The 518,996-nt window shown below is 46.1% G+C and overlaps 2 protein-coding genes across 13 annotated transcripts; both read right to left on the reverse strand.

The window, feature by feature from the left end:
• Positions 1-19,037: 19,037 nt before the first annotated feature.
• Positions 19,038-26,737, reverse strand: LOC145360578 (peptidyl-prolyl cis-trans isomerase A-like). The gene is made up of 6 exons (XM_080215906.1): positions 26,575-26,737; positions 24,898-24,928; positions 24,721-24,809; positions 24,534-24,630; positions 19,312-19,387; positions 19,038-19,228 (listed from the first exon to the last, which is right to left on the reverse strand). Exons 1-6 carry the CDS (start codon positions 26,647-26,649, stop codon positions 19,093-19,095), a joined length of 504 nt encoding a protein of 167 aa, XP_080072032.1. The 5' UTR covers positions 26,650-26,737; the 3' UTR covers positions 19,038-19,092.
• Positions 26,738-42,602: 15,865 nt separating this feature from the next.
• On the reverse strand, positions 42,603-449,885 carry zmiz1a (zinc finger, MIZ-type containing 1a). Of its 12 annotated transcripts, none has more exons than XM_080215829.1 (24): positions 449,731-449,885; positions 338,131-338,345; positions 222,426-222,545; positions 209,390-209,503; positions 167,096-167,201; positions 83,348-83,501; positions 79,486-79,600; positions 78,344-78,564; positions 76,998-77,196; positions 75,243-75,521; positions 73,372-73,554; positions 73,160-73,234; positions 70,255-70,305; positions 68,887-69,058; positions 66,322-66,502; positions 65,142-65,352; positions 60,937-61,042; positions 58,594-58,754; positions 58,226-58,293; positions 56,682-56,750; positions 54,817-55,064; positions 52,299-52,462; positions 50,235-50,480; positions 42,603-46,354 (listed from the first exon to the last, which is right to left on the reverse strand). In XM_080215829.1, exons 3-24 carry the CDS (start codon positions 222,492-222,494, stop codon positions 46,247-46,249), a joined length of 3,300 nt encoding a protein of 1,099 aa, XP_080071955.1. In that variant the 5' UTR covers positions 222,495-222,545; positions 338,131-338,345; positions 449,731-449,885; the 3' UTR covers positions 42,603-46,246. The 12 variants fall into 12 exon arrangements, with proteins under 12 accessions (XP_080071955.1, XP_080071956.1, XP_080071953.1 ...); XM_080215830.1 differs by having other exon boundaries at positions 66,322-66,457; positions 78,344-78,567; XM_080215827.1 differs by having other exon boundaries at positions 78,344-78,567.
• Between the last annotated feature and the right edge of the window lie 69,111 nt (positions 449,886-518,996).

Consider the following 518,996-nt stretch of genomic DNA (forward strand, 5'->3'; position numbering starts at 1 on the left):
CATCAATATCCACTGCCAAGTCTTTTTCCTAAGACTGCAGAGTTTATAATATATTCTCACAGGATCTGAAACATGTTACATCGTAAAATTTACTAATTAGTTGCTTATGTTCTGCAGGTATGAGAATTTTTTCTACCGGGGAAAAACTAGCATCAAGAAGCAGAGATGTTTTGTTAATGATAAAGTCACTGAATTGGAGATATCTATAACAAGAGTATCTTGGGATATCAAATTGTTGGCATAGTTGCTCAAAAGATAACAAGGAACCACCACCAAATAAATCACCCAACTAACGATGGTCTCTATCCCTCCAGATATCAAAATCATGGTCCATAAGACCCAGCGGAAAATCCAGATTAGCCTGAATGGGAGAAAGTGCAGAAGTTAAATTGGATATACTTTCCAGTTCATGGCCCATCCTCCATGCTCTCACTGTATTAATAATTATAGGATTTTCACACTTGTTTGACACAGCCTTGGCGTCTTTGAGAAAGAGCAAGACTAGCAAAGAATAGCTGGCTTCAGTATCAAGCCAGATTTTAGAAAGGTCCCCTTTAACTCACTCATGTATAAATCTCTTACTCATGCATAAATATAAGAGGAGAGGCTAAGTGATACAATTTAATATTTGGCATCCCCAGCCCAAGCTTTGAGCTGGGAAGTTGCAGCTTAGCTAATTTTAAGCAAGGTCTTTTTGGTTCCATATGAAAGAACTAAGCACCCCATTATCTCCTTTAGGGCCTTAGCAGAAAGCAAGATAGGCAGCATCTGTAAAGAATATAGCATCCTAGACAACACATTCATTTCAATCAATGCTATCCTATCCTGCCATGATATCAGTAAGAAAGACCAAAGATGCAAAGGTCTACAATTACCTGGGAGAAGGGCTAACAAAGCAACCCACGTAAGTGAACCCTGAGGGGGACCATCTAAAGAGAAAACAAATGAGGGGGAGGAAATGTTTCTTCAGAAGGAACTCTTCAAAATGCAGTTAATGAAAATACAACAGATCTTAGTCCAAGTTATAAATCAAAGAAAGAGTTTAATAAAGAAACATCATTACTCCAAACTTGGGGCCTCACCTTGGGCCATTTCAAGCTCTACACAATTCTACATAATTCCTACATAATTATAGTGAATTAGAAGGCCAGCTGACTATTACAGCACTCTGTAATCGGTTCCATAGTTTACTGGGTCAGTTGTCCCTTACATCTTGTTCCCGTTGGTCACATTACATCCAGTACAAAGTTGTCACTGGTTATATTCTGATAGGAAGAGAGGCATCTCTCTCTGAGTCTTCCCATAGGCATGGCTTCAGATTTCATAAAATTGATTTTATAGCCCGGGAAGAGGCTGAATCTACCCACAATATTAATAATGGTGGGAACAGACACACCTGGCTTAGGTACAAATGGCAACATATCATCCGTGTATAGTGTAATTTTATGTTGCTTCCCTCCACTAAGTACATAAGAACATAAGAACATAAGAAATAGGAGCAGGAGTAGGCCATCTAGCCCTTCGAGCCTGCCCCGCCATTCAATAAGATCATGGCTGATCTGTTGTGGCTCAGTTCCACTTTCCCGCCCTCTCCCCATAACCCTTAATCCCCTCTCTTATCAAGAACCCATCAACCCACGTCTTAAAAATATTTATCGAGGCAGCCTCCACCACTTCAACGGGCAGAGAATTCCAGAGATTCACCACCCTTTGAGTGAAGAAGTTCGTAGTCCAAATACCAAATAGTCATGTCTAATTGCCACCATGAGGGGCTCAATAGCTATAGCAAACAACAACGAGGATAAAGGGCAGCTCTGACATGTCCCTCTCTGAAGACTAAAATGGTCTATTGGATAGTCAGAGGCTTTTTCCCAGGGCTGAAATGGTTGCCACAAGAGGACATAGGTTTAAGCTGCTGGGGAGTAGGTACAGAGGAGATGTCAGGGGTGAGTTTTTCACTCAGAGAGTGGTGGGTTCATGGAATGGGCTACCAGCAATGGTGGTGGAGGCGGATTCGATAGGGTCTTTTAAGAGACTTTTATTTAGGTACATGGAACTTAGTAAGATAGAGGGTTATAGGTAAGCCTAGTAATCTCTAAGGTAGGAACATGTTCGGCACAACTTTGTGGGCTGAAGGGCCTGTATTGTGCTGTAGTTTTTCTATGTTTCTATAGCCATTAGTATGTCAATGGATTCTTGTAGAGTATTTATATCCATGTCACACACTCCCCTCCCAACTCAAAATTCAACAACATATGGAATAAATCATTTCATTCCACCTGATCAAAAACATTCTCTGGGTCTAAAGAGATCACTAATCCACCAATCGGCCACTTTTGAGAAGCCGGAATGATATTCAGCAATGGTATTCAGGGAGGCGATTAGTGGTGTTATCATGAGACTATTAATCTAGGCTAGGTATCTACTTGGTTCATTTCTAAATTCATTTAGCCACGTTTCACCCAAATCAGGAATAAGTGCCCACACCAGTGGGAAAATCAAAGTGTTTAATGCTGCATTAGCACTAGTGGGATTCACCTTTCTGAAAGTTGCAAATCTCAAGAAACCCACCAGCTAGCCCAGCTGTTCAGAGATTGGAAAGAGAACAACAAATGCCCCGACCTCTGCACTCAGAAACAGACTCCCTCTCCCAAAAAAATGAAATGGTGATCTCCCTGCTGAATAGGGGAGCACCACAATCACTCATCAAAGAGGGGCATCCTCCTCCTGCACCCCCATCACCACACAAATAATGGGTTACCACCCCCCCCAACCACGCAAGCATGAGCGTGACTCGACCCAATCCCCCCCTCAGCCTCCCTCCCCCCCAGACCCTCCACTCATCCTCCTTCTGCTTCAGCACCCCACAGTCCCCCTCCAATCCACAATCAGCCCCTGTCCTGCCTGAGACACTCACCCAGACCTTTCCTCTCTCCAGAACTCCACTCAACTGCCCCTTCCCTTTCAGATCCCATTCAGGCCACATGTCTTAGCAGTGCCAACAGTACAGTACTCCCTGGCACTGACACACTGGCCTGGCACATTGGGCCCTGAGTAAACGCGATCACTGCTGGCAGGGCAGGCGGGGTGAATCCTGACAGCTCTCACACCCAGTTTTTGGATGATGCCCCATTCAGTGGGGCATTTGGATTCCCATCGGCTGTCTGAAGAGGGCAGTGAATTCTCCCCACAGTTTCTGTTTGGCAAATTTTTAACTCCTCTCAGCACACAGAGTCAACAAAGAGTCCCACGCCAAACAGATTGTGTTAATTTCTTTCAACACTCAGTTATTAGGATTTTTGCCTTACAGGTTTCCCACAGAATTAAGGGGCGTACTTCAGAGAAGTATTGACTGAGTATACAAGATCAAATTCAGTTTTAAAATACAAGATAAAGTTGTGGTCCTAAGTAGTGACACATCAAATCTCCAAGATCTAGACTGACAGTGGACCCCCTTAAATAAGAACTCCAAGAAGACAGGGCAGGAAGCACTGAATGTTACATTGTTTTTGGCATGAAAAAATAGTCAGTTGTGGTATGACACTGATGAGGGGCAGAGAAGGAAGTGAACTTCTTAGTCCTAGGATGCAGTGCTCTCCACATACCCAAGTACCCTACCTCTTCACAAACCAATGCCAAAATCTTTGCCTGCTGAGTGGGGGATTCCTCGTTATAGTGAGTTTGTCCACCAGAGGATTAACTTAAAATCCTCACCAATAAAGGAATTAATAGAAGGTGATTCAGCAAAGTCCATGAGGATTTTAGTAACAGAAATCAAATACCTTCTCCCTTATCTTTCATTCAGTTCTCCAAATTAAGTGGCACATTGTTATTGACTAACACCACAATCCTTCAACTGCTGGTTGAGAAAGAGCCAAGAAAATCTGCCCCACCCAGTTTCATTTCAATTTGAAATGCTCCTTATCATCTCAATGAAATGCCTGTAATAAAGCTATGTGAACTTTATCCTTTTTAAGGAAGGACAAAGTCTTTCTTCTTTTAATAGGATGATGTAATCCCTGCAAATTCCAGGAGCAAATTTTTAAAGTAACTACTGCCATTGCTTATTCAGAATATAGGATATTGACATAAATAAAAGAAATACCAGCCAACCAGAGATTTTCACGCCCCACTTAAGCATGCGTCAACGCATAACATTCTCCTCTCCAGCTATTCCAGAGGCAATATTAACACAATATAATGCCTTTTCTAGGACACATGACCTATGTATACCTTTGAAGAAGCCAGTAAGTGATTATTTAACCCCAAAATAACAAAAATACAAAAAATACACAAAACCATTCGTTCTAAAGAGTATTGCTCAGCATTGCAGGAGTCGCAGGGCTCTACCTACAAACTTTCCATCTTTACACCAAGCAGTCATTTCCCTCGAAAAAGAGGAGGCAATACATACCACAGTAAGGATGAGTACCAATGCCCCCTCTGCGTTCTACTATCTCCTACTACAATCAGAAATGGGAGAATTCATAACAGGGAACGAAAAAATGGCTGAGGAACTAAATTCGCACTTTGCTTCTGCCTTTACAAAGGAAGATGTGAATAATCTACCAGAAGCTCTGAAAGAAACTAGTTTTAGTGAGGAGTTGAAGGAAATCAATATTAGTAGAAAAATGGTTTTGGGAAATTGATGGGATTGGAGGTGAATAAATCTCCGGTGCCTGATAATCTTCATCCCAGAGTATTTAAGGAATTGGCTCTGGAAATAGTAGATCCATTGGTGGTCATTTTCCAAAATTGTTTGGACTCTGGATTTATTCCTGCAGATTGGAGGATATCTAATTTAAGCCTGCGATTCAAAAAGGGGGGTAGGGAGAAAACAGAACTATAGACCAGTGAGTCTAACATCTGTGCTAGGGAACTTGCTGGAGTCCACTATCAAGGATCTCATAACTCAGCATTTGAAAAGTAGTGGGATAATCAGACAAATCAGTATGGATTTATAACCTACAGTGCACTCATTGAAGAAAAGAAGTACATTGAGGGGTGTTTTCAGTTAAAGACAAATGGAAGTCCCTGGATATCTCAAGGATAACAAAAGACTCAGTGTTGGATTTTCCAACCATGCTCGCCCAAGACTGGAAAATCCTGCCCGAGGTCAATGGACCTTTGCGTGGTCTGTGTCGTGCCCACTACAATTTACATGGTGGGGCAGGATTGGCAAGTTTTACTCTCAGTGTAATGTTCAGATAATAGATCTCCCTAGCCAGCATGATAAAGAACAACACTGAACCAGGAAGGAAATATAAAGACAAGGGCCATTGACCCAAGATTTGCGATGCAGCACGGTTTCGTTAAAGGGAAGTCGTGTCTGACAAATTTACTGGAGTTCTATGAGCATGTGTCTAGGGCAGTGGATAGAGGAGAGCCGGTGGATGTGGTCTTTCTGGATTTTCAGAAGGCGTTTGACAAGGTATCTCACAAGAGGTTATTGCAGAAGGTAAGGGGGCATGGAGTTGGGGGTAGGGTGTTAGCGTGGATAGAGGATTGGTTGTCAAATAGGAGACAGAGAGTGGGGGTTAATGGGTGCTATTCGGATTGGCAGTTGGTGACTAGTGGAGTGCCCCAGGGGTCGGTGCTGGGGCCTCAGCTATTTACCATTTATATAGATGATCTGGAGGAGGGAACCGAGTGTATGGTGTCGAAATTTGCTGATGACACCAAGATTGGTGGAACAGCAAATTGTGTGGAGGGTGTGGAGAGTCTACAGAAGGATCTAGATAGGCTGGGCGAATGGGCCAGGAAATGGCAAATGGAATTTAATGTTGGCAAGTGCGAGGTGGTCCACTTTGGTAGGAATAATGGTAGGAAGGATTATTACTTATGTGGCAAAAAATTGCAGCAGGCAACAGTGCAGAGGGACCTCGGGGTCCTTGTGCATGAGTCGCAAAAACCCAGCTTGCAGGTGCAGCAGGTGGTCAGGAAGGCGAATGGGATGCTGGCCTTCGTAGCGAGGGGGATTGAATATAAAAGTAGGGAGGTCTTGCTGCAGCTGTATAGGGCATTGGTGAGGCCACAGCTGGAGTACTGTGTGCAGTTTTGGGCGCCGTACTTACGCAAGGATATTTTGGCCTTGGAGGGAGCGCAGAGGAGGTTTACTAGGCTGATGCCGGAGTTGAGGGGGCTGAGCTATGAGGAGAGGCTGAATAAACTAGGCTTGTACTCGTTGGAGTTTAGAAGAATGAGGGGAGATCTCATTGAGACGTATAAGATGATGAATGGGATGGATAGGATAGAGGTGGAGAGACTCTTCCCGCTCAGAAAGGATAGTAGAACTAGGGGGCATAGCCTCAAGATAAAGGGGGGGCGGTTTAGAACGGAGTTGAGGAGGAACTTCTTCTCTCAAAGGGTGGTGAATCTCTGGAATTCTCTGCCCGTTGAAGTGGTGGAGGCTACCTCGCTAAATATTTTTAAGAAGCGGGTTGATGGGTTTTTGATAAGAGAGGGGATTAAGGGTTATGGGGAGAGGGCGGGAATGTGGAACTGAGCCACGACAGATCAGCCATGATCTTATTGAATGGCGGGGCAGGCTCGAAGGGCTAGATGGCCTACTCCTGCTCCTATTTCTTATGTTCTTATGTTCTAACTGCAGATTATGATACCAAATTATTGCCTTCCATGATGTTCACAAAGGCCATAGCCTTACCCGGATTTTTAAACATCTTTATGGAGTTGTCGAAAGTCACTCTCAGTGTAGCAGGATACAGCAGGGCACATTGTGCTCCAATAGATTTCAACCATTTTTTAACTGAATCAAAACCCTTGGGCCTCTATTATATATCGCTGAGAAACCCTGGAAGAAAGAGACCTTCACACCCTCGTCAAGCAAAGCCCCATTGTGTCTAATAGGGGCAGCACGGTGATTAGCACTGCCGCCTCACATCACCAGGGACCCAGGTTCACTTCTGGTCTCAGGTGACTGTCTGTGTGGAGATTGCACATTCTCCCTATGTCTATGTGGTTTCTCTCTGGATACTCCAGTTTCCTCACATGTGCCAAAGATGTGCAGGTTAGGTGGATTGGCCATGCTAAATTGGCCCTAAAGAAAGAGGGTGGGACCAACAAATCCAATGAATCCTGGATCTCGAGGCATATACAGCATTAGGTAAAGAAAAAAAGGGAGGCTTATGGCAGACATCAAGGGCTCTAAACAGCAGAAGCCCAAGAGGTGTTTGGATATGCGAGAAGGAACTTAAAAAGGAAATTAGGAGAGCAAAACAGGGTCATGATAGGAAACTGGCAGGTAGAATAAAGGAAAATCCTAAGTTCTTTTAGAAATACTTTAAGGTTAAATTGAAAACTAGGGAAAGAGTAGGGCTCATTAAAGACTACAGGGAGAAGGATGGTGATGCAATTAAATGAATCAAAATAGACAGAGCAGAGGTTCTTAGTGGCCTGGCACGTATACCAGGCTGTTGAGTGAGGCAAGAGTGGAAATAGCTGGGACGCTGACAATCATTTTCAATTCCTCTTGGGCCACAGGAGACCTGCTGGAGGACTGGAGGATAGCCAATGTGTTACCATTCTCCAAGAAGGGAGGAAAGAAGAAAACAGGAAACTACAAGCCAGTTAGTCTAACCTCAGTGATGGGGAGATCATTGGAAGCAATTCTGAGAGACAGAATTAATCTGCATTTGGAGAGGCAGGGATTAATCAAGAACAGTCAGTATGGTTTTGTTAAGAGGTCATGTCTGGCCATTTGATTGAATTTTTCAAAGAGGTGACGAGGTGTGCAGATGAGGGCAATGCATTTGATGTAGTCTTCTTGGACTTCAGCAAGGCTTTTGACAAGGTCGCACATGGGGGACTGGTAGTGAAGTTAAGGGCCCATGGGATCCAAGGAAATCTGGCAAATTGGATCCAGAATTGGGTGAGTGGCGGGAAGCAGTGGATGGTGGTCAAGGGGTGTTTTTCTGACAGGAAGATTTGTCCAGGAGGATCCATCAGAGATCAGTATTGGAGCCCTTGCTGTTCATGATTGATATAAATGAGTTAGACTTGAATGCAGGTGGGTTGATTTGTAAGTTCGTGGATGATCCAAAAATTGATAGAATGCTGAATAGTGAGGAAAGTAGCCTTAGGTCACAGGAGGATAAAGACAGGCTGGTCAGATGCGCTGATCAGTGACAAATAAAATTCATTCTGGATAAGTGTGAGGTGATGCACTTTGGCAGGACAAACAAGGTAAGGGAATACATGATGAATGACAAGACGTTGGAAGCACCAAGGGTTAGAGGGACATTGGTGTGCATGTACACTGGTCCCTTAAGGCAGCAGGACAGATGGATAAAACGGTTAAGATGGCATATGGTATACTTGCCTTTATTAGCTGACGCATAGAGTTTAAAGGCAAGGAAGTTATGCTAGAGTTATTATAAAACATTGGTTAGGGCACAGTTATAGAGTATTGTGCGCAGTTTTGGGATCCACATTATAGGGGAGATTTGATTGCACCGATGGTGCTGAAAGAGGCAAGGGAGGAAATTGCTGGGGCCTTGAAAGGAATCTTTGTATCCTCACTGGCTACAGAGGAAGTCCCAGTGGATTAGAGAATAGCCAATGTTGTTCTTTTGTTTAAGAAGGGTAGCAAGAATAATCCAGGTAATTACAGGCTGGTGAGCCTTACATCAGTGGTAGGGAAATTATTGGAGAGGATTCTTCGAGACAGGATTTAGTCCCACTTGGAAATAAGTGGCTGTATTAGTGAGAGGCAACATGGTTTTGTGAAGAGGAGGTCATGTCTCACAAACTTGATTGAGTTTTTTTGAGGAAGTGACAAAGTTGATTGATGAGGGTAGGGCAGTGGATGTTGTCTACATGGACTTCAGTAAGGCCTTTGACAAAGTCCTTCATGGCAGACTCGTGCAGAAGGTGAAGTTACATGGGATCAGAAGTAGCTGGCAAGGTGCATACAAAACTGGCTCAGTCAAAGAAGACAGAAGGTAGCAGTTGAAGGGTTTATTTCTAAATAGAGCTGTGACAAGTGGTGTTCCTAAGGGATCAGTGCTGGGATCTTTGCTGTTTGTAGTATATATAAATGATTTGGAGGAAAATGTAACTGGTTTGATTAGTAAGTTTGCGGATGACACAAAGGTTGATGGATTTGTGAATAGCGCTAAGGACCATCAGAGGATACAGCAGGATATAGATCAGTTGGAGACTTGGGTAGAGAGATGGCAGATGGAGTTTACTCCGGACCAATGTGAGATAATCATTTTGGAAGGTCTAATACAAATAGGAAATATACAGTAAATGGCAGAACTCTTAAGAGTATTGATAGGCAAAGGGATCTGGGTGTACAGGTACATAGGTCACTGAAAGTGGCAATGTAGGTGCAGAAGGTAGTCAAGAAGGCATACGACATGCTTGCCTTCATCAGCCAGGGCATTGAGGTTAAAAATTGGCAAGTCATGTTGCAGCTTTATAGAACCTTAGTTAAGCTGCACATGGAATGTAGTGTTCAATTCTGGTCGCCATACTACCAGAAGGATGTGGAGGATTTGGAGAGGGTACAGAAGAGATTTACCAGGATGTTGCCTGGTATGGAGGGCATTAGCTATGAGGAGAGGTTGGAGAAACTTGGTTTGTTCTCACTGGAACGACGGAGGTTCAGGGGTGACCTGATAGAAGTCTACAAGGTTATGAAAGGCATGGACAAAGTGGATAGTCAGAAATTTTTCCCAAGGTGGAAGAGTCAATCACTAGGGGGCACAGGTTTAAGGTGCGAGGGGCAAAATTTAAAGGAGATGTACGCAGCAGATTTTTTACACAGAGAGTAGTGGGTGCCTGGAACTCATTGCTAAGGGAGGTAGTGGAAGCAGATACGGTAGTGACTTTTAAGTGGTGTCTTGACAAATACATGAATAGGATGGGAATAGAGGGATATAGTCCCTGGAAGGTTAGGGAGTTTTAGTTCAGTCGGGCAGCATAGTCAGCGCAGGCTTGGAGGGCCAAACAGCTGTTCCTGTGCTGTAATTTGCTTTGTTCTTTGACAAGAGTGTAAAGGAAATTTACCGGGATATTGCCTGGGCTGGAGAGTTTTAGTTATGAAGAGAGAATGGATAGACTGGGAATGTTTTCCTTGGCACAAAGGAGACTGGGGGGACGGGGATGGAGGTGGGGGGGGGGAAGTGGAGAGGTGGGAACGGGCCATGATTTAGATGTATAAAATTATGAGGGACGTAGATGGAGTAAAACAGGAAGAAACTTTTCCCCTTGGTAAAGATTCAATATTTAGAGGAAATAGATTTAAGGTAGGGGCAGGAAGTTTAGAGGGGATGTGAGGAAAACCGTTTTCACCCAAAGGGTGGTGGGAGTCTGGAATTCACTGCCTGAAAGGGTGATGGAGACCCTCATCGCATTTAAGAAGTATTTAGATATGCACTTGCAATGCCACGGCATACAAGACTATGGGCCAAGTGTTGGAAAATGGAATTAGAGTAGTTTGGTGGTTTGTCTTTGATCAGTGCAGACACAAAGGGTCTTTTTCTGTGCTGTATATCCCTATGATTCAATGACTGGAGAATTGAATGTCTCACTGCATACCTGAGGGGAAACCACTGTGGCAGGGCTGCACAATCCTGGCCTGTACGCTGATGGTGGAGAGAGTGAATGTTTAAGATGCCAATCAAATAGGCTGCTTTGTCCTGAATGGTATTAAGCTCTTGAGCGTTGTTGGAGCTATACTTATGCAGGCAAGTGGAGAATATCCCATTCCACTCCTGTGTCTTGTAGATGGTGAACAAGGTTACAGGAGTCAGGAGATGAGTTACTCGCTGCAGGATTCCCACCTCAGACCTGCTCTTGTAGCCGCATTATGACTGACCTAGTTTAGCGTCTGGTCATTGGTAACATCCAGGATACTGATAGCGGGGATTTCAGTGATGGTAAAATCATTGAATGTCAAGGGGCGATGGTTGGATTCTCCCTCTTTGGAGATTGTCATTGCTTAGCTTGTATGTGGTGTGAATGTTATTTGTCACTTTTCAGCCCAAATCTGGATATTGTGCAGATCTTGCTGCATACCAACATGGACTGTTTCAGTATCTGAGGAATCAGAAATTGTAATGAACATTGTGCAATCATCAATGAACATAATTAGTTTTCACCTTATGACAGAGGGAAAATCATGCACTCATTGCTAAGCCAACAATGTCTATGTTAGCTTGGCAATGTTCATTAGCTGGATCACAGCTGCGTATCTAATGGACTAAGGTGAACTGGCCATGGGGTCACTACCTCCTGAACACACATGCATGCACTACAAGGACACCTACAAAGAAGATATGAAGATGGTGGACATTGACACTTGCAACTGGGAGTCGCTGATGGCCATGACCTCTGAAGCCTGACTGCTCAGAGAGGCATTGGAAGAAGTGAACAGAAAAAGAAATCTCAGCCTATTGTCTTCCCCTGAAGCAAATTTGGCAAAGACTGCCATGCCTGAAGCCAGAGTGAGGCTCATGTGCCACTCCAGACAATAGTAAAAACAAAGTTGAACTCCATGGTGCCAGACATCATCTTTTGAGATGGAGCGCTGTCAGTGAATGATGATAAAACACTGCAATGTGTCAATCTCTATTGAGAGGCAAATAAAGAAAATTGTTACAACTGTTGCTGATCAAACTAGCATCTTACCCTACAGCAGAGCTATGAACAGGATATCCGCTTCCTTCTTAGATTTAATAGTATCCTGAGAAGGGAAAAACCTTGAATGACATACAGATACATTGAAATTTTAAAAATACGGCATGCATTTTTCAAAATTGACACATTACCCAAAGCTGACTGAGGATGTAAATTCACTGAATTGTTGCAGTGTGGGTGATATCCACAGTCTTGAGAGACAATGGAATACCCCACCTTTCTTCCAGACATGGACAGATCAAAGGCACAAAGCAGTTGCCTGTGGAGATAATGAAAGTTGATCATCCTCTCAGAATGAATCATATCTTATATGTTATGTCCAAGTCCAGTTTGTGGATTTTTTGCCTTCCAAGAATACACAGAAAACTGGGATAAAAGTTGAACTGCAAACTTGGTCTGTGTGGCTCCATGTGTCAGTATGTGAGACAGAAGCAAGGAAAAACTGCTCTGGGAGACGAAATAAGTTTTGCTCTCTCTGATTACGGAAAGGAAGCCAAGTCAGTAAAACCGCAATCAAAATGGAAGCAGGGCAATTCTTATCAGCTAAACTGTATAACCTTGGAATCTGGGGGCGGTATGGTTTGTCAGTAGAATTGCTCCTGGAATGAAACATCATATCCTTATATTAATGTAAAAATAGCAAATAGTTAGGGTGTAGTCTAACTTAACCTTGGGGTTTCTGATCTCTAACATTATGCTCTCTGGTGCTACATTCTCCCATCCTCCCAACATTTACCCTGTCTAACCACCGAAGAATCTGATGTTCAAATAATATCCCTCTCATTTTTCTGAACTCCACAGAGTACAGGCCAAACCTGTTCCTCACATGTGTTGCCTGTGAAATATTTTATACAGATACTTTGACCAGTTTATTAGTTAAAAATGCATTGGCCAGGCGCTCTTACTTTCTGAGACAAACATAGGACTGTGGTTCAGATTTAGTTTTATTAAAGTGTTTTTAAAACACTTGCAAGTTAAAGACACAACTCTTACACAATAAATTGAATTAACCTTTCCCCAAACTATATATACTGACTGCCTGAAAAACACATATATTTTACCCGTTCTGGTGAAGTTGACTGGGCTATTGGATTCAATTCACTAAGCTCTCACTGACAGATGAACCCAGATTTTCCTTGGTAGCAATGTGGTACATCCCCTTCCACTGTTGTGGACCGGTCAATTCTTCACTGGGGTTTGTCTCAAGATTTTCCATTTTTATCCAACTCTTTGAGACCCTCTGGTATGCTCTCAAGCTTTCAGCCAATGGGGTCTCAGGGCAGAGTCCCAGCACCCAATGAGATTAGGCCTAAGTGCACATATCTCCTTTCGAGGTATGGTCACAAGCAGGCAGTCTGGCTGAAACTGGGGAATTCACCAAGATAGTTTGCAAAATATTTGAAGGGAGTGATCTTACCAAAGTGTTGAACGAATGAGAGAACAGGAGAATTTCAGACTTGCTTTTTCAGCATCTTGAAAAATGCAATCTTACGGCACTGAGTCAAAGAAATGGTGCCAGGATGCGATTCTTGCCAGTGGAGCTCGGGGTGGAGCCACATCTCACCAGTGAAGCTGGCTGCTGAGCTCTAGGGGTGCCATTGCACAGGCAACCCAATGCTCCCCTCTTGCTGATCACCGCCATGGACATAACCCCCTCCTCCAATCACCACCCTGGCCGATTAACACACCCACAGATTGCTGCACTGGCTAATTGCTCACCCACCACCCCCCAATTGCCCCTCCACCCCAGCCATCAATCCCTCTCCCCCTACAGAGCTTCCCCCTAGCTTCCCTGTCATGGCCCTGTCCGCTTTTGGCCCTATCTCCCACAGATTGCATCCTCGTGGCACTGTCTGGTGGGCAGTGTCAGGGTGCCAGGCTGGAACTATCTAAGGGGCACTGCTTGGTGGGGACCATACATGACCCTCACAGGTGAGGACCTTGAATAGTGGGCAAGTAAGCCCGGATGATATCATCCTGGATTCACTAATTACATTTAAATTATGTGATGAATGTTGAAATTGGCTTCACACTCTTTTTGAGCGTGAAGCCGATTTTGATGGCAGAACAGGTCCAATAAGATCGCAAAAGTTTAAAAACCAGGCACAAACCCAATGTTTTGCTTCTCGCCCGATCTTACTGACTTGCCTCACCAATTGACCAGTGGGTTGAGCCGGTAAGATCATCCTCCAAAAGTGTCCTAAAAGTCTGAAAAGGTAGTGTTTGGTGAGTTTGGCACTGCAGTCTTTCCATATTGTTAGTTTTTCTGACTGCTGGGAACTTTGCACCAAGGGGGGGCTGGGGGGTTGGAGCCTAAGTACGCTGAGGAAGCCAGCTGCAAAGCGCTCAGATGTGATTGCGCAGGGCACCCAGATCTCCAGCTGAAACAGGAGACCATCTCCCTCACTCCCCCCATTATTGGTGGCATTGTTACCGCTGTCACGCTGACCACATTGCATGACCCATCCCTTGCATAACTCTTCATGCATATCCTGCTTGAAAAGGTCCCCATTGCATAGCTGCTCCCATGCATAGCACCCCGCATGAAACTCCCAACTTGCATAGCCCACTTTTGCATAGACCCCCCCATGCATAGCCCCATTTTGCATAGCGCCTTCCATGGATAACCTTCCTTTGCATAGCCCCCCTCTGTCAACCACTCCCCTTAGTTTGGGGGAAGATTCTGGGAGGCCAGAAGAAGACTTTCTGGCACAAAGCTGTTCTCGCCAACAAAGAAGGGCTGGGAGGATAGCAAACTGATTTGTGCCCAGCAAGAATAAGATTTTTATCCTTGTCTGCTATCTTCCCGGCTCAGGGCACTAGTCAATCCGCATTGCGAGCCGGGAAAATCACCAGTGAGGGTTAAAATCTGATTCGCACCCTCCTGGTCCTGTTTTGCGGGCAAGATTGGCTTTGTGCCCAGAAAAAGCATTAAGTGAAGTAATGTGAGTTAAAAGCACTTAGCTTCTCCAGCATGGCATCATCCAGCTTCCTGGAATGTTTTCCCTAGTTGGCGTGACAACCTGTTGGCGAGAATCACCGGTGATTTCCACCAGCAGAAATATCATTGTCATGCCAGGGAGAATCAGAAGCCGTTGAATCCCCTGAGTGGCCGGGGGCTGTTCCCACCCAGCACCCAATAGGTTTATTTGGTTGTACAAGTTTTCAGGGTACTGCCCCTTCATCAGGTGATGAAGGAGCAGTGCTCCTAAAGCTCATGCTACCAAATAAACCTGTTGGACTTTAACCCAGTGTTGTGAGACTACATACTATGCCTAACGCTGGCAACTTCATATCATACCTACCACCCTGGCAGTATCTGGTTTGACTATAAGTGTGCTGATGCAATGCCAATGGGGTGAGCCGATGGGGTGGGTCCTGAGTGGGGTGAGTTGGGAGAGGTGGCTTTGCATGATGACAGGGTGGGGCTTATGCAACAGGGAGCTCTGCAAGAGAGGGTGGTTGGCGGGGGTCTATGCAAGGGTGAAGCTATGCATGGGGGAACAATGCAAGGGAGATATTTTGCACAGGAGGGGCTGTGCAAGTGGGGGGTGCTTTGTGAGAATGCTCTATGTAAGGGGGAGTATGCAAAGGGGGACATGTTGGGGGTTCACCAGAAGACTCATTGGGAGGGTCTTGATGCCCTGATGCTGGGGACCTGAGTTGACGTGGGGGGTAGCAATGTTGCCAATAAAAGGGGGTGGGAGGGGCGGTCCAATGTCCTTGGGAGTGATGTGGGAGTAGCACCAGCAGAGTTTGGGTGCCATTGCCATGCTGGGAAGGAGGTCTCCCTGTTCACTGGGAGATTGGGGCACGCTGTGCAATGGCACCAGAGCATTCTGCAGTTGGGTTTCCTGGCATACTTAGGATCTATCCCCTCTCCCGACATCTGGTCTCCCGTCTCTTGCAATCTTACCAGCACTGCTTTGCAAAATGGCTTTCCCCAGTTGACTTAAATGTTAATGGTGTCAATGTCATTAATGAGTCCCAGACACTCTCATCTGGGCTCACTTACCTGCAAAAGCTCCCTAGCCAATATTCTTCTGCAAGAATCATACATGGTCCCCAACAACTAGAACCAGACATGATTCTCCCTCCCAAACATGATGGCCTCACTGGGAATTGGAAGTTATTGAAGCCCCCAAGAGATCAGGGGCAAGGCCAGGCAATGTCCATGGGGCAGTGCCAGCCTGGCAGTGTTTGCTTGGCATGCTGGCACTGCCCACCTGGCACCATCCACCATGCATCACAACTGTGCCCAGGGTAGTATCAAGGGAGCACAGCCAGAATGGGACAGTTGGAGGGAGCTGAGCCAGAGCGGAGAGCTCCGAAGGAGTAGGAGGAAAGGAGGAAACTGCTGGGGTAGAAAGGAAGGGGGGGGGGGGGAGTCTGCCAGGAGGGCAATCCACAGTGGGGGACAAAGGGGAAAACTGATGGGGTGGAATTGTCAGGGGGGGAAGGAGGATGATCTTCAATCAGGGAGGGAGGGAACTCTGCGGGGGGGGTGCTGATTGGCATTTGGAGACAGAGAGGGTACTTGGAAGGGTGACAATTGGTGGGGGTTGGCAATGTCTGTGTGGGAATGGGGGCACCAGGAGAACTCCAAGTACTGGGAGATTGGGGTGCCTACACAATGGCGCCCCTAGAATTCAGCAGCCAGCTTCACTAGTGAGCTGAGTCTCCATCTAGTAAGTGCCATAAAAATGCATTTTTAAACTCACCCAAAAAAACGAGACTGAAACGCTCCCATTTTCTCACTCATTTGACAATTAGTCTTTTTTTGTAAAATTCCACCCTGACAATTCTTTTGGGAAGATTTTGTCCAATGCCTTTTTCAGTTGTTCTGGCTGAGCGCCCCCTGATGGGTTTCAGGTCATAACATCTCTCCCACTGTTTAGGTCAAGCACTTCTGTTCAATATGCAGTAGAGGTCTGGGCTAGTCCTTGTTGGCTTTTGACCTGTGGTAACCTTGTCTGCATTCCATCAGGTCATTTTGCTTGCAGAAGCTGTGGTTTAATTTTAAGTGTCCACTTTTATGTTGGGCTTAGTTCCTTAGGCTGTTGACCACATACCCAGGGATCATTCTACTAAACCTCCTCTGTAATGCCTTCAATGATAATATATCTTTCCTTAACGAAGGGGACAAAAGCAGTACTCAATATTCTAAATGTGGCCTCACTGGAACTTGTTACTTTTATACTCAAGTTCTCGCGAAATAAAAGTCAGCATTCCATTTACCTTCTATCTTAGCTTCTGCATCTGCATGATAGCTTTCTGAGTTTTGTGAACAAAGACTCCTAAGGCCCTTTGCACTACACTTTGACAATCTCTCCATTTAAATAATCCACCTTCTCATTCTTTCTTCCAAAATGAACAATCTCACATTTTCCCATATTGAATTCCATTTGTCATTTTTCTGCCCACTCATTTAACCTGTCAGTATCTCCCTGTAAACCATTTATATCCTCTTTACAACCTGCATTCCTTCCCACCTTTGTATCATCTGCAAATTTGGCCATATTACGCTCTGTTCCTTCCTCAAAATCATTTATATTGTGAACAGCTGTGTTTTTAGCAATGATTCCTGTGGCACTCCACTGGTTACTCCCCTCCAACTAAGAAAAAATCCATTATGGCCTACTATTCACTGTTTCCTGTTAGCTAGCCAATCCTCTCTCTATGCCAAAATAATATCTCCAACATCAGGAGCACCTATCATTAAAGTACCCTTTGTGTGACTCTTTATCAAACTTCTTTTGAAAATCCAATTAAACAACATCAACTGGTTCTTCTCTGGCTGATGCCTCCTCAAAGAACTCTAGTAAATTTCTCAGACATGATTTCCTCTACACAAAAGCATGTGGACTTGGCTTGATCAGATTACAATTTTCCAAATGCTCTGCTATTCTCTTCTTAACAATTGATTCTAAGATTTTTTTCCAATAACTGACTAACTAGCCTGCAGTTTGACATTTTACCTCCTTTCCTTTTTGAGCAAGGATATTACTTTAGCAATTTTCCAATCCTTTGGCACAGTTCCAGATGTAACATTTTTGAATAATGTCTAGAACTGCATTTATCTCTGTAGTTACCTCCTTTAAAATTGTAGTGTGCAAACATCAGGTCCAGGGGTCTTGTCAGCCTTTAGCCCCCATTGGTTTGCCTATAACAAATTCTCTGGCGATGGTGACTACGTGTAACTCCTCTCCATATTCTTTTACTATTTGAGAAGCTTGTAGTATCTGCTAAAGAGATGCAAAGTAGCTATTTAACTCCTCTGACAGTTCCTTGTTCCCCATAATTACTTCTCAGTTTTATTCTCTAAGGGAGCAATACTTTCTTTTATTTCCTTTTGATATAGCTATTTTAAAAAAGTTTACTGTGTTTGTATGTTTGTCCTGTTTATTTTCTCACTCCCAATTATAAATCCAGCTTTGCTGGCATTCCCAATTTATCCTATTCTTCTAGCCCACCATTGACGTTTGTCATCTAAATGTTTTGAGCTCAAATTCATACCCTTGTTAACTTCTTGGGTTATTCATGGTAGGTTTTTCCCCTCTCCTTAGCCATAAGGCTGAGACAAGACTAAAATCAAGTGTTAGATCAAGCCCAATATCAGATGCAAAGCCTTTTCTTCTCAGCTTGGATCTTGTCTTTTTTTGTGAGGACTATGAATTGGATTTAATTTGGACTTGGCTTTGGGAGCAAGCAAAGAACGGATTTAGATTTGTCCAGTCTACTGAGCATTGGCGTTGTAACTTTAGAATAGAGTAAAATATTTTTGTTGTTTCTAAAAACATAACTAGCTTCTGACTTGCCAAGAATCTTTGCAGCGTTCCTTTCAATCAGAAATATTCTTTAATTAGCCATAGATGATTTTGATTTATCACATGTATTAACATAGTGAAAAGTATTGTTTCTTGTGCGCTATACAAAGCATACCATTTATGGAGAAGAAAAAAGAGTGCAGAACGTGGTGTTACAATCATAGCTAGAGTGCAAAGAAAGATCAACTTAATGCAAGGGAAGTCCATTCAAAAGTCTGACAGCAGCCAGGAAGAAGTTGTTCTCAAGTCTGTTGGTACACAACCTCAGGCTTTTGTATCTTTTTCCCAATATCTGAGGTGCATGGGGTCCTTAATTATACTGGCTGCTTTGCTGAGGCAGCAGGAAGTGTAGATAGAGTCATCGGGTGGGAGGCTGGTTGCAATTTTTTCCAAGTGGTGGTCACTGGGATAAATCTATGCTGAGTGCCTATGCTGTAAAATCTGCCACTGCATCTCTACTGTCATATCTTTTAACCTAGTTTCCTAGTTCATTTAAATAGCTCTGCTTTAAAACTCTTAAAACAAGATTTTTTAAATGCCTTAACATAAGTGTAAATGATCACATTTTATTTAAATTGTACAATTCCATTTGCAAATACAATTAGTTCAGCTGCCCACAATCAACGATGGTAACTTTTTTGGAGGTTTTTCCATTTTGGCTGCCCAAGCTTTCCATCTTGCTCACAACATTGAACCCCTCTACCACAGAACCAAACACAACATGTTTTCCATCCAACCTGCAAAATTCAAGCAACAGACATTAGTGACCAATGAAGCCTGCAGCGAAAACGTACAGAGAAAATATTAAGACTGCACTTGCCAATCAGTTTTCACGGTGCAGAGAAAGAACTGGGATCCATTTGTGTTTGGCCCAGCATTAGCCATAGACAGGATACCTGTAACAGCAAGATTACAAAAAAACATAAGCATTCTATAAGTGTTCAGTTTCCTCTCCTGTACAATTTTCTTTAAGAGCTAATGTAATGTTAAAGTGCATTTCTGGGCTTGGAAGTGGCTGGGGAGGGTGGAAGAGTGTAGTAGGTTTATATGAGTATCTGAAAGTGGATAGATTCATAATATGGATGCACTTCAACAGGAAACTGAGTCTTATAGTTTAATGGTTGATCATATTGTCGTCAACAGTGGAGGAGGATAGCAGGATACAATTTGTGTGAAATGGAACAATTCACTAAACATGGAAGATCCCAGGATATGAAAATATTGGTTTGCACTTCAGAATAAAGTTTCCCAATTTGCTACACATTGTACTTTCCCTTCAATTAAGAGCTGCCCCTGGTTTACTGTTACAATTGCTGGCTACACAATTTTCACAGCTGCACTCTGGCTGCTGCTAAGTGGGGCCAAAGTGAGTCCAGGAAAGATTGGTGGGTAGGGCACCCGGTGAACTGTCCATCGAACAGATCAGGAAAAATAGGATTACCTGAGCAAGTCAACTGATTTGTTCATGTGTTTAAAGACATGCAAGAACAATCTCCCTCTAATTGAAATTCTTACTCCTTACATATATTTTAAGTGCAGAGGCTGTATTTTCTGCCCAATCATTGAGGATGGAGGTGGGACACAACATTACAACCATTCACACTATTTTCCTATCCCACTGCAGTGAATGGAGATTTGGCTGGGCACCAAATTCACCACACCTCTGCTGCAGTGTGAATGGCCAGTAAGCTAACATCTTTCCAATATTGCTGTGGTAGATGAGCAGAGGCTTGTGAATAACTCAATTAAATAGAAGATTGTAAACAGCAAGGTTCAGAACATCAAAGGACGGTTGTTATGTGTGAAGGCAAATAGTTTGATGTGGATATGAGCAGAAACAAGATGGTATACCTGTGGGAAACTGAAATGGAAGTTTATATTGAGAAGACTGAATTTCATCCCATAAATATTGGACTTCAACTACGAGTTTTTAAAAGAATGGGCACACAAGCCACTGGCTAAATTGCCTCAGGGCATGCTTGTCTGAAAATGTCCAATTTTGTAAGCTAAGCAGACACAGGCCTGTTTAGTGCTTGGATGGGAGACCACCTGGGAATACAAAGGTGCAGGGCTTTTAGAGTGACACAGTGGCAAACACTGCTGCCTCACAACACCAGAGACCCAGGTTCAATCCCTGCTTGGGTCACTGCTTGTTGTGTGGGTTTCCTGTGGGTGCTCTAGTTTCCTCCCAAAGATGTGAGGGTTAGGTTGATTGGCCACGCTAAATTGCCCATGGGGGGGGGGGGGGTGTGTGTGTGTGTGTGTGTGTGTGTGTGTGTGTGTGTGTGTGTGTGTGTGTGTGTGTGTGTGTGTGTGTGTGTGTGTGTGTGTGTTGGAAAGAGAGAGAGAGAGAGAGAGAGAGATTAGAAGGATAAATACATAGGATTACAGGGATAGGGCCTGAATGGGATTGTTTCAGTGCAGGCTCGATGGGCCAAACAACCTCTTTCTGTACTGGGGATTCTATGATCTGAGGGTGATTCTCCGAGAGACAATGGAACTCAACCCTGTTGCTTGACAAGGTACCTTTAAAAGCATCCAGAAATTAATTACCATCACCACTGGGGACAAAGATATAATGCCATCTCAGAGATTTGTTGCACAATGCACAGTTGGATTAGCTGTACCAGCTAATAAGTTGCCCCAGATTCTCTGCTGTGTGCACATACGTTCAGAGAGAACAATTGCTGGCGTTTGACACAGAAATAAAAACCATCAAGCTCACTCAGTACCACTGCAATTAGCTATTTTTACAGGTATATTGCAACTTTTCTCACTGTGGAAGTCAGCCAAGACCGCAGCTAAAAGAATGGATAAGTTTCTGTACTAAAGTACCGTAGACTGGAATCACAAAACCGAGTAATCACCTGCTGACGTCCACTCTATTGGAACTTCAAATTGCAATGCTGAAATATCTACGCCTCATGAGTCAAGGTTGGTTCCATATGACTTTCTAAAATATTTACTTTGAACACAATTCTTCATTCTAATGTGTTTGAATGTATATGTATGCATTTTACTATCTTCTTGCTTTTAGTGATTAATGAACTCTTTATCTTTAACTCAAGAAAGTCTGACTGCACTGACTTCTTGAAAACATAACTGTTTAGTCTGAAAAAAAAAATTGCAAAAAAATTCCTTTTACATTAAATCTTGTGACCAGAGGTGGTCAAATAAAATCAGCACATGACAAATTCCCCTCCTCTCTACCTTCCTGAACTAATAGTCACATATCCCAAAAAAGCTCACCTCACTGAAACAATCATTGGGATTTCACTAATCTGTGACCCAAATAAAAACAAAAATAAAGACCCAACCTATAAGATAGTAGGATTCAGGAGCAGCAGGCCATTCAGCCCTTCAAGTCTGCTTGGCCATTAAACACCATCATCCTTGTCTATTAAAAATCTGTCCAATTCAATCTTGAATTGAATGGCCCAGATTCCACTGCTTCCTGGGGAAGAGAATTCCACAGACTGATGACCCTCAAAACATTTCTCCTCACTTTTGCTTTGAACGGGAGACCTCTTATTCCTGAATTAGTGTAGCATGGATAAAGGATTGCACAGTCAACAGTAAGCATAGAGATAAATCAGTTTGGAAAGCTGTAACGAGTGGAGTGTCACAGGGATCAGCACTGGGGCCTCCACTATTTACAGTCTATCACTGGACATTGGTAACAGAACTAAATGTTGCTGATGACACCAAGATAAAAACATAGAAACTAGAAGCTGGAGTAGATCACTTGGCCCTTTGAACCCTGCTCTGCTATTCATTTTGATCATGGCTGATCATCAAATTCAATATCCTGACCCTCCCTTCCCCCCATATCACTTTAGTCCCAAGAGCTATATCTAACTTCTTCTGATATCAGACAATGCTTTGGCCTCAACTATATTCTGTGGTAGTGAATTCCAGAGTCACCACCCTCAGTGAAAAAAACTTCTCCTCACCTCAGTTCTAAAAGATTTACCCTTATCCTCAAACTGTGGATAAGGGTAAATCTGTAACCCCTAGTTCTGGACTTGTCCACCATTGGTAACAGTTTTTCTGAATCTATCCTATCAGATTGTTTACACACACAATAATCCTAACTGATTTAGTCTCTCCTCATATGACAGACTTGCCATCCCTGGTAAACCAAGGATATCCCTCCTCAAATAAGGACACAAAAACTGCACGCAATACTACAAGTGTGACTGCATCACCACACTACACCTTTGTGAACACTGAAGCAAAGTACAAATTTAGTTCCTTGGCCATTTCTTTATTCTCTGTTATGAATTCTCCCATTTCTGACTGCAAGGGGCCTATATTCTTTTTCTCTATACATACCTATAGAAACTTTTACAGTTAGTTTTGTTCTCCACAAGCTTGCTTTCTGATCCTCCTTTGCTGAATTTTAAACTGTTCCCAATCCTCAGGCCTATTGCTTTTTCTTGCAAATTTGTATGCTTCTTCCTTGAATCTGATACTATGTCTAATTTCCCTTGTCAGCCATGGTTTCCCTTACCACTCTTGCTCCAGAACATGAATAAACAACTTCTGGAGTTCACTTATTAATTCTTTAAATGCCTGCCATTTCCTGTCCACTGTCTTTTCTTTCAATAATGTTTCCCAGTCCATCATGGCTAATTTCATGCCTCATACCATCATAGTTCCCCTCAGATTCAGGACCCTGGTCTCAGAATCAACTAACTTACTATCCACCTTGATAAAGAATTTTACCATATTATGGTTGCTTGTCCCCAAGGGCTCAATTAGATTTCCAACTAATCCATTCTCATTGCACAACACGCAATCCAAGATGGTCTGCTCTCTTGTTGGTTCCTCAAAGCATTGCTCCAGAAAACCATCATATGTGCACTCCAAGATAGATAGGGAAGCAAGTTGTCAGGGGAAGGTAAAGGGCCTACAAAGAAATATAGATAAGTGACTGGGTAAAAAAACTTGGCAGGTGGAGCATAACATGGGAAACTGTGAACTTGTCCACTTTGTCAAGAATACAAAAGCAGTATACTATATAAATAGAGAGATTGCAGAACTCTACGACACAGAGGGATTTGGGTGTCCTGGTACATGAATCAAGAAGTTAGTATGCAGGTATAGCAAGTGTTAAGAAGACTAATATGTTTCCTGAAGGAGAATCAAAGCGCAGCTGTTCAGGACCTTGGTGAGACCACATCTGAAATAGTGCACCAAGTACAGTTTTGCTTCCTATCTTACATCTACAGGTTCCTCTTTATCCACCTAGCTTGCTACTTCCTCCAAAAGCCATAATAAATTAACCATACTTTCCCTTTAACAAAACCACGTTGACACTGCCTAATAAAATTATTGATTAGTATCCTGCTACAACCACCATAACAATGGATTCTAGCAATTTCCCTATGGCAGGTTGAGGCTAACTGGCCAATTTTGTTAATAAAATGTGTTACATTAGTCAGTTTCCAATCCACTGGGATCCTTGCAGAATCTAATGAATTTATTATAATCAATCTGTAGTCACCTTTAAAAATTCAGGTATGCAGGCCACCAGATTCTGTGTGCCTTTAGGTCTAACTGCTTTTCCAGCATCCTTTTCTTGGAGATTGGTGGGGATTGTATTAAGATCCTCCCTCCTGTTCACCTTTTGACATCAACATTTCTGAAGACCAGGATTTTATGGCCCTGCCACAGCTCGTCTCTCTTTACCCTAGCCCACCCCTCCCCCCAATCTTTGATGCAAACACATTTGATAGTGTCCTACAAAATAATTTAATTCATGATTATAGTACTGCTCCTGTAAGACAAGGACAATCTATACCACATAAGCACATGTGATAGCTACAAACTGCACACTGCCCCCACTCCAAATACTCTTCAACAAGCCAAGCCACACAATCATGCAGAGTGGCTTTCCCACACTGAGCATCACAGCCATTTAAAGCCAATCTTCCTGTCCTTGTATCTTCTGCTTGATCCATCTGACCACCACACTCCCCAACAAACAACACCCTCAAAACACTTTTCCCACTCCAACAATGAGAACACCCGACTTACCAGGTCCTGTGTGCTTCAGCTGGAAATTCTCATCCTTGAACTTTTCACCATAGATGGACTTCCCACCAGTGCCATTATGCCTTGTGAAATCACCACCCTGAACAAGTGAAAGTTGAACAGGTTTTAATTACTTACTCAAATAGAAGAGATATTCCCAACTAGATACAAAATAACATTGCTCTTTTACCTGGCACATGAATTGGGGAATGATTCTATGGAATGAAGAGCCCTTGTAACCAAATCCCTTCTCACCAGTGCATAACGCACGGAAATTTTCTGCAACAGAATCAATCATTCAGAGTAAGAGAACACCTTTAAACAACAGAATTTCCTTAGCTCAGCAAAGTTAGTTTCTGGGACTTACCTGCAGTTTTTGGGACGACATCAGCGTCGAGCTGAAAAGAAAAGCAGTGTACAATTTCAGTAAATCCATCATGGACAATAACAAAAATACCACAGTTTTACAAATGCAATCATTTTTCAAACATTACCTCAATGATAATTACAGAAGAACAAGCTTCGTACAGAGCAATAGTATAAGTAGAAGATAAAAGACTGCTGATTGTGGGATTATTTTACTGGATCACTGATTAATAAACCAAACAGGGATTTTTCAATTTTCCATTGTAGAGAAATCCCAAAACACTCAGGCTTCCATGCAATACCCTCAGTCTGTGGTGTGTGTTACACAGTTTGTTACATATTTAAGTGATTGCATGATCGCTAGTAGCCAGTTACATGATTTAACAGCAATATCATTGGAGTGATTCACAAGCTCCTGCCATGGTTTCATTTTCTATTCTGTTCAGGAACAGCTCCAAAAATACAACTGTTATTTTGAATTGACTTGTGCAAACCACATCTTTTTTCTTTAAAGCCCACGACCCATAGTTAGGACATTACAAAGTTCCTCAGAGTTGCTATAACCACATACACTTTTGTATCTATGTTGTAGGCTAGATCTATAGATATTGATGATAGAGCCTTCAATATTCTCCCTGTCATGTGTCTCACCAGCTCCTCCCACTTGCTACAGACCTGTGCAGGAAGGATTTACAAGATAAGGTCACATTATGAACACACCTTCCTTGGCCATCAAGTCCAGGGGTGGATCAAAATCAATAGCTTCTGACTCAAAAGCAGGGACACTACTCACTGCACCACAAGGCATCAACTGACAGTATAGGAACTCCATATTTCATAAATAGTGCACCACTATCCAATGTAAATCAATAATATCATTAGTTTTCAATTGCCAAGTGATTATTCAGCCAACTGTGCCAGGCACAGCAGCAGACAAGCAGGTTTCGCCACATCCATTCACGTCCCGACTGCATCCCCGCCTCGTCAGTGCGTGTCACCTAGAGCAGGAATGTTCTGAGACAAACACGTATTACAGAGTTTGTAAAGTACGTTAATCTTCCTTTTTTAAGATGGACACTAAGTCATAAAGATGGCCGCTGAAAGCCACCAGTTTTTCTCTGCAATGTGCTTGAGATTCCAGAAAGCTCGAAGCGGATTTCAGGCAGAAAAGACTGTTGGGAATAAAAAAAAAGGCAGCACCAATGCTGTTTGTCCGCTGTCACAGTCTGCATGCCGCCGGTGTTTCAGGCCCACTCCCCCCTCTCCCCCCCCCCCCCCAAAGATAACCTCTGTTGGAGAAATTAAGACATCTGGGAAGGACTTTGCAATGCTTTCCCTAAGGAAATATATATAAACGCTATTTCTTTTCCCACCTCCCTATTTTGAAAAGATTGATTTTATCATCTGGGAATGAAATTTGAAAGACAATGGGCCGCACTGTCCATGGAGCGAACTTCTCTCACTTCACATGTCTGACCTGCTGAGTGTTTCCAGTTTTAATTTTTGAAACATGTTCCCATCGCTGCTAGGATTTCACTAAAGGTTCCCCCATCCACTCGCTACCAACCAGATCAGATCTCTTTTCCTCGCGGGAGAAGGTTTCAGATTAATCGGAACTCTCTTTGGCAGCACGTTTTGTGCGAGACAGGAATGAGCAAGGTCCAGGAACCCGACTCACCTCCATCACGATCCGACCCAGGGACTCACCGTCCGCAGAAATATCCATGAAAACGCGGGGATTGCCAGCAGCCATCCTGATTCCCTTATAACTCAGAGCGACTGTCTGTCTGCTTAGGGCGTGGGTCTCTCTGTAGCAATGCAGAAAGTATCCGCTTCCGCACAGGCAGAAACCAACCAGCTACAAGCTACTCCCCCGCCTTTGCTAATACCATCCTGGATTGGTTCATTTAACTCGTGTTCCTTTTGTTTGCTCGTACTAACGTAATGGCCTACTTCATTTTAGAACTACAATTAAGCGATTTTTTAAAAATGTGCCAAATACGTAAAGGTGACTTCACAAACCAGTGTGTGTAGAGAAAGGAAGTTTGCTTCCCTTGCTATCTAAACAAGGAAATACAGTGGAAGGGAATTTAATTATTAGGACCATTGTCAATCAAAAAGGATCTACTCAGAACTGTAAATCATTGCCTAAGCACTACGAGTAATGGAGCCTTCTAATTACTGTGGCATTTAAAAAGTATTTCATAGAATGTCAGCATCCCTGGCAAGGCCAGGATTTTTATTGTCCATCAGTCATTGCTCTTGCGAAAATGACGGTTAGCCATCTTCTCATACTGCTGCAGTTTCTGCTGTGTAGGTACTGTTGAGAACCATGCTGATATTAACCTGTGAAAGTGTCTCAAAACCCCAAAGGATAACTTGAAACAATGGTTCTTAGTCGTGTATATTTGTTTGGAATGTGAGGAACAAAGTACTACAGAGTGAGGAACCAGTCCAGCCATTGTATAAACAATCAATAAAGAGTATTTATTAAAGTAAAGTAAATGAAAAACAAATAGCAAGAAAGACTAATGTAAACTATGACACTTTGATATATTAGTAATGAAACACACCATTTTATCTGAAATTATCTCTTCCCAAAATATACCCATGTTCATAGAATTATGGAATCACAGAAGAGACCCTTTGGCCCATCACATCTGCACCAACACACATGAAACACCCGATATCCCACCTACTTACGCTTGGCCCATAGCCTTGAATGTTTCGACATGGCAAGTGCTCATCCAAGTTACTTTTTAAAGAACGTTCTCTGAACTCACAGAGACAGCCCTTTTCCTCAAACAGTATCTAATTTAGTAACTCTTAAGAGTCAAATCCAACTAATAGCACACAACACAGCTTAGATGACCATGTCTGGGAAGTGTCTTTTCCTGGTTCAGCGAAGGCATAATACTGCGTCTTTTCGATGAGAACATCTGTAATATGCTGTGAGTCTCAATGTTAGATGGAACAGGCCTCTCTGACAGTCGGATGAAAAAGTAGCCTGCTTCCCCAGTGTGGATGATAGCAGTTATGTTGTTCCACTTCTTTGGCATTCTACCCTAGCCAAAAGATGGCTGAGAATGTAAATTCTGGGAATATAAATTCAGTCACTGAATTGCTCCTGTGTGGTTGGTAACAAATCCTGAGAAACAATGGAATATCCCACCCTTTCTCCTGTTTGTGGATTTTTGCCTTCCAAGAATACATGGGAAACTGGGATAAAACATCAACTGCAAAACTTCGTCAGCATGGACTAATGCTGGGTGTGTTGGAGTGTAACACAGAAGTAAGGAAAGACAGCAGCCATCACTCTTGCTCTGATAGGTGGAATAAAAGTTTTGCTCTCTTTCTGATTCCTGAAAAAGCCAAGTCGTAAAGCAACAATTGAAATAGAAGCAGGGCAATTCTTCTCAGTTGAACTGAGTAACCCTGGAATTTCAAAAGCAGCTATTCAACTGCTGAATTCAGCACTACTGCATTCACCAATCTCAAATGGCTGCAACATTTCATCATCTATTGTTCATGGACAAGTCAAAGACTGATTCATATATTGTTTTAAACTTATTTTTGGAATCAATTCACATTTCTAATCTGTGTGATTGTATTCAAATGGATCACATGTAGTAGATAATAAATATACACTTTAATTCAAGAAAGCCTAGTTAAATTGACTTCTTTTATAATACAAAATTGGAACTGGGAATATATATCTGCAAGGAAAGAGATCCTTTTCAAAGTAATCTTCTTGCGATCAACCCAACAGCATTGAATGAGGAAACAATGACAGTTCAACCCTTCTCATGCAGTGCACAACAATTCGGGGGGGAGGGTGTATTCCATCCAAAATCTAATAAATGGAGAACTCATGGTGAGAGAGTTCCAACAGAGGGGATGAAAATTAACAAATTTGAGGACTTCACCTCGGAAGTGGTCATCACAATAGCTCCCAAGACAGAGTGGAAGTCAACCTGTACCAAGATCTGTGTGGCTCAGTCTTCCCATATTCTGTCATTTCCTCTAGATCTACAAGCCCCTGAAAATTCTTTGAACTGTGAGCCTCTTACACATCACCACTCACTCCATCCTTGGTGGCAGTGCCTTTACTCACTAAGTAAACTAAGTGTGACTAAGCTCTGGAATACTCTGTCTGAACCTCCTCGTTCTGAATCTCAGTTCCTTAATTCTGCTTCTCTACATCCTACTTCTTTGACTTTGCATGTTGTAACCTGTTTTGCTATCTGCCTCATTGGTTTGATATTCAGTGTTGCCTGAACAAATGTTTCTGAAGTGCCTTGGTTTTCCTATGTTTGCCTGGCTGGTTTCCCATATTATACCCTCAGTAAATGTGAACTCACCTCAGACTCTGCTGCTTGTGTCTTAACTCACAGCAATCCCTGTTCATTAATGTGCCCTGTGTTTTCTGACTTACATTGCCTCCCAGTCAAGCAACAATTCGATTAAAAATTCTCATTTTTATTTTCAGATCCCACTGTGGCCTCATGCCAGACTGGAAGGGTTGCTTTCTGCTGTGGATGTGTCCATCCCTTGTTAAGCTGTTGCATTTTAATTAATGTCCCAACCTGAAATGTTGTATTCTTAGGTGGAACTCTTCACCCTGAATTAAAGAATGAAAACAAAAGATTCCAAAGCAGTAACTAATTAACTTCTGCTATGTATCAAAGTGGTTGCATCTCTGCTGTGCATAATATCTTGTGATAGTGACACAAGCAGAGATATATGTTAGCTTTTGGGGAGAGGGGTTCTTCTGTCTTGGACAGTGAACAAGCAACATCTCTGTTATGGTGGCAAAGGGGATCATCAATAGATTTCCTCATGGGCTTCATTGAATATGAGATTCACCCATTAGGGAAGGAGCAGTTGGCGGGGTGGGGGGGGGGGGGGGGGGGAGGAGGTGTGGGAGGGGAGGGGAGTGGTTTAAAACAAGCTTGCTATATTCAGGCCAACAGTTGATAGACTCGGGACTGATCTGGACCCTGTAGCTTTCGAAAGACATTCAGGTATCTCTGCAAATAAAAGGGTGATCGATGGTGGAAGATTGGCCTCGCTAATTTTTTACATTTGGCTCCCTGCCCCCACACCATCTTAACTGTCGAGACGAATAATCCTTTGGTAAGAAATATGCCTTTTGTTTGGAAACTTGAAGCCGATGATGCAAATGTAGAAGACTGGACCCAGTACACATAGTGCATATGTTACTTTTCTCGTGTCAACTGTATCAAGGGGGCTGAGAAGCAAAATGTGATCCCGTTGATGGCATGCAATATCCTGACCTTCAGTCAAAATAAAAGCCTGGCCTACCCAGATACTCCTGACTCCAAAACCTTTAATGAATTAAAAATTATTATGACCCAAAATCTTCTGTAGTGCTTGAACGATACTGCTTTAACATGGCAGGGTGAATCCCTGAGGATTTTGTCACTGAATTTCTGATCAGGCCTCGAAAATTAGCAGAACATTGTGAATTCAGGCCATCCCTGAATGACATGTGAGATAGGCTGGTCTGCAGATTTAACAAGGTGTCAGTCCAAAAGAAAATTATAGGCAGAACCAAATTTAAACCTAAAGAAGGCCATTGAGATAACTCTTTCATTAGAGAATGCAGAGAAAGGAGCATAGGAATTGCAGGGGATGTCAGATAGCAGCGTCCTCCAATTGGGGGAAGGGGCCTCATGAAACATCCATCCCTCAACTGAAAACAACGGTATAAATAAAATATCCCAGCATCCCTGGCAGTGATGGAGCCCTAGTTGTATTTCCAAGCAGTCAAGGGCCATCAGGGACAGCCTTCAGATTCCTAGAAAGCATATTCCAGAAGGTTATCAATGCCAGATGGCAGACTACTGCAAGTACTGCAGAAGACCACTACTAAGGCTAAGATAGAAAAACAGTCAAAATGCATTTTATTTTGAGAAAAGGCCAAAGCCAGTACTGGCAGAGAGGCCCATAACAAGGGGCAGAGCAATTAAAATGCATCTCCAAAACAAAGGTTGACACGATTGTGAGGGAGTTTTTGGTAAATATCCATCTACTAAAAACGGAAATAGATACAGGGAGCTGCATTTCCATTACCGGGAAGAAGACTTATAATCACCTCTGGGCTGGTATTCAGCTCCTGAACTTGGAAAACACAAAGGCGAGGCTGGCCACCTACACAGGACAGTCACTGAAGATAAATTCACTGAAGTTTAATCTCTGGTGAAGAGGAAGAAGGAGGCTTATGTAAAGATGAGATGCAAAGGCTCAGTTAGGGCACTGGAGAGTTATAAATTAGCCAGGAAGGAACTAAACAGAGAGTTAAGAAGAGCTAGAAGAGGACACGAGAAGGCTTTGGCGGATAGGATCAAGGAAAATCCTAAAGCTTTCTACAGGTATGTCAAGAATAAAAGATTGGTTAGGGCAAGATTAGGGCCAGTCAGAGACAGCAGTGGGAAGTTGTGCGTGGAGCATGAAGAGATGGAAGAGGCACTGAATGAGTATTTTTCGTCAGTATTCACGCAGGAAAAAGTTAGTGTAGTTGAGGAGAATACTGCGATACCAGGTAGTAGACTCGGCGGGATAGAGATACATAAGGAGGAGGTGTTGGCAATTCTTAAGAGTGTGAAAATAGATAAGTCCCCTGGGCCAGATTCTCTGGGAGGCTAGGGGGGAGATTGCAGAGCCTTTGGCTTTGATCTTCATGTCGTCATTGGCTTCACGTATAGTGCTGGAAGGCTGGAGGATAGCAAATGTTGTCCCCTTGTTCAAGAAGGGGAGTAGAGACCATCCTGGGAATTATAGACCAGTGAGCCTTACTTCTGTTGTGGGCAAACTTTTGGAAAGAATTATAAGGGATAGGATTTATAATCATCTAGAGGGAAATAAATTGATTAGGGATAGTCAACACGATTTTGTGAAGGGTAAGCCGTGCCTCACAAACCTTATCGAGTTTTTTGAAAAGGTGACCAAAGAAGTGGATAAGGGTAAGGCGGTTGACGTGGTGTATATGGATTTTAGCAAAGCATTTGATAAGGCTCCCCATGGTAGGCTATTGCAGAAAATGCAGATGCATGGGATTGAGGGTGATTTAGCAGTTTGGATCAGGAATTGGCTAGCTGATAGAAGACAGAGGGTGGTGGTTGATGGGAAATATTCAACCTGGAGTTCAGTTACAAGTGGTGTACCTCAAGGATCTGTTTTGGGACCACTGCTGTTTGTCATTTTTATAAATGACCTAGATGAGGGTGTAGAAGAATGGGTTAGTAAATTTGCTGATGACACCAAAGCTGGAGGAGTTGTAGACAGTGAGGATGGATGTTACAGTTTGCAGAGGGACATAAATAAGCTGCAGAGCTGGGCCGAGAGGTGGCAGATGGAGTTTAATATGGAAAAGTGTGAGGTGATTCACTTTGGTAAGAATAACGGGAGTACAGAATATAGGGCTAATGGAAGGACTCTCAGTAGCGTTGACAAGCGGGGAGATCTCAGGGTACATGTGCATAGCTCCCTGAAAATTGGCACCCAGGTTGATAAGGTTGTTAAGCAGGCGTGCGGTGTGTTAGCTTTTATTGGTAGAGGGATTGAATTTTGGAGCCGTGAGGTCATGTTACAACTGTACAAAACTCTGGTGCGGCCGCACTTGGAGTATTGCGTACAGTTCTGGTCGCCGCATTATAAGAAAGATGTGGACGCATTGGAAAGGGTGCAGAGGAGGTTTACCAGGATGTTGCCTGGTATGGTGGGAAGGTCTTATGAGGAAAGGCTGAGGGACTTGAGGTTATTTTCATTGGAGAGAAGAAGGTTACGAGGTGACCTGATTGAGGCATACAAGATGACCAAAGGATTGGATAGGGTGGACAGTGAGAGCCTTTTCCTTGGATGGTGATGGCTAACACAGGGGGACATAGCTTTAAGTTAAGGGGTGGTAATTATAGGATGGATGTCAGAGGTAGGTTTTTCACTCAGAGGGTAGTAAGGTCGTGGAATGCCCTGCCTGCAGCAGTTGTGGACTCATCAACTTTAAGGGTGTTCAAATGGTCAGTGGATAGGCATATGGATAACATTGGAATAGTTTAGGTTAGAGGGTCATTAGATTGGTTCCACTGGTCGGCGCAACATCGAGGGCCGAAGGGCCTGTACTGCACTGTAATGTTCTATGTTCTGTAAAAGGTACCTCAGTGATCCTAGTGATTTACAGACAGCAGTTGGCATGACTTCTATTCATCACTGTATGAGGCAAGGACATAAGCATTACAGAGAGAGATTTGTTTCAACGCATCAGACTGAACTAGCTAGAGATCTTTAGGCTAGGCATGGGGGGAACTGTATGAAGACATCAATAAGGCAGGGCATGGAGAGATTGTATGAGGACATCAATATGTACCCTGAAGTCTTCAAAGAAGGACTTGGAAAAATAAAAGGAGCCAATGTTAAGATTTACGACGACCCTGATGCTACACCTAAGCATTTTAAAATGAGACCAGTTCCATACTCCCATTGGAAAAGGTAGAATCAGAACTAGAATGCCTGGAAAAGGTGGGCATCATAAGACCCATATCGTTCACAGAGTGGGTTGCACCTATTGTTCCTGCCCTTAAGCTGGATAATTGGTCTGACTTTGTGGAGACTCTATGCTTACAGTCAATAGGGTTTCTAAGCTTGACAGATACTCCCTACCCTGGATCAAAGACTTGTGCACCAGGTTAACTGGGGACCGAACATTTTCAAAGTTGGACATGAGCCATGTGCATCTCCAATTTGAAGTGGATGAGCCTTCCTGAAAGTACGTAACAATTAATATGCAGAAAAACCTATATGAACATTCGCCTGCCCTTTGGCTTTCATTTGCATGTGTCATTTTTCCACAGGTCAGGGAGAACAAACTCCAGTGGTTACCTCAATGTCTTGGTCACAGGAACTTGGGAATGTGAACACCGAGTGAACCTGGAAGAGGTTTTATGGCGATTTGCATTTGTACACCTGAAAAGGGAAATGTGTGTCTTCCAAGAAAGTGTTGTGATGTATCTGGATTATTGGGCAGGTGGCAAGGACCTTCATCCGGTGGAAGACAAGGTGAGGACATTAAGGAGGCACCAATTCCAAAGAACCCAAAGGAATTGAAATCCTTCCTGGGATTACTGAATTATTACGGGAAGTTCATCACTAATTTAGCTTCTTTGCTGGTCCACTTGTATCAAATGTGATCTTGGGAGGTGCTGCAGCTAGAGGCTTTCAACAGAGATAAACAGCAATTTTTGTCCTCTAATTTATTGACATATTTTGACTCCAAAAATGACCTTAGCTTGACATGTAATGCCACCACTTACAGGTTCGGTTAGTAATGGCACATTGCTGAGATGAGACAGAGAAACTTATTGCATACACCTTGAGGGCCCTCTTGGATACTGAGTGGAAGTATTCCCAGATTTAGAAATGCCTTTGGCGATAAAAAGTTCCATCAATATTTCTATGGTAGAGGCTTTTTCATAGTAACTGATCATAAACCACAGCTGAGACTTTTTAAAGAAGAGAAGGCAATACCCCTCATTTCCTCTGCCCAGATACAATGCTGGGCCTTGTTATGGGTACCTCCTAGAGAACTGCTGCGGGACCTGGATAGCTAATGATAATGCACTCAATCATCTGCTGTTACCCAGAGGTTCAGCTTCACCACCAGCAGTGGAAGAGGTCATGATGACCCACAATCTTTTGGACACCTCACTTGTATCTGCAAGGCAAATCAAGGACTGGATACAAAAAGAAGCAGCCCTGTCAATATTAAGAAACATAATATCGTTTGGGGAATTCAGAGGACTCAGATGAAATGAAAAACTGCTAGATGAAGAAAGGCAAGCTGAGTGTTGAGGATGGCATCATCCTCTGGGTTTCCTGCATAGTGGACACCCACCCAGGGCAATGTTTGATACTTATGGAATTACACCAGAGCCACCTTGGGATTTCAAAGATTAAAATGCTAGCCAGGAGCTACATATGGTGGCCTGGCCTTGATGCAGACATTACTGACTTGGTTAGGCAGTGTGAGCCATGCCAAGAGAATCAAAAACTCCCCTGCTTCAGCCTCCCTATATCGATGGGAGTGGCCTGGTATGCCCTGGGTGCGAGTGCACGTAGACATTGCCAGGCCTTGTTTGGGATCCATGTTCCTGATTATGGTTGACATGCATTCCAAATGGTTGGAGATGTATCACGAGTTCCACCCCCTTCCCATGCTACCATTGAGAAACAAAGTTGCTGCATGCATGGGAATAGCTTAAGTCCTGCTCTCTGGCAGTGGCACTGCCTTTGCTAGCACCACATTTCAGATCTTCATGCTTTCCAATGGACTAAACACATTAGGACAACATATTGTCATCAAATGGATTGGATGACCGAGAGGATTCAGACTTTTAAGCTCCATAGCGACCAAACTGGTATGATTTTCATTTGACTACAGGAATATCCCTCACACAATGACAGGAATTGCCCCAGCAGAATTATTAATTGGGTGGAGGCTTCAAACAAGATTAAGCTTACTTTTCCCAAACCTGGTGGGGAGAGTGGAATCCCAACAAAAACACCAGAAGCAGAACCATGCTTCTGTAAGGACAGACAGAACATTCAAAACTGGTAACCCAGTTCATGTGACTGGGTCCAAATAACTTTGGGGATGGCCTCAGCTGGGTCCCCAGAATCATAAAGGAGAAAACAGGACCTGTGTCTTCTAGGGTCCAAATGCAGGAAAACCTTGTCATCTGAACCATCTCAAAAATAGGGAGTCCATGTCAGTGCAAGCCTCATTGCCAGGCATGTGGATGGTAACAGCTAATGTCGAGTCTTGTATGTAAGTCAACCCCATGCCTGCCCCTCTGGGTGATGAGGGCATGGATTTCAAAATGGAAGCAGAAGAGACTGGCATCCCTACCAAAGTAAGAAGTCTCACAACACCAGGTTAAAGTCCAACAAGTTTATTTGACAGTAAAGCCACAAGCTTTCGGGGTTTGCCCCTTCGTCAATCTGAGCAACATACGAATGCTGATACTTTGATTAGTAATGGCAAGCTTGGCAAACAAAAACCTAAAGAAAATTTTATTAACATCATATATTTCTCACAGGTGAATAGTGTAACTGTGACTTCATCTAAAGTTCAGAGACACCCAAGAACCAATCCAGAGTTGGGGAAGGTTATGAATCTGGTTCTATAAGGAACAATGACAGAGGTACATTATAAAAATCTAGACTTAAAGCTCTACATCACAAGAAAACTTGAGTTAACAGTGCAGAGTTTTATTGTAAGGAATTTGAGTGCCTATTCCTCCATTGTTGCATGGAAGAATCCTTGAATATCTACATGAGAGACATCCAGGTATGGTGAGAATGAAGGAATTAGCACATCATTACTGTTGGTAGCCAGGATTAGATGCACAAATCATGGAGAAAGTGGGGTAATGTCAAACCTGTGCAAAACTAAGCAACACCTCAACGCTACAAACATTACATCCATGGGAATGGTCAAAACAAGCATGAAGGAGAGTACACATAGACTAGTCCAATTGAGGGACACATGTTCCCAGTAATTGTAGATGAACAATCTGAATGCCTGGAAGTATGATCATGAAATCAACAACAGCAGAATGGAATATTGAGAAGCTGGACAAAATATTTGCAAGACCTGTTAGACCAGAGCAGGTCGTAAGTGACAATGGAATACAGTTCATTTTCAATAAGTTCAAACACTACTTGAAAGGGATTGGTATACAGCATATCAAGTCAGCTCTATACAATCCATTGACAAATGGATTAGCATCGTAGCATTATAGGACCAAGGTACTTCATCAAGATGAGTTTTTCAAAAGAAAGTTAAGGCCATTTGCTGATCTTTTACTGATACTTAAGAGATTGTTGAATGATAACAAAAGCACAGATTGTTAGGAAGAAACAAACTCTAATAGAACATTCATGAGGGAGCATGAGTACTAGCAAGAAGCTACAATACCAAGAAAAAATGGGTACCTGTCATTATTGTAGTAAAAACAGATCCAATATCTTACATTATACAGATGGATGATGAGAGTTTTGTGACGTCATACTGACCAGATCCAAGCCTCATGAAGTGAAATCACTGAAACTTCACCAAAACTACTTACTTCAGAAATGTTGGATAACGATACCTCTGAACAGAGACTAACTACAGAAACAAATTCTGATTCTGAAGAACTTTCAACACCAATGGAAACTGACACAGAAATAGTTTCATAAGTTAATCCCAGTTGCCTGTGTTTGGCCCATATCTCTCTATACCAAATATGTAAGAAGATTACAGATAGCTCCAAGAAAAATAGGGTGGTAATAGTGGGAGACTTTAACTTTCCCAACGTTGACTGGGACAGTCATAGTATTAGGGGCTTGGATGGAGAGAGATTTGTTGCGTGTGTAGAGAAGATTTATCACATGTTACTGGGACTTGATGGTTTGAGTTACAAGGAGATACTGGATACTGGGACTTTTTTCCCTGGAGTGTAGAAGGCGTAGGAGTGATCTTATAGAGGTCTATAAAATAATGAGGGGATAGATAGGGATGATAGTCAACATCTCTTCCCAAAGATAGGTTTAAGGTGAGAGGGGAGAAAGATACAAAAGGGTCCAGAGTGGCAATTTTTTCACACAAAGGGTGGAGATTCTCTTGAACGAAAAGGCAGAGGTAGTAGAGACGGGTACAATGTTGTCTTTAAAAAGCTTTCAGATAGTTACATTGGTATAGAGGGATATGGGCCAAACACAGGCAATTGGGATTAACTTAATGGTAAAAACTGGGTGGCATGGACAAGTTGGGCTGGAGGGTCTGTTTCCATGTGGTAAACCTTTATGACTCTATCAACAGAAGAAAAAGATCAAAGGTCTTGAGTAGCCAAATTCCAGAATGTTGAATGCAACCCACATGAAATGAACATTCACCTGAGAGACTGTCTTATGAAAAGTATCAATGGGAAATGATGCAAAATAACATATCTACTGTTTAATTGTGTCTGCTGTTTAACCATTAAGAAGGATTGTCATTTGGGGACTAATGAAGTAAAGGGGGAGGGATGTTATGTGTTAAAAGTGATTGCATCTCTGTTGTGCATAACATCATTGACCTGTAGTATTGCAAGCAGAAATACCTGAGGGGTTTTTGGGGCTCTTCCATCTTGGACATTGAACAAGCCGCATCTCCTAATAAACTTACATTGTGTTTAACTTAAACCCATAAGTGTGGCACCTCTTTAATTTTCTCTTTCCGGTCATTACGCAACTACAGAAAGTGTTGAAAGTACTCAGCAGATTATCAGTATCTGTTGAGAGAGAAATGGAGTTAATGGGTTGAATTGTCCTTTTTTTGGCAAAATGTTGTTCTGAATGGAAAAAGCGGTGATTAGTCCATCAGTGGTGTTGATAGGTTTACACGCCTTTTTCTCATCACTTTACAAAATAAATGTTAACAGAAATCATGCTGCCTCTGTGGCGGGTGGCCTCTGATTCTTCCACCCTGTCATCAGCTGAGCTCTTCAATCAACTCCATTTAAAGGCTTTTCCAGCACTCCACAGCCACTAAGGTCCAATGAAAAGAATGACCACAAAGGAGTCTACACCTCAAATTTCAGAGGGCTCCCTCACCAGGCTAATGGATGCTATGGAGCAACACTGAAACATCCTCTACCTGCACACAGGGAGGAAACCCTCAAGTAAGTTCACCAACCCTGCATGGTTCAGTATCAGTGATGACAAGATGGGTCATCCACTTATGCCTGAAGTTGCAATCACCTCAATTTTATCCTCATCACTTGTGTCTCAGGCACCACTTTACAAATCATGTATTATATACACAGCTTACATGTGATATCTTTACATTATGAACAACAATGTTGATTAAATTGCACCTTTAAACAGTAAAATGTCTCCAGGCACTACACAGGAGAGTTACTGGATAACTGATACTGAGCCATTTAGGATCAAAATCTTGATCAAAGAATTAGGGTTGAAGGAGCATTTTAAAAGAGGTGGGATACAGGTAGATATGGGAAAATTTATAGAGAGAATTTCAAAATGTGGGACTTAAGCAGTTGATAGGTGGAGTGCAGAGCTATCAGTTTTCTCACGTACGCTGACAACAAAGTTTAATGCCTCCACCAATCCTCTGAACCCCTCAACATTCTAGAAACTGCTTTCCTGTCATGCAGTGGTGGATGAGCAGAAATATCCTCTCACAAAAATTTGGGAACAAAGAAACCAGCGTCTCCAGCAAAAAAAAATCCCTAGCCCCCAATTCCATATCTCTCCCTGGCAACTGTCCGAGCTGAACTAGATAGTTTACAATCTTGGTGTCACATTTGGCACCAAGGTGAGCTTTCAACAACATATCTATGCTGAGACCTTCTATGTCAGCTCTGTAATGTTGCACAACCTAACTCCTGTCTCAGTCCATCTGCTGCCTCTATCCTTATTCATGTCTTTACTGTCTCTAGATTTGACAATTTCAATGCTGTCTTGGCCGACTGCCCACATTCTACACTACCCGCCTCCCCCAAAACCTGTGTTTATTCAAAAGTCAACAGCCCATATCTTAGTCCTGTTTACCCATTACCCTGTTCTCAATGATTAACATTGGCTTCAGTTAAGCAATGGTCCACTTTTAAATTCTCATCCTTACTTTTAAACTTTTCCAAGGATCCCTGTAATCTCCATCAGTCTTCTCAATTGTCAATTTCTGATCCCTTCAGCATTGCTAATTTTCAATCACTACCATTGGTGGCAGTGCCTTCAGCTGCCAAAGCTCTGGAATTCCCTCCCTAAATCTTGCTGCCTCTCTTCCTTTCTTTTCACCACCAATACACTCCTTAAAACATGTTCTTTTACCCAGCTTTTGGTCACCTGCCCTAATATCCCCTTATGTGCCCTTTTTTAACTTCTGTGAAGTCTATTTTAGTAGGGTGAAGGAATACTACCAATGCAAGTTGTTGTTATATGGTGGGAGGTAGTTACAAAGATATGATAAGGGTCAGAGCGTGGAGGGCCTTGAAAACAAGAATGAGAATTGTAAATACTAGTTTACACAACATACATATTTCTACCCATATGTTACATCACTTCACATGTTATATGTTCTTATATAGTAAACTTAAGACTAAACTAAAAAATTCAGCAAACTAAAAAACATCCTACCAGAAATGTTCTTCATTGTCCTGCACTCCATTCTCCTCAGGAGAAAGCAACCACAAAGGGAGAATTTTCATTCCGAGGGAGTGGGAGCGATGCTGAATGGAATGTGGAAAGTGTTTGGAGGCATCCACAAGGGCTGCCAGGTGTGAAGGTGGGCTGTTTATAAGGCCTGTCTCCTTTGCTTTGGGACTTTGTCCTGGTTACAGTAGAACAGAAAAATGCTCTTTAGCACTCATCTCCTACACGTTCCCTATAATGTCCCCATACCAACTTATGCCCCTCCGCCCACTCCCTTGGCTCCTCATGCTTTTCATGCCAAGCTATGCCACTCCACCTTTGCCAATGGCCCCACATACACTCCATGTCAATCTATGCTCTGTACAGAACCAATGAACCCTATAGCAAGTGAGAAAAAACTTTGAAAAATCACTCACTCATTCAAAACTTCCTTACAAAAAAAATTCCCACAGACCGATAAAAGTGTCAATCAGTTATTTACAGTATCAATAACAGAAAAACAAGCGCTTGACCCCTCTTTACCTTCTCTAAATAAACATGAGTAATTGAGAAATATATCTAAGAGAAAAAGCTGTCAATCAAGCAATGTTTTCCCATGGGCACAACTTGTTGCAACAGACTAATGGATGTTTGGGCTTTCAGCCAAGAACACACAACAAAATTGTAAAATCATTTGGAAGAATCATGTATCTCAAAAGAGAAAAGGGCTACAATGAGTATTTTTTAATTCGTTTTTCTGATGTGGGTGTCACAGGCAAGGCAAGCATTCATTGCTCTTCCATAATTGCTCTTGAAGAAGATGGTGGTGAGGCCCAAGTTCATGAGCCTGTGTAATACGTGTGGTATAGATACATTCGCAGTGCTGGTAGGGAAGCAGTTCTAGATTCTCAATCCAGTAAGAGTGAAGGAATAGCAATATAGTCTGAAGTCAGGATGGAGTGTGACTTGAGATTCTACAACTGATAATTCCAACTTAAAGCCACTAATCCCAATTCTTTTTTCTTACTATATTCTGATAACTAGATGAAAAATAAATTAACATCTTTTCAGCTTCAAATCAGCATCATCAATGCTTGTCAGATTAATATCTTTACTGCGTTAAGTCTAAAAGCAACAAATTAATCATAAGAAAGTGTTGAGAAGATGGCAGTCCAGGAGCAAATGTTGACACACATCAAGTAACCTACAATCAAGAAGCTGGAGTAAATATACCAGCAACACCTAGTTGTAACACCAACATTTATTGGGTTTTACAATTTGGACATTTTTGAACCAACCTGATTGAAGATGAAGAATTCTTTGATCTGTAGCTATAATCGAGCCTGGAGTCATTGAATAATTGATCTAATTCTAAAAATGGAGAGAACTGGAGACTTTGTGGACAGCTCAAATTGTAATTTACTGAATGATCTTCCCATCCAGAACTATTTTATGATAATTGCCTGATGACAATCTTTGCACAGAACTTGAGTGGTTGACAATATGGAAAATAAATGGTTAATATGATCATTGAATTGTACTGAAAGATATTGCCTCTTACTGTAAGTTCCTGCTGTATCCTTGGTTTACATGTCTGGCCCATTTTTCTAAATTTTTTTTGCCATTTGTGCTGAAACTAAGGGTTATGATATTGTGAAGAACAAAGATGATATTGGTGACAAGGCATGAGGTCTAAACAATTGTGTTTGTTCTTTCTGAAACAATTCTATAAATACCAGATTCTTTGAGAGATATTGGTATGCTGAGACTCTTCCCTGCATGCTTGTAATAAAAATTCCCTTCTTTCAGCTCAGTCCAAACTCAGTGCTTTTTATCCAAAAGTTGATAAGTAGAAGCAGCAAGAGTTCTTTGAACACCGTACCAATGTGGAATGAGGGGTCTGAATGAGCACTTTTTAAGATGGATTCACACTACAAGTTTAGTGTCTGAATATTGTCCACTGTTTGTCTTTTCCTTTCTTCCGCCATCATCATTAGAGTCCTCAAACATTACAACCCTACAATCTTAATTTCTCTTTTTAGTGCTTATCTTTTTATTGGATGTCCTCTTCTTGTTTTGCCTAAGGAAACTGAGGGGTTACCTTGATGGCAAATTGAACATTCCTTTACCCTTTGCACCCAACAGCAGTCTCAATCTCACTTGATTCAACACTTCCAACTGGTCCACTGTGACATTCCATTAACTGCTCCAGCTTTCCCAATTTCTGTTTTCTTCTTTGACCAGCATTAACAGTTTGGTGCCAGTTTATAAGACACTACTTCCTGCTGGAGACAGGAGGCCTTCATTCTATTAAACCCAATATGGATCCAAGCACAGGGTCCAGGAGTGAGAGGACCTTACTTAAAATCACAGAGTGTAACTTTTCACCAGCTTGTTTTCTCCTAGAAGAGTATATGTGTGTTTGTCAGGACTTCAATTTTGTCAACTGAAGGGCTCACTTCAAAAGTTCCATACCTACTCGACAGTCAGTTAACATTAAAAAGCTGCACACAGTTTCATCTGAATACATATTTATTAGATAAATATTAGGTTGTCACATCATCTAACTACATACAGTTTGCAAGACTAAAAATCACAATTAGTTTTCTGACCAGTTTAAAGTATGAAATGATTGCATTGTACATACAATGTACAAACGGAAAAAAAAACAATGGTCATATCTGCATGTGACAGAGACTGTACCCTTTTTGAATTCTTGAATGATCATGATATCAAAAATTGTACAAACTATGAATTTGGTTACAATCTTTTTTTAACCCCTCATTTTCTTCATTAATTTTGTAGCACCTTAAAAATATGCAGGTGATCTACTAGATAATACACTGAAGCTAAATATTACACATAAGTAAAACAAAGGTTTCTTCTGAAGGATCAGAATATATTACAGAGGTGAATGAATGCTGAAACTTCACGAAAGATAACAAACAGTATTCATTTTCCACACAGTCACTTCTGATGGATTGCAAGCTTGTTGAGACAATGCACATTTCAGGAAAATGAACGCACTTCTCTTTACATTGAACATGTCTCCCTTTGTCATTTACATATGTACACATGTCCCTTAGTCCCTGCCATAGACGATGGTATCTGCTTTGTCCTTACAGAGTCTGAGCAGGGATTCAAAGATCACCGACGTTCCTTCCCAATCAGGGTTTCACAGTGGCTACTATAAAACCATGGGAACTGGACGTATGAAACAGCTCTAAAAAAAGAATCAACACCAAACATGCCAGTGCTCACTCACTAGCAGATTTTTTTTGTTTTAAAATAACATTATAACATGTTAGAACATTTTTTTTTCCGGAAAAATACATTGGCAGTGCATTGTTTGTCATTGGATACTCTTCACTTATCCTATGTGTTTTGTCGAAGCTGTTTCAAACAAACAAGTTCCCAGTTATGAACCAGTAGCTTGCCAGACCAAGGGACTAGCTGCTCTTAAAATGGGAAGAAACTAAAACGGGTCACAGAAAATAGCCTCATTATATCCACACAAGTAGAAGCCAGGACTGGAGCACTGGAGCAGAGAATTACCACTTGCCCCCAGGTCAACTCAACCCTCAAATGTGGGGATCCTCGCAGTGTCAATTCACAATTACAGCCAATTGATTTGGTGATGTATATCACCCTCTTAAGCTCATGTTCCTTAAATATAGGTGCATATCACATTGATGTCCCAAATCAAAAAAAATGTGACACAGGTCAACATCTTGTATTTGAACCTTCCAGGAATTATCCAACATCCCTCTCCAGAGATAAAGTATACTCAAATCCACTTACGTTTATGCCCATATTTCTGTTAAGTGAAAATCCTAAAAGAACATCCCCCTTCCTTCTCTGTATTCTTTGCCCATTAACAAACTTTACAGTTATGAAGCCCTGCCCAAATGTGTACCTTTTAATTATACATATTAAACAATGTTTACAGCCCACTTCCTGTCAAACTTGCTCGATATCTAAAAGCAGTAACAGAGGAAGCGATGGCATTTGGAAACTTACTTTGCAACAAAAAGAATTCTAAAAACTGAGTGCCAAAACTGGCAATTAAATGGCTAATATCCCCAGCAGTGAAACATGTTATTCACTTAACAGAAATGAAGTGTCCTGCGCTAGTGACTTGTGTTCTCTCTTCCACTTAATAGAGCACAGTTGAGAGCTTAGAGGCTTGGAAAAGGAGGGGAATGCTTTCACTTGTAATTTCTACAACTTTAAGTTTTGGGTCAGGATGGAGAATGCTCCTCTACTCTGCAGAGGAATCCTCTTTGAAAGCGGGACCACATTTTAAAAACCACAGAAAAAGACAACCAATCTGATCATGGAAAAAGTTGAATATTACCAAAGACGTTACTAAAATATTCACAAAGGTATTTACAATAGCATTTTAAAATAATCAATTTGCATACTGAACATCGCCTTTAACATGAGACAGGGTAAAAGAACCTCAAATGTATTCAATTACTTGGCAACTTTCTACATGACGATTACAGATCAATACTGCTACTAGCAAAGGCAAATAGCCATTCATTTTAATATCTACAGCTGAGTACTGGTAACTAGCATACATAACTATGCACATACAGCAGTGATGGATCAGATTTTGTCTTCTAGGCAGAGCAAAATGTAGGGAAAATAAACAAGTGACTTTGGTGATTAAAGCATCCTCCAAGCTCCCAGTGGCAAGCTTGGTTCAAATCATTTTATCGTACGTTGAAAAGAAAAAAGATCAGCTTAATAATAATATTTTTTTAAAAAAACAAGGTAATAAAAATTAACTGGAAACACAACAAATCCCTCTGGCACTTGCAATTGTGTAGCACAGGTAGCATCGCAGATTACAAATGTACAGGTTTTTGGGAGGGGCAGGGTACTTAGTACAATGGTGGAGGTATTAACTGGTACACGGTCAATCTGCGTTTGGACTGCACAGATGCAGGGTAGTTGTTGTGCACACATGCAGGTATTTTTCTCCCCCAACCACTGAACAACACAGCTTGAATAAGATATAATCAGCACAAAATGAGGACTGAAGAGGTATGGTGCCCATGCAGGTTAAAGAGGTGTCAGTTGGTGAAAGGAAAAAGCATCACTGGTGCATGACAGTGGTTGTGGCTCCCAGGCAGAGGAAAACACAAACCAGGAAAACGTTGCAGATGTCTTCAGCCACTGACCATGAGGGTTCCCAACTTTTTCGGCAGTGGACCATACCCAGCTCACCAACCTTTGTGCTGCAACAACTTGTCTGACATTTGCTGCTTCCGCTGGACACAGTCATGACACTGATACTTTACTTTTGAGACTGAGCAGCAAACATTGGGATCTTCTAATGATTCGCCCAGTATGGATAGAATGCGAGTTTGGCACAACAGTGCCAATGAGACACCTGTGCTTTGCAATAAAACACTGCAAGGAATGAATACATTTGCATTTGACTTGCAGTTAGCCAATAGTCCCTTACGTTGCAAAATAAAGATAAAAGAACAAACAGGAAAAAAATCTCTGTACATGTACCGAAATAGACAGCAACAGAAGACATTTCTTCCAGGTACGGAGGCCACAACTTCCCTTCCACTGTTTTTGTACATATGTTCTCAATTTGACATTCATGTCAGCATTGTTGTGCTTTCTAGTTGCATTCTGACCTAAATATTTTCTTACGTCCATCCCTCCTCTTAGTCCATCTTCTGCTATTGTCACTGGAGCTGCTGAATGAAGCAACTGCGTCTAGTATAATGAATTAGAGATGGGGTGGGTGGGTGGGAAGGTAGAGGAGGGCACGTTGGGGACTGGCCTACAAAAACAATCCTTCCCGCCTTTCATTGTCATTTTTGTCAAATTTAGCGCCTGGACACTTTACACAATGGAATTTGTCCTATTTATTCACAAAAATCAATTGGATAAAGCTACAAGGTTTTTCTTTTTTCAAAAAAAAGATCATAAATGATGTTTCCAGTGAAGCCGCAAGCTTCCTCCCCCACCGCCCACACTGCGTTCAGTCAATGCAAGCGTGCAAGACAACCAACTTGGAAGGAAGAGGAGCCTGGAGTGCATCATTTCATCTAGTGTAGGAGCTCTTGCAGAATAGGGTGTTTTGACTTCTTGTGCGGCTACATGGTGAGGATGTGTGAAGGGACTTGCTTTCAGTTGGTCTCAAAGAGAGAGAGAAGGTCATCATTGCTATTGCTGGGCAGGTCAGGAGGGCCAAGGTAGGACAGGAGCTCATCTGGATTTGTGAATTCTGGAATAAGCTGTAAGGAACCAAAGACAAACATTCAATGTTATCAAGTCCACCCCCAAGTAGAATACTTTCTCATCAACAACAAAATACCTAGTCATAACTCGACAATAAGTTATTAGCCAAGTAAACTTATTTTTGGAATAGCAAGGCTGCTGCACATTGTACATATTTATATTTCTAATGTAATTTTTACTGAAGTTATTGAAATGGTACAGTTTATTAGGTTTTGCAAAGACATAAACAATTTGCTCCCATCATACTGCAGCCACAGTCAGGCAAATCTAGTATTCTTGCTGGATTGTCTACAAGACAGGAGCTCATTGGGCAGGATTTTCCAGCCTCTCCCGGCAGTATCTTCCGGTTGCGCCGAGGTTGACCCCTCATGGCGGATTCACTGGTGTCAGGGCAGGCGAGCCATGCAAATGCCGAAAGACTTCAATGGAAATGGAAGATTCCCACCATGGCCAATAGCATTCTGCATCTGCTATGAAGTATTAAAATCTGCCGTGTGTATGTGTATGTGTGTGTGTGTATGTGCATGTGCGCGTGTGGTGGGGGTGGGGGTGGGGTAAATAGTGAGGAAATCATGGCCTTTTGGTGCATTATATGACATTGTCTCACATCTGAAGTATGGCTTGTGTCGTATGCCGGACAGGAGGCCAACTTAGGCCGATAAATCAGCTGCAATAATGTGATGAATCCAGGAGGTTAGCAAGCATTTGTTGCATTATTAAATAACTCTAAGTTGTCATGTAATACTCCCCTTGCCATTTCAACTTAAAAGTAGTGATTAAATCTTTGGGCTGAAGTGTATTTTATTTTGATCACGGAATCATACTTAGCAGCAGCTGGAGGGCAAAGGTGGGGAACAACCTACAAAATTCATGAACTATTTGAGATGGCTGGATGTCCCAAGCAGTGGTCTATTTGATGCAAATTAAGAGTCCCATTAGTTCAAACCGCTTTCCAAAGTTGATTTCTTTCGCTGGCTATCCTTTCTCTATTTACAGTCTTGCTATTAGATGGAGCCATTGTTCACAGCAAAGCACGTATCTCCTGCTATACAGTTGTAAAATAGGCAAGAGAAAGCTATGAAGAAACAGGTATATTGGAGCTGTAAGTGGTGAGGTGAATGGCAACAATAAGGCCCTGGTTTTGCATTCATTTTTACTCTGTGATTTATAATACAACATTATTTCTCTTGCGTGTGTGTGTGTGTGTGTGTGTGTGTCCTTGTGTGGGGAGGGGACTGCATGTCACTTACAATTCCAAACCTCACAAGTATTGGGCATATGTTAGCAAATTAACTTTTGAATGTTCACTAAAGTTCCAAACGATGCTCCTTTCTGTGCAGCACTCGCTCACAAAAATCAAAGGCATTTTCTGTTTTGTTTTAATTTCAAGGTCTTCACAGAACTATGGTGCAAAACATTTATTACAAACCTTGCAAGTGTTCAGCTTTGTGTGGATGTTTTCTGCTTCTACCATTAGATTCTTAAAAACTTTATCAAAGTGAGGGTGCTGATTTTAAGTTTGAAGTGAATTCAGTTATTTTGCAGGAGGCTTCAAGAAATTTAGTGTTCAAGAGTACGCTATCAATGGATGTCAGCCACTTACACTGGGCTAACTCAGTAACATTGGCCAATACATTCACATCTTAGCCATACAAATGGGATACTTCAATCACATTCTGTTGTTAATAGTTACTTGAAGTTAGAACATAACTTAACAAATCCTTTTAAGTGCATAAATTTAAAGCTGCAAATTTTTCCAAATGAAACATGCTGTTTGTGATTATTCAAAAGAGTCTGCTCATTCATAATATATATGCTTCATTACAAATTTTTTAAAGGAATTCAAGATCTTTGGGCACGGTTTGCTGAAGATACTGGATCTCTATGTTGCCAGTCCTTGGCTTGATACGAGCAGGAGCAAAAACTTGCATTTGTGCAGCACCTTCGAAGTCAGTACCACATCCCAAGGTGAAAGTACACACAAGTAGTCACAAATTAATGTAGACGAGGAAAGACTTTGGGAATGGATTGTAGAGCAAACACTAATTCTAGTGGTCAGATTCAAATGGACACATTTGGCTTTGATTTAGTTAATGACTGCATCATTAACTAAACTACTTTATAAGTATATCACTGCAGACTTGTTGGGTTGGATCTTCAATTTGCCTCCCATGTGAAAAACCGGCTCATCATCCACCTGTTACAGGAAGTGCACTATTTTCATTTCTAACGTGGAAGTCAAAATTGGCAATTTCTACAGTGGGATGGTCAATTCTTAAAGCTAGTCTTAAACCCAGGTATCAAGTTGAAGATTTACCTCATCATCCTCAGGAAGTTCAGCAGCAATTAAGCTCATCCAATTTACTTACAAATTGGTAATGATTAAAACTGAAAGACTTGTACTATCCACAAAATGGTTTGTTTCTGTAACATGATCAGTTTTAAACCATTCAAACTTATTTTTGCAATATTACAACATGATTTTAAATCTGTGGCGATATAAGAGGGAGAATTTTTTTGTACTCATTAACATGAAGGATGTCTGTGGTGAGGAATGGAATACTTGTTGACTCTGTGTCTCCATCAATTTTCAGGTACAGCCTGGATTGTGTCGCCAAATTGCGGAGAGCAACCTCAGAAGGTTAATCTCCAGATCCAGAACGTGGCACTGAGAGTGATATCTTCAATTATTCACATTTTGGCCAGCAGAGAAGGCAGCCGTGGAAACCATAGCAGAGAAATGTTCTGAAGATGACAAGGTCTGTCTAGGTCAGCTGAAAAGAGGACAGCAGATGGACAAAATAAGGGAGAAAGAGGGTAAGTGAGGCAGCCAGCCATATTTTGAAAGGGGGATTTTGCATTAGAAGCTTGGTAGGGAAAGTCTCAATAATATGCAGAGTGGCTCAATATTATTGTGCAGAAGTAAGCATCTTTCTGTATAAGGGTGGGGATTGTAGCAATTTCTGTTGCCAGAAAGAGGACTGGGGGGTTGCGAGGTTGGAATTCTTTTTAAGCACAAGTATAGTTCGTGCTACACTGCCCAAATCCCTCCCTCCCGTCCACATACAACCCCCACAAAGAAAGCTCTGCCCTATTACAGAGTGAAGTTTCCATTTCCCACAGCAGACATCCTTACTGGCCTTGTTGACAATAAAACTGTGCTGAATTGCGGGGCACTCTGACACCGTGACTCTGTGTTGAGCAGGAAAGCTTAACCCACCTCAAGTAGAACCTTCATAACAGTGAGAGGAGATTTTCATCCCTCAGACCAAGCACAATGCAGGCTAAGGTTCAGTAGATGAAAGAGGCCAGTCTATCTCACTTCAGCACCCAGAGCCTCAAGACGTATCATGTTATAAAAACTTGCCCCACTGATTCCATGACATTAGTTTGTGACAATCACAGCACCAGGAACCAGCTTTTGACAGCTGACACCTCCATAAATTTATAAACACCTTTTCACCATGGTTATTTAAATAAAAAAAGGTTCAAAAACAGGTCATGTTAAGAACACATTTGCGGTACAGCTAACCTTTCAATTTTATACTTCACAAATATGCATTTTTGGGCTACTGTTGTTCTTAATAAAAATCCGATGGACAGTATTCATAATCAAGTGAACCCAATTGCTGTATTCCTGACCGCTTTTTTCTTTTGTTGTCTAGTCATTTAGCCATATTTTATACAATAAAGTCATTTCTTCAAAACAGACGGGTGAATGAGGCAGCCAAGCAAACTGCTCTCGTCCTAGGCTGCTGCAGTACAAAGTAACACGTGAAAATGTATAAAACAATGATGTGACATGAGGTGTTTTGCTGTGCCCAGAATTTGCTAGCAGTGGATGGGCAGGCAAATGAGAGCATGACGCACACTTACATCCAGTGAGGGTTCCGGCATGTCGGACGTTCCCTGACCACCAGCCTGACCTTCCAAGGTGGAGGAAGGGCGAAAGGTCAGATCACTGTGTGGATGGTTGCTAGAACCAGCCTGCTGGGGTTGCCGGGGCTGCTGGCTAGGACCACTGTGATGTAATGGCTGCCCTGACTGGCTGCTGGGGTGAAGTGCGTGCAAACCTTGCTGCATGGAACTATGGGACTGATCAGTACTGCCAGGATGAGGCATCTGCGAAGGAGGAAGCAGGAGAGAGTGAGGCCACAAGGTACAGTGCTCAAGATGTCTGAAGAATGTTAATACCAAACCCAGCCATTAGACAGGAGAGAAAGTCAATCCCCACTTCAAGAAATTTCAAATCTCACTGGAGACTTAGAAGGAAGTCAACTCTGCAGCATTAACTTGCAGCACCTAGTCACTGTCAAACCTAACTAAGAAAATCTACCCACAATTAGAGACCATCTAATGACCCACTCATTGTGAACACTTCAAATGCTGGCATTAAAGCTCTAGAAACTCATCACTTTTAACAATGTCACTCACAATAGTTCATATTCGGTTTAAAATTTTCCAAGAGAAAGTATCCTTTTTGTTGGCCTACTGAGGCTGAAATGCACTAACAAATAAAACTACTGCCTCTGAATCAAAAAAAATCCCTTCCTAAACCATGTTTAGAGGAAACATGCTAGAAATATTGATGGTGATCTATCTTTGAAGACAAAATTTAGGAAATACCATTGCAAAAATGGCATGTTAATTAACCTTCTCTGTGCAGGTTCTGGTATTCAGTCACTGGGTAGGCTTACAGAAAGAGATACTGTCTCTAACACAGATTAACTCTGTGCACTAATACACGTACATATTACAGAGAGAGTCCTTTGTTAGCAGCTTCTCGTGTTTAATGGAAAAAAACTTCCTAACCCCTCCTTATCCTGACTGCAATAATAAATTTCCTGTTGGCTCAATACTGCAGAGTTGAAAACATTCTGCCCATCCCCCCAACTCCCAAAAGACACACCCTTTATTATGTGTATGCGTGGAGGCAGAAGCAGGTTAGTTCTTGAAGGGAAGCCCAATAATGAGGGCTGTAGCTTTCCAACATCAGAGGACGAACAAGCAAATACATATCCACCTTTGATGTGGTGAAGTGGAATGAAAGTTTGCAGCAAAACCCCTCCTTTACTTCGACTCAGTACCATCAGAAAAAATTCTAGCAATTGATTGCTGCTCAGTAGAATCACTTAGTTAAACAGGATACATAGGATCCAAACCATTCTTGTTGTAGTGTGGGGTAGGGTTAGAACAAGCCCATTCAACAAAAGTAATATTCAACTGGAAAAGGTTGGGCTCCACCATATGTAAAACCAGGATTGGGGGGGGGTCCAGGTGGGCTGGAGGTGGTCGGGGCGGGAGGAAGGGGGGCATTTGTGAACCACCTTGTTTTACTTTTACATGTTCAGTGTAAAAGACCGCGGAAAGAGCTTGGCAAGGTGACCCTTTGCAACCATCTGGCGCCCCTGTCTACCAGTGAGTGACAAAACAATGGGATGCTTGTGGCAACTTTAACAACATCAAATGCTAGTTAGTAGTTGCCCTTGTATTTCATTTGTGTGAAATAACAGTGAAATAAGCACAGACAAAAGCAGACCAGATTTGTATGGAGAGAGAAAAAAAACAAGGCAGATGAAAAATGTCAGTGCCATAGAGAAACATTCCAAGCCACATTACACACTCAGAAGCACAATCAGACAGGAATATTTGCAGAGAGTTAGTTAAAAGGAGTCTGGATGGCAAATTCACTAAGTTAATCTCTATTGTTTCCCTTGGGATCATCACCAGTGATTTGATCTTTGCTGCATCTCACCTTGTCCCGTTAATAGAATTCCTATCTGTGCTCCCTAACTCTGTCACAAGTTAGCACGCTGGAACACTGTCGCAAACACAGGATCCTGACACTCGACATCTCTTAGGCTGAATGTATCCCGAGTGCAAATGCAAAGGTCATTGTTTGACACAAAGGGAGAGACGCACACAAATGGCATCACTTACCTGATCAGGCATGGAGTGGCTGAGAGGCTTGTCAGGAGTCATAAGGCTGTTGGGCATGTCTGGAGGGTGCGACAACTGGGGCCCATGCATGAAGTCGTTCACTGAAGTACCGGCAGGGTTGCCATGTGGGAAATCGAAGTTCCCATGGCTGGGGTAAGTGTTACCTTTTGGGAGGATTATGACAGTGTTATTAAACAAGTCTGCCTTCTCAAAACAATCTGCATCCTGCTCAGGACTGAAGCTGGTTCAGAGAAATTGCTGCATCCTAAACAACAAGTCAGCTCCCACAAAATGGAGTATTAACTTGCCCTGTGCTCTCGGGTAGTTATTGTGTTAATAACTGCAAAATTGAACACTTCAGGAGGGCATTGAAATTCATGGGATAAATGTTGCATATTTCAATTCACAATCGTCAACTCAGGGCAAATTTTAAGAAAAAAATCACCATACTCATTCTTTGATATCTCCCAATAATATATTCACAGTAAGACATGCCAGAACCTATTCTCACTTCCTTGCAATTCATAACTCTGATCAGTGAATGACTGCTGAACATTTTGCAATAAGGATGTTATCTCTGTTAATATTTCACTTTCTGGATGTTCTATAGTTCTTGACACCACAACGTAATGTAGCTACCTCATATTTGGCAGCAGAATGCTCTGGTTTCAGCTCTGCAGCTTGGTGTTTCTTTTCTCATGTACAGATACTATTTGTTAGGCAATAAGAATTAGTCTAGTGACTAAATGCAATATCTTGCAGTGCATCCACGACAGACCAGTATGACTTGGGTTCAATCTCCAGCTTTCATTCAGTTAAGTGCAACTTAATTTTTAAATTCTTTTCATGGGACGTGGTCATCAGTGGCTAGGTCAGCACTTGTTGCCTAGCTCTTAATTGCCCTGGAGAAAGTGAGATGTTTTCTTGAACCACTACAGTCCATATGTTGTAGGTGCACCCACTGTAAGGAAGGGAGTGTTAGGTCTTTGCCCCAGTAACAATGAAGGAATAGCAATATGTTTCCAAGTCAGGATGGAGAGTAACTTGAGAGGGGAACTTGTGAGTGACAGTCTTCCCATGCATCTGCTGACCATGTCCTTCCAGGGGTTGGAAGGTACTGTTGAAGGAGCCTTGGTGAGTTGCTCCAGTGCATCTTGCATATGCTACACACACTGTTGCCACTGTGTATTGGTGGAGGAGGGACTGGATGTTGAAGGTGGTGAATGGGGCACCAATCAAGTTTGTCCTGAATGGGTCAATCTTCTTCAGTAATGTTGGAACTTCACTCTCCAGGCAAGTGGAGAGTATTCCATCACACTCCTGAATTAAGGCAGGAGTAGGGGTTCTACACGTGGTCTTGATGTCCTTAAACCAGTGAATTAAAGTTCATTTATTAGTGTCATGAGTAGGCTCACATTAACAATGCAATGAAGTTGCTGTGAAAATCCCCTAGTTGCCACACTCCGGCACCTGGTTGGGTACACTGCAAGTCAGGTAGTATTGGCAGGGATGAGTTCCCTGTTGACTTTTCGGATGGCAGGAAGGGAGAGAGCCCACTATCTTAAAAATCCTGGCTGTAGAAAAGCAAGAGGTGGGTAAGGGCCACACGAACCATCAAGTCTTCTCAATTCACAAGTCATGTGCAACAAGTCCCACTGGGGCACTCCTACCCATCCACCTACCCATTTAAGTGTCTAATGCACAGCTTTGCATTAAACTTACCAATCCCCATCCTCACTCCCTCACCTCCCAAATCAAGCAAAATTGCAAAGTATTCAGCCATTCTCGCAGTACTATTTGATTCTTGCTTGTTACTCTCCAGATGGAACTCCCGCCCACAGCAGAGTAATCCTATTCTAACGAACACTTCTGATCCTTTCAATCTATAACCATCGCTGTAACCCAATCCCATTTGCAAACAGATATCTATTTCTCCAGTTCTGTTTTAGAGGGAGTCTCAGTTTCAACTATTTTTACCTCGGAGTTTTAAATATGAGTAGGTCACCACCTACTTACAAAGTCGGGCGCTACAAACGTGGGCGAGATTCCTCCTCACTTGACACTGCACCTTTACATGACTTTTTTTTATGGTCACTTGAAACCTAGCTAAAGGAATATCTACAGGAACTAGTGAATCTGTACATTTGGGATCTATTTCTGAATTGAGGTCCATGCCCTTTGCACTGCCTATAACTATCTCGAACTCAGCTAGAAAATTACTGCTGCTCTTCAATGGGCCAGGTTACAAGATCGATCTCTGCATCTGGTACAGTGGGACTTGGAATGCAAGATTCCAACAAGCAAAATACACTCACACTAATGTTTTTGACACATACAAAAAACACATATTAACCTGCAGAATGAAAAATAATAATTCCGTACAAATACCACAGTTGAGAAACTTAAATAAATATCTTGACAACAGCTTTGTTTCAGTACCCCAGCAAGCTGGATAAATGCAATGTTAATGATATGTATGGATGGAGAAGGAGAATTTTAAATTCATGGTGAAACTTACCTGGGTTGCCATATTCATTGCCATTGCTGCCTCCTGGTGGAGGAGGTAGGGAAGGGTACGGTGACGGACCTGGTCCCAGAGCTGCAATCATCTCCATGACATTTGGCATAATCATCTGGCTGGGGCTCATGGTTTTAAACCTCTTGGACAGAGGCCCATCGGGGTCATCTTTGATGTGGATGTCAGACTTCAGTGGAACTGGTCTCCAACTGCAGGTCGGGTCAATGGTGACCTCTTCAAACTCAGAGCTGGAGCGATACCGAGAAGATTTAATAAATAAAAAAGCTGCCCCAAAACCTTACTATTAAAAGTCATTTCTTATTTCCTGCAGGTAGCTACTAATTACAAAAAAAAGTCTTGTGTCATGTACCAGCTTAACTTCATACTTTTGATCGCAAATTGATCTTCTGAAAGGATAGCCAGTTTGTGCAGGATTTTTCTGACCTGGAACCAGGAAACTTCTGATACTACTGGCTTCTAATTGGCCTTTGGAGAGTACACTATTTTAGATTACATTGTCATTGGGTGCAGGATAACCCAGGTTACAAAAAGCTCCAATTCTGAATTTCAATATTCCAAATGTAGTCTAGACTGCCCACGACCCATGGTAGCTTCTCACGCAAACATAATTTAAATAGATGGGAAGATTGTCTATGGGAACTGGCATAGGAAAAATGCGATTTGTATTTGAGAGGAAAGGCATTTAAATAGCACCTTTCACAATCTCAGGACACTGCACAGTCAGTGAAGTAATGCAAGCTGCCACTTTGTGCAACAGCAAGATTCCATAAACAACAACAAGATAAGCTGCCTGTTAATCATCTTTTTAGACATGTTGTTTGAGAGATAATTGTTGGCCAACAACCGGGAAAAGACCCTTTGAACTCTTTAGGCCATGGGACTTCTGTGGCCTCCTGAAGAGGGTATGTGGGGCCTTGGTTAAATATCTCATCCAAAACTATGGCACCTCTGACAGTGCAACCGACGTTTCCTCAGTACTGCGGTGAAGTGTCAGCTGGATTATGTACTGAGGTCTCCAGAGCGGGCCTTGAACTCGTTGCCCTCTAACTCAAAGGCCAAAGTGTTACCACTGAGCATGGATGGATAATGAATTTCCAATAAGTTAACAATTAATAGTCTGAATACTGCTCAAATAATGCTCTTGAAAATGGTCGATGTCTAGGCAGCAGAGGAATATTTCATCAATATAACCCTGGTTATGAGGCAGAATATTCTAGGACCATCAGCTTAGTGTCTCTTTAATTGACTGCCTTATTTAAAGAAAGGACCGTTCCATACCAAATGGTGAAGGCCTGGCTAGACAGTGTAGACTTCAGTTAAGTAGATGAATACCAGTGCTATTTGATATCAGACATTGGATTTGCATCAAACAGTATTCACTTTTATTTCGCTGTGCTAGTCTAATTATTCATATCTAAACAAACATAGCTCCCACCAAACTCAGCACACGCAATAGGTCAATCTCGATTAGTAAGTAATAATCGATTAATCAGTGATTGCCCCATAACCTTGATGGTGTGCAATGCTTGAAAGAACTGTGACATACCAAGTGCGTTTCTTACGGAGGACCTCACAGTCCAACCTGTAGGTTCAAACCTTCTTTGCAAACAGTGGTCAACTAACCATCTGAGAACTCATCATGGTAGATGCTATTGCCATTTCTGAAGATGGAAGATAAAAAGAACTCCCATCATATGAGTGTAGACTGCCTAAGCAGACCAGGCAGCCTTCCCGAAATCCAACTTGCACCAGAAACTTTGGCCTGGATATCTGTTTAAGCATTCATACTTGATTTGTATTTTACTACTAACATACAAAAGGAAAAAAGCCTTCAGGAAACCTACTTTTGAATATTGGATAGGATGCTCCACATGTACTGGTCAACTTCAAGGCCTTCCAGGAGTGCCGTTTTACTGCCATTGAATAAAAAGAATATTATCAAGAACATTTTTTTAAAACAAAAATAGAAGCAAATATAATTTCAGAAAAAAGTGCAACAATCACTAAATTTCTTTGGAAATAGTACTTGGAGGGGCTTTGATGGGGGTAAACAGGAAGAAACTGTTTCTGTTCACAGATGGGTTGGTAACCAAAACACACAGGGCTCTAGGTCTGGATGTAGAAGACACTGGATGAAATTTGTAGTTCACCAAAGACCCAACAACATCTGGAGAAGTAAACATGAAGAATACTTTCAAAATCCACACAGGTTTGGCCCCAATTGCAGAACCAAGGAGATAGAACAAGGGAAAGGATAAGGCTCCCCTGCAATATGGAGCTTCCATTTTTCTTCAATTAGCTAAGATATTAGTATTTATGTGGCATTTTATTTTGCCCCTCAGCAACTTACTTGACTGTTACATAGAAAAACAGATCAAGCTATGGCAAGATAAATAACTACTTCATCTGCTCTTAGTAGTGTTGATGGGAAAATGGATATTTGGGCAAATTCATTGTTTTATTTTGGAACTGCAGACACATGACTGAGTCAATACGCCATCCCATCTCATAAACAAATGCAGCTTCCTAGGGGAGTATTGAAAATCGGGAATTGAAAAGCAAACACAGTAATAATAACCATGGAGCTACCATCAATTGTTATTAAAAACCCATCTGGTTGACGAATGCCCTTTAGGAAAAGAAATCTGTCACCCTTACCTGGTCTGGCCTACATTTGACTCCACACCCACAGCGGTGTGGTTGACTCTTAACTGCCCTCTGAAATGGCTAAGCAAGCCACTCAGTTCAAGGGCAATCAGGGATGGGCAACAAATGTATGTTTTGGCCCAGGTCTGTCATATGAAGAGAGACTAAGTCAGTTAGGATTATATTCACTAGAGTCTAGAAGAGTGAGAGGGGATCTCATAGAAACTTATAAAACTTTAACAGGGTTCGAAAGGGTAGTTTGAGAAAGAATCTTCTCAATGGTGGGGGAGTCCAGAATTAGGGGTTATAGTTTGAGGATAAGGGGTAAACCATTTAAAAGTGGTGAGGAGAAATTTCTTCATCCAGAGGGTGGTGGATGTGTGGAATTCACTATCGCAGAATGTAATTGAGGCCAAAACATTGTCTGATTTCGAGAAGAAATTAGATATAGCTCTTGGGGCTAAACAGATCAAGGGATATGGGAGGAAGGTGCTGGGGGAGGGAATAAGGATTTTGAATTTGATGATCAGCCATGATCAAGATGAATGGCACAGTAGACTTGAAGGGTCAAATGGCCTACACCTGCTTCTAGTTTCTATGTTTCTATGCAACCACAAATTGTTAAGCCTTACATATTTAAAAGGAAGCAGTATTTAATAAAAATTCATCTTAAAGCACCAATAAAACATCAAGGCAGCAAAGATGCATAATTCTCTCGCACCAGCTGAATTGCTTTACTCACTTGCAAACAGGACACCTCCAAGTTCCCCTCTCACAGTTCAATTGCAAGTACGATTCCAAATCAAAACACTGGAGCAAAAAGGAATGTGATGCAGAAAATCCTATTAATGCATATTACACACAGTCTTTGGAACAGTAATCAAGATTTGACTGCCAGCAGAGTTAATAGACCAGTTTCCTCATGGAGTTGGTCAGCTTTCCAGTTTTAGGTTTAAGCTGATAAATCTCTCTTTAAAACTCAATTTTGCACTAAATTAATAACCACTTTAGTACCAAATGGGTCCTATTAAAAATTAAATTCCTGGCCATAATTTGTTTTAATACTAAACCACCGTAGATGTTGAAAGACAAGTTGGAGGAATTACTTACTTGTACGTGCTTACAGTCATGGCCTCTTGCTGGTAGCTGGATCCGCCTGAATGTGATTGGACACTTCAGGGACACTTTGATTGCCGTCTGCTCCACTCCATCTTCTCCATTTAACGTAGCCCCACCTGAAGAAGCTGCCACACTGCTGAAGTTCCTTTTAACTGGAGACAAGATGGAATTTATCAGCAACACCACCATCAGAGACACAGACACAACCTTCTCTCAAAATCAAACTGCCTTCTATTCCTGACAACTGATCCTCTGGCAGAATTCTTCATAATTCCAGTCACCACTGGAACCAGTACCCAAAACTTCACTAATGATTTCTCATTTGAGTACGACTGTTTTTTAAGATAATATTGGTAGAACAACTGAAGACCCCCTCTGGATGGCTGGCTGCATCATCATTGTTGGTCTTTGAGTGTTTATTCTCTGGGAGTTTCCCAAGAGGCTGAGAAAATCCCCAAAGAATCTCAAATTCTCAGTTTCTGTCTCGGAGCTGGACATAACAGGAAGCCCCCAGTTCTAACATGGACTTTTGGTTAAACACAAGAAACAACTGTGTGAAGATCCCTCATCCTGACAGCACAGTATATGTGCGAATACCAGATGAGGACTGAGATGTAACACTCCACAGTAAAGATTTAATACTTAATAGATCCCATCGAGCCATAGATTAGCTTGACCAGTCAATGCCTTCAGGAGAGGGGGTGGGAGTGGAAATAATCTATTTGTAAATAAACTGTTTCAATTGGTATCTGACTGATGGCTTACTCCTTGCTCATTCTGGAGCACCCATCTAAAGACAGATGAAAATGTGCTGCCCTTATCTTTGACCAATTCAGTTGGTACATATTTTTCACCAAGTACCAGCGCTAAGAAAAAGGTCCTCTGTCGGCTTCTTTCCAAACTTCTCCCTTCTTGAAGGCACTGACTCATCCAGCTGTATAATAATAATAATGCCCTCCACACCCCTCCTGCAAATAGACGTACCAGGCTCTTTATCAGACATCCCAAAATCTGGAAATACCTGAAAACCGGCTACATTTGAAGCTGGCCCCTTGGGAATAAAAACCTTCTAGTTGTCCTTCATAAATCTTTTGTACATGCTAGCCCTAGCGCTTAAAATCCATAAAAGCCTCAAATCTGGCCTACATCCGGTCCCAAGTTTCCTGATAGAGTTGGGTACCTATATCTCATCCAAAGTGAGCTTTGTACACACAAAATTGTACGGTGAATTGTGAGCTGCAATCTTTCTCCAGTGAAATCAAACTGAATTGGATTTACGGTCAACTGTAAATATTTGATCTCTGATTTCTTGCACACAAGCTGATAAGCTTATCCAATGATGTTATTGACGCAGAGACTTTGATTTTTTTCCCCCACTCCTGCTTTGTGAAATGACTGAAGTGGTTTACTTTACTTGAGCATTAAAGCTGATGTTCCTCAAAAAAGTGCATAAAACCATGGTTTGCATAAAATTCCTTTGTCTAACTTACCAGAAATGCTAACAGTTTGTTTGAAATATATCTGTGGGCCAGATTTTCTGACTTCTCACACCAGCGGGATTTTCTGGTCCCGCTGGCAGCACACACCGGTTGTGGGTATCCCAACGGAGTGAGGTGAATTCAATGGGAAATCACATTGACTAGAAGACCCCATCACTAACTAATGGTGGGCCACCTCATGCCGCTGAGAAACACACCACGGAGAGGCCAGAGACTTTCACCCTGGAGGTTTAATGGACAGCAGCAAGGCTCCCACTAGGTTTCCCCTGGGATTTGATGGGGTAGATACTAGAAGAATGTTTCCTCCCATGGGAGAGTCTAGAACTAGGTGGGGTCACAGTTTAAGAACAAGTCAGGAGAATTTCGTTTCTCTCAGCAAGTGGTTGGTCTGTGGAAATCTCTTCTCCAGAAAGCAGTGGAGGCTGGGTCATGGAATTTATTCAAGGTTGTGTCTGATAAATTTGTGACTGACAATGGATTTAGGGGAGATGAACAAATGGATGAAGTTTAGACCACAGTCAGATAGCCTATGGTCTTACTGAATGGTGAAATAGGCTCAGAAGGGCCAAATTGCCTTCTCCTACGCTCCCTAGCCAAATATCTCTCCTGTCATTTTTGGTGAGCGATCATTTGAAAGAAGATCAAAAAGGCATACTGCAGCATAATTATTCTGAAGGCATACCACTGCATTAGGGCAATCTGATTGCTTTTGGTTGCTCTGATGTCAGTATGGTGAAAAGGCTCCTTTCACTTCTCAGCTGTGGAGACAAGAGCTCCTGCAAAGGAAAATAAAGGGATACATCCATTTTGTAAAACACCATCACCATACACTCACTTTTTGTGATGCAGTGTTCGGCAGGAAGAAGCCTTTTCTTCAGCAAGCCTTGAAGCACTGATCGGACCGATGGTCTGTGCACTAACTGAAGTACGAACAAGTGTGACTGCAAGGAGAGAGACAGAGAAAAAGAGCACAACGGATCAGTGACACTGCCAGCCAGCACAAGGGATTAGTATGAAGGTATCAGGTTATTCCCCAAGTAGCAAGTGAAATCGTTCATCTGTAGGAATGTATCATGTACAGTCCTTTGAAGATTGTAAACGTGCTGCAGATACATTAAATAACAACAAAGAAACCGTCCACTCTGAAATAAAAGAAAAAGACAATTGTGGCCAGAATTCTTCGATCTCATTTGCCTCACGACTGCTGCCAGTGAGAATGGAGAATTTGGCGCTCAGTTCCATTCACTGCAGCGGGACCGGAGAATCCTGGCCGTGGGTGAGTTGGGAGAATTACGGCCTTGATCTTAAACATGTAGGATGTGTCCCTTATTTTGCATGCTATGCAAAAATGATTTACAGATAGAAATGGACACTTCGCCAGACCACTTTCTCCTCAAGAAGCTTTTCGTTCGGCAAGAACTTTTGTGTGTTATTTCTTTCTCACGTACCAGGATACTCCACCTCACTGGGTAGGGTTGGGATTTATCACAATCAGTGTAATGAGCCACATGCTTTTGAACCAAAACTTAGAAGTTTTAATTACTTTACACAGGTGAACCTCAATTTTTTTTATTGATTGAAAGATTTAACAACGTGCGTCAGGTTCTCAACATCAAGTATGGACATGGATGGACAATCATTTCACATTGCTCTCTCCTGAAACAGGTGTATGCAAAGTACAAGTCCTATCATTCCTGCAAATTTCCCTTACCATCAGTGACCAATTTCAGGCTGCATTGACTAAAGTTGATTGGACATTAGTGAGCTGAAGGGTCAGGTTAGGTTAGATATGGCAAAGTAATACTTTGCGCATAAAATGACACATTGCTCCTTCCTTTCATCAGACAGCACATGACCTGATAAACCGTGAGCAATGCCATGGGAAATCTGGGAGTAATTAATAAATCTTGTGTACAATACATTTCATAACTCAAATGTGTCTGTTGCATTACTTTCCCCAAGAAGCAAACCAGATAAAAGGCCCACAGCCTTTAATGTCTCCAAGTACAATCTATTAAAGTCTTTCCCAATCTGTTTTGCCTCAGACTCTCTTACAAGCTAAGCCAGAACTTTGTGCAAAAGTACATATTAAGACATGTGCAGAGCACAACTGCAAGTGTAACAATGAGAAAATTCAACTTTCACTGAGCTTTGATCTTTGTTCACTATTAATACATTCTGCTGTCTTATCTTTATGCCACTATTGACACTCCTTCAGTCCATCATGCCACCATTAACACCCTATTTATCTTGTGTCCATCTCTGCTCAGCTCCCACCTTCCTTCTATTCTGCCCCACCGCCCCCAACAATATAATTCATTAGATTTTCCCTCTCTCCAATTCTGAAAAGAGTGTAATGGACTTGAAATGTTAACTGTGTTTCACTCTTCACAGATGTCGCCAGACCTGCCGAGTTTATCCAACATTTTCTTCTTTTATTTGAGAAAATTCAGCTGTGGTTGAGCATATACTTGCACGACACATAAATTTTCTTAGTCTTGTACAGCCATTCATCAACTCTTGTGACCAGCTGTGTCTGCAGTCATTATAGAATCATGGAATCCTGCAGTGCAGAAAGAGGCCATTTGGCCCATTGAGTCTGCACCGACCACAGTCCCACCCAGCTCCTAATGCCGTAACCCCATGTACTTATCCAGCTAGACCCCCTGACACTAAGGGGCAATTTAGCATGGCCTCTCCACCAAACCCACCATCTTTGGGCTCTGGGAGGAAATTGGAGCACCCAGAGGAAACCCATGCAGACATGGGGAGAATGTGCAGACTCCGCACAGACAATGACCTAAGTCGGGAATCAAACCTGGGTCCCTGATGTTGAGAGACAGCATTTCTCTTCTTAAGGGTCATGGGTCTACGAAACTCTCTTCCCCAGAGAATGATGGAGGCAGGATCATTGAATATTTTTAAAGCAGAGGTTGTTGGATTTTTGATTAATAAGAGAGTCAAAGGATATCAGATTAGTCAGATTGATGGTGGAGCAGGCTCCAGGGGCCAAACTACTATGCCACCGTGCTGGCTCCAATTTCCTTCCACAGTCCAAAGATGTGTGGGTTAGGTTGATTGGCCATGATAAATTGTCCTTTAGTGTCAAAGGGATTAGCAGAGAATATACGTGGGTTTATGGGGATAGGGCCTGGGTGGGATCATTGCAGGTGCAGGCTCAATAAGCCAAATGGCCTCCCTCTGCACTGCAGGGATTCTGTTATAATGACTGTATTAATGATGTATTTTAATCAATTCTGCTGGTTCAAAACAGGTTTAAACTGATGTTCCGAATTTTAAGGACAGCAGGAAAGAAGATTTTTTTTTTAAAGGGAATTTTCTTTATTTATCCCCATGGAAACCCACATCGAATTTTCTGTTTCTTTGAAACGTATTTCGAATGAATCAGTATGAATGTGAAAGCTCCCCTGATTGAACATACTTCATAATCTGCTGTGTTTAAACTGCATGAATGATGGATGGTTGGATGGCTTCAAACCTGTCACAATTTTCACACATGAAAGGAGGAACATACAATGTAATTTCTGCATTTTTCTCAATTGTTTACACTGATTTTTACTTTTCCACCAGTTCTCTAAAATTGCTGAGTGGTTTTGGGGTAAATGGCTGTCATGGAAATTGGGCATAACAATGATGATAAATTTGGAAATAATTTGATTACACCCCCGCATCCCCCAGCGCTCACAGCAGGAAATCCCAGACTGCTGTGCAAGAGGGAGCCGCATTTCATCACACTGCTATGCTAGGAAAAAAATAGCCTGTCAATTGGAGACCTGTCACTCATCCTGTTGAATCTACCGGCAGATGGCCAAGGCAGGCAGAGCTGGTGTCACTAGCTGTGCAAACAAGGCAGCAGGAAATTCCTTCTTAAGCAGCAGAATCATTAGCAATAGATAGAGAACTCCAACAAGACGTACATACATACAAAAATACAATTTAGGAACAGGAGTAGACCTTTTGGCCCCTCGAGCCTGCTCCACCATTCAATCTGACTGATCTGATATCCTTTGACTCTCTTATTAATCAAGAATCCATCGACCGCTGCTTTAAAAATATTCAATGATCCAGCCTCTGCCATTCTCTGGGGAAGAACCATGACACTTGAGAAGAAATTTCTCCTCAACTCCGTCTTAAATGGTAGATCCCTTATTTTTAAACTGTGTCCCCTAGATCTAGTCTCTCCCACCAGGGGAAATATCCTTTCAGCATCCACCATATCAAGCCCCCTCAGGATTTTATGTTTCAATAAAATCACCTCAATCTTTTAAACTTCAATCGATACATGCTTAGACTGTCTGGCCTTTTTTCATGAGACTTCACTTCCCTTCACCCAGGAATTAATCACATGTACCTTCTTTGAGCTTCTACTAATGCAGCCGTGTCCTTGTTTAAATATAGAGACTAAAACTGTACACAGTACTCCATATATGGTGTCACCAATGCTCTGTTCAGCTGCAGCAAGCATTCCCCACTTTAACATTCCATTCCCCTTGCAACAAACAACAATATACCACCACACACTAATGCTGAAATGCCTGTACCGTGGAAGAAATGAAAGGTTTACGCTGAGTGCAGTCATTTTAAAATGGGTGCCACAATTTGTAAGTATTTATTTTTCCTTCTAAAGAAGAATGCCAGTAGCTGGCACTGTTTGAGGGGATGCTACAGCATCTTGCCATCTCAATGATGGGGTGCAGGATCTCCTGCCCTAACACCAGCTGTTTCCCAAGCTTGTAAAAACCATGGATGAGGGGAAGGAATTGAGAGGGTGAGTGTTCTCAAGACCACCTTATGTGACTTCGAGCAGCATGCCACGTGGGCCTTGGAGCAAACTGTCTCCTTGTCCATCTCAGCGACACAAAAATTCAGTGAAAGAGGCAGCAAGAAGGCAGGGGAGGGGGGAGGATTTTAAACCAATTTATCATGGCCAATCAACCTAACCTGCACATCTTTGGACTGTGGGAAGAAACTGGATTTTAAACCAAACTAAGACAAAGTAGCATAGATTATCATACTTACACAGCAACAGGCAGTGACTGTGATCTGGATGGTGTTCCTTCCTGGTTGGCAGACGTGCTTCAGATGCAAAGGTTTGTGAGAAGTCTTGTTATCACCTCTTTCAATGTTGAGCGGTGTGGCATTCACACTGACCTGGACAGATGCCGGCCAGTTTGTGTTCATCTGTCGGTCTTCGTGATGGTAACATTTAAACTGAAGCTCCAAGTCAGACCTGTAACAGATCGAAATTAATTCTCGCTAAAGAGGTTGCATGTGCTCCGCGTGTGTAACACAAGACTGCAGGCCAAAGCAACATTGTAGTCAGTGCAAAAAATAAACTTGCATTCCATTTCGCCTGTTTTTCCTCCGCTGCAGACTCAACCTAACTGGGTCGGCTTAGTGTTGCTCTGCTTAAAGCGCTTGGAACTGACAATGTCCCCATAAATAGTGCTGGACAATACACGACTTCAGACTAAAAGCTTTACTTCTTGGCAGTGACATCAATATTCTCGCCAGTTAAAGTATATAGATAAATGTCTCAGTAAAATAGCAAAACAATCTAAGACCAGTTTGTAAGCTTGGATCTCACAGTGTAATTGCAGCAGCTTGGGACGCACAATCATAAAATACGCCAGTCTTTTTATATTGCTCAAAGTTAGATAACAAAGCTTGGGCTGAGTATCTTGTACTGCCCCAATGCCTGACTTGGCTCAGGACAAGTATTCTTATTTCAGTGCAGAAAGTTGCAAGTTCAAGCCCAATTCCAGGACTTGAACACAGTGCCTAGGCTTTCATTTCAGAGTGGTGCTGATAGAGGTGCTGTCTTCTGGTTGAGACATTAATAGACAGAGTCCCACCTGCACGTTCAGGTGGAAGAATCCATGGCACTACTGGAAGAGGAACGACGGGTTCTCCCAGGTGTCTTGGTTAACATTCATCCCTAAGTCAACATCACATGAAATCTGGTATTCTTGTATTTGTCTTGAACTGAAGATGAAAAACTTTGATAATATCTCTTTTTTCAGCAATAGAACAGATTCACTGATCATTTTGTTTCATTGTTTGCTGTGGATGCTTGCTGTGCGGAAACCAGCTATTCCATTTGCTTACAAACAACTGTGACTGTACTCTAAATACAGATGATCCCTGAGGGATGAGAAAGGTGCTGCACAATGCAAATTAATTGCTTTTTTGCTCTTACCTCCACATTAATGTTTGGTGCACTGACTGCCGCAGGTGGAAGACATGGTTACTGACCGCCAGATTGTGCTCTAGTCGGAAGGGCTCTAACACCACACCGTCTCGGACTGGGAATGTCAGCCGTAGCTCATCGTTGGCTGAGACCAAAGAGGGAGAGAAAGTGTCAACTTTCCCTTTAGCATCTGTGACACAGTAAAAATGTGGTTTTCATATCATCGCCAGAGGTTCATTTTCAATGGAACAATCCTCTCCTTCCCACACCCAGACTCTCTACATCTGTCCTAGGTGGGAGATTGGATAGCTTAGGCCAGAAAAATCACCAGGATTGTCATTAATTTGACCCCAAGAATGGCCTGCAAGTGGTAGCATTTCAGCCAGGAAAGGTGATAAACAGTGGATTTTCCCTTTTCCCCACTAACCAACTCCCTACTCCTCCAATGTCCCCTAACCTCAACACATGGATATGGAACTTCACCACATCATGGTTACTGACTGACAAACTTCAAGAACAAGGCAAGCTGATTTAACTGATATCTGATTCAATCCACAAGTTTGTATGTGCAAGTCAAATGCTTAAGCAGACCTGAGATGCAGTTAAATGGGGTAAAGTTTAAAAGCATGCTTCAAACTGGAAAAAAAAGTTACAAAAATAATCCCCCTGATTTTAAATACCATTTAAATCCTTCTGAGTAGCATAAAATCTGCATATTGAGTTATAATTATTGTAATACCAAACTTGAGTCAACAGTATAAGGTCAGCACAGTTGGCTGCAGCAGGTCCCAATAATATTTGCATCCTTCCATCCAACTGATGCTTGGAATGTTCCTAAACATGTCACAATCTGCCAGCCCAGAAAAATATTCCAAATATTTCGCATGAGAGAACTTGTTCTGCTCTCAGTTCAAAATATTACTTCTCACTGGTTTAGATCAATGGCCTCTGGCCCCAATTTGGAAGCAAAATTAAGGAATGACCTTCATCACATTTTGGGAGAGAAAGCCAACAAGGGAATTCCCTTAGTAAATAAAGAAACGGGGAGCAGTTTTTAGATGATGCAAGTGCACTCCTTGTATAATTTAAAACTAGCAGATCTAGGGCCATAGATATAACCAGACTAGAAAAAAAACAATGAGGTAAAGATTCTAAGCGGATTAGCATCACCACCCATGCAGAAAGCATTGGAACCTTGATGTAAACATTTTAACTGTTTATATGATAATACTGTGAGATATTATTTTCAGGCAGCCTCCCAAAAATGAAATTCTACACCTTATTAGTTAGGGCTCCAACAAGAACAGACTGACAGCCATCTGCAATAGCTAACTTCTGCTGATAGTAACTTATACAAAGGTCAGACAATCAGGAAATTCATGGAATAGGAAACTAATGAACTTAAGGGAGAAAGATTTGTTAAGCAAAGTATCTAATCACCTGAACTCTGAACAGAATTATGTGATGGAAGCTAACACAGCGAAACCCAAACGAAAAGACAAATATTAGATATACTATTAGGTTTATGGGACACCCGTCTATTCTAATTTGGTGTCTCTTCTGCGCATTCTTTGACGCTCCTTAAATCACACGACAACACAGAGCACAAGAGTGTAGCCTTAAAATTGGAGCTAAGCCAGCTGAAAGTGAACCCAGCAAAAAACACAGAGGAGGTATAAATGCAGAGTGCACGTCCCAAGTAGAGGATTGAGACACATTCCTTCATGACTACTGCTCTCCGCCACCTCTGCAGCTTCCAGCGAGAGAAGAAAATTCTCCTTCTTCTCTCTGCTCCCGCATAGCAGCAAAGTCAAGCGAGGGGTTCAAAAAGGAGACCAATATTTACTTCAGGATTTTGGATAATAAGAAAAGATTTGGAATGGAGAATAGGCTGTCACTAGCTTACAAATATCAATAGGCCGCTATTATTCCGAGGGGAAAATGGAAGGTCAGGGTGTATTCGCCTGCTCATCAGAGGAAACTCTTTAGAAATAAACATTTGTGTGGTCTTACAGAACTTGAGTATTGGTGAAAAAAACATTTTGTTGAAGCTTTTTGTCTTGCACTCATCAGGGCAATCACAAAGGACCAATGTCTGGTAGAACATGTTATTTCCCACTGATATTCTTGCAACTATTCTGATGAGTGCAAGATGAAAAGCTTTGATAAAACGTATTTTTTCAGAAATAAGTAAAATTAAAGTTTTTTATTAGTCACAAGTAAGGCTGACATTAACATTGCAATGAAGTTACTATGAAATAAGTAAGTTCTGCTGAAATAGTGGAAATTCTGCTGTCCCTTTTGCAAAATTGACAGTGAGAGATGGGGATCCACTTATGACAGCTACCTTTCTGATCATGAGTTTTTCCATGTTTTTGAGTCACTGCACAGCTAAGAATAATCAGGCAGCACTTATAATCATTTTATGTGCGCAAGCAGAAAGCCCTTTTTAGAATGGTTGACCATTCTGCGGGACAGACCTACAAAGTAAGAAGCGGCGATTTGAAGAGTTGGACCCTGTACTACGTCAAGAAATGATCCAAATTTTAAAAACTTTTTTGTCACCCGACTCACTTGGAGGTGGCGGAGGCAAGGAGCTGAGATTGGGTTTGATATCCGGTGGGAATGGCGGCTTCACATCCTGGTTAGGAGACAGGTATGGTGGAATACTGCTTCCTGGAGTCATAGGTGGAGTGGGATTTCCTGGCACAGGAGAATGAGGATAACTTGCCACAGACCTTGGAGGCTAAAAGAAAGAAGAAGTGGTGATTGTATTGAGTTCGTCACAGAAATCACATGCATTGTCATGCATCAGATCCATGGTGATTCCAATTCAAAACCGCATCATGCAACAGACATTAATAACTTTTAATCCATTGAAACTATGGTAGAATGTTTGCACCGTTCCCAAAATCTTCTCAACGGTGAATTTTTATTCAGTCTTCTGAGCAAGCACCTTTAATTGGGGGAAGCCGGTAGAAATGAAACCACCCCTTTATCCCTTTGAACAATCAGAACTGACCTATGGATACTGGAATCTAACAACGCAATCTGTCATAAAAAGAAGCCCATCCCCATTAATCACACTCCTTTCATAGCAGGTCAGTTGTAATGAAGAACTGTTGCGGAGCAAGGAAACTCTCACTGCCTGGGAATTGGATAATGCGATGACCTGTCTCAAAGCACTGCTGATAGCTCTCAAAAGTGGGCTTTCAACTATTTCTGTATGGAACAGGAGACTTCTAGGGGCCAGCAGTGTTTAGCTTTGTTTCAGTTGAATGGCTTTATCTTTGTAACATATGGGTGGGGCAGGCAGAGAGCAGGGGCGGGTGGTGGAACACTTAAAAAAATAAATAAAATGCAATCATTTTTATCTGGTTCAATGATTCACACTGTTCCACCATTCTTTACAAAGCAAATCTTTTTTAATGTTTGCATTTCTCAATTTTGCTCCAACTCTGAACTTTTCATTGTTTCTCGTAAGCTTTAAGCCTGTTGTCCTACCGGCTTTTCCTCTTTGCTACATCCTTGACATTTGGCACACCATCTCAAGTCCACCGTTAGCATGATGCCTGAAGCCTGAAACTACTTGCCTCCCTCAGTCTTCCCTTGTACAATCGTCAAAGCTTTTTAATCCAGTGCCCCCCCCAACCCAGTCATGTCCTCCTGATTTCCCTCACAGTCACTCCTGCTTGCTTTAACCCAGCGTCCTCCTCTAAGACCTTCAATCTTCGCGTACATTTCGCAACTGTAAGCTCACATCTGAGAAGACAACTCTCAACAGGCTCTGCCAGAAATATTAGCATTCAGATAGTATGTGGTCTTGTAAAATGTCAGCTATGTAAGTGAACAGATATCAGCTGTCAATTTGCTTAATTAACAAAAAAAAATGTTTTTTTTTAAATGTGTGGAGTAGAATCAGTAAGAACAATGTAATCTTACTTTGGTTTCTTTTCCACTCCCAGCATTTGTGATGCAGAGACAGAGAGGACACTAGTCAGGCAGTCAGCGATCAGTAGAGGATGGGACGTTTCCAATTAGTGTGTTCATTAGTAATAAAAAACAGAATTGGCAGGTTTACTGTACTGTAAAAATTTGCTAACTCAACATTGTTATTCCATAGTTAAAGCAAAAGCATTGCTTTCCTCATGTGACATAACCTATTGAAATATATGCTGCAACACTGAGAAGGCACTGATAACCACACAGCATCAGGAGACCTCTCGTTTGAACAGCCCACACAGAGTCAATGGTGCTTTCCCGCATACAAAGTCAGAGGGTTGCTTTAAGAGTTGTGCTGGTGAAAGGGGCGGTCAACCCCCTCCTCCCTCACCCCGAAGGGTGCGGCCATCATTGGGCACTTACAGGTGAGGGGGTTCAGAGGTTAGAAATGCTGGAATTTGGTGCAAAGAGAAAACTGTGCCTCAACTGAAAAAGGGATGACTATGAATCTGGCATCTGAACTATGGGGCCCACCAAGACAGAAGGAAAGGATTAAATTCAGAGAATTTTAGCCCTGGTGCAAAAAAGTACCAGTAATACAACTAGACCCAAATAAGTGTCCAAAATACTGTGAACCAATCACACACACTGAGACAATTTTAGTAACAATGACACATATCTAGGAATAAAAGTCCAACACATGCAGAGCAATTATATATGAAAGACCAACATTATAGAACAGATACAATGTTATCTGTTCCCTCTTTCAATTCTATCCTTCCCCTCTCCATTGGTTCATTTCTGATTTCACAAATTGCTCAAACCACTGTGCTAAGTCACTGGAGCTCAGTGACTAACGCCCATTTAAGTGACAGATTTGTTTACAAGGCTGGTTGGTCCCCACAGTGGAACTCCAGTTAATGGATGAAACATGCCAGAGGACAGATGCAACAATGGCATGCAAAACGTTAAAATAAAAACACTATCAACCGTGATCAGTAGGAAACGTGACAAGAAATATACAGAGACACTCTGTACCTACCTGCGAGCTTCAACAAGCCGTGGGACAAATATGCCCCCAAGTGATGCAATGGGATACTTACATAAACATGCAAAGACTCAAAATATTGTCAGATTGCATTCATAGAAAATTTTAGTTCGCTTTCATGTGTACATGCAACCTACCAGATGAAAATAAAGTCGCAATGAGAAAAGAAATAGTGAGTTTATCCATCACGACTGCATATCCTTTATACGCATGTAACATGCTTTTAAATGGGAGTTGTGGTGATATGTGATTGCACCTACAGAGAATGGGTGGGGCAGTCGGGGAGAGAGAGAGAGAGAGGCTGGACTGACACAGCTTGCTGTTTACTGCAATTCTCAGTGGCCAGTATTTCACAAATCACTGTCAAAATTCCAAAAGGGAATATTCCCAGGTCCACTGGGTCTAATTTAGGGTGAAAACTGGGAGACTGGGAAGTCGGTTAGCAAAATCCTCATCTCAGATTCTAAAAAAAACAGCAAGTCTCAATGCACCGAACGTGCAACAACAGCAAAAAAAAGCGGTTCAGCATTTTCAACTATCTTTGAACTTAACTGTTAAACTGTTCTTGTAACAAATATCTGTGAAGTGAGTAGTGTCATGTTGCAGCAACAAAACTCACAACATCTCCTAATGAAAGGAGGATGGAACCTTTAATGAAGAGGGCTCACTCCATGCACTCTGTTAAAATCACCCCCCCCCCTCCCAAATGTCCCCTGACCCCCATCACACTTACTCTGCTGGATGAGCTCATTGTTGATGGAATACCTCCCCAGGTTCCAGCAGCCATTGTACCGTAACCAAGTGACCATGCTTCACACATCTGATAGATAGTGAGGCTGTGATCTCGATTGGATGGTTGTAGGGAGGCAGGGAGAAGAGGAATTAGTGATGGTGCACTCTGGATTACAAGTCTGGTTAGGCCCAATTACCATAATAATCCAATTAGGAAGATTGCGGACAGCCTGAGACCAATGGGATTTAGTGAAATTGGGCTCAGAAAAGCATCCCTGCCCTGTGTTAAAATTAAAAACTGGCCTGGGTTTCATCAGCCCGCAATCCCCCTTCTGATAGCTTGGACTCTTGGAAAAGCTTTTCCCTGCTCCTCTACCCATCTTTGCCTGAAATTAGCAGATGGATACCTGATATATTCTGAGGACACAGCTACTGCTTTCCTTTGGTTGGCCCCCTCACTGACTGGTTAAAATATGGCAGAAAAGCAGGTGGTCATTCTCCTCTTTTGAATGCCCCCAATCCCGTCCTGGACTAATTTCCACTGGATGGTGGGGTGGGGTGTTTGGGGTTGTGGGGGGAGGGGGAGAGTGGGGGAAAGTTACATTCAGCAAACCCTCACTCCAATCCCAATAGCCAGTATAACCTCTTTGTGGCTGAGGGGGATATTCCAATCCAGCCACTTACACTACTTCCAGCAAGAGCCATTCAACAACAAACGGAAGGGGTGGAATCCTGACTGATTTTGCCTCTGCCCTAATCCAGGCACAGGTCCAAATACAAACCCTGGCAGACAATGGAAGCTGGGGAGTTTGTCATGTCAAATTTTGCCCAATTAAATAACTTGCAGAGACACGCTAACTCTTGATTGCAAGCAACTGATAAAAAACCAAAGTATTTTGTTCTGTTCAAAGTTGCACCATTTACCCTGTTCCCTCCCTCACCAACCACCCGGATTGGTTTACAACAAAACTGTACAGAAAATAAGCAGTGAAAACCATTATTGTGAAAGAGATGAAAGAAAATGCAACACCGCTGTAGTGTTAGGCATGTGGCTGAACTTCAGAAGACGTGTAACAAGAGATGGGGGGGCGGGGGGGAAGAAGCTTTTCTGCCTCGAGAACTTACCCCATTCAGACTACTTTGACTGTAAGTATAACCGCTCCCAGCAAAACTGCTGTTCTGTCCATTAAACTGCTCCGTCTGTTGAAGTTAAGGGGAGGGGAGGATGTGGAAAAACAAAAGAATGGCAGCAGTCAATTCAACTCCTTGAGGTAAGAGTCAATTCCGATCAACCACCGAAATATACCAAATATAAATGTGCAAGCTGTTGCATTTACCTTGTAGTACTGGGCCATGTTGACTGGAGGTGGGTGGTACTGGCCAGTGTTCTGTTGGCCTGGCATCCTCTGACCAGGGTAACTGGGCGATGTGATGGGCCTTTGGGGGTTCCCTGTTGGATACTGGCCAGGCTGATTGGCAAACTGGCTGCTTGGTCCGTACTGCTGCGCTCCATAACTTGGCTGCAAAATACAAATCTTCTTATAGTTTTCATGAGCGCAAAGTCAGCGTTGATGAGCAACAAGCTGTTTTAAGTCAGACTGAAGAAAGCCAACAATGGCCGCTTATAACGAGGCGAGTGTTTCGATACTGACTGCCTAGTGCGAACTGTCAGTATGGCTTGTGAACTCTGAAACTTAGTGGAGTACGCGATGACCGAAAGGAAGCAATTTTTTTTATTCTTCCAAAAGGTGTCAGAGCATTTATTTCCCCAATCCTAATTGGCCTCAAGAAGGTGGTGGTGAGCCATGTTTTTGAATTGCTGTAGTCGCTATGGACCTAGATTGCTGTTCGTGAGGGACTAAAACCCAGTGACAATGGAGGAATGGCAATCTATTTCCAAGATGTGGAAATGCCGCGCCGTTGGACTGGGGTAAACACAGTAAGAAGTCTCAGAACATCAGGTTAAAGTCCAACAGATTTATTTGGTAGCACAAGCTACTAGCTTCCGGACTGCTTCTCCTTCATCAGATGAGTGGGATTTCAGTTCACAAACTGTTTTGAAGCCAGCACGGTGTGTGGCTTGGAGGGGAACTTGCAGGTGGTGGTGTTCCCATTTGTCAGCTGCTCTTGTCTTTCTGCATGATAGAAATTGTAGATTTGCAAGGTGCAGCTGAATGGGGCCTGGGTGAGTTACTGTAGCGCATCTTATAGATGCTACACATTGCTGCCAATGTGTGATGTTAGAGGGAGTGAAAATTAAAGATGATGAATAGGGTGTCAATGAAGCAGACTGCTTTGTCCTGGATGATATTGAGCTTCTTGAGTGTTGCTGGAGCTGCACTCATCCAAGCAAGTGGAGAGTGTTCCATCACACTCCTGACTTGTGCCTTGTAGATGTTGACTTTGGGGAATTTGGAGGTGAGTTACTCACTGCAGATTTTCCAGGCTCTGACCTGCTCTTTTAGCTACATTATTTATAGGGCAAGTCCAATTCAGTTTCTGGTCAATGGTAACCTCCCATGATGTAGATGGTGGGGGATTCAGCAACTGTAATACCATCGAATGTCAAGGGACAGCAGTTAGATTCTCTCTTGCTGGAGACTGTCATTACCTGGCACTTGTGTGACACAAATGTTACTTGCTACTCGTCAACCCAAGCCTGAATATTGTTGAAGGTTTATTGTACATGGGCATGGACTGCTTTAGTGTGGGGTGGGGGGGGGAAGAGGAGACAAGAAATGAATAAGTTCAAATGGAGGGGAGTGGTGATGAAAAGGAAAAACAGGATTGTTTAAAACATGTACTCAAAGGCATATTTATGGATCATTTCAATGATTGAAAAGGTCAGAGTAAATGATGCATGCATTGTTGAGCATTAATAAACACAAACACATTCAATTTTAATTCATCTGTTAGAGATGTTTTGAAGTTCTGCATCACTAGTGCACAATGTTAATTGTCCATTAATAAGTGTTTAAATGTATTCAGGTGGTGGGCATTAACTGGGGAATCAACTGTGTTCCTATAAATAGGAAAAGACTGACAATTGTTGTTGTTGAGTCTTGAGACACATGTTTATAACACGTGGCTCTAAATTAATGTTTATACGGTATGTAAAGATTAGGCTCCAGTTCTGTCCTTCACCACCTGGCTTTCTGGAAATAGAAATGCTTGTCGCTCATCAGGTATGTACCTCGGTTTCACTCACCTCGCCAGGATAAGGCCTTTTCACTCCCTGCATGGGCATTGGCTGTGATGATCTTGGGCCAGGGTACCCCTGCTGGCTCACCCTCTGGCTGTGGGATGCAAATACCGGATTCATCCCTGGTGGTCTGGGCTGGTTGATGGGCATGGGTGGCCCACTCATGCTGGATGGAGTCATTCCACTGCCCATCCCTCCTGGGTTCATATTGCCCTGCATGTTCGATGGGCCCCGTCCACCCTGCTGGCTCATAAACTGACTGTTGTAAGCCTGTGCTGGACCCATCTGCAACAGAGAAGAAACAACATTTGAGACGGAAGCAGGAAATACTCGGATTGGAACTAAAATGCGGTGTGTATCCTATGGAGTGGCTGCAGTAACTGTGGTACAAATCCAAATCACAGCACAGTCCAATGTGCGACTTGCCCTTGGGATGGGAGTATATTGTATCTGCCCATTTAAAGCCTTCCACAAACAGATGACACCAGAGGAATTGGAATAGAATGCCCACCATGAGCAACATTATACATCAGTTTGATCATTTTCCTTTACTTACCACAGAACCATAAAAACCCTACAGTGTAGAAAGAAGCCATTCAGCCCATCGAGTCTGCACTGACTCTTCAAAAAAGCATCCCACTCCTCCACCCTCTCCCTGTAACCGTGTGCATTTAGCATGACCAATCCACTTAACCTGCACATCTTTGGACTGTGGGAAGAAACCAGAGCACCATATGACATTTGTCCCAACAGGGCAATGTTGGTGTTGATGTCCTAGACAGGTCTCCCCAGTTCTATCAACAATATATAAGAGGATGGTTAATATGGTGGTTATAAAATCAGACTTGTAATGCAGAGGCCTGGAATAACGAACTGGAGATATGAGTTTCAATCCCACTACAACAGTTGAGGAATTAAATGAATCAGAAATAAAAAGCTAGTATTAGTAATGGTGACCCAGGAAAAACCCACTGGGTTCAGTAATGCTCTTGGAGAGCGAGGTCTGCTCTCCTGGCCTGGTCTATATGTGATTCCATGCCCGCAGTATGAAATTGTTTAGCAAGCTGCTCATTTGTAGGTATATTCCCAGCACCTTTCCAGGAGCAATTAGACTGTACAATTAGTTTAAAGTTTATTCATCAATGTCACAAGTAGGCTTACATTAACACTGCAATGAAGTTACTGTGAAAATCCCCTAGTCACCACACTCCGGCACCCGTTCAGGTACACTGAGGGAGAATTTAGTATGGCCAATGCATCTAATCAGCACGTCTTTTGGACTGTGGGAGGAAATCGGAGCACCCGGAGGAAACTCACGTAGACATAGGGAGAACGTGCAGACTCCGCAGACAGTGACCCAAGCTGGGAATCGAACCCAGGTCCCTGGCGCTGTGAAGCAGTAGTGCTAACCACTGTGCCACCATGGTGCATCCTCCCGCCCTGCCATTAGAGTGCACATCCTGTGAATGAATAAATAAAACCTATTCCTCTATTCCTGTTTCCCTCATTTAGCCTCTACTTGAATGCATTCAAGCTGTTTGCCTTTTGGAGAGAATTTCACATTATAACTTTTCTTTGGGTGAAGAAATCTCCTTGAAGTGACTACAATATAAGAGGGTTGACTAAAGCACTTGAGATGTCAATGCAAGTTCTTTCTTTCAAAGTGCCAGTAAACCACTGTAGTGGCACATTGCAATACTACGACTGTTAAGACACTCAACTAATGGATCCACAAGTGCTGGCCAAGAGCTGGTTTCTTACCGGGCCATACTGGTTCATCTCCTGGTTCTGTTTCTCTTGCAGGGCAGCCACTGTGGCAGTGGCGGTTGCTGTCGCTGTTGCTGCGGCAGCTGCAACTGCTGCTGCTGCTGCTGCGGCGGCTGGCTGGGTAAAATCCGTTGGTGGCCTGCTGTGCGGAGGAATGCCCATGGAGCCAGGAGCATTGGGACCACCAGGGTAACTGGAAGAGAAACAACATACAGTTGGGCATCATCTCTCTCAATAGCAGGTAAAAATAAGCAGAACTCAAGTCATCAGACACAGATATTATTTCACTTCTCTCTCTGCAGGTTCAAAGCGAGAATCCAAAAGTGCAGGAGACCATTCGGCCCATCGAGTCTGCACTGACCACAATCCCAGCCAGTCCCTATCCTCACAACCCCCATGCATTTACTTCAGTTAATCCCTCTGACACAAACTGGCAATTTAGCACGGTCAGTCCACCTAGCCCGCACATCTTTGAACTTGAGGAGGAAATCCACGCAGACCCGGGGAGAACATGCAGACTCTGCACAGACAATGATGCAAGCCAGGGATCAAACCTGGCGATGCAAGGCAGCAGCACTAACCACTGTGCCATCGCGCCACAACACTAAACTGTACGAGCATTGTTAGACAGGAATAATGTTGGGGGGTGCACCCTGCCACGCACAAAGTGAAAAGGCAGAGGTTAATGCTTGAAATTCCCCCATATGTGAGGAGGTAGTGAATGTAGATCTGCGCATTCTTTCTTGGAAGAAGGGTGAGGAATGCGCACTTTTCAGTGCCTCACAGTGAAGGAGTTGCTTCCTTAGCCACAGAATGGCACGTTGCCCACCAGGGAGGGAGAGCAGAGAAGGTTGCCTTCAAAGAACTAAATCGGGTCCTGAACACATACAGTGGAAGCAAGGAGTGAAGGTTTTGGAGTTTTTAGAGAGAAGGTAGGAGAAGGAACAGGTTGGACCAGGGACACACCTGGCACACAATGCCAGTCAGGCCAATGTCAAGTGGTCTGGGAAACACCCACTTGTTGTTAGAAGCTCACCCAGTTAGCTGTACAATAAAGCAGATGAGGCATTGAGCCTGACTTGGATATTTTCAACCAACACTCCCAAATAAAAACATATTAGCCTCCCAAAAAAGTGAAACAGCAGTGGCGGGTCACATGAAAATTGTACCAGCTGGAATGTTCAGAAATGTAAGTACAAATCCCCTCAGTGTCACTGATTAAATTATTTTCAGCCATCTCTACATGCTCCCATTGTTCAAGTGACCATTTATTTCTGCTGGCTTGGTCTTGTGTGCGCTCCCCCAGAATCGTGCTGAGTCACCAACAGTGTGGGCTTTACCTGCTCCCAAAGTTGCCACTTCCAGGGTAGTTTGGTCGCCCGTACATGCCCTGCTGCATGTATGCTTGGTTGGAACCACCCTTGCCCGCTGAGAACTGCTGCTGCTGACTGGCAAACTGAGGCGAGTTGATTCCAGGATTGTTTGCTGACATCCCAGAGCCCATTGGGTTGCCCCCGGGAGTCATGGGGTTACTGGCATTTGCCATTGGATTTCCCAGCACCTGCTTACAGGATGAGAAAGTAACTGTATTAAAAGGCACTGGAAAGTGAGACAGTAAAGCATTCAGTTCTGTGCAAGAGTGGTGACATAGATGAAGATCAGTGGCATAATGGTAATTGCACTGGACGAAGGGGCAAACCCCGAAAGCTTGTGAGTTTACTATCAAATAAATTGGTTGGACTTAAACCTGGTGTTGTCAGACCTCTTACTGTGTTTACCCCAGTCCAACACCGGCATCTCCACACCATAATCCAGAAGCCCAGGTGAATGCTCTGGGGATATGTGTTCAAATCCCACTACGGCAACCATTGGAATTTAAATTCAATCAATAAAGCTTGAACTGACCATGGCAGCTATCATCAACTGATGTAAAAAAAAACCTCAATCAGTTTGGAGATGTCCTTTAGGGAAAGAAATCTGCCATCCTCATCCGATTTGGCCTACATGTGACTACTACAGTACTTCGGGTTTGCCTCTGGGTGATGTCCTCTTGATCTGCATTGAAATGTTTCAGGACACACATGTGGACTGACCAGCGAGCCACTGGCAGGCCATCGGACCTCGCAGCTGCTCCCAGCCTGTCCGTGCCAAACATCCACAGGCTTGTTGTTCCAGCGCAGGAGTGCACTCTGTGAGCTCTGAAACTGAATCTCCACTGCTAACCTGGCTGAGATGAACAAACTCAATCCAGAGGGAGGTCAAGCCCCCAGCCTTCCTGTTTTACACGACCTGCTTATAGCAGTTGCGCCACTGGTTGGTGTTCAGCTGCTCTGGTGTTCTAGGCTGCCAGAACTTGATGCAACCACATTGCAAACAATTGTAATAAGTGACTTTTTAACTAGTTTAGTTAATTATTTGCCATGAAGATTGCCTCAGTTTATGGTAAACTTACAGCAGACACACATTATAGAACTGACATTACCTGGCTTTGTGATGTGTTGGTGACTCCCCACACTGTTGTAACTACTGACAATGACCCTGGTGGCTGACTCGTATTTTGCTGCCAAGGGACAGGGTCATAGGTGAATGACCCATCGCTGCACAGGAGAGAGAAAGACAGAGGAACAATTACTGCAGGGTAACTTGCTCACTCATCCCAAAACCATTCCCTACAGTTATACATGATCAGAATTCGGAACAGATATGCTAAGCAGTTTGAATAAACTGCTGAGTTCAAACAGAAGTGGCACAGCCTGAGGCAAATTGGAGATTCATTGTTGCAAACAGTTCTCGCATAGCGGTGGATCCTTGGAACAGCCGGGTTAAAAAATAAACAGCAGGAAATGGCTGGCTTCCTTTGAAATTCTTTATAACACTTTGAAGTTTGCTGTACTGACCTCCTGAAGCAATATTAACAGGTCTTCACACTCAGTTGAATGCTAGGGGGTGCATTTCAGGCAGTGGGAGTGTTTAAAGTGAACCAGTAGCAGAAGAACAGCAATTAAAGAAATATTGATTCATCTGTTATGGTTAAATACAGTCACCTGATGAAGGAGCAGCACTCCAAAAGCTCGTGCTACCAAACAAACGTGTTGGACCTTAACCTGGTGTTGTGAGACCTCTTACTACACCTACCCCAGTCCAACGCCGGCAACTCCACATCATGGCCTTTAAAATGGTTCATGAGTTGACACCAAGTTTTGGATGTGAAGGTAATTTGGTCTATTTTGGTGTCCAGGATGAGCCTTAAGGCTCCCATTCAATTGGTTCTTAAATCAATTCCAGGGATTTGGTCTCCACTCCCTCCCAGGATATTCATTCCATATGTTCATTACACTTCCTCATGTGGTGAATAATTTCATGGCATCAGTCATACATTCACCTTTTCTTTTGTTTGAATCTGTTCTCCTTTCGCCAGTTAATATTCTAGATTCATCTCTACTGGCTTAACTATCTTAAGATTCCACTGAAATATGAACTGTCAGATACCCGTTCTTCAGGCTAAAAAGTTCAAATTTCTCCAGTCGGTCCTCGTCAAACTGGTGAAACAAGGTATCAGACCTATTTACATTCTCTGCACTGCCTCCGGTGCTTTAGGACATAGGACTCAGTGACAGGTGTAGGCCATTTGGCCCCTTTAGCCTGCCCTGCTATTTGATAAGATCATGGCTAATCTACTTGTGATCTGAGCTCCAGTTTTCTGTCTGCCCCCTACCACCCAATCCTTGACTCCCTTATACATCAAAAATTTTTTGAGTTGATTTATCATTGTCACATGTATTAACATGTAATGAAAAGTATTGTTTCCTGCGCTCTATACAGACAAAACATACTGTTCATAGAGAAGGAAAGGAGAGAATGCAGAATTTTCAAATCCTTTAATGCTGCATTGAATAAATTCAAAGATACTGGGAATGCTTGAATGTCTGTCTCCCTGTGTCTTGGTGATGAGAAACAGGCATCACATTTAAAGTGAGGCCTGATCAGAGCATTGTCCACTGTGTTGACTCTAATTCATCCTTTATTGGTTTTGTTCGCTGATGCTCTGCTTTGATTGGACATAATGTGCCTGCCTATTAAGCCTCCAAGTTTTCTCTTGACTTCCACTGTTGTTATTTCAACACCATTCTAAACTTGTTGCTTCATTTTTTTCCCCTACATGTACCACCTGGGAAGTTGACCTGTAATAAAATCATTTACACTGTTCTTCTCACCTGCTTACCTCATCCAATACGCTCTGTAATTTCAGAATAACCTGCTTGATGCCCACCCTAACTTTATACCACCTGCACGCTTTGTGTTGGGTTTCTAAACTCAAGTCGTTGATGTAAATGAGAAGCAGTGACTTCCAATGTGAGTTTCCAACTCCACAGGTTATTGGTTGCAGCAAGGAAGAAGGGACTCGGGGAGTGTCAGGGGGCTCATCAGTGACACCTAGAGTTGTGGGAGTGACATTAAAATGAGACAGGCAGCAGAGCAATGGTGCTTCTGAGGAATGGGGGTTGGTGGAAGAGAAGAGGAAAGTGTGGTATGGGAAAAGCCACCAGAAGTTAGGGGGGACACAGGGGCCAAGGGTGTACTCCACCGAACTGACAGCCAAATTAGGCGCTAACTTGAACCTACGATCTTCTGAGTTTAAAGTGTGAACGTTACCTCTGAACCACGCCTGACATCTCAGGGAGTGAGCAAAACAGCAATCTGAACAAGCCAGAGGCAGGCAAGATAGTGAGATCCCATCCTCCATATGAACAATGCCTCTGAAAGGCATACATTTCAACTGTCATGCAGAAAAATTGATTGGCTCCCGACATTGAACAATGTGCACCTGATTCAACAATAAGACCCATTCGGCCCCTTGGCTACACATGAAACCAATCAAGGCTCGTCCAATTGTGACCACTGGGAGCTTCAGGTTACTTTGTCCAGTCAACAAGAAGTTGCCTGTGTCACAAGGGTCAGTGAAGCACTGTGCAACCACCACTCAAAGATGACTCCCAGATTAATTACTAATAAGAAAACACAACATTACAAACTAGCAGCCAGCTCCAACCTACAAAAGGACAATAAAACTGAACCTGCTGGCAAGAAGATTATACATTTCAGGAACATGTTTAATTACTTGGGTAATAAAATACTCCATTAATCACCCACACACACGTCACTGGATAGTGAGTAGGCGAGGACAATGGTCTGAGTTTCACTTCCCTAAATCTAAAAGCATCAAAGTTAAATGAAACATCTCCATTACTGTGTGCCTGGTTGCAATCGCCTATCTCTCTGATCAAACATAACAGGTGTAGCCTCCTCAGAACGGGGTGTTTTATTTTGTTTGACTCTGCATTTCACAGATTATCAGAGATACAAGAGACCAGAACAAAAGGGTGGCTGAAGCCAGTCTGTTATTTCATGCAGCACGGCAGGTAGCTGAATATAAGGACAATTCTGAAAGACTTAATAAACCCTCAGATGCATTCTTCTGAAACTGTTCAGCAGTAATAACGGGAGGCATTATTCAGAATTAGCTCCATAGACCAAGCTTTGCCAGTTTCATTAATAAAAAATTAGCAGACTCATCCAGCTAATTAACAATGGCAATTCCATCTTACAATCTTCACCAAATAATGTTGCTTCATAACTCAACATCCCAAAAAGCTAGTCTCAGCAATGTTTATGTTAATGGATATACTTTCAGAGTAGTGCAAACTGACAGTCCTCCCTGCGCCCAGCATATCATCAACTTAGCTGTCACACTCCGCACTCCCTCCATTTTCATCAGCAAACAGTACCTGCCTGGACACATCCCCAAAGCACAGATATCATTCTTCCTTCTAACCCTGTACGACTCACTCTGACTTTGAAAGCTGCCAATGAAGCATGTTAGCACCACTGAGATCCAAGTTTGACCACAGCAATTGGAAGGTCACCAACAGCCCCAGACCTCAGCAGATCTCCAGTGATCCCAGAGATATGGAAATCACCAATAGTCGTAGAGATCAACAGATCACCAACAGTCCCAGGGATCAGCAGATCTTCAGTGGTCCCGGGGAACAGCAGATCACAAACAGCCCCAGAGATCAGCAGATCATAAACAGCCTCAGAGATCAGAAGATCACCAACAGTCTCTGGGATCAGATCACCAACAGTTGATGCAATCCTCGTGAATACAATGTATTACCCTTTAAAACACTGTTGTGGGAAATTATCAAAGAGCAGCTCATTGCTGCATGTCTCTGTAAGGAAGTTTTATTCGTGTTTAATGCAATGGCCCTCAGTTTTAAGCTATAGATCAGTTCTGCGGACAGGTGGAAAGGTGACTGTAGAAAATCTAAGCTACAGTGACTAACCTGTGGGGTCCAGGAGGGAGTGTTGGTTTCATGGAGTTCATAGGGTTCATTGGTGGCTGCATGGGCAGTTTACCAGGGGTGTCGTTCTGACGGCTCTTCTGGTGACGCAGTAACAGGAGTCGCCCTAAATCCTCGCACCACGATGACAGGAGAGCTGTGCAGAGAGAAAAGAACCATCATAAGAACCTTACCCTTCCAAAAAGAACTGGTGGTGACAAGTTTGAAAGTTTTTACACACTAAGGTCTTTAATTGTGAAGATCGGCTGGGATTATATTTGATGGTTGTCAGGGGATAGCTACTGCTCTATCAATCACACGCACATATATGCGTGCAAACACAATGACACAGTCACACACTAAAACATACAACCATGCGCAGATCCAGAGTCAACCAAACACACACACACACCTATCATAGAAACCTATCACAGTGCAGAAAGAGGCCATTCAGCCCTTGGAGTCTCCATGACTCTTTGACAGAGTATCTTATATCCAGGCCCTTTTCCCCAACCCTATTCCTGAAATCCCACATATTTATCCCCTTTACCCCCCGCAACCTACAGATCTTGGGACACTAAAGGGCAATTTAACATGGCCAATCCACCTAAGCTGCACATCTGTGGGAGGAAATCAAAGCACCCGGAGGAAACCCACACAGACATGGGGAGAATGTGTAAACTCCACAGACAGTCACCCAAGGCTGCAATTGAACTAGAGAATCGCCCACCTAAATCAAAAGTCATCATTTGTGAAACAGACAAAATGGAGGCTTCCTCATTGGGACTGTTTGCTCCTGCATCAACAACCAGACAGCACACAATATTCACCATCCCTGTGCAGCTGACCTGCCCGCATCATACTGTCATTTTACATGTAATGGTTATTTTACATAAAAATATGTCTGTGGAACAATGGTGGTAATTTACACTCATCTGGGACACACTTCCAATAATCCTGCTAAGCCTGTTCAAAATTTCTGACATAAAGCTGAAGGATTTATTGATGGCTTGAGTGGCTTTGCTCTGTACTTTTCTGGCTTTTTATTTATTCCAACACATTCAACACAAGTGCCTAATAAGAAGGATCAGAGACACAGAGCATTTAACTAAAGTGCTAATGTCTTCAGAGGGAGCTCAGCTACAGAATCACATGCTTGGGCTCCTTCCTCAGGTAGATTTGTCTCACTGCAGTTTGCAGGGATGTCCTCAATATTGGACAACCTCAGCATTGTCTTTATTACCGCTGTCCTCGAATAAATTTAAGTTTACTTATTCAGGCTTACATTAAGACTGCGATGAAGTGACTGTGAAAGTCCCCTAGTCCTCAGTCTGGCGCCTGTTCGGGTACACTGAGGGAGAAATTAGCAGTGCCAATGCATCTAACCTGCACATCTTTCAGACTGTGGGATGGTGCGGGAGCACCCTGAGAAAACCCATGCAGAGACGGGGGGAACGTGCAAACTCTACAGTGACCCAAGCCGCATATTGAACCCAATCCCTGGCAGCAGTGTTACGCATTGCGCCACTGTTACAAATGAATATGATGTTATGTTATTCATTAAGAAGTAACTAGCTGCTATGAGGATGTACATGTGGAGTGCCCCATTGTACTGCTGCACTGCAGTCATGCGATGACAGTTTGTCAACTACTTGGAGAAATGCAAGATATACACTCAGCAAAGCCTAAATGTCTGATTCTTTCGAACTTATCGGAAACAGTACACATGACATATCGGAGGATGGGGGGGCGGGTGGGAGAAGAGAGAGAGAGAGACTGAGAGGTGGTACATCAGATTGCGCAGTGGAATGGTCAGTGCTGCTTTCGGTTAAGTGAAAGAAGGGCTTTTGTACATCTGACGTTTTGTCACACCTACAGCTTCACTGGGCACCTCAAGAGCCGAGTGAAGGCAGTGCCAGTTCATTCGGCGTAAGTGGGTGGCCTCACAAGCCCTCGCGCCAGGGAGAGACTGGATTTCCACCAGGGATTCCGGCCCACAATCCAGTGATGCCTGCTGCCAGAAAGCATAGCCGTGGATCTGTCAGGTGAGAGAGGTGGGATCAGCCCCTACCTAATCAGCCTCGCAAGACTATTTCGTGCCCACCCCGAAACATCCAGGTTCACAAGAAGGTGCGACAAAGGATGACATTGGAACTGAGAGGTTCTAACCATCAGGAAAAACTTGAACAGCATTGTTTCTCTAGAGAAGTGAAGGCAAAGGGGTGACCTGAAAGATAGAGGTCTTTAAAAGTAAGAAGGTTTCTGATAGCAGAAACGCAAACAAGAGGTGTGTGTGTGTGTGTGTGTGTGTGTGTGTGTGTGTGTGCGTGTGTGGTGGGGAGGAGGCAGGCAGATACCAAGTTTAGGGATCATCAACCTAAGATAGCCACTAATATATCCAATATGTAATTCAGGAGAAATCTCTTTACAGAGAGTAGTTAGAATGTAGCACTCTCTATCTACAGGAGTAGCTAAAGCAAAGAGCATAGATATATTTAAGGGGAAGGTAGACAAACTAGAGGGAGAAACAACTAGAGGGAGAAACAACTAGGGGGAGAAACAACTAGGGGGAGAAACAACTAGGGGGAGAAACAACTAGGGGGAGAAACAACTAGGGGGAGAAACAACTAGGGGGAGAAACAACTAGGGGGAGAAACAACTAGAGGGTTACTTGGTGGGTTTCGATGGGTAGAACGGCCATTGTGGAATATAAGCATTAGCATGGACCAGTTGGGCCAAATGGCCTGTTTCGGTGCTATACATTGTGTATGATTCTTACACTCAGCTCAATGCTCTTGAATGTACTTTAGTAAGGCGCTGCATGACTGTTGAGCTCTCAGGTACCGAGCAGTAGCTCCCCAGCATGGCTGTACTGCTCTTGGACAGAAAATGGAGGTATCGCGAATCATCCAGTGCTAAAGAGGTGAAATTCTTAAAACAAAAAAAAAAATCAGGTTTCCTATTTGAGATGTTGCCGTCATTCATTCTTTGTAGTAAAACCAGGGCTACAGTTTTGAAACATTTTTCGAACCTGTTTAGATGGCCCTCATGGTTGATATTTAATTTTGAAGTTGCCTTCAATCTTCCATTGTGTCTTCCTCTGGGGAATCAAGTGGTGCCGGTCCTGTGGATAGCCACAAGGTGGCAGTCCCAGCAAACCTTTAAACCTAAAAGGAGCCTCACTTACAGTGGGAGGGGGGAGGAATTTACCAATAAGCATTCGATCACATCAGATGGATCACTACTACGAATGTGTTCACTGCGAGCAGCCCTTGTCTTTTTTTTTCTCTTACCCCACCTGATACTATTGCTGCACTGCAGATGTCATTGCTGTCGAGCACAGCCGCTTTGTATTGAGCGCAGTGCTGAGAATGCTACTGAGAGGAACAAAGTGCACATTGAGACAACGGGCAGCCATGTCAAAACATACACACACTGCAGCTTCCACAGCTCACAGGCCCCTAGACTGCTCTCTGTACGGTATAAACCGGCCATTTTGAGAGAGAAACAGAGAGAGAGAGAAAAACGATCTGTGTGTGCACGCACACACAAACGATGTGTCTGCTTGATGTTGCTGGCGACAGGGCAAGCGGTATATCCTGCCCCGGCCATTTCTCTCCTTTTTTTTAAGGAAAAGGAAACCTCTTGTTTTCAGATTCTGTAGATCCCGCGCAATACTTGCTCTGGGCTGGAACTGGCTGTCGTCGAAAATGGAATTAGAATCAGAGTCAGAAAATTAAACATTCCCTGAGAGGCCAATTTAACTGTATCTCCCCCCCCTCCACCCAGTTCCCACCCGCTGCCCCCCTGCTCCCCGCCCCTCCCCACCCCCACAAACCATCTGTAAAACTAGCTCACGCACGCATTGTGCTCTTAAGCTGAAATGGCAATAAATTATTCATCTTCACTTGTAATTTTCTCCCCGTCATGGGCTGCCAGCAGCAGAACGAATTGACATTCACCGAGAAACAGAGTGTGTGCAAACTGGCTCCCTGCTAAACAGGCAGACTGTTGAAACAAAATGGCTCACTTGCAACTTAAAAGGCTAAACCTCAGTCTGTGTCACAAAAACACACGCGGTTTATCGTACATGTATTTTCAAATTATATTTATTGCGCTTATCTTTTGTGATAAGCAATCAATCATCCACTGAATCCCCAATACTCAATAAACTGGGAATTTCACCACACAAACATGCAAATTAGGAGCAGGAGTAGGCCTTTTGGCCCCTCTCGACAAGGTACAAACATGCAAGAACCTTCTTACTGCGTTTACCCCAGTCCAACGCTGGCATCTCCACCCCGTTCAACAAACTCATGGCTGACCTGATTATAATCTCAACTCCACATTCCTGCCTACCCTCAGATAACCTTTCACACCCTTGTTAATCAAGAATCTATCCAGCTCCACCTTAATAATATTCAAAGACTCTGCTTCCACTGCCTTTTGAGGGTTCCAGAGACTCAAAGAAAAAAGTTCTCACCTCTGTCTTAAATGAATGACCCCTTAATTTAAAATCTAGTTTTAGATTTTCCCACTGGAGGAAACATCCTCTCCACATCCACCCTGTTAATACCTCCCAAGATCTACAAAGGTTTTGATTAAGTCACTTCTTACTCCACTAAACTCTACTGGATACAAACCTAACCTCTCCCAACTTTCCTCATAAGACAACCTGCCCATTCCTGGTATTAGTCTAGTAAACCTTCTCTGAACTGTTTTAATGCAGTTACGTATTTCCTTAAGGGTGACACAGTGGTTAGCACAGCTGCCTCACAGCGCCAGCGACCTGAATTCAATTCCCAGCTTGGGTCACTGTCTGTGCAGAGTATGCAAGTTCTCCCCGAATCTGTGAGAGTTTCCTCCGGGTGCTCCATTTTCCTCCCATAGTCCAAAGATGTGCAGGTTAGATGGATTGGCCATGATAAATTGCCCATTAGTGTCAGGGGATTAGCAGGAGTAAATATATGGGGTTATAGGGTCTGGCGGGTGGAGGGAAGCCGTTGTTGGTACAGGTTTGATGGGCCAAATGGTCTCCTTCTGCACTATAGAGATTCTATGATTCTAAATAAGGAGACCAATACTGTATGCAATACTCCAGGTGCCGTCTCTCCAATGCCCTGTACTGCTTACGCATATTTTTGTAATCAATTCCCCTCACAATAACTGTTGACGTTCTTTAGCTTGCCTAATTACTTGCACCTGTATACTAGCCTAACCAGACATACAAGCCAGTACAATCAGGGCAGGAATAACAAGATCAGTGTTCAAGTGTCAGATCAAGACCAATATCAGGTGCGATGGTTTCTCTTGTTAACTTGGATCTTGTTTGTCTGTTTTGTGGGAACCATGAATTGGATTCAATTTGATTTTTTTTTCGAGCAGGCAAGATAACAGTTTGCCTGGTCTGCTCCACGCTTTGGCTTTGTAACGTTAAGAATGGAGGAAACATTAAAAATTCAACTTCCATCTTTCTCACATGTCTATTCTTTCTGCTTCTCACTTTCTCTTCACTTGCTGCAAAATCTTGAACTCATTTCTAGATAAGGAATTCAGAACTGGAGTCACTAGTTTGCAAGTGGGTCCAAAGTGAATTCATAAATAATGTCTGCAGTGTTTTAAAGGGGAGATAGAGCTGGTGGTGTATTGGCAATGTTGCTGGACTAGTAATCCAGAAATTTATGCCAATTCTCTGGAATGTGGGTTCAAATCCCACCATGGCAATTATGGTGGTGGAGGTGAACTCGTTGGGGTCTTTTAAGAGACTGCTGGATGAGTACATGGGATTTAATGGGATTGAGGGTTATAGGCAGGCCTAGTAGGTAGGGATACGTTCAGCGCAACTTGTGGGCTGAAGGGCCTATTTGTGCTGTAGTTTTCTATGTTCTATGTGGAACTTGAATTAAATTAATAAATCTGGAATATGAAGCTCATGTCAGAAATGGTAACCGTGACAACCATCATTGTTCTAAAAGCCCATTTAATTCACTAATATCTTTTAAGGCAGGGAATCTATTGTCCTTACCTAGTCTGGCCTTCATGTGACTCACGTCAATGCCCTCTGAAATGGCTAGAAACTTTTGAATGCTGTCAGGTTCAAATTACAGAACCGTGGCTTAGTAAACAGTTGAATGGCCTACGCCTGTTCTACATTCATTCAGCCAAGCTAGCCTCTGCTTTACAGAGGCCTCATCCCAACCATCTTCATGTAACCCATTCAGCAAAAGCACAGGATGGCACAGTGTTTAGCACTGCTGCCTCACAGCACCAGGGACCCAGGTTCGATTCCCGGCCTCGGGTCACTGTCTGTGTGGAGTTTGCATGTTCTCCCCGTGTCTGTACGGGTTTCCTCTGGGTGCACTGGTTTCCTTCCACAGTCCAAAAGACGTGTTGGTTAGGTGGGTTGGCCGTGCTAAAAATTTAGCGCACCCGAACAGGCGTCGGAGTGTGGCGACTCGGGGATTTTCACACTGACTTCATTGTAATGTTAATGTAAGCCTACTTGTGACACTAATAAATAAACTTTAAATTAAACTTTATGCTGGGGATTAGTTGAAGCTCAAAAGATGGAGATCTGTAGATTTTCTTTTGTCCAGTAAGGGTATTCAGAGATGTGGAGCTAAGGTCTCAATAAGAGAATAGGTCTCAAAGTTTAGGTCAGCCATGATCTAATTAAAAGTCTCAAGATTTCTGAAGGGCCTACACTTGTTGTTTTGTATTGGGGAGAAAGGAAAACAGAAAAGGGACGGGAAATAGGGATTAGAAAGACGGAACTGTCATGATAAACAAATCAGCAGAGGTTCAATAATCATCCTATAATTGAAGGCAATTTGGTCTGATTGAAAGTAGGGATAGTAAAATGGGTTTTAATATGGTATATGGACTTTGTAATGGGTCGCACTGTGGGTAGAACTTAAGTCACACTATGTGCCGCGCGATGAGTTGTACCGAAGGCTGCTATTGTTAGACAGTAAGTGCCAAGGTTCAGGCACAAATATTACCTCATTGGGTGAGACAGAACCATAGAAATAGAACCATAGAAAATTACAACTCAGAAACAGGCCTTTTGGCCCTTCTTGTCTGTGCCGAACCATTTTTTGCCTAGTCCCACTGACCTGCACTTGGACCATATCCCTCCACACCCCTCTCATCCGTGAACCCGTCCAAGTTTTTCTTAAATGTTAAAAGTGACCCTGCATTTACCACTTTATGTGGTAGATATACTTGTGGAATTGCACTTCTACTATCAGGACTTGAGGGGAGTGAGGCAAGGGTAAGAGAACTGGAGAGACAGAAAATAGATGACAATATCACAAGGGTTTGCTCGAAGCTTGTGAGTGGTACGGACAATTACGCAATGAACATGATTGTGTCCAGTACACATTTTTCCTCTCTCTCAGAAGCAATTTTGTACCTCCTCAATTTATTCTCTCTGGATCTCCATCTCTCACAAAAGCACAAGCCGGCTGGTCCTTGGCATGTCTCAGTGAGTTGTCGCCAAATGTGAAATTGTACAGAGGAACTTCTGCTTTCCGCTTGGTACCCCAACCGCATCACTGCTCCTCACTATTTTAAGGCATGGCGTTGGGTATCATAGAAACAAACTCACACTCTGTCCTGCCTGGGGCAATACCACTGTAGCTTGGAATAAAATCACTGTCGGATAAGTCAAAGTGGAAGTAACTAGTGCAAACTTCCAGTGGCGCAAGAAGTGAACCAAATCAACATGAGTAACATCAACTTTCGAGAATGGATTTGTTTCATACAGGATGACAGGGCAAGTTCTGGAAATGTTTCACCCTACAGCACTCACTAGATGCTGCTGCTAATGAAGTGTTGAAATACTCTCCAGACATTGCTACTAAATATTTACTCTCAAGCAGAGCAGACAGCATTATCGTTCTGGGATGAGTCGGCACGTGGGAGCACTTCCGAACAACTTCAAGATATGTCAGTGTCTGTGCTACATCTGCGCATCAACAAACAGCTCTATATATTGTGCTGCCTTCTGGAACATCCCCAGAATCATGTCAGAACCAAGAGAAAATACTTTTTTTTCGAATAAAGTAACAAGCAGTTCCAAGTACTGCTTCATGTCCGATGCTTCAGGCCCCTTTACAGTTCCTCAGTAAAAAGAAATCAAGCTTGATATTAAATTCAGGCGTTAATTGTGAAATGTAATGAGGTAAGACGTAGCAAGGATTCAAACATAAATCCCAAATGAAAACTTGCTTCTGGGGATGTACACCCTGGTACTTAGTTACCCTGGATGGTGAAGCCAGCATAAGTGAACCACTTCAACTTTTGAGTCTTTCTATCCAGTAGTCATGACAGCACTTGATTTTCATGAATCCCAATTCTCCTTTTCTCCATCTTTTTGACATCCACATTCCTCTTAAAACAAATCAACCGATTCTTCATATGATTGTCGAAGATGTCTACCACATCCACGCAACCATCTGGAATGGAATAAAAGCAAAACCGTGGATGCTAGAATCTGAAACAAAAGCAGAAAATGCTGGAAAATCGCAGCAGGTCTGACAGTATCTGTGAAGAGCGAATAGAGCCAACGTTTCGAGTCGGGAAAGCCCTTCGAAGGGTCTTCCAGACTCAAAACATTGGCTCTATTCAGGGGGTCATCCAGACTCGAAATGTTGGCCCTATTCTCTCTCCAGAGATGCTGTCAGACCTGCTGCAATTTTCCAGCATTTTGAATGGAAGTTCTGTCTCCCCATTGCTGCCTAATCATGAAACAAAATCCCCACAAAAAAGGACAGTGAACCAGAGATGGCGGATGATGTCAACTGGGAGAACAATAGGGCTGCGTTGTTACAGCGCCTTTTACCATCTCAGAATATCCACATTTACAACCAATAGAGCACTTACTTTTGAAGTGTGGCCACTGTTGTGATGTGGTAACCTTTATGCACAGAGCAAGCATTCACCAACAGCAAAGTGTCAATGCTTTAGTGTTGATTAATGCTTGGTGAAAGCTTCCCAAGACACTGGGGCCAGGATTTTACAGCCCCTCCTGACCAGTAGAATATTAAGAGTCCCACTGTGGTAAATGACAATCTAAATGGCAGGCTTTAAATCACTCCCTTGCTCTTAAATCATGGGACTATATATGCTATCTATGTATTCGCATAAATTGAAGACTGCAAAACCAATGCAGCTGAGAAATGATCCATGCCGAGCCATGGACCTCATCATATCTTTCCACTGAAACCACAACAGCAATAAGCCATTCTCTACAAATCACAACTCATCAGCTGGCCTCACCACTATTGTTGATATAGATGCTGTTCCAAGATCGTTGCTCTGCGCCTATCAGAGAATTCTGATCTTAGCCACGCTTTTGAAAGAACAGAGGTGCGAGAGAGCAAGACGTCAAAAGGATTCATCTTGCACCAAGACCTGGAGGCTCCAAAACCATTCTGTGAACTGACACTTTGCAAGAGCCAGTCTTGCCCAGACAATGAACCAATTTATAGAAACCGCAGCAGGTACAAACCACACCCGAGTCACGAGCTCTATGATTAGGCTTAGCTCTACATACCTACACAGGTTCACTCCTGTCATGAGCTTCCCACTCTACTAACTACATCCTCAGTGGCTTCATTCTTTCTGCTACATGTTGCAGGTATTACACGACCCAAGTACCTGAACCAGGACAAGACTTACTCAGTTAATGGTAGGGCATTGGGGCAAGTTAGAGGACAAACGAGATCCAGGGGTACAAGTTGAAAGTGGAGTCACAGGGTGGTGAAGCATGCTTGGTTTCATTGGTCAGAAACATTGAATACAGAAGTTGGGACATCTTATTGAAGTTATACAAGGCATTGGTAAGGCCATAGTTGGAACACTTTAGGGTCATCACCAGCTGTGCAAAATCTGCCTGCTGGGCCCCAGCCCAATTCCAAGCTACCAAAGCAGCTATAGACACTGGGCTGGCTTTTACTATTGGGGAGTTATGTCCCTTCTTTGACTCCTCAAGTTTAAATGTGAAAACTGGCTGCAAACCTCTGAAAATATGCATCGGAAGTACTACTATTTGGAGTACGGGGACTTGTTCTAGCAATTAAACATGGGCGGCAGCAACATGAAGACTGGATTAGGAGCCAGGTAGAGATGGAATTCCAGAAGAACAAAACCCAATTACTACAGTTAATATCAACTAACAGTTTCTTAAACTCCTCCAGTCCCTATAGACAAGCAGCCCCAATAGTGGACTTCCTTTTCTTTGCCAAAGACCATCTGAACTTTCATAAGATGATCAGGTGAGATGGTGGGATGGTAGTAATATCACTGGACTAGTAATCCAGAGACCCAGGCTGATGCTCTGGGGACAAGGGGGTCAAATCCCATCACGGCAGCTGGTGGAATTGAAATTCAATTAATAAAATTTGGAATACAAAGCTTGTCTCCGTAATACTGACCAAGGCAACTATCAAGATTGTTTTATGATTGTTTTTGCTGGTTCACTGATGGTGTTCAGGGAAGGTAATCTGCCATCCATACCCGGTCTGGCTGACATGTGACTCCAGGCCCACAGTAAAGTTCGAGGGCAATTAGGAATGGGCAGCAAAGACTGGCCTTGCCAGCAATGCCCACATCCTATGAAGAAATGTTTTAAAAATTCTTTATCAGAATAGGTTTATGAAAGCCACATAACTTGTGATTTACGATGCTCCATAATAAATTTGATCTGCTTATGGTGAGTGATGGAACAACAACTCAAAAATCATCCTTAATTTGACTGTCGAGAAGGAAGCTACATCTCAATTTGTTTCATCTCCCTGTAAATGGGAACTGTATACAATCACTCTGCTTTTGTTACCTACGTAACAAGACTTCAGGGTGTTCATTAGTTGTAAAGCGCTGTGGGATAATAACAAATCGTATTTATTAAGGTGCCTTAAATGGAAAGAATACACCCTGAAGCATTTCACAGCAGTATAAGGACATTGATAAGGAACTAGATAAACACAAGTTATTTCTCAACAACAACAAGATCTCACCAATTTGCAGGTGAAGTAAAGCCTCCTAAACTGTGGATGTAAAGCATTATTGTCTTGGCAACAGCTGTGTTTGAGACAAACTGCTGCTCAAAATATATCCCGACTTCAATTTACTTTCAATGTTGGTAACGGGAGGGGCATTACTCCTCAGTGTCTTTTACAACCACATTATTATTCAGCATCTAGTAGTTCAAGGTGCCTTCAACAGAAAATAGCACCTCACACAAGCACAAAGACACAAACTGGATAAAAACATGGTCCTGTTCTCTTCCAAAAAAACTGCAGGAAAATGCAAGGCCAGCTTTTAGAACAACGAGTCATGGCAAATACTCAATGATTAGAATGAATGATTAAACCCTGCTCTGTTTCCGAGGAAAGATTTCCAAAAGGGCAAAATCCATACCCTGATGGATTTCCCGGTTAGGAGGCCTGAATGCAATTCTGTTGTCAGCCAGTATCAAAAGGTTCACCTTCCTCACAGGACAGTTCGAAACTCAGGAGATCAGTCAAGACTTCTGATCGAGTTCAAGCGGTCTTGAAAGCACCGATTGGGAAACAAAGCACAGCCTGGGTTACATTAGAAAAAAAAATGCACATTTGATTGCATTGGCCCAATTCCAACTTAAAAGGGCCATGAGGATGGAATTGGATGGCGGGGGAGGGGGGGGGATACGTGGGTGGCTGACAGAACCTAAACTTGGGCCGCGGTTTCAAATTCCAATCATTGCCAGAGGATTGGAGACACTGAGGAATGTCACTTAAGAGTACCAACTGAAAACAGAAGACCAGCAAAATAAAATCCTACAAAGAATAACAGGAAGTGTTGGGTCGTGTGCACAGCGTCAAAAATGGATTTTGCTAGCAGCAATCTTTCTTTCGGAGAAGTGTTGGGGAAAATGCTCCTTACTTGTAACATTCTCACTCATTTGAGTTTCAGATGTCAGCCAACCTCAAAAAGAACATCAGAAGTGTCCGGAGATGGGCTCCAATTGCTTTTGGACAAATGAGCACACCGTACATTTCCCAGGGGCAGAAGCCAGGATCCAAGCGTCAAACGCCATAGTAAATTAGTCTAAAGTTTATGAGAATTGGACAACGTTCAGTCTCCCAGCCTCAGTGTACAATACTGATAAATTGTCTGTTTGCCTCAACTGCCAGGTCAACTTTAGCAGAGCGGTGATATTTAGCTACTGGCCATTTGTACATCATTAACTTTGGAGTCTGAGAAGTTAGAACACTTTAGCTGAATCACATTTTGTGGATGGTGACTGGATAATCCCCAAGATGGCTGACAAAGCAGCACCATCGAAAAAGAACGCTGAAAAGATGTTTTAAAAGTGAGATCAGCTATACAAGTGACTTTCCTCCCTCCTTCCCACGATGGTCTAATTTAAAAAGGCACCAGCCTTGTTGCCAAATTAGGAGTTTCACAAACAAACCCAGCACCAAGCTTCTTAAATGCATGTGCAGATATCTCGTGACATTGCTCACCAGTCAGAAGCTACGTGGTTTTATAATAAATGAAGTGCTGTGCCCTGTAATGGTTGGGGCACAATTCAACTACCATGCTGCTGTATACAATCCAGCCTTTCTCCTCAGTGCCCCAAAGTCTCCGTGCTGCAAGTATGGCACACCCAGAGGACAATAAGTTAATGCTTTTGGTTGGCAGGTGCTTGCAAATTCTCTGGCTCCCAATCTCAAAGAAAACAGCATGAAATAACTGCCCAACTTTCAACTCTGCTGGCACTTTGAAATCTGGTGTCTGGAGTGTGACAGATGCCAGACAGAAAACGCACTCCCCTCCTGAGATGCTGCTGAACAGGTCAGAAGAATGGGTCACTCGATATAGGCAGGAACATTATTTCAATTGAAACAAAGGTATATTATTGAGCAGGCGTTTATAGATAACAAAATCTGACAATACTAATTATTAAGCAGTTTCAACGAAAGTTTTATTGAAGTTTAAGCTGGAAATTGGATCCTTGACATGGTTTTGAAATGATCCCTTGCTCTAATAATCTGGAGAGATCCTAAGTGATGGCCTTAATTTTTAAAGATGCGTCTTCAAACGTGACAGCAGAAATTTGCATTTAACAGCGCGTGACATCTGAAGTGTGACCGACAGGAAATGCATACGTGAAGTGTAATATTAAAGATAGATTCACTATATTTATCCCCTGTTTAGGGCCTCACTGCACTGTTGGCAAATGGCCATTAAAATGTAAATTAAGCATCACTAAACATACTGCAGGCCCTTACGGATCAGAAAGTCCCAGGTTCAGTTCCCAGTCTAACTACAGTCAAGGTAGCCGCGGGGCAACATTTCTGCTCTGGAAAAATGGCCTCGACTTAATCATCCACTTGTTTGTGTGCCAGGTCAGGACAGCAGTTAAGTTCAACCATCGCGCTTCCGACAGTCATAAAATCCTGCCACCAATTACTGTCGCTCGTATCTATCTCTGGTTTCTGCCATCCCCTCTCCAGCTCGCCTCGTCCATGAGATCCATCCTCTGCTCCCTCAAAGCTAACTTTCCCACTAAACTGATCAGCCAATCTCCCCACCTGATCCCCATGTTAGCTCAACTCTTAATGGTTCTCCCTCTACAGATGTAATCTCTCTCTTCTTTCAATCCGCCATCATCACCTGTCTCCTCAAAAACCCCACCATCCATGCAAATTACTGTCCCATCCCATGGTGACATTTTGGCACAGTGGATAGCACTGCTGCTTCACAGCGCCAGGGACCCGGATTTGATTCCTGGCTTGGGTCGCTGTCTGTGTGGAATTTGCACATTCTCCCCGTGTCTGCATGGGTCTCCTCTGGATGTTTCCTCCCACAGTCCAAACATGTGCGGGTTAGATGGATTGGCCTTGCTAAATTGATCCTTAGTATCAGGGAAACTAGCTAGGGTCAATGCATGGCGTTATGGGGATGGGGCCTAGGTGAGATTGTGATCGGTGCAGACTTGATGGGCCAAACGGTCTCCTTCTGCACTGTAGGATTCTAGATTCTAACCTCCCATTCCTCTCCAAAGTCCTTGGATAAGTTGCTAACTCCCAAATCCATGTCCATGTCCTGGAACTCTTGTTGTGAGAATCCTTCCAATCAGGTTTCTAACATGCCACAGCACCAAGATGGCTCTCATCAAAGTCATAAATGGCCTCAAACATGACTGTGACAAAGGTAAATGACCCTTCCTCATTTTATGTGACCTGTCTACACTTTGACATGGTTGACCACACCATCCTCCTCCAATGCCTCATAACTATGGTCCAGTCAGGTGGGGCTGCTCTCACCTATCTGTGTAATCAGAGCCAGAGCATTGGCTTTTCTTCCTGCTCCCACACCATTCCCACTGGTGTTCCCCAGGGATCTATTCTCCCCCACCCCATCCTCCCATTCTGCATCTATGCCTCAGTGACATTGTCTGAAAGCACAGCAGTATTATTCACAGGTGCATCGATGACTCCTAGCTTTACCTCAGCACCACCATTCCACTCCTCCATTGTTACTAAATTATTGAACAGCTTGTCTGACATCCAATACTGGATGAGCAGAAATATCCTTCAATTTAATGTTGGGAAGACAGAAGCCATTTTCTTTTGTCCCCACTATAAGTGGTGTTTGCGTAGGCACCAATTCCATCTCTCTCCCTGGGGGCTGTTTGAGGCTGAATGAGTCTCGTCACTACTTTGACGTCATTTTTTTTATCCCAAGCTAAACTTCTGCCCACTAACCCGCACAATAACTAAGCGCGCTTAATTCCAGCCCAGTAACATTCTCCAACTTTACATCACCTTAGCTTGTCTGTTACTGCCATCCTCGTTCATGCCTGTAACCTCTAGACTCGGCTACTTCAAAGCACTCATTGCAGTGTCCCACATTCCGCCCTCCTCTGACTTGAGGTTATCTGTGTCTCGTGTTGCACTTAGTCTTACTCACTCATCATCTCTGTACTTGCCAACCTATACCAGCTTCTGCTTAAGCACCAATTCAATTCCAAGATTATTGTCCTTATTTTCAAATCCCTACATGACGTCATCCCTCGACCTCTCCGTAATCTCCTCCAGCCCCACAACCCTCCCAGATATTGGTGCTTGTCTAATTCTGGCCTTTTGACCACTCTCAATTTTAATCACTCCATCATTGGTTGCCATGTCATCAGCTGCCTGGGCTCTACACCTGTCCACCTCTTTGCCTCTATTTCTTTCTTTGTCTCCTAAAACCTCTTTCTTTTGACCAGGCATTTGGCCATTTGCTACAGGTTCGTTGTGAAATTTTGCTTTGTAAAGATCCCGAGAAGTGCTTTGGGATTTTTCTATATTAAAGCTGCTATATAAATACAAATGGTTCTTGTTGCTTTCATCATTCATCATGAACAGAATACTTGGGTGAAACACAGGAAACTGAATGAGTCACTGCAGTGAGGAGAGAAGTGGATGAAAGGAAGGAAGAAGTGAAGAAGGGTTCCGGTTGGTTGAATTGATGATTTTCTCTCCATGGAACCCTCTGTTCTCTGTTTTCTGCCCTCCCTCTGCCCCTCAAACAATATAACAATGTGAGGACTCTTTATTCCAGACACTTCAGACATGTTCAGTTGCATTTTTTAAATTCATTCGTGGAACATGGGCGTCGCTGGCTGGGCAGCATTTATTACCCATCCCTAGTTACCCTTGAAACTGACTGGTATTTCAAAGGGCAATTGAGAGTCAACCACATTACTGTGGATCTGGAGTCACATGTAAACCACACCAGATAAAGATGGCAGATTTCCTTCCCTAAAAGGAACATTAGTGAACCCCATGGGTTTTTCCAACAATCGACAATGGTTTCGTGGTCATCAGTAGATTCTTAATTCCAGATTTTTTTTTAGTGAATTCAAATTCCACCATCTACCGTGGTGGGATTCGAATCCAGGTCCCCAGAACATTAGATGAGTTTCTGGATTAATAGTCGAGCGATAAGACCAGTAGGCCATCACATCCCCTAATCCTGTTGCAACCCGGCTGAGACTAGCTTTCATTTCCAGATTTAATTGAAATTAAATTCCACCAGCAGCCACAGTGATCTTTGAACCAGTCATCCTAGTTTAGCCTGAGCCTCAGGATTGCGGGTTCAATGGCACTTACACCATACCACTGTCTTCCCCTGAGGTTCCATCCTATTGCCTCATCAGTAATTCTCAATGAAATCATACCTCAACTTAGTTAATACTGTTTTAAAGTTTATGTATTAGTGTCACAAGTAGGCTAACATTAACACTGCAATGAAGTGATTGTGAAAATCTCCGAGTCGCTCCAGTGCCTGTTTGGGTACACTGAGGGAGAATTTAGATGGCCAATTCACCTAACCTGCACATCTTTGGAGTGGGAAGAAACCAGAGCACTTGGAGGAAACCCACGCAGACATTGGGAGAACCCGCAAGCTCCACACGCACGCACGCACACACACACACACACACACACAGACACACACACACACACACAGAGTGACCCAAGCCGGGATTCAAACCCGGATCCCTGGCGCTGTGAGGCAGCAGTGCTAACCACTATGCCACCATGCTGCCTAATGGTTATGCAAACAAACATCTAGACTAAAGCTCATTGTGTTATTTAGTAGCTCCGATTTTTCCAAGTGTTGAGAGCAAGGAGTTTGAACTTTTTACATTAACTTTGGGATTAGGCAGAGAGGACTGCCATTTCCAAGTGATCTACGCAGTTCCTGTTTACTCTACTGCAGAAGAATGTTCCCTAATGGAGGCCAAAGACTAAATAAGGAAACAAACAGAACTTTCTAAACCACTGCTAAACATTAAAAAGTGAACAGAGGGCAAAGTTCATTCATGTGGAAACTCCCAGGGCAGCTCTGCCTACATGGGAAGATATAATATATCTTATAGCCAATTTGTGACATTGGCCAGTCCATGAAACGGACAGTCAAATGCCCATTTTTTGAAGTGGACAGCTTACCTGCACAGTTTATGAAGTTGTTGGCCATTCGGTTCATTAAATGGGTAGCAGAAAAGTTGCCCAGTTCACGAAATGGCCAACTTTTATGAACAAAAAAATCAAATTTCATTCACAATTGTGCTTACCCCTGCTTTCTATTCTCTTATGTGTGTCTATTCACTGTACATTTCAGATTCATTGTGAAGTCGAAACATTTCAAATTCATCAGTTTAAGTTCAATTCCTTTTGGGATCACACTCAAATCAGATAGCTCACAATCAATGTTCACAAAAACAGTATAATTGCAATTCATACATACATACAGCAGGATCTTCTTCTTCAGATTTAGGGTCATCTCTCTTGGTTGACCCAGAGATCAGTGCTGGGTCATCCCTGAGGGATGGTCCTGGGGATGTCCCAGGATTGTCCGTATTGAATGATCTGGGGACTAGCTCAGAGTTCTTCATCTTGCGTGGTACAGGAGCCAACCCGGGGTCATCTATGGTGGACACTTCCGGGGCTTGCTCAGTATTTTCCAAACTGGATGGTCCAGGTGCTGACTCAGAGTCATCTGTGGCGGATGGTTCTGGGGTCAGTTCTGGGCAAGGATTTTCCATGTTCTCCTCAAGAAGTCTTTTCAGTTCTTCTTCTTTAATGGCTGTGGAGATTCTGTTGAGGAGTTCACCTGGCAACTTTGATCTGAGGCTGCACTGTGGCTTGTTTCCAGTGAGTGCTTGGTAAGGAGTCATCTTTTGTAGCCTCATGGTAACTGCTGTTCATTGCCCACTGAACAAAACGGACACCAGAGCTCCTCTGAGCACAGTTGTTGTCATGCATCCAGGCCATTAGCTTCAGTTTCATGTCACCATTACTTGTCTTCCACCGAGTCTTGACTCTGGGAGTGTCTGGGATGCCCATTCACCAACACAAGTCCTTCCCAGAGTTTGTGGATGATCTGTGCTGTGAACTCCCTCCCGTTATCTGACTGAAGAATATGTGGAGCTCCAATGTCTAGAAATATGAGAAGCAGCTCGTGGGCAACCTTGGCTGCTGTCTCTGATTTCAGAGGATGAATGACGTGGAACTTGGTCGTGTAGTATGAAACAATAATTTCTGTCATTCATAGTCTACATGTCAACTAGGTCTACTTGACAGACAGAGGTCTCACAGCCACTCCTGTTGCCATCTCCTGTCTGAAATGCTTCTCTACGCATCTCTCACAGCGACTGATTACTGTCCTATAAGAGACCATGGGACATTTGCATACTTTTCAGAAAGTTTCTTATGAGTCTTCTTTTCACCGCCATGTCCAGTTTCCATGTGGGCTTGTCGAATGATGTCCAGGACTGCCTCCTTGGTAGCCATGTACTTAACACTGCTCTTGGTAACCTTGTCCACATCATCTAGAGATGCAAGGACGAATGTTTTCAGGATGTGGTATTCCTCTCTTGGGAGTTTCTGTCCAGTTTTCCCACGCTTGAGTACAATAATAACCTTCTGTTCATATTCAGCAGACCACAAAATAGCGGAGCTCGCAATACAGTCATCCATCCATCTTCAGTGTCTGCAGGGGTTATGCTCGTTAGTATAGATTTCTATGCTTGTACATGGGTTCTCTAAGCCATCACATTTGCATCTGAGTATGACAAAGGAGAGATGAGCTTGCCACCAATGAACTATTAAGTGGTCCTTGCCACACGAGCCTTTGAAGTCAGCACCATGTTATTTCCACTTCCAGCCTGGAATTCCACATCTTCCATCACCTGCTGAGTGAGCCATTGAAGTCAAATTGGAAGATGTAAACAATTACTTTCCACACCGGCGTGGTATTTCACACCTCCAGTCACCTGCTGTGTGAGCTTTTGAAGTCAAATAGGCAGATGGGAACTGGTCCTTTTGAAATACATATTAAATTGTACATTATCCACCAATCACCAACTTGCTTCCCAAGATTGACAATATTCATGCTGTTTAGCTTGTACACGGCAAGAGGTTTGAGCAACGATTCCACAAATACTTTAAAACTCACACATAGCACTGGCCATTTCATGAAATGGGTTCCACAAAATGGGCAATTTTACAAAATCTACCTTCTTCCGAGAGGAAAAAAATTACAAAAGTCTGAGATCACGTACCAACCGACTCAAGAACAGCTTCTTCCCTATTGTCGTCAGACTTCTGAATGGACCTACCTACCTTACACTAAGTTGATCTTTCTCTACACCCTAGTTATAACTTTAACACTACATTTTGCACTCTCTCCTTTCCTTGTCTATGAACGGTATGCTTTGTCTGTATAGCGCGCAAGAAACAATACTTTTCACAGTATACTAATACATGTGACAATAATAAATCAAATCAAAAATCAAAATCAAAATGGGATGTGACATAAATAGCATGCATGCCCTGAATTAGAAGAAAAACTGCAAAGGTTCTAACTAGAATAAAAGATGCTTCCGTTTACACACAATTATTCCATTTTCAATCCCATTAACAACACTTTCTCAGGGAACACCTTTCAAAGGAAATAATTTGCCAGCATTGAAAACCTGCACAAAATTGGTGACTGGTACCAAAACACAGTGAGTGCCTGGGAAATTAAGAGTCAAGTTCAGTTGCGTAACTCTGAACTCCCAGGCAAAATTAGGCCCCGGTCTCTACCATGGCGGAGTGCAGAATGGAATGGCTGTGAACAGGTCAGGTATTTCCCTACAGGATGGAAGGAGAACTGGGCAGGACTATTGACCTGCGAGCTGCTTTCAGCTACCACCTAGCGAGCACCTCCCAGGGGGCTGGGGAATGCTGACCCTGAAACTTGGATACATTATTAAGTGGGAGAATAACAAGTTTTACCTTCAGAACAAAGAGTAATTGCACATATTTTAATTTCTTAAACTTTCATTTAATTGATGAAGCTATAACAAAAACAGAAAATGCTGGAAAATCTCAGCAGGTTTGATGGCAACTGGAAAGAGAATAGGTTCTATTCTCTCTCCATAGTTGCCATCAGATCTGCTGAGAGTTTCAGATTTCAGCATCTGCAGTATTTTGCCTTTACGTGATGAAACTATAACCTCTTTGCAAGTTTAATTGCAAAGGTGAATCTGGGTATATAAAGGAGAGTAGGAATTTGCATGAGGTGGGAGTTGCAACTCATGTCAAGAAAATATATTGTGTCCAAAACATTGTGTGATTTCAAGTAGAAATTAGATATAACTCTTGGGGCTAAAGGGATCAAGGAATATTTGGGGGGCTGGGTTGGTTGGGTGGGGGGGGGGTGTGTGGAATCAGGATATTTAATTTGATGATCAGCCATGATCAAAATGAATGGTGGATTAGGCTTGAAGGGCCGAATGGCGCACTCCTGCCTCTATTTTCTACGTTTCTACGTGGCGACTCCCACACTCCTCTCCGTGACTGGCTGTGATACAATTAACATAATTATTACAGGTTCATCAACTGTTCATCAGTTGTTTCAATCAGCCCCACAGGCATCAGGAATGTCTCAGTTTGAGTTATGAATCACAGTCCAGTGTTATTACAGCACCCTTTTTCAAAAATAACCTCACATCAGTTTTATCAGAAGACCTAGACATTTTCAATCTATCCTTTTGCAGTCTGTCCTGGCACCCATTATGCAACCCAAAGCTTACAATTATTGCAATAGCAGCAAACTGACTTTATGAACCTACATTTCTCAAATACATCAGGAAGCAATTGAGTTATTTACAGGCTAAGTGTGATTACTAGATTTATTTACAATTAAGAGCATACAGAAGCTGGGGAAAGGAAAAGTTTTATAGCTATCACACTCGAACGCATCCAACATGGAGGGTAATTCTGGGAGTTAAATGCTTTCTTATCTTCTGGAGAGGAAATGGTGGAGTATCTGAAATTGAACAGAAACCCAGATGCAGCATATGGCATGCAAACTGAGCAGTCCTCTCAGGCAACCTCTGGTGTCGGGGCTGATGACTCACAGCGCTTCACATGAAATGCAGGATATGTTTGCCAAGGGAGTTCTTTCAATGCTCAGCATCCAAAAATCCAGCAGCATCCAATCAGCACAGGAACAGAACTTGTAACTTACACCTCACTGACACAAGGATTCAACAAGCCTTCAAGAGTCCACCGGCTGGAAAATCCCACCCAGTGTCTAAACTACAGAAACGAACAGCCAAGCTGAAAGTCTTTCCCAATACCAACAACTTGCACGTATGTAACATTTTTAGTGTAGCGACACTTTCTATGGAGAGTGTTACTGAATAAACCTTGATACTGAGTGACCTAAAGAAATGTTAGGGCAGATGGCTAAAAACTTGGACAAAGAGGTAGGGTTTAAGAAGTGGCATGAAGAAGGAGAAGTAGAGAAAAATAAAGGTTCAGAGAGGGAATTCCAGAGTTTGGGATCCACACAATGGAAGGTATGGTCACCTAAGGTGGGAGGGAAGTGAGGAAAATTGGCAATAGGCCAGAATTGGAGGAACACGCAGACCTCAGGAGAGTTATCCCACAGTCTGAAAGATGTGTCAAGCGAGGGGCATGCACACGGAGGGTTGTGCGTGGGCTGCTCTTGGAAGTCCGGGAGTGGCCTAGTACTTCATGTCGGTGTGTGTGCTTGATCCTGGACCGATAGACGGGCTCCACAACAGCTCAGTGACTAGCACTGCTAGCTGTGCAGATACATGGATTTGGGCCTGTGTCTGTGGGAGTTTGCGCATTCTCCCTGTGGTTGCGTGGGTTTCCTCCGGCGCTCCGGTTTCCTCCCACACCCCAAAGATGTGCTCTTAGGCTAACTGGTTTCCACCAAATTGACACTATTTCTTCCCTGAATCTGACTGAGTAGGGTCCCATTAGTAGACATGCAGGGTAGAATAGGTGTAGGGTGATGCGGCGGCGCGGGCTCGTTGGGCCGAAGGGCCTGTTTCCCGTGCTGGATTGTTCTTTGTTCTTTTTTTTTTATGTGCTTGTTACATGCATTGACCCAAACAGGCGTGGAGTGTGGCAACTAGGAAATTTCACAGAAACTTCATTGTGAACTGTGAATAATGCTTTTTCCTTCGATGTTTAAAATCTGAATGATAACAAGTTACCATTAACTGCGCAACTCAGACAGATCCTGATGTGATGTTTGGTTTGAGTTTCCTGACAGCAAATCCCCCCTTTCTAAAACCATGTGAAATTGAAGTTAATATAAGCCTTACTTGTGAATCATCAATAAACCTTTTTTTGTAGGAGATTAGAGAGATAGGCATCAGTGAGCCATGGAAGAATTTGACGACGAGGATGAGAATGTTAAAATCAAAACAATTTTATTATTTGGTCCTCAATCATCTGCTACTTTCGTATAAAATCGGGATCAAACATATTCACAGCCCTGTTGCATGGGTCTATTAAGGATCTGCAGTTAATTTGTAAAGGACCATTGGGTTAAAGGGGAGGGTGGACTGGGTCCACATTGCTGTTTGCTATATAGCAGAGACATAATGCGCTCATTGGTGGACCCGAGGTAAGAAAGTGGCCAGGCATGCTTGCAATGCCAGCCTGACAATTCACAATCAGCCCACATGAAAAAACACTGTAGATTTTCTCCAAGAATTGGAGAGGTTTGACATGATCAGAAATAGTCAGCATGGTTTTGTCAAGGGCAGGTCGTGCCTTACGAGCCTGGTTGAGTTCTTTGAAAATGTGACTGAACACATTGACGAAGGAAGTGCAGTGGACATGGTGTACATGGACTTCAGCAAGGCGTTTGATAAGGTCCCCCATGCAAGACTTCTTGCGAAGGTGCGAGGGCATGGGATCCAAGGGCCTTTGGCCTTGTGGATCCAGAACTGGCTTGCCTGCAGAAGGCAGAGAGTGGTTGTGGATGGGTGTTTTTCTGCATGGAGGTCAGTCACCAGTGGAGTGCCCCAGGGATCTGTTCTAGGACCCTTGCTGTTTGTCATTTTCATAAATGACCTAGATGAGGAAGTGGAGGGATGGGTAAGTAAGTTCGCTGATGACACGAAGGTCGGTGGTGTTGTGGATGGTCTGGAAGGATGTCAAAAGTTGCAGCAGGACATAAATAGGATGCAGGACTGGGTGGAGAAGTGGCAGATGGACTTCAACGCGGATAAATGTGTAGTCGTCCATTTTGGCAGAACCAATGGGGTGAGCGAGTACACTATCAAGGGCAGGAGTCTTAGTAGTGTTGAAGAGCAGAAGGATCTTGGGGTCCGGGTCCACAGGACTCTTAAATCGGCCTCGCAGGTGGAGGATGTGGTCAAGAAGGCGTATGGTGTACTGGCCTTCATTAATCGAGGGATTGAGTTTAGGAATCAGGAAGTAATGCTGTAACTTTATAAGACCCTTTCAGGCCTCATTTGGAGTACTGTGCACAGTTCTGGTCGCCTCACTATAGGAAGGACGTAGAAGCTATTGAAAGGGTACAGAGGAGATTTACAAGGATGTTGCCTGGACTGGGAGGCATGCCTAATGAAGTTAGGTTGAGGGAGCTGGGACTCTTTTCCCTGGAGAGACGAAGGTTGAGAGGCGACCTGATAGAAGTTTATAAAATGTTGAGTGGAATAGATAGGGTGGATTCTCAGAGGCTATTTCCCCAGGTTGAAATGGTCACTACGAGAGGACACAGATTGAAGGTGCGGGGAGGCAAGTACAGAAGTGATGTTAGGGTAAGTTTTTCACTCAGAGGGCGGTGAGTGAATGGAATCGGCTGCCGTCAGTGGTGGTGGAGGCGAACTCGCTGGGGTCTTTTAAAAGACTTCTGGATGAGTATATGGAATTTAATGGGATTGGGGGTTATAGATAGGTCTATAGATTGGTAGGTGTTGATGTGATCGGCACAACTCGTGGGCCGAAGGGCCTGTTTGTGCTGTAGTGTTCTATGTTAAGAATATAAAAATGAAGTATCAAACATAGGTCACGAAAAACATAACCAAACACTGAGTAATGTGTGGACCTAAACTGCACAAGTTCCCTTCCCTGTCCTCGTACTTTAATTAAGAACAGTGAACAATAAATGCTACCAGAGTCGAGTGCTGTTGTTGCTGCTATTTACTTGGTCCATTGAGAATCATGCTTCAGTGCATTTGCCCTCAGCCAGATCGTTTCCCCAACCACATGTAAACCCAGCCAAGACTAACATCGTTACCCTCCAGAGGAAGCACTGCGTTTCTCATTCAGGGGTCCAATTATTTTACACTTATGGTTTCCAGACCGGCTCAGGACAAAAGCACTTCAATAACAAAATCAGGAGCAGTGTTGGGAAGATGCAAACTGCTCTCAGGGAGAGGCTGAACATGTGTGTGAACTTTCCATCACAAAGGAGCAGTGCGAACGTAAAGTGCATCATCTATGCCATGTGCATGACTGAACATCCCCATCCATGACGATAGGGTGAAACATGGCTCTGCTCAGAAGTCCTAATTGCTGTATCTGGTTCCCATTTCAAATGTCCTCAGACTTTCCGTGATCTGCTCTCGCCCTTCCCACTTGCAGAATGACTGTATCTGACCTGGCTAGCTCACACCTGCCTCTTATTGCAACACACTAACTGACACAGCGAATCTGAGGTAACTGGAAAGGATCTCATCACAAGGATAAATGATATGCATAGTTGGTGTAGGCTAGATTTAACAGCAATGAAATTTAAACTGTGGTTACAACTGAATTTTGATAATGCTAGCCTTGTTTGTACATACACTGAGATTTCAGAAAAGCTGAACTTCAAAAACTAAACCCAGCTGCAGCGCAATGCACTGACACACCCTTTACCATGGTGGACTGAGTTGAACTCTTGAGAAAGGTCATATGGAAAGCAGCTGAGAGGATCCTATGCCCCTGCTGCCTGGGCTCAAGTATCTTGCCTATCTGGCAGGATGCTATCCTGTTGGGCATCAAGAGGAGCCAAAGCAATGGGTAACTTGGTTGGGGTCAGGAGAGAACTCCGGGAGAGAGGAGGCCAATAATTTAATTATGAAGCCTGGAGTAGCAATGGATCAAATTATAATGTCGTTCATTGCTGTTTGTGAGATCTTACTGTGTGTAAATTGGCTGTTAAAATTCGCGAGTGCCTAAAGAATAGTAATTCAGTGATTGTGAGCCCGTGAGGCACGTTAAGGTTCTGAAAGGTTTGATACAGATGCAAGTCCTTTCTTGTATCTTTCTGGCACCTCAGCAACAACAATCCTTCAATAATGCTTTCATTCTCAGAGACAGCATAGGGAAGGGCAGGTTCACGCTGCCTGAGGGATATCTGGTAAATTCCTGATGTCAGCCAGACTGTCTGTGAATGTAACTGCACAAGGTGGGTCAAGAACCGTCTACACTGGCTGCTGATGGGCAACCAATATCGTTAAGTCTGTCTATAGACTCTACACGGTAAAAAGTCTGACAACACCAGGTTTTAGTCCAACCGATTTATTTGATAATACTCACAAGCTTTCGAGGGGACTGCCTCTTCGTCAGGTGAATGGAGAGTTCCTAAAACCTGGTGTTGTCAGACTTTTTACTGTGTTTACGCCAGTCCAACGCTGGCATTCCCACATATAGACTCTACAAACAGACTTAAAAACGTTGGCCGCTCATCAGCAGTCCCAAAAAGAAACCAGGTTAGTACTCTGAATGTAGACCTGTTGGAACATGAATCAGAAGCAACTAGAGTTCATCCAAAAATGGAAAATACAGCAGCACAAAAAGAGGGATTAACAAACCAAATTAAAATTTGGTTGGCCAGGTTGTTGAGTCACCCTGCCCTTTTGGTATCCACTGATCATAGAAAGCTTCAAAAATGCTTCTCCAGTTTTGATAGAAAGTTTGCAGCCCAGAATATTAATTTGTCACTTCCTTCCGCAGATACTGATGAATCTGCTGGATACTTATAGCTTATCCCTGAATTGTTGGTTCAGCAGGTTTGGAAAGGTGTGTGTGTTTGTGTGTGTGTGGAAGCAGAGAGGGCAATCCAATTTATTTTTAGCTAAAACCCACAATGTAGCCATGAACCACATGAACCAACACACAGTTTGCTGCTGTGCTATTATCATGGAGTTAGGCGGTTTGGAGAAAGCACTGCACACAGAACAATCCATGCCCAAAAGGAGCAGGCCTTGGACAATATTCAGACTTGAACTGACAAGAGCAGGTAACTAATACGCCACACAAATGGCAGGCAGTGTCCATCTCCAACAAGAGAGAATGTAACCATCAGCCCTTGACATCACCACTGAATCCCCCAACATTCTGGGGCTTTTCATTGGCCAGAATCTGAACTGGACTATGTAAATACTATAAATATTATGGTTACAAGAGCAGGTCAGAGGCTAGGGGTGGGATTTTACAGCCTCGCTCATCCTGAAACCGTAAAATCCCACCCAAGATCAAAAGGCCTTCCCATGCTTCGCCCCTCGCCTGCTCTGATTCCGATGACAAGTGGGCCAGTAAAATTCCAGCCTAGGAATCAATAATGTGAAAAGTAACTCACCTCCTGACTCCCCAAAGCCTGTCCACAATCTACAAGGCACAAGTCCAGAGTGTGGTGGAATACTCGCTATTTGACTGGATGAGTATAGCTCCAACAACACTTAAGAAGTTTGACACCATTCAGGACAAGGCAGTCCACTTGATTGGCACACCATCCTCAAATGTTTACTCCCTCCACCACCGATACATAGTCATAGCAATGCGTATCATCTACAAGATGCACTGCAGCAACTCACCAAAGTTCCACAAGTAGCATCTTTCAAACTCACGACCTCTACTATCTAGAAGGACAAGGATAGTAGACACATGAGAACACCATGTGGGAAACTTCCCTCCAAGCCATTCACCATCCTGACTTGGAAATATATCATTGTCACTGAGTCAAAATTCTGGAACTCCCTCCCTAACAGCGCTGTGAGTGCACCTGATCACATCGACTGCAGCAGTTCAAGAAGGCAGCTCACTATTCCTTCAAGGGGCAATTAAGGATGGACAATAAACTCTGGACTAGCCAGTGATGGCGACCTCCCTGAAAAAATAAACACAGACCTCACAAAAAAGAAACAGAAGTCAAAATGGGAAGGAGATAGAGAAACACCCCCACAAATGCATGCACCAATCAGAGACAGGGGGCAGGACTTAATCTTTTGGAGCTTCTTGGCTTATTGTAAATAGGAATTTCTTCTAAAAATTAATTTACCAACTGGGTCAATAATAACATAATCAGCAACTTAAACTTTTTTCCATCATTCTACAAAGACTTACAACCAATATTCTTTCACTGTTTATGAATTCAGAATCTTGAGTCCATGCACAGTTTGGATGATAATTTTTCGATGATGATATTTTGTGTTTACCTTTAAAATGAAAACTCATCATTTTAACTTGCCACAGCTATCAGTTGTCTTAGTGCCCGAGCTTTGCATCTCTTCATTCCTCAGTCTGTACTGTTGACACAGTTCTACTCAGTACTCAACTTTCCTTTCCTGTTTCCAAAATTGCTGATTGATTAGTCATAAATAGCAGCAAGAACAGAATTAGAACTTTAAAATGGATACTGGGTTATCTCTGGTTTAATTATTCCACCATTAGTCGATCATTTTTTATCCTGAATCTACACTTGGTCTATGTTTCTTGTCGTCAACTCACAGGTGATCTACCGGCTGGCCCCAAAGCTGGAGTCGATGGGAATGGCAAGGCGGAATTCTCTAATGTTGGGAAATCATGCTTAGCGCGTTAAAAGTTTGTTATGGTTATTGGAGGTCAATCATCATAGATACCAGTGTCATTGTACTAGACCAACTTGGCTAACGATGAGGCAAGTTCTGGAGCACAGTGGCTCGCACTGCTGCCTCACAGTGACAGGCACTTGGGTTCAATTCCAGCCTTGGGTGACTGTCTATGTGGATATGCACATTCTCCCCGGGTCTCTGTGGCTTTCCACTGAGTGTTCTCGTTTCCTTTCGCAGTCCAAAGATGTCTGGATTAGGTTGATTGACCACAGTAAAATTGCCTCTTCGTGTCGGGGATTAGCTGGGTAAATACGTGGGGTTACAGGGATAGAGTCGGGTGGATTGTGGTCAGTGCAGACTCGATGGGCCAAATGGCCTCCTTCCACACTGTAAGGGTTCTATGAACTTCACAGCGTCAGAGTTTTACAGCACAGAAAGAGGGCATTTGGCTCATTGTGTCTATGCTAACAGACACCTTTCTGTTCTAATTCCATTTTGCAGCACCTGATCCATAGCCTCATCTAAATGCTACTTAAACGAGTTCCAGCCTCTACTACCCTTTCAGATTGTGAGCTTCAGATTCCCAACACCCTCCGGATGAAAACACTTTTCTACAATTTCCCTCTGAATCTCCAGCTCCTTACCTTAAAATCTACGTCCCCTAGTCACTGACCCCTTCACTAAAAGGAAAAGTTCCTTCCTATCTACCCTTTCTATGCCCCTCATCATTTTGTACACTTTGATTAGGTTCCCTCCCCGCCCTTTCAGCCTTCTCTGCTCTATGGAAAATAAACCCAGCCAGCCAGATTCTCTTCCCTTTACATCTCCCTGTCTTTTTCATCCTCCAATCCACATGTTACACCATCACAACAGCCCATTTTGATTAGGACCCTCTGTGAAGAACTGCAGCTGGGAGCTCATAGCCTACCGCACAGTGGATTGGGGAATTGCAATGTGCTTATGTTGCTTCACACAATAAGTTATTCCCCATGGTTTGTTAACTTAGTTTATTTGTTTAACAAAAAGAGCACAATAAGTTTCCCTTCAATGAAACACAGGCAAGATAAAAACTGAGGACTCACGGAGGAATGACAAAGATGGTTTAACCTAATTCCAGCAAGATACGAGGATAATAGGAAAAGCAGAAGACATCAGGTTTACCACTCAAGCAGTCACTGGTACTTTCAATCTTCTGACCTCTATCATGGAACAATTACAGCATTGAAAGATGCCATTCAGCCCCTCATGCCTACACTGGCTCACTGCAAGAATAGATCAACTAGCCTCACTTCCTCGCTCTTTCCCCATAACCCTGAAATTGTTTTTCATTGGGTGCTTATCCAATTCCCTTTTGAAAGCCCTGATTGTATCTCCTTCCAGCCCACTCAATAGATTCTAATCACTCGCTGCATTAAAATCAGATCTCCTCTTATATCACTGTAGTCCTGCATCTTGCTGGAAATGGGCTCTTTTTACCTTAAATTGATGTGCTCTGGTTCACAACCCTTCTGCCAATGGAAACAGTTTCCCTCTGTCCAGTCTGCGCCTTCACGACTTTGAGCACTTCAATCAAACCTCATCTCAACCGTCACTTTCTGAAGCATCCACATAACAAAGTCCCTGATTTCTGGAACTGTTCTCGAAAATCTTTTCTGCACCCTTTGCCTTTCTGAAGCGTTGTGGCCAGAATCGGACACAATACTTCAACCGCAGCGTTTCAAGGAGGCACCTTCTCAAGGCTAATAAATGCTGGCCAGCCAGCAATGCCCATGTCCCACGAATGAATAAAAGAAAACTGAGGCCAAATCGGTGCTTTAGAAAAGGTTCACCATAACTTTCTTGCTTTTGGACTCTACAGCCAGGATTTCACGGCCTCGCTCGGGCAAGACTCCCACCTGAGGCGAGCGGAGAATTCCGTTCCACGTGCTAATAAAACTCTGGCCTAGGACTCTATTTATAAAGCCCAGGAGATCACCTATGTCTTTTTAACCACTTCTCAATCTGCCCTGCCATGTTCAAATGTAATTAGTTTTTTAAAAAAAAAACTGCTGCAGTTCACTGAGTGATTTTACAAGCATTCAGTAATTAATGGCGAGACTGGAGGCAGTTAACAATTGGAAGGACAACTGAAGGTCAGGCACTGTGGATCAATAACTGACAAACAGCACATCATCTTCCACTTTTCCTCTGCCCTGATAGCAGATGGTCTTCTGAAGATCACAAGCGAACACAATACTGACGCTATACCTCAAAACCACCATGCATCAGAAAGCCATCGTTGCACGATTGACTAAACCAGAGAAAGCCACATCACAGACCCCCTTAAACCCAAACAAAATACAGGGACTGCTTGGCGCACTGACATCCAATCAAGTCTGCCCATGGCAACGAGGGAACTTCCGGGACTGAGGTGCATCAATCAGGTGTCCAAACAAGCTACATTTTAAAACCCAAAATCACCTTAATCTGACTGGTTTGGGCCTCTTTCCAATCAACAGCAAGTGACACTATGCTGGGTTTGGCAATTCCCAGACTAGTTGCTAGAATGGCAGGATTGTCATACGAGGAGAGGTTGTGTCGATCGTGCCTGTATTTACTGGAATTTAGAAAAATGAGAGTGGATCTCATTAAAATGTATAAATTTCTGACAGGACCAGACAGATGGATACAGATCTAGAACAAGGGGTCACAGTCTTAGGATATGGGATAGGCCATTTAGCATTGAGATGAGGAGAAATCTCTTCACCCAGAGGGTGGCGAACCTGTGGAATTCTCTACCACAGAAAGTTGGGGAGGCTCAGTCACTGAACACATTTAAGGAGGAAATGGAGATATTTCTCGACACTAAATACGTTAAAGGGTTTGGGGAGAGCACAGGAGTGTGATGCTGAGATGGAAAATCAGCCATGATCATACTGAATGGCAGAGCAGGCTTGAAGAGTCAAATGGCCTACTCCTGCTTCTATTTCTATATTACCTTACTTGGACTGCAGCTAAGTTATTGCTACAAACTCAAAATACCCTCAGTATAGTGTTTGCATGGGTTTCCTCCGGGTGCTCTGGTTTCCTCCCACACTCCAAAGATGTGCAGGTTAGGTGGATTGGCCCTCAGTGTCTGGGGGAGTGGCAGAGTAAATACGTAAGATTATGGGGATAGGGCCTGGATGGGGTTGTTATCGGTGCAGGCTCAATGGGCTGAATGGCCTCCTTCTGCACTGCAGGATTGTATGATTCCTGCCAATTGCCTTTCCTTAGATTTGCTCACAGGTAAGAGGAGGAAGTAGAGCTGCTGTTAATCTAGGATGTCTACAGCCCAATGATGTACAAAATTAAAATGTACTGGGATTTGAATATATATGACTTTTATCAAATACTGAACATCCCACAGACCTGAATCACTGCCCACGAGCTTCTGTCACGGTCTGATCATTTTATTTCCTGCTAATGTTTTTCAACTTGGAAGTATGGCTGTGGCAGCTTCTCTCTCAGCTCCATGCCCCTCACTGATATATGGTGCAGTGTCAGCTCACATGAGAAAGACAATGCTCTCCCTGCCTCCTAACTGATTAAATGATTTGCAACCCTTAAATCCACAGTTTTGCAAGGGAACAGCAAGACTTATTCTTTACTTTCTGGTGAGAAAAAATTCAAATCACATGGCAGAGATGAACCGTGACAAATGTGCATTCGGTTTGCTTGAAAAGACTGCACTGTAGCTTGAAGTGAGGCTTCCTTAGACTGAAGATAAAAGAGCATCAGTTTGCTCATCTTTGCATGATATTCTGGAACACAATGCCTGAAAGGAGAGTGGAAGTAGATCCAACAGTAACTTTTGAAAGTACACATACGTAAAACAGAGATAACTGCAGGCCTCTGGGGAAAGAGCGGGAAAGAGGGACTAAATGGCTACCTTACTTGAGAAAGGATATACTGGAGTGAATGCAGAGGAGATTCACTAGGTTGATTCAGGAATTGAGAAGATTGGCTTATGAGGAAAGACTGAGTAGACTAGGCCTATACTCATTGGAATTCAGAAGAATGAGGAGAGATCTGATAGAAACCTATACATTTATGAAGGAAATAGACAAGATAAAAGCAGGGAGGTTGTTTCCACTGGTGGGTGAGATCAAAACTAGGGGGCACAGCCTCAAAATAAGGGGGAGCAGATTTAGGGCTTAGTTGAGGAGGAACTTCTTCACCCAAAGGTTATGAATTTGTGGAATTTCCTGCCCAGTGAAGCAGTTGAGGCTACTTCATTTTAAGGCAAAGATAGATAGAATTTTGAACAGTAAAGGATTTAAGGGTTATGGTGAGCGGGCGGGTAAGTGGAGCTGAGTCCACGACAAAATCAGCCATGGTCTTATTGAATGACGGAGCAGTGTCAAGGGGCCAAGTGGCCTGTTCCTGCTCCAAGTTCTCATGTCTTTTTTTCAAGAGCAGGCACAAACATGATAGGCTGAATGGCCCCTTCTGTAGAATTCCAAGTCTTCATTCCAGCCATTCAGCAACTCCAATAACATTACTCAGTCTCCGCCCAGCTCCCTTTCATTTTGTCCATTAATGTTCTTTCTCCACCAGATCAAACTGGTCACTGTGACTGTAGACCACATCATCACTACAGAAGAATGTGTGTGTGTGTGTGTGTGTGTGTGTGTGTGTGTGTGTGTGTGTGTGTGTGTGTAACGTAAGCTCTGGTTGGAAACAATATTAAAGCAAGACCTGGTACTTTGGGCTTTAAAACCAGCCCAGAGCATTCTTGGGTATTTTAAATAAAGGGTACTGGATCCAGTAATGAAGTATGAATCACAGGAATATCTACTGTCTTGTGGAGCTATGGTCTGCTTCCAAGGGGTGGTTTGCAGTTAAAAAAAGACCTTCCCTCATATCACACGTTTCATGACCAATGGATGTTTCAAAGTGTTTACAATCAATGAAGGTACTTTCTCAAGTGCAGAGGCTGTCTAATGTCAGAATCACAACAGTCAATTTTGCAGACTGTGGGTTTTTTGCAGACTGTGTGGAGTCTCCCCATGTCTGCTTACGATTCCTCCGGGTGCTGTGGTTTCCTCCCACAGTCCAAAGATGTGTGGGTTAGGTGCGTTGGTCATGCTAAATTGCCCCTTAGTGTCCCGGGATATGTAGTTAGAGGATTAGTGCGGTAAATATGTGGGGTTATGGGGATAGGGCCTGGATGGGATTGTTGTTGGTGCAGATGTGATGGGCCGAACAGCCTCCTTCTGCACTGCAGGTTTCTATGATCTGACAAAAAGCTCCCCCCAAACAGCAATGGGAAAATGATCAGAAAATAAACATCACAAAAGTATAGGTTAAGTGATGAATATTGGCAAGGACACTGGGGATCACACCCCTGATCCTCTTCAAAATAGTGCCACTCACTTGCCTGTCCTCCCACTCACTCACTCTTGCACCCACTCATACACAATGTTCCTTTCACCCACCCATCCAAATCCCCACCTGCCACAGGCCTCTCCATCCTGCCCCCTGCTCTCTGCTCACCCACCTTCCTGCCAGTCATTCACATCTCTGCCCAATAACTCGTCCATCCCGCCATCAGCCCATTTACCCACCCACCACTCACCTGTCTGCTCACTCACTCACTCGTGCACCCATTCATTCATTTGCCCACTCATCTGCACACCAGCCAATGCACCCACAAGCTTGCCTACCCACTTGCTTGCCCACTCATTCACGAGGAGGCAGATGGAGCCTCAATTTGATGTCTCATCTGAAAAAAAGCACCTGCGACAGTGCATCACTTCCTCAGTACTGTACTGGAGTGTCAGTCTGGATTTTTATGCTTAAGCCATGAAGCAGGCCTTGAATCCAGAACATCGCAACTCACAGAAGAGACACTAGCAGCTCAGCATTAATGTAGTTTTTGTTAAGATGTCTGCATACACCACTATCCCCGATCACGATGAAAAATATAACTCCCCCATCAGTCATGAATGAAAAAGATCTGATAGAAACAAAATGACGCTTGTAATGTTGGGCAGCTCATTCCCATTTCACAGTTAACAATTTCCACTTACTATTGAACAAGAATGATAATGAGAACAGCAGCAATTTCTCTCAAAAAAGTAAGAATTTCTCCAGCACAATCAACAAATGGAAGCTAGTTACATAAGGCAAATTTTTCTGCGCAAAATCAGTGCCTGTTCCTCCAAAAGTGATTGAGGGGGGAGTTACCCAATCAACCAAAACCATGGTCAAAGACTTTGGTCATCAGCTTCCAGATGCATCAGATTGTGGACAGTATCTGGGAGGTGAGGTCCCAACAGGCCAGCCCTTCATTACACTCTGCAGATTTTCCTTCGATATTTTTATTCCCCATAGCTGCTCCTAGGTCAAAATTGGAAAAAAGCGAAACACTCAGTCCACATGAAAAAGGAATTTCCATTGAAACAATCTCCCAGGATGTTGGAATCCCAGTGTACCTTCTGCAAGATCAATTAAGTAACTCACTAGAACTTTGGCTAGAGCTTTCCAAAATTACAGTCTCCTAACACCAAGAGGAACAAGGGTGTGGGCAGCAGGTGGACGGGGACACCACAACCTGCAAGATCCCCTCCACCTCACACAGCATCTTGACTTTAAAATACATTGCCATTTCTTCATCGTTGATGGGTCAAATTCCTGAAACTCTCTACCTATGAGCACTGTGGGTGTAGCTACACCACATGGACTGCAGCAGGTTCAAGAAGGCAGCTCAGCACCGCCTCCTCAAGGGCAATGAAAGATGAACAATAAATACTGGCCTTGCCAGAGACACCCACATCATATGAACTAATTGATAAACAAAGCCACGGAAAAGATACAGTGCTCGTTTCACTAGGATGCTAACAGCTAGAAAAGGCATTAAATTATATTCACTGAAATAGTCAAAGTGTATAGGAGAGCTAAACAAAGGTGCTCAATATTCTGAAAAGAGTGGAGAGGGTAAATAGATTAAAGTTATTTCCACTAGACACTGAATCGATAACAAAGCTTAAATTTAAGATTACCTTAGATGACAGCGTAAAAGTCAACCCTGAAGGCTCAGAAAATCCCATCAAAGAATTAGACACTGAGCATCAAAGTGAAACACCAGCATGGGTTTGGGTGGTCACAATTTTGAGATGTCATCCAATGTAAAGAGTGGGCTTATTTTAAATTCCCTGTCCATCTTCACAACCCATTTCACCCACTTCTCCCTCACACCCCGTTATAAACTATCAGTAAATAAACTCTGACTATTCTTCTGTGAGGATGGCTGCAAAGGGGGTTGATGTAAACACCAAAGAAATACAAAAATGTTATTTCTGGGGAGAAATGGGTCACATTACACACCGGGAGAAATCTTCAAAGTAATCTTACCCTGCTAAAAGTTAGCAGAATGTGGAATAAATTACCAATATTGACTTTAGAAGCCAAATTAATCACAGCAGTGAAGATAAATACGAAATAGGTTAAGGAATGGGATTGGAGTAGACAGATCCTAAATAAAGCCAGTACCAATACAAACACAATGGGCTGAATATTACAGAAGGCTGGATAATAGCCAAACAACATGAGAGTGGGGCAACATTTAACAGCACTGTAACAAACATGATCACTTCTTGCCTCCCCTCCCAGAGATTAATGAAACAATGCAGCAAATGACAGGTGAGATGGTTTCCTGCTCCTTAGCAACACTGGTTCTTAACCAAAGGTGACTCTACGACGTGGGCCTCTTGCGTAGACTAGAGGAAATATGAGGCAAAATTATCTCACCCATTTTCCCCTGGGCGTCAACAGTGCAGACTTGGCTTCTGACTTGGAATGTAAAGCATTACACAGGGTTATTGCCTGATTGACAGAATCTTCGAACACAATGTCTATGTGCAAGATTAATATCACCACAACAGCCTTGCTCAACCATTCTGCATGAAAGCACCATTCTAGATATATCACAATTACACTGATTTAAATGATTAGTTTTGATCTGTAAGGGGACTCGTAATTTCACCAAGAGACCACTTCTGTAGCATTGCCCTTCAGAAATCTAGTGCCTCCTCAGGATCAGTTGGCTAAAGCACCATTATGCCAATAGACCAAGGGCACACTAAGATGTATCCTGTACTTCAATCTATTATTGTGGCCTCTCAATTATATTATTACAGTAAGTCTATTTTAAGACAAACTTCAGTGCCAGGACTCCAACAATGAGGCCAACAATCTTCGAAGTATTTTGAACTGTCTGCATCCTACATTGAGTATTCATGTCAGTTACATTAGTGGTCAGAAAATAAAGTATTGTAAAATAAGATGTTAGAACTTCAGAAGGTTTGCAAGTAGACAGTCTCTGGAATGCCCCGTCAAACCTTTTCTTCAACACCACCTACCCCACTCTCCTTTAAGACTTACCTTTAACCCCAGTGCCCAAACTCAGCCTATAAACCACATTTAATCTTATCGTTTTGCCGAGTTTGTTTCACCAAATCTCCAAAAAGTGTCTTGGGATTTATCTATGTCAAAGTTTCTGGACAAATGCAAATTGTCATTATTATAAATGGGAAGGTAGTATACTGAAAGTAAGATGCCCAACACTGATGTGCCCCCATTGGTAACCCACCTACATAGTTCAAATCTAATTCATTGAAGCCCCACGAATGTAGGTGGCCATTCAGCCCATCTTAATTCATACATCTAAGACAACCACATAATGGTTGGCACGGTGTCACAGTGGTTAGCACTGCTGCCTCACAACGCCAGGGACCTGGGTTCGATTCCGGCTTGGGTCTATGTGGAGTTCGCACGTTCTCCCCCTGTCTGCATGGGTTTCCTCCGGGTGTTCCAGTTTCCTCCCACAGTCTGAAAGACATGCTGGTTAGGTGATTGACCTGAACAGGCACCGGAGTGGAGCGACTAAGGGAATTTCACCATAACTTCATTGCAATGTTAATATAAACCTTACTTGTGACTAATAAATAAATTTTAACTTTAACAAACCCACAATTGCTGCATCTAACTCTTCCTTAAAGTTCAAAGTTTCTGGACCTTAAAAGATCCTGGAGTCTTCACCTCCCTCACCAAATCCATCCCAGTGTTAATCCCAGCCTAGACCACACCTAGAGTACTGTGAGCTGTTTGGGGCACCATATCTTCAGAATGGCTAAGATTAGCCTTGGAGGCTGTGCAGTACAGGCTTACGAAAATGACACCTGGATTCCCAAGGTAAAGTCGAAAGGAGAGATTACACAAGCTAGGATTATATGTGCTGGAATTTATAGATTAAGAGGTGATCTGATTAAAGTTTTCAATACATTCAAGGGAATAGATAGGGTAGATAGGGGGAAACTATTTCTGCCATCTCGGACAACAGGGTAGCCTGCTAAAATTACAACTAGGCCTCCTGAATTGAGGAAACAGTTTGCACAAAAGGTGGTCAAAATTTGGAATTCTCTTCTGCACAACAACTATGATGCTAAATCATCCACTAATTTCAATCTAAGATTGATAAGAGCCTTGTTATCCAAAGGTATTAATGGAGATGGGGCAAAGGCAGGCATTTGGGCTTAGATCTCACTGAATAACAGAACATGTTTGAGGGACTAAACGGCCTCCTTCTGTTCCCATCTTCCCCAGACATAATTTCTTAAATCACCTTTCAATAGTTTGAGCCTCTCTTTGTTATTTTGCTTCCACAGTTCAATTTAAAATACAATCCCCAAATTAACCTTCAGAAATTCTTTCACTACCGTATACACCTCTGTGAGGTCATCTCTCTGACACCCCCTTTCCAGGTTAAGTAGTCTAAGTCTCTCCAAGTCTTTTCTCATAACTCAAGCATTAACCTCCTGCCTCTTTACTACATTCCTCCAACACAACATTTCAATTCCAACCTCGTTTCTCAGCAAGCAGAACTCAAGATACGGTCTGGCCAAACTAACGCAGAGTTTAGTCATGCAACTCTGAATGATTGCACACACTTGCTCATCCTTCAGCCAAAGACAGCAATACATTGTGCTGCTATTGAGGATCAATGGTGAGTGTCTGAACGGAGATGCCACTCAATCAAGTGTTGTCCCCAAACTCCTACCATCCCATTTTCTGGTGGCTGGAAACTTGATCGCGTGCAGTCAACTGAAGGCCCGACTAAGCAATAGTTAAAACCTATACACAGAGGTATCAACACCGGAGTGGCAAGTGATATTTTCAGTGGCCTTGTGGGATCACATCTAGAGGGTTGTACCTCCTCTGACATAGAAATGAGAAGAACACATGCTCTGATTTCTCTCTGTTTCACTGGAGACAAGAGCAGAGCATTCCATGGGACAAAAAGAAGAACGCTGGCCCAGCCACCGAGCGTACAACACCTGGAAAAACGTTCATCTCTTTCCTGTTGGTGAATAGCATCGAGATAACTGGACAGTTTCGATAGTTAATCACTTCTCCTTAACACAAAGAATTTTAATTTCTCCTCTCCAGTCACCTCTGATCCGAACGCTGGGCTACCAATCCACACTAGGCAGCACATTTCCCAGCTAATTCCTTGTCAGCACCCTTCAGATCCACTCTGAATATGCAACTGGAACTTTCTAATGTCTCACTGAATCACATTACCTCTCTTGTTCCAAACCTTCGCTGCTCTTGGTCACTTCTCCTCCTCCTTGGCAAATTTCCTGTTTTATTTCTTTTACCCCTGTTTTCTCAAAGTGCACCCCCCAAATAACTGTCAGCCCCAGTTAATCCCTTCTTTAAATCCCTATCCTCCGATGAGCAATTCTCTCCCACATCCAGTCTCTTTCCGATGGGACTCTCTCACCTTGTCCCTTTGACCGTAGGTGCCTTTCCCCACTTCGTCTGCAATGTGAAACCAACCTGCTCTCACTTTAGGGAAGAAACCAGTTTCGAGGAGAGACCTGCTTCCTGATGGAGTTCAACTGACTCAGGGCGAGAAAGCTGACATATTTGGAGAAGCAGATGAGAGCGGAAGGAAGGAGATTGGGCTTAGAATTAATCATTACCAGATGCTTTGTGCGGTGGGGGGGGGGGGTGGAAAAGATTTTTTTTTAAAAGCCAATGACATTTATTTGTTAACTTTGTTAACTGAGCTGGCCTCTCGCTTTCACAGCAGCCACTTGCAAATAGCTTTGCGTTCACATCACACGCAAGATAGCAGAGAGTTCTCTAACACACGGGGGATTGACAATGGAGCGCTCCTCATTCCCAAGAGTGGTCTGGGATGGACAATCTGACCCACTGGGAAGCATGGGCAACACAGGAACAACATGAGACCAACGGACCTTGTGGCAGCTTACAGGCAATAATTATACATAATGTTCAAGTCCACCATTGAAACTATTAAAAGTCAGGTTCAAAATTCAATTTTCTTTGAGAGATTTATGAAGAAAGAGTTGCATTTCTATCATAACCTTTCATTACCTCAGAGCAGCCCAAAGTGCTTTTGTGGTCAATTAAGTACTTTCTGTGGTGTAGCCACTCCAGTGTAGGACAGCAAGTTCCCAGGAATTTGGAGGGAGGTGTGGGCGCGGGGGATCAGGATATTGAATTCGATGATGAGCCACGATCAAAATGAATGGCAGAGCATGCTCGAGGGGCTGAATGGCCTACTCCTGCTTCTAGTGTCTATGCAGGAAAGTGATCGTGATCAGACCATTTGCTTAATGATGCTTGTCGAAGGCTAGCCATTGACCAGGACGTGAGGGAGAACTCCCCTTTCCTGTCCTATTAAGTCGAAGCCCTTTTCAATTCCAGACACTGCAAGTTGGCAATCCAATATTGAAATCAAGGTAGACAGGAGATAGAGAGAAACAACCATGAGACTGAATCCCAATTCATCCCCATCTTAGTCCAGATTAACATAACCATTCATGTCCCAGACATAATAGAAAATCCAAATCTCAGGTGTTCAGCTGAGGTCAGTGGAAAATTTCAAAACTGAGATAGGTCACCTTTTGATAGGCAGAAGTATTAAAGGTTACAGAACCAAGGTGGGTAGATGGAACAAAGGTACAGGTCATCAATGGTCTAATTCAATAGTTGAACAGGCTCAAGACTGGCTACTCCTATTCTCATGAGTCTGGTAAGGAGCTTGATGTTTTTAAGTCCACACCAAACACATCAAACAGGATCCCAGTATGATGATAATGTTGGGACATCTGGGTTACTCTGACCTGGGTGTGTTGTTTGAATCTATACTAAGTACACAATGTTATGGAAAAAGAGAGAAGCCTAATCCAAATTTCCATTTCAAATGGCAGCCTTGCATGGTCACACACACCGTGGGTCAGTACAACTTAAGCAGAATATAGGACTCATCCAAGTCAGCTCCTGTGCTGGGAAGACAATAAAGAACCTGTCCGGCACACCTTCTGAAGCTATTCCCAACCTGTGTGCACCAACCCGAGGGGAAACTGAGGACAACAGACTGCAATTTGTACAGATTTTAGGACCATGGGAAAAGGCACGGCAAGTGGATGAATTGGTTATCTCTTTCCAAGGGCTGGCACAGGTACACTGGGCCGAATGGCTGCCGTCTGTCCATTCAAGCCCGGACAAACAAACATAAAAAAAATCTCAAAGCTGTTCCTGTTTCTTTCCTCTCCTCCTCAAAGAGGGACTCATGCTGCATTCCACAAGGACCTGCTGATATCCCGCCCAAGCAATCGCTTATCCAAACGGGAAAATCCAGGCAGTCAAGACAAGTGCCACTTGTAAAATTAAAAAGCCCTGATCTCAAATTATGCTATCGCAAGTGACAAAACGTATACACTCCGGGACATTCCTTATGAGTTCAGCTTGTCAGTTTTCCCTGAGTACAAAAATAGTCTTTGAGACACAAAGGTCTCTGATGACTGCTCAAGTATTCACTGGCTGAGTTCATGACATATGCTTACATTTAGTGACACCCACACCTCTGCCTCACACAGTCACCTGCTAACCTAATAGCAAACCTGCTGGCCTCAGTGTGCCCGATAAAAGAGGACTTTGAAAGTAGTGACAGGCTGCATGAGATCGCGTGTTGATTCTATTGGTCATCATGCATTATTAAAGTAGCCCCAATCCACATGCAATACGACACCATCATATTCTATTAAAATCACATTTTACACCTTTCGCAATTATGCAACAGAGGTAATTTTATAAAATGGAGAAAAGGCAAACTTGGATAAAACTGCCGTTTCCCCTTTTTAACGCCATTTATGACATTCATTTACAGATAACAGGTTACAGTCACTGTCCCTGCTTAACAATGACATCAGCTTAACTCGGAACATCCTTTTGTTCACTGCCCCGCACTTTGCTGTCTGCTGCATTCTGAGCTGGTTCCTCTTTTGTTTGACTCCCTGCCCCCACCCTGGCTGCATGGTCTCCTAGCAAGCACAGATTTGCACTGGCTGCCCCCTCTTACTTCTGCTTGAGTGTGAACATCTTCACACACAGTTTGTCCAGCCCAGCTGTGCAAACACATGAAGCGCATGACAAGTTCAGCCTCGTTCCCCACAGGCCCCCACTCCCCCTCTCACTAAATCCCTCAAGAACCCTGAATTGTTAAGTTCATTGAATCCTACAGTGCAGAAAGAGGCCATTTGACCCATCAAGTCTGTACCAACCATTATCCCACCCAGGCCCTATCTCCATAATTCCTAGCATTTACCCTGCTAGTCCTCCTGACACTAAGGGGCAATTTAGCATGACCAATCCACCTAGCCTGCTCATCTTTGGACTGTGGGAGGAAATTGGAGAGCCGGAGGAATCCCACGCAGACATGGGAGAATGTGCAGACTCTGCATAGACAGTGACCCAAGCCGGGAATCGAACTGGGATCCTGTCGCTGTGAGGCACCAGTGTTAACTACTGTGCCACCATGCTGCTGAGACCCTTGTCCAGAAGGAATCTGGAAAAGTGCCTTCTGTATCTCATTCCTTTTAATTACCTGCCAAATGAGGGGAGGTGCCCCCCCCCCCTCACTGCCCATTCTCCATTGATTCACCTTAGCACGGTTCTCAGAATCATTAAACCCATACAAACAACATTTCACCCACAGAAGGTCTGTGAAAGGTGGCCACAACCTCAAAATATCCCCTCACAATGACCCATCGGACAGTAACTATGACAGCCCACATCCTAGTGTCATGACGAAAGAACAGCTACATTTGGTCAATAATAATTATCCCAAGGGGGTAAACGTTTCAGGAAATCCAGCAACTCCCTCATTATTTCTATCACTCACCTCCCAACCCAGGGGGTGGGAGATGTCACAGAGCGTCACCTGGAACTGCTCCCGACAAGAGGAAAAGCTACAATTATTAAAATCTATTAGTCACATACAAAGCCATTACTCAGTGGATTAAATTCAGGGGTTAGGCTTCTTGCATCCAGTTCTGACCAAAGTTCGCTCCAACAGTTCAGGGGTAACAAAAAGCGAATTCAAGAAAAAAATCCATACCCAGAGTTGTCCTTATTGGTGAGAAATTCTTTACTCATAGAAGGAGACCTGGCACTGGATGAGTGATGTTGCAAGGAGTCATTTTTCAAAGTGATGGTGCCATTTTGTTAGCTGGTTTCTCACTACGCTTGGTCTGCACTGCGCACCAAAGATCAAGGCAATTTGATAGCTGTGAAATGGGGACAGGCCCAGTGAATCATTCCAAGTGTGAGGAGGGACCACATGCAATGAAGATTTGGCCGAAATATCTACATGCACTGCCACCGAGCATGACAAGGCAGAGAATTACTTAAAATTATCAGCACAGAACTGGCTTTTCCAGTGATTTCTGTTGCACAGGAGCTTCCTTACACCAGACGTCATCTCACAGTATGAACACATTCTTTGATTTCTTTCTCTGGCATGTACTTACTTAACTATCCCTTAAATGCATCAATGGGTTTGCTGTGAGATGAATGACTAATGCACACATAATCACACCCCCATTGCATCAGGCAAGAGTAGTTCCTCCCCCGAGCAGCCAAGCCACAACCTACGTTCAGCAAAACGCTTCTCTCTGAACGAGACTCCAGGTATCAAAGCCATTACTCTAGAACTGATTCACCCCTTGAGGATGACCATCCGGTATTGCGTCTCACCACCATTTCATCAAAGCAATGAGGGGTGGACACTAAATGCTGACGTTGCTAGCAATTCACACATCCCAGAGGGGTGGCATGGTGGCACAGTGGTTAGCACTGCTGCCTCACAGGGCCAAGGACACCGGTTCAATTCCTGGCTTGGATCACTGTGTGGAGTATGCACGTTCTTCCCGTGTCTGCGTGGGTTTGCTCTGGGTGCTCCGGTTTCCTCCCACAGTCCAAAAGTGTGAGAGTTAAGTGGATTGACCATGGTAAATTGCCCCTTAATGTCAGGGAGACTAGCAGGGCAAATACGTGGGGCTACAGGGATAGGGGCTGGGTAGGGTTGTGGTCGGTGCAGACCCAATTGCCCGAGTGGCCTCCTTCTGCACTGTAGGGGTTCTATGATGATTCTATGATCCCATGAACAAATGCATGAAAAGTAATCCTCAGGACATGGTTTCATTCAAAAAGAGACAAGGACTAACTTCAATTACAAAGGTGTGCCATTGCTAAACTGAAACTCAACGAGGCTGTCCAACATAATGATGGTTACAGTGTCCAGCATTATCCTTCAGAGACAGCACAATACATTAGCCCCACAAGCCACTGCCAACAACTGCCAGCAGATTAGGGGAACCATTTGCAGTTATTGATCCTATCTCTTCCAATGTGCTCTGGATATTACAACCACTTCATTAAAAGGAAGATCTTTCCCTGGCCATAAACAAGCAACAGATGACTCACAACAGTTAGAAACCGCTGGCTGATCGGGAGGTCTAACTGAGGCTTTCTCCACTGTGTTGCACAATTCTTGATGATTTTCAATGCAGCTCCAAGTTGAGCGATAATTCTGCTCACTCGTTGACTGAGTTTTTTGTGGCTAGATCACTGGAGTCAGTGCACTGTACTAATATTTAGCAGAAGCATAAAGCAAGACTTCCTCTTTCCATGGGCAGGGTGTACTGCATTCTTTAATGAAGTGGATACCGAAATCCACTTCTTCAAAACAAATGTAGAACGTTAAAGGCACATTGCAGACCTCTCTCTGACACTTTTCAGCCTTTTGAAAGCTAAAGAAACTCCTCAACCACTGTCAGAATATCTGCTTTACTTGATAATTTGTATTTTGCTGTGAAAGAGCTTCCAGTTCTATAACGTCTTTCACTATCGTAGAATAATTGAAAGTGGCTCATAACTAATGAAGTACTTTTGAAATGTAGTCACTGCTGTAAGGGAGGAAATGTTACTTACTGAAGGAACAGATAACCAGAAACCAACTTAGTGGCAAGGATTCTATTTTTAAACAAGGCTTATTAAAGAAAATACTTCTTTCACCAACACAGGGCTTGCCTCTCTCAAAGGAAAAGCTGAGGGGGCGAGGAATTGGAACTAAAAGCATCTTCCTTCTTTGTGCCCAATACCAGCGACCCTCTTCATCAGTTTGTGTGGTTTGTACAGGGTAGAAGCTCCCATCACATCACATCCTTGTAATGTGCCCTAAACTAATCAGGACAAGTCACTGCTCCGTAATTCCCATATTCTCTGCTCTTTACACTGTGACTGGCTGAGGAATTAGGGCACTTGTATCACAGTTGTATGGACTTCACTCCAAAATGGGTTAGAATTGCACAGGCTGCTGTCCAGTATAATGAGATTTAAGAGTTACAAAAAGAATATTGTACTTCTAGTCTGACATAGAGCTAACCCAGTGCTTCTAAAGTTCATAAGATATAAGAGCGGTATTAGGCCATGTGGCCCAGCGACTCCGCTCCGCCATTCGGTCATGGCTGACATGCTCCTCATTCCCATTTTCCTGCCTTCTCCCCATAACCCTTCAACCCATTATCAATTAAAAATATGTCTAACTCCTCTCTAAATTTACTCACTGTGCTAGCGTTTGGGGTAGTGAATTCCATAGATTCACAAGCCTTTGGGAGAAGTAGTTTCTCCTCAACTCTTGTTTTAAATTTGCTAGCCCTTATCCTAAGACTATGACTTCTCATTCTAGAATGCCCCACCTGCAGAAGCATCCATTCCACATCTACTTTATTTGTACCTTTTATCATCTTGTATACTTCAATTTGATCTCCCCTCATTTTTCAAAATTCCATAGTGTATATAGGCCTAAATTGTTCAATCTCTCTTCATACGACAAACCTCTCATCTCTGGAATCAACCTAGTGAACCTGCTCTGAGTTGCTTACAATGCCACAACAACTTTACTCAAATACAGGGAGCAAAACTGTGCAGAATACTCCAGATGCAGCCTCACCAATGCCTTGTATAGTTCACTCCAAGTGCAGCCTCTCTAATGCCATGTATAAAGAGTGGCGTAGTATCAGTGCTATCAAAACTTAACAATTAGATGTAGACTTCCTTTATTATTTCTGAATAATGTGCTTCAGCTAGCCCTGACCCCAGACGAACACCCCTTATGAAATGGGTACCCAGCAAGTACATTACGTATGGAATCTGGTTAGAAGCCCAGAGCCTGTTGTACTGCCACAATTCGATAATGCATATCATTTAGCTTCATCTGTAGAAGCAGAGAGCAAGTTCGCCAGTGGGGGTGGGGGCATCAAGCTATGACCCTGACGCTTTGAGGCAAACTTTGACGATCAGGTTACTCCCAGACTCAAGGCCATGGGGCTGAATTTTACAGCAGAAATTTCCACCCCCCCTCACTGTGTGAGGGCAAAATAGGGCATGACCGTGCTTGATACAAAATAATCACGTCATCTCGGAAATTACAGAAGGCAAATAGGCAGCTGCTCATCAACCATTCTGAAATGACTGCGGTTCACTGAAACATAGAAAATAGGTGCAGCAGTAGGCCATTCAGCCCTTCGAGCCTGCACCGCCATTCAATATGATCATGGTTGATCACGCACTTTCAGTATCCCACTCCCGCTTTCTCTCCATACCCCTTGATCTCTTTAGCCACAAAGGCCACATCCAACTCCCGCTTGAAAATACCGAACGAAATGGCCCCAACAGCTTTCTGTGATCGAGAATTCCACAGGTTCACAACTCACTGAGTCAAGAAGTTCTTCCTCATCTCAGTCCTGAATGGCTTACCCCTTACTTTTAGACTGTAACCCCTAGTTCTGCACTTCTCCAACATCAGTTACAGTTTTCCTGCATCCCATCAGGATTTTATATGTTTCTACGCAATCCCCTCTTATTCTTCTGAATTCATCATTGACCCAATCCTTCACAATTTTTCAGTGCCCACTCTATTTTTTGGGCATCAAGCAACAGATTCTGCTGGTGAAGGTGGCTGATTTTGAAATTCATTTTGTTTTAGCTTTTTGGAACCTATTGTAAGAAATAAAGATTGAGAAAGCAGGGGGCCCTTATATTAGTAGCCTTCCAGTTAACAGCATCAAACCTTTATCGCACGAAGCCCCGGTCTCAACTCCCGATTGGGTGCAGAACCCCAACTCATACTGCCTATTGGCCATTTTCCAACTGGACAGACATTAATTGGTCACCTGATCCTTGATTGGATGAGCTGAGGAGTTGGGGATTGGAGTGAGCAGAGTTACCGTTCCACCTCCCTCACCCTGCTGGAACTCGCAAACTGCAGCCCCAGAGCAGCCATCTTTTATGAACTCAATGGCTCAAGATCAAAAGGTTAAAGTTCATTCTATAGGGCAAACTGCACAACAAACGTGGTTAAATAAATGTAGTCTTCGCAAATACACACAAAGATTTGTCTTGTACTTAACCGCACACTTTTCCAGCACTTCACATAATCATAACATCCCCACAGTGCAGAAGGAAGCCATTTGGCTCATCCAACCTGCACTGAAAACAATCCCACCCATAGCCTATCCCCATAACCCCATGTACTTACCCTGCTAGACTCCCTGATGCTGAGGGTCAATTTATCATGGCCAATGCACCTAACCTGCACATGTTTGGACTTTGGAAGGAAAGCACAACACCTGGAGGAAACCCAGGCAGACACAAGGAGAAAGTCCAAATGCCACACAGTCAGTAATCCAAACCAGGAATCGAACACAGGTCAAACTGCTGTGAGGCAGCAGTGCTAACCACTGTGCCAAAATGCCATCCACTATTTTATGAATCATTTTATGCTGCCATTTTTTCATCAGCCATTTTACACACAGCAGGGCCCTAATCACAACAGTGTGCAATTAAGGAGCAGTTCGTCTGTTCTGGTGGTGCTGGCTGAGGGAGGAGTGTTATCGAGAGTCCTGTGTCTCATAACTACGAGATCAGTGGGATCTCCAATTTCCACTCAATCTGACATACCAAACCTTAGCTTCATGTCCATCTGAAGGACAATATGCTCCGACATTGCAGCACTCCCTTTGGGTCAAATGAAACAGTGTACTTGCATCTTGATGTGAGGGCCTAGTAGTATTATTGCTAGACTATTAATCCAGAAGCTCAGCTAATGTACTGGGGACCCAGGTTTGAATCCCACCACGGCAGATGGTGGAATTTGAATTCAGTAAAAAAATTAAGAATGAAGTAGAATCATAGAATGAAGAATCTACTGATGACCATGAAACTGTTGTCAATTGCCAGAAAAACTTCATCTGGTTTACTAATGACCTTTAGTGAAGAGAATCTGCCGTCCTTACCTGGTCTGGCCTACATGTGACTCCAGAACCATAGCAATATGGTTGACTCTCAACTGCCTCCAGGCAACTAGGGATGGGCAATAAATGCTGGCCAGCCAGCGACACCCATGTCCCACGAATGAATAAAAACAAAGCTGACTTTAAATGCAAGTGAGCTCCAAATGACTGGGCCCTGCTAACTGCCTTCAATAACCCCCACCTTCCTGACTATCAATTCAGTGTAGAAATTTCCAATTAACAGCAATGGTTTTCGGACAGTTTTCTTACTGCTGTTTTACACAGACTATAAGCCATGTTGCAGAATGACTCCCTTCTCCTTTCCCATTGCCAAAACAAAAGTCCTATTTTGTTGGTTTTGACGTGAATTCAGCTTATGACAAAGGTCTCTGTTTATTTCCAAGAGATTTGCTTTAGTCCACAAGTCTTCAAAATATTTCATGTGCTCCACAGGCCTGACCCACTTTTCAGAGAGACAGAATTCAGCAGCGATAAAAGGAGAGAGATAATCGAGAATGGATTAACATGGAAACCATTGTACTCATGGATTGTTTTCAGATAGCAAACAGACTGAGCATAGATGATTCTAACCTTTCCTGCTATGAGGTCCAACAGCTTGATTTCTCTTTACTCTAACGCTAGATCTACAAACTCTCAGGAAAGTCTGCAATGCCATTCGCAACAAAGGAAACAATTTCCAAAATCCAGCCCTGACCTTAATGTCCATCTCCACTGATCTTCCAGCTCAGCTCCATCCGGTCAGCAGCACCCCCCTCACCCGACTTCCAACTAGTCAGACTCTGGACCAGGTAGCCCTACATTGCAATAACACCACCTTCTCCTTCAACATGTGTTTAGCCAAAGTGCCTCCAGTTCCTAAATGCCACCATCTTGGCAACAGGACCCCTAGACTCGTTTCATTGTGTTGGGCACAGAATGGTTCCTTTAATAAATTAACTACTTTGCAATTTGAGAGATGGCAATTAACTAATGCATGTGCAAGGTACAAAAAACAGTGAAGAAAAGAGGGGGAAAATTGAGTAAAATCAGCCATGGCTCAGCTGTTAGCACTCTCGTCTCTGATTCAGAAGGTCTCACTCTAGGGCTTAAGCACAAGCATAGCTCTGCAGTGCAGTACTAAGGGGGGGCTACACTGTTGAAAGCACCATTTTTTGGATGAGACGTTAAAGTGAGGCCAAATTGGCTTTATAGATAAGTAAAGCAGAAAATTGGTGTGATTCCACTCAAATCACCTGTAAAAGTCTTACTTGTGGCTCTGACACCACTCATGAGATTGCTATTAAACACACCTCCCAACAAAACTATGCCAGTGCACTGATTTCTTGCTTTGTCCCCTTTCCACTCACTGCAAAGTACAAGAAGGCACAACAACTTGCATTTATATAGTGTTTTCACATAGCGCAGCACAGCCCCAGGACACTATCAAACAAGCTGTGACATCAAGCCACAGAAAGTGATACCATTATGACCAGTGATCAAAAGGGCTAACAGCTAGGCTGTACAATGGGAAGTCATTGAGATTGGAAAGGAAGAGAGTTGAAAGGTTTAGGGAGAAAATCCAAGCTCTTGGAGCCTTGGCAGCTGAAAGCAGAGCTGCCAATGGCAGAGTGTCTAAAATAGTGGATGCACACGAGGTCGGAATTGGAGGAACGAGAGGAGATCTCTGAAGGCTGGGGGAGGTTGCAGATAAAGTAGAGTGGAGCAAAGGAACTTGAAAACAAGGATGAGGATTTTAAAAATGAGGCCTTGCTGGACTGGGAGACTACACGGGTCAATGAGTACAAGGGTGAAGGGTGACACAATAATGCCAATGCGTCACCAATCTGAACCTGGAATTTTTTGGAATCTCACAAAGGTCTGAGGCACTTTTATTTTACAAGAGTATAGCCAAGGAGATGCTTGTGGCCTGCACCCAGAGGTGTAACTGCCCTCGTGCTCAGAACATCCATCACAAATGCAAAGCAAACCGAGTTCCCTCCAGTGTATTCAGGTTAAGGGAGCTGGTTTCATAAAAGTAAACGCAAGCAACCGATTGTCAGTGTTGCCAAGGAAACAATATCAGCAATACAGTCTCCGTGGTCCACAGAGGTGCTCGGCACGAAGGACACCCAATGTAAAGATAGACCCAATTTTCTCCCCATTTCTTCTGAAAGCTCAGACAAGGTTTCATGGGCATCAGTAATGCCTCCACCATGTGAGGCATAACACTTTGCATTGGCCAGCTATTAGACCCAATCCTGCATTCCCTTTTGGCACAGTGGGTAGCACTCCCACCTCTGGGTCAGAAGGTTTCAGGTTCAAGTCCCCACTCCAGACACTTGAGCGCTAAAGATCTAAGCTGACATGCCGGTGCAGCAATGTCCGAAGTGACATCATTTAGAAGAGATGTCAAACTAAAGCCCTGTCGGCCTTCTCTGTCCCTGGCATTATTTCAAAGGGAGCATTCTCATTGGTAGCCTGTCCACTGCTTAGCCCTCAGTTATCAAGAAACAGAACATATGGTCATGATCTCATTGCTGCTTGTGGGAGTGCAAATTGGTTGCCATATTTCAGTGTCCTTATCTGAAGAAGGATGTCCTTGCTATCAATGTGTGCAGCAAAGGTTTACCAGGCTGACTCCTGGGATGGCAGGGTCTGTCACATGAGGATATGCTTAGGATTATATTCATTGGAGTTTAGAAGAGTGAGAGGGGATCTCATAGAAACTTATAAAACTCTAACAGCGTTAGACAGGATAGATTCAGAAAGAATGCTCCTGATGGTGGGGGAGTCCAGAACTAGGGGTCATAGTTTGAGGATATCTTTTAGAACTGAGGTGAGGAGAAATTTCTTCACCCAGACGGTGGCAAATGTGTGGGATTCACCACCACAAAGTAGTTGAGGGCAAATCATTGTCTGATTTCATAGAATCATAGAATCCCTATAATGCAGAAGGATGCGATTCAGCCCATTGAGTCTGCACTGACCACAATCCAACCCAGGCCCGATTCCTGTAACCCCACATATTTACCCTAGCTAATCCCTCTGACACTAGGGTCAACTTAGCACAGACAATCAACCGAACACACACATCTTTGGACTGTGGAAGGAAACTGGAACACCTGGAGGAAACCCATGCAGACACGAGGAGATCGTGCAGACCCCACACAGACAGTGATCCAAGGCCGGAATCGAACCTGGGTCGCTGGCACTGTGAGGCAGCAGTGCTAACCACTGTGCCGCCCAGATATGTTTCTTCAAGAAGAAATTAGATATAGCTCTTGGGGCTAAAGGGATCAAAAGATATAGGGGAGGGGGAAGGTGAGATCAGGATATTGATTTTAATGATCAGCCATGATCAAAATGAATGGCAGAGCAGGCTCGAAGGGCTGAATGGTCCACCCTGCTTCTACTTTCTATGTTTCCTAACATAAAACAGTGACTACATTTCAAAAGTACTTAATTGGCTGTAAAATGCTTTGGGACATCCTGAAGTACAATATAAATGCCAGACTTTCTTTCCAATCTAGAGTTTCTGAAGTCAGTTGGAACACACTTTTGGTTGAGAGACTGTATTGTACCTCAGGCATGTGACACAGTGAACATCCAATGATTTGTTCCACAGATTGACAGTGACATTTTGGCCTGTACTCAGAGGAGTCACATGGTAGTGAGACAATAGTGGCATGCCCGACAAATGGCTGCTCCAAATTGGAGCGCTGCCACCAAAGTGCCGGGACACTTACCTTTCCTAGGAAATATAGCTAAGGTAGCCTTCGCAGTTATGGCGTTGGGCAAACAACCCAAAAGGTCACCACTTCAATTCCCACCAGGTCAACATGTCAAGATGAACTCAATAAATCTGGTCACTTGTGGGCTGATACCAGTAAAAAACCCATAGAAGCTACCAACTGCTTAACTAATGCCCTCCAGCTATGGGAATCTGTTACTCATAGAACTGTACAGCACAGAAAATGGAAATCAGGCCCATTGTGCCAGTACTAGCTCTTTGAAAGAGCTATTTGAAATAACCCCACTGAAATAAACCTGATCCTTTCATGTAGGCCTTGGAAATTTTTCCTTTTTGCTTTAAAGAAACTGTTTATCCAATTTCCTCTTGAAAGTTACAACTGGCTCTGCTTCCACTGCTTTCCAGCTCGTAACAACTAACTGTGCAAGTCGGGGTTCCCAGACTGGCCTGCATGTGGCCCTTGTTTGCACAATACACTTGATTCTTCAATTACTACAACACAGCTTAGCGAGTCCTTCAGTTGAACAATCTCAAAAGTCAGCCACTACCTTCTGAGGACACTTAGGATTAGAAGCTAAATGGAATCTGCATCAGCACTGTGCACTTTGTGAGAACTTATTTCAATTTCAATAAAATTGAGCAAAGGATAATATGTCTTAAGATTCAAGGAAGTTTATTATGAAGTGATGGAAGCCAATGGGCAATGTTCAATATGAAGATGCACAGCTCAAAGGGAAGCACTTACCACAATTAAAAATGCTAAATAGCTGACACAAAGCAGAAATGAAGAGTATCAATGAGAAACACTATGTTTGTTCGACACATGAACACTCCGACATCTCAATTCAATCCAAAATCTCAATGACAAGGAACTTGGTCAGCAAGTCTCAACATACATTGGACCCAAAGGTTTAAGGTTGAACTCGGGACATTGCATATGATCTGCATCTCTTCAGAGGTTGAGCAGAAATGCTACTGGCCCAGCTGAGCTACCATGCATCAGAGCACATTCATAGAAACACAGAAGATAAAAACAGGAGGAGGCCATTTGGCCCTTCAAGCCTGCTCTGCCATTCATCACACTCATGGCTGATCATCCAACTCAGTAACCTAATTCTGCTTTCTCCCTATAACCTTTGATCCCGTTTGCCCTCCATGGATTTGCGTAGGCCTGAAACCAAACCAACCAACTATGCTGTGGATCAAAAGGCCCTCAAGTTTGGCAAGGTCCCTCCAGTAACTTTGGACAAAAACTTCTACAAAATGTTATTTGATCCTTCTTAGGCGCTGAGTGACCTGCCATGCCATTTCTGACATTTACCATGTTCTTCACACCATTCATTAGTCATAACATGTCAACCCACTCTCTGGGCTCTCATTGAGTGAGAGTAACTTGCATTTGCCATGTGGGGCAACACTCAGGATTCCAGCTTCCAACTGGAAACCATGTGTCCACAGGGGTGCTTACACTCGAAAAGTGCTTCTTACCCCAATGGCGGTTCCTGAATGGATGGCAAGCCGATCTTGGTCGTCTCACCGGCAGAGGGAGACATCTTCCCGGGCCTTGCAAGCTGCCTTTTTTTTATCCGGTAGGGACCGAAACCTTGGGATTTGCTGTTGACACTGGTATTTTGTTGACAATGGGACTTGCTGTTAACTATGGCGCCCAGGTAAAATAAACGGGAGAGCGTAGAGAGTGCCTGGTGGAACAGCACTTCTGTGGAACCCTTCCGCATGTATAGAAGTGCCTTATAAATTGGCAGGGCCTCTTTCATCCTCCTTCCCCTCCCCCAAATCTTTGCCTTCAGGCTGCACAATGAACAGCCACTGTATGCAAATGTGTCCCACTTCACTTCCCAGTCACAGAGTCAAATTCTGATCCTCTCTCCTGCCTGTTTCATTTGACAACACAGCGAGCAAACCCTTACCCACAATCCTTTTTATTAAGCAAGGACTTGAGAACTCGCTCGCCCCTCCTCCCCTCGCAGCCAAGGCAAAACCAACTTACCAAACCAGAAGGTGGGCCACACTGCTGCCTGCCTCGTCCCTTCCCCCGGCTTCTATTCCTCCAATGCTCTACAAGGCCACATATGTCGGTGCCCACTCCTAGCCCGGAATCAAGTGCTGCAGAACAAAGGCAGCCAGGGGCTGCCTTCATCTCAGTAACAGGCAGCCAGCAGCTATTTTCCAGCCCTCTCAGGGCATCCTGCTTTTTACATGTCCAGCTACTGCACAATACACATCAATTATTCATTCTCAGTCTTCTGGTTTCCAGGCAAAACCAATCACACATGGAGCCCACTAATGGAGCCAGGCTGTAGTTGCCAACAGGCTATTTGTACTTGGGGGCTATAAACACTCCTGAGACAATGGATGGAGAATGAAGTCTATCAAGACCTTTTCAGCCACAGTCAAATAAACTTCACAGACATTTATTGCAGCACATCAGCACACCACACAGGCTGGCATAAATCTTGTTGCACTTAAGAGAAAGGATTCTCTAGGCTGGCTCAAAGGATAGCAGTCAGGTACTAATGAGGTCTCTTCCCCATCCTTCCCAACCGCAACCCCCTCCCCCCCACCCAAGCCAACCACCACCCCCCCCCTCAAAAAAAGCAACCACTTATCTGTTAAGTCTCACTCAGTGTAATGCTGTTATTGATGATCTTGTTCTCTAGTGATCCATTTCTCTCTCCCCATGCACACACATACACACACACACACACATCACACAAGCAGCCACAGCACTTTGCCAGAAGGGGAGAGGAGAGAGAACAAAAAATCCAGGCAGCTTACATTTCAAACTCTTTGCAGGGGTGGTACACTTCGCAGAGCAGACAGACACTCTCCTGGACCGCAGCCAGAGTCACAAAAGCTGATCAATTAATTCGACAGCCGACGGCCACAAGTGCCTGCAGTAAATTACTGAGGCGGCAGAGAGAGCAGGCGAAGGCCGGGCATGCAAGGGGGGGACAAGCTCAACGCTGGGCTTCCCCCTTCAGAGTGCTGTTGTCTAAATCCATCAAACTAGTCATGCTAATTAGGGTACAGAAGGCTCTGCATTTAGGCAATGCTGTTGTACAGAGTTGGAAGCAGTTTTTTTTGTTGCCTGGATTGTGGGGGTGGGAGGAGGGGTTAAGTTGGCAGGCCCTTGTCAACTGTACAGTTCTCTACAAAGCCTCTACAACATTGAATGTTATGAGAAAAATAAGAGCCCCTCTCTGTATGTGTGTGTGTATGTATGTATGTGTGTATGTGCGCATGTTACTTTTGTCACTGCTAATTGTTTCACTGTGAGAAAATATATAAAAAGGAGAGAATTTGCAAGCTACAGTTCAGTTGTGGCAGCCTTTCCTGACATTACATCCTGTGGTAACTACCACTTCCTTCACACACACACACACACATACACACACTAAATACAGGCAGCCATTACTGAAAATCCAGCTATTGGGTTTAACTTCATTGACCTGCAGTTGAGACCATTCTCAGTGAACCAAGTTAAAAAGAGGTGAAGTTGTGACGGAGGTGAATCAGGTAACCTGCACCCAGCACCCAGAAGGCGGTAGCTATTCCGTGCCTACATCCTACAAAACCAGATTTAACTGTTTGCAGGTCACTGAGCTTGGCATGTTAATTATGCAACTGGAGGAAAATACATTTTGTTTTAAATAAACAAATTACCAAATTAAATTTTAAAAAACTCTAACATGTAAATCCTTCCTTCCAGTCTGCATGCCCACCACACACAACATTTTGATTGGCATTTAAGTGTCACAGATTTACCCAGAAAAAATTAAATCCAATACTTTGCTGTTTACAATACCACTTCAGGATAAGTGATCTTATAGAGGTCTATAAAATAATGTGGGGTGAGATAGTCAACATCTTTTCCCAAAAGTATTGGAGTCTAAAACTAGGGGGCATAGGTTTAAGGTGAGAGGGAAGAGATACAAAAGCGTCCAGAGGGGCAATTTTTTCATACAGAGGGTGATGAGTGTCTGTTCCATTCTCAATGCCAGAAGCAGTAGTAGAGGCAGGTACAATTTTGTCTTTTAAGAAGCATTTAGACAGTTACATAGGTAGGGTGGGTATAAAGCGATATGGGCCAAATGTGGGCAATTGGGACTAGCATGGTGGTTAAAAAAAAGGGCAGCATGGACAAGTTGGGCCAAAGGGCCTGTTTCCATGCTGTAAATCTCTATGACTCATTGACCAAGCCTTTGCTCATCTGCCTGGATCACTCCCTATTTGCCTCAGTATGAAATTTTGTCTAATAATCACTCCTGTAAAGCTCATTGGGATATTTTATTATATTAAAGGCACTACAGTGGGATATGATGATATCGTGGCAAGGTCACTGGACTAGAAATCCAGAGATTCAGGCTAATGCCCTGGGGGATCCGTGTTCAAATCCTACCATGGAGCTGGTGGAATTTAAATTCAATTAATTAAACAACCTGGAATTGCAACCTAGTAATAGTGACCATGAAACTATTATTGATCATTGTAAACATCCATCTATTTCACTAATGAAGGAAATCTGCCATCCTTACCCGGTCTGGCCAACAGGTCCACAGCAATGTGGTTGACTCTTAGCTGCTCTCTGAAACGGTCTAGCAAGCCACTCAGTTTGAGGGCAATTTGGGATGGGCAACAAATGTCTGCCATGCCAGCGGAGTCCACATCCTTCCCACGAAGTACTTAAAAAAGATGCTGTTGTTGCTACACTTGTCCCGCTGACATAGGAGAGTAAAAACCATCCAAGACTTGACCACTACATAATAACTGGGCATGCATCTCCCTCACAGGAGAGCTGCAAGTGTAATAGGTGTGCAGAAATAAATCAAAAGCAACGGAGCTGCAACATAATTCAAACATTGATTATACTGGCCATGTAAATCTGAAAACACGTCCTAATATCATCATCTCTGGTCTATTCCGCATGAGCCAGCAAAAGTAACAGCAATTCGGCCCAACGTATCTGGGATAAAATAGAAAGCAAAAAGAACACGAGCCAGAGATGCTGTTTCCAATTGTTATCCAGCAACTCCTGCTGAATGGACACAGCAGGAGGGCACACAAAACGATAAATGCTGGAAAATCTCCGCAGGTCTGACAGCGCCAGTGGGGAGAGAATAGACCCAATGTTTCGAGTCTGGATGACCCTTTGTCAGAACCTGGATCACAGCCCTGAAGGAGGATCACCCAGATTCACAAACGTGCTGTCAGACCTGCTGAGATTTTCCAGCATTTACTGTTTTTGTTTCAGATTCCAGCATCCACAGTATTTTGCTTTTATTACAGCAGGAGGGCAAATCAGTCCCAAGCGTGGACTGCCTGCTGTAATTTCTGGCAGTCACTACTGGACTAAGTACCTAAGAGGCAATTGATGTCTTGTGGTGCAGTGGGCGGAGGCCTTGCTTCGCGGTCAGAATCTCCAGATTTGAGTCCCAAAGATGTGTTGGTAACGGAACCAAAGAGATTGATTACCATTCTGCAAAATGCACACTGTAGGCCGGTGATAAAAGAAGTAGAGATTCCTGGCCAGCTGTGTGGAGGGTGGAATCAGTCTGCAATCACCAACCACAGCTCCAGATAACAATGTGCATGTCAAAATGCAACTCAGACTCCCTGAGTGACATGCAACACAGATCATCACCACTATCGAAGAAGCTCCATTTTACACGGGATCCAAAGACTCAAGAAATCACTTTCAGGAAAAAGAAGTGTGAAGGGCAGAAGTTTATTTATTAGTGTCACAAGTAGGCTTACATTAACACTCAACGAAGTTAGTGTGAAAATCCCCTCCCTGGTGCGTGTTCAGGGACACTGAGGGAGAATTTAGCATGGCCAATGCACCTAACCAACATGGCTTTCAGACTGCAGGAGGAAACCCACGCAGACATGGTGAGAAGGTGCCAACTCCGCACAGACACCAGAATTCTACCTCCCTGCCCGCCACAGAAATCAGAGCGGGCAAGAAGTGGGCAATGGGCATTGACCTCTGGCGGGATTTTCTGGTCAAGTGAGGCCGTAAAATCCCCCCCAGACAATCACCCAAGCCGGGAATCGAACTGTGGTGCCTGGAGCCGTGAGGCAGCAATACTAACCACTATGTCACCGTGCCAAAATTGCAAAGATGGAACAGGGATGACAGCAGAGCAGCTTTCATGAGGTAAAAGATGTGCCCTCACCAACTCTGTCTCAATTTCAAAAACCAAAATGGCAGAATTTCTGCACTTTGAATTTTGCCAGTGAACCACATTTCTGGAAGAGCCACAACCCTCCCTGGCCATCGATTCCTGCGGTGGGACTCACACTGGGAGCCTGCGGCTTAGAGTCTCTATCCACTGCATCACAAGACCTTCTTCGGTACTTAGTGATTACCAGAAATGAGTGGAGGCTGCCCAAACCTGAAAATGAGGATCCAGAAAGAATCAACCCTCACCCCCATGTCAAAATGCAACCGTTTTGGTTTGTTTGAAAGTGGGTGGCCTATGTTCGATAGCATTGTCGGTCTGCAAACCAGACAAAAATGCCCTCTGGATGGCCCCCAAGTGAACTCTTGAGCACCAGTCTATCATAAGTCAAACTTTGAACTTTGTAAAGCTGTGTTCTAAGTCAGAAAAATGCTAACCATTCTGTGATTCTATGGATAAACTCAGTAGATCTGGCAGCATCTATGGAGAGGGGAGCAGAGTTAATGCTTTGACTCTCCTTCAGAATTGAGAGAGGGACAGAATGCCACCACAAACGTATGTCCATCCTATCTTTGTCAATGGTTCCTTAGCTCTGACCTATCACTGACTGTCTATTCTGCTCCATCTCCCTCTCCAGCTGCACAATTCGTTTCATTTCTATCCCTCTCCAGTCGCGAGAAAGAGTCATACAGATGTGAAACATTAACTGTGTTTCACTCTCCACAGATGCTGCCAGATCTGCTGAGTTTATCCAGCACTTTCTATTTTTATTTCAGATGCCTGGCATCTGCAGCATTTTATTTTTATTCATGCACTTGTGATTCCTTCACTCTTGGATTACAAAATCAGGGTCACTTATGGATTATCTGCATTCACCTGGTGAACTGGTGCAACGACAATAATCTCTCCCTGAATGTTAACAAAACAAAGGAAACAGTCACCACCTTCAAGTGTAAAGGAGAACATGTCCCTGTCTACACCAATGGGGAAGAAGCAGAAATGGTCGAGAGCTTCAGGTTTTTAGGTGTCCAGATTACCAACAATCTGACCTGCCCCCCACAAGCTGACACTACAGTTAAAGGAAATGCCTCTATTTTCTCAGAAGACTAAGGAAATTCAGTATGTCAGCTGTGGTTCTCGCCAACTTTTACAGATGCACCATGGAAAGCATTCTTTCTGGTTGTAACACAATTTGGTATGGGCTCCTGCTCTGACCAAGAGAAAAGAAATTACAAAAGGTTGTGAATGTAGCCCAATCCATCACACAAACCAGCCTCCTATCCATTGATTCTGTCTACATTTCCTGCTGCCATGGTAAAGCAGCCAGCATAATTATGGACCCCACGTACCCTAGACATTCTCTCTTCCACCTTCTTTATCGGGAAGATACAAAACTTTCAGGTCGCGTATCAACCGACTCAAGAGCAGCTTCTTCCCTGCTGCCGTCAAACTTCTGAATGGACCTACCTCGCACTCAGGTGATCTTTCTCTACACCTTAGCTATGACTGTAACACTACATTTTGCACTGTCCCCTTTCTTTCTCCGCGAATGGTATGCTTTGTCAATATAACGTGCAAAAAAACAGTACTTTTCACGTATGCTAATACATGTGACAATAATAAATCAAATCAAAATCCCACAGTAGTCTCGAGATAGTCAGTTCATCTGAACTATCACCAGCTGAACAGAGTTTGGGCAGATAGCAATTGGTGTTCACTCATTTACACCCTAAAATAATTTAGCTTCGACTATTGTAAAAATGAAAATGATAGTGAACAGTTTCTTTAGCATTGGAATCCTGCGAAATAAATCAAAATAGTAAAACAAACCTGCAGGCTCACTGGGATAGAACGAGGCGAATTGGATTGCTCTGCTTAGTGCACTGTACATGGTTGTGATGGGCTGAATGGCCTCCTTCTGTGCTGGGATGATGCCACAAATCGCGAAGAAACATTTAGAAAGTGAGCTGATAAATGCAAGTCCAAAGATGAGCAGGTTAGGTGGATTGGCCATCTTAAGTTGTCCCTTAGTGTCAAAAGTTTCTTGATTTTCAAAAGGCGTTTGATAAGGTGCCGCACAAGAGGTTATTACAGAAGGTCAGGGGGCATGGAGTTGGGGGTAGGGTGTTAGCGTGGATAGGGGATTGGCTTCAAATAGGAGGCAGAGAGTGGGGGTCAATGGGTGCTATTCGGATTGGCGGTTGGTGACTAGTGGAGTGCCCCAGGGGTCGGTGCTGGCGCCTCAGCTATTTACCATTTATATAGATGATCTGGAGGAGGGAACTGAGTGTATGGTGTCGAAATTTGCTGATGACACCAAGATTGGTGGAACGGCAAATTGTGCAGAGGGCGTGGAAAGTCTGCAGAAGGATCTAGATAGGCTGGGCGAATGGGCCAGGAACTGGCAAATGGAATTTAATGTTGGCAAGTGTGAAGTTGTCCACTTTGGTATGAATAATGGTAGGAAGGACTATTACTTACATGGCAAAAAACTGCAGCATGCAACGGTGCAGAGGGACCTCGGGGTCCTTGTGCATGAGTCGCAAAAACCCAGTCTGCAGGTGCAGCAGGTGGTCAGGAAGGCGAATGGGATGCTGGCCTTCATAGCGAGGGGGATTGAATATAAAAGTAGGGAGGTCTTGCTGCAACTGTATAGGGCACTGGTGAGGCCGCAGCTGGAGTACTGTGTGCAGTTTTGGTCGCTGCACTTATGCAAGGATATTTTGGCCTTGGAGGGAGTGCAGAGGAGGTTTACTAGGCTGATACTGGAGTTGAGGGGGTTGAACTATGAGGAGAGGCTGAATAAACTAGGCTTGTACTTGTTAGAGTTTAGAAGAATGAGGGGAGATCTCATTGAGACATATAAGATGATGAATGGGATGGATAGGTTAGAGGTGGAGAGGCTCTTCCTGCTCATAAAGGACAGTATGACTAGAGGGCACAGCCTCAAGATAAAGGGGGGCGGTTTAGAACGGAGTTGAGGAGGAATTTCTTCACTCAAAGGGTGGTGAATCTCTGGAATTCTCTGCCCGTTGAAGTGGTGGAGGCTGCCTCGCTAAATATATTTAAGACGCGGGTTGATAGGTTTTTGATAGGCAAGGGGATTAGGGGTTATGGGGAGAGGGCGGGATTGTGGAACTGAGACACGACAGATCAGCCATGATCTTACTGAATGGCGGGGCAGGCTTGAAGGGCTGGATGGCCTACTCTTGCTCCTATTTCTTATGTTCTTACGCTCTTAAGATGTGAAGGTGAGGTGAAATAGCCATGGTAAATGTATGGAGTTATGGAGACAGTGTGGGATGGGAGGCTGGGTAAAATGCTATTTCAGAAAGTCAGTGCAGACCTGGTGGGCCAAATAGCCCCTTCTGCAATGTAGGGATTCTATGGTTCTGTCAGTACAGGACCTGGGGGGAATCTTGCTGCCCACACTATTCCACTCCTGGAAGCAGTGAATCATATGAGGGAAAGCAGTGCCAGGTAGTCATTCAGTCCACATGTGAGCCTGAAGGCTATTCGCTGGCAATGCAACTGCAGGGGAATTCAAAGTTCAGCCAAACCTCTGGCCTTGCCCCATGTCAGGGAACGTGTGATGAAGGAGAAAGCTTCCTTATGTTGTCTTGCCTCCTCAGGCACAAGAGAAAGAGCACTAACCTGTCGCTTTCCCCAACAGCAATGCCTGCCTAGCATGAGCAAAGAGTGAAGACTGGGATTTTCTTCATCACTGCTGCAACCTACAAAATTGCTTATCCATTGAGTGGGGATAAAAGTTTCAATCCTGGAATCAAATCTTTTCAAAGAATCGTCTGCGTTAACTCACTGAATCTAAGCAGATTGCACAGGTAGACTGCTGTTGGCTATCAGCTCAATGTCAAAGTGTCCACTGACATTAATGTGTCAGTCAGTGAGCTAGGTGGCAGGGTGCAACTTGCATGTCAGTTCACAGACAATCCAAGCTCACTGCCTGGCTAATATCTGAGTGAATTCCACTTAGCTTTGAGCATCCTGCAGCTGGTAGATCACCTAAAGCTCATTACTCTTTGCAGTGGTGATTGATAACGTATTGTGTATATATTAAAAGATAAGGATCTGACAGAGGGTCATTTGTCTGCCTGGACGGATTGTCGCCCCCAGGGACTCTGTCTCCTTGAAATTTCACCAAAGAATATGACATCATTTTCCCACAGCCTATTATTTCAGAACAGTGCTGCTTTCTCAGAACCACAATGTCAGGGTGTGGAAACATTTCATTACCTTACACATCTATTGATGGGTTTACCTGTGCTTCTGCAGAGGCAACAAAGCTTCACCTTAAACACTAGGCATACCAAAGATTATTTATTCTTAGAACTCCAGCAAAACTTGGTGTTGTGATACTGGAGTGGATTTTTAAAAAGAAGCACTCTAATCGCATTCTAATGACCAACCTTCTACAACTCAACAGCTCTTCAAAGCTAGCTCTGTGAGGAAAGACAATATTCATTGCCTGTAGGGTGGCATGGTGACACAGTGGTTAGCACTACTGCCTCAAAGCTCCAGGGTTCAACTCCCATCTTGGGTCACTGGCTGTGTGGAGTCTGCACATTCTCCCTCGTGGCTGTGTGGGTTTCCTCCAGGTGCTCTGGTTCCCTCCCACAGTCTAACGATGTGCAGGTTAGGTTGACTGGCCACGCTAAATTGCCCATAGTGTCCCAGGGTATGTAGTTAGAGGGATTAGCGGGATAAATGTGTGGGATTGCAGCGATAGGGCCTGGGGTGGGATTGTTGGCATTGCAGACTCGATAGGCCAAATGGCCTCCTTTTGCACTGTAGAGGTTCTATGAACTTACAATAACTTTTAAGATTTTGGACATGACACATAGGGGGAAACGCGAAGAAGAACCAAATAAGATGTCACTGTGCTATTCATTGAGAAACCCAGGGTAGTGCTAGGTTCAAAGCCAACCACGGCAGATGGTGAAATTTGAACTCAATAAAAATCTGGAATTAAAGGTCTAATGATGACCACGAACTGATAGTTATTAAAAAAAAACGTTTGGTTATGTCCTATAGGGAAAGAAATCTGCTGACTTACTTGATCTGGCCTCCATGTGACTTCAGACCCACAGCAATGTGGATGTCCCTGAAATGGCCTAGCAAGGACAATTAGGGGTGGGCAATAAATGCTGGCCCAGCCAGTGACACCCATACCCTAAGAATGAATAAAAAAAGCTGAATCCAAAGGACATAAATACAGATTTTTATAAAAACCAGGGAACAATTGTTCTCAATATGATTGTACACTTGACGTGTTCCCTTTGAGTCCTTGCACCAATTACTAATGGGAAGAGATTTTCCTTGGCTGCCTTATCTCAGTCTGTCACAATCTAGCAAATCTCCCCTCAATCCCTTTTGCTCCAAGACGAACAGCCTCGATTTCTCCAACTGTCCGAAATAGAAGGACTTGGATGTTGCAAAAAGGGATGATCCCAAGATTGCTTGGTCCCAGTGGGAAAGCCTCGCAAAACAGATCAGAACACAATTACAACAAAAATACGGGCTAATACTCTAATCCGTGATCCCGGCTCCCCATTGGAACCACAGGATCATCCCGTGCATTTCCCTCTGCACAGCCTCAACCACATACCTTAATCAGAGCCCTGGTAGAGAGAGCAAATCGACAATCAAAGTCTGATAGCTCCATTTTCTACAGTAGCCCTCTTGTGCAAGGCAGACAGAAGTGTCAAATCAAATGCGTAATTATAGGGAGCTGCACCCACTGGAATGAGATGAAGACAACGCAATCTTATTTCAGGTTAAGCCCTGAGCGACAGCAGACAAGAGAATGTCATGTCTGACACAACAGTGACTACAAATCAAAACGGGAGGCTAGATAAACACAGGAGGGGGAAGGAAATAGAACCGATGATTTTCATGAGTAGCTACTTGCTAGGAGCATGAAATTCACTTGCACGATACTAAATGGGTTAAGAAATAGTTTCAGATCTTGACCTGTTGATCTTCATGTCAGGTAGTTATAGACAGGAGTCTACACTCTGTAAATCTCATGTGATCTGGGTATGACATTCTACTACAAGCATTTGCATGGCGCCATTCACATCCCAATGTACTTCATAGAATCATAGGCTCACAGAATCCCTGCAATGCAGAAAGAGGCAACTCGGCCCATCAAGTTGCACCCACCACAATCTCACCCAGGTCCTATTCTCACGTATTTATCCTGTCAGCCACCACCCCCCCCGACACTAAGTAGCAATTTAGCATGGCCAATCAACCTAACCCGCACATCTTTGGGCTGTGGGAGGAAACTGGAGCACCCAGAGGAAACCCACGCAGACATGGGGAGAACGTGCAGACTCCACACAGTGACCCAAGCCGGGAATCGAAGCTGGGTCTGTGGCACTGTGAGTGCTAATCACTGTGCCAACCCTGTCATTGTTTCATTATATTGCTTCATATTATAAATAGCTTCATTGTCAATGAGCTGGTTATAAAGTCAATCACTGCCTGGTCAGGAATTCCAGCCATCAATTTACAAACAGGAAGTGAAATAAATGATATCGGCCGAGGGAAGAACGTTGGCCGAGATACGAAAAGAATCCCCCATGATTGGATTTGTCACACCAGTCCAGAGGGCCTTTGCTTAATCTATTCATCTTAAGGGAAGCCCCTCCAGATAATGCAGCACTCCCTCAGCAGTGAACTGACATATCAGCGCTTCATATCCTGAGGGGAGCTTGAAGTTGTGACCTCCTGATTCAGAGGCAGTATAACCAATCAGCTGAGCTGAAACTTAAATAGTGTTGCATTGTGCAAGGTGCGATCTTCAGATGTCCAGAGATGCCAGTAAAGATATTAGATTCAAAAACAGGCAGCGAGCTCCTCCTACCAATATCCTCCTCAATTATCCTTGCTCAACTGTTGAAAAAACTATTAACTACTTATCAATCTTGCTGTTGTTCATGGGACATTGAACAAAGAACAGTACAGCTCAGGGACAGGCCCTTCAGTCCTTCAAGCCTGCACCAATCACATTTACCTACCTAAAGCAACTGCTTATATTCCTCTTTTGTTTGTATGCCCGTCAAGATAAGTCTTAAATGTGGCCTCAATCACCTCACTTGGCAGTGCGTTCCAAGCCCCCACCACCCTCTGTTAAAAAACTTCCCCCACACATCTCCACTGAACCTTTCCTTCCTTATCCTGAACCGTGCCCCCTTGTAATTGTCATTTCTGCTCTGGGAAAAACCCTCCAACTGTTCACCCTATCTATACCCTTCCATACCCCTCAGAATTTTATAAACTTCTATCAGGATGCCCCCTCAGCCTCTATCTTTCCAGGGAGAACAATCCCAGTTTATTCAATCTCTCCTCATTGTTAACACTGCCTACCAATTGCTGGCATAAAATTACTTCTACATTCATCCAAACCAAGTCAGGCCATCCACAAGAGGTTTTTGCACCAATTCAACCTGACAATACTTGTATCTATATAGCACCTTATTATTATACAAATCATCTCCGATTAGACTTGTTTTTTTCCCCTACAACATTCCATCTTGGCTATGGGGGTCACATGCTGGGCTGGCTATTTCTGGCACACTGCAAGTCACAACCATAAAACTCCAAAAGAGACAAGCATCGGATTTTTTTGTTCCCCAGTGTAATTCAAGTTTAAAGTCATTACATTGGCATGGAGAAATGCTCAGTGAGTTGGGGTGGTAGGTGGGGTTGAGCACAGCCCATGGACAGAATGGCAGGTAACCTGTTCCAAACATTGTGCTCACAATGGAACATTATCAGACACTGCCCGCGCTCCCAAAGAACGGATTACTAACTCAACCAGTTGCTACAAGTGAAATCATTGCTCACACAGGCCACCCACGAGTGAGGAGGAATATTCCAATGATGTGTGCTGATCCCTCTCCTGTGTTGAAGTTACATATTTTACACTTGTACAGCTCGTGCTGTGTTCTTGTTAAGTGAATGCAATGTTTACCACCACAAACGTATTTACACCCAAACTTTAATGCAAAGAGAAGCCCCCAGGCATTTCAAAGGGAAGAATACATGGTGCCAGGAATCATGAAGTTAAGCAGGATAACTGAAAGTTTGATCCTGGAAATTTATCTGCAAGAAGTTGGGGACCAAAAAGTGGAAAGGCAGGGGCAGAGAACATAACTGAGATGGCTGTAACTTCTTGGCCTTTTGGATAAGATCAAGTGTTAGGTTGAGCCCAAGATGGGGTGCAATACCTTACCTTGTCAGCTTTGGTCTTGTTTGTCTCTCATGGGGACCATGAATTGGATTCAATTTGAATTTGGTTTTTGGAGCAAGAAATGGATTTGGGTTTGCCTGGTACATTCTGGGCATTGGCTTTGTAACTTTAATGATGGAGTAGTTGTTGCTATCTTTTACATACACAGCAACCACAGGTACTGCATTTCAAAAGTAACTTATTTGGTTATGAAATATTTGAGATTTCTTGAGTGCTTGGTAAAGCATTGCATAAACAAAGATTCGCTCTTCAGTGGAAGAGAACGGATGGATAACTGTTCTCTTATCCAAAATGCCGTCATTTTGTCTGGCAACACTTGCCTTGGTCAAAACACGAACGCTGCCACAATCAAGAAGCTCGCACACTTGAGTTTATGTGTTACTATAGTTACATGTCTTTCTCTCTTTTATGCAAAGTCGTGACTATGGCGCTGAATTTAAAACAACAAGCAAAGCATCTGAATGAGAAGAGCCAGTTAATGTACTGGGTGTAACCATCCACTCAACTCTTGATGGCTGGCTACACCCAGATGTCAGCGGTTCCACCCAAAATGTCAGGGGCAACGCCCACAACACGAAACCCCTTTTCAAATGCTGATTGACCTGCTCTTTCTCCCCTACACCCCCCATCCCCCACCCCTTTCTTCCTAACTGATCTCACCGTCCCTCTTCACTCCTGTACACACTGCTGATGGATTGAAGTATCAGAGTAACGATGGAATGTTAACCACTTCACACCTTACTGAGTTATGTAAATCAGGTTACTTAAGTCAGGCTTCAAAATAAGCGGAGGCTATGAATACAATTATGTAGAGCGTCTGTCATTTAGCCATGTAAGATCCTATTCTTTAAAAAAAAAGTCTTGATTGTGAGATTGTGTTCGGCCATCACTCCACCTCCTTTCCCACATCAATCACCTGTGGGATCCGGTCTGCATTTTCTGACCATGTATGGTTCCGGCCCAAGCATTTCACAAGTACTGTACACACTGAAATACTTGGCATGTGCTGTGTGTCACACCCCTTTAAGGGTGATAGATTACCTGAAATCAAGCTGATTTGAGTCAATACTGACTTCAACACCAAACAAAGCCTGAAGTGTCACTTTAGGTGAGCAGCAGGTGCGGATGCCCACAGCGTCAGCTGAAACCCAGCCCCGAGGGTTCACCAGGCTGACAGGCTCCGTGTCAGCCAGCCAGCCAACTGGAACCTGCCCCATTTCCAACAAACCCGGACACAGAAATCCGATGCCAATTGGTCAGGGCTGCGCACGATGCTGCAACTGAGGAACTGCAAAATGAGATGGGCAAGTGAACAGAGTTGTTGGAACAGGGCTTGCATCGCTCTATTCAAGAGTCAGAAGCATGGGCCGAGCGGCCTTTTCTTTGCTGCACTTTTCTTTACGGTCAGATGGAACTTAACATGGCAAAGTGTAAAATAGCGCAGGAAAGAGAAAATGTAGTCCCATGTCAGTATTCTGGGAGTGGCCAGCTAAGAAAGAAGTTGAGTAAAGATCTAAATGTCCTGGTTGACTCAACAAGGGTGGAATTTCTTGGTTGTGCAGGCTAAGGAAGTAAATTGATGCTAGTGCAAAGCAAGCTTTCAGAATATCTGGGGTTTTAAAGGTCAGCCACAGTCTCATTAAATGACGAAACAGGCTTGAGAACCTCAGTGGCTTCTTTCTGCTCCTGGCTCACTGGATTGGCCAGAGTTGGCGCCTGTTGCAAATTTATAGATGAGACAAAACTGCCAAAGTCTTGCCTCCTGGAAGAGTTCATTGAATGGTGGAGCAATGTCTATGTGCCAAATGGCCTACTTCTGTCCTACCTCTTATGTTATGTAATCAGGGTCCACTTCAGACTCCTCCTGTACCAGGAATATGGCTGCCACCATCTACCTGCTCATTCGTTTTGAGATTTATTTATTAGTGTCACGTATCGGCTTACATTAACACTGCAATGAAACTACTGTGAAAATCCCCTCGTCGCCACATTCCGGCACCTGTTCAGGTACACTGAGGGAGAACTTAGCATGGCCAATGCACCTAACATGCACTTTTGGACGGTGGGAGAAACTGGAGCACCTGAAGGAAACCCATGCAGACATGGAGGGAATGTGCAGTCTCCACACAAACAGTGACGCAAGCCAGGAATCGAACCCGGGTCCCTGGCACTATGAGGCATCAGTGCTAACCACTGTGCCACCCACACTGATGGGTTCATATGTTCGGACAGCTGTGTTATTGCCCTGACCTGCCCCTGGCACTGGGTAAAGGCCAATAAATGAAACCTTCAAAAAAAATGAAAAAACAAATTTGCATTCTAAGCACACGTTATATCAGATCCACTGCAAAAATAGGTGCTTCCTGGTGCTGGCAGGCACAAGGGTGTTGAATACAAAGACATACAAAAAAATCTAATTTAAAGCTAAGAAGGAATTAATGACACCATTAGTTGATGTTAAACAGTCACATTTTAATTCCTGATCACTTTCAAATGTGGACAGAAACTTGAAGCACAGGAATCAGGTTTTGTCAATGTCAGCAACACCAGGGCAGAGAATTTACTCACTTGATGCCCTGCTTCCTCACGCACGATGTTGGCTGGGTCAGAGGTTGTGTAAATGTCAAGCTATCACTTTTAGTTTGGATCTGAATGAACCTGAAGGTGTGAAGGTGGTGTGTGGGGGTCGAGCTGTTTGTGGAACGAGGGATGGGGAGGGGGTGTTCCACGAGTAGGTGCATGGTCGAAATGGTATGGTTTGAGAAGGCAGGAGATTAGTATGGGAACTATGAGTATCACAGCAATATATGACTAAGCCTATGAGTGGCAGGTTGCAAGGTGCAAACACAAAAACACACACACACAAGATAAGAGAGTTAATGGTTGGAACACACAATGCTAACTGGTTGCTTCATGCTTCTTTCAATTTAATTCTCCAAAATAGACACTGCTTTGTCACAGACTTCACAGAAACCCTACAGTGCAGAAGGAGGCCATTTGGCCCTTTGAATCTGCACCAACCACAATCCCACTCAGGCCCTTTCCATATAAGACCATGCATTTACCCTAGCTAGTCCCCCTGACACTAAGGGCCAATTTAGCATGGCCAATCCACCTAACCCGTACATTTTGGACTGAGAGGGGAAACTGGAGCACCCGGAGGAAACCCACACAAGTGCAAACTCCAGCCAGACAGTGACCCTAGTCAGAAATCAGTCCTGGGTCCCTGGCATTGTGAGGCAGCAGTGCTAACCACTGTGCCTCCATTTTCCTTCATAACTTCTCTGTAAAATGCATTTCTCCACCAAACACCCCAGAAGTGACAGTACACTGAGCCAGAGAAGTACAGAACAAAATAGCTTTTACCAGATCACACGGCTCCAGAACTTAGTGGAAGTTTTTAAGGTGCTGAATTACCTCTGTAGGCGCCAGAGAGTTAAAGAGCTAACCGGCACGACTTAAGCTCTGTAGATACTGCCCTTACAGTCACCAGTATTTTAGCAGCACTTGCTGGTCAGTTCCAGGCGAGTGTCAGGCCAGGCTAACCAAACAGCCTTAAGCAAATCCCACTGTGCACCTACAGGCTACTGAATTCTGAGTGGCACCAGCTTCTCCAAAAATGGCCGTCGGGTGTCTGGTTACAAGGCAAATGCAAAGCTGCTGCGACCAGGCTGCCGGGAAGGCCTATTAAAAATCGTGGCACATTTGCAGCAGTTATACTTTTGAATTCCAGCCAAATCTCTCAGACCCATTGCTCAGGAAACCTAGTGTGGCCCCAGCAGATCGTCACACTGTATAGAAGCTGGAGCTCTGGGGGAGGGGATCTGGTTCCATTCCAGATTTTCCTAGTTACTATGGTGCAAACCCATTTTCATTATTACCGCTCTCTCTCCTACTCAAATACCTCCTTACAGCTTTCCCCTTCATGGCCAAATTTCCTAATTACTCTTCTTATCTCCCTCCCAACACTCCCCCTTTCCAGTTTGCCTCCTTCCTCTGAGAAGTGGCATGGCACCATTTGTACATTAGATTCCTTGTCTAAGTGTAATCTCTGTTTGATGTTCTTCACGGCCGATGAGATATTTTCTCCCCCCAAATTGAACCAACCGCAAGCCAATGTCACATTAGTTAAAAAATTTGTAATTTTTTCCTCCTCTCCTCTGACCTCCTATCTTGAGTACTTTCACCAGGGCCGAGAGTCAAGTGGGCACAGAGTATGAACGCACGCTCTAATACCATTCTGCACCCCAAGTTTGTGCGAGTTTTACTTGGGCGCTGACACACGATAAACAGACACAAAAGAACAGCACCACACCAGCAAAGGGCACCCTGAGCGCTGGCACATCAATCTCGGCTGATTGGGATTTCTGACCCACAGGCTGTACCACAAGGCAGTCCCACCACCTTGACTGGTGGTGGTACACAGCAGATCCAGCAGTAACATAGCAGTGGAACTCAACATTGTGTGACTGACGCTTGACAGCGACTCTCGGCATGTCCTTCCTGTTCTGCAGTATGATATTTAACGAGCCGTGGAAATCCAGAGCGGGTGGCATGGGAGGGTCTGTCAAAGCTACTGTGTAACACCAACGAAATGTCACTGCACCTCCCTCCCCCCCCCCCCCCCCACCCACCTCCCCTCGCCTCCCCTCACCCGCTTTTTGTCAGCCAGTTAAAGCCAGTCTAAGACAGTGAGATCAGTAAAAGACAAACCTCGGGGAGCCCGCAGTCAGGAGAATAACTGAACGCCACATGCTGTGCCATACTGAGTTAACACTTAACATATTTCAGCATCAGCAACTGTTCCAATGTGGCTCAGGGGCACACGCTGACTTTACTCGCAATTCCTGCACGCTCCTTTTCAGAGAAAAGAGAATTAAGGCCAGTGATCTCCAGTCTCCCCCAGCACCCACCTCCCTCATCTCACCCCCACCCCCACCCCCTCCCCCCTCAGCCCACCAAGCCCTCCTTTCAGGAATTCCCTGTGGCGGTTGAAGCGGGAGCTTCCAGGACACACAGAACACACCATTGTGACCAGCGCAGGGAGAGCCATGATTAAGCAGTTTGCTTCACAATTCTACCCAAGGGATGATACCATCACTCAGCTGAGGGCGGGGGAAGGGGGGGGGGGGGGGGGTGAGGGGAGGGGGTGAGGGGAGGCATAGCGGTTCATGTGCCTGCAACACTCGATCCAACAAAAGCAAGAGGCAAAATAAAAAAAAAATCAAACCACCCCGGAATGATTTTGCTCAACAGTTATTGTGTTAGGAACTGTGTCAAACACTGGGAATGATGATGATGTGTAGGATTATTGACTGACACATTGCACCGGGGCTCCATTTTGCCCAAACCCCCTCCTCGTCTGTTACTGCAGGAACAGACTTCAGATAATCACAGATTTAATAAAACTGCCTAATCCCTCCCCACATGAGGTCACGATTTCACAAACAGCGAGGTGCCCTACCTTGTTCCTGTCACAATCTGCCTCACGCATAGCAACCATTTTCTGCTGAACCCATTTCCTGACAGAAATACTCCACAAGGACTGATGCACAGCAATCACCAAGCTCAATAAAAGATTCCTGAGTGAATTTTTTTTCCTTAGGAAATGAAGTTGAGTTTTAACCCATTCACTGGCTCATTGCTGCAGAGATGCATCAATCAGTTTTCTCCACCGTTCCCCACACAAGCTTGAAAACTGAAGTCTTGGCAATGCGGTTCTTAAAACTTTCAGGGTTGAAATTCTCCCCCACCCACACTTTTTCAAAATGGCCATACCCCTCTTGTAAAAAGCTGGGCCCTGTGTGAAACCGAAGAAATGCAAGTGGGACAGTCCCAGATTCAATAGCTAGCTGGCACCAAACTAGTCACGGTGGCACAGTGGTTAGCAATGCTGCCTCACAGTGCCAGGGACCCAGGTTCAATTCCGGCCTCGGGTGACTGTCTCTGTGGAGTCTGCACATTCTCCCCATGTCTGCATGGGTTTCCTCCAGCCTCCCACACTCCAAAGATGTACGGGTTAGGTGCACTAACTGTGCTAAATTGCCCCTTAGAGTCCTGGATAGGTTAGAGAGATTATTGGGGTAAATATGTAGGTTACGGGGATAGAGCCTAGGTGGGATTGTTGTCAGTGAAGACTGGATGGGCTGAATGGCCTCCTTCTGCACAGTAGGGATTCTGTAACTTCTATGATTTCATGCTCCATACACAAGCTTCCTTCCACCTTAAATCCTCTAATCCTTCCCTTAAATTCTTCTAGTCCTTTCTCGGGTTTACGCAGCTACCTGTGAAATGTACCAATAGTTTCCACCTCAAATACCTCTGTGTGGTATCAAGTTCCACATTCTAACCTCTCTCTGGGTGTTCTTTATTAGATTGAAGTGGGGCTAAACTTTTAGTTATGAACCACCACCCCCCCCCCTCAGTTTTTGTTCCACCTACAAGAGGAGACATTTCTCTCCACTGACCGAGTCAAACTCCTTCATAATAAAAGGCCTCCATTGGGTCACCTTGGATCTTCTCTTTCCCAAGGATTAGACCTCCAAATCATTCAGTCTTACCTGGTGGCTCATCTCAGAGCTCCGGCACCATTCTGTTAAATCATTTTTCCATATTCTCCATTGTCTTTTGTAAGATGGGGGACAGCGTTGTGATGCAACCAAGGTTTTGCAGAGGTTCACTGTAAACTCTCTGCTTTTACTTCCACTCCTGGAGAATTGACTGACCTCTTCCTCCATTTGGCTTCCAAATTATACAGCACAGTGGTTAGCACTGCTGCCTCACAGTGTCAGGAGCTCGGGTCCAATTCTGGCCTTGAGTCACTGTCTGTGTGGAGTTTGCATGTTCTCCCCATGTCTGCGTGGGTTTCCTTCGGGTGCTCCAGTTTCCTCCCACAGTCCAAAGATGTGCGGGTTAGAGTGAGTGGCCATGCTATATTGCCCCTTTGTGTCAGGAGATTTGCAGGGTAAATACGTGGGGTTATGATGGGGTCTGAGTGGGACTGTTGTCAGGCTGAAAGATCTCTCTCTGCACTGTAGGGATTCTGTGATTTTCTAACCATGCCGTGCCCCAGAAACCCGAATTTTTAAAGTACAGGGTGCAGGTATAACAGCCTGTAAAAGATAGAAATGCTACTCAGGACTTTACGAATGATAGAGTCGTGAGAAAAAGGCACCTCTTACAGACCTAAAGACATTGCTACCTAAATGTGAATGCTGTCAGTCCACAGGGAAAGATTACGGGAGTGGAACTATTTGGGTTGATCCTTCAAAGGACCTGCTTAGGCCGGGTTATTGTATTATTCCATGCCTGTTGCTGAGACAGCTCCTTGGTCCGCCAACAATGGCAGAGAGGTTAAAACCATTCCATTATACCATCTTGCCATCATGCCAAGGTCCCTGTTGCCTGGATGTGCAGTTAACACAGGGTCCTACACCTTTGGGTGAATCCAATGTCAATCAATCCCTGTATTGTTTAAATAACCACAAGTGTACCGGTGAACTGAAATATAGTTCTCGTCAACAGATTAATATTTTAATATTGATTGAAAAATGCGCAAGGCGATAAAGGCCTTTGATGCTATACTGCTGTAAGGCTGTAAGGGGGTGAGCCACATAACTCCCCAGAAAACAGAGACTTTAATAAACCCTCACATGTTTGCTTGCCAACATGAGGAACATTACTGCTACTAATTCAAAACCATGGGGGGCCTGAACGGAGTACATAAAGAGAAACAGAAGGGTCTACAAGCACAGTGCCAATTTGAGGTGACTGGCAAAAGAAGCAATGTCCACATGCTGAAAAACCTTTAAAAAAAACACGGCGAGTGTTTAGGATCTGGGATGCACTGCCTGCGTGTGTGGTTCAATCAGAGCTTTCAACAGACAGATAATTCACTGAAAAGCATATAAGTTGCAGGGCGGTGGGGGAAAGGCATTGGAAGTGGGTCCAGGCAGTATGCTCTTGCAGAGAGCCAGTATAGCCTCAATTGGCTGAATGGCCTCTTTCTGAGCTATAACCATCCCATGATAATTCCAGGTAGACAACCTCCCGTGTGCCATATATCATTTTTGCTAAATTCAACAGCCAACCGTTCTCAAAACAACAATTGTACTTGAACTTTAAGGTATAACACTTGACCAGGTGCCAAGCTAAAGTTGCATTCATGTTCATACTGCATAATTCTTAAATGAAAAGCTTGTGTGTAAGCATTTTAACTCTAAACTCTCCCCACAGACAAATCTACACTTCATAGTGTCTACTGAATGAAGCAAGTTCCTTGACAGGAAACAGGAAGGACATTCCAGGCAGGTACAAAGTCTCAGAGTTTTCCTCTTTGGACACAAGCTTGCTTTGAATGGAATCTGTACAATTCTATACTCCTCCTCGCAGATATTAGCTTTAAATTCAGAAGCAGGGAATCTTTTTATTTTAAGATTGAGGGTGGCCAGAAGCTAATGGGATCAAGACCGACAGAATCCTCTTGATGCTTTTTCATTCTTTCAGGAGATGTGGGCACTGGCAGCAGGGCCAGAATCTGTTGCCCATCCCTAACAGGCCCTGACCCTTGTGGGGTTGCCACATCATGTCACAGGGCAGTTAAGAGTCAACCATGCTGCAACAAGGACTTCCATTTACAAAGCACCTAAACAGGCCAAGCTGCTACCCAGGAATGTCATCAAACAAAATTTGTTTGAGCCAGGCAGAGATATGAAGTGGGGTGACCAAAGTTTGGGCAAAGTGGTAAGTCTCAAAGGAGGAGACAGAGTGGTGAAGTTTAAAGCTGGAATTCCACAGCCAAGGCCATAGGTTCAAAAATTATGGCAAGAAGTAGAATTGGGCTGCTTTGGAATGGGATAAAACTTGCAGTGAGGACTGTGGTGTATTATTTGCTACTGAAACAAGCCATGAGAATTTGAAAGAAAAAGTAATTCTGAATACCAGTGCAAAGACTTGAACTGGCAGCACAGACCCCCATCTCCCTTTGCTGAAAGACTTCACTAACATGAACAGTTTTCCGTGATTCCTGCATGGTGGCACAGTGGTTAGTTCTGCTGCCTCACAGTGCCAGGGATCCGGGTTTGTCTGTGTGGAGTTTGCACGGTCTCCCCGTATCTGCACTGATTTCCTCCGGGTGCTCCAGTTTCCTCCCACAGTCCAAAGGTGTATGGGTTAGGTTGATTGGCCATCCTAAATTGATTCTAGTGGTAGGGGGATTAGCAGGGTAAATATGTGGGGTTACAGAAATAGGGCCTGGATGACATTGTGGCCGGTGCAGACCCAATGGGCCGAATGGCCTTGCACTGTAGGAATTCTATGACTCTATAACAAAGCATGGAATTTTATGGTTCCATTGCAGCGGGAGCAGGGTCATAAAACATAGCGAACTATTCCGAAGTCCATGGACTTTGGTGAGACCAGAAAATCACACTGGTGTAAAATTCCACCCTGGGAATGGGAGTAGGCCACTCAGTCAGATTTCCTAATCTTGATGGACGCAACTCTTGGATACTTCAGGGGAAAAGGGACAAGGGATAAAAGATAGGCACTTTGGACTAGGTCTTTGCCCCCTTTGCGTAGTTTCTGATGGATAGATAGAGCGAGAAGCATAGACTCCTCTAACACGGACACTGTCCCTTTTCCCCCTCACTACTCCAGCCAACACTTGCAGAACTAATTTTTTGGGTTGGCGCATGCAGTTTGTAATGTAATATGAATCTATCGTCTTGCCATTAGTAATGCCATGGATAAGGAACGCCATTTCTTTCCTAGCTTCTATCATTGCTGACAAGACAAAAGGAAATCTAAATGTCCTATGGTTGGTGCTCGGAAATGGTTAAAATCTTGCCTGAGGAAGTCACAGGTTGATGAATCTACTGAGGGAGTTTTGCCTTAATTTGGGCCTCTCTATCAGACTTGATGTTCTATTGCTTTTGGCTGATTTATTGCTAATGTCAAGCCTTAGCTTTTTTTAACCATGAATCCAGGGGAGGTCCACGTTCTACCCACCTGCAAACTCCCAAGGGCTCCTTAGGATCGAGAAACATGAAGGTATTGGAGTGTATCCCATTTGAATTTTTACATTTAATCGTAAGGAACCTACTCCTGTCATCACAATACCCCTCATTAATTTGAATTGTTCATTTAAATTATTTTGAACAAAGAAAATTGCTTCTGTTGCTGTATTGCTTAATTTGGATGACTAAATAATTCAAAATAGCAGCAATGAGCTGTGTAGCTTGATTCTGAGCCAGAAGAACAGTGGACAGCGGACACCAGTCTGTTCATTTCAGACTCGACTGGAGGTTTTGTGAATTAATATTTCTCTCTGACAACACCAAGTCCATCAGATGCTGTGACCTCAGCACTTGAGTTTCATCCAGCAGGTTACAGTATCACAGAGCCTGCGCCACCATCTGTTCCATCAAATGGCTGAGGGTTTATTGCTATCATGTGATTTGTTCAGCAGTCTCCCAGCAACCACACAACCTCAGCTTCATGAAGTAATCCTGCCCTCAAGGCCTTTGCTTGAATATTGACAACAGCATTTATGGTGTGTGTCTGTGCACATGTGTCTGATGTGTGTGGCTGTGCGTGTATACATGTGGGGGTCTGCGTGTGTGTCTATGTGCATGTGTCTCTGCGTTTGTGTGTCTCTGTGTGCATGTGTGTGTACCTGTGGGGTCTGTGTGTGAGAATGTGCAAATGTATGTGTCTTTCTGTGTTTGTGCGCATGTGTCTCTGTGCTTGCCTGTGTTTGTTTGTCTCTGTGTGCATGTGTGTGTATCTGTGAGGAGTCTGTGCGTGTCTCTGTATCTGTAACTCCATGTCTGTGTGTCATGTGTCTACGTGTGCCACTCTGTCTGTATCTGTGCACGTGTCTCTGTGCACGTGTATGTGTCTCTGTGCATGTGTGTATGTGTCTCTATATACATGTGTCTGTGCATGTGTATATGTGTCTCTGTGTGCGTGCCATATGAAGGGTCTGCTATGAACTGTAGTTCCCCGACTCTGGCCTCATCTCCCCACTGCCTGATTTGGGCCCCTAACAAAGACAAGGAGGCTGGAAATTTAAATGCAATGCTTGGCAGCGTGACTTCACTGCCTTGCTGGAATCATCACATTAACTATTTCAGCTCTTCTCTATCTGGCTTTACTGCAGCAATGACATGCCCTCACATACAAAAACGCACGGCCACTCGTTAATACTGAACAGAGTGCCAATGAATACAAAGCGGGTAACTCCCGTTTCTCCAGACACCCTTCTAGCTCAGGTTTCAGTGACCTCACGATGCAATGCAGCCAGCTGGAATGTTGTCCAACTTAATGAGAACCAGGGCTCTCGATTTCAGCACATCTGCCCTTTGTGGTGAGTACTTTCTGTCCTGGAATTCAAACACGGTCTCAGCACTGGGAAGGGTGCTGTGGAGTTTACAAATGATGTGTAGGGAGCTGCATTAACTGGAGGGGGCACAAATCTCAAACTGCACTCTGCAGAAGTCCAAAGGAGGAGCTGCTGTTACATTTAGGTGAAGTAGGATTGATGGAGGTTCATGCACAGCCTAGACGTAGACTGAACAAAAACAGATGTGGCATCTAAAGACAGAACAGCACTGTTTGCCTTGGCTTCACTACCCTCAATCGATGCTCAAAATCTCACATCGTTACCCCACCAACTAGCTAAGTGCATCTGCAGCCAAGATCAAGGCATACTTTGGGGAATGAAGAGATAGGAAGGCCATACTGGGAATAAGTTTTGTCAACAATACTTTCTGCAGGAAATAGGGACTCCATGGAGTAAAAACCTGCCTTGGGTGGTCGGGCAAAACTATCTGCCTTTGCCTCCTATTTAATGCCTTTCACTTACAAAAGTCTATCACAGTTTTAAACTTCACCGCTGATTAAGCAACAATCGCCAATTGTGGAACAGAGTTCCAAACTTCAACCATCCTTTGTGCTTTGAAATGTCACCTCAATTCACCCTTCAAAAGGTCTGACTCTAATTTGTAGACCATACCGCACAATCACAGACTCCCCAACTAGCAGAAATAGTTTCTATCTGTTCCGTTTAATGTTTTGAAAACTGATCAAATCAGCCCCTTACCCATCTAAATTCCAGGGAATACAACCTAAGCTTGTTCATTCACTTCTTGTTGCTTATCTGTTTAAAGTTTTTTTTAGTGTTACACAAACAGGCTTACAAAAACACTGCAATGAAGTTACTGCGAAAATCCCTTAGTCGCCACATTCCTGTGCCTGTTCAGGTACACTGAGGGAAAATTTAGCATGCCAATACACCTAATCAGCACGGGAATCAATGTGGGAGGAAACTGGAGCACTTGGAGTAAACCCTCACAGACGTGGGGAGAATGTTCAGACTCTGCACAGAGTGGCTCAAGCTGGGAACCAAGCCCAGGTCCCTGGTGCTGAGAGGCAACAGTGCCAACCTCTGTGCCGCCCAAGGCATCATTCCGATGAATCCTATCAATATATCCCCCCTAAAGGGCAATGCCCAGAACTGCTCACAGTACCCCAAGGTGTGCTTTCACCCTGGTTAATTTGCACACAACCTCAAAAGTGAGATAGCAATGCGGTTAAATCCTGTAAAATGCTTACGAAGCAATTTTGTCACTGAATGTAACAGATCCATTTCTTCATTGTCCTGCTTGTGAAGCCACCCTGTGTTCCCATCCAAGAACTGACTGACAAGTGCCTGCCCCTTTAAATACACTCAGCATAACAATCAAGTGGGACACCGTTTTATTACACAGCAATCACACATATTACAGAATACATGCAAAGCGCACAGTGACATAACCAACATTTATAAAAATCAGATGTTACTACATGCTAACAGGTCTGGTTTTACTCATTCCAAACTAGTTGCTTTGAAATTTATTCTAAACTAACCAAGAGAACTTACGTGAATAAATAATAATCCGCAATCATAGAATCCCTATAGTGCAGAAGGAGGCCATTCGGCCCATCGAGACTGCACTGTCCGCAATCCCACCCAGGCCCTATCCCCATAATCTCTCCTGACACTAAAGGGCAACTTAGCATGGCCAATCAGCCTAACCCGCACATCTTTGAGGTGTGGGAGGAAACTGGAGCACCCAGAGGAAACCCATGCAGACACGGGGAGAACGTGCAGACTCTGCACAGACAATGACCCAAGCCGGGAATTGAACCTGGGTCCCTGGCGCTGTGAGGCAGCAGTGCTACTCACTGTGCCACCGTGCCACCCCAGGGAATTGAACCCATGCCGCCGTTGATGTCATTCTGCATCACAAAACAGTTGTCCAGCCAACTGAGCTAAACAAACCCCCTGAATGTGGCTGCACTTTTCAAGGGAGCTGATAAAAAGTGTTTCAAATGCTAGTTAGGGGAATGTGACATTCCAGGAATAGTGTTATGGGGAGTGTTTTATTGTGGTGATTGTTTGAGGAGGAGGGGAGAATTGTAAATAAACACTGAGATGTTTGAGCTCTGTGGGCCAGACTGGCTGGGCTGTGGGTGACCCGTGGTCTGTTGGTCAGACATCCAACTCATTGGATGTTTCTTTCAGAAATCTGACAAAAGGCACAGGATTAACGCGTCATGATGAAAACAAACCTCAGGCAGTCTGATACTAAAGGCCATAGTGAATCTAGGCTTAGATGACGAGACTGGCACTCTTGCCCCGTCACATGTGCAAACATCACAGGATTGTATGCTAACTCCAACTCGAGCATTTGAACAGTGAGGGCTGAGCAGTGGCACTCAGGCCTTTGCCCAAATACTGCTCTCTCCTTGGACAACCAGGCTCATGGGTGAATCTAATTGGGCAGCTCGACCATTAACTGCCAATCGTGTACCAGGCAGTGCAGTGACACAAAACCACAAAGACAGCACTTTTGCACTCACAGCGCCAGGGACGTGAGTTCAATTCCGGCCTCGGGTCACGGGCTGTGTCGATACGGCACATTCACTCTGTCTGTGTGAGTTTCATAGAATCCTACAGTGCAGAGGAGGCCATTTGGCCCATCAAGTCTGCTCCATCCACAAACCCACCCAGGCCCTAACCCTATGCATTTATCCTAACCAGTCCCCCTGACACTAAGGGGCAATTTAGCATGGCCAATCCACCTAACCCACACATCTTTGGAGTGTGGGAGGAAACCAGAGCACCCAGGGCAAACCCAAGCAGACAGAGGGAGAACATGCAAATTCCACACAGACAGTGACCCGAGGCCAGAATTGAACCCAGGTCCCTGGTGCTGTGAGGCAGCACTGCTAACCACTGTGCCACCGAGTGCTCCAATTTCCTCCCACAGACCAAAGATGTGCAGGTTAGGAGGATTGGCCATGATAAATTGCCCCTTAATGTCCCAAGATACGTAGGTTAGATGGATTAACCATAGGAAATATGTGAGGTTAGGGGATAGGCTGGTGGTGGCTCTGGCTAAGTTACTCTGTCAGAGAGTCAGTGCAGACTTGATGGGCCGAATGGCCTCCTTCTGCACTATCGGGATTCTATGATGCTCGTAATGTAAATTGTACAGGCTCAGCTGTTCTTCAAAGGTCACAGAATTGGTGAGCTTTGCTTTTGCCAAGTTGCCAATGTGGAAATTGGGCAGAGCGACAGGCACAAGGGGCTAATGTGTGGCTAATGTGCTACAATCGTCCATTCTGCAACTGGACAGCAGTAAGTGTGGTACAAATTTCAGTACTCATTCAAAAGTGCAGTGTGGACTAGGAAGGGCTCTTTCTTTGACACATAGAGCACTCTGAAAATGCAACTTGCTGATGTGTTAATGACATAGAACAAGCAACAAGAAAACATACTAGAGATCTGTTACATCAAATACAGTGAAGGTATGTACTGCCTGTATTTCTCTCCTCCATGAGCTTCGCTGTTATAAACTTTGTGAAATAGGCTTCTGCAAAAATTAATTTTACAAATGGAAGTGAAGGAATTTTTTTTACACACTAGATTCCTGCTCCCAGTCCTGAAGGTTAATGATTAATTGTACTATAACAAGTGGGGTTAGGGGATTGTGCTGAATATTATGCGGCACACTTCCTTGTTTAATTTTTTTTTAACCTTCCGGCACTGTCAAACAGTAATCAGTCAGTGATTGCCACTGCTAAGAGGAAGGGAGTCTTCCTCTGCACTCAGTTTTGCATGAGCCCCAACCATAGCACATACTACCCACACAGATAAGGAGTTGTCAGACCCTTTTCAATACATCGCATGAGAGCATGCGCGCACGTGTGTGTGCGCGTGTGCGTGTGTGCGCATGTGGGTTGTATGTGTGTACATGTGCACGTATGTGTGTGCACTTGCATGTGTGTGTATATGTGTGTATGTGTGTATGCTGAGACACAAGGGTCAGTAAGCTGTCTGGCAGTGGAAGGTATTGCAGTGGAATTCCACTCTGTCCTGGCCCAGCTCCCAGGCATACCCCCCAGCAGGGGTCACTAGATATTGATGACGAGCCAGAATCCTCGCCAACCGTTACACTCAGGATAGCTGCACCAAGGGCAATGGCCAATTAACCACCATCGCCAGGGCTAACTCCTCGCCTGCCCTGCACCTCCAGCAGAGATCGGCCACCTCAGTACAGACTGATGACTAGCCCAGAGAACATCCTGACCAGTGAGGCACAATGGATGAAAGCAGAAAATTGCTTTGTCGATTCTTTGAAAAACTGACTTGTTTAAATGGACTAATATTTATCAGCAGTAGTGAGATAAATGGCATTCACTTTCCTTCACTGGCCAACTTTATTCAAATCCAACTGCTGAGGTCAGGGGGCTTTATAAAATTCTGTCAAGGGAAGTGGGCATTGTTGGCTAGGCCAGCATCTAATGCCCATCTCTAATTGCCCTTCAGAAGGTGGTGGTGTGCTGCCTTCTTGAACCGCCGCAGTCCACATGGTGTAGGTACACCCACAAGTGCTATTAGGGAGGATTTTGATTCAGCGACTGCGAAGGAATGGTGATATATTTCCAAGTCAGGATGGTGAGAGCTTTGCAGAGGAACTTTCAGGTGGTGATGTTCCCATGTTTCTGCTGCCCTTGTCCTTCTAGATAGGATCATAGAATAGAATCCCTACAGTGCAGAAGGAGGTCATGGCCTGTTGGCCTGAACCAACAACAATCCCACCCAGGCCCTATCCCCATAATCTCATGTATTTACCCTGCTAATCACCTTGACATTAAGGGTCAACTTAACATGGCCAATTAACCTAACCTGCACACGTTTGGAGTGTGGGAGGAAACTGGAGCACCCAGAGGAAACCCACGCAGATACAGGGAGAACATGCAAACTCTACACAGTCACCCAAGGTCGATATTGAACCTGGGTCCCTGGCGTTGTGAGGTAGCAGTGCTAAACACTGTGCCGTCGTGTCACCCTTGGTAGATGGTCGAGGTCATGGGGTGGAAGGTTCTGCTGAAGGTGCTTTGGGGAGTTTCTGTGGCAAACTTTGTAGATGGCATACACTGCTGTTGTGTGCCAGTAATGGGAGAAGTCAATATTGAAGGTGGTGGTTACCGTGTTGATCAAGGGGGGCTGCTTTGTCCAGGGTGGTGTTGAGCTTCTCAAGTGGTGTTGGAACTGCATTCATTCAGGCAAATGGAGAGTTTTCCATTACACTCCTGACTTGTGTCTTGTAGATGGTGGGCATGCTTTGGAGAATCAAAAGGTGAGTTACTTGCCACTGCATTCCTAGCCTCTGACCTGCTCTTGTAGCCGCAATACTACTGGCACCAAGACTTGCTGATGTACACAAACATAACAGTGCTTGGAGAACATTAGCAGCAGCATTCAGCAAGTGATCCTTTGTATTAGTTGGGCTTCCACTAAATACATGTGCAAGTTAAGAGTCAAGCTGGCAAATCAAGAAGTAGCAATCAAAATGGGGGAAAGATTAAGATTCTGGGTCCACAAAAAAGAGAAATAGTGGCTGCTTCCTGAGTTGTGTAGCATGCAATGATTCAACGTGAACTTTAATCAACTGTTTTTATTGCCCTCAGAATGTTTCCACTGCTGGTTGGTGAATCATTGTGGACAAGTGACAGTGAGTGACAGTGAATGATGACTGACATCGATGATAATTGACTGTGCAGTTTTGCAGGCGTGAGAGAAAGAAGCGCAAGTTGGCCACTCTAGTGACAAAATACAGGGCTAAGTCTCAAGGTCATAGGGTCAAGGGCTTTGATGTGGTTTAAAAAAAATGCTCATCCTGTAAGGGACGGTTTGCGTTGTGCCAGTTTTACCCTGCAGGCAATTTACGTCCTGCTCCCTCTTCAGAGGGCAGAGGCACTCACTCAGGGCTACAAAACCAATTGAGCAGATGACAAAGTCTTCACCAGGCAGCAGTGTAGGCATTTCTCAGCAAATTGAAATGGGCAGTTTTGTTTCTTTAAAATGTACAAGAACAAGTTTCCTCTGCAATTGACTACTTTAAAAGGAACACCTAGACTTGATGCTTACATAACAGACATTGCACAACACTGACATTGTTCCATTCTCACAGCGCTACGAGGCTACGGCAAATGTCGGCAAAATAAATGTGGGCAGCCAACCGAAGGACTTCACTCTCTTGTGACCCAAGCTAAATAATCCCAAAGCAAAGTGTTCTTTAATTGTGTGTGTGTGTGTGTGTGCGCGCGTGTGTGTGTGTGTGCGCGCACGCACACACACATGTACATATGTTGGGCTTGTGCACATGTGTGCACGCACATGCATATGAGCATTCATGTGTGTCATCTGTATCTGTTTTCACAGCAATCAACAGGGATAACACATTCTAGTCCATTCAACAAGCAATTGATTTGACATGATATATTCACCAGCAAGTTTCTGGCTGAATTTCTTGATCCATGAATCCTGATTAATAAAATGCCAGAGGACTGGAGCAACCAAGAATCTTGGCACCTCAGGATTGGCCCAGAACACCATGAATTTGATACACAGAGAGTTGAAATTATTCAAAGTAACTTGGGGGGGGGGAGGGCAAGGAAAAATGGCTACGTTTTAAATACATCTCAGCCATTTTACACAAAAGGCAATATTTATTTTAAGGTAAGTCTTGTTTGAGGGAGGAAGGAGGGGGATACCTTGCAGATCTACAGAAAACACAAATACTTTTTCCTACCTGCTGATTTTGGAGTGAACTTGTCTCTGTTTGCAGCACATACAGCCAGCAGCCTATATCCGAGATCCAAGTCAAAACCTTGTTGAGCGGCTACCCTGCTGACAACCTAGGCCAAAAAAAACACAGCACACCATTGACTCTGAGAAACACATAGCAGGGTACAATACACAAATGTCAGGATATGGGAGAAAAGGGACAATTGCATCTGTCCCATCGCAACTGTTTGGAGTCAAAAGAAAAAACTATGAGCAAACAGATTAATCAACATATTTTGTACACTCCTCACACCTTTCCTTGGGGAGTTTTGTGTTTTGAACTGCCTCTGACTATCGCTTTACTTCACGGCAGTGCAGAAACACTGTAAGTATGCTTCAGGCTTGCATCTCACACACAAACTGGGCTTTCAGCCAAGTCTGATTGAAAAGCTCCCTCATTTTCTCGTGGCGAGCCACATTCAATGGGTTCATCATTAACACATCCTGCTTGAGGTGGACCACTTCAACTGACTTGAACACCAGTGTCGACAGGAACTTTCTGCATTAAAGAAGTGACGTTGAGGGGAGGCGCATATTGATTCCAGCCCCCCCCCCCCCCACCTCCCCCCCCCCCCCACCTCCCACAATCCACGTAAAAGGACCCGATTTTTGGGAGAGCTGGCACCAAACTTCTGTTGGATCTCCACTGCTGTTGAAACACAAGGAGCTGGATTGGCAGTCTTTTAGCCAAGGGAATCGGGTCTCCAACGGGATTTACATGGATGATAAATTTTGCCTCGGAAAAGCAGCCAGCATAATTAAGGACCTCACACACCCCAGACATTCTCTCTTCCACCTTCTTCCATTGGAAAAGATGCAGAAGTCTGAGGTCACATACCAACTACTCAAGAACAGCTTAATCCCTGCTGCCATCAGACTTTTGGATGGACCTATCTCACATTACGTTGATCTTTCTCTACACCCTAGCTACGTCTGTAACACTACATTCTGCACTCTCTATGAATGGTATGCTTTGTCTGTAACGCGTGCAAGAAACAGTACTTTTCACTGTATGCCAACACGTGACAATAATAAATCAAATCAGATCAGGGGAGTGAAAACTGGAGATCACTGGTCTCTGAGCGCCCAACCTCTTGGCTATTTCAGAACAAAGTAACAAGGCCTGTTGATTCGAAACGCTTAAAGCCAAGACAGTCAAAGAACAAAGAGCAAAGAAAATTACAGCACATGGACAGGCCCTTTGGCCCTCAAAGCCTGCACTGACCATGCTGCCCAACTGAATTAAGGCCTCCTATCCTTCTCAGGATCATATCCTCTGCTGTCATCGTATTAATGTACTTGTCAAGGCATCCTTGAAAGAGCAGAAGTCCATCAGGCATGGCTCAGTTTGCAGCACTCTCTCACCTGAGCCAGGCGACTGTGGGCTCAAATCCCACTCCAGTAACCCAAGTACAAAGTCTAAGCTGACACTCTCAGGGCAGTATTGAGAAAGTGTTGCATTGCTGGAGGTGCCACTTTTGGATAAGATGCTCAACCAGGTCTCCCTGCAAGATGTTAAAGGATCACGGCATAATTTCAAAAGCAGCAGGGCTGTTCTCCCCAGTGCCCCAGCCAATATTTACCTCTCAGCCAACATCACATTATCTGGCCATTAGGCTCATTGCTGCACTTGGGGCCATGCTGTGCACAAATTGGCTTCTGTGCTTCTTCCTTTACAACAGTAATTATCCTCCGATAAAAGGAGACTTCATTGGCTGTAAAGTGTTTTGCGACGGCTTGAAAAGTACCATAAAACAAATCAAATCTTTTTTTCTTTTTTTTAGAAAAGGGGCGTTAATCCAAAATAGATTCTTTTGCCTTAAACCCTCGGGGATGTTCTACAGTGATGTGGATTAGATTGATCTCGAACGACTATTTAAAGCCAGCCCTTTCATTCATACTTAGAGCTTAATCCCTGAAAACAATCACATGATTTGCTTTTCACAGCCTGTCTTCAGCTACACTTACACAAAACCAGGTCCAGCTCAGACACGGACAATGAGCATATCCTCCCTTGTGTATGTGCAAAAGGGCTGGAAAGTCCCTTATTTCAGAGACACATCATACATCTTCTTTCCGCTCTGTTGAAGACAGAGACTTCAAGCTCATCTTGTCTGAATGGGTTAACAGCTGCCCTGGCTGCAAGCTGAGGATAGAATCCCTACAGTGCAGGAGGAGGCTATTCAGCCCATTGAATCTGCACCCAGCCCCTGAAAGAGCACTATCTAGGCCCATTCCTTCCCCCATTCTATACCTGTAACCTCAGGCATTAATCATGGCCAATCCCCCTAATTGCACATCTTTGGACACTAAGGGACAATTTAACATGGCCAATCCACCTAACCTGCACATCTTTGGACATCAAGGGACAATTCAGCATGGCCAATCCACCCAGCCTGCATGTCTTTGGACATTAAGGGACAATTTGGCATGACCCATCCCCCTAACCTGCACCTCTTTGGACACTAAGGGACAATTTAGCACAGCCAATCCACCTAACCTGAATGTCTTTTAGACTGTGGGAGGGAACTGGAGCACCTGGAGGAAACCCTTGCAGATACGGAGAGAAAGTGTAGGTTCCACACGGATAGTCACCCAAGGCTGGAATTGAATTCAGTTGCCTGGTGTGTAAGGCAGCAGTGCTAAACACTCTGCAGCTCCAGAGACCCACCAGATGGAAGTTTGAAAAATAACATTTGCTGTGTGGAAGACCTTCCCACTCACCATACTTAGACCATTCCCGGGCAGCCAGCAGCACACCCAAAACCTCCCCATACTCCCCACCACCAGATCTGGCAGGACCCTGGGGCACCTTGTATCCTAACTGGTGAAAATCAGTTACCTATCAGAAGAAAGATAGTACTATACATTTCAGGCAGACAGAACTTCAGTTTGACATATTATCCAGAAGATGGCACCTCTGACAATGCAATATTCCCTCAGTTTTGCACTGGAAGTGTCGGCCTAGACTTTGTGCTCAAGTCTTTGGAGTGGGGTTTGAACCCACAACCTTCTCATTCAGGAGTAAGTGTGCCACCAACTGGGCCGTGGCTGACGCCATAATTAAATGGGTTACATTGGCTTTTTGCTCTTAAGTCTGTGAACAGGCATTGTGATGTTGTCCAAGAGGAGGTTCACTCAGAAAGCAGTAATCCCTAGTTGACACTATTTAGCTTTCTGCCACCTGTATAATTCCTGCTGGAGACCTGATTTCTTTGACTAAAAGGTTGCAAAACTGATTCTTTGCTTTCTGTTGGCAGTGGTGAGACCTAACCAAACTTCAAGATGCCTAAAAACCTGAAACTTCAGTGATGCTAGGTCTCCAAATATTATACCATTTACAAGGATGGCTGCAGTATGTGACTTCCCGCAATAGAAAACACCAGGAGACATTGCAGTGAAGTGCGCGGGACAGAAACAGTTATATATTTTAGCCAGCGACATTTAGAATTAGAACTGCACAGTCTGTTAAAGATGAATCCTTCAATATCGCTTCTGAATTGACTCTCTCTGCTGGTTCATGTGTGCATGGTAGCCTCAAGTGAGAAAATACACAATGCAACTTTCAATACACTACAAATCGCAGCCATGTTCCTGAAGTGGGCAACCTAGAGGAGGATCCATTCATGGCTTTTCCTGATTGGCACACAGAAATGGAAATTCATCAATAAATACTGAACAATATCAAAATCTGGTCAGAATGATGGGGTCCCCGGAGTACCAGTTTGAATATATGGATGGTGGAGCAAGGACTTGGGAATTAATGCCTTCTTGCCATCCACCCAAATATCTATTGCTCACGTATTCTCCAACTGGATATTTAAGTTGGACTTGAGATATTCAGTCAATGCTCTTGGACAGGATGGAGGGGAGCCTCTGTACAATTTCTCAATCAAAGTCACCCACCAAGGTTTAGGTGCCAGTGCAATCTGTGTCCTCCAATAACCTCATCTAAAAAAAATACTTCCAACCAGCTAACAATGCCTCCTGCTTCCACTTCCCAACCTCCAAACACTTGCTCACTCTGGGGAGATGATGGCGGAGGAGCTCCCTCTCCCAGTCTGTACTCGGTGCTTGCCCAGTGCCCAGGACAGCCAGCTGTTCAAATTTTTTTAAACTCATTCACAGGACATGAACATTGCTGGCTGGGCCAGCGTTTATCGCCCATTCCTAGTTGCCCAAGAGCAGTTGAGAGTCACCCACATTGCTGTGACTCAGGAGTCACATGTAGGCCAGACCAGATAAGGACGGCAGATTTCCTTCCCTAAAGGACATTAGTAAACCAGATGGGTTTTTCTGACAATCAACAATGGTTTCATGGTCATCAGTACATTCTTAATTCCAGATATATTTTATTGAATTTAAATTTCACCTTCTGCTGTGGCGGGATTCTAACCCGGGTCCCCAGAACATTAGCTGAGTTTCTGGATTAACAATCTAGCGATAACATCACTTGACCATCACCTCCAACAAATTAAACTGAAGCCAGATTGTGAAAACATTTCAGGCTTTTTGCTGGCACCAGCAGGCAGTTGGTGCAATCTCTTTGCCCCTACTTCCTGCCCCAGTATAAAGCGACATGTAAAGAAACAGCAAGGAGGGTGTTCCTTTCATCTTCAGTGTAACTTAAAAGGTTATCAATTCTTGGTATGCACTAGAATATACAAACTCAGTTACTGCATCTCAAACAGTATAACCTGTGCACCGACAGCTTAAAGGTTTTTGTGTATGGTTTAACAGCAAGACAGGGCTTGACAGAAGATTGACGAGTTCCTGATCTCAGTCCCAGGAGGATTGGCAGGGCACTTCTCTATAGAGAGAAGAGGGAAATCCAGTCCTCACTAATCCAGCATGCTCCATAAGTGGGCAGTACAGTCAAGTCACTGTGGCTGGCACATTGGCATGGTGGTTAGCACTGCTGCCTCACAGAGCCAGGGACCCGGGTTCAATTCCCAGCTTGGGTCAGCGTCTGTGTGGAGTTTGCACATTCTCCCCGTGTTTGCATGGGTTTCCTCCAGGTGCTCCGGTTTCCTCCCACAGTCTGAAAAATGTGCTGGTTAGATGCATTAACCTGAACAGGAGTCAGAATGTGGCGACTAGGGAAATTCTACAGTAACTTCATTGCAGTGTTAATGTAAGCCTTGTGACTAATAAATAAACTTTACTTTAAGTCAGGAGCTCCATTGGTGGGACTCACTGTCCCCTTTAATGCACCCAGAGCATACATGTTCCAGTCACTCTCTGTCAAACTGGAGACTAATTCCAAGGCAGATTGTGCTGATTTGACCATCAGTGGAAACAGCCATGGTAGCATTGCAGGTCTTGCGGTTTGCTGGCACAGTGGTTAGCACTGCTGCCTCACAGCACCAGGGACCTGGGCTCAATTCCCACCTTGGGTCACTGTCTGTGTGGATCTGCATGTTCTCCTCGTGTCTGTGTGGGTTTCCTCCGGGCGCTCTGGTTTCCTCCCACGGTCCAAAGATGTGCTAAATTAACCCTTAGTGTCCTGAGATGTGATAGGTTAGAGGGATTAGCATGGTAACTAAGCGGGGATAGGGCTGGGTGGGATTAGTGTCAGTGCAGACGATTTGGGCCGAATGGTCTCCTTCTGCACTGTAGGGATTCTATGATTCTGTTATTTTTGGGATTGTGGAACACCAGCTTGCCTTCAAGACGTATCTCAGAATAAAGTGAGGGCCTTGAAGGAGGTCCTGTGGCACAATGGGCAGCTTCACTGCCTTTGAGCCCAAAACTCTGGGTTCAAGTCCCATTCAAGGACCAGAAGGAGCAGCACAAAACAGTTCAAACAAGTTGATAATCAGCCTGCTCATCCTTCCTGTTGGGCAGTAGCAGAGAAAAATGCAAGTGAAGATAGCAAAAAGATAAACCACCCCCGAATACAATAAGGAAAGGACTTGATGCTCAAACAAAAGCGAGACTGGAGAAAGAGCTGGACTGTGGTTGAATATTCCCAATGATTAAAAATGAACATTCAGCATTGTGGCTGCTTTTCCCAAATATATTTAGCATTGACTGGGAAACACAAGGAAGAAAACAATAAAAAGATTTGTTGGCTGTGCAATATGAAGCAAGGTGCAAAAGATTCACATCAGAGTCAGTGCAGATTTGATGGGCTGAATGGCCCCCTTCTGCACTGTTGGCATTATATTACCAGGATGCTACCAGGACTTGATGGTTTGAATTGTAAGGAAAGGCTGGATAGACTGAAACTTTTTTCTCTGCAGCGTAGGAGGCTGAGGGGTGATCTTATAGAGGTCTTTAAAATAATGAGGGGCATAGATCAGCTAGATAGTCAATATCTTTTCCCAAAGGTAGGCGAGTCTAAAGCTAAAGGGCAAAGGTTTAAGGTGAGAGGGGAGAGATACAAAAGGGTCCAGACAGGCAATTTTTCACACAGAGGGTAGTGAGTGTCTGGAGTGAGCTGCCAGAGGTAGTAGTAGAGATGAGTACAATTTTGTCTTTTAAAAAGCATTAAGACAGTTACATGGGTAAGATGGGTATAGAGGGATATGGGTCAAACACAGGCAATTGGGAATGTCATGGTTGTTAAAAAAGGGCAGTATGGACAAGTTGGGCTGAAGGGCCTGTTTCTGTGCTATAAACCTCTATGACTCAATGACTCTATATAGTTCATATTAAATATGCGGAGCTGGTTTGAATGTCCTGTTTCTGCACTGTAATATTCTACGTAATGTTACAAGCTGCAAGAACATAGTCAGCTCTCTGGGTTTAATAGGCACCTTCCTTTCAGACACTGAGCCTCAAAGTATCATTCCTCATGTCTGCAGTTTGCTAGCTCACATTAGTAAGCAAAACTCGGTTCAATTTGGGCTGTAATCCAATGACCAAAAAGACCTGTTTGGGCAGGAGTGTAGAAAAATGCTACCATCAGCGTCAGCAAGCCCTCAGCATGTTGGAGATGCAAAAAGTTCACCAAAATGAAGTTTTAAACTTCTGAATAAGTGAAGAAAATGCATGGCTTGCACAATCTTACTGTAATTTATTCTACAGGGGATTGAAACTGCTGCAGAAACTAAGAAAGCAGTTTCACTGCAGAGCCCATCGCATGTTCCTATTTATCCTCAAGCTCTAACAAAGTCAGAAGTGATTAGGAACTTTCTCCCGAGCCTTTGGTCTCACTGACACTCCTGGAATAGGATTCATTGCTTCCCTGCTGCCACTACCTCCTCCAGGCAGTTTCTATTCCTTTCCAAATTGACTGCAGGGTTGAATAATTAGAAAAGAATCTGCCTCCTTTGCACTCTGAGGTCTTCGTTAGTCGTGCTTGCATCGAGTTGTGGTGGAGCCCTGGGGCCTACTTGTTCCCAACACACATCTTCCACAGCTAGGCATAATCATTAGATTCACTACTACTGGGAAGAAACAATTGGTGGCGGCGGCGGGGGTGGGGGGGTGTTGGTGGTGGTGGTGGAGGAGTGTGTGTGTGTGTGTGTGTGTGTGTGTGTCTGCTGGAGACGCCACTTTAGGATGAGATATTAAACCAAAGCCTCATCCTTCTTTTTACTGGGCCCCAAAAGAATCCATGACAACATTTTAAAGGAGCGTCAAAGAGTTATCCGCAGTGTCCTGGCCGTAACTTATTCCCTAATCAATATCACCAAAACAGATTGTTTGGCCATTATTATATTGCTGTGTGTGGAATCTTGCTGCGTGCAAATTGGCTGCCGTGCCGCCCAAATTACAATGGTGAGCTCGCTTTGACCGATGTCATTTGCTGTAAAGCGATTTGGGACTTCTAAGGTGCTATGCAAATGCAGGCACCTCCTATCCCTTTATAAATAAACAAGGACAACAGCATGTATATAGCAAGGTAGCAAAAACCTTTCAAAATGCTCCGCGTTATTGGAGAAAGGCTGACACCGAGTCAAACAATGCCATGTTAAGGCAGATGATCAAAAGCTCGAATAGAACTGGTTTATAGGAGTGATTGAAAGGAGGAAAGATAGAGTTGGAGAGATTGTCACGTTTAGAGAAGGAATTCCAAAGCTCAGGGGCTTGGCAATGGTGGAGTGATGGAAATCGTGAATTGCCAAGAGGCCAGATTTACCTTCCATCAACTTAACCCGCTTTACCAAACTATTCTTAGATAACTCTGTGGGAGCAAAAAAAATGTTCAACGACTCCACGGGACAAATCCAACTTCCATCTGTTTTCATTAAGCCATACTGACATAGAGCACATTCTTTTCATTACAGCTCTTCCCTCAGCAGACTAATATGATAACATCTCTTAACATTTTCAAAGATTCATCTGATGATAAAGGAGGTTGGGTGACTGAGTACGTAGGCTAACAGAAATGTTCTTCAGATTTACAACATGTTCAGAACCCTCTGGATTTTTTTTTTCACTTACTGAGTAATGGATATGTTGAAAGGAAGAGATTATAAGGAAGGGACATATACATGATTGCACTTATCTAGCACCGTGATGACTTCAGACTTTCCAAAGCACTTTACAGCAATGAAGTACTAAAGTGGTGCCATGGATTACGCAATTCACAATATGTACGCAGGACATAAATTATACTCAAAGCCAGACACACCAGCTAGCTACAGTACTTTCATCTGACAGCACTGATGCTTTCTGTCAAGGGCAGGCAGGGATGGGCAAATGCTGGTTTTGCCAGCAATGTTCGCATCCCATGAATGAATAAAAAAGAGAAATACTGACTTGGATGAATGAAGTGCCAGTTCTCAGTTTCAGCCACAAGTTAGTGCCATTGAGCAGTGTTTCACACACTGGCTGCACCGTGACATGGAAACATTTACACTGTCTTTAAGTGGAGGACGATCCTTATTTTAGTATTTTAAGAAAGAAAGAACCTATTTGCATTGATATAGCACCTTTCATCACCTTGGGCCATCTCAAAAAGCACTTTACAGCCAATGAAGTACTTTTTGAAGTTGAGTTGCCATTGAAATGCAGGAAATTATGCTGAATTTAACATCTTTTCACCCAGACAGAATGAGTTCCACTAGCCACTGCATGCAACCCAGAATATTACCACAAGTTAATAATGGATTCAACCTGCAGCTTTCTCCAACACTCGAGCAAAGGGGTTTAAAGAAGAACACTCACATGAGCCGGTTTCCTGTAAGCTAGACACCGCAATGATGTGCTGATAGGGTATGAGTGGGAGGAGACTTGTACGCCGCACAAACACTGGCAAAGGCCAGTTATGCCAACTGGTAGGTTTCTCTGCTTTAATTCTCTGCGATCATATTGCTAAAACAGAACCAGTCAGTTGGCAGCAATGTCTTTTCCTCGAGTCATAAGGCGACAGTTTCCCATTTTGGGGCCAGCTGCGCTGATGATCTTGGCCTCCCTCGATCACTCCATACTGAGGGGTTTATACATTGTTGGAGGGGCCATATTTTAGATTGACTTTAAACTGAGGTCACACCCACCTGTTAATTTGTACGCAGCCTGGCACTGTTCAAAGAGACAATAAGAAGTCTCACAACACCAGGTTAAAGTCCAACAGGTTTATTTGGTAGCAAACGCCACTAACTTTCGGAGTGCTACTCCTTCATCAGGTGAGTCAGCACTCTGAAAGCCAGTGTCGCTGGTTAACAAATAAATCTGTTGGACTTTAACCTGGTGTTGTGAGACTTCTTACTGTATTTGCCCCAGTCCAACGCCGACATCTCCACATCACGACTGTTGAAAGACAACCAGGGAATTTTCATGATGTCTTGAACAACATTTATCCATCAAAAACATAGATTAACTCATCTACTGTTCACAAACCTGACAGCAGGTTCACACAGAATGTATAATAGGGGTGACGTGGTGGCACAGTGGTTAGCACTGCTGCCTCACAGTGCCAGGGACCCAGGTTCGATTTCAGCCTTGGGTCACTGTCTGTGTAGAGTTTGCACGTTTACCCCAGGTCTGCATGGGTTTCCTCCAGGTGCTCCGGTTTCCTCCCACCATCCAGAGATGTGTGGATTAAGTGGATTGGCCATGCTAAATTACCTCTTACTGTCAGGGGGATTAGCTATGGTAAATGCATGGGGTTATGGCCTGGGTGGGATTGAGGTGGTGCAGACTCGATGGGCCAAATGGCCCCCTTCTGCATTCAGGCTGGTCAGCTCAACTAATGTCTGCTAAAGCTTAGACTACACATCAAATCTCCCATTCTACTTCATCTGATCCGACTGTTGTATCTGCTGATTCTCTTCTCTCTTGTGCTACCCCTTAAGTACATCTATATTGGAGGTGGAGAAAAATATGGCCCAAGGTTGTATCTAGCCCAGGAATTGAACCTTTAGGCCCACACAATGATTCTCACACACTCCTGTACGCTTGCAATCTTTCCAGGTTACCCGGGGTCCATGAAACATTGAGGAGTAGGAATCGGAAATGTTGAAAGGGAAAGGAACTCAGACTAGCTACTTTTAAAAAAAAGGTTTTATTCATTGTGTCACAAGTAGGCTTATATTAACACGGCAATGAAGTTATTGTGAAAATACCTTAGTTGCCACACTCCAGCGCCTGTTTGGTACACTGAGGGAGAACTTAGCATGGCCAATGCATCTAACCAGCACATCTTTGGACTGTGGGAGGAAACCGGACACAGACAGTGACCCAAGTCAGAAGCGAACCCAGGTCCCTGGCACTGTGAGGCAGCCGTGCTGATCACTGTGCCATTCCTATACTTCTGTCCATATAGAGTGGGGCGAACTTAAATGAATGACCAAAGGAAGAAGTATAATGCAAGTCAATAAGCAATGGCTGGAGTTTGGTTATCGTGTGGACAAAACAGAACGTGGCTGCCTTTGGTGAGGAGAGGGGTGCACATAAAACCATAGAAAAGTTTCAGCATAAAAGGAGGCCATTCAGCCCATTGTGTCTGGGCTGGCTGAAAAATTTAGCTGCCCATTCTACTCTCAGCGCCTTGCAGGTTATAGCATTTCAGATGTTGATTCCAGCATTATGTCCCTGCTTTTGCATTCAATACCTTGTCCAATGAAGGAAAGCATTCCATGTGCCTTTTTTAAGCCATCTTAAACCTGTCACCATCAGGGACCTGTGGCCATGCATTCCAAGGTCTCTCATTTCCTCTACTTTGCTCAATAGTCTCCTATTTATTGAGTATTCACTTGTTTTATTTGCGCTCCCAAAATGCATAACTTTGCACTTTACCTGATTGAATTCCATTTGCCACCTTTCCACCCACTGAGCCAAACTGTTGATGTAATTCTGGAGGCAACAGCTGTCCTCTTCACTAGCAACTACACAGCCAACTTCTGTGGCATCTGCAAATTTCCCAATCATGCCTCCCACAGTTCTTTTTGCCAAGATGCAAGACCTCACACTTCTCTGCATTGAACTTCATCTGCCACCTATTTGCCCACTCTACCAACTTGTCTATGTCCTTTTGAAGTTCTAAATTGCCCTCCTTGCAATTCACAGTACGTCCAAGTTTTGGATCATCCGCAAACTTTGAAACTGTCCCTGGCACACCGAAACCTAGGTCTGCCTAGATCTAGATTTCCATTGACTTGGATATTGACAGGGACAGATTAAACTGAAGTGGTTTAAACAGCCAGTGGGCATTGCATAGGTGGGTTCTAAGCTTTACCAGCACTTATACTGATTAAATATTGTCATTGATCTGACAAGCATTTACGCTGTTCCGACTTCAAAGATTATTGATCAATAATTATTTCAGTTAATCCTTAACAAACAACTTTGGGTGAAAATTTATACTTCTAATAATTGCTTCCTTGAAAGCATTATTAAAATAGTCGAATGTAAATGTAGCATTACCCTGTTAAAAGTACTGTATAGTATGATCATTTAGATTGGTAGTTCAGATTACTAATCTGATCAAGTTAACCCAAAAAGGGTCCTTCATACATTGAATATCACAGCAAATGTTTTGACCTGACCCGCAGCTGGAATTCTCCAGTTCTGCCGCAGTGACTGGGGGTTTGGATAAGCGCTGGCAGTGGTGACAGGACGAATGAGATCATAGAATCAAAGAGTTGAGTTGGGAGAATTCCAGCCATAATCAATTCTCACTTTAACTGAAACTGACTAAAAAGACAGCCATGTTGCAAAAAAAATTGCAACAATTCAGTTCACACATTGAGCTCTCAATAGTTAATCAAATCATGTTCGGTGACCCTCTATGATCTGTGTGACTTGCCTCAACAATTCAATGTGATAGCAAGTTCCACACTCTAACTACCCTCTGGGGTGTTCACTGGGTGTTACTTTGTATTTATAACCACTGGTTTTAGACTTACCTACAAGTGGAAACGCCTCTATATCTACCCGATGAAATCCCTTCAGAACTTTGAAGATCTTCATTAGATTGTGCCTCAGTCTTCTCTTTTCCTGAACTTTTGTTTTCTATGATCTGTTTAACAACTGGAACTACACTTTATTTAAAAAAAAGTAAATTATTTGGCTACGAAGCACTTTGGGGCATGCTGAGGATGTGAAAGGCGCTACATAAATGTAGTTTCATTGTTCTTTCCATGGGTTCATAGAAATCATAGAAACCCTACAGTGCAGAAGGAGGCCATTCGGCCCCTCGAGTCTGCACTGACAACAATCCCATTCAGGCCCGATCCACGTAACCCCACATATTTATCCTGTTAACCCCTCTAACCTATGCATCCGGGGACACCAAGTGGCATTTCTAGCATTGCCAATGCACCTAAACTGCATATCTTAGGACTGTGAGAGGAAACTCACACAGACGCGGGAAGAACGTGCAGACTCCGCACAGGGAATTGAACCCGGGTCCCTGGCACTGTGAGGCAGCAGTGCTAACCACTGTGCCACCATACCACCCCCAAAATTCTCTCCCAAATTCCTGAAGCTCTTCTGTCCAATGTTAATGGTATGTTTATTATATTGTTCAGGATATACAGGGCACTGTTTAAATAAGTACCTTGAGCATATATGTACACACACTATTTCCTTTTTTATTCATTCACGGATTGTGGGCATTGCTGGCTGGCCTGGTGTTTATTGCCTGTTCCTAGGTCCATTTCAGAAGCCATTTGAGAGTCTGTGGATCTGGAGTCACACATAAGCCAGATCAGGTAAGGACGACGGATTTCCTCCCTTCACAGTAACTTCATTGCAATGTTAGTGAAAGCCTACTTGTGAGATTAACAAATAAACTTTAAACAGGTTTTTAATGATAATCAACAATGGTTTCATAGTCACTATTAGACTATGAAACCATAGTCATAGAGAGGCCCATAGAGGGGCAGCACGGTAGCACAGTGGTTAGCACTGCTGCTTCACAGCTCCAGGGACCTAGGTTCCATTCTTGGCTCGGGTCACTGTCTGTGTGGAGTTTGCACATTCTCTTCGACTCTGCGTGGGTTTCCTCCGGGTGCTCCGGTTTCTTCCCACAGTCCAAAGATGTGCGGGTTAGGTTGATTGGACATGCTAAATTGTCCCTTAGTGTACTAGGATGCTTAGGTTAGAGGGATTAGTGGGTAAAATATGTAGAGATATGGGGGTAGGGCCTGGGTGGGATTGTGGTCAGTGCAGACTCGATGGGCCAAAGGACCTCTTTCTGCACTGTCGGGTTCTATGATTCTGTGATTCTATTTTTAGTTCCAGATTTTTTTTGAAAACTGAATTCAAATTTCACCACCTGATATGGTGGGATTCAAACCCAGATCCCCCCATCTTGTCCTGGGTCTCTGGATTATTAGCCCAGTGACAATAGCACTATGCCACTGCCTCTCCTATTGTAAAAATACTCATCTTGCTATTCAACTTCAAAGAGTAATAATAGGGGACTAGTGGGACACTGGGGATAGAAGGATAGTTGTGAGATTGGACAAAAATCTGTCAACAAAGAGCTGTTTGTGCCTTGGTTTCAACTTCACCAATTGCCTTGCAATCTACTGGGACAATAGCACAGTGGTTAGCACTGCTACCTGACAGCGCCAGAGACCAGGGTTTGATTTTGCCCTTGGGTGACACTGAGTGGAGTTTGCACATTCTCCCCGTGTCTGCATGGGCTTCCTCCACATGCTCCAGTTTCCTCCCACACTCCAAAGATGTGCAGATTAGGTTGATTGGCCATGCTAAATTGCCCTTTAGTGTCAGGGTATATATGTGGGGTTACGGGAATAAGGTTGGATTGTCAGTTCAGGTGTGATAGGCCAAACCAGCTCTTTCTGCACTGTAAGCAATTTCTGATTCTATTATAATCTGCCAGTCCCATTTCAGATGCCTGCATGACGTGGAAAATGATTAAAGTGTTGAACACAAAAACAAAATCATGCTCTTAGAATGAAGTGTTTGTGGGTTGGGAACGAACAAACTTAATTAATTGCAAGAAGTTGAGAGTCGGCAGTTAAACGCTTGCCCTCCCATAATACTGCTGAATGTTGGCTGCAATCAGACATATCTAACTAATGCTTTGTGAAGTGGAGGAAGATCAAAGTGAATTTATCAGATACAAAAATATTTCTCAACGATTATAGCAGTGTTATAAATCCTTGCTGTTATTTCCATTTTACACCAGAAGATACTCTGACTGCGACCAACAAAGTTTCTCTTTTTGGCACCTTGCGCTGACTATATCAATAAGACCTCAGGACTAAGGCAGCAACAATGACATTTCAGATGATGTGATGCTCCCACCCAAAGCCTTCAGATTGCCCCCATGAATGAAGCTCAACCAACTCCATCAGGACCACAAGAAACCACAAAGGGTTCTGAACAAAGCCCAGTCCATCATGCCAACCAGCTTCCCATCCATTGGGTCTGTCTACACTTTCCGCTGCCTTGGCAAAGCAGCCAGCATAATCAAGGACCCCATGCACCCCGGACATACTCTCTTTCACCTTCTCCCGTCAAGAAAAGATACAAAAGTCTGAGGTCACGTACCAACAGACTCAAGAACAGCTTCTTCCCTGTTTCTGTCGGACTTATGAATGGACCAACTTTGCATTAAGCTGATCTTTCTCTGCTATGACTGTGTCATTACATTCTGCACTCTCTCCTTTTCTTCTCTATGAACAGTTTGTTTTGTCTGTATAGCATGCAAGAAACAATACTTTTCACTGTATGTTAATACATGTAGCAATAATAAATCAAATCTAATCAGATTCAACATAATTTTCAATCAGACTGGATATGAATTTAATACAGTAAAAAGTCTGACAACACCAGGTTTTAGTCCAACCTATTTATTTGATAATATTCTCACTAGCTTTCGAGGGGACAGCCTCTTCGTCAGGTGAATGGAGAGTTCTGGCCAATTCACCGTTCACCTGACGAAGAGGCTGTCCCCTCGAAAGCTAGTGAGAATATTATCAAATAAATAGGTTGGACTAAAACCTGGTGTTGTCAGACTTTTTACTGTGTTTACGCCAGTCCAACGCCGGCATACCCACATTATGAATTTAATGTCAGGTTGGGATTGTTAACAACTAGACATTATGCGACTGTACTTCAAAAGCACTTCACTGGCTGTCAAGTGCACTGAGATAACCAGGCATCATGAAAAGTCCTACAGGTATGAGTCTTTCTAGACTCAAAGCTCAGGGTACAAAGGAAAACAAAATAATGAGTAGAAGACCATTGAGGAGGTTCCTGCAATGTGAAACATTTCCATTCTTTAATTGTTGGTTCCAGTAAGGATAGGTGAAGATGGCAGAAATAGACTCCAAAGATTGTGAAGTTGTAGATTGATAGAACGTGAGATCAGAGTACGCACACACTATGTTAATCTGAAATGCCCTTTGGGTAACGCATTGCCATAGAGATCCATAAATTTTCATAACTCCCGAGGTAAACGCAATAAAAGCATGTCTTCACCGCTGCCGCTACCCCGCCGCCCAACCAACCCCCAGGGTCAGAAACTGTTAAACAAATTCTTCAATATACCTAACAATGACCTTCACACGTCAAACATAAATTGTAATAATTGGAAGGTATGGGAATCAGCCAGTGAAATCCTTTGTAGTTCAGATGCAATTTACCTGGCAAGGATAACTTTACCTGACCACTCACCGCCCTCATTCTTTTTTTCACTGACAAGAATAACCTTTAGTACATTGCGACCAATTATACCTCATAGACTCATACAATCCTACACTGCGGACAGAGGCCCTTTGGCCCATCAATTCTGCAAGGACCACAATCCCACCAGGCCCTAACCCCATGACCCATGCATTTACCCCATCTAGCCCCCTTGCTACTAAGGGGCAATTTAACATGGCCAATCCACCTAACCCGCACATCTTTGGATTGTGGGAGAAAACTGGAGCACCCAGAGGAAACCCATGCAGACACGGGGAGAACGTGCAAATTCCACACAGATGGTGACCCAAGCTGGGAATCAAACCTGGGTCGCTGGCGCTGTGAAGCAGCAATGCTAACGGCTGTGTCATCGTGCTGCCCCCAAGTGTACTAATTCAGCAACTGTTTAAGGTCTCAATTGTCTTACACAATGCCAGAAAGAACAATGAAGTTGCGATCTGCTCAAACTGTGCAGCACAAGTCACATCCTTTGATGTCAAGTTAATCTGATGATAGCTACTTGTATATCATGCACATTGGGAGGTAGGTCTGCCAATTTCCGCAGGAGGGTCTTTGTGCAGCTACTTGCGGCCTCCAAGTTGGGGAGAATCTGTAAGGAGTCTTTGAGATAATGGTGTGGATAGTGGATGGGAAGTGACCAGCAGTCAGCATGGTCCAACAGCCTGCTAACAATCCAATGTCAAGGTCCGCAGATGAACATTGGCAACTTGGGCTAGGTAGAGAAACGTACCCAAAGCAGATGGAACTACACCGAGCAACAAGTCAATGCTTTCAGCAGGGAAGAAAATTAACAAGAGAGAGAAAAAACAAAACAATCAAAATCAGAGGATATCCAGGGTTCTTATCACCTTCAAAACAACCCTGAAAAAAAGCAGCTCCTTGTACATATCAGCTAGCTCCGTATTGGGGCACACTCTGGGTGGATACCATTTATATGCAAAGGGAAGCAGAAAAATATTCAGGGATTTGGGTCTCCTCCAATTTAGATACAATGCCACAAATAACCTTGAGCATGCTCTGCAGGAAGTAAGATTGACGTGTGGGCTGTGGGTGTGCCTGCTAATTCCATAATGGAGAAAGTGTGAGGAAGCCATTAACTGCCTGGTTTGGGACGGTTATAAGTGATACACAACAAACATTGGAAAATCTGAAACCAGTGAAGAATGCCACAGGGAAGAGAAGGTGGTCCATTTGTTTCAGGTGCAGACCCTTTGCCTGAAGCGGAATTTTGAAAATAAGCAACTCTTCCAATACAGTGGTTGAGTCAAATAGCCAAATGGAGGGGGAAGGAGAGAAAGAGAAAAGGGTACAAAAAAAGACTTGCATTATGATAAGAGTCAGAGAGGTTTACAGCATGGAACTGGGCCCTTTGTCCATGCTGCTCTTTTTTTTTAAACCACTAAGCTAGTGGACCTTTCACAACTTCAGGGCATCTCAAATCGCTTTACAGCTAATGAAGAGCCTCTGAAATGTACTCACTGCTTGAATGTGAGAAATAAGAGTACAACTGCACACAGCAAGCTCCTGCAAAGAACAATGTGATAATGGCCTGAAACTCCTGTTTTTATGATGCTGATTGAGGGATAAATGTTGGACAGGACATCAGGGAAATCCCCCACTCCTCTTCAGAATAGTGTCTTGAGATTGTTTAGTGCCCAATTGAAGGGGCACCTGGCTCTCTTTTCAACAAGAGGTGAAAAAACAAGGATAAAAGTTGCTCCCCACTCCCTGTGGTATATGTTTTAAATGTGGGAATGTTCGCGTCTCAGTTTCCACTTCTGACTGAGGTTTCCAGCTAAAACATAAATCCCATTGTTTTTATTTCCCATATTGAGGACTCTACTGGCTAGTCTCTCCGCGAACCGAACGATCGCACTTGCTGCAAAAAACGAGAAGGGAATGTATCCTGGGAATTAAGAATCAAGAATTCAGAGTCCACAGCAGCTATGGGCTAAGTGAAGGGAAGCCGCTACACAAAGGCCATCATCATTGCCTGCCCCTCAATTTGAGGGTGACATCCACTTGGGGTCGTGAGTTTCTGCCTGCGGTTTGATACTTGACCCACACATCTTTGGGTACATAGAATCATAGAATCCTACAGTGCAGAAGGAGGCCATTCAGCCCATTGGGTCTGCACTGACCACAAGCCCACCCAGATCCTATCCCCATAATCCCATGCATTTACCCTGCTAGTCCCCCTGACACGAAAGCACAATTTTTGCATAGCCAATCTACCTAACCCGTACATCTTTGGACTGTGGGAGGAAACTGGAGCACCCAGAGGAAACCCACGCAGACACGGGGAGAACGTGCAAACTCCACACAGACAGTGACCCAAGCTGGGAAACATACCTTGGTCCCTAGCACTGTGAGGCATCAGTAGTAACCACTGTGCCAGCTGGTGGAAGTACCCTTGAGATAGTTCACTCTTGACCGCCGCTCTGCCTCATCATTAAGATGTTGCGACTCAAAGTGAGACGCAGCTTGATGGACAAATTGTCGCCCTTCTCAACAACTGGCAGCAGGCTTCTCCTCAATCACACTGCTATGCTTCACACAGAGCTCCAGGGTGTGATCGGAGCAGCTTCTCTGTCTTCCCTGGAACACCGGCCCTTTGAGAGTTGAGAAAACAGGACCTGGCAGGGAAGGATCATTTTCAGCCATCAGGACACATTGTCCACTCCATCAAGGCTGATACCGCAGGAATTGTTCCAGAATTCATATGAAAGTAGCTTCAGCAAGGACATGATTGTTTGTCTGACAGTCCTCGCATTGAATCCAGAGAACGTGGTGGAGGCATTGCTGATGGAATTCCTCTCGTGCTCTTGTGTAGCACTGAGACACAGTCCATATCTCACTGCAGTGCAGAAGTGTGGAGACGTGAACTCTCTGTACACTAGCACTTCTGTCGACTTGCAACATTCTTTATTGTCAAACATTTGCTGCAGTACTCTGAGCTGATGCAGCTCATTCAGTGTTGGATCGCTCTATAGTGATTTTGAGAGGGTGTCAATCCCTAAAATGCAATTGGTTGACACACTTGGCTGTTAATCAAAGGGTTGCTGGTTTGAGGCCCTGCAGAAATGCAGCTTGGGACTACTTTCAGTACCTGTAGCCTAGCCTGTGTGCTTAAGGCAACGGATTAGAAATCCATTGGACTTTCTCTACACAGGTTCAAGGCTTGCCAACTCTGCCCCTTTGAACCAGCTGTCTACAAAATTACTTACGATTAAACTAAATAAAGCTATACCCGGTAGCCTACACCAATGTATGAAAATTCAAAATGGTGGGATTTGAACCTGGATCCCCAGATCTTGTCCTGGGTCTCTGGATTACTAGACCAGTAATCTCAGTTCCCGGTGGCGAGGAGAATAGTTCAACTTGCCACTATAGAGCACTCACTCCTTAGGATATTTGCCCCATGTGCCAAAAATGTAGGCAAGGCCCAAAAAAAACCAAAAATGGCAGTGCCACCAAACCAGGCATAGATGTTCCCGACTAATAAACTGGAAACAAAGCAATGAGAAAAAATGTGGAGATAGCATCAGAAATCTACCAGCTCCTAAGTATTGATTCAGGTAGCTCCAGGACCCAGTGGGCAAGTAGGTGCTCGAGACCTATTTTGCCCAAGAATGCTGCTGCAAAGCACCCCGAGATGTTTTTAGCCAGTTATATATAATATCACCAAAAGTTATTGTTGTACTCAGTAGGTGAGCGTTGAAATGACATCATCGGGTCTTAGACAAAAACAGAATTTAACTTGTCAGCGTTCCAACATGCCAGTGAAAACCTGCCCAGAAAACTGGCGATGAGGAAAGAAAATCTGATAGGATAGCAGATTTCCATCTCCCACTCAGCTGCTGCTCTGAGTCACATTCTCCCATCACCACATTGGCCTCAAATTGCAAATAGTCATCTTGTTTTTCCCTTCATGGCCTCCTCTCTCTCTCTCTCCCCATCTCCTCCAAAATTTCCACACACCCCCCCCCCCAAGCCTGGTCTCTTGGGGGTGGCCAATTTTATTCACTCCACCATCAGTGGCTGTGTCTACAGTTGCCCCAAGCCCCCCAATATCTGAAATTCCCTCCCTTCACCTCTCACCTTCTTATCCTTTAAGTCGCTGATCCATTCCGAGGAACTCCTAACCAGGCTCGGTGCAATATTCAATTTGACGATGTTCCTATCAAGGAGCTCAGGACATCCTACTAGATTTAAGGTGATATATACATGCAATCTGTTGTTGCAATCAATCAAAAAATCCACCAAAAGTGATAGCATTTTCAAATAAACAACTGTACAACTTCCTCTTTCACGGGGACTCTGTACTCCAAGTCAAAGAAAAAAAAAATTCTTCTAATCATATTGCTTTTGCAGCATTAGCAATAGTTTTGATAATAATTTTTGGGTGGCACAGTGGCGAGTGGCTTCACAGCGCCAGGGAGACGGGTTAGATTCCCAGCTCGGGTCACTGTCTGCGCTGAGTCTGCACATTCTCCCCATGTCTGCACGGGTTTCCTCAGGGTGCTCCGGTTTCCTCCCACAGTCTGAAAGATATACTGGTTAGGGGGATGGCCATGCTAAATTGATCCTTAGTATCCCAAGATGTGCAGGTTAGGTGGATTGCCATGGTAAATTGCCCCTTAGTGTTCAAAGATGTGCAGATTAAGAGATTGGCCATGCTAAATTGCCCCCTTACTGTCCAAAGATGCACAGTGGGTGAATTGGTCTTGATCAATGCGCAGGGTTTTGGGAATAGGGTGAGGGAGTGGGCCTACCTACACTGCTCTTTTGGAGGTTGGTGCAGATGCGATGGGCCAAATGGCCTCATTCTACATTGTAGTGATTCTATGGTAATTTGATGAAAAATCTTTCCCAAACACAATGAAAGCTACTGCAACACTGACTTCATGGAATAAGAAGATGGAATTATGGAGTGTCTGAACATCAGCAAATATCTCAGAAAATCCCATAATCTCATTTCACTTAGTCTTTCTAAATCGGTGACCTTAATTATAAAATGTTATAAAATATGATATGATAAAGTGATCCCAAAATGCCAATAAAAATCCTGGAATCCCATATAATTTATAAAAGGAAGAAATCTTGTCTTATTCAGTCATTGTTATCGTTCAGGTCAGAAACTCCAAAGTGTTTTATGGAGCCCATCTGGATCATAAGTTTTGCATCTTGAATTTGGCTAAGATAAGCATGATATGTTTCACTTCAGGCATGATTCAAATGACCCACTAGGGAGCTTTTATCAAACAAAATTTAATATAGTTAACATGTATGGAAAGAAAATTAGCAATAACTTTTATCAATTACAAACAAAAACAGAAAAACCACAATAATGTATAATCTTAATTTATCTAAGATGTTCCAATCAACCAAAAGCCTTCCATAGACAAAACCCGTTAAACAAGTTTAACACAGCAAAGTCTAATGTTCATGTGATACTGGGATTGAGTCCTTGGTTGGAGAATTGAAAATTCTTAGCCTTGTAAGTTCTAATAGTCTTCTTGACCCACCCAGAACAGTTTCAAGTCAGAACAACTTCCCAGAGCCCCAGGTAGACGCTGGTTAGACCACCAATAGCAGATTCTCCTCTCCAAGAAGGCAATAAGCCCTGCTTTTAGCTAACCAGCAAATTTCTAAAAACCCAGGGGAGCGAGAGAGAGAGAGATACTTCTTACCAGCTTGATGTCTCTTCTAAAGCTAAAACCACAGCCAAACAGAAAATGAAATCTTAAAATCACGAGGAAGGCAAAAAACTTGTGCAGAACCCATGACCTTCCTCCTAACAATGCAAAGTCATAAAAAGTGCCAAAGTAAAAATAAGCAAATCCCATTTAAGTAGCAATTAAAGGACGTCCAGAGAAAACTCACCACAATGAGAGCTGCAGAGAACATGGTTTTTTTTGAAAGAATTCTTAAAGGTAAACAAATGTAAACCAAGCACAATCTTACATATAGGGCTGGCCATGACAAATTAGCACCGACCACATGGTCCCATCATTTCATTGCTTGCTCGAGCAGTACGATCCTGGCTGGTACAGAAGCACTGTTGGGCATAGCTTTCTTCAGGGCTCTATCAACCACTGTTGCTACCTGCATACCCCGACTATAAATTAAGACAGGATTATCAAGCGAAAGACTTGGTTTGAACAAAATGAGAGCTTGTGACCCTTTGAAAAACTAAGAACACAACATCATAACCAATCAGATCCTGATTTGATTGTTTGGGTGCTAAAAATAAAACCATTAGTCTGCTCTCTGAATAATTCTCTCTTTGTTACTGGCAATTTGCTCATCATTTGTCTTTCAAATAAGACGCCTCTACAGGCTGTGATGTTATTATGTTTGACCATCGTGCTTGATGTTATCCATTGGAGGGGAGGGGGAGGCAGATCGGTTAGCTCAGTTGATTGTCTAATGAAGACAGATAAGCAAATGAAGGTAAAATTGTGAGATGAAATAGGATGGGAGGAAATTCATGGACCATAAACATCAAAATAGGCCAGCTGGGCCAAATGGCCTGTTTCTGTGCTGCAAGTTCTATCTAATTCTATCTAAAGCAATGTGCCACAAAGTTAGGTGCAGATTACAAAGGTACCTTTCTTAGTGGGTGTTGCTGGCAAGCCCAGTGTTGGTTGACCTTCCATAACTGTCCTTGAACTAGGCCATTTCAGAGGGCAGTGGACTTGGGAGTCACATGTTGACCAGGTCAGGTAAGGATGGCAAAATTTCTTCCTTTCTGAAGGACATCAGTCTACCCAATGGGTGACACGGTGGCACAGTGGTCAGCACTGCTGCCTCACAGCGCCAGGCACCCGGCTTCGATTCCTGGCTTGGGCCACTGTCTGTGCGGAGTCTGCACGTCCTCCTCGTGTCTGCGTGTGGTTCTTCTGGGTGCTCCAGTTTCCTCCCATTGTCTGAAAGACGTACAGGTTAGGTGCATTGGCCGTGTTAAATTCTCCCTCAGTGTACCTGAACAGGCACTGGAGTGTGGCAATTTAGGGATTTTCGCAGTGACTTCACTGCAGTGTTCATGTGAGCCTACTTGTGACTAATAAATAATTATTTTATTTAGGAATACTGACACCAGTTGTAGTTCCCTTGATAAGGTTCCAACTCTGATTCCACAGGACTTCCTTCCTCCACACAGTTTCAGGTGAATGATACTCATGTGGGCAAGTCCTGTTTGAATACTAAACTCAGTATTAAAGCAGGATACTGTTTTTCTGAAGAGCTATCGATTTTCTGGTCTTACACTGCAGCTGGGAGCCAATCTCCGTGGGCGCACTGGGCTTTATTTTGCCGTGTTTGTGGAAGGGGCCATACTGTGTAAAGACAACGATCCGGCCCCATGTCTTTACAGCACTAAACACAGAAGCTGGACTCTATCAACCTTCAATATCATCAGCCCTCAGAACTATCAGCTTGTTTCCACTTAGCTGAAGGAGGATGAGGCTTCCCACTGCTACACTTGTAAAGAAGGTTCTGAAATGGTGCCTGGAGGCACTTTGCCCCCAGTACAAAGTCACTACAATTGCAGAAAATCTCAGACAGAGAACTGGAATGGGGAATAAAACAACAATTTACACCTAAGTCACTTCATAGGAGCATAATCAGACAAAAACTGACACTACACCAATGAACATATTGTTCTTGGAGACCAAAATCTTGGTCAAAGAGTTAGGATTTCAAGAGCGTTCTGAACAAGAGAAACGTTGAGACAGTGAGGTGCAGGGGAGGGATTTCCAAAGGAGTAGGGCTATATTGTTTCAAGCATAGCCACCAATGGCTGGTTAAAGGAAATGGAAGATGTACATGGGTCTAAAATTGGAGGAACCCAAATTTTCTGGAGAACTGAGTGAGCTGGACAAGGTTAGGGAGCTCAGGAGGAACATGAGGGTTATTTGAACACGTACTAAGCACATTAAATCAATGGAATAGTGAATCCGAGTGCAATGCAGGACAGTGGGAGGGATCGTGAGTCTGGACTGCCGTGATTTGGATGAGGTCATGTCTATGAAAGGTGGGGACAAGGTTTCATATTGTTTACAGATAAACAGAACAATCATTTTCTGCCAAATCACCAAGGGAATGATAGATCAGCAAAGAGCTGCCTTCGATCGCTCAATGTAATCAGCAGAAAGCAAAAAACAAAGCTCTGGACTCCAACATCTCTATTATTCTAAAGAGCTGAGAGTCCCTGATAGATTTACAGTATAACCTTTGTGATCTAACTGTGCATAATGCAAACCTTCTTGTATCCAAGATTTAAAGCTTCACCACACATCTACTGTAAGATAAATGGAATGTATATAGTTTAAATCATCTCAACATTTTTAATCTCACCCAGGCAATCTAGTTACTCGACTAAGTTTTTCTGTTCTCTTATTACCACACATCAGATCAATGGACAGCAAGCAGACACACTCGGTGGGGTATTCTTTACTGTCAGGGCATATTTAAGGCTGAAAGGATTTTGCTGAGCTTGTGGGGAGGTGTACAAAGGCAAGCTAGTCCTCTGAACGTGATCTGCCTACTGGGGTGGGGGGGTGGGGAGAGGCTTAACATTGGGGAGGGGGCAGGATACCTGGAGGAGTGACACTGAGAATTTTGGTTAGATGGGCTGGATACGTCACTGCGGGGTGAGAGGTCACAGAGATAATTAAATTAAATATATCTAGCATGAGTCAGCCCCTTTGAGGGGGTGGGGGAACAAGGAGGGAGAGAGGGAATAAAAAAACAACACAAGGGAAGAAGCAGCCAGAGAGGATTTATGCTTCTCTCTGTGGGTGGTGCTGGGACTTTAGTTGTGACTCAGGTGCGGGCTACACAAAGAGCGACAGAGCGATCACAACCCACCCAAGAAAAAAAGGCACAGTGGATGGAGCATTTGTTCCAAGGCAGTATGTTTGTCTCAGAACACTAATGGAAAAAAAAACAAGCAGTTGTGCCATTTTGAGAGATTTGTCTTCTTCGTATAAAATAAAAGCACAGGTGTCCTGATGAGAAAAATCATCGCCTCAGGGCTTCTGTGCGAAACTGTTGTTGGTAGTTTTCTTCTTAACCTTCTTTCTGACAGGTAATTATTTCCTGCACAGTCTCCAAATACAAATTAATTGTGTTGTTTGATAAGGCAGCACAATGTACATGTTATTTCTTAACAATGGCAGCACAAGCTGGGAATGGGCAGAGGGGGGGAGGGGGGTTATATGTTCTAGCTCCATTCCCTCCTCTCTCTCTGCAGCAGCCAGTCAGAAGTGCACAAGGGCGGTGAAACTGGATTTGTTCTCAATAATCTTGCCCCCCCACCACCATCCCACCACCCCCCCCTCCTTCTTTCGTATGGTTTTAGGGGCAGGTGTTGTCATTACAGTATAAATGTCAGTTTTCCTAACTGTCCAAAACCTTACTGGAAAACAGGTGTACCTCCGTTGGCACAGCGATTAGCACTACTGCTTCACAGCGCCAAGGACCCACGTTCGATTCTGGCCTCGGGTCACTCTCTGTGTGAAGTTAGCACGTTCTCCCCGTGTTGGTGTGGGTCCCCTCCGGATGCTCCGGTTTCCTCCCACAGTCCAAAGATGTGTGGGTTAGGCCCACTGGCAATGCTAAATTGACCCTAGTGTCAGGAGGATCAGAAGCGTAAATATGTGGGGTTTCGGGAATAGGGCCTGAGTGGGACTGTGGTCGGTGCAGACTCAATGGGCCGAATGGCCTCCTCCTGCACTGTAGGGATTCTATGACAAGATGTTGCCCTCAAACTTGAGGTGGGAGAATGGGGGTTGCAGTGGGAGATGTTGTTTTGCACCCTACCATTGGTCAGGATTTCTGCAGTTGCAATCAGATGGGGTTTTAAGGTGCCACTTGTACATTGGGTGGCCAAGTCTGCTGTGCCACTCTATAACCTACTGATGGGTGTCCCTGTGTTCTGAAGGAGTTTGAAACCTGACTGCTAAGGTGTTGGGCTGGGGATGATGTGTTTGTTTGGGAGGGTGCTTTCCGCACAAGCCTGTTCGGGTACACCGAGGGAGATTTAATTTAGCATGGCCAATGCACCTAACCAGCGCGTCTTTCAGACTGTGGGAGGAAACTGGAAGGCCCAGAGGAAACCCACGCAGACACAGGGAGAACGTGCAGACTCCACAAAGACAATCACCTAAGGTGGGAATTGAACTCGGGTCCCTGGTGCTGTGAGGCAGCAGTGCCACCCCATACAGCCCCAAATGTTGTAGTAAAGGAACAAAATATTGGTCCAATATGTAAGTGTTAATAGTGGAATAATATGAACAACTCTGTCTGAAAGCAAAGACATGAAAACATGAATTTATATTTAAATTTAGTCAATGTCGAGATTTTATAAAATTGTAGTCAACTGACAGATGTAGAATGTCATTTTCCGTTCTCTTGTTGTTGACTGTCTTCCAAGTTAAATCACATCTTGTTTGATCTAATCAGATGCGATATGTAGGGGTCTGGCTATCGATGTTTGTACAAAACAACATGTAGATTGAAACAAAGTGAAATTAAACACCCTTACACACTGCACAGTGCACTTTACTTTAAAGAGGGAGATGGGAGGGGTTGATTACAGAGGAAATAATATGATCAAGAATCTTGATAACAAGAAACCACTCAAGCTAAGCCCTTCTAACAACATCAACAGACACACAATATTGATCATAATCGCCAGAGCTAGATTATGAATTCTTGGGACTCGGGGCGTTTAGAGGCACTTACCCACCCCCTACACAAGGTGTTCAAAATAACAAGGGGGCCTGAGCAGGGTGGATGGGAAGAAGTTATTTTCACTGCTGGAAGGATTGAGGACACCGATTATGTGTGATTGGCAGAATAAGCAAAGGCGACTGGAGCAAAATTTTTCTTTTTGTGAACGCAGCTAGCAGCTCGGATCTGGAACGCACTGCCTGAATGTGTGGTGGTGTGGCCCCTGAAAGCCCCTTGATCGGGTCAGACCCAACGGAAAGACAGCGCGTGAAGCTAAGCCAATGGGTAATAAGGGTGTGCATCCCGGGTCGGGGAGGAATCTCAGTTGGTGTCAGGGAGGGGAAGAGAGGAAATGTGAATTGTAGTTCTGTCAGATTCTTGTTTGCATGTACACAAATATCTTTGGTAATAAACCAGTAATAAACCCGAAGCCTTCGAAGTTATCAGACTGAGAGCGACAGAGGCAGGTTCAATCCTGGCTTTCTAACAGGAATTGGATCATTACTTGATTTTTTTCTACAGAGCTGGGGGAGAAAAGCCAGGCGAAGTGTTCTTTCAGCGGGCAGCATGTACACATTGTTCTTTCAGCGGGCAGCATGTACACACTGTTCTTTCAGCAGGCAGCATATACACATAGTTCTTGCTGCGGATTGTAAGGCCACTGTCTATGGTACAACCATTCTCTGATTCTATATTCCCCAGCATTGCCAATCCATCAGAACGTAAAGGATGTAAAACACATGAAGAAATCATCCTCAGAACTCCACACTGTAGCGGTTTTATGACTTTTTTCCCCTCAGCATTTTGGCAAATTTTGGACAACGTAACAAGGGGCCCCCGGGACAATATCCACTCATCTCACTGCTGTGCGAACAGGTTCACCCCTCGAACATCAGCCATAACACTTCAAGAAATAATTTAAGGATAAAAGCAAATTACTGCAGATTCTGGAATCTAAAACCCAAAGAGAAAATGCTGGAAAATCTCAGCAGGTCCAGCAGCATCTGTAAGGGGAGCAAAGAGCTGACTTTGAGTCCAGATCCTCAGTGTACAAACAGGTGCCGGGCTGTGGTGACCAGGGGATTTTCACAGTGACTTCATTGCAGTATGAATGTAAGCCTACTCATGACACTAACAAATAAACTTCAAAAACTTTAAACAGAGTGGTTTCAGGCGAGCTACAGTGGGTGCATGAGGATGGTGCAGGACAGCTGAGTGTGACACACCAGGACAGCATATCTGAAAGGGGTAGCTGCTACAAGCTACAGCAGGAACAAAAAAGGCAGCTCCAGTAACGGTGACCGCAAAACTACCAGATTGTTGTAAAGACCCATCAGTTTCATGAGTGAGCTTCAATCTGCTATTTTTACCCAGTCTGGCATACATGTGACTCCAGACCCACAGTAATGTGACCGAATCTCAACTACCCTCTGAAGGGGCCGAGCGAGATACTCATTCCAGCAGTTGACTCACTACCATCTTCTCACAACTCGAGGTGGGCAATGACTGCTGGAACTTGTCAGCAATGCCACATCCTGCAAAGCATTAAAGGATGACTTCCTTTCTCCCACTAATTTACTGCCACAAAGTCGAGATTTTAAAAAAATATTTCTGGAATGTGGACATCGCTGGAAAAGCCAGCATTTGTTGCCCATCCCTAATTGCAAAGGGTGGTTGACAGTCAACCACATTGCTGTGGCTCCAGAGTCACATGTAGGCCAGACTGGGTAAGGACAGCAGATTTCCTTCCCTAAGGGACATGAGTGAAACAGATGGAATTTTACAACAACGGATGATAGTTTCATGGTCACCATCACTGAGACTAGCTTTGTTTTCCAGCATTATAAAAAAAATTAAATTCCACCATTTGCCATTGTGGGATTTGAACTGGACGTTACCGTGGGCCTCTGGGTTACTCCTCCAGTGGCAACTGGCGGAGATGGGTCACCATCTCTGCCAGTTGCTGGTCTGAATGTCCAATCTATCCACAGCTCACAATAGTGGGGAGGAATGCTTACCCCTTGAGGTGACACTCAATACTGCTGAACAAGCAAACACTATCACAAATTTAATACAGCCCCTCTCAGTGGCAACACTGGAGTACAACTCACATTAAACATTCCTTTTGGGTGGCATGGCAGCATAGTGGTTGGCACTGCTGCTTCACAGCGTCAGGGACCTGGGTTCGATTCCCGGCTTGGGTCACTGACTGTATGGAGTCTGCACATTCTCCCCGTGTCCGTGTGGGTTTCCTCCGGGTGCTCCGGTTTCCTCCCACAGTCTGAAATATGTGCTGGTTAAGTGCACTGGCCATGTTAAATTCTCCCAAACAGGCGCCAGACTGTGGTGACTGGAGGAATTTCACAGTAACTTCATTGCAGTGTTAACGTAAGCCTTACTTGTGACTAATAAATAAACTTTAAATAGGAATTAAAGACAAAAACAGAAAATGCTGGAAATGCTCAACAGGTCTGGCAGCATCTGTGCAGTGATAAGAGTTAATCTTTCCGGTCGATGCTCTCTCATCAGAACTCTTCCGGTTGACGGAGATGGACCTGGAACGTTAACTCTTTTACTTTGCAGATGCTGCTAGACCAGCTCTGCGTTTCTGGCACATTCTGTTCATATTTAGCGTTTCCGTGATTCCATGGAGAATTAGAGAACTTTGCTTCAGACCTCAGCAACTCAGTGTGTTCTCAGACCTCTGCTCTCTGACCTCGGATTCCAGCCAATCAGTGAGGCAGAGCCCAAGAGCAAAGACTGACTGCACAAGTAGTTTGATCTTCACTGGTTGTAAAAGTCATTTCATTTTCAAACGTGGGAGGGGTACGGCCTTGTAAAATAGGAGCTTAGAATTATGCCATAGATGGATGTCTCTGGGGGCCATGAGGTGGTTGGATTGAAACCCTGTTGCCATATGCAGCATAACAAGAGAACCTCCGTGTTCCCCTACTTCTAAATCAGTCGGGTTACAGAGTATTGCTATCTGAGGATTTACCTCTTCTCCACATCTTCAGTGTTTTATTTGAGGTTTGTATCACACTGGAAAAGTTAATGAGCTTTCAATAAACCCAAAGCACCACAAGTGAGTGGTTTTATACCATGGTTTAGAGTGACCCAGATTATGGTGTTCTCAGGTTTATTTCCCGATCTGGGTCGAGGTTACTGATCCCAGTCTTGCTGGGTAACTGGGTCCCACACCTGGCCTTGCAGTGACGGGAGGAGGAAACTGGTTAACCTATCCACTGACCTACCTTGGCTCTGCCTCTGGGGTTGCAGGTGCATTGCTTGGTTGAGCATAGAAATCGGTTCCCACAATATCCTCTGTGGTTTCGCAGCCTGGTAACACTCAACATCAAACAGCACACACCATTAAAGGCCACACAGGGCAGAGATGTCACAAAGAGGGCCCAGGAGAGGAATACAAGGAGGTTAAAACCTCAATGCAGGTCGCACACTGCCTTTACGTTTCTTTAACAATTTTTCTCACCAATTTGATTCCTCTCTGTCGCTCCCTACAAAAGCTGAAGCTGAGAGAGAGAGAGCAAGACAGAGGGTGAGAGAGAGAGAGAGAGTGAGTGTGCATAAGCGAAAGAGAGAGAGAGAGTAAGAGGAGCGAGAGAGAGAGAGAGCAGTGAGAGAGAGAGGAGTGAGAGGGACCATGCCGGAGAGATTGTTGGCCTTACCAGTGCGGGCTCTGGAGCTGACTACAGGTCACTTAGTGTTCCCGCTGGTGGTGGGGGAAAGGGGGGTGGGGTTCCCAGATCGAGAGTGTCACAGTTTGAGGATAAGGGCTATAAGGGGTAAACCTTTTAGAACTGAGCTGAGGATAAATTTCTTCACCCAGAGGGTGGTGAATGTGTGGAATTCACTACCACAGAAAGAAGTTGAGGCCAAAACGTTGTCTGATTTCAAGAAGAAATTCAATATAGCTCTTGGGGCTGAAGGGAACAACAGAGATGGGGGGGAATCAAGGTACTGAATTTGATGATCAGCCATGATCATAACGAACGGCAGAGCAGGCTCAAAGGGCCGAATGGCCTCCTCCTGCTTCTGGTTTCTATCCAGTATTGGTGGCAGAATGGACACATTCTTCTAGTGACCACTCTGGGTAAAGTGGATTTTGATCCCACCCGGTACCATTCTATTACATTAGCATTCACAAAGCCCCTCCCATACTGAGTCCAGAACATGTTCAATTCTCACAGTGCTCAGACTCCTGACTGGGGTGAGGGTTGGGGCACGGAGGTGGGGTGACAGTGCAAAATATCACCTGAGTTGCTGCATCTCCAAGCTCCTTCTGCACTGCAGAAATTCTATGATCGAGTCAATGGATTGGAGAGATTATCTCTTCTTGGAGATGGAGGGGGAGGTGGTGGGGTGAGCAGGAGGGTCGAGATGGAGGGTCTATAAAGAGTAAGAACGGTCAGGATAGATTGCTCTCCTTGTCGGCCACCTGTCCAGCCTCACTGGAAAATGGGCACACGTTTGACTCAGGATAAGACGGAGTTCAGCTCCCTGCCCAGCACTCCAAGTGAAAATTGGCTTTCGTTGTCAATAATGGCCAGTTGCACAAAGCACTATGTGCCTGACAGCACCCACACTGACACCAGTCAGCACGGGTGGGGGAACGCCAATATCCGCAGAGCTAAACCTTCGGAAAACCAGCAAGATGAAACGCTTGCTACAATTTTGTCGATATAGAAAAAAAAAACACAAACATGGCTCTTTGCTTTTACAACAGTCAATAAATCCTGGGGTGGTAGCGTCTGAACTAAACAGACGAATGTTTCTGTGGCAGATATTTATTGATGTTTGTTGGGAGTCACGAGTGGGCCAAGTGTTGGGAAGCTGCGGATTTAACTGGAATTTTTTGAGGCGTCACCGGCTGCCTCACAAGATTCCGGTTATATCCAACATAACGTTCCCTTTTTGCTTCCTTGAGGCAGGCCACTGGGCAGAGACAGCAAGGTTATCAATTCCACATCAACAGGGATGTTCCACTCACTTTGTCCTTCTGTTTTCATGTATCCAGGTAAATATGGAAGTAGCTGAAGAGGTAAAGAGATGATCACATCAATGTCTCTCTGCACATTATCAGCAGCGAGTGGCATTGGTGGAATCCTTGCCGGGGACAGTCATGGGAAGATTGCTGCTGCACCTTTTGATTTGATCTGATCTGATTTATTGTTGGGATACAGTGAAAAGTATTGTTTCTTGCAGACAAAGCATACCGTTCATAGAGGCGGCATGGTGGTGCAGTGGTTAGCACTGCTGCCTCACAGAGCCAGGGACCTGGGTTCAATTCCCAGCTTAGGTCACTGTCGGTGTGGAGTTTGCACATTCTCCCCGTGTCTGCGTGGGTTTCCTCCAGGTGCTCCAGTTCCCTCCCACAGTCCAAAGATGTGCGTGTTAGGTTGACTGGCCGTGCTAAATTGCCCCTTAGCGTCAGGGGGATTAGCAGGGTAAATGTGAGGGGTTGCGAGAATGGGGCCTGGGTGGGATTGTGGTCAGCGAAGACCCAATGGGCCGAATGGTCTCCTTCTGCACTGTTGGAATTCTATGGATTCTACATAGGGGAGAAGAAAAGGAGTGGGCAGAACATAATGTTACAGTCATAGCTAGGGTGTAGAGAAAGATCAACTTGATCTAAGGTAGGTCCATTCAAAAGTCTGATGGCAGCAGGGAAGAAGCTGTTCTTAGGTCGGTTGGTAGGTGACCTCAGACTTTTGTGCACGAGAAGTTTTTTTCAATATAAAAGCAGCTTCTTATTTGGTTACACATGGTGCACAGAGGCAATGGCTCCAGGTGAATGGACAGACAGGGATTTGTAAGAAAAAGAACACAAGTTCTGTAAAGGAGAGATAAGTTAACAATCGCTGCTTAAACCGAGAGCACAATGAAGAGGGAGGTTTTTGAGGGTGATGCTAGTAGCGTAAAGCAAGCGCAAACTTAATCAGCAGCCCAAGTTATCCTGCGCCATTTGAAGTCAGTGGAGAAAGGTGGGGCAGAGTGTGGAATTAGCACAGTGGATGTTACGCTCCCCCACTGTCAGGTTTGAAGGCAGGGGGTTAACAAAGTCCAACTCATTGCTGTCTGTCTCACTGCCCACTCGCCCAACCCCTACCTTGTCTGAAACTTTGATGGCAGGGTGGGGGGGCGGGGGGGGGATTTTGGACCAATTGATAACCACTGTAGGGCCTGGTGCCACCCGGATTTCACCTGCAACCCCAGTGACGGCCACCGCTCCCATCTGGCGCTGTTGGGACCATAGAGCTACCGGCCGTCTGATTGGCCAACAGTTCTCTGATCCAGGACATCCTGTTCCAATTGGTTGGTCAATGCCAATGGGCAGCCGCTCTCCCCATGAGTGGGGGGGGCATGGTAGGGTGATGAGGAGGAGGGGGGGGGGGTTCGTAACCTACAGTGTCCCATAAAATCCAACCCTTGTGTGCATATTCACAATGTACTACTAACAAAGACCATTCTCACCCCCGTAATGTCGGCGCAAATACGAGCCCTCCCTGTCATTAGGCCAGATGATAACTCGATCCCCAACAATCCCTGCAGGAATGCCAGCTTTCCTGTTTTCAAACAGAATGTCAGGAAGCGAGTCTGGGCACAAAGGATAGCAGGGATCGAGAACTCTTTCTCCCATCCCCCAGCTTGGTACTAAAACTCTCGAGGCCGTGGTGGGGGAGGGGGCAGCTGAGAATTCCAAACCTGATTTTTGTTTGAAAGGAATTAATTAGGCTTTAAGAAACCGCAGGCAGATGAGAATGAAAGTAGAGATTGGCCAAGGACTAAGTGAATGGGAGAACATGCATGCGCAACTGAATGAATCCCAGAATCCCTACAGGGCAGAAGGAGGCCATTCAGCCCATCGAGTCCATACCAACCACAATCCCACCCAGGCCCTATCCCCCATAACCCTGTGTATTTACCCTAGCTAGCCCCCTCACACTAACGGGCAATTTAGCATGACCAATCCATCTAACGCACCCACCTATGGACCGTGGGAGAAAACTGGAGCACCTGGGGGAAACCAATGCAGACACGGGGAGAATGTGCAAACTCCACACAGACAGTGACCCAAGCCGGGAATCGAATGCGGGTTCCTGGCACTGTGAGGTGCCACTGTGCTGCCTCAAATGTTCCCAGTTACTGAATTAAATCCTTGAATATCTGTGAGGGGGGAGTAAAAACCACTTCTCTTTAAATGCAGCCCTGCATTTTGTTAGAGCGCGTCTCCAGTTCTGAACCGACCATTCTTTCAGGCAGCTAATTCCTGATCACAGCTCTGCTGACAAAAAAAAAGCAGCCTTCCCTCACATCTCCCCTGCCTTCTGTCTCCAGTCTCCTGTGACCTTAGCGAATTTACTCAAATCGCCCATTTTCGAAGGGAGGCCATTGACCCGAAACGTCCACTCGGTTCCTCCCTCCCGGGCCTGCTGAGAATTTTCCAGCATTTTCTACTCTGCCTCCTGGCGCGTGCAGTGTTTTTGGGATGTGGGATCCGGGAGCTGGAAGCCCGCGACGACAATGATACGAGGGTCGGGCCAAAGAACAGGGAAAAAAATCAAGCCTGGGTAAACATGTTTTGAAGCCTCGGTAAAATAGCGCTGAACTTATTGGAGGAATTAAGTGCAGCTCTTGGCTGGTTTAAGTTCCACGTGTTTAGATCACAACCATTAGAAGGACAGGCTACACGGCATCACCCAAATTTCCTAGTAACCAGTACACACGCTATCAAAACAAAGGAGAAGGCCATGAACCAAATATGCACTGGATGTTTGCCAGTGCTGCGCAGCTCCTTCCCACTGCTGCTGCTGCTGCTGTGTGAACATCACACTCACTACCTTAAAGGGAAGAAAACAAGAAGAGGTGCACATTGTGATGCTACGGTAGCAAAACACAGTTGGAACACAGAGGCCGATATCTTTTTTAGTAGCCGCTGAATCACTTCTTCAGATTCTCAGAGAAGGCTGCACCAACTCACTTGCCAAATAAAACATTAAACATTGTCACCGTTAACTGCCTGGGGATATGACATGAGGCAGAATCCTGTTCCGTCTGACTGCCTCGCTCAAAGGACCCATTGCTTTGTTGTTAAAAAGAAACACAGATCAGAGGCGTATCTTGGTCTACCTGTAAAAGGAATGGGGCCCCCTGCGTCTATCGGGGCCCAGTCCGCAAAGCATAGTTTTAAAATCCAGCCACCAGCTAATCTTACAAACGTTTAGCTTTTCTGCTTTTGCATTCAGTTTATTATATTACAGTGAAGTTCACCAGCACTGCAGAGATCCAGTGTATTATCATTGAATTAAACAATGCAGCAGGAGGCCATTTGGCCCATTAAGTCTGCACCCACCATAATTCCACGCAGGCCCTATCCCCATCACCCCATGGATTTACCCTAGCTAGTCCCCTTGACACGAAGGGTCAATTTAACATGGCCAATCCACCTAACCCACACATTTCTGGGACTGTGGGAAGAAACTGGAGCGCCCAGAAGAAACCCACGCAGATATGGGGAGAATGTGCAAACCTGAAGAAGAGGGAAACCCCTCGAGAGCTAGTGAGTTTACTATCATATAAATCGGTTGGACTTAAACCTGGTGTAGTCAGACTTTTTACTGTGTAAACTCCACGCAGACAGTGACCTAAGGCCGGGGAATCGAACCCGAATCCCTGGCGCTGTTCAGGAACTTAGGGGACTGTCAAATGATGGATTGGTTCTGTGTTCAAAATATCGGCTGCGAAACAGTCTCAAGCTGGGGAGGACAGAGAGTCCCAGTGTCAGCAGTTAGTTGGGTCGGCTGTGCGGTGACAGAATGTGCAGTTGCTATCTAACATTTGCCACAAGGGGGCAGAGCTGCTTGCTTTCTCCTCAATGTGATGAGAGTGCAGATTCTCAGCCAGAGTAAAGCAGCATTTCGGAGCCTATTGTCCTTCCATTTCAGTGTGCTCTGAAGTAACACAGGGCAGAAAGAAACGGGAACAGGTTGCATACTAAGCAGTGCCCATGCTTTCTATTTGCTTTCCTTCCCTGTTTTTTTGGGGTGTGGGCAGCATAGACTGAATAAAATCTCAACGCGCTTTGATATACAAGTCTCTCCCCCCCCTCCACTGATTGGAGCTTGATAATTCCCTTCTGTCCCTCAATTTTCTGAAACACAAACAACTGAGCAACCACAACCCTCTGGGGTAGAGAATTCCACAGATTCCCAGTGCCGGGGTGAAGAAATTTCCCCTCATCTCAGTCCCAAATCCAATAAATATTAAGATGGCGTCAGAGTGTGGCAACCTCTTTGCGAGCTGAGGTGGCACGGTGGTTGGCGCTGCTGTTTCACAGCGCCAGGGACCCCGGTTTGATTCTGGCCTTGGGTCACCGTCTGTGTGGAGTCTGCACGTTCTCCCCGTGTCTGCATAGGTTTCCTCCCACACTCCAAAGATATACGGGTTAGGCTGATTGGTCATGTTAAATCACCCCTTAGTGTCAGGGGGATTAGCAGGGTAAATATGTGGGGTTATGGGGTTAGGGCCTGTGTGGGATTGTGGTCGGTGTAGACTTGATGGGCTGAATGGCCTCCTTCTGCACTGTCGGGATTCTACGATTTATGAATCTGTCCCCAGCCTACTCTCAAACTCAATCTTTCACTACATTCTGCACTCTCACCTTTCCTTCTCCCCTATGTACTCTATGAACAGTATACTTTGCCTGTAGAATATTTTTCACGGTATACTAATACATGTGACAATAATAAGAACATAAGAACATAAGAACATAAGAAATAGGAGCAGGAGTAGGCCATCCAGCCCTTCGAGCCTGCCCCGCCATTCAATAAGATCATGGCTGATCTGTCGCTGCTCAGTTCCACTTTCCCGCTTTCTCCCCATAACCCTTAATCCCCTCTCTTATCAAAAACCCATCAACCCACGTCTTAAAAATATTTAGCGAGGCAGCCTCCACCACTTCAACGGGCAGAGAATTCCAGAGATTCACCACCCTTTGAGTGAAGAACTTCCTCCTCAACTCCGTTCTAAACTGCCCCCCCTTTATCTTGAGGCTGTGCCCCCTAGTCCTACTGTCTTTTTTGAGCGGGAAGAGCCTCTCCACCTCTATCCTATCCATCCCATTCATCGTCTTATATGTCTCAATGAGATCTCCCCTCATTCTTCTAAACTCTAACGAGTACAAGCCCAGTTTATTCAGCCTCTCCTCATAGCTCAACCCCCTCAACTCCGGTATCAGCCTAGTAAACCTCCTCTGCACTCCCTCCAAGGCCAAAATATCTTTGCGCAGGTGCGGCGCCCAAAACTGCACACAGTACTCCAGCTGCGGCCTCACCAATGCCCTATACAGCTGCAGCAAGACCTCCCTACTTTTATATTCAATCCCCCTTGCTATGAATGAATCAAATCAAATAGTTGAACCTTTAGTTGGAGACCATGACATGGTTTCTGGATTGCCCAGTCACAGGGAAACAGTCTCTAACCATCTATCCCCACCCCCAAAGAGATGTTTCCATTAAATCATCCAGCATTACTCCAAAATTCAGGGAATGTGAGCTTGGGCTAATCAATCCATCCTGAAAACCACCCCAACCCCCCCCAAATCCCAGAAACCAACCAGATCCAAAGTCATAGAATCAGAAAATCATTGTAACCTTACAGTGCAGAAGGAGGCCATTCGGCCCATTGAGTCTGCACCAACCACAATCCCACCCAGGCCCTATCCTCGTAAACCCACATATTTACCCCGCTAATCCCTCCAACCTACTCATCCCGGGACACTGAGGGGCAATTTAGCATGGCCAATGCACCTAACCTGCACATCTTTGGACAAGGGTCAAAGTCAAGGGTCGCAGGTCAAACGCTGTGACTAATAAATGAAGTAAAGATTTCCGGGGCCTGAAATTTTATGGATGGCGGAGATTTTGGATAAGCCCTCTGCGTCCCAGCAGACCCCAATCTGATTGCCTGACAGGTCTCCAGTCCCCTCCGAGGGTAATGTTCTAGGCCAGGAGAAGCTCCAGGGAGAGTGTGAGGAACACTTCTTTATTTCACTCAGAAATGTTTCAATTCAAGCCAGCAACATTCATTTTCTCTGAGCAAATATTTTAAATACTCGCATTTCTGATTGCTGTGTGGCACTATATACAGATAGAGAGATCGCACCATTCAAACTGTGCACCTTGATAATTCCATTCCCATTCTCCGCTGTTGACTTCAGTCTCCCTGGGAGGGGAAATGGCTTCATGATCACGGGTTAGATCTCAGATATGCACTGTTGGGTTCAACTTTCTTTCAGAGTAAGGGGTTGCTTGCCCATTTAGGTGTTGTGAGACTTCTTACTGTGGGTGAACTCTCCATTCACCTGACGAAGAGGGTAACCCCTCGAAAGCTTGCGAGTATATTATCAAATAAATAGGTTGGACTAAAACCTGGTGTTGTCAGACTTTTTACTGTTGCTCATTTAAGACAGAGATCAGGAGTAATTTTCTCTCTCGGGGGCAGTAAGTCTTTGGAACACTTTTCCTGAAAACCATAGAATCTCTACAGTGCATCCCTCCATCCAGCCTGCACCAATTCTCCCCCAGAGCGTCTTAGCCAGGCCCACCTCCCACCTTATCCCTGTAACCCCACACATTTACTCTGCTAATCACCCTCTTTAGGCAGAGGTAGATAGATACTTCCTAAACAGGGGACTGTCTCTCTCTCTCTCTCTCTCTCTCTCTGTGTCTCCCCTAACTCGTATGTTCAAATTCCAAGCCCCACACTTACTGAGGATGTCATGGCCTTGAAGCAGAGTGGATTTACTTGAACTCATACAATCCCCACAGTGCAGAAAGAGGCCATTCGGCCCAACAGGTCAGCACCAACCACAATCCCACCCAGGCCCTATCCCTGTAACCTCATATATTTATCCTATTAATCCCCTGACACTAAGGGGCAATTCAGCATGGCCAATCAACTTAGCCTGCACATCCTTGGACTGTGGGAAGAGACCAGAGCACCCGGAAGAAACCCACGTAGACACGGGGAGAACATGCAGACTCCACACAGACAAGGCCAGAATTGAACCCGGGTCCCTGGTGCCGTGAGGCAGCAGTGCTAACCACTGTGCCACCGTGCCACCCACTGCACCAAGGATGAGGGACTTCAGTTATGTGAAGAGAAGTTGGGAATGTTTTCCTTAAGAGCAGAGAAGGTTAGAGAGAGGTTAACAGAAGTATTTAAAAGCGTGAGAGTTTGAGATCGAATAGAGGGGGAAATATCACTTCAAGCGACAGGAAGGTGGCAAACCAGAAGGCTTGGGTTTAAGATATGGGTTTAAGACATAAGATAGATATGAAAAAAAGTGCATAGTTTTGTTCTGGAACGTGCTGCCCATTGAGCTAGTGGGATCAGATTTAATGGTAACTTTCAAAAGGGCATTAGGCCAACCCAAGAAAAGGAGAAACTGGCAGCAAAGGAAAGGCAGCAAAGTGGGACTAATTGGATAGCTCTTTCAAAGAGCCAGCACTGTCATGATGGGTAGAATGGTCTCCCCTCCTATGCTGTATGTTTCCATGGCCACTACTCGGAGGTAATCGTTTGTCTTGGTTGGGACATTGGAATCAGCCACAACTTTGCTCAACGCCACCCAGGAAGAGTGTAAGACTCCCAACATGGGTGTGTAATAGGACTGTTACTGGTGAGTGGCAATGCCTTCAGGAGAGGGGGAAAAGGGGAGAAATGTTAAAAAGAAAAATAGACTTACTCCTGGGTGGATCCAAGTGCTCAGGGGGAAAAGGGTGGAGTGAACTCAGGGTGGCCTGGTGGCTCAGTGGTTAGCACTGCTGCCTCACTGCGCCAGAGACCTGAATTCAATTCCCAGCTTGGGTCACTGTGTGGAGTTTGCACATTCTCCCCATGTATGCGTGGGTTCCCTCGCACACTCCAAAGATGTGCAGGTTAGATGGATTGGCCACGCTAAGCTGCCACTTAGTGTCTCAAGATGTGCAGGTTTGGTGGATTGGCCGTGCTAAATTGCCTCTTAGCGTCCTGGGATGCAGAGGTTAGGGGGATTGGTGGGGTAAATACTTGGGGTTACGGGGAGCAGGTCTGGGTGGGATTGCCCCTTAGTGTCAGAGGGATTACGTGAGGTTATGGGGATGGGGTGGGATTGCTGTCGGTGCAGACTTGATGGGCTGAATGGCCTCCTTCTGCACTGTAGGGATTCTACAATTCTATGAACTAAAAAGCAGATGAGGAAAACCAACCCCTTCCTCAATCAATTTGGAAGCAAACACCAGGATTCAGAACAAACCCAAGCAGCCGTAATCGCTGCTGCACTGTGTAAAGTATGGAAGAGCACAAGCTTAATTAATTTCTCGAGGACAGATATATATGCAGCGCATGCAGCAGTGCTTTTAAATATTTACACGTTCTGCACCATCTCTTATCCCACTCATTAATAGTGAACTGCACAGAGACCTTTCACAATGCTAATGTCATAATGATGCCAAGAGGCTAAATGGGTTTTAATTTGCCTCCCAAACGCAATAAAGCTCAAAACTAATCTGTTTCTAAAGGCTGCAGAGAGGGTCAGGGAAAATAAAAGGATACTGTATGGGCAATTAAAATAACACTGTGCTGGGTGGATGCCCCAAGGTCCACCAAGGTCCTGTACCATCGGAAGACACAATCCACAGAATTAAATAACTTTCTAAGGCATTTGGTATTTATGGTTACACACTGTAACATGTAAAACTCGGAAAGGGTTTTGTCAGAATAGGGACAGAGGGCCGCTTCCCTTTGGCTGGGGAATTTAGAACCTGTGGTCCCAGAGGTTGGCTATTTTGGACTGAGATAAGGAGAGACATCTTCACTCAAAGGGAGTGATTCTTTTGAATTCTCTGCCCAAGAGAGCTGGGCATCTCCTTACTCAGTGAGTCCATTTGATGCTGAGATACACAGGCTTTGGGAGAATCTGGAGATATGGGGATCAGGTAGGAAAGTGGAGTCGAGATAAAATAAAAAAGGCAGCTATGATCATACTGGATGGTGGAGCAGACCCAAGGATCATTTACCTTACCCCCACTCCAATTTCTAACATACTGCATCGGGCAGCACAGTGCCAGGGACCCGGATTCAATTCCTGGCTTGGGTCACTGTCTGGGTGGAGTCTGCACGTTCTCCCTGTGTCTGCATGGGTTTCCTCCAGGTGCTCCAGTCTCTTCCCACAGTTTGAAAGATGCGCTGGTTAGGTGTGTTGATTTGCTAAGTTCTCCTTCAATGTACCTAAACAGGTGCCGTAGTGTGGCAACTAGGGGATTTTCACAGTAACTTCATTGCGGTGTTAATGTAAGCCCACTTGCGACATGAATAAATTAATAAATAATCTAATCATCTCACTCTCAGTGAACGCAGTGGACGAGATAAACTTCTAGTGCAGCTTCTAGTCACGATCCTGAGGAACATTTCAAATCATTTCACTTCCAGTGAATTGTGAAGTACTGTAACTGCTGTGAATTAATAGTGAACTGCAGCTATTGTACATGGTACAGCCACTCCACATCTCAGAGATCTTCTTCTAAAAAGTTTATTTATTCACGTCATGAGTAGGCTAACATTACCACTGCAATGAAGTTACTGTGAAAATCCTCTTGTCGTCACACTCCAGCGCCTGTTCGGGTACACCAAGGGAGAATTTAGCACGGCCGATGCACCTAACCATCACGTCTTTCAGACTGTGGGAGGAAACCGGAGTACCTGGAAGAATCCCACGTAGACACATGGAGAATGTGCAAACTCCACAGAGACAGTGTCTCAAGCCAGGAGTTGAACCTGGGTCCCTGGTGCCATGAGATAGCAGTGCTAACCCACTGTGCCATTGTGATACCTGGTTGGGGCATTGATTGTTAACCTGGATACTCAAACCTCATGCTTCTCTTTGTTGCTGTTATGGGATCCTTCAGTGCACCAATTTCAATAGAGATGGCACTAATAACAAGAGGATAAATTGCAACCGGTCTTCATGTGAGACACATCAACAGAACAAACATTATTTTGTAACGTAACCTCAATGTCAAGAAATTAAAAGTATTGCTGGCTTGAAAATTTTTACCCTATTATATTCTCTCTCCTTTCATAATATCCCTTTCCTATCGACTGAATAGGAGTCTTGGTAATGTTTGTGTGTATTTGCAACCAGGTCACAGCAATGATACTTGGGAATCACCACAGGTGCAGACAGGTCATCTCAGTCAAAGGAGGATGACCCATGAACTGACTCTTGGCGCGTATACCTGCCGGAGAACTCAAAAAGCTGCCTCTGCGATCGGAGCGACAGCACGGGGGGGGCCAGGTGTGGCTTTAACCTCTAGCGTGAGGGGGCCATGTTAAACAACAATGACAGCAAGAAGAAAACCTCTCCGACACTGTGCGAACATACCGTCAAGCAGCCCATCAGGCTCTGTTCGAATGGACGTTGAAAGGCACGTGGATCACCACACCAGTCGAGAAGCTCGGTGGCAGCAGTCTGGAAGTTCGCAGGGTTCTGTAAGTGCTGGAACGAGAAGAGAACAAATTCAGTTCAACTGATTCGAGTCCGTATGAGATCCATCAGCTGTGCACGCTGCCAACCAATGGAAACATGACATTCCCTGGATGTGCGAATGGGTTAGAACCTCAGCGTTGAGAGGTTTCCCAGGACAGGAAGGATCACGTTTAAAATGTAGAACCTGCTGAAAATTTACTTTTCATTGCGATCAGACCAGTCTTTGCCCCTCCAGATTAAGCATGGTTATTAGCAAGTCACATTACGTGCTGCAAATCTGAAATAAAACCCACCAACGCTTAAAAAAAAACTCAGCAGATCTGACAGCATCCGCGGAGAAACAGGGTGAATGGCTCAACTTGGTGACCTCCCGATAAGCTCTGATGAAAGATCATCAAACTGAAACATTCATTCCGCTTCTCTCTTTGGTGAGTCATACAGACAAGGAGTAGGAGGAGGCCATTCAGCCCCTCCAGCCTGTTTCACCATTTAATAAAATCAGGATTCATCTGACAGTAACCTCAAATCTGCATCCTGCTTCCCCACTTTCCCATCACCACCCCTGCATTTAATGTATTGACACCCGATTTAAAAATATTCAAAGACTGCTTCTGCTGCCTTTTCTGGAAGAGATTCTGATGGAACTGTTGGGTATTTTCAACACTTTTTTGTTTTTATTGTTATAATGTATGTGTGTGTGTGCACACATGTTCAGGTACATATGCATGCACTTGTGTGTGTATGCATGTGCAGGTACACGTGTGCATGTACATGTATGTGCGGATACATGTGCATGTCTGTGCGCATACTTGCATGCTTGACTGTCAGTGGAAATATGATCAGGCTTAATTTAAGTGTCCCTTTTATCAAATAGACTGGCAACACTTGCAGCAGGGTCTCATACATAAGGATGAGAAAATCACTGAAAGATAATACCCAAAAGCTGTAGAAGAGGGGTGGCACAGTGGTTAGCACTGCTAGCACACAGCACCAGGGATCCGGGTTCAATTCTTGGCTCGGGTCGCTGTCTGTGCGCAGTCTACATGTTCTCCCCACGTCTGCGTAGGTTTCTTCTGGGTGCTCCAGTTTCCTCCCACACTCCAAAGAAATGCTGGTTCGGTGGATGGACCATGCTAAATTGCCCCTTAGTATCCAGTGGGGTTATGGGGATAGGAGCAGGGTGCGATCGTTGTCTTTGCAGGCTCTATGGGCTGAATGGCCTCTTTCTGCACTGTAGGAATTATATGATTAACTGAACCCTTGTAACACGAGGAGGCGAGGGAAACTGATGAAACAGAACAACAACCTTTCATCATACAAACAGAAATGGCACAGGGCATTGCACTGACACAAGATGTTCAAAGCTCTGCCAAGCCCCACTTGGCAAGTTTGCAGTCTCAATATCAAATTCAGAAACATCTTCACAGTCTGTGACAGGAGGGTTTAAAACCCATAATCGTACAGCATTAAATTTCACCTGCATCCATTTGGCATTACCTGCGGTATTTACTGAAATTTCCGGCTCCCTTGACCAATGCCCTGCAGTTGGCAGAGATGATTGAGCTTCCTAAGTGAGAGGAGATCAAGGCTGTTTGGCACAGCCAGGACTACAATGGAACATTAATCTCCACTTGTGTGTTTGAGAACACTGTGTTCCTTGCAGATAATGGGGAAGGAAATTGGCATCTCTGTTCAGTTTCCACACCCAAAGCTGACATTGCAGAGAGTAATTCTAAATGACTGCCTCGACAAACCCCTTGTCCATGGGAAAAGCTAACACACAAATTCAACATGAAGGGGAGTGGGGCAAAACTTCCTGCTCTTTGTTCGGTGCTCTGTGGTCCTGCATTTCATACAAAAATAATCGTCTGAAAATTAACAGCACAGGTTGAAGCCAACCGGTCAAGTTAATAAGTCGCTAAAAAAAACATGTATTCTGTTTTATCAACAGAAACAGAGGGGACAAAAGGGATGGCACAGTGGTAAACACTGCTAACTCACAGCACTAGGGACCCGGGTTCAATTCCCGGCTTGGGTCACAGTCTGTGCGGAGTTTGCAAGTTCTCCCTGTGTCTGCATGGGTTTCCTCCAGGTGCTCCAGTTTCCTCCCACAGTCCAAAGATGTGCGGGTTAGGTTGATTGGCCATGCTAAATTGACCCTTAGTGTCAGGGGGACTTGCTAGGGTAATGCATGGGGTTATGGGGATAGAGTCTGGGTGGGATTGTGGTCAGTGCAGACTTGATGGGCCGAATGGCCTCCTAATGCACTGTAGGATTCTATGATTTTATGAAAAGCGAGTGAGATGTAGGAAAATTTCCATAAACCATTTGTTAGGCTATATACGGTTTCTATAAACCACTGCAAGGTGGGCTTCAACACTTCAGGGAGCTTTCCAAGAACTCGGGTCAAAGGAGACTTGCCCAAACAACACAAAGGATGAGGAACTTGGATGATGTGGAGAGACAGGAAAGGTTGCAATTGTTCTCCTTGGGGTAGAGTAGATTGTAGAGAGATTTTTAAAGAGGTGCTCAAAGTTATGGAGTGATTCAGGTAGAGTAAATGAGGAGGAACTGTTTCCATGGCAGCAAGGTTGATCACTAGGAAACACAAATTCAAGATAATTGGCAAAAGGGGAAATGAGGGAGGGTGTTCTGGTGCGTTGGGTCAGATAATCAGGAACGCATCCTCAGGTTACTGGACGCAGAGTCAATCCAAATTTTTCAAAGGGAAATGGGTATATATTTGAAGTGAATGGAAGTCCATTAGGAATAAGTGGACTTAATTGGATAGCTGCATCAGGCAGTTGCAGGGGCTGACTGTTAGTCTACAGGGTTCAATGATTCTAAGCTTCTATAAAACATAATGGACGTTGGGTTGCCAACTCTGCAGGATTGGCCTGGCGACTTTTAAGAATTAAAAATCCATCTCCGGGCCACTGCTGTACGTGATCCTAGGGAAAAAAAAATCATCGGGATCTTTCTGTGCCAGTTATAAAAAATACTGAGAATAAAGGGGGGGTGGAGAATAAAGGCTGTTTGACTGACAATTAGTCTAACTGGATAATAAAAACATAAGAACTAGGAGCAGGAATAGGCAATCTGGCCCCTTGAGCTTGCTCCGCTATTCAATAAGATCATGGCTGATCTTTTCGTGGACTCAGCTCCACTTACCCGTCCACTCACCTTAACCCTTAAGTCCTTTACTGTGATACTTAATTCATTTAATGAGTTTTCTCACCTTCTAATTGGTGTAGGAAGGCAGGGCGTTAGAAGGCTGGGTGTGTTGGCTGACTAATGGTTGGAGTTTGGGGGTGAGTCATGTGATGAAACTTCCAGAAATACATTCAATCACAATTGGCAACCCACTGAATCTGCACCAAGTCTCCGAGAGTGCAGCTCACCCAGGCCATATCCCATAACCCCACATATTTTACCCTGCTAATTCACCTAATCTTTGGGCACTAAGGCACAATTTAGCACTGTCAATCCACCTAACCTGCACAGCTTTGGGGGGAAACTGGAGCACCCAGAGGAAACCCGTGCAGACACAGGGGAGAAGGTGCAAACTCCACACAATCACCCAAGGCTGGAATTGAATCCAGGTCCCTGGAGCTGTGAGGCAGCAGTGTTAGCCGATGTGCTGCCATGCTGCCCAAGGTGGTATGTGTAGACCAGACTAGGTAAGGGCGACTGATTTCACTCCCTGAAGGACACGAATGAACCAGGTGGGTTTTTACGACAGACCTGTAATTTAACAGTCACCATTAATGAGACAATTTTTAAAAAAATGTCAGATTTATTTAATTAATCGAATTTAAATTCCACACCTGCCTTTGTAGGATTTAAGCTCGAGTCTCTAACTGGTCAGCGCAGGCCTCCAGAATATTATTCCCCAAACATAACTAGCTTTGTGGAGAATGGCCAAGTGTTACTGAATTCATAAATATTCCACAGGTAAACCCAGGGCCTTTGTGATTCTTTAAATGTTTTCTGGGTGCTAAATGGCAAAGGAATACATTAATAGAGGAGCTGGAAAAGACCCACAGCAAGTTAAAGGCAGACAGGCACTGCTATATCATCACTTTGCCTTTTAGATTCCAATGAGGTGAAGTGTGTGAGCAAAGCATTTCAGTAACTGCAAATAGGTGATGGATTGGGTTTCCCTTACTGGTTTCAGCCTTTTTATTCCCCACTGTGTGACCCAGATAACTATCCTTTTTAAAACAACTGTCCCTTTTTGATGCACTGTCCTGCTCCTTAATGCTCCCCTCTTCCCAGCCTCGCTGCTCTGAAGATTAGCGCACGTAACCTGCAGCGATGTTCAACAAACGCCCAGGCATTCACCTTCATCTCCCCCGACAGCAAGGTCCCTGACCTTAAGGCTAAGGTTACAGCTTTCTCACCAAATCTAATCCTGATTATCTTTGCAGCCTTTCATTGCTGCTTCAAGCCGGTGAGGACATGGGGGCTGGAAACTTGGGAGAAAACTCTCCAAACAAAGCAAATCATCTTCCGAGCAAAGGAAGTCAGAGCACAGAACAGTTTTACACTGAGAAAGGCCCCAAGCTCTCTGCCGGCTGAGTTGCACAAAACTATAAAGAGCAACTCCACTGGAGGTTAAACATCATTTACATTCAAATCTTTGGGTTCAATGCTTACACACAAAATCAAAGGTCCTGCGTAAGATTCTGCCGTGACTCAGTGGTAACACCCTCGCCTCCGGATCACAAGATTCCGGGTTCAACTCCCACTCGAGGGTATGAGCACAAAAATGGACCGAGAGAGTGCAGCACTGTCTATCAGGCGAGATGCGAGTCTGCCGGATCGACGGGGCTGGAAGGTCCCACGCTGCTCTTTCGAAGAAGAGCAGGACAGTCCTCTGTGGTGTCCTGGCCAACATTCATCCCTCAATCGACATACCAACGCTGATCTCTACCGCCACCAAAATTGTACCGCCCCGCCCACTACAGAATCGAGTGGGCAAGGGGCAGACAACGGAATGTCCATTGACCTCGGGTGGGAATTTTTGGACTAGCTTGAGTAAGGCTGTAGAAATCCGGACCAATGTCCGTTTGTGGGAGCTTGCTGCGCACAAACTGACAACCACATTTCTTACGTTACAACAGTGACCACTCTGCGAAAGTACTTCATTGGTTTTAGAGATGTCTAACAATTGTGAAACGCACTATATAAATGAAAGTCTTTCCTTATTGAGGCGATACCTTTGCCACTTTGCATTAAGCGTGACCTTAAACAAATTAATCCCTGCATTTATGTTTCCTCCTGATTTTGCCACCTTTGTCTCCTGAAAATCGTAATGTGCAAGAGGACAAGTCATTGAGCAGAGGCAGGCTTGTGGCCGCATTAGATATCATCTTGCCCCTACCGCCCCCCCTCCCCACCCCGTCACTAGCAGAGGTATGGAAACAAAGCAACCCCGTTCTGAACTCAGACGACTAAACACACAACAAAAGCTTCAGGGCTCTCCTTGGTGTTTTAGTTCTATCTGGGAAGGAAGATTTTGGGAGTTTAGCACCTCTGAGAGGAGTGAAGGGCTGTAGGGAGAAATTCATTCGCAACCTCATGGATGGCACAGTGTGCCGGGTCCCCACTGAAGTAACTCAGTCCTTTCTGCTAGACCAGAGACCCAGCTCTGTGCAACTCACATCAAACTTTTAAAATGAACTTTCTAACCACATTGCAGGAGCTTAATATTTTATAATATGGTTAAAAATAGAGGGGGGTGAATGTTTCAACCCCACCTCACCCCCCACTCCACCAGTGTTTTAAAAGTAAAAGTTTATTTATTAGTCACAAGTAAGGCTTACATTAACACTGCAATGAAATTACTGTGAAATCTGGGGAAGAGCACATAAAATAAAGCCTGCCTGCACACTCCTGACTATCCCCCACATTCTACAGGAGGAAGGAGGACTCAGGAAGCCTATTCATCCATAGGCCCTTAAGCGGACAATTAACAGCCACCAAAGCATCTTATTCCATCGCCAACAAAATTTTTCAGTCTGTGGGGAAAGGCAGGGTCATGGCGAACAGCCTGACTACTTTCCCTGAATGGGCTGCTCACAGGCAGGAAGGGGCAGGGCATGTCTACCCAAAATCTCTGGACTTCACTTAGGGCGGCATGGTGGGGCAGTAATAAGCACAGTGCTGGGGGCCCAGGTTCGATTCCAGGCTTGGGGCACTGTCTGTGCAGAATCTGCATGTTCTCCCCATGTCTGCGTGGGTTTACTCCAGGTGCTCCGATGTCCTCCCACAGTCCAAAGACGTGCAGATTAGGTTGATGGGCCATGCTAAATTGACCCCAGTATCGGGGGTATTAGCAGGGTAAATATGTAGGGTTATGTGAACAGGACCTGAGTGAGATTGTGGTCAGTGCAGACCCGATGGGCCAAATGGCTGTAGGGAAAGATGTGCAGGTTAGGTGCATTGGCCGTACTAAATTCTCCCTCAGTGTAACCTGAACAGGTGCTAGAGTGTGGCGACTAGGGGATTTTCACAGAAAGTTCATTGCGGTGTTAATGTAAGCCTACTTGTGACACTAATACATGAACTTAACCTTAAAACTTTTTCTGTGGGGCTGCTTGTTGTTCCAGTGGTGGCCACTATGGTCATCTAGCACTGGTGAGATGACAACCGATTGGCTGGTCACTCTCTAAAGTACAGCTTCCTGTCCCAGAAGGGCTGAAGTTCGCTTTGATCCAATCAAAGCCCCCAGTGCATTATCGCTGTGGCAATACTGACCGATCTTTAACTCTGTGGGGGAATCCATCACCCTGTACAGTCCACCCCCTTAAGATGATCTTTTATAACTCGATTTGATTTATTATCACATGTATTGGGATACATTGGAAAATATTGTTTCTTGCCCGCTATACAGACAAAGCATGCAGTTCATAGAGTACATAGGGGAGAAAGAAAGGAGAGGGTGCAGCATATAGTGTGACAATCATAGCTAGTGCGTAGAGGGGTCAGGTTAATATATGACAGGTCCATTTAAAAGTCTGACAGCAGCAGGGAAGAAGCTGTTCTTGAGTCGGTTGGTACGTGACCTCAGACTCTTATATCATTTTCCCTACGGAAGAATGTGGAAGAGAGAATGTCCGTGGTGCAGATAACCAGGTAGAAATTCAGTGAAAGTTAACAAAACAGATAACCATGAGTAAGAAAGTCTTAAGAAAGCATGGTGGGAAATCAGCCATTGATTATTAATTCATATTGGGGGATTGGTTTAGCTCAGTTGACTGGATGGCTGGTTTGTGCTGCAGAGCAATGTCAGAGCACCAGGGACTCAGATTCAATTCTGGCCTTGGATAAACGTCTATGTGGAGTTTGCACATTCTCCCTGTGTCTGCATGGGTTCCGTCTGGATGCTCTGGTTTCCTCCCACAGTCCGAAGACATGTAGGTTATGTTGATTGGCTATGTTAAATTGCCCTTAGTGTCGGGGAACTAACAGGATAAATATGTGGGGTTACGAGAATAGGGCCTGGGTGGGATTGTTGTCGGCGCAGGCTCAATGGGCTGAATGGCCTCCTTCTGCACTGCAGGGATTGGATGGGTTCAATTCCTGTACCAGTTGAGGTTGTGCATGAAGAGCCAAGCTTGTCCCTCACCTGAGGTGCGGTGATTCTTGGGTTAAACTGCCATCAGCCAGCTCTCCCCGCTCAAAGGGGTGCAGTCTATGGTCATCTGGGGCTATAGAGACTTAGATATTAGCTCAATATTACCCATCTCCTATTATGAGGTCAGTCATGTTGCTGATGGCTTAATGTTGCTGCCCGGCTTTGCCTGAACGAGCTTGGTCTCCAGTCGGATGTAACCAGGATCTACTGCTCAATCTGCAGTCAGTCATTCCCAGCAGCCACACATCTCCCCAGCCACTGAAGCACACAGAGAAGGAAATGAGATGATACCCTGTCTTACTTCCTCAATGTCAAAGGGTGAACAGCGATTGCATATCAAGCTTTTCTTAAAGGATTGCAGGCGTTCCCGGCACAATGATCCATGTACGTGTGGAACGTGATGCAATGTCGTTCTGAAGATAGCATCAAGCATGGAATGTACAACGGGAGCCTGAGGAGGGGCTCAGATTCATTGAGTCACATTATCACTGTGGGGAGGCGGTGGAAGCTTGCTTTACTGTTGTGTTGCAATATTGCCACATGACCTAACCATTTTATAATGGAGGGACTACTTACTGCTGGCTCCAGCTCTATACCTGCTGCACACAGGCCGCTAGAGTTTGTTTGTCACCCAACATTCAGCCTTACTGAGTAGGTAAACCAGTGCGGCACACAGGAATTGCAATGAAGACAAACCCAGTGCCTTTCAGTGCAAGGATTCTGAGAGAAGCTGGAATAATCCTCATTTGAAAATTAAATAAGCTCACATTGCGGCAATTGAGTTAACATTTTTAAATTGTGCCAACGTGCTTCGGGTACCAAAGCAGGAAAAAAAAAGTTCAGCATAATTAATCACTTCTGATATTGCTTTGGTTTGGTGCGGTCTTTCAACATTGTGTTCCTTGACCTTCCATCGCAGTCGTGTCTTCAGCACTCAAACAACAAATAAAGATAAGTAATTCTTGATTTAACGCACTTCAAATGATTCCAGTGTCAATGCTTTTCAAAGAAGGAAATCTACAAAATGATTCCTGGTAGTTACGAGGAGCAGCTTGCTCGTGAATCGAACGACGAGTCTTGATTCCCCGTTGCTCCCACACTCCCCAACTCTTTCTTTTGCAGGTTGCTGCATCGCAACAGGACTGCAGCTTTTTACAGAAACAATTCCCCCCTTGGGGACCCAGCTAAAATTAATGTCAGCTGCCTGCTGCCTCTCCAGCAATGACAGAGCGGAGCTTCTGTAGCGCGGCTAATTTCAGAAGAGCAGCTAAGCGGAGAGGAAATAAAATGTGGCGGCTACCTCAGGCGCCTCGTACTCACGAAACAAAAATTAAAAAAAAAGAATCATACACAAAGATCCAGATAGGGAGGATGTTTGTGAAAATGGGCTGGTCTGTTCAGAAGAACATTTAATCAGAGCTCAAGGTTCACGCCCCCCCTATAGGTGACATGGTTTGCTTGATGTGGACAAATGGATAGAGAGAGCCTGCCTATCAGTTGGTTGTTCCCAGTGAATTCTCGACCGATATCATGCACGGTTATCTCCACATTGACGCTAACACGTGTGTGTGGAACCCCAATGTACATGATGAAAAAAAAAATGCACTGAAGTTCAGTCCAGCTAAGCTGGTCAACAACACCCTGTACTGCCAATGTCAAAATCCCAGGGAAGCACGCGTTTCACTTACTGATTGGACCTGCCAATTGTCAGTAACGTTGGAGATCAGGGGATGATTCTCCATTGACACTCCTGTTTTTATTTTTTAATCTTTGCTCCTGATACGTGGGCTTTGCTGGTGGGGCAGCAATTATTTCCAATTCCTAATTGCCCTCGAGAAGGTGATGTTAAACTGAGAGAGGACATAGCCCCTTTTCTTTTGGCTCACGTCCAATCCTTGTTGGTCCCTGTGATGCTTTGCCCTTATCTTGTGGCTTGTTGTCTTCTGAGTTTTTTTCTTATATAGTATACATTATTGAGTTGCCTTCCAGGACCGCTGCAGTCCATATGATGTAGGGGTAGGTACACCCACAGTGCTGTTAGGAAGGGAGTTCCAAGATTTTGCCCCAGCCATAATAAGGAAATGATGATGTTCCAAGATCTTTTTTACGTGTAAACGGTCCTGTAAGTAGTGAGGTTGTGCGATAAGAATTCCTCTCTTGGACAGTGTCAACTCACAACACTAAACTGCCCCAAAGTAGGCAATCCCAAGGCAGAGGGTATTGTCAGTGGCTGTGAAGGTGACCTGGGTGGTGAGCCTCAACACGCCTGGTTCAGGAGATATTTGCAACATCTCTTCCTGAGTTTGCCATCCACTGTTGCGTAAGGGAGGTCACTGACACCCTCCGTTCACTGTGAACTAATTCCCACTTTCTCCTCACACGCCAGAGATGAGCCGTTACATTTTGACTGTGCGTCGGGAGAGTTTCTGGGACAATTCTCCCACTTCCCACAGAGCCCCACCAAGGCCCTTCAGCACAAAGCCTTGCACCATGTGCCATTTTCCACCGTTTTCAGGATTAGGGTCACTTCCGGCACCACTGCCAGTATCTACTCCAGCTCCAATGCACCTCCTCTTTGAGCGGTGCAGCCTAAGCTTTAGGAATTTACCATCTTGGGCTTCCTGCTAACGCACGTAGCTGGGGGACTGTGTAGTTAGCGCTGGCTTCACGCAGCTCTCCGTCAAAACAGCAAGGCAGCATGAGGTTGGCACGGGGCCTGCTTTCCATCGATTGGGCGCAGATTAATCATGCATTGTGATCCCGTGCTCATTTCCAGGGAGATCCAATTTATCCTACTCTGCCTCGAAAGTGCAAAACAAAACATTCCTTTAAAATGCGTTTTCCCTACAAAATTCTCCAGTTGCCAACTTGGCACCGTACTTTTAGGATGGATGATGCCAAGAGGAATCAGACATCTGCCCACAGGGAGAGGAGATTACCTGGAGGAAACTTCTCATTCCTCAACTGTGTAGCTTCCTGAATTTCCCCAACAGGCTCAACCCACCTGGTGGAGTTAACCCATTGTCTCAACAAGGAGGAACAGTGGGCCCAACAAACCCCATGCTACAAAGATAAACTGACCCACGAGGTGTGTTGATACTCTGACTGGATCACCTTTTTTAGCCCAACATCAGAGTTTAATTGTCACACAAAGTTTTTGCTCATTCTGAAGCCATCCTGTTTTTGAACAGACCATCCTTGAACCCTCAGATTTGTGAAGTCGACAGCTCTTGTACTTTTGGGCAGTCTGGGGTCAGAGTGCCATTCCCATTGGCTGCCACTTTAACATACATATTTTAATTCAATATTTTAAGTAAAGCTGAACTCATCACGGTGAGATGGCTTTTAACACTTCCCTTACTTTTATGAGCAATACAATTCTAGATTTTCTGGGTATGCTGCTGCCATTTTAGATGAAACTAAGCTTTTTTGCTGTTCTCACATCTTCTAAAAAAAAAATTATTTGATGGGATGTGGGTGTCATTGGCTGGGCCAGTATTTATTACCCATCCCTAATTGCCCCTGAACTGAGCGGCTTACTAAGGCCATTTCAGTGGTCTTTTAAGAGTCAACGACATTGCTGTGGCTCTGGAATCAAACGTTGGCCAGACCAGTTAAGGGTGGCAGATTTCCTTCCCTAAAGGGGCATCGTGAACCAGATGGGTTTTTCCAACAATCGATGATAATTTCTCGGTCACCATTATTAAGGCTAAATTTATATTCCAAAATTATTTCATTTCCACCGGCTGCTGTGATGAGATTTGAACTCATGTCCCCAAAGCTTCAGCCTGGGCTTCAGGATTACAACTCCAGTGACATTACCATTAGAACATCATCTTCACCTTCTACACCCAGCACCGGCCATTTGAGGAGGGAGCCCATTTCAAACAGGCGCCTTTCGTCCGACGTTTAGCCAAGTGAGACCTAATACACTGCAACCCGATTCCCAGAGAGGGGTGGGAAGGTGGCAGAGGATGCCTTGCTGGGCTCTGATTCCACAAAATCCCGCAACTGCCCACAGATCATTCCCCAACTGGCCAATCTCCACCCAGAAACACAGAAGGCATAACATCGGGGCCTAGTCATTTCTCCCCCAATGCTGTGCCTGTGCTATGTCCTATCAAATAAACTGGTTGGACTTTAACCTAGTGTTGTGAGACTTCTTACTACGTCCAACAGGACAGGAGTCAGCAGATACTGGAACAGGAATCCAAGCTGCCTTTTTGCCCCCGGGACCCTGGGAGATTGAGCCAATTCAATACAGGCCGGGGGTCAAACTTTGTGATGTTTGACATCTGTGCAAGTGTGCTCCTTGCACTTTGCAAGTGGGGAAGACAGAGAGAGAAATCAGGTGTCACTCCACTAGCTGTACACTTTCACACATGCACACACACACGTGCATGCGAGCACACACACACACACACAAACACAGACACACACGAGAGCACACACACAGTGTGAACAAGCCTGAATTTCATTATCCAAGCATCAGAAACCCACTAAAGTGGGCGGCATGGTGGCACAATGGTTAGCACTGCTGCCTCACAGCGCCAGGGACACTGGTTCAATTCCCAGCTTGGATCACTGGCTGTATGGAGTTTGCATGTTCTCCCCATGTCTGCGCAGGTTTCCTCCTGGTGCCCTGGTTTCCTCCCACAGTCCAAAGATGTGAGAGTTAGGCTGATTGGCCATGATAAATTGCTCCTTAATGTCATGGGGACTAACTAGGATAAATGCATGAGGTTACAGGGATAGGGCCTGGGTGGGAACGTGGTTGGTGCAGACTCAATGGGCCGATTGGCCTCCTTCTGTACCGCAGGATTCTATGATTCTAAGGTAAAATAAAGGGTTACGTTTCAGGATCAGAGTCTTAGCAGCATTAGCCAGAAAAACGAGCAACTAAGACTGCTGTCCTGTGACCCATACTGATGGCAAGACCAATGTGAAACCAACTTTTGGCTCTCCTCCAGATTAAGCAGTAATACTTATCTACTGACCAATCGCAGGAGCGGATGAGTGTGTTTTTTAATGAGAAACAAACGGTGCCATTTCACTGTGTGCTGACCAAACAGAGGATTTACAATAAAAACTCCTTCAAGAACACCGGTGTCGTACTAAAAACGGGGATTCTGATCAAACTGTGACCCAGCCACCTGGGCTATAGGTGATGTGAGGTTACCCTTTGTATTCAGTCCCAACGTGAGCCTGAGAGTTTACCATTAACCTTTAACCGGTTACTTGTGAAGAATGAATCTGACTCAGCCGGACGCAGGGATCTGGTAGCCTTACCTGTTTGATACACTGCAGCCGATCGTTCGTCTGCTGAATGTGTCTGTCCATGGAGGTTACTGTGTTCATCTTTATTGTCTCTTCCTCGCCTCTACCTGAAAGCCATTAAACCTCTCCACCCTGCAAGGCAAACAGAGAGAACGCAATCATTGATCGGGGATTTGCGAGCACAGCCAATCCACTCAAACAGATCACAGATGGCACAGAGCTATTTGTCTTCTCAGGTGACAAGTGATTGCAGCGAGTGAGTTTGCAAGGCGCTGCATTCCATTGCCATGTGTCACCTAGTGACACCTGGTTGGGGGGGGCTTCCTGTCAGCAACCATTGTGAAAAAGAACAGGGCCAAAAACCTGACACAAAACGGTGGGGCCGGGGAAGTCTTTACAACTTGTCTTGCTCCATTCAGAGTTTTTGGTTCAACACCTTCGTCTCTGCTCTCTCTTACAGGGAATGCGGTATACTCCCAGGCAAATGGGCAACCGTCAAGGCTCCTTTTGTACTGGGAGCTTCTTCCAGGCTGAATCCAAAACCAATTTGGCTCCAAGTGGATGTTCTTTTCTTAGAACATAGAACATAGGAAAACTACAGCACAAACAGGCCCTTCAGCCCACAAGTTGCACCGAACATGTCCCTATCCTACTAGGCTTACCTATAACCCTCTATCTTACTAAGTCCTACGCACTTATCCAAAAGTCTCTTAAAAGATCCTATTGAAACCACCTCCACCACCACTGCCGGCAGCCGATTCCACACACCCACCACCCTGAGTGAAAAAAAAGCAATATTGTACCCACAGGAGCGCCTGGAGGAAACCCATGCAGACACGGAGAGGATGTGCAAACTCCACACAGCTGGTGACCCAAGCCGGGAATCGAACCTGGGTCCCTGTCGCTGTGAGGCAGCACTGCTAACCACTGTGCCACCGTGCCATCCCATCTTCTTTAAGAATATATTTTATTTTTCAGGCCAATTCAAGGAAATGGGACTCTTGCTACTCCGGCCTCTCCGTACTGGAGTCCAGGTGCTCCCACTATCAGGCACACTGTATCAAGTTGCAGTTTATTTGTTAGAGTCATGGGTAGGCTTACTTTAACACCACAATGAAGTTTCTGTGAAAATCCCCTAGTTGCCTCACTCCTGTTTGGGTATACAGAGGGAGAATTTAGCTCCTAACCAGCATGTTTTTCGGACTGCGGGAGGAAACCGGAGCACCCAGAGGAAACCCACGCAGACACAGGGAGAACGTGCAAACTCCACACAGTGACCCAAGCTGGGAATTGAACCCGTGTCCCTGGCGCTATGAGGCAGCAGTGCTAACCATTGTGCCACTGCGGCACCCTAAGCGAAGTCCAGGGATTTTGGGTGGACATGGATGGGAGACGCTAGTCGGAGGGTGGGTCACATTAGAGAGGTTAGTGAGGGTGGAGCAAAGGGGGTTGCCATCATGGGGGTACCCAAAGGAGGTAAAGCCCAGAGTGATGCTCCCTCCTCTCACCCCATTCCCATTCCACATGGCTGCACCTCATTAGGATCCCAGGATTCTTACAACCAGTTGTTCCGGTTACCCACACAAACCAACTTGAGTGGAATTGCCAATTGGAATTGGCAGTGAATTCCAGGCCATTTTCTGGTGGAGGTTAATGCCCACAAGAATGGCAATGTGATTACACTCTATCACAACTGACCGGGGTGAGGGGATTGGGGAGAGCACTTCCATTCATCGAGTGAAGTCACCGGAAAGAGGGGGCGATGTTTAATCCACTGCCTGCTTTCCCAAACACTGCAGCTGTAAATGACACTGAATGGGCAGCTCTGGAATGGGCCATTCAGCCCAACTGGTCATGCTGGCTCAGCTCCTGATCATGATGTTAGCTGGGGACACGAGCTGCGACTCCAACCAGCAAATGACACTAACCCTGAAGCTTCACACGGGGAACATTTAAGTGAAGGGACAGTGCGAGGCCAGAGCTCATGGGATAGTACCCTAAGTGAAAGGCAGGAGAGTGGGGAAGATGAGGGAACAACGAGGAAGAAAGTGAAGCTGGTCAAACAGGTGGTTTCACAATAGTTCAACAAATTATTGGAGGGTGCCTACACTTTCCTGTGATACTTTTAACTGCCACATACAAATTTTTTTCTTTCTGGTTGTATCAGGGGTAGGTCTGGCTCCTGCTCTGCCCAAAACCACAAGAAACTACAAAAGGATCGTGAACGAAGACCAGCCCATCACTCAAACCAGCTTCCCGTCCATTGACCCTGTCTACACTTCCCGCTGCCTCGGAAGAGCAGCCAGCATAGTTACAGATCCCACGCACCCAGGACATTCTCTCTCCCAACTTCTTCCGTCAGCAAAAAACTACAAAAGTCTGAGAACACGTACCAACCGACTCAAGAACAGCTTCTTCCCTGCTGCTGTCAGACTTTTGAATGGACCTACCTCACATTAAGTTGATCTTTCTCTACACCCCTAGCTATGACTGTAACAGTACATTCTGCACTTTCTCCTTTCCTTCTCTATGAATGGTATGATTTGTCAGTATAGCACGTAAGAAACAATACTTTTCACAGTACACTAATACATGTGACAATAATAAATCAAATCAAATTTTGGTCAAGGCTTCGGGTGAGAGGCGTGGTTAATAGAATAATGAAATGAACTTACAGCTCCTTTAACAGAATGAAACATTCCAAAACATGTTTTTTGTTACATAGATCTGAGTTGGTGTTTGCGGTCAGCTCACAGGAGCAGGTTTAGAGGGGGTAGTCGTAGGGGGAAAGGTCCGAATATCACACTTTAGACAACGTGGCCAGGATTTTTAATATGATAGGGTTTCCCTTTCCAAAGCATCGTTGATAACTGCCATTCAAGGAGCATTAATCGGCTGGAATGGGAATTCGGCCCCTTACCAACGAGGATGTCCCGCCTCAGAGAGCTGCTTGACGATCTGGTTGGCCAGCAACTCCCTAGTGCCCGCAGTGGACAGTGCTGGAACTGCCAGCAGTCCTGAGAATCTCGGTGTTGGGAGTTCAGGTCCGGGTAAGTGTGGGAGTCTCAGAGCAGGGAGAGGAGGTGAGTCAATGAGGGGGAGAGAGGTTGGGTTATTATTGGGGAGACCTTGTGGGGTTGCTTGAGAAGGGGAGGTGGGGGTGAGAAGGGGAGGTGGGGGTGAGAAGGGGAGGTGGGGGTGAGAAGGGGAGGTGGGGGTGAGAAGGGGAGGTGGGGGTGAGAAGGGGAGGTGGGGGTGAGAAGGGGAGGTGGGGGTGAGAAGGGGAGGTGGGGGTGAGAAGGGGAGGTGGGGGTGAGAAGGGGAGGTGGGGGTGAGAAGGGGAGGTGGGGGTGAGAAGGGGAGGTGGGGGTGAGAAGGGGAGGTGGGGGTGAGAAGGGGAGGTGGGGGTGAGAAGGGGAGGTGGGGGTGAGAAGGGGAGGTGGGGGTGAGAAGCGGGCAGCATCCAGGAGCCAGATTGTGGGGACGGGATGCTGATGTTAAAAACCAGCCATCGATGGAGGTGTTTCCACCTAGTCCTCCCTACCTGAGCAAAGTCACTCTCTGGGCTTCCCCCATTACTGCTGAACTCCTCCCGCTGGCCTGAAAATTGAGTTTGGGCAGGAAACATCCCTCAAGTGGTCATTCGTTGGCCATTCAGGGCCCCAACTGGGCAAAGGCTGGAGACCACCTTCAAACTGCGGAGAGGTCGAGGTGGGCCAGAGCCTGGCGCATCTGAGCAAATTTGTGCCCCTCCCTGCCTGCAAACCTGACAGCAGGGGAAATATAAATTTCTGCCCCACGTTTGAGAGGCCGGTGCTGAGGCAGTGGAAGGATCTGCTTCTGAACCCGGAGCCAGGATGTGGGCTTTGGGACAGAACTCAAGAGCTGTAACAAAGTGAAACGTCAACGCAGAAGGCATGATAAATCAGTGTGCTTACTGCCCCTGCTTAATGCCAAGAACAACATCCTCCTGCAATGCACAACACAGGACTGGAACAATGATCTTTCTCTACACCCTAGCTATGACTGTAACACCACATTCTGCACCTTCTCATTTCCTTCTCTATGAACGGTATGCTTTGTCCGTATAGCGCGCAAGAAACAATACTTTTCACTGTATGTTAATACATGTGGCAATAAGAAATCAAATCAAAGACAGGAGACCCACTGACCATCACATTATCTCTGTGAATTTCAAATAATTTTCACAATCGCTGTAAACACCATGACATTTTCTCACCAATTGTTTGTGTAATAAGTGTTGAAATCCACTGCCTTTAACCTTGAGCAACGGCTACACAACAGCATTGAGTCAGAATCTAATTCCAACCAGGCAGCAGGTAAATCCCGAGGTGAACTTCATTCAGCCAGTCCAACTCATCATTAAAAATAAATCACCATTGCATGAATGCAGAACCTGGAGCACTGGCACTAGGCGTTCAGCCAGAATGCACAAGAATTGCCCACTAACTGGATATTCACTCTCCTTTCAGAAACATCACCAAGTGTTTGTGAGTGGATCATAGAATCCTACAGTGCAGAAGGAGGCCATTCGACCACGAACCCACCCAGGTCCCATCACCATAACCCCATGTATTTACACTAGCTAGTCCCCCTGACACTATGTGGCAATTTGGCATGGCCGATCTACCTAACCCGCACATCTTTGGACTGTGGGAGGAAACCGGAGGAAACCCAAGCAGAGACAGGGAGAATGTGCAAACGCCACACTAACAGTGACCCAAACCGGGATTCGAACCCGGGTCCCTGGCGCTGTGGGGGCAGCAGTGCTAACCACTGTGCCACCGTGCTGCCCCAAATCAAAGTGGAGAATGTGGGCATTGATCCCACTGCCTCTCACAGAGAGATGAAGATATTCTCAAGCCCATGGGATTCTTTAGAGGCAGGGGAGTGGAGAGACTGGGGGACCATTCCCTCTGTTAAACCTCTCACAGAAAAGTAAATGCACAGTACCTCTGTCATACATTCTTTGATCTGGGGCTTCCAAACCCTTAGGGAGCCCATGGGCTGTCAGCACAGCTGTAACATTGCCACATTTCTCAAATTATAAGAGTATTATTGATGTTCTTTTCCCCTTCTTTAAGCAATGATAGCTAAAGAAAAACTATCTGATGTTATCCTTTGATGTCTGTGGGTTGGGATGCCTGTAAATGTGTTAATATTTGTCACAAATGATGGGGAGGGGAGGCAATGGCCTAGTGGTATTGCCGCTAGACTCTTAATCCAGAAACTCAGCTAATGTTCTGGGGACCCGGGTTTGAATCCTCCATGGCAAATAGTGGAATACGAACACAATAAAAAATATCTAGAATTGAGAATCTACATGACCATGAAACCATTGTCGGAAAAACCCATCTGGTTCACTAACTGTCCTTTAGGGAAGGAAATCTGCCACCCTTACCCGGTCTGGCCTACATGTGACTCCAGAGCCACAGCAATGTGGTTGACTCTCAACTGCCCTCGGGCAACTACGGATGGGCAATAAATGTTGGACCAGCCAGAGACGCACATGTTCCACGAATGAATGAAAAAAGAACAAGTAGTCTTCCACGTACAAACTTCCCAAAGCCAAGGCCTCAATGGATTTTGAAGGGACCCGCCAGTCACTTACCCTGAACACCATTTTATTTACTAGTCACTCCCTGAAGGTGCCATCTTCCCAAAATCAGACCTAATTGGATCTCCTACCCAATGGCTCCAATGTCCTGGTTTGTTTTGAATTAGTGTTTAGTCACATGAGGCCGTTTTGTCAATTTTCAAGCAATTAAGTTCAATTCATTCATTCTGAGGGGTTTTTGCTTACATTTTTATTACTCTAGAGGCTTTTACCCTTGTGACCGTAGTTCTCCCAGAGGCGCTATGTGTAAATGTAGAGTAAGGTGTGGCTGTCAGGAATGTTCCAGTTTTTGTTGTGAAATTTGTGCTCGGTGAACTCACCTCGATGCACAGCCTCATCGAACTCGGACCTTCAGGGAGAGGGAGTTGTCTATGGTGACCCTGCAACCTCAGGATAGCATGGAAGGTAGATGTTGAGTGAGCGACCTGCCTCCGGCCCACTTTGACACAGGCAGGTCATACTGGAGAGCAAGAAGGGGGTAACATGCATCTGTGCAGTCCAACTTCAGCAGCAGAACAGGAAGTGATAATCAGCAATCGGGTAAACAACATCTCCTTCAACTCTAAGACTGGCTCTTTCAGCCACTGAGCCCCTGGCCCGATGGCCCTCTCTCTGCCAAGCTCCAGACCCTTGCTGCTACCTCGTTCCATCCATCCTTACCATGAGCCTCCTCACCCAATTCTCGGTCTTCCCTATTCCATCTTGCTAGTCTTCTTTCTTCAATCAAGAGCATTACAGACAGCGACAATGGGATTTAGAAAATCGCGCGCACAAATTCACCCTCCCTTCAGTGTTTACATTTCTGCGGTAATTACCAGGTCGGAAATGTTGGTGTAGGGGATGACAGAAACAAATTGTTGCTCTCAGAAACATAATTATTCAAAAGCCTCCGCGTCTTTGCATGGAGAGAGTGCGCAATCGACTGAACTCCCCCTCAACACGTTTGCTTTTGACGAAGAGTGAAGCACAATGCAAACAATGAGAGGCTCGAAGGCCCCACTGCTTGTGCCAGTATCACACTCGCAGCCATCCGAGACCTCTGTGATAAATGGGATAAAGCCCAGCTTTGTCTACAGTCCCTTTAGAAGGGGCTTAACGTTTAAACAGGCCTCCCTGAAACTTTCTGAATGCATCCCACCTCCCGCCATTCCAGACTCTCGCGGCCTAAGGAAAAACAAATCGCATTTTTGTGGCGGGGGGGGGGGGGCTGAGAAATAAGATATCATACGAATGCCGAAATGACTGCTTGTGTTTTAGCCTGACGTCCTGTACTTCAGAAACGTTTACAGGCAGCAGGGAGAGATTTACACATCTTGCCAGGATGCATGCACGAGAATGAAGCTCGAACCCAATTATGTGGTGTTACACGCTGGAAGTTTGAACACATTCACTCTATAAACTCAGGATTCAAAGCGAAGGAAAGCATGTCCGGATGGAAGTCAGTGGTTAATAATAATAATAATAATAATCACCACATTCAAGGAACACAGCTCTTTGCATTTGCAATCATGCAATACACATACGTCACATACTGGCCTCACATGTGGAACAAAGGATGGTAAACAGTGTTGAGGTACAGATCAGCTGGAAATAATGGTACCGGCTCAGGGGGCTGTTGAGCTGGCCTTCCCATCTTCCCAGTTACTAAATGATACCAGATAAACAAACATGCCGTGCTCCCATTGTCATTGTGACGTCTTTGCATCTGCAAACACTGTCATATCCCTGTGTTTTTATGGGTGGCACAGTGGTTAGCACTGCTGCCTCACAGCGCCAGGGACCCGGGTTCGATTCTCAGTTTGGGTCATTGTCTGTGTGGAGTTTGTACATTCTCCCCATATCTGTGTGGGTTTCCTCCGAGTGCTCTGGTTTCCTCCCACAGTCCAAAGATGTGCAGGTTAGGTGGACTGGCCATGCTAAATTGCCTCTTTGGGTGGGATTTTATAGCCTGGCTTATCCTGAAACTGTAACGGACCTTCCCATGCTCCACCCTTTGCCCGCTTCGATTCCCATAATGGGCGGGGTGGTAAAATTCTAGCCTTAGTTCAGGGGGATCTAGCAGGGTAAATGCATGAGGTGGTGGGGATAGGGCTTGGGTGGGATTGTGGTTGATGCAGACACGATGGGCCGAATGGCCTCCTTCTGCACTGTATTCTGTATTTTATATTGCTGTCAAAATATTTTTATCCTAATTCCGTCTCAAGTTCGGTGCATTAGCTAAATTTTCCCTCGGTATACCCGAAAAGGTACCAGGGTGTAGCTACTAGGGGATTTTCATGGTAACTTCATTGCGCTGTTAATGTAAACCTGTTTGTGATACTGATAAATAAATGTTAACGTTCACTGTGGCCAGTTATTTATTCAATTCTTCTAATCACCCTGTCCAGTTTAATCTTCATTCTCTTTACTGCAAACTGCCTCAAGTCATTTTCTTCCTGCATTATTTAAAATGTTTCGTATGATGTCTGCAGTGTATAAACATAGTGATTTCAGTCTTTGCTTGTTCTCACAACTTTACATGAAAAGACTTCAACTATAATCAAACACCACTATTATTCCCATTATGATTAAACAGAAGGTGCTTTGTTGGTCCTTACAGCATGGTCACTCTGATTTATGTCCATTGTTCATGATAATGGTAACATAATTGAACCACTGGACGTCACCTCTTGCCTCATGCCCTTTGCGAGCTAGTTGTTAACACTCTCAATGGCATTAGCAAAAAAAAACTTTCAATCCTTGCCTTGCTCAGTTAGAACCGAATAGGGAAGTCAGCAATTGGAGCCCCAAACGGGATGAGCCCATTGCTCAGGTTGACACTCCAGCGCACTACTGAAGGTGCTGCATTGTCAGGGGCACTGTCTTTCAGGGGACTGTTTAATAGCTGATAACCCCGTTCCACTATCGGAAGCTGGCAATGCAGTTCTGCCGGGAGTCTGGCCAATTTTCATCCTCCAGTCAGCAGATTAACTTGCTAATCATTTTGTTGCTGTTTCTGGGATCTTGATGGCTGCTCTGCCTACCCACAGAGCGACAATCACTGGAATTTGAATCAGTTCAGTGGGTAGAGATCATTTCTAACTATTCCTTCCCTTCTAACGTTTCCAAATAATGACAGTAGAAACACTTCAAAAGTACTGCATCGACCTATAAGTGCCTTGGGACGTCCTGAGGATGTGGCAGTACTACGTAAAGGCAATGTATATGGGCAACATGGTGACACAGTGGTTAGCATTGCTGCCCCACAGTGCCAGGGACCTGGGTTCGATTCCTGGCTTGGGTCACTGTCTGTGTGGAGTTTGCGCATTCTTCCTGTGTCTGTGTGGGTTTCCTCCCGGTGCTCTGGCTTCCTCTCACAGTCCAAAGATGTGCGAGTTAGATGGATTGGCTGTGTTAAATTGCCCCTGAGGTTGTGGGATAAGCCTGGGTAATAGTCAGTGCAGACTCAATGGGCTGAATGGCCTCCTTCTACACGGTAGGAATTCTATGATTCTGTGAAGTCTTTCTTCCCATATGGGTTTTTTTGTTACCCCTCCAGCATTTCAACCAATGGCGAGAAACAGAGTGAGCTGATGGTGGACAAATGAACCATCAAGGACATCATCACCATCCCCACCCCAACCATGTCTTGTTGTCCCCTGCTCCAACATATCTAAAGGGAGCCTGGCCAATTGTGACTCCTCTGCAACTGTAGATTGCTGGAAAGCGTGCTCATAACAAGGTCAGGTGAGAAGAGGTTGAAACACAGGAACATTTCAAGCCTATTCCCCAGTACAACAAGATCCGTGGCTGATCTCCATCCTGACTCCGGGTGTGGTTAGCTGTCAAAGCCCACCGACTCTGACCACGAAGATGGAGCGATGGAGCTGATATCCCAGCGGCGTGTGGCTCCTTCAGAATGAGGAGGACAACAATGTTCTAATGTAACTAATGATAACACTGGATTGGTTGTAGGGTGACCAATGGTAACAAGCTCTCAGGGTCAGCTGACCCAGTCAACTATGTAACCAATGACAAAATGATGTGGTCAGCTGACTCACTATAAGAAATAATCTATTGGGAATTGTGGGAGCTTGGAATGGCCCAGGATGAGGCCTCAAGTGTTGGGGTAATGAAGTTTCTTTATTAAGCCTTTTTCTTTGATTTATCTGTAGGAATAAATTCTGTTCAATTTTATTGTCTGTAACCGAAGACTACCTCCTGCTGGATGAACAAAAAGTGGGAAGAGAAGTGGCATCTCTTCAGGGCGGCACAGTTAGCATTGCTGCCTCACAGTGCCAGGGACCCGGGTTCAACTCCAACCTTGGGTCACTGTCTGTGTAGAGTTTGCACATTCTCCCCGTGTCTGCGTAGGTTTCCTCCGGGTGCTCCCACGCCCCAAAGATGTGCGGGTTAGGTTGATTGGCTATGCTAAATCGTCCCTTGTGTCAGAGGATTAGCGGGGTAAAGACGTGGGGTTGCAGGGAGAGGATCTAGGTGGGATTGTGGTCGCTGCAGACTTGATGGGCTGAATGGCCTCTTTCTGCACTGTAGGGATTTTATAAAGTGAGGAGAGAAGAGACATCTCAAGGGAATCACTGGCCATTGCACTGCCCCATGTGGCATTGTGACAGGAGGCAGCAAGCATTCCAGGGAAGAAGTGCAGGCTCATTCTCTGTTTGTAAGCACTGGGAGCATAAGCGACGCGGAGATCACTATTCTAACACCACTACTCCACTGGTATTAAATTTAACGGCCTGGAACGCCCACGCAAATCACAGTGTAAACAATGTAATCTTGTGGGGTTTGCTGAATCCTGCAAAAATTTACAGGATAAATGGCAACCCTCAGAATTAACTGCACGCGACCAAATGAAAGATTGCTTAATTAAACATTGAAACAGATTAATTAAATCTGTGAATATGTTCTGCGCTGTTTCTTCCTCTTACACTCGCAAATATCCTTGGGAGGATGTGGAAGCTCACTGACGCAGGGTAAGGTGGCGTGATCTGAGTAACAGCTTCCAGGGATCCAAACGGCTGCTGGAATGACTGATATCATCCAGGGTGGCAAAAAAAAGAAAAATCCAAATCAAATCCCGCCCAAACAAAAAGCCCTGACTAACTGGGCAATCTGTTCATCGCTGTTGGTGGTATCTTAGCGTGCCCAGATGGCTGCTACAGCTCCAGCCAACTTAATAGTTGCTGCCCTTCAGGTGCAGTATGAATACGCCCTGTGAAATAGTCACAGAATCCCTACAGTGCAGGCAGAGGCCATTTGGCCCATCAAGCCTGCACCAACACTCTGACAGAATATCTTACCCAGCTCACCCCCACCCCACCCCTTTTCCATAGTTAATCCATCTAATTTACACACCTGGCAAGACTAAGGATCAATTTAGCATGGCCAATCCACCTAACCCGCACATTTTTCGGACTGTGGGAGGAAACTGGAGCACCCGGAGGAAACCCACACAGACACGGGGAGAACGTGCAGACTCCGCACAGACAGTGACCCAAACTGGGAATCGAACCCAGGTCACTGGTGCTATGAAGAAGCAGTGCTAACCACTGTGCTACCATGCCAATGTTGCTGGGGTACTTGGTAAACATGTCATTTTAAGGACATTTTATTCTTAAAAGGATCTCTTGGTCCCAGCAATTCATTGTGTAAAGTCATCCTTTAATTTGTTTCTTTATTTCGTCTAACATGTTTCAGAGAAATATCCCCTCCCATCAGAATATAACTGAAATCCATGTGTGTGTGTGCGTACGTGTGCGTGTGAATATATATATATAGTTGTGCGGTGCATGCATGCATCTATGTGAATGTGGTGTGCATGTGTGGTTGTGTATCTGTGTGTGTGATGTATGCATGTGTGAGAGAGTGTATGTGCAGTGTGTGCTTGACTGCGTGTGTTGTGTGTGTGTGAGAATGTGTGTGGTGTGCATGTGGGGGTGTGTATGTGAGTGTGTGTGCACATATGCATGTGTGCATGCCTGCACGTGTGTGCATGCTTGTGTGTGTGTACCTGTGCGCTGCGTGTGTGTCTGTGTATGTGTGGTGTGCGTGTGTCGTTCAATGAGCCGTTAATATGCTGATCAACCTGGCTGGATGTTAGACTCTAATACAGAATGATTGTGACTGCCACATCAGCGCAGCCTGCCCTGCTGCACAGGGAGATGATGAGACTCGCACGCAAACACTCACATGGATGAAAGATGTTGCAGCAGAGGTCATTGCTGTGGTGATGTGTGCAGGGCTAATGCAATCTGAGCAGCGCTGTGATGTGTTTTTATAGGAAGGCTGAACAAATCCATGGAAAATCTTTGCCCTCTCAGCTTCCCTGATCTCGCACTTTACCCCAGCCCGAAGTATAGGGAGAGTGTGAGACCAGGATCCCCTCATGCCACCTGAAGCAGCCACTAAGATGAGTAGTATAGCAGCCAAGCACCTCAAATCCATCTCCCTCCCTTCCACCCTGACAGAACCAGGGTCTGGATTTAAAACCTTGAGGGGTTACGGACACAGCCAAGTGTTTCAGTGCCACCGTACCAGCTGCACAGCAAAATTCCGAGGATTCGGAACTCAAAGCAGAAATCCAATTTGGAATCACCACTGTGTCAGGACCATCTGCCCAGTACGGATGGGCAATCCTTGCTCAGAAATAAAACTTTGCAAGGAAATAAAGAGTTTGTGTATCTCACTGCACACGGACACACATTCCGACTGAAATGAGACTATGAGATCTGCCACTTGCTCATTCCCGCTGGTTTTAATTACAGAGGAAAGCAGGCACCCAAACTACCCCCACGGGGTAGATTAAAATGTGCAAAAGAAAAAAAATAAAATTAGTACAGAAAAGAATTTCATATTCAACAAGATAAATATTGGAAAGCTGACCCAGTTACTGCCCTCAGCACCTTCTGAATCGCAAAATGGGGAGCACTATCAGCCCGGACTCAAACAGTTTGAGGGATTCAGGCCCCACTCCAGACACTTGAGGCAGAATTTTACAGCTCCTCCCTCCAGCAGGATGTTCCTTTCCAGCCCACGGTTTGAATGGTTTCCCCCATTTACTTCCCCCCAACTCCTGGCTGTAACTTTCGCCATGATGTGGAAGTGCCGGTGTTGGACTGGGGTAAACACGGTAAGAAATCTGACAACACCAGGTTCAAGTCCAACCGATTTATTTGATAGTAAACTCACAAGTTTACAGGGTTTCTCCCTTCGTCAGGTGAATGGAGAGCTCTGGCCTCAGACAGAGTATATAACAGCACAGACAGCTTACAGATTATCTGCAAACTGTCTGTGCTGTTATGTACTCTGTCTGAGGCCGGAGCTCTCCATTCACCTGACAAAGGGAGAAACCCTGTAAACTTGTGAGTTTACTATCAAATAAATCAGTTGGACTTAACCTGTTGTCAGATTTCTTACTGTAGCTTTCGCCACCAGTATAAAAGCGGCTAGCAGGCCCCATGCAGCACTGAGGGAGTGCTGCGCTCTTAGAGGTGCTGTCTTTCGAACGAGAGAGCGTGAACCGGGGGGCGGGTCGTTTCCCCCCCTTCCCACAGTGCCATTCCAGCGCAACGCAGGCGATTTTTTTGCCTCACTGCTCTGGCCAATAGTTATCCCTCACCTGACATCAGGTTATCCATTCAATCATCACTTGGCTGCTTGTGGGATCTTGCTGCGCTCAAACCGTCTGCCGCGTTTCCTCTGTTACTACATTATAACCGGCTGCAAAACACTGCGGGGCATCCAGATATTGTGAAAGGTGTTGTAGAAATGCAGGTCTCTGTGTACATGGGCACTGAAGGAGGCCATAGAATCCTACAGTGCAGCAGGAGGCCATCTGGCTCATTAAGGCCATTTGACCGATTGTACCCATGCTAGCTCTTTGAAAGGAGTTATCCGATTAGTCCCACTCTCTGGCCTCTCCTTTTAGATTGCATTCTTTTAGCTTTTTCTTTTTCATTATACACAAAAGTGCCAAGATATACATTTTCCCCTAATGTGGAAGGGTTGATATCTTGGACCAATTCCCTCAACTCCAATGCAAAACGACTGCATTTGACTTTCTCTCCCCAGTAGAACACAAGACACAATTGGAAATCAGTAATTCACACACACTCAACAACTCTGTCAACACAACAACTAGCACTCAGTAGGTGTACAGAAACACCGGCAGGAATCTCAGCAGCCAATCCCCCCCCAGCTGACAGTAAACACCACAAACTGAAAGGAAATATCTAACACTCCGAAAGAACAAGCCCATTACATTTACTGTCAGTTCTGCAATAACACATTTAGAGTTATAGAGGTTTACAGCATGGAAACAGTTCCTGCATCCCAACTTGTCCATGCCGCCCAGTTTTTAATCACTAAGCTAGTCCCAGTTGCCTGCGTTTGCCCCACATCTCTCTATACCCATCTTACCCGTATAGATGCTTTTTAAAAGATAAAATTGTATCTGCGTCTACTATCTCTGGCAGCTCATTCCAAACACTTACCACCCTCTGTGTGAAAAAATTGCTCCTGTGGATTCTCTTGTATCTCTCTCCTCTTACCTTAAACCTATGCCCTCTAGTTTTAGACTCCCCTAACTTTGGGAAAAGATGTTGACTTTTGATGTTTTTATCTATGCCCCTATTTTACAGAACTCTATAAGATCACCCCTCAGTCTCCTACGCTCCAGGGAAAAAAAGTCCCAGTCTATCCAGCCTCTCCATATAACTCAAACATATATCTGTGAGGAGAGATTGAGTAATGCAAGCTCACATTCTGCACAGTGTAGAAGAATGAGAGGTGAGCCCATTGCAACATAAAAAGTTCTCAAGTATATTTATGGAGTAGAAACTGGGGGAAAGTTTCTTTGTGTTGATGTGTCCAGGACAGGGGTCGCCAGTCTCAGAACAAGGGATTGCCATTTTGGGCAGTGATGAGGAGAAACTCCCTCACTCCACAGGGTTATGGGTCTGCACTGGACAGATTTACAAATGTCCATTGAGGAGATGCTTCAAGTGCACCCAGATAGTGGATTGTCACAGCTCTGCAAATCTGCTTGATACGCTATTCTCAAAAGCACTTAATCATGCCCCATTGGTGTGGGTGACTCCTTAACCATAATTTAAAAAAACTAATTGTAGGATAGGCTGTAGATGGCAGATGTAAATGTTTAATACCTCTTCCTAGTCGAAAAGGTACTGGTGGACCACCTTCGCTAATGGTTTGATACAGCTTCGGAGGGTAGCTATGAGTCAACCATATTTGAACGGGTTTGGAAGAATCAAGGATGGCAGGCTTCCAATCCTAAAGGAAACTGGTAAACTGGTCAGGTTTTTAACATTAATCATCAATCTCATGGTCACTTTTACTGATACTAGTTTTTTTTTCCCCCCATGATATTATCCAATTAAACTACGACTTTTGAAGAAGAAACCAAACATTGCTTCGAGAAGCAAGTCTCCAATTATTGTGTCCATTTTGGGATGGGGTCAGAAAGGTCCCACATTAAAGTTCCCAAACAGAGTTGCTTCACCTGTTTACCAAATTCACGAAGCCTGGATCAGGGAAGGAAGCAAGATCTGATAACAATTGCCCATCGCTGTACAGTCTCCCTTCCTGGAAGGAGCGTGCGTGTGTGTGTGTGGGCATCAGGCACAACATAAAACACAACAAATTGCATTCACATAGCACCTTCATGTGGTCAGCACCTCAACAGCTGGGAGAAAATCCAAAGCTTGGGGCCTGGGGGACTGAAGAGATGGGCCGGAATTCTCCAGCTCGTCACCCTGGCGGGATCTTCTAGTCCGGCCAATGACGTGCCCCGGTGTGGGGTGCAGCCAATGGGAAATCAGAAGATCCCACCACCAGCAATTTTCGCACCACCTCCCGCTGTGAGAAACACACTGCGGAGAGAATCATAAAATCCCTACAGTACAGAAGGAGGCCATTCGCTCCGTCTGCATCAACTACAATCCCACCCAGTCCCCATTCCCGTAACCCTTTATTTACCCTGCTAATCCCCCTGACTCTAGGGTGAATTCAGCATGACCAAGCAACCTACACCTAACCCACACATCTTTGGAGTGTGGAAGGAAACCGGGGCATCTGGAGGAAACCCATATAGACATGGGGAGAATGTGCAGACTCCACACACACACACACACACACACACACACACACACACACACACACACACACAGTGACCCAAGCTGGGAATCGAACCCAGGTCTTTGGTGCTGTGAGGCAGCAATGCTCAGCACTGTGCCACCCAGGGCCCCTCCCAGTTAATCATGGGGGGCTGATTAAACTGGGGATATGCAAGAGGCCTGAAATGAAGGCGCGCGGGTGGACTCAGTTGTAGGGTTGGCGGAGATTACAGAGACAGAAAGGGAAGAGGCCAGGAAGGAAATTGAAAACAAAAATGATCATTTGGAAAAGACAGCATCAGTGCATGCTGTGCCCACTGTGATATAGTCAACCCTTATGCCTTATGCTTTCATTTTGCAAATAGGACAGCAGGGGGGAAATCGCACATGAACATGGGTCAATGTAACTTAGTGCCACCAAGGGAAAATAAGCCCAAAAAGATAGTGAGATCATGAGTTCTGGAAATACGTGTGACCAGACCGATCGACTTTTCTGATACAAATGATTATCCCAAACCACAAGAGTGATTATCGTGAAATAGCCACGGATCGCAGATTAAGAAGCTGCGAGTGAAACCGTCTTATTCAAAGGCAGCTCACATTTCTGTGATGAGATGAACTAAATAGAGTGTACAGTACTACACCCTTCATACTGTTCAGGTTTTATACAGTCTCAGGATTAGGTGCATTGACCATACTAAATTCTCCCTCAATGTGCCCAAACAGGAGCGTGTCGACTAGGGGATTTTCACAGTAATTCTATTGCAGTTTTAATGTAAGTCAACTTGGGACAAATAAATAAACTTTACTTGACTCTCCCTCGCAATCATTTAAAAGAAATACACACCACACACACTCTGTATCTGAGTAAAATTTGAAAAAACTGTTATTTTTTCAAAAGTACCGAGGTACCTTAAGATATCCTTCAGCTGTTAAAAAGTGGTAGCAGGCCCAGGGTAGACGCACTGTTGGGTGGGCTCTAATGTAGGGAGTAGGAATACAGGACCCATTGAGGTCTACTCCAGAAATGATCTCCCCCGCTACACTCTGCTCTGTGTGCTTCATATCTGCCAAAGCCAATAGGACCAGGACTTTTCTCCATTTCTTTCAAAAGTTGTTTCACTGGATGTGGGTGTCGCTGATTTGATGTTCCCATCCCTTGAGAAGGTGACGATGAGCTGCTGTCTTGAACCACTACAGTCCCTGTGTTGTAGGTACATCGACCGTCTATTAGGCAGGGGGTTCCAGGATTTCGACTCAGTGACAGTGAAGGGATGGCAATGTAATTCCAAGCCAGGATGGTACGAGGTTTGGAGGTGGACTTCCAGGTGGTGGTTTTCCACCCATGCATCTGCTGCTCTCATCTCACTAGGTGGTAGGGTCATGAGTTCGGGAGGTGCTGTCTAAGGCGTGTTGGTGAGTTACTGCAGTGCATTTTGGTAAGCACTGCTGCCACTGCGCATTGGTGGTGGAGAGAAGCAGTTGAAGGTGGTAGATGGGCTGCCATTCAAGTGGGCTGCTCTGTCCTGGACAGTATTGAGTTCCCTGATTTGCACCGTCCAGGCAAATGGAGAGTATTCTATCCCACTCCTGACTTGTGCCTAATAGATGATGGGATCGACTTTGGGGAGTCAGGAATGAGTCACTCATTACAGATTTCCCAATCCCTGAGGGACCCGGGTTTGATACTTGGCTTGGGTCACTGTCTGTGTGGAATTTGCACATTCTCCTGTTTCTGCATGGGTTTCCTTCGGGTGCTCCGGTTTCCTCCCACAGTCCAAAGATGTACAGGCTAGGTGGATTAGCTATGCTAAATTGCCCCTTAGCTTCAGGCGGACTAACTAGGTAAATGCATGGGGATCGAGCCTAGGTGGGATTGTGGTCAGTGCAGACTCAATGGGCTGAATGGCCTTCTCCTGCACTGTAGGATTCTATGATTGTAATCTCCAACCTGCTCTGGTAGCTGCAGTATTTGTGTGGCTAGGTCCTGTTCACTTCCTAATCCTATTTCGTGTGTTCTGAGATGACTGGCCTCCAAACAAACACGATGCAATTGACCAATGACAGTCTGTATCTCTCAGTCTTGTCCATAATAGTTGGGTAACGTACACGTGGTTACAGGTTTTCTGTTCGGATGAGGGACGTGGGAGCCAGAGGTGATAAACTAAGAGCAACACAAGCATATTGACACACGATTAAACGCAAGTTGGCTTAAGCACAACTCGCTGTCTATAACCTATTGCTACCAATATGCTAAATCAGTCAAGTGACAACACTGAACGGGGATTATTAAGAGACAGAAATACACTTTACAGTCACATGAGAAGACACTCATCCCACCAGGGATGACTAAAACATTACCATGAATATTTGCAAAGTGGGTATTAACTCTGGAGTTCATAGGGTCACTCCAGTTCTAAATATACCTAGGACTCTCAGTGGATCCTAGAGACAGAACAGCTTGGTACCACATCTGGATATTAATATACATTAAATCATTTTGTTAAACCTAAGCATTGACCCTCACCACAAAATGAACACTTGTGAGATTGAATGAATGTGTGTGTGTACAAGCGTGAGAGAGCCTGTATGTGAGTGAGTTTCTTTGCCTATGTGTGAGTGACAATGTGTGTGCATGTCTGCATGTGTGCGTGAGCGTCTGTTCATGTGTCTGTGTATGTCCATCACGTGTGTCTGTCTGTGTCTGTGCGTGTCCGTGTGTGCGCGTGGAAAAGAGGGAGAGGGAATGTACATGAGAGGGAATGAGAGTAGTGTGAGAAAGAGTGAGTGTGTGCAAGAGTGAGTGAGAGAGTGTGTGAGTGTAACTGAGTGCGAGCGCATTTGTGATTAGGTGAGTGTATGACAGCGAGAGAGTGTGAGAGGGAGACTACGAGGGTGAATGAGTGAGTGCGCGAGAACGGATGTGTGTTTGTGTCAGAATCATTCCTATTCTGTGCAGGATAGTGGAATGCTGTGCTAATCCTCTGGAGCTGAGGTTCAGAGTTAGAACCAGGCTATTTGTATGAAGTAGCTGGCTGGTGCTGAACTGCGAACAGACGAGGAAGCCACAGCTTCAGGGAAAGAAGGGGAGTGGAGCAAATTGGCAACAATATAAAATACAGTTAATGATCAGACTGGACACATCCAGGTTAAGAAGCACACAGCAACTACCAAAGTTGCAGTAAATCACCCGACTGGCATTTGTTATTAATGAGAAAATCAACAAGTACAATATGTTATCACCGCTGAATCTGATCAAATAGATTCACCTTGGTTAGATTTATTTCAGCCGGAAGTTGTGATAATAAATCTAACGTGGAAAATCCATTCACTTCACCACTTTTCTGCTCAGCCTTTTATTGCTAAAATACTTTTTGATGACATTTCCCCAAAATATCTCAGACCTCAGCTACTGCCAAGTCTGCAAGGTCCTGTCTCTACCGTGGTCACTTCATATGGGACAGTATCTTTTTCCATCTCTGTGTTCACATCTATCTTTCAGATGCTGTCTCGTGCTGGACACAGTGCCAGGGATACCACCTGGGTCAAGTCCATTTCTTTTCCACTGCAAGTTTGGGATCTTCCTGGTCCATGGTGTCATGCTGAGATGGCCTCCTTCCTCTGACAACTTTGTAGAACTCAACTTTCTTCCCACGTGGGAACTCTTTGAGAAAACACAAGGAGGGTGCATTGAAATGCCTACGAGGGGAGAGGCTGTACTTGACCTGGTACTGGCGAATGAACCAGGGCAGGTGATGGATCTTTCGGTAGGAGAGCATCTTGGAAATGGTGACCATAATTCTATCTCCTTCACAATTGCATTGGAACGAGATAGGATCAGGCAGGCTAGGAAGGTGTTTGTCTGGGGTAAGGGGAGATACGAAGAAGTCAGGAAGATACTTGGACAAATAAACTGGAAGGAGGCGTTCTTAGGGAAAAGTACCGAAGGAAGGTGGCAGATATTCAAGGAATGTGTGTCTGGAACTCTGAATGACAACGTTCCGATGAGACAAGGGGGTTTTGGTAGGTCGCGGGAACCGTGGTGCACAAAGGCTGTGTTGAACCTAGTCAGGAGGAAAGGGAAGGTGTATAAGAGGTTCAGGGAATTAGGAGAGGTTAAAGATCTTGAGGAGTATAAGGACTGTAGGAAGGAACTTAAAGGGGAAATTAGGAGAGCCAGAAGGGGTCATGAGAAGACCTTGGCGGGTAAGATTAAGGAGAATCCCAAGGCCTTCTATAAATATGTGAAAGGTAAAAGGATAAGAAGAGAAGGGATAGGACCTATAAAAGGTGAGGGGGGAAAGGTTTGTGTGGAACCAGAAGAAATGGCAGAGGTGCTTACCGAGTACTTCGCCTCAGTATTCACAGTGGAAGCTGATCTGGGAGATTTTGTTATGGATTTGCAGCAGATGGAAAAGATTGAGTACGTGAATATTAAGGAGGAGGATGTGTTGGAACTTTTGAATTCTATCAAGGTAGATAAGTCGCCTGGACCAGATGGGATGTACCCCAGGATACTGTGGGAGGCGAGGGAAGAGATTGCAGAGCCCCTGGCGATGATCTTTGCGTCGTCAATGGAGATGGGAGAGGTTCCGGAGGATTGGAGGATTGCGGATGTAGTTCCTATTTTCAAGAAAGGGAACAGAGATAGCCCGGGAAATTACCGACCGGTGAGTCTGACCTCAGTAGTTGGTAAGCTGATGGAGAGGCTTCTGAGGGACAAGATTTACGAACATTTGGAGAGGTTTGACATGATCAGGAATAGTCAGCATGGATTTGTCAAGGGCAGGTCGTGCCTTATAAGCCTAGTTGAGTTCTTCGATAATGTGACTGAACACATTGACGAAGGAAGTGCCGTGGACGTAGTGTACATGGACTTCAGCAAGGCGTTTGATAAGGTCCCCCATGCAAGACTTCTTGAGAAGGAGAGAGGGCATGGGATCCAAGGGCCTTTGGCCTTGTGGATCCAGAATTGGCTTGCCTGCAGAAGGCAGAGAGTGGTTGTGGATGGGGCTTTTTCTGAATGGAGGTCAGTCACCAGCGGAGTGCCTCAAGGATCTGTTCTGGGACCCTTCTTGTTTGTCATTTTCATAAACGACCTGGATGAGGAAGTGGAGGGATGGGCAAGTAAGTTCGCTGATGACACTAAGGTCGGTGGTGTTGTGGATGGTCTGGAAGGATGGCAAAAGTTGCAGCAGGACATAGATAGGATGCAGGACTGGGCGGAGAAGTGGCAGATGGACTTCAACGCGGATAAATGTGTAGTCGTCCATTTTGGCAGAACCAACGGGATGAACGAGTACACTATCAAGGGCAGAAGTCTGAGTAGTGTTGAAGAGCAGAAGGATCTAGGGGTCCGGGTCCACAGGACTCTTAAATCGGCCTCGCAGGTGGAGGAGGTGGTCAAGAAGGCGTATGGTGTACTGGCCTTCATTAATCGAGACATTGAGTTTAGGAGTCGGGAGGTAATGCTGCAACTTTATAAGACCCTTGTCAGGCCTCATTTAGAGTATTGTGTGCAGTTCTGGTCGCCTCACTATAGGAAAGATGTAGAAGCTATTGAGAGGGTACAGAGGAGATTTACAAGGATGCTGCCTGGACTGGGAGGCATGCCTTATGAAGTTAGGTTGCGGGAGCTGGGACTCTTTTCCCTGGAGAGACGAAGGTTGAGAGACGACCTGATAGAAGTTTACAAAATGTTGAGAGGAATAGATAGGGTGGACTCTCAGAGGCTATTTCCCCAGGTTGAAATGGTTGCTACGAGAGGACACAGATTTAAGGTGCAGGGAGGGAAGTTCAGAAGTGACGTTAGGGGTAAGTTTTTCACTCAGAGGGTGGTGAGTGAATGGAATCAGCTGCCGTCAGTGGTGGTGGAGGCGAACTCGCTGGGGTCTTTTAAAAGACTTCTGGATGAGTATATGGGGTTTAATGAGATTGAGGGTTATAGATAGGTCTGTAGGTTGGTAGGTGTTGATGTGATCGGCGCAACTCGTGGGCCGAAGGGCCTGTTTGTGCTGTAGTGTTCTATGTTCTATGTTAAATCCCAATGATGCCACTGCTTTCTGGGACCAGTTAAAGTTGGCACAGAGGGAATGGTGTATTTACCTAGCCCTATGGACACATGCCTGGCAACATTCTCAGCGACAACACCCCCCTGTGCATGCCCCTCAAACTCTGGATGGTCAAGGGGCATAAAATGGAGGCGCTCCCTTTCCCCGGGGTGGATATCCGCACTGATTCTGGGAAACGGGTCCCACCTTGCCCACTGCAGTCGCTAAGGAGGAGCTGACAGCCTTGGCTGAAGATTGTTGCACTCTTAACTTGGACAAGGCAAACCTCCCCCAAACACAGTACACTATTCTGTGTGAAATCAGCAGGACAACATGTGATGCTGAGCGTACTTTGTTGAAGATATGCTCTTGGAGAGGAGAAGGCTGACAGATAGAGTTGCTCAAAATCATGAGGGATTGGGGCATGGCAGATAGGAACGAAATTGTTCCTATTGATGGAAGACATTTGGAATCAGAGGATCCCAAGTTCAGGTGAATTTCAATGGTGACAGGAGGAAAGCATTCTCATGCAGCAAGAGTTTAAGGTATAGAATGCACTGCCTGAGAGTGTGGTGGAGGCTGATTCAATTAAGGTTTTCCAAAGGGAATTAGATAAATATCTAAAAACGAAAAACATTTAAAGGGTTACCAGAAGAAGGTGGATGGCAGGTGCTGTGTACTATTTGGACCAGGTAAGTTGATCTTGCAGAGAGCCAGTAAAGATGGGCAGAATGGCCTCCTGCTGTACTGTAAACATTTTATGATTCTATGATATAGAGAGGATATTATTAAACTAGGAGTGCAGAAAAGATCAACTAGGATGCTACTGGGACTTGATGGTTTGAATTATAAGGAGAGGCTGGTTAGACTGGGACTTTTTTCCCGGGAGGCTGAAGGGTGATCTTACAGAGGTCTATAAAATAATAAGGGACATAGATCAGCTAGATAGTCAATATCTTCTCCCAAAGATAGGGGAGTCTTAAACTAGAGGGTATAGGTTTAAAGTGAGAGGGGAGACTTACAAAAGGGTCCAGATGGGCAATTTTTTCACACAGAGGGTGGTGAGTGTCTGAGACAAGCTGCCAGAGGTAGTAGAAGAAGTGGGTACAATTTTGTCTTTGAGAGCATTTAGACAGCTGCATGGGTAAGATGGGTATAGAGGGACATGGACCAAATGTGGACAACTGGGACTAGCTTAGTGGTTTAAAAAAAGGGCAGTATGGACAAGTTGGGCCGAAGGACCTGTTTCCATGCTGTAAACCTCTAAGACCCTATGACTAAAAAGTTTATTAGTCACAAGTTAGGCTTACATTAACACTTAATATAAGTTACTGTGAAATATCCCTTGTCACCACTCCCTGGTGCCTGTTAGGGTCAATGCACCTAACAAGTATGTCTTTCAGACTGTGGGAGGAAACGGGAGCATCCGGAGGAAACCCACACAGACACAGGGTGAACGTGCAAACTCCACACAGACAGTGACCCAAGCTGGGAATCGAACCCGAGTCCCTGGTGCTGAGAGACAGCGGTGCTAACCACTGTGCCACCCGAATGATACAAGGATGTGGGTCCATGGCATGTTGCCCTTGTACTTGGTACCCTCTGCAGGTGCTGTTGGCAGGAGGGGAAACCAGAACAAAGGCCAGTGCTTGAATGTCGACCCTAATGTTGTGCCGTGTGGCAGGGGGGTTCACAAATAAAACACAGAATCAGTCCATTTGAGTTTCTGGGTCACTGGGGTTCTCAGTGAACGGTGCGAAGCAGATGTCGCAGTGCGTTTGTACATCTGAGCAGTGTTTGTGCACTGAAAATGGAGAAACAGACTTTGGAAATGTCAAAGCAATCTTTCTCGAGTCAATAAATTTAATATCTTGTAGATACAGCGACAGGGAAGGAGAAACCATATGTCTGATTAAATGACATGCGGGGATGGGTTCAATAACATCCAGGGCATATGTGAAGATACAGCTATGGCTTATGTCATTCCCTGCCACCAGGTGACTCTCTTCACTGTAGAAGCAGGGGAAGCTCATCTGCCCTCCTTTGCAAATAGCACAGATCTGTTTCTTTAAGCTGTCACATGCTGTACAAATCCTCCACCGCTGACTCCTAACAGGGTGCATTAAAACTGACACTGTCTGCCTGACCTTGCAGTTATTGATTCACTATCTCTCCCATTCTTTCCCATGCCTCTCTCCCCGCAGCCTCTCACTAATGGACACAGCTCCTGAGCTTAGCAGAGTGCTGGCCGCCATCGAGCCCACTGCACCCCTCACCTTGGGCTAGAAAGAGGAAGAAATGAAAACAAAAAGGGACATTTCTCTCCGAATGGCAAGCGTCACCCATTCAGACTGCAGTGCCTGTTACTGATCGATCCGTGACTTCACTCAATTCCCTGCCAGGGGGTTGCTGCTATGGCCACCAACAGAATAGAAAAAGCATTTTTTTTTGGAGGCGGAGGGGGTAGAGGTTAAAGGTTAATTTAATCATTAAACACTTCAGGATTGGAAATTCTCTTTAATAAACCTCCCTTCGGGTCGAAGCTGTAAAATAGACCGCAGCTGCCCAGCTGTCCTTTGTGAAAGCACTGACAGACAAAGAGAGGCTGGCTGGGTGCAGGGGGGTGGCCCAGAGAGGTGCCGATTGCCCAATAACACAGTATCTTTCCCATTGTCCCTCTGCAAATGTGCAAGTAATCCTGAGCAGACTGAAACCCTCTTGGGCCACACATGGTTGACGTGCGCGTGTGTACGTGTTCTCTACACACACACACACACACACACACACACACAGGAACACACAAACATATACACACACAAACACAGAGTTGGGTCCTACTTAAGCACTTCACTATCCCTTTAATATGGTATCAATCTCCAGACAGCACTAGTCACTTGCGTTGTGTAATGAAGGACGGCTTCTGTGTGATATGTGCTACAAAGCTGCTGACTGACAGCTCTCTCGGGCAGTTTGTAATGAATGCTTCCCGAAACACACACACACACACACAGACCACAGCATCTACTCAGCGCCAGCACCCTGCTCCTCAAAGCCAAGGCACAGCACAGACAAAAAGAGAAAAGGTTGCAGGCAGGACTGGCAGCTGGCGTTGGGAAGATAATCCCGACTTGTACCAGGGCATGAGTTGGCACCACTCGCCAACCCTGAAGCAACAATCCAGCCCTGGCGCGCACACTAGCCGTGTGGCCCTCTGGAGAAAAACAGATAAGTTGACATTCCTGTAACGCTCTTATCGTACCTGCGGGACAACCCAGGGCATTTCACATTGACTTGAGTGACTTCTGTGTGGTGTTCCGCCACTCCCTGCGACCGTGGCAAAGGCCATTAGCAATTGGGAAGCAAAGCAGGGACAAAAGATGATTCCCTTAACCCTCTCGAGAGTACCCAGATATTTCTCCCGGTAATCTGCCTTCTGCCACACACTCTGCTCCAATCTGACTGAAGGATTTCGCACGGGTAAAAACAATCACCGTTCGTTCTCATCTCAACAGTTTCAGCAAACTTCACCTCTGTGAGGTAATTAAACATTCTGCAGCGTTTTAAAGGGAACAAAACGAAGAAAGCGAGGATTGTGATGGAAAAGACAAGGTGCAGCAGAATCGAAATGGGGGAGGGAGACCAGCATACTCTGACACAAGATTCCTCCACCGAGAGAGTGTGTGTGTGTAAACAAAGCTTTGCATTGTAAACCCACTCGCTTGCCACAACTCTGCGTGCATTACAAAGCTACCTAGAGCAATGGGACCAAGCACTGCCGGATTACACTCATTGTACCAACTCCAGTATCCTAGGTCTCTGTGGTAAGGGTGGGAGAGAGGGGGGAAGAGGGCGGTGGGGAGGGGGGGGGGGAATTGTTTAAGAAATAGAAGGGATTCCGTCAAGACTTCAATAAGCCTCCCCCCCCCCCCGCCTCACCTCACACCAAACTGTTTGGCAGTCAAATGACAAAGAGGAGGAGTAAAAGCAGAACGAGTAGGGACTGTGAGAAGAAGTGGGGGGCTGGTGGTTTAAAACACAAAGGCCATGATAAAACTCAACATTAATCTGTAGGTGTATTGGATAATGCTCCTTCAATTGCCCAGTTTACCGGGCTATGAATGACTAAAGCTGCTCCTTTTAGATAATAGATGGTTCTATGTCGCTCTCTCTCTCTCTACCCGCCACCCCCCCTCCCCACTCTATAACCAACACCCCCCCCCCAATCTACATCCTCCCCCCCTCCCCCAACTTAATTATGCAGTCAGTTCAGGAGACTAGTTGGTTCGCATTGTGAGCCCTGCTTCATTTTCCTACACAGCACGTTTAATCTCGGAATCGCAAACTTTGCAGCGTTGTTGAGAGCAACTGTACAGGGGGGTGGTTTCATTTGGGAGAAGGAAGGTGTGGCGGTGGGGTGCAGGTGAAGGATTCAGGCACGCCAGAACGCTTCCAACAAATCGAGAGAGAGAAAAAAAAAGTGGCCAGACATTCTGCTTCCAAAACCCCCGTCCGTCTCAGCTCCACAGACCACCTGATCCCTCTTTTCCCCAGTGAATCACAAAAGGAGGCGAAAGTTTCTGGCTAAAGACCCGGCGAGAAGGTTGGACTTGGGATTCAGTGAAGAAGTTTCAGTGGCCCAAGTGGAGGGTGAAGGGGAGGAGGGAGAAAAGAGTATAAACCTCAGCCAAAGAATGTCTATATAAAATGAAACGCCACTGCTTAGCCCCCCTGCACAAGAGCTGTAAATTTGCCGTATCTTCTACAGAGTATAAGCTTCACAAAAGATGACCTTCAACCCCTGTCTCATGACTCAAACAAATGAAACACGAAAATCTCTGTCAAACACGGCCAATGAGAAACCTTAATCTAATGGGGTGGGGGGCCTATAGCTGGAGCTATCTGGAGAGAAAGTAACCAGAAGTCAGAGGTCACATAATTGCCTGACTGAGAAGGCACAGGAGACTGTAGAGTAAGACAAATCTACATCGAAAAATGGCCACTTCCCAGAAACATCCATAGGCCAGAAATTCAAAACTGAGGCTAATCTTCTGTGCCCATATTTTATGGTTTGAATCCCACACAAGCCAGGTTATGTTGCAAAAAGGAAGAGGCAAAGTATTATTTAGCAGCTAAATTTGATTTATAACATGGAGTTAAAGAGAATTGCAAATCTTGCTCACAAATCTTCCTTATCGCCCAGTGCGGGACACACAGGCTTGTAATGAATTCATGAGAACAGACAGGCCACAACCTTTTCTCACCTACACAAACATAACACTTACACCTCTAATTTGCTAGAGATTGCTCACTGCCATGTTTAGATTGTCCTTGTGCATGTGTTGTGTCAGGAGTGGGCTAGACCCGCACAAAGCAGCAGGCAGCATGGCAATTAGCATTAAAGAAGAAACAAAAAGCATTCTTCATCCAGGCTGGGTGTCTCAAACTGGAGTGTAACAGACGCACAGCCACCGAGACATGTGACACAACAAAAGAGCGCAAGCCACCAAAAAGGGCAGTGTAATGTCCCCCCCCCCCCCCCGTTAAAAGTGTTGCTGCTTGAAGCTGCTCCAACTTGGGTGGCGCTGCAATCACCCAAACCATCTCCCCCCTTATCTGAGGATCAAAAATGGACCGTGTTCACAGGGACATGATGTACAAACCTCTAGATAAAGAGAGGGGGGGAGAAAGAGAGAGAGAGAGAAATATGTCCAATTTCCCCTCATCTTAATGGCTGCCTGCATTTAGCTGTGCCTAGATACTCGGTACGCAAATACCAATGCTGGAATTTTACTGCCTCGTCTCCCTGAGGCTCGTAAGATTCCCTGGAATCGGGGCAGACGAGGTTTGCAGAACGGCATTCTCTATTGGCTTTGGGTGGGATCTTATGAGTCTCAGGGAGGCAAGCGGTTAAATTCCAGCCCAAGTGTCACTAGGTGCTGAGGTACACCCTTATCCCTCAGTGCTGCAAAAGATGGGTCTGACCACACTGTCACACATCACTCCAAACAGTACCACCTATACGTGGAAAAGTTCATTCAGAGAAAACACCTCTGTTCATCAGGCAGTGCTCTGCATGTAAAGTCACAGAGGCTCTGTGGGTAGATGGGTGGATTTTGTTGGATGGTTCCATGAGCAGATTGTCAAAGTCATTAGGAAAAATGTCTCATCACCAGAACTTTCAAACAAGCACCAAAACATAGCTGGAGAGGTGTTGAGAAAGACCCACCCCATCAGATCCTTCCTACACACCCGGATGACTCACCTGTCCCCACGTTGCCCTCAAGGGGGCTGTGGTGGGGACAACCCCACCGTTCCCATCCTTCCGGAACGTGCCTTTGCAAAGAAGGTCTGGAGAAGGAAGCAGTCTTTTTTGTTGAGGTTCATCCAGAGCAGGTCCGTGATGCAGGATACTGTTCCCCAGGGCACACACTGAGGTCAACACCTACTGCGGCTGGAGGATCAATAATTCGGTGAAAGTTGGGCTGCCTGAAACTTACTGGTCTTCCATTGCGTGGCACGGTGACACAGTGGTTAGCACGGCTGCCTCACCGTACCAGGGACCTGGGTTTGAGTCCCGGTTTGGGTCACTGTCTGTACAGAGTTTGCACATTCTCCCCACGTCTACATGGGTTTCCTCCAGGTGCTCCGGTTTCATCCCACAGTCCAAAAGCTGTGCATTGGCCGTACTAAATTCTCCCTCAGTGTACCCGAACAGGCGCTGGAGTGTGGCGACTGAGGGATTTTCGCAGTAACTTCATTGCGGTGTTAATATAAGCTTACTTGTGACACTAATAAATAAACTTTAAAGAAAAAAAAACTTTGCAAAGAGTTGATCTCGACCACGGGTCGCAGGCTGGCGCCTTCCAAGTTCCGGGACTCCATGTTGAGACGTGCACTAAAACTTGAGGCAGCCAAAGACGCCATGGGGAAAAAGTCGCTGCTGAAGGCCTTTCAGCTATATGTGTGGTATACTTCTTTGGGCTGTATGACTGACAGCAAAGGTACTTTGTGAACATCAAGTGTAATGAAATTGTATTGAGGCGCGTCAAAGAGTAACATGCTGCATGAAGGAAAGTTGAATTCAATTGCACTTCCTGAAATGTTTTGCCCCCAGGCTACATGCCTGACAAGGAATGTAGATTGTAAATATAAAGAGAATTACAATTGCATGGAGGCAAGAGTGGAATATAATGTATGGGGGAAAAGTTAACTTGTGTGGCTCTTTCTCTACACCCTAGCTATGACTGTAACACTACATTCTGCACCCCTTCCTTTCCTTCTCTATGTACAGTATGCTTTGACTGCATGGTGCGCAACAATACTTTTCACTGTATACATGTGACAATAATAAATCATGAAGGAACAGCGCTCCGAAAGTCGCGATACCAAATAAACCTGTTGGACTTTAACCTGGTGTCATGAGATGACTTACTGTAATAATAAATAAATCAAATTTCTGTAATTTTCAAGTTGCACTCTTTTGTAAAGTGCTTTCATGGAGAAAGTATAATTTTGGGGATGAAAGCTTGGGAGACTGTGATGAAGTGCAAAGAATTTAGATCTCTGGAAGATCTAGCCTCTAGAGACATGAATTGCCACCTCCAGATGTGCTGTTTATCCTTTCTGCCCAAGCGGATTGTGCATTGCCGTTGTTCCCCCGATTGTCAATAACCTCCCCCACCCCTGAAACCACAAACACAGCCACTGGGCAAGACACAGGTAATGTCTTAAAAATAAATGGCCTTGACAGTATACAACATCGATCCAGGTTAAAAGGCAAGGCAGCTTTACAGTGGGGGAAGTACATGGTATCAGACAGCACAGAAGGAGGACCATTTGGCCCATCATGTCTGTGCCAGCTCTTTGAACGATTTGTCTATTAGTCCCACTCCACTGCTCTCTCTCTGTTGGGTGTTCAATCGTACAATCTTTCCAAAGCTACTATTGAATCTGCTTCCACCACCTGCACAGGCCATGCATTCCAGATCACAGCAACTTGCTCTCTAATTCTTCTGCTAATTTCACTTAAATCACTGACCCTGCTGCTAGTGGAAACAGTTTCGCTCTATTCACTCCATCTAAACACATCTTAGTTTGGAAATTTTTTGTTTACTCAGCGAGCCCGGGGCATCGCTGGCACTTATTGGTCATCACCAGATGCCCTCTAAGGCGGTGAACCTCCTATCTGGCTCCTGCTCTACCACAAGAAACCACAAAGGGTTGTGAATGTAGTCCAGTCCATCACGCAAACCATCCTCCCATCCATTGACTCGGACTACACTTCCTGCTGCCAGCATAACCCATGCACCCGACACATTCTCTCTTCCACCTTCCTCCATTGGGAAAAAGATACCAAAAGTCTGAGGTCACGTACCAACCGACTCAAGAACAACTTCTTCCCTGCTGCCAGACTTTTGAATGGATCTACCTCGCACTAAGTTGATCTTTCTCTACACCCTAGCTATGACTGTAACACTATATTCTCTCCTTTCCTTCTTTATGAACGGTATGCTTTGTCTGTATAGCACGCAAGAAACAATACTTTTCACTGTATCCTAATATGTGACAATAATAAATCAATCAAATCATACATTTCTTGTGCGTGTAAATGATAAGTATTTCAAAATGATACTACAGTGCTGATATAAAAACAAAATGATACAGAATGTTAGATATGAACACATCTTGTCAGCCAGGAAGATGGCAGTCCATCGACCTCAGATGGGAATGACAGGAACTGGGTGCACAAGGACACAGCAGTATCGCAGGAAAAGGTAATTAAAGCGGGCTAGTCTTTTCCTGTCTTGTTTCTGTGAGTTTGTTGGATACAGTTAATATTTAGCTACTGAGGCTGGTGATCTCCAGAGCTCTAACACCTTTGAATGCCAACTGTTCAAGGTCAACATGATCCATCTCAGCCTCTGGTGCTCCAGAGAGGAGGAAATGCCCTCTCAAGCCAACAGGAACTATCTTGCTTTCAAGAGCTAGGTCCAAATAAAGAGCTTTATACATGTGGGGGTCCTCATATTTCCTTCGCTTTCATAGAAACACACAAAATAGGAGTAAGCCATTCAGCCCTTCGAGCCTGTTCTGCCATTCATTATAATCATGGCTGATCCTCTAACTCAGCACCATTCCCCATGCTCTCCACCCACCCCCCCAACCCAAGACATCTACTATCTAGAAATCTATTTTCTTAAATATATTCAGTGACTTGGCTTCCACAACCTTCTGTGGGAGAGAATTCCACATGTTCACCAGCCTCTGAGTGAAGACATTTCTTCTCATCTCAGTCCTAAATGCTCCACCACGTATTCTGAGACTATGGCCCCAAGTTCTAGATCCCCCCACTCCGCCATGCTAGAGGAACCAACATCCCTGTATCCAACCCTGTCAGAATTTACATATCTACATCCACATCCCTACGTTTCCTGATGTAGTGTGAGCCAATTAGTCCTTGGCGATCTGAATCATCAATCCACATTTTCATTTTTGAATAATTAAACACACCCATTTTTCATTCAGTGAGGTGGTGCCATTATACCTTACAGTTGATTGAGGTGAGGTGAGGGAAATTGTGATTGGACAACAGGAGTCACATGGCCTTGTGTCAGTCCTGCTACCCTCTCCTAGGTGGCGCATTTCAGCCAGCACAGTCTAAATCCATTAACCAGGACAAGAACTGGTAAGATATATCAATCAAAAATCAGGTGGCATGACGGTTAGCACTGCTCACTATTAGCATGGTCAATCCACGTAACCTACATATCTTGGCACCAAGGTTGCGCAGGTTAGGTGGATTGGCCATGCTAAATTGCTTGTTAGTGCCCCACAATTTGCAGGTTAGGTGGATTGGCTATGCTAAGTTGCCCCTTAGTGCCCCACGGCGTGCAGGTTAAGTGGATTGGCCGTGGCTAAATTGCCCCTTAGTGCCCCAAGATGTGCAGGTTAGGTGGATTGGCCACGCTAAATTGCTCCTTAGTGTCTGTAGACGTGCAGGTTAGGTAGAGTGGGCATGCTAAATTGCCCCTTGGTGCCAAGATATGTAGGTTACATGGATTGACCATGCTAAATTGCCCCTTAGTGTCCAAAGATGTGTAGGTTAGGTGGATTGGCCATGGGAAATATGTGGGGCTACAAGGATAGGGCAGGGAGGTGGACCTGGGTAAGATGCTCTCCCAGAGAGTTGATGCAGACTTGATGGGCTGAATGGCCTCTTCTGCACTGTAGGGATTCAACAATTCCAACAGAAGTGGAGTTTGAATGAAAGGTGCAGTTTTGAACTGATATTCGTTGGAGACAGAAACGCAAGGCACCTATAGGCACTGTAACCTGGCTGTACAAAGCTCCAAGTGACAGACAAAAGTATTCAAGTTTCTCAAATATTCTCGAAAACTCGCATAAACACTCAAAACCAAAACCACAGAACTGGTTTTAATCCATTTACCATGACAATGCAATAATCTTGTCAAAGCTCAATTTGCATATCCATGCACCCAAATATTTGAAATCCTTCCCTGATGCATTTCCTGTACAACGCCTTTCTCTGCCTTTCCCCTAGGTGACTTCCGGAAAACATATTTCAAATCAAGGTGCCAAGAAGCGTGTCTAGCCATTTGAAATGTACAAACTCTCCAAGAAGAGATAGCGCTAGAGCCAGAATATCCGCAACCTCTAAATCACAAATAAAGATACAAGACAAAAGTGGTGGAAGTTCGAACCTGTAACCCCCAAGGAAAATGAAGACTTTGAATGCACAGTGGTTAGCACTGCTGCCTCACAGTGCCAGGGACCCAGGTTCGATTTACATTAACACTGCAATGAAGTTACTGTGAAAATCCCCGAGTTGCCACATTCTGGCACCCGTTCGGGTACACTGAGGGAGAATTTAGCATGACCAATGCACCTAACCAGCACGTCTTTTGGGCTGTGGGAGGAAACCCACGCAGATACGGGGAAGAACGTGCAGACTCCGCACAGTGACCCAAGCCAGGAATCGAACCCGGGGCCCCAGGCGCTGTGAGGCAGCAGTGCTAACCACTGTGCCACCCTGCCAGGTGAACGCAACTTTAACCAGCAACCTCTAGCCAAAGAGCAAAGCAAAATACTGCGGACTCTGGAATCTGAAACAAGAACGGAAAACGCTGGAAAATCTCAGCGGGTCTGACAGCATCCGTGGCGAGAGAATAGAGCCAACGTTCCAAGTCAGGATGACCCTTCGTCAGAGCTGTAAAGGACCTCCAGCCTTTACAAAGTGACCCATTGTGAGACCTGCCACAGGTCATCTGACAGAAAGGCTTCAGAGACCGAAAGAACCCCCATTCCCCGAAAAACTTTCCTGTTTAAGTCAGAAATGCCAAACATACTGGAACATTTGGAAACCAATCCCCTCTCACTGGCAAGTGCTTTGCTTCCTTGCAAAAATAAAAGGGAGGAAAATGTCCACAACTCACCTTTAGAGGGAGCGCTGGCGAAGAGGCGAATCCAATTGCTGGGGCTTTTAACTTATTGTCATTCTGGTTCAGTCGGATTTAATGAGGTTTAATTTGGGATTCAGAGCGCCGGGCTGGTACAATCCGGCAGGGGAAGGGAACCCGTGCACTCTCCGTCAATAACACATATGAGAAAGTGGGGGGGGTGGGGAGGGAAAGAGGAAAGAACAGTTTCGGCTGCTGAGTGGGGTAAGCGAGAGAAAAATCCTGGCTCTCCTCTCTCCCTGCCTCTGAAGCTGCTCTATCCATTAGCAATTACACACTCAACTCGCATCATGACTCGTATACCCTGCACACACACATACACACAGCAGGGACCACTCGCAATCTGAGCAGGGACCCCTCCCCCCCACCACCACCACCTAACCACCCAACCACCCTCCTCACTCCCAATACCTTTCCCAGGGCTTGCTTTGTTAAAAGAAGCAGGATTCTGGTTCGCAGCTCTGTCAAAAGGGCCTTACTTCACCACCTCCCCCCCCTCCTCCCCCTGTTAAAAGCCAATCTCACACAGCCCGCCCGTCTCGACAGCAGTCGCCTGAGCTGTACACAATGCACCGTCTGCAGAGCAAATGCACAAACTGGCCTCCGTGGTGAAAGGAATTAAAATCACCACCCCCCCCCCCGCACACACACACACACACACACACACACTTTAAAAAAAATATTTTGAGCTGGCAATAGGTGACACTAACTGGAGAATCCTGCGGCAAGAGCTACATTTGATTTTGATTTATTATTGTCACATGTTATTTGGGATACAGTGGAAAAAGTATTGTTTCTTGAGCGCTGTACAGAGTACACCGTACACAGGGGAGAAGGAGAGGGCGCAGTGTTACAGATAGGGAAACGTCCACAATAATTAAAAAAAGGTAAGCCATCCCCTTCCCACATTGGGGGGGGGCACAGGGAGGCTACAGAAACACGCCCCAGTCAACCCAAAACAGCCCTGTAACCTGCCCCTGCCCAATTCAAATCAATACTCTCTGCTGGGGAAAAGATACAAGTATCTGGCCGTCCAAATTAAGCATTCGTAGTAAAACAGCACAGTGCTTAACTTTTGGCTCTCGATTCAAATGAGAAGATCATTCAAATCAAGTTACTACTTATCACTGGAGGTATACTTCTACTAAACCCTACACTTTACCCACACGTACAGCGAATCAATACTTGACCACTAACTAGACGGCTATATTTCAATATATCCAGGCTTTTAAAAATAGAATTTACTGCATTTCCATCTCAAACTATGTTTTCCTCCCTTCCCACAAACTACAATGCAATAATATCTTTGTTTTGAGCTTTTTCTCCCCCCTCTCAGCGAAAGCAATGGTAAATTGTATAGCTCACGGAATAACCTGAATTTTTAAGAAAAATTCTTTCAAAAAAAAAACACCCCTCCACAGTGCCCATGCTGATTTTCAGCAGTGGCCATTTGAATCAGCTAATCAGATTAACCCGCACTGATTAGGAGTAACCCTTAAGCAAACACCTGGTCTGCTGGTTCCCCTTGTGTCAGCTTCCTGCTATTAATATTCAGCTGGGAAAGCAACGCCACTCAAGACACAGCAGCTGCAAACATGCAGGCTGGGAATGAATCAACAGAAACAAAAAGGGGGCAAGGGATAGGCAGCGGAGATAATCTTGTACATTTATATAGCACCTTTCTTGCTGATGGGATGTCCCCAAAGTGCTTTACAGCCAATGAAGTACAATCTTGCATTCATGGGCACCACTGGCTAGACCAGCATTTATTGCCCCATGCCTAGTTGCCCTTGATGGTGCCTTCTTGAAGCAGTCCATGTGGTGTAGGTACACCCGCAGTGCTGTTAGGGAAGGTTTTGACTCTACCACAGCGGGGGAACGGCGATCGTTTCCAAATCAAGGTGGGAAGTTTTATTTATTAACAACAAGTAGGCTTACATTAACACCGCAATGAAGTTACTGTGAAAATCCCCCAGTCGCCACACTCCGGTGCCTGTTTGGGTACACCGAGGGAGAATTCAGTATCTAATCAGGACATCTTTTGGACTGTGGGAGGAAACCAGAGCACCCGGAGGAAACCCACGCAGACACATGGTTAGAATGTGCAAACTCTGGTGCTGTGAGACAGCAGTGCTAACCACTGCAGCACCATGCGTGACTTGGAGGGGAACTTACAGGTGGTGGTGCTGCCCTCGTCCTTCTAGCTGGCAGAGGTAGCTAGCTGGCAAGATGTTGCCTAAGGAGCCTTGGTGAGTTACTGCAGTGCATCTTGTAGATGGTACATCACGGCTGCTACTGTGCGTCGATGGTGGAGGAAGTTAATGTTTGTGGATGGAATGCCAATCAAATGGATGGTGTTGAGATTCTTGAGTGTTGTTGGAGCTGCACTCATCCAGGCAAGTGGGGAGTATTCCATCACACTCCAGACTTGTGCCTTGTAGATGGTGGACAGGCTTTGAGGAGTCAAGAGGTGAGTTACTCGCCAAAGGATTCCTAGCCTTGCAGTCACTGTTGTAATGCAGAGAAATGGCAGAGCAGGGTACGGTAGCCTGGTAGTTGTGTAACTAAATTAATAAACCAAAAGCTTGGAATGACAAGTTCAAGTACCAAACATGGTGAATTCAAATCGAATTAAATAAATAAAGACATTTTGGCTGGAATTTTCCAGCTGTTCACACCGGTGGGATCTTCCAGTCCTGCTGACTGCAACTCCAACACCCCCCCCCCCCGCCCCACCCCCGTGGGTGCCCCGATGCCAAGGAGTGCAGTCAATGAGAAACCCCATTGACAACTGCAGGACCACAGGTTCCCACCACCAGCCAATGGCGTGCTGCCTCCATCGCTGTGAAACACGGGGCAGGTTGCATGAAAAATCCCACCCGGTGTGTCAGTAATGGTAACCATGGCGTTTCAACATCCATTTGGTTGACTATTGTCCTTTAGGGAAGGAAATCTGCCGCATTGAGCCTGCTCCACCATTTGATAAGTTCATGATGTGGAGTTGCCAGGGCATTGGACTGGGGTGGGGCACAGTAAGAAGTCTCACAACACCAGGTTAAAGTCCAGGAGGTTTATTTAGAACCACGAGCTTTCGGAGTGCCGCTCCTTCATCAGGCGAGTGGAGAAATATTTAGGATCTTTTTGTGGAGTTCTGCAGTGCAATGTTATTTTTATTCACTCACAGGATGTGGGTGTCACTTTTCACAAACAGGACATATATAGGCAAAGGCACAGTCGCGAGATAATGGTTGGAATGCGAGTCTTTACAGGTAATCAGGTCTTTGATAAAGTCATGGCAGTTCAGAGGGAAGTCACAGTCATTGGATGGTGGAGCCAGATTGGAGGGCCAAAGGTCCAACCCCTGCTCCTGGGAGCGACGTTCCCAATATTTGGCCTATACGAGACTCCAAATTCACAGAAACAGGGTCGACTCTTCAACTTCCCTCGGAGATGGCCCTGCACACAACTCACTTTTATTCAAGAAGGTGTCTCGATACCACCATTTAAAGGGATGATTGTTAAGTGCTGGACCTTGCCAGTGACGCCCACATCCCTGTGAACGAATAAAAGTAAAACTGCACTGCAAAGCTCCACAAAAAGATGCTAAATATTTCTCTGTGTCTCGTTATTTGCATGGTTGGGATGGTTGGTCACAACAGGACCTTTGGTTCGATTCTGCTAAGGGTTCTGTAATAGTTACAAACAGGTTGAACTACTGGTTGGTCAGATCTACATCCCGCCTCCATTCAATTTCAGTAACTGTGATGGGAGAAATATGCTGCTGATTGGCTATTGGGCCATTTTATACTCACGTACAAGGTCCAAATGATGTCCGATGCTTTTTTATTACAACGATAGATAATGCACTGAGCTAAATAGCCTGTTGCTGTGTTGTAAATTCTGTACAGTGCAAACCAGTAGTTTCTGCTACAGTTACTGTACAAATCAGTGAATGGATTTCACTCTTTGGTGTCACAGCTGATTCGGCTAAATTTCAAAATCCGTTTGCCTGTCCAGCTTGTCTTTCTATTTGAAGAAAGCACGCTATACATGGGAACATTACACTATTGTAATTATCAGCCTTCTGTTGCGAGCCAGAGGTTCTGTCCTGTTAGTTTGGGGTCCCCCCCCACCAAAATCTCCACAGTACACATAACCTCCACTTCCCGATGAATCACAATGTCAAACAGTCCATAAAGTTTATTTATGGGTCACAAGTAAGGTTTACTTTAACACTGCAGTAAAGTTACTTTGAAATTCTCCTAGTCGCCACCATCCGGTGCCTGTTCAGGTCAATGCACCTAACGTTCAGACTGTGGGAGGAAACCCATGCAGACATGGGGAGAATGTGCAAACCCCAGACAGACAGTGACCCAAGCTGGGAATCGAACCTGGGTTCCTGGTGCTGTAAGGCTGCAGTGCTAACCACCGTGCCACCCACAGGGGTAGTTTCTGTCTTTCCATAAACACTGGTCAAAATAATGAGGATGCATTTGATACTCATCAACCTTGCCTTGAACGTGGATCAGAAGTCCAACCGGAAACTGGATGTACAATGGCTCAGTTAAGAACATTAAGGGTTTATATTTCTAGGCCTCTGGTTTGGTTTCCCCATCTGGAACACTGTGTACAATTCCAGTGAGCAGTCTTTAGGAAGGGTGTGAGGCCTTGGGAGGGTGCAGAGGAGATTTACCAGCATGGCTCCTGGGTTGAGAACGTTTAGCTATAGAATTGTGGCTGGAAAAGCTGGGATTGTTCTCCTTGGAGCAGAAGTGATTGAGAGGAGCTCTGATGGAGGTGTACAAAATCATGACCAGTCTGGATAATACAGACAAGTTAACAGTGTTCCCATGAGCTAATGGTACAAGGACATAGATTGAAGGATTGGATGAGAGATGTGGGCAAAGGGAGGGGTGTGCAGGACCCACAGAATCATAGATCTACACAGCATAGAAAAAGACCCTTCAAGTCCAGTAGGACTAGGGGGCACAGCCTCAAGATAAAAGGGGGGCGGTTTAGAACGGAGTTGAGGAGGAACTTCTTCACTCAAAGGGTGGTGAATCTCTGGAATTCTCTGCCCGTTGAAGTGGTGGAGGCTGCCTCGCTAAATATTTTTAAGACGCGGGTTGATGGGTTTTTGATAAGAGAGGGGATTAAGGGTTATGGGGAGAGGGCGGGAATGTGGAACTGAGCCACGACAGATCAGCCATGATCTTATTGAATGGCGGGGCAGGCTCGAAGGGCTAGATGGCCTACTCCTGCTCCTATTTCTTATGTTCTTAGGTCTTCACCTGTCAAAGACAAACCACCTAAACTGACCTGGGACATACTGCCCACGAGAGTGGCAGAAATAGAGACAATCAAAAGGAACTTGGTTGGAATTCCCACCCTTACGGCACTTTAGGTCAACCCATACCACGTGGACTGCAGCATCTCAGGAAGACAGCTCACCACCACCTTCTCAAGAGCAAGTACGCAGGACAGCACGGTGGCACAGTGACTAGCACTGCTCCTCACAGCGCCAGGGACCTGGGTTCGATTGTGTCCCTGTCTGTGTGGAGTTTGCACATTCTGCCCGTGCCTGCGTGGGTTTCCTCCGGGTGCTCCAAATTCCAAAAATGTGCAGGTTATGTGGAGTAACTGTGCTAAATTGCCCCTTAGTATCAGGGGGCTGGCAGGATAAACACGTGGGATTATGGGGATTGGGCCTTTGTGGAATTGTTGTCGGTGCAGGCTTGATGGGCTGAATGGCCTCTTTCTGCACTGGGATTCTATGATTCAACTAGGAATGGGCAATAAGTGGTGGCCAGCTAGCGACGCTATGTCCCACAAACAATTCTTTTAAATAATGAAGGAAATAAACTTGCAGGATGACAAGGAGTAAAGTGAGGGAATGGGATTGACTAGACTGCTTCCCTGAGATCTGGATGGGCTGACAAGGCCCCTTCTAGACATTAAATGATGATGACTGTGTAGATTTGCTTGGCAAACCTCATGTAACGACAGGGTTAAACAGAACTGGTTTGAACTTTGCTCATGCAGCACTGCTACTGGTGTCTCTTCATATTGTTGTCATGTTAACTTAATGCTTTGTTTGCACAGTAGGGGTGTGTGATTCAGTTTTAAAGTCATGACCACGGGAAGTTTGGAATGGAGGCTACAGTACAAGCTGGTTCCAATGTTTACTGAACCTCCTTAACAAGGGAACTCGAAGGAGGGACTTGCTGTTGAATGTAGATTTTTAAACTTGAAAACTGCAACCGGGCCAACAGTTAGCGTTACAAAAGGAAAAGCATTGAGGTGAAAGAAAGTCAAACTGAGTGTCACCAACCTGTGGCACAGTAAAAACAGAGAGATTAAAAGCAAAATACTGCGGATGCTGGAATCTGAAACATAAACAGAAAATGCTGGAAAATCTCAGCAGGTACGACAGTATCTGTGGAGAGAGAATAGATGTGGAGATGCCGGTGTTGGACTGGGGTAAACACAGTAAGAAGTCTCACAACACCGGGTTAAAGTCCAACAGGTATATTTGCTAGCAAACACTACTAGCTTTTGGGGCCCTGTTTGTGATCAGAACTCCCCACTCACCTGACGAAGGGGCAGAACCTCGAAAGCTAGTGGCGTTTGCTACCAAATAAACCTGTTGGACTTTAGCCTGGTGTTGTGTGACTTCTTGCTGAGCGAATAGAACCATTGTAAAGACTCTTTATCAGAGATTCCCTCTCCAATCACTACAGCCCGTAAAGATCGGATGACTTCCGCTGTACACAACCTTGTGCTGTTCCAAATCTGTCCCAATGCTTAATTATTACCGACTGTCATAACAGGTGAACAGAAATGAAATCAGGTAGGCACGACCAAACTAGAATTGAGAAGAGCCGCAAAGGGCTCCATCTGGACAGAAACATGCCAGTTGCAACTTCTCGTTCATGAGGGTGACGGGCCAAATGGCCTCCTTCCGCGTTGTACGATTCTGAGCTTGCTGTCGATGCCTTACCCCACTTTGCAGAAGAAGATTCACTAAAGCAGCTGAAACGACTGAGAAACGGTGATAGTGTGTTGAGCGTTCCTTGTCTAGACTCGAGTGTTAACACTGTTGCTGCCACAGTGGCCTCGACTTAACTGAAACTGTGTCATCCATTTACCATCAAAGGATCAGGAGATCTTGCCCATATCTGCAGAACGCCACTATCATTCCAAAGAACAAAAGAAAGCTTTCACCCCAGGAGCAATCATGAAAGAATCACAGAAGGAGTGCACAATGCTGAAAGAGGCCGTTCGGCCCATTGAGTCTGCACCGACCACAATCCCAACCAGACCCAATAACCCCATGCATTCCTTAGCTGGTCACCCTGACACTGAGGGGCAATTTAGCCTGGCCAATCTACCTAATCTGTACACCTCTGGAATGTGGGAGGAAACCCACCAAGACATGGAGGAGAATGTGCAGACTCCACAGACACAGTGACCCGAGGCTGGAATTGAACGCAGTCCCTGGTGCTGTGAGGCAGTAGTGCTAACCACTGTGACACTGTGCATGACATGGTTTATTCAGGGATTGAATATCTTCTACGAATGGACTGGTGGCACAGTGATTAGCACTGCTGCCTCACAGCGCCAGGGACCCGGGTTTGATTCCCAGCTTGTGTCTCTGTCTGTGCAGAGTCTGCAAGTTCTCCCTGAGTCTGCGTGGGGTTTCCACCGGGTGCTCCGGTTTCCTCCCACAGTCTGAAAGACATGCTGGTTAGCTGCATCAACCATGCTAAATTCTCTCTCAGCGTACCCCGAATAGGCACTGGAGTGTGGCGACTAGGGGATTTTCACAGTAACTTCATTGCAGTGTTAATGTAAGCCTTACTTGCGACACTAATAAATAAATTTTACTTTAAGTGAGTTTAAAACATGAAAAGAGAATTGTGCTTTAATCTGCCCTGTGGCTACGAGGTGGTTTTTCACCTCTCGGCCAAATCCCTAAACCCCTGATGTTAGATTTTCCTCCAACAACATCTGTTTCGAAATTCCTTTGCATTTCTTGGGCTCAGACTTCAATAAATTACCAAATGTGCAAAAGAGCTGCACAGTTTGCTACAAAGCACGGAATGCTTTAAAATGCTCAACACTCTGCTATTGAACAATCTGTACCAATGGTTGAAGCTCCCAGCAGATTATCCTCTTATCTATCATTTCCCCGGTCATTTTGGTCACTTTCCATCTGTAGAACCAAACTATTCAAAAGGTGCGAGCGCTGCGTCACTCCAAACTGAAGGCTAGGACCACAACGCCCATTAACTTCAACCTCCAGTCTATTTCCCATTTAAACAAATGCTTTTCCTATTACCTTTTAAATTGAAAACCTCTCATAAGGCGGTGATTGACATTTTCTTAAGTAGTAAGTGGGCTGCGACAGTAATCCACCGCGCACAGTACAAATTCATCACATTATGCTTCAGTCTTTGCCACTGTAATTTCACTAACAGCCGCTATTTTACTTCAAACCAGATCGTCAATGTAGCTGCTCAACATGCTGACAGCATTGTCAATATACTGTCAGCATGTCTGCTTCAGAGCCATCAACAAGCTTTCTAAAAATGATTTACCATTGATCAGTGCTGGCAAAATAGGAATAGTATAATGCGTCACTATTGTGTGAGAAATTTCTCTTAATAATCACACCACCATCAGATTATGTTGGTCACAGGGGTGCAGTTGGCTGGATTTCAGTCAAAGCATTATTTTAGGCGAGTGAAATTTTCATATTTTACTCACTTGACCTGTGAAAAAACACAGAGTTGTAAAGCAGTCTCTCTCTCTCTCTCTGGACCTGTCTGCATTGAGACGGAGCTATTTGTGAGAGGCAGCATGAGGTTGGAAGTATTGGAGGGTTAGAGATCTGTCATTGCCTCATGGCAATAGTGGAAGCAATTTGAGGTAACAGTTTAAGAGTGTCACATACATTACACATTGAAGTGCAGTGGATTAAGCAGAATTTTTGGCCCGGAGCTCACTGGTTCTAATACACTTAGATAAACCTAGTCACTGCAAGATAAAGGTTCAAGAAAAAGGGGCATCAAGAGAAACAATTGTTTATAGAATTGGGATTGAAAGGTAAGGGAAGGCAGCAAAGGTCGAGCCATCTTCTCACGGTGGCACAGTGGTTAGCACTGCTGCCTCACAGCGCCAGGGACCCGGGTTCAATTCCCGGCTTGGGTCACAGTCTGTGTGGAGTTTGCACGTTCTCCCCGTGTCTGCCTGTGTTTCCTCAGGGTGCTCCACTTTCTTCCCACAGTCCAAAGATGTGTGGGTTAGATGGATTGGCCATGCTAAATTGTCCCTTAGTGTCAGGGGGAGTAGCTAGGGTAAATGCATGGGGTTATAGTGATAGGGCCTGGGTGGGTTTGTGGTCGGTGCACACTCGACGGGCCGAATGGCCTCCTTCTGCACTGTCTGATTCTATGATTCTAGGACGGGTGGCGAGAGGGAGGGAAAGGAATGGGTGTCAGCACTGGAGGGAAGTGAGAGCAGTCAGGGGAGATCGTTTTACTTGGTTGGTGGCATGTTACAGATCCCGGCATTCCCACAAGGATCACATGCTGGGGAAAGACGTTTGAGCCACATCACTGCCATCTAATCTCAGAGTGCCGATAACGGCAGGTAATGAATGACAAGCGCCTCGGTTTATCAGAACTGGGCGGTTTCAAAATGCAGGAGTTACCCTGATGTGGAGGGAAAAGTGAGAAATTTGTGATACCTTAACAGCATAAATGTGACAAATATCTCCACATTGAAAGTGAACACGGCAGAGAAGAAGTACGCATTGATGCAAATCTTATATTGCTGATAATATCAGGTACAGCAGTGTCATGGTTAGTTGATTAGCAACCCAGAGGTCAAGAGTTGGAGAGCCATCACGGCAAGTTGTGAAACTCAGTCACGTAACGCCCCTTCTGGATTGGCTAATACCAGAATGATGTTGGAATCTGCTGAACCCAATGGTTCATTAATTTCCTTCAAGGAAGGGAACAAAGACTCTCTAACCTGCTTCAGCTTGCACGTGTCACCAATCTCACTCTACACAGCTGATTCCTCATGTCCTCGGAAGTGCTCAAACAAGTGACTCAGTCCTACACGTGTTTGTTGAGAGAGGTTGGTCCACCACAGCCCTCCTCAGGGAGGGTGAGTGTTTACCAGCCTCACCCACACACAGGGCATTGAAAGGGGCAAATCTGTTCCAGAGATATTCACACAGGATTGGCACACGCAAGCATCACACTCGTCAGCAAAACCCACTTCGGCCAGCTGTCAAACCCTCGCCTGATTTCTTGCTCCAACATCAGGCGGAAAAAATAGTCCCTTATCCTGTCACGTGTGGCACAGAGACCCCATCATGTGTGGCATGGAAACCCATGGCACATGTGGCAACAAAACCCATGTCAAGTGTGACACAGAAACTATGTCATGTATGGCAGGGAAACCATGTCACGTGTGGCAGAGACCCATGTCATGTGGCACTGAGATCCATGTTACGAGTTGCACAGAGACCCATGTCACGTGTGACACAAGGATCCATGTCGTGTGGCACAGGGATCCATGTCATGTGTGACACAGGGATCCATTTCACATGTGGCACAGAAATCTATGTCATGTGTGGCACAGAAATCCATGTCATGTGTGGCAGAGACCCATGCCACTTGTGGCAGAGACCGATGTCACGTGTGGCGCTGAGATCCATGTCATGTGTGGCACAGAGGTCCATGTTATGTGTGGCACCCATGTCATGGGTGGTACGGAAACTCAGGCAAAATCACGGTCTCCAGAAGGTTGCTGGAATTAAGTAACTGCAAAATAGGAAAGCTCCAACAAAATGTTATTTTAAATAATCAGGATTTTGTGTATAATAGTGAGGAAGATAGGTGATGGCTGGCTGGGGGCAATTGAAACCTTGCACATACCTGCAGCTGAAGGTCTTGTTCCCTACACACAATCACGCGTGTTGTTTTTCCAGAAAACACGCATTGCTGACAGTGCACGCTGTTAGAAGCCTGGAAGACCCGACTAGAATAATCTCACAAAAGCCTGACTTCCTCTCATCGCCCAGAACTAACACCCAGCGTCAACTTCAAAGGGACAGTGCAGAACACTGAAGGTGAATCCTCTCAGCCTGGCTCCCGGAAGAATGCAGAGCGCTACTTCTCCAAAACTGCTACAGGCACTTAAACAGATCTATATTAGGAAGTATATTCAATCTGTTAAATAAGTCAGGGCATCTAAGTCATTGTGCACCTATACGCTTTAAACATAAGCTGACATACACCGCCTTGTTTTTCATATTTGTCCATGGGCTGTGGGCATCGCCGACTGTACCAGCATTCATGACCCACTCTGAGGGCATTTAAGAGTTAACCACATTGCTGTGGATCTGCAGTCATGTGTAGGCCAAACCAGGTAAGGTAGGGACAGCAGATATCCTTCCTTAAAGGGCATTAGTGAACCAGGTGGGTTTTTATAACAATCGACAATGGTTTCATGGTCATCAGTTTGGGGTGGCACAGTGATTGGCACTGCTGCCTCACAGCGCCGGGGATCCGGGTTCGATTCCCGGCTTGGGTCACTGTCTGTGTGGAGTTTGCACGGTTCTCCATGTGTCTGCGTGGGTTCCCTCCGGGTGCTCCGGTTTCCTTCCGCAGTCCAAAGATGTGCAGGTTAAGTGGATTGGCTGTGCTCCTTAATGTCCCTTGGTGCCAGGGGGACTAGCTAGGGCAAATACATCGGATTATGGGGATAGGGCCTGGGTGAGATTGTGGTCAGTGCAGACTCAATGGGCTGAATGGCCTCCTTCTTCACTATAGGGATTTTATGTGTATGTTCCTATATTTCTAAAGGTTCTTAATCCCAGATTTTTTAAAATTGAATTCAAACTCCACCATCTGCCGTAGCCAGATTCGAACCCAGTTCCCAAGAACATTAGCTGAGTTTCTGGATTAATAGTCTAGCAATAATACCACTTGGCCATCAATTAACTAAGGAACTAAAGGCGCAGGTAAGGACACGCGAGAGCACAGTAAGGAGAATCAGGCAGCAATTATTTTGGTGACGCCCGACATAGGACTTTGGAAACTGCCACACTAATCGAGAGCGAAGAGAGAGAGAGAGGTTTTTGAGTGTCCGCAACATGGAACAGAGCCATAAGATAAAAGCAAAATACTGCAGATACTGAAACAAAAACAGAAAATACTGGAGAAACTCAACAGGATTGAGAGCATCTGTGGAGAAAGAATACAGTAAGGAGTCTCACAACACCAGGTTAAAGTCCAACAGGTTTATTTGGCAGCACGAGCTTTCGGAGTCTCAAACTCCTTCTTCACCTAAGGAAGGGGCATTGCTCCGAAAGCTCGTACGGCCAAATAAACCCATTGGACTTTAACCTGGTGTTGTGAGACTTCTTACTATCCTTATTCCAGTTCAATGCTGGCATCTCCACATCAGAGAGAATAGAGCTAACGTTTCAAGACTGGATGACCCACCCAGGGGGATTGGCGCAGTAAATACGTGGGGTTACGCAGTGGAGCCTGGGTGGGATGCTCTGTTAAAGAGTCGGTGCAGATTCAATGGGCCAAGTGGCCGCCTTCTACACAGTACAGATTCTAGGACTCTTTGGGAATCAGGGGATGGGTTGTAGGTTTGAAGAAAGTGACTGGTAGAGGGACGGCTGAGGCTGAGGAGGGAATTACACAGGAGCATGAGGCTAATGGGACCAGGGGCTGGCCAAAGTGGCCATGACAAAATATAACTCTTCTCTCTGACAAACGTATTTGAAATCAACTTAAATGCAATTTCTTTGTATCAAAGTAACATGAGGGGCAGCCCACCTCGTCAATTCTTAACCCTCCTCAACTCCAGGGCATCTGTTCTGGATTAGTCTGATGTGAACAATACAACTGCTTCATGCAGCCTGGGTACTGCAAGGTGTAATCTCCAACCCACGACAGCTTTCTTCTCAGCCCAGGAATGCTTGATGTGGGAGTACCCCAACCGCTAAGTGCGTTTTTTGAAAGACGGGAAGAAGAAAGCTTGCCTTATCGTGTGTCTCTCCGAAAGCTCTGAGTGCTGCTGTGTACAAAGAATGGCTTTGATGTGCGGCGAGTCTGGCACAGCAAAGCAGGCCATAGGCCGAAACGAGATTGATGGCCAACTAATCTCCTTTTGGCTGTGCGAGGGAAGAGATGGTGGCCAGAACACCACCAGCACAGGGGTTGTACCAAGACCAGCAACTGTATTTACATAGAAGAGATAGAATTGAGAAGCTCGACCTTTTGTAACTACAGCTGAGAAGGTTAAGTAGTGAGGTACTCAAGGTGATAAAGCAGCAGTGGGCAACCTGCGGCCTGGGGTTCGTGCGCAGCCCATGAGACACTTTCCTGCCTGTCGCCCACGTGCCGGGTTGCCATATTCTGCTGATTTCCATCAGTGTAGTTTTGTTTTCCTTACTGGTGTGACTGAAATGATTCACACATAAAGCAGCGGCAAGTGAAGTGAGGTGAGATCGCTCACAACATTGACTGTGAGGGCCGTGTGTTCCCTCTCTGTCCAAAATGTCAATGTTTCTTTTGATTTTACCATTTGAAGTTGATAAGCGTTCTGTTAATACATCAATGACGAAGCATTTTCTATAACTCGCTATGAAATATTTGGCGTGTATTAAATGTATTTAATTTTATTCACGGGGTCACGGTTGGTGAAGAAGCCCCATTTCAATCTTGTGGCCCACTCAGATGAAGGAAGGCCGCTCACTGTTATAAAGGGTTTTGATAATATTGAACAATGTAGGGAGTGAGTGATCAGAATGTTAATAGGCCCAGTGCCTCATCTTGAGAAAAGATGACCAACACAGACTTGATGGGCTGAATGGCTTGTTTTAATGAACATTCCAGTTCCAATAGTGCCAGTGGATCTCCAACACCCACAGCCCATTGCACAAGCAGATAAAATGTCTGATTAGAACAGCACACAAACTGCAAACCAGAATTACACCCTGGCAAAATCCAGGATTCCTTACAACGGGTTCTTCAGTCTGCATTCCGACAGCATGTACACAAACACACACACTTACAAATATGTGTGCACACAAGCGTACACATTCATGCACACAGGCGCACATGCAAGCACAAACACGTGCACACATACAGACATGTGCGCATACAAACACACAAGTGCACACAAACGTTCATGCACACGTACTCACAGGGATGCATGTACACACGCATGCACAGACGTGGATGCATAAAAACATGCACATGCATACAAACACACACAAACATGCACAGACACAAAAACACACACAAAAACACACACTCAGGGGAAGAAACAGCTGTCCTGAAATGTCACAACGATGTTCACAGCTGACCTGGAGATCCCGCTCCACCCCTGGCGTTGCTGGTAGCTGGGCGAGTGAGAGTTGGTCAGCACAACAGAAAAACCACATTTCTGGTCTGCGTGGGCAGGCCGAGAGAGAGAAGCCTGACCACAACCAGGAAGGAGGGTGGTGGGGGTTGATGTGGCTGCACTTCCTCCCTTCCCCATTGGGATTTTCTTTCCTTTAATTGCTTCGGAGACAGGACACCATTTTGCTGGAGGCAGTGGAAACACCTGGCCCACCTCTGGAGAGTCCGTGGCCATTGTGGGAGATGTGGCCTACAGCAGCAGCAGTTAAAGTAATCACCACCCCCGTGGTTCCAGTCGCTGTCAGTGGAAGTGCAAATACGATGGCTTAAATCACACGTTTCAGTTTAAAACCCGGGCGTGTTTTCATTTTGTTTTAACTTCCACTCTGGGATCATCAGGCCTGAGGTTTGCTTACCTGGCTGCAATCAGGTACAGATCCCGGCTCACCCAGCTCCTTATCACCCAGAAACTGGAAATGCGTGCTTTTCCAAGAACAAACACACACACACACACACACACAGGACTGGAGTTTACACGGGCCCAGGCAGGGCATGCTTACCAGCGGGCATGCACAATAGAGTGGGTGGTCTATCCACCAGCTTCATGCCCAAACCCTGAGCTCACCCCATAATCCGGAGGTGGGACTGGGGGTGGGGGGCACCAAAATCAACAGCACAACTGCCCGTGTTTAAATAAATAATCAACGATCAATTTGGAGAGCTATTTTGCAGCAGGAGTGAGACTGCTGCCCCTCACTGAGAGGGGTGTACCATCTTCAGGAGCTGCCCGGTTGGACAACAGCAGCGCTGTTACCAGATAATATGCCAGCCATGCCAGAAGATGATGGGCAGGTGGGAGTGGGCAGGCTGCTTTCTTTAAGAAAATGTTTCAAGAACGAAGGAGCTGTTATCTTCAGATGTGGAGCGGGAGGCAGCCCACCTAGGATAATACCCCCTCCCCCACCATCCACTACCCCCTCCCCTCCCCACCCACCACCACCCCCGCTCCCCACCCAGCCCCACACACCTGTCTAAATAGCCCAGACCCTCCCCACCCACGAGCGCCTGGCTCCGAGATCTTTGTTCCTGCTTGCAGTCCCGGCTGCGTCCACTAATGGGCTCCTGGCGCTGCTGTTGTCCAACGAGATTAGACTGGGGTCACGGCTGAGGATCACGGAGCAGGTCCAGTCCACATCCAACATTGCTCCCGGAGTGGGGTAGACAGGGAGTGTAATATAGCTTCACTAGACTAATCCCCGCATTGTCTTAAGGGGATGTTTTGAAGAGGTTGGGCTTATCACCTCCAGAGGTTAGAAGGATGAAAGTTGGGGCCATTGAAACATACACAGGGTTTGACAGAGTGGATGCATGAAGGATGTTGCCCCTGACTGTGGGGGTGGGGAGGCTCCAGAACCAGGATATAGTCTCGGAATAAGGGAGAGGCCATTTAGGACCGAGACAAGGAGGAGTTTCTTCATTCTCGAGGCAGTGAATCTTTGGAATTCTCTATTGCAGAGCATGTGGAAGCTCAGTCATTGAGCATCAAGGCTGAGATCGACAGATTTCTAGATATTCATCACATCAACGATTAACGCAGGAAAGTGGCAGAGGTAGAAGATCAGCTGTGATCTTGTTCAGTGGCCAGGACATGCTTGAGGGATCAAATTGTCTACTCCTGCTCCTATTTCCCATGTTCCAATTACAACCAACATGCAAGTGAGCATCACGGTCATCCAAATACTACGAGGACTAAATCATTCAGACTTTTCTCACCAAAATAATTACTCGCCAGGGTTTTCACACATCCTGGAGCCTCAGACCAGCAGGACTGGCCTAATACAAGAATTAAAATCTATTACCACTGGCAACTCCTTCTGCAGAAATAAGTAAGCAGTTTTCCCCACTAGTCATTTTTCCCTGTCTACAATCCAATTTCATACCAGGTTGCACCTTCCTATGTCCTACTGGACTCAAAAACATACCCAATTCAGATTATAATCACTCTCACTGAAAATGTACCTTGCTATGAATTTTCTAGGGATTCCAGCATCACCTACAATTCTTGTTATTTGTCAAAAGATGGTGTAATGTACTCACACGCTTACCATCATGTTTTCTCCTGACTGACACTGAGGGGATGGCTGGGGAGAATAATGGATTTTGCACTCTCTGCAGGAAGCTGGTCTGGTAGAAAGAATGGGTTAGAGAATGGCCATCTTTGTAATGTAGCTCTAATTCTGACCTAAGTTCCCTTCGATATTGAGGGGGTGGGCATAACCATAATGAACAGATTCAGCACCTTCCAAACCCATGACCACTTCCATCTAGAAGGACAAGGGCCACTGATAAATGGGAAGCCCACCACCTGCAAGTTCCCCTCCAAGCCACTCACCACCCTGATTTGGAAATATGTCAGCCGTCCCTTCGCAGTCACTGGGTCAAAATCCTGGAATTCCCTCCCTAACGGCATTGTGGGTCAACACACAGCACGTGGACTACAGCGATTCAAGAAGGCAGCTCACCACCACCTTCTCAAGGGGCAACTAGCGATGGGCAATAAATGCTGGCCAGCCAGTGACACCCATGTGCTACAAATAAATAAATAAAAACACCCCCTAACTCCCTAATGGTGTTACCAAGCTCTCTATCCTTTCCCAATTGGTTGCTGTGTTTAATGGTTGCATTGTGTAGTGCAGTCATTTAAACCAGAGCGTGCCCGAGGCTGCCCTCATTACTTCAGAGAAAGAAGGGTGGGAATGAGGCAGGAAACTGGATGAGAAACGGAACAATGTGGATAAGTAGTTGAACGGAGCAATGTCCCCAATGGAGAGAAATGTTTGCACTGAAACCAGCTTCAAAGACAATGCTACAAACTACAACGGGCCCAGTTACTGAGTGCTGGTTGATAAGACGAGGCTTTTGTGAGCTTGCGGTGAATTCACACTAAACTCTGTGGAAATGAGGTTAAACACTGCTGGCCTGTTTGCTGACAATCTCAGCCCCTTCTGCTATCAAAATGAGGGACCTCCGTCATCACTGTCCCAGTCACCAAACCATAAACTGTACGAATGAGGAAGGTCTCCTCTCAGTCCCAACGGTCTCAATGAGAGAAAATTAAGTCCACTCCCTTCCTAGTGCCACCTTGAGCTGCTCTGAGAGCACGCCCCACAGTCCAGCCTCAAACACTATTCCAGGCAAGCAGAGAGGTGCTCGGTGTTTGTGGGGAAGTGCCTCACTCTCCCTGTCCTCAGCCTCCACCGTTCTGATCCAGTGCCCTCGATTCTCTCTGTAATTGAAGGCAGTTCCCAGTTCATGAAGTGTTTGTGTGCCTCCTCAAACCCCTCACTGAGACCTGCTTTCACAAGCTCCTAACCTCTGCGCCCCTTTCCCCTCACTGGACTTGTTCTGTTGAAGTCCCCTCCCCCCACCTCATACCCTCCCTCTCTCCTTCCACCCTCCCCCCTCTCTCACACCTCCCCCTCTCCCTCACACCCTCCCCCCTCTCCCTCACATCCTCCCCCTCTCCCTCACACTCTCCCCTCTCTCCCTCACACTCTCCCCTCTCTCCCTCACACCACCCTCTCTCTTTCACATCCACCTTCTCTCCCTCACAGCCTCCCCCCTTTCCCTCTCTCCCTTACACCCCATCTCTCTCCCATACACTCTCCCTTCCCTCTCTCTCTCACACACCCTCCCTTCCCTCTCTCTCTCACACCCTCCTCCCTTCCCTCTCTCTCTCACACACCCTCCCTTCCCTGTCTCTCTCTCACACACCCTCCCTTCCCTGTCTCTCTCTCACACCCTCCTCCCTCTCTCCCACACACCCTCCCCTGGCTCTGTCACACTCCGGTCCCTTGGTGACCCCCACCCCCCCACCCCCCACACTTTGCTTCCTTTGCTGGAGAATGAAGGCCGTGTGGCCTAAACACAAATCAATTGTCATTTTATTGAACATTGGGCAAATGGAAGATTTTGAAAAAACCTCAATATTTTCTTCCAAAAGAGTTGGCCAGCGGGAGGCGGGGGGGGGGGCGGGGGGGGAGAGGTGGTGGTAGTTACCGTCCCTGCCAGAGGGTTGGGCGGGGGGGGAGTTATCATCCCTGCCAGAAGGGGAGGGGGGGGTGCTACTGTCTCTGCCAGGAGAGGGGGGGGGGTGGTTACAGTTACTGTCCTTGCCGGAGGAGGGGGTGGGTGGGGGTGAAGGTTACCGTCCTTGCTGGGGGCGGGGGGGGAGAGAAGGTTACTGTCCTTGCTTGGGGGGGGTGGGGGGAGGTTACCGTCCTTGCTGGGGGGGGGGGGGGGGGGGGTTAACGTCCTTGCTTTGGGGGGGGGGGGGGGGAGGTTAACGTCCTTGCTTTGGGGGGGGGGGGGGGGGGAGAGAGGTTACCGTCCTTGCTGGGGGGGGGTTAACGTCCTTGCTGGGGGGGGGGGGGGGGAGGTTAACGTCCTTGCTGGGGGGGGGTGGGGGGGGTTACTGTCCTTGCTCGGGGGGGGGGGGGGGGGTTACCGTCCTTGCTCGGGGGGGGGGGGGGGGGGGGGGGTTACCGTCCTTGCCGCCACAATGCAGAAACAGTGCAAAATTGAGAAATCTTCCCCACCAGACTTTTATCTGGACTAATAACATAGTTTAAAAAAAATTGCTTATTGCTCCTTTATTCGAACAAAAAGAAAGTAGATTTGCTTTGATACGAGATAGAAACTAAAAATGAAATGCTCGGTTTGCCGATCTTACTGAATGGTCCTTCTTCTTTGTTGCTTCTGAGCCTACTTTGTTCACCCAACCCATTCACTGCCCTGAAATAAGCCTGGCCTCAGATGGCGGTTACCACGGCAACCATGTTCATTCAATACTCGCAAATAATGAAGACAATGTGTTTCCCATTTAGATGAGTTCGGCGCCTCCGAAGGACTCCCCCCCCCCACCCCCCCACCCCCCCACCCCGGCACTTAACAACTCCCCTTGTCCGCGCGGATAATGGGATCAGTTTGTGTCGGGTACCTGGTTAAAAAAAAAACACACCAAAAATAAAAGAAAACGGCAGCCGGCGCTGGCTGGAACCAGGAGCGGGCCTTCCTCGCTCCCCGCTGGACTGAGGTGCAATCGGCCATTGGGGATTGAGGGGGGGGTTGGTGATCTCCTGTGTAAACCTGTCCAACACGCACCCTGAAAGCTTCCCCGCCCGCACCCCCGTTAGAAAGTAAACTGCAAACACAATGGACGGCGGGCACATTACAGCATGGCTCCTCAGGCCTTCTGCTTATAATCTCGCCATTCGCTCCCTTCTCAAAGCCACAAACACCTGCACAGTCCGCCCTGTTGGCACCCGGTGCTGAGTCAGCTGCAATGGGTCCAGGCCACGCTCCCCGAACTCAGTAGACGCTCTCAGTTGTAAACTCACCACTGCATTCATAATTGCAACCATCAATGCCTCCACAAAATAGCCCACTCCCTCCCCTCCCCACAGTCCAAATCAAGGGCACTGCGTCAGGGTGGTGAACAGGCTTTGCACAGAAGAACTTCCTCTCACAATGCAGTCACCTGCACCATTTGATTTGATTTATTATTGCCACATGTATGAGGATACAGCAAAAAGTATTGTTTCTTGCACGCTACACAGACAAATGATACTGTTCATGGAGTACACAGGTTTATAAGTTTATTTATTTATGTCGCAAGTAAGCTTACATTAACATTGCAATGAAGTTACTGTGAAAATCCCCTTCTTGCCACTTGTACACTGAGGGAGAATTTAGCAAGACCAATGCATCTAACCAGCATGTCTTTCAGTCTGTGGGAGGAAACCAGAGCACCCAGAGGAAACCCATGCAGACACAGGGAGAACGTGCAGACTCCACACATACAGTGACCCAAGCTGGGAATCGAACCTGGGTCCCTGGCGCTGTGAGGCAGCCGTGCTAACCACCGTGCCATAGGGGAGAAGGGAAGGAGAGGGTGCAGAATACGATTTCTTTTATGTGGGCACGACACCTTACGGGAAGCATCAAAACTGTGCCTTCCTCTCCTGTTTCTGTCACAGGTTTCGCCGTGCTACTGATTTGATTTATTGCGGTCACGTGTATTGGGATACAGTGACAAGTATTATTTCTACACAAACAAAGCATACTGTTCATGGAGTACACAGGGGAGAAGAAAAGGAGAGGGTGCAAGATAATATTGTTGCAATTACAGGTAGGGTGAAGAGAAAGATCAGTTTAATATAAGGTAGGTCCATTCAAAAGTCTGATGGCAGCAGAGAAGAAGCTGTTCTTGAGTTGGTTGGTAGGTGACCTCAGACTTTTTCCAGATAGAAGAAGGTGGAAGAGAGAACGTCCGCGGTACATGGGGTCTTAGATTATGCTGGCTGCTTTCCTGAGGAAAGTGTAGACGGAGTCAATGGATAGGAGGTTGGTTTGAGTGATGGACAGGACTGTGTTGACAACCCTTGTAATTTCTTGACTAGAAGAGGATCAGAGTGTCTGCTGATGACTTGCTCAATGTTCTGCCTTCAACTGCCATCCACAAAGTGCAGACTAACTTGGTTATCCTTCTCCCTGTTGCATTGGGATCCCAGAACTTGCGGCGCGAGCATTGCATTTGCCTTCAAAGCAACAGTCACTGCAAAGAGAAAAACCAGCATTTATGTAGCAACCTTTCATGAGTACTGGATGTCTCAAAGCACTTGACAGCTGGCGGAGGAGGGCAGCCGCGTTTGTAATGTCAGAGACGTGACAGCTAATGCAGCGCACAGCAAGCTCCCAGAAATGAAACACTCTGGAACAGTCCTGAGAGACATGGGGGTGCAGTCTTTCTTTCTCTTTCTTGCAATCGCGAGATTTGTTTGCGATGGATTGTTGTATACAAGCTTGCTGTTACCGGTGATCTTCCTGGGGAGGTGCTGCCAGTTGTTGTTTGTTTAAGCGTTCATCACATCACAGCGGCGCTGTGTTGGATTACTGTCTCGTTACTCACTGCTGGCCATCGATGCTCTTCCGGAGAAGGAGAAACATGTAACCACCTGTCCATACACCCAAAGCTGCTGAGATTAGTGTTTCGTGTCAGTACAGTGCCTGACGTGCCAGTGTAGCATGTTTCATTTGATCAGATCATCTCTCACCCTTGGAAGGTGGCACTGGAGGAATGGGAGAAGTGGGGAGGATGCTTTGCTGACAGTTTAGACTATTGCAAAGCCCGCTGCTTCAGCCTGTAGTTATTCCTGACTCGTTGCTTTCTAAGGTTCTTGCATTCCTCCGCCACCCACCTCCCTCCCCCCCACCCCACCAATACTGTCCTGGGTGACACTGTTCCCCTTACCCTTTAAGAATCCGACTGGGAAATGTACCCTATTTTGTATTCATTTTGTGGTACCCCACATTGGAAAAGCATTCGGGGTCAATCATCGTCAGCCCTCCTCACCACACTCATTTCCAGTGACAGCTTCGCAGAACTCCTCATACCACTGACAAAAGCGGAGGATACGGAAAGCTCCAATGATCTCAGTGGATATCCTCCTCGAGTCCTCACGGGGCTTCTCCCATGACACAACGTCAGAACAAAATCCGAAACACATACCGTGTTCAGTTTCTCTGCGCTTGATTGTGAGAGAATGGCAATTGATCTACGCTCACTGTGCTTAACTGGTTAAGCCTGGATGTAGACTCAGAGCCAATGAATGACACCATAGAAAGATCTAGAAGCTGAGCTGTAAGCATGAGTGTCAACGTTTTGTGAGTGTAGAGATGTGGCACATTTAGAAATAAACTTTGATCCCAAGACACGGTTGGGAAGAAGAGGAAGAGGTGAGTTCCCCAGCCCATAATCCCTGACCAATTGCCAGTAAAAGCAGATGACTTGGTTATTATCTCAATGCTGTTTGTTCTTTCCAAACTGATGTCAACTGTTTCCCGCACTGTGCCAGTGACCCCACATTACACTCACTGAGAGCGATGCAAATCTGAGATCTTCCCATGGTATGATCTCCTTCTGTCCACATTAGGCCGGGGTTGTGGAGACTGGATCTAAAATTTGACCTCCTTTCTAAGTCTGCTGTGAAGCACTGAGCAGTTGTCACTTAATTGGGTGCCCTGCAGTTTAAACTCTTTGTGGATTCCATGCTAAACTTCACCAAGGATTTGCCAGTTCCAAATCCACCCACTGAATGCCAGCTATCCCATGCCATTGTGTGCCCACGTGGGTTCAACATGCTGTTCCAGCACAGCAACGTGGGTGCAGGATGGTCACTTTTCTCTTTGTCTCTTCCCTGCCTCTCTGTGGGGAGATGAGATGCCCCATATCTCCAGCTTCCCCCCCTCCCTTGCTTCTGATGATAAAGCTCCATGAGCGTCTGTTACCCTCTTGCACAAGTTGCTGTTGGCAGGTTGATCCAACACGGGCAGCTTCAGGGGTCGCGCCCGCTCCTGCCCACGCCACATGCTTACTCTTCTCACAAGGGTTTCTGGCTGACGAGCCTGAGGGGCTCTGGCTCGCTTACAACTCGCAAACTGAGTTAGATGAGTGAACTCGGCATAGACTAGGCTGATGTCGGGGGTGGTGGGTGGAGGTTTCCTCCCTGCTGTGTAAACTACTTGCTGCCTCAACAAGCGGAGCCATTGAGAGACCCACTGGATGCATTTTCATTCACTCTGGACAGGCAGTTTCTCCATCTACGGAATGGCCTGTCTACACCAATCACCTAACCATTACCAAGGCCAGGTTTCAGTAGTTGTACCTTCCAAAGCAGGGATGTAAAGTGACCACCAGACAATCCGGAAGCTGATTACGAAGGGGACAATCCCTCACATTTCAGCTGTTACATCCTAACCTGGCAATTTCGAGACAGCGAAGTGTCCTCAGTCGAAGCATCCTTTGTCTGTTTGGAAGACGCACCCTTTCTGTAAAGATCACTCAATGAGAATTCCCTCCCAGGATTCACGCTGTGGCAATACAGCAACAGCAGGAGGCCATCTGGCCCATCAAATTAGCCCCCCTCTCCCTACCGTTTGAGTATGCCCCACCACAGTGAACCTTAAACCAGAACAAGATGAATGATCAGTCAGAAAGAATCCTTCTCCTCGCCTCAGTTTGAGGACTGTATCTCTGAAATGCTCAGGTCTCCTCCAATATTCTGTTCTTGATCAGGGCTCCATCTAAATGGTTTCCTGAACACCCTGGCGACAATGAGGGATGGTAACACAGTGATTAGCACTGCTGCCTCACAGTGCTTGGAAATAGGGTTCAATTCTGGCCTTGGGTCACTGTCTGCGTGGAGCTTGCACGTTCTCCCCATGTCTGCGTGGATTTCCTCTGGGTGCTCTGGTTTCCTCTCGTAGTCCAAAGATGTGTGGGTTAGAGGATTGGCCATGCTAAATTGTCCCTTAGTGTCAGGGGGATTAGCAGGGTAAATATGAGGGGTTATAGGGATGGGGCCTGGGTGGGATCAGGGTTCAGTGGGCCAAATGGTGTCCTTCTACACAGTAGGGATTCTATGATAAAGCTCCAATCAGGGTTAATTCTGAGGTGAAATCATTATCAGACTGCGTTTTGTACTCAGGCAGCCTGACTATAACAAAGAGCAGCAAGGTGATGGTTTTCAATCGCTCTCCTCCAGCCAGGTAAGAAATCCCACTCCCAAATCAGTCCGACACAGCTTCCCAGACAGGACAATAGATGGTGCGGCAAAGTGACGGAGGCGAGTTTAATCTCCAAAGGATAACACATGATCATCTGGCTAGCCCACCGTGCCGAGAGCCGTCTCCTGCTGCATGCTCACAGCCAGTTACTGACAGCAATTGTGCAGTGGGCTGTGCTGCAGACCATGCTGCCCTCTGCAGAGGACCCCAGGCAGACTGTACATCTCACCATCTGGTATCCATGCTAACCAAGCAAAATAATAACATACAATGATCGCCGAATAAACAGCATGAGGAGGTTATACTTTACCCCGTCCCCACACTGTGGTGGGGGATGCAGAGAACTGCATAGCAGGTCCTTCAGCCCAGCCAGTTCCTTATCCACTACACAAGCCTCATCCTATTTGACTTCATCTAACTCCATCAGCCCCTCCCTCACTAATCTCTCTAATCCGACCCACCCTCCGGCTAGGGTCTCCCACCCATATCCACCAAGATGCCTGGACTTCACTTGGGGTGGCACGGTGGTTAACACTGCTGCCTCACAGCGCCAGGGTCGATTCCAGGCTTAGGTCACTGTCTGTGGGGAGTCTGCATGTTCTCCCCGTGTCTGCATAGGTTTCCTCCGGGTGCTCCGGTTTCCTTTGAAAGACGTGCTGGTTAGGGTGCATTGGCCGTGCTAAATTCTCCCTCAGTGTACCCAAACAGTCACCGGAGTGTGACGACTGGGGCATTTTCACAGTAACTTCATTGCAATGTCAATGTAAGCAGACTTGTGATACTGATACAGAAACTTTAAACTTCTTCTATATCTAACTTCCCTTTAAATGCATCAAAGGGCTGAGTTTTTTTTAAGTAAAGAACTCACTGCAACCCAACAGTGGCAGGGTTGTCATTCACACTGTCAGCCTCATGATGCTGTTTAATATCCTGCCCTTGTGGGAAAGAAAGCACTTCAGAACTTACCTCCAAGATCCCAAGTACAGAACCTCTAGATTCTGACGGTTGGGATGGATACGGCCTTCATTCACTCACTCCGCTCACCTGCTCCGAAAGCTCGTGCGACCAAATAAACCTGTTGACTTTAACCTGGTGTTGTGAGACCTCTTACTGTGCCCACCCCAGTCCAACGGCGGCACCTCCACATCTTAGAAATGGTCTGGATCACTGATGGGCAATGTAGACTAGTGAGTGGGCAGCATGAGTGGGCCTCCCTCATCTTAGTGGGCCACGAGATTGAAATCGGGCTTGTCCACTAACCGTGAATAAGATTAAACACATTTAATACACGCTGAACATTTCATCAAGAGTAATAGTAGATGCTTCATCCTTTATCTGTTAATTGAACTCTCATCAACTTCAAATGGTTAAAAACAAAAGAAATATTGACGCTTTGGACACAGAGGGAGCGCACGGCTCTCACAGTCAATGTTGTGAGCGATCAGCCCACACCTCACTTCACTCGCCCTTCCTTTACCTCCTGCATCATTTCAGTCACACGGTAAGAAAAAAACTACACAAGTGGAAATCAGCAGATCGTGGCAACCCTGTGCGTGGGCAGTGGTCAATAAAATATCTTGTGGGCCAGATGGTCGCATGTGGTGCCTCGACCACAGGTTGGGCAACTTCTGCTGATTTCCACCCACGTAGTTTATCTGGACCATGAGAAATCTAGTTTGTAATTCTTTGTAGATAATGGCCTATTTTTGGAACGCCTTTGTATTTAACATTTTATATTCTAATGAATAGAGGACCTTTCATCCGCCTTGTTGGATGGTAGATGGTAGATTCAGAGGGCCAGAAAGAGAGAGAGACAGGTAAAAACGGCAGATATAGAAATCATTAAAGACCAGGAAAATGGGGAAGCTTCATATTTATTGCATTCGGCCAGAGCTGAAATGTAAATCTACACCTAAGCTGTTTGTCCAGTATCTTCTGTTTTTATTTCTGATTTCCGACACTGGTCCAGACAATGAGGGGGACCAATTCCAGGCAATTTTCAGGAGTAAGAATGTGCTGTGTGACGCTGCCAGGAATGCATTCTGGCCGGTGGAAAACATTTAGAGTATGCACTGAAAACTCCCTCAATGGTTTAGTGTGTTGCTCGAGAAGTCACTGCCCACGGTGGTGCAAACTGATGTAACCTGGTTGGGATGGAGTGATTAGGAGGACTTTAAAGGGTCTTTAAGTCTGGCCCCTGCAATGCCCATCAGTTGGTTGGGTAGAGATACTGCTGGAAAGATCCTGGCTGGAATTTTACGGGAAACGGAGCGGGCAATGGATGAAGCATGCGAAAGTCTGTTGACCTCAGGCGGGATTTTACGGTTTTGGGGTGAGCGAGGCCATAAATTCTACCTTCCCCCCCCCCCACAACATTGTGAATGCAGGTTAAATACAGCTGTGATGCAATGTCCAGCCTATCTCCCTTTCAAAGAATATCAAACACAAGAGTGGCCACTTGGTAATGAGTACCAAGGTGGAGACGGTTGCTGCGTCCAGGTGGGTGGAGTTGAGAGGAAAAGTTTTGAAGTTTATTTATTAGTCTCACAAGTGGGCTTACATTAACACCACAATGAAGTTACTGTGAAAATCCCCTAGCTGCCACACTCCGGCATCTGTTTGGGTACACCGAGGGAGAATTTAGCACGTCTTTCAGACTGTGGGAGGAAACAGGAGCGCCCAGAGGAAACCCAGGCAGACACGAGGAGAACGTGCAGACTCCACACAGACAATGACCCAAGCCGGGAATCGAACCCGAATCCTTGGTGAGGTGAGGCAGCAGTGCTAAGCACTGTGCCGCCGTGCCACTCAAGAATGCACTGTGAAGTACAGAGTATTGTCATAACTTCCACCTAGGGAGCAGCTTAGAGCAAACCGTAACTCTCTCACAGCAGACACCCAACCGATAAACTTTGAACAAACTTTGCAGTGACTGCCTCACAGAGATAATACTGTAACAAAGCAACACAGAAAGAATGTAGCAGCATGATTTGCTATCTTATGCTCTAGAGACAAGCGTCGCATTTGCATATTAATGGAGCCTTTTTACTTGATAATTGTTTTGTTTTATAGCGGTAAACAAAGCATTTAAATCCTTGAATCCATAATTCTTAATACTGTGCAGCATGCTTGAGCAATTTATTATGATAGATGTTAAATAATTGCCAAAGTCACCTGGCTCAATTCAGTGAAATTATGGAGTGTTTACATTTATTCATTATTTACAGGCTGCTTTGGAATATTATAAATTACCTGCCTTCCACACTGGGTTTATTACTGGTATTGGTTTGAACGTGAAAAATGACAGCAGCAGACAAACTCAGCCCAAACACCCAGTCAAACAAGTCTGGGCTCAGGACATGTCAGAGGGTGGGGTAAACACTATAATTAGAAGCACATTGATGTTCCTCAGCATGTTCTCACAACACTGGATAACAGGAGATTTACTTTCTCAAAGCTATGGACACACACACACAGTGACACACACACACACGCAGTGACACGCACACACATGCAGTGAAACACACACATGCAGTGACATACACTCATGCAGTGACACACACACAGATGCAATGACACACACGCAGTGAAACACACACATGCAGTGACACACACACGGTGACACACACATGCAGTGAAACACACGTACGCAATGACATACACATGCAGTGACACACACACAGTGACACAGCGAAACAAACACCAACATACAGTAACTGATGCATGCACACACACGCAGTCACACACACAGTGACACAGACACAATGACACACATGAATACATAAACACATGCACACACACAGTGACATACATGAGTACACACGTTCACACAATGATATATAAATACACACACACACACACACACACACATAAACACACAACTTCACTGCAGTTTGTGAACCTGTTATGGGGCCAGCAGGCACAGGATTGGAATGGGATGGGGGAGGATGTCTGGATTGTAACAATAGTCAATTTTTTCCCTGTGTCGATTCACATTTCAGCTGATTAGCTAATACTGGCCCCATGTTGAGGGCTGACTCTGTTCCTCAGTGTGCCTGACTCCCAACACCATCCTCCTACCTGCAGTTGGGGCATTTCATCCCCACCCTGCACAGCGTATCTTTAAACTGACTCTGAAATTCAGGGGGAGCATGTGGGCAGATGACATCCAGACATCACTAATCAGCCGGCTGGGCTTGGAGACATTCCGGCCCGTATGTAACATTTCCTAAGTATTTCCAGATGTTTGCAGTCGGAGGGAGGTTGGTGACTGCTGCTCTATCTGCGTTGTAGCTGTACACTGGTGAAAACTCGGGGGTGGGGTGTTAGTTGGGGAGGCTCAGGCCCTTACACACATGCTGCCCGAGCCAAAAATGTTTCCAGTATGTTTAGGATTCACGCTGGGTATTATTGAAACAAAAGGTTCCACAAAAGAAATCAGCAGTGGCATGCATCAAAGCCACTGCAATTAGACTTGCTTTCTGTAGACTGCTGTGATATAAACAGGGCGCTGCACAGACACACACACACACACTCATACACATAGACACACACACACTCACAGACACTCACACACAGACACACACACACACACACACATACTCACGCACACACTCAGACAGACACACACACACATGCACAGACACACACGCACGCAGACACACACACAAGACACACGCATGGACGCAGACAAACGCACGCACACACACAGAAACACACACACAACAAACACACACACACACTCTCTCACAGACACACATACACACACACAGACACACTCACATGCACACTCACACACAGACACTCATGCACATACAAACAGACACTCATGCACACACACACAAACATGCACACACAAACACACGGACACATAGACATTCACATGCACGTACAGACACACGCACACACAGACCCACTCAGGCACACACACAGACACACACACTCAAGACACTTACACATACACTTACACACACACTGACACAGACACACATGCTCACTCACACACACACACACACACACACACACACACACACACACACACACACACACACACACAACAGGAGGAGTGATACTTCCTTCGCTGTCACTCTGCACCAACACTCTCCACACATCAGGGCGGTCTCATGTGCCGGGTGGGGTTATGTTGCTCTCAGCTCTGCACAGTATCACAAACAAGCTGCATACGGCCTCTCTTTGTCCAGGTCACAGGGCAGTGAGCAGTTCCAATACCACTGGGCTCGTAATGCATCCTGCCACACACAGACCCTCTTGTTATAGTCCAGGAGGACTGCGGGGACATAAACTTGCTCCAAGTGCAACCCACCAATGAGGGGCCTTGTCTCCTGCTTCCCACACAGTTGTTTGTTGGGCCGTGCGCTTGGTCCTCGAGGTGAGAGTCAGAGTTTGCACAGGCACCTCGTTCCACATCTGAAAACTGAACAACCTCCTTTATCTCCCCTTCCTCCCACCCCACCACTGCCCACAGGAAACGGGGAGAAGATACAAACTCCACACAGACATTCACCCCATGTCTGCGAGGGTGTCCTCTGGGTGCTCCAGTTTCCTCCCACGCTCCAAAGATATGTGGGTTAGATTGATTGGCCATGCTAAATTGCCCCTTAGTGTCAGGGGGGTTAGCTAGGGTAAATATGTGGGGTTACGGGGATAGGGTCTGGGTGTGACTGTGATCGGTGCAGACTTGATGGGCCGAATGGCCTCCTTTTCCATGTGTCTATGCGTCCATGTGACTGTGTGTGTTTGTGTATGTGAGAGAGTGTTGAGTGTTTATGTCAGTGTGTGTGTGTGTGTGTGCATGTGTACAGGATCCTCTGATTCCCTGATGGTGTAACCCTGGAGCAGTGCTGAGCTTCTCGGGTTACAGATGGTGTGTAACTGCACATCTATTTAGCCACCTTCGCATCATAGAATCCCTACAGTGCAGGAGGAGGCCATTTGGCCCATAAAGTTTGCAGCAACAACAACACCACGCAGGCCTTATCCCCGTAAAACCACGTTTACCCTGCTAATCCCTCTAACCTATGCATCCCAGGACACTAAGGGGCAATTTAGCATGGCCAATGCACCTAACCGCACATCTGTGGAGTGTGGGGGGAAACCGGAGCACCCGGAGGAAACCCAACAGACACGGAGAGAACATGCAAACTCCACACATACAGTGACCCAAACAAGGGACCTGGGTTCAATTCCCGGCTTGGGTCACTGTCTGTGTGGAGTTTGTACATTCTCCCTGTGTCTGTGTGGGTTTCCTCCAGGTGCTCTGGTTTAGTCGCACATTCCAAAGGTGTGCGGGTTAGGTGGATTGGCCATGCTAAATTGCCCGTTAGCATCAGGGGGACTAGCTAGGGTAAATGTATGTGGTTACGGGGATAGGGCCTGGGTGGGATTGGGTTGGTGCAGACTCGATGGGCTGAATGGCCTCCTTCTGCACTGTAGGGACTCGATGTACTGGGAAACCTTTGAGCTTGAGCACTTCCTGAATACCTTCAGTGTCAGCTGGAAGTCATTCAATTTAATCAAAGTTTTTGTTTAAGTTTTATCAAGTCCTTCAGGTCCTGGGGGTTCATTCTAGCAAAAAGTGACTACAGCCAGTGGTTTATACTTAATAAATCAGCAAACATACACCCAGATCAAGGTGACGATATCTATTTATTGGTTACTCTGCAAATAATGCATCATTGCACTTGTGAATGAGATCATAGTGTCATACAGAGCCAAAGAGGCCATTCGGCCCGTTGAGTCTGCACTGATACACCTGACCTCCTGCCTAATCCCATTTATCAGCACTTGGCCCATTGCCCTGAATGTTATGACGTGCCAAGTGCTCATCCAGGTACTTGTTGAAGGATGTGAGGCTTCCCGCCTCCACCACCCTCCCAGGCAGCACTTTCCAGACCGTCACCACCCTCTGGGTAAAACAGTTTCTCTTCACATCCTCCCTAAACCTCCTGCCCCTCACCTTCAACTTGTGTCCCCTGCAGGCTGACCCTTCATGAAAGGGGGAACAGCTGCTCCTTATCCACTCTGTCCACTTCAAGAACTCTGGGAGTCCTTGGCCAGCACATCCTCTCTCCGGCAAGCCGTCACCACGCGACTAACAACTGCTCTCTCGAAGAGGTTCAAAACACGACCCTTTGTCAAAACTTTGTCGAAGCTCGTAGCCCTTTTCTCTCCTTACACATGCTGCCAGACCCGCTGAGATTTTCCAGCATTTTCCCTTTTGAAAGAAATAATCCTCGGTGCCTCTGATTTTCTCTTTGTGGGGGCTTGCTACGTGTTAACAAGCTACCCCATTCTCCACCTTACAATAATGGCTACACAAAGAGTGCTTCAGTGAAGATAAAATGCTTTGGGACGCAGGAGGCACTATCTAAATGCACACTCTTACTTTGAGTCACTTAAGGTTCTGGCTGCAAAGCCTAAAAATGAATCATTTTACAAAAATCTGAGGAGCGTAAAAGCCAAAAGTCTCTTTTGTTGCATTCTGATGTATTATTTTTGACACAACTGGTGGTGCAGGAAGTCTCCGAGCGCTCTGTGAGAGTTGGAAATGTTGCGATTCCATTTCCACTGGACAGCATTTCAAATAACACTTGGCACGGAGTTGGGAAAGTGTGGGGAGGCTTCCTGCAGCTTCGACTGTTCTCCAGCCTCCCTAACCTGTCAAATGTTTTCCCTCCAGCCCTCAGTCCAGCCGTGCACCAACCAGACACACAAGGTGTTGGGGGGGTGGGGGGAAATAAATCACCAACTTGCTTTAAAAGCTGCGCATTCGGGGGGTTGTTGGGGGGGGGCGTTAGGGAGAGAGAGCAAGATTCTGCAATCCCTGTCAAAAAAAATTGCATCAATCCGTTCTGAAGGCATCTCGGATTGCTTGGCAAAGGCCGCAGTGTTTTTGTTAAATAAGGAGAGGAATTTTGAGTGCGCGAATGTGTCAGGGCATGGCACTGGGGAGCCGCAAGCCCTTCGCTGGAAAAACAAGCCAACCCCATGTCTGGAAATCATCTATCGAGCAAACAAACCACTGGAAAAGTTCACTTCAGCTGGGCTGCTGCATGTGTCCCTCTAGAACCCCTCTGAACACCCGCCGGACTCTTTGGCACCAAGTTAAAATTAATCTACAATATACTTTGGCAGCAACCGTTAAATAACACCAGCTACAAGCAGTTCCCTGCTGCAGTAACTCCTGCCTCCTCTTCTTGCCCCTAACAACAGTTCTCCAGAAGAGGTTGAATCCAATGACTTGCCCATCCCGTGACCATCTTACCTCATGCTAGGGTGAGCGGGCGGGTGAGTCCATGAAAAGATCAGCCGTGATCTTGGGGAATGGCGGCACAGGCTCGAGGGGCCGTTCCAGCCTATGTCGCTCCTCGTTCCTACAGGGGCGAGTGGGCACAAGGTGGGGGAGGCTGGGAGAGAGAGTAGGGCCTGTTGTTCATTTCCCTCAGCGGGTGAAGATTATATCACCAGCTGGTCTCCGCCCTGAAGGCGCTCCCAGGCCAGGGTAGGAATCGGTCCTACTGTGATGCCCTCGATGGCCGAAGAGCTTTCACTCACATCCGTAGGCCTGTGGTGCTTGGGCCTGGAACTAAGAGCACAAAGTCAGCACCTTGTGAAGCGAGGAGATAACCAGAGGGGATGCATAGTCAGCGTGGAGATTGACCATCTCCATTAAGTGGGAAAACCATCTTGAAAAAGAACTATTTTGATTGGTTTCGGGCAGCACAATGGTTAGCACTGCTGCCTCACAGCACCAGGGACCCGGGTTCGATTCCTGACCTTGGGTCACTGTCTGTGTGGAGTCTGCACATTCTCCCCGTGTCTGCGTGGGTTTCCTCCGGGTGCTCCGGTTTCCTCTCACAGTTGGAAAGACATGCTGGTTAGATGGATTGGCCATGCTAAATTGCCCCTTCGTGTCAGTGGGACTAGCTAGCGTAAATGCATGGGGTTATGGGGATAGGGCCTGGGTGGGATTGTGGTTGGTGGGGACTCGATGGGCCGAATGGCCTTCTGCACTGTAGGGATTCTATGACTGAGGCGCCCAGTGGCTCACTTTTCCAGGTTAGAATCAATTCAGTGCGGTTTTACCCTAACCGATACTGTTTTTGCATTAATATTTTATAACAGCTCAACTCGAGACTCCATTCACTCCCTAAGTTGAGGTAATATTAATGTTTGAAGTAATGATACATGGAACACTATTCAAGGCAGCCACAACTCAAACCAGGAGAACAGAATCTCAATGCTTTCATAAACTGTACACTGGTTCAGTTTATATTCCGTTCCCTTTCCAATCACAGCTGATTACCCTTTTGGAGCCATTATCTGGTGAAGAGCTAAGGCAGGGTTAGAATGGGTGGGGAAGGAGGAAGGAAGTTTGTGGCAGAGTGAGGGAGCTGAGCTGGGAACTGAACTGCACACAGAGTTCATGACCGTGGACAGGGAACCTGAGAAACTGGCAGCAAGGCGACGTGTGGATGGTGGGTGAGGGTGTGACCGGGAAATAAGATTGGACTGAGACAGAGAAGGCATCAGCCCAAAGGAGAGAGAGAGAGAACGAACCAAAGAGAAAGAGAAAGAAAGAAAGAGAGAGAGAGAACAAGAAAGAGAGAGAACGAGAGAGAGAGAAAGAGAGAGAAGGTATGAGTCAAGTGAGAGAATGTATGAGTTAAAGTGAGAGAGAGAGAGAGACAGAGAGGGCACGAGAGAGAGAGTGCATAACATAAGTTGGAGTGTATGTGAAAGAGAGAGAAAGAAAGAGAGCATAAGTTGGGGTGTATGTGAGAGAGAGAGAGAGAGACAAAGAGACAGAGAGACGACACGAGAGAGTGAGAGAAAGCATAAGTCGGAGTGTATGTGAGAGAGAGCATGAGAGATAGAAAGAGAGCGTGAGTCAGAGTGTATGTGAGAGAGAGAGAGAAAGAAAGAGAGAGGGCACGAGAGAGAGAAAGCATGAGTCAGAGCGAGAGAGAGGGAGAAAGGGTGAGAGAGAGGGAGAAAGAGTGAGAGAGAGGGAGAAAGAGTGAGAGAGAGGGAGAAAGAGAGAGAGAAAGAGAGAAAGAGAGAGAGAGGGGGGGCATGAGAGAGAGAGAGAAAAGGCATGAGTCAAAGTGAGAGAGAGAGAGAGAGGACACAAGCCAGGGGGAGAGAGAGAGAGAGAGGTGTAAGCCAAAGCCATTCTTTGGGAGTTGACAGTATGGAGAATAAAGAAGCTAAGGGCTGATTGGTGGAATACGGGCTGGATGTTTAAACTCAGAACCTGGCTCTATAATAAAAAGCCAGTGGATTAAATCCGCATAAATCTGAACTTCGTCATTGCAGAGATTTATTTTGGCAGCATTCTCTCTTCCTGCAACACCTTTACCTGATTCACAATGGCCATATTAATCTGGTTAGACAGTAAATTAGATTGGAAATAAAGACACGCAACAACAAGCCAAACACACATGCATGAACACGCACACACACAAGCTAAGCACGCACGCACACACACACGCAAAGAGTCTCCTGTGGAAAAGTCACAGAGTTGTTCAGACGGCCCTCCCTGGCTCTATCTGGAAAATCCACTAAAGAGTTTGGTGAGGAAGGGAGAGAGGGATAATGTGCTTGGCAGCCCACACTCCTGCTGGGCACATTCAATGCATCGTTCACAATCCAATCAAGATTCTGTAGACATTGCAAAGACATCACGTAACTGACTGACCCACTGCCCAAACTCAGGAAAGCAGCTCACACTGCGCCCTGCCTCTCTGCTGCCGTCCAAAGGTAATCATTTCAACCGTCTGATGTATACTGGTTCTCCAAGATGGCACAGCGGTTAGCACTGCTGCCTCACAGCGCCAGGAACCCGGGTCCGATTCCTGGATTGGGTCACTGTCTGTGTGGAGTCTGCACATTCTCCCCGTATCTGGGTGGGTATTCTCCGGGTGCTCCGGTTTCCTCCCACAGTCAGAAAGAAAGTGCTGGTTAGGGCGCACTGGCCATGCTAAATTCTCACTCAGTGTACCCAAACAGGTGCCAGAGTGTGGCGACTAAGGGATTTCCACTGTAACTTCAGTGCGATGTTAATATAAGCCAACTTGTGACATTAATAAATTTTAAAAAAGCAGGCACATACGAAGCATCTTTTTCCCTTCCCAGGAACTGTCAGGACTCGAGGGCAGTAAAATGTATGAGAGTGCTTTATTTTATAAATATATGGGTTGCACAGCTGACAGATTCAGTCTTTAAGCCTCAAAGCTGTTGCTATTTCTTCATTACAAATCTGCTTGTGGGGAGGTTTCTGGAACATGCCATTGTGAAGATCGGTCCACACGTCTGGGATTGACTTTGATCCTGCGGAGGCTGGAAAACCTTGTCAGTCACCAGCGAGGTTTCTCTGATTATTAACTAATTTGTGCCCCCTTGATGTATCTTGCATGAATTTCCTGTCTGCTTCTGGCTGCAGGGAAGTAGGTACAGACGGCAAAATGTTCACCCTCTGGAAGCGCAATCTCAAGGATTCATACAGATCAGGTACTTAAAATGAAAGGGCCATTGACTGGGTATTTTTCGTCTTTCGGAATAATTGGGGCGACACGGTGTCACAGTGGTTAGCACTGCTGTCTCACAGTGCCAGGAACCTGGGTTCAATTCCCGGCTTGGGTCACTGTGTGTGTGGAGTCTGCACATTCTCCTCGTGTCTGCGTGGGTTTCCTCCGGGAGCCCCGGTTTCCTCCCATACTCCAAAGATGAGCGGGTTAGGTTGATTGGCCATGCTAAAATTGCCCCTTAGTGTCCTGAGATGCATAGGTTAGAGGGGTTGGCGGGTAAATAATGTAGGCATATAGGATAGGGCCTGGGTTGGATTATGGTCAGTTCAGACTCAATGGGCCAAATGGCCTCTTTCTGCACTATAGGGTTTCTATGATTCTCACAGCATCAGGGACCCGGGTTCAATTGCCGGCTTGGGTCACTATGTGGAGTCTGCACGTTCTCCCTGCGTCTGTATGGGTTTCCTCCGGGTGCTCCAGTTTCCTCACACAGTCCGAAAGACGTGGTTAGGTGGATTGGCCATGCTAAATTGTCCCTTAATGTCAGGGGATTTAGCTGGGTAAATATGTGAGGTTCAAGGGGATAGGGCTTGGGTGGGATAGTTGTCAGTGCAGGCTTGATGGGCCGAATGGACTCCTCTGGAGGGTTTCTATGATTTGATTGAACCTGTGTTCAATGCCAGCCTCGAGTTAGATGGATGGGCCATGGTAAATTGTCCCTCACTGTCAGGAGGGCAAGCAGGGTAAATACATGGGATGACAGGAATAGGACCTGGGTGGGATAGTTGTTGGTGCAGGCTTGATGGACAGAATGGTCTCCTTCTGCACTGTAGGGATTCAATGATTAAAAATCTCCTCAATATAACAGATTGCCAGACAATGCCCACATTGCAAGGTAGAAAAATACAAATGGTTTGGATGTTGCAGTACTGTGCTCTTCAATATTCTCTCCAGTTCCATCAATTCCCACTGATTTTCATGGATAATACTTCAGAGGAATAGGAAGAGTCACAGTCCTCAATGAGTTCTGTCAATAATGAGTATATTAAAGTTATTTGGGCTGTTCTACCCCTCTTCCTTCACATCTAAACTTTTATCATGTTGTGGTGCATATCAAGGAACTCCAGCTGTTCAGGACCTGGGCAGCATCCAGAAATGCCTGATACTTACAACGAGATATTTCACACATTGTCCCAAAGTCTGGCTGCGCCGGTGATCCACTACTCCAAACAAACGTGCCACTATTACATGGTGGACTATCAATAGCCCCGCCAGTGCCGCCTCTCTTCAGAACCAGCTCAAGGGTTGAGCAAAGCCATGGACTTCAGCCGAGGATAGGAGGGATAAGGAACATCACAAAGTCGTCACGGAAACCACTGGGCCAGCCAAAGAGCAAGGCAGGATGGGCCTTTCAATGAGCAACCATCTTTACTCAGCAAATGGAGTCGGGGCCTCAATGAACTACAGCAACGCCACCCAATAAATGCAGGCTCATTCGTCCAGTAAAACACAGCGACTGGAGGTTAGACACACAATGCAAATTGTGTGCATAAAATCAACCCCAGTTACTTACATCACCGTGGTCTCCACTGAAGGGGGAATTTGTCTTCAAACTGGCCTGGACTTGAGCTTTTTTGGCCAAAGGGGAGGCACGGTGGCACAGTGGTTAGCACTTCTGCCCCACAGCTCCAGGGACCCAATTTCAATTCCAGCCTCAGATCACTGTCTGTGCGGATTCTGCATTCTCCCCCTGTCTGCATGGGTTTCCTCTGGATGCTCCGGTTTCCTCCCACACTCCAAAGATGTGCGAGTTACGTGGCTTGGCCATGCTACATTGCCCCTTGGTGTCAGGGAGATTAACAGGATAAGTACTTGGCATTGTGGGTGTAGAAGCGGCCAGCTTAATGGACGTGGCCTCCCTGCTGCAGGCCGTGGGAACTGGAGGCTCCCACCTCATCCTGCAGACCCCGAGGACATTCACACTCCTCTCTCCATCTCACAGACTGCTTTCAGGAAGTGGTGAGGTGGGAATGTTAAGTATCAGTCAGAGTCAACCAGCCAATCAATCTTTTCTCTTTATAGTATAAATGATTGCGATTGTTTGAAATTTGGCATTCTTGTGCTTGTCCTGATGAGACACAGTAAAAAGTCTGACAACACCAGGTTTTAGTCCAACCTATTTATTTGATAATATACTCGCAAGCTTTCGGGTTAGCCCCTTCGTCAGGTGAATGGAGAGTTCTGGCCTCAGACAGAGCATATAAAGCACAGACAGTTGAGAGATTACTGATTAGTAATTCTAATCAGTAATCTCTAAACTGTCTGTGCTTTATATGCTCTGTCTGAGGCCAGAACTCTCCATTCACCTGACGAAGGGGCTAACCCGAAAGCTTGCGAGTATATTATCAAATAAATAGGTTGGACTAAAACCTGGTGTTGTCAGACTTTTTACTGTGTTTACACCAGTCCAACGCCGGCATACCCACATCATGTCCTGATGAGTGCAGGATGAAAAGCTTCAGCAACATTTTGATTTGATTTGATTTATTATTGTCATATATATTTGTATGCAGTGAAAAGTATTGTTTCTTGCGTACTATACAGACAAAGCATACCATTCATAGAGAAGGAAAGGAGAGAGTGCAAAATGTAGTGTTACAGTCATTGTTAGGGTGCAAGATCAACATAATGCTAGGTAAATCCATTCAAAAGTCTGATACAGCAGGGAAGACAGAGTCGGTGGGTATGTGACCTCAGACTTTTGTATCTTTTTCCCGATGGAAGAAAGTGGAAGTGAGAATGTCTGTTACTGTGTCTGATACATGCTCACCTAATTATTTTATACTGCAATGACCTTCCCTAATCTCGCAAGTTTCTTCATTGGGTAATAAAGTGCTGACTTTAACTTATCCAGCGTGGGTTCTGGTTAGTTGAACAGGGATCCCAGTTTGAATGCAGGTGTGCCAGAGACATTTTGACAAGGAGAGGGAAGAGGCCCTGGGCACCAGACGGGCTATTGGGACAGCAGCGAGAGAGGGAAGCAAAGAGAAAAGGAAGGCACAAGCAAGAGGACAATAGCAGGAAAATGTTGACAAGCCCAAAGGGGTTGGCGGAGCTTGCTCAGAAACTCTCCTGCTCCATGTCTCCAGTGAAAAACAATCTGGAGGAAATGAATCAGTTAGCTCCATTCCCCAAGGACATCGGGAGGTGATTTGGAATACTATACTTACAAGCAGAGGGAATTGGAGAACCAACTAATATTTCTGATGATGCCTACTCCCTCACCCCAATCCAGACACTGCACCAAACTGCCCCTCCTGGTATTCTGGGACGGTGTAAATAAACCCTTCCCTTTGCAAGCCTGCAATGAAGGGCCTCTTCAAGGTTTTTACAGAATTCAACATAATTGTAAAGGAAAATGGAATTGAAAGAGAGTATGGGGAGGCCTCCAGAAGGATTTACAAGCTGATACCCGACCTGCTTACTTCATATACAATCCCTACAGTGCAGAAGCTGACCATTTGGCTGACCATCGATCCTCCTTGGCTGCGTTATGAAGGCAGTTTTGCGGTCATCAAGTCCCGGGATGGGACTGGAACCAGGAGCGTCTGGCTCAGAGACAGGGACGCTACCCACTGTGCCACAAGACCACACCAGGATGTAAGGTTCTTTCTAAATCTCAAAATACAAATTTGTACTTTGGTCTGGAAACTCTCCCTTTGTTTTCTCCCCTTTCGTATCCTTGAAGCTGGGAGAGAGAGATGAATGACCCAATGAAGAGTTAACAGTGGGACAGACCAGAGAGGCAGCGTGATGCTTTGAGGCACTGCTAAACAGGTAATTTGGTTAAATTCAGAGGCCGAGTCTCAGTCTAGGTTTGTAATCCCTGGAGTGTTTAGGGGGTGATCTAATTGAGATATTTAAGATGATTAAAGGATTTGATTGGGTCGACAGGGGGTAACTATTGCCTCCAGAGGTGAGGGGGCAGGAGGGGGAGTTCAACCAAAAACGTCAATGGTCAGGTTTTGTTAGGTATGAGGTAGTAAGGAGCGCGCGTAACAAGGGTGTGCACGTATTTAGGGTTATGAATAATCAAGAACTCCACGCACCCCGGACATTCTCTCTTCCACCTTCTTCCGTTGGGCAAAAGATAAAAAGTCTGAGGTCACGTACCAAACAACTCAAGAACAGCTTCTTCCCTGCTGCCATCAGGCTTTTGAATGGATTTATCTCGCATTAAGCTGATCTTTCTCTACATCCTAGCTATGGCTGTAACACTACATCCTGCACACTCTCCTTTCCTTCTCCCCATATACTCTACGAACATAGCACGCAAGAAACAACAATTTTCCCACATAATTAAGCACCCCACGCACCCCGGACATTCTCTCTTCCATCTTCTTCCGTCGGGAAAAAGATACAAAAGTCTAAGGTCACGTACCAAGCGACACGGAAGAACATCTTCCCTGCTGCCATCAGACTTTTGAATGGACCTACCTCGCACTAAGTTGATCTTTCTCTACACCCTAGCTATAATTGTAGCACTACATTCTACACCCGCTCCTTTCCTTCTCTACGAACGGTATGCTTTGTCTGTGCAGTGCGCAGGAAACAATACTTTTCATTGTATGTTAATAAATCAATTCAAAATCAAATGAAGGAAATGCAGGTGAATGGGGGTCAGTTGCAAACCAGTCTGCTGGCAGAGCAGACTCAAGGGGCTGAATGGCCTCCTGCTTTTGCAAAAAGTGAAACATTTCCTCTCGTTAACAACACTGGGCTCTCATTGTGACGTGGCTTACGGATCGGGTTTAATTGCAGTTGCGGCAAGGGCAGAACCAGGCTCCTCCACACAAGCCTGTAATAAAGTAGAACACACGTGTGCTTTCTCTTTACTCCTCTCTCTCTCTGTCTCTTAAAAAAGGGACTCGGGCGTTTTATTACAGCGGTATCCTGTCATTGGGGGGAGGCCTTTAAATCAGATCAATGTCCAACTTCTGATATTGAGGAGCAGAACTTACTTGGAATGAAGACTCTGCACCTTTTGAGATCTTGAGACATCTATTATCTCTGAGGCCCAGAGAGAGGTCACAGCAAAATCAATCCGGCTGATTTATGCCCTGGGAAGGTTGCGGGGGGGGGGAATCGGGGCTGTGGGATAGGTTTAAAAAGAGTCAAAGACAAATTCCAGGTTTTTTTGACTCTTGTGTGTTTACGAAGTTGCCCATTGCCTCACGGGAAAAACTATACTTTTCACCGTATTCTAATACACATGAGGATAATAAATCAAATCAAATTAACAGAGCACAGCAGGCGGGATCTTGGAAAAGAGGACCAAGGAAGAGGAGACGGAGAATACGGTCATGGAGAAGTTACTGTCCTTTTACTACAGGGAACAGTGCCGAGCGTAAATCATCCGCAACAAAGGAGCACAGAGTGGAGGGGAGGGGAGGGGGGGGGTTTGCGAAACCATCTCACACTCCCAGCGAGGGAACCTGACTGTAGAAAGCTTTACGAAAAGCAATCAGCATTCTCCCCTCCGTCCACCCCACCCACCCCCCATCATCTGTTTCTATTGAACTGGCTGGTGAACTTTTAATGGGTAGAATCTGTACCAGTGCATTTCTCTGTCTGGTGTCCTAACAAAACCCCCCCCAAAGGAACGGGCCATTTGTAATTTTAGCTCACTCACAGAGCGGGGTAGCTCAGTGGATATCCCACCCTCACTAACACAAACACTCCCACCCTCACACACCCGCTCACACACCCAACCACCCTCACTAACACACACATACCCACTCACCCTCACTCACACACATCACTCTCACTCACACACACACACTATACACACTCACACACACATGCACCATCAGTCACACACACACACTCACGCACACACCCACCCTCACTAACACACACATACCCACTCACCCTCACTCACACACATCACTCTCACTCACACACACACACTATACACACTCACACACACATGCACCATCAGTCACACACACACACTCACGCACACACCCACCCTCACTAACACACACATACCCACTCACCCTCACTCACACACATCACTCTCACTCACACACACACACTATACACACTCACACACACATGCACCATCAGTCACACACACACACTCACGCACACACCCACCCTCACTAACACACACATACCCACTCACCCACATCACTCTCACTCACACACACACACTACACACACTCGCACACACATGCACCGTCAGTCACACACACACACTCACGCACACACCCACCCTCACTAACACACACATACCCACTCACCCACATCACTCTCACTCACACACACACTACACACACTCACACACACATGCACCGTCAGTCACACACACACACACTCATGCACACACCCACCCTCAGTCACACTCACCCTCACTAACACACACTCACACACACACCCACCCTCAATAACACATATTACACACCCCTCAGTCACACACACACACACACACCCCCTTCTCACTCACACACATATATACACACATACACATCCACACACCCAGACACACACACCACACCCCAGATAAACACACACACACACACCCCAGACACACACACGTACATATCCCAGACACACACACACACATGCACACATACTCACTCATGCCCATCCTCTCACACACACATACGCACACAAACACACCCCACCCCAGATACATACACAAACACACAGAGTGTCACAGGTCACGCAGCATCAATTTGAACAGGAATGTGACCATCACTCACACCCCCCGCCCCCACACAGGGATACAAAAACAGGGGCCTCGCTGATCAACCTGTGCTGAGTGCGGAGACCAGAGTTGGACCTCAGCTTCCTTGGGATTAGTCGGGGACGGGGATTAAACATTAACATCCTCTTCCGGACAGCTGTCCACTAGCCCCCCACTTGGCGAATAAGAGAGATACAGAGTGTGCTTGCTCTGACTGTGCCCCCATCACTCCACTCAACAAGGCTGGTATCACTTCAAGTCTCAAGTTTATTAGACACAAGTGGGTTTACATTAACACCGCAATGAAGTTACTGTGAAATTCCCCAAGTCGCCACACTCCGGCACCTGTTCGGCTACACTGAGGGAGACTTTAGCACGGCCAATGCACCCTAACCAACACATGTTTCAGACTGTGGGAGGAAACCAGAGCACCTGGAAGAAAACCCACGCAAACACGGGGAGAATGTGCGAACTCCTCAGACAGTGACTCAAGTCAGGAATCGAAGCCGGGTTCCTGGAGCTGTGAGGCAGCAGTGCTAACCACTGTGCTACGGTGCCACCCACCTAGTGAAGTATATGTGTTTATACAGCAACTTTCACAATTCAGGATGTATCAAATTGCTTTACAAGCCAAGGAAACACTTCAAGCCACTGTTGTAATGTGAGAACCACAACAGCCAATTTGCCCACAGCAAGCTCACACATACAGCAATGTGATAATGAGCAGACAATCCGATTTAGTTAGTTTAGACGCAGGATCAGTCTTTGCCAGAGCAGCTGGGGGAACTCCTCTGGCCCTCTTCATACAGTGCCCTAGGTTCCTCTTTAAACCATCAATCCAAGTGATTATACAAAGCCTCCCTTTAATATCTTATCCAAAGGACAGCACCTCCAACAGCGTTCCCTTTGTACTCCATCCACCAGCAACCTGGGTCTGGGCACTCACACCATGAGAGCGGGACTTGAACCTACGACTTTTGGACTGTCAGGTGGGGATGCGCTGATCCTCAGCTGTTACCTCCAACAGACACCCAAAGCGTGATAGCTCGCACACAGTGCTGGATGCAGTGACATGTGGGTTGGGAGGGGAGGCACATAGCATAATGTGAGTCAGTGCCATTAGGATCATAGAATCTTGCAGTGCAGAAGGAGGCCATTCAGCCCATTGAGTCTGCACGAACACGATCCCACTCAGGCGCTATCCCCGTAACCCCATGCATTTACCCTAGCTAGTCCCCCTGACGCTAAGGGTCAATTTATCATGGCCAGTCCACCTAATCCGCACATCTTTGGACTGTGGGAGGAAACCGGAGCACTCCGAGGAAACCCACGTAGACATGGAGGGAACATGCAAACTCCACACAGACAGTGACCCAAGCCGGGAATCGAACCCAGGTCCCTAGAACTGTGAGGCAGCAGTGCTAACCACTGTGCCAACTTAGGAAAGGCGGGAGGCGGGGTGGTGCATGGGAAAAAGAGAGAAAAATAGGTGGGGGAGGTATTGCTACAAGTAGAGAATGCTGGGCATAAGCGAGGTCGAAATGAAGGAGCTACGTCAGATAATTTCTGTCACTATCTCTCCGATGCTACCTCTATTGGACTGTGTGCCTGTGTAAGCTGGCAGTGTTAAGAGGGTAACAGGAGCTTACTAATTGAAGATTAATCAATAAAATGTCAAATCCATTAATACAGCGTGGCCGGCAAAGGTTATAGATACCTCACAGCGCCAGGGATCCAGGTTCAATTCCCGGCTTGGGTCACTGTCTGTTTGGAGTTTGCATTTTCTCCCCATGTCTGCGTGGGTTTCCTCTGAGTTCTCTGGTTTCCTTCCATAGTCCGAAAGATATGTGGGTTAGGTGCACTGGCCACACTACTTTCTCCCTCAGTGTCCCCGAACAGGCAGCAGAGTGTGGCAATTAAGGGTGTCTCAGCTTCTTGCATCAGAGAGGAAAACACTTTGTCGATCGCTGCTTAGAGATGCCCGAGAGAATAACTCTGGATAAGAATCTTGCTAAAAAGGATCGTGTTGCTGAAGCTTTCTGCCTTGTACTCATCAGCACAAATGCAGGAATGAAGACATTTCAAGTGAATGTGTTCATGTTTGGCACCTTTCTGAATTATCCAGGAGCTTATAGCTTCCATTGCATTTCCCATGGCACCGCCTCAGTCAATCAGAGTTGATTTCCCAACCAATCAGCACCCTTTCCTCCTGTGGTATAAATTTGTCATTCTTGTCTTTGTCCTGATGAGTGCAAGATGAAAAACTTCAGCAACATGTCTCCTTTTTTTTAAAAGCAAGATTCGTGTCCTAACAGGATAAGAACTTTGTTGGCGAGCATCAGACAGTGAGCAGACACCACATGAATAAAGTCCACCATGACTGCAGCAGAATGGGACATAAACTCACGGATCTGAGTGAAGAGTCAATATCTTCAGGGGAAAGGGAGGAGGGGGAGGCGTCCAGTGCAGGGTGAATGGGAAGACTCAAAGCTTTTTAAGGATTGCTGACACTAAAAATAGTCTCCTGGCACTGAGGAAGGCCCATTGACTGCCTGAGGGTGTGCTTTACAGCCACCCAGAGGCACTGATATGGTGTGCCGAGCAGGGTCACTTTTTTCCCTGATACCTTGGAGTAAGGCAGTACCTTCTAAACGGAATTATCTGTGTGTGTGTGTGTGTGTGTGTGTGTGTGTGTGTGGGGTGGGGGGAGGGGTGCAGGGTTGGAAACTGAAATGACACTGGGATATGCAAACCGCAATTCCGTGCCTACAACCAAATCTGCCTATTTTCATAGGCAAAGGCAGGGAATAAGTTATTCTTAGAATAATTACGCAACAGAAGGGTGGCTATTCGCCCATCGTGTCAGCCCTGGCCCTCAGCAGGAGCAATTCAGCCTGAGCCACCCCGCTGTGGCCAGTAAACTGCCACAGACGCATGTTCCGTCAAACCTTGTCTGCGGAATAAGTCTAATTCTAATAAGACTTATGGTCTCATTAGGTTCTTATTGATAAGGGGATCCGGGGTTACGGGGAAAAGGCAGGAGAATGGAGATGAGAAAAATATCAGCCAAGATTGAATGGGGGAGCAGACTCGACGGGCTGAGTGGCCTGATTCTGCTCCTTATGGTCTTACTGGAGATTTTAAACACCTGCACGTTTCAATAAAAACAAAAATCCCCGAAATTTTCCTGTTTGAAAAGGATGGAAAACAGAACACTGTCAGCCTTGAGCCAGATCTGGAATATTCTCTAAACAAGGAGGCTATTTTTCTTTTTGGAGGAACCCGTGTTTACTTCCTCTGCTCTTCACGTGACTCTGGTGGAGGAGTCAGTGCTGCAGCCAGTACTTTTAGCAGAGCTGCTCTCCCCAGAGTACAAGGACGGGAAACAGGGCTACATTTAAAATGGCAAACAGGATCGTGTTTGGGCGGGGAGGGGGAGGGGGAGGGGGAGGGGAGGGAGGAATCACCACTAAAGCGAGGCGCACTTTGTTAAAAACAATATATTTATCCAAAAGTTTCTCTGACACGCCTACAGGAACACCAGCGAGCTACTGAAACTTGCTCAAACATGTGTTCTCTCAGCCAAACACAGCAAATTCAAAGTTAAAATTGAGCTTTATCCTGCAGCGATCTCGAACGCACGAGTCCCTGTGAAGGCGCGGGGCTCGACCCCTTGTCTCCTGGTGGCTCACACAGTCCGACATCGCCCAGTGCCCCTTGGGCGTCTTGTCAAACCAGCTCACTCCTGGTGCACCACGAGGCTGCCAAGTGCCCATCACCGCCTGTGCTCGCTGAACCCAAACCGCTGCCTCTGTCCCGGCAACCCCACCATTCTAAAAATCTCCACCCCCCCCCCCCCCACATCCAAATCCCTCTTGGCCTTTTGCCCCCTCCTCTTCCACGATCATTGCAATCCTGACCTCTCTGGACAGCCTGGCTTTCCTTGGCTCCACCACCGGTGGCCGTGCCTACAGCTGCCCAGAGCCCCAAACACTGGATTTCCGCTCCCTGTCATTGGCCAACCTTTGGTTCACACACCCTACGATCGTGACGTGCGGCTGGCTGTTTGTGAATAGGTCTGGGTACGTTGCCTCTGCTGGTGGGGCTGCCCAGGGGTGGTTCACAGCGTTAGAAGGTATATATCAGCGCAAGTTGTTAGCGCTGACATCACTGGCAAAAGCAATACCTAAATGTTTCCCAGCCGAATCACCGATAACAATCTGAACCGGACAGGGTAGACGCAGGGAGGATGTTCCCGATGGTGGGGGGAGTCCAGAACCAGGGGTCACTGTCTGAGGATTCGGGGTAGACCATTTAGGACGGAGGTGAGGAGACATTTCTTCACCCAAAGAGTGGTGAGCCTGTGGAATTCATTACCACAGGAAGTAGTTGATGCCAAAACATTGAATGTATTCAAGAGGCGGCTGGATATAGCAGTTGGGGCAAATGGGATCCATGGTTTTGGGGAGAAAGCAGGATTAGACTATTGAATTGGACAATCAGCCATGATCATGATGAATGATGGAGCAGGCTCGAAGGGCCAAATGGCCTCCCCTCCTGCTCCTAACTTCTATGTTTCTATGTAAATCAGGAAGCTTTATGTGTCCTTGTCCTTCTGGGTGGGGTGTGGTACTTTTCCATATCCTCCCTGGTTCATCTCAGGCTATTAGAGGCGATAAAGCATTTGTGGACTTTGTACTCAGAGAAGGCACTGCCTCTTATTTGATTAGCATTTCAGTTACGTTCCGTGTTACACACTATCAACGGTGAACAAACAATGTTAACGTATCCTAATTGGGCAGTAACTCACACTAATGCCCGTGACACACACTACATCTCTACTCTGTCTCAAAAAGACGTTAGAAGTGGAAAATAAGCAGCATAATTGAGTCCAACTTACTTTTAAATGTGATCCAATTACCCCACTAACCCAATGCTGCCGCTACTGATGTAAATCAGTTTTACAATTTGGCCAATCAGACTCCCTTTAGTCCCCGCCTGTTGGAAGGGTTCTCCCTTTTGTACTGAATCCAATTTAGTAACCCAAAATCTACAGCTGTCAATGCGGCACAGTGATTGGTGTCAGTTCTTTGAAGATTAGGAGTCAGATTTGTACCACAGAAACTAGATTCACCTTCACTGCAGATCATCTTCTGATGATCACTTTGTAACATCAGAGTGTGTGTCACTGCGGTTTGTGTTTGTGCATGTGAGACTGTGGTTTGCGTGTGTGTGCATGTGTGCGAGAGAGACTGTGGTTTGTAAGTGCGCATGTTTGTGCATGTGTGACTGTGGTTTGTATGTGTGTGTGTATGCGTGCATGCATGCATACGTGTGTGTGCGTGCATGCGTGTGTGTGTGTGACTACAGTGTGTTATTTGTGTGTGTGTGTCTGTCTGTTACTGCAGTATGTATGTTGGGAAAGTTAGAGACCCCCACTATTACCACTCTATTAATCTTGGAGCCATCTGTAATCTCCTTACGTATTTGCTCCACAATTTTCTGCTGACTATTTGGGGGTCTGTAGTACAATCCTATCAAAGTGATCTCCCCCTTCTCCCCTGCTTAATGGAAGAGAGTCTTTTGCCACCCAAAGTGCCAGATAAATACTTGACAAACTGATGCTTCTTCCCTCTCTGTATTTACCTCTCTCTCTCTTGCTCCCAATCCCCGTGTCATTCTCTCCCCTCTCTGAATCAGTAACAATGACCACACTACACATCTTCTGAGCAGGAAGCAGATAATCACACATTGCAAAGCATTTTACCAGCTCGAAACATACTGTGCGCGCTGAAGGGATAAACACACATCGCATCCTCTGAACTAGGGGTTATTTTGTTTTTTAAAAATGGTCATTCCAGCGTGACCTTCCCTTCAATTCTCAGAAGTGGAGTAGAGAAGAGTTAAAAAGGTTTGCTCAAACTCTGATTACCAGCTTCATTCTAGGCCAGTGCACAATAATTGCACGCATTCCAAATCACTGACCTACTTTCCTCGCACACACTCCACACTAAATGGAGTGAAATTAGCAATAGTGGAACTGCTCTGAGCGACCTGCTTATTGTATTTACGTAACGTCGCTTTATTAGCGAGTCGAGCAACTGATGCAACAACACGGCAGCATCGTACTGTCCCGACAAAGCCCAACACACCAGCCCACACTCCAGCACAACAGGGCCCCCAGTTGAGTTTCCAAGACAACTCCATTTCTAGAGCTTTGGAAACAACTGTAGTCTTAATGGTCCCTCCTCACTTTCCTCTGGGGAACATCAATTTCTCATGGTGATGCGGAGGTGGAATATTAAAATCCAGATTTTAACATCCCCAACCCACCACCTTCAGAAAAACAAGCTAGGAGGGTGAGGAGGCAACTCTTCCCCACCCTCCAGTATCATGCAGATGCGACGCCAGATTATATTTCAGCTGCAGAAAAAGGAAAAGTATGTCAGGCATCACGATCACAGCAGGTTATTCTATTTCCCTGCTCGTCCTGGCTCAGCGACAGGGGTAGAACCAAGGCTTCATTCCTGTAGAAACCAGATCCACATAGGACATGAGGAATATGGCTTCACTAGTGAAGATTACCCATTGCTTTCAATTTAAACCAGGGATGGGAGCCCCTACATCCGCTGCCTTGGGCAGTGTTATAGAGTCATACAGGTTTACAGCAGGGAGACAGGCCCTTCAGCCCAACTTGTCCATGCTGCCCCCTTTTTTTTAAAACCCCGAAGCTAATCCCAATTGCCTGCATTTGGCCCATATCCCTCTATACCGTGTAACTGTATCTTACCCATGTAACTGTCTAAATGCTTTTTAAAAGACAAAATTGTACACGCCTCTACCACCACTGGCAGCTTGTTCCAAATACTCACCACTCCGTGTGAAAAAATTGCCCCTCTGGACACTTTTGTATCTCTCCCCTTAAACCTATGCCCTCTAGTTTTAGACTCCCCTATCTTTGGGAGAAGATATTGACTATTTAGCTGATCTGTGCACCTCATTATTTTATACACCTCTATAAGATCACCCTTCAGCCTCCTACGTTCTAGGGAAAAAAGTCCCAGTCTGTCCAGCCTCTCCTTATAACTCAAACCATCATGTCCCGGTAGCATCCTAGTAACTCCTTTCTGCACTCTTTCTAATTTAATAATATCCTTTCTATAATAGGGTGACCAGAACTGTACACAGTATTCCAAGTGTTCTGTAACACTTCATTCTCACCTGAGAGCATGGTGGCACAGTGGTTAGCACTGCTTCCTCACGGTTCGATTCTGGTCTCGGATCACTGTCTGAGTGGAGTCTGTGCATTGTCTCTGTGTTTGTGTTGGTTTCCTCCGGGCGCTCCAGTTTCCTCCCACAGTCCAAAGATGTGCGGGTTAGGTGGATTAGCCATGCTAAATTGCCCCTTAGTGTCAGGGGGATTAGCAGGGTAAATACATGAGGTTATGGGAATAGGGCCTGGATGGGATTGCGATCGGTGCAGACTTGATGGGCCGAATGGCTTCCTGCTGCACTGTAGGGATTCTATGATTTTTATGAAGCCTAGATTCAACAACTTACGTTTATAATACTGCACCTTTATCACAGATCGTCGATTCAGTAATATTGATTTGATTTGTTACTGTCACATGTATTAGTATACAGTGAAAAGTATTGTTTCTTGTGCATGGTACGGACAAAGCAAACCGTTCATAGAGAAGGAAAGGAGAGAGTGCAGAATGTGGTGTTACAGTCATAGATAGAGTATAGAGAAATCTGACAAATGCCCTTTCTTCTGAACTGTCTTTGAGAAGTTATCTTCAGTTAGTTGCCGCCCGTGGTATATTAGTTACAAGGCTGTGTTTGGTTTGGTTAGGAGCATTCTTTCCTCTGAGTCCAATAGTCATGGCTTCAGAGCCTCTGTTCCCAGACATGGTGCCAGTCTGGTGATGGTTCCTGAGGGAGGAACCTACCCCGTAGCAGTGCCTCCTGGGCTGAGGTGTTCCGTCTACCCTGCTGGTGTGGATGTACTCGATGAAGAGCAGGGAGTTATGATGGTTCACTCCCTCAGTCAGCACCGGCCAAACAGGTTAGCTGAATCATTTCATCTGGTAGCTGCTGGTTTGGCCTTGTTGTGGGTAGCCTGTGCACACCAGGATCGGAAACCAATCCACGGTTACATGCTTCCCTCCCACTGACCCAAAGCACACAAGCAATTGCAGCTGCTTTCACTCTCGGCTGTTGCAAGCAAGTGCCGTTTGTTCTGGTTTCTCTCCTTTGAATGAAATTACCCGAATAATAAATCAGTGGAGAGACAGAGAATTGGGCTTGTAGAATCCCAACGGCGCAGAAAGAGGCCATTCAGCCCATCACTCCTGCACCAAAGGGCGTCCCACCCAGGCCCTTCCCTCCATCCTATCCCCATAACCCCAGACATTTACCATGGTTAATTCAGCTTACCAGCACATCTATGGAGTGTGGGAGGAAATCGGAGCACCCGGAGGAAACCCATGCAGACATGGGGAGAATGTGCAAACTCCACATAAATAGTCACCTGAACCCGGGTCCCTTCGTCTATCTCACCAATTCACATTTCCACTGGTCATTGATGCTACTGCTGTGTTAGGCACAGTGTATTTCATAGCATCATGGAGGCCCCACAGTGCAGGAGAAGGCCATTTGACCCATCGAGTCTGCACTGACCACAATCCCACCCAGGCCCTATCCCCATAACTCCATGCATTTACCCTAGCTGGTCCCTCTGACACCAAGGGGCAATTTAGCATGGCCAATCCACCTAACCCCGCACATCTTTGGACTGTGGGAGGAAACTGGAGCACGCGGAGGAAACCCAGGCAGACACAGGAAAAATGTGCAAATGCCGCACGGAGAGTGATCCAAGCCGGGAATCGAAGCTGGGTCGCTGGCGCTGTGAGGCAGCAGTGCCACCATGCCGCCATTATACCAGAAAATCTACCCATCACCCTCCAGCCATAACCTTTGAACATAAAAAGCGCTTACAAAAGGCATCTTTCGGAATAGCATCAAAATAAGCAGCAACTTTTCATACAGAGCATAGCGTCGCAAATACAACTAGATTCTGGTGTGAGGTGGGAGTATGTAGCCATCTTCAGACCACCATAGCCAAGAAGCCAGACAGAATGTGCCACAAACTGGTCTGCCCTCCCCTGTCCAGTCCGGATGTTCTCATCCTCCGGGAATACTCGGGTTGAGGAAACGATCGGAACAGTTACAATCCAGGCATTTTATTACAGGCTGTCAAAGTTCCTTGAGGAAAGGTTACCATGACATTTGGTTAAAAAAAACAGACTTTTCTCAAAGCACTGTTTTTGTTCTCCTCCTTATGAGTGCGTGTCTTATCAGCAGCGTGGGAACATGGCTCCCAACATCAGGTGTAGACTCGCAGGCACGGCTGTCAGGAGGGGAAGAGAAGGTCTACGCAGTGTCATCCCATTCCTGCGACAGTCCTGGTATGCACCTTCCTCATGCTGACTGATGGGAATGTATGACACACACACACACACACACACACACACACACACAGGTACACAAATGCACACAAACACGCACACACAACTAAACCCATCATCTAAACAGTTTTAAACAAGGCTCACCATGTCAAAACGTCTTCAAGTTTAATGGGAAGTTGTTTTCATTCTGACAGTCTAAGTACTTGGCTCAGTCTCAAGCAAAGCAGAGGCAGAATCGAGAATGGCTTGTAAATCTTAAATCGCAATTGCATACATGTGCGCACACACTCACATTGCACATACCACACTACATGTACACCATATACTACATTTACACGTGTACATTACACTACACACGCACCACACTGCAGGCTCACTACACACATAACATGCTACACCCCCCCCCCCACTACACCCACACTCGCACTCACTACACACACATACTACTACATCCACACCCACACTACACACACATGCACACTATATGTATACCACACAGCACCCATGTACACACTATGCACAAGTGCATGGTACACCCACACCACAGCACAGGCACACTACACAGACACGCACATAACACAACACACTGCTCTCTCTCCCTCTCTCTCAGAGTGTGTAGTTGCTCTCCCAGTGTGTTCAGAGAAAGCAGCTCTCTCTTAGTAGAAGTTTCTTTCATATATACACATGTGCACACACACACATACATGCATACAATGGTTCTGAAGTGGAATATATTCAATGGATGGGCTGAGGGTGTTTTGAGAGGACAGCTGACTAGCCTTGACTGCAACTCTGCTTTTCCTACTTGATGCGTTTCTATAGCACAAAAGTGTCAGGATGTAGAAACACAGCAATAAGAATAGGCCACTCAGCCCCTTGAGCCTATCCCCTTAACATTCAATGAGATCTAGCTAATCAGTGACCTTACTCGGTTTACTAATCCCACAGTCTCTGACACAAGAGATAATTAGAATGACTACATCCCATGAATGAATAAATTTTTAAAAATATCCTACAGATGTCCCAAGGGGTTTCAGAACCATTATTTTCAGAGTGTTGTCATTGTGGTTTGGGTAAGCCAAAGGCAACTTGGTACACAGCAAAATCTGAGATAATGACCTTAACAGGAAACCTGTTTTAGCAATGGAGATTCTGAGATGATGAGACACAGTTTTTTAGATTCTGTGGCAGGATCAGCTCAATGGGCAGCCAGGGCCTCACTTAAGCATCATATCGGAAAGACACAGCATCTCTGCCAGTGCTGCACTCCCACAGTGCTGAAACTGGGAATCCCTGGAGCAGGGTTCATAGGATCCTTACAGTGCAGAAGGAGGCTATTTGGCCCATCGAGTCTGCACCGATCACAATCCCACCCAGGCCCTATTCTTGTAACTCCACATATTTACCCTGCTAATTCCTCTGACACTAAGTGGAAATTTTATCACGGCCTAATCCACACATCTTTGGACTGTGGGAGGAACCCAGAGCATCCAGAGGAAACCCATGCAGACACGGGGAGAATGTGCAAACTCCACACAGACAGTGACCTGAGGCCGGAATCGAACCCAGGTCTCTGGCGCTGTGAGGCAGCAGTGCTGACCACCGTGCCACCGTGTTGCCCTATTGAATTTAATGGGCACAAAGCCGTGGGCTCCAGGGCACAAAATTGGCAATTTTCACGGCAGGAGCAGCACGGAGTAGTTCACGTTCCCCAGTTGTGGACACCAGTCAGCTCTTCCAGAACAACCCCCGAGCTGACAACTTCACCTGAAGAGCAGATGAACGTTACTTTGGTAAAGAAACAGTTCTCGCCACACGCACACCCAACACGAAGAGGTTGGGTCTAATCTCCACTCTGTGCTGTACTGAAATGGAAGTGGGACAATGTAGAAAGGGCTGAGAGCTTCACGTTTTTAGGTATCGAGATCACTAACACAACCTGTCCTGGTCCCTCCATGCTGACACTATAGTTAAGAAAGCCCACCAACACCTTTATTTTCTCAGAAGGAAATTTGGCATGTCAGCTACAACTCTCACCAACTTCTATACATGCACCATAGAAAGCATTCTTTCTGGTTGTGTCACAGCTTGATATGGCTCTTGCTCTGACCAAGACTACAAGGAACTACAAAGGATCATGAATGTAGCCCAATCCATCACACAAACCAACATCCCATCCATTGATTCTGTCTACACTTCCCGCTGCCTCGGCAAAGCAGCCAGCATAACTAAGAACCACACGCACCGCGGACATTCTCTCTTCCACCTTCTTCCATCAGGAAAAAGGTACAAAAGTCTGAGTACACGTACCAACCGACTCAAGAACAGCTTCTTCCCTGCTGCTGTCAGACTTTTGAATGGACCTACCTCGCATTAAGTTGATCTTTCTCTACACCCCAGCTATGACTGTAACACTACATTCTGCACTCTCTCCTTTCCTTCTCTATGTACGGTGTGCTTCGTCTGTATAGCGTGCAAGAAACAATACTTTTCACTGTGTACTAATATGTGTCACAATAATAAATCAAATCAAATCAATGGTTTCCAGATGACTGAAGTCTCTGGTCCCTGTTGTTTATTTTGAATGAAGTTAATGCCATGACTGATTGAATCGTGAGGAAATCAGTCTATTTTCCTTCCTTTATATTCGCGACAGCAGCTTTTATATTGACTATTTCATTGTTTTACAGTCGTGATTATCTATCCTTTCCGCATTACAGCAGCAACTAAACTTAAATACTTCATTCTCTGTAAAGTGCTTTGGGAGGCCCTGGGGTCATGAAAGGTGCTACAGAAATGCAAGTCTATGGGGAGGCCAGTGGCAATGTTACTGGGCCAGTAATCCAGAGGCTAAAGCTCTGGGGACACGGGTTCAAATCCCACTCACGGCAGCTGGTGGAATTTAATTTCCATTAATGAAAACCTGGAATTGGGAAATTTGCTCTGAGTAACTGTGACCATAAAACACATCTGACTCACTGATATCCTCTGAGAGAAGGAAATCTGCCATGCTTACCCAGTCCAACCTACATGTGAGTCGAACCAGAGAATCCCTACAGTGCAGGAGGAGGCCATTCAGCCCGTCGAGTCTGCACCAACTCTCCCAAAGATCATTTTGCCCAGGCCTGGATCCCTGGCACTATAGGGGAGCAATGCCAACCACTGTGCCATGAGCTCCCCAGTAACGTATTTGACTCTTAAACCCTCTTCTGAAATGTCCAATCGAGACACTCGGTTCAAGGGAAATCTGGGATGGGCATCAAATGCTGGCCTTGCCAAGTGAGACCACGTCCTGTGAGAGAATCGATTTCAAAGGGAGATTTGTGGCTGCACTGTGACCCCCAGGACCACTAGTCGCCTCCATTATTTGCCCCAAACAATCCTTTTTCATGGTTGTGCCTTTGTGCATTCAGCCTGAGGATTCAGGGTGAACCATTTAGCACAAAGGTGAGGAGACGTTTCTCCACCCAGAGTGGTGAGCCTGTGGAATTCATTACCACAGGAAGTAGCCAAAACATTGAATGTCTTCAAGAGGTGGCTGGATATAGCACTTGGGAATGAATGGGATCAAAGGTTATGGGGAGAAAGCAGGATTGAGTTGGACGATCAGCCATGATGGTGATGAATGGCGGAGCAAGCTCGAAGGGTTAAATGGCCTCCTCCTACTCCTATCTGCTGCTTCTTTGTTTGCCTTTAGCTGCTTTTTGATTGAGTTTGGTGGTGGAGTGGAGTGGGGGGGGGGGTTCTGGATTTGGTATGGCCAGCTGCTGGGGCGACCCCGTGAAGAATGGTCTATGTGTTCACCAGGAACCATTTGAAGGGGAGGAGTTTGTGTTTGCTTTGGTCACATCTGTGTTTGTTTGCTGAATACTAACATTGCAGCAATTCTGCAGTATTTCTCATCTTGTGAGAACATAAGGAATAGGAGCCGGTGGAAATCACAGAGCCCCTTGAGTCTGCTCCACCATTCAACACGATCACGGCTGACGTTGGCCTTCAAACCTATTTTCCCTCCCACTCTGGAGAGGCCAGAAATCTGTCCATCCCAACCTTGCGTATAGTCAACAATGGGGCTTTCACAGCTCAGTGAGAATTCTAAAGACTCCCAATCCTTTGAGTGAAGAATTCTCTTTGCACCTCTGTCCAGAAGGTCTGTCTTAAACTCTCTAACATCCTTGTTCTAGCTTCCCCATCTGGGGGAGATACAACCTCTATCCTGTAAAGTCTCTTCAGAATCAAGTTTCGAGTCCAGATGACCCTTTGTCAAAGCTTTGATAAAGGATCATCTGGACTCGAAACGTCAGCTCTTTTCCCTCCTTACAGATGCTGCCAGACCTGCTGAGATTTTCCAACATTTTCTCTTCTGGTTTCAGATTCCAGCATCTGCAGTAATTTGGTTTTATCTCTTCAGAATCCTGTATGTCCCGATGAGGTTGCCTCTCGTTGCTCTAAACTCCAGAGAATATGGACCCAATTGATGCAGCTTGGCATCGCAGGACAGCGCTCTCATCCCAGCCCCGTTTCCCATTTCCTGGTGCTCCCTGGTTTTTCCCCGTTCTCCCCGAGGGCACCAGTTTTTGGTGAGACAGCAAATGAGAGCATTCTTCACGGAGCCGTTCCTGAGTTGATTGTGTTGGATTTGGGGAGCAGAGACACGAGGCTCCACACACAGACTAGTGCAGCCGCACTGAAGCCAAGTGCTTCTCCTCGACACACACACCCCGGGATTGAACCCGAGTGACCCTGTGGCCTGCCTGGCTTGGCGGCACACGACATTGTGCGCTCCCCCTCCCAGCCACGCCAGGGGAGCAGCGACATTTGAAAGAAGCTGGTGTCAACATCCGCAGTGACGGGCATGGGAATAGAACGGCCCTTTCACGGGGATGGATGAAGCCTTTGACTTTGAAAATATTTCCACAGCTGACAACTGGACAGAGAGTTTTTGTAAGGACGATTAAACACGTGTTGCCGATTCGGGTCAGGCTCAACTCCGACCCCTTCCACAACTGGGCCCATTCACTTGCATCTGTTTCACATAATGTCTTATTTACGGAGCGGCCTGTAGGATTGATATTGGGCCTAGGCAGCTGACAGGGTAGGAGGCGAATAGAGGTCAACGGTAATTCTGACATGCTGTCATCCTCTCTCACAGAAGGAACCTTGCTTACTATGTGTGTGTGTGTGTGTATGCGTATGTGAAGTGATGGCCAACATTGGGGACTGCAAAGAATCACAGAATCTTCACCCTTCCAGAAGGAGACTGTTTGGCCCATCAAGTCTGTGCTGGCTCTCTGAAAGTGCATTCCACCTCTTCCCAACTCCACTGCCTTTTTCCCGTAACCTTGCCCCTTCTCATTTTTCAGATAGCAATCCAATTCCCTTTCGAATGCCTCGATCCAACCTGCCTCCACCACCCTCTCAGGAAGCTCGTCCCAGACTCCAACCACGCTCTGGGTGATCATTTTATTCCTTTTCCCAATTATCTTGAATCTGTCCCCTCTAGTTCTTGATGCTGTCCTGCGTGGGATCAGTTTCTCACTATTTACCCTGTCCCCACTCCTCACTCAAGGTTTTGAATATTTCTATAAAGTCTCCTCCTTTGCATAGAATCATAGAATCCCTACAGTGCAGAAGGGGGCTATTTGGCCCATTGAGTTTGCACTGATTACAATCCCACCCAGAACCCACTTGCATAACCCTGTGCACTTACCCTAAACTCGATGGGTCAAATGGCCTCCTTCTGCACTGTAGGGATTCTATGATTCTTAAAGTGGCATTTAAATGCAAGCTGAGTCTTAAAGAGAAAGGAAGGAGTATATCCTGCCTTACCTTGGAGCTGAAGACTCCAGTTGGTGGTAACTCTTGCCATGGATCTGGGGTTGCTATCAGTCCACTTTCTACAGTGTGAGAGGCACAGAGCAATCATTTGCCTAGGAGCCAGTGACAAAACCTTGCATTGCAGAGACATGTCAGAAACTCCCAGCTGTAGTCGCGTGTGGCCAAGTTTTATTTTTTTCCAATTCTGACGTAGCATAGAAACATAGAAAACAGAAGCAGAAAGAGGCCATTTGGCCCTTCGAGCCTGCTCCACCATTCACTTTGATCACGGCTGATCATCGAATTCAATATTCCTGATCACCCATTTCTCCCATATCCCTCTAGCCCCAAGAGTTATATCTAATTTCTTCTTGAAATCTCAGAACGTTTTGGCCTCAACTACTTGGTAGTGAATTCCACACATTCGCCACTCTCTGGGTGAAGAAATTTCTCCTCAGCTCAGTTCTAAACGGTTTAGCCCTTATCCTTCAGGCCTGCAAACCCTCCCCCATTGCTGCTTCAACAAGTTTGACGTCGAAAAGCTTGGCCAAGTTAGGAAAGTGTTGGCAGGGGAAATGAGCGGCACTGGTATGTGAGAATCTCAAAGCAAGATCTAGGCAATGAGCTGTTCTCCTCAAACACTCAACCCGATTCTTCATTTAGAACAAGGCCCCAACTTCCTCCTCATTGTCGCTCAGATAGAATGTCTTTTGGTGCAAAATGCCTGTTCTGAGTGTTGGAACGTACAGCACCCTCTCAAGGGCCAGTGTCTCCAGTTCTGTTCCGTAAATAGCCTCCGAGGCATCAGGAGTGTGAACACTGGGTCTAGAGCCTGTCTGCAACCCTGTTCTGACCCGAGTGTGCTGTGTCACATTGCTGATCTGCCGCGCTGACATTCCTGGACTCTCGGCAGTTCTGGGACTGCTCAAGTCATACGTTACTACCACTGGCAACCTGTGCTGCACTTCACATTGGCAACACCACTTGGCTGCGTAGCAAATCCCCAACCCTCCACCTCCACCTCACTCTGCAGGTGGGAGCCTGTCTACTTGCAGTAGATTCGCTCGTGATCGCAACTCTGTCAATTGATTTATTATTGTCACGTGTACTAACATACAGTGAAAAGTATTATTTTTTGCGCACTATGCAGACAAAGCATACCATACATAGAGAAGGAAAGGAGAGAATGCAGAATGTAGTGTTACAGTCATAGCTAGGGTGTAGAGAAAGATCAACTCAATGCGAGGTAAGTCCATTCAAAAGCCTGACAGCAGCAGGGAAGAAGCTGTTCTTGAGTCGGTTGGTACGTGACCTCAGACTTTTGTATCTTTTTCATAAAAAGGTGACAGACACGGTTAGCACTGTTGTCTCAGTGCCAGGGACCAGGATTCACTTCCAGCCTCGGGTGGATTGACCATGGCTAAGTTGACCCTAATGATAATGGGGTAAAAATGTGGGGTTACGGGGATAGGGCCTGGGTGGGATTGTGGTCAATGCAGGCTTGATAGGCCAATTGGCCTCCTTCTGCACTGTAGAGATTCTATGATAAGCCGCACCGTAAATCCCCCTTTTCCTGTCTGTGCACACATTCCATACCCAGCAATACACCAGCCTTTGTGTGGCTCTTCAGTACAAATGTGTACGACTTGTTTTCATAGCTCAGAGAGAGATCCCTCCCAGTCTGCAAACACACACAGCGCTGCCCCTGCACACACACACACACACACACAGCACTGCCCCAGCACACACACACACACAGCACTGCCCCAGCATACGCACACACACAGCACTGCCCCAGCATACGCACACACACAGCACTGCCCCAGCATACGCACACACACAGCACTGCCCCAGCATACGCACACACACACAGCACTGCCCCAGCACACGCACACACACAGCACTGCCCCAGCACACGCACACACACAGCACTGCCCCAGCACACGCACACACACAGCACTGCCCCAGCACACGCACACACACAGCACTGCCCCAGCACACGCACACACACAGCACTGCCCCAGCACACACACACACACAGCACTGCCCCAGCATACGCACACACACAGCACTGCCCCCGCACACACACACACACAGCACTGCCCCCGCACACACACACACACAGCACTGCCCCAGCACACACACACACACACACACACACACACACACACACACACACACACACACACACAGCACTGCCCCAGCACACACACACACGCAAGCGCACACACACACACACACATCGTGTTTTCCTGCGCCTCACAGCACTGCCAACCACCACTTACAAATGAATAATGGAGTGGGGGGGTGGAACATTCAGTTGCCAACACACTACGGGCTCCTCACAGAATGAACTGCTCATAATTACAGGAATGTGCGAAGGACCAGATTTTGTCTGTCATCTATATGCTTAAGAGACTGAGAGGGATTCTTGTTGTTAACTGCTCCTGGTGCAAGTGGAGGTAGGGAGAGAGGCAGAGAAACAGAACGTGAGAGAGAGTGTGAGAGGGGAAGAGAAAAACAGAGAGGGAGAGAAAGAGACAAACAGAACATGAGTGTGTGAATGAAAGGGGAAGAGAGAAACAGAGAGACAGTGAGAGCGAGGGGGAGAGGGGAAAAGAAAGAGATTGAGAAAGAGAACTTAAAGAGTGAAAGAGAATGAGAAAGAAAGAGGGAGAGAGAGGAAAGAGAGTGGGGAAAAGAGAGAGGAGGGGAAGGGAGATAGAGAAGGGTAAGAGAGAGAGAGAAGGGTAAGAGAGAGAAAGAGGGGAAAGAGAGGGAGAGGGTAAGGAGGGGTAACAAAGAGAGGGGGTAAGAGAAAGAGGGGATAAGACAGAGGGGTAAGAGAAAGAGAGAAGGGTAAGAGAGAAAGAGAGGTAAGAGAGAGAGAGGGTAAGAAAGAAAAGAGAGAGAGGGGAGAGAGAGGAAAAGAGAGGGGGAAAGAGAGAGAGAGGGGGAAGAGAGAGAGGGGGGAAACAGAGAGAGGGGGGAAACAGAGAGAGGGGGGAAACAGAGAGAGGGGGGAAACAGAGAGAGGGGGGAAACAGAGAGAGGGGGGAAACAGAGAGAGGGGGGAAACAGAGAGAGGGAGAGAAAAGGGAAGCAAGTAAAAGAAATTGGGAGAATAAGAGAGAGAAAGGAGTGAACAGTGTGTTCCTGAGCATCTCGTGTAACATGCAAAGCTTTACAACTCAGCAGTGACTAACCAGCCCTGGTCACAAATCATTCCTATTTTGAAGGCTCAGAAAAACTACGTTGAAAATACAGGATGCAGATTGGCTTCCTTTCCTGTCACAACAGCTTTAACTGCACTGACCTTTCACTCCCTGACACTGAACATTCAAACAGAGTGGGAGCTGGAGCCAGACAATGGCTGACATCGCTCACACAGTCAGTGTTTACCGTGGTGCCCGCCATGCTACACAGCTTCAGTCCTTTCACCGTCTTGATAAATTAGAGCACACAAGCTTTCCTCTCCAAGCACAGCCATTTTCTCAAGGTTATTTGTCTGACTTCCATTGGAGGCATATTTGACTGAGTCTCAATAAGGGGACAGGCCACTTAATGGGGACAATGTCAAGGTGAGGGAAGATGTTGCCGTTTCCCAGTCACTATCAGGCAGCAAGGGAAATGGGCGCTCAGTAACATGGGTGAATGATGTTTTTAAACCAATAAACAGATGTCTATCTACTGAATACTTCAACTCCTCTTGTCCTCATTCTCCTGGTGTCAGCCCACTGTTCTGTCGCTCTCCAATTACACAGGCTGCTGCTTATTCTTCATGAGTGTACAGTGATGGGAGTGGCATTTAAAACTGACCCAAAAATCTACAAAGGCAGGTTGGCACAGTGGGTTAGCACTACTACCTCACAGCACCAGGGACCTGGGTTCAATTCCCGGCTCGGGGCACTGTCTGTGTGGAGTTTGCACATTCTCCCCCGTGTCTGCGTGGGTTTTCTCTGGGTGCTCCGGTTTCCTCCCACAGTCCGAAAGACATGCTGGTTAGGGTGCATTGGCCGTGCTAAATTCTCCCTCAGTGTACCCGAACAGGTGCCGGAGTGTGGCGAAAAGGGGATTCTCACTGTAACTTCATTGCAATGTTAATGTAAGCCTACTTGTGACACTAATAAATAAACTTTATTCAGTCAGTCACCAGGATCATAGAGGTTTACAGCATGGAAACAGGCCCTTCAGCCCAACTTGTCCATGCCGCCTTTTTTTAAACCTTTATGCTAGCCCCAATTGCCTGCGCTTGGCCCATTTTCCTCTGTATCCAAACAGGGAAATAGGAACAGTGTCCAGAGTTGGTTTTACCATTTTCATTGCCAATTTGCCAATGATTAACAGTAGTAACATCCCAAAATTCCACAGATTCACTACCCTCCGAGAGAAGAAATTCCTCCTGATCTCTGTTTTAAGTACAATCTCTTAAGCTGCGGTGACGCCCGTTGGTTCTAGACTCTCCCACAAGGGAAAATAACCTCTCGACACCGACTCTGTCAAGTCCCCTGAGAATCCAATATGTCTCAATAAGGTCGCTTCTCATTCCTCTAAACTCCAACTGAGTATAGGCCCCAACCTACCCAACCTCTCCTCATAAGGAAGTCCCTCCACACCCGGGAATGACCGAATGAACCTTCCTTGGACTGCATCCAAGACCAGTGCACCTTTCCTTAGTTAAGGAGACCAAAACCGTTCACCACAGCTCCCCCCTCCATGTTTCCTGTCTTCAGGGGGGCAACAGGTTTCGGACAACTTTCTCCTAGACACCCTCAATGTGATTCAATATCTTATGAGGTGGATTTCCTTGCGAGCGGGGAGGGGAGTTGGAAAGTTGGGGGATTGGCGGGGGGTGGGTGCTTTCACTGCCAGACTGGATTTATTTACTTTATTTATTTACTAGTCACAAGTAGGCTGCAATGAAGCTAGTGTGAAAATCCCCTAATTGCCACACTCCTGTTCAGGTACACTGAGGGAGAATTTAATATGGCAGTCCACCTGACCCATACGTCTTTCAGACTGTGAATCCTAGGATAAGAACATAAGAAATAGGAGCAGGAGTCGGCCACCTAGTCCTTCGAGCCTGCCCCGCCATTCAATAAGATCATGGCTGATCTGAAGTGGATCAGTTCCACCTTCCTGCTTTCTCCCCATAACCCTTAATTCCCTCGTCTGTCAAAAACCTATCTACCCGTGACTTAAATATATTCAGCGAGGTAGCCTCCACCACTTCAACAGGCAGAGAGTTCCAGAGATTCACCACCCTTTGAGGGAAGAAGTTCCTCCTCAACTCCGTTCTAAACTGCCCCCTCCTTATCTTGAGGCTGTGCCCTCTAGTCCTGCTGTCCTTTCTGAGCGGGAAGAATCTCTCTACCTCTACCCTATCCATCCCTTTCATTATCTTATACGTCTCTATAAGATCCCCCCTCATCCTTCTAAACTCCAACGAGTACAAGCCCAGTCTATTTGGTCTCTCTTCATAGTCCAACCCCCTCATCTCTGGCAGGACAGAATCCCTACAGTGCAGAAGGCGGCTACGGTGGGAGGAAACCCACGCAGACACGGAGAGAAGGTGCAGACTCCGCACAGACAGTCACCCAAGCTGGGAATCAAACCTGGATCCCTGGCACTGAGAGGCAGCGGTGCTAACCACTCTGCTGCACCCCTCCACCCCCGGGATGGAAGAAGTGTTAACCAAAGCGCTGGAATAGAAATGACAAATGGAAATGGAAAGGCTTCGACTTTGAAATTGCATTTTTTCTTTAGTTTTAAATAAGTCGGGCTCTTCCCGAGCTGAAACTGCACAAGATTTGCCTGTCCCACTTACTGTGATCGCTGCTGGACAAAACAGCGATGCAACATCGCACCTTCCACCTTCCCTGGACAATATGAAGCAATGTCAAACTTCAGCTAGGTATTCCACTCACATGCAGCTACCTCAGCAACTTTAGCGTGATGTTCCCAACACCCACATAACATTGTGGGATCTCGAGGCATTATTAGTTCATTCTCAGAGGATGGCAAGCTCTTAGAAACACTGTGTGGTAAAGGCTCACTCAGTTGCAGTTACCATTAAGGAGGACAGCACCAGTGTTAGCCCTGGTTCAGTAGGCAGCACTCTTGTTTCAGGATCAGGAGCACTGTACGCCATTTCAGGGGTAGCAGATTTAAAACAGAGATGAGGGGAACGTACTTCTCTCAAAGGGTCTGTGGAATTCACTACCCCAGAGCCTGGTGAATGCCAGGGCGTTGAGTTAATTTAAAGAAGAGATGGACAGATATTTAATTAGTAAGGGTAAGGTGAAGGGGCAGGAGTCGAGGCCCAGGGGAGATCAGTCTATAGAATGGTGGAGCAGGCCCGAGGAGCTGACTTGCTTACTCCTGCTCCTGCCATACCCTCAGCTGAATCTGCAATGCCCTACTGAGGGATTGCTGCACTGTCAGAGGTGACTGTTTTGAATGACACTGCAAACAAGTCTGCTCCTGTAGAAGATCCCTCTGCACTATTTCGCAAGGTGGGGGAGGCGTTCTCCTAAGTGCCCTGGATATCCTTCAACCAACATCGCTAAAAATCGACGACCTGATCGTTTGACACATTGCTGTTTGTGGGGCCTTGCCCTGCACAGATTGCTTCCTGTGTTCCTCACAGCAGAGACCACACTTCGAAAGTACTTCAATGGTTGTGAAACACTCGCATCTGAGGTCCCAGAGAGTGTAAATCTTGCCGATCTCTCCATTAAAAAAACCCAGCTTGGCTCGGTGTTAGATATCCAAGCCCACAAGGCGTGGCTTTGTCGCGACCAAGATTTTGGAAACCGATTGTTCCAGCCGGGGTCCACGTGTGCACACAGAATTAGGGAAGATTTATCAGCCCGGAGAAGACACTGTCGCGATGGTAATGCAATTTCATTTTGTCTGCAGGACTGACAACCAATAAAGGGTGAGTGGTTTCAGATGACTGATCTTTATTTTGAAAGAATTAGCGGCAATTAATGGAAGAGCGGTTAGCGGAATTATCATCAACTGATGCTCCATCACCCAGCTCCTTCTGGAGGAAGCTCTTTGGGCTTCTCAAGCCCGACCTTTCGCTCTGCACACAACGTCCTTCCTTCAAGGACAAGTCATACCCCAGGATGCAGTGATGGGATTTATCTAGGTGGTTTTTATATTTGGCTTCGAAATGTTCCTATACTTGTCTGGTCATTTTTTTTCCCCCATACAACCAGCCCAACGACAAGTTCTTTAGGAGCCTTCATCCTTCAGTAAGCAGAGCCCAGTGAAAACCGTGATACAAAGAACAGTACAGCACAGGTACAGGCCCTTCGGCCCTCCAAGCCTGTGCCGATCATGATGCCCCATCTAAACAAACACTGTATGCACTTACAGAGTCCGTATCCTTCCATTCCCATCCGATTGATATATTGGTCTAGTAAAGTCGGATACATGAATAGGATGTGCTAACCACACACTTTACAGTGGCCCTCTGTAACTCTTCCAAGATTCACAACCCCCAGCCAACAGCAACACTTTGCATTTATCTTTGAGTGTCTCGAGCCACTCGATTGGAGCATTATGAAACATAATGTGACATTGAGCCGCATAAGGAGGTGTTAAGGTGATCAAATGCTTAAAAGCTATTACGGGGCGTCAGGAAAGGAGGCAGAGAGGCTTAGGGAGGGAATTCCAGAGCTTAGGGCTCAGGCAGCCAAGGACGGGGCTTGCCGATTGACAGATTAAAATACGGTAACCACAAGGGGGCCGGGATCGGAGGAGTGCAGAAATCTTGCAGGGTCAGGAGGGCAAGGCCACCAATTCTCTCAGTACAGAGTAATCAGTAACTGAAGTAATTCTTCCAAGCAAAGACAGGAAGTAAGGTTCCAGCACAAGTCCAATCTCCAAACCTTTCCCCGAGTGCAAGCGGTAAATTTGTCGCTATTCCTTCATGGGACTAGGTCAATGTTTGATGTCCTTCAACAGCTGGCTAGGCTTTTTCAAAGAACACTCAGAAGTTGACCATAGGTAGTCATGGTCATACGACTACATGACCATGGGTAAGGGTGGCAGATTTTAAGTGAGCCAGATGGGTTTTTACAACAATCGATGATACTTTTGTGGTTGCCATTACTGAGACTATCTTTTCAATTCCAGATTTTTATGAATTGAATTCCACCAGCTGCCATGGTGGGATTTGAACCCCTGTCCCCCAGAGCATTAACCTCTGGGTTGCTGGTCACTCTGCCACCATTGTATTGTCAGAAATGCAGCAGCCAGCCTGTACACATAAGCTCCCACAAACAGCAGTGGGACAACAGTCAGATAGTCTGCTTTCCGTGATGTTGGGAGAGGAGCAATGGTCAGGACCTTGGGGATAACTCCCCCCTGCTCCTCTACAGTGCCATCATGGGATCCATCTCCACCCGATCTCGCAGATGGGACCTTGGCTTAACAACTCAACTGAAACAATGGCACATCCGACAGTGCAGCACTCCCTCAGTACTACACTGAAATGTCAGCCTAGATTTTGAGTCCCATTCTTGGGAGTTGGACTTGAATATTAATCTGGCGCTCGTGTTAAGTTTACTTATTAGTGCCACAAGTAGGCTTACCTTAACACTGCAATGGAGTTATTATGAAAATCCCCTAGTCACCACACTCCTGTTTGGGTACACTGAGAAAATTTAGCACAGCCAATGCACTCTAACCAGTATGTCTTTCGGACTGTGGGAGGAAACCGGGGCAAACCCACAAGGCAACGTCCTTAGTTCTCTCTCAGAAGCCAAGTATTTTGACTGTAATGGGCGGCATGGTGGTACAGTGGTTAGCATTACTGCCTCACAGCACCAGGGACTTGGGTTCGATTCCCGGCTTGGGTCACTGTCTGTGCGGAGTCTGCATGTTCTCCCCGTGTCTGCGTTTCCCCTTAGTGTTGGGAGCCATCGAGGTAAGTAGGTGAGATTAAGGAGATAGAGCCAGGGTGTGATTGTGTTCGGTGCAGGCTCGATGGGCCGAATGGCCTTCTTCTGCACTGTAGAGATTCTATGATTTGGTTTCCTCCCACAGTCCAAAGATGGTTAGGTGGATTGGCCATGCTAAATTGCCCCACTGGGGGACTAGCTAGGGCAAATGCATGAGGTTATGGGGATAGGGCCTAGATGGGATTGTGGTCAGTGCAGGCTCGATGGGCTGAATGGCTTCCTTTTGCGCTGTAGGATTCTATGATTCTACCCCGCCCCTGGTTGATGGCAGCACTGTGGGAGCATTTGCGCCCTCATTCCAGTAAAGCAGAGGAAAAGGTTCAAGTCAGGCTATGTGTATGGAACAGGCACGCAAGAAATATAAGGGTATAAATAATAGGTCAACCTCATCATTGGTCTAAAGCACCAACGGTACGCGGGAGTAAAGTGGCAGGTTTACAGCAGTCACAACATTTTGTCATGTTGTACATCTGGCATTGCCTCACTGGCGAGCAGCAATAATGACGCGTCAGACCCATGTCACTAATTTCACCAGTCAACCCCAGCGCTGCATTACTGCGACTGAAAAACAGTTATGGCATTTGTTAAATATGCCAGCATTCTAAAAACAAGCATTCCCAACAGGGCTGAATCTAATTAACCGGTGCTGAAATTGCAGAAACCAATTAAATTCGCAAATCGCCAACTTTCACAGATTGCACAAGCGAAAGTTCATATTGTGACTCGCGCCGCCTTGCCGTTTTAATTAATAGTGACTGGCTGAAGACAATTAGCGGAGCGTCCAACAAACTCTACCCGCATCCTCCCTCCCCCCCCCCTCCCCGCCGCCACCCCTCCACTCCCCAGCAGCTTCTCTGTGCGCTCCTCCAGCCCTCGAACGAAAGGCTTGCTCACTGCATTTCCATCCCCGCGGCCCCCGCGGCCCCCCCCCCCACCCCCCACACCTTCCGTTTGCCGAGTCTCAGGAAATACCACAACAAACATTCCAGCTCCCGAGCAGTCAGCACTCAGACACGTGACTCCCCCAGTGCCTGTGGCAGTGGCAGCCTTCAGTGTGTTACTTTGCTGGTTTAACTGAGTAGCCTCACCCCCCACCACTGTCCCCTAAACCCACACACTCTGGCCCATCACTCTACCGGTCAATCAGTCTTTGTGGTGGGCAACGTCCCATTGGGCCCCTGTGCCAAAAAAAACTCAGCTCGTTTCACCCCCCCACCCCCCTCTTCCTCAAAATTGTCATTTTTCAAGAAAACATAGTCAATCTTGTCGTCTTGCCAGGAACAACAGCTCAGAGCATTCCTGAGAAGCACAAACTGACTTTTTCCCAGAAAAAAAAACATTTCTACACGTTGCTGGAGCCATTTGTTTAAAGGGATCGTCAGAGGAGCACAAAGAGGCCATTCGGCCCATCGAGTCTGCACCGACAACAATCCCACCCAGTTCCAATCCCAGTAAACCCACATATTTACCCTGCTTTATTCCCCTGACACTAAGGGGCAATTAAGCACGGCCAATCCATCTAACCTGCACATCCTTGGACAGTGGGAGCAAACTGGAGCACCCGGAGGAAACCCATGCAGACATGGGGAGAACGTGCAAACTCCACACAGACAGTGACCCCAGGCTGGAATCGAACTCAGGTCCTTGGCACTCTGATGGTGGGGAGTTTTCGGGTCTGACAAAAGTATAGTTTCCGATGCCCCATTGCAGCGCAGGGGCTCTGCCAGCGGTGCTGTGTTTCGAGCAAACATGAAACTCCAGCTCTGTCTGCTCTTTCTCGGTTGGAGGTCGAAGGTCCCAAGGCACTATTTTGAAGAGGAATGGGGGTATTTTGGAGTCCGGTTAACTCAGTTGTTTAGAAGGCTGGTGTGTGGGTCACAATGACACCAGCAACAGTTACAATGTTATTAAACTAGAAAGAGTGCAGAACAGATTTACTAGGATGCTTATCAGGACTTGATGGTTTGAGTTATAAGGAGAGGCTGGATAGACTGGGACTTTTTTCCTGGAGTGTAGGAGGCTTAGGGATGATCTTATGGAGGTCTATAAAATAATGACAGGTAAGGTAGATAAGTCAACATCTTTTCTTAAAGGTAAGGGAGTCTAAAACTGGAGGGCATGGGTTTAAGTAAGAGGTGACAGATACAAGAGTATCCAGTGGGGCAATTTTTTCACACAGAGGGTGGTGAGTGTCTGGAACAAGCTGCCAGAGGTAGTAGTAGAGGTGGGGACAATTTTATCTTTTAAAAAGCATTTAGATACATGAGTACGATGGATATAGAGGAATAAGAACATAAGGAAGTGGGCCAAATGTGGGCAACTGGGACTAGCTTAGTGGTTAAAAAAAAGGGGCAGCATGGACAAATAGGGCCGAAGGGCCTGTTTCTATGCTGTAAACCTCTATGACTCTATAAAGTGGAGCCCGATCCCCAAGCCAGCAAAGGTAGACTCGAGGTCTGCCTCCTCCTCCTACCTGTAGCAAAAATAATTCTTGGCTTTTAGTGAATAATCACCAAGGATCTTCCTTCAGACAGAGAAATCCAAAGGGAGGGGAGTATAGGCTAACGTTTTTCCTGATCCAACACCAGAAGCATTGAGGTTTACAGCATAAAATGGGCCCGTCAGCCCATCGTAAGGTCCACCTCTCTATCCATTCTAATCCCATTTTCCAGCTCCTGGTCTTTAGCCCTGCAGGCTATGGGGCTTTTCAAATGCTCAGCTGGTGATTATCACCTTCTTGTTCGGTGGGAGCTTGCTGTGCACAGATTGGCTGCCACTTTTCCAACATTACAACACGGCCCACTGAAGGTGCGAATGTGCAGTGCCTGAGGAATTCAGGTGAATGAGGGGGGATCTCATCGAGGCGTGTAAAATTCTAACAGGGCTAGACAGGGTAGATGCAGGGAGGATGTTCCTGATGGTGGGGGAGGTAAGAACCAGGGGTCACAGTCTGAGGATTCGGGGTAGACCATTTAGGACGGTGATGAGGAGACATTTCTTCACCCAGAGTGGTGAGCCTGTGGAATTCATTACCACAGGAAGCAGTTGATACCAAAACATTGAATGTATTCAAGAGGCGGCTGGATATGGCACTTGGGGGTGAACAGGATCACAGGTTATGGGGAGAAAGCAGGACTAGACTATTGAATTGGACTATCAGCCATGATTGTGATGAATGATGGAGCAAGCTTGAAGGGCTGAATGGTCTCCTCCTGCTCCTATCTTCAATGTTTCCATATGAACAGCTCCATGGCCAATGCACAGAAGGAGACCTTTCACCCTCTCCATTGGGTTTATGAGCTTTAACCACCCAGCTCATCAACTGATTACTATTTTCCTGCTTTCTGCTGCAAAAAGGAGATGGAGAGAAAATAAATAATCTCCAATTCATCCCATCATCTTTGAAGACAAACCACTCCTCCCAACATGCACAGCATCACTCCACAGGAAGGCCATAAAAGGGCAACAGGAAATGGAGGCCGATTAGCCTATTTTTTGGCACTCTCAGTTACCGCAACGCCGCAGGTGCGGCCACATGGAGAAAGCACCAAAATATGATACACAACAGGTCCATGGGAACATCTTCATCAACAAAGTCATGAGCCATCTTGCCCTGGAACTATATATATATGGCTATTTCCTTCACTGGGTCATGATCCTGGAACTCTCTCCCTAACAGCACCGTGGGTGCACCTACACCTCAGGGAATGCTGCAGTCCAAGAAGGCAGCTCATTACCACCTTCAAGGGCAATTAAAGATGGGCCACAAATATTGGCCTTGCCAGTGATGCCTGCATCCCAGGAATGGGTTAAAAAAAAACATGGAGGTGCTCCGCAGAGAACAGTTCAATGGGTAATGATGGGAAATGTCAGTGTTTAGTTAGACAAGATATGGTTCCCATGGATCGGATAGGGTAGAATACTACTCCCCCAGTAGCTCAATGAGTGAAGCCACTGCCTAGGATTGCATTGAACCAAATGCACCAGAAGGTCACAAACTTGATGGAATGGGTGTAGATTAGCTGGGGCATGACTTGGCCACAACATTCCATAGGGTCAATGACTGGCGGGGAAGACCAGCTGACTTTTCTACTCCCAATGGGGACACAGTGAACGCTTAGCTTGGCTATGAAGCCTTCCACAGTCAAACAGTCCATTGTCATACCTTTTGCCAAGGGACTGGCTAAATATGCAATTCTACATCAGCAAGCATTGTGGGAATTTGCTGGAGGAAACAAGAATTGGGTTTGACAGCAGGGGGCGAGGTGGCAATCATCAAAAAAAAAGCTGACCAAGTCAAATTATCCAAATCTCTCCTCTGCCCCATGAAGAGGTGAGGAGGCCTCAGATAATCCATTCTATTAAATAGAGGGAAAACAAAATGGCCGACTGGAGATGGTACGCTTGCTCGCTCGTCCCATGGTCGTCAAAGGCGAAGGTAAGGCAGAACTCTTCAAAACTACTTCCAAAATAGGCTCCGCACATCAAAGGGAAAATCTGGTTTCTGAGTACGTGACAGTAATCCACGGATTACTGTCAGAAACACACTCGACAAACACGAACAGCAACCTAAACCACGAGCCACGCTTTGAAAATAAAACACACCGTGTCCGAAAATAGAACACTCCCCTCTTCCAAAACACACAACTTGAAATGCCGGCCAGGTATAGGTTTATTTTTGTTTATGCCACTCGACAGAATCAGCACCGACCTGGGACCCATCCCGCAGATACGTGGCAAACTGCAGCCCCGACCTTCTATAGCCTGGGCCACAATATCACAGGGCTGGTCCACAACAGCATTCCCCAATCAGGGAATGCACGCAGAACAGGACGTCAAGAGATAATGGGGGTAAAGTCAACAGCTTTTCAGGTACTGAAACAGTCCGTGTTCATATGCAGCAAGACCTGGACAACTTTCAGGCCTGGACTTATAAGTGGCAGGTAACATTTTGCGCCAAACAAGTGCCAGGCAATGACCATAAGAAATAGGAGCAGGAGTCGGCCATCTAGCCCTTCGAGCCTGCCCCGCCATTCAATAAGATCGTGGCTGATCTGAAGTGGCTCAGTTCCACTTTCCCGCTTTCTCCCCATAACCCTTAATTCCCCTGTCTATCAGAAACCTATCTACCCGCGTCTTAAATATATTCAGCGAGGTAGCCTCCACCACTTCAATGGGCAGAGAATTCCAGAGATTCACCACCCTTTGAGTGAAGAAGTTCCTCCTCAACTCCGTTCTAAACCATCTCCAACAAGAGAGAATCTAACCATCTCCCCTTGACATTCATAGAATCGTAGAGGTTTACAGCATGGAAACAGGCCCTTTGGCCCAACTTGTCCACGTTGCCCTTTTTTTAAACCCCTAAGCTGGTTCCAATTGGCCACATTTGGCCCATATCCCTCTGTACCCATCTTACCCATGGCATTACCATCAGTGAATCCCCCACTATCAACATCCTGGGGCTACCATTGATCAGAAACTTAATTGGACTCACCTAATAAATACTGTGGCTACAAGAGCAGGTCAGAGGCTGGGAATTCCTGACTCCACAAAGCCTGTCCACTATCTACAAGGCACTAGTCAGGTGTGTGATGGAATACTGTCCACTTGCCTGGATGAGTCCAGCTCCAAAAACATTAACAGAATCATAGAATCCCTACAGTGCAGAAGGAGACCAGAGAGTCTACACTGACTCACCAACAGAGTATTTTAGCCAGGCGCTCCATCCATCCTATCCCCGTGATCCATCGCTTTTACCCCAGTAATCCACCTAGCCTACACATCTTCAGACTGTGGAAGGAAACTGGAGCACCCAGAGGAAACCCACGCAGACACTGAGGGAATATGCAAACAGTGAGCCAAGTTAGGAATCGAACCCAGGTCCCTGTGGCTGTGAGGCAGCAGTGCGAACCACTGTGCCACCATTCCATCCCCAGCACCCGCATGGCCAATCAACCTAACCCGCACATCTGAGAAGGACAAAGGCAGCAGGCACATGGGAACACCACCACCTGCAAGTTCCCCTCTGAGTCACTCACCATCCTGACTTGGAAATATATTGTTGTTTCTTCACTGGGTCAAAAATCCTGGAACTCCCTCCCTAACAGACTGTTCTCTTTGGAAAGATGGAGATTGAGGGGGACATGATAGAGGTATATAAGATACTGAAGGGAATAGACAGGGTCAATAGTGAGAGACTGCTCCCTAGATTGGTTACGAATACAAGAGGACATGATTTAAGGGTGAGGGGGGAGAGATATAATTTGGATATGAAAGGAAGGTTCTTTACGCAGAGAGTAGTGGGGGTATGGAACGCGCTACCGAGTGGGGTGGTGGAGGCTGGAACGTTGGATTCGTTTAAGGTTCAGTTAGATAGGCACATGAGTGAAACGAGGATGGAGGGTTATGGTAGGGGTTATTGAATAAGGGTTAGAACCTCGGGAGACACCGGAAAGGCAGGCTTGTGATTAACGTTTTTGTCTTTTCACTCCGCAGGTGGAGGTCCACCTCGTGTCAAACGAAGGGCATGCACACGGTGGGTTGTGCGTGGGCTGCTCCTGGAGGTTCCGGGAGTGGCCTAGTACTTCGTGTCGGTGTGTGTGCTTGATCCTGGACCGGTAGACGGGCGCTGCAACAGCTCGGTGACTAGCACTGCTAGCTGTGCAGATACATGGATTTGGGCCTGTGTCTGTGGGAGTTTGTGCATTCTCCCTGTGGTTGCGTGGGTTTCCTCCGGGCGCTCCGGTTTCCTCCCACACCCCAAAGATGTGCTCTTAGGCTGATTGGTTTTACCAAATTGACACTATTCTCCCCTGAATCTGGCTAAGTCAGGGGTTCTATTTGTAGATACGCAGGGTAGAATAGGTGTAGGGTGATGCGGCGGTGCGGGCTTGTTGGGCCGAAGGGCCTGTTTCCCGTGCTGGGTTGTTCTTTGTTCTTTGTAACAGCACTGTGGGTATACCTATGCTGCATGGACTGCAGTGATTCAAGAAGTTCACCACCACCTTCTGGAGGGCACCAAGGGATGGACAATAAGTACTGGCCTAGCCAGCAATGCCCACATCTCATAGATTAATTTAAAAAATAGATTTTAAAGACATGTCACATCAAAACTGCTGCAGTAAGGTGAAGTGCTCACCTGGGCTCAGTGGTAACTCTCAGTTTGAGGTTTCCAGATAAGATATTAAACCGAGGTGCGGGGGAGCAGGGGGAATGTTAAGGACCCCTCTCTGCACTACTCATACAAGATCCCGGTCTCAACCAGGATCTTGGGTTCATGTCATACTATCTGTAAGCCCCACGACTTGTCTGGGCTTTCAAATCTCACTAACTGTCCTGTCTGGAGACAATAACCATCTCTTTAACCTGTGCTTAATGCTCTCTCCACTCACACTGTCTGTACCTTTAAGACTTGATTACCTGTAAAAATTCGCATTCCAACCATTATTCTGTAAATTGAGTTTGTGTCTTTATATGCTCTGTTTGTGAACTGAACTCCCACTCACCTGACGAAGGGGCAGTGTTCTGAAAGCTCGTGATTTCAAATAAAGCTGTTGGACTTTAACCTGGTGTTGTCAGACTTCTCACTGTGTTTACCCCAATCCAACGCCGGCAACTCCACCTCATGACTCCTCATACAACTGAAAGGAAGTTTATCCCTCCAACACTTACAGCAACAGTAATCCCTCAAATAACACCACAATCCTCCGGCCACCTATCTCCATGCTACTTGTCGGATCTGGCTGACGCATCGCCTGTGTTGCCACTTAAGTACTTAATTGCTTGTAAAGAGCTTAGGGGAAGCCCTGAGATTGGGAATGGCACTACAGAAACTCAAGTCACTTTCCTAATGGACCCAAAGAGCAGAGGGGTCAGGAGAGGACGAGGCGAAGGAACAGTGGTGGACAGTTATCTGTTGTACCTTTCACTTTAACCAACTGTGGATCCAACTCTCCACTCCCCTGGTGAAGGGGCAGCGCTCTGAAAGCTCGTGATGTCAAATAAACCTGTTGGGCTTGAGCCTGGTGTTGTGAGACTGCTCGGCGTTTCACTGTAAAGGCTTGCAGATACCGAATGCAAGCCCCTCGATATGCGTCAGCGCAGAATGTGTCCCCAGGGGCTGCTGGATTGATATTCATTAAACAAGAGCATCTTATGAAATTTCACATCGAGCACGAGCTCATTAATTACCAACACAATCAATTTGCTAAGCCATTTCTCAATCCTTTAACCAACAGCCTCCTGGAGATCAGCACTTGGTGCCCTTTGAACTGTCCGGCCATTTGAGCCGGCGGTGCCTTCGGAGCGGAGTCCAAGATTAATTGTCCTGCATTTTTCCAGATGAGCGCTAATGGGCTGTTCATGTGCCGACTGATAATGGAGAGGACGGTGTGGGCAAAATCACACTGGGGGGCGGGGGGGAGCTGGACATTCTCCTCATCTCATTATTATACTCGCTGTCACGGAACAGAAGCAAGAGGTCTGACTGCATGGCGTTAAATTATCCAACTAATTAGCCCGGAGCAGGGCAAGATCTTGCTCGTTCAACGGCGGCCTTCGGCACTGAGGGAGAATTTGAGGAAGCAAAAGTCTGCCAGTAAATCAATGGTGTATTTATATCTGGGGATGAGACGTGATCACAGCCACACCAGGCTGTCCTTGTCAATGCCAGCCTTCTGCAACAGACCCGCCAGCTAACAGTTCTCCCTCAAACAACACCACTAAAGATAATCCTCCGGCCATTTACCCCCACGCCACTTGTAGGATCTGGCCGCCATTTTGCCTGTATTGCCACCTTAGTATTAAGCAGGGACGACACTATGGTTAGCACTGCTGCCTCACAGCACCAGGGTTCAATTCTGCCCTCGAGTCACTGTTGTGTGCACATTCTCCCCGTGTCTGCGTGGGTTTCCTCTGGGTGCTCTGGTTTCCTCCCACTGTCCAAATGACGGAGGGTTAGGGTGCACTGGCTGTGCTAAATTCTCCCTCAGTGTATCGGAATAGGAGTGTGGCGATTAGGGGATTTTCACAGTAACTTCATTGCAGTGTTAATGTAAGCCTTACTTGTCACACTAATAAATAAACTTGGAAAAAAAACACTTCCAAGCCTCCGGTCTCACCAAGGCATGGAATAAAACGTCTCTCACGAGTGGGGCAAACTTAATTCTGCGCCTTTTCTCCCCTTCCGAGTCCAGGAAGGAGGGGGTGGTGTCCGTCATTCCTGTTGGGAGAAACCAGCTGTTTGGTTCACTTAAAAGCGGAGTCGTTCCAATCTGTTATCTTATCTCCAGTGCGCAGTGTGCAAACAAAGCAGGGTACAGCAGCTGGACTGGCTGTGTCACGGAGCTAGTAAACACCCTGATGTGAGCACTCACGGGGGCTGCCTGGGGTTTGGTGTGGAGTTGTGTGTGTGGGGAGGGGGGAGACGGGGGGGGAGCACAAATAAACCGCCACATCTGCAAAGCAGCTTCTTCTAGTAGGCCAAGCTCTTGGTCTTTTGGTTCAATAAATACCGAGGAGTGGGGGGGCTGGGGGTAGGTTGGAGGTTATGACTAACCGGAGCTTGCCTCGGCTATATTTCAACTTTCATTTTTTTTTGACACTGCGGTGATTAGATTGCGAGCGAGGCCCCCCCCACCCATGATAATCAGTTCGAGCAGCAAGACTGGGTGCCACGGTAACCAGCAGCAACCCCCAAGGATTCGACAGGTAGGGCAAAGTCGACGGCACTCAGGATTATTGTAACAGCGGGACGAGATTTCACAGATACAGAGCTCCCCCCCCCCACCAACGCCACAACACCTCCCCAGTGCCCCAGAAAGACAGCTGAGCTGGGAAAATCAATGGATTTCAATAGCGAGTGCTGAGATGTAAAGAGAGACCGAGAACATGTTCAGAGATAAACCCCTGTTGAATAGCCACTGGCAGCAGCACCTTTAGCTTCGAGGAGATGGGGGGGGGGCGGTGGGGAACGGCTGGGTGAATCCATAAATCTGCATTCAGTCACTCAAAGGCCCCATTGTTCAGGCTGGGATCCCTTCGAGTTTCTATAGGTCTGCCTCAGGCAGCCCCAGTTATCACATGAAAGATGTAGAAAGAAAAGCTGGGGGTGGGTGAGTGGGTGGGTGGGTGGGGGGGTTGCTGCCGTGTACAGAGAACGAAAGAAATGCAACGCTTCCCATCCCCAGCAAATCCCGCCTGCCCCCCCCCCCCTTCAACTGAGCCACAAGGAACAACAGGCGAGTCCCTGCCAATATCCCACCGCCCCCCCCACAACCGTCACCGCAGAAGGTTATCTATAATAGGTCACCCTATTATAGAAAGGATATTATTAAACTAGAAAGAGTGCAGAAAAGATTTGCTAGAATGCTACCGGGACTTGATGGTTGGATTTAGAAGGAGAGGCTGGGTAGACTGGGACTTCATTTCCCTAGAGCGTAGGAAGCTAATGGGTGATCTTATAAATGGCTGTAAAATAATGAGGGGCGTAGATAAGGTCTAGGTAGATAAGGTAGATAAAGTCAATATCTTTTCCCAAAGGTAGGGGAGTCTAAAACTAGAGGGTATAGGTTTAAGGTGACAGGCAAGAGATACAAAAGGGTCCACAGGGGCAATTCTTTCACACAGAGGGTGGTGAGTGCCTGGAGTGAGCTGCCAGAGGTAGTAGTGGAGGCAGATACAATTTTGTCTTTTAAAAAGCATTTAGACAGTTACACAAGTAAGATGGGTACAGTGGGATTTGGCCAAATGCGGGCAATTGGGATTAGCTTAGTGGTTAAAAAAAAGGGTAGCATGGACAAGTTGGGCAGAATGGCCTGTTTCCATGCTGTAAACTTCTATGACTGACTCATCACCACATTGTCTATTTTTTTGTTTGCTGTGGGCCAATTGGGTTTTTTGCCTTTCCAATTAGAACAAGGAACCACTCTTCAAGCATCACTTTGCGCTTTAAGCATTGACCGGTCCAGAGCAAAGTGGGGCAGAGAAAGTCTAAACCCACTGAGATCCGAAAAAAGGACTGAAGGCTGTGGAACATGAACTCCGACCCATCCACGAAGGCGCACTGGCATCACCTCTTCCCGATACACACACATCCATCCTTAATCACCAGGCCACAAAAAATGGTGGACGTTCTAAAGAGGACATCAGGTAGACGTCTGAAGACACAGCCTGCCTTTGTTACAAGTACCAGATATCATCTTGCAGAACGCTGAAAGACTGTCTGTGCAAACACAACAAAAGAAATACTGTCTCTTTCCAACTCATTGCAAAAATAGTTCCAGAACAGAAGGGGGAGGGGGGAGGGAGTGTGAGGGAACAGAAGAACTGGGATTCAGGTTGCTAAGAACACCAAGTTCCTTGCCTCCATACTAGTATTACATTTTACAAGGGCTCTTTATCCTAAACTCCACTCAAACCAGAAGGCCCTTGCCAATGGCTGACACTTCTTTCCAACTATTCAGCTCCAGTTTGCCGCAGGATTACTGAGCTCCGTGATTAATGCCAAGTAGGAATTTATTCTGCCTCAGAGTGCTATTTCGCCCTCCCCACCACTGAACGCTGTCCAAAGCGCAGGGCCAGTAATGATCAGAAGAGTAAAATAAACCCCTCGTATTCCTGAGAAAGGCTCTTCCCCGAAGAGTTGCTGCTCAAACCAGTGAAAGGGCATCAGATAAATCGATACAGCAGGACAGCGTTAGTTTGCTGGCTGTGTTCCATGCCAGAATTTGGCACCCTCCTTACAGAGAGGAGCTAACTCCTGCGCACCAGGACAAAGGTCCTTCATAGGTGTTACTGAGCCCGACTGTCTCATTCCCAGTTACCAGGCCATTACCTCCACTGCCTTTCCACACTTTTGGACATTAAATTCCCTAGCTGACTTTAGACTTGACTCATAAGTATTCAAAGTAAGAAGCAGGGGTTTGCAGTTTTCTGAAGAGCTCATTTGTACAGCGTGAGTTCAAAATGCTGTGATTTGATTTGATCTGATTTATTATTGTGGCATCTATTAGTACACGGTGAAAAGTATTGTGCTATACAAAGCATACTGCTCAGAGAGAAGGAAAGGAGAGAGTACAGAATGTAGTATTACAGTTATAGCTGGGACGTAGAGAAAGACCAGCTTAGTGCAAAGTGCAGTGTGAGATGTGAACTTGGATGGGCGGTGGGGGGAGGGGGTCACTAAAGGAGCTGTAAGAGGCCCGACAGGCCAAAAGGCCTGCTTCTGTGTGGCACGGGTGGATGGCACAGTGGTCAGTACTGCTGCCTCCCAGCGCCAGGGGCAGGTTCAATTCCAGCCTCACGTCAGCTTCTGTGTGGAGTTTGCACTTTCTCCTTGTATCTGCCTGGGGTTCGTCCAGGTGCTCTGTTTCCTCCTACGCTCCAAAGATGTGCTAAGTGGATTGCCCCGTAATGTCAGGGGGACTAGCAGCTTAAATATACAGGATAGAGCCTAGGCGGGATTGTAGTCGGTTGTAATAACTCCACGGAGGCGAAAGTCCCGTCACCAAGTTACTTTATTTACACCATACATCTGTACACTGCCAGCTCTCCAGTTGTTCCCTGCTGGATGCAGGCTGGGAGTCTGACATACCTGCTTTAAATAGGGAGCATGAGGCTCCCTGATTTAACTATCATTGAGGGCTCATCAGGTACCTCTTTTTGAGTACCAACTAAATAAATAAAATCAAATTGACTGAGGGACAACTTAAAAAGGGGCAGCTACCCAAAAGGAGGGGGACCCACCCTAACCAAAAAGCTAAGTAGAAAGGAAGCTTAAAACATCAAATCAAAATGTGATTATTGGGATCGATAATACAGCTCAGCCCCTGAGGCCTCCAACGGCCATGGAAGGTGTCAACTGTGCCCGTGCACATTGCGTGCTCCCTCTCTAGGGACACCTGGCCATGAATATAACCACGGCAGAGGGTCAGACAGACAGGATGGATGTCCCTGTCGATCACCTACTGCCTGGACCTATTGATGGCTAGGAATCATCAGGCAGTTCACACTCTAGCAAGCCAACCTCGTTAGCCTGGCTGAAGTCATCATCACATTGGTGCAGGCTCGATGGGCTGAATGGCCACTTGTAGGGATTCTAAGATTTATTCACACCCTTGTGCAGACAGAATAGAATTATGTAACGCCTACTGAACTGGGACTTAACACCTCTGACATCAGCTGGAGACAGGAAGAATCTGGGGCCAATACTCTAATTTGTTGCCCTCCAATCCCTACACCTGAGCCTCCCGTAACACACGTGTTAAAAACAAATATCTCAATTTATGGAAAGCAAAATACTGCAGAGACGCACGAAGCAGGAAACGCCGGAAATACTCAGCAGGTCTGGCAACAAAGTGACCAACCTGAAACGTCGACTCTGTCTCTCGCTCCGCAGATGTTGCCAGGTCCGTGGAGCACTTCCAGCATTTCTTGTTTTTAATCTGAATTTATGGTGAAACACTGAGCAAACTCCTCAACTCTTCCTTCAGCAAGTTTCTTCTGACCTTCCCTGAACCTTGAACAATCTCAGAAGTCTAGCAAGCCCACGCAATTAACAATAAATAACTAATGGATTTTAAATGTTACATGCATCACAAGTTGCTGCTGTTTGGAATGGTCCCTTCCTGTGCTGCATCTTTCCAAGGTTCTCACATCACGATTTATCCATTATTGCGATGGCAGTAACAAAGGCTGCTATTTCCTGCTTTGATAACTGGTGCTATTCAAAAAAAAGAGGGCAAACCAGCAAGCAGCTAATATAAACAGGCCACTTGGTCTGCATCGCATTTTGGTTACACCTTGGAATTCAGGAAGACCCATTTGCAAACCTTAATAATGAAAATGTGACAACACAGGTATTTCTCCCCTCCCTTTATAGAATCCTACAGTGCAGGAGGCCATTCGGCCCATCAGCCCATTCGGCACTGACCACAATCCCACCCAGGCCCAATCCCCATGCATTTACCCTAGCTAGTCCCCTGACACAAATGGACAATTTGTCATCGCCAATCCACCTAACCTGCATATCTTTGGACAGTAGGAGGAAACTGGAGCACCTGCAGGAAACCCACACAGACATGGGGAGAATGTGCACAGACAGCGACCCAAGCTGGGAATCGAACCCAGGTCCCTGGCGCTGTGAGGCAGCGGTGCTAACCACTGCGCCACCATGCCGCCATGTTTATATTTCAAGGAATTTGGCGCCCCAAATTGCCCTTGAACTGAGTGGTTTGGTTCAGAGGGCAGTTCAGAGTTGACCGCGGTGTGGAGGTTCTGGAGACACATTGTAGGCCAGACCGGGTAAACACAGCAGATTTCCTCACTAGAAAGGACATTCGTGAACCAGATGGGTTTTAACAACAATCAATGATAGTTGGGCAATACGGCGGCGCAGTGGTTAGCACAGCTGCCTCTCAGGGCCAGGGACGCAGTTTCAATTCCCAGCATGGTCTCTTGTCTGTGCAGACACAGCACATTCTCCATGTCTGCAAGGATTTCCTCCGGTTTCCTCCCACAGTCCCCGAAAGATGTGCTGGTTAGGTGCATTGGCCATGCTAAATTCTCCCTCAGTGTACCCGAACAGGCGCCAGAGTGCGGCAACTAGAGATTTTTCACAATAACTTCATTGCAGCGTTAATGTAAGCCTACTTGTGACACTGATAGATAACTTTAATGATCACTGCTGCTGAGACTAGCTTTACATATTCCAGATTTATTAACTGAATTCAAATTCCACCAGCTGCCACTGTCGGATTTGAATCCACCCTTTTATCCCCTCTCCACCTAACAGTCGAGTGATATCATGACGAGTGCACCATCCACTCCCCTCCCCTGCCCTCCCCAGTCTACGCTCTGTTCTCATTCCAGACGTTGATGGACTGGGACTGCATTTCCAACATCTTGTGTTTTACTAAGAGCGCGACAGGGATGGGTAACCCAGGGCAAGGCGGGGTTACTGGGTAAGCAACTCGAGGAAGCCATCTGCTCTCACAGTCCATTATTCAGACTGCGGAGTTAACAAACAACCTGAAGGAAAGGTGACTCAGCTACCTTCTCTTAACCAGCGCATTTCGCAGCCTGCACTGACTCAGCTTGGGATAAAACAAACCCGAAGGGCTTCCTCGCGTGAATGTTGTTGTGTTAAAATTCCTCATTGGCAACTCAGAAATCTGCCTCTGGGGAAAATGGCAGAGGAAATCCCAGAAGATGATGCACAGCGCTGTTTAAAAACAGCAATAACAGACCTTCAGGGGCCGCAAATAAGCGCTGGCAGATTTTTCATTCAGGTGCCTCGCGTTGTGAGCCTAAACCAGAGGGACTGAGGGGGCGAAATTTTCCAGTCCCGCCCGTCACGGGAGTCCCAGACGGAGCGTGCACAAGTGCTTTGATCTCGAGCGGGAATTTCCGTTCTAGGGGTGGGCGCAGCTGGAAAATCCCGCCCTTAAGGGTCTTTTCCTCAGCAGGATCTGAGAGGTGGTGACCTTGTCGTGGTACAGGTGAAGGGAAATAGTCTGGAAAGTTCTTTAAAATCAGAATAGGACGTGCGATCAGACCACTCGATGCATTTTCCATTCGATAATGCTCACTTGTCGACCCAATTCCAAAACATTTATGTGGCCGAGGAACTTCTCGCAGGGGGAAAACAAAAATCACGCAGGAGCAACATTTTTATGCGTGGTAAGCAATAGGAAATGTTGGAAAAGGAAATAGTAATGGGGGCGGGGCGGGGGGGGGGGGGGAAGGTGACAAGAGGTCGACACTGATGGAAAGTTAAAAAGAGGTACTTACCGAGGGCAGGCACGTGACACGAGCAGGCTGGGAGTCCGAACGAACACACAGCCCTGGGCCGGGTGGCCACTCGATGAGTTGCCGGGGCGACAGCGAGAGCGCCTTGCAGTCCCACCGGATTCCTCTTGCGCGCTACCGGCTGCCCTGGCTCAGCCTGCCAGCCACCACCATCGACGTGCGTCTGGGTGCTCGCCAGGAGGGAGGGAGTTGTAAACCTGGTGAACAAGAGGAAGAAGAACGAGAGGCATCAGAGAAAACAGGAAAACGTTCCCCTGGCTTGCCTGTGTCTGCGTGCGGTTGCTGGTTTGAGGTCAGCCTCTGGGAGTTTCCACCCACTTCTACTGCAGTTCGTCAAGCACAGACCATTTCACTTTTGACAAGGGTTTGGAACTGGCCAGCTGGCCTCATTGAACAGTGGGCACTGAAGGCAGGCTTGGCAGAGGTACCAGGTCTGTACTGTGCCAGCTGTCCTCAGGCATCTCGCCTCCCCAGCACAAGTGAGGGGCATTGCCCCTTTTGTTATTTATTTTTTATCCGTGGCACATGGGCATCGCTGGCTGGCCAGCATTTATTGCCCATCCCTAGTTGCCCTTGAGAGATTGTGGTGAGCTGCCTTCTTGAACGACTGAGTGGCTTGCCAGGCCACTTCAGAGGGCAGTTGACAGTCAACCACATTGCTGTAACTCTGGAGTCACATGTAGGCCAGGCCAGGTAAGGACAGAGATCTCCTTCCCTAAGGGACATTAGTAAATCTGATGGGTTTTTTCCAATAATTGGCAATGGTTTCATGGTCATCAGTAGATTCTTAATTCCAGATATTTTTTATTGAACTGCTGTGGCAGGATTCGAACCCAGGGCCCCAGAACATGAGCTGATTTCTGGATTAATAGTCTAGCGATAATACCACTAGGCCATTGCCTCTCCTAATCCTGATCAGAGAATGGCATGTAGGTAGGGGAAACACTCCAGAATCCCTGACCTTCTATTGTGCCCTAAACCTCCTATAACTATACAATTCATTACATTTCTATCCATCTTCAGTTCTGTAGGGTAGTCATGCAGACTCAAAATGTCCTCCTGTTTCTCTCTCCACAGATGCTGCCAGACCAGCTGAGATTTTCCAACATTTCCTGTTTTTATCTCAAATTTCTACCATCTGCAGTATAAATCAGGACCACATTTGACTGTGACGCACACCATCATTTTAGCAACACAATCATAAGACCAAGACACAGGAGCAGGATTAGGCCACTCGGCCCATCGAGTCTGCTCCGTCATTCAATCATGGCTGCTATTGTTCTTATCCTCATTCTCCTCCCTTTTCCCCATAATCCCTGATCCCCTTAATCAAGAACCTATCTATCTCTGTCTTAAAGACACTCAACAGCCTTCTGCAGCAAAGAGTTCCATAGATTTACTGCTCTCTGACTAAAGAAATTCCTGCTCATCTCTGTTTTAAAGGATTGTCCTTTTAGCCTGAGGTTGTCCAGTTCTAGTTTTTCCCACTAATAGAAACACCCTCTCCACGTCTGCTCTATCCAGGTTGCACAGTAACCTGTAAGTTTCAATACGATCCCCCTTTATCCTTCCGAACTCCAACGAGTACAGACCCAGAGTCCTCAACCGTTCCTCATAAACCAAGTAAGGTCATTTCCCAATGGATAAAACAGCAAACACCTGTGTAACTGCATCAAGACCAGCTTAAAACTCCAGGGGAAGGAGTTGGAAATTAATTTGATTTGATCATTATTGTCACATGTATTAACATACAGCAAAAAGTATTGTTTCTTGCGCGCTATGTAGACAAAGCATACCGTTCATAGAGAAGGAAACGACAGAGTGCAGAATGTAGTGTTACAGTCATAGCTAGGGTGTAGAGAAAGATCAACTTAATGCAAGGGAAGTCCATTCAAAAGTCTGACAGCAGCAGGGAAGAAGCTGTTCTTGCGTTGGTTGATACATGACCTCAGACTTTTGTATTTTTTTGCCAATGGAAGAAAGTGGGAGAGAGAATGTTCAGGGTGCGTGGGGTCCTTAATTATACTGGCTGCTTTGCCGAGGCAGCGGGAAGTGTAGACAGAGTCAATGGAGGGGAGGCTGGTTTGCGTGATGGATTGGACTACGTTCGGAACCTTTCGTAGTTCCTTGCAGTCTTGGGCAGAGCAGGAGCCATACCAAACTGTGATACAACCAGAAAGAATGCTTTGAATTGGGCGGCACAGTGGCACAGTGGTTAGCACTGCTGCCTTACAATGCCAGGGACCCAGGTTCAATTCCGGCCTCGGGTGATTGTCTGTGTGGAGTTTGCACGTTCTCCCCGTGTCTGTACAAATTGCCCCTTGGTGTATGTATAGGATGTATAGTTTGGGTGGATTGGCCATGCTAAATGTGCGGGGTTAGGGGAATAGGGTGGTGGGGTGGGTGGGTTGGAAGCTCTGTTGGACAGTCAGTGTAGACTGGATGGGCCAAACAGCCTCCTTCTGCACTGTAGGGACTCCCTGGTCCGATTTCAATGCAAGCTTCTGCCACCATGAGGTTTCCAAATGAGGTGACTGTCTTGTCACACGAGTGTGGAAAATGAAAGCCCAACGTGCTGCTTTATGGGTCAATTTTAGTGCCTCAGTGAGGTGGGGACTGCGCGCACGAGCACAAAACAGAAGGATTCAAGTGACTGGCGGAAGCTGGGCCAATGTAAGAAGTTGGTGGGGGTAGTGCGGGGGTAGGGTTGGGGAGGGGAGGGTGGGCGTTGTTGAGCAGAGCCTGGGGGCTTGGGTGTGAGCGGCAAAGGAGGGAGACAGGCAAGCGAGTGAATGGGGTGATGGGGGAGGCGTGCGAGAGCAGGCAGGGGACAGGCACTGCCCTGAGTGAGAGGTAAGAAAGGGTCTGACGCTGGAAGAAGCCGCCATTGTAGAATGACGCGCCATGAGGAAGGGTTACGCTCTCTCGATACATGAAAGTGAATGGGTAAAATGGCCGGGAAGTCTGAGTCAGGGTGAATGAGCTCTCAAAGCACACCACATGGGTAAAGGAAAAGCTCACCCACATCTGCACTGATGTGCTGCATTGTGTAAATGCATCAAAGATTACAAGCACCACTGGGGGTCTTGGGGAACGGAGGAAAGTGGAAACATGTTGGGAAAACACCAGGAGCCCCATTCTTCAATAGAAGAAAAACCATAGAAACGCTGCAGTGCAGAAAGAGGCCATTCGGCCCATTGATTCTGCACCGACAACAATCCCACCCAGGCCCTATCCCCACATCCCTACATATTTACCCACTAACCCCTCCAACTTACACATCCCTGGACACTAAGGGGCACTTTTAGCTTGGCCAATCCACCTAACCTGCACATCTTTGGACTGTGGGAGGAAACCGAAGCACCCGGAGGAAACCCGCACAGACACGCAGAGAATGTGCGAACTCCACACAGACAGTGACCCGAGCCGGGAATCGAACCCAGGTCCCTGGAGCTGTGAAGCAACAGCGCTAACCACTGTGCTACCGTGCCACCTGAGAGCTGGCTCTCAACAGGGAAGTTTGCTATTAAAAGGGCAATGCAATCACTTGGCCCACCCATGCGGCAAGGCAACCATGCAGCAGACAGCAGGAATCCCTGGAACGCCTGCCTGACACAGCCTCTGAGATTAGCTCTGGGGCACTGCGCTGATGACAGGGGGTGGCCATTCCCTGAGTCCCACCGAAAATAACCTCGCCATTCCAGTGTGGCCAATCGGCAACCGAGGGGTAAAAGCGAGCGCCTTGGTCGGTGCAGTCACGGCCAATGGAGAAGTGACCCTGCGGCAGAGTGGAACGGGGCTTGGCAGACGCCGTTCATCTTCGCGTGCAGGAGAAGGCCAGCAGCGGTGATGGAAAACAGATCTGTGAGGGGAGAGCGTCACTCCACACATCCAGCTGTCCACACGCTGCTCCTTACAGCACTGACAGCTTTCCCTCCTTAACAAGCTGCCGTCCCTCAGTGCTCAAGAAAATCACAGAAAGTCTGATAGAACTGACACTGGCAATGTATCAAAAAGTTACCAAATCGTTCCAATAAACACTTAGGCTGCATTTTGTATGAAAACACTATATTCTTTCCATCTGATAGTACGTGTACACGAGTTCCTTTTTTTTAAAACAGTCTGACTACATTGCTCTGATCTTGTTCAATAATTATGTTTCAAAATACCCTGATCTATTTAATCCTCTCCCACTCAAAGCAGCTGTAAAAGAACCATAACATAATTCCCCAAAGTGGCAGCAAGCAGCTTTTAGTAGTTGTGTACTTCACAGGACTGTGAATTGAAAAGATGGTTAAAATTGGCATTACTGGGAGGAGTTCAGCTACACCTGGCATCTTTGTGATTGCCTTCGGGAGCACAGTGGGGGGCAGGCGGAGGAGGGGGGGGGGGGCGCGGTCTCGGTGATATTGGGCTCAAGAGAAAAGGAGAATGAGGGAGGGTGTTCTTTCTTTTATTTTTGCTTACGCATCATGCCCACCCATCTGCCCTTCGCAGGATGGCACTGAGGGTACAGCAGGGGAGGACTGGATCAACCCAACTCCCGGAACTTCTCGCCTGATTCACACGGTACTCCAACCAGAAAACTCCCAACTTAGTCCCCAGTCTGAGTGAGTGATGCCCAGGGCCTCGGATAGGATGGCACGGTGGCACAATGGTTAGCACTGCTGCCTCACAGCTCCAGGGATCCAGGTTCAATTCCAGCCTCGAGTGACTGTTAGCATGGAGTTCACACATTCATAGAATAGAATAGAATCATAAAATGTGCAGAAGGCGGCCATTCGGCCCATCGAGTCTGCATCGACCATAATCCCACCCAGGCCCCATCCTCACAATACCACATATTTATCCTGTTAATCCCCTGACACCAGGGTCAATTTAGCATGACTAATCAACTTAACCCGCACGTCTTTGGGCTCCCTCCGGGTGCTCCGGTTTTCTCCCACAGTCCAAAGATATGCAGCTTAGATGGATTGGTCATGTTAAATTGCCCCTTAGTGTCAGAAGGATTAGCAGGGTAAATATGTAAGGTTAAGGTCTGCTTAAGTAGCTTTGTTGGAAAGTCGGTGCAGACCGGATGGGCTGAATGGCCTCCTGACTGACCAGACACTGTGAATGAATGGGGCCCTTCCTTTTGGGAAAAGCAGCAAAACATCCCAAATTTAAAGCCCCTCTGGTCATCCAGGGGTATTCTGAAGTTTGGCCGATTAAATTCCGGGATATCACACTCATATCCCGGGACTGAAACCACAGGGCATTAAGAGGAGGTCCTCGCTCCCAATTTCCAGGAATGCTTTTGATAATTAACTTAAAAGAAACTCCAAACAGACAGTGACGCAAGCCGGGAATCGAACCCGGATCCCTGGGCTGGGAGGCAGCAGTACTAACCACTGTGCCACCGCGCTGCCCCATGAATAGCCCATTGACATGGCATTAAGAGCAGGTTCTTGCTCCCAATTTCCTGGAACACTTTTGATAACTGATTTGATAACAAAGAGGGCAGGCACCTCCACCGCTCACAAGGAAGATTCCAAAGAGGTTGCAGCGAGGGAACATCGGGTGGTCGGAATTCTCAGCCACGAGGAGGAATACTTCCCCGTGGAAAGGAGGAATATCACAGAGTAATTAATGGAGCAAAATGGCTGCAAAGTTCCCTCACTCAATCCTGAAATTTCCTGAGGTTGGGAATCCTCGTTTCTGGGTCCAACGCTCGCCAGGAAACACATTACAGCTGCACACCTGGAAACGCAGATTCCACATCGGAAAGATTAAAACTCTCTGATGCTCAAGGGTCTTATAAACAAAGTCAGCCAAAGATTCAATCTGCAGCTCGTTATAGGTGCCACGGGAGCGTTAGAAATAAAATCTGCAGCAACTCACTATTTCTCTCACTTCAAACGAGAGCACCAAACTCACTGGAGGTTATCCTCACCTCAAACCTGGGATTGGGACGGGCTGCCCGGAATGGGGGGCCTCTCCTTTCTCTTCCCCTCATCCCCACTCCGTCAGGGCTCCCCCCCACCTTAACCTCTTTCCTCCTTCCCTCAAGGTACTTGGGAATCCACTTTACTTTGACGCTCCAAAGTAACTCCGTGTTGTTTAGAATGCAGGTCGGTAACATCAGGGTCACTGGGCTGTTTGGCCAGGGAGCTGAGGTTCTTGGAGAGAAACTAGTCTGCTGTCGAGGTGAACTAAGCCCAGACAGGGATCCCATTTGGATGCTTCCTGGCCTACACAGCTTAGTTCAATATTGGCCTCAGCCGCTGGAGTTGTTTAAAATTGATTTATTAGTGTCACAAGTAAGGCTTACATTAACACTGCAATAAAGTTATAGGGAAAATCCCCCAGTCTCCACACACTGCCGCCTGTTCAGGTACACTGAGGGAGAATTTAGCATGGCCAATGCACCCTAAGAAGTCTCACACCACCAGATTGAAGTCCAACAGATTTAATTGGGTGACTGGATGACTAACCTGGTATTGTGAGACTTCTTACTGTGCTTACCCAAGTCTAATGCCGGCATCTCCACATCAATGCACCCTAACCAGCACATCTTTCGGACTGTGGGAGGAAACCGGAGCACCGGGAGGAAACCCACGGGACAGCACACAGTGGTTAGCACTGCTGCCTCACAGCGCCGGGGACCTGGGTTCGATTCCCGGCTTGGCTCACTGTCTGTGTGGAGCTTGCACATTCTTCCCGTGTCTGCGTGGGTTTCCTCCAGGTGTGGCGACTAGGGGAATTTCACAATAACTTCAATGCAGTGTTAATGTAAGCCTTACTTGTGATTAATAATGAAAGCTTTTACTTTAACGTGTAGACTCTGCACAGACAGTGAGCCAAGCCGGGAATTGGACCCGGATTCCTGGTGCTGTGAAGCAGCAGTGCTAACCACTGTGCTGCTCCTGTGCCTTTAAGAGCAGAGGCACTGGGCTCTCAGCACCACTGATCCAACTCAAATGTGCATCTTTTCACTCACTGCCTTGCAATGGGTTTGTCCAAGAGAGAAAATGCTTTCAAACACATTGCGCAGCTCTGCTGATGGTGAAATGTTGCCCGGACACTGGTTAAACATTGGGAAGCCTGGCTCACAGAGGCAGGTGTGACCCTCTCAGGTGTGGGGTCAATGCTCGTAGTCGGGGAGAATCGGCAGACAGCTGGAGTGAATGGAACCCACGTTTCAGCAACAGCGTGCCAGCCAGCTGCAGCCACCTACACCCCACATGACAACACAGGGCAAATGGATGTTGCGATCTGGAAGGCACTGGGCCCATGGGGCAGTGGAAGCTGATTAAACTTCCAGAGCGGGATTGGCTGAATACTTGGAAGGGGAAAGAAATGTAGAAAAGTGTAGAAAGCACCTGGACAGCACAGACCTGATGGGCCAAATGATCTCTTTTGACATAGTAGGGATTCTATGATTCCCAGCTTTGCTGACGCCATGTTGAGCTTGCCAAAGCTGTGCGGGTTAGATGGACTGGCCACGCTAAATTGTCCCTTAATGTCAGGGGGACTAGCTGGGGTAAATGCATGGGGTTATGGGGATAGGGGGCTAGGTGGGATTGTGGTCGGTGCAAACCCAATGGGCCAAATGGCCTCCTTCTGCACTGGAGGGATTCGATGTTTCTACAGTTTTGTTTTGCTTTTCTTTAACACCAGCTTCACCACCAGTCAGGACCTCCCCGCAGGAGCCTCCTAGCTTTTTAAGAAGTGCTACATTGAGCAACAAGCAGAAAGACCTGAGATCGGAGAGACTTCACCATCCTCCACCCTCCCCTTCCCGCGGGCAATCCTTTAGAATTGAGGGCAGTTTGCTTCTGGTTCAATGGATTCCGAGGTGGTTGGCAAGACCAAAACATGATCTGCAAACTCTGCCAGCTGCTGAGCAAATGGCACTTGAGGGGTTGGGTAGATGGGTTGTTTGGAGGTTTGTGAACTCGCTCTGATACCCTGGCTTCACCTCAGCATATTCCCAATAAAATCTCTCAACGTGTCTGGAACCTTCTCAGATGAACCTTCTCCATCTATTGGTCAATTGTGAACCAGGGCCTCCCATGAGGTGTTTGGCCTGTTACAGGACTGCTTCATGGACATCTCTGAAGCATTTTAGCCGTTGGGGTCTACCTCTGCGACCAATACCTACCCACTTTGTCTTTGTAATCCACAATGCCCTCCCTAACAACAATCTATCACTCCCAGATCAGACAGTTATTCAGCCCAGGAAGGTCATAAGACAATAAACCACAGGAGCAGAATTAAGAACATAAGAACATAAGAACATAAGAAATAGGAGCAGGAGTAGGCCATCTGGCCCTTCGAGCCTGCCCCGCCATTCAATAAGATCATGGCTGATCTGTCGTGGCTCAGTTCCACTTTCCCGCCCTCTCCCCATAACCCTTAATCCCCTCTCTTATCAAAAACCCATCAACCCGCTTCTTAAAAATATTTAGCGAGGCATTACGCCATTACGCCATTCAACTCATTGAGTGTTCTCCGCCATTCAATCGCGGCTGATAAGTTTCTCCACCCCATTCTCCCACCTTTTCTCCATAATCTTTGATCCCCTTATCAATCAAGAACCTATCTATCTCTGTCTTCAATCACTCAATGACTTCCACAGATTCACCACCCTCTGGCTGAACAAGTTCTTCCTCATCTTGGGTCATGTTCATGCCTGACTCATCCCTGAGATTATATTAATGGATCAGCCTGATTGAGGCCTTTAAAAAAAAACTTTAAATTTATTTATTAGTGTGACAAGTAGGTTTACATTAACACTGCAATTGAAGTTACTGCAAAAATCCCCTAGTCGCCACACTCTGGCACCTGTGTGGGTACACCGAGGGAGAATTTAGCGCGGCCAATGCACCCTAACCAGCATGTCTTTCGGACTGCGGGAGGAAACCAGAGCACACGGGGGAAACCCATGCAGATACGGGGAGGACGTGCAGACTCTGCACAGACAGTCACCCAAGCTGGGAATCAAACCCGGGTCCCTGGCGCTGTGAGGCAGCAGTGCTAACCACTGTGCCACCCATAGAGAAGATGTCAGACTGACTCACTAAGGCGGGTGGGAGTGGGTCGCAGTCCCACAAGTTGGTACCAGTTACATTTCAGAGTGAACTCAAGGTGGTCAATGTCTCCGCCCAGGGGTAACTAGCGTTCCTGGTTGGTGCTTCTGCCAGCGTTGACTGAACCCGTGCACACCTTCTATAGAAAGTTGGTGGGGGGGGGGCCGCGGTGACAGGAAATATTATTCCTGCTTTTCCAAACTGCTACTTACATCCAGCAGCTGCCTCGGACTTTCACTGCAGACGGCAACCCAAGGCAAGCTGGGACAAACACATGGAAAAGAGAGGAGAAATCTGAAGGGAATTAGGTCATGCAAAGTGCACTGCAAATCCATCCTGCAGTTTGTGTGATACAACATTAACCACTGATGTAATATTGCAAATGTGCGCTTAAAATAGCCAAGCAAGTTTGGAGAGGCAATCTGCACTGGGGCTGTTGCTAAGTGGATAATGTCTGAATCACTGTTGCTAAGCTGCTGATCATATGCAAAGTCTCTCTTTCAGGACAATTTTAAATTGCCACTCGGTACGGAGGCATGGCAAGCATCATCTCCCCCTGCTCCCCCTTTCCCCTGCTCCCTCACTTGCACACTTCCTAGTTTGCGGCCAATCTTCCAGGGGGTAAGCGGATCTGGGGCAGAGCAGTGTTAAAGGGTCTCCGCTGCTCCGAGCGGAAAGGGACGCGGCAAATGGCTTTACCGACCCAAGAATTAGTGTCGTCCCGGAGTGACACAAAATCCATTGCCGCACCACTTAAAGAACTATCACCCTGCATTTACATAGTGTCGTCAGCCTTCTAAAGCACCCCCAGCAGCACTTATCCAATAGATTCTTCACGGAGCCACACAAGGAGATAAGACGAAGGAGCATCTTAGAAGGATGGGGAAGGATGGTGAAGTGGAACAGTTTAGGGAGCAAATTCCAAAGCATCTCCACCCATCTCACCTCCCAACCACTGCGGAAGGCACTCACTCCCTCTGGCTCAGAGCCCTTGCTCAAGTGGCTACTCCCCTCGCACGTAGGAAGATTACTTTCCCGTGGCGTTAAAAGGTTGCACCTCAGCGCAGTTCTGTTTTGCCCTTAGTATCCCCGAGGAAAGAAAAATAATTGCATTTATATAGCGACTTTCATGACCTCAAGGCACCCCATAACTCCCTGCAGTCAATGAAGTACTTTTCAAAGTGTAGCCACCAGGAAAAGACAGCAACCAATTTATACACAGCAAGATCCCAAAAATAACGCCATTGGGAATGACCAGGTCATCTGTTTTTCTGAGACGTCGAGTGGGTCCTGAAATTCCGCCCAGGGTCAGTGGATGTTCCGTCGCTCGCCTGCACCGATTCCCATGGCGGGCAGGAGGGGAAGTTCTGGCCGTTGGTTCATGAATAAAGAAATATTTGCCGCAAAATCAAGAGAAGTCTCTCGATCGCTTTATCCCCTCAGCATACCGCGAGATAATTAACTAAATGAATGGGTTTGCAAAGTGCCGTCACGGTTAAGGGGGGGGAGATGCGTAACCAGTTTGCGCAGTGAGGTGACCGGCGTAATCTGTTAATTGAAGGACAGCGAAATGCCCTATAGTTCTTCAAAAAAGTGCAATGGAATCTTTTGACCTTTAGCTGAAAGGAAGCGCCTCAGGCAGTGCAGCACTCCCTCGGCGCTACACTGCGGTGTCAGCCTGGATTACCTTCAAGTCTTGTCTGGCAAGGGAATCAAAGGTTACTGGGAGGTAGGTGGAAACGTGGAATTGAAAACACGAACGGTTCAGTCACGATCCTATCGAATGGTGCAGCAGGCCCGAGGGGTCGAATAGCCTACTCCACCTCCTAACTGTTTGTTAGATCCAGGAGTGGGGACCTGAAACGGCAAAACCTCCCAATTCGGAAGTCAGAGTGCCAGGCTATTCCCTCTCACACTTTGGAAGATTATTTGACTGTGCCAATGAAAGGTTGCACCCAAGCACAGTTCTGTTTGCCAAGGAAAGAAAAAGAATTGCATTTACATAGCAACTCTCAGGACATCCCAAAGCTCCCTGCAGTCAGTGGCACCAGAAGCCCATTTCAGTCAAATCTCCTCAACTTTTTAAACTGCTATCATGACAATATTTTCCACAATTTATGCAAAATCTTTCCTTCTCTTCTAATTTAAGGCATCATTAAATTTTATCTATGTTTATCCCTCAGAGAAAATTACAACCTGGCTTAAAGCGGCCTTCATAACAGCAACAACACCTCACCATTGCACTACCTCAAAGATTAACAACCCACTTGCACAGAATGGAATCCCTACCATACAGAAGGAGGCCATTTGGCCCATTGAGCCTGCGCCAACAACAATTCAACCAGGTCCTATCCCCGTAACCCTCTGCATTTACTCTACTAATCCCCCTGAAACTAGCATGGCCAATCCACCTAACCTTCACCCTTTGGACTGTGGGAGGAAACTGGAGCACCCAGAGGAAACCCACATAGACACGGGGGTAAGAAATGCAGAGTTCTGAGGGGGCTAATCTTGAACAAACCATTGGGGGGGGTGGTTGCTGTTAATATAGTGAAGAGCTAGGCTTTCCTTCCAAGATCATGCACACTGAGCAAGATGGAGAACTTCAACATACAAACTCAACAAAATGACACGAGGAACAAAACTTGAGGAGCAAGTCTGTGCATTGCCTTGAGTTGGTTGCATTTTGCCTCTTCCCTGTCCTGTTGAAGCTGTACAATCCAAACCTTGAGCGAGGGACGCAAGAGATCAATCAGGGCTTCCCTTCGCTATCACTCTTCAGTGGCCCCTCACTAGAAAATGTGGAATCACAACAAGATCAGTTTTCTTGTCTTCACTCCCAACATCCTGGTAGGTAATCAAACCTGAAGAACAGCCCCAAAGGAGAGTCACATTCAACTCCAAACGTTAACTCAGATTCCCTCCTCCCAGGCACTGCCAGACCTGCTGAGATCTGTGAGACCTGCACAGCTCCTCCTGGTTTCCAGTATCTGCAGTGTTTTGACTGAGAGATGGACAGTCACAATGGTGATGTTTGGGAGCACTGTACACAGTTTAGGTCTCCGCATTACAATAAAAGGCCAGAGAAGCATTGGGGAAAGAGCAGAACGGAGATTTTCCATTGATGAGAAGTCAGGAGACTGGGGTTCTCGAGGGTCAATTCAGAGGGGGCTTGATGAAAGGTCTTTAAAATTATTAATGGATTTGACAGGGGAGATGACTCCCTTTGTTAAGGAGTCCAACCCCAGGGACCGTAAATAGAAAAAGCACTCATAAACCCAATAAAAAAATTCAGGAGGAGCTCCTTTATCCTGAGGGTAGTTAGAATGTACAAGGATGTGCAGGTTAGATGGATTGGCCATGCTAACTTGCCCCTTAGTGTCCAAAGATGTGCAGGTTAGGTGGATTGGCCATGCTAAATTGCACCTCCACGTCCCAAGATCTGTAGGTTAAGGAGATTAGTGGGGTAAATAGGTGGGGTTAAGGGAATGAGGCAGAGGGTGGGCCTGGGTAAGATGCTCTGTCAAAGAGTCAGTGCAGACTCAATGGGGCAACCTGCCTCCTTCTGCGCTGTAGGGATTGTACGATGCTCTGAAAATGAGAAACTTACCACCCGTGGGGAGTAACTGAGGTGATGAATTTGGGGGGGGGGGGGGGGGAATGCTTGATAAGAAGCTGAGGATGAGAGAAATCGAAGATTGTGCTGAAGGAGTGAGATGGTGTCAGCCAGGAGGAGGTACAAGAGAAGGCCAAATGGCTTGCTGCCCTGCTGTAATGCTGTAGGAATTCCAATTCTATGGAGGAGGATTTAGAGGGCCTTTGGAGAGGTTTGTAACCACAGCATGAATCAGATGGCCCTTCCTTTACAGTGGGTGGGGGGGCAGGAGAAGATTGAGGGGGAGGGAGGATTACTAATGCATTTCGTGTTCAAATTCCCCGTCACAGCCTGTGAAGATTGTGTTCGGTCGGTGGTGCTGCGTTAATAATGCCTCGACAGACCCCCCCACCCCCCCCCACCGTACCCTCGGTGGGTGGGTCAGTCAGAGACACAAGGGCCTCGGCATCACTGTCCACATCCCAGAATCCCGACTCTCCCCAGATTGCTGGGTCAGCAAGTGCCATTAATCGTGGAAAAAAAAGGGAAAAATATGCACCTTCCCCGGTGACAGCTGGTGTCTGTCAAGCAGGATTATTGGACAGAAGGTCTGCAGAATAATTGAAAAACAAGGTGAAGGTAGAACACACACCACCTCTTTAAATAACATGTTGTACAGCCAAAAGGAGTACTTCATGTTTTTCTTGATTTTTTTTAAGAGAGTTCAGACTTGGCCGAGTCTCGTTCCAGGCAACCATCACTAATAACACTCAAAGCAGCTCAGTAAACTCACAGCGAGGAGCACATTAATCAGCTACTCCACCCCCCACCAAATCTGTGTGTGTGTGTCACTGGGACAGGGAGGGCCGGGGTGTCTACAAGGGGAACAATTGGGTTTTCAGCTCAGGTTGGCTGCTGTCTGGCTGCTCTCGGAAGGGTTGGGTCTCCAGTTCCTTTGCGAAGAAACTGGTCAGAGAATTGCAGGGGAGCAGGGGTGGAACTGCGAACACTGCCTCTTCACAGGTTTCACAGAATCCCTACAGTGCAGGAGGAGGCTATTCAGCCCATCAAGTCTGTGATGACTCATATCTGGGCTTACCCTGCAACCCCCATGTATTTATCTTACTAACCCTTCTAACTGACACATCTTGGGACACCAATTTAGCATGGCCAATCCACCCAACCTGCACATCTTTGGACTGTGGGAGGAAACAAGTTGCAGTGTGTCCTTACCAAAGTACAAGACATTGGTAAGGCCACGCTTGGAATACTGTGTACAGTTCTGGTCATGCTATTATAGAGAGGATATTATTGAACTAGAAACAGTGCAGCAAAGATTTACTAGGATGCTGCCAGGACTTGATGGTTTGAGTTATAAGGAGAGGCTGGGTAGACTGAGACATTTTCCCCTGGAGTGTGGGAGCTTAGGGGGATCTTATAGAGGTCTATAACATAATGAAGGGCAGAGATCAGCTAGATAGTCAATATCTTTTCCCAAAGATAGGTGAGTCTAAGACTAGGGGTCATAGGTTTAAGGTGAGAGGGGAGATACAAAAGGGTCCAGAGGGGCAATTTTTTTACTCAGAGGGTGGAACAAGTAGTAGTAGAGGTGGGTACAATTTTTTCTTTTAAAAAGCATTTAGACAATTACATGGTTAAGACGAGCACAGAGGGAAATGGGCTAAACATAAACCATAGAACCCTACAGTTCAGAAAGAGGCCCTTCGGCCCATTGAGTCTGCACCGAACACAATCCCACCCAGGCCCTATCCCCATATCCCTACATATTATACCCACTAATCCCTCTAACCTACGCATCCCTAGACACTAAGGGGCAATTTCTTAGCACAGCCAATCAACCTAACCCGCACATCATTGGACTGTGGGAGGAAACCGGAGCACCCGGAGGAAACCCACACAGACACGAGGAGAATGTGCAAACTCCACACAGTGACCCGAGCCGGGAATCGAACCCAGGACCCTGGAGCTGTGAAGCAACAGTGCTAACTGCTGTGCTACCGTGCCGCCCAAATGGGCAACTGGGAGTAGCTTAGTGGCAAAAACTGGATGGGCAGCATGGACAAGTTGGGCTGAAGGGCCTGTTTCCATGCTGTAAACCTCTATGAGTCTAGCTCAGATGGTTAGAGTATGCTGGAGATAACCCCAAGGTTGTGGGTTTTATCCCCAAATCTGGCCAAATGCAACTACTTATTCTGATATAATCCAGGTTTCAGTTTTTTTCGGGATGTGGCCCCAGGGGCAGGTAGAAGGGATGAGTTTGACTTGGTATCATGTTCCGCACAACATCATGGGCTGAAGGGCCTGGTCTTCTGCTCCATGAAACTGGAGCATTCGGGGGAATCCCACGCAGGCACAGGGAGAACGTACAAACTCCACGTTGAGACAGTCACCCAGAATCAAACCTGGGTGCCTGGGGCTGTGAGGCAGCACTGCTAACCACCGTCCGCCTTTTCAGAGCTGAGTTCTGCATGAAAACAATCTGCCTGCTCACCAAGAGGCAGGAATGAGATGAGATCAGTCACGATCTTATCGTGGGGCGCCGTACTTACGCAAGGATATTTTGGCCTTGGAGGGAGTGCAGAGGAGGTTTACTAGGCTGATACCGGAGTTGAGGGGGTTGAGCTATGAGGAGAGGCTGAATAAACTAGGCTTGTACTCGTTAGAGTTTAGAAGAATGAGGGGAGATCTCATTGAGACGTATAAGATGATGAATGGGATGGATAGGATAGAGGTGGAGAGGCTCTTCCCGCTCAGAAAGGACAGTAGGACTAGGGGGCACAGCCTCAAGATAAAGGGGAGGCGGTTTAGAACGGAGTTGAGGAGGAACTTCTTCACTCAAAGGATGGTGAATCTCTGGAATTCTCTGCCCGTTGAAGTGGTGGAGGCTGCCTCGCTCAATATTTTTAAGACGCGGGTTGATGGGTTTTTGATAAGAGAGGGGATTAAGGGTTATGGGGAGAGGGCGGGAATGTGGAACTGAGCCACGACAGATCAGCCATGATCTTACTGAATGGCGGGGCAGGCTCGAGGGGCCAGATGGCCTACTCCTGCTCCTATTTCTTATGTTCTTACGAGGCTATTGAATGGCGGTGGAGCAGGCTCGAGGGGCTGAATGACCTCCTCCTTTTCCTAGTTCTTTTATGAATGCATTTTTTTAAAAAACATAAAAACAGAAAGCCTTGTTGGTTTGTTTTATGTAACAATAGCACTCGGGAAAGTGTCAGTTCAGCTTGCGGTAAATCCCAGGCTATCTGAGCTGCAGCACTAAGTGCTTTTTCTGTTTATAGAACATGACCAGGCTATTTTCCCCCTCTCTCACTCTCCCCCTGCAAACACATGAAGCCAATGTGATTCTTCAATCCATTTATAGCAGTGAGGCCCTGAACTCTCTCAGCACACTGCGAATTGGGAACTGCTGCCAATCCAGACACATGTCACAACGCGAGGCTGTCATTACACTCTTCCCCTAACAAAAACTGGTCACCAATTACCGAGGTTTATCCATTTCAGGTCATGGTTAACGACAGAAACTAAACACTAAATAACCGCTGCCTGAAAGTACCAGAAACCAAGGGAATGTCTCAGCCTCACTTTCCAAAGAGAGAGACGCAAAGGGGGGACAGAGGGGCAAAGGGGGAGAGACAGGGGCAAAGGGGGAGAGAGGGGCAAAGGGGGAGAGACAGGGGCAAAGGGGGGACAGAGGGGCAAAGGGGGGACAGAGGGGCAAAGGGGGAGAGACAGGGGCAAAGGGGGGACAGAGGGGCAAAGGGGGAGAGAGGGGCAAAGGGGGAGAGAGGGGCAAAGGGGGAGAGAGGGGCAAAGGCAGAGAGAGAGAGGGGCAAAGGGGGAGAGAGGGGGTTAAAGAGGGATAGAGGGGCAAAGGCAGAGAGAGAGAGAGGGGCAAAGGCAGAGAGAGAGGCAAAGGGGGAGAGAGAGGGGCAAAGGGGGAGAGAGAGGGGCAAAGGGGGAGAGACGCAAAGGGGAGAGAGGCAGGGGAGAGAGGCAAAGGGGAGAGAGGCAGGCGAGAGAGGTGGGGGAGAGAGGCAAGGGGAGAGAGGCAGGAGGAGAAAGGGGCAAAGGGGGGGAGGGAGAGGCGGGGGTGGGAGAGGTGGAGGGGGAGGCAAAGGGGGGAGAGGTGGGAGGAAGGTGAGAGAGAGAGAGAGGGAGAGACAGGCGGGGGGAGAGAGGGGCGGGGGAGAGAGAGAGTTAAAAAAATAAGTTAAAGAGAAATGAAGATGGAAAATGAAGATGAGAAAGAGAGTTAAGAGAAAAGGGAAAAGTTCAGCCTCAACATGCCTGGCGTGTGGGTGGGTGAGTCATTTATAAATGCAAACTGAAATGATCCAGATACACACAGGGCCTTGGGAAAGGCATTATATAAATACAGGTTGTTGTTATATATATATATATATATCACACTCACATGATCTACATCAGGGGAGGAGAGGCTCTGGTTGAGCTGTAGTCAAACACCTTGCTTAGTGCTGCCTGCGATTGAAATGTGGGGGACTGGAACACACCCAGAGACACTGGGAGGGGGCAGGAAGCCAGAGGCAGGGGGAGAACGGGATGAAATAAAAAGCCATCAAATTGAGGTGAGCTGTCTCAGCGTCAGTGAGAGGAGTTCAAAGTGACGAAGAAAGGGGGACTAATACATTTTTTCCGAGAATGGCTTGTTCACTGTTAGCTCTAGCAAGGCTTGGTGGCAAAGCTTCAGTCACCCAGGGGGACACGGGGCAATGACACAGAGCTCGACTGCTGCTCACTCTGCCAGCAGCACCCACATCAAAACCTAATCAAACGTGGAGCAGAATCAAGGCCATCAGTAATGATGAGGCTGAAATAATAACAGCTACTTAAACAGGAACAATGCACTTACATTTTAACACACGTTGATATTTTTTAAAGAAGAGACACATTAGCAAAGAGAACTGCTGCCACTGAACCTCGCCTCACGTTCAACCCCTTAACCAGAGGGGAAAAGAAATCCGACGATCTGGTCTTTATCTCGATGCTGTTTGTGGGATCTTGCTGTGCACATATTGGCGTTTCCAACAGCAAGGGCAGTAGCCGCAAACCACTTTGGTACAGACCAAGGTCAGCAATGGCATCTTATGGCTGGAATTTTACTGTCCCACCCACCCTGGGAGTCAGAACGGGACAGGGGCTGAACTTGGAAAGATCCGTTGACCGTGGGCTGGATCTTACAGTTTCGGGATGGGCGAGGCCGGAAAATCCCGCCCCACCAATACAAATCTCTCCTCGTCTAGAAAATATCGTGTTTTCCCACGGACAGCAGTGTGATAATGACCAGATAATCTGACTTAGAGATCAATGCTCTGAAGGGAACTCTCATGCCTTTTCCTCTAGTGTGTCACAGGATCTTTTGCATCGAGCTGAAAGGGTGAAGGGGGGTGCGGAGGGGTGGGGCTGCGTTAGAACAGCACCTCAGACAGCGCAGCCCTCCCTCAGTAATGCACTGGGCCAACAGCCCAAACCTGTGACTTGCAGTGACGCTACACAACTCTTGGCAACTCTTGGCTACACAACTCTTTGCTTCCTAATGTGACCAATTTTACAATCAAACGAAAATAGTATGTCCAAAAATCTGACTGATGATATTGAAAAACTAAGGAACTGCTGACCAAGATCTCCCTTGCATTCAAACATATCTATCATTCTGCCTTTATCCTAACTCATAGCATCCCTACATCTGGCCCATCGAGTCTGCACTGACTCTCTGACAGAGCATTCCACCCCCCAGACCCTATCCCTGTAATCCCAGACAGTTACCCCACCAATTCCCCTAATCTGTAGATCCTGGGACACTAAGGGCAATTTAGCATGGCCAGTCCATCTAACCTGTACCCTCTGGGAGGAAACAGGAGCACCCGGAGGAAACCCATGCAGGCACAGGCAGAATGCGCAAATTCCACAGAGACAGTCACCCAAGGCAGGAATCGAACCCGGATCTCTGGTGCTTTGAGGCAGCAGTGCCGACCACTGTGCCACTGGGCATGCCAAGGATCTGCCTTCCCCCTCATCACCCCTGTGCTCGTTGACCTACAGAGACTCCCACTCCAGCAACATCTTAATACTAAAATTCTCATCCTTATTCTCAAACCACTCCGTTAGCCTCATTCACGCCCACCTGCCCCCCCCCCCAAATCACTGTAACCTCCTCCAGCCCTACAACCCTCCAAAATCTCTGTGCCCCTCCAGTTCTGGCCTTGAGTGCATCACGCCCCTCCATAGGTGCCCACTCCTTCACTGCTCTGGAATTCCCTCTGTTAACACGTCTGAAAACCTCCCTCTGACTAACTAATCTTTTGGACACCTGTCCCAGTATTGCCCCACCTGACACGGTGCCAAATTTTATTTGGTGACGTTCCTGTCCAGAGCTTTGGGTTGTTTTTCTACATTGAAGACACCACATAAATGCACCTTGTTGTTGCAACATTAGAAAATCTACCACGCCACCCCGGCAAAGGGTGCAAGTGTAGGGAAAGATGTTTATGTGGCACTTCCCCAGTCTCTAGACATAGGAATCGTGGAATCCTACAGCAGAATTAAGAGGCCATTTGCTTTCTAAGGCTCTGAGGGAAACATTTATTACATTTCAGGCAACATGCTTCATATATGGTATTCTGTAGATAAGCAGAGGAACCAGCAAGATCCCCACCATCTCATTCTAGGCTCCATTTTGGAGGGATGCTCTACTATCTCTTTCTTGAATCATGCCATAGAGTTCGTCTGACTGAACGCAGCCTGAGAAAATTTGGCATGTCCGCTCTGACTCTCACCAACTTTTACAGATGCGCCATAGAAGACATTCTTTCTGGTTGTATCACAGCTTGGTATGGCTCCTGCTTTGCCCAAGACCGCAAGAAACTACAAAAAGTTATAAGCGAAGCCCAGTCCATCACACAAACCAGCCTCCCATCCATTGACTCTGTCTACACTTCGCGCTATCTCGGCAAAGCAGCCAGCATAATCAAGGATCCCACATGCCTTGGACATTCTATCTTCCACTTTCTTCCTGACGGGAAAACGATACAAAAGTCTGAGGTCACGTATCAGCCAACTAAGAACTTCCCTGCTGCTGTCAGACTTTTGAATGAACTAACTTTGCATTGAGTTGATTTTTCTCTATACCTTAGCTACGACTGTAACGCTACATTCTGCACTCTCTTGTTTCCTTCTCTATGAATGGTATGCTTTGCCTGTATAGTGCGCAAGAAACAATACTTTTCACTCTTTACTAATACATGTGACAGTAATAAATCAGATCAAATCAAATTTGATCTCACCTCCAGCAATGCAGCATTCCTTCAGAACCGCAATGAAGTCTCATCCCAACTGATGCTAACTCCTGGGGTTATCAGGAGTTTGTGGGGTTTGATCCCACAAACCTCTGATTCAGGGGCAGGTGTCCTCCAACATAGCCAAGTGTGTTGCAGTGAGGATGGCAGATCCAGCCTCATCTCGACACCGCCACGTTGATGTAGGCTGAAGGCTGTTGGGCTACATTGGGGCCCTACGGTCAAATTCCCAGGACTCCCCTCAGCGCTACTGTATTCCTGTCAAGACAAATCCATTTTACACCACACAGCAGTCTGTGGAACAGCAGGAGGGCGGTCGTTTTAAACACACAGCCCCTGCAAACATCTGCTGGGAGGTGATGTGCAGAATGAGTTCTTCAGCAGTGCGGCCAAAACAGCACTGGCAACTGAATCACAGGTGAATATTTGCCAAGTACCTCCTGTTGCAGGTTAGCAGATTTGTACAGACTCCACTGGAGAGGAGGAAAGAGACAGAGAGAGCGAGAAGGAGGTAAAGAATGCTTACAGTAGCTTCCCTCCTTGGCTTCACGTTACAATAGTGCCAAAGTCATACAGCAATATCTGGGAAAGCCTTCTTTGAAAAGCAGGTTGCCTGCACTTAAGGGGAGCACTGAGGACCGGTCATGACGAACACACAGTGCAGGCAACATAAACACAGATTAACTTCAAGCATTATGCTTAGGGTGCACTCTGCCCAGACTGCTTAGAGAGAACTGTTCTCTCAAAGACGTGCCTTAGAAGGGTTACCGGATGAGTCAACAACATGCACAGCCACATATTAGATCTAAAGTGGAAACTTAGTCAGGGACAATAGGCCGGATAAAGCATTAAGCTCACCCCTAATGATTTGATTTGATTTATTATTCTCACATGTATTAGTATACAGTGAAAAGTATTATTTCTTGTGCACTACACAGACAAAGCATACTGTTGATAGAGAAGGAAAGAAGAAGGTGCAGAATGTAGTGTTATAGTCATAGCTAGGGTGTAGAGAAAGATCAACTTAATACAAGGTAAGTCCATTCAAAAGTCTGACGGCAGCAGGGAAGAAGCTGATCTTGAGTCGGTTGTTAGGTGACCTCAGACTTTTGTATCTTTTTCCCAGTGGAAGAAGGTGAAAGAGGGAATGTCTGGGGTGTGTGGGGTCCTTAATTATGCTGGCTGCTTTTCCAAGGCAGCAGGAAGTGTAGACTGTGTCAGTGGATGGAAGGTTGGTTTGCCTGATGGATTGGGCTACATTCACGACCTTTTGTAGTTTCTTGCGGTTTTGGGCAGAGCAGGTGCCATACCAAGCTGTGATACAACCAGAAAGAATGCTTTCCATGGTGCATCTGTAAAGGTTGGTGAGAGTCGTAGAGGACATGCCAAATTTCCCTTAGTCTTCTGGGAAAGTAGGAGTGTTGGTGGGCTTTCATAACTATAGTGTTGGCATGGGGGGGCACCAGGACAGGTTGTTGGTGACCTGGACACCCTGGGATGGGGGGTGGAATTGAGAGATTGAGAAAGTGACGGGGAAGGAGTGAGAGAATCGACATGTACGCCTTGTTTTACCAACAGTCTAAGAACGCGGGACCACTACGCTACTCCAAACTCCTGCCCAAAGCTGCTCCTGCTTAACCAAACAGAAGGACAGTGAATCTCAACCATCTTTTGTCCTGATCCCTAATGAACATAAGAACATAAGAAATAGGAGCAGGAGTAGGCCATCTGGCCCTTCGAGCCTGCCCCGCCATTCAATAAGATCATGGCTGATCTGTCATGGCTCAGTTCCACATTCCCGCCCTCTCCCCATAACCCTTAATCCCCTCTCTTATCAAAAACCCATCAACCCATGTCTCAAAAATATTGATCGAGGCAGCCTCCACCACTTCAACCGGCAGAGAATTCCAGAGATTCACCACCCTTTGAGTGAAGAAGTTCCTCCTCAACTCCGTTCTAAACCGCCCCCCCCTTTATCTTGAGGCTGTGCCCCCTAGTCCTACTGTCCTTTCTGAGCGGGAAGAGTCTCTCCACCTCTATCCTATCCATCCCATTCATCATCTTATACGTCTCAATGAGATCTCCCCTCATTCTTCTAACTCTAACGAGTACAAGCCTAGTTTATTCAGCCTCTCCTCATAGCTCAACCCCCTCAACTCCGGTATCAGCCTAGTAAACCTCCTCTGCACTCCCTCCAAGGCCAAAATATCCTTGCGTAAGTACGGCGCCCAAAACTGCACACAGTACTCCAGCTGCGGCCTCACCAATGCCCTATACAGCCGCAGCAAGACCTCCCTACTTTTATATTCAATCCCCCTCGCTATGAAGGCCAGCATCCCATTCGCCTTCCTGACCACCTGCTGCACCTGCAAGCTGGGTTTTTGCGACTCATGCTCAAGGACCCCGAGGTCCCTCTGGACCATCGCCTGCTGCAGTTTTTCTCCACGTAAGTAATAATCCTTCCTACCATTATCCCTACCAAAGTGGACCACCTCACACTTGCCAACATTAAATTCCATTTGCCAGTTCCTGCACACACCAGCACTCCCTGGAGTGTCATCATGGGGAATATCGCTCAGTGAGCGATGGATCAAACACAGAGTATCAATAGAGATTTTAGTTTTCAAAAGCACCCATAGATGTGGCAAAAATACTTTGTGTAGCTCAAAGCAAGCGAAAGAAAAGGGCTCCTTTGATGGTTCACTGAGGTCACTTACAATTACAGTTACAGTAAAAAGCTTCTTTTATATTGCACCTCAACATGGCTCTCCAATAATACACAACATTTCACAGCAGTAATTGTGAGCTGCCAATTTCATTCATTGACCAAAGTGTTGGCCAGGGCTTGGGGAAACTCCCTATTTTATTGGCGCTGTGGGATTGTCAACATTCGCCTGAAGAGAAAGACAAGGGGGCTTCAATGCCCCCATCCGAAAGATGACCTTCTTATGGGGTGGCATGGTGGCACAGTGGTTAGCACTGCTGCTTCCCAGCGCGGGGGACCTGGGTTCGATTCCCAGCTTAGGTCACTGTCCATGTGGAGTTTGCACGTTCTCCCCCATGTTTACGTGGGTTTCCTCCCAGTGCTTCGGTTTCCTCCCACAGTCCAAAGACATGCAGGTTAGGTGGATTGGCCATGCTAAATTGCCACTTAGTGTGAGGGCGGACAAGCAGGGTGGGGTGATGAGGATAGGGACTGGATAGGATTGTGGTCAGTGCAGGCTCGATGGGCAAAATGGGATGCTATGGGATACACCATGGAACACACGGGCGTAATTTGCCAATTTCTTCACCAAACCAGCCATGGCATTGACACACCAAATGTGTGACTAAGAATCTGGCACCAGTATCAACTCCTGGAGAGAACAGTAAGTCATGAGTGCTCCAACACATTGATTCTTCTGATGGAAAAGTAACAGTAACATTCTAAATCAACATAGTTTAGGAGATTGGAAATCTAGTTTCTGTATAAAACAACTCAACATAAGGTCCAATGGACCATCGCACGTTGGCACTGCACCATTACAGTGCCGGGAACCTTGCCAATGAGGGTCAGGATCTACACGGTTTAATATTGTAACACTCCTTGTTGACAGATGTGAACTGGTGCAATGTTGACTGGAATTGTAATTTTGGTTTCAAGATCTGAAGATTCTGAAACCACCAAAAAGATCTTAAATCTCGTCTCTCCATCAAAGCAAGCTTAATTGCCACAAGAGTAGCTTCTGGGAAAAATAAATGGTTGGGGTTCTTTTTCTCTTTGTAAATTTTCTGCCGCATTCCTGGATACATCGTTCTCTCGGATCTCCCGGGCACAAGTGATGTGCTAAACGCAGATAGGAATGAAGAGCCAAAAACCAAAGCTTGATTTACTAGCTGCTGAGGTGGCAACACACTTGGGATTGAATTTCTTGGTCCCAAACTGATCCCATGACACAACCTTATCGTCCGGACACCCTGGATCGAAGGAAGTTGCCAAGTCAGGTGGGCAGAAGCAAACAAGAGCTCAAGAGGAAGGTCCTGTCAGGAAGGAACTGCCTGGCCAAACTGGAATTGGAGGGACAATGCCCTCCATTGTGTACTCTTTGGGCACCAATGTTCGAATTCTCCTTCCTGACCTTTGCTGGGTCACCCAATCAATATTTGGAACTTGATAATTGGTCCAAGCATTTTGTGAGATGGGAGGGTGCTTTGTGGGCAGTACAGACTCAGTGGGCCGAATGGCCTCTTTCTGCACTGTAGGGATTCTATGACAGCACCTTCAACTGTGCGGCACTCCTGTCCTGGGATAGTCATCCGATATGAGGGGGAGGCTCACGTTTTTGGAGCGTGGCTCGACCCCAAAGGTTATGTGATTCTGAGGAGAGAAAGCGGAGACGGATTCAGGTGCGGAGCCCCGCTGAACAGACCCTCGTCACGAAGGAATTGCTTTGGGGAGTTTGGGAACAACTCCAGGAATTTATTTTCTTAACCAGCCTCTTCCAGCAACACTTCACGTTAATGGGAGGCAGTGTGGGGCAATATGGCAGCGTACTTCCTCGCACCTTCAACTTAAACATGATCCTCACCCAAGCTGCTGCCGAAGTGGTTCACTTAAAAAAACACACACACGCTCATCAGCTACGCAACAGTGAGACTGGAATTCAAATAATGCTTTTACCACAAACACATAACGTGGAGGAGAAGGTTGGGCCTCTGCCAAACTTAATCTGCACGGAGCAGGGATCATTGAAAATTAATGTAGTGGTTTCAAACCCCCTTAATAAAACTGACCTCACTGTCCCCAACAATGCCCACCACCCTCCCTGCCCGGGCAAAGTCTTAGAGGACTCAATGCAGAGGCCTCCCATCATGAGCTTATCCAGATTATCTGAAACACTGCTGAAAATGGCAGAGAGAAAAGAATATTACAAGGGAAGCAGTGTTGGAATGTGGACAGGTGAGTGGGACACAGTTGACCCAGAGTCTGGGACAGAACACACGGGACAAGTGTGCAGCCAATCTGCCCACGCTCTCCGCTGCCTTGGAAAAGCAGCCAGCATAATTAAGGACCCCGCGCACCCCAGACATACTCTCTCCCGACTTCTCCCATCGGGAAAAGGATACAAAAGTCTGAAAACACGTCCCAACCGACTCAAGAGCAGCTCCTTCCCTGCTGCCATCAGACTTGATGTGGAGATGCTGGTGTTGACCTGGGGTGGGCACAGTAAGAAGTCTCACAACACCAGGTTAAAGTCCAACAGGTTTATTTGGAATCACGAGCTTTTGGAGCACTGCTCCTTCATCGGGTGAGTGATGAAGAAGCAGCGCTCCGCTCACCTGACGAAGGAGCAGCGCTCCGAAAGCTCGTGATTCCAAATAAACCTGTTGGACTTTAACCTGGTGTTGTGAGACTTCTTACTGTGCCATCAGACTTGTCAGTAGACCCACCATAAATTAAACTGATCTTTCTCTACACTCTAGCTATGACTGTAACACTACATTCTGCACCCTCTCCTTTCCTTCTCTATGAACGGTATGCTTTGTCCATATAGCATGCAACAAACAATACTTTTCACTGTATACTATGACATGTAACAATAATAAATCAAATCTATTCATGGATTCACACCTTTCATCTGTTCCTCCTTTTCGGTCTCCAGTGAGCGAGGGAGACTATCACAAACTGGACATTTCCAACAGCACACCAGCCAGAGTACTGTTCCGGAGCAACTGTCAGGCTTCAAATCCCAGACAAGGAATAATCAAACACCGTGTTCCAATCTTTAATCATCTACTCGCTGGCCATTTACATAATGGAAAAATAAACAAAGCGACTCATCCAAGTGTGTTGACTTAAAGTGGACTGGTTTTACATTGCCAGTTTTAATATCACCATTACCAACATCATCAGGGGGATTGGACAGGCCCCATGAGGAAAGATATTCATCGCCAAACAAGGTGCAAAAACCAGCAGGTACAGCAAAGGGCTCACATCTTGTTAAATGGACAACACACTTCCCATTTCAAAAAGGCACAGTCTATTTCATATTCATCAAAGCCAGCTGATCTAGCACCCCAATGAGGGTTGCCAATTCTGGCTCACCAGATTCCTGAAGGTCTTGTCATGTGACCTTCTCTTTGAGACTGGCCCACCTTGTCGAATAGCCTTTCTTCCCCCCTATGACGTAAAACACTTAACGCCTGTGTAACTCAATGGCACTGGGGACAAAGCAACCCACTTGATTGATAGCTCTTCCACAAACATGCACTCCCTCCATTGCCAATGCACGGCAACTGCCATGAGTGCCATCTACAAGATACACAGCAGGATCTTGTGGAGGTTCCTTACACAACACCTTACAAATCCACAACCTTTACCATGTAGAAGGACAAGAGCAGAAGATACCTGAGAACACCACCACCTGAAGTTCCCCTCCAAGTCACTCACCGTCCTCACTTGGAAATATATCACCATTCCAAAGAGGAAGATACGAAGACAAATGCTCGCTCACACAAAGAACCACCCAAACAATACCTCCTTGGTATTGTTAAATAAATTGCCAATTTAACACGGTGCAGGAGAAGTTGTGACAGGCAGTAGAACGGCATACAAACAGCCTGCAGATTGAAACCTCCACACGCACAACCTACAGCTCCAATTTTACCGCTCCTTCTTTGAGGCAAGACGCTGAACGATCTCAAGGGTTTGTTCGGCTCATTAAGAGAATGGCCGAGGTTCTGTGTGACAGCAGCAGGGAAACAGCCTTCTGGTAAGAGAAAAATGACAGAAACCTGGCGGCAAGCATTGAGGAAACGGTATTAAGGAGTTAAATCTTTACCCCCGTTATCATTTTAACAGGAGGCCTCTTGCTCGTTGGAAGCCGAATGGTTTTCTCCATTAATTCAGGGCGCGTTCTGTGTCCAGAGTCCGGTTTTTAGGAATGGAAATGGGAATTCCTGGGCCAGGGCTCAGTTCTGAGGAGGAGTCGGTAGGTGGCTACATTTGTCAATCTCAGGTTGGACACATAAGATGAGCCAGATTTCTTTTAAAAAAGCAACTTAAAGAGGTTGGCAGCAAGTTCTTCTGGGGTGGGATGCATGAGGTATCTGAATCCCTCGAGAGTGCAACGGTATTGGGGATGAATGTGGAGGGAGTGGTAAAGGGTTCTGTAATGGCTGCAAACAGAACTCTCCCGAGACATTCGAATACTATTCATCAACTAATTCTGCCGTTGAAAAGTCAATGGGTTCCACACTGAAAACCGTTAATGCCAACAAAAAAACTCTGCAACAAAATTGATTTGTTTTATTAATGCAATCTTAGCACGGTTGGAGGGAACACTGAAAACTCGAGACCCCTAAACTACACGCAGCCCTCGTACACTGCCCATGATTCAGGCAACCTCCACCCAGACAAAAGAAGTCAAGTCCATTTTCACCGAAACACCTATGAGGAAGTTTTAACAAGCCAAGCCAGGCGTGGTCAAAAACTACAAAGAAATAACTAACTTGCATTAATATAGAGCTTTTCAGTGCTTAATGGTTCAGAATAGTAGTGGTGGGTTGCCTCACAACCTTTAAAAAGTACCTGGATGAGCACTTGGCATGCCAGCTTATTGGCACGAGCGGCACAGTGGTTAGCACTGCTGCCTCACAGCACCAGGGACCCAGGTTCAATTCCGGCCTCGGGTCACTGTCTGTGTGGAGTTTGCATGTTCTCCTCATGTCTGCGTGGGTTTCCTCTGTGTGTTCCGGTTACCTCCCACAGTCCGAAAGGCATGCTGGTTAGGTAGACTGGCCATGGTAAATTGACCCTTGTGTCAGGGGGACTAGCTAGGGTAAGTGTGTGGGGTTACAGGAATAGGGCCTGGCTGGGATTGTGGTCGGTGAAGACACGATGGGCTGAATGGCTTTCTTCCACACTGTAGAGATTCTATGATAACATTCAAGGCTTTGGGCCAAGTGTTGATGGGTGGGATTAGGTGGAAGGTCAGGTGTTTTTCATGTGTCAGTGCAGGGCAGACTCGATGGGCTAAAGGGCCTCCTCTGCACTCGACGAATGGCGTGGATGTGGATTGAGAAGCCGACAATACCTGCTAGAACATTAAGGAGGAAAGGGATATTGGAGATGGTGCAATGGTATGCAAGGTCAGTGACATCAAGGAGGGTTTCTTTGTGAGTTGGTGGGTTGTTTTAAAAGGGGAGACTGGGGAGGCAAGGAACTCTGCACCTGAGATAAAGGGGACTAGATATAATGACAACTAGCCTGCAAATATCAAAAAAGGGAGAAGGTGGCAGGATTAGACAAAGTGCATTTGAGACAGCACGTTATAGAGAAAACTTGAGAGTCAAGATCAAGCCACAATCATATTGAATGGTAGAGCCAACTTGAGGGATTTGGAGTGGCCTACCCCTGCCCCTAATTCTTGTAGTAAACAAGGTAGTGTGAGAATGACACAGAAAAAACAAGGAGGCACTGTTACAGAATTAGATAGTTGGGACGAAAGTTATCATATTGTATTTACCAAGTCTGTATTTACCCAGGACATGATAAAAGTGTAATTAATACATTAGAAGGATTTAAAATTGAGAACAAAGTGCATTGGATAGACACGTATGCTTAAAATTGATAAAACACCAGAACCGGATGAGATGCATCCAAAGATACTGAGGGAAGTGAGAGTGGAAAGTGCAGATACACAGGCCACGATTTTCAATCCGCATTAGACACAGGGATGGTTCTAGAAGAGTGGAGAATTGCACAGAAAGGTGTCGAGAGAAGTCCAGCAACGACAGGTCAGTCAGTTTAACTTTGGTGGCAGGGAAACTTCTAGAAAGAACAAATCGGGACAAGGTTAACAGCCACTTGGAACAAATGTGGGTCGTGAAGGAAAGTGGGCACAGATTTGTCAAGGGAAAATCATGATGAACTAACGTGGGCGATTTCTGAAGAGGTATCACAGAGGGTTGAAGAGTACACTGCTGTTGGCGTGGCTGACAAGGATTTCCAAAAGTGATTCGATACAATACCACAGAACCAACTTGTGAGAAAAGTTATAGCTCGTGGGATAAAAGGATAAGCAGTGACATGGATATGAAATTGGCCAGGTAACAAACAACCAAGACTGGTGTCAATCGATGTTTCCTAGGCTGCGGGAAGGTTTGTACTGCGGCTTCCCAGGGGAGCCTTATTCTCCAAGATATATATTAATAACCTCGATACTGGTGTACGAGGAATAATAAAAATTTGTAGGTGATACAAAGCTTGGAAGCACTGTGCGTCATGAGGAGGGATGGTGTGGGACTTTGACAGGATACGGACACGTTGGTGGAGTGAGTGAGGGGGACAGGTGGCAGATGAGATTCAATGCAGAGAAATGTGAAGTGTTTCACTTCACATGGAGGGGCAATGCAAAAAATAGGGTGCAACTCTAAGGGGCAGAGGAATGTGGGTGTTTATATCCAAGCCATTGCAGGTGGTAGGAGAGGTTGCAGTACAGTATCCTGGATTTTATTAATAGCGTACAAGATCAAAGACGCTATGTTGAATGGTACAAAACACCAGCTCGGCCTTAGCTGGAGAACTGCATTCGCTGCTCGGTGCCACAGAAGCTAAAATGACACGAAAGAAAAACCTTTCCACGCAGCGAGTGTGGAATGCGCTGCCTGAGAGTGTGGTGGAGGCAGGTTCAATGGAGGCTTTCAGGAGGGAATTGGATTGCTATCTGAAAAAGAGTAATGCGCAGGATTGTAGAGAAGACAGGGATAGCTTGCATGGCCTTGAAGAGCCCTAGGGCCTCCCTTCTGCACTGTAATGATTCAGGGATTCCAAAAATGAGAGATAGGGTGGGCGAAGAAAGGAAAACATCGATGAGAGAGAGAAAGAGAGTGGTGCATGTGTCATGAAAGAGTGCGTGTTTTACACCATGGCAACTGTTTGTCTGTTCCGTAACATCTGCAGGCCATCAAGATCTGTTTAGATACTGTGCTGTTCGACAGAAAGAGACACTCAGTTCCAAGTTAAGCAATAACAGAAGTGTTCTGGCAAAGTAATAACAGCCTTGCTCGCTATTCCCCAAGTCTACACAGCTCACTGCAGCCCACCACTAGTTCCAATGCAACAAGGTCACTCCACAACAGAGCTGCTATAAATGGTGGCTCTCTCTCATCCCTGGCTCACACTGCCTGGTTCAAACGCGAGTGAAGTGCAATTTATTATTGTCTTTGAACTCCACCTCAGCCACCCTGCAACAATCCTGTTGGATTTCCAGCATTTAAACGTTGGCAGCTCTCACAAGCATGGTCGAGACTGCCTCCTCTTTTCCTTCCCCCTCCATTCTGAAGACATACTATGGGGCTGTGTTGCAAGTCTCTTCCCAGAGTGTCAAGGTTCTCATTAACTGCCTCAGTCCAGGGTCATGAAAGCCAACTTCTGCCCTAGGTCTCCAGTCAGTCACTTCAGATACTGAACTGGATACAAGTGGGGCAGATGAGAGACCACGCACCGACCACCCATCACAGAGATCTGATGGAAATGGACATCTCTTTCTGCCTCAAAAACATTATCTGCAGGTATGAAACAAGACACAGTGGCACAGTGGTTAGCACTGCTGCCTCACAGCGCCCAGAACCCAAGTTCAATTCCAGCCTTGGATGGCTGTCTGTGTGGAGGTTGCACATTCTCCCCGTGTCTGCATGGATTTCCTCCAGGTGTTTTGGTTTCTTCCCACAGTCTGAAAGATGTGCTGGTTAGGTACATTTAGCCATGCTAGATCCTTCCTCAGTGTACCCAAACAGGCGCAGGATTGTGGCAACTGGAGGATTTTCACAGTAACTTCATGGCAGTGTTAATGTAAGCTTACTTGTGATGCCAACAAATAAACTTTTAAAAAAACTTTAAACTTTAGTGTCAGTCTGCACCTTCTCCCCATGTCTGCGTGGGTTTCTTCTGGGTGCTCCAGTTTCCTCCCACTGTCCGAAGATGTGAGGGTTAGGTAGATTGGCCATGCTAAATTACCCCTTAGTGTCAGGGGGATTAGCAGTGTAAATAAGTGGGGTTATGGGGTTAGGGTCTGGGTGGGACTGTGGTTGGTGCAGACTCGATGGGCTGAGTGGCCTCCTTCTGCACTGTAGGGATTCTACGATTCTAACATTGAGCAACTGCAAACACAACCATGAGAAATATTGCAACTCGGTGTGATCCTGGTCTCCCAATTGCCAGCGGGAATCTTTACACAAGTTAACGGTGGATCCTGGCTGATCTAGATTTATATATTTACCAACTGACAATGTTTCATCATTTGCAAACTTGCATAGAGTCTGAGTTGTTTCTCCTCCACAAAACTTCTCCGAATGGAAAGTCTAGCATTCAATCATTCAGTGTTTGATTATGAGAGTCTGTTTACTATTGATGCTCACTGTGTTCGATTGATTAAGCCTGGGTGTGGACTCAGCAGAAAGTAAACACAGCTGCAGAAAGAGCCGGAGCTGAGGCATGGAGCAAGCCTTTTAAAGCGCTGAATAAAACCTGTTACACGCAGAGAAACCAGTGTCATCTCTGCGTAGCTCCAATTTACCATAGAAAGAACATTCTCTGTTGCAGGTGTGGAGGGTTGCAATTCCTTTGAAAACACAAGATTCCTTCTGCAGTGGCCAGGATCCCCTCTTTCAATGAGCTGGAACAGCACTGAGGGGGCGGACGGGTGTAGGGCGGTGATTCAGACGGCAAAAAGAGTCAAGGGCAAGAGACAGAGGACAGAAATAGGAACAAGTTGAGAGGGCTGGAGGACTAACTATTCTGCAAAAGGGGAGACAAATTCAAGGGGTCACCAGGTCACCGCAAACTTTTTCTAAATTATTTCATGAAAGATGGCATGACCAACATTCGCTGTCCTCAGAAACCACTGTTGTCCGGCTGGTGTAGGTCCATCTAGAGGGCTGTTAGGAAGAGAACTGGTCAGCTGGGGTAATTGCTGAGAAATAAAAATCCAAATTTGATTGGTTTTCTATTATTTTAACAACGTAGTTTTAAACCTAAAGCAGGGCAGTGTTTAAAATTAAGTGGGGGAGTAGGGGGGTAGCAGAACTTTCAGTTACGTTCTGCACGAAAACCACAGTCTGGGGATGTGGAAGATCAGTCGTTAAAGTTGGTCTCGGAAATCTGCTCTTCTGACGTGCGTTTATGGGAGTTGAAATATTCCAAATTCTGTCCTCCTGATTCTCCATTCTGGATTCACCAGATCGATTAGAAAGTAACATCACCCACCGTCTGTAATGTGGGATTTAATCCCATGTCATAATAAAGTAACTCGCCTTTAGTGCAGTGAGTCAACAAGCTTGCCAACCCTCCCGTCCCGTCCTGTCCTGCCGCCCCCCCCCCACGGAGTACCTCATAAGAGGTTATTGCAGAAGGTCAGGGGACTTGGAGTTGGGGGTAGGGTGTTAGCATGGATGGAGGATTGGTTGTCAAATAGGAGGCAGAGAGTGGGGGTCAACGGGTGCTATTCGGATTGGCGGATGGTGACTAGTGGAGTGCCCCAGGGGTCGGTGCTGGGGCCTCAGCTTTTTACCATTTATATAGATGATCTGGAGGAGGGAACCGAGCGTAGGGTGTCGAAATTTGCTGATGACACCAAGATTGGGGGAACGGCAAATTGTGCGGAGGGTGTGGAGAGTCTGCAGAAGGATCTAGATAGGCTGGGCGAATGGGCCAGGAAATGGCAAATGGAATTTAATGTTGGCAAGTGTGAGGTGGTCCACTTTGGTAGGAATAATGGTAGGAAGGACTATTACTTACGGGGCGAAAAACTGCAGCAGGCGACGGTGCAGAGGGACCTCGGGGTCCTTGTGCATGAGTCGCAAAAACCCAGCTTGCAGGTGCAGCAGGTGGTCAGGAAGGCGAATGGGATGCTGGCCTTCATAGCGAAGGGGATTGAATATAAAAGTAGGGAGGTCTTGCTGCAGCTGTATAGGGCATTGGTGAGGCCGCAGCTGGAGTACTGTGTGCAGTTTTGGGCGCCGCACCTGCGCAAAGATATTTTGGCCTTGGAGGGAGTGCAGAGGAGGTTTACTAGGCTGATACCAGAGTTGAGGGGGTTGGACTATGAGGAGAGGCTGAATAAACTAGGCTTCTACTCGTTGGAGTTTAGAAGAATGAGGGGAGATCTCATTGAGACATATAAGATGATGAATGGGATGGATAGGATAGAGGTGGAGAGACTCTTCCCGCTCAAAAAAGACAGTAGGACTAGGGGGCACAGCCTCAAGATAAAGGGGGGGCGTTTTAGAACGGAGTTGAGGAGGAACTTCTTCACTCAAAGGATGGTGAATCTCTGGAATTCTCTACCCATTGAAGTGGTGGAGGCTGCCTTGCTAAATATTTTCAAGAAGCGGGTTGATGGGTTTTTGATAAGAGAGGGGATTAAGGGTTATGGGGAGAGGGCCGGAAAGTGGAACTGAGCCACGACAGATCAGCCATGATCTTATTGAATGGCGGGGCAGGCTCAGAGGGCCAGATGGCCTACTCCTGCTCCTATTTCTTATGTTCTTATTTCAGCAAGGTGAGACAAGGGGATTTTCACAGTAACTTCATTGCAGTGTTAATGTAAGCCTACTTGTAACACTAAAAAATAAGCTTAAATTTAACACTGCACCTTCTGCACGGGACGAATTCCATCTTTATATTAGTCCACATGCAATAGCTGGGTGGCTGGGTGAAAGTGCCTCAGTTACACTGCTCACGTATACACGCTGAACACATAACATCTGCTTGTGTGGTCCATGACACCCAGAGTCACCCGATGGGATGGACAGCATGGTGGAAAGGGAGCGGAAAGTTGATGGGATATTAGCCTCTCCAGCACTTACAAACCAGAGGCACGGAGTAAGAGTTTCAAACTCAGGGTTATAGCTGAGCATTGAAGGCAACCTCTGGGTGTACAGTTGGCATTAATCCAATATCTCTAATCATTCCCACTTCCCACTATTATCTTGCCCCGCAATCACCATTACTCGGTCCTCATCTTATCGAGCTCTATATTCTTATCACATACAATCCACATCTAAGCAGGGAGACTCTATAACCAAGCTCCTGGGTAGTTTCCAAGTGGGGAGAGTGTAAAAGGATTTCTCACATCCAACACGATGCTATAATGCAATTCCCTGCCATGGAATTCTAGTGCCAGTGCTGCCACTGTTCAGAATTAGTTTGCATAAAGCTCACGCTGGTTGTAAATCCATCCACCACAACTCAATTGTCTTCATTCTCATCGGCCTATCACAAATTCACAAAGGATGAAGGTTCTCTCAAGTCTCCAAGTCTGAGTGAGCGACAGAACAGTAGATAATGAGAGAGGGATTTTATTTCACAATGACAATGCCGTCACTCACTCGTCCTTAACATGCAAGATGGATTCACACAAAAACTTGGCTTTACTCCATTTTGAGAATTATTTGCATACACAACCAGATAACTTTGATCGTGAGCTGTGGCAAAGACATTGGGAGATATCCACTATGACTCTCACCAACTTTCACAGATGCACCACATAAAGTATTTTTTCTGGTTGTATCACAGCTTGGTATGGCTCCTGCTCTGACCATATGAAATTACAAAGGGTCGTGAATGAAGCCCAGTCCATCACACAAACCAGCCTTCCTTACACTGACTTCGTCTACACTTCCTGCTGCCTCAGAAAAGCAGCCAGCGTAATCAAGGGCCTCCACGCACCCTGGACACACTCTCCTCCACCTTCATCTGTCGGGATAAAGATATGAAAGCCTGACGTCATGTACCAACCCACTCAAGAACAGCTTCTTCCCTGTTGCTGTCAGACTTTTGAAAGGACCCTATCTCGTATAAGACCATAAGACATAGCAGCACGATTAGGCTACTTGGCCCATCAAGTCTGTTCTGCCATTCAATCATGGCTGATTTGTTTTTATTCCCATTTTCCTACCTTTTCCCCATAACTCCTGACCTCCTTAGTAATCAAGAACCTATCTATCTCTGTCTTAAAGACACTCAATGACCTGGCCTACACAGCCTTCTGCGGCAAAGAGTTCCACAGGTTTACCACTCTCTGGCTGAAGAATTTCCTCCTCATTAAGTTGATCTTTCTCTACACCCTAGCTGCGACTGTAACACTACATTCTGCACTCTCTTGTTTCCTTCTCTATGCACTGTATGTTTTGACTGTATAGTGTGCAAGAAACAATACTTTTCACTGTATACTAATACGTGACAATAATAAATCAAATCAAAGATACGACTGGAAGTTTCTGGGGCTGATCTTTCATTCATTCATGGGATATGGGCATCGCTGGCTGGCCAGTATTTATTGCCCATCCTTAGTTGCCCTTGAAGGGCAGTTGAGTCAACCACTTTGCTGTGGCTCTGGAGTCACACGTGAGCCAGACCAGGTAAGAGTGGCAGATTTCCTTCCCTAAAGATGGGTTTTTCCCGACAATCAACAATGGTTTCACGGTCATCAGTAGATTCTTAATTCCAGATGTTATTTTAATTGAAGAATCTACTGATTCAGGGTGGAGATCCACGGTGGATTTCACTCTAACAAAACCCCAGGCCCCACAAAATGACCAGTGCCCATAAATCCATCAAATTGTACTTCACTGAAGGTGGCCATTTCAGCTTGAAAAAGGGCTACCTCACTGAGGGAGCCCTGCTCTTTCCCTATAGCCCTGCACATTTATCCCTTTGAAGTATTTATCCGAATCCCTTTCAAAAGTTACGATTGAATCTGCTGTCAACACCTTTTTGAGGCAGTGCGCTTTGGACAGGAACAATTTGCTGACCAAAATAACTTTTCAACTCCTCTGGCTTTTTCAACAATTACCTTCCGCCTGTGTCCTCTGGTTACTGACCCTCCTGCCAGTCCCATACATTCAAAACTGATCACACAGCTCACAGGTCCTGTGAGTGCCTCACCTAACACTTAGAACATTTCCCCTCTCACGTTTTGTAAATAATATTCCTTTTGCTCAAAACAGTGTCAGCGGAGGAACACCCAAAGGAACCTCGGCAGCGTAAGTGTAATACCAATTCACTTATCCGCAATCATTCAACTCTTTGGCCTTGAGTTACACAAAACATAGAACACAGAAAAGCTACAGCACAAATAGGCCCTTCGGCCCACAAGTTGCACCGATGATATCCATACCTACTCGGCTTACCTATCACCCTCAATTCTATCAAGTTCCATGTCCTCATCCAGAAGTCTCTTGAAAGACCCTATTGAATTTGCCTCCACCACCACTGACGGCAGCCGATTCCACTCACTCACCACCCTCTGAGTGAAAAACTTACCCCTGACATCTCCTCTGTACCTACTCCCCAGCAGCTTAAACCTGTGTCCTCTCGTAGCCACCATTTCAGCCCTTGGAAAAAGCCTCTGAGAATCCACCCGATCTATACCTCTCAACATGGTGGGGGAATCTAACTCCTGGCATTGAGTGGGCACCTGACACTCCCTTCCCTGTTAGCCTGCCTGAGGGGTTACTCCACAGACTTTAACCAGGTCGACAACATTGCCACCAAAATGCCCGGAGGGAATTCAGGCCAGCACGATAAGAGTTTGTGCACCAATAGATTTCAGGCCCAATTCTCTTTTCAAATTTGATTTACTGCTATCAGAAGTATCGTTAAAATCCCCTAGGCGTCACACTCCGGTGCCTGTTCCGGGTACTCTGAGGGAGAGTCTAGCACAGCCAATCCACTTAACCAGCACGTCTTTCAGAGCGCAGGAGGAAACCAGAGCACCCAGAGGAAACCCACATAGACACGGGGTTATGAGGGGCATGGACAGAGTGGATAGTCAGAAACTTTTTCCCAGGGTGGAAGAGTCAATTACTAGGGGGGCACAGGTTTAAGGTGCGAGGGGCAAGATTTAAAGGAGATGTACGAGACAAGTTTTCTTTACATAGAGGGTGGGGGGTGCTGGAACTCGCTGCCGGAATGGGTAGTAGAAGCAGATACGATAGTGACATTTAAGGGGCGTCTTGACAAATACATGAATAGGATGGGAATAGAGGGATATGGTCCCCAGGAGGGTAAGGGGTTTTAGTTCAGTCGAGCAGCATGGGTCGGTGCAGGGTCGGAGGGCCGAAGGACCTGTTCCTGTGCTGTAATTTTCTTTGTTCTTTGTTTTCTGCACAGACAGTGACCTGAGCTGGGAATCAAATCCAGATCCCTCACACTAGTCCCAGTGCAAACCCACTGAGCCACCGTGCTTTTAGGCTGTGATAGTCTTGAGCTAATGCCCAGATCTCCAAGACACAAACCCTAACCTTTCCCACTGCAGAACGTGACCCCCACATCATTCATGCAGCTTGTGTACTGTCAACAGTACTGCACACTCCAGGTTAAGTAAGGCCCAGGCTTGAACATGAGAGTGGAACACAGGAGCTCTTAACTGCTGAACCTGAACCCTGTTTCCTGAATCCTATCCTTAACCTCTTGTGTTGGTCTCAGTAATGTTCAAAGACAACACGCTTGCAGCAATATCATTTTGGAATGTGAGCAATCCTTCACCATTCTAAAACGTTTGCATTGCTCAAATACCACAGGTTCTAACCTCTAGTAACTAAGGGTGGTGCACTAAACCTCTGCAAAGACATTCCTGTGGCCTGAGGAATGCAATGTGTACACTGCTGTTGAATCTATAGATGCACTGGAGGAATTACGAACTGAAAAGCAACCTTCATCATTTTGTTTGGTCTCTCAGTTCTGGTTTCCTTCTGGCTTGCACAGGAGTGCCAGGTGAGTCAGGGTGATCCCGCAACTTATCCAACCAAGAGAATGCAGTGTCCTATTTATTGTACCTCAACCACGTACAAATACCCTGGTCCCATTTCTTACCTTCTGCACTGAGTGGAGGTCGCTCAATGGCACGTAAAAGCAATGGGATGAATTTTGTACCTTCTTTCTTTATCTCACCCCTCCAGCTCCCACCTTCCCAGTACTGCAAGGTTCCTCTAAGGATACAGCTTTTAATATTGGTATGCGTGGAGTCAAGAGTGTAGAATGAACGAGGGACCACATTAAATAATAACATAAAGAGCAGCTCAGTGAAAAACACCCAATCTACAGTCCTCTTGAAAATACATAAGTTGTCAAAACTTTTCCCCTTGCACTCAACAGGACAAACGCAAGAATACTAAACCTTAAACAATCGTGACAACTTATACGACAGGAGAAATTGATACTATATGAGATAATGATACTACAGGAGAAATTGATACGATAGGAGATTACCAACCTGTCTAAGCTGGCGTGCTCACAATCCCTACGTGTGACGTACGAGTAAATGCCAGTTCCCTCCTTACCAGAGCAGGAGAGGAAACTGGCAGGAGAATAAATATTTTGTTAAAAGTAGAAAGCTCGATGCAGTGCTGACAACTTTGTTTTGTTCTATTCTATGGGCTTAATTTTAAAAATCAGGATCTATTAAATGCGATTCCGTAGCTTGTCTGACATTTCGCCCTCATTTGTCATCTAGGCACTGCCCTTTGCTAATGATTCCAAGTGCAGATGGGTGGCAGCCCTGAGAAAGCTGGTGTGGCACTGCCAATGTTTTTCGGAGTAGTCAGCTTTACACTGAAGCCTGCCGGCAGCAAAAATATGTGTGTCCCCTCATCAGAGGAAACTTTCATCTGAAGGAGGTTACATGTCCCTTAGAAATGGCTTTGGATATTCTTTGGAGCATGGTGACAGTTATACAGATGGACGCAGTGGCCACTTTACAAAATGCAGTGTCCCACAGTGTATTCAACAGCTTGCTCGAGGTGAGAAATGTTAGTCAAGACATCTGAATGGCCTTCTCTTTTTCTGATATGTGACAGGCTAACTGTTCCACACTCGCTGTAATGTGCGGCCAATTCCTTTGTCCAATGTAAGGTAAAACTTTCTCCAACTAAATAGGAGGATTGAAGCCATCCTATATTCTCCCTCCAAAATTGATGCACCTTGGTGCCAACTCTGCCCCCTTTGGTCTTGCTGATCGACTATAAGACACAGGAGAAAAATTAGACCACTCGGCCCATCGAATCTGCTCCATCATTCAATCATGGCTGATATTTTTCTCATCATGTGGAGATGTTGGCGTTGGACTGGGATAGGCACAGTCAGAAGTCTCACGACACCAGGTTAAAGTCCAACAGGTTTATTTGGGTAGCACAGGCCACAAGCTTTCGGAGCACTGCCCCTTCCTCAGGTGAGTGGGAGTTCTGTTCACAAACAGGGCATATAAAGACACAAACTCAATTTACAGAATAATGGTTGGAATGCGAGTCTTTACAGGTAATCAAGTCTTAAAGGTACAGACAACGCGAGTGGAGAGAAGGTTAAGCACAGGTTAAAGAGATGTGTATTGTCTCCAGACAGGACAGTTAGTGAGATTTTGCAAGCCCAGGCAAGTCGTGGGGGTTACAGATAGAGTGACATGAACCCAAGATCCCTTTAGACTTGATTAATTGTAAAGACTCGCATTCCAACCATTATTTTGTGAATTGAGTTTGTGTCTTTATATGCCCTGTTTGTGAACAGAACTCCCACTCACCTGATGAAGGGACAGCGCTCTGAAAGCTAGTGGCTTGTGCTACTAAATAAAGTTGGGACTTTAACCTGGTGTTGTGAGACTTCTTATTATTTTTCTCATCCCCATTCTGCCTTTTCCCCATAATCCCTGATCCCCTTATTAATCAAAAGCCTATCTGTCTCTGTCTTAAAGATTGATAAGATACAGTATTTGAAATAGAACTTATCATTGGATGGGGCACCTTACTCTGCACCTTATGGCTTAGCATGAACAAGCAACTGATGCACAGCGGCAGCACTGTGTACCATCTGCAAGACACACTGCAACAACTCACCAAACCTCCATCAACAGCACCTTCCAAACCCATGACCATTAACACCAGATTCCAGTGAAACCTTACCAGTTGACTGCACCAAACTCTAAAGACCCTTTTTGTTTTAGTCATTGTTTCAGTCAAGAGACGTGAGAGTCACTGGCTAGGCCAGCATTCATTGCCCTTGAGAAGGTGGTGGTGAGCAGTCTTCTTGAACTGCAGCTGTTCATGTGGTGTAGGTGCACCCATAGGTGCACCCAGTTTAAGGAGGTCTTTGACCCAACAACAGTCGAGGAACGGCCACATATTTCCAAGTCAGGATGGCGAGGGACTGGAAGGGGAACTTCCAGGTGGAGTTGTTCCCATGTGTCTGCTGCCCTTGTCCTTCTGATTGGTACCATAGAAACCCTACAGTGCAGAAAGAGGCCATCTGGCCCATCAAGTCTGCACTGACTCTGAAAAAGAGCATCTGACCCAGGCCCTTCCTTCCACCCTACCCCAGGCATTTCTCATGGCTACTTGACCTAACCTATACATCACTGGACACCAAGGGACAATTTAACATAGTGTCCAATGATTTATTGGTTAGGTGGATTGGCCATGTTAAATTGTCCCTTGGCCAATCCACCTAACCTACACATCACTGGACACCAAAGGACAATTTAACATGGTCAATCAACTAACCTGCACATCATTGGACACCAAGGGACAATTTAACATGGCCAATCCATCAAACCTGCACATCATTGGACACCAAGGAACAATTTAACATGGTCAATTCACCTAACCTGCACATTTTGGGACATCAAGCAATAATTTAACATGGCTAATCCATCTAATCTACACATCACTGGATACCAAAGGACAATTTAACATGGCTAATCCACCTAACCAGTTTGTCTAACTTCCTTCATTTATCTGTTATTGCCAGAAACTTCAGATCGTCCTCAGACTCACTCTCTCAAACTCCTTTCTGAACTGCTCCAATATGTGCCCACCCCTGATTTTGGTAATCTCTCCTAGCTCACTTATTGCTGCCCTCCTTTCCCCCTTCACCCCCAGACTGGCAACACCCTCCTAACAACCCACCCAAAAGACACAACATAAATGAAAATAATATCGATCTGGACTGGCCAATGTTAGGAGATTCAACAATGGACTTCATCATTAGCTGTGTGTGGCCTGAGTGCTCCATCAAAGCAAAAGGTGTGTATATCTGGAATTGGTATGGCCCGTGTAAAAGGAGATTTTAAATGAAACACAACATTGCAGATTTTCATAAAACCGCTACAAAAGTCTCAGTTAAGCAACACTTCATTAGAATACTTGTGTATATTTCGGAAAGAGATTATGAGATAGAATAGGTCGACAGTATGCAAGAGGATAATTGGAATTATGGAGAAGTGACAACCTCACACTGCTTATTAGTTCCAACATCTACACTGTAATTTGCATAGATTAGCGAGTGAGAATCAGTCATTGGTGTAATAAAACGCAGTTCCTCAAAAGGCAATGCAGATAAAACTGCAGCCACTGTACTGACGAAGGTAGAATATGATTAATTCATTCTTTAATTACATTAGAGGTTGTTGTTTAAGAGTTAACGTGATATTGTCTCCTGGCCCAGAAGAATTGTGTAAGACTGACCAATAGCAGGACTGTTAGGGAGGAACCGATGATGTTTGAGAGTCACGGATGTTTCTCTGTGTCCAGGTTGTACGTGTTAAAAAATATCTGCTGAGGTATTCACATTTATTCCATGTCAAGTGCTCCTTTGATTGCCCATTGTAAATTTGGAATGCAACTTGGCAAAAACTGGCGCCAAATTTTGACTTCAAACGGAAACTTTCAAAGGGCACGAGCTGAAGGTTTGGTGCAGTTCCCTCGCAAAAACGCTGGATCAAAGAGAAAAAAACCCCGTGGCACCAGACCAGAGCTGGCATTGTGGCTCAGAGTTGTGAGTGGGCGTGAGGGGACAAAAACGGGCACAGTCCTGCCAACTCAGTTGGTTTTATATCACTGCGCCTGCCTTTCTGTTGCAACCTGTGCACTGCAAACCATGCACACGACAAGATACCCCCCCATGCCCTCCCCAGAAGGACCATTAACTGAATCCACCCACACTGCCACTGGCCATCCTTGGGCACTCAATCATGTTTTAGTTTGACATCTTAAGTTGCATTTGTGATTTGTGTTTAAAGCAATACACCTCTTTAAGGGGCTTATATTTCATCCCTCAGTTTGTATGATTTAATTTGCTTGGGGTTAATTGGTTTACCTCAAAATATTGGTAAATCCAAGGTGACAAGAACTGCAAAGATGCCACCACACCTTGCCTCATCTAATCACGACAACTTCCTGTTGTTGCCTATATCACCTCAGGCTGGTGAAGGAAGATGTGTTTCCAACATTGCCAAACAGGTTGGGCACCAATCCTGCCCCAAACTTACTAATGAGAGGCACAGACAGGGTGGATAGTCAGAGGTTTTTCCCTAGTGTGGAAGCGTCGATTACAAGGGTCACGATGTGGAGATGCCGGTGTTGGACTGGGTGGGCACAGTAAGAAGTCTCACAACCCCAGGTTAAAGTCCAACAGGTTTATTTGGTAGCACGAGCTTTCGGAGAGTCGCTCCTTCACTCAGGTGAGTGCCGCAATGACAGCAAAGCTGCTCAATCAGAATTCTCTGACATGGGCTCAGTAACTGGTTCAGGGTGCTTGGGCTTCCTTTACTTTCAACTGATTGTTAGCTACCCGTGCCAGGTAAATGCCCCCCACCCTCGTATTTTGAAATTCTTTCACAGAGAGTGAAATACGGTGAGGTCAGTTTCTACTGTTCAGGTCACCAACAACCTGTCTTGGTCCCTTCATGCCGACACCATAGTTAAGAAAGCCCACCAACACCTCTAATTTCTCAGAAGGCTAAGGAAATTCGGCCTGTCCACTACAACTCTCACCAATTTCTTTGGATGTGCCATAGAAATCACCTTTTCTGGTTGTGTCACAGTTTGTTGTGGCTCCAGCTCTGGCCTAGATCGCAAGAAACTACAAAGGATTGTGAATGTAGTCCAGTCCATCAGGCAAACCAGCCTCCCATCCATTGGCTCCGTCTACACTTCCCGCTGCCTCGGAAAAGCAGCCAGTATAATCAAGGACCTCATGCACCCCGGACATACTCTCTTCAGTTTCCTCCCACAGTCCAAAAGATGTGCTGGTTAGGTGCATCGGCCATGCTAAATTCTCCCTCAGTGTACCCAAACAGGTGCCGGAGTGTGGCAGTGAGGGGATTTTCACAGTAACTTCATTGCAGTGAGAATGTAAGCCTACTTGTGACAATAAATAAACTTCTAACTTTTCTCCCCCAGCTTCTTCCATTGGGAAAAGGATCCAGAAGTCTAAGACCACGTACCAATCATCTCAAGAACAGCTTCTTCCCTGCTGCCATCAGACTTTTGAAGGGTCCGATCACAAATTAGCTGATCTCTTTCCTCACCTTATCAGTAATTGCAACACTACATTCTGCACCCTCTCCTTTCTTTCCCCCTTATGTACCCTATGAATGGCATGTCTTGTCTGTATAGCGCACAAGAAACAATACTTTGCACTGTATCCCAATACATGTAATACAACAATAAACCAATTCAATTTAAACAGGGTTGCTACAACACTGGGCAATGTTACAGGCCATGGGTCTGTCTGGGTATGGAAGGGCAGCTTCTGGGGAACAGCTTCCTATTCAGTTGCAAGGTTCATTGATGGAGAAACAATGTGAGGATCGTTAAAAAAAAACTGGACACAGCCCATGAAAGGAGAATGGTCAGCAGCATTCCGAGTAGATTCCTTGATTACTTATTCTGCTTATGATCCGTGCAACATACAAAAAAAGGAAATAAAAGTCCTCAGCAGTATTCATGGTAGGTCTTGGGCAAGTGGGATGCACATGGGATTGCAGGTAATGCCTTCATAGAATCCCTACAGTGCAGAAGGAGGCCATTCAGCCCATTGAGTCTGCACCGACTGCAATTTCACTCAGACCCTATCTCTGTCACCCCACACATTTACCCTGCTAAGCCCCTGAAATTAAGGGACAATTTATCATGGCCAATCAACCTAACCTGCTCATCTTTGGACTGCGGGAGGAAACCGGAGCACCCAGAGGAAACTCATGTGGACACAGACACCCATATGGATTGAAAACTGGTTAGCAGATTGGAAGCAAGAGTTGGCATAAATGGGTCTTTCTCTGATTGGCAGTCAGTGACTATGAGATTCTGCAGGGATCTGTGCTAGGACCCCAACTTTTAACATTATATATTATTATGTTGCAAGATGGAACTAAATGTATTATCTGCAAACTTGCAGAAGTTGGGTAGGAGGGTGAGCTGTGAGGAGGATGCAGAGATGATTCAGTCCGATTTGGACAGGCTGACTGTGTGGGCATATGCATGGCAGATACAGTATCATGTGGATAAATGTGAGGTTATCCAATTTGGGAGCAATAATAGGGAGACAGATTATTACTTGAATGGGTGTAAATTGAGAGAGGTGGATACTCAATGAGACCTTGGAGTCCTCGTGCATCAGTTACTGAAAGTAAGCGTGCAGGTACAGCAGGTAGTAAAGAAGGAAAATGGTATGTTGGCCTTCATAGTGAAAGGATTTGAGTATAAGAGTAGGGATGTTTTGCTGCAATTGTATAGGGCACTGGTGAGGCCACATCTGGAGTATTGTGCGCAGTTTTGGTGCCCTTATCTGAGGAAGGATGTCCTTGCCATAGAGGGAGGCTGATTCCTGGGATGGCAGGTCTGTCATATGAGGAGAGACCAAGTCACTTAGGATTATATTCATTGGAGTTTAAAAGAGTGAGAGGGATATCACAGAAAGTTATAAAATTCTAACAGGGTTAGACAGGATAGATTCAGAAAGAATGTTCCCGATGGTGGGGAAGTCCAGAACTAGGAGTCGTAGTTTGAGGATAAGGAGTAAACCTTTCAGAACTGAGGTGAGGAGAAATTTCTTCACCCAGAGGATGGTGAATGAGTGGAATTCACTATCACAGAATGTAGCTGAAGCCAAAACATTGTCTGAATTCAAGAAGAAATTAGGTATAGCCCTTGGGGCTAAAAGGATCAAGGGATCTGGGGGGGAAGGGGGGAATCGATGATCAGCTGTGATCAAGAAGAATGGTGGATCAGGCTCGAAGGGCCAAACGGCCTACTCCTGCTTCTAGTTTCTTTGTTTCTATGTTTGTGCTTTAATTAACCGAGGTCTATTTTAGGTTTCAATTTGCAGGCTTCTCTCACATCCGCAGTGGAGTGAGACTCCCATCACATTCAGCTGGGAGCCACCGGAACATTTCCCAAGCACAGGGCTCCCAGATAACATTCCCGTACACTCCCAGCGAACAGGAATCCCCTCCCAAGCACTTCCGCACAAACACATTTCGAATGTGCCCAGCCTGTACGGCTCTGTACAAACACCCATCTATTCACGCAGGCACTCAGCCTGACAATATCTGACAGCTCTTCCCTTGTTTAACCATGCTGCAGGATAAACTCATTTGCATTAAAAATGACTATTATTGTGGCAATTAATTGAGCTTCTTGGATTTGCTGTGGCCCCCATCAACAACTCACTGCTTACTTACAAGTTACACCACATTAAATTGGCTGTTTATTGGCCTGGAGCATTCATTTAACACTCTGTGTATAGTACCTGTGCTGCACTAACAGTTGTTACACCAGTTTTAAAACCAAGTGATTGTTATTGTGCTAATTAACAGCTAACCTATCTCCACACAAACCCTGCTCCAGGGCTGATTTCTGCAATGGTGTCAAATCCTGCGGAGCTGTTGGAGAGGACAAGGGTGGAGAGATAACGCACCATGACCAGTCACAGAGGAGGCCATTTATGACCTTGACCTGGTCAGCATTTGACACCGACTTCCACCCCGCGCACAGAGGGGAGAGATTTCAAGAGGATGTTCCAGGCCAGGGGAGAGACAGAGAGGGAGATCAGTCTGAAAATGTCGAGAAAAGCAAGGCGAGAGGTGGATGGATTGGCGATGGCAGGTGTGAGAGGTAGTGGGTGAAAGTGACTAGGCTTAGCGAGCTGTAATTGTTGCACTCACAGGCGTAAACTCCAGTGAATGCAAGCCTACTCAACCTAATCTCTCCTCATACAACAATCCTGCCATCCCGGGAATCAGTCAGGAACCTTGTCCTCCAGTAAAGAAAATAGGTTTCCAGTTCGTAACCCATCAAAATCTCCCTGTACACGCTCCGACACTAGAAATAAGAATGACCTTGCCAGAGCAGCAACAGGAACACAGGCACACACGTGCATGCACAAACACACGCGCAGAGACACGCACATGCACAAACTTACATGCGCACGCACAGACACACACACACACGCACATACACAGTCTTTTTTACAGTGTAAAGCTTATTCCCTAGTGTCACAAATAGACTTACATTAATACTGCAATGAAGTTACTGTGAAAATCTCCCAGTAGCCACACTCCAGCACTTGTTTGGGCATATTGAGGGAGAATTTAGCATGACCGATCTGCCTAACCAGCACATCTTTTGGACTGTGGGAGGAAACTGGAGCACCCAGAGGAAACCCACGCAGACACGGGGAGAATGTGCAATCTCCACGCAGACCAATAACCCAACCCGGGAATTGAACCCAGGTTCCTGGCGCTGTGAGGCAGCAGTGCTAACCACTGCTCCATCATGCCACCCACAGTGACACATGTTGGGCATGATTTTATGGTCTCGCTCATCCTGAAAGAGTAAAATCCCGCCCAAGGTCAACAGACCTTCCCATGATGCGCCCCTCACCCACTCCGAGTGGTACAATTCTGGACAAACGGGCACATGTAAGACCACATTCTAGCAGTGGTTGATTAACCTGTGACTTGGAGCTTAATCAAACCATTTCTTCAATTACAACCTAACTCTCCACTCACTTCCCCAATATTGCTTAGCATTGTTGGCAACAGGGTTGATGCTCACACTTGTGAGATAACCCAATGGTCAGAGAGGAGGTGGTGGCCTATAGATATTATTTCTAAACCATTAATCCAGAAACTCTGCCAGGGCAGATGGTGGAATTTAATTCCAGTTGTTTTTAATTGAATTTAAGAATCTACTGATGACCATGAAACCAGCTGCAGAAAACCATCTGGTTATACTAATGTCCTTTAAGGAAGGAAATCTGGCGTCCTTACCCAATCTGGCCTACATGTGACTTCAGAGCCACAGCAAAGTGATGCCTCTCAAATACCCTTAAGAGTATTCATAGGCAGAGGGATCTGGGTGTACAGATACACAGGTCACTGAAAGTGGCAACGCAGGTGGAGAAGGTAATCATGAAGACATATGGCATGCTTGCCTTCATTGGCTGGGGCATTGTGTTTAAAAATTGGCAAGTCATGTTGCAGTTTTATATAACCTTAGTTAGGCCACACTTGGAATATAGTGTTCAATTCTGGTTGCCACACTACCAGAAAAATGTGGAGGCTTTGGAGAGGGTACAGACAATATTTATCAGGATGTTGCCTGATATGAAGGGCATTAGCTATGAGGAGAGGTTGGAGAAACTTGGTTTGTTCTCACTGGAATGACAGAGGTTGGGGGGCAACCTGATAGAAGTCTGTAAAATTATGAGGGGCATGAACGGAGTGGATAATCAGAAGCTTTTTCCCAGGATGGAAGTTAACTACTAGGGGGAAAGGAGATGTACGTGGCAAGTTTTTTTTACATAGGGTGTGGTGGGTGCCTGAACTCGCTGCCAGGGGGGTGGGTTGTGAAAGCAGATACGATGGTGAGTTTTAAGAGGCATCTGGACAAATACATGAATAGGATGGGAATAGAGGGATATGGTCCCCAGAAGGGGAGGAGGTTTTATTTTAGTTGGGCTGCATGGTTGGTACAGGCTTGGAGGGCTGAAGGGCCTGTTCCTGTGCTGTAATTTTCTTTGTTCTTTGCTCTTTTCTTTGCCCTGTGAACAGGGGCAGCAAGGGATGGGCAATAAATGCTGGCCAGCCAGCGATGCCCATGTCCCATGAATGACTTTTAAACAATGTATAGTATACTACAAACATTTTAATAAGGTCTACTTAGCCCTCCGTTTAATACGCTTTCAGTAAGCAACTGGGATTTGTGGAGTTCTCCTCTGCCTACACACAGGGAGGTATCTCCCCTCTGTCTCTACCCAGAGGCACTTCATACAGTTGACTCCTCCTACAGTTTTACGAGCTAAGTGCTCGAACGTAACCACATAACAGGTCCCATGGGATGAATGAATACACCCTGACCTGCCCAGAATCCGCAATTTCAGCCAGCTTTTCAGGAAACATGGATTGTTGAAACTTTTGGGTTTTATCAGGAAGAATTCTCAGGAACGGAATGATGGCTGGAGGTCGCGACAGGCGAAGCGTCTCACTGACTCGTTTCTCACGGAACTGACCATTGTTAATTGGAAACTGTGGGCTGGAACATTCTGGAAATATAAGCAGCAGCTCAATTTTTACCAACAATTTTTTGAACAGACTCTGAAAGCAACTCATCAGTTATGGCTGAAGAGGCAGGCAGATTCTATTTTCGCCAATTAAGTTGCTCTGATTAACAAGTGTAACATTTTTCTGAATATCCTGGTATATAAAACTTATGCTGGCAGCAAGAAAACTCAAGAATCTATTGGAGTTCAGTTTATAAGGGAATAAATGATTCAGAGGTCCAAGTGGATCCAAGAGGGCTTCATACGGACCTTGTATCTGTAAAACGGGGACAAGAACACTCCACCTTGGATATCTCAAATTCCAGATTCAGATCAAATGCAGATCAACGATCTTTCATCATGAGTTTTTTCTTCATTCATTCATGGGACATGGGCATTGCTGGCTGGCCAGCATTTATTGCCCATCCCGAGTTGCCCGAGGGCAGTTGAGAGTCAACCATATTGCTCTGGAGTCACATGTAGGCCAGGCCAGATAAGGATGGCAGATTTCCTTCATAAAGGACATTAGTGAACCAGATGGGATTTTCCAACAATTGACAATGGTTTCATGGTTATCAGTAGATTCTTAATTCCAGATATTTTTTATTTATTGAATTCTGTCCCATGGCAGGATTCGAACCCGGGTCCCCAGAACTTCAGCTGAGTTTCTGGATTAAGAGTCTAGAGATAATACCACTAGACCATCGCCTTCCATCACTAGTGTGCCATGTAATGAAAGCAGGGCTACCAACACCTAATGGTAAAAATCAGGCTTGTACCTATATTACACTATCAGTCAGTCAATGAGCAACCTGGTTCATGGCTCCATTAACTTACCCATCCCAAGTCAAGAGAAGATCTCAGTTGGTATTTGTCATCGCCATCTTTCATCTAACTTCATTAATGTGTTTGTCTATTCCTCATCTCGGGGTCCTTGTGCATGAGTCGCAAAAACCCAGCTTGCAGATGCAGCAGGTGGTCAGGAAGGCGAATGGGATGCTGGCCTTCATAGCGAGGGGGATTGAATATAAAAGTAGGGAGGTCTTGCTGCAGCTGTATAGGGCATTGGTGAGGCCGCAGCTGGAGTACTGTGTGCAGTTTTGGGCGCCGCACCTGCGCAAGGATATTTTGGCCCTGGAGGGAGTGCAGAGGAGGTTTACTAGGCTGATACCGGAGTTGAGGGGATTGAGCTATGAGGAGAGGCTGAATAAACTAGGCTTGTACTCGTTAGAGTTTAGAAGAATGAGGGGAGATCTCATTGAGACGTATAAGATGATGAATGGGATGGATAGGATAGAGGTGGAGAGACTCTTCCCGCTCAAAAAAGACAGTAGGACTAGGGGGCACAGCCTCAAGATAAAGGGAGTTTAGAACGGAGTTGAGGAGGAACTTCTTCACTCAAAGGGTGGTGAATCTCTGGAATTCTCTGCCCGTTGAAGTGGTGGAGGCTGCCTCGCTAAATATTTTTAAGAAGCGGGTTGATGGGTTCTTGATAAGAGAGGGGATTAAGGGTTATGGGGAGAGGGCGGGAAAGTGGAACTGAGCCACAACAGATCAGCCATGATCTTATTGAATGGCGGGGCAGGCTCGAAGGGCTAGATGGCCTACTCCTGCTCCTATTTCTTATGTTCTTATGTTCTTATGTTCTTATCTTCCTCATTTGCACATCTAGCTAGAGGAGCCATTGTGCCTCTGGAAAACTAATGAAGTATCAGGGAAATGGGGACAAATTAACACAGTGTTGAAATCAGCTTGATAACTACAGTGCTTTGATATCGCAAACAGGTAGACAGGACATATTCACAAAACAATTAAAGATAAAGCACACAGGACAATGGATCAACATAATGTGATCAAAACAGAACTTTTAACAAATTTAAAGTAACAATATGATGACCTTCACCCCACACATTTACCTTGCTCATCCCTTCAAACCTAGAATCAATTCAGCATGGCCAATCCACCTAACCCTCACATCTTCGAACTGTGGGAGGAAACCAGAGCACCCAGAAGGAACCCATGCAGACACGAGAGAATGGGCAAACTCCAGATAGACAGTGACCCGAGATGGGAATTGAACCTGGGTCCCTGACGCTATGAGGCAGCAGCGCTAACCACTGTGCCACCGTGTCAGAGGGGTTTGCAAGCAGGACATCTCACTCAGCCAAATGTCCCTTGCTCTTACGTAGCCACTTTATTGAAATGGCTGCTCGAGTTCATCTTCTTGACAACGTTCAGGGCTGCTGGGCCTCCAAACCATCGTAACTTTCCTGATTGTGACTTTCCTGACAACTCAATTCTACAACAGGGCACGAATAGAACAGGAAAAATAGAAGGAGCAACTTTATTTTTCCAGAGCCAATACACGTCTGGAATTCCCTTTGAGAACAGACAAGATAGGAGGTTACTGATGGTCAACTGCTGCTCAGGCCATGGAAGTCATCTGTGGAATACAGCTGGTTTGCTTTCCATCTTGGGATTACATTAGGTGGACCTCTACATTCTTCCATCACATCTGTCAGAAACATTGGTGTCGAGTGTGTCATCCTTTTGTGCTTCTTCCTCATGGGCCCTCATCTTCTGGGCAGTCAGTTGATTCAGAAGCCGGAGCCACACGCCCAGTTGGACACGGGCTGTGGAAAGGAGGTGGGTGGATGGTCTTCCCTGATCTAATATTTTAAACGTCCCACCCGTCATTCTGGCTTTGCCCCAACCCCTTTCCATCCAGTATCCCTGCCGGCCCTCCCCGAGGCTGCCACGCACTGTGCCCATCGCTGTGTAAGCCTCAGACCGGTGTTCCATTCACTGAGGGCCTCCAGCGGGGTGCCTGCCACCCTGCTTCCCACCCCCTTCCTTTCAGACACCAGCCACACGCAGAATCCTTCCACAATACCCCGCCGTGGCATCCTGCCAACTTGTTTGATCCCCAACGCACCCCCTTCCAACTATTTTACACAAATTAACTTCATTATTGCTCTTGGAAAAAGGGAATTGTTTTTTTTTAATATTTTTTTTTCTCTTGGAAGGATTGAGCTTGCAGCTGCACTGTTCACTGAATGGTCCAGCTGCTCACTATTTTCCACCATCTGAGAGCCTGTGATTTGGTAAGTGCCAAAAAAAGTGGCGCAGCGTGGCGAAATAATGTCCCTCCGTTAACAAAAGGGGTTGTCTCGAAAGCCAGAGAGCTGAGGCTTTCCCTGCCTCCCCCCCAACCCCCCACCTCAACCCAGATATCTTGCAAAACAAAATGCTCCCTCAACTTCTCCTTTCCTTGCCCGGGGAAGCAGTGTGTTTAGAAGCAGGAATTGAGCTCGACAAACATTAACACACTGCAGTCTCGGCACAGCTTGCTATTTTCCGACAGGCCTTTCCACTTAAGGGATTCCCATGGTTAAACTTCAAAGGCGGGCGCACGCTCGGTACTGCAGCGAGTGCCCCGCCATCTCGTCGAGTTTAAAAGGGGCTGCGTTGTTGAAAGCGTTCAGTCCCACAGCAACACTTGGGAGTGGAGAAGAGGGTGGGGGCGGGGAGGGGGGAGGAGGGGCAGATTTTTTTTCTCAACGAAACGCACAATTTGGGATTACAAACGGAGGAGGAGGAGAATGGGATGGGGGGGGGGGCCAGGGGGAGAGAAGAGAACACTCTTGAAATCAGACAGATAAATGAGGGAGAAGGGATGACGGACAAATCATTAGCCGATGATTTGGGCTTCATTCGTAAAGCCTTTGTTGTGGCTCAAAGCAACTGCGTGTCTCATCAGTTCTGTGGGCAGGCAGCACGGTGACTCAAGATCATTTCAGCAGTTTGGAGGCTCTGCTCCTTATCTGGGGACGCGTACAGAACACTTCACCCAACCCACCCCTCCTCCTCCTCCCTTCCCCTTCCCCTCAGTAACTCACACTCACCAATGTCATTACAAACCTGTCACTATCCCAGAATGGAAAACAGATTATGCACGCGATATTATCTGCATTTTAATGACATCGGGGGGTTTTTTTTTTGAAAAAAAATATATAATCTGCCTGCACACAAAACAACAGCAGATGGCACACTCAACATGAAGAGTAGAATTTATAGAGAAACACCAGCACCCCCTCCCACTCCCCCCCCCCCCCCCCGACTCTGCCCAAGTGTTGTTTTCTGGCTTTAGTGCAGGCCATTCCTAGGGTGACAGGGTAACAAGAGACAGTGTCGGAAATATCTCAGCAGGTCTGGCAGCATCTGTAGCTATGATGCTGGCGTTGGGCTGGGGTGGGCACGGTAAGAAGTCTCACCACACCAGGTTAAAGTCCAACAGGGTTTATTTGGAATCACAAGCTTTAGGAGCACTGCGCCTTCATCAGGTGAGCAACTGTAAGGAGAGAAAAGAGCTGATGTTTTGAGTCCAGATGACTCTTTGTATATGGGCGACAGGGTTGCTGGTTTTTCTCAAGTGTTCTGTATTTTTTTTTGAGTACCCTCCACTCCAAAGATCTGATTGATTGTCAGTTAATAGTGCTGGCACTGGAACCTGATGACCTGCATCGTGGGTCGGTTCGAATGGCGTCTAGTTCTGTATGTCTCTCAGGCGACGGTGGTGGAGCAGGCCGGAGGGGTCTCAGCCCCTCTGCCATACTTCAACTTCATTTCATCAAATTCTCAAAACTGCCTGAGGTTCTCTGCCCCAAAGTCTTTCTCTTTATTCTTTCGTTGGAGGGGAAGTGTCGTTGCCAAGGGCAGCATTTGTTGTCCTTCCCTTTACTGCCCTTGAACTGAGTGGCTTGCTGGGCCATCTCAGAGGGGTAGCCAATTGCAATGCTGTGAGCCCGGAGTCAACAAATAGGCCAGATACGATAAGTACAGCAGACTTCCTCCCCTGAAGGACATCAGTGAATCATGAAGAACCATAAAAACAATGATAGATGTGGTCTGGACTATATTTATACTCCAGATTTATGAGTTAAATTTAAATCCCTCCAGCTGCTGTGGTGGGATTTGAACCCATCTCCCCAGAGCACTAGTCTGGAATATTAGGCTAGTGACATTACCAGCTTTTTAAGAACGTAAGAAATAGGAGCAGGAGTAGGCCATCCAGCCCTTCGAGCCTGCCCCGCCATTCAATAAGATCATGGCTGATCTGTCGCTGCTCAGTTCCACATTCCCGCCCTCTCCCCATAACCCTTAATCCCCTCTCCTATCAAAAACCCATCAACCCGCGTCTTAAAAATATTTAGCGAGGCAGCCTCCACCACTTCAACGGGCAGAGAATTCCAGAGATTCACCACCCTTTGAGTGAAGAAGTTCCTCCTCAACTCCGTTCTAAACCGCCCCCCTTTTATCTTGAGGCTGTGCCCCCTAGTCCTACTGTCTTTTTTGAGCGGGAAGAGTCTTTCCACCTCTATCCTATCCATCCCATTCATCATCTTATACGTCTCAATGAGATCTCCTCTCATTCTTCTAAACTCTAACGAGTACAAGCCTAGTTTATTCAGCCTCTCCTCATAGCTCAACCCCCTCAACTCTGGTATCAGCCTAGTAAACCTCCTCTGCACTCCCTCCAAGGCCAAAATATCTTTGCGCAGGTGCGGCGCCCAAAAATGCACACAGTACTCCAGTTGCGGCCTCACCAATGCCCTATACAGCTGCAGCAAGACCTCCCTACTTTTATATTCAATCCCCCTCGCTATGAAGGCCAGCATCCCATTCGCCTTCCTGACCACCTGTTGCACCTGCAAGCTGGGTTTTTGCGACTCATGCACAAGGACCCCGAGGTCCCTCTGCATCGTCGCCTGCTGCAGTTTTTCGCCCCGTAAGTAATAGTCCTTCCTACCATTATTCCTACCAAAGTGGACCACCTCACACTTGCCAACATTAAATTCCATTTGCCATTTCCTGGCCCATTCGCCCAGCCTACCTAGATCCTTCTGCAGACTCTCCACACCCTCCGCACAATTTGCCGTTCCCCCAATCTTGGTGTCATCAGCAAATTTCGACACCATACACTCCGTTCCCTCCTCCAGATCATCTATATAAATGGTAAAAAGCTGAGGCCCCAGCACCGACCCCTGGGGCACTCCACTCGTCACCATGGGATGTGGGCATTGCCGATTAGGCTAGCATTTTCTGCCTGCCCTTGATCAGAGTGGCTTGCTGGGCCATTTCTGAAGGCATTTCAGAATCTGTCACTTACTGTGCCTCTGGAGTCACATGTAGGCCAGACCAGCTAAGGAAGGCAGATTTCCTTCCCTAAAGGATATTAGTGAACCAGATGTGTTTTTACGACAATTGGCAACAGTTGTGTGGCCATCATTTGAACTTTAATTCCAGGTTTTTATCCAACACAAATTTCACCATCTGCCCAGGTGGGATTCAAGTCTGGGTCTCTGGATTACTAATCTACTCAAAGTACTATGACACTACCATCTCTCCAGTTACTTGGGAGGCACTTGACTCAGTTACAGACAAGTGATGCTCTACTTCAGAGCTCAGAGGCCTTCAGTTCCCAGCAGCATAATGTTCATAGGTTGAGGAGAAAGGGTAAACCTTTCAGAACTGAGGAATTTCTTGACCCAGAGGGTGGTGAATGTGTGGAATTCACTACCACAGAAAGTAGTTGAGGCCAAAACATCTGCTTTGAAGAAGAAATTTGATATAGTTCTTGGGGCTAAGGGGATCAAGGGATATGGGGGCGGAATCAGGATATTGAATTCGATGATCAGCCACGATCAAAATGAATGGTGACTCAAAGGGCTGAATGGCCTACTTCTGCTTCTAGTTTCTATGTTACCCTCAGAAGTGCAAAGGTCTGAAATAAGGGCACTCTTAAGACATAAGAAATGGGAATAAGAGAAGGCTATTCGGCCCCTTGAACATGCTCCACCATTCAGCAGGATCATGGCTTAGCGAACAATGATCACGTCCACTTTCCTGCCCTTTCCTCGTGACCTTTGATTCCCTTGATTTACAAGAACTGGAGTCAGAACAAGGGAATTGGAAAATATTTCTAAATACTGGGCGAGAAGAAAAATTGGCAAGTCATGTTGCAGCTGTAGAGAGCTTTAGTTAGGCCACATTTGGAATATTGCGTACATTTCTGGTTGCCACGCTACCAGAAGGTCGTGGAGGGTTTGGTGAAGGTACAGAAAAGGGTTACCAGGATGCTTCCTGGTTTGGAGGGTATTAGCTATGCGGAGAGACGGGACAAACTTGGTTTGTTTTCACTTGAACCTCGGAGGCTGAGGAGCGACCAGAGGCATGGATGGACCAGATAGAGGGGTCTTTTCCCCAGGGTGGAAATGTCAATGATAAGGTAAAAGGGGGAAAGTTTTTATCTACAGAGGGTGGTAAGTGCCTGGAACACACTGCCAGAGGTAATGGCAGAAGTAGATACAATAGCATCATTTAAGAGGCACCTTGACAGATCCATGAATAAACGGGGAATTGAGGGATACGGACCATGTAAAAACAGGAGGTCTTCAGTTTAGAAAGGCGTCATGTGTCAGCACAGGCTTGGTGAACCAAAGGACCTGTTCCTATGCTCTTTATTCTTTGAGAATTTCTAAGATTTGCTCCCTGCCCTACAGTAGCCAGTGGCCACTGCGGCAGCAGTAAGGATATCCTCGAGTTAGGGAGAAAAGCGGTAATCAGCCCACTTCCTCACCCTTCTGCAGTTCTTCCTGGTGGAGGGATATCAGGAACGGTTAGTGTGGGGAGCAGCTGGGAAGTTCCCCCACTGCTTCCCTCCCGAGTAGACTCAACTGCTCCAGAACACCTCGGAGACTCAGAACTGAGGAGCAGCCACTTAGGCAAGACGCGAAAGAACTTGTCAGTACAACAGCAAGTCCCGCCGCTTCTTAAGAAGGCGGGGGGAGGAGGAGAAAATTGCAATAGAGGTGGGGAGGGGGCAATTTCTCAGCGTCTCACAAGAACACTGAGAATAGCAACATCTTGCAATAACACAGCATAGAGCCCTTGGAGAAATACCCCAAGGTGTCGCACAGGAGGGTAACCAGACAAGAATCAACATCCAATCAAAGAAGACATTGGAGCTGATGACCAAAAGCTACAGTGCAAAAGAGGCTATTTGGCCCATTAAGTCTGTACTGACCACAATCCCACTCAGGTCCTACCCCCATAACTCCAGGCATTTACCCTGCTAGTCTCCCTGACAGTAAGGGGCAATTACTATGGCCAACACACCGAATTTTTGGATTGTGGGAGAAAACTGGAGCAAACACACTCAGACACGGGGAGAACATGCAAACTCCACACAGACAGTGACCCGAAGCCAGAATTGAACCTGGGTCCCTGGCGCTGTGAGGCAACAGTGCTAACCACTGTGCCACCACACCAAGCTGCGTGAGATCCCACTCCTGTAAAGATTGAGCAAGTCTTCAAATCTCTTGCATTCCTGCCACTGGTACTTGGAATCCCTCCAAAGGACACAAGGGAGCCAGGAAATCAGCAGCAAGATTAACCCACGATTCACCCCATGTCGTCAGAAATGTAATCTCACTGCCTTTGCGTGGCAGAGATAACAGCTGATGGTGCGTGGATTGGAGGTGTCACAGTTATGCAGCAATAGCTGCCTGGGTCAAATGGACAAGGATGACAGAAAGGAGATGAATCATCACGAGTCAGGGCAGGGATCCACAAAGCAATCCTGGTAATCTAACCCAGTTGGATGTCATATTGTTAAATGATTTTAACCAGTGTTTAACGTGTAGAACTTCACAAAGCACAGATTGGATCGACTGGGGTTCAGATGCTGGAAGGGTCTTTGTTGCCATCTTTCAGTACTTCTCTGGAAAATTCATTTCCTGGACGTGCCAGTTTGGAAGCACCGTTTTGTCACCTTCACAGAGGCAGACTTAATATCCGATGACATCTAATCTTTACATCTCCTGAAATACTAACCAATTTTTTTTCACATCAGATGATGAACCTTTGTGTTTTCTCATTTCCAGAATAATTCTCACTTTTTGAGGTTCTTAAAACTGATCTTTATATCTCTGATAATTCTGACCAGTCTCCCATCCATGACTCTTGTCTACACTTCCTGCTGCCTCAGCAAAGCAGCCGGCATAATTAAGGACCCCACGCGTCTCCTGGAATTCTCTCTTCCACCTTTTCTTTCGGGAAAAAGATACAAAAGTCTGTGGTCACGTACCAACCTACTCAACAACAGCATCTTCCCTGCTGCTGTCAGAATTTTGAATGGACCTGCCTTGCATTAAGTTGATCTTTCTCTGCACACTAGCTATGACTGTAACACTACATTCTGCACCCTCTCCTTTCCTTCTCTATGAACAGTATACTTTGTTTGTATAGAGCTCAAGAAACAATACTTTTCACTGTATGCCAATACATTTGACAATAATAAATCAATTCAAAACCTCCAACTGCAAGCAAATAAAGTATTTTCTATGGAATTGATCAGGGCACAGACGAGAAGCAGTGAGGCTGTTTGTATAGTAAGGCTCCAAATTGTCTTGACCCACTGTCCAGAGTTGTCAGCGGAGCAGGGAATGGTTCTTCACTTCAGAACTGCTCAACGCATCTATCGATTTCCCAGGTGGCAAGCTAAAGAGGACATGCGGACAGAACCGTATGAAATCCTCGACCGCATCTCTACATAACTACCGCTCAACACTAAGTGAAGCTCTTTGCTCCTGTTTCCTACGTAGAAAGTAGTTTGGATGGAAGGAGCACTATTGAAGGAGAAGTTGCATGGGGTTGCTTGGCGAAGACACTCCAATGTAGGTCCACAAAATGGAACACAACCGTTGTTAGGCGGCCTTGCTCGCATTTGGGTTTTCTCTTCCCAGAGGCACAACGTCCTGCTGGGGATAGCTCCACCTGTCACCTCTCATTTGGCCTTGGCTATGAACACTGACAGGAGTATTTGGCTGTCCTATAATGACAGTCCTACAAGCTAACAGAACAAACCGTACACGCACACAATGCAGCCAAGATCAATGGGCAATATTCAGGAGCAGCCATCCCAATTTGATTTGTCCTTCCCCCACTCCTTAGGGCAATTTTAACACTTGATTGTTCAGATCCAACTCGGGGTCTTGCCTCATACTCCAGGCTCGTTACTGGACAGCACAAATACCACAAGAATGTTAAGACTTATTCTAATTTTAATTGAACCACCTCCCCAAGTAAGATTGGGAGTTCTGCTCTAATGTTATAACCATTGTCAAACAATCTTAGAGCAAATGAATAAAGGCAATAGTCACACACATTGAGAACTGAAAATACTGGAAAATCTCAGCAGGTCTGACAGCACCTGTGGAGAGAGAATAGAGCCAAAGTTCTGAGTCAGGATATCTTGCAGATTGTACCGTGACACACCAAATGAAAGAACTGCAATTATAACACACTTTCCATGGTCTCAGGATCTTAAGAAAGTGTAGGCACCTTTGCAATGTGCCTACACATTGCAGCAATGCCATTAGCACACAGCAAGATGCCACAAATGGCAATATGGTAAGAAGTTTGGTAAATATTTTTTTTTATTCATGTTGCTGCCCTGTTAACATTTGTAAGAAGTCTCACAACACCAGGTTAAAGTCCAACAGGAACGCCACTAGCTTTTGGGGCTTTTCCCTTTCATCAGGTGAGTGGGGAGTTCTGATCACAAACAGGACAATTAAAGACACACACTCAGTTTATAGAATACTGATTAGAATGCAAATCTTTACAGCTATTCAAGTCTTAAAGGTGCAGACAATGTGAGTGGAGATAGCATTAAGCATAGGTTAGAGAGGTGTGTATTGTCTCCAGACAGGAGAGTAAGTGAGATGTTGCAAGCCCAGGCAAGTCATGGGGGTTACAGACAGTGTGACATGAACCCAAGATCCTGGTTGAGGCCGTCCTCATGTGTGCGGAACTTGGCTATCAATCTCTGCTCAGCTTAATATTTGGTCAGGATATTGGCAGGGAGAATACCCCCCTGTTCTTCCACAAGTAGGGTCATGAGATCTTCTCCACCACCTGAGGGGGTCCTCGATTTAATATTTGGTTCGTAAGACGGCACCCTCCAACAGTGCAGCACACCCTCCCTTCTGCACTGGAGTGGCTACTGAGATTTTGTGCTCAAATCCCAGGACTGGGACTTGAACCCACGAGGTTGTGACGCAGAGCTGAGTGTGCCAACCACTGAGGCACGAGGAGCACTGACACCCGCCTCTACTAATGGGAGAAGTCAGAACGCCAAAAATAAATGGCGACTACGTTCCTTATAAATTATTGAATAGACTAAAAGCTTGGCACAAATGAGACAAGCTGATCACTCCTTTATACTCAGTAACTTTCCACAACAATAATAATACCCTCATCGACCCATCTGGAAAACACTCCGGAATAGACCCGGTGAAATGGATTTCAGTCTCACACCTTCCCAAACTGTAAGTTTCAGGAGGCTTTCACTGGCCTGTACAATACGATGTGAAGGCAATGAAAGCACACACACCTTTGACAAAGGGTCATCTGGACTCGAAACGTCAGCTCTTTTCTCTCCTTACAGATCTTGCCAGACCTGCTGGGATTTTCCAGCGTTTTCTCTTTTGCTCAGAGAGAGCTCCTGATAGGCCTGCTTTGAGTTAACTCTTTGCAGCTAACCAATTAGACCCATGTTACGTAGAGTTATATACCGGGTTCCAATGTGGACCAAATCCACAAACACACATGCGCACATGCTAGACTGGTGCCCCAGGATTCAGACCAACACAGACAAGGCAATTCAACTCCTGGCTTGGGTCCCTGTCTGTGTGGAGTCTGTATGTTCTCCCAGTGTCTGCATGGGCTTCCTCCGGGTGCTCCGGTTTCCTCCCACAATCTGAAAGACGTGATGGTTAGATGGATTGGCCACACTAAATTCTCCCTCAGTGTACCCAAACAGGCATCAGAGTGTGGCAATTAAGGGATTTTCACAGTAACTTCATTGTGGTGTTAATGTAAGCTTATTTGTGACTAATAAATAAACCTTTAAACCAGACAGACACAGGCAAGGCCCGTGTGCACAGACAGACAGGGACAAGGCACCTGCGCACAGACAGAGACAAGGCACGTACACATGGACAGACACAGACAAGACATGCACGCACAGACAGACACAGACAAGACATGCACGCACAGACAGACACAGACAAGACATGCACGCACAGACAGACACAGACAAGACATGCACGCACAGACAGACACAGACAAGACATGCACGCACAGACAGACACAGACAAGACATGCACGCACAGACAGACACAGACAAGACATGCACGCACAGACAGACACAGACAAGACATGCACGCACAGACAGACACAGACAAGACATGCACGCACAGACAGACACAGACAAGACATGCACGCACAGACAGACACAGACAAGACATGCACGCAGACAGACACAGACAAGACATGCACGCAGACAGACACAGACAAGACATGCACGCACAGACAGACACAGACAAGACATGCACGCAGACAGACACAGACAAGACATGCACGCACAGACAGACACAGACAAGACATGCACGCACAAACAGACACAGACAAGACATGCACACATAGACAAGACATGCATGCGTAGACGCATACAGACAAGGCACGCATCACAGACACAGACAAGGCACACAGATGGATGTGTGCATGCACACAACCACATACAAAGTGATAGCTTATTCGTTTATAAATGTCAAACCAGCTGCAACACAATATTCATCACCAAGAGCAAAAGACATTGGGTTTCTTGTCAATCTTTCACACGGGGAGAAAACAAACAGGCTAACAATAATGTGACTCACTAAGACAAATATCACCTGAAATATGAAATAGATGGGACACATAAACGATAAGATCACCTTCTCTCATAATGAAGGCTTGTTAAAGCTTCCAAAGGGTTTATCACCACCAACTTAATGGGGGGTGGGGGGAGACGGTAAATAAATCCAATTAGCCAGGGGAGAACGGCTTGCTAACTGTCTGAGCTTAAGAGCTACTGATACTTCAAGTGGGGATCGGCAGTTCAGACACAGTGCACACATCAAGGAGGACAGCACTGGAATTAAAAGCATAATTAAACAGAGACGAAGAAATGAGGCCTCTCCACAGAATTGAGAAGAGAGCAACTTCTAAAGCCATCAACTGGCAAAATAGGTGGTGGAGTAAATAGAGGGCAAGGGGCAGGAAGCAGGAGAAAGTGCCCAAGCGGAAGAGGAAGAAAAAAAGACCGCTTGTTAACAGGTTTTGACATCTGTCCATTCCTGAGGCACTGCTAACAATCAATAGCACTCATTCTGGCAATGACAAGTCTTCTGGAAAACACTCATTTGCTAAGGGGGGGAATTGCACTGCTCAGGTCAATTCTTCAAACAAAAACAAGTACGGTTCTCCACACGAGTTTTCAGGGGAATTTTAAAAATTTTGAAGAGTGCGGTTCAGAAACATTGCCCAGATTCTTGCTGCATCTTCAACACACGTCTCAGAAGCAGACTGGTCAACAGTCATCAAATGTAAGGTGCAGAATTTGTGATTCAGAGTTGCAAACCTTCTTAAAATCTGGGTGCTATGCGTTTTTTTATATATATGCACAAAGACATAGGGTGGGATATGTCAAAGTTGCTGATATCTTTTAACCAAAATCACAGAAGCTTATCCCACATGACGGCATTATATAGGGTGGCACAATGGTTAGCACTGCTGCCTCGTAGCATCCAGGGACCTTGATTCAATTCCTGGCTTGGGTGACTGTTTGTGTGGAGTTTGCATGTTCTCCCCGTGTCTGTGTGGGTTTCCTCCGCATGCTCCGGTTTCCTCCCACAGTCTGAAAGATGTGCTGATTAGGTGCATTGGCCCCGAACAGGCACCGGAGATTGGCAACCAGGGAATTAATGTAAGCCTTACTTGTGACTAATAAATAAACTATAATATTTCCTTTGGGGAGTGTCAGTGCCAGAATTACTGCACCATTCGAGTAGAAAATGGTGTAAATTTCGTCCGTGTAAATCACCGTGTAAATGCACCGATGATGTTTCAACAGTTCTGGGGGGGGGATACGATTAAGTGGGGGGATAATCATAGATGGGGGGGTGGGCTCCAATGGCAGCAGCAAGGTGTGCAAATGGGGGTCGCTGAGGAGAAACAGTTTGCAGCCTTGTGTCCACACTACCAGCGTGAACATCGCAGCTCTCTCAGGGGTCGGCCTTACAAAAGCACCGACAAATCGCGTGTTTCGTACCAAAGATCCAATTCTTAATGGCAGCCAGTCTGACAGCTCATTTACAATTCCAATTATCAGGGTATGAGATGTAAACAAATTGGTTCTCCATGTTCTAAATTTAGTTTTCACCCCCCGAGGCTGCCATGTCATACAATCCCCGCGATGCAGGAGAAGGCCATTTGGCCCATCCGTCAGCTATCAAACAAAATGTGAGATTGTCGACCGGTGCTATTCGCCTGCTCAAATTTTTCCCATGACCTTGCCCTGATTTCTGCAACATCTTCTAGTTCGACAGCCCGCCAGGAACAAGGCTGTCCTCCAACCCTGGGCCACTTTTTGCACTCCGATTTCCATTGACCCGCCATTGGCGGCTACACCGTCAGCCATCGAGACGTCAAGCACGGGATTGCCCATCCCCCCAGTACCAAACTCTCTCCCTCGCTGCAGGCACAAGAGTTAGGAGGGGTAGGCCATATGGCCCCTCGGGGCCTGCAACGACATTCAATCTGCATCCTGCGTTTCTGTGCCCTCTGGTAAGGCCATTCCATGGCGGGACGCGTTACACTCTCTGTCAGACTGGAGTCAGACATACCTCACCTGGTCCTGGTCCAAGTTAATATACATGTGAACCCCAACATAAAGGATATTCCCCCCCTCAAAGCCCCGAGAGTTTTCAGCTATTCAGAAGCATTGGTGCAGATTCAATGAGTGAGCTGGCCTCTTTCTGCACCGTGGGAATTCAATGATTTTTCTACAACTGTAACTGGGCGGGGGTTGGAAGATTGTTGACTGTGCACAAGTCAATAAACTCTCCCTCTCTCTGGCAAAGCAAAGTCGCTGTCTCTCAGTTTTAACTTCATCAACCAGCATGGCTCCAGCTAACACCAGGGCGGACACACTTTCTGACAAAGAGAGGTCATTGGCCTGAAATACTGATGCAGTCTGCACCCCGCCCCCCCACCACACACACACAGAGGATGCCTGATGACCTGCCGAGCATTTGGAGAATCTCTGCTTTTGTTTTTCAAAACTTCCAGCATGTTTGCACACACTGCGCTTGTATCTGCCTCCAACCATCACAGCCAGGCCCAGACATGGCTTGCTGCACAGAACGATCCACTTAACACAGCCTGATACCCACAGGAACTATTTGACAAGAGATTTCAATTCTCCCTCAGTTATGCCCCCTTTTGGAAGGTGCCCACTCTTACTGGTGTAGATATCCGCTGGTATTGAAGAGGCTCTGGTTCTGTGCCTAAGTATTCCCCTACAATCAAAAGAATGCCAATAACTCCTTCAATTGTGTACAAAACATAAGAACTAGGAGCAGGATTAGGCCATCTGACCCCTCGAGCCTGCTCTGCCATTCAATAAGATCATGGCTGATCTTTTCATGGGCTCAGCTCCACTTATCTGCCCGCTCACCGTAACCCTTAATTCCTTCAAAAATGTACCTATCCTCACCTTAGAAGCCTCAGCTGCTTCACAGCGCAGGGAATTCCACTGATTCATAACCCTTTGAGTGAAGAAGTTCCTCCCCAACTCAGTCCTAAATCTGTTCCCCCAAATTTGGAGGCAATTCCCCCTAGTTCGAGATTCAAAGGAAGCCAGCAGATGGGCTCATGCAAGTCCTGTAGCGTATCACCAGACAATCAAGAGGCAGAATCTTGGCGGAATCTTCTGCCTATTAAGACATTGGCTTAACTGCTCGATGGCTGGCCTCCTCAGATCCGATCAATAATCTAGCAGTGGCACCTTCCAGTTCTGTGTCAAATCAAATCACGAGAAGTAGTGGGGGGAGGCCATTCAGTCCCTCAAGCCTGTTCCACCATTCAAAGAAATTATGACCCACTTTCCTGTCTATTCCTCATAACCTTTGAATCTCCTTTCTGTCACTACAGTATCTACCCAATAAGCCATAGATTCAAAAGCAATAATGAACAGTTTTAAGAGGAGGTGGTGGCATAGTGGCATTGTCACTGGATTAATAATCCAGACAGCCAGGGGAATGCTCTGGAGACCTGGGTTTGAATCCCACCACGGCAGATGGTGAAATTTGAATTCAATTAAAAATCTAACAATGAAAACATTGATGATTGCTGTTGAAACTCGTTTGGTTCACAAATGTCCCTTTTAGGGAAGGAAATCTGCCGTCCTTGTCCGGGCTGGCCTACATGTGACTCCAGAGGCACAGCAATGTAGTTGACTCTTCAATGCCCCCCAAACAAAGGGCAATTAGGGATGGACAATAAGTGCAGGCCTAGCCAGCGATGCCCGCATCCTATGAATGAAGAAAAGTCTTCCACGTTTTTTTTTCCTGAAGTAACCTTTTGGATAATCCAATGACGTGACAAATTTACTGGAGTTCTATGAGGATGTGTCTAGGGCGGTGGATAGAGGAGAGCCGGTGGATGTGGTCTTTCTGGATTTTCAGAAGGCGTTTGACAAAGTACCTCACAAGAGGTTATTGCAGAAGGTCGAGGGACATGGAGTTGGGGGTAGGGTGTTAGCATGGATAGAGGATTGGTTGTCAAATAGGAGGCAGAGAGTGGGGGTCAACGGGTGCTATTTGGATTGGCGGTTGGTGACTAGTGGAGTGCCCCAGGGGTCGGTGCTGGGGCCTCAGCTTTTTACCATTTATATAGATGATCTGGAGGAGGGAACCGAGCGTAGGGTGTCGAAATTTGCTGATGACACCAAGATTGGGGGAACAGCAAATTGTGCGGAGGGTGTGGAGAGTCTGCAGAAGGATCTAGATAGGCTGGGCGAATGGGCCAGGAAATGGCAAATGGAATTTAATGTTGGCAAGTGTGAGGTGGTCCACTTTGGTAGGAATAATGGTAGGAAGGACTATTACTTACGTGGTGAAAAACTGCAGCAGGCAACGGTGCAGAGGGACCTCGGAGTCCTTGTGCATGAGTCGCAAAAACCCAGTCTGCAGGTGCAGCAGGTGGTCAGGAAGGCGAATGGGATGCTGGCTTTCATAGCGAGGGGGATTGAATATAAAAGTAGGGAGGTCTTGCTGCAGCTGTATAGGGCATTGGTGAGGCCGCAGCTGGAGTACTGTGTGCAGTTTTGGGCGCCGCACCTGCGCAAAGATATTTTGGCCTTGGAGGGAGGGCAGAGGAGGTTTACTAGGCTGATACCGGAGTTGAGGGGGTTGAGCTATGAGGAGAGGCTGAATAAACTAGGCTTGTACTCGTTGGAGTTTAGAAGAATGAGGGGAGATCTCATTGAGACGTATAAGATGATGAATGGGATGGATAGGATAGAGGTGGAGAGACTCTTCCCGCTCAAAAAAGACAATAGGACTAGGGGACACAGCCTCAAGATAAAGGGGGGGCGGTTTAGAACGGCGTTGAGGAGGAACTTCTTCACTCAAAGGGTGGTGAATCTCTGGAATTCTCTGCCCGTTGAAGTGGTGGAGGCTGCCTCGCTAAATATTTTTAAGACGCGGGTTGATGGGTTTTTGATAAGAGAGGGGATTAAGGGTTATGGGGAGAGGGCGGGAAGGTGGAACTGAGCCACGACAGATCAGCCATGATCTTATTGAATGGCGGGGCAGGCTCGAAGGGCTAGATGACCTACTCCTGCTCCTATTTCTTATGTTCTTATGTACGTGAGTGCTGATTTGCATTCTGGTACTTCTGCGTTCGTAGACACAAGAGAACTGATGAATCATTTCTACAGGCGCAGAAGGCTCTGATTCGACTCGAGATGCTGGATCTTAATGAAGGGACTCTTTGTGGAGTCACAGCAGAATATTGAATGGGGGGGGGTGTTAATCAAATCTTTTGCCTCAGTATCTGAAAAAGTACATTTCAGATACCATGGCTGGCTTGAATCGCAAATTTGATTGTTAACAACTGTTTCATAGAATCCCTACAGTGCAGAAAGAGACCACTTAGCCCATCGAATCTACATCAACCACAATCCCACTGAGGCCCTATTCCCATAACCCCATGCATTTAGCCTGTTAATCCCCCTCACGCCAAGGGGCAATTTAGCACGGCCAATCCACCTAACCCACGTATCTTTGGACTGTGGGAGGAAACCGGAGCACCTGGACGAAACCCACACAGACACGGGGAGGACCTCCATACGACAAATCCGGGACCCTGGCACTGTGAGGCAGCAGTGCTAACCACGGTGCCACCCAGAGTTGAGCATTTCCTCGCTCAGCTAAACTTGGATCCGAAAAGCAAAATACTGCAGAGGCTGAAATACAAAGCAAAAAAAAACAGAAAATGCTGGAAAATCTCAGGAGGTCTGACAGCATCTGTGGGGAGAGAATTGAGGCAATGTTTCAAGTCTGGATGACCTTTGTTCAGAGCTGACAAATTTGGATCATTTCTGGGCAGCTAGTCACACAACATTCAGGTCTTTGTCACTGCTGAAAGCATCAGGGCAATGGGAGAACCTCGCTAATTTACTGACGTTTCACCAAGAGTTACAGTCCCACGATCAAAAAGGAAGGAGACATACACTGTGCGAGCAGAGAGACACTCCCTGCAAAGGGTAGCGTGGAGCAGTAGCACTGCGGACTACAATCCGCCTTTAATCCAGTGCTGCGTGACAATAGATTTGATGTGGAGATGATGGCGTTGGGCTGGAGTAAACACAGTAAGAAGTCTCACAACACCAGGTTAAAGTCCAACAGGTTTATTTGTAGCGAACACCACTAGCTTTCGGAACTGGCTGTTCCTTTGTCAGGTGGGTGGGAGTTCACAATAGATTTGCCAGGCAAAAACAAAAGGATGATTTGGTTCGACTCCTAGCCACGTGGCCAGTGCAATTAAGAACCTGGCATCTTGTGAGAAATCAGAGGGCTTTAAATCCATCTTTTGGCACCACTCTGCACTGATAGCTGGGCTTAACCTGCGCATTGTTACTAGCTCAGGCTCTGTATTAGAAATTGCACCCAGCACAAGTCTCGGAATCTGAAGCCATTCATTTTCATACTGAGCTGCTTTATCCTGCCAAATAATCCACCAAACATTTGTTCACTAAATATTTGCTAACCCATGGAACTTGCTCAGGGGTTCATGAATAACTCTCTTTAATTTCAGTGACACAGCTTCACATGACGCCGGGTGGCTGATACATTTAAATTGCATCTCTGCTCCGCAAGCCAGCACTCTGCTGATTAAAACAGGGATCTTTCATAGCCCCGACATATCCAGGATTGCACTGATCGAGGTGCCAGGGGGAAGAATGGATTGGATGGTGCACAAATTGATGGGATGGTCATTTTTGGCAGCGGCACAGTGGTTAGCACTGCTGCCTCACAGCGCCTGGGACTTGATTCAATTCCCAGCTTGGGTGACTGTCTATGCAGAGTTTGCACGCTTTCCCCGTGTCTGCGTGGATTTCCCCCAAGTGCTCCGAGTTCCTCCCACAGTCTGAAAGACAAGCTGGATAGGTGCATTGACCCAAATAGGTGCCAGAGCGTGGCGACTAGGGGAATTTCACAGTAACTCCATTGCAATGTTAATGTAAGCCTTACTTGAGACACTAATAAATAAACTTTATTTCAAAACATTTGAGTGCAGTATGTTCCATACAAGTGCAACGTGGCAGCACAGTGGTTAGCACTGTTGCCTCACAGTGCCAGGGACCCGGGTTCGATTCCCAGCTTGGGTCACTGTCTGCATGTTCTCCCGTGTCTGGGTAGGTTTCCTCCAGGTGCTCCAGTTTCCTCCTACAGTCCAAAGATGTCTGTATTAGGTGCCTTGGGCGTACTAAATTCTTCTTCAGCAAGGCCTAATGGTCTTATCGCTCAAGTATTAACCTGGAAACTCAGCTCGTGCTCTGGGGACCCAGGTTCGAATCCTGTCACAGCAGATGGTGGAATTTGAATTCAATTTTTTTTAAAATCTGGAATTAAAAATCTACTTGAAACCACTGTCGGAGAAACCTATCTGGTTCATTAATGCCCTTTAGGAAAGGAAATCTGCCGTTCTTACCTGGTCTGGCTTACATGTGAATTCACAGCAACGTGGTTGACTCTCAACTGCCCTCAGGCAACTAGGGATGGCTAATAAATGCTGGCCAGCCAGCGATGTCCATGTCCCTCAAATGAATTAAAGAAACGTGTCGGAGTATGGCGACTAGGGGATTTTCACAGTAACTTCATTGCACTGTTAATGGAAGCCTACTTGTGATAATAATAAATAAACTAAAATGTAATTCCGCTGAAAACTTAGAGAATTTGCACAGTTTGCATCACCATGAATGTTTCCAGAGCCTGTTGCTTGGTTACTGAATTGCTTTCCCTGATGGGCAATCAGTCTGGGTGGGAGGCAGAGAACAGAGGGTGGCCCGCGCACACAGGGGTGGCTTCAAGCATGCTTAGATGACCAATCTTGTCTGCTATAGTCAGAGCCTGACTATAAAACAATTGAATGAGTTTGTCTGAGAGGTTAGTGCACTGTTGTTGTTGAGTGGTTTTCCTCACTGTGTAGGATATTGCGGGGAATGGAGGCTCACAGGCCCATTTTGGTCCTGGTGTTCTTGAAGATTCCCTAAATGTTAAATCCCAAGGATCTGAAATTTAAGAGCTATGAATGGCCTTCCCAAAGCCTGACAAACCCATCACCCTCAGGTTGGATACATTGATGGAGATGTGTTGCCCTCCTCCCCACTCAGGGCCCAGTCTTCTCCCACAAGCCCTCCACTGTGGAGACATTAAATTGGTCTGTCTACACACCCTGGGAGCAGGAGGGGGAAGACTGCAGTCAGCTCACCACACCTGCGTGAAGTAAAACTGAAAAAAAGTCAGGGCTGGGCAAAGCTCTCCGTGGAAAGGACTGGGTTGAAAAGCAGGGGGGGGGGGGGGGGAACAAACAAAACAAAGTCATCATTCCGAACTCTATCTTGTTTTCCGTCGGATGTGGAAAATACGCCAATTCCTCCGTAAACACAGAACGGGAAAGACTCCCAGACATTCCTCTGGCATCCCGATCGGAACCAAATGGAAAATCTTCACTTCGTTCCCAATTCCCTTGCCTGCGAGCAACAAATCTGTTTTCAATTGGACCCCGTCAAAATTGTTTGTTCAGGCTTATTCTGACCTGACTTGTTCCCTTCGTCTCCTCAAGATTCCAACTTGTACCGAGGCTTCACCAGCTCAACCGTTCACCGACATGCCTCACCACAATCCCCACCGCGCCCCCCCCCCCCCACCCCCGAGTATCTCACCCAGGTAAAATATCCCCTTTAGCACAAAGAAATACTTCACCTCAGCCTGCTGGAGTTGAACCCAATGTGACTGGGGCCACCAATCCCACTCCCTATCTGCCATCAACTTACAAAAAGCTAGCACGGGTGGCACAGCGGGGTTAGCACTGCTACCTCACGGCGCCAGGGGCCCAGGTTCAATTCCAGCCTTGGGTCACTGTGTGGAGTCTGCACACTCTCCCCGTGTCTGCATAGGCTTCCTCCGGGTGCTCCGATTTCCTCCTGCACTCCAAAGATGTGCAGGTTAGGTGGACTGGCCGTGCTAAATTGCCCCTTAGTGTCAGGGGGATTAGGTAGGGTAAATACACAGGGTTAGGGGAGATGGGTCCTGGGTGGGATTGTTGTTGGTGCAAGGCCTGATGGGCTGAATGGCCTCCATCTATCCACCCTGATGGGATTCAATGATAGAAAGGGCAGCTCCCAACTCCAGGTGAGTGGGAAAACTTGGCAGTAATCAGATGGGAAATACTTGTTGGATCTAGCCCCCCGACATCTCCCTTTAGCATAACCCAGAACATCAACTGCACGTATTTATCAAGGACTCACAGTGCAGGTTAAGTGCTGACAGACAAATATTGCCTTGTACCTCTGCAGTGAGAAAGGACTCCCACAGGGCACCAAGCTGGCAAGAGGCAAAGATTCAGCGAGGAACTCCGGCCTTTTCAGATGCTTGTCCACCTCAGCCTCTTGTGTCGAGCCCTGTCTCCCCTTCTCTCTCTCTGCCCGTTGCCAAGGTCAAAGTTCACACTCTGACTGGAGGCTTAATTAGGCGAAAGCTGCACCAACTTAAATAAAGAGCTACTGCCAAAAGAAAAAAATAAATTTTGGGATTCTACCATTCTATTTAATGTAGAGGGGAGGAAAGATGTTGCTCTAAGCAGATTGAGTGTCTCTGGAACTCTGCTTATTTACCTTAATCAAAACCCCATCCTAATTTTAGACACTTCTATTCAATCTCCTTGTAATCTTCTCTGAAGAACCGTTTCCAGCTGGCAAATGGAATGCTGAGTCTAATATTTAAGAACAGCCAGAGGCTGGCCATATTGCAGTGAACAATCCATCCCTCGACTCCCAAAGCCTGTCCACCATCTACAGTTGGGAATGTGATAGAATTAGTGCAACTCCAATGTCACAGAAGCCCCCACATCGTCGAGAACAAGGCTGTCCACTTGATCGACACCCTGTTCATTGACTCCGTGGCACACACTAAGTGTACACACCACGTACAAGATGCACCTCAGCAAGCTTTCTTCAACAGCACCTTCCAAACTCTGCCAACTAGAAGCACGAGAGCAGCAGACACATGGGAACACCGCCACCTGCGAGACTTGCAACATACTTGATTTGCAAATATTATCACCGTTCCTTCACGGTCACCGGGTCAAAGTCCAGGAGTCTCCTTCCTCACAGCATTCCCCAACAGTACCCGACACCACATGGAAGGCAGCAGTTCATGGACAATTAGGGAGCAGCAACACAGACTGGTCGTGCCAATGGCACTCATACCCCATACTGGAGCAAAATGAAAGGGAGGTGGCAAATCACACGTCCGATCTGTACCAAACTGCAGCAATGATATAATTCCTTCTGGGCGAGGAATTGCCCCAGGAATTAAGGGTTTGTCATATGAGGTTGAGGAGTCTGGGTCTATACTCCAAGATAAGGGGGGGGATCTAATTGAAACTTACAGAATACTGAGAGGCCTGGATAGAGTGGACATAGAGAGGATGTTTCCACTCGTGGGAGAGACTAGAACTCAAGGGGTTCAACTTCAGAGTGAAGGGACACTCCTTTAAAACAGAGATGAGGAGGAATTTCTTCAGCCAGAGGGTGGTGAATCTGTGGAACTCTTTGCCACTGAGGTCCTGTGGAGGCCAGGTCATTGAGTGTCTTTAAGACAGAGATAGATAGGTTCCTGATCAATAAGGGGATGAAGGGTTACGGGGAAAAGGCAGGAGAGTGGGGATTAGAACATATCAGCCATGACTGAATGGCAGAGCAGCCTCAATGGGCCGAATGGCCTAAGTCTGTTGCTATATCTGCATGCAGTACCAGGTTGATGCTCTGGGTTATTAGCAAACAGGGGAGGGTCTAGGGGAGTGTCAGGGAGAGGGGGAGAAGATTTAACAAATATTTCCCATCTGATTGCTGCCAAGTTTGCTCACCCACCTCAAATTGAGAACTGCCCTTTCTGTCATAGAATCCTTACAGTGTAGAAGGAGGCCATTCAGCCCATCGAGCCTGCACCAACAACAATCTCACCCAGGCCCCATTCCCCTCCCAAAATCTTCCGGTCTTATGGAGAGTGGTCAAGGGAATCAGCCCATTCTCAATCACTGGACAGCGTGACTAGGCTGTGATGCATCCCACGGTGGAGGGGCCAATGGCACTTGGAGCAAAGTTTCCATCAATGCTCTCAAGCAGCCCACTGATTCACATTGGACAGGCCATCGGTGCGGGAGCTAGAGAAATGCAGCCTCGTTCTCCCGCCGCCATCTTTTGAGGCAACCTCATCGCGAGTTGAGGTCTTCGGCCGAGGGAGGAGGCAGCCATTCGTTCCCTTAAGCACATCCTGCCATGGCCAATCTCCTGAAATCCAGCGCCATTGTGGCTTCAAGCTGCTGAGAATCACTCCTGTGGCATCACCAATGTCTGGGCCCCCTCAGCCTTGTCTGCCCGGGACGCAGAGGGGAAACGCTCTTCAATTGCTCTAGATTAACAAAATATTTATCCTGTCACCCCTACCAGCGAGAGGGACAACAACACCTTTGAGCGAAGATGCTCTCAATTCTCAGCCTTGACCCTCATCACCAGAAGGGAAGGACTAAACCTGCCAGCAACAAGTGAGCTTGTGCGTGTGGTCAAAACACGTCCAAATTCACTCAGGAGCATCAGAAACCGAGAGGGCACGCACACATCCTCTTCAGTCTGGAGAAGGTTGTAATTTATTACACATCCCCACCTCCCCCCCACCCCCTCCAATGGAAAGCAGATGTCCTCTGTGTGATTCACAAGTTAACAGAACACTTCCAAGCTTGTAATTCTCTCCACATGTCCGCTCGCCTCTCTGCAACAGTTAAAGTCGGCAGCGGGATGTTTACTTAGGAAAAACAAGTGGGAAGATCGGGAAGTTAGGTTGATTCAAATTCAGAACACCGCCATCTTGTGTAACAACAGGCTGGGAAACGATAAACGTTGTTAAAATTGGCAGGGTGTTGGGAGAACGAGTGCAATGTGAGACTTGTTAAACCACTCTACTAAAGACTAGCACAGGAGTTAGCTGCTGAATGGCCTCCTTCTGTGCCAAATCCATCCAGACCTCTGGAAACTAAAATACGCAACTTAAAGGTCCAATACCACCTCAAGGAACACTACACTTACTGCTTCAGAGGGGTATAATAAGATGATCTTAGATATCTCTCCTGCCCCATGTAAGGTTGCATTGAGCATTAGAGACTTGGAAAAGCCCAAGTTCAACTCCAACTGGCTTTCAGTCAAAGTGGAAGTAATGTTATAATTGGCTTTTCCCCTCCCAAGACTGAAGTTAGACCTCCACTCGCTGCCCAAATCTTCGAGGCTCGCAGGGGCTGAGCTGTGACAATCATCCCTCTACTCCCCAAGTTTACCCAAGGTACTGAGAGGCAGCTACCGGCTGCAAATTCTCTCCCCCTCAGGGGAGAATGGGAAGGTTTATCTGATCAGTTTGGGTTATCCGAGGGCAATCCAGCAGGAACTCCCATGGTCTTGACCTCAGCTGCGTTGCTGTGGGTGGTTCAGAGAGTGGCAGAGGGAGGAGAGAATATCAGTGGGTCAGTTGACATGCAATCGAGTTTATATCTCCACTAGGAGGGTGGTTAGATCAATCAGCTGGACAGCTGGTTCATGATGCAGAGCAACACCAAACAGTGGGGGTTCAGTTCCCATACCAGCTGAGGTTATTCATGGTGTGCAGGTTGGGTGGATTGGCCGTGGTAAATTGTCCCTTCATGTCCCAAGATGTGTGGGGTTACAGAGATAGGGAGTAGGCCAGGGTAAGGTACTCTATCTGAGAGTCGGTGCAGACTCAATGGGCCACCAAATGGCCTCCTCCTGCACTGTAGGGACTCTATTCTCTGAAGCCCCCCCATCTTCTTAACCTCTGCCTTTCACCTGTTGGTGTGGTGATCCTCAGGTTAAATCACCACCAGACAAACTCTTCCCCGCTTTGGTCATCTGGGACTATGGCGACTTTACCTTACCATGAGAATGTGAGTAGGCCATTTGGCCCCTCAAGCCTGTTCTACCATTCAATAGGATCATGGCTGACTGATCCAAAATTTCTCACTTTCCTACCTTTTCCTTGTAACCAAAGAGGGGAAACGGTACCAGCACATTACTACTGGAATAACCAGGGCACCATCCGAGAAATTAGTGGAAATGTCAGGAGGGAGAGAGAAAAGGGAGTCTTGTTAATTATAAATATGAACTGGATACGGGCAGGAAGTAAGCTTCATTGGCTGGAGAGAGTGGCACATGCCAGATTCTAAGGAGGAAGATTCTGAAGAGACAAAATGGAGGCCAGAGGCTTAAACTTAAAGGAAAAAATTTGTTTGTGCTAAGGGTTTAATCGCGCAAGAGGCAAGGGGTCATTATAGTTGGTCTGCTGATGGATTGGTTGTCCACAGGCTTGAAGCGTCATAACAGGCTTGAACCAGTTCTACAGCTGCAGTCTTTTCAGTTAAATGGCTTTGAACCCATCGGAAATAGACAGATGGGAGGAAGTAAAGAACCTACTCAGTTTACTGAAAACTGGGGAGGGGGTAAAAAAATGAGGAAAATGGAGGAAAAAAAAACATGTATAGCATAAAAGGGAGAGGCAGGTACATTGAGATAAATTGCATCGAGCCGTAGAACTGCTGTCTGGAATGGTCACATTTACCAAGGCAGCTCTTATTTTGTTCATTGGGCTGGGCCAGCATTTATTGCCTATCCCTAGTTGCCTGAGGGCAGCTGAGAGTCGACCACATTTGCTGAGGCTCTGGAGTCACTAGGATGAAAAAAATTCTGACAAGAGACCTGTCGCGCTGTTTCCTATAATCCTGAATTTAAGGCTACCGGAGTGGCAGCAAAGGAGAGGGCGGGGTGGGGGAGTGGGGAGAACGCCGCCGTGAAATTGAATATGGAACGTTAATTCCAAACGATCGTGAATGCATAAACTTGAGCGCGTGTTTCTGATCCATTTTAGGCCAACCACTCCTCTCATCAAGGCAAGAGGCAGCACGGTAGCACAGCGGTTAGCACTGCTGCTGCTGCTTCACAGCTCCAGGGACCTGGGTTCGATTCCCGGCTCGGGTCACTGTCTGTGTAGAATTTGCACGTTCTCCCCGTGTCTGCGTGGGTTTCCTCTGGGTGCTCCGGTTTCCTCCCACAGGCCAAAGATGAGCGGGTTGGGTTGATTGGCCATGCTAAAAATTGCCCCTTAGCATACTGAGATGTGTAGGTTAGCGGGTAAATATGTAGGGATAGGAGGGTAGGGCCTGGGTGGGATTGTGGTCGGTGCAGACTCGATGGGCCAAATGGCCTCTTTCTGCACTGTAGGCTTTTTAATATTCTATGAAGAGGATTTGCAGCTCTGGTTGACAATGGAGGCCACACTCTCCTCACGGTGACAGAGACACCGGCCCACAATGCCATGCTCCAACAGAGCACGCTCAGTTGGGCGCAGGCCGCTATTTACAAATGAGGGTCGCTGCGTTAATAAAAAGCTGAAACCGGGCTCCCAGATTAGCGTCGGTGCGGAATTAACTCGAGTCAGAAGGCAGGGGATGGGATCATAACAGATGAAGACAACGCATATGGCAAACACAAAAGAAGCTGACAGAAATTGATAAAAACTTCATCCCGGGGCTGACAAAGCATCAATCAATGCATTAAATCTCTCTCTCTGTGTGTGCGCTTCAGAACTCCACCAGGTCCTGCCAAACCATATTTATTGAGAAACGTGTGATTGGATGGACACTGTATTACCACCATTAATGATGCATCAGTCTCTTGAATTACAAGAAAAACAGTCAAATTGATTTTTTATTATACTTGGAGTTGCTCACATTTCATTCCCTTTCATCCACCACCCCCCACCTTCAGAGACTGGAGCGCGTGATCTAGGTTCGTGCTCCAATGCAGTACCGAGGGAGTGCCGCACGGCAGAGGGAGCGCCGCACCGCGGAGGAGTCTTTCAGACAAAGTGAGATCCCCCCAACCCCCTCCGCCCGTCCACCCCCAAAGCTCAATGTCAATGGACTCACGGCTCCATTCCAGCATAAATCAACATCACAAAAACAGATTAGCTGCTCATGATCACATCTCAGGAGCTTGCTGTGCATAATTGGCAGATGTGTCGCCAACATTACAACACTTCAAAATGTACTTCATTGACCAGAAAAGACTCTGGGCTGGGCCTGCAGTGGGGGTTAATAGTGCTGTACAAATACAAGCCCAGTTGTATTATCTACAACTTGCACTGCAGCAATTTGCCAAGGATCCTTAGACAACACCTTCCCCACAATCACTTCCATCGAGAAGGACAAGGGCAGCAGATACATGGGTACACCACCACCTGCAAGTTCCCCTCCAAGCCACTCACCATCCTGACCTGGAAACATATTGCTGTTCCTTCACAGTCACTGGTTCAAAATCCTGGAATTCCCTCCCTAATGGCACATGGACTGCAGTGATTCAAGAAGGCCGCTCGCCACCACCTTCTCAAGAGGGCCGCTCGCCACCACCTTCTCAAGAGGGCCGCTCGCCACCACCTTCTCAAGAGGGCCGCTCGCCACCACCTTCTCAAGAGGGCCGCTCGCCACCACCTTCTCAAGAGGGCCGCTCGCCACCACCTTCTCAAGAGGGCCGCTCGCCACCACCTTCTCAAGAGGGCCGCTCGCCACCACCTTCTCAAGAGGGCCGCTCGCCACCACCTTCTCAAGAGGGCCGCTCGCCACCACCTTCTCAAGAGGGCCGCTCGCCACCACCTTCTCAAGAGGGCCGCTCGCCACCACCTTCTCAAGAGGGCCGCTCGCCACCACCTTCTCAAGAGGGCCGCTCGCCACCACCTTCTCAAGAAGGCCGCTCGCCACCACCTTCTCAAGAGGGCCGCTCGCCACCACCTTCTCAAGAGGGCCGCTCACCACCACCTTCTCAAGAAGGCCGCTCGTCACCACCTTCTCAAGAGGGTCGCTCGTCACCACCTTCTCAAGAGGGCCGCTCGCCACCACCTTCTCAAGAGGGCCGCTCGCCACCACCTTCTCAAGAGGGCCGCTCGCCACCATCTTCTCAAGAAGGCCACTCGCCACCACCTTCTCAAGAGGGCCGCTCGCCACCACCTTCTCAAGAGGGTCGCTCGCCACCACCTTCTCAAGAGGGCCGCTCGCCACCATCTTCTCAAGAAGGCCGCTCGCCACCACCTTCTCAAGAGGGCCGCTCGCCACCACCTTCTCAAGAGGGCCGCTCGCCACCACCTTCTCAAGAGGGCCGCTCGCCACCACCTTCTCAAGAGGGCCGCTCGCCACCACCTTCTCAAGAGGGCCGCTCGCCACCACCTTCTCAAGAGGGCCGCTCGCCACCACCTTCTCAAGAGGGCCGCTCGCCACCATCTTCTCAAGAGGGCCGCTCGCCACCACCTTCTCAAGAGGGCCGCTCGCCACCACCTTCTCAAGAGGGCCGCTCACCACCACCTTCTCAAGAAGGCCGCTCACCACCACCTTCTTAAGGGCAACTAGGGATGGGCAATAAATGCTGGCCAGCCAGCGAGGCGCATGTCCCATGTATGAATAAAGAATGTCTTCATTTCCTCACTCCCGCTCTGAGCTAAGAAGTGCTTCCTGACCTTGTCGAATTTTTGAAGATAACGTGTAGATTGTCCTTTGACTTTACCATCGTGTTTTAAGCTCGCCCTGTCACGTACAACACAAAGTGAATGAAACTCGGTGTAGCTGCCCTGACGGTTCAGGCTGAGTGAGGCAAGAGTGTGCCTTCTCCCTGATGCGCATTGGGTTATTTGATAGGGGCGTCAGCACCCTTGGGTGAGGCTGAGATGCGTTTGCAAAGTTGCCAGGCTCGTCAAGCTGCACCCAGCAGAAAAGGGGAGATGACCCACCTCTCCATTTGTCTCCCAGTGTGTGTCTGGAAGAGACCTCCAAGGCTTGCACCAAGGTATCTTTGGGATGTGTGCAGACACACACACTGCGGTTCTCCCAACAGGATGTGACGTGACCAATTAGAAATACGGTCCTTCATTAAAAGGCCACAGGCTGCAGTAAAGAGTTCCAAGTTAGTACCCAACAACACTTCACGCCCTATTAATGTCTGTACTACACAGAATTCAAAGCACACAAAGCCAGATAATTGCCACTGGACCAAAGCGTAGCATCGTCCATCAATCTCATCCCTGAATGTCACGGCTTTCCTTGTTGAAGGTGCCGATATATTAATGCTTCCCATGGCCTTTGCTACTCTCTCTCTCTCACACAAATTACTACCAGAAACATTGCAGTAGCAAAGCTCTATCACTGATTAGACATGGGGCAGGAAAACAAGAGAATTGGGAGAATTTTTACTAACCTACCCCTCAACAAAATTTTGAATGTTAAAGCTTATTTATTAGTGTCACAAGTAGGCTTACATTAACACTATAATGAAGTTACTGTGAAAATCCCCTAGTTGTCACACTCCAGCGTCTGTTCGGGTTACACTGAGGGAGAATTTAGAACCTAAGCAGCACGTCTTTTGGACTGTGGGAGGAAACCCGAGCACCTGGAGGAAACCCACACAGACACGGGAAGAATGTGCAGATCCTGCACAGACAGTGACCCAAGCTGGGAATCGAACCCGGGTCTCTAGCGCTGTGAGGCAGCAGTGCTAACCACTGTGCCACCAAGGGAATGGGAGAACTTGTGCCAGGAAACAAAAAGGTCTTTGAATAAACCTTAGCTGTTGGGTCATTACGTTTACGTCTGTCGCTGTTTCACTGGAGGCTGAAGTGGCATCAGCTAGATTGGCAATCTTCATACCAGCCCGTCTGGCTGTTAGCCACCATAGCCAGGCACACTGGCACACAGCATGATGGGGGTCATAGGCCAAGGGTGCCATCACTGGAAACTCTGACCACAAGGGGGGGATTCAGTTCTCCAAGGGTAGAATCAGAGGGCCAAATCAGTGGATGGCACAGTGGTTAGCACTGCTGCCTCACAGCGCCAGGGACCCGGGTTCAATTCCCAGGTTCGGTCACTGACTGTGTGGAGTCTGCATGTTCTCCCCTGTCTGTGTGGGTTTCCTCCGGGTGCTCCGGTTTCCTCCCACATTCTGAAAGAGGGGCTGGTTATTTTAGCATTGCTAAATTCTCCCTCAGTGTACCCGAACCGGCACGTAGCGACGAGGGGAATTTCACAGTAAGCTTCATTGCATTGTTAATGTAAGCCTTACTTGTGACACTAACAAACAAACTTTCAAACTTTACTTTAAATGATGAAAGATAATAAAAAAGCTTGAATCATAACCTTAATTGCCCTTTTCTCACACATCGATTAACAAGTTACAATTACAGGAGGCAGGTCAGGGAATCGAGTCTCCTGCAGACCAATCGCTTTCACGTTATATTGTGCAAACACAAATGTTAAAGTCCAAGGGGTGACAGGGTTGCGGGCTGAATTTAAACAGGGAAATTATACGATTAATGGAACTGGCTGTGGGCATGCAGAGCTTTACAGGAAAGGCATTTTTCCCCAAATGCTGAATACAAGGTAACCTGATTACAGTGGATCTTTTGATGGATACACACTACAGCATAAACCATTCAATATATCCTGCCAGCAGTCCTCTCCTGCAGAGTGTGTGTGTGTGCCCAGCAACTTCTGTTCTTCAAAAAGATTAAATTCACATGATGTGCAGCCAGCCTCAAAATTATTCATTCTGTCTCAGCATTATGATCAATAAACGCACTGGCTTTTAGGAAGCTGACAGGGTTCCGATCCCCCCGACACCCCTCCACTGCCGGCCCCCGGAGACAAAGCATCTTATTTTCCCTGCGTGCAGAGAGAGTCACTGTGCTGCAGCATGGGTGAGTCAGAGGGGCACAGTACAGGACCTGCCTTTCACAATGAGAGGACACCCCATTCACCACCAGCTAAATACTTCTGAAGTGCTGTTGTAATGTCGAGAGGCAAACCGCCCCTGAAACGCTGGAGAGCACCGAGGAGGAGGAGGAGCGTGACGATCGATTATCACTGCTTTCATTTGCACCATCCCACCAGCCCAGAGACACGCACCTCATGAGGCCAGGCTAGCGGACAGGCTTCTGGGTCACTAACTGGTGTGCAACACACGGCTGCTGACGCACATCAGGCGGAGGCAGGAACTTAAACACAGGGGATGGGAGTAGGAGGAGGCCATTCAGCCCTTCGAGCCTGCTCCGTCATTCATCACCATCATGGCTGATCGTCCAACTCAATCGCCTAATCCTGCTTTCTCCCCTTTGATCCCATTCGCTCCCAAGTGCTATATCCAGCCGCCTCTTGAATACATTCAATGTTTTGGCATCAACTACTTCCTGTGGTAATGAATTCCACAGGCTCACCACTCTTTGGGTGAAGAAATGTCTCCTCATCTCCGTCCTAAATGTGGGAGAGGCCATACCACAATGGTGGCAATCGGGTCATATGATGTTAATTCAAATTGGCAATGCCAAACACAAATACCTCATTACAAACACAAACACCTCATTACAAACACACTGTTACAAACACAAATACCTCATTACAAACACACTTAAATCCAAATACAAATACCTCATTACAAACACAAACACCTCATTACAAACACACTTAAATCCAAATACAAATACCTCATTACAAACACTGTTAAATCCAAATACAAATACCTCATTACAAACACACTGTCACAAACACAAATAACTCATTACAAACACCCTTAAATCCAAATACAAATACCTCATTACAAACACTTAAATCCAAATACAAATACCTCATTACAAACACACTGTTAGATCCAAATACAAATACCTCATTACAATCACACTTTAATCCAAACACATTGTTAAATCTAAATACAAACACCTCATTACAAACACATTGTTACAAACAAACATACCTCATTATAAACATAACGTTAAATCCAAACAACTTCAAATGGTGCAACTGAAAGTAAGGGGTGTGTGAGATAAATGATTAGATAATTATTTTATTGGTGGTGCTCGAAGAATAAATGTTGGCCAAGGCATGGGTGGCATTGGCACAGTGCTTAGCACTGCTGCTTCACAGCGCCAGGGACCCGGGTTCAATTCTGGCCTTTGGTCACTGTCTGCGTGGAGTTTGCATGTTCTCCCCATGTCCGTGTGGGTTTCCTCCGAGTGCTCCAGTTTCCTCCCAAAGACTGAAAGACGTGCTGATTAGGTGCATTGGCCATGCTAAATTCTCCCTCAGTGTACCTGAACAGGCACTGGAGTATGGCGACTGGGGGATTCTCACAGTAACTTCATTGCAGTGTTAATGTAAGCCTACAAGTGAGACTAATAAACTAAACTGTTTTGTGGGTGGTACAGTGGCTAGCACTGCTGCCTCACAGCATCAGGGGTTGGGGTTCAATTCCAGCCTTGGGTAACTGTCGGTATGGAGTTTGCGCGTTCTCCTTGTGTCTGTGTGGGTTTCCTCCGGGTGCTCCGGTTTCCTCCCACACTCCAAAGATGTGCAGGTTAGGTGGATTGGCCATGCTAAATTGTCCCTTGGTGGCCCAAAACGTGCAGGTTAGGTGGATTGGCCATGGTGAAAGCACAGGGTTACGGGGATGGGACGGGATGGGACGGGCCTGGGTAAGATCAGAGAATCGCTGCAGGCGAGATGGGCCAAGTGGCCACCATCTGCACGGCAGGAATTCTCCGTTAATTTGCATTTTCAGATTTAAATTTCAAATGAAAGGGAACTTCAAAATGCTGCCACAATAGCTGTGAACATGACCTCCCCTTTCATTATCAAGGATGTTAGTCAACTGAAGACATTTCCAAGGCCAAATGACAACACTTGCAGTTGGTGAGAGAGAGAGGAAAGCACTCTAATTTCAAAAGCCCAGTGTCTGATTTCCGCCCGGAATCCTGCAGGCTGATAACTAGAAGCAAATGTTCAGAACTTTGATCCGGGTTCGATGCTCCAGTCGCTCGAGATCGTGGAGATGCTTGGACCTCCTACGCGCAGGCTTTTAATGTTGTGTACCCATCAGCCACAGCTCTCCCTTGGGCCTACTCAGTGGGCCGACTGCAGGGAGCAGGAGGCAGATATTCTGAAGCCTGCCAAGCGCAGCAGTGCCCAAATGGGATTTTCGCTTTAAAAAAAAACTCCCTTTCTCAAAAATGATCTGCAACTAATTAGAATGAGGAAAACCTACTCACATCAGCATTATAAAGGATCGGTAAAGCTTTCATTCCACCAACATTGAAATGTCAGTCTTTCACACACTAAACAAATGGTCAGGACTTTTTTTTCCTTTCAAGGAGTTATAAGGTGGGAGAGGGGGAGGTGTAAACATGCCATGCTGATTGGTTTTTATTTCTCATTACTCCACAACTGTTTATGAAGTCACAGAGGTGCCTCACTCAAGATGAAACACTTTCTTGTTCCCCAGTCAGTTAGAGTTCCCTGGGCCCCTCTTCTGACCGACCGCACGAGGCAAGAGTGGGTGCAGGTTAGGTGGATTGGCCATGCTAAATTGCCTCTTAGCGTCCCAAAATATACATGTTAGGTGGATTGGCCACGCTAAACTGCCCCTTAGTGTCCCAAGATGTGTAGGTTAAGTAAATTGGCCATGCTAAATTGCCCCTTAAGTGTCCCAAAATGTGCAGGTTAGTTGGATTGACCATGCTAAATTGTCCCTTAGTGTCCAAAGATGTTCAGGTTAGGCGGATTGGCCATGGTGTATGCACGGGGTTATGGGGATAGGGTGAGGTGGTATGGGCCTGGGTAAGGTGCTTATTCAGAGAGTCCTTTATAATGTTGATGTGGGTAGCTTCTCCTCATTCTAATTAGTTGCAGATCATTTTTGAGAAAGGGATTATACTTTTTAAAGTGAAAATCCCATTTTCTTGGTCTATTTTTGATCAGATTCCAGGAGCGGGGAATCCGTGGCTTGACTCCTAAGCTTGGACACTGTGGCAAGACCGCCATCCCTAAGCCAAGACGAAACCCAACTCTCTACTCTCCACACACAGCAGAGCTGTGTTTATGAAAAGCATTTCACCAATTCATAGCTCAATTTGAGTAATCATTACACAAAGGTTATAAGTCACCACAATTACAACAAAAAGGTAAGGCCAATTATGGCAACCAGAGGTGATGCTAGTTGGAAACCCAGGCGGCACGGTGGCATAGTGGTTAGCACTGCTGCCTCACAGTGCCATGGGCTTGGGTTCGATTCCTGGCTAGGGTCACTATCTCTGTGGAGTCTGCATGTTCTCCCCATGTCTGCATGGGTTTCCTCCTGGTGCTCTGGTTTCCTCCCACAGTCCAAAGATTTGAGGGTGAGGTGGATTTTTTTTAATTCATTCATGGGACATGGGCATTGCTGGCTGGGCCAGCATTCACTGCCCATCACTGGTTGCCCGAGGACAGTTGAGAGTCAACCACATTGCTGTGGCTCTGGAGTCACGTGTAGGCCAGACCGGGTAAGGACGGCAGATTTCCTTCCCTAAAGGACATTAGTGAACCAGATGGTTTTTACGACAATTGACAATGGTTTCATGGTCATCAGTAGATTCTTAATTCCAGATTTTATTTATTGAATTCAAATTCTACCACCAGCCGTGGCGGGGTTCGAACCTGGTCCCCAGAACATGAGCTGAGTTTCTGCATTAATAGTCTAGAAATAATACCAGAAGGCCATCGTCTCCTTGACTTTGGCCATGCTCTCTGGTGCCCCTTAGTGTCAGGGGGCTAACCAGGGTAAATATGTGGAGTTATGGGAAAAAAGCCTGGATGGGATTGTGGTCAGTGCAGGCTCGATGGGCTGAATGGCCTCTTTCTGCACCGTAGGATTCTATTTTAACATTTCCAGTTAAAAATATCCAAGGTGGCATCCTATCCTATCGCAATGAGAGGTTGCAAGTTTTGAATTTTATATTAAAAGACTATCTTGAAGCTGATGCGTTTTCCCATTGCTATTATTAAGACTCATGCTTAAAGTGGAACATTCCAGTTCTCACGCCCCACTGAAACCACCTCCTACCAAACTTCATCTTGCCCCCATCAACATTTCCTTTCTCCCACATGCACTCATCTAACTTCTCCTTAAATGCACCCACGCAATTTTACCTTCTGTGGGCAGGACATTTTGGCCGATTTGTGCACTTTTTGATAAACAAGGTTCCATGACCTATCCTCCTGTAGTGACTTCAATCAGGCAATTGAGGTGGGCCTGCTAGAGTATGAGCTCCCTGATTAAGGGCTCCATCTATAGGTCCAGACAGCGGGCAACCAAGGGGTCGTCCAACCAGACTGCCTCTCTACCGCGTCTATATTTGCGGGCGGGTGTCGCTGGAGAGGGAGCATAAGGTGTCCGAAGGCACGGTTAATTCCTTCTGTGCCCGCTGGACTCTGCAGGGACTGGGGTGCATTATTGACTCCTTTAATCACATTTTAATTTGATGTTTTAAGTTTCCTTTCCGCTTTGTCTTTTGTTGCAGGTGGTTCCCCTTCTTTTGGGAGCGGCCCCTATTAATTTGACCCTGAGTTAGTTGGAGTTTGTTTAATTGTTTGGATCATAAAAGAGGTCCATGATTAAGGGCCAAATTGATGGGCCAATCAGACAGCCTCTTGCTTTTAGGTGTGTCAGTTCCTCTGGGACTCCTGGTGTAGACCGCTAACTGGAAGCGCTCTGGATGCTGTTGTCAGACTTGTAAATAAAGAGACTTTAGGGGAGGGATTCTGCCTCCAAGGATTTGTTACACCTCCATATGATACAGTTACTGGCAAAACTGCTTTGCATAAACAATTAGTAACACCAGAGATTTGGGCAAATCTTATCTTAAGTGCCCAAGGAGGAAGTGTATTGGAAACAAGTAGTTTCCAAGAGCAACAAAGTAAAGAAACTTAAGAACAAAAAAAACAAGAGAATAATTTACAGAGTTTCCCTACAGTGTCGGACACAACTGGAGACAGTGGGAGCCAGGTGTTGGATGGTAACTATAAAGTGGGGATCGGAGGGGAGATTGCAGTCGCTGGCTCAGTGAGTTATTGGGTCAATGGCTGAGGCATACACACCAGGGAGGTTGCTAATTGTTTATGCAAAGCAGGGGATTATCACAGTAACTTCATTGCTGTGTTAATGTAAGCCTGCTTGTGACACTAATAAATAAACTTTAAAAACTTTACTTTAAAAAGCTGTGGTGAGCCATCAGATGGCATTTTGGGCACAGGTAGGAGAGCCACAATGGGGCTCAGTGCCCCCGGTGAGGAAGGGGTAGGAAGAAAGTTATATCCCGCTCAATGAGATTTGAGCTCTGCCAGGTGAATGCTGGGTAAAATGCAATTGTGATGCATCACAGAGTCGAATAGCCTTCAAACACCAACCATCCACGTGGAACTGCAGGGCAGTGCGCAGGAGAGCAGCAGAGTGCAAAATAAATGAGAAAGCATTCTCGAGAAGGATTTGTCTTTTAAAACTCAGAAAAGCGGTGATGAGTTATGACAGCATGTATTAGTGGTTTCAATAGCACCCACTTTCCACTAATTACTGTTTACTGGGTATTAACAGGGAGAAGGGGAGAAAAGCAAACATGAAACTCAATATCTCCGTCCGTGGTTTTGAGACACAGGCAGCAGGATAAGAAAGCAAGCAAGCAAGCAAGCAAGAGACACAAGACACTACCTGAGCTCCGAGAGCTAGTGACTGCTTTAATCCGGTGTAATGATTTACAAAGTGACAACTAAAACAGATTGAAGATAGCAGATTGTAAGCAAAGCCACATGAGTAAGATTACTAATCAAGTACAGTAGCTTGACGGCTACGTTATTTGACTATCAACCCAGAGGCATGGACTAATGATCCAGAGATGCAAGTTCAATTCTCACCGCAGCAAGCAGGGAACTTAGATTCAATTAATTAAATCAATCTGGAGTTCATCTCTCCCAGAAAAAAAGATAGCCCCAGTGATGGTGACCACAAAACTGCTGGATTGTTGTTAAAACAAAAACCCACCTGGTTTGCTCATGCCCTTTGGGGGAAAGGATATGTGTCGCCTTTATCTGGTCCGGCACGTGAGTGACTCCAGACCCACAGTAATGGCCAAATCCAGAATTGAATTAGCTGCTGTACTCGACATAAAATTCCAAGAAATAGAAGCAGGGGGGTGGCCATTCAGCCCTTCAAATTGCTCCGCAATTCAATATACTCATGGTCGATTTCCACTTTCTGAGGTTTGTCCCGTCATAAAGGTTTACAACATGGAAACAGGCCCAACTTGTCCATGCCGCCCAGTTTTTACCACTAAGCTAGTCCCGTATCCCTTTATACCCATCTTACCCATGTAAATGTCTAAGCGCTTTTTAAAAGACAAAATTGTACCCCCCTTTACTACTGCCTCTGGCAGCTTGTTCCAGACACTCACCACTCTCTGTGTGAAACAATTGCCCCTCTGGACCCTTTTGTATCTATCCCCTCTCACCTTAAACCTATGCCCTCTAGTTTTAGACTCCCCTACCCTTGGGAAACTATGTTAACTATCCAGCTGATCTACACCCCTCATTTTGAGGGGCATGGACAGGGTGGATAGGAAACAGCTGTTCCCCTTAGTTGAAGGCTCAGTTACGAGGGAACTCTCTGAAGTTAAAAGTGAGGGGTGGGAGGTTTAGGGGGATTTGAGGAAACTTTTTTTTACTCAGAGGGTGGTGACGGCCTGGGAAGGTGGTGGAGGTGGGATGCCTCACATCCTTTAAAAAGTACCTGGATGAGTACTTGGCACGCCATAACATTCAATGCTATGGGCCAAGTGCTGGCAGGTGGGGTTAGGTTGGCAGATCAGGGCCTTTCATGCATTGGTGCAGACTCGATGGGCTGAAGGGCCTCTTCTGTACTGTAGGATTCTGTCATTATTTTATAGATCTCTATAAGATCACCCCCTAAGCCTCCTGTGGCTCCAGGGAAAAAAGTTCCAGCCTATCTAGCCTCTCCTTATAACTCAAACAAATAACCATGAGGAGAGATTGAGTAGTGTAAGCTCACATTCCCTACAGCGTAGAAGAATGAAAGGTGAGCCCATCGCAACATAAAGAGTTCTCAAGTATATTTATGGAGAAGAGACTGAGGGCATGTTTCCTTCTGCTGATGTGTCCAGAATAGGGGTCACCAGTCTCAGAATAAGGGATTGTTATTTTGGGCAGTGATGAGGAGAAACTCCCTCACTCGAAAGGGCTGTGGGTCTGCACTGGCTAGGTTTACAATGCCCACTGACCTTCAACTGCACCCAGATGGGAATGTTACCAATGGAAGGACAGCAAAGCAGACTCAGCAGTGACACAAGTAAACAGTGAACAAATATAACCACTTCAAACTCAATATACATTACCAGTGATCTGGTCTTACCCAGTATACTAGTAGGTTCATCAGTAGATTCACTAATGTCCTTTAGGGAAGGAAATCTCCCTTTCTTACCTGGGCCTGGCCTACATGTGATTCCAGATCCACAGCAATGCGGCTGACTCCCAACCACCCTCTGAACAAGATTTTACACCAACTTTATCAGCAACTTTTACAAAAGCACCGTAGAAAGCATTCTTTCTGGTTGTATCGCAGTTTAGTATGGCTCCTGCTCTGCCCAAGACTGCAAGGGATTATGGACTGTCGTGAATGTAACCCAGTCCATCACACAAACCAGCCTCCCATCCATTGACTCTGTCTACACTTCCCGCTGCCTCGGCAAAGCAGCCAGTATAATTAAGGACCCCACGCACCCCGGACATTCTCTCTCCCACCTTCTTCCGTCGGGAAAAAGATACAAAAGTCTGAGGTCACATATCAACCGACTCAAAAACAGCTTCTTCCCTGCGACTTTTGAATGGACCTACCTCGCATTGAGTTGATCTTTCTCTACGCCATAGCTATGACTGTAACACTACATTCTGCACACTCTCCTTTCCTTCTCTATGAACGGTATGCTCTGTCTGTGTAGCGTGCAAGAAACAGTACTTTTCACCGTGTACTAATACATGTGACAATAACAAATCAAATCAAAATCAAGGATCAAACAGGAAGCCAGTGAAGCTCAGTGTCCCACGAATGAACAAACAAAAAAGCCTGCATGCCACTAGCAGTCACAAAGCAGCAGTGGCACTGCTAGATATGCAGTGTCTGAGACGGGCACATGGCGGGCAGTTTCACGAGGGACCCAGTTTAGTATCAGGACCACTGCCAAACATCAGACTCTGGTGCCAACTGGAAAGCCCTCTGCCAATGCCCATCCCAAGTCATCAATGCATTGATGTGGATTGGTATCACATTCCCCTCCCCTCCCCACAGTGAAAGGATTAATAGTCTCGCGATAATACCACTCAGCCATCACCTGCTCTAAACTAGTTTTCTATGATATAGGGGTTCAAGACCAAGCTGGAGAGATTGGGATAACTGGGCCAAGGGAGACAGCTACAAAATCCACAGTTAGAAAAACGTACAAGTTTTCAGAGACAGATCCCAATAGAAACGTGGGTTGAGGAATTGATGCAGAAATGTTGACAAAACGTGTGACAAAAATACAACTAACACAGCAGGCAAGAATTAACTTAGTTATTTGTGTCACAAGTAGGCTTACATTAACACTGCAATGAAGTTACTGTGAAACTCCCCTGGTCACCACACTCTGGCACCTGTTCGGGCACACCGAGGGAGAATTTAGCATGACCAATGCACCTAACCAGCACATCTTTTGGACTGTGGGAGGAAACCGGAGCACCTGGAGGAGACCCACGCAGACACGGGGAGAATGTGCAGACTCCACGCAGACCCGTGGCTGGAGTAGAACCTGGGTCCCTGGCGCTGTGAGGTAGCCGTGCTGACCACCGCACCACCTGATACAACTTCCTTCTCCATTTTAAAGCCTACTCTACATTTAGCCTTCTGGCAAATTGGGAAACAGAGTTAGTTGGTCAAGAGGTTTCGCTGCGGTTCAGCTTGAGGAGATAATATGGTGAAAAATAAGACAGACCAATTTCACAACTGATAGGAGGCTACGATGACTTTCCCGTTGAGGTTTCCTAAGACAAGGGATGTACAAAGATGTGATACCTTACTAGGCTATAGCTAATACACAATAGCTGGAGCTCCCAAAGCTGTGCGTACAATAGAAGATGCATGCTTGCGAAAGAAAGGAATGCTATTCCATGTCAGGCACAGTGCATTACTCGGCTGAGGTGGAACTTTGTTCCATTATGGGGCCACAGAGTTTAACTTCTTAGTAAACAGACAGTCTCAGGCCATTCATACAGTGTGATTGCTACTCAGACAGGGAACTTTGAACATTGGAATGTGCCAGCCATTTTCAGGCTTCAGGTCAAAAGTAAACCACTCCTTGAACTTGTTTTGCCTCTGCAAAGCACTGTGAGGGCTACAGCAAGACATCTGTATGTGCTAAATATTTTTGATTCATTAACTAAAAGGGCGGCACAGTGGGTTAGCACTGCTCCCTCACGGCGCCAAGGACCCGGGTTCAATTCTGGTCTCAGGCCACTGTCTGGTGGAGTTTACACATCCTCCCCATGTCTGCATGGGTTTCCTCCAGGTGCCCAGAGTTCAAGGTGCCCCAAGATGTGCACGTCAGGTTGAATGGTCATGGTAAATTGCTCCTTAGCCAATCCACTGTAATGACTTCAATCAGGCCATCGAGGATGGCCAATTGGAGTATGAACTGCCTGATCCAATCAATGGGCCAATCAGGGAGTACTTAACATGGAAGGTCAGTTCCTCTGGCACGCCCAAAGGTAGACTGTTGACTGACAGCACTCTGTGTACCTCAGTTCGAGTTAGTAAATAAAGGGATATTGGTGAACGGACCTCTGTCTCTGAAGACTTATTATATCCACCTAGCCTGCACATTTTGGGATAATGTGATAAATTGTCCCTTAGTGTCCAAAGATAGGCCAGTTAGGTGGATTGGCCATGCTAAATTGCCCCTTAGTGTCCCTAGATGCGCAGGCTAGGTGGATTGGCTGTGCTAAATTGCTGCTTAGTGTCTCTAGCTGCACAGACGAGCTGGATTGGCCATGCTAAGTTGCCCCTTAGTGTCCCTAGATGTGCAGGCCAGGTGGATTGGCCATGGGAAATGCATGTATTTATGGGGAAAGAGCAGGGGGTGGGCCTGGGCAAGATTCTCTGTTGGGGAGTTGGTGCCGACTTGATGGGCCAAATGGCCTCCTCCTGCACTGCAGGGATGCTACGGAAAAAAAACCTAGATCACTAACAAAAAGAAAAGGGCTTCTGAATATTCTTTCATTGCAGTTCATGAGGTAGCTTATAAATTAATTAAAGAGACTGTTCAATAGAACCATCCATCAACACTACAATACCCCTATAGATTGCAGTGGAAGACTGCAGCAATTGGGATACTCCCTGCCGTGTCATTCAGAGTGCTGAATAAATCAGTCTCTCTCTCCACCCTTACAGCATGGCTAAGATCAGGTAATTGGGGATTTATTAACCTTCTCTACACTGGGGTCTTCAGTGCACACATTAATGAAGCCAAACTCCTGGTATCGGGTGGTACAACAGAGGCGCAAAAGAAAATAATCTTGCCTTCTTTCTGAATCTCGTGCAACTTTTTTTTTGAGTTCCCTGCTAGCCGAGGAAGACGCCATCTCAAGACCATCTCAAAATAGTCCAGTGGCCCTATTTAATATCCTTGCGAGTGATATCACACTAACAGGGGCTTCTGGAAGCAAACACATCAAAGCCCGGCTCCTAATGCTCTCACTGATTGTTAATCTAGGCAGTACTTAACATGGCGAGGAGGAGTCTGTATAACACTAAAATGTAACACTCCCTGGTGTCCAGTTTCTGAAGCACTTGGCGAGTCAATTGCCTGCTTGCAAAAGTCACATTTGCTTCATTCAAAAAGCCAATGAATGGTTTTCACTGCCACTGGAGAGTGCCTGGTGTACACCATTGATGGCAACTTGGTCCAAAGTAAATCATCTCATCACACAGCTGAGGAAGAAAAGGAAGTTTCCTTCACTGCAGATGGCGAGATACCCCTTAAATTAGAGTGATCTTGTTTAAAGGCGTCATCAAAATATTCCAACAACCATCTTCAGCCTTCAAATCTACAACATGAATCGTGGCACAGTGGTTAGCACTGCCAGGGACCCAGGTTCGATTCCCGGCTTGGGTCACTGCCTGTGCAGAATCTGCACATTCTCCCCATGCCTGCATGGGTTTCCACCAGAAGCTCCGGTTTCCTCCCACAGTCCAAAAGACATGCTGGTTAGATGCACTGGCCGTGCTAAATTCTCCTTCAGTGTACCCGAACAGGCGTGGGAGTATGGTTACTAGGGGATTTTCACAGTAACTCCATTGCAGTGTTAATCTAAGCCTATGTATGGCACTAATAAATTAATATGTTTTTGAAAAGATACAGCCCGCTAATTCATAGAACCCCTACAGTACAGGGGACCATTCGGCCCACCGACAACAATCCTACCCTATCCCAGCAACCCCTCATGTTTAACCTGCCAATCGCCCTGAAACTCGGGTCAATTTAGCATGGCCAGTAACACACGCGTTTTTTGGTGTGGGAGGAAACCGGAGCACCCGAGGGAAACCCACGCAGACACGGGGAGGATATGCAAACTCCACGCAGATAGTGACTCAAGCCGGGAATCGAACCCGGATCTCTGGCGCTGTGAGGCAGCAGTGCTAACCCACTGTGCCACCGTGCTGCTAATTATGGATAGGTAGCTGAATTGTCTCCAGGTCTTTGTCAATATTGATGGAAGCTGGCTGCTTGGAGCCAAAAGTGCTGCTCCCTCCGATTTAATCTTGGTAGCTCACAAAAGCATCCTGCCTGTGACTGGGAACTCGAGCGGTTATAGTGGGGGTGGGGGGGACCAACATATTAACGCCTCACACAGTTAAAGACAAAACATCTTGAACAAGGATGATTTCTTCCGTGAGGCAACCACAGCCTCTGACGTCCGCTTCCTCATTTGAGAAATCCTGTTACCTTCCAACTTCTTTGATAAAACCAACACATCCCTCATTAGAATGTGTTACTCAGGATCAGTACAGTTCAGCATAGTTTGACACCAAGACTGTTGCGGCGCTGACCTGCAGCATGTTAAACAAATGAGATACAATTTGCTCAGGTTTGTAGAATAATTATCTGGGTGTAATACCGTACGGTGCAGGCCGTGTCTGGTTCCAGGTTTGACTCCTGCCCTGTGTTGAGGTAGCACTGGGAAAACACACGGTGCCTTATCACAACCTCAGGATGGCCCAATGCACCTTACAGCCAACTCTGAATTTCTTTCTTATCCATTCGTGGGACATGGGCATCGTTGGCGAGCCAGCATTTATTGCCCATCCCTAGTTGCCCTCGAGTGGCTTGTTAGGCCATTTCAGAGGGCAGTTGAGAGTCAACCACATTGCTGGAGTCACGTGTAGGTCACACCAGGATTCAAACCCTTGTCCCCAGAAGATTAAGCCAACTTAATCACCGTTGTAATGTGGCCACAAGGAGATAAGGACCAGGTCATCTGTTTCAGTGATGCTGATCGAGGGGCAAGTTTTGGTTCAGTCACTGGGGAGGAGGGTGGTGGCACAGTGGTTAGCACAGCACCAGGGACCCTGGTTCAATTCCTGGCTTGGGTCACTGTCAGTGTTTGCACATTCTCCCCATGTCTGTGTGGGTTTCCTCCAGTTTCTTCCCACACTCCAAAGATGTGTGGCTTAGGTTGATGGGCCATGCTAAATTGCCCCTTAGCGCCAGGGGATGGTTAGGAGGGTAAATATGTGGGGTAACGGGGATAGGACCTGGGTGGGATTGTTGTTGCTACAGGCTCAATAGACCAAAATGGCCTCCTTCTGCACTGTAGATTCCATAATGTATTCTATCACCTTGAACCCACAGCCAACTCGAGAGATGAGAGTGCTGCTTACTGCCAAAGCAGTATTCTCGTTTATTATGTTTGAGGTCTGATACTGTGATTAACTAAAGCGCACGAGGTCAGTGGTAGTAAACTAACTGGAACAGCTTATTAATATGTCTTTCTCCTAGCACAGTCAGCACAAGACTGGCGAAGCAGGCTCCATCCAGGATGGAGCTCGAGTCCCAGGTCACCTGACCCATTCCCTTAAAGGGGCAAATCTCAACATACATAACACCGCTATTTATATCTTTACAGTGAATCCTGTTCTAAGGAGTATCAGAACACCTTGCCAAGTCTTGTGATTCGGAGCTGATGGCAGAGTCACTGGGGCGAGATGCAGGACAGGCATTCAAGTACCAATCAGTGCCTTGAGGGAAAATAAAAGTTTATTTATTAGTGTCACAAGTAGACTTATATTAACACTGCAATGAAGTTATTATGACAATGCCTAAGTTTAGCATAGTCAATGCACCTAACCTGTTCATCTTTCAGACTGTGGGAGGAAACTGGAGCACTTGGAGGAAACCCACGCAGACACAGGGAAAGCGTACAAACTCCCCACAGACGGTGACCCAAGCCGGGAATCGAATCCCGGTCCCACTGTGCCACCATGCCGTCCTCTGAAGCCAAGAGGGGCTTGTCAAACCAAAGGAAAGCTTATGGTAGACCAGTCTAAATATCAGATGAGTATTTTGGCACAGTGGTTAGCACTGCTACCTCACAGCGCCAGGGACCTGGGTTCAATTCCCGGTTTGGGTCACTGTTTGTGTGGAGTCCGCACATTCTCCCCATGTCTGCGTGGGTTTCCTCTGGGTGCTCTGGTTTCCTCCACAGTCCGAAAGGCGTGCTGGTTAGGGTGCATTGGCCACGCTAAACTCTCCCTCAGTGTAGCCGAACGGGTGTGGGGATTTTTGCAGTGACTTCATTGCAGTGTTAATGTAAGCCTATTTGTGAGATTAATAAAAAGATATAATACTTTAAAAGAACAGCATCAGAAAGCATTGCAGGTTTAACCTCACGCTCCTGGAGCAGAAGCACACACGTACCACCGGGATGCTCAGCAGAGCCCAGGGTCACTACTGTCGACCCAAATCAGCCGTCATTACAAATGGGACACGAGTCAAGTTGGAATAATAAATCCAATTCAGCTGATTCCAACTCACTGGGGCTCCTGCAGCGTTTATGAGGAGACAGTCTCCAAGGACATCATAGCACATCTCACTTGTCAGCAGTGGCCTCCCATGTGCACAGTACTGTTCGGATAATCTAATAGCCATTCAAAAATAGCACAGAGCATCAATGTTTTCAGCAGAGCAGCTCAGCGCAAAGCACAACAGCTGGGTTTAAAACCTACCGGGGCTACTGCGACAAAGTTGGGTTTGAGCCCCACAAACAAATGTTTGCCAAGGCTCCTTCGACAGCATCTTAAAAAAGCCGTGACCTCGACCACTCAAGGACAAATACAGCCACTGTTTGGGGGCACCTAGGTTCCCCTCCAGGTCACACACCAGCCATCCTGCCTTGCAAATTTATCACTCCCCCCCCATTGGAATGGTGGTCAAAATCCTGCCACTCCCCACCTGAGCGAAGGGCGCTCCTTCACCAGACGGATTGCATCTCTTCAAGATGGCGACTCACCATCACCTGGGAAATCAGGTGGGATGACGAAATATCGAGCGTGCCAGCAATGCCCACAATCCATCAATAAGAAAAACTAGCTTAGCACTTAATTTCTGTTGTATCCAAACACCTGAGCCTAACCTCACTGAGCCAATCTCTGTTTAAGGCCCACATCTGTCAGCTTGATTTCATTTAATTTATATTGGGATACGGTGAAAAGTTTGTTTCTTGCGCGTTATACAAAGCAAACAAGACCGTCTGTGCGAATTCTGCACATTCTCCCCATGTATGCGTGGGCTTCCCCCGGGTGCTCCGGTTTCCTCCTGCTGGTTAAGTACATTGGCCATGCTAAATTCTCCCTCAGTGTACCCAAACAGACATCGGAGTGTGGCGACTAGGGCATTTTCACAGTAACTTCATTGCAGTATTAATGTAAGCCAACTTGTGACTAATAAATACACTTTACTGCTCACAGAGTACATAGTACAGAAGGAAAGGAGAGGGTGCAGAATGTAGTGTTACAGTCATAGCTAGGGTGTAGAGAAAGATCAACTTAGCGCGAGGTTGATCCATTCAAAAGTCTGACGGTAGCAGGGAAGAAGCTGTTCTTGACTCGGTTGGTATGTGACCTCAGGCTTTTGTATCTTTACCCCAATGGAAGATGATAGAAGAGAGTTTCTTCCAAACACACTTCGCATAGCCAGTAAAAAAAAAGTAGATATCACAACCACAATTTCAAAAAGAATACAATTCTCATTTAAGCATGCACAGTGGTTAATGGATAATAACATTTAACAGATACTCATCCTTTCTAATCCCCCTAAACCATTACAGTGCATTACGAGTTTCTACTGCTTTCTAAGCAGCCTTGCTTAGATTTCACCACTTTTATGATCCCAAACACCTATTGATTAAGTGACAAGGTATAGTCACAATAAACTGTTCATATACAAATCCCAGCCTTCCACTGCGTTATACACAGGACTCGAGCAAATGCAATTTTTGGTTGATGCAGTGTTAGGAGGCAGGGGAGTACAGAAGCACTAGGTGATATTTTTGAATTGATTTGGTTTATTATTGTCACAAGTATTAGTATACAGTGAAAATATTGTTTCTTGTGCACAGATAAAGCATACCATTCATAGAGTAGGAAAGGAGAGAGTGCAGAATGTAGTGTTACAGTCATAGCAAAGGTGTAAAGAAAGGTCAATTTAATGTGTAAGGTAAGTCCATTCAAAAGTCTGACGGCAGCAGGGAAGAAGCTGTTCTGGAGTTGGTTGGTGCGTGACCTCAATTTTTTGGATCTTTTTCCCGACGGAAGAAGGTGGAAGAATGAATATCCGGGCGCATGGGGTCCTTAATTGTGCTGGCTGCTTTGCCAAGGCAGCAGGAAGTGTAGACAGAGTCAACAGATGGGAGGCAGGTTTGTGTGACGCACTGGGCTTCATTTACGACCCTTTGTAGTTTCTTGCGCAGGAGCCATACCAAACCGTGACACAACCGGAAAGAATGCTTTCTATGGAGCATCTGCAAAAGTTGGTGAGAGTTGTAGCTGACGTGCCAAATTTCCTTTGCCTTCTAAGAAACTAGAGGCATTGGTGGGCTTCCTTAACTGAAGTGATATAATACAATCCACAATTTAAAGCCTCATGTTTAGTGTTTCATTTTCATATCTCCATAGTGGATTCCTATGTCCACATTTAACTGTCCAGGTAAATTTATCACACTGCAGTTATAGCCTTTGGAAAGAGGTGGCAAAGCATAGTAGTTCCTCTACTATCAAATCCATTATAACTGCAGATTGGGGGGTGGGGGCACGGTTACAGGAAATACAGGTGAGATTTTCAGTGAGTGTGCCAACCTCAAAAAGAAAGAGGTTCTCGAGGTCAGAAAATCCCAGCACGATATGGCTAGCTCTCATTGTCTTAATCCCCCGATGCTTTGAAACATGCTACTGAACATGCATGTCATGAAGGATTGTTAGTCAATCTCCCCTCATCTGGTGTAGTGACTCCAAAGAATCACAGGTAGTCTTGAGGCTCAGAGGGGAACTGTATGATGGCGCACAGATGTAATTCAGACTCCATTTAAAGGCAAGTCCTTGCATTTGGATATTTCCATTATCATTTCTAAAGACCACATTTCCAATAGAAACCGGGCGCCCAAATTCCTTGCTCAACACTCATGTTAAAATGCCTATGTAAACTGGTCACGCTGTAATTACACTCTCTTGCCAGGTGTGGTGCTGCAATCCCCATTAGAAACACAGTTATCATGGATTTACAATTCAAAAATTGCAAATGGAAGATTTTCAACATTCTTTTATCTATTAGTGTCACAAGTCGGCTTACATTAACACCACAGTGAAGTTACTGTGATAATCCCCTAGTGCCACAGTCCAGCGTATGTTTGGGTACACAGGGAGACAATTCAGCATAGCCAATGCACCTAACCAACCCATCTTTGGAGAGTGGGAAGAAACTGAAGCACCTGGAGGAATCCCACGCAGACACGGGAAGAATGTGCAAATTCCACGCAAACATGAGGAGAACATGCAAACTCTGCACAGACAGTGACACAAGCTGGGAATCGAACCCTGGTCCCTGGCATTGTGAGATAGCAGAGCTAACCACCTGTGCCACTGTGCAAGTTAGAGGAACGTAATGGCAAACTCACTGGTAGACAGAATTCCTCAGGCTGGATTTTTCAGAAGGGACAATAATCTAATGCACTCCGAATAAGATTCCCCCGTTGTTCAGAGTTTAAACTTGGTGGGCCTCACCCAGAGACAGAATGAAGACTTTAAACAGCGAAGGAGGACGAACAAGCCCACTGAACCTTAGGATCTAATACAGACCAAGAACAGATGCCAACAGCAGCCACAAATCAAATAAGATGATTTACAAGGAGGAGGAAAAAGAAGCTTCCATTATAAGAAGCGCTCTTTGACTTCAAGGTTTATCATTGTCATTTACCCAGCAGGCCAGGCGTCTAACCAATACCATTTCAGAAACTGTATTCACACAGCACAGAGTATTGTTTCCCATTCAAACCTTAACAAGTAGGTTCACTCAATACAACACCAGTCAAGAGTACACAGCTCTCATTGCAGTGGTTTCTTCAACAGGCGCAGGTGTGTGACTGCAGCCGTTCCTGTAATGACTGAGATCTCCAGAAAAAAAAAATAAGGAATAGAGTTTGTTGGAAAGTGGAAGGTTTCTCCCACCCCCTCTTCATGGTGAGGGGTTATTCCCGGACTGTAAGCCGCTAGCTACCAGCAGGAAGAACATGCAACCCAACTCACATTTTACGAGCCAGGCTGCATATCAAACACTTCTGACCCTGCAACTGAAGGGAGGGTGGGGGATGAAGAGGAGAGCGAACACAGCCCCTGGTGCCCATTTGATGAATGTTCAGTGGCTCAGAGGCGGCCAGCGTCGAACTCTGCACCTGTTGCACACAATTAGTCCTCTTTACTCCTGCGGCCCTATTGTCGCCTGGGAGACTGAAGCTGCTTTAAAGCAGACACAGCGTAGAGAGAGAGGATGCACCCACAACACTGGGATAGTGAGAAAATCTAATGGATCAAGCAGTGAAAGAATTTCTTTGTTGGGACTTTTTTTTAAGAAAGCGACTGGAACATTACTGTTAGTTATGCTGGGCCTCCTTCTGCACTGTAGGCATTCTAAGGATGGGCTACTTTAGAACGTAACATTGCTTTCCCTGAGCCTTCGCTTCAGTTTGACCCCGGCAATTAGTACTTGTCCGAATTTCTTCATTCCTTCCTCAATGTTTTTCAACATCTTTTTGGCTCCTTCTCATCCCAGGCCACTTTGCTTTGCTTCTTCCTCCAGCCACTTACTCCATTTATTAATAACAACCTGTTCGGTATGGAACAAGTCAAGTTTAGCCAGTTCCTGGCTCACACTAGATCCTCCAGCAGACAGTCAAACCAATCCCCACCACATTCAACAACCAGAAACATTTCAGCTTAACCTGATGCTCTTTCATCCTACACTTTGCATGTAGGCACTGTTTTTATATTACATTCAACTCAGGATAACTGGGTCATCTAAGACCTCAAAGGGAGGCCATGCCTTTTTCAAGTCTCCCCAGGCCTGGGTAAGGGTCACAGACTTAGGACGATGTGGCAGCACAGTGCTCAGCACTGCTGTCTCACAGCACCAAAGACCCGGGTTCAATTCTGGCGTCGGGTGATTGTGCGTGTGGAGTTTGCACATTCTCCCCGTGTCTGTGTGGGTTTCCTCCCACACTCCAAAGATGTGCAGGTTAAGGTGGATTGGCCGTGCTAAACTGCTCCTTAGTGTCCAAAGATGTGTAGGTTAGATGGATTAGCAGGGTAAATACTTGTGCATACAGGGGTTGGAGTGTCAGTGCAGACTGAATGGGCCAAATGGATTCTATGAAAGAAAAAAGTTTGTAATTTTTATGCCCTGGCACAGGAGACAATTTATCGCAAGTCACTGGCTTCCTTTCTCTTGCTGACTACTGGCTGAAAATGCAAAACTGTTACCAGATACACCCAACATGAAGGAACTTTCTTTCAGAGTTTGGGAATTTGGTTTCTCTTCTTGGCCTCCACCTCTACCTGAATCCAATGATCTCAATTTCCTCTATAGGATGTGTTTTATGAACAATGATCACCACCCATTCTATACAATCGGGAATAAGGAATGATGGTGGGTCATTTCGTCCTTCCAACAAAATCACAGTTAATCTCTATGTCGATTCCACCTTCCTGCGCTATTCCCACATCCAACAGTTCCTTTGTAGCCAAAGATCTATCCTGAATTTTTCCAACAACCCAAGTGTGCTCTAGAGTGGAGAATTCCAAAGATTCACAACTCTTGAGCCAAGAGATTTCTTCAGTATGAAATTGTCGATCCCTTACTGAGGCAGCACGACGGGACAGTGGTTAGCACTGCTGCCTCACAGCGACAGGGTCTCAGGTTCGATTCCTGTCTTGGGTCACTGTCTGTGTGGAGTCCGCACGTTCTCCCCGTGTCTGCATGGGTTTCCTCCAGGTGCTCCGGTTTCCTCCAAAGATGGGCGGGTTAGGTTGATTGGCCATGCTAAATTGCCCCTTAGTGTCAGGGGACTGTCTGGGTAAATGCATAGGGGTTTTGGGGATAGGGTCTGGATGGGATTATAGTCATTGCAGACTCGATGGGCCAAATGGCCTCCTTCTGCGCTGTGGGATTCTATGATTCTATTCTCTGATTGTGAGACTGTGATCCCTGTCAGTAGGCCTCAGCAAGCTATTCGTCAACCAGGGAGGGGATCATATCTCAGTCCCATGCTGCCTGAACATTAAAGCTCACAACCACTTCTGGAAATGGTCTTTGTAGGTTAACAGACACGGACCCTGGCCAATTTCCCTTCACCTAGGCCCCAGAACTCTCATGGCCAGTTTTAGATTTGTGGTCACAGCTCAGGCTGAGATTCTCCCAATGGAACAGAGATCAAACCAGAAATGTCCCCGAATTGTAGGAGCTGAATGTGGCACCTTACTCTCCACATCTGAAGAACAAAATCTCCCCTCCTGCTTCCAACCCTGCTGCCCAGGGCTCCGAATTCTTCTCACACCATTAGTTTATTTTCTGTCCAGGCTGAACGATGGGCGAAAACATGAAAAAGAATTTGCGATGCGTGTTCCTGACGTAGCTCACATTGTAAATTAGTGAATAAGTAGCTCCAATAGAAGGGTCAGGGAACTCCTGCATCCAACCCCTGCTGAGTTAAACTAATGTCAGCCAGACAATAGTGTGACATTATCGGTCTCAAGTACTCCTAGTACTTGGGAGTGTTGTGAAGTTGATTTAGAATCATAGAATCCTTGCAGTGCAGAAGGAGGCCATTTGGCCCATTGTGTCTGCACTGACTCCCCAACAGAGTATCTTATCCAGGCTCTATAAGTACAAGCATTTACTCTCCTAATCCATCTAACCTACACATCTTTGGACACTAAGGAGAAGTTTAGCACAGCCAATCCATTTGGATTCAGTCCATTGAGTCTGCACTAACCACAATCCCACCCAGACCCATTCCCATAACCCCAAACTTTTACCCTGCTAATTCTCCTGACACTAAGGGACAATTTAGCATGGCCAATCAACCTAACCCGCACATCTTTGGACATGTAGGAGGAAACCAACGCAGACATGGGGAGAAGGTGCTAAATCCACACAGGCAGTGACCCAAGGCCGGCACTGAATCCAGGTCCCTGGTGCTGTGAAGTTTGTAAAGATTTAAAAGAATTGTTAAAAAAGTGCTGGAGGGAAAGAAAACAGTGCATGGTCCCTTTAAAAGCTGGTTTTTGAGTTGTGCTAAAATGCAGAGTACACACAGACTCCAGGTTGCAACACTTGTTTCAAAAGGACTGAGCATCAGGGTTGACTTGGTAACAGGCTTTTGCATTCTGCCAGCCTATGAGTTTAAACAAAACAATCATCGTTAAGAGCCTATCAGATTTGAATTTGGTAGTGTCGACAGCATCACATCAATCACGGTGTAAGAAAATTGCGACGGCATGGCAGATACAGAAGGCCAGTGCAACAGCCACCTCCAGAAAATATCGTGAGAGAACAGCCTATTTGTTACTAATAAATAAACTTTAATCTTGGGAGTACATCTTCAGAGGCCAAGGCAGCTAGTCAAAAAGCCAGCATTCATCCCTAGAGCAGCCCTCTGGCCCTGCCAGTTTAAATATCTCTTAAGAGAATTATCCAGCTATCTAACAGCAGGATATTGAGTCAGAAAGACCTTACAGACAGCGGACAACTACAGAGGAACTCCAAAAGCTTCCAAATTCTATCAAGCCTGGTTGTATAATTCCTTTGAGAGCGCTAAAATTCTGTTATTACTGTTTTGGTAATGAACGTTCCTTGTATTATTTGAACAGCACCTTAGTTAATATGTTACTTGTTTAGTTAAAGCTCCTGGTTATTTAAACAAAATACCTTGTTAATATTCATTTAAAGCGAGTATCAGGCCTTTATATTAATGAACCTCCAAACATCAATTTAGAACAGTTAACACCATCCCAAATAATTGTAGCAGATTATGACACGAGGTTAGGGGGATTAGCCTCTGTGTCATAACAAGGGAATAGGAAAGAAATAATAATTAAATACGTGGGTTTAATGTGAACAGAGGGTTGGACAGTGATGCCTCCATCATTGCTTGACGCACTGACAAGCCCCATACTTTCAGAATCATGAAAGAAGCAAGCGATCCAATAGCAACAATGAAAACTGTAGGTCAGGAAAGACTTTGTACACAGAAAGAGTGGAATTCCCTTCTGCAAAATTGATGCCAGATCAATTGTTAATTTGAAATCTGAGAACAGTCGATTCTTTTTAACCAAAGGGATACGCAGTACAAGGGATCAGATCACAGGTCAACCACGATCTCATTGACTGACAGAGCTGTTACAGGGGGTTAAATGGCCTCCTGCTCCTTACAAAAAGACTACAGCCAGGGAAGAGAAGGAAAATGGTACGAAAAATAAAAGGTGGGCGGGGGGGGGGGGATATAAAATAACTCGATTTCTCACTCACCCATCCATCCCCCTACATTCCAGGTTTGCTTGAGTCACCCAATACCTGCACCCAGTCTCCTCCCAAATGCCACTCATTCAAGATGATCAGAAGCTTCTCCATGACCTGGGGACACCCTTTCCACTGGATTTCTCTCCATCCCAAGGGGAAAAAGGCCAAACAGATGGAAGTTCTCTCCAGGCAACATCGCATGTGACCGCCCCAGACAGTTGGAAAAGAAACGGAAACTGAACCCTTCCAATCAGTGATGTCTCAAGTTACCGCCTTGTAAGTGGCAGTTTCTGCCTTGAACGAGACCAACCTTGTTGGTACCTGGTTCATTTGCCATTTAGAGAGTTCCGAAGGAGAGAAAAGAAAATACGAAAGGAAAAGCCTTAAGCCATAACTTGCTCGATCGTCAAGGAGAGAGATGCGTACACACTAGTGTGGCCATGCTGTCTCTGAAATAGTGAGCAAAACCATAGCTCAGCAAATACTTGGTAGAAGTTTGGAACATTCTTCCACAAAACTGAAGCGAGGTCAACTGTTAATTTTAAATCTAAGATCATTGACCTCAAGACTGGAGAATCCCAAATAGCAGAAAATTATAGAGCAGAAAGTAGCAAGAAACGGCACCCATTCACTGAGCAAGATGATTGTTCATTGAAATCGTAGAATCCCTACACTGCAGGAGGGGACCATTTGGCCCATCCAGTCTGCACCAACCACACAATCCCACCTAGGCCCCATCCCCATATATTTACCCTAGCTAGCAACCCTCACATTAAGGGGCAATTTAGCACGGCCAATCCACCCAATCCACACATCTTTGGAGTGTGGGAGGAAACTGGAGCACCCGGAGGGGAGAACGTGCAGACAGTGACTCAAGCTGGGAATTGAACCCCCACTAGGTACGTACTAGCACGATCAACCATCAGTTGGGGCACTTCATCACTAAACGACTGATGGAAATTTAGTGCTGGTGAATACAGCCCTCACGGTTGGTTACAAGTCTGATAAAGGGGCAGATATGAACCACTTACATCTAACCTCAGGAAAGAAATCACCATCCTTCCAGTACTCCTCTGCCTCCAAACCCAAAGTCCTCTACAGGAAGAGGAGGCCGGATACTCCAGCGCATAACATGAAATATGCCCAAGTAAAAGCCATCAGAAAAGCAGGCAATGAAGCTCTGCTGAAGGGTCGTCCAGACTCGAAACATTAACTCTGTTCCCTCTCCATAGATGCTGTCAGACCTGCTGAGATCGTAGAATCTGACAGCGCAGAAGGAGCCATTCGGCCCATCGAGTCTGCACTGACCACAATCCCACCCAGGCCCCGTCCCCATAACCCCAGGCATTTACCATAGTCACTCTCCTTGACACTAAGGGGCAATTTAGCATGGCAAATCCACCTAACCTGCACATCTTTCCTCTGTGGGAGGAAAGTGGAGCACCCAGAGGAAACCCACGCAGACACGGGGAGAATGTGAAAACTCTACACAGACAGTGACCCGAGGCCGGGAATCGAACCTGAGTCCCTGGCGCTGTGAGAACTTTTCTGTTTGATTTCAGCTTCCGCTTGTTTTTATAACATTACAATGAAGGGAAGGGAATGTGCAGGTTTGAATGTTAAAATATATTTTGGCAAGGTGTTTTGATAGTGGCACGGTGGTACATGGGCGGCACGGTGGCACAGTGGTTAGCATTGCTGCCTCACAGTGCCAGGGACCCAGGTTTGATTCTGGCCTTGGGTGACTATCTGTGTGGAGCCTGCACGTTCTCCCTGTGCTTCCGTGGGCTCCCTCCGGGTGCTCCGATTTCCTCCCAGAGTCCAAAGATGTGTGGGTTAGGTGGATTGGCCATGGGAAATTGTCTCTAGTGCCATTAGGGGAACTAGCTAGGGTAAATGTGTAGGATTATGGGAATAGTGCCTGGGCGGGATTGTGGTTGGTACAGACTCAATCCTTCTGCACTGTAAGGATTCTATAGGCACACAATGCACATGTGATGTGATGAAAGTCCAACTAATTGCTATGCAACGTAGAGCTTTTCCTAATCTATCTATATTGTTATATTTTGCACAAATCTTATCACTTCAACTAGGTTGTCATGGAACAAGCATAGTTCAACTGCCAACTAGTTAAGAGCTGCCTTGTCCATCGACTCCCTCCAATTAATCCAACTTCACCGCTTCACGCATCTGTCAATGATGACCTTGACTGGGAGTGTTGAAATAAAAACACAAACAAACATTGTGCATTGTAACAGAGGCCACAAAACTATTCTGGAGTGAGTTACAAAGGCAGCAAAACATCTCCAGGCTTCTTACTTGCAACAGCCATCGCCCCGCGGATAAATATCATCCTAACCCCTCACAATGTGCAAAAACCACCAACGCCTTCTGGAGGGCCAGTGATTTGAGATGCTGCACGTCACGTCACGACTGTGAAAGTCTGCTCGCAGCGGTTAAACCACTTTTCATGAAATTCAATCTCGGCTACGGATTCCCGTGTAAGGAGATACCTGCCCCTGCCTGCTGTTTCAAACCTGACCGTTCAGCTTGTGGCAAAAATCTGGATCCCCTCCGCATGTGGAGAGGGCAGGCTGGCGTTCCCAAAGAGGAAGTGTCAACTACTCATACTCAAATGGTGCGTCAACTGACACGTTAGTGAGAAATGAAAAGATTAGCGGCGGTGTATTTTGGTAGGTGGTGGCTGGCAGGTTATGAAGGAGACCAATCGGCTTACCAGTGGTCGCCCTCGTACAAAGCAGGAATGATGTACGGTTCCATTAATATCACAGCTTTGTGACAGTCTGCACACACATAGCTCGAGGTGGATTGGGGTGGGGTCTAGTGAGCGGAACTGGCAATAAGCCAGGTGGCTGCTAATGCGCAAGATCCCTACGTTTTCAGGAAATGGCAGTTGACATATCTAAATTATTGAGGAGTTTGAACATTGACACTTCCTCTTTGAAGAGGCCAACATGGTCTTTGGAGGTGCTAAAGTCTGTATTGAACCTACTGCGAACATTCTGGGGTCAGGTTTGTTGGGGACTGACAGACAGGACGTGTTCCCTTTTCCTCTTGCTCTACCACTTCCCGTTTGGCTCACATCCAACTCCCTGTTGCCCCTCGTGATATCTTGCCCTTGTATTGTGGCTTGTTGTCTCCTTGTCCCCTGCAGTTTCTCCATTTTTATTCACATTAGTCCTTTTTTTTATGCGGAGTGGGTCTATTTGTATGGTGGGGTTGGGGGGGGATAGAAAAAGGGGAAAACTTGAGGAAGTAAAGAGAAGGCCTGAGAGGGAGGGAGGCTTGTATAATGCATTGGGTAGAATCCCAAAGTATTGTGTAAATGCCTAGACTAGTGGTGGTTAAAAAGGGAGACTTTCAGGCCCTTTGTGAGCCAGAGGTGGTTATGCCTGTGCGAGAGGGTTGGAGAATGCGAGGGTGATGAGTGAGCATTTCTCTTCTGGGTTTCCCTCAGGGATACAATTGAGGTGTATAAGACTGTGGGAGACCTGGATAGGGCGAGTAGGACATTCCATGGTTAGGTTTGAGATAGCATTCAGGCGTATCTTTTGGCATTTGACCACTTGGTGCACCTGACAATTCGGAAAAGTGATTCAACCATATCAGTCATTGAAAGCTGCACTTCTCAAAAGTCCCCCTTCTGTGTTGGAGGGGGCTAATTATAACCAGGGTAACAGCAACAATGGATCAAAAGGAAAATATTCCATGGCCCAATGCTCACCAAACATAACCAACAATCTTCTGCTGTCCATAGGCAAAAGTAAAAACTAACACAGCAGCATCAGTGGGAGGACAGGTTGGAGAATCGTGAGCAACAATTACGTTCTCCTGTCCAGCTATTTATTTTTAAGGTCACAAGTAGGCTTACATTAACAATACAATGAAGTTACTGTGTAAATCCCCTAGTCGCCACACTCTGGCACCTGTTTGGGTACACTGAGGGAGAATTTAGCATGGCAAATGCGTCTAACCAGCACTTATTCCTCCTGTCCTGCAGATCCAAACTTGACCCCCCACCCCCACTCCTCCTCCCAGCCCAGGAGATCACACTCAGAGAGCAGTCTGTTGACAAGCTAGTTGACTGACAAGAGGCGACTGATGAATCCAATTCTGCCTGAACTTAAACTGGTTTTCACACAGTATCCAGTGAACCCAGGATGGGCATCAGAAGTCAGGGACCGAGACTCCCCAGTCTCCTCACGCACAGTGTCTCACCATGGCTCAGTGGTAGCAGTCAGGTGTTCGTGGGTTAAGTCTCCCCCCCTTCCTGAAACTTGAGGCTATAATGTAGGCTGACAGTACAATGTACTTCTGAAAAAGCACTGAACTATTGGGATGGCCATTTTTTTGGACAAGACATTAAGCAGAAAGCCAGTCTGTCCTCTCAGTTGGATGTTCCAGTTAATGAATAGCTGGGGGGAGGAGGGAGGGGGTGGTGGTGTTAACCCCACCGCTCTCACCAGTATCACTAAAGGACACTGTGATATTTCTATGTGTTGACCTTGCTGCGTCCATATTGGCTGTCACGGCTCCTTCATTGCAATAATGATTACATGTCAAAAAATACTTCACTGATGGGAAAGGACTGATGTCCAGAGATCATGAAAGACATTATATAAACACGCATCTTCCTTTTCTGATAAATTCTGCCAGGGAACCCAGACATCAACTGAGCTAAAATCATCACATACCAGGGGCAAATCTTAGGAACCTATTAGAACTCAGTGCTACATCTACTGACCCGGTAAGAAATGGAGGGCTTGGGACTGTTGAAGCTTGAACAACAATATTTCAAAGTATCATTTTTGGAGAATAATTATAATCTTTTGTACTTCAACTTCACTTGGTCATATTTCAAGCCAGAAATATGATTATATATACCACCAACCCCCCTCCCCCCACCACATCTAATAATGACTCCAGCAATCTTTATGTCAGGTGATACATTATTTCAGTCAATGATAGTACACATGCACTCTCCTTCACCTATGCGGTCAACCCCCACAGACAATTCACTGGTCACCTTCTCTGCAAAGTGGAAGGAGAGTATGTTGAATATATGAACTGTATTGTGCGGCATACCAGATGGTCAGGGGATACATTACAGGCATCTTTGTGTCAGTCCTGCATCAGGGTTGGATCTGAAGTGCACGCTTGTGATTCCACTACTTGTGCACATATTGACCCTGAACCAACTTGGGACATAAGACACATCTGTACCTGACCTGCAACCATCTGTTTTTCCCCTGCATCTTCAGAAACAGATTTTACTCTTCCAAGGTTCATTGTTCGCTATAATCATACCAATGCCAGTATCATTCACAGGTCACAGTATATCAATCACAGTATGTTACAGTATAAATATCTGCTCTTCTGTAAATGTGATGCCATAAGGCCAAAAGACATAGCAGTAGAATTAGGCCACTCAGCCCATCGAGTCTGCTCCGCCATTCAATCATGGCTGATATTTTTCTCATCCCCATTCTCCTGCCTTTTCCCCACAACCCCGAATCCCCCTTATTACTCAAGAACCTATCCATCTCTGTCTTAAAGACACTCAACAATCTGGCCCCCACATCCTTCTGTGGCAAAGAATTCCACACATTCACCACTCTCTGGCTGAAGAAATTCCTCCTTATCTCTGTTCACTCCATCATTCATTTTCATCGAAAGTTCACTCCCGTCGCCTATATGTTGTCCTGGTCCACTGAAAGTACCAACATTGCACAGTAGAATCATAGAAGCCCTACAGTGCAGAAAGAGGCCATTCAGCCCATTACGTCTCATCCAGGCATACAGAAATTACAGTCCGGGTCCCATCCAGGTCCATTGAGTTCCAGCCAGGCCCTAACCTCACCTATTTATCCTACTAGTCCTGCTGACACTAAGGGGCAATTTAGCATGGTCAATCAAGCTAACCCGCACATCTTTGGATTGTGGGAGGAAACTGGAACACCTGGAGGAAACCCATGCAGACATGGGGAGAAGGTGCAAACTTCACACAGTCAGTGACCTGAGGCGGGAATAGAACCTGGGTCGCCCCTGTGAGGCAGCGGTGCTAACTACTGTGCCACCATGCCACCTATGGTCAGCCATCATTCATAACAAAGCCCACCAATGCCACCATAACATCCAATATTCTTCACCCCTGTGTAGTCACTGTACCTTTACATAGAATTAACTGCACAGGAACAGGCCATTCTGCCCAACTGATCTGTACTAGTATTATGCTGCTGATGAACCTCATCCCAGTGGACTTGATCTAACCCTAATCAGCTTATGCATTGCTCAAAGACTTCCATTATGATAACGATGAGAGTGCTAAAAAAAAGAAGCTTCCCATTTAAGACAGAGATGATTTTATTTTCTCCCAGAGGATCGTTTGTCTGTGGAATTCTCTTCCCCAGACAGCAGTGGAGGCTCACTGAATATCTTTAGGACTGAGTTAGATAGATTTTTGATTGCCAAGGGATTCAAAAGGTTATAGGAGTGAGACCAGAAAGTGGAGTGGATGCCACAGTCAGATCAACCATGATCTGACTCAATAGTGGAACAGCCTCAAGGAGCTGTACAAGCTATTCCAGCCTCTCATTTCTATGTTTACATGAATGTGTATATAATGTAGAAAGTAACAGGACAATGATGAGGGAATTTCATTGGTTTTTGGGCTATCAATGGTTCCAGAGTCAAATAGGACCCATACTATAATTCCTGTCCACTGCCCATTATGTTTCACTTGCTCATATAATGCTATAAAAATCTATTTTAAAAACTGCCAGCACACAGGGGGGCTAAAAGCCAGCATTTGCTTAAAAGCAAAACTTAAGTGCTTCACGGTGGCACAGTAGTTAGCACTGCTGCCTCACAGCGCCAGGGAGCTGGATTTGATTCTGGCCTTAGGTGACTTTTATGGAGTTTGCACCTTCTCCCCGTGTCTGTGTGGGTTTCTCCCACAGCCCAAAAATGTACAGGTTAGGTAGGTTGCCCGTGCCATATTGCCCCTTAGTGTCCCAAGATGTGTAGGTTTGATGGACTGACCATGCTAAAATGCCCCTTAGTGTCTCATGATGTGTAGGTTTGATGGACTGACCATGCTAAAATGCCCCTTAGTGTCCCATGATGTGCAGGTAGATGGATTGGCCATGCTAAACTGCCCCTTAGTGACCAAAGATGTGCAGATTAGGTGGATTGGCCACACTAAATTACCCCTCAGAGTCCCACGATGAATAGGTTTGATGGATTGGCCATGCTAAAATATCCCTTGGTGTCCCACGATGTGCAGAATAGATGGAGTGGCCATGCTAAATTACCCCTTAACGTTCAAAGATGTGTAGGTTAGGGGGATTAGCCATGGTAAATATACAGGATTAAGGGGATACATTGGGTGGGGGGAGCCTGGGTAAGAAGCTCTGTCAGAGAATCGGTGCAGACTCAATGGGCTGAATGGCCTCCTTCAGCACTGTGGGGAATCTATGAAATACTAGGTAAGGCCCCTCCCACCCCAGTCCTGTCACAGATGTAACCTATTGAAACGGCATTCATCACCGGGGGGAACAGCACTGCCCATCACACCAGGGTCCTGATCCTAACCCTGTGAAATTACACTACCTTCAAGAACAAGTTGCTTTCAGTGTTGTACGGTGCTGTCTGAGACACGGACTTGCACGTGCTCTGCTGCAGATTTCAGTGGCATTGTGTCTTTTGTTTAACATGTGGTGTTTCAACATCCTCAACTGGAGCAGAGTGGAGGTCAAAGCAGCGCTTCCATCGCCAGTGCTCGCGTGTCCGAATCAGGGCAGCTAAGACCAGAAGATGCCACCCATGGCATCAGTAACCCACCAGTCTTCTACAGACCACCGCCCCCCCCACACAACTCCCCGCAACCCCACCAATAATCATTCCAACCAAGCACTGCAGAGTATAACAGCATCTGATCCACAATGATCCTTATTCCAAACCCAATGGTGCCATTCACAAAAGACAAACCCATTGTAGATCTGAGCACAGAAAATACCCCTCGGTCATCCAACACTCCCACCTCTCCCCTCGCTCCTTCGGCGGAGCATTTGTTAGACCTGCCAAGTTTAAATGCTTCTTGCTCATGGAAACGAAGACAGTCAGTGCATCAGCTTCACAGGCCAGGAGTGATAGGTGAGGATCAATTTCCCTGACAGTTAATATTCCCTTAAAATGCTGGCACGTCACAAATTAACTAACTGGGTACCTGGGCACATAAAGCCAAGAAACAAAAGTGGGCAATAGCCTCAGAAACTCAGTAATGGCAAACAGCAACAAACTGTTATCCCCGCACAATCACATCGTTGCAAATTATTAGTTAAACTCTTTTTAGCAAATTTCAGAAAAGATGGTTAACATTAACACATTTTTTTTTAAAGGCATAACGATTTCAAAATTGCAAGCACAGGTGCAGAAAGAACAATTTCCAACATCACATTCCACTCTTTCGGAACTGAATTAAATAACATTTCCCTGTATAGGTTTTCTTTTATCTCAACACATTCTTAGGCTTTTACATTCCTTTGATTGTTAGATGACAGCAAAAAAATAATGGTTTTCCTCTCAATCTTCCCCCCCACCTTCCAACAGTCATCTGGAGATTTATTTCCCTCCCCTGCTTAGAAAGCAGAACTGGCCAGTTCAATGTGCCTCCTTTCTCTCTGTGTGTGTGTGTGTGTGTGTGTGTGTGTTAGCTGCCCTGGCTTCCTGGACAGATGCAAAAAGGAGTGTTTCTTCCCTTCTACACTAAGGGGCCCTGGTACTGACTTGACTGTTCTATCAGGGAGAGATAAAGAGATAAAGGCTGAGAGAGAGAGAGAGAGGGAGGGAAAGGAAAGCAAGCTTACCTCCCTGATCATCCTTCTTAACTAAGCTTAAACTCGTTAAGTAGCCCTCATCAGACACGAAGTTAGCCTGTCTGCATAAATGCAGAGTCGCACACACATACATATACACACACACACACACACACACAAAGTGGCCTAAACCCAGATCACTTTTTTTTAATGCCCTCCCTTCCTCTTGCTGCCCCAAAAGCTCTCCTACACCAGGGAGGGACTTAGCCAAGGAAAAGAGCGAAAGCCCGAGTGTCTCACCGTGCCAACAACACAAGAGGCGATTCAGGAATCCGGCGTAAACCCTACACGGATTTCCACCAGCAGCCGGAGCGGGGGCTGCGAAATCGCAGGGAGGTGGAACAGACAAGAACGTCTCCTTAGCCTGCTTTCTGTGCCTGAGAACACCCCCCACCCCCCTCCCCACTCACCCACCCCATTGTTTCATTAGTCAGAGAGCCCCATTCAACACAGAGCCAAGGAGATACACACACACACACACACATAGAAAAGGTGCGAAATCCCAAGAAATTGACATGAAACTTACTTACGGAATGAAAGAGCCCGGGAAGAGAAATCCCCTTTTTTTTTGCGGAGGCCCTCGGTATTTCTCTGCCTCGTGTGTCCCCAGTTATTTAAAAAAGAAAGGGAGAGAGAGGGAGAGAAAAAAAGACCGACTTAATGTTAGTGCGTGAGTCAGTGAATCAACTAGCATACAGGGGAGCAAGTTGAAGTGTCAAATTACACTGGCTAGTCTATTACCAAAGGGCCATGTATGGCGGCTGCTAACAAAATGTGTCCCAGATCTCCCGACACACGGCCAGGCGCTGGGAAGAGGAGTGTGGAGACAGGACAGGACTGCGTTTCTGCTCTCTCACTATCTCAGCCTAGCTTCACACAGTGGAGACAGAGCCCACACAGGGCTCCCGGAATCACTCTGCCTGCTCCTAACGGGGGGCACATTGAAAGCGTTTGGAGGATTAACGTTAGGAAAACCCGCAGTAATTTAGCAACATAGGTGCCCCCCCAACACCCAAATCAAGATAAGTTATTTTTGTTGAGAAACACTTTCCATATCTTCCAAGGAGCGTGCGGGAGTGTAAACCTTTCCAGAAATGCAGCATTTTTTAGGGAATTTACCCCCCCCCCCCCACTGTCTTGTACATAGATTTACCCCTCCCGTCTTGAGCCGAGATACCTCCCACTGTCTTGTGCAGAGATACCCCTCATCTCGTGCAGATTCACCCCCCCCACTGTCTTGTGCAATGATTTCCCCCTCCCCACTGTTTAGTGCAGAGATCCCCCCATTGTCTTGTGTAGAGATATCCCCCATATCTTGTGCAGAGCTTCCCCCCCCTCACTGTCTTGTGTAGAGAAACCCCTCACTGTCTTGTGTAGAGAAACCCCTCACTGTCTTGTGCAGAGATGCCCCCCACTGTCTTGTGCAGAGATATCCCACTATCTAGTGTAGAGATATCCCACTGTCTAGTGTAGAGATACCCCCCACATTCTTGTGTAGCTATTCCCTCCATTGTCTAGTGCAGAGATCCTCCACTGCCATGTATAGAGATTCCCCACACCATCTTGTGCAGAGATTACCCCCAGTATCTTGTGCAAAGATTCTCTCTCCCTCCCACCCCCCCCCCCCTGTCATGTGCAGAGATTCCCCCTCCCCATTGTCTTGTGCAGAGATCCTCCCCACCTCTCCCCCCCCCCATGGGACCAGAAGAGTGAGGGGCTGTGTCTGAGTGAGGGGTACTGCTGCTTCTTGTTGAATGGTGCCTCTGAGGAAGCAGCTCCATGTGTGAGCTGCTCCACTTTTTACCAACCTCTCTCTCTCTCTCTCTCTGTGTCTGTGAGATGGAAAGCCACACTGAATAACAAAGGCATGTTTGAGAGCAGGACTGGCTGTGTGACGTCAAGGAACAGTGACGGTGCCAGCAATGTGCTGCTCCTCACACACACACACACACACACACATAGATTACTGCTCTCACCCTTTCACACACACAATTACCTCTCACCCTCTCTCACACACACACACAGATTGCTGCTCTCACTCTCCCTCACACACATACACAGATTGCTGCTCTCACTCTCCCTCTCTCACACAGACTCACTCTCACACACAGACACGTTCACTCATACACTCACACACTCTCACATACACACACACACACACAGATTGCTGCTCTCACTCTCCCTCTCTCACACAGACTCACTCTCACACACAGACACGTTCACTCATACACTCACACACTCTCACATACACATACACACACACACACACACACACATTGCTGCTCTCACTCTCCCTCTCTCACACAGACTCACTCTCACACACAGACACGTTCACTCATACACTCACACACTCTCACATACACATACACACACACACACACACACACACAGATTGCTGCTCTCACTCTCCCTCTCTCACACAGACTCACTCTTACACACAGACACGTTCACTCATACACTCACACACTCTCACATACACATACACATACACACACACACACACACACACAGATTGCTGCTCTCACTCTCCCTCTCTCACACAGACTCACTCTCACACACAGACACGTTCACTCATACACTCTCACATACACACACACACAGATTGCTGCTCTCACTCTCCCTCTCTCACACAGACTCACTCTTACACACAGACACGTTCACTCATACACTCTCACATACACATACACATACACACACACACACAGATCGCTGCTCTCACTCTCCCTCTCTCACACAGACTCACTCTTACACACAGACACGTTCACTCATACACTCTCACATACACATACACACACACACAGATTGCTGCTCTCACTCTCCCTCTCTCACACAGACTCACTCTCACACACAGACACGTTCACTCATACTCTCACACAGTCTCACATACACATACACACACACAAATTGCTGCTCTCACTCTCCCCCACACACACACATTCAGATTGCCTCTCCACCCACTCTCCCCCTGCCCACTCTATCCCTGTTTGCTCTCTCCCTGCTCCCTCTTCCCCTGCTCACACTCTCCCTACTCACTTTCTTATAGCTGGGAAAGGTCCTGAGGGACAGGATTTATGATATTTGGAAAGATGCAGCTTAATCTAGGATAGTCAGCACGGATTTGTGAGGGGTAGTCTTGCCTCACAAATTTGATTGAATTCTTTGAGGAGGTAACTAAGTGTGTAGATGAAGGTAAAGCAGTCAATGTCGTATACATGGATTTTAGTAAGGTGTTTGATAAGGTTCCCCATGGGTAGGCTCATGAAGAAACTAAGGAGGTGTGGGATAGAGAGAAATTTGGCCGATTGGATAAGTAACTGGCTGTCTAATAGAAGACAGAGGGTGGTGGTGGTGGTGGTGGTGGAGGGAAACTTTTCAGACTGGAGACCAGTTACCAGCGGTGTACCACAGGGGTCAGTGCTGGGTCCTCTGCCATTTGTGATTTTTATCAATGACTTGGAGGAGGGGACTTAAGGGTGGGCTAGTAAATTTGCTGATGACACCAAGATTGGTGGAATAGTGGACGAGGTAGAGGGCTGTTGTAGGCTGCAAAGAGACATTGATAGATGCAGAGCTGGGCTGAAAAGTGGCAGATGGAGTTTAACCCTGATACGTGCAAGGTGATTCATTTTGGTAGGACAAATTTGAATGCGGATTATAGGGTCAACGGCAGGGTTCTGAGGAATGTGGAGGAACAGAGAGATCCTGGGGTTCATATCCACAGATCTCTGAAGATCACCACTGAAGTGGATAGAGCCATGAAGAAGGCCTATAATGTGTTAGCATTTATTAACAGGGGGTTTGAGTTTAAGAGCAGTGGGGTTATGCTGCAACTATACAGGACCTTGGTGCAACCACATTCGGAATATTGTGAGCAGTTCTGGTCACCTCACTATAAGAAAGATGTGGAAACATTGGAGAGAGTGCAGAGGAGATTTATCAGGATGCTGCCTGGTTTGGAGGGTAGGGCTTATGAGGAAAGGTTGAGGGAGCTGGGGCTTTTCTCTTTAGAGCGGAGGAGGATGAGAGGCGACTTAATAGAAGTTTATAAGGTGATGAGGGGAATAGATAGAGTGGACGTTCAGAGACTATTTCCTCGGGTGGATGTAGCTGTCACTACGTTGCATAACTATAAAGTTCATGGTGGGAGATATAGGAGGGATGTCCGAGGTAGATTCTTCACTTAGAAAGTGGTTGGGGTGTGAAATGCACTGCCTGCTGTGATAGTGGAGTCGGACACGTTAGGAACATTCAAGCAGTTATTGGATAGGCATGTGGAGCACACCAGAATGATAGGGAGTGGGATAGACTGATCTTGGTTTCAGACAAAGCTCGGCACAACATTGAGAGCCAAAGGGCCAGTACTGTGCTGTACTGTTCAATGTTCACTCTCCCCCTGCCCACTCTCATTGCTCAGAGCTGCCAGCCACCCCCTCTCCCCCCCCTCCTCCCCCCCTCCACGAAGGACAGTCCCAATCAACTGCAAACTTCAACACACAAGTCTTGTTTCCTTTTCATTCATTGTTACAGAACACCTTTGAAACAAGCTGCTATAATCCAGCTACCCTGCTGCCTAACCCTATCACTTATTGTCACAAATAATTCCCAAGCTCAGGTGTTGGGGGGAATACTTGCATCTTGCCCTCTCTCCTCCTCCTGGGTTTAGAAAGAAGATGCAGTATGTATCTACCCTAAACACAGTGGATATATCTGCTACTTGGTATTTGGATTCCAGTCAGGATCTTGGACAGTCTGTGCAGGGGCAAGAGAATCCTCGCATCAACATTCAGGGTGTAAAACACTCTCTAAACGGAATGGAACTGTCACTGTTGGTGCTCTCAGGCTGAGTTCAATAAAACTCACTGCGTACTTCAGAGCAAAAGATTCAAGGGCAGAGACACATACCATGTCAATATCTCCCCCCTATCTGGATAGCAGCCTCTGTTCAAGGACAATAGGCAAAGAATAGTCTCCAGATAACCCTCAGCTAAACTCCCACTCCGAGAACTCCCCCCGCCCCCCTCCATGTACCTGAGAAAGCTGTTAAAGGAACAGACCAGAGACACTGTACCAGCAAAATGTCCCAACTCACAGTGCAGTTCCCCTGAGGAACATGTGTATTCTGGGTGGATATTGCTTTTTCATTTCAACACCCGGAAAGATCAGAAATATAATGGGATTGAAATACAAAAGTCATTTCCTTAATATTAAGCCGGAACAATAAATGCTTCAACTGGATTCCCAGATCACCAAAAAACTTGGTGAAAGATAACTTCAGGGAGTTAGTCTCTCCCCCTGCCCTCCCCTATACCCATCCTCTCCCCCTCTCTCTCCCCTTCCCTCTGTCCTCTCCTCCTACCTCCCCCCTTCCCCCCTCTGCGCTCACCCCTCTGCCCTCCCCCATGTCGCCCCTCCCCTCCCCCTGCTCCTTACCCTCTGCTCCGATCCCCTCCTTACCCTACCCTCCTTCCCCCCCAGCCCCTCCTCCTTCCCCCCACCCCCTCCTCCTTCCCCCCCAGCCCCTCCTCCTTCCCCCCCAGCCCCTCCTCCTTCCCCCCACCCCCACCTCCGCCCTCCCTCCTTCCCCCCTTCTTCCCCCTCCCCTCCCCTCCCCCATCCCCTTCACCCTTCCCCCTCCCCTCCTCCTGCCTCCCTCCCCCCTTCACCCCCTGCCTCCCCCCCTTCCCACCTCCCCCTTCCCCCCTCCCCCTGCCTCCCCCCCTCTCTTCCCCTTCCCCCCTCCCCCTTCACCCCCCCACCCTTTACCCCCCGTCCCCCTCCCATTCACCCCATCCCCCTTTACCCCCCGCCCCCCCTCCCCTTCACCCCCTCTGCCACCCTCCCCTCCCCCTGCCTCCCCCTCCCCGCCCACCCCCCTCCCTGCCCCCTCCTCCCCTCGCCCCCCTCCTCCCCTCGCCCCCTTGCTCCCTTCCTCCCCTCCCCCTCGCTCCCCTCCCCCTCGCTCCCCTCCTCCCCTCCCCCCTTCCTCCCCTCCCCCTTCCTCCCCTCGCTCCCCTCCCCCCTTCCTCCCCTCGCTCTCCACCCCTCCCCACTCGCCCCCCTCCTCCCCTCCCCCATCACCCCCCTCCTCCCCTCCCCCTCCTCCCCTCGCCCCCTCATCTCCTCCCCACTCCTCCCCTCCCCCTCCCCACTCCTCCCCTCGCCCCCTCCTCTCCTCCCCTCCCCCTCCCCCCTCGCCCCCGTCCTCTGCCCTCCCCTCCCCACCCCCCTCCTTCCCCCTCCCCGCCCCACTCCTCCCCGCCCCCTCGCCCCCCCCTCCACTCCCCTCCCCCTCCACTCCCCCCTCCTCTCACCCGCTGCCCCTTCACCCCCTCCCCTCCCCCTCGCTCCCCTCCCCCTCGCTCCCCTCCCCCCTCGCTCCCCTCCCCCCTCGCTCCCCTCCCCCCTCACTCCCCTCGCCCCCTCACCCCCTCCTCCCCTCCCCCTCCACCCCCTCCTCCCCTCCCCCTCCACCCCCTCCTCTCCCCCGCTGCCCCTTCACCCCGTCCCCTCCCCCTGCCTCCCCGCCCCCTCCTCCCCTCCTCCCCTCCCCCCTCGCCCCCGTCCTCCTCCTCCTCCCCCCTCGCCCCCGTCCTCCTCCCCTCCCCTCCCCCTCCTCCCCTCCCCGCCCCCTCCCCGCCCCCCTCCTCCCCTCCCCCTCCTCCCCTCCCCGCCCCCTCCCTCCCCTCCCCTCCCCCCTCCTCCCCTCCCCCCTCCTCCCCGCCCCACTCCTCCCCCGCCCCCTCGCCCCTCCACTCCCCTCCCCCTCCACCCCCCTCCCCTCCCCTCCACCCCCCTCCCCTCCCCTCCACCCCCCTCCTCTCCCCCTCCACCCCCTCCTCTCCCCTGCTGCCCCTTCACCCCCTCCCCTCCCCCTGCCTCCCCGCCCCCCTCCTCCCCTCCTCTCCCCCTGCCTCCCCGCCCCCCCTCCCCGCCCCCCTCCTCCCCTCCCCTCCCCCTCCTCCCCTCCCCGCCCCCCTCCCTCCCCTCCCCCCCTCGCTTCCCTCCCCCCTCGCTCCCCTCCACCCTCGCTCCCCTCCACCCTCACTCCCCTCGCCCCCTCATCCACTCCTCCCCTCCCCCTCCACCCCCTCCTCTCCCCCGCTGCCCCTTCACCCCCTCCCCTCCCCCTGCCTCCCCGCCCCCTCCTCCCCTCCTCTCCTCCCCCTCATCTCCTCCCCTCCCCCTCCCCACTCCTCCCCTCCCCCCTCGCCCCCATCCTCCTTCCCCCTTGCCCCCGTCCTCTCCCTCCCCTCCCACCTCCTCCCCTGCCCCCTCCCCTCCCCCGCCACCCCCCTCCTCTCCCCCGCCACCCCCCTCCTCTCCCCCCTGTCCCTTCACCCCCCCCTCCCCCTGCCTCCCGCCCCTCCTCCCTTCACCCCCTCCCCTCCCCCTGCCTCTCACCCCCTTCCCCCTCTCCCCACCCTCCTCCTCCTCCCTCCTCCTCCCCACCCTCCTCCTCCTCCCAACCCTCCTCCTCCCTCTCTCCGCCCTCCTCCTCCTCCCTCCTCTCCCCACCCTCCTCCTCCTCTCCCCCCTCCTCCCCCCTCTCCCCCTCTCTCCTCACCCCCCTCCTCCTCTCTCCCCCTCTCCCTCCCCCTCTCCCCCCTCTCCCTCCCCCTCTCCCCTTCCCCCCTCCCCCTCCTCCCCTCCCCCCCTCCCCCTCCTCTCCTCCCCCCTCCTGTCCTCCCCCTCCTCCTCCCCCCCTCCTCTCCCCTCTGCCCCCTCCCCCCTCCACTCTCCCTCCTCCTCTCTCCTCTGCCCCCTCCCCCCTCCTCTGCCCCCCCTCCTCTCCCCTCACCCCCCCACCCTCCCCTCTCCCCCTCCCCTCTCCCCCCCTCCCCCCTCTCCCCCTCCCCCCTCTCCCCCTCCCCCCTCTCCCCCTCCCCCCTCTCCTCCCTCCCCTCTCCCCTCTCCTCCCTCCCCTCTCCCCTCTCCCCTCTCCTCCCTCTCCCCTCTCATAAGAACATAAGAAATAGGAGCAGGAGTAGGCCATCTAGCCCTTCGAGCCTGCCCCGCCATTCAATAAGATCATGGCTGATCTGTCGTGGCTCAGTTCCACCTTCCCGCCCTCTCCCCATAACCCTTAATCTCCTCTCTTATCAAAAACCCATCAACCCGCGTCTTAAAAATATTTAGCGAGGCAGCCTCCACCACTTCAACGGGCAGAGAATTCCAGAGATTCACCACCTTTTGAGTGAAGAAGTTCCTCCTCAACTCCGTTCTGAACCGCCCCCCCTTTATCTTGAGGCTGTGCCCCCTAGTCCTACTGTCCTTTCTGAGCGGGAAGAGTCTCTCCACCTCTATCCTATCCATCCCATACATCATCTTATACGTCTCAATGAGATCTCCCCTCATTCTTCTAAACTCTAACGAGTACAAGCCTAGTTTATTCAGCCTCTCCTCATAGTTCAACCCCCTCAACTCCGGTATCAGCCTAGTGAACCTCCTCTGCACTCCCTCCAAGGCCAAAATATCCTTGCGTAATTACGGCGCCCAAAACTGCACACAGTACTCCAGCTGTGGCCTCACCAATGCCCTATACAGCTGCAGCAAGACCTCCCTACTTTTATATTCAATCCCCTTCGCTATGAAGGCCAGCATCCCATTCGCCTTCCTGACCACCTGCTGCACCTGCAGGCTGGGTTTTTGCGACTCATGCACAAGGACCCCGAGGTCCCTCTGCACCATCTGCATGCTGCAGTTTTTCGCCATGTAAGTAATAGTCCTTCCTACCATTATTCCTACCAAAGTGGACAACCTCACATTTGCCAACATTAAATTCCATTTGCCATTTCCTGGCCCATTCGCCCAGCCTATCTAGATCCTTCTGCAGACTCTCCACATCCTCCGCACAATTTGCTGTTCCACCAATCTTGGTGTCATCAGCAAATTTCGACACCATACACTTGTATCTCTCCTCCAGATCATCTATATAAGTGGTAAATAGCTGAGGCCCCAGCACCAACCCTTGGGGCGCTCCACTAGTCACCAACCGCCAATCCAAATAGCACCCATTGACCCCTACTCTCTGCCTCCTATTTGACAGCCAATCCTCTATCCACACTAACACCCTACCCCCAACTCCATGCCCCCTGACCTTCTGTAATAACCTCTTGTGAGGCACCTTGTCAAACGCCTTCTGAAAATCAAGAAACACCACATCCACCGGCTCTCCTCTATCCACCGCCCTAGACACATCCTCATAGAACTCCAGTAAGTTCGTCAGACACGACTTCCCCTTAACGAAACCATGCTGCGTCTGCTCTATCAAACAATTCTCCTCAAGATGCCTCACTATTTTCTCCTTGATCACGGATTCTAACATTTTACCTACAACAGACATTAAACTAACCGGCCTATAATTCCCTGCCTTTTGCCTGCCACCCTTCTTAAACAACAGCGTAACATTAGCCGTTTTCCAATCTTCTGGCACTTCCCCGGAATCCAGCGACGTTTGGAAAATAATCACCAAGGCATCCACTATCACCTCCGCCATTTCTTTTAGAACCCTCGGATGCATTCCATCCGGTCCTGGGGAATTGTCCACAATCAGCCCCTCCAGTCTGTTGAGCACCACCTCTCTAGTAACAATAATGTCATTCAGGCCCTCCAGTCCTACCATCTTTCCATCGCTAACACCTGGCAAATTATTCACGTCCTCCTCCGTGAAGACCGAAACAAAAAAGTTATTCAAGGCCTCAGCCATTTCCCCACCCCCTACCACTAAGTCCCCCTTCTCATCCTCTAAGGGACCAACGTTCACCCTAGCCAGCCTCTTCCTTTTAATATATTTATAAAAACTCTTGCTATCCTTTTTTATATTAAGCGCTAGCCCAGCTTCATAGTTTCTCCTACCCTTCTTTATCAACTTCTTTGTTGACATTTAAACCTCTCCCAATCCTCTTCTCGCCCACTACTCTTAGCTACTCTAAACGCCTCCACTTTTAATTTAACACTTTCCTTCACCTCCTTCGTTATCCACGACTGATTACCTCTCCTCCTACGATCCTTTATAACTATCGGAATAAATTTCTGCTGAGCACCAAGAAAGATCTCCTTAAAGATCCTCCACTGCTCCTCAGCAGACCTACCTTCCAACGCGCTCCCCCAGTCAACACTCTCCCCCCTCTCCCCCACTCCTCTCCCCCCTCTCCTCTCCCCCCTCCCCTCCCCCCTCCCCTCTCCCCTCCCCCCTCCCCTCTCCCCCTCCTCTCCCCCCTCCCAATTCCCATCCCCACTCCTCTCCCCCACTCCTCTCCCTCCTGTCCCCCACTCCTCCCCCTCCTGTCCCCCACTCCTCCCCCCCACTCCTCCCCCTCCCCCACTACTCCCCCTCCCCTTCTACCTCCCCTCCCCCTTACCTTCTCCCTCCCCCTCCCCCTCAATCCCCCTCCCCTCCTCCCCCCTCTCACCCCCTCCCCCCTCTCACCCCCTCCCCTCCCCTTTTCACCCCCCTCTCACCACCCCCCCGCTCCTCCCTTTCCCTCTCCCCCTGCCCTCCCCCTCACCCCCTACCCCTCACCCCCTGCACATCTTTCCCCTTCATCTTGCCCTCTCTTTTCCTTGTCCCTTTTCTCTCCCCTCCCTCCCTGCGCCTTATTATTACCCATCCATGGGGTGTGGGTGTCGCTGGCTGGCCCAGCAGTTACTGCCCATCCCTAATTGCCCCTGAACTGAGCGGCTTTTGCTGGGCCATGAGAGTCGAACCACATTGCTGTGGCTCTGGAGGGCAGACCAGGGGGCAGACTTCCTTCCCTGAAGGGGGCATTAGTGACCCATCCTCTCCCCCTTGCCACCTCTCCCTCTCTCTCTGCCTCTGCCTCCTGCCACAGAACCTGCTCTGTTGCTCCTGAGACTCAGTGAGAAAGGGCAAACCTCCCGCAGGAGTCAACACCAGGGCTTGTCTGAGATGTTTCAAAGTTTGTATTTCGAAACAATATTACACCACCTGACGGGCTGAACCCAGGGAAAGTCTGTGTGCCTTTCACTGTTACATTCGAATCATTTGCACAACATTCTGCTGTGATTCGAAGAAAACAGGCTGATTTGTTTCCCTTTGTTACTGGTTCAACATTAAAGAATTTCAGCCTGATTCCCCTCTCCTTTTATTTCTCCAAGGTTTGAGAGGTGTTAGGTGCCATCAGCAAAAGAAAAGGGACTGGTTAGCTTGTTTGGGAGGGAGGGAGATTGGCAAATCTCTCCTGTGTTTTCCAGAGAGTGTGTGGGACAGGAGCCAAACAGATCTCAGTTTATATTCCCTGGTGTTCCAACAAAAGCAGGGCCGTCTTAAAAACACCCCCTATTGTTTCAAGTGTTCCCCCCTGTTTAAATTGCAGCCGGGGCGACGGGTCTGTTTAAAGACCTCTGCTTTCAGAGCGAGTTCCCAGCGAAGACGCAAGTGGCAGTCTCCAACACTGCCAAGTCAGGCAGGGCATGTTTACATGTTATGCGAAGGGTTCTGCCTTTGATTTTCCGCCTAACCACACAACAGTGAAGTTTTCAAACAGCCCAGACTCAAATCAGCCCCACATTATTGGATCATGAGACCGCCACAGTTCTGTGCCCGAATTATATCGACTTTTATAGATTTTTTAAAAAATGATCCCCTCCCCATCTCCTCTTAGCCGCACTGTGGACTCAGAGAGACAGAGTGGGCATTTAAGAAGACGGTTCACACTCCTCTCTCAGCCCACAACCCTTGTGGCAAAACACACACACACAGAAAAGGCTTAAACAGATGTTTTTCTCTCCGGAGTCACAGAGAGAGAAAAAAAAGAGGGAGGAACTATAGGGGACTAGCAGCCGAATGAATATTGAACACCATTATCTGGAGTGACAGAGAAAGAGAGAGAGAGAGGAATAGGGTGGGAAATTCATACATAGACCACATCCAGGCACAAGCAAGAGGATTTCTGGTGGGGGCGCGGGGGGGGGTAGGCTGATGGGGATATAATTCTTCCCTGGCTTTTTCTCACACAGAGGGAAAGGGGGTGGGTGGAGAGGGGAGGGTTTAATATCAGCACACTGGATTCCTCACACAGAGAAGAGTCAATGAAACGGAGCACAGAGAAAGTCCCCCCTCCTCATCTTACCCTCAGTCCACACACACACACACACACAGGGCTGGAGAAACGAAGGGAACTGTTGGAGAAAAACATGTTGGAGACGAGAGGACTTTCTCTCTATCACAGTGCAGTGATTCACTCTGTCTCTCCAGCGACTGGGCAAATATTAACACACACACCAGCATGGATAATGTACCCAGTGTCTTTATTTTCCATAGCTTCCAGGGAACATTTTGGATATGACTATGTCAAATAGGGCTGGGGGCGTGGGGGAGGCAGCCTTGGTGGTGGTGGTGGAGGGTGGGGGGTTAATGGGGTTTTTTTGGGGGGGGATTATGGTGCTTGTGTTGGCAGTGGGGGAGCAGCTGGGCTGAGAGCACAACGAGTTCCTTTATTCCACACACATTCCTCCCACCAGCCCCAGACAAAGTGAAAGAGAGAGTTCCCAACCAACTCAAACCTCGGCGAGTTGGCAGAATGCTAATTACGAAATAAAATCCTGCAAAGCTGGCTCGGGGCATGGATTTGCAGCACTCCAGTTTGGAAACCCCAACAAAGAAAACATGCGAGTGAGTTCACTGGGATGGTCCATGGTCCCAAAGGCTTCTGTGCTAAATTCTTAGCCGGGGAAGAAAGTTTATTTATTAGTCGCAAGTAAGGCTCACATTAACACTGTAATGAAGATACTGTGAAAATCCCCCGGTCGCCACACTCCAGCACTTTGTTCAGATACACTGCCGGAGAATTTAGCATGGCTAATCCACATAACCAGCACATCTTTTGTGTTCCTGAACAAAGAATAAAGAAAATTACAGCACAGGAATAGGCCCTTCGGCCCTCCAAGTCTGCACCGACCATACTGCCCGACTGAACTAAAACCCCTTACCCTTCCAGGGACCATATCCCTCTATTCCCGTTCTATTCGTGTATTTGTCACTACGGTATCTGCTTCCACTACCTCCCCTGGCAACGAGTTCCAGGCACCCACTACTCTCTGCGTAAAAAATCTGCCTCGTACATCTCCTTGAAACTTTTGCACCTTAAACCTGTGCCCCCTAGTAATTGACTCTTCCACCCTGGGAAAAAAAACGAGTTGCCGGAATGTGGCGACTAGGGAAATTTCGCAGTAACTTCATTGCAGTGTTAATGTAAGTCTACTTGTGACTAATAAGCAAACTTTTCTCCACCGATAAGAATTTAGCACAGATGCCTTTGGGACCATAGACCGTCCCAGTGAACTCACTCCATAGATGTCTTTTGGACTGTGGGAGGAAACCGGAGCACACGGAGGAAACCAACGCAGACACGGGGAGGATGTGCAGACTCCGCACAGACCCAAGCAGGGAAGAGAAGATTCCCATTCTGGAAATCTGGCATAATGGCAGCAAGTGTCACAGATCAATCCCATTCACCTTGTTGCTAAGTTAAACTAGCTTTAGGAGCCAGGTTGGTTGTCCGATCTCTCACTTCCAGGGAGCTTTTGACTACACACAGCTTGTCCCTCTGAAACAGTAGCGATTCTGTTCAGCCGCTGGGAGTTGTGTTTGCCATGTGAGCCACCTGACATCAGGTCTAAATATAGGTCTAAAGCTACTCATGTTTTGATGGCAAACATTACGCACTGCTGATGGGAACATTTCAGTCAATTCGCGTTGAATGTTTGGATACACATTGAATCAATGTGCCTCGGTGTGCACCCTCATCTCTCTCCGTAGAGCTCTGGGTTATAGAGTCACTGGGTGGAATTTTATGGCCTCGCTCGTCCCAAAACCGTAAAATCTTGCCCGAGGTCAACGCACCTTCCCATGCCCTACCCTTCTCCCACTCCAATTCCCGTGGACAGCAGGTTGGTAAAATCCTGGCCATGGATTCATAGAGATATACAGGCCCTTCAGCCCACCCATCCATGCTGACCAGGTTTTCTAAACTGAAGTAGTCCCATGTGCTTGTGTTTGGCCCATGTCCCTCTAAATATTTCCCATCCATGTCCCTGTCCAAATGTTGTGACTGTACCTACCTCTACCAGCTCCTCTGACATAAGAACTAGGAGCAGGAATAGGCCATTTGGCCCCATGAGCCTGCTCCGCCATTCAATAAGATCATGGCTGATTTTTTTCATGGACTCAGCTCCACTTACCCGCCTGCTCACCATAACCCTTGATTCCTTTACTGTTCAAAAATTTATTCATCATTGCCTTGAAAACATTCAATGAGGTAGCCTCAACTGCTTCACTGGGCAGGGAATTCTGCAGATTCACAACCCTTTGTGTGAAGAAGTTCCTCCTCAACTCAGTCCTAAACCTGACAGCTCTTTCCATATATGCACCACCCTCTGTGTGAAAATGTTGCCCCTTGGGTCCTTCTTTCCCCTCTCACCTTAAATCTATGCCTTCTAGTTTTGGACTCCTTTACCCTGAGGGAAAAGACTTTGGCTATTCTCCTTATCTATGCCCCTCATGATTGTATAAATCTCTGTAAGGTCACCCCTTCACCCTCCGATGCTCCAGGGAAAAAAAGTCCCAGCCTATCCAGCTGCTGTAAAGTACTGTATAAATTCACATCTTTCTGTGTTTTTATTCCCCAGAGATACTGAATTCTAAATGTGCACTCTTTAAACAATTCATTCTGTGCATAATCAAATGACAAAAAGATTTACAGTACAAAAAAAATTGGGAAACATCTTCGAATTGACTTTGCTTCATTTTGATCCAAATACTCCATTGTCCTCAGATGAAGGTAAATATCATAGAGGAAAGCCAATATTGTCATATGTTGCCAACATTTGACAAGCCTTTGTTCATTCCTCTTCTCACAGAATCCCTACAGCTCAGAATCCCGTCCAACAATCCCACCCAAGCCCTATCCCCGTAACCCCACATATTTACTCTAGCTAGTCCCCCAGTCACTAGGGTTCATTTAGCACGGCCAGTCAACCTAACCCGCGCATCTTGGGACTGTGGAAGGAAACTGGAGCATCCGGAGGAAACCCACACAGATGCGGGGGGGGAAGATGCAGACTCTGCACACACAGTGACCCAAGCCAAGAATTAAACCCGAATCCCTGGTGCTGCGAGGCAGTAGTGCTAACCACTGTGCCACCGTGCCGCCCAGATGGCTTCTGCTAAATTGAAATCTATTATTATGCATATGATAATGCTTTGCATCTGGTACGTGTCTGTCGTTACCTACCTACCCCAGACCCATCAGACTATCACAGTGCTCCACATGTCAAGTGTACCGTAAAATAAAAGTCACTTAATGCTGGTTCCTTTTGACCTAGATCTGATTTGAAAACAAACCTGCCAAGCTGGCTCATCAAATAGCACTGTGACTCTGAGCTCAGGCTGTGTTTACTCAACAAGAGGAGGCGATGGCCTTGTGCTATTATCGCTAGACTATTAATCCAAAAACTCAGCTAATATCCTGGGGACCCAGGTTCGAATCCTGCCACGGCAGAATTTGAATTCAATAAAAAAACACCTGAAATTATGAATCTACTGATGATCATGAAACCATGGTTGGAAAAACCCATCTGGTTCACTTTAGGGAAGGAAATCTGCTGTCCTTACCAGGTCTGGCCAACATGTGATTCCACAGCCACTGCAATGTGGTTGACTCTCAGTTGCCTTCCAAAAGGCAACTAGGGATGGGCGATAAATGCTGGCCAGCCAGCAGCACCCACGTCCCATGAATGAATTAAAAAAAAAGCATCCTTTAAGGAGACACTGCTACATGAGAGCAGTTTTATATTGCCAACGCACTTCTTGGTATCTTGTTTAATCTGCCATCAGCAACACCCTGAGGCTGAAAAGAGGAAAATGCTGGAAATCCACATGGGGATTCTCAGCGACCCAGAAGAGAAACGATTAAGCGGTACTTGGAACGTAGATGTTTTCGTGAGAAATTGGGTTACAATTTATTTCTGTTGCCTGGGCATACCTGAAGAATGAGGGAGTGCGTGGTGGGTGGGTGGGTGCATGGGTGGGGGAGGGAGGTGCGGTGAATCTCATAGAAACCTACAAATTCTAACAGGACTAGAGAGGGTAGCTGCAGGGAAGATGTTCCCGATGGTGGGGGGAGTCCAGAACCAAGGGTCATAATCTTAAGTCAACATGTTAAAACTTTTACAACTGAGATGAGGAGAAGTTTCTTCACCCACAAAGTGTTGAGTCGGTGGATTTTTTAGCAATAACTTTAGCACTGTGCTACCAAAGGACAAGTTAAGAAGCAATTTCAATTCTTTGAACTTTTCCTGGGTAACCATTCTGGTAAGGCAGCCAGAACTATCTGAAGTTTGCAATTTATATCATACTTTCGGATAACTCCTTGCGTAAGGCAATTGCCTGATAATATTGTGAATGTCCTGGCCATGTAACCCTTACCTCAGACATCCAGGGGACTATGAGGTAGACTTCAGTTTTGACACCCTGGACCCTGGAAGATACCAGACACTGTAAACTTTTCATTTCGTAGACAACCTACTCATACAATATGCATTTAATAAAATATAAGCTAATGTCCTTGGGGTTACCATTGATCAGGAACTCAACTACAAGTGAGTTACAAGAGTAGGTCAGAGGCTAGGAATATTTCAGTGAATAACTCACCTCCAGCCTCCCCAAAGCCTACCCACCATCTACAAGTGACAAGTCAGGAGACTGATGGAATACTCCCCACTTGCCTGGATGGGTGCAGCTCCAACAACACTCAAGAAGCTCAAAACCATCCAGGACAAAACAGCCTGCTTGATTGGCACCACATCTACAAATATCCAATCCCTCCACCACCGATGTTCAGTAGCAGCAGTGTGTACTACCTACAAGATGCACTGCAACAATTCACCAAAGATCCTTAGACAGCACCTTCCAAACCCATGACCACTTTGATCTAGAAGGACAAGAGCAGCAGATACATGGGAACACCACCATCCGCAAGTTCCCCTCCAAGCCACTCACCATCCTGACTTGAAAATATATTGGCCGTTCCTTCACTGTCACTGGGTCAAAATCCTGGAATTCCCTCCTTAACGGCATTGTGAGTCAACCCACAGAATGGGGACTGCAGCAATTCAAGAAGGCAGCTCACCACCACCTTCTCAAGGGCAATTGGGATGGGCAATAAATGCTGGCCAGCCAGCATGTCCCACAAGTGAATTTTAAAAATTTATAGAAGAAAATGATAATCTTGTTTCTGATGCCCACACTGCACTGAAGGTGCAACATTACAAATGGGTTATTGATTTCAGGACTTGGTTTTCCATTGCTCTTTGTGGCCTTATGTAACTTCCAGAACTGTTTCAGAATTGGGTTTTTTAAGCTCGTGTTCTGATGGCTCGAGGCAATTGGTTCTTCCCTGTGGCTGCAAACAAATTCATACGTGACACTGCAGCAAATTGCTGTGTTCTGGACTCTGCTGCCAAGAAGGACGGTGGAAGCAGATTCAGGATTGACTTCCATAAGGGAGCAAGGTAAATTCCGGAGAGGGAGAACTTTTCCGGGGCTATAGGAAAAGAGCATGGGGAAAATGGAACGAGTTGGATAGTTTTTCCCATGAACTGGAAAAGATATGTTTTTTAATTCACTTACAGGGTTTGGATGTCGCTGGCCAGGTCAGCGTTTATTGCCCATCCCTTATTGCCTCTTGACAAGGTGGTGGTGAGCTGCCTTCTTGAACCACTACAGTCCATCTGGTGTAGGTACACCCATTGTGCTGTCAGGAAGTTCCAGGATTTTGACCCCACGACAGCGAAGGGATGGCCGATATATTTCCAAGCCGGGATGGGCCACCTGGATTCCCATGTGTCTGCTGCCTTTTGTCCTTCTAGGTGGTAAAGGTCACGAGTTTGGAACGTGCTGTTGAAAGAGTCTTGGGAAGTTGTTGCAGTGCGTCCTGGAGATGGTACGCGCTGCTGCTACTAACCATCGGTGGTGGAGGGAATGAATGTTGAAAGTGGTGGCTGGGGTGCCAATCGAGCGGGACTGCTTTGTCCAGGATGGTGTTGAGCTTCTTGAGTGTTAATGCAGGCAAGTGGAGAATATTTCATCACACTCCTGATTTGTACCTTGTAAAGTTTGGTAAGTGAGGAGGTGAAATTACCATCCCCCAAATTCCCAACTTCTGACCTTGTAGCTATAATATTTATAACACAAGTCCACTTCAGTTTCTGGTCATCCCAGGATGTTGATAGTGGGGGCTTTAGTAATGGCAATGCCATTGAATGTCAAGGGGAGATGGTTAGATCATCTCTTGTTGGAGAGAGTCACTGCCAGACACTTTGTGCGGTGCAAATGTTACTTCCGCTTATCAGCCCAAGCCTGAATATTGTTTATATCTAGCTGCATATCGATATAGACTGCTTCAGTGTCTGAGGAGTTGCGAATGGTACTGAACATTGTGCAGTCACTTGCAAACATCCTCAATCTGACTTTATGCTGGGAGGACGGTCATGAATGAAGCAGTTGAAGATGGTTGGGCCTAGGACACTACTCTGAGGAATTCCTGCAGTAATGTTCTGAAACTGAGGTGATTGACCTCTAACTCACTGGCTTGGTGGCCAGTTTCTTCCTGACTCCCACTGACTCAGTTCTATCAGGTCTATCTGCGCCAGGCCTGTGGATGAGTACACTTTGTCTTCCTGATGGCTCAGCACCTGCCCAAGTCCCAGTCTCTGATGGGCCAAGTGGCCTCCTTCCATTCTGTATGATTCCAGATATGGGAGGGTTACACTTAAAAAGAAAATGACACTGATGTTTAAGAGCTGTTTGTGAAAGTCTTAAAAATGCACATAAAAATATTGTATAATCAGCCAGAGTCAACATGGTTTTACAAAAGGATAATCATGTTCAACAATTATTGAATTTTTTGAGGATTAATTAATAGGGTGGCACCGTGGCACAGTGGTTAGCACTGCTGCCTCACAATGCCAGGGACCTGGGTTCAATTCCAGCTTTGAGTCACTGTCTGTCTGGAGTTTGCACATTCTCCTCGTGTCTGCATGAGTTTCCTCCGGGTACTCCTGTTTCCTCGCACAGTCCAAAGATACATGGGCTAAGTTGATTGACCATGCTAAATTGACCCTTAGTGTCAGGGTAAAAACTTGGGGTTATGGGGATAGAGCCTGGGTAGGATTGTTGTCAGTGCAGATTCAATGGGCCAAATGGCCTCCTTCTGCACTGAGTGATTCTAATAGGTTAGATAAGGGGAAAATAGCGGATGTTGTATACTTATACTTTCAAAAGGTATTTAATCAGATGCTGTGTTACAGATGAACATGCATGATAAAAGCATGGATGGAGGATTGGTTAATGGACAGAGTGCCAAGAGTAGGCACAACTGGGACATTTTCAAGTTGGCAGGCTGTAACTAGTATCACAAGCATCGATCCTGAGGCTATTTAGAATATATATTAGTGACTTAGAAAAAGAGAACAGGAATGGGTGAGTTGTCTTATGTGGAAAGATTAACGAGTTTAAGTTTCTATCCACTAGATTTTAGAAGACTAAGAGGCAACATGATTGAACCCTTTAATCTCCTGAGTGATGGATGATGTTTCCTCTTGTGGACAATCTGGAACTCGGGGTCACTGTTTAAAGAAGGGATTGTCCATTTAAGGCAGAGATAAGGAGAGTTTTTTTCTCTGAGGGGTGTGAGTCTCTGGAACTCTCTCCCTCAAAAGGCAGCAGAAGCAGAGTCTTTGAATATTTTTAATGCAGAGCTAGATAGATCCTTAATTAACACAGAGCTGAAAGGTCATCAGGGTAGGCAGGTATGTGGAGTTGAGGTTACAGTCAGGTCAGCCATGAGCTTACTGAATGGGGGAGCAGGCTCGAGGGGCCGAGTGGCCTACTCCTGCTCCTAATTCGTATGATCAGGAATAACGTATCCACAATTGAGGAAGATACAAGGCTGGTTGGGAATGTACGCCAAGTCTCAGATTAATGGATTGGTCACTTAGGACTGAGATGAGAAGAAATTTCTTCACTCAGAGGGTTTTATATCGGGAGGTGATGGCCGAATGGTATTATTGTTACCTATTAATCCAGAAGCTCAGTTAACGTTCCAGGGGACCCGGGTTCCAATCCTGCCAGGGCAGATGGTAAAATTTGAATTCAATAATAAAATCTGGAATTAAGATGACCATGAAACCATTGATGGAAAAACCCACCTGGTTCACTAATGCCCTTTAGGGAAGGAAATCTGATGTCCTTACCTAGTCTGGCCTACATGTAGTTCCAGATCCACAGCGATGTAGTTGACTCTCCAAAGGGCAACTAGGAATGGGCAATAAATGCTGGCCAGCCAATGACACCCATGAATGAATAAAAAAAATTCAGAGAGTTGTGAACATTTTTGGATGATCCAAGATGTTTGTGGATGGTCCATCACTGAGCATATCCAGCATGGACAAATTCTCGGTCCCAGAGCTTTAGGGGTGATGGGGAGTTGATGGGAAAGTGGTATTGAGGCTGGAGATCATTGATACTGGAATGACGGGACAGACTCAAGAGGCTACACAGTCTCCTCCTGCTCCTATGGGTTACATTATTATGTCGGCGACCCCAGGAAGTAGCCGATATGTGGGTTTAGCCAACCCACCAGTGGAAACTTTTGACGAGTTTTTATTTAAGTAACAGGACAAGACATAAAGGAAATGGAAATCGATTTGGAGAAAGATTATACTTCAGGGAGAGTTGGAATTTTAAATGTTACTCCTCTGGGGATTGAACTGAAGTTGCATCTTGTTAAGATGAGAGTTTATTTGCATTTCCACCAGATGTGGTGGATATGGTGTGAATGGATCAGTTTTAGCAGATATGAATGATCAGTCATTCTCACTGCCGACTCGCAGTTAGTTGCTTAGTAACCAGTGGTGAAGGACGGCACTTTTTGAGTGACTGAGCAAGTGAAATGATCGTGATCTTGTCAACAAGTACATCCTATTGCTTTTCTGAGGGTGGGGGAGAGAGAGGAGGAGGAAGATGCTACTGGGACGTGTTGTTTGAAGTTTATTTATTAGTGTCAGGAGTAGGCTTACGTTAACACTGCGACGAAGTTACTGTGAAAATCCCCTGTTCGTCACACTTCTGTTCGGGTACACTGAGGGAGAATTTAGCATGGCCAATGCACCTAACCAGCACATCTTTTGGACTGTGGGAGGAAACCCATGCAGACACAGGAAGAACGTGCAGACTCCACACAGAATCAAACCTGGATCCCTGCCGCTGAGAGGCAGCAGTGCTAACCACTGTGCCACTGAGTTGTAATATTTGTTGACCAGGAATTAAAACTTGAGTCTGTCCCATCATTCAGTGATCTCCAGAATAATCTTCCTTACCTCTTTTGTTTCCAGGCGAGGGTGGAGATTGTTGCCATTTACAGATGTTATGTGGACAGGCACTGCACCCACTCTCGGGAGCACTGTTCCATTGCTTAGAGTCTTTCCAAAGTGCACTTCCCTGAGTTTTTTTTTAAATTTCTCCAGCTGATATGGAAGCCAATGCTAAGCCTATTTTTATAGCTCCTTTTGGAATTTTCCCTGCCTCGGTAATGCGACAGCAAGATAAATAACCTGTAAATGGTTTGAGATGGAAGGCACTGGTCTCTTGACGCATACTTTCTAGCCATGGTGTGGATGCAGAACTCTGCGAGCATTGGCCATGGCCAGTGGAGGGCGCTGGAGGTGAAAGTCATGGACAAAATGGGGATTGGGCTTACTCTTACCCTCCAAGAAGGTCAGAGCAGTGCATAGACTCCATAGGGGATAAGGTTATGGATAATGGTGGGGGGAATGTTAAGAAGGTTGAGGTTGAAGGAGGATAGAAGGGCTCAATATGAGGGAGGCTTGGGGAGCTTAGAAGTATGTTCAGATTCCTGGGAACGAGAGATCCTGGCTCCAAGTGCTAAAGAATGAGGGGAGAGAGGGCGTCTTGATGAGGAGCGTGGGAGGATGACAATGATTTTGAATGTGAGATGTAGGCTGGGATTTTCCAACCTTGCCCGCTGGCTGGGATTCGCCTGTCCTGCCCCACCCCAGCTGGGATTCTCCAGTCCTGCTCCCAGCTGGGATTCTCCAGTCCTGCTTGAGGCTGGGATTCTCCAGTCCTGCTCCCAGCTGAGATTCTCCAGTCCCGCCACCGTGAATGGAGGTTTGGCTGAATTCTCGGTTCTCGCTGGCAGTGGTAGCAGGGTGTGCGAAATCGGACGATTCCAGCCTTGGTGTGTGCAGAAAGTGCTGGAGGATAGGGAAGGTCCCAAAGAACATAATTTAACAGAAGGGGTCAGACTTACACCTTGCAGACTGGCTGGACACAATATCCAGGCAGAGATGGTTTTCACCCGGGGAAGGGTTCTGCGTTACACTACCCCGGGGAAGGGTTCTGCGTTACACTACCCCGGGGAAGGGTTCTGCGTTACACTACCCCGGGGAAGGGTTCTGCGTTACACTATCCCGGGGAAGGGTTCTGCGTTACACTATCCCCGGGGAAGGGTTCTGCGTTACACTATCCCGGGGAAGGGTTCTGCGTTACACTATCCCCGGGGAAGGGTTCTGCGTTACACTATCCCCGGGGAAGGGTTCTGCGTTACACTATCCCGGGGAAGGGTTCTGCGTTACACTATCCCCAGGGAAGGGTTCTGCGTTACACTACCCCGGGGAAGGGTTCTGCATTACACTATCCCGGGGAAGGGTTCTGCGTCACACTATCCCGGGGAAGTGTTCTGCGTCACACTATCCCGGGGAAGTGTTCTGCGTTACACTATCCCGGGGAAGGGTTCTGTGTTACACTACCCCGGGGAAGGGTTCTGCGTTACACTACCCCGGGGAAGGGTTCTGCGTTACACTATCCCGGGGAAGGGTTCTGCGTTACACTACCCCGGGGAAGGGTTCTGCGTCACACTATCCCGGGGAAGTGTTCTGCGTCACACTATCCCGGGGAAGTGTTCTGTGTTACACTACCCCGGGGAAGGGTTCTGCGTCACACTATCCCGGGGAAGGGTTCTGCGTTACACTATCCTGGGGAAGGGTTCTGCGTCACACTATCCCGGGGAAGTGTTCTGTGTTACACTATCCCGGGGAAGGGTTCTGCGTTACACTATCCCGGGGAAGGGTTCTGTGTCACACTATCCCGGGGAAGTGTTCTGTGTTACACTACCCCGGGGAAGGGTTCTGCATTACACTATCCCGGGGAAGGGTTCTGCGTCACACTATCCCGGGGAAGGGTTCTGCGTCACACTATCCCGGGGAAGGGTTCTGCGTCACACTATCCCCGGGGAAGGGTTCTGCGTCACACTATCCCCGGGGAAGGGTTCTGCGTCACACTATCCCCGGGGAAGGGTTCTGCGTCACACTATCCCCGGGGAAGGGTTCTGCGTCACACTATCCCCGGGGAAGGGTTCTGCGTCACACTATCCCCGGGGAAGGGTTCTGCGTCACACTATCCCCGGGGAAGTGTTCTGTGTTACACTATCCCTGGGGAAGGGTTCTGCGTCACACTATCCCGGAGAAGTGTTCTGTGTTACACTATCCTGGGGAAGGGTTCTGCGTTACACTATCCCTGGGGAAGGGTTCTGTGTTACACTATCCTGGGGAAGGGTTCTGCGTTACACTATCCCCGGGGAAGGGTTCTGCGTTACACTATCCCGGGGAAGGGTTCTGCGTTACACTATCCCGGGGAAGGGTTCTGCGTCACACTATCCCGGGGAAGGGTTCTGTGTCACACTATCCTGGGGAAGGGTTCTGTGTTACACTATCCCGGGGAAGGGTTCTGCGTTACACTACCCCGGGGAAGTGTTCTGTGTTACACTATCCCGGGGAAGGGTTCTGTGTTACACTATCCCGGGGAAGGGTTCTGCGTCACACTATCCCGGGGAAGTGTTCTGCGTCACACTATCCCGGGGAAGGGTTCTGCGTCACACTATCCCGGGGAAGGGTTCTGCGTCACACTATCCCGGGGAAGGGTTCTGCGTCACACTATCCCGGGGAAGGGTTCTGCGTCACACTATCCCGGGGAAGGGTTCTGCGTCACACTACCCCGGGGAAGGGTTCTGCGTTACACTATCCCGGGGAAGGGTTCTGTGTTACACTATCCCGGGGAAGAGTTCTGCGTCACACTACCCTGGGGAAGGGTTCTGCGTCACACTATCCCGGGGAAGGGTCCTGCGTCACACTATCCCGGGGAAGGGTCCTGCGTCACACTATCCCGGGGAAGGGTCCTGCGTCACACTATCCCGGGGAAGGGTCCTGCGTCACACTATCCCGGGGAAGGGTCCTGCGTCACACTATCCCGGGGAAGGGTTCTGCGTCACACTACCCCGGGGAAGGGTTCTGCGTCACACTATCCCGGGGAAGGGTTCTGTGTCACACTACCCCGGGGAAGGGTTCTGCGTCACACTACCCCGGGGAAGGGTCCTGCGTCACACTATCCCGGGGAAGGGTCCTGCGTCACACTATCCCGGGGAAGGGTCCTGCGTCACACTATCCCGGGGAAGGGTCCTGCGTCACACTATCCCGGGGAAGGGTCCTGCGTCACACTATCCCGGGGAAGGGTCCTGCGTCACACTATCCCGGGGAAGGGTTCTGCGTCACACTATCCCGGGGAAGGGTCCTGCGTCACACTATCCCGGGGAAGGGTTCTGCGTCACACTATCCCGGAGAAGGGTTCTGCGTCACACTACCCCGGGGAAGGGTTCTGCGTCACACTACCCCGGGGAAGGGTTCTGCGTCACACTATCCCGGAGAAGGGTTCTGCGTTACACTATCCCGGAGAAGGGTTCTGTGTTACACTATCCCCGGGGAAGGGTTCTGTGTTACACTATCCTTGGGAAGGGATCTGTGTTCTATTACTTAAGTGGTGAAAAACTGCAGCAGGCGACGGTGCAGAGGGACCTCGGGGTCCTTGTGCATGAGTCGCAAAAACCCAGCTTGCAGGTGCAGCAGGTGGTCAGGAAGGCGAATGGGATGCTGGACTTCATAGTGAGGGGGATTGAATATAAAAGTAGGGAGGTCTTGCTGCAGCTGTATAGGGCATTGGTGAGGCCACAACTGGAGTACTGTGTGCAGTTTTGGGCGCCGCACCTGCGCAAAGATATTTTGGCCTTGGAGGGAGTGCAGAGGAGGTTTACTAGGCTGATACCGGAGTTGAGGGGGTTGAGCTATGAGGAGAGGCTGAATAAACTAGGCTTGTACTCGTTAGAGTTTAGAAGAATGAGGGGAGATCTCATTGAGACGTATAAGATGATGAATGGGATGGATAGGATAGAGGTGGAGAGACTCTTCCCGCTCAGAAAGGATAGTAGGACTGGGGGGCACAGCCTCAAGATAAAGGGGAGGCGGTTTAGAACGGAGTTGAGGAGGAACTTCTTCACTCAAAGGGTGTTGAATCTCTGGAATTCTCTGCCCGTTGAAGTGGTGGAGGCTGCCTCGCTAAATATTTTTAAGACGCGGGTTGATGGGTTTTTGATAAGAGAGGGGATTAAGGGTTATGGGGAGAGGGCGGGAATGTGGAACTGAGCCACGACAGATCAGCCATGATCTTATTGAATGGCGGGGCAGGCTCGAAGGGTCAGATGGCCTACTCCTGCTCCTATTTCTTATGTTGTTATGTGTTACACTATCCCAGGGAAGAGTTCTGCGTTACACTGTCCCAGGGAAGGGTTCTGCGTTACACTATCCCGGGGAAGGGTTCTGCGTTACATTATCCCGGGGAAGGGTTCTGTGTTACACTATCCCGGGGAAGTGTTCTGTGTCACACTATCCCTGGGAAGTGTTCTGCGTTACACTATCCCGGGGAAGGGTTCTGCGTTACACTATCCCGGGGAAGGGTTCTGCGTTACACTGTCCCAGGGAAGGGTTCTGCGTTACACTATCCCTGGGAAGTGTTCTGCGTTACATTACCCTAGGGAAGAGTTCTGTGTTACACTATCCCAGGGAAGTGTTCTGCGTTACATTACCCTAGGGAAGAGTTCTGCGTTACACTATCCCAGGGAAGTGTTCTGCGTTACATTACCCTAGGGAAGAGTTCTGCGTTACACTATCCCTGGTAAGGGTTCTGTGTTATACTATCCCAGAGAAGAGTTCTGCGTTACACTATCCCAGGGAAGTGTTCTGCGTTACATTACCCTAGGGAAGTGTTCTGTGTTACACTATGCCAGGGAAGTGTTCTGCGTTACACTATCCCAGGGAAGTGTTCTGCGTTACACTATCCCTGGGAAGGGTTCTGCGTTACATTACCCTAGGGAAGTGTTCTGTGTTACACTATGCCAGGGAAGTGTTCTGCGTTACACTATCCCAGGGAAGTGTTCTGCGTTACACTATCCCTGGGAAGGGTTCTGCGTTACATTACCCTAGGGAAGTGTTCTGTGTTACACTATGCCAGGGAAGTGTTCTGCGTTACACTATCCCTGGGAAGGGTTCTGCGTTACATTACCCTAGGGAAGTGTTCTGTGTTACACTATCCCAGGGAAGTGTTCTGCGTTACATTACCCTAGGGAAGAGTTCTGCGTTACACTATCCCAGGGAAGTGTTCTGCGTTACACTATCCCGGGGAAGTGTTCTGCGTTACACTATCCCGGGGAAGTGTTCTGCGTTACGTTACCCCGGGGAAGGTTTCTGCGTTACACTATCCCTGGGAAGGGTTCTGCGTTACACTATCCCGGGGAAGTGTTCTGCGTTACGTTACCCCGGGGAAGGTTTCTGCGTTACACTATCCCTGGGAAGGGTTCTGTGTTACACTATCCCGGGGAAGTGTTCTGTGTTACGCTATCCCAGAGAAGAGTTCTGCGTTACACTATCCCAGGGAAGTGTTCTGTGTTACTCTATCCCGGGGAAGTGTTCTGTGTTACGCTACCCCGGGGAAGGGTTCTGTGTTACACTACCCAGAGGGGTGTGATAGGGGAATGGGTTGGGTAGAGTGTCACTTTGCACCACTCTATTCATTCCTTATCCCCAATAGCCAACACAAGAACCTCATACCTCTTTCTGTAAGGTTGAGTGCTGCCTCTTTTCCCCCTATTACCCAGTCACTCAGCCTCTTATTCATCGCCTCTCCCCAGTCTCGACCCTGTCAGCTTTGCTCTCCCCCACCGTGATTCCAAAGCTTACTCCTCCCTTAAATCCACTCAAAGCTCCCCTCCCAGCCTCCAGAGCCTGGCTCCAGTCTGTGGCATCTAATAAAACAACAGATAAATGCAAATCGTTAAAATGTGTCAGCTGTCAGGCAGCTCGCTCTCAAGTCTAAATCAGGAAGTTATGGGTTCAAGGCTTACTCGAGGGATTTAAGCATATAATTAAGATTGACTTTTTAGTGCATGTACAGGGAGAGCTGCATTTTTTGGAGATGATATTTAACCACATACACCCTTACAGGTCAGGGTAAAATATCCAATGGCATCACTTGAAGGAAGCCTGGGTCATAAGAATATTACTGCAAACATGTTATCTGGGCATTTAGCTCATTGCACTTTTGTGTCGTGTTGTGTGCAGATTAACTGTTACAATTCCCTATATAGAATAGAATCATAGATTCCTACATTGCAGAAGGAGGCCATTCAGCCCATTGATTCTGCACCGACAACAATTCCATCCAGGCCCTATATCAGTAACATCCCATGTTTACCCTGCTAATCCATCTGACACTGGGGTGGCACAGTGGTTAGCACTGCTGCCTCACAGCACCAGCGACTCAGGTTTAATTCCCAGCTTGAGTCACTGTAGTGTTTGCACGTTCTCCCCATGTCTATGTGGGTTTACTCCAGGGGCTCCGGTTTCCTCCCACAGTCCGAAAGACAGCTGGTTAGGTGGATTGACCATGCTAAATTGACCCTGGTGTCAGGGGGATTAGCAGGGTAAATACCATGCCCACACTATAGTTAAGAAAGCCCATCAATGCCTCTACTTTCTCAGACGATTAAGGAAATTTGCCATGTCAGCTATGACTCTCACCAACTTTTACAGGTGCACCATAGAGAGATACCATTCTTTCTGGTTGTATCACAGCTTGGTATGGCTCCTGCTCTGCCCAAGACCGCAAGAAACTTCAAAAGGTTGCGAATGTAACCCGGTCCACCACGCAAACCAGTCTCCCATCCATTGACTCTGTCCACACTACCTGCTTCCTCGGCAAAGCAGCCAGCATAATTAAGGACCCCACGCAACGCAGACATTCTTTCTTCCACCTTCTTCTGTTGGGAGAAAGATACAAAAGTCTGAGGTTACGTACCAACCAACTCAAGAACAGCTTCTTCCCTGCTGCCGTCAGACTTTTGAATGGACTTACCTCGCACTAAGTTGATCTTTCTCTACATCCCAGCTATGACTGTAACACTACATTCTGCCCTCTCATTTCCTTCTCTATGAACAGTATGCTTTGTTTGTATAGCGCGCAAGAAACAATACTTTTCACTGTATGTTGATACATGTGACAATAATAAAGCAAATCAAATGTGGAGTTACAGGAACAGGGCCTGGATGGGATTGTGGTTGGTACAGGCACGATGGGCTGAATGGCCTCCATCTGCATTATAGAGATTCTATGATTCTATAAAGCAATTTAGCATGACCAATCCACCTAACCCGCACATCTTTGGACTTTTATGATAGATTCATGATAATTTTATAATAAATCCCTACACTTCAAAAGTATTTCATTGTCTGTGGGTATCTTTAGACACTCCCAAGGTTGCGATACTAGAAAATACAAGATTCCATAGAAGGAGTTTCTTTTTATAGAACTTTGTAAAATCACGCTCGCTGGAAAAGAGACACTCACTTAGAAGCCCAAGTATTCTTGAGCTATTTGTGGAAACGGTTCCAGGAATGAGTGACTTCAGTTACCCGCGCAGATTGCAGAAGCTGGGGCTGTTTCCCTGAGGCTTAGGGAACAATTGGCGGACAGAGTCTGGACAGAGGGAGAAAGCATTCCAAAAGACAACAGGGTGGAGAACCGAGGAGACTGATTTATAGCGAATGACAGCACGAGGAAAATCTTTCTCAGACAGCTTGTGGTTAGGATGTGGAATGCACTGCCAGAGAGTGTGGAGGAGGCAGATTCAATCATAGCCTTCAAAAAAAGGGAATTGGGTAACTAACTGAACAGAGAGTCTTAAAGGAGTGCAGGGCGATGGGGAAGGGTTGGGGGCGTGAGCCTAGAACTCTTGCGGAGAGCTAGCGCAGACAAAATGGGTAGGATTTTACAGCCCTCGCTCGAGCGAGATGAGAGATTCCCGCCCAAGGTTAAAGGAGATCTGTGTTGTTAAACCCTCATCCTCTCCGATTCTGTGGCAGGCAAGGTGTAGAGTTCCAGCGAATGTGACTGAATAGCCTCCTTCTGTGCTGTACCCATTCTAAGATTCAATAATTCCAATTCTATACAGTTAGGGTACTTAAGGAGATGAGAGAAGGGGAGCTGATGGCCTCATGGTATTATCGCTGAATTATTGATCCAGAAAACTCAGCTAATGTTCTGGGGACCCGGGTTCGGATCCCGCCACGGCAGATGGTGGAATTTAAACTCAATAAAAAATATCTGGAATTAAGAATCTACTGATGACTGTGAAACCAATGCCTAATGTCGGAAATCCCATCTGGTTCACTCATGTCCTTTAGGGAAAGTAATCTGCTGTCCTTATCTAGTCTGGCCTACAGAGCCACAGCAATGTGGTTGACTTCCAACTGCCCTCCGAGGGCAGCTAGGGATGGGCAATAGATGCTGGCCCAGCCAGCGACACCCATGTTCCACGAATGAATAAAAAAAAGTGTGCCTTGTTCCAAGGCAGAGCAATGGAAAGAAACTCACAGAAGACCTGGTGCTGTGAGACAGCAGTGCTGACCACCATGCAGCCCATTGTGACTGTGACTCAATCAGTAGCGTTCTGTCCCTGGAATTCCAGGACATTTGTTATGGAAAAAATGAATTGCTCTTTCAGCCAAAGCTTCTTAAGAGATCCCATTGACCTGGGCTGGTCTGTTTAACTTTTTGGTCAAATGACACTGGCCTTCTGTACTTGAAGGGAACCAATATCCCAATTACATCGTTGCTTCTGTAAATAATTTCATTTGTGGCTGAGTCTGTTTAATACTTTAGCTTGTTACGTAAACGTCTGGAGTGGCTGATATTATCCATCTTCCAAAGGGACACCAAATTTAATGGAATTCTTACCTGTTATCGGGTAACAGTAAAAGGCTTCATTCTTTGAAGAAGTAAGGGAGCCAGCTAGGGGACAAGGGAAATCATAACTTTGACATTATTGGCCCGTAGTTTGCTGTCAAAATAATGGTAAGACAAATGGCACTCCCTGCGACGCACAAATGCTACAGAAACCTCAGGGAAGGGTAGATACATGGTTAAACATTGCAATGCAAAAATTGTTCCATTTAGCTTCTTAAGAGGTAGCAGTGCGAACTACTGGTCCAGGTAAATAGGTGGGGTTACGGGGATAGGGCCTGGGTGGGATTGTTGTCAGTGCAGCCTCGATGGGCCAAATGACCTCCTTCTGCGCTGTAGGGATTCTACTACTCCTAATATTTGCCGTCAAGATGATATAGAGAATTTGGCCAGTTACCTTGAGGGCACTTGAACCCAGGATTCCAGGGACAGAGTTACAATGGGCAGCACAGTGCTTAGCACTACTGCCTCACTGTGCCAGGGACTTGGGTTCAATTCTGGCCTTGGATGACTGCCCATGTGGAGTTTGTACATTCTCTCCGTGTCGACATGGGTTGCCGCTACCTGGTTGGAGCATTGGTAGTTCATAACTTCAAAATCTAAAGAAGCCTAAACATGCACGGACAGTGTGTCTAACTAATGGCAGATGCTGTTTGATGCCCTGTGAAAGCAGAAGATGGGACATTGTGCTTCATTGTACAAATGAATGTTCCTAATTTAAATATAACCACCTAACAAAATACATCGATGTGAATACATTGCTTTTTGATCACATTTTAGCAGAATTTCAGTTGTTCGCACAGACTGACCTGGCAACGAAACAACAGGACACGTTTCTGGGGGATAACAACAGCAACCTTTTGATTTGATTTGATTTTTCAGGACCTTGATTCAATAAAGTTTATTTATTAGTCACAAGTAAGTGTTACATTAACACTGCAATGAAGTTACTGTGAAATTCCACACTCTGGCGCCAGTTTGGGTCAATGCACCCAACCAGCATGTCTTTCAGAGTGTTGGAGGAAACTGGAGCACCTGGAGGAAACCCATGCAGACAGTTTCTATGCTAGAACATGCAAACTCCACACAGACAGTGACCCAAGGTTGGAATCAAACCCAGGTCCTTGCCGCTGTGAGGCAGCAGTGCTAACCACTGTGCTGCTGCGCTGCCCAAAAAGGCCCTGGTTTGCAAAGCTTTAACTATTAAGCTTCAGTATTTTGACATTTATCAATTTTCACTCCTCTTGTAAAACTTTACAAAGGTTTGGAGACAAATAGCAGGAGCTGCTATTTTGGTTACCAAGTTAAGCTTTGTCAATGATAGCACTCTTGTTGGGGAATACATTAAATCTGCGCACTCTCTTAAAACCTTTTCAATGCTTGAATGCCATGCTCCAAATCTCAAAATTCTCAAATGAAAACCTGCTCATCAGTAGCAGTTAAACAAGAATTGACCTTAAGACTCATGTTGAATATTCTCTGCTGGAGGTGCCTGTGCTGACTTTATGAAATTGACTATCTTTAACATAGAAACTAGAAGCAGAAGGAGGCCATTCGGCCCTTTGAGCCTGCTCTGCTATTCGATTGTGATTGCTCATCGAATTCAATACCCTGGTCCCCCCCTACCCCCCCTGATCACTTTAGCCCCTCAGGGTTTCTTCTTCAACCCCTCAATTTCTTCTTGAAATCAAACACTGTTTTGGCCTCAACTGCTTTCAATGGTAGTGAACTCCACACATTCACCACTCTCTGGGTGAAGACGTTTCTCCTGACCTCAGTTCTAAAAGGTTTACCCCTTATCCTCAAACGCAGGACAGACTTCTCCGGCTGTTTATACCGGCGGGATTCTCTGGTCCCGCTGCGGTGAATGGTATCTTGGCCGAGCACCAAATCATAGAATCCCTGTAGTACAGAAAGAGGCCATTTGGCCCATCGAGTCTTCATCGATCACAAGCCCACCAAGGCTCTATTCCTGGAACCCCACACATTTGCCTTGCTAATCCCCCTGACATTGGGGTCAATTTAGCATGGCCTAACCTGTACATCTTTGGAGTGTGAGAGGGAACCAGAGTGTCTGGAGGAAACCCACGCAGACATGGGGAGAATGTGTAAACTCTGCACAGACAGTGACCCGAGGCCAGAATTGAACCTGGGTTCCTGGCGCTGTGAGGCAACAGCGCTAACCACTGTGCCACCGTGCCACCCAATTCTCCGTCCTGGCTGGCAGTGATGGTGGGGTTGTGAACGGCCAAAGAATTCTGGATAGTGTTTCACCTTAGTGGACAAATCGGAAGTTTTAAAGGAAGTAAGTGTGAAATGTGCAGATACTTTAACCATAATTTTCCAAAGCTCTCCGGCTTCAGAAAATGTCCCTCCGGATAGAGAAATTATGAATGTAAAATTCATTAGTTGGGAAAAGTTAGAGAGGGAAAACCCAGGAAATTACAAACCTCTTAGTCTGACATCTGCTGCGGAGAAGATTTTGCAATCTATAATTAAAAACAGAATGACTGCACACTTCGAGAAGTCTGAGCTGATCAGAGAGAAGCAACCTGAATTTGTAAACGACATGTCATGTCTAACAAATCTAACTGAATGTTATGAGGTAGTAACTGAATTTTGATTTTGATTTGATTTGATTTATTATTGTCACATGTGGTAGTATACGGTGAAAAGTATTGTTTCTTGCATGCTATACAGACGAAAGCATACTGTTCATCGAGAAGGAAATGAGAGAGTGAAACGAAAGCATTCTTTCTGATTGCATTACAGCTCGGTATGGCTCCTGCTCTGCCTAAGACTACAAGGATCTACAAAAGGTCATGAATATAGCCCAATCCATCACACAAACCTGCCTCCCATCCATTGACTCTGTCTACACTTCCTGCTGCCTCGGCAAAGCAGCCAACATAATTAAGGACCCCATGCACTCCGGACATTCTCTCTTCCATCTTCTTCCTTCGGGAAAAAGATACAAAAGTCTGAAGTTACATACCAACCTGCTCAAGAACAGCTTCTTCCCTGCTACTGAAGGACTTTTGAATGGACTTACCTCGCATTAAGTTGATCTTTCTCTATACTCTAACAATGACTGTAACACAACATTTTTCACTGTCTTGTTTCCTTCCCTATAAACAGTATGCTTTGTCTGTATAGTGCACAAGAAACAATACTTTTCACTGTATACTAATACCAGTGACAATAATAACGCGAATCAAAATCAAATCAAATCAAATCAAATCAAGGGAGAGCAGTTTTAGGGCAGATTCGTGAATCTGTGGAATTCCCTGCCCAGTGAAGCAGTTGAGGCTACCTCATTGAATGTTTTTAAGGCAAGGATAGATAAATTTTTCAACAGTAAAGGAATTAAGGGTTATGGAAAGCGGGCGGGTCAGTGGAGCTGAGTCCATGAAAAGATCAGCCATGATCTTATTGAATGACAGAGCAGGCTCGAGGGGCCAGATGGCCTACTCCTGCTCCTAGTTCTTATGTTCTTATTTTCCCTGCTAAGTTCTCCCTCAATGTACCCAAACAGGTTCCAGAGTGTGGTGACTAGGGGATTTTCACAGTAACTTCATTGCAGTGTTAATGTAAGCTGAATAAATAAATTGAGTGAATTGTAATGCAGCACAGTGTCAGTATCAACCATAAAGCTGAGATTGATAGATTTCTACAAGCCATGGTAACGGAAGGAGATGGAACCAGGGATGGAGTCAGGATACTAAACAGCCATGATCTCATTGAAGAACAGAACAGCCATGAGGGGCTGAATGGCCTCCTCTTGTTTCTATGCTCCTGGGTTCCTAACTGTGCTTCAGACTATAGGAGATCATTCAGTACGGAAAGAGTGTGTATTGTAAAGCTCCTTTCATAACCTCAGGCATTTCAAAACACTTTAGAGTCAATGAAATACTTCAAAGTGTGCTCATTGTTACAATGTGAGGAATGGGGCAGCCAGTCATGGATAGAATGCTGCCACAAACAGTGATGAGATACTGACCAGATCATCTGTTTTTATTCAGTAGCTTCATGAAGTAAGCTGTAATAAAAATTCTTAGACAATGATTTGTATTTATTTACAGAACAACTCAAATGAAGACAATTAGAGGATTTAATGTGGCAGCCACATTACAACATGAAAATGTAAGGCAGAGCTACTGTGTTAAAATAAATGAGGCGGCTTATAAGTGCCTGTTGAATTTAGTTTCTTTCCAAACTATGAGCAACAGTGCAAGCGCCAGCAGTGACTGTACAGGATGGTTCTGTTTACCCTCTGTACAGGATGGTTCTGGGTTACCCACTGTACAGGATGGTTCTGGGTTACCCTCTGTACAGGATGGTTCTGGGTTACCCTCTGTACAGGATGGTTCTGGGTTACCCTCTGTACAGGATGGTTCTGGGTTACCCTCTGTACAGGATGGTTCTGGGTTACCCTCTGTACAGGATGGTTCTGGGTTACCCACTGTACAGGATGGTTCTGGGTTACCCTCTGTACAGGATGGTTCTGGGTTACCCACTGTACAGGATGGTTCTGGGTTACCCTCTGTACAGGATGGTTCTGGGTTACCCGCTGTACAGGATGGTTCTGGGTTACCCGCTGTACAGGATGGCTATGGGCTACCCACTGTTCATGAGCTCATCTCCTGGGGGCCCTCTCTTGATATCTTGGGACAGGTGGCTAAACAAAAGTAGGTGATTGTGAACTTCAATCGTCTATTCATAATATTATCATAGGATCCCTACAGTGCAGAAGAGGCCATTTGGCCCATCGGGTATGCACTGACTATCCGAAAAAGGATCTTACCCTGGCCATCCCACCACCTCCCTATCTCCATAACCCTGTAAATTTACCAGGGCTAATTCACCTAACCTGCACATCTAAGGACACTAAGGGGCAATTTAGCATGGGCAATCCACCTAACCTGCACATCTTTGGACTGTGGGAGGAAACCGGAGCACCTGGAGGAAACCCATGCAGACACGGGGAGAATGTGCAAACTCCACACAGGCAGTCACCCAAGGCCAGAATCGAATCTGAGTCCCTGGCACTGTGAGGCAGCAGTGCTAACCACTGTGCCACAGAACACACTGTGTAATGTGATTGTGGAAAATTACGGAGTAGCAGAGTGAAAGGCGACCGGAAATGGCTCCAGACATGTTGCATTCTGGCTCTGCGATATTTCTGAATTTGCAGGAGAGAATGTAGCCAGTGAGGGGGACTCTCAGACTGGGCAATGTTACTGAAGTTATCACCCTACTATAATAACTCCAGGAGTCGGCTGTGAAGGAACTGTGCTTTTATTGCGCAAAAATAAAAATAAACAATAACCACAAGCCTTTGGTAAACACAACAGGTGCCAACCAGGATGAAATAGTTAATGGACTCTCTCAGGGTCTTGCTTTATACAGGACTCAGTATCCAAGCTCCACCTGGTTAGCTTATTACCAATCCCCAGGGAGCTCATATTCAACGAGCCCAACTGGGAGGTTAATTAGTGTTTCCCCAAGCAGATCCTCGAGGTTATCACAACTACATTTTGAAAAGAGCTTTCATAGAGTCCCTGCAGTACAGAAAGAGGCCATTCAGCCCATCGAGTCTGCACCGATCACAGTCCCACCTCGGTCCTATTCCCGTAACCCCACACATTTAGCCTGCTAATCCCTCTGACACTTTTAGCATGGCCAATCAACCAAACCCACACATCTTTGGGAGGAAACCAGGGCACCCAGAGTAAAACCACACAGACACAGGGAAAATGTGCAGACTCTGTGCGGATGGTCACCAAGGTCGGATGTCGGGCACACTTTGAGATGCACGCAGGCCATGAAAGGCTCTGTATAAATGAATTCTTCCCTGTGTCCCAAGACTAGGCCTTGGGACACAGGTCTTCTCCTTTGCCCTTGGTGGTTAGCAAAGGAAATGTCAAAACGCTGAGCATCGTGGGTAGGCTGGCAGCTCAGCGCGTCAACAAAATGGTGGCCTATAGCTTGAAGGCTAGGGATAGGCTGGCGTCTCTGGAGTATTTCGTCTGCTTCCTCGGGTAGAAATTGTCCTCTGTCTTGAGGCCCCACAGCTTCTCATTTACATTGCAGCATGGTTGCCAAGCCAAGACTCGCTGTGGCAGCATTGTTATAACAATCGTGTAGCCAAGCGCTACTCGCTGCCGGATAATGAGGTCTTGGAGCAACTGGAAATTTAGATCAACATCAGATTAGCATTTGTTGAAGTGAAAATTGGGACGATAAATCGACTTGTTGAGACTCTTTAGTGCGTGCTGACAATACAATTTGACATTTCAAAAAACTACCTTAGCTAAATGGATTTCATTGGAAATGGATGGAGTGATTTTTTTTGGCATTAATTCCCCACTTTCCCCACACATCTACAGTGTTTTCAAAGTGAACACCAGGGTTGTTTCAAGATGGATAGTGATATTAAACTCCACTCTTACACAATGTCTCCAGTGCAACCTACTGGTTCCTTTCTTTTCATTCATAGGACATGGGTGTCACTGGTTGGCCAGCATTTATTGCCCATCCCTAGTTGCCTGATGGCAGTTGAGAGTCAACCACATTGCTGTGGCTCTGGAGTCACATGTAGGCCAGACTGGGTAAGGACAGCTGATTTCCTTCCCTAAAGGACATCAGTGAACCAAATGGATTTTTTCCAATAATTGTAACAGCTTCATGGCCATCAGTAAATACTTAATTCCAGATTTTTAAAATATTGAATTCAAATTCTACCATGTGCCGTGGCAGGATTTGAACCTGGGTCATTAGCTGAGTTTCAGGTGCAATAGTTAAGCAATAATACCACCAGGCCATCATCTCTCCTAGTGGGCCCATTCCTTAGGGAAGGAAATCTGCTGTCCTTCCCTGGTTTGGCCTACATGTGACCACAGATTCATAGCAATGTGCTAGACTCTCAACTGTCCTTCCAATGGCAATTAGGGATGGGCAATAAATGCTGGCTGTGCCAGTGATGCCCACATCCCATGAAAGAATTTTTAAAAGTTTATTTACTATCACAAGTAGGCTTGTGATGAAGTTATTGTGAAAATCCCCTAGTTGCTAACTCCTGCACCTGCTCAGGTGCACTGAAGGAGAATTTAGCACGGCCAATGCACCTAACTAGCATGTCTTTCGGATGTGGGGGGAAACTGGAGCACCCGGAGGAAACCCACACAGACACAGGGAGAATGTGCAGACTCTGTACAGACAATGACCCAAGCTGGAAATCGAACCCAGGTCCCTGGCACTGTGAGGTAGCAGTACGAACCACTGCCACCTTAGCTAAGTGCTAAACAGTGCATTGCACAGGGGAGCACATGTTATCTGATGAATTTCATTCCCCAGGAGCTAAGTGCAAGAGGTGTTACAATATTGCTCTGCATTGGATCTGATTGAAAAATAACTATTAGCAGTTACGCAGCATCCAGCAATCAGAGAGAGAATCACATCTCACAATTCTTTACAGAAAAAGTGGATAATTCTAGGTAAAAGGCTGGAAACTGGGTTCAGAAGAAGGGCTAAAGGGGAGAGTTGAAAGAAGGATTCAAAGAAGGTTTGCAAAGTAGGAAGGATGGTGAGTTATAAAGATTTTGGGAGGGGGTTTCAATGGTTTAGAGTTTACAGAACAGAGAATAAAGAGCTTAAACAAAGATAATAAATAAACTTCGGACGTTGTGATTTCTTAACTCATTTTGACATGAGATATTTTTGTCATGCATGTTTCAGACTGGTCATACATGACCCCCTAGGTACCAGTGAGGGTGATTTCGCCTTGATTTCCATGAACATGCCTGGGCAATACTTTTCCGTTTATTTCAACTACTGACTTTATCGTGTCATCTCAGAGATTCTTCTTGTCCTTTGAAGGTAAAGGAATAACTACTTGAGTCTTTGACTTAGACTTTAACGGCCAAACAAGTTTATTGAACAGTACAACAGCAAGCAAATTGTGAAAGTTACACCGTATCAATGAGTTCAACTCTCTCCACGTGTCTGCAAACTGTTGTGCTAAACACCTGCATAATTTATATTTTTGTGCAGTAGTCCTGCAGTTTAGTTCTTTATTTCACTATTTACTAAGCTATCTGACGTATCTCCGTTTTGAAAGCATCAGGCGAGCTTTCTGAGTTGAAGAAGACAGACCGATAGGTTCCTTCGAATAAATGACCAGGTTGAACCTGATTAAACTATCTTTAACAGTAGCTTCAAACAAAGCTGCCAATTCTCTCGTTATTTGTACCCATCTGACAAGGTGTTTGAGTTGCGTGTCTTGGCTCATCCCTTGGACACATGTCACGCAATATTTAATTTCGTAATAACCCATGCGGATGTAAGCTGGCACAAACCTTCTCACTGTGGCTGCTTTTTAGCTTCTTACGTACAGAGACAGAGCTAAAAGAAAATGCAGTGTAATGCTAAATCATAGAATCTGACAGTGCAGAAGGAGGCCATTTGGCCCGTCAAGTCTGGACCGACCACGATCCCACCCAGGCCCTATCCCCATCACCCCGTGCATTGACCCTAGTTAGTCCCCTTGACACTAAGGGGTAACCTTAGCATGGCCAATCCACCTACCCCACACATCTTTGGCCAAAAGAGAAAATGCTGGAAAATCTCAGCCGGTCTGACAGCATTTGTAAGGAGAGAAAAGAGCTGATGTTTCAAGACCCTTTGACAAAGGGTGTTCTGGACTTGAAATATCAACTCTTTTCTCCCCTTACAGATGCTGCCAGACCTGCAGAGATTTTCCAGCATTTTCTCTTTTGGTTTCAGATTCCAGCATCCACAGTAATTTGCTTTTATTAGCACATCTTTGGACTGTGGGAGGAAACCGGGGCACCCAGAGAAAACCTACACAGCAGACATGGGGAGAACATGCAAACTCCACACAGACAGTGACCCAATCCAGGAATTGAACCCAGGTCTTTGCCACTGTGAGGCAGCAGTGCTAACCATTGTGCCACCGTACCATCCTCGGGCAAGTTTGCTTAACTGTTATCCATGGTGTCCTGCAATGCGGCTTTAGTCAGCTATGTAAGATGTCCAAATGATGCTCCAAATTGTCCTTTGTCTTATTATCCCTGTCTGCCTGCTCGGTAAGTGATCCCGTGGCACTATTTCAAAGATTAGGTGAGAGGGATTATGAGGGATGACGGGGATAGGGTGGGGGAGTGGGAAAGATGCCCTGTTGGAGAGTTGGTGCAGACTTGATAGCCTCCTTCTGCTCTGCAGAGATGCTTTGATTCTAAGAGGAGGGGAGTTATGCCCGGTGCCCTGGCCAATATTAATCCCTCAATCAACATCACAAAAAAAACAGATGATCTGATCATTATAATGCGGCTGCCCATGGGATCTTGCTGTGCACATTTAAGCTGCCATGTTTCCTCCATTACAACAGTGACCATACTTCAGTAAAGCATTCCATTGGTTGTAAAGTGCTTTGAGGTGTCTGGTGGTCATGAGAAGCTCTATAAATATCGGTCTTGCTCTCATTTTTCCTGATTTATTTCCTTGATTGCTTGATGCTTCAACAGGTCATCACCCTATAGTTGAACCAAGATTATGCCAAACCTATCCACTCAGTTATAACTCTGGCAATTCTGTGCTGGAATGTGAAAGGTGTTATTATAGAGAAGAAAGATCCCAAATTAACAACACAAATACAGAACCAGATCCCAAATTAACTTGCTTAGCAGTATGACATTAGTGTACCTTTAAGAAAGATTTTGTTTTAAAACATGATTTTTGCAGCTCCCAGATTCAGTGATGTGATTCTTGTTGCTGGGCTAACTATGATGAATCATTTTATTGCTACTTCAATACTTAAGTGGTGGCTGCTTATGTTTACTCTGGGATTACTTTTACGATCCTGCATTGTTAGGATAAAAGGTCATGTGTTTTTGGACAGTTTTATTTCTTTCCAGTGTGTTTATTTTCAGTTTTGAGAGTTCTGAGGCTGCTGTTTATTTTTTAGTTTTAGCAGGGACATCAAGCAAGGAAGAAGCTGAAGTCTCTCTCTCTCTCTGTCTCCCTGTTCTATTTTGAAATTCTGCTGGTTATCTCAAGGCAACATTTTGTCTTCTGGAAGCAAAGTGCAGCCTTTGAAAGGACTCAAATCCAATCAAGTGAGATTTAAATCTATGCTGTGTTAGGCTTGTGAAAAGGGTTTTGTCTATGAAAGATTTTGGTTTGTTGGGACAACTTCAATATTCAATTAAGGATTAATGCATTATTGTGCTTGTTTTCTTTTGTTTTTTGTTTGTAATTGATAAAAAGTATTGATAATTTTCTTTTTATACATGTTAACTATATTTGTAAATAAACGTTGTTTGATAAAAGCTCCCTGAACCATACTTGAAGTGAAATGTATCATGCTTACCCTAGCCAAATTCAAGATGCAAAACTCATGGTTTGGGCAATCTCCATGAAGTATTATATAAAGTATTATTAAGCTCCATAAATCTTTGACAAAGGGTCATCTGGCCTTGAAATGTCAGCTCTTTTCTCTCCTTACAGATGCTGCCAGACCTGCTGAGAGTTTCCAACTTTTCCTCTTTTGGTTTTCGATTCCAGCATCTGCAGTAATTTACTTTTATCTATTTATTTTGGTGGACTGGAGCTACTTTGTTCTGGATGGTGTCGAGCTTCTTGAATGTTGTTGGAGCTGCACTCATCCAGGCAAGTGGAGAGTATTCCATCACACTCCTGACTTGTGCCTTGTCAGTGGTGGACAGGCTTTGGGGAGTCAGGAGGTGAGTTATTCAATGCAGAATTTCCAGCCACTGATATGCTCTTGTAGCCACAGTATTTATATATTCACTTCAGTCTCTGGTCAATGGTAACTCCCAGGACGTTAGTTTGTGTAAGTCTTTGAGGTGCCTCGAACGAAAAGTATAAATCCAAATCTATTCAACTTTAAAACACTTCAGTTGCAGGATTTGGGGTGTCAATGTTATTGGAAGGCGATGGCCTCATGGTATTGTCCCCAGGCTATTAATCCAGAAACTCAGCAAATGTTCTGGGGACGTGGGTTCGAGTCCTGTCACAGCAGATGGTAGAATTTGAATTCAATAAAAAAAATCTGGAATTAAGAATCTACTGATGACCATGAAACCATTGTCAATCATTGTAAAAACCCATCTGGTTCACTAATGTCCTTTAGGGAAGGAAATCTGCTGTTTTTACCTGATTTGGTCTCCATGTGACTATAGTGCTTCACTAATGTGGTTGACTCCAAATGCCCTCTGAACAAGGCAAATGGGGATGGGCAATAATTGCTGGCCAGCCAGCGACAGGCATGTCCCTTGAATGAATAAAGGAAGATGGTGGGTTAGAATTGTCAGCCTCTGATGTGTACTTGTAGACTCAGCATTTAGGCAGTGGGTCCATTTACATTTCTGGTCAGTGGTGATCCCTCCCAGATGTTGATGGTTGGATTTTTAACAATGGTAACAAAAATGAATGCCAGCCAATGATGGTTAGATTCACCCTTGTTGGAGATGGTCATTGCTTGGCACTGTGTGGCATGAATGTTATGTACAAACTTCTGTGTTCAACTTTTACAGATGCACCATAGAAAGCATTCCCTCTGGTTGTATCACAGTTTGGTATGGGCTCCTGTTCTGCCCAAGACCGCAAGGAACTACAAAAGATCATGAATGTAGCCCAATCCATCACACAAAGCAGACTCCCATCCATTGACTGCGTCTACACTTCCTGCTGCCTCGGCAAAGCAACCAGCAAAATCGAGGACCCCATACACCCTGGACGTTCTCTCTTCCTCCTTCTTCCATCAGGAGAAAGATACAAAAGTCTGAGGTTGTGTACCAACCAACTCAAGAACAGCTTCTTCCCTGCTGCTGTCAGACTTTTGAATGGATATAACTTGCATTAAGTTGATCTTTCTCTACACCCTAGCTATGACTGTAACACCACATTCTGCACTCTCTCCTTTCCTTCTCTATGAATGGTATGCGATATAGCACGGAAGAAACAATACTTTTTCACTGTATGCTAATACACATGACAATAATAAATCAAATCAAATCCCTGGAGTGGGACTTGAACCTGAAACCTTCTTAATCAGAGGCAAGAGAGCTGCTGATTGATACCGCTGGACTCCAAATGATCTAATTTTAATAAGCTGAATTTCCAGCTGGTTATAAAAATATTTATAATGAGGGTCATCTATTTTCTCTCTTACTTTCAAACCATGAGTGGTCAGTGATAAGCTGAGGAGGGTGATTCTATATAGAATTAACGATGATGAAGTTCTCTATAGGAAATCGGGTGCCTTGGACCACTAGAGTGTGTTGCGATGGGCTTTGATTGATGTTGCCATTTACAATGGCAAATGCTTCACTGAAGTATCCCTCATGATGGCCATTGACAAACTGTGATTATGCACTTAACACCTCTAATACACTAGTTTACATATCTTGTAGCGAGCGGATTACCATTTCATTATTATAGTCCGGGCACTTTCAATCCATTTGCATTCTTCAATATATTTGTGACAAATGGGAAAGTATTTGCCCATGCATTTGGGGAGAGAAGGGGAGAACTCGCATTGTCCACAAGATACATGCTGATAATTTGCCCTCTGTATTATAACCCGGGGGGGGGGGGAAGGCAAAAGCTTAGTGGGCAAAGCGTGCCCCTGGGTTGTTGGCCTTCCAGAGGTGCTGTTATCTTCGATTCCCAGCCATTGTTAAAGAAATTGGGACTGTTGTTTTGGGAGAAAAGGAGGCTGAGAGGGGATTTGATAGTGACATTTAAAATCAGGGGCTGGGGTGGGGGGGGCCTCAACAGGGTAAATAGGGAGAAACTGTTCCCATTGGTGGAAGGATTGAGAATGGGAGGGGCACAGATTTAAGGTAAAACGATATGAGGAAAAAGCTTTTTCATGCAGTGAGCAGTTAGAGTCTGGGGATGTACTGTCTGAGTGTGTGGCAGAGATAGCTTCGAGTGAAGCATTGGAAAAGTAAAGGGCGGCACGGTAGCACAGTGATTAACCTCACAGCTCCACGGGCCTGGGTTCGATTCCTGGCTTGGGTCACTGGCTGTGCGGTATCTGCATGTTCTCCCCATCTCTGCGTGGGTTTCCTTCAGGTGCTCCGGATTCCTCCCACTGTCCAAAGATGTGCCTGTGAGGTGGTTTGGACATGCTAAATTGCCCCTTTTTTTTAAGGGGATTAGTTAGGGTAAATACACAAAGTATGGAGATAGGGCCTGGGCGGGATTGTGTTCAGTGCAGACTTGATGGGCCAAATGGCCTCCTTCTGCACTGTAGGGATTCTATGATCAAAGTTTGGCACAATATTCTCCAGTTGGGTTCTTTTTTCATTTGTGGTTCATGGGTGTTGCTGGCTGGCCGGCATTTATTGCCCATCCCCAGTTCCCTTGTTCAGAGGGCAGTTGAGAGTCAACCACATTGCTGTGATTCTGGAATCACATGTAGGCCAGACCGGGTAAGGACGGCAGATTTCCTTCCTTAAAGGGGATTGGTGAACCAGTTGGGTTTTTCCGACAATCAACAATGGTCATTAGTAGATTCTTAATTCCAGATTGTTTTACTGAATTCAGATTCCACCATCTGCTGTGGCGGGATTTGAACCCGGGTCCCCAGAACACTAGCTGGGTTTCTGGATTAATAGTCTAATGATAATACCACTAAGCCATCACTTCCCCAGAAATTAAGCAAGTTACGGGGAGAATGCCGCCCGGTGAAATGCTCATTCGGAGAGCCCCCTTTTCTCCCAAAACAACAGTTCCAATTTCTTTACCAATGGGCCGAAGGTCCTCCTGCACTGTAACAATTCTGTAATTCTGTTTGCCGAGTGTGTTAGCTGAAACTCAGTTGTTTGCACATTTGCCGATGCTTCAGAAAACTGGATAAATCAAGGCCCACAACAGGATTGGAGCACAGAAATCCAGGTGGATAGTCCAGTGCAGCACCGAGGGAGTGACCCACTTTCCCAGGTTCAATTCCAGCCTCAGCTCACTGTGCACGTTGTCTTGTGTGGGTTTCCTCCGGGTGTTCTGGTTTCCTCGCACAATCCAAAGATGTGTGGGTTAGGTGGATTGGCCATGTTAAATTGACCCTTGTGACAGAGTCAGTCATATTACATTGCTTGCAAAGAGCTATGAAACATCTGTAGTCACAAAAGGCAAATCTTTTTTTTTCTTTTTAAAGCAATGTGTGATAAACAAAAGCACCTACTTGCCCACTAAAGAGATAAAGTGATACATGTCCTGAAGCAGCCTTCTCTTGTCAGGCTAGGTATCTATGTATAGTTAGGTGAATTTCAAATGGAGGGGTAGCGACATTACTGGAAAGAAAGCTATAAGATTTGGTGACGCACAGTTTACGTGAAATTACTATGTATATTGAAACTTGCACAGCCTTGGGAATACCAGGACTTCATGCCGCAGGGCAAATCCTCCTGATATTTGCCTTTTTTACTAGTCTAAACCTGTGTCCCCTCGTCCTTTGCTATTTCGACATTGTTCACTTGAGTATGTGTCATGTTGGGGTAGAGTTACACACCGATATTGGCCAAGCTCACCAATAGGATTGTGTTGCTGTGTGAGTGAAGCTTCAGCTTGTTGGGGTATAGTGCACCCAGAGTACGATCATTCATCGCATTCTTCACACGTGAACTTGTCTGTGAGTGTCAGTGAGTTTACAGGTTGTGGGAACCAACACAACCGAACACGATCGTGTCCCAATCCTGCCAGCGATTCCCTGGACAGCGATTGGTGATGCAACCCTCCTCTCACTTTATTTTCTTCTCCTTGTTGTCCCTGGGTCAACGAGACCAACCACCCAGTCTCAGCTCACTGAAATGAGATAAACAGAGATTTATATAGCACCTTTCACAGCCTCAGGATGTCCTGAAGAACATCACAGCCCCTGGAACACTTTTGAAATGTCATTGTGGTAAAGTTGGAAAGACAACATCCAATTTCCAGAGAGTAAGTTTCCAGAACACCAAAGTGATAATAAGCAGAACTTTGCTTAGAAAGATAGAAACTAGAAGCAGGAGTAGGCCATTCGGCCCTTCAAGCCTGCTTTGCTTTTCATTATGATCATGGCTAATTGTTAAATTCAATATCCTGATGCTCGCTTCTTCCCATATCCCTTGATCCCTATAGCCCCAAGAGCTATATCTAATTTCTTCTTGAAATCAGACATTTTGGTCTCAACCACTTTCTTTGGTAGTGAATTCCACACATTCCCTCTGGGTGAAGAAATTTCTCCTCACCTCAGTTCTAAAAGATTTATCCCTTTTCCTCAAACTATGACCCCTTGTTCTGGACTCCCCCCCAGTCGGGAACATTCTTTCTGATTCTATCCTGTCTAATCCTGTTAGATCCCCTCTCACTCTTCTAAACTCCAGTAAGTATAATCCTAACCGATTTAGTTTCTTCTCATGTGACAGACCTGCCATCCCAGGAATTAGCCTGATGAACCTTTGCTGTACTCCCTCTATAGCAAGGACATCCTTCCTCAGATAAGGACATCAAAATTGCACACAATACTCCAGGTATGGCCTCATTAACACCCTGTACAATTGGTTGAAGGATGAATATTAGCTGGAACGCTGGGATAACCATAACTATTCTTCAAAATAGTGCCTTTATTTCGTACCCACCAGCAAAGATCGGGTTGACATCTCATCCAGAAGGTGGCATCTCCAACAGTCTAGCACTCTCTCCATATGCCAGCCTAGACCTCAGTGCATGGAATTGGGCATGAACCCAGAAGCGTTTGACTTGAAGCCAAGAATGTTTCTCGCTCAGCCACAGTTTGACACCCAAGACAGATTGGGGATTGAAGCTCAGTCTTTGGCCCCACAGCAGGTGCAGCCTCTACGCGTGGAAAGTGGGAGCTGGAGAGGATCCCCATATCCGCGTGAAGATTTTTCCGGATTCCATCCTCTGTTGATGCCACCCTCAGCAGGACTCATGGCACTCACAGCTTTAATTACAAGATTAATGCTACTGCGCCGGGAATACAATTTCTATTTGCACAGTTTAGGCTCCGCGTGAGTCATATAAATTTAGTTGGTTCTCAGTGTGATACAGTAAGTAAATCAGGCCACTAAATAGCATCTAATAACAAATCAGATTATGTTACCCAACAAATAACGCGGCAGTTTATGGAAGTACAGCAACATTCAGGCGGTGATAATTATTAAATCAATTACATTTCTGCCAAGCTACCTTTTCAGGGGAAGAGGAGAACGATATGAGGAATGACCTCAATGTTATTTGGTATATGATGAGATTTCAGTGATCTCTGCTTACACGGGTGTCCTTGAGTAAAACCTGCCCTGCACCTCATGCACACTGGATTAGGCCGGACACCCACCTTGAATTTTCCATGGTCCCTTCCAGCAGCCACAATGAGCGCCCACTCACGCAGATGGCAAGGGGAAGGGCTGCATTTCATTGGCAAGGACGGCCTAGATGATGCACCACTGGCACGGTGCCGTCACTGAACTATCAACTGAAGAGGTGGTGAGCATGTTTGCCCAGTTTCTCCCTCACTCCTGTAAAGCCAGCTGTTAAATGGAGGGAGCCAGTGGCAAGAGTTGCCTTTGATATGGAAACACTGGGCATTTGCAGCACAGAAACAGGCCATTCGGTCCAACTGATCCTTGCTGATGGCTATGCCCCAGTTGACCAAACATCGTACTCTTCTATTCCTTTATCCATGTGGTGGCATAATGGTCAGCACTGCTGCCTCACAGCACCAGGGACCCAGGTTCGATTCCTGACTTGGCTCACTGTCTATGTGGAGTTCGCACGTTCTCCCCTTATCTGCATAGATTTCCTCCAGGTGCTCTGGTTTTCTCCCAGAGTCCAAAAGACGTGCTGGTTAGGTGCTAAAATCTCCCTCAGCGTACCCGAACAGGCGCTAGAATGAGGTGACTAGGGGACTTTCACAGTGACTTCATTGTGGTCTTAGTGTAAGCCTACTTGTGACACTAATAAAAAAATTAACATCTAACTTTCCCTTGGAAGCATCCATTCTATTTATTTCATTTGACACTGTGTAAGTTCTGCATCTCACCGCCTCCTGAGTGAAGACGTTTCTGCTGAATTTCTCAATGGATTTCTTGGCAACCTAAAGCTAAAGTTAAGTTAATGATCCTTAGTTTTGGACTGCCTCACCAATGAATCTCACTAATCATTTCTTTTTAGGTATTGTTTACGAATATCCCCACTTCCTTCCCCAAACCAAATGTGGCCATGTCCTTCAGTTGTCTGGTTTTAAATCTGGATGCTAAACAGCAACACAGAGAAAACAGCAGCAGCACTTTGCAAATCTTTCAGATCAACTCACCAACTTGGATAGTAAAGCAGATTCTTATTCCCAAGTGCCCATCCGACCCCCACCCCTTTCAATGCATTGAGAGTTATTCTCCAATGCTGCCCTCAATCCTTGACTGTACACTGTGGGGAATCTAAGACGCAAAGCTGTGGCCTGCCATTCTGTTCCGCTGTGTTTTCTGCATTCAGAACAAGTCTCTTTTTTCCCCTGGAGTGTAAGAGGATGAGGGATGACCTTATAGAGGTTATAAAATTCATGAGGGTCGTAGATTAGGGGAATAGCCAAGGTCCTTTTCCCCCTGGGGTCGGTGAGTCCAAAACTGGAGGGCATAGGTTTAAGGTGAGAGGGGAAAGATTTAAAAGGGACCTGAGGGGCAACTTTTTCACACAGAGGGTGGTGCGTGTTTGGAACGAGCTGCCAGAGGAGGTGGTAGAGGAGGGTACAATTACAACTTTTAAAAGACATTAGGACAGGTACATGGATAGGGAAAGGTTTAGAGGGAAATGGGTCGAACGCAGGCAAATGGGACTGGTTCAGTTCAGGAAATCTGGTTGGCATAGAGTCAGTAAGGCCCTGTTTGTGTATACACACTCTGTACCATTAAAACTTGATTACCTGTAAAGACTCACATTCCAACCATTATTTTGTAAATTGAGTTTGTGTCTTTATATGCCCTGTTTGTGAACAGACGTCCCACTCACCTGACGAAGGAGCAGAGCTCCGAAAGCTAGTGGCTTATGTTACCAAATAAACCTCTTGGACTTTAACCTGGTGTTGTGAGACTTCTTACAGTGTTTACCCTAGTCCAACACTGGCATCTCTACATCATGGCATAGAGTCATACAGGTTTACAGCATGGAAACAGGCCTTTCAGCCCAACTTGTCCATGCCACCTAGTTTTTACCACTAAGCTAGACCCAATTGCCCGCTTTTGGCCCAAATCCCTCCATACTCATCTTATCCATGTAACTGGCATGGATGAATTGGGCTGAAGGGTCTGTTTCCATGCTCTGTGATCCTGAATAACTAATTTTGGTCTTGATGGGAATTTTAATGCTTATGAATTGTTATATCTCTGGGAGTGAAATATCTCTCCATTTCCAGCAGAATGCCAGCATCAATTGCACGCAGCCCAGGTCCAGTTGCAGAGTAAAGTTCCTTGTTCTCTGCCAAGTGTGTATCATTTCAGTCTTAGATCTTCTCTCACTGATTCAGTCAACCAAACTTCAATAATTTGTAGACATCACTGGCAAGGACAGCATTTGTGGGCCATCCCTAATGGCCCTGGAGATGGTGGTTGGGGTGTTTTTGGCAGATCCACCAGGCTTTAAGGAAGGATACATAAGGATTTTGACCCAGTGATGATGAAGGAACAGTGACATATTTCCTCTTTGTGATGGCGTGTGACTTGAAGGGTAACTTGCAGGTGGTGGTGTCCCCATATGCCTGCTGCGAAAGAAAGTGTGGGTTTTGGAAATTCTCCTGAAGGATATTCTTAGTGACTTACTGCAGTGCAACTTGTCAAGGGTATTTCTCCAATAGCGACAAAAAGAAAGTCGTATCAGAATGTAAGATCCCAGTGAAGAATGAAAAGTCGCACAGGTAGATAAAGAGGAAGATTGTTAACACTGGAAGGAAAGTGTAAGCAAGAAATAAGACAAAGGATTGGAATGGCCAAAGATGCATTTCAAAAAAATGTTATGATCAACCCAGAATTATCCACAAAAAGGAAGCTGGGAATCTTGGAGTGCTACATCACGTCAACTTTGACACACAGCAGTGAGTGTTGGATGAAGCAATGCAGAGAAGACTTGAAACAGCAGAGTTGTGGTTTTTGGGGTGGGTAATAGAGATATCTTGGATAAGGCACGCTGCCAATGAAGTAAAATCTGAGATCAAAAGGGCTCTATGATCAGGACGAGATGGCTGGAATTTTTTGGGCCCATAATAAGAAATCGTGATTTAGATAGTGTTATCATGATGGGAAAGATCAATGGTAAAAGAGATCGAGGTAGACACACAAGCATCTTTCTAAAGAGCCTCATAAACTGAATGAACGGACCATCAAAGATGATGATCCATGTCTCCAGGGTAAGATTAACATAGAGATCCATGTGTGCCAATGTCTTCTTACAGCATGGTATCTGAACAGAGAGAGAAAGAGAGCTTTCCATGCATCTGGCACCATTTGTGGATATATTCATGTCTTTGCCCGGTAAGAATTGGGATTGAAATTACTCACATCAAAACTGTGCAGCTAAAAGAGGAAGGAGATTTTCGGTCCCTGACTCCAGATCTGAACCCAGATCCTGGAGGTAAAAGGCCAAAGTGATAATGTGCTACACACTTATACCAGAGAATATTACCGTAGAACCCTACAGTGCAGAAAGAGGCCCTTCGAGTCTGCACCAAACACAATCCCACCCAGGCCCTACCCCCATATCCCTACACATTATACCCACTAATCCCTCGAACCTACACATCCTTGGACACGAAGGGGCAATTTCTTAGCATGGCCAATCAACCTTACCTGCACATCTTTGGACTGTGGGAGGAAACCAAAGTGCCTGGAGGAAACCCACACAGACACGAGGAGAATGTGCAAACTCAACACGGACAGTGACCCGAGCTGGGAATTGAACCCAGGACCCTGGAAGCTGTGAAGCAGCAGTGCTAACCACTGTGCTACCGTGCCACCCCACCTGGTCCCTGGCCATAATGCTTTTAGTGTGTCACACACTAAATCCAATCACAGTGCAGAACATAAGAACATAAGAAATAGGAGCAGGAATAGGTCATCTAGCCCTTCGAGCCTGCCCCGCCATTCAATAAGATCATGGCTGATCTGAAGTGGATCAGTTCCACTTTCCTGCTTTCTCCCCATAACCCTTAATTCCCCTGTCTATCAGAAATCTATCTACCCGTGACTTAAATATATTCAGCGAGGTAGCCTCCACCACATCAACGGGCAGAGAATTCCAGAGATTCACCATCCTTTGGGGGAAGAAGTTCCTCCTCAACTCTGATCTAAACTGACCCCCCCCCCTTATCTTGAGGCTGTGCCCTCTAGTCCTGCTATCCTTTCTAAGTGGGAAGAATCTCTCTACCTCTACCCTATCCATCCCCTTCATTATCTTATACGTCTCTATAAGATCCCCCCTCATCCTTCTAAACTCCAACGAGTACAGACCCAGTCTATTTAGTCTCTCTTCATAGGCCAACCCCCTCATCTCCGGTATCAGCTTAGTGAACCTCCTCTGCATTCCCTCCAAGGCCAATATATCCTTTTGCAAGTGCGGCGACCAAAACTGCACACAGTACTCCAGCTGCAGCCTCACCAGTGCCCTGTACAGTTGCAGCAAGACCTCCCTGCTTTTATATTCTATCCCCCTCGCTGTAAAGGCCAGCATTCCATTCGCCTTCTTGACCACCTGCTGTACCTGCAGACTGGGTTTTTGCGACTCATGCACAAGGACCCCGAGGTCCCGCTGCACCGTAGCATGCTGCAGCTTTTCACCTTTTAAATAATAATCCCTCCTACAGCACAGCAAACAAATTAAAACAAACCCGTGGGCCTGCCTTAGCCTCTGTAGTGTTTCTATTTGGTTTCACAAAGACATTGGATTTGCCTCATGAATAAACCTTTATACGGAGGGGGCTCTGTCAGTGTACTAACCCGATCAAGCACTGAGGAGCACTATAAAGGGTTTTATTGTGCAAGAGCGTATAGGTTTTCACCCATTAGCTATCAATCAGTTGAAAATCCACACCGCTGAAATGAGAAACTATGACAGTGTGCAATTGAATAACAACAATAAGCTTCCCTATTGGTTTGGGCATTTAAAAAACAAATCCTGCGCATTTTGAAGTTACTTATTTATTGCTGTGTTGTCCACACCAGCCAAACTGAATCATTCTGGATTAATTAACAACCACTTGGCATTTATATTGTGGCTTTAATGTCATAACATGTCTGAAGGCACTTCAAGTAAAATTTAACACGGACCCACATACGGAGATGCTGGAACCTGCGACCGCGAATTTGACTTCGAAGATGAAGGAGAGAGGGGCACGGGGCAGAGCTGGTTTGGGGAAAGCACGGGGGCAGCAAGAGGGTAGCTTCCCAGTTTGTTAAGTGTATGATTAGCCGCTTTAACAAGTGGGCTCACACCGCTCCCCCCATTATCGCAGATGTGTTTTATACACGCTCGCCACTTGTGTCCAAGCTGTAACTCATCCCAGTTTGCAAAAAAGCAGTGGGATCATTTGACAAGATTGCTCTTACCATAGCAGGGATTGCACACCCTCCCCCTTACCCGCCCCCACCCCTCCATGACTGGCCACATCTATCAGGGAATTGTGACAACACACTCCATTCCCCCCCACCCCCACCTCTACCCCCACTGACTTACTTCTTTCACCACCACCGCCTCTACTTTCTTCGCAGACTATGGAAATTTAGCATGTCAGCTACGACTCTCACTAACTTTTACAGATGCACCATATGCATTCTTTCTGGTTGTATCACAGCTTGGTATGGGCTCCTGCTCTGCCCAAGACTGCAAGGATCTACAAAAGGTTGTGAATGTAGCCCAATCCATCACGCAAACCAGCCTCCCATCCATTGACTCTGTCCACACTTCCCGCTGCCTCGGCAAAGCCGCCAGCATAATTAAGGACCCCACGCACCCCGGACATTCTCACTTCCATCTTCTTCCATCAAGAAAAAGATACAAAAGTCTGGGGTCACGTACAAACCGACTCAAGAACTGCTTCTTTCCTGCTGCCGTCAGACTTTTGAATGGACTTACCTTGCACTAAGTTGATCTTTCTCTGCACCCTAGCTATGGCTGTAACACTGCATTCTGTGCTCTCTCCTTTCCTTCTCAATGGTCGGTATGCTTTGTCTGTATAGCGTGCAAGAAACAATACTTTTTACTGTATGTTGATACGTGTGACAATAATAAATCAAATCAAATCAAATCGAATCTCACTCCCCCTCCCTGCCTTATGTGAAGCTGAGGTTTCAGGCCTGTGGCATCAACACCGATAGGTGGCCCAAGCCACACATCAAAACTAGAAGCAGGAGGAGGCCATTCAGCCCTTCGAGACTGTTCCACTATTCATTATGATCATGGCTGATCATCAGGTTCAATATTGTGATCTCACCTTTCCCCCAGTATCCCTTGATCTTTTTAGCCCCAAGAGCTACTGCAGCATTTTACAGCCTCGCTCGACCTGAAACTGTAAAATTCTGCCTGAGGCCAGCTGACCTTTCCATTGTCTGCCCCTTGCCCGCTTCGATTCCGGCCCCAGTTTCTTCTTGAAATCACACGACAGAGCATCACGACCTGCTGAATCATTGAAACCAAAGAAGGGAGAGAAACCTTTAACTCTCAGAGAAGACACACTCAATGAACCTACTCCCCTGTGACATTTGCTGAAGCTTTAACCAGCTCCTCATCCAAGAACCAATACATAAATCCACGTGCAGGAGGGAGTGCTAGAGGCGGACAGTATTGTCCAAATTAATAAACGACTAATTAGATCTTAAACTGAAATCAATCTGAACACAGGTTATCTTAAAACATTTGGGTGGAATTTTCTTTCCCCTTCCATCCACGGGAATCATAGCGGGCGGGATACGGACTACACAAAGGTCTGTTGACCTCAGGTGGGATTTTCTGGTCTTGGGGTCGGAAAATCCCGCCCATTAAACTGAGGGTGCAGTTCATAATTATCTATCAATTCAGATCCGGATTTACATTCAAGATGGAGCTTTTGTTCATCTGTGAACACTCTGGTATTGACGGTCTGCGGGCGGTATGATGGCACAGTGGACAGCACCGCTGCCTCACAGCGCCAGGGAGCCAAGTTCAATTCTGGCCTCAGGTCACTGTCTGTGTGGAGATTGTGCATTCTCCCCGTGTCTGCCTGGGCTTCCTCCGGGTGCTCCGGTTTCCTCCCACAGTCCCAAAGATGTGCAGGTTAGGTTGACTGGCCAAGCAAGATTGACCCTAACTTTGGGGAATTAGCAGGGTGAACATGTGGGGTTACTGGGATAGGGTGGGATTGTTGTTGGTGCAGGTTTGAAGGGCCAAAAGGCCTCCTTCTGTACTGTAGGGATTCTATGATTAGTGTGACTCAAGAGTAACTGGGAAAGAAATTTAGGCAGCTGTTTAGAAACATTCTCTCATTCTGGAACCAAAGCAATCAATGAGTCTATTTTGTGGAATCCCTGAAAACTCTGATCAAGACAGTCAGTGCACGTTAATGATGGAGAAACTCATTTATGAACAAGATTGTTTTCAGGTAGCAAGTCTTACTTGCTCCTGGCCATCGCTGAGTGACTACTGATGGAAGGGGCAAGTATGGGAGAGTCAGAATGGGTTCAATTCCCCCACTTTGAGTTGATTTGATTTATTATTGTCACATATATTAACATACAGTGAAAAGTATTGGTTCTTGCGCGCTATACAGACAAAGCATACCGTTCATAGAAAAGGAAACAAGGGAGTGCAGAATGTAGTGTTACACTCATAACTAGGGGTGTAGTGAAAGATCAACTTAATGCAAGGTAGGTCCATTCAAAAGTCTGACAGCAGCAGGGAAGAAGCTGCTCTTGAATTGGTTGACACATGAGCTCAGACTTTTGTATCTTTTTCCCGAAGGTGGAAGGGAGAATGTCCGGGGTGCGTGGGATCCTTGGCTGCTTTGCTGAGGCAGCGGGAAGTGTAGACTGAGTCAACGGATGGGAGGCTGGTTTGCGTGATGGATTGGCAAAGGAAAAATTAATTCCTGGAGCAGCCACCAAAGGCCCTTGACCTCATCACCTTTAGGGAAGGGAAAGGTGAGAAAACTCCCTGTCTCTGAACAGGTTTCTTCCAAAGGAATCAAAGCGAAGACTCACAAAACTATCAAAATTTCAAGCCCATTGCGCTCTGCTGCAGCCACCCTTCCCTGTGGTGAGTTGTACTGTTAAGTATACAATAATAATAGTAATTTTATTTAAGCATACAGTTTTGTAATCTTTACACACAGTGGGCAACTCAGCAGATGATTAATTTCCCCCCATTCTCACCTTTGCAAATGTTAAATCGTTCATTGTTCCTCGAAATGGATAACACCAACACCCTCATTATTCAGAAAGGACCCAGAGGTTACTCGGTGCAAGTGTCATATTTTGAGCTCCTTTGAGTGATTCTACGCCACTGTTTCATTGTGAGCACACAGCGTCTCCAGTTGGATTGCCTGTTCCGGTAATCTTCGTACACACTTCCCTTCACTCTGAATGAGTATTGTGGAAACACCACCTCACAGCGCTGCAGTTTCACAATCCACTCCATCGGGCCGTTCGGCTCATCCTATGATTGAGCGCTGCATTCCTATTTAAAGGGTCAGCGATAAATAGCGTAAGCCCGCAGGAACAGGCCATTCAGCCCCTCGAGCCTGTTCTGTCAACCGGCTTGGATCATGGCTGATCTTTAACCTGCAAAATGAACAAATCAGTGATGGGTCCAGCAGTAACAGCCTCTGTCATTGTTTTGCTGATGTAGGTATTTTTGTATTTCCATAAGATAAGATCATAAGATATAGGAGCAGAATTAGGCCATTTGGCCCATTGAGTCTTCTCCACCATTCAATCACAGCTAATAAGTTTCTCAACCCCATTCCCCACCTTTTCCCCTGTTAACCTTTGATCTCCTTATCAATCAAGAGCTTCTCTTTCTTTATCTTAAATACACAGCCTTCTGCGACAGTGAATTCCACAGATTCACCCCATAAGTTCTCTCCTGTGTGGTGACCAGGGGATTTTCAAAGTAACTTCATTGCAGTGTTAATGTAAGCCTACTTGTGACACTAATAAATAAACATTAACTTTAGGATTCATAAGGAGCGCTGGGAAAATGTAGAACACTTCAGAACAATCGGAAATTATCTTTCACAGAAGACAGACATTGACAAGGAAATCCAGCTTCACTAGAAATCTGCTGGAGTGGCCTATGGGAACCTGAGGAAGCAAGACTTCAAAACTCAGGATATCAAGACTGAAACCCAGCTCATGGTTCACCATGTGGTCATCATCCCTTCCTCACTGCACTGGGCTGAAACATTAACAATGTACAGAAGGCACCTGGAGGCACTGGAGTCACACCATCTACACTGCCTGAGGAAGATCTTCCATATTAATTGGGGCGGAGAGCCACACCAACATCCATATCCCAGAAATATAGAAACATCAAAACTAGAAGCAGGAGGAGGCCATTCACCCCTTCGAACCTACTCCGTCATCCATTTTGATCATGGCTGATCATCGAATTCAATATCCTGATCTCCCCTTCCCCCAATATTCCTTAATCCCTTACCCCAAGAGCTTTACCTAATTTCTTCTTGAAATCAGACAACATTTTGGCCTCAACTACATTCTGTGGTAATGAATTCCACACATTCACCACTCACTGGGTGAAGAAATTTCTCCTCACCTCAGTTTGAAAAGATTTATTCGTTATCCTCAAACTACGACCCCTAGTTCTGGTTTAACCCACCATTGGGAACATTCTTTCTGAATCTACCCTGTCTAAATCCTGTTAGAATTTTATAAATTTCAATGAGATCCCTCTCACTCTTCTATACTCCAATGAATATAATCCTAACTGACTTAGTCTCTCCTCATATGACTGTCCTGCCATCCCAAGAATTAGCTTTGGTAAACCTTTGCTGTACTCCATCTATAGCAAGGACATCCCTCCTCAGGCAAGGACACCAAAACTGTGCATAATACTCCAGGTGTGGCCTCTCACAAACAGGCACCACAAGCACTGAGGCTATGATCATTCTGCCATCAGCTCTAATGGTTTGGTCATATAGGTACCAGACTCCCAACGCAGGTTGTTTCTCCCAGCTCTGTCAGGACAGACACACTGGAGAAGGACAGAAGAAGTCCTTCAGCTTCGAGGCTGTGCTGAAAGCCAAGATGAGGAAATGTAACATTGACACCAACTCCTGGGAGATCATGGCCTTGAACAGAACCGGATGGGGGAAGAGTCTGTGGGGAAAATCCCAGCATTCTGAGATACAAAGAAATGAAGAGGAAAAGTGAAGAATGATGAAAAGAACAGGCCTTGAGCTGAACTGATAACAGACAACCAGACATCCCACCAAATAACCATCTACCATAAAGTCTGCAGATCCTGAATGGGCCTCATTAGCCATATACAGACTCATGAGGACAATCAGCCTCACTAGTGAGGGATGGGCAATAATAATAATTCTGCTTTAATCCTCCTGACCCAGCTTGGTTCTGTCACCCCGTTTAAAAAAAAAACTACCAATCTCAACTGACAGTATCAATTGCCCTCCCCCCATCTCAACAGCTCTGTGAGGGAGAGAGATTCAGATTTCTATGACCCTGACATCACCCCCTCAGCCTAATTTTGTGGCTTTGGCCCCAAGTTCTAGAGCAGTGGAAAAGACTTTTTTACTCTATTTACCCTACCAAATCCTTTAATCATCTTAAACACCTCAATTAGATTAGCTCTTAATCTTCGACACTCCAGGGACTGGAAGCCCAGCCTATGCAAGCTGTCCTGACGAATTAACCCTTTCTGTCCTGGTAGCATTCGGGTGGATTGGCACTGCCAGCCTGGGAATAATGGACAAATGGAAAGGCAATGGCTACTCGGGCCCCCCCCCGCCCACCCAGAGGACTGCAGTCATTGGTTCCAGAGTCACATGTAGACCCCATGCACAAGTCACCTCCTTGGTTGATCAAACTCATTTTGACTGCAATTGAATGGCTTGCTTCATTTCGAGAAAGCTTTAAGTAGCTTTGTACCTGTGAGAAAGAATCAGTCAATTAGCTACTTTTTTTCTGTGAGAACCTATAAAAAGTTTTTGAAATGCATTCCTACTCTTGGCAGTGCTATAGAATATAGAGGGCACATTCGGCCCATCGACCAACAACAATCCCACCCTGCCCTCTTACCCCATGTATTTATCCTGCTATCTCCCTGACACTAAGGGGGAATTTCCCATGACCAATCAACCTAACCTCTTTGGAGTGTGGGAGGAACCTGGAGCAACCGGAGGAAAACCACACAGGGGAGGTGATGGCCTAGTGGCATTATTGTTCGACTATTAATCTAGAAAATCAAATAATGTTCTGGGGACCCGGGCTTGAATCCTGACACGGCAAGTGGTGGAGTTTGAATTCACTAAAAAATATCTGGAATTAAGGATCTACTGATGACGACGAAACCATTGTTGGAAAAATCCATCTGGTTCACTAATGTCCTTTAGGGAAGGAAATCTGCCGTCCCTACCTGGTCTGGCCTACATGTGACTCCAGATCGTGGACTCCAGAATGTGGTTGACTCTCAAGTGCCCTTCCAGGGCAACTGGGGATGGGCAATAAATGCTGGCCCAGCCAGCGATGCCCATAAATGAATAAAAAAAATGAGATCAACATGCAAACTGCACACAGACAGTGACCCAATGCCAGAACTGAATCCAGGTCCCTGGCACTGTGAGACAGCAGTGCTAACCTCTATGCCACCCACACTAGATTCTTCCAGTGAAACTGCCCAAGCTGAGAATGATTTCATCACGTTCTGTTGGTCCTCTCATGATGGAAGAGTCTGATGCTGGGTTGGTGTGGGCGGTCACAGGCCTGGCAGCTCGTTGCTGCTGCTTGGGAAAATCTTTGCAGTTGCGCCACCTCTGGCCTTTGTCTGGGCACGTCACACATTACGAATTTGGCAATCCCTCAAACATGCTGCACCAAGTTTCAGTGCTGGCCTCCCCTTGAGCTGGCTGGCTGCAGCTTTTCCTCAAGCTGAGGTTCGTAAGGCCTGCCTTCATAGAATCCCTACGGTGCAGAAGGAGGCCATTCGGCCCATCGAGTCTGCACTGACCACAGTCCCACTTCACCTATTTGCCCTGACACTGGGGTCAATTTAGCACGGCCAATCCACCTAACCCGCACATCTTTGGACTGTGGGAGGAAACCGGAGCACCCGGAGGAAACCCACGCAGACTTGGGAAAAAGTGCAAACTCCACACAGACAGTGAACCAAGGTGGGAATTGAACCCAGGTCCCTGGCGCTGTGAGGCAGCAGTGCTAACCACTGTGCAGCCTGTCTTTTAGGGTACTTGCCCAAATTGATACTATTTGCCCTGAGTAACAGCAAAATGGCTCGTAAGGTACCATTGACTAAATTTTAATATTGGTCTTTACTACTATTAAAGTTGCTGCACTAGCTGCATCCACGCACAAAAAAAACACATTATTACTGGGAGCAAACACAGCAGGGCAGCCTGCATCTCCAGAGGGGGAAAGGTAAGTTAACATCTCCAGTATAATGGGGAACAAGCACTAATGTTGGCCACACTCCAAGAACAAATATAAAAACAATTTATCCTCCTTCACCCTTGGGTTCAATCCATCTCTCTCTCTATTATCCATTAAGTCTGCACTATATCCAGTTTCTTTTTATGAATGGAAGTTCCATCCAAGTCTGCCTTCATTTGCTAAACAGCAGTTAATTCCGCATCTTGGTAGCTGAGTGTTAAGTGGTCACTTCTTGAGCTGAAGTGTGATCTGAAGTGTAAGCTTATAATCTAGTTCTTAGTGAGTTCTCTCCACCCACTTCAGTGGAAATAAATTCTCAGTACTAACCTGATTGATTCCTTCCTGATTGTAGCAAATTGTACCTCATTTCAGCCCATTTTTCTTTTATTGAATGGGAGTGGATCAAGTTCCCATGGTCCATCCTACTATGTTGTTGATTGCAGATCCTCTATCTATTGTAATGTGCCTTTAAGGGATAGCAGCATGGCATCACTAGAAGGGAAGTGTGTCGTGCGATCTAGTCTTAGTTTCATTTTTGCCTTTAAGCTGAACACACACCCACATCTCTGCTGCTGATGTTTTCAAGTTTTCTGCTTTTGTCTGTCCTCATTTACCTTTGTGATGTTAGTGCACCCTTAAGAAAATTTTTAAAACAAAATCATGATTTCTTAGCTCACAGCTTCAGTAATGTCATTGCTGCCAGCTTGACTGGAACTGTCCTTTTGTTGCCACTCAAGTAGTTTAAATGGGGTTGTCTGTGTTTCCTCTGGAATTAGTTTTACGATCCTGCATTGTTTGGAGGATGGTCATATGTTTTTGAACAATTTTTTCTCATTTTCAGTTTAGAACTGCAGGTTTGAGTTTTAGTTTTAGAAGGGACAGCAAGCTGAAAAAAAACGTTTTCACTCTCTCTATGTTTTCTTTTTCTTTGGAAATTCTCTTGTTTTCCTGAAGGGTGAAAATCTGTTGTTGTTGGGGTCTGGACCAGAATCTCTCAGGTGTTTTGAGAAATGCAGACTTCAATCGAAGGACTCAATTTCCATTATCACATGAGCAGTAGACACTGCTGTACTGTGTTTAAAGGGTTTGGCTTTGACATGGGTTCTGGTATGATCGGATCACATTAGATATCTTTGATAAGGGTTATACATTATAGTGGTTGTTTTGTTTCTTGTTTGTAATTGATAAAGGTTCTTGTTAATTTTCTTACTATACATGTTAACTATATTCTTAAATAAACTTTGTTTGATAAAAGCTCCCCAGTGGATCTTTTGAATCACACCTGCAGTGGAATCTATCATGCCTTTTTTAAGCCAAATTCAAGATGCAAAATTTATGGTTCAGGTAGACTTCATAAAACACATTGGAGTTTTTAACCTGAACCATTACACCTTTCCTGAATAAATTAACCCACAACCTGTTTATAAAATTCCTATTGAGTGTTTAGTGTTTGTATTATTATGGCTACAATTCTTATCTCCCTCCTTTGAATCCTTTCCAGACTGCTATAGCAGGTACGGTGCTCAGCTTGAGACTCAGTACTGTATGGTTGTGCTAATGTTTCGTAGATGGAAGTAAATATTTGTATTTATTTGGGAGCTTTCATATCTGAAGATATCTTAAACCATTTCATAGATAATTGATTAGCTTTGAACTGGTAACACCCCAACATCCACCACCACATTCAATCCCTCCACCACCGACACACAGTCGCAGCCGTGTATACCATCTACAAGATGCATTGCGACAACCCACATATGCTCCTTTGACAGCGTCATCCAAAACTGTGACATCTAACGCTGAAGAGGAAGGTGACAGGTGGATGGGGATGCCAAAACCGGCAGGTTTTCCTTCAAGCCACTTGCCATCCCTGGTTGTATCACAGCTTGGTATGGGCTTCTGCTCTGACCAAGACTGCAAAGAACTACAAAAGGTCGTGAATGTAGCCCAATCCATCACACAAACTCTGCCTATACTTCCAGCTGCCTCAGCAAAGCAGCCAGCATAATTAAGGACCCCACGCACCCCAGACATTCTCTCTTCCACCTCCTTCCATCAGATCTGAGGTCACCTAACAACCAACTCAAGGACAGCTTCTTCCCTGCTGCTGTCGGACTCTTGACTGCACTTGTCTTGCATTAAGTTGATCTTTCTTTACACCCTAGCTATGACTGTAACGCAACATTCTGCACTGTCTTTTTTCTTCTCTATCAATGGTATGCTTTGTCTATACAGCGCGCAAGAAACAATACTTTTCCCTGTATGTTAATACAATTGGCAATAATAAATCAAATCAAAAGCTTGGTTTACTTGGTAGCATGCTTGCTTCTGTGTCAAATATTCCATTCTAGAACTGCAGTGCATTATCTAGGTTGACGATTTTGGATGTTTCAAACAGAAACTGTGTTCATTAGGGAGCAGGCGGTAAGTGATCCCATGGCACTATCTGAATAAGGGCAGAGAATCTGCCTGATATCCCAGCCAACACTTTCCTTGCAAACAACACACAGAAAAATAGATTTGTGGCTCATTTTTCTCCTGTCTGCATTTCTGTTCACACCACATTTGTCCGTATAACAACATTCAATATTGGAGGGAAGGCGATGGCTAATGGTATTGTCACTGGACTGTTAATCCAGAAATTCAGCTAATGTTCTGGGGACCCGGGTTCAAATCCTGCCAACGGCAGATGGTGGAATTTGAATTCAGTAAAAAATATCAGGAATTAAGAATCTACGAGTGGCCATGAGAACCATTGTCGAGGTCAGACCAGGTAAGGATGGCAGATTTCCTTCCCTAAAGGACATTAGTGAACCAGATGGACAATTGACAATAGTTTCATGGTCACCAGTAGATTCTTAATTCCAGATAATATTTTATTGAATTCAAATTCCACCACCAGTCATGATGGGATTTGAATCCAGGTCCACAGAGTTGGGTTTCTGGATTAATAATCCAGTGATAATACCACAGGGCCATTGCCTCCCCTGATAATAAATAACATTCTTTATTTTTAAAATCAGCTGCTGGAATTTAATTTCATTAAAATAATAAATCTGGAATGAAATGCTCTCCTCATTAATAATCATTGAGAAACTGGATAAAAGCCCATTTGGTTTTCAGGAGAGGAAATTTCCTGGTCTCGCCTACACTGGACTTTGGTTGACTCTTAACTCTGCTTTGCCCAACAAGCAGCTCAGTTTTAAGGCAAATAGGCATGGTCAATAAATGTTGGCCTTACCATCATGTGAACAAATATAGCACACCCTGAAATGTAAACAGTTCAGACTCGTTACAGGAGCAGCAACTGTACCTGAGAGAATATCTGAATGAACCTACAGCACGGACAATCTTTTCTTTCTTTGAGGAAAAATCTCCCCTAGAAAATTAGGGCAGCATTGTGGCACAGTGGTTAGCACTGCTGCCCCACAGCACCAGAGACCTGGATTCAATTCCTGGCTTGGGTCACTATCTGTGTGGAGTCTGTACATTCTCCCCGTGTCTGTGTGGGTTTCCTCTGGGTGCTCTGGTTTCCTGCCACAATCCGAAAGACATGCTGGCTAGGTGCATTGGCCATGCTAAATTCTCCCTCAGTGTACCCGAACAGGTGCCAGAATGTGGTGGATTTTCACAGTAACGTCATTGCAGTGTTAATGTAAGTCTACTTATGACTAATGAATAAACTTTTGCTTTATTTATCAGTGTGAAAATCCCCTCGTTGTCACACTCCGGTGCCTGTTCAGGTACATCGAGGGGCAATTTAGTACAGCCATCACACCAAACCAACACATCTTTTGGAGGAAACTGGAGCACCCAGAGGAAACATAGGCGCAGACACAGGGAGAACATGCAGATTCCACATAGACAGTGACCCAAGCCAGGAATCGAACCCGGGTCCCTGGCGCTGTAAGGCAGCAGTGCTAACCACTGGGCCACCCACTCTGGGTGGCTTCACAGCTCCAGGGACCCGGGTTCAATTCCTGGCTTGGGTCACTGTCTGTGAGGAGTTTGCACATTCTCCTTGTGTTTGTGTGGGTTTCCTCCGGGTGCTCCGGTTTCCTCCCACAGCCCAAAGATGTGCATTTAGGTTGATTGGCCATGCTAAGAAATTGCCCCTTAGTGTCCTGGGATGTGTAGGTTAGAGGGATTAGTGGGTATGATATGTAGGGATATGGGGGTAGGACCTGGGTGGGATTGTGTTTGGTGCAGACTCGATGGGCCGAAGGTCCTCTTTCTGCACTGTAGGGTTCTATGATTCTAATATTTTAGGCTTGGCCTTTTGCATGGGAACTGGAAGATCAGGACAAGTGAGAAAATAAAATCATGACAGGCACACTTGATGAAAGAAATAGATAGATTGTGTAACGTGCTTCGATGGAACGCAGGAGAGGGTTAAATGGTAGAAATACCAACAATATGAGTCAACAGGAGGACTAATGAGAAAACACAAGGAAATAGAAGACATAGAAGCGTTGGGTGTGTGTGACCAATAAAAGGGTGGGGATAGGCATGTGTAAAGGAAGATCTTGTCTTTCAACAATACTGTACAGCCGTTTATCAGGGAACATTTTCCAATGCCAATTGTCAATAAAATAATAGCAGGAAGGAATCCCAATCAGTAACCCGCACTGCTGGAAGCAAAGGGATGTTTTCAGTGAGTTGGATCACCGGCTTTCCAAATTTCATCTTTATTCCCAGACTTCCAGAATTTGGGGGATTTTTTTTTGTCAGTCAATGATTCAGGAATTACAATGTGAGCAATTAGCTTTATGTAGACTGAATGGACTGAAGTCAAATTGTTGGTTTATTAGCAGAGAATGTGGGATTTTTCCTGCGGTTTCATGGGTTGATTCTGTCCATTTCTCCATCACTGATTGGCCTTTCCGAATTCCCTGCTGTGATTTGCCCACTCATTTCTCCTTCTGATTCCGGAATGTCTCAGGTTCAATTTTGTGCTGAATTAATCGATCTGAACCTCTTTTGATCGAGCTTTGTGATTGCCTTTTGTACTCCTGTGCTCGGGAGATAGTCACTGGGTTTCCAAACTCTCCGACCACCAGTCTTTGTTCATTGTTGCAAAGTGCACTTTGTGAGTAAGGCTGGAATGGACTCAATGGTTAAATTGCTGGAAGATTCTCAATGTTCCTGATAGTGCGTCAGGTAATGAGGATCACACCCTGTCTGTCACCGTCAACAGGAAGCATTGCTCATTATGCACATTCTGTAACTCGAGAAGCTCTTAGAACCTTGACTAAATTCAACCACTGTTTCATTCCACACCAGCGTTGAGGCAACTGTGTTTGTGACCCACTTATAGATCGGGGTTTCTGTTCCATCATTTCCATTAATGTCTCCATTCCCCCTCCCCAAAGTGGCCATTCAGGCTGGGATATGATTCAATTGGTAACAGTATCCATCAGGTAGCCCACTCTCAATAGCCATTCTTTATGTGTGAGGCAAGGTAAGTGTCAGCAGATGAACCAATCACTACTCTAACCAACCCCAGATGAACCTGTTGCCACTCTCGCCAACCCCAAATGAACCAATCACCACCCTCGCCAACCTCACATGGACCAATCACCATCTTCCCCAACCCCACATGAACCAATCACCACCCTCCCCAACCCTACATGGACCAATCACCATCTTCCCCAATCCCACATGAACCAATCACCACCCTCCCCAACCCCACATGAACCAATCACCACCCTCCCCAACCCTACATGGACCAATTACCATCTTCCCCAACCCCACATGAACTAATCACCACCCTTGCTGCCTCCCGCCCCCCCCCCCCCACACCTAACATTAAGTCCCGTGTCAGGTGTAGAGGTAAGGATTTGACATCGGGTTTAGCCTGGTCCTGTACGCATCAAATTCCATGCAGACAGGGGCAAAGGTCATTAGGCAGCAATTACCAAATGGTACTTGCTCCATCACCAACACCCTCCTCAAACCACCCTCCCTCTCAGCCCGCCGCTCTCAGCCTAGTTCCTGGGCTCCAGCAATAAGCTTGATGCCAATTTGCCCGAGATGAATAATTTCACCATAGGTCAATGGTCAAATCTGGGGCTGAAATCCTTTGAAGCTGGCCACATCTATATGAAAATCATGGACAGGCTGCCAACCAGTCCCTGTCCATTGAAATGATTCGATGGAAAGTGGTGGGCAGCGTGCCCGGGGATCTCCCAACGTGGATAGTCAATGGGTAAGGTTCTCCACTGGCTCCGGCTGTTCGTATGATCAGCACTTGGCTCCACAGTGCTGGAAAGTACATACTGATGGTCATCGTAAAGCAGCTTGTGTACAAAACATCGTCTTGTTACCCAGGGTAAATAACCTAGTCTTCTTGTCGCGTCTGTTTTGTACAATGTCCCGCGTGGTTTCTGCTCTGAAATCCTGCCAGGCTTGAGAATAGTGTAGTCTTCTTGGCTTAGTATGTTCGCACTGTTCTGGAATGTTTACTGGCACTGGGCCCATCTTTGGCTGCATGTGTTACTGCTTTCTGCATTCCAACGCATATGCTCGACTAAAATCATTTAACACAGCACGTCCAGCCCTGCTTCACCTCAGTTCATCAGCTCCTTATCTGAGTGAAGGTTAAGGCTGGTTAATGATACAACTAAACTGTGAGAACATAGTCACGTGGGCGTGCTGCCGGCTAGAATCCATGCGTATTCCGCATGACGACCACAGACGAAGGTGTACGTAAACCCGCCTTCAAAACAAGGACATCAACAACTGCTGTGAGCCTTGGGTGTTATCAACTCCTCACACGCTCAGTGTCAATGGGGATTATGAGTGAGACGTCACATGTGTTTTTATACCACATTGGCAAGGCCAACTCTTTCCCAATTTCAGCTCAATGGCAACACTATTGAAGGAAAGGCACTTGGTTTGTGCAGTGACAGCACGGGGATGGCACAGTGGCACGGTGGTTAGCACTGCTGCCCCACAGTGCCAGGGACCCAAGTTCAATTCCTGGCTTGGGTCATTGTCCACACAAAGTTTGCACGTTCTCCCTGTGTCTGCATGGGTTTCCTCCGGGTTCTCTGGTTTCCTCCCACAGTCTGAAAGACGCACTGGTTAGGTGCATTGACCCAAACATGCATCAGAGTGTGGCGATTAGGGGGTTTTCACAATAACTTCATTGCAGTGTTAGTGCAAGCCTTACTTGTGACTAATAAATAAACTTTAGCTTTAGCATTGACCCAGTGAAGGCAGAAGAACAGCAGACCGGTGTGTCTGTACATGGCTATTTAAATCTTGGTCAATCCTGAAAATTAAGACTCATGAACTCTCCCAAAACAGAGGCAACTAGTTAACTTGTCAACCGTCAGTCTAAAATTCAGCATTCGACCTGTTCATGATGGGGATGCATTTGTCAACAGCAGCTGAAAGGAACACAAATCCCAATGACGGGTTACCTAGACTCGAAACATTGGCTCTATTCTCTCCCCAGAAATGCTGTCAGACCTGCTGAGATTTTCCAGCATTTTCAGTTTTTGTTTCAGATTCCAGCGTCCGCTTTCACACAAAGTCCTTTGTTAGTTTATCCCCATCCACATGCGTCCTTTTCTGTCTGAGAGGGCTGGGCATCAGGGGACTTCTGCTAATGTTCTTCTAACTGGCCTTCAGAAATGGGCACCATTTTACCCCAAATTGATGTCCCTTCTCCCCTGTGGAGTGAATATTTCACCCGCACTTGGCACTTGAATTGCCAGCAAAGTCAAATGCCCCAACATCTTGCACCTGAGAGGGTGGATCCTCATCAAGCCAAGATGGCAACTCTACCTTAACCCCTGCCTCCATCAGGCCAGTCCAAATTATACTGTTCATCTTGGCAAAACTCTTAACCAAAGTTCCCCTTCAATCGCCCATTGAATGCCTGAGTCACATGCAGTGTGCTAACTTTGAGATGAAGCTTTTCTGCACATTGAACCCATACCTGAGCTGAGACATACACACCAGGAAGGTCCCAGCTATCATACGCAGTGTTAAGACCCAGGATGGAAACTCTAAGGTGTGTTATGAAATTAGCCTAAGTCTTTACATGTGATTTTGGCATCAAGGTGCCAAAGATGCATAAGACGCATCTTGTGCATCTTTCACTCCAGGTATGATTGAAGTGACTCACTAGGAAGTTTTTATTAAACTAAGTTTATTTAAGAACACACTTAAAATATAATAAAAAGAATTAGCATAACATTTACCAATTACACAAATCAAACATAGAATCCTACAATGCAGAAGGAGGCCATTCGGCCCATCGAGTGTGCTCCGACCACAATCCCACCAGGCCCTATCCCCATAACCAAATGCATTTACTCTAGCTAATCCCCCTGACACTAAGGGACAATTTAGCATAGCCAATCCACCTATCCCACACACTTTTGGACTGTGGGAGGAAACCAGAGCACCTGGAGGAAACCCATGCAGACATGTGGAGGAAATGTGCAAACTCCACACAGACAGCGACCCAAGCCGAGAATTGAACCCGGGCCCTTGGTGCTGTGAAGCAGCAGTGCTAACCATTGTGCCGCCCCAGAACTTAAATTCCACTAGCTGCCATGGTGGGATTTGAACCCATGTCCCCGGAGCATTAGCCTGGGTTCCTGGATTACTAATCCAGTGTCATTACCACTACGCCACTGTCTCCCCTTGTCATGATACAGTGCAACCCTTAACAGCTAGCTATCTATGTTGTTCCAAGTCAACCACCATCTCACATACATGGATCTCTTCCTAGACTTGGCACAAAAAGCAAGTCTGCTTACATGATGCTGGATCTTCGGCTCTTTAACACCTGCTGCAACTTGGAATGTTGGAACAATTCTCTGAGACTTCTCAATGCTGGAATCCTCCAAAAAGCCTCTGGAGAGAATGCGAGGGATAGAGACACTGCCTGCCTCTACTGGCTCTGACCAGCAACAGAACCTCTAACTATAGAGAGAGGGAAAGAGACACTGCTTTCTGTCTCAAGTCCAAACAGTATCTGAGAACATTAAAGTAAAGAGCTCGACTCCAGGGGGAGGGGAAAAGCACTGCTCCTGCTCTCAGTCCAGGCTACTTCTGAAAAGCGAACCTAAAAACTGGGAATTCTTTGTGGGGAAGAAACTGCCCCTAGGCATCATGTGACCTGTCAGTCAGACTCCACCCAGCAATTCCAAAAGGATCTTAAAACTGCAGGACTCTGCATTAATCCAGATTAAAAATAAACATGGTGTCCATTATATTACTTCAGTAACAATTAGAGGACACCAGTTACAGACAACACGGCACCAGTACAATGCTTGGAGCTGCTGGAAAAATATGATTAAAATATATTTCTTAAAGGTTCAGTACTATCTCGACAGTCTATGTTGAGCTAGATATTCTTAGTCAAGAATATTAAGATGGATGCCGCAATTTCCCTTAGGATTAGGAAGGAAACAATTCCACTTTAGAGACTTGAACACAAAATCAACGCTGGGGCCCCTGTACAGTCTGAGCTTGAGTTAAATATTCCATGGTGTTATTCTGAAGAGAGAGCAGGGGTGTTCCCTCTGATCTCCTGGACAATATTTAGTCCTGAGGAAGCACACTAGCAGCGCAAAAACTGATTATCTTACAGAATATTGAAAGGCCTGGATTGAGTGGATGTGGGGAAGATGTTCCCATTAGAGAATGGGATCCAAGGGCACAGCCTCAGAGTAAAGGGATGACCCTTTAGAACCGAGATGAGAAGGAATTTCTTCAGCCAGCGGGTGGTGAATTTGTGAAATGCATTGTCGCAGGAGGCTGTGGTGGCCACGTCGCTGAGTGTCTTTAACACAGAGATAGTTAGGTTCTTGATTGGTAAGGGGATCAAAGGTTATAGGGAAAAGATGGGACAATGGGGTTGAAAAACTTATCAACCATGATCGAATGGTGGAGCAGACCCGATGGGCTGAGTGGTTCCATATCTTATGGTCTTATGGTCTCCCAAAGAATCAGAATGAAATATCTAAGGTGATCGCCCCACTTGCTGAACAACAATTCAAGGTGGAAAGTTCATGTGAGTGGCCATCAATTGATTGGACCTGATGCCTTCACATGGGGCTCGTTCTGCCAATGTTCATAAATGAAGCGTGGGCAATTAACTGAGGTCCCAGCACCCTGATGAATGGGGAAAAGGCACAAACATTCCCTCTGACTTTGAAAATCCACATAGGTGAACATTTTAGCTTGGCCAGGCTCTTAAAAAGCATCACTGCCAGGAATATTTTCAAGTTTGCTAACAACACCACTGTAGTGGGTCAGATCTCAAACAACGATGAGACAGAGTACAGGAATGAGATAGAGAACCTAGTGAACTGGTGCGGCAACAATAATTTCTCCCTCAATATCAACAAAACAAAGGAGATTGTCATTGACTGCAGGAAGCGTAAAGAACACCATGCTCCTGTCTACATCAACAGGGACGAAGTAGAAAGGATTGAGAGCTTCAGATTTTTAGGTGTCCAGATCACCAACAACTTGTCCTGGTCCCCCCATGCCGACACTATAGTTAAGAAAGCCCACCAACGCCTCTACTTTCTCAGAAGACTAAGGAAATTTGGCCTGTCAGCTACAACTCTCACCAACTTTTACAGATGCCCCATAGAAAGCATTCTTTCTGGTTATATCACAGCTCAGTTTGGCTCCTGCTCTGCCCAAGACCACAAGAAACTACAAAAGATCATGAATGTACCCCAGTCCATCACACAAACCAGCCTCCCATCCACTGACTCTGTCTACACTTCCCGCTGCCTTGGAAAAGCAGCTAGCATAATTAGGAGCCCCACCCATCCTCGACATACTTTCTTCCACCTTCTTTGGGAAAAAGATACAAATGTCTGAGTCACGTGCC

Source organism: Carcharhinus amblyrhynchos, chromosome 31 (assembly GCF_965287045.1).
Source record: "Carcharhinus amblyrhynchos chromosome 31, sCarAmb.v2.hapA, whole genome shotgun sequence".
Lineage (NCBI taxonomy): Eukaryota > Metazoa > Chordata > Chondrichthyes > Carcharhiniformes > Carcharhinidae > Carcharhinus > Carcharhinus amblyrhynchos.

Bases quoted from the DNA above. Each gene is read 5' to 3' on its own strand.
- zmiz1a (XM_080215827.1), bottom strand. From the start codon at position 222,494: ATGAACACAGTAACCTCCATGGACAGACACATTCAGCAGACGAACGAT. The intron at 58,755-60,936 runs GTGAGTGTATGG...TCTTGTCTCCAG, and splicing joins CGAACACTGCATCACAAAAA to TTAAAAGGAACTTCAGCAGT. The intron at 56,751-58,225 runs GTGAGTAAAGCA...ATTCAATGGCAG, and splicing joins TGGAGGTGTCCTGTTTGCAA to TAAAACGGCACTCCTGGAAG.
- LOC145360578 (XM_080215906.1), bottom strand. From the start codon at position 26,649: ATGGCTGCTGGCAATCCCCGCGTTTTCATGGATATTTCTGCGGACGGT. The intron at 19,388-24,533 runs GTAAGTCGGGTG...TTGCTGTTACAG, and splicing joins GCTGAAGCACACAGGACCTG to GTATCCTGTCTATGGCTAAT. The intron at 19,229-19,311 runs GCAAGTGCAGTC...TGAATTTTGCAG, and splicing joins TGCACCGTGAAAACTGATTG to GTTGGATGGAAAACATGTTG.